The sequence below is a fragment of the Lycorma delicatula genome, chromosome 13 (assembly GCF_047948215.1).
Source record: "Lycorma delicatula isolate Av1 chromosome 13, ASM4794821v1, whole genome shotgun sequence".
Taxonomy (NCBI): Eukaryota; Metazoa; Arthropoda; class Insecta; order Hemiptera; family Fulgoridae; genus Lycorma; species Lycorma delicatula.
The window spans coordinates 6668713-7156768 of NC_134467.1; the positions used below are offsets into that span (position 1 = coordinate 6668713).

The window sequence follows — 488056 nt, forward strand, 5'->3', positions numbered from 1 at the left end:
CTTTAATCGGTATTGGCTCAACGAATACAAAATGTCAGCATTGCGATGCTTTGAAATGGAAAGATGAAACTGCTGGAATGTCCTGTTCCAGCGGTAAAGTTTTCTATAAACCAGACGAAATTACGAGCTGAAAATTAAATTCATATACAGGATGCGATTAGCGCAGATGGTAACGACATAGGCAAGATGGTTATTCTGCCTTCTACTTTTGTGAACAGTCCCCGCTATCTGCATGAATACACTCAAGACGCTTTCGCTTATGTACGAACTTACGGCAAGCCTGGTCTCTTTGTAACTTTTACCTGTAATCTTTCTTGGCAGGATGTAACTAAAGAGATAATGCCCGGGCAAAAAATCACTGATCGACATGACATAGTTGCTCGCGTATTTCGTTTAAAGGTTCAACGCCGAGCAAAGCCGCGGGTAAAAGCTAGTATATATATAATGATAGTAATAAATTGTTTTATCATATTTGCATTTGTAAAACCGTTAAAAAGTAAAACAGCCGAAGAAATCGTCAAAGCTCTTGAGCCAATTTTGAAAATTAATAGGATGAAACATTTTCAAACATATGATAATAAAGAGTGGTTCAATTTCAGAGTTGAATCACTTATGACCAAATATAATATTAATCACTATTCCACTTAGTTATATAAAAGCTTCTATAGCGGAACGCTTTCTGAAGAACAAGATGTGGCGTAAAGTGACTCAGAGGTAATTACAGAGGGATTGATATATTAGATGAACTGACCAGAGTACAACAATTCATGTCACAAAACTGTAGGTTGCAAACCAATCAACGTCATATAGAAGAACAAAGGTGAGGTAAGGTATAAAATAATACTTTTTTACTGAGTATACTTTAAAAATTTAAAGTCGGTGACATAGTAAGGATAAGTAAGAATAAAACGGTATTTGCCGAACTGGACTAACGAAATACTTACAATAAACGCCTTGAAGCCCACAATATCCGTTTCATATGTATGAAAAGGCAGTAGATGATGTTATAAACGGGTTAATTTATAGCAAAGAATTAAATAAAACAAAGTACGGTGACGTATTTTTGATAGAGAAAATCTTAAAACAAAAACGGAAAAAATACTTGTACGGTGGATGGAAGGGGGTATGAAAAGTCATCATTCGTGGGTTGATACAAGACGTTTTATAAGCGAAAGGGCTTCTAAGAAAGTAAAAAACGCTGCGAGTTATTTAGCTAAGAAAGCAGTAGGGACAGTAATAAACAAAGGAATCGATCTATTGCCGGTAGAAGTATACATACCAGTATCGTGGTTCAGGAACCAAATTTGAAAAGAGGTAACCGGGGAATAAATCCGCTGGACGCCGCGTGCAAGGAGACAATATCGCAAATTTTAAGTACTCAGAGCAGCGCAATATAACGTACTAAAGGCAGATGCTTACGACTGGTTAATCTTTTGCAAGAAGCAGGAGGGAGGGAGACAGATATTCCGCAACCGCCGGTGAAAGGAGTATATATATCACACAAGTAGTGTAAAAAAGCAGCCTGGAATTATTAGATAGATGCGATATCTATGAAAAGAAAGTAGTGGGGAATCAATATTACTGATAGACTTTGGGAAAACGAGCCAGTCGTGATGTTGAAGAACTTAGGAATAGATGATTTCTATACTTGGATCATTTCTGTCTTACCGGGATGTCCAATCTCAACAGAAGAATTCTTATCGGTTTTAACTTGTTCTTTCTCATACGGAATTTTCAAGGAGTTTGATGGAATACAAGGAACATTTTTTTATATTATCGTTCCATACACATGCAATATATTAAGCGAGTACTTGAAGCAAATAACAACTGGATAGTTTGCGACCACGGTCTCAAACTTATCTCCAGGTTAGAATAAAAGAAGCGAAAGAAACTTTACATCATTATCGAGAATTAGAATTTTTAACAAGAAAATTTACAAAACTGAAACACAAGAATTTTTGCAGACACCGTTCACTAATATTTTAATTAATGTGAAAAGTGCTGCGGCTTCGCATCTCAATTACAAATTCTTTCATCAGTCTCCTGGATGAAGAATTCTCACCTCTCACGTTCGAGAAAATTGTCCGTTTGATGTGTTCGGTAATAACATTCAAGTATGTAATTGTGTGTATGTGAATTAGGTTATGTCAAAATATTGAGATGATGTATACGGAAAAATGGTATCGTCGAACTGATCTGGGAAGGGCCACAAAACTGTCATTGACGCTGATGAGTTAGAAAATTTATTCCAAGAAACTACGCAATCGCAAGACTAATTCCAAGACGCTTACCACATCCGGTTGTGGGTAGTGGAGAGGGTAATATACAAATACTACGAATCTGGAACTTTCTACGGTTTTGTTGAGTAGAATCAAACAGCTAAACATGTATCCAGATGGATTCAGTCACGTTCATTATTGTCTTTAAGTACGTCTAGTCTAAAATCATTTATCTGACAAAAATATTAGAAAATCTACACTGTTCCCGTGAGTATAATGAGTAGGACATGAAAAGGGTATTTACCAAGTAAGACTCTTAGAATAGAAATATGGGCAATTTCTGGATCAATGTTTTTTCCTTTATTTTCAGAAATAATATATGTTGAATTTCTTTACATTTTTTTGGGAAACACCCCTGCAGATGTGTATAATAAATAAAATATATATATATATATATATATATATATAACCTATAAATGGTGAGTAAAAACTATAGAAACCCCACAACAACTTTAAAACCATTCCAGGTAGAATAATATTGTTGTAACTTTCAGGTTAAGGTGCCGGTCAACTACTTTATCTTTTGATGAGAAATAAAATTTCAAGTCCTTCTTGAGAGGTGGCCCAGGGGTTGTAACGCATATGTTTTAAATAGTAACATCCTTTTGTGGTAATTACTTTAAAGTCTCTCTTAGACAAGAAAAATGGTATAAATAAAAAGTTAGTACAATGTCTGCACTGAAAATGGCAATGGGATAAATTTTGAAAAAATTACTTTGATAATTTACAGAACAGTTATCACAAATAAATAATTTATAAAAATTTGATTGAATGGATGTTACTGAATAAATTTATTTAAAAAAAATAATTTATTAAGCATAAGTTCGCTTATTTACTTTCATTTCATTTTAATATATGTTCAAAATGTCCTCCTTCTGTTTGAAAATGTGTCAGTCGGTTGTAAAAATATTTTACTGCATTTATACGACTCCCCAGTGATATTTTGTACCGTTTCTCGAATTTTATTTTGTAAATCATCTATACTTTGGCGCTTATTATGATAAAAAATACTTTATAAGTGACCCCATAGAAAGGAATCTGATGGTGTCAGGTGATCTCGCCGACTACTCTATTTGATCACTTCAGCCAATCCGTCTTCCAGGAAAAAATTTCATGTTTCATATTTTTCTGAATACCAAAATGAGACAGGGCATCTTCATTAAGTTCTTGTACCAGATAAATTTTTTTAAGGGTTTGAAATTTTCACTTTTTAATGTTCGAATTGTTGAACTTTGGCTGATGTTATGTTTTTGTGCTGCTGTTCGATTTAAGGAAAAAGGATTATCAATAAATTCTTGCATAATCTCTAACAATTTGTTATTACTTGTTGTAGATTTAGGCCTCTCTGGTTTTCCCCTATTATTAATGCATCCTGTTTCTTTAAATTGTTTGATGGTTTTTGACACTGTACCTTTTCAAATAGGGTTTATACGATTATTAAGTGTTGCAGTGAACAATTCACAAACTTCATTATATGACCTAACTCTTATCACCAATGCCCCTCATCATTAAAAATCTGACCCTTTCTTGTTCACTAAGTAAAAAGTTGATAGCAATGTTAGCGGGTAGCACAGAAAAAATTAATTCAGTAAAAACAATTCAAATGGAAGGTTAAGAAAAAACAAAAAATTAAATTTTAAAATAAAACTAAATTTTATTTATGATAACATGATTTAAATTTAATAGTGATAATAATAATAATAATACTAACCAAGTAATATATTCATAAAATATAGAAGTACTCTTGTTTGTATAATGAAGTGTAGAAAATGTACACATTTATACATATATATATTTAAATGATTGCATACCTAACGCTATATAAAAAAATTCCACAGAACCAAAAATGAAAAAACCTACGCTAAATTAAATTTTTTTTCTTTTTATAAATATTTATGAATATATTATAATATTTTCTTAATTTGTAAAATAAAATTAATTATAACAATAATAATTATAATATAAAGCCATGAATTTAAACTTAGAGCATAAATATACGTATATAATAATATTATCATTCTTACATAAACAGGCATACCAACACGCACACACAAAAATCATCACAAATGGTAATACAGTTCTTTTTTTCTTTTAAGATAAAATCTAATATAATTTATATTATATTTATATATAACAATTATAATATTATATATTTTTATTTAAATAAAAGATAATCATTAATTTTACAAGTCCATAAAATAAAAATACAATCTTGTGAAAATGATATATATATATTTATATATATATATGATTCAGTTATAAAAGCGATTAATAAATATATAATTTAAAATACTTTGAGAAAATAATACAATAATTATACATAATATATTTTAAATTGCATATACATATATGTTTTTTTTTAAAGTACATAATCATAAAATAACCAAGGGAAACAAAATATCACAATTTATCATAACACAAATTATATAATAATAAAACAATAAATCTTACACCCTGTACAATATATATGTTAATTATAAATTTTATTAATATTAGCGGATTACCTAAGCGATCTGTAAACTAGGTATTTTTGAAAAAAATTGAAAAGTAATCAATTTAAAGAACTTTTTTTTAATATTTTATGAAGCATCTGGAGTAAACTGTTGCGTAACATTTTAAAATCCTTTCTGTACATGTATTATATGTTATATGTGTAGAGGAAAATACGATCCCTCACATAGTGCGATATAAAGCATTATCTGTTACTCGAGTACAAAGGCGACAGGATAGTTAATTTAACGCTTTACTATTTTGAACAACAGAAGATTTTACGATAAATATGTGTAAATCTACGATTACTTTTAGCGAATAATGATTTATGTTTGCTCATATATTTTCAGAAGTGAAAATTATGAAATCGGGAAACCTGCACTACAGATAATAAAAAAGGACAATTTAGGAAATTAAATTAATTTTAAAAAAAATCTGGCAATGAATAACATAACATTTCCGGCTTAGGCCAGTCAAATAAGGCAATTCATTTTTTCAGTTCAAACACTTAGCTCTATTTGTATCTTTAAGATAAAATAATTCCTTTTTATTAAAACCAATAACCAAAATTACGAATTCTTTTTTTTCACATTTTTATATAAAAAATATTTATTCCTAATTTTACGATACACGGTTAAATAAATAAATAGCAAAAAACCGATTATAATATACTAAGGACTTAAAGTTGAACGGTAGAACTATTGTTTTGTATTCTTGAAAAATTAAGAAATTTGTTTTTTCATTTTAGCGGCTCCCATACTTAAGGGGAAGCATTAAGGTAAAATTAATCTTTAAGAAAGTAATATCTGAGTACCGATAATTAATTTATAAAATTTTAATATCACTTTAAAAATATAAAGATATAGCAATAATTCTAAGTAAAAAAAGAAGTCATTTTTTAGGAGTGAAAATTCTTGGCTATTTTCTTTTTTTTTTAAGAAATATTAAAGAATAAATGTTATAAAAAGATTTTTAAAATTTAAATGCAATGCGTTAAGTAATGAGATAGATTTCATTTTAAAATTAAAAAAATATTCTTATACAAATATATGCTCTTCCATAAATTATAATCCCATACGTTATAATTTTTTACTCTCTCATTGCGGTTTAAAGGTTTATTTATGTATAGAATATAGATGAAAAAACTCCCATTAACTCCTTTTTAGAAGCAAGATATAGCTTAAAAAAGAAAAACATATTGTCATTTTTTGGGGAGGGAGTGAATATTAAATAAAAATATTTGGTAATTTTTTATTAAAATAAAAAAGTCAACTTTTATAATAAAAATCTTTTGCTAAAGTGCACCAGTAAAGATTTGCAATTTTATTTCAGCCAAAACACCCACACCCACGTCTTCTTAATTTTACAAAAAATTAATACATTCTTTCTTCGCAAAGGTAGTACCCGCCTACAGAGTTTGATAGAAATAGATTTTTTGAACTTGGGAGCATTGAAACAAAAATTTTTTTCACAGATTATTTACAGTTTTTTCTTCTTTTGTTAAGGACCACGTAACAGTTTCATTTCCTTCTCCTTTGCCGTTTCCTTATGTTCCAGAGCTCTTTCATCTTTCTACAATGCACTTTTTCCTTTCCTTGGACGACTTTGTTCCAGTTCTCTCTTATCATTATTTACGGTTTATTTAAGTTATTTTCTTTTTGTTAAAAAACTTTTTTTTAAAAATGTTTCCTTACGGTACAAAACTTAAAAAAAAAAAATTTTTACCGATTGAAATACTTCCCCGCTGTAGCTATATCAGCAGCGTACATCGCTATACCCGAGAAAATAATAAATGTGTCTAACAATACCTTATAAATTTAAAATGTAATTTGAGAGAGAGCAAAATGCAAGCGCACCTATAAACAGTACTAATAATGTGTTTAATTATTAAACACGATAATAAATATTTAAGTAAGAGAGAAGTTGTTAATTTAGATAATATCCGATAATGATTGGCAGCCATATTGTTTTTCCATTTCCATCCCATCCAATTTGGTGGAACGACATAAAATTTTCACACGTGAAAATATATGTAGAAAGCACTTGATTTTGGAAAAAGAAAAATGTTTCCCGGACATAATACGGTCGGCAATAAAAAGATTATGTTTTTAAACAAATTTAAAAAAAATAATAATGCTTTTCTGAATTTTGGCAAAACATGAGTAAAAAAAAAAAAAAAAACAAAACATAATCTTGTTTTAGATTAATTTCATTTTTATAAACGTTAGATTTCCACACTGGAAATTTTTTGTCTTTTATCACCGCTTCAAATTAAATTCTTCCTCCAAAACAGATTAAAAAGAAAAACAGGATTTATTAGAATTAATAATTAATTGCTTGTCGCATTTAATGATGATAAAACAAGATTTATAACTGTTTTTCTATTGACGCATATTGAATAAGGACAAAGAAAATTCCACTCTTTATTTAACGTTCTAAATAATCGACCTCTTCTTAATACAGAAAAGAAAGATATATCAAATAAATACATTTGAAAGTATTTTATAAACTTTAAAAAAATGTTTATTTATTAGTTAAGCATAATTTTATATCTTTGCTAGCTTTTATTTTTGCTATTTATTTATTAACATGTGTTTAAATTCTTGATTGATTATTAATTCTGATAAATAAACTGAAGGAAAGTTAAACATAAATTTTCAAAGGAATAGTATTTCAAATTTTTATTTTATTTCTTTTTAATAGGATTTATACAATAACAAATTGTTTAAGCGATCGATCGTATAATTAAAATTATTGTCATGATTTATACATAAAAATAATGAAAACAAGAAAATAATTTATAAAATATAAAATACTTATTAATGCTGATGAAGATGAGATTTATACATGAAAAATAAGCTATGATATTTTATATACACATAATATTAAATACTTCAACATTACAATAGTATTTAATACATATATATCTATATATACAAGCAGTTATCAGCCCAAAAGCAATGATTTGAACCTCAACGATATAATTATTAGATGTAACACTAAAAAAAAATTAATTTACGTAGAATTAAAGAAATGAACTAGACTTAGAATTATACAGAAGTCAGTTTCTTTCTTAACCGCTTAAATACAATTTAAATAAATTATTGATCGGTACTTGGTTTATTTTTTTAGTTTGATGTAAAATATCTATTAGATCTGAAGCGAATCCTTGAACTGGCAACTATATTTTCTAAATTTATACATTATTTTTAGTAATTCTGTCTTCCGTACAAAATTATATTTTTATTATCATCTGATAACTCAAAATAAATATAAAAGCAACATGTAATGCTTAATTTTAATATAATTATTAATCATTTATATAAAATTTTGTCATATACAAATCTATATCATTATTTTTTGTTTTCTCTAACTAGTTTTCCAGCTACTGCAGGGTCTGGGTGGTGTGTGCATAGGCAAATGCAGTTACTGCTACTGGTTTGCCAGGCCTGAAATAACCGCAGATGTAGCGAGTGCAATGCACTACATCTGCAACTACCTTTACAAGGACTCGAATCTTGAACTCTTGACATTGAAAACCAACCTATCACCTTGTGATGACGAGTTTAACCGCTAGACTAACCCGGCAGGTTTAAACTATTATTAATATTGTTTATTTAAAAAAAATGAAGAAAATTATTAACTACATTTTACTTTAAAATCAGAGTATTTATGATAATTTAGGTACTCGCATAAAAAAAAATAATTACATTAAAATATGCTAAACATTTTGCAAAATTATAGTACTAACAATTAGTGTGACTTTATGATAAAAATTATTATAATGCAGTATAATAAATTATAATGGCAGGGCTATTTTGAGATAAACTAAAAAAAAAACAACCATGTAAAATATGATCACAATACTTTTTAAAGAAAATAAACACAAGAAAATTAAATTAAAAAAAGTGTAACTTTGACTTCTCTAAGTCATTAACGGCAACCTATAACCTCAAAAATAATAGAACCGGTTTAACAAAATTTTTATTATTTCCAAAAATATCTGCTAGATAAAAAAACCCTTAACTGAATTGTCCTAGATGAACCACCATACAAGTCTATATAACCTAGAAATTAATACATGCCTACTGTATTTCATTATGAATCTTAATAAGATGATTGGTCTATATTTAGGCTTCCAATCTGTGAACAAAATTACATGTTGATGTATATTCAGCTATAAGTCTACAAGTATTAACTGATGCAGTCAATTGAAAAAAAAAAAAAAAACAATTATCAATAAGAAATAATTGAATGCAGAGTTTGTGAGGTAATGAGTAAAAGATGTGATTTATCTGATACTTAACATCAATCATCAATTTGGCTTCTTTTTTTTATAACAAAGTTCCTTATATAAGTGCCACAGTATGGTTGACAAAATTCTCATGTTACATTTTCAAGGATGATTAGATAAAGAATAAGGAAAGCGCAAAGTTAGAGAAAAAGACAATCGATCTACAGAGATAATGAAGTTTGGTGTAATTTACCATCTTACCAAGGACCAAGATTATAATAATAGAAATTAATTGGCTGAGATCAAAGAGATTCAAATTTACTATTACACTGTTAACTATAAATAAAATAGCAGTACAATAATATTTTAATATTAAATAACAAAAATTAATAATCATTTTAAGGTAAAGTTTGAACAGTTCAAAAAACTTAGTGCTCTGATCTAACCAATCACGTTGGTGATTTACATATTAATTCTTGTTATGAAAATTGTAATATTGTTTTCTAATAATACAAATAAGTAAATTAGGAACAAATTTAAAAATAAATTAAATGAGAATATAATGTAAACAATAATATAAATAATTTAAAAATTTAGTGGATATCTAGAATTTATTTAATATTTCAATATTAAGTAACAATTTTGATCAGAGCGAGAGCTGATAGCCAGAAACTATGGATCAACAAAAAATAATATACAAATTGTATCATATGTATATATAAATACATTTTTGTAATTATAAAATGTACCCCTTTTGCAATTTTTTTTTTCTGTAACACGACCTGAACAATTGGATTTTATAATGATTTTTTCTTATAAATACTGATATGATGTATACTTCCAAATTCATTTTAAAATAATGCTTTATTCCAGATTAATTTAGTTAATTCGTTAAATTTTTACAAGAGAAAGAAAACAGAACATGAGGTAAAAAAAAACTGAATCCAAAAAACTGATGAGGAAATACTGGGAAAAGAAGAAAAATAAATAAAAATGATACTAGGAAATGATTACTTTATAATAAGTCAATAAATATTAAATGACAGATAAAAAAATGTTACGTGTTTAATATTAAAAGAAAAAAACAAAATATCTGAAAACTTGAAATATTGTTTTTTTATACAATGAAAAATAATCACTACAAATGTGATTTAAAAAAGAAATCATTAAATTATGATTACTTTTTATATAAATGTTGGTACAATACAATAATAGTGGAAGATGACTTTTGACACAAGTTATAAATCACTTATAATCATATAATTGCATAACTGTCAAGCTTATTAAGTAAAATAAAGAAACTTACACTGTTGTACATAGACATAGACATACACAGAAACTGAAATTCAAGTAATATTCGGCATTACAAGCAATACTCTCACATTCACCACAGGGGACTAACTACATATATTTAACAACAATACTATCAGAGAAAGCAAATTAAACTATTCCCATTTAAATAATGGATACTGTGATGCTTATAATAATACAACACAAGACCAGGACAGGTAGTCTAAAGCAACAAATTAATTTTTCTTTTTCTATAAGAAACATTTTATACATGAAGTTGAAGTTTATACATGAAGGGTGAAAAATTTCAGGCCTCACAAGAGATGGTGTTAGGTTAGTTATGATTAATTTCTCGACAGCACTGCATGATTCCATTCTTCAGTGATTTAGTAAAAGTTTCAAGTCACTGCATCACAGTATAATATTTACAATCTGTCAAAGTGAAGAATTAGGGCATATTTTTGGAAAATGGAAAAAACTGGAAATTCGTCAACGATTAAGTACTTTTTTCTGAACAGCTTAAGCGCTAAGGAAATTAAAGAAGAGCTTGATACAACATTGGAAGACTCTTCTCCATCAACAGTTAAACACTGGGACATAGAGTTTAAAATGCATGAAACATGCATTAGCGATGAACCATGCGGTGGATGCCCTTCTGAAGTAACTACGCCAGAAATGATAGAAAAAGTGCATAAAATCATTTTGGCAGATCGACGAATGACAGTGAATGAATTAGCAGAATCTGTAGACATGTCAACAGAATGATGTGTGCACAATATTTTTCACGATCATTCTAGCACGAACAAACTGCGCGCTAGATGGTTGCTGCATTTGCTTGCAAAACCATGCCGAAAGAACATTTCATGATTATCTTGACCTCTTTTGGCGCAATCGAGAGGAATTTTTAAGTTAGTTTGTGACTGTAGATCTGGCTCCCAGCGAATACATTTGTTGACGTGGATAGTTATTTTAAGGAGTTGTTTAAATCGATGTACTGAACTGGCATAAGCGCTCTTGTGGAACACTGGGCTAAGCGTATAGATCTTAACGGTGAATATATTGAAAAATTAATCAAAATGTACCCAGAAAAATATGTTTTTTATCCAGGCCTGGAACTTTTCACTCAACCCTTGTATGCATGTAAGGTCTTTGCTAGATACTCCCAGAACAAATGATTCCAAAATAATCTGGAATAATTTTCTACGATTTAAAAATAAGATATAAATTTGTTTTTTTTTTTTATTATCTTGATTCTATAAATAGAAGCATTTTTTTTTCTCAAACTAAAATATACATTTAGAAAAGAACAACTGTTTTTTAATTGCTATTAAGCACCGCAGTAGATAAAACACGGTGGTTTTTTTTCTACCTTTTTGTATTTCTTATGAAATTTTGTGCAGGTGAAAAAACATATATTATTAATAATCTTTGAAATATATATATATATATATATATATATATATATATATATATATATATATAGTAATAAACAATGTTACATTTGACACAAATTCATTTACATAAAATAAGGAAACTATAAAATTTCCATCTAAATTATAACATATATGATATGCTATCATTTTAAGTATTTATTTTATTTTTACGTATTTTAATTACGTATATTAGAAAAAATATATAAGTACTTAGTAATTGCATTAATGAGCTGAATATAAAAGGAGTTTTATAAATTTATATAATTACCAAAAGAAACATATAAATTCATGATGATATGTGGTGATAAATTTTGAAAATTAATCAAATTAAAATGCGTCAGTAAATAGTTTTGTTTTTTCTTTTAGAAAATCAAAAGAAAAAGAGAATCATTTTAATAAAATTAGTTGTTTCTTTTGCTGAACCATATCATCAACGACTGGCAAAAATACTGAAGAATGTGACTAAAAGTAAAAATACCAGCAACAAAATGGATAAATTTTTAAAAAGCTTTTATTTAAAAATGAATTGTGGATGATGTAGTGTGCAACAATTCATTAGAAAAATTAAATATGATACCATATATAAACTTACTACTAGATGTAATTTAAGTCTCGCCTGTAAAATTATAAAAATTAAGTAACAACGGGAACAATTAGTAAGCGGATAATTTCATTCAAAATGTTTAATATATTCTATATAAATGGTATCAAATAGGAAAACTAATGGTAAAAGTTTTAAGAAATGTAATATGGCCGGAAAAAAAACTAAAAAAATGTATGTACAGAAAGGTAGATGATATTTTGGTATACTTTGTTTTCATAAGTACAACGCTTTTAAGTTTTTTTAAATAATTTAAGAGCGCTAAATTCTGGGTGTAAGTTAATTTCTACATGAGAACAATTGCTTCAGTTATTGTATTTATATATTCCTTTTTAAATGAAGAATATATATATATTATTCCCTTAAAAAGCACGTAACACTTTCCATTACAAACTCCAGAGAACAATATTAAATTTCATTTATTAGGAGTTGTAATGTTTTATGTAAACAGTTCTTATCACTACAGATCTGAAGCCATTTAAAAAGTAAACAGCACGTAAATAACTTGTTGGATAAATCCTTTGATATTTGAAGAAAAACCGATATACAAATACCTAAAAGAAAAAAAATCACCTGGTATTGATAGAAAATTTAATAAAACCAAAATAATAATGTACAAAGTATTCTAAGTCAAAAATTAAAAAAAAAGATTGTTAAAAATTTATATATATAATACACATATATATATAAAACGCTCATTATGTTAGATTTTATATAAATATATTTTAAACATTTTTTGGAATACTGCTGTATATATTATATACAAAATATATATACAATTTTATGTATTCTGAGATCACAATGTAATTCTAAATAAAATTTAATAGAAAAAAAAATTAATATATATATATTTAAGTTATTCCAATCATAACAATACTAACTCGATATAAAGTTTCTTGTATTATATAGAATTTAAAGTATATGTCATAGTTGACCATTTTATAGACCAGAAAAAGAGAAAACAAAAACACAAACAAATAAATGAAAAAAAAATCAAACAAATATTTAATTCAAATACAATTAATATGAAGGATAAAATGTGTTGTGATCTGTTGCTATCTAGAGTATTTAATCAACTACGATGATGGTTGAGAACAAAACCAAACAATGCATGCTTAAAGGTAAAGAGATATTACTGTGTATATGAGATTATACAATTTAGGATAATATTCTATCTGCTATAATACTTGTAAGCAGCGTTTATCAAAGCAACTATGCACAGAATATTTGCTTACCATTATTTGTTATGTATAAATAAAATTTTAATGATATGCTAATCTACACAAAGTGCATTTATAATATGATTTAAGATAAACTTTTATATGCGACTGAATTTTCAATCTTGACAGGAAGGATTGCTTTATTTTAGGATAGATCACACGAAGTACGTAACTAATTATATCGGCCTAACATAAATCAGTATGTATGTTCATAAGAGTTATTATCAACGTAACTGACATCTAATAGTGGATCGATTTAATATCTCATTTATGTATTTCCTTTATGTTGTAAGTTGAGGAGATATTTGGTATTCCCATACACAAGCTTTATAATAATAAAACATCTTTACTGCGTTTTTTATTATTTACTTTAAGATAAAAAACATTTATAACATGATATCAGTTGATCTTAAAAAAATAACAAACCATTTTTGATCGGTTTATCTGATTATCATTATAAATAAATACAATATTGGCTTCATATTTGTTTACGATAAATTAACGCTACAAATCTGATCTATCCTAGTTAACCAACCGATCTTACAACACATAACATCTTTCATAATTGTATTAATAACAGTTCACGTAAAATTATATAATACTCAATAAAAATCCTTAAAATCAACTAATACTTACAAAAAGTAAAAAAAAAAACAACAAAATTACATTAAACATGTGATTCAAGTGGAACATTAAACAATCTTGAATTCAAATTTGAGTCGGCTATACTATGTGGTCGTAAAACGACCTCGACAAGAATACCGGCAAGTCGTGACGAACTGAGATCAGGCGAACTAGTACGTCGTTCTTTACGACTGATTTCATTTTCCGCTTCCCGTTGACGGTTATCTAACCAATTAACTTTATCAAAGTCTTTTGTACCGCCGACAGTATGACGACGTTTTATAGAACGTTCACTAAGAACACCGTTTTTTCTTTTTAATTTCGTAACATTTGACCACCGACTGGCTTCTAATTGTCTACGTTTATTTAAATTTGATTCTGTTTTTTCGTTTTTTGTTAATGAATCGGAACGTTTTAATTTCAATTCGCTTTTATTTAATGATTCTGATCGTTTTAATTTCGACATCGAATAACTACCGGATTCACCTTTATTTAATGATTCCGAACGACGCAATTTACACACGTCTGTTAAATCTTTCTTTTCATCACGACGATTTAATGATTCAGAACGTCGTAAATTTGCTTTTTCGATATTAAATTCTTCATCCCCACACTTTTTCATTTTTGTTAATGTTGTCTTACCATCAGGGACCGCAATGTTTTCCTTATTTGATATATTATCGCCGTTTGGTTTTTCACCGCATCCTTCTTCCGTACCGCAATGAGAATTTGATGACTGCACATTTTCTGTTTTGTTTTCATTTGCTTTTGCTTTTTCTTCATCCGAAAGATTTTGTTTTTTACTTTCCTGAAAAAAAATCAGTTAATTATAAAAAAAATTTGAATATAAAAAACATGTAAAACACATTTATGGTAACTCACTATTCGTAATGATAATAATAATATTTATGTAAAATGTTGTTATAATACATGAGGTCTATCAAAAAAATGCACAAATTTTTAAAATTTTGCAGTTAACACTACTAACAAAATGTGTAACAGGCTACAACCTAGCGACAACATTGGGTAGCAACCCAGTGAAAAGAGCAATGTAATATTTTGTTTTGTCATCATATGAGGCATTGTGAGGCACAATTTCCGTATTGAGTGATTTGTTTACTTAAATTTCAAGGTCAGCTCTCTACAATATTGTGAGCGAGAGACTTCAATACCGCAAACTGTGTGTGAGATGGGTTCCCAAGATGCTGTCCGACCATCACAAAACAATGAGAATGGACACCTCCCTAACGTTTCTCCAGCGGTACCACAATGAAGGAGAAGATTTGTTGAAAAAAATTGTCACAGGGGATGAGACACGGGTCCATTTTGAAACTGAAGAAACAAAAGAACAATCCAAACAGCGGATGCATTCTCATTCTCCCGGTAAACCAAAGAAGTTCAAGCGAACCTTCTCCAACAGAAAGTGTATGGCTACTGTGTTCTGGGACCGGAATCATGTTCTCTTGGTAGAATTCATGGAACGTGGCAAGACCATCACTGCAGCCTCATACTGCATGACTCTTCAATGTCTACGAAGGGCAATTCAGAATAAGCAGAGAGGAATGTTGTCATCAGGCATTGTCTTTCTCCATGACAATGCTCGGTCACACACTGCAGCTGTAACAAAGAAGCTCCTACAGGGTTTTTGTCGGGAAGTGACAGCTCGGACTTGGCTCCATCCGATTTTCACCTCTTTGCTCACATGAAACACTGGCTAGGAGGACAACATTTTGGCATAGACATCGAGCTGCAGACCAGCATAGAAACATGGCTGAAAACACAGGTGGCTCCGTTCTATGATGAGGGTATTGGAAAGTTGGTACCATGTTACGACAAATGTCTAAATCGGAGTGGCAACTATGTAGAGAAATAGCGTAACTATGTAAGTACTTGTTACAAATAAAAAATTTTTTATTTTCCGTGCAATTTTAATCTTGTGACCAATCGGACCTTGAAAAAAAATAACGCTCATATTATACCTGCTTATATGTCAACAAGTTTTACATGCGCCATGTGATTTTTATTGAATTTAAATTGAGTAATTTTTTATGAGCAACAAATTAATGTAAAATTTTCAGTTAAACTGGAAAAATCTTTTTAGGTGAAATGTTAAAAATATAACTGAGGTTTTGAGCCAGACACAAACGTACAAATAGTAGAAATATCTCTAAAATGGCCAATTTCCAATCGATGTTCATATCAGTATTTCTCTTCTTTTTAGCCCCCAGATCCAACGTAAGGTATTACTTCAAAAGATGATTGAGGAATGATGATGATTTGTATGAATGCAAATGAAGTGTAGTCTTGTACAGTCTCAGGTTGACCGTTCCTGAGGTGTGAGACTAATTGGAACCAAATCACCAAAGAACACCGGAATCCATGATCTAGTATTCAAATCAATACAACAGTAACTGCCTTTACTAGGATTTGAATCTTAGAACTCTCAACTTTGAAACCAGTTGATCTGCGACAAGGTTCACTACTAGACCAACCCAGTGGGTTCCTTGTTCAGACCAGCAGTCAACATATAAAACTGATGAAATTGTAGCAGAAAGAAAGGAATTTGTTTCGTTTAACTGTTATCTAACCGCTCAAGATAGCTAAAAAAAAAATAAACATTTCAAACATTGCACATCATGAAATTACTATGCAAAATACGCATTGTTGCTAAATTTAAGCCTCTCTTTTACAGAATCGAGTTGATCTAATCAAGATTTTCTGAATCGATCTAACAAGGATTAAGACTTTTTAAAAGCGGATGAAACATGGGTGTATGGATACCATGTTAAAACAAAAGCTTAATCTTTATAACTGGTGTCAAAAGTACGCTCCACACTGGCAGGTGTCTGTGCACAAATCAGTCAGTATAGTTATTAGTCATACAATCAGCCATTTTTTGGCAAAACATGAGACAACAGTCGTTTTATATCCTCCTTACCTGATCTATCATCAGAAAATTTTTTTTATTCCCCAAATTAAAAATGAAGTTGAAAGGTCGATGTTTTCAGTCGACTAACTTTATGAAGGAAATAAGAAATGTTAGAAGCTGTGTATTCAAAGTAGAGAACACTACTTTGAAGATATCTTCAAAAGTAAGCAAAACATTTTTTTGTTTAAGAAATATCAGGAATTTTACAGACAAATGCACACACTGATTTCTCAGCATTTGATACTAGTGTTCATAAGATGTTTTATACGGTTTATGAAAAATTATTCAATTGATAGGGTATTGCTAGAATGGTTATCTGCATAAATGTCCACGCTATCGATCTACATGTTCTAGAAAACCAAAAATAAATTGATACATAAATATTCTAGTCTAAAGAATTTTATTCTGCATTAGATTTAATAAATTAATCTGGACTTCCTAGAAAATAATTAAGATATCTAAATAACAACCACTTTTGACAATCCCTTCAAATATCTTCATAAAAGAAGACATAATACTTGTATAGACATAATACATGGTACATTGTATAGAAAATTTTTTTTAGAAGTAATAGCTTGCTCTAAAGCATAGTGGTAACAACACTCACGTTAAATCATATAGGAGATTTCACTTTCGATATTAAAACTAATAAATATTCTGGCAAGAGAAATGTTTCATATTTGAAAATTTTTCTAATTGTTAAACAATTTTTATAAGTATCTGTAAAAAAAATTCAATAAGTTATCAATATATTAAAATTATACATAATTACAATTAAACATACCCTTTTTAATGTCGATTCACGACTTCTTTCGACAGATGAACCACGGTGTAAACTAGGATCACGAAATGCAGTAGAATTTATCGTATTTGTCATTGTGGGTGGAGTCAATGGCGGTGAAATCGTCGCTATATCGCTTTGTGTCGTATCTTCTGATGTCGAATTTGATGAAAGCAATGACCTCATTTTAGCATCGAATGTCGATGTTAGACTTATCAATAAGTCTCCACCTATAGAAATAAAATAGAAACTGAATAACCAGTTATAAAAAAAAAATAATATTTATACAAGTGTCTCACTTTATGTATGCAAGGAGGTGTTTTGGACAACAGATGTCATTTTTTAATATATATATATATATATATATTTTTAATGTTCTTAATCTTGAAAAATTTTCTAATATATTATATTTTTCCCTTATTAAATGAAAGACAATGTACTACATGGCAAATCCAATAATAAATAAACTGGCAGTTTGGTGAACTAAACTAAGGATATTTTATATGAATCTGATGTCACTAGTTCAATATTTTTCTTATAATAAAAATATCACAAAAAACGTTTTTTGTACAAGATGGCAAATAAAATTCAATTATTTTAATTTTTAATAATTATTACAAAACACTTTATTGTTTATTATTATTTTTTTTCAGAAACACAACTCAATTATTACAATAGATTTAATTTGATTTATTTAATGTTTTTTAAAGTATTAATATTTTATTATCATATAGTTTTAAAATTTTCCTAGTATATAAAATTTTTAACAACAAACCGCAGGATGACTTAACTGTTAAGAGCACTGGCCTATGTTGCACATTTGTTACTAAATGTCTGTATATTCCTCTGACCAATAATCTTCTGTAAATTCCACGTAACGGTTAATAAAAATTTAACATCGTGTGGCCGTTAAAATAATTATAATTTGCATTTGATAGAATTTCTAATAGTGTGTTTTATTTAAACATTTTTATCTTAAATCTGGAAATTATTTCTTTCAGGACTATAAAAAATAAAGCCACGATGAAATCGAATAACTGATAAAACATTCACAACTTTTTATAATAAAAACGTTTATTACAAGTTATATAGTGATGAATCATATGAATTATTCACACATGTAAAAATCGATAGGCTTGCAGATAACATATCTATGTATAACATATAAAATGTGTATAAATAATTAATTTTTTCAACCAGTACGTTAAATACATTTTGTATTGAATCAATGTGCTTTATAAGTTGTCAATATAAAAATTCTATCCTTTATAAAACCTTTGATTTATAAAGAAAAAATTAATTTCTATTTTAAGTAATTCTCTAATTACCTCATTACGATGATTATTAGTCTGTCGTAGATAGTATATCGCATGAAAGTGTGCAATTCATGTAGTATGATGAATACAAAATTTATTGACTGGAAAAATATTGATAATCTGTAGTATATAATAGCGATTAAGAAAATTAATATTTTTTATTGCATAATTAATTCTACACATAAGCATTACGGTTGTGTGTGATAATTTGGTGAAGAGATTTTATACTATACAAAAATATCACGGCCGACTAAGACAAAAACACAAGACAGCCTAAATCATATACATGTAGTGGTAGCTTATAACACGCTCTCTCTAATAGTATTTAAACTGAAACAGCGCTACTAGACAAAGCAGACACGCTTTGTATAGATAAACAATACACTTTATACTACATTTTTAACGAACTGTTTTATACTAAAAAAAGGGTAAATTTTAGTGCATTACATTTTTTGTCCCAATTTTTCTTACGGTTATCATATAGGTCAAACATTACTAGTCAGAATTGCTTTCTCTGTAAATGATATTTATTACATGCAACGAATAGAAAAAAAAAAAATCACTTATATGGCTGAAATAGCACGAACAGGCATTTCAACAGGCTTGGTATTCTGAAATGTAACGTTTATTAGTTCATTAAAAAAATACAATAATTTGACTTCTTACTATCTCCAGTAAAATTAATATAAGATGTTTGATATTCATTGAAATCGTTAAACCTATCTCTAATTTAATAACATGTCAAACTTGTAAACAAGTGACCGTGTGATTTTATCTCTGTACAAGTTGTTACAAATAATATTTTGTTTGTTCATAGAATATAATAGTGTTATATTAAAAACATTTTAAACATTACACAAAAAAAGATAAAAAACAATTTTTTTTCTATTAAGCCATGCGATGTGAACATAAAAAATATAATTACTAAAATAATTAATTAATATAAATATAAAAAAAAATTATTACTAGTCACTGATTTTTTTTACTTATTTTTAACTGTCAATTTTTTGACATATATTGGTGCGTTTCAAAATGCTACTGCCAGAAAATTGATACTTGATTATTTCTATATTGTTTCCCTAATTCCTGGACATAATGAAGCACATCAGTAGATACGGTGCCATAACTCTTTTTAAATTTTTCTCACAATTAAAGACATGTTTATTTATATATTACATATTTACGTATATCAGAATCTTTTGAAAATGATAATGAAAAAGAGCATTAGTAAAAATCAACCTATTATTTTGTGGAAGATGTTATCTTTATTTTATATAAATTGCTTTTTCTTAACCTTATCTTCACAAAAATGTGTCAAAAATCATATGTAGATTTACAATACATGAATTGGTTAATATTACTGAATGAATTTTAGGTAATTTACCAGACAGTAACAGTATGAATTGACGTACCTATAATGAACGTAAATGTGCTGAAAACTTTCATATACAACAAACTTACATTACGGAACTCCAAAAAACATATATTTTGACATTAGAAGTAACTTTGCCTGTACAGATCTCTCCTATTATAAATTATAATTTATTTTTTACGCTCAAATATTTTAAAACTTTAAGTACATAAAAAACGTGAAAATACTCTTCATAAAATGTGTATTTCATTTTTTTATATTTCCTACTTAAACTTCTTTAGTTTAATTCAGAATACAAATTTTGCTTCCATGTAGTTTTATTTCTTATAATCTAACGTTCTCACTACTGAAGCATATTAGATTTTCATACGATTATTAAATAAAAATTCAACAAATTAGCTTTAAAATGATATTTAATACTACTAATTTAAATTTAGATAAAAAATAATCAAAGCTAATTAATAAGATCTAATGCAAAGCTCAATATGCTTGGCCCGTGAAGAAGTATTTCCGTTTCTAAAGCTACAACATCACAATATAAATTGTATATTATAAAACTTTTCACCGTGTAATTTATTTATCATCTCTCGATTTATGTTGAGTGCATAATTTGACCAAAGGCTTAGATGTTTGTAAAAGTAATTATATATATTTCACGGTTTGCTGCACTCATGTGATGAAATTTTGAAAATGTGAATGTTCAAGAATTTGGCAGTCTTCATATGGTGTTATTTTCTGATTATATTGTATTTTATTCATATAATTATTAATTAATTATTCATATAAGAAGCAATCTTATTCAATCCTATAATGATCTTTAGTAATTTTACATTAAGCGAAAGTTAATTAATTACACATTTTTTTTAAATGTAATTACAGCCAACTCCTGATTATCCACGATAATAACTAGGAAGACGTTTGCAGATATACCAAGATCATAGTAAAATCACAGCTGATTCAAAAATAATATTTAATAAAGTAATACATGTTAAAATGACCTAACAGTGTACTGCAATACACTATTTGCACTATCGTTAATAATGTACATAAATAGATTGTACATATAAAAGTTAACGAGAAAAAAATACATAGACATTAAAAATAAAGATTAATAAATTGTGCATTATACTCTTTCAGATTTTTTTAAAAAATAAGACACAACTGATTGTTGTTTAAGTGGCTGAAAACGCTTTCCTTTTAACTGAACTTCGTATTTTATATAGCATAATAATATCACACAACCAAATATAGTCCAATCATATCCACTATGAACTACAGTATAGCATTATCATATTCAAAACAAGCACACATTCAAGTAGCAAATGAATGAATGAGTAAAATCACAAAACGATGAATAATTAGAAAATTTTTAAAATAATTTTTTCTGAGAGGCATCACAGTTAAGCCACAACATGGTTAAACCACTCTCAGATAATCAGTGGCTGACTGTAATCCAGTTTCTTGTTTTTATATTATTCTATTCTAAGTAAACATATTCTACAACATGTAAATTAGTTTTGAAATATTTTCCATTTTTTACTAGTTTTATTATTTATTTATTGTTAACTTTTAAAGAGAGTAATATCACATATTAAAATAACAAATTAAATTATTACTGCGTAAAAATTTATTTCTTATTTTTTGCTTACAGATATATTGTTTATTTAATGTTTAAAAACTTAAAAGTGAATTTATTAGAAAAAAATAAGTTTTTGAACTTCATGAAATTTCTTTCTTAAAACAGCTGAAAGGGGGTGGTTTTTTAAAGGGTTTGTTAGTACACATTTTAATTATGAATAATTATATAAAAATTTTAAGATTCTATTATGTAGTATTTCATTTTTACATAACTGAAAGAATTCTAATACAAAGAAGAATTAATTATTAAGTAAAAAGGTTGAATTAACTGATAATGATTGTAGAATAAATCTAATAAAAATAATATTTTTTTTTTATAATATGAAACTATTTCCAAAATTGATTTATATTTACAATTGGCTGCAAAAATCAGTTTTTATTCAGAAAAAAATATTCCCCCCCTGTAATTTTAAGGGGTAAACAACCATTAGGTTACACTCAAATGATACAAACTGAAAATAACACACACTAACTATAACTATATACACACACACACACACATATATATATATATATATAATTAATTTTGCAGAAACAATGAAAAGAAATGCCTTTTAAAAAAATAAACTGCAAACAACCATACAAAGGTAACAAGTAAACAAACCTTAGGTACTGTAAAGGAACCGTAAAAAATGATGGGGGTGAAAAATCAATCACGCACAAAATTAAAATAAGATAAAGCAAGTTATAAAAAAAAAGTTTAATTTTATATGCACTTGGAATAATCCAAATAGAAGTTTTAACATTTAATTTAGATAAAAAAATAAACAATAGCTCAAAAAGGAAATAAATGTATTTATCAAATGACAAATACACACATGTACACGCACATCATCTTCAGTCATTTTTAAAGATGTTATCACTGACAAACAAATGTATATTACTATTAACAATACAGAGAAATATTAGAATCGGCTCAAAAAATACAAATAATATACCTGCTAAACCTGCTGATTTAAAATACATGAGTTTTAACAAGTATAGACTTGTTCATTTACAAGACAAGCTGTGCGTCACTGAAATCCAGACTTACCGGTTCTAGATTTTTAACAACGGTATACATGTTTAACATTATTATAGATGCAATTACTATTTCATAATTAAAATGATAGGAAAAACTGATTAAAAATGAAAAAGCTAGTTAATTTAATTAAGAATTAAATTAGGTGCAAAGCAAATGATTTGCTCACAGATTATAAGATGGCGTACATTAAAATTCATAAATATTTTAATTCTTAAATTTAATTGTATTTGAACAACAGAAAAACATATATCATTTTAAACAATAGATGAAAGGTCTTTATGTTATGTTTCCCATTACAGCAGTTAAGCAAAAGTAATGTTTTACATTTTAACGGTATAAATTAAAATCAAAAGAAAATTTCCAAAGTAAGCTAAGTGAATTAACATGTATGTTATAAATGAGTACATGCTGTACACAAATACCTTCTTTGTTTATAAATTAGAACAGCTGTATGTATGATTGTATCAATAATTACTCAAAACTCAAGAGCCCATTGGATCAACCTGATAAAATATTTGGATGGTTTTAAGCAAACATTTATTCAGAAGACTTATTACTTGGTAATAATGCACGAAATGAGAACGTGTATTATTTGACAGTGAAATTTTTCATACACCAAGGGTGTAATTTTTCATACTTATTTTTTGATAAAATCAAGGAGATGACGCTAACAGTACATAAGGTCATTTTTAATTTCCCACGTCTCTGCTGGACACGTATACAAAGTTTCAATTAAATGTTTCTATTGTTGGCAACATCTGAGTCTATCAAGTTTTGTGATATTTGAAAAGTATACAAAAGAAGATTTCCTACGGTAATCTAACATTACCTTTTGCCAGGAAAAGCTGCAAAGGAAACTCAAGTTAAGCTGGATAAATATTACAGCGAGACAACTCTTAATTATTGGAGCTTACAAACGGTTTGGATATTTTTAGAGGAGTTACATGACCACAAAAAAGCTGAATGTTCTGGACAGCTTGTTGAGGTTACAACTGCAGAATTGAAAAAAAATCTATGATATGGCGATTGAGAATAGAAAATTAAAAAACTATAACACTATAAAGCAGTGAATGGTGTGCATCATAGTTTACAATAATATGTGATATTCACGAAAAACGTGTGGAAGATGCCACACGTGTTTATTAAAGATCAAAAGCATGGGCAACATTTCTAAGAATGGATTGGGACGGTTTCAACATAATCGAGAGGAACTTTTGTACCGTTTCATAATAGTTAACAGTGATTATGTACCAGGATACATAACTATCCATCTGAAACTGAGGAACAATCAAAACAGCAAGTTGCAGTAGGAGAACTTGCATCAAAGAAAGTGAAAATTGTTCCATCAGCAGAAAATGGTGTCTATCTTTTGGGATGCTCAAGGCATAAAGGTAAAATGACAATCAGGCAATAGTAAGTGTTTTTCCTGGATTATATAAATGAGGAAATAAAGAAAAAATGACCTTATTTGACAAAAAAAATTTTCTTTTTCACCAAAATATGTATTGGCTCATTCTTCTTTGATTTAAACAATAAAATTGTTTGAATTACCCTAAGAAATTCTTCTGCATCACCTACTTGCCAAACTTAACAGGTTCAGACTGTTACATGTTTGCAAATATGAAAACATGGCTTTCTGGAAAGAAATTTATGCAAATACATACTAATAAATACTCCTCATAATGATCTGTAATTGTAGCCATATAATCTTATGAGTAGATATTAAATTTAATTTTTGCAATCATTATCAAAATGAGAAAACTGTTATCACAATATGAACGATTAATAGAAAATTCTACTGTTCAACATTTTTCACATCAAGCGCTAATATCTATATATAAAATATGTAATTAAAGTCTTCTCTAGAAGTTATTTTTTCACTTCATATAAAAAAATGAAGCAACAATCCATTATTGTAATCTACACCCATTATTAAAATTTGTGTACGTTTCTGACTGTATAATATGAATAAATGAAAACCCAGTTTAATAAAACTTTTCGAATGAATTTATTTTAAGTGGACGTATCGATTTAGAAGATTAAAATCTTAAGTCCACTACGTTTCCATTTTAAATGCTTACCAGACCAGTGAGTGGGCTATCTCCTTTAAAAAATTTGATTTTAAGCATTTGCTCGATCAGGATGAAGTATTGGGGTAAAAATTAAACATGCAATCGGATAAAACATCTTTTTAAAAACCTCACAATTTATTTTAGCAAATGGTTTGAAACATCTTGGAAATTTTCTTTTTCATTTCAAATAGGAAATAAGGAATCATGCTCCTATTCCTATTAAATACTATTTTTAGGGAAAATTGAGAATTCTCTTCTAGGAATACTGGAGGAAATGGTACTTGGAGGAACAATGGGAAATCTAACTTGTACGTATAACGTAAAAACAAATTCAGATAACTTAAAATAAATTCTTAAAAAATAAAATCCACACACCACTCATTTAGTTAAAAAAATTAAAATTAGTAAAACTTAACAACGCAAATACTATTTTAATTTACAATGAAAAAAAAAATCACTCTATGTTTATGACGAAAAGATTCGAAGTTATTAAAATTGTTAATGGTATTAGCAGCAGCAGAAGTAGTAGGAGTTACAAAATGAAAAAAAAAATTACTGAACATAATCACCTATTTGAGATCGCTGTAGAAATATCTGACTTTTTTAAAAATAAAAAACTAATAATGAAATATAAAACGGTTTTAATGGTGCCAACCGAATCTGAACTTGCTGACAGCATTTCTATTAATACCACTTTGTCTTCTACCTAAATTAAAATACACATAATAAATATATATAACACAGAGGTACTAAAGCAGATTTACTCTGTAGTTCTGAATGTCTAACTACATTACTTTACATAGCATTACAAAAATCTGGGTTCATGTTGCAAAATTATAAAAACTGATGCAATTATGAACGGATAAACCATGTTCAATCCAACTTTAAATTTTAAACAGCAAAGTAATCATATGAACATGATTACAGAAGTATGCATTATAGTTATAAAGTTATTGAATAACAATTTGACAATTTTAAAAAAGGTTGAGTTCTTTTAAATATTAACTGAATGCAGTAAAAAAAAAATTACCCTTATTACTAGAATGATTTTTTCATTTTTGGTTGCTGATAGATTAAAAAACAGAACTACTCAAAGAATCATTTATCTTAAACAATTTCAATAAAAATTATATCACATGACCATCTTACCACTTTAAAAAGGCCTGTAATAAACTGCAGTTTTGTTTAAATTATTGATCTCAGTTAAATATTATATTTTCTTCGTATATTATACTTTATATAAAATAGAACACCAGTATAAAGATTGAACATAGGGTGTAAAATACGTAATCAGATTTTTCACATAAAAATACTGGATGTACAGTAGACAAAATAAATCCTCAAAAAATACACAGATTTAAAGTGTTCTTTACTAGAACTAGTTATGTTAAAAGGATTTAACAATTTTTTTATTATCAGTTCAAAAAAAAATTTTCTTTCTTTAAACTAAAAGTTATTTCACTTAATAAACCCATAAAAATCACATCACTTCAAATTATTTAATCTTATGTTCATAAAATCTACTTCCAAAATTAAAATTATCTCGCTAAAAAAAACCCATAAAAACATAAACTTATTTTATTTTCAACTTAAATTATTTCCTAGCATGAACAGTGCCACTCAGGTTTTGGGTGGATGATCCTGTTTTACTTTTTCTGCTAATGAGATTGATTTTGCTTTTAGTGGAAACACATTAATTTTGAATGTTATTACCAGTCCCACAGTGCGTTTGTAAATAATTTTTTTTTTAACGATGGAAAGTTACATGCATAGATATGGAACTGCAAGGTGAAACTTCTACAAAAATTATAGCAGAATATTTTAACTGTAAGAAACATAGATTTGATTCAGTATATTGGATCCCTCCATGCCACATGTACAAACAGGATGTGTGCATAATTATACACATTATGCTATGCATATAGAACAGTATCTTGAATTTACATAATGAACAGACCTATTATACTGGGCGATTCAAAACAGACTTCACAACTTTGAAACCATATAAAGATCTATTGAGATAACTTATAGATTCTGCTGAGGTCTCATTTCATAGAAAAGCACATCAAGTTTGTCACCCGACATTAACTTTGGTTCGATATGGCTTCCATTTGTAATGCGACATACATCCCATCAGAAGTCGATTTCATTTGACTTTAGCCAGCAAGTCGGGCATTACCTCTGCAGCTGTGGCATTAATTCAAAGTTTTAGCTCATCAAGATTGGCAGGCAAAGGCGGTACATAAACTTGATCTCTAATGAAACCCCACAAGAAAAAATCTAGCGGGGATCAAATCTGGGGAACAAGATGGCCACGGGATTGGACTTTCATGGCCCATCCACCAACCCAGGAATGGAGTATCAAGAAAATCTTGGACTTCTAGGCGGTAGTAAGTGGTACCCCGTCTTGCTGATAGTAATGGTGTCCATCTTTGTCATCCTAGTCTAACTGAGAAATTAGAAAATTTTGAAGTTTGTCCAGATAAATGATACCATTTACAGTTGCCTCCTGGAAGATGTACAGTCTTTGCTTGCTTAGGGCACCAAAAACACTGACCTTACGGCTATCATGAATGTGCTGTAAAGTTTCATGAGGGTTTTTGTTACCCCATATTTGGCAGTTATGGGCATTCACCTTGCCACTAATGTGAAACATTGACTCATAACTAAAAATTACATCGTCTAAAAATGTACTGTTGTCTGCAATTCTACGCATCACTTCCACAAAAAGCTGGAGCTGAGCAAATCTGTCATCATCTTTAATGTGTTGAACCACAGTTGGTTAGCATGGCTTCTAGTACAATCGTTTACATAATATGCACCAAACAGTTGTTTGTGGAATGCCAGTCTCACTTGAAGCACTTTGAGTTGATTTCTTTGGACTATGTGCAAAGTTTTCTCTGAGTTGTTCCACAGCAGTTTCTGGAATGCACGGACATCCTGGTGATCTTGTATATTTAGCAGAACCTGTCTCAATGAAGGTTTGGTGCCAAGAGTAAATTTGTATGCCTTGTAGGAGGTTCTCTAACGTCTACTTTCTATGAAAATTACGTTGAACTGCAGTTCAACGTATGAACATCGTACAACCAAAACACGCAGCGAGCACATTCTGTTCAGTAAATGTATCCATTTCAAATAACACTGGTGGCCGAATTCAATGCTAGTGAACTACAAGAGTCAAAACTTTATGATGCATTTCACTATGAAATGAGACCTCAACCAAATCTGTAAATTATCTAAATAAAGTTTTATGTTTACTTTATTTAGATAAAGTTAAACATTTAGATAAAGTTATATAGATTAAGTTAGACAAAGTTTTTATTTAAAGTTGTGACGTTCTTTTTGAATCACCAGTTTTTTTCTTTTGGGGTGAAAAATGCTTTCACGTTATCATTGCCTGCATATTATATAAAACATGATTTTAATTTAAAAACAAGTGAAGATAAAATACATGATTATAAATATCTTAGCTTGGTGTTAATATTATCAACCTATAATTCATAATTTGTATTTAGCAAAGCGATAACATACTGATACTCAGAACATAAACTGAAAATATACTAAATGATTAAACGTCATAGTTTTAACAATTAAAAATGAGTCCACGTTTTAAACTATCCGAAAAAGTATTTTCCTAGCCAACACATCCACATTAGTTTTATAAAATGAAGTCATTTTGAAATTTTTCTAATAATCTATATAATATAATATAGAGTAATTTCTAAAAGTTTTTGATGCTAATGTTAAGTCACCCAAGCTACAGGCTTTTGTTTCTATATTATCGATAAAAGTTTTTTGTAATTTTATATTTAATCACATCGATCAACTCACAGAAGCGAAGTTAAATTATGTTTGGTTCCAATAAGATGATGCCATTCTGTAACAATTAAAATTGAACGCAGATATTCTTGCATCGTCAAAAAAAAACTGGCTTAGAAATTTGATTACTTCTAATAATGCCTTTTAGCTTTTTTATCGCTAGATTTGAGCTTACTTCATTACTTTCTAAAATGATTAGTAAACCAAATGGTACTGCAACTGACTAAGCAGGCTTGAACAAATTAATCCTTAGAAGTGTTATCAAATAAACCGTACTGTGTCCCAAAACTCTACAGCCATCCACTCTTTTATATATACTCTTCTGTTACTTTCAAATTTTTAATAACTATAATTAAACTTTAACAATAATGTTAAGTTTATAAAGTCAAATGTGCAATGACCTTTTGAAAGTTTATACAACACATAAAGATAAGGAACTGCATCGGCTTCATTATAAATTCAGTATTAAAATTAAATACAAAAGTGAAGTCATGACAGGTAAATTTTTTGTTAGTTATTAATATTACATGATAATCAAGCAAGAAAATAAAATAAATTCATTGTAGACGTAAACAGCAGTTTCTTAAAATAAATCAGACAGTATTGTGTCCTTTTTATCTACCAAAAATAACAAAGATTAACAAGTTTGACCAAGGATTCATTTCCAGATAATATATAAAAGAACTGGTAACCAGAAAACTGGATTTATTTTAACTTTTAAAAAATATCTAAAATTATAAATTTTATAAAAGTTTAAGTCAGAACAATGAAAAAGTTTTGTACTATAACTTATAACTTAAACTTATTGATCGGTTAAAACTAAGTTCAAGTGATTTTAGATGTTTGAGTTTGATGAACACATATCTGAGCAAGGTGAAATTAACTTGCGCCCTACTTTTGTGAATATAACAATCTACAAATAAGATAATTAAATAACATTCTACACATCCAGAATTTTAGAATTTGTGAACATCAAATTTACAATGTAATAATGGGAAAGATTAAAACAAAATTAACTAATTAATAAGAAAAATTAATATACCATCATCTGAAGCATGACTATTTGGACGATCACTGCCGCTGCTACCTTGTAATGAATCGAGTGATCCACTGGCATTAAATGATAAATCACTTTTCTGTAAAAAAAAACCAAAATCAACAAACAAATAATTAAATAACACAGTGTCCTAAAATGATTTTCTCAAAGTGTACAACAACCTACTAGAAACAAATAGATAACTGAAATGAAGTATTACAGTGGATCTCCCTATTAATGCATGTCATAATGACAATCCTGATAGGTAGATAACTAATTTCACTACCACTCCTTAACCTTATACTTGATCTCATCTTTCCAAATACCAGTTGGGTCTTCTAATTATTCTCAAAAAAAGATTGAATGATGAATTACAGGTTAATGTGTAACTAAAACTAAAATGCAAGAAGCTACGTAATTAGAAACCTAGAGTAAACAAATACAAATGTCAATATGCACATTATAAATACAAAAAATATTTCTTGTACAAAATAATTGTGTAAATAATCAATGAAAGAATTTGTAGTTACATAAGCTTATTAAGATACCTTTTAAAATAGAAATCTATAATAATTGAACACTCCTCATACATGTAAACAAACTTTATTTAGCTGGATAATAATATCTATTATTATTTTGGTATTAGGAAAGTTATAGACTAAACTAATTTTTAAATCTAAGCACAAAGGTTAACCTATAAAAGCTAGGAATTTGAAAAATTAAACTATTTTATTTCACTGGCTATAAACTTGTCTTATGCTTTTCTAATTTATGTTTCATTTATTCGAAACACATTTTTACAGTTTTAAGAATGAATTAAGACTATTGACGTGCTTATTTTTAAAGAATTAATTTAATTCTCCTTTTTTTTGTCTATGAACGATCGTTTTCTCATGTTTTTTAAGGACAGGCAATTTAGCTGAACATCTTTTTCTGACACCAATGTACAAGGGAGAAGAATGTAATATGGAAATTTTTGTTATATGAAATAGATCATGTCTTACTGGGGTTCAAACCTGAAAAACCTCTGGATAAAAAACAAAGAGGGTACACCATTCTGTCATATAGTTTAGCGACTAATTAAATTAAGTTAGTTACTTAATTATATAAACTTCATATATATAAAAAATATTGCAAATTTATTATTAAACTAATCATAATAATTAATAAAGCGATGATCATTTAACTTTATTATAATTATATATAACAGATACATACAGAAAATAAATAGCATTCAGAAATTACAAAAAAGAAAAAGAATTAGAAAAAAATAATTATCTTATTATAATTAAATTCTGTATACATTAATCTACGATTCAAGTCAGTCACTATGCAAATTGAGGCAGTTATATCTTGGCACAAATTTGAACATAATCGGTTCATAAAGTTCTACTGTTTGTCTCCTAACCATTTCTGAACAAATCCTTGTGTCTGTATTACTGAATGAAGAAATTCTAGTCACCAAATAATTTCTTGAGGGCATAAAGAGATGGAAATTGTTCAACAACACTAAGTCTGGACTTTAGAGGGATGACTTTAATGCTCACAGCAGAATAAGTTATGTAAATTCAATGTCATGTGCGGCACATGGTCATGCACCAATACAACACTGGAACTCAGTAAGTTACCACGCCTTTTATTTTGTATCAGACGTGATTTTTTAGTTTGAATAGTATGCTCTTAGGCCAGTCCTCTCGCATTCCTGCATAGAAAGACGAACTGGCCTAAAACTCTGTGTCTTAGACCAAAGTCTGGATGGTATTCAGTTGGAAGACCTAGCAAAAAGATTTTCTCTGGCTTTCATCTATGCCGCTGAGAATTCAATTCCCTGTAGTTTGGGTGGAGAGAGAATTGTCCTTTGGTGGACTAGACAGTTGTCATTGTTGAAACAGTCCATGAACCATCTCAGGTGAGCTGTTCAGAGGTGGAGTGACCCTGAACGCCGAGTACTTTTGGTAGATGATTATCGAAGGCAGAGGTCTAAATATTTTCATTCGGTCAGAACATCAAAAAGGGATTCTTGGTGTTTTTTGTTAGAGAGAAAGGAAATAAGGATCCTTAAAATGTTATGTATAGTCCTAGGGCATAAGCGTAAGAAAAATATTCTTTTGTTGGCTCTCTCAACCCAGCAAGGTGTTGTTTCTAATAAAGCAGAAATTTTAAATATTCTATCGAATGATTTATTAACCTGATGATGTAATGACTAATGAAACCTCTTATCATTTGCAAGTCCAAGAGGAAGTTGCTGCTTTTTGCTCTGATGTTTATCTGTGGAGACTAATGAAGCAGAGGTACGTCAGTTAATTTGCAGTTCTAGTACGAATAAAGACCCGGCCGGGTTTCAATGGAATCATGGTGGGCTTCTTATCCATTCAGTTGGAATTTGTGTTAATATGCTCTTACACTGAATGTTGCACATTAAACTATAAATTCCATGATTGTTCTAAGAAAGAATCCATATTAATCTTCAGAGATTTTTGTCTTGAATTCCTTGGATTTTGGAGAACCAGTATGATACCATAGATTGCTGTTTGCTGTCTGGTAACATATAGAAAACCTACATATTGTATTAAGTTTTTTTTTAAATTATTTTCCCTTTATACTGCTGTAAAAATTAGAAGACATTTTTCTCCCTCCATATTTTTTAACCATCTGAAACACAATTGCTTGTAGTACAAGAATTCAGCTACAACAGACAGGTACCCACTCTGCATCTTGAATTATTTTTCTTATCGAATCTTCACTTACCAGAATCAATCGGTAAACTTAGAAATTTGATGATAAATTTTGTGATTTAAATTTGATTTGAATTTTGTGAGATTTGATGATATATTTTTTCATATCTGTGTTTAAAAAGTGTCTGACAGGTAGACCAATTGTAAACATGATAATCAATGTACATTGATGTATGGAGACATGCCCACACCAAACCTTTTTTTTTTAATACATCTTCTACAAATTTTTTTACTATATAGTGAAAGAAAAATCAAAGAATACAAAGACTGATGCCGTTTTAAATCTATTAAAATTCGGGACAAATTTAAAGTAAATTTGGATTACAAAATAAAAACAATGAAAATTTTCTAAAGATAATGTAATATAAGTAATGTAAAACTTACTATGTCATTTAAAATGTATTCAAAGACTGTAAAAATAAACTGTCACTCCAGAAATTTTAGTAGTGAATTAAAGGAGGTTAAGAATAATATAGGCTATATATCATAAACTGTTAATAGATTAAATGCTACAATTTAATCTAAATTCATAAAAATTATGTTAAAGAAATATAAAAAATACATACCTGTTCACGACCAGTTTTTAATCTCTTGAGATTACTACTTGGTTGTACAACAGAATTTGTATTATCACCAGTTAATATCGTATTTGTAACATCGTCCAGGTTTACTTCATTTCTACATTGATGAGGTGTACCTTCAGCTGTTAAATCCCTTCTTGTGCTTTCTCCCTGATCAGCTATTTTCTTTGCAATAGCTAATAAAACAAACAACAAAAATTAAGAAAACTAAATAAAATTGCATTCTATCAATTAATTTACATCTTTCCTGCATAATTATGTCCTAAATCATTACAAGAACATAAAGCTATTTATGCTTTCTACATAGGTGCAAATAATTAACTAACAGCAGTTATTATTTATTTAGCCAAAAGAGTTTCCCTTGTTCTATAATAAGTAATAGCTTGAGATTACAATGTATTTTAATGTCGACAAATTGGGATTTGATAAACTTAAAAAATGTACATAAAAAACACAAATTAAAAGAGGTATAACAATCAAAATTGTCTGGGGGTTAAACATTTACAGATTTTATTTAATATTATATATTGACCAATAAGAAAAGAAAAACCTAAATTTAAGCTCTTATAATTATGAAATAACCTTTACAAATAAAATAAACTTCAAAAAATTGAAACCACTTTTATTATTTTTTTTAATCACTTTTATTTTTATTTAAAATTACGGAAGGTGTAAAAAAAAGTTGTCTGAATGAAAAAAAACCCAGTAATTTGCAGTAAATAAACACAAAATACTGATAAATTAAAAAAAGTAATGTAAATAAGCAATGTTTATTAAAACTAATCATAAGCTACTGTTGTCTAGAATACAGAAATATGTATCTTTAAGTTTTTTAAGTTAGAAAAAATTAATAAATTATAACTAACCTGACGGGTTGTCAGCGATGCGATCTAAAATATCGTCAACTTCGAGTTCTCGTTTCGCTTGTTGCCATTCCCTATCTATTCTTTGTCTTTCCCATTCTCTATTTTCTTCTTTACTAGGGCCTCCTAATCGAGTTCTACTTGCATCACGATGTAACATCGCTTTGGTTTCCATTTCAAATCTGTAAATATTTTATGAAAAATAAAAATAGTCCCATAAGATAAACGGTTGAAATAAAACTACTTTGAGAACTTTTTTTGAAAAGAGGTATGTCCACTGTTATTTTTTCTTGTATATAAGGTAAAGTCATGAATAATGGGACTAAAAATTACCACAATATAACAGAATAATATACAATATATAAATGTAAAAAACAGTCTGTTTTTTAAAAGAATAATGTGTACCCACCCTCAAGCGGCTACTCTATGATGCCTATAATTTGTGAATTAAAGCAAACTATTCTGCAACATCTGGACCTCGTGTTCTCCAACTTCCATGCTTTGAACTGTTAAAAGAAGCTTGAAGGAAGTAAAAGGTTTTTGTTTCAATGAAGTAGTCACTGAGGATATTCGAGAGTGGATTCATCAGCAGCCACAAAAAGTTCTTTCTAAAAAAATACTAAAGCTACCCAAAAGGTAGTGCCTGTGCATTGAAAAGGGCTATGTTGAAAAATAACAGTGTAATTTACCTTTTTTATGTTAATTTTTGAATAAATATTAAAGTTTAAATTTGAGTACTCCTGTACAGAATTCAAGTGTACAAATTTATATCTAGAGTATTTATTCAATAAATTTATGTTTACAATCAACAGTGTAATACAGTATAACAAAACTGTAATTGCTTACCTTTGCTCTTCAAAAATGTCAGTCGCATGAGAAGCATGGCCCCCACTTGAGAATAGCAAACCAAAGTAACATTGAGATTTAAAACACAAACACTGACAAATCCCACATTGTGCAGTAAATAAATGTTAGTTCAAATATGCTTGTGTGTGTGTGTGTGTGTGTGTGTGTGTGTGTGTGTGTGTGTGTATGTATGTAGAAGGCAAATAAGGGTAATATAAATATATGAAACAATGATAGAAATTAAAAATATTGATAATTAAAATTAGTCTTGTACCATACCTTCTAATTCGTTCCTGAGTAGCTGAAGATAGGCCAGTGTAAGTCTTTATAGCACCTTCTTCATCAATAACGCTTTGTTCGGTACTTTCTGGGTGCTTTACGTCTTCACCTATATAGTGAAAAAATGTTAAATTAACAAAACATGTATAAGATAATCAAAGAAATGAACAAATATTTGGCTGCAATAAATTTATAAAAAAGCACGATTAAAAAAACCCTATTTTATAAATCATAAGATGCTAAAGAAAAAATAAATAGTACATTTATAAGAATTTTAATAAGTGTAATCTGTTAACGTGCTTTACTAAACCGATAACAAGTGGCAATAAAAAGCAATTGTCGACAGAAGCCTACAGGTTTCTCAGAAAAGAGAATAAACAGAATCATCTTATAATTTGACTTCCACAAAAGTTGAGAATAATTTTCTAAATGGATGGCAAGTGCACATTATGTAAATACACAACAAAATTTAGTGAAACTGAATACTTCCTGCTATAAAATTTTACTGCTCTGTGAAAAAATGCAGGTAGAACATCAACAAAAGGGTAAATAATCAATAAATGGAAAAAGAAATTGTTTTAAAAAATAGTTTTTCTTCTGCTGCATTATTATTTACTTTATATTTAAATTAATTAATACTGGGAGTCAAGCTTAATACATGAATCACTCCTTTCTTTATGAAATTCTATCTTTTTTTATATATATATAATTTTAATAAACCCTTTTTAAGACAGAAATTTTAAATAAAAATTAAAAATAGCATAAAATAAAAGTTTAAATTAGTTTGAATGCTATATAAGAGAAAACTAACACAACTGGTAACCAAGTTATTGAAAAGTGTCAAAAATTAGTGTAAAATGAGAATGAATTTGTTGAAGTATCAGTTTGCATGCAAAACATATTTTTAAAAATATATATAAAAAAAAAATTTATTTATCTAAAAAAAAAAAAAAAATAATATTAAACTTTTGAAAAAAGATACGTATGATTAATTTTTTTTATTAATACCAAAAGAAAGATTGTGCCGAGTGATAACAGTAAAAGTGTTTTGTGGGTATGTAGGAAGACCACTACAACATTATTTCAGCAACCAAGTGTATTAGCTACAATGAAAAACCAACTACTTGGATTTATATCAAACAAAATATGATTACCGCTAGTACTATTGAACTTATTCAGTCAAAGGTAATCAACAATTTCTATCAGCAGGAAACAAATAATAAAAAAATTAAAAAACACGACTGACAAAAAATTAAAAAATATAAAAAAATTAAACCTTAGTTTAATTTTTCTTTTTTTGTTAAGACAAAAAAAGAAAACAAGGTATGCAAATAAAGAACTAAACATCATTATCCAGTATTTATTTAAGTAAAATAATGGGTAACCAATCAACTTTCAGGTAGCTTTAATTTTCTTCCCAAATCAGCTGATTTGGAAAGCCAAGAGTTCCAGCGTTCAAGTCCTACTAAAGTTAGTTATTTTTACACGGATTTGAATACTAAATCATGGATACCGATGTTCTTTGGTGGTTGGGTTTCAATTAACCACACATCTCAGGAATGGTCAAACTGACACTGTCAAGACTACACTACTTCATTTACACTCATACATATCCTCCTCTGAAGTATTATCTGAATGGTAATTACCAGAGGCTAAACAGTAAAAAGGAAGAAGACAGCTTTAATTTGTTTAAATATATTTTTCATGTTGTAGAAATAGCAGGTATTTAATGATTAAAAGTCCTCACCAGGTCGATAAGAAAATTTTGTCCTTCAACAAAATTATTTAAATGCAGTCGAGGGCTCTTTAATGCTATTCAGATCTCTTTAATATAGAATATTTAAATATTTTCATTGAAGGACAAAATTTTCTTATCGATGCGCGACCTTTCTCTTTTCTGTATAGTCTCTGGAACCACCGTAAGGTATTACTTCAGAGGATGAGTGAAGATGATATGTATGATATATGATGTATATGTACGAATGTAAATAAAGTGCAGTATTTTACAGACTCAGGTCAACCATTCCTGAGATGTGTGGTTAATTGAAATCCGACCGCCAAAGAATACCAATATCTATGATCTGGTATTCATATCTGTAAAAACATAGTTGCCATGACGAGTTTAACTCCTAGACTAACCTAGTGGGTTAAATTGATATAAGACCTGGTGAGTACTTAATCATTAGACTACCTTAAATGCCTGCTATTTCTAAATGAAAATGTATTTAAACAAATTAAAACTATCTGAAAGTTGATTGGTCATCTACTATTTTATTTAATTAAATACTATATAACAGTTAGTTCTTTATTTCTATACCTTGTTTTCTTTTTTTTTAGTTCGATTTATTGTCAGTTTTTTATTTCAATTTATTTATTATTTAAAACTTTTTAGCGTTCATTGAGAAAAATTTACAATTTAGTTAATTTTTGGTCTGGTTTGGTTCCATTGTGATTTTGTATTATACTAGCAAATACCCTGTTTGAATTTTGAAAATCATAAGATTGGTTGCACAGATATAATAGCACCCCATTGCACCTCCCAAAACAGTGCCCCAGAGGCACCCTGGTTGTTACAAATTGATGGCAATGATTGGTCTAGCCTCACATGCAGTGCCCACGGAAAACCCATTATTATTAAAAAGAAATTTTTTTAATTTAATATTATTTTATTTAATGTAAATTTAATTCTATTATTTTTGTAATTTTATTCATTCGATTGATTTGAATCATTCACTTCAAACCCGGTTCACAATTCATTAAAGTTTGTGCTTCAACTGGCAAATCTCCACTACTGCATAAATTTTTATAAATATACAAACATATGTATATATAGGCTATGATACTCCCAGTAATATAAGGATTCCAACGAGGGGTCATTCATCTAAATCAGTTTGGTCACTGAGCTGCTATGGTGGAAGAAACATAAACATACCTACACTCAAAACATATTACTCTCCTTTTTGGACAGTCGGGTAAAAAATAGCTCATAACTGAGAAGTACCCAAGAATATAATAAAGCTAATATAAATAAAGTTTTAAAAAATGTTCAGACACATACTTGTTTCATCATCTATTGGTAATTTATTGGCAATGTTTCCAGAAAATAATATAGATTCTCTAATAGACGAAGCTACATTCGATGAAGATGATGATGCCGGACCTCCTCTTAATGATGTTTGTTCATTAACGATATCATCCGATGCAGATGTTACACGTTCTTTTCTATTTAACGCTTTAGCTTTGTTATCGAACCTTTGCCTCAATAAAACAGATGAGCTCTGAAAATATAAGAGAACAGTTTATTGAATAAGATAAGAATGAAACAGAAAAAAGTGTTGCCAACATGCTCTTTTGTCTGAATTTTAAGTACCTTCCACTATTTGATAAATATATGATACAAACAATATTAACAAAATATCGAATACAGATCTGTTATAACTTTATCGACTTAAATCCTATAAAATATTTAATACGATATCAAATAAATAAAAGTCTTCTAAGAAATGTACAATGACGATCAGTTAATCAATATTTTTCTAATGAGAAATAAATGTTTAAGAAATTAATAAAAGATATCTAACTACAAAATGCAATAAAAAATAGAACAATTACGTGATACTGTTTAGACAATATTACTCTGCCTGCAGTCATACCTTATACGCTAATAACAATTAACTATTTGTGACAGAATAATCAATTTTACAACGGTTTACAGTTTTAAAGGTGGTAGTTGTGTTTTAGCAAAGAGGAGAGATTAGAAATTTATTCATCAAATGAATTGGCAATAATATTTTTATTTTAATACAACTCAAAATATATAAAATTTAAATTTTATTTGGTACTGACTAATTACTGATTCTTAAGATATTCCAATATTCCACAAGCCTTCGGATATAAACTACAAAATATTTGAACTGTCAAGTCTGAAAAAAATAACTCAGAAACGGGCTGATAGATTTCGTACATTTAAATAGAAATTTATCCTGTTTGGTTATGATTTTGTTTAATACCTTTAAAAGTTGTTTAGATACTTTACAAGACAGATTTTTTCAAAATGATAAATCTCCAAAAAAAGAGCCTGTTTCAGAGTTCTGATTTTGAAGACATTACTTGAATGATAATAATTAACTCATATCTATAAATAAATTATTTGAGAATATTATTCCAACATAATGTTTTCAAATGAATCTACCAAATATACAACCATTAACTTTTATACTTTTAGATTTTTATAAATTTTATGAAGACAGTGCATCCATGTTGTTTGTGTTTGCTTTGTTATGAATTCCAGTATCAGAATAAAGAATACAGTTAAGTTACAATAAGCAGATTTATTGTTAGAAGGTCGAAGTGGCAGGTGAAGTATCTCAATGTTGCCAGATTTCTATTAGATAAAATGTCTATACTTATGTACCTGAAACTAATTTAACCATAAACCTCTTTGCTCCAGGGATAAATTAAAAAAATAAATCAGAACATTACAGTTTTTTAAAATATATTTATTTACAGCAAAATTATAAAAACAGTATATCTGTTAACTTTACAGATGGAGGGACCTGGTATTAGACACAATTTGCTCTTGAAAATAGTAAAAACATTTTCAAGAATAAAGAAATATCCTAAACTGAAGCTTATGGGAAGGTGAAGAATGAAGCATTTTCTTTTTTATCTTCTTCCCTATTGAAACAAATAACCAAAGTTACAAAAATGCAGTTGAAATTCAGCGATGTGACATTTCACACTATTTACCATAGTGATTAATGAATATTATTACTCTGGGAGAAAGTAATCCCAACCGACACTGATCCTTCTTGTCACCTCAGTTGATCTGTAAATATTAGACACAAGGACTGGAAATAGTAGTGTAATATAATCAGTAAACGCATTACTTCCCTGGAAATATATTTTATTACTATTATTCAGTAGATGTTAGATCACACACACACACATTTTATTTAAAAAAGACTACCCATTTGAATAAACCAAAATGTGGATATATAATACTCTAAAAATTTACATAATTAATATTTCATTAAGGTAGGTTTGGGTAAGATGGTAAACTACAGCCCCTTACAATGTGATGACTGCACAAAATCTGGAATGCTTCATGGAGAATAGAATCCTGGAAACTGAAGGGTGTCAAGGAAGATAAAATCCCAATAGCCAGAGGCATATTCAATGAACTGGTTTCTGCAGACCATCAAAATTAAAAATGCCTGGTGCAGTTCACCTGATGTGCATAGAGTGAATGCTGTTTGTTGATATTTAGTTTCTAATCACAACGAAAATCAACATTTAAAAAAAAAAGGTAATCAAAAAGTACAGAATTTATATCATAACAGCACAGAAAAAAACAAACTCATGTTAATATAGTTCCAAAACTACAAACACGGCTTTAATACAGTTCCAGAGAACTAAATCTGCATTTAAAGAATAGACAAATAAGCTGGCAACTAACTAATCAGGGCACACACACACATACACACACACACACACACACACACACACACACACACACACACACACACACACACACACACACACAAAACATGAACATAAGAAAATACAATATAACAAACCTGCTTTGCGTCTTGGTTATCGACCGTATCTTCACTTGTTCCTAGCGACTGCGACATAGATGAAGTGGACGAAGTCGCTTTTTTTGATTTCGCCTTCTGCATTTTTCTGTTAGCTGCACATATTATTGAAGATACGATATCTTTAGCGGATATTTCCTTTGTAGCACAATCATATTTCATGCCTGTCAATACAACAACAATGACGACAACAAACGATCCATGCAATAAAAAAAAGAAAGACGAAAAAGAAATCAGATGATGTATGATAGAATAGAACATTCAATTCATTTTAATGCAATATCATAACAATGAAAAAAAATTAATTAATAAAAATAAACTACTGTAAAGTATGCACAAAGATTCTTATTATTTTTTTTTATCGAATGAAATCACAATTTATTTATTTATAAAAGGAATTAAATTATTTATTTTTGTCTAAGGAAAACCTTTTTGCACACCTTCTCTAATTAATTAATTAATTACTATTGTTAATATTAAATATTAAAAAGACAGATAAAAATAAGGTAAAAAATAATAATATATATATATATACATTTTTTTTAATAATTACAAGTTTATTCTCCATTATTCATTAGATAATAAGAATAAAATAAACAAAATTAAAATTAAATGCATCAATTAACTCATTTTATAAGTGTTAAAATCATATAATCAGCCGATCAATCATTCAAATCAATCAGCTGATCTTAAAGCTTTCAAGAGATGCTGGATGACTTACATTACGGGTGTAGTAAATTTACTGTATTAATTACTGTATATAACTTTGTAAGTAGAAATATACCTCAAAAATACTAAACAACAAACACAGTATAATAAGAGGAAAAAAGAGAACATTTAAAATGTAGCACTTTCAATAAGTACGTCACATCATCAGCAAAAAATTATCCCAAAATATGCAAATATAGTAAAAATACATTAAAAAAAAAACTTAACGACATTGTCATTTTTTGTAAGCTTTTTTAAAACTACAATAACAAATAATGGAAAGTAATAATAAATAATCAACAATTTAGCCAACATTGGCAATATTAATTACTACTGAACTTCTTCTGTTTATATACCGATGAAAATTCATTTTTTTAATTTGTAAGAATAATAACATTTCTCTTAAATTATATTATTATTTACTTTTCTGATTTCCAAATTGTTTTACTTATTACTTGCTGTGAGCTCATCTTTTATCAAGTGATCAACAGCATTATCTGTGATCGGCAGCGATAATAAATTGTAAATAATGATGACAAGATTTAGTATATTAAAATTTTTTTAACATGTATTTTATAATAACAAAGAGGGACTGATGCTGAATTGTGTTAAATGTATTTATTTGTTATTAAATCAATGTAGTATTTTTAATACATGAAAAATATATTTTATAAATTGTATAGGACAAACTGGCTTACTCATTTACTGATCTTTTAAACTTATGTAAATCTTAATAATGATTTAATAATCCATGAAAGATTTTACAATATTTATACTATATCAATTGTATGATTAGTATTCAGGTGTATCATGAAATACTCCCAGGTCTTTCATAGCCTCCTAATGGAAAAAATTCGATCCTAAAATGCTTCATTTTTTCCAAGTTACAGCTACTGAAAAATTTTGCTTGGATTTCAGCTACCTTGGTCTGATGAGGTTGTAATCAAATTTTTAGGATATTAAGGGGCAAAAGCAGTGATACCTTATAATTTTTGACCTGAAAAATTGAATAAAATAGATCCCAGGACCGTATCTGCAGTAGTTTTTGAGATATCTGGGGTGCAAACCAATAAATCAGAGTAAAAAACCGTGTTTTTTTTGTTTGATGTACAAGTAACTTTATTAAACGAGTAATAAATGCATAAAACTTTTAAACAAAATTTGTAGAGAAATTTAATTCTAAACAGAACGGTGCAAGATAAATTGAATAAAACAAAAAGTTAGAAAAATTTGAATTTTATTTAGAAACAGAACAGTAGACCAAAGCGCATTATATGTACCACTTTATAATAAATGTTCAAAACTAAGCCCGCAATTTTCAACATATTTCTTGGCACGCTTCTGTACTGCTTTTGTTTTTCTTTTTAGTTCTACAGGGGTGTCCTTAAATTGCTCATCTGCATCCATAATGCACATTATTTCTCACAAGAATGTATTTTTGTTTTGTATATGATATTTTTTATCCATCCGCAGGTGTAAAGATCTAAACTTGCTAGATCAAAAGATTTCGTGGCCAGGATTGTGAATCTCACATTCCTAAGAATCACTAATTCTGCCCGTTAATTAACTTCCTAAACATTTCAGTATAACCTCATTTCATCGGGGCAGCTGAAGTCCGAGCAAAATCTTTCACTAGCCGTAACTTACAAGCGTAGAATTTTAGGTCATATGTTTATTTTCCAAAATAACATTATTCCATTATTTTTACGAGTAGAATAGGTTATGAAAGTTCTTGGAGAACTTTGTCATACTCTCTGTATATATTATCCTAAACTATGAGACTGCTAAAGAAGAAATAGCGAATGATAAACATTAATCAAATTCAAAAAATATATATATGTATATTATAAAGCCAAATAATAATTTTCATATAAAAATGAGAAAAATATGTCTGCAGACTAAAAACAATACCAATAAGTGATCTTTACTCAATCTAACGTGAAATTAAGTTTTTTGAATGATAAACAAGTGAAAACGTAACATATTTTTCACAAACAAAATGTTCAGAAAACATATATTTGTAAAGTTATTTTACAAAATTATAACTACACAAACAAAAAAGTAACATGATTATTAAAACGAGTTCAATTTTAATAACATTAATATTTTATTGAATTATTTTTTAATTGTTACATGCTGTAAATTTAAATTACTGAAAAGGTGCCGCTTTGACATGATAGAAAACATAAAATGAATCTGAAGACAGTACTCAGCCTTCAGAAAAATGAGATTTGCTGATGCTTACGAGTAGTTGAAGCAGCAACGGAATCTGTGTATATGTTCTCAAGGAAACTCTTTTGAAGGATGGTGGGCTTTTATAAAATAAAGGAAAACAAATTAATTTTTTTAGCCTTAGTCCACAAACTTTCTGATACCACCTCATATAATAAATTTTCTCCAGAGAAAAACTGCCATATAATTAAAAATACCTCGGTGCAATGAAAACTACAGTCACTAGAAGCCGTAAAATATGGTTGTAATTTTATAAGGATTCAGTAATGAAAGAAAAATTGTGATAGTTTGATATGATGCAAAAAATTGGAAAAACAGCACATTTTAAAGATGTTAGGATTAAAAATAGGAAACGATAAACATTATTCTTAAAATTATAAAAAAAAATTTCAAAAATGCCCATCTTAAGTCCTCTTTTCCACAAAAAAGGTATCACAAGATTTCATGATATTGAAGACTAAAATTATGAAATTCCAAGAGGGATTGTATATAATTTCACATATAATTATAATTTTCAAATTTTTCTGCTTAAAAATGTCATTAGATGGAGAAAAGATGTTTTGATATGGATTTAAATTAAACTATTACATAAACGCTTACATTTATTTAAACAAATTTGAGACTATGAAAAATTAAAAATAAAAGTATATATATTTAAATAACAATAGTAAACTAATTTTTTTATAAAGAAAAATAATACAGAAGTATTTAAGTTGTACTTGATTATTAAAACATAACAGTTAAAGAAAATTCACTTCTGTGGTAAGTTAGCCTATCATAATTACAGTTAAAAATAAACTGAAAAACTTTAAGTAGATGGGTAAAACAGTAATTTTTTATAAACTAAAAAATATGGCCAAATACCATTTTTTTTAATAAAATTTAATCCCTTTGAGATACAGCACCATGTCACACACTATATATATGTTGGAATATATCTAATTTTTGTAATAATTTAATAAATTTGATGGACTGTATGTTAAAACTATTTCTGATATAATAATACCAATTAAAGGCCCAGCATGTATAAAAAAAATTTAACCAGAAACAGAAATGAAAGAAATTAATTATTTTTATAGTTAGCTACGACTTTATGTCTGTTATATATTAAAACATCCAACAAAAGTAAATTACTTAATATTCATAAGTAATAAAACAGTTCATTGATGCATCCTTAAAAGACATAGCATTCAACAAATATAACTAAAAAAAAGGAAACAATAAAATTAGTTTTTATTAATAAAAGAAACATTAATAACCAATGTTACGTAAACAAAAAAAGTTAGGATAAAATGACAAAAATTTAACTTTTATTTGTTATTTACAATTAAAAATAAGAATTAATGTTAAGTTTGGTTAGTCTAATAAATGCATAAAATTACTACAATTTAATACTCTAGATGCTTTGAAAAGTATGTTGCAAACAAAAAAACCAGACATTCTGCATACATTTTTAATTATATTAATTACAATTACAAGGTGGGATAAAAAAAATATGTTTTAATTCTCCACATTATCTTTTTGACCGAGTTCGTCTATTTATCACAGTCATATATGATGCTTAATTCAAATTTTGCAGTCAAGTGACAGTTCATCTTGTATGAAAACAAATAAAGCATTTGCATTACATTTTGTGTTAAAATGAAATATGAGGTGTTCAGAAAATAACTGAACAGTTTTAATTATGTGCCAATGCAGATATTTAGAGATGTACAGTTGGCAGCATTGTATTCCCCATAACCTCCTCTGTAACCACAAGTTCTTGGATTATTGATATCTCGTTTAGTTTTCGTGTTATCGTTATTTGAGAGCAACATATTTAAGTGTTTGTAGTGATTTTCATACAATATAAAGTTTGTATGATCATCAAACAGTATTACTTGGGAATTCATGCTGGTTATCCTAAGAAAATGAATGCAAATGTGGCAAAAAATTCTTGCCACATTTATTCAATAATGCTCTAGCTAAATATCAATTTGTGATTATTTAGCAAAAAATAACAACATACTGATATCGCAGCCTCCATATTCTCTAGACATGACACTCTGACTTTTTCTTAAATCTCACTGTTTAAGAGAACATTAAAAATATGATTTGTAATGATTGATAAATAAAGCATCAAGCACCGGTTAGTCGAGATATTCGCTATTAGGATAAGAATGGATGTGTTAAGAACTCTGTGATGAAGCTGCAATGTGGGAGGGTGTAGGCATTGACCTCGCTCCTCAAAGTGTACCGCAGCAGAGTGAGATAAGGATATGTTTTCATTATAAAGTTATTAAATTAGTGAATTTGTTTCTTGATTTTTTAGTAAATCAAGATAACTTAATTTGAATTGTAGGACAAAATTGTTGTTGCGATGAACACTTGTTTTGTTGGTATGATCAAGTATTTTTGGTGTTTAAAAGCTTCAGTCAAGTAATAATCTGAGTGCATAGTCTAACTGAAGTTAGATATGGGAACTTTTTGAATTATTAGAGGAAGGCATGGGATTGCACTTTTGTAAATTGATTATTTCAATAATTGAGGGTTATAAGTTATGGTAGGTGATTGTGATTAGAAGAGGCCGTATGAAGGCAGTAAGTAAGTAGTAGTAAGTTGTGTAAATACACTGATGCAAATGTCTGCCAAGGCATTTGCATTGGTGGCATTCTAACAGAGGCCAAAACTATAAAAGGATGTTATATCATGGTTGTGTGAGCTAATGGTGAAATCTGTGGAAATTAGCACATGTAATTATATATTGTTATCAATGAGGTTTAATACGAGGGTAAGTCAATTATTACCCGCAATTTAGTTATACTTTTGTTTACGTTTGTAGTACTGTCGTGTTGCGTAGATGACATGCATGGTTTAATTGTTGTTATGTCTGTGCAGGTTTGATGCTGCTAGGTCAGTCCATTGTCGCAGCTCTGCCTTTAACCATGGCTGCTCCGCTTTCTGTTTGTACCATAGAAGAGCAACATTCAGTGATCTGTTTTTTGTGGTCGGAAGTTGTATCAGGGGATGAAATTCATCGAAGACTTTCGGTACAGTACGGGAACAGTGTGTTGCCACAACTGAGTGTCTATGAAAGGATTGAAAAATTAAAAAATGGTCGTATAGATGTTACGCACGACAAAGGAACTGGACGACCGTTTACCGCCACAAATGAGGAAAACATTGAGCGTACACGTGACATGGTTTTCTTGGACAGTGAGTAACTATCGATGAAGCAGCACATTGTCTCTAAATTAGTCACGGTTCTGCCTACGAAATCATCCACAACAGACATGGGTTTCATAAAGTCTGTGCAAGATAGGGTCCCAAAAGAACTCACACAGTTGCATAAACAAACGGGCTTGGACATCTGCCAAAAACATTTGGATCGCTATGGTAACGAACGGGACAACTTCTTAGACAGAATCATCACTGGTGACAAAAGACGGATCCTTCATTACGAGCCAGAGAGTAAACGGCAGAGTATGGAATGGAAAGTTCCAAATTCACCCTGCAAAAGAAAGTTCAAGACCCAACCGTCCACAGGAAAACTGATGCTTACGGTTTTTTGGGACTCTTAAGGCTCAGTACTGGAACATTATGAGGAAAGGGGCACGACAATAAACAGTGCGCATTACAGTGTAATGCTTACTGCCAAGCTAAAGCCTGCAATTCGAAGCAAACGCCGAAGACTGCTGTCGAAAGGTGTTGTGTTGTTGCACGACAATACCTGTCCACATACTGCTGCCTGCACTGCTGAAACGCTCTAGAAAGTCAACTTTGAAGTACTGGTTCATCCTCCGTATAGTCCTGATGTTGCCCCTTCTGACTACCACTTGTTTGGTCCACTCAAAGAGGCATTAAGGGGCCATCGATTTACCTCGGACAAAACAGTGAAAGAAGCAGTGCATTCCTGGCTCGCAGTTCAACCAAAAACCTTCTTTTATGAGGGCATCAGGAAGCTTGTGCAACGATGGACCAAGTGTGTTGAAATGCAAGGGAACTATGTTAAAAAATGATGTACATGTAAGTTTCCTATTTGTATTGCAATAAAATTTATAACTACATTGCGGATAATAATTGACTTACCCTCGTATTTTTGTATATTTTTAAATGAGTTGGCTATAATGGAAAAAAAAATCTTGTAAAAGTCGTTTAACCTCAATTTAACTACTCATCATGGAACAGTGATAATTTATAATAAATATACTTAAATTTATATAAAAATAACAACATATAATATGATATCGTATGGGATATATTTTGTGAGGATATAAAAATGAATCTTGTGATTTCTAGATATGAAAACATTATAAAAGATGAAATTAAAAATTTGTTTTTAGAATCCACTACTGATGATAAAATATCACCAATAATTTTTTTCAACTGAAATACATCTTTGATGCTATGCTTTTGTTATTTTTTGTTAAAAATTTTAATTAAAAAACCATTCTCCTGCTATGTAGGTCATTTGCTGCTGCTACATCTGTACAAGACGTGAGTGTAAAGCAGTCTTGAAACAAATTGTTAAAATTTCTCTTGAAAAAAGATTTCAAACATTTTGAAAGTTTTTATAAAACCTTGAGGACAGTTTGGGAATGAATATTTAACGGAAGTAAGAGTATACGATTAGTCAAAATCATTTTGTGAAGTACGAAAATGAATCTCATGTTTGATGACAAGAGTTGTATATGATAATATATCGTAAAATGTACGATTTTTCAAATCAATTAACAAATCATCATAAATGAAGAATTGTTTGGGAAGATTTGAGGAAATATTTCACATGAAATTATAATAAAAAAAAGTCTGTGCAGGATGAGTTCGTTAAAACAATAGGAGATAAAAAACATTTAGAGGTTGGGATTCAACTTTTTTATCATTTTGAAAGAAAAGAACAAGTTTTTTAAATTTTATTTTTACCTATGATGAAATGGAAGGCAACTAATACTTTTTAATTGAATTTAGCTGGTATATAATGAAAACAAGATTATATTTTCTTGGCGCATTCAAAGAAATTATTTAGCTATAGCTAGACTTACTTCCTAAACTAATCATAAAAAAAAAAACTGGTGCAGAATATCAAATTATATTGAACACAATTCCGTTGAATGAAAAAAAAGCTTGTGATTATTTCCAAATGACAAAGACTAAACCAAGATTAATCAACTGTCCTTCAAGATAATGTTTGTCTTCATACATCTGCTTTAAAAATAGCAAATTTTTGTCAACTTTTAGTTCAAAACAGAATATTCTTCTTCATCTAAAATAAGTACATTTGTGAGCTCTCTAATAATGAGAGTATGAAAATTAAGAACCTAGCGTTATCAAAATAATATGTGGATTTACCCTGATTACAACACCACAATCATTTTTTACCCTTTAATTGAATCATAATCCCAGCACTAAACTTGGCATATGCAGCATTAGTTGTCACACTGATAGGCTGTAAGCTCCTTCCTTACTAAATAAACATAGCTATTGGTCAGAGAATAAAATTTGGTGCTGTTCTTTCACTAGCATTCTCAATTTCCAATCAAAGTTCAGCATGTATACTCATTACATCGACTTGTGATCGATTCATAAAGCATTCCTGCTTCAGATGGAATCTGAAACTAAATGTTAACTGGTTTGGGAAGCAACTGAAAAACTTCATTAAGACTGCAATTAAAAAAACTTCCAGATCAAAGGAACTACAGTCGAGAGGAATATGATTAAAGGTAATAAATAATATTTGTGGTTATATTATAAATAAAATTTATAGGTTATATTTGAATCGCTCTTGTAAAAACAAATACATGAATCTTATTGGTGTTATAAATTTCCAATAATCCAATTATGACAGTTCTGGAATATTAATGTTGAATTGAAGTGTGCCAAGTGTGATGTATACAGTAATAATAATGGGACACCTAAATGGAAATTTGTTTGTCATAAAAAAATCTGATAAAAGATTAATAATTTCTAACTATTGTATAACATAACATACGATAAAAATAAAATATTACAAACGATAATTATATTAATGCATTATTAACAAACCGTGATAATTATTTTAAAAAAAGTTAATAAATAAAACAATCAAATCATGCAAAGAAAGATAATAAAGCAATAAACAGAAATCAGAATCAAAGTTCTAGTGATCTGATTAATTTACAATCAATCAAACATATAAAATATTAGTCAAACATATTAAATACAAGTAACAAAATACATCTGTATACATAAAAGTTTACAGTTTCATAGAACGGTTAACACATTGATAATTTATTTTCTTACATAATTAATTACAAGGTTAATATTTTGCATTGCTTCTTCTAACGAGGTATTTGGAAGAATTATTAAGTAAGAATTTTGGTTAATGACCCTTAATAGATTATAAACTCTTATTTTAATATCACTTTTTAAACTTTAGATTAAATATAAAAAAGTGGTTCAATTCCTACACTGATAATTCAGAAAACTGTTTTAAGAGAGAAAAAATACACCAAATAAAATAGCCTTTAATTTTCTTAACTGTTATGTATAGATGAGCTAATATACTATACTTGTTACCTGATCCAACCAATACTAGCCAAAAAATGAAAGTAATACAAATTATAACATAGGACAGGATGCAAAAGTAAACGATGTTTTAATTTTGATCAATTACAGTTTAAAAAGTTGAAAAAGATCATAAACATGTTGTGTTAGAATGGTATTACATATTGATCCCATATAATATTCTATAAAGATGGGGACCACAAATATAGGATTTTGTTGAACCTAGTAAACTTTAATACTGCTTGCTGCTACACAACGACCCATTCCATCGAACTCATACTTATTAGAATGTCTTAATCTATTATAGAGCAATAGAAGGATTATTTAAATTTTGCGTTTAGATCGATCTACCCTTCCAAGGACATCGTATAGATTTATATGAAGAAAATCAATTTTACAGGTGTTATTTGGCAAACTTTAAGGAGCGATTCAGGAGATCAAAATAAACAAAGTTCATGTGGACAATCAGTCTATCTTGCTTCATTTTCTTTCTGTCGATCGCTTAGTTTTTTTTTTAACCCTTTGACTATAGACCACGCAGCAATTGCATGGTTGCGATGTTGTAGAGTATGAAGGATCTGTGTGGTCTTTTTTTGTAAAACAGTACTTGTGTAAAATTATGCTCACCTTACATAGGTGTATTTTTGTTGATTCTACGCTTCATTTAATGTTTGATATGTGTACAATTCACATCGTTCTGGAGTTCAACCATTTTTTACTACACCACAGTCGATTTTCAAGCATATAACTCCGAGTTAAGTTTTTATCATTTTATAAAATTATTTTAAGTTTATTATTTTATAATGTATCTATTTTCTTATTGCAGTATCAATTCATAAGTTCTAGCAGATATGTACATTGTTTTATATGACTTCATTTTTTTTATACTGTATGTATACAAAAATGTACTCATGGCCTGTGTGTCCGTACTTAATAATTTTTAATAATAATTTAATATGCAAAAATTTTCATCAATGGTTCTCAAACGATATGTTTTAATATTCTTCATTTTTATATTTAATTTTGAGGTACTTATATTAAATTCACTGTGATTCTTGTATTTTCTTATAATATTGACAAATAATTACCTTTAAGTATTTTATAAAATATGTTTAGATTTTAACTTTTTAATGTTTTATTACATAAAACGTAATATTTTTTTTACTATTTTTAAAAATATTTTGTAAATAAATAGACCAATAGTAAATTATACTAGAAACTGCAAATAAAACAAATTTAGTAAATTTATTTTAATGAATGTTATTATCGTATTTTTCATGTTTTATGAACAGGAAAAATATTCTAAAATATGTTATACATTACATGTATAATATATAATATATCTTCACAATATATTATTAAACACAAATTTACGTATATGTGATGTATGGCTGCTTACATTACAGGAGTAAAATCACTTTGTGAGACAGACCATGCAACAGGTGCGTGGTGAAAGTTTCCAGAGTTTTCCGTCTTTATAAACACTTTTACCAAGAAATCAAGTCAAAGCATAATCAAAAAACATCGATTTAACAAGAGAAAGAAAAAATTCCCACTCTTCTATTGAGAATTTGATTACAAGTCCTACAGTAAAGAGTTAAAAAAAGTATTTATCTTAGAATAAACAAAGACAATTTAATGAAATTTGGTGAACATGTACCCGACAACGTCTTATATAAAACAAATAAGTCATTTTGGAATTTTACCTTTGAAAATTCCAAAATGGCAAACTTTTTCATTTTTTAATCATTAATAGCTCTATAAATATTAGTTTAATCCAATTATGTTAAAAAATAAAATGTTAGACCTTTTATTCTGAAAAAAATAACACCTCATTTGTTCAAATCTGTTATAAACAGCTGAGGTACGGTAGAAACTTTTAAAACGGATCACAAAAATTATGCAGTTACAACTGTAACTGTGCCTGTTTCATGCATAATAAACTAACAACTAACTATTTTAAGTTACAAAATTCTTCAGATTACACAATGCTGACCACGCACCGAAGTCCACACTTATGGTGCATAGTCCATCTCAGTATTTTTATTTCTGAAATTTGGCATATTGTTATTTAAAAAATAACATATTATAGTAATAAATAAAATCAATATAAGCTCAGAAAAATGCAAAAAAAAATCTGCTACCGGTTGATTTTTATGAATTTAATTCTGTATTTAAACAACTTTGGAGTATTGTCACGTCTTCTGCTACACTTTATGTGTAGAAGATCAGTAAATAAATTTTTGGGTAGGCACTAAGGTTTTTAATAATTTTGCTCGTATTTGATGATAATAGTCATTGTAAATTATATTTAAATAAGTCTGAAAACTGGTCCAAAAAGACTATTCGCTCTTGACAATTCTTTAAAATTTGATATTTAGTACTCGACTCGAAAAACCAAAAATCACTTTTACAGTCTGAAAATTCCACTATTCTAAAAATACAAAAAATCAATAAACTAAAACCCATGTCTTTTGAATCGACTAATTACTATATAAACAACACAAGTAAAAAATTATCTATTGTTGTATCAGTGGCGACAAGTTTTTTTGAACACAAAATTATTAATTCATTTTATTAATTAAAAAACTACTTGTTATTATAAAATAACCTATCCATTAAATATATTAAAATGAAATAGAAGAAAAACTCTCACCTTCAACTTTATGTATGTTTCCTAAAAGTAAATTATGATTAAGTAATGGATCATCTGCTTGTGAACCAGGTCTTGTTGATGTAGATTCGCTGACGATATTCACATTTAATTGATCAACATCATTGTCACTAAAGCACCACTCCACCTTTAAATAAAGTATATATAAAATAATTCAGTCGTGCTAAAAAATATAATGTATAAAAAAAATTTGGTAAAAATAATATGTTAACTCGTAACAATGGCAAACATCACAACTGAAATTTTGTAGAAGTAACATTGCAGTTGTGATGATAATTGCAAACTCTGATCTAAAAGTTCATTTTACTCTTAATATTTACGTTTATCACTAATAATTGTTGTGATCTATTTGACATTCATTCATTATTCACTCTCATTTCTCTCTTTTCGAACATTTATATGATAGTTTTGTTAAAAATAAACAAAAAAAAAAAAAAAAAATTAAATTCATTTCAAAGATATGTAGGAATCTACATATCTTTGAAATTGACTTATCATTGAATTTTGTGGTTATACCTTTTCTGATCAACAGATTTCTATCCAAACACCACAAATTATAGAAAAGGTGACAAAAAATGTGTTTGAAGATTGACCCGATTTCAATGACATTGCTTGCTGAAACAATCAATAGTAATAAGGAATCCGTATAAATAATTCCAAAAGAAATCCTAGAAAAATTTTATACCCATTTTATACTGCACTTGTTAAGTTTTGGTTAACAAGAAAAGAGGCAATTTGAAGGCATTTGTTGACGACGATTTTATATTACTGGTAACGAAAGTTGAACATTTGAATATGATCGTGAAATAACAGAATGAAGATTAACATTCTTTTTTAATCAGAATTACAATAAGTAAAATATGTTGAACGTCTTTTTCAATATCAAGAGTTATTCATTGAGAAATTGTTCCTCAAGGAGCTATATTTAGAAAAAGCTTAGGTACAACAGAGGCTATGGAAATGAATTTGTCAGGTGAAATACAAAATATTTCAATTCAAAAATTGGTTATTGTTACACGATAAAGTACCTGCCCATTTTGTCATACACATCGGGAATTTTTTTTTGTCACATAAAGTAACTACAAACAAGCTGCCTACGTTCCAGATCTGGCCCTTAGCATAGATGAGTTTTATTCCCTAAAATTAAAAAAGCCATGAGAAGATATGTGACAATAAAGAATATCCAAGTTACAGTAATTGACTGCTTAAAAGCAGTATTAGAAAAAGCTTCACAAGACTCTTCAAGGACTTGTACCACAAAGTAAACGTTACATGGAAATCAGAAGTGGATTCCTGTGAAATACATAAATATTTTTCCATAAGTATTCTTCTTCTTTTGTAAGATGATTACAATTAACAGGGCTAAGAGAGTGTTAAAAATATTCCTTAACCCACGATTCAAAAGTATTGAACATTTACAATTATCTCTCATAAAGCTTCAATACCAACAATAGAGATTCTTAAAAATATTTTTCACTTTACAAGAGTTACAGCTGAACTTAAAAGTTTTAAATTTTGCATGTGAGTATAGATAAATTTTTCTAAGAAGACAAAAACTGAAAAGAAGAAAAGTTATTAGAATGAATCATAATATAAGATTATACCATGAGGAACATGTCTTTGTAAAAACATGTAACCTGCATATCAGTAAACTTTATCTGTTATAATACACAAAATATAAGACAGCCTAATACAAATTTCCTCAACATATTCTTTGTTATGCATATTTCTATTTAGTATTTTCATTTACAAATTACAAAAAAACACTGTTAATGATACTTTGTTTAATAGCTATAATTATAAATAAATAGTTCTTATTTACAATTTATTTATTTGTAAAGAAAAAACAGGCTGACAACCGATTAGAATTATTGATTGATGATAATGAATTTTGCCACGTGAAAAAAATACCATGCCAGAATGGCACCAAACTCACAATCTCTGAACTTAGAGACCCATTACTCCACCATAAAAATTGGCATAACAATAAAAAAGAATTTATATTGACCGATTCATATAATGTTCAGAAGAAGTCTCCAGACATCTAACGCAGGTATGCTGATTTTAAGCCAGTAGCAAGAAATATTAATGGATTGACAGATCAGAACGTAGTAATAATTAGAATATAACAGAATGGTGATCAGGAGACAGTACCGAGAAGCCACTGCACTAAACTGTCAATCTCCTGCAAGGGTAGAGCAGTTGTAATTCTCTGTGTCCCTCTAACATACATACTTTTGCATTAATTAATACTCAATCTCATTATATCAGCGGTACAATGTTTTTATTTTCTCAATTTGACATAACTTAATTCAGAAACTTTAGTGAAAATGATTTGCAAACATAGATTATTATTGAATCGTCAGTTACCAAAAAGAAAAGACTTAAAAATCATGAAACAAATATAAATAAAATATTACTTACGTGAAGTATAAGTGTCTCGACGATCCTACATTGATGTGACATATCGGTAACCATAGTAACCATATTATCATCACCAGTTCTAATAAGTGTTGGACCGAATACAATCGCCAGATTACGGGCTTCCATTTTATTAATAGCGCAATGATCGACAACTCTTTTTAGATGTTGCATTAAATAACGTAATGTTTCATAATGGTGATCTGGCAATGCATGGACCTGAAATTACAATAATTATAAATAATATTTATACTAATGTATAATAATTACAACTGATGCTTACAAATTGAATAATTAAAGATTTCTAAAGGTTTAAAAATATTTGACCGATTAAAATGTCACCGCTATATTCATTTACTAGATTATGATGTTATGAATATTTTTTTATAAATGTACATAATAAAGTTATTATTGGAGCAAGCAATGAGTTGTAATTGGAACCCATCGGGTTGGTCTAGTGGTGAACGCATCTTTGCAAATCAGCTGATTTGGAAGTCGAGAGTTCCAGCATTCAAGTCCTATTAAAGGCTGTTATTTTTAGACGGATTTGAATATTAGATCGTGGATACCGGTGTTCTTTGGTGGTTGGGTTTCAATTAACCACATATCTCAGGAATGGTCGAACTGAGACTGTACAAGACTACACTTCATTCACACTCATACATATCATCCTCATTATTCATTTTCTGAAGTCTGAAGTAATACCTGAAGGCTAAACAGGGAAAATGGAAAAATGAGTTGTAATTGATGTAGACTGACAGGCATGGCGGTTGATCCTTCCAGTTAAGGTGGGCTCACTCAAGTTAGTTTACACTTACACTCATACATATCATCCTCATTCATCATCTGAAGTAATACCTGATGGTAATTCTTGGAGGCTAAAAGGAAAAATGAGTTGTAATTGATGTAGACTGACAGGCATGGCGGTTGATCCTTCCAGTTAAGGTGGGCTCACTCAAGTTAGTTTACACTTACACTCATACATATCATCCTCATTCATCATCTGAAGTAATACCTGATGGTAATTCTTGGAGGCTAAAAGGAAAAATGAGTTGTAATTGATGTAGACTGACAGGCATGGCGGTTAATCCTTCCAATCAAGGTGGGTTCACTCAACTTAGCTTGAAGCCATATATATATTAACTGCTTTAAAAAATTCAGAACGATATATATTGGTTTGACAAAGTTTTTTTACAAATTTTCATTTTGCCATATATAAAATAAAATATCTAATCAAATAAAAATATTTCTATCTGAGTTAACAACATTAATTTTAGCTTAAACTCAACATTTGCTGCAGAAAACGATAAAAAATTTATCTTTTTCTTGAAAAGGCAATAAAAAATTCTGATTTATCCATTCCTAGACCCTTTTTCCTATCTAAAAATTTCATTATTTCACCAAGATTTTTAATACAAAGCAAGAAACAAACAATTCTTGGCTAATGACACCTCTATAGTACAAATTAGACTTCGTGTAGTAATTAATAGTAGGCCTGGGTAACTGAAAACAAAATTAAGGCCAATAATCTTGTGATTAGATATTAAAAAATTTTGTCTATGTATTGTAACAATTAAAAATAAATAAACTGAATAATAAAATTTGATACGTACTAATTTTCTAATACTAACTATCCTTAACACAGGATCTTCTATTTTATCAGCCTGAATAAATAATGGATACAATTCAGATGTTAATAAAGAATCAGGAAGACGTCTAAAGAATGATTTAAGAAGCGATGATATAACATTAACATCTGACCATCTAGGATCTTGTTCTAATACTGATGCATCTAAACCCTTATTAACAGCTTCTGTTAATGATGATACAGCCGCTGTATTACCTGGCACTCTGAAAAATAGTTTACAAATCAGTATTAATACTGTATATATTAAAAAAAATATATATATAAAAATTTGATAAAAGGTACTATTCAGAAATAAGTTATTATTTTTTTTACCTTATTTTAGACAAGGCCTCCTCTACATAATATAAACCGTATTTATTTTATGGATATCTTTAAAAGTTTAAAGTATAAGATTTTCCTAACATTTATACTAACAGATTATTGATATAAGTGATGAGATTTTTTTCAGAATTAATATGTTTGAATAAAAATTAAAAAAAAATTGATATGGACACCACATGACTTCCTTGTACACCTATTAAATTACAAATACATTTTTTTTAAATGAAAAGTTCATAAAATTTTATTTCATTAATAAATTCTGATATTTTTTCAATTTTTAAAAAATTTTTATTGTTATTATTGAATATTATTATTTACTGTAAACATTTTTTATAATCAGAGGTTAATAGTTAATAATTCAATATAATTAAATTACAAAAAAAAAAGAGATGAGAATTTGAACCAATGTGCCTTTCCCTTGCAAGATCCAAATATTTCATTAATTAAAATTTTATTTAGCTGTAACTTTGGAACCGATGAAAATAAGTACCACTTATGATATATTGTTGAAGAGCTCTCAATGAAGGCTTATTACTGCAGTTAAGAAAATGTCCAAAATACAATCTTTCGATTTTTGGCTTTTTTGGGCACTTTTGGTACAGTAGATTGCAATCAAAAGGGGAGAAGAACAACTAGATGCTAGAACAGTCCTTACAACAGTCCTAAATCTAGGCTAATCGTTTTTGAGTTATGAGAGATACATATGTACACACACATGTACATACAAACATCATGCTGAAACTAGTCAAAATAGACTCAGGGATAATCAAAATGAATATTTCCATTGAAATCTGAAATTTTTCAGGATCACAATACTTCCTTTACTTTGTACAAGGAAGTAAATGGAAAAGATTACTAGCAGAAATAATTTATTTGTAGATTCTTTTATTTATTTAAGTTGAGATTAAATTCACTGTTGTACCTTCTGTAATTTCACAATAACTGATTTAATTTTATATGGACGCACTAGGTCGTATATTTTTAATTTTTTTTTTTTTTAAATGCAGAATTGAAACGATTTTGATTTATGTTTTTACAATAAAAAAAAATTAAGTTACAACTTGCAATAACATAAAAAAAAGCTTATGTAGATAAACTGAATAGTTCTGTGTAATGTACTCTACAGCAGAGATCATAATTTTCTGTCTTCATCTTGTGAACATGTACGCTTCACTTTTAATGCTACTAATTCTTTTTCAGCACTCATAATTTATAAATTGTTATTTCAGTTTTTTTCTAATTCCTTCCTTCTTTTCTTCTCAAACAGTTGTCATCAATAAACAACATTCTTGTTCCTCAATTCCAGACAATTTCTCGTTTATTTTTGTATGTATCCTGCTCATTGCTAACGTAAACAGTACAGGAGATAGCATATTTCCTTGACACAATGCTACCTTGATACAGAACCGGTTTTGTATGTTTTTCCAAGAAGCATTTTACAAAGTTCTCCCTTACATTCTAAAATACTAACAACATCTGCATCATTTCTGTATTAACATCGATTCTCCAGTTTTTACCATATATAAATTTTACTTCCATTTCATTTCAAATTTTTACTTTAGCAGGTAGACACAAATACAATGAAATTTATTATGTTATATTTTTTATACAGAGCAATTCTAAATGATCGACTCAATTTAGTAACTCTATATTTCCTGAACTATACGTTGTTTCTAACTGATCTACGTAGAAGTTGAGAGGTCCAAAAATTTCAAATAACATCGCCGGTGCAAGTAGTTGCATAAACGACCGCTTGAGTGCTTGCACCAACATTACATGTCAGTTGTGAGTAAGATGGCTACAGTGCAATACAAGGTTTTTTATGTTCTTGAGTACGGCAAATCTCAATCGGCAACTGCAATGCTGCGTGTGTTTTGTCTCTGATTTAACACAAACTCTCCAATAAGGAAGTCTTGTGAAGAAGGATGTTCAATTTTGTGATCAAATGCTTGAAAAAATTGGAGGATGACACTTTCTTCCACGTTTAATCTATGTTACAAATTAGATTTCTTAGACATAAATTTCTATAGATTAGATTAGATTTCTTCTGTGAGTCTATCTTATATTCTATGGAGTAAAATAGAAAATGACTGAAGTACCAAAACATTTTCACGTATGATTTTAATAATCAAAATATACTTTTATTATAATTTTTTTTTTGGTTGTTTAAAATTAATTTTATCTTTAAATACTTCTTTCAAACTGTATACTATTTATGCTTGAAGAAATAAAGGGTGCCCATAATATACACCACAAGTATTAAGTTATATAAATAAAAGAACATGACACATATAATAAAGAACAAGTTATGAACAATTTTTATATATAATAAAAAGAACATGTCCTGACTGATTGATAATCATTGCCCAGCAAAACTACTTAAGATAAATTGATGAAATTTGTATACACGTTCTTATGGTGTTAAGTTCACACTAAGAAAGGATTTTTTGAAATTCCGAATTTAAAGTGTAGAAATGGAGTAACAATGAAATTTACAAATTTTTTAATTTCTTGGTTTTAAATGAAGACATCAACTGATATTTGATATGTGTAATCTTCATGTGAATATCTAAAAAAAATTCTAGATTTTTAGAAATTCAACTTTGAAAGGGGTGAAGAAAAGTAAACAAATTTCCAACAATGATTCCAAATTGTCCCTACTTCTGACTATACTAAACAAGATATTCTTTTAATTTGGGTTGGGAAACACTGTTCAGATAAATATGTAAAAATCAATTTCAAGTTTTATGAATTTTAATATTTTAAGGGGTAAAAAACATACAATTGTTTTTTACATTTTTGCCATTTTACGTGACCACTATAGAATCAATCTTTATGAGATTTTTAACTGTGATGATAATTTATGTTTGTAATTCTGATTATGTATTTCACGAGCAATGCTGCGACAGGAAATCTAAAAACCAATTAGTGGGTCCTGTACTGACCAAACTGTTGCTCTGAAGAAATTACAATAAACCGATACTTTTTATAAATGAACAGGTTTTAATTGTTTTTTAACAGTATTATTCTCAGCATGAATTTAATGAACACAGGCAGATTCAGGGGCAAGAGCGCCCTTGCTAGATGGAGCGAAGCGATCTCTGACCAGCTAAACATCCCCTGACTGCGACAGGAAAATGCAAGTAACCATATACCACGGGTGAAGCCACAATGGGGACACTAGTTTATATATATTACAAATACATGTATATAATAGTTTATTTTTTCAAAAATTCAAGTTCTGGGGCAAGAGAAAATGTACACAACATCCATGGATATCAAAATAAACTAAACTAGATATTTTTCTGCACTGCGCATCAACCTGTACCAATTTTAGAGAAAGTATTTTCTTGGGTAGTCAATTTTTTTAATAAAAATATATATTACACGTATTATACTGAAATAGTAAGTATAAAAAGATTTCAGCAACGAAGAATACATATTTTACAAAAAATACATCGCAGAGGAAGTGTTGTTAATGTCAGTTTTTATTTTACATTTTACGATGTTGGTACTAATAAATAAATGCAAAATATTATGTGTATTCATTTTTTTGAATTTCAATGTGTTTAAGGGTCCACTCTATTTCTATCACCTCAAAATAATAATGTATTAATTCACTTACCTGTATATGCCAATTATCTCTAAACCTCTTGCTTCAACGATCCCAGTACACAATTCAACTAATAGTGGAACGTACTCAGAAGTAGATGACTGTAAAAAAAAGTACAAAATTTTAATTGCTATAAGAATTTAACAATTTTCTACATGCCAAGAGATCCATATTTATTTATTTATTTATTTATTTACTTAAAAAGAAAAAAGGATAATTTTCTAAAGCTTCTTATAAATATTAAAATTTTATAAGTGAAAAATAAGTTTTAATTTTAAACTACAGGCTCCTGATACATTTTTAATCATTACCTCTTAGATTAATGAATTTATTATACATTAAATAAAAACATAAATCTTCACAAGTTTTATAACAAACCTAATAAAACTGTGAGGCTGTACAGATTGCAACACTGACTAATATGATGAACAGTGTTAAACATCGACTGAATGTAGTATAATTATAATAGATTAAAACATTAAAAAATAGTAGCATGTAACATTTCCTAAGAGCCATCAAATGGCATAACAACAAAAGTATAAAACTATCAATTAAATAAATAAATACAATAAAGAATTAGACTCCACTATGGCAATGAATTTAATATCGATTATTTGGCAAAATTTGAGTGAAATTGAAAGTTTAAGACGTCAGCAAATAAGCAACGAAAGAGTTATAAAAAATAAAACATGCATATTAATAACCAACCATATATATTTATCATGCGGCTGAATAATTTGGATCCATAAAATACAAAAATACACTAAAAATAACCAAAATCACTAATCCTGTGTAATGAAATATACTCTGTCAACAATTTTCACCTGTAATTTTTAATTTTATAAATAAAAGACCTCGATTGAATGCCTCATCTTACGAGCAACAGATCCTTAAATGACTACAAAATGAAAAATCATTAATCCTTTAAAATAATTAATGTGAATTATATATAACTTAATATTTAATAAAATAACATGGTAAATTATAACAAATGAATTATAAACTATTGTAAAACCCTTTTACAGTTGCTTGTTTTTATATAACACATTGTTTTGTTACTCATTTCTCATACACTCAAAACTTTAATTAAAAAAATATTGAGCAAATAATTAATTTGTGGAGTCAAAAATTAATATATATATATATATATACTTCTAGAATATTTATTTACGATAGGCGATTGTTTAGTAATATTAAAAATTTTGCTTCATTTAATACCTAATATAAATCTGCCACATTTTGATATCTGTTTTTAATAAACTTCAGAATTCTTATGTAAAGCATTTAAAAAACATAATGCCTTAGAAAAGGTATTTGATAAAGTAGACTGGAATAAAAAGTTCAGGATTTCAAAAAAATTATGGTTCATGTATACAGATAGAAGAACACAATTACTAAAATTTACAGAAACCAAACTGCTAAAGTAACAATCAAAGAACATAAGAAAGAAGTCAGAATAAAAGAGGGAGTCCCACAAGGATGTTTTCTATTCCTGTTACTTTTTAATCTTTACACAGAACTAGCAGTTAATTATATTAAAGAACAAATTTGATCCAGACTAACAGTGCAAGGTGAAAAGATAAAGATGCTATGATTTTCTGATGATATAGTAATTCTAGCTAAGAGTAAAAAAGATTTTCAAGAAACAATGATTGGCATGGATGAAGTCACCTGCAAGAACTATACCACATGAAAATAAATAAGAGCAAAATAAAAGTAATAAAATGTAGTAGAAATAAAGTAACTGGACGACTGAATATAAAAATTGTATGAGAAAAGATTACGGAGATAGAAGAATTTTGTTATTTGGGAAGTAGAATTACTAAAGATGGACAAAGCAGGAGTGATATAAAATGCCAAGTAGCACAGGCGAAATGAGCTTTCAATAAAAAATATAATTCACTTACACCAAAAATTAACTTAAGCATCAGAAAAGCTTTTTTGAAAGTATATGTTTGGAGCGTAGCTTTATATGGAAGTGAAACTTGGACAATCGGAGTACCTGAGAAGAAAAGATTAGAAACTTTTGAAATGTGATGCTATAGGAGAATGTTAAAAATCAGGTAGGTGGATAAAGTGACAAATGAAGAGGTGTTGTGGAAAATTCATGAAGAAGCATTTGGAAAAATATAGTTAAAAGAAAAGACAGACTTTGCAGGGCACACATTAAGGCATCCTGGAATAGTCCAGGATGCCTTAATGTGTGTCCAAGAAAAAAGTGTGCAGGCAGGCAACATTTGGAATATGTAAAAGAAATTGTTAGGGATGTAGGATGTAGGGGGTATACCAAAATGAAACAACTGGCACTAAATAGGGAATCTTGGAGAGCTGCAACAAACCAGTCAAATGATTGAAGACAAAATAAAAAATGTTTGCATTTTGTTTCTCTGGACTTTATTCATACCACTTTACTCAGAATCAAATTCTTTAGATGTTTTGTTACCCATTTAACAAAGTTATTTTACCCCAAACATAAAATTATGTTTTTCCATACCAATTTTTCATGTTTTATCCCCAATTTCCCAAAATCTACTAAAAATAGTTCTGAGACCTACTATTTTCAATCTTCCAGGTCACATTTCTAAGACCACTAAATTTAACCTTAATTTGGGTACCAAGAAAATACAGTCTGACTTAATTTTACCAAAGGTGAAATCAAGGAAAAATCTTACTGGCCGTCACTCGCTAACAAATTATTTCTGATTCTATGATTTATATAAACTTTATTCTTTATTTTCACCAGAAAAACACGTCCTAATAGTTTGTTACATTCTTTGTGAATAACACTGCTGCTGCGCGTGCGCGCGCGCGCGCGCGCGCACACACACACACACACACACACACATATATATATACAAAGAGAAAGAGCGAGAGGGAGAGGGAGAGGGGGAAGTGAGAGAGTGAGAGAATTATTGTGTATTGTTACTTATTATTATGAAGGGTGTTATTATTAGTGTTTCATTAACTGTGTAAAGTTTGTTATTGGGTAATTCTGAGGATAATATGAAATAAGTAACTACGGGGCATTTTATTTAGTTTTATTACTACCGTGATTTTTTTCCGTTTTTGCTACTTTGCTTATAACTCGAAAACGAAGGCATTTATCAAGAAATGGTTTTCGGTTTTTGTCTAGTAAAATTTCACATTAAAATTATATTCCCACTTTTCCACCTTCCTATTAAAAAAAAATTTGATTAAACATGGCAGATCCAAGATGGCAAGCAAAAATTTCAAATACATTATAATTAAGTAGATCTGAACTTGTTTCTATCTCCTTGTGTCCCTCAGTTTTGAAATATGAAGCCATTTGCGTACTTTAATATTACCCTGTTTATAAATATAAATATATTAAGATAACTTAATTCTGGTATAATATTTGCAGATCATATTAGTACTACTTTAAAATAGATTTGGAATAATTTTTGTAAAGACTTTATTTCTGTTATTCACCTTTAAATGAATTTAAGATAAATAGAGAATTATCAGGAACGTATAACAAATTTATGTTACATTACTGCATTTCATTTATAAAAATCTGGTTAAAAGTAAATTCAGAAATCAGAACTGCGAAGGAGAGAGAGTGCGATGGAAGAAATGGAAAAATTCGTTTATGTATACATAACTGAATGTTCTCGTCTGGATAGTAAAAAAAAAAAAATCTAGTACACAGGGAAATATAGAGCGGTTCATCTTGTAAATATATATTATTACTTTTCACAACAACAAAACAAGAAGAAAAAACATCCAAATAAAAATAGTTAATCATAATTATAAACTTAAAAGAAAACATGCAATAAACTCTGGTTCTAAGTCATAAACATACGAAATGAACTACAATCGTTGAACCATATTGAAAATGGATGGCTGAGAAAATAAAAATAATAAAGATGTTGATTAAAAAAAGTATGAAAGCATGCAAGTGAGAAATTAAGTAAAAAGACTTATACTCCACAAAATTTTGTACGGGACCAAGGTAAAATAATGTAATTATTTGTGGAAGCAAGAATAGAATACTGGAAAGCATTGTTCATATGTAAAATAACGACAGAAATCCTCATCAATATTGAGAATTATTTTTATATTTCTAAGACATGCTAAAACAATTATTAATAAAACATAAAAAAATTGGTTAATTTTGTTTAACCAAATCACTAATAATACTACTATATCAACATGAAAGGAATAGCAAATGGGTGCTTTAACCAGATTGAAAAAATTCTTTCAGGCCTGATAAATGCATTTGAGCAAACATTTACGTAGTAACCTTTCTACAACCTAGCTGAATGTAAGATAGAAAATGATGCAGTGGTAGTAAATTGGACATTACCAGAAGCAATTTAATAAAGTTAGATGGTTTAGTTAAACGCATTATTACTCTTCGACAGTTTTCTTGGAAAAAAAAATTTATTAACATTAAAAATTTTTACATCATACATCATGCAGAAGGAGCATATCTTATATCTTATAATGTAAAATTTCCATTTGATTTGTTTTTAAAAGATTCATGCATACGCATTTCAGTGAATAATCTGATACGATTGAAAATTGGGGAAAAAAAAGTTACATCTTATAAATTACTAAACTACTCTGTGAAAGAAAAAAAAAAACAAAATATGAGCAACTGTTTGTTAGTAATTTCACCATCACCGCACAATGTCGCTCACCATAGGACAATCTTCTAATGGAATTCCAATAGTAGCGCCCTCTGGATAAACATTAGCTGAATTTACACCGGTCGTATTATCAGGAGCAGTAGGTGAAACAGGTGATCCAGCGCCTTGTCCGATTCTTTTAAATTGTTTAGCGACACGACCTTTCCACGTTTTAGTCTTTGGTGATGGCAACTGTTGTGACTGTGGTTGTTGCGGTAGATCAACTAAATGAAAAATAAAATAGAAATATCTATTATAAAAAAATACGTTTGTTTCAAATTATAAAAAAGTTTTAACCAACCAATAATTAACTCTACAAGTGATATAACAAAATGTTATACTGGTAGCCCTAATTTGTTGAATTTTATATTAAAAAAACAAACCGGGTTACAAATGTAAGTTAAAAGTATTACATAGTAATTCAAAGCTAGTTTCTTGGTTTATTATTTAACGGTAATTATTTAAATGTAATATATCAAGGCTTTTAGATGAGAGAAAGGTAAAGGATATAAAAAATATATATAAACAAATTTTTTTTCATCAAATGTAGTTAGAAAATGTGAAATATACATTTTTTCAGACTGTATTCTAGAGGTTAATAAATCTGAATGTTCACAATATTTGAATATGTAAATATATTAAATATATAACAGGATATACTTTTGGTGGTGCATTATTTGAATCCTTTCTTTGCACTAAAATATAAGTTAATATTTTCCAGTGGGATTACCTTGTTCCAAGTAAACGTTTTTATAGGACATTTATTATTATTATTATTATTCTCATCATCAGCAAATAACTTCTTAGTGCAGTTCTTATTAAATCACTAGAAATGCATTCTGAACTTACATCAGACAAAAGTACAATGAAATTTATATATAATAATATGGATATAATATAACATGTTTTAAAAAGTTATGTTTTATCATGAAGGCATTTAACGGTTCTATTTTTTTCCTACAGTAGGCATAAAGCATATTCCGGTTTCAAACCATCTGTTTCTTGATCTTCCTAGATTGCATCTACCAATTGCTCAATATTTTAAGGCATGTAATGTATTAAATATTATGCACATGATCTCGTTTCACATGTTACACCAATATTTCACTAAACTTTTCAATTGTCATTTATTTCCTGGATACCTCTTATGGAATCATAAAACTATATTCTTTAATGGCTCTAAGAAAATTTATTTTTACTGTTCTAGCACCTTATCCTGTAAAACAATTTTTGTTTATTGATCCATCCTACAGAAAGGCATCCCTTTTGTCTTGATAATGAATATTTCCATATTATAATCGACTCCAACTCTGTTGAGGATTAAACCTGCTCTATGTGGGATTTAGTGATATTTTCTAAAAATTAAAATTAACAAAGAAATTATGCCACAATATTTATAAATACGGTTTGAAAATTACAAAATAAATATACTGACTTGGTTTTCTAGTTTTGTTGACAGGTGACTGTCCTGTTGGCGATCTATTTCTTAATGAGGTTAACTTCTTAATACTTTTATGAGTTGGAATAGGTGATAAACTACTGCTCGTTATACCCTGAAAAAAAATTAACAATCAAAATTATAACACATTACAGTGGTATTTAATAAAAGATATTTAAAAAGAACTATCCATTTAACTGTGAATTTGGTTATTAAAGATTTTAATGATATTTATGACCACCTTAATGGCAAAGGTGACATGTGCTTATCTGCCAAAATTTAAGTTAAAAATTTAATATCTTGGCTAAACAGTCTGAAAAATTTATAATAAATCAGCAATTTATAACACTAGTTGCTAACACGTAAAACGTTAATATGATTAAAAAATATTTATTTAAAAAACAATTTTATGACATTAATTTTCACATAAAATACAAACAGCACGCTGTTGCACTCTGCCGCTATCCTGAGGACAGGCTTATTAAATATAGGTTTGACTACTACTGGGAAGTTACTTCAATTCATAGGATGCTAAACCCAAAATGTTCCAGAAATGAACAGATTGTAAGAATATTTAGTTTACCAGCTTATTCAAGACACATTTATTTATTTTATTAGTACAATTTCTACTTTCATTTAATCAAATTTAATCTGTTGTAATTTTAATCTCAGTGTTTGTGTGTATATTACTGAGATGTAATATGCTGAGTTATTTTTGGCAGTAGGTGTTTATAATCTTACTAAAATATTATTTTAAATAAATAATTACGACGGTTTATAATTAATGATGAAACGAATAAAATATTAGATACAGGCAGCAAGTTAAGAGCTGAGAAAAAAAAAATTAAAATTAGTGCGACTGACGAATAAATAAAACTTTAAACAATAACCGCCGGAGTGAAATACTTACATCAGTAGTATTATTATTATTGGCTTGTTCTTGTAATGCAAATATCCATCTTGCCATTTGTCCAGCATCTTCTGCTTGTAATAACAATTCGGATCCACTAAGTGTATTCAAACGTAATACGTGCTTTCTTTTAGTATAATTATCGGCAGCTGCCACAAGAGCGCAACGCATATCAACTTGTTCACAACTACCTGTACTACCGCTGCTTGCACTGGTAAGTCCATCGGTACCGATCGGAGTCTGAAAAGAAAGAATATAATTAATAATATATTTAAATTTACTAAATTAAAGATTAATTGAAAAAAAGTATCTTAGGAAATTGGCACAATTTTTTATTAATTATAATATATAATTAAATCGTAAATGTCACTCCATCAACTTGTGGAAAAGATACAGCGCTTTCGCCTTTCATCCAGAAGGTTCTGTGTTCAAATCTTCATCAGGTTTTGTATTATTACACTCATTAAAAAAAAACCCAAAAAACCACCATTTATTATAAAACAAAGAAAAGAAAAAAGTAACGATAGTTACCATAGGGAGAATAAATATATTTTTTAAGTTCAGAATTAATTTTTATTGAACGGTACAATGTGTATAAATTTAATAAAACTGTATTACATTTACAGAACAAGTTACTGTTTCATTACTATCAATAAAAATTTTTTCTATTCATCTTTAAAAAAAGTCGACAAAATTTTTCTTTAGAAGTCTACTTTGTTAACACTTTATTTTCCAGAAAACATTATAATTTATTGATGTGTTTAAGTAGTTCACAATCAGAATTTCCTTTGAAATATATTCAGAGTCTTTAAAAAAATGAGTAGGTTTCTTCAATAGTATCAACAGGTATAGAAATATAGTTTTCATTTTCTTGATTGTCAGATCATGATTGTTTTGTTTACATTTGAAAACCTAGGCCTTCTCAAACATATTGTCTTCAATTAAAAAAGGAGTTTAATCCACTGATGTTTTATCAGTGGATTTGTATACGTAATTGTCGTTCTACAAAGAAGTGTAAATTTTGTTGACAAACATTTCACATTCGATCTTTATTTGATTCAAATGTTATGCGGGTATATAGGATTACAGAAAGAAACATAAAAGGAAGGAGTGGGAGAGGAAGAAGAAGGAGAGAAGTAAAGAAGCTACAAACAAAACGAAAGATGATGCTCAGGAACAAGAAAAATAATGAAAATAGAGGATATTCCTGTATCAGTACTGATATAAACCCGACAGAAAACCTATGGGCAATAGTCAAATAAAGACTACATAAAGCAAAAAGTACAACAAAGAAGCAAATAATTGAAACGCTCATCCAAGCTTGGCACTATGATGAAGAAATCAAGACCACATGTGAAAATCTTATGCAAAGTATGCTTAACAGACTTACAATGCTCATAAAGATCAAGGGAATGTATATTAAATATTAAAAAGCTCATATATTTTGTAGTACTATTTTTTTTTTTTTGTATTCAGTAAATAAAGCATTTGCAATTTACATGCTCTTAGTCTAATAATCTGGCTTTTGGCCTAATTTGGCCATAGTATATATATATATATATATATATATATATATATATATATATATATGTAAATACAATAAGTGGAGAATGCATGTTATGTATTGAATCGATATCAAAATATCAATTTTTAACCTACTTTATTTTTAATATTAACTTTACTTTTCAAAATTAAAAATTCGGCTGGATCTAATATCAATGTAGATAACATGAGAATTTAGAAAAAAATGTGATCAGAATTAAGAGTTAAAAGATGTTTTAAATTTTTCACACGATAACTTCAGACAACTTTATCTGTTTTACAAGTTGTGGCTGTTGTTGAAAATGTTATGGAGGTAACTATTGATGGTAGGTAAGAGGGTGAAACTGAAGCCAAACCTTTTTATTCAATTTTTTTTTAATTTACATAGAATATAAAATAGACGATAAAAATATCATTTACTCAAAAGAGAGTCGATGAGATCGAAATTTTTTTTCAATTATACTTTTAACGCTTCAAAATTTTTAAGATAAAAACATTTTTTTATCGATGAGGTAAAATTGGACCCGATTGTTTTTTGTGAAAATTTTGATATCTTTTCTCAATCGTACTCTAAAAATAATATAATATTTTAAAAATCTATGATCTATTTGAGATAAAAATTTGTCAAGGGCACAGCTGGGAAAATTACACAACCCTTTGCCAGCTGTTTAATACTATTAAAACCAATGAAATTACTATACTATTAAATGACAATTAGGTTTATTAATATAAGTGATTTATAGCAGCAGTTTTGGTGAAAATAAAAAAAATGCTAATGTAGTTAATTAAACTTTTATAAATTTAACGATCTATTATCAGCTTATGGCTTGATAAGACAAACTAATAAACATTAATTACGTTTACAGACTGTTATAAGGCAGATGAAAAAAAAAAAAATTACAATGTAAGAAGTAAAACAGACAGATGTTTATCAATAAAAGAATCCTTATTACAAACTGCTAGAAACCATAGTAAATAGAACAGAACTAAGCTAATAGTATTTTATTTTAAGTGTATTAAAAAAACAATAACTATTAAGTAAAATAGATATAGGAAGAACTGTGGAAAAAAAGATCTGTTTTAAAGGATCTAGCATGTAAGACATTACTAAATCTATAAAAGTAGGTCAATTCCCCCTCTCTCCACCTCAATTACAACTTAATACGTATAAGAGGGTGTTAATAGAGTTCTGGACTAACTATTCAACAGTTAAATACTAAAAAATTTACTTAGCTAGAAATTTATTTTTTAATAATAAACTACACTCTTGAAGACCTCTTAAATGTCAAAATCGTTTTTATTTAAAGAAACGATTTTGACACATTATTTTACAAGAGACTGAAAAACTGATGTAAAAAAAAAATGTTTCAGACTTTTCATACACAAAAAAATTTAATTGCACATTCCTGTAAATAAGCTTCGAGTTTATGTGCTGAAAAGAAAAAAAAAAGGTTATGTAGTAATCACTATTAAGCAATTATGTCCTTCCTTTTTCCTGTTTAGCCTCTGGGAATTGCCATCAGGTATTACTTCAGAGGATGAATGAGGATGATATGTACGAATATAAATGAAATGTAATCTTGTATATTCTCAGCTCAACCGTTCCTGAGATGTATGGTTAATTGAAACCCAACCACCAAAGAACACCGGTATCCATAATCTAGTATTCAAATCCGTATAAATTAACTGCCTTTACTATGACTTGAATGCTTGAACTCTTGACTTCCAAATCGGCTGATTTGTGAAGATGTGTTCACCGCTAGACCAACCTGGTAGGTTATTAAGCAATTATCTAAGAAGACTGTACGTTACTTTTGAAACCAATCGTGAAACATATTAAATAGCTGCTATTTTGATTAAAGCTGTCTAAGATAGAAGTTATTTTTATTCAAAATCTTTCTTTTTTAATTCCCCTTTAAAATGGTCCATCAAAATCCTACCTTTCTATTTAAAAAATTTGAGTCGCTTCTATCTGGGCTCTCCTTGGGAAGTTTGGGGTGTGGTGTTCTTAAAAAAATACATGATTTTGAAGATGGAGCAATTGCTAAATTTCCTATTTCTATATTTAAATTATTAAGTTAAATAACTTAAATCGCTTTTTAAGTCTTTTAGATATTTCCATACTTATTACACTCTGTGCTTTATTTTTGTTATTTCAAAGTGTGTGAGTGTGCAAGTGGGAAGAGTTATTTATAAAAAAAAATTTTTACTTTTTACAAATAATAATTATTTTTTGTTTGAAAAACTATGTATTTTTGTTGGTTGAGAAACCATAAAGGATTATGTTAATGAAAACATACTGTAAACTGTTTATCGGTTACTTAAAATTTTGTGAACCTAGCAAGCGGTCAATTTTATTTTTACACTGCTAAATTGAATGCACTAGCAGTCCATGCAATAAATGAAAGGTCACCCATCCGTTGTTTTAATGGCTCAAATGTTACTTAATTTCAATATTAAATGCCATATCACAATACTAAATTGTCAAAAATTTAAGTATTACTGTGTAACGCAACAGAAACAAATAAATATTACTTTTCAAAATTATACAAAGTCAAATATAACGAGAATCATAATTTTCCCATTGGGCAAACAGGCAGAACATTTCATAGAGCCTACACAAAAAATTCAAAGCAGTTGTTCTTTAAAAAGTCCAATTACTATGTAACAACTGATTACACACACATATAATTAACAACAATGCTTAACTTTACGGTCATTAGTATACAGAATAAAATTCAATTCCTTGCCCATTCATAGATATAAGTTGTTTTAACCCTACATCTAATTTTTTGTAAAAAAAAGTCAAATCAATTCTAAACTACTTAATAATTAGGTACAAAAAAACGCAGTGAAAAATTTTAAATGACAATATATTTTGCTATTTGAACAAAGAATTTACCCCATATCATATGATGATTATTAAAAGCTATTCCTACTACTCTCATAATGCCTTAGAAAAAAAAAGATGGTAATACGAAACGATAAAACTGATTGATTATACTTCCATCTTAAGGAAGAGTTTTTACTCAACTACGTGTGATGAAAATTAAAAACAGTTTCATCTTGATGAAGCCTCATTTACAGAAAAAAAAATGCTTATAACAAAGTTCTAATACTTCCCTGGCGTTGGTTATTTATTCTTATGTAACAGGAATATAACGACGATACATCAAAATAAACCAAAAAAGATTAATTTTAAAAATCCATGATCGTCTCTCCTGTCCAAATATTGCTTCCAAATTATTATCTTTTTTTCGATCGCATGTAATATTTATATGCCTAGGAAGATGTAAAAAAAATTTGGTTAAAAAATATGCAATAAATAAAAAGATAGCTTTTTCAGGGGACTTTTTTGGAGGAATATATTTTTTGCATAATATAAAGCAGGGTCGATTGCAAAACTTTGAGAAAATTAAACCCAAACGTCCCCACCACCAACTGAAGATATTGACCCCAAATATTTTACCAACAAATTATCCCATATACACAAGTCTATGAGAAAATTTCATCAAAATTGGTTAATTCAATAAAAAATTAGCTTCAAAACGTCAACAACACATTTACATATGTATGAACATTACCTCCCACTAATTTTTATTTTTTAAGGTCCCTGGGTCATGAAAAAGTAAAATAAATCAAGATCATTGGGTTAAATAGTAAAAATTCTGAAATCTCATAAAAGTTTATATATTTTTTTACATAAAACACAGCGGGGGTTTTATTTAAATTAATCCTTTTTTTAACAAACTAAAAAAAAAAAAACCATTAATAGATAACATTTTTTCCCTGAATTTGAACCTGTCATGTAAGTTATAAAACCCATAAATATAAAATATAATAATAATAATTTTTTATCCTAATTTTTATTATTTTTGGAATTAGGGAAGAAGAGGAAATTTTTTTATTAATTAAAAAATATTTACCTTCTGTTATATTATGTAACAGCTGAGAAAGTAAAGGGGAAATGGTAGGTAGAACATGACCCAACAACAATCACCACTTTTAATATCTATCAATATATATATATATAAGGACTGATGATACTGTGAGACAGCAAAAACATTATGTATAGATGAATGTCATCAGTTTTTATATATTACAATGATAAAACCATAAATAAAGCTTAAGAATGAGAAAAATGATTCTTAAAATATCAAATATAATATTTCTTATATGCAGAATTTTTTTCACGATTAGCAAAAATGTTGAAATTACAAATTATATACATATCCTGTAATTATATTACAAATATTACGTAACGTATTTATTAGAATACAAAAAAAATTATGTAGTAATTCTATATATGAATCGTTCTGAATTTAAGAGCCTACTGTTAAATTCCAACAAAAAAAATTCACATTAAATACGGTATATCATTTTACATCTGACATTTTTTCATTTGTCAGTACACATATATTTCATTGTCTAACATCTTCAAACAAGTTCTACAGAACTTCCTTGACCTGTGAAATATATGCATGAACACACACACACACACACACACACACACATACACATACACACACTACACTACACTACATTACACTGAACATAACTAGGAAGTTATTTTTTCATATTAAGCAGTAATTCTTAAATTATAATAAATATTGTATTTTTATAAGTACATCTATCATCAGATCTTTTATAAAATACAGATCATTTTTAAAAATTAAATGCCAAGAAGTAAAATAAATTTTATCAAGATCTTCCATTTAATTATATGAAAGAATTAAAAATACATAAGACATTTTATTTTAACTGAAAATTATCTGGTGTTATGAAATTATTAACTTCATAACATAAGTTTGACTTTTAATTCATAACTGTTCATCATCTACATCATCATAACCGATCATAGAAATACTTCTGAGAACATGTTATTTATTGACTTTTAAAATATTATTAAATAAAAAACACTGGTATATATATAGTTTTTTTTTAAATCAATTCTTTTAATAACCATACTCCTTTGTACCAATACAAAGTAATTTATATTTAATAGATCAACCGTAAGTACAGAATAAATGAAATAGGATGACTCACCTTATTTCATTACACATTACACAAACAGAAGCGCTTTTGTGAACTTAATTCATATCATCAACTGCATACATTTATATATTTATATAACAAAAAACATCATAAAAATTAAAACTTTTAAAATAAAAATAAAAACTTAAGCAAAGCAAAATCATGTGCCAGCAATTTCACTGAATGTACTCTACTAACCCGATTTTAAATAAATTTTTTATATAAGATTTTAAAGTTAAATTTAATTTAAAGATTTTTAATAAAATTTAATCGGTTTAAAAATATTTTTAACATAAAATTATAAGTGAATATGAAGTATGTTAACATGGTTTGCAAGTCTATGATATTTTTTGTAATATATATATAAATGTATGTTGGTGATGATGCGAATTAAGTTCGCAAAAGCGCTTCTGTTTGTGTAATGAAATAAGATGTGTCATCCTATTTCAATTATTCTGTACTTAGGGTTGATCTATTAACTATAAATTAATTTATACATCGGCAATATTTACCCTCAAGTGCAGAGGAAAGGGAGGAAATAATAGTTGTTACTGCAGAAGCTGGTGATGCATGCCCGTCTGTAAACTGTTGTTACTGATGACGCACATCCATCGGTGTGTTGCTCAACGTATAGATTTTTAGCGATGTTGATCACATTAGTAGTCAAATTTTGAAAAAACTAGAAACTGATTTTTAGAAATTAATGTGAAGAACATTCACTCTAGAAATCAAATCGGTATCTCAATTCACTGCTGATAAATACGCAAAAATGTAAAATGTAAAAGAAAAACAATTTACTCCCTTTCACCCTACCACAGCTTTGCCCATAATGTATGGTTACTTGCATTTCCCGTCGCGATCAAGGGATATTTCACCGGTCATGGCTCACTTTGCTCGCCCTTCCTGTCTAGCCAGAGGGCTCTGCTCCTTGGACCTTGCTGTGTTCATTAATTAGACTTATGCTTGTGAAAATAAAGATAAATTAAAATTAAAGCCTGTTCAATTTATAAAAAAATATTGTAATTTCTTCAGAGCAAAAGCTTGGTCAGTACAAGACCCGAAACTTTATGTGATCCAAGCATATGGGTTTCAAAACAGTCTACCTCCATCTTAAAAATATTAGTTATAACTGGTTACCCGACAAACACCAGTAGGGGGTGACTGTACTTCATTTTTCATTTTTAAAAAAATGTTTTAATTGCTTTTATTTTATGTTTTTTAGCCAAATAACCGGAGGAAGATGCAACCAGCTGCATTGCACATACAGTAACAGTGGCTATATTGGCTGAGCTGCCATGCCATAACCCATCGTTGCACTCCATAAAAAAATTGAAATTCAAAAAACCTCTACAATGGTTTTTAGACATTTATCTGAAGAGTATATTAGCAAACTCTAATCTAGTGAATATCTCCTTTAGTACAATCGAAAGTTAGAAAAACCTGCAATCGCGTTCAAATATTTTTGCTTTTCTTCACCCCTTTCAAGGTTGAATCTCAAAAAATCTAGGAATTGGTATTTAGATATTTATATGAAAATTACAGACCAAAAATCAAACTGATAACCTCATTCTTTGCCTAGATTTAAGAAAAGCAGGGTTTAAAAAACCAAAATCCATTTTAACTCTTCTTTAAACTTGGAATTTCAAAATTTTAGAAATTAGTTTTTAGATATTCATGCAGATTACATAAAAAAAAATCAAGATGATATCTTTATTTGTTACTGAGAAATTAAAAAAAAAAAATATATATATATATATATAAATTTCACTGTTACTCCATTTTAACCTTTTAAACTAGGAATTTCAAAAAATCCTTTCTTAATGTGCACTTATAGTATAAGAACATGCTGGTCACTGATGAATTAATCAGTCAGGACAAGTTTGCTTTATAGGTACAGATATCAATTACCAAAGAAATAATAGCAAAATTAATTTTAAAAAAATAATAAAAATAAATAATGAATAATTAATTTTGTAATAATTAATTAAAAATTCAATTAATTCAAAATTCATTGCATTTTATTTTCAAGAATAAAACTACTTCCCGATAGCTATGATTGTGAAATTGATGGATAAATCTATAATTGTAAAATATGATATTGTGAAATTATCAAAGGAAAGAAAGTATCACATAAATAAAAGAAACTACATGGTGTTGGGTTAATAGCAGAGGAATTAAGAAGGCTGATTTTACCCGATATCAAGTTAAATATTATATTAGGCTAGTTGAGCACCCACTGAGTAGGAAACAGTCCTTTAGTCACTCCACAGGTATCTCTTGTAAACATATACAAAGTATGGCCTGTTTCTTTAGGTGCTGCATACCCAGCATGGAGACCCAAGCAGGGTAAAACCAAAAGGAAAGTTGGGATCGAAGATAAGAAAAATGGATGGGCGGTGATAAAGAATGACTACCAATCAGAGTACTTTACCATGTTGTTCAGGCAATTAAAATTAATTAAAATTTTATGTTATCGCTCACAACTTAGGTGGTTCTGAACCAAGAGTTTTTAAAAATAGTTAATTTGGTTGATTTAATCAAGATTTGTACAATTCTACAAATATTTCAGGCATTTCTTGCTTCATAATCTGTAGGCAATCTAACAAACCATCGCCTACATATATAGTTATGTAATATGTAGTTAGTGTAATGTGTGTAACCCACTGGATCGGTCTAGTGGTGAATGCATCTTCCCAAATCAGCTGATTTGAAAGTCAGGAGTTCCAGCGTTCAAGTCCTAGTAAAGTCAGTTATTTTTACACGGATTTGAATACTAGATCGTGGATACCGGTGTTCTTTGGCGGTCGGGTTTCAATTAAGCACACATCTCAGGAACGGTTGAACCGAGACTGTACAAGACTACACTTCATTTACACTCATACATATCATCCTCTGAAGTATTATCTAAACGGTGGTAATTACTGGAGACTGAACAAGAAGAAGAAAAGAGTGTAATGCGTGTGTAGTTTATTACATAGTTCGTCAGGATGGAATATATTGTTTGAACCTAACAACAGAGCGGTGGCTAGAACACAGTATTAAGGAGCTAATAGCATTAAATACAACTGATCTCACCAGGCCGTAAACTATCAACATCTTTAGAAAAGCACCACTACAAACTTCTACACCACTCGAAGCAAAAAAAAAAAAATTCTTAACATTTTATTTTAACAAAAACTGATGATTATACAATTGGAGCATGGAAGAATGAAAATTGTAAAAACAAAAATTTATGTCAATATTTAAAAAAAAAAAATTTTACATAATAAACACAGCAGATTATTAAAATTTGATCTAATCTCATTTATTAATTTCATTTTTGTGGTTAATTTTCATTTCTTCATCCTTTAGTTAATAGAATCACATTAATTTATATAACAGAAATTTCATGAAATGATGAAAAAAAAAACATTAAAATTTAAACATTATACGCTGCTATAATGAACACTCAAAACATACTTTTTTTGTAATTAGCACACAATTACAACAAAAATTACATCCTGTAATTATTACAGAAGCTATCTTACGAAAAAAAAAAAAACATTAAATGGAAATATTCTTAAACGACCAATAATATAAAATTGAAATAACGACACTGTTACATAAATGTTAAATAGCATTATTTTCTATACAACTGTTGTAATTTTATTTATTATCTTTAGAATCGACCAAAAATGATTTAAGATTACACAAAACATAACAACCAAACAGTAATTAAGTGCATATCATGCACTATATGCATTCAAAAAAAAAAAAAAATATAATAAATTTCTAAAAATTATTTCTACAGAACCAAAATATTGTAATTACATTGAATGAACTCAGGATCAACAATTCATACATTATATATGAGCTACTCTGTAATCTATAATGTAAAACTTAACTCTCTTTAATAAGAACATCTTTTTTCCACCTTGCAGACATCCCTTAACTTTCTAGACCCAGAGAGCTAAAGAACACGCGACCAAGAAGCAAGTACGGGTACGACAGAAGAAACACAAGAAAAATGTTTGTTACTCCTCTTACTGAATCGAGTAACTTTAAAAATTTATTTAAAAAAAAAATTCTAAAAAATTACAGCAAAAAATCAAAATAACTTTTCTAACGAAAACAATTAGAAAAGTGCATACATAAATATGTCACATCAAGCATATTTCAGTCTGTGAAAAAGAGCATCGTTTATATTTATCAACTCGATCAAGCAGACCCCAGTCAACCGGATCGCCCCGATCAAGGAATATTATGACCTCACGAAACAGGCCAACGACCAAGACAAACCGACCGGGACGGTCCATCAAAATCTACGCGATACAACTTAAGAATGAAATAATGGATACAAGACCTAACTAGAATTATCAAAGTACAATCGGTAAAAAATCCCTGTCAAATTTTAAACAAATCATAAAACGTATAACTTTAAAATTTAAAAATATGAAAATTACAGTTAAAAATAAAATTAAACTTAAAAGCACAATAAAATATATGCAAAATATTAAAATTTTCATTTGGACATCTTTTATCGTACCTTACTAACTCTCTAGGCCTGAGGCCAGAAAGAACGTTGAACGCAGAAGGAAAAGTTAAAGAATACCGACAGAAAAAGCCGATTCAAAATCATTAAATAAAAATAACTAAAAAATGAAATCAATTTTTAAAAAAATTAAAAAATATTTAAATTTTGAAGGTATTTCTATTAAGGGGCATTTAAAAAAAAAATCGAATAGCATGAAAATCCATAAAGTTTTGTCATCGATTTATCAATCGGTTTAAAAATAAAAACTCATAAAAACAACTTTTTTTTTAACGATATTCTTTAACCTTATACAAAAGTCTGACGAAATTACATTTACTTTACTAAGATAAGTTCAAAAATAATAAATAAAGTTATTATACATAAAATAAAACATATGTATCGATTAGAATATTTAACAGTTGACCTTACACAATATTATTTACATAAAAAAAAAAAAAAAACTGTAATAAAAGACAAAAATAAAAATCATGCTTAATCAATATAAACAAATTGGACTTTATTTCCCCTTCTCATTAAGTAAATAAAAATAAAATTCCATTAAGTAACTAAATAAAAAAAAAAAACAAACCAGTTACAGTTTAATACGCATGATTGATCAACTTAAAATTCATCATATTTAATAATCATTTATTTTGTATAAACCTTGACATAAATATATAAAGTGAAGTGAATCCCAATGTCTGCCTGATTACAATTTTGTAATATTTTTGATAAAAAAGATATATATAAAAAAATAAAATTATTAATTTATAACCGTAATAATAAAATTAATTATTACTCTATTATGAAACGGATTAAAAATAAGGTTAACCGCTTTTATTAATTAGAATAAAAACATTTCATTTAAATATCACCTTTTTAATATAATTATATAATTTCCCTTAATTAAAAAGAATTAAAAACCAAAAAATAATATATAAAGCCGACCATAATATTATAAATAATATAATATAATAAACCTATTAAAGTTTTTAAAACAATTAAAAAGTATTTAGTATGAATAACTATAAAAAATTGTCGGATTTTGAGAAATATAGAAGAGAAAAAATATTTGTGAAATAAATCAAAATGTTATTTTTATTTATTTATTTTTTGATCGATGAAGTTACACAGAAGCTTTGAAAGGTTGTATGTGAAATATACATATTGAGAAGAAAAGATTAGAAGCTTTTGAAATGCGGTGCTGTAGGAGAATGTTAAAAATCAGACGGGTGGATAAAGCGACAAATGAAGAGGTGTTGCGGCAAATAGATGAAGAAAGAAGCGTTTGGAAAAATATAGTTAAAAGAAGAGGCAGACTTATAGGCCACATACTAAGGGATCCTGGAATAGTCGCTTTAATATCGGAAGGACAGGTAGAAGGGGAAAATTGTGTAGGCAGGCCGCGTTTGGAATACGTAAAACAAATTGTTAGGGATGTAGCATGTAGAGGGTATACTGAAATGAAACGACTAGCACTAGATAGGGAATCTTGGAGAGCTGCATCAAACCAGTCAAATGACTGAAGACAAAAAAAAAGTGAAATATGAAAATGTAATTTTTCACTATATGAAAAACACCATGCCCGATCGGGATTTGACCTGGAACCTCTGGATGAAAGGCCGACATGCTACCACTATGCCGCGGAGATCAGCTGCATTATGCTAATACACGATAAGTAAAAACTTAAAAAACAAAAAAATAATAAATAAAGCGTACGTCAAAGATAACATAACGAATGAAAATTTTGTACAAAAATTAATAATCTCCGAGTTACCACGAGCAATCTTTTATCAACGGGTTTGGTTACAGGCACCTATACTTCAACGTAAATGAAAATAAAACTTAATCGACTCCGATTAAATACCGCATCGATCGCTTTCACGTCCTAACGAGCCGCTTTATATCTGTAATTACATATTCCTTCATTACGGAGGTCGTCTAGATCGGACAAAAGGTACCACGATTAAATTATATACCCGCCCTGAAAATGAAATATACCGATACGACACTATATGCAATTAATATTATTCCTGAACGTAAAACGTGTTAATTTAGACCGAGATCAGATTCACTTTATTAGCGTGTCGAATACTATTCTAATTAACGACGAAGATTAAACGATTTAACCTAATCGTGCGATCCGGTTGAAATATAAAGCGTTAAAGTAGACGAGAGATTATTTTCCCGTTAAACTAACGGTTTTGTAATGCAAAAATCAGCAGGATCCGACAAAGCACAGAAAATAAAATCGAGAGGCCCATTTTTCTACAAACGAAGGATTATATTCGACCGTTTTAACGCGCATGAAATCATCGCGGTTGGACGGCTGTAATACCGTACCTTCTTTCTTTTTCTGTTTAGCCTCCAGAACCAGCATAAGGTATTAACTTCGAGGGATATGTAAATGCGGTGTAGTCTTGTATAGTCTCAGATCGACCGTTCCTGAGACGCGTGGTTAATTGAAAACCGACCGCCAAAGAACACCGGTATCTACAATCCAGTATTCAAATTCGTATAAAAATCACCGCCTTTAATAAGAATTTGTACCGTATATTAAAAAAAGTAACACAACGACCGTCTAAATTTTATACGAGTTCATACATGCACCTTATTTTTTTTTTAGTACTCAGAATGTAAGGGAATTTTTCAAAGTAGAGGAGCGATGGCAAATACAACAACCGATTTTGGGGCATTTACAACATAGTTTGTTTCTGATTCTTGTTTGACAACAAGACGCATGTAAAATACGAGATATTTCCTGCCTTTTTTCAATAAATGACAACCTGCAAATTCCAACAAACCTGTAGGAACAGCCTTGCCCAATATGGTGATTGCCAATCAACCTATCGTGGAACAATCGGAGATAATTCATATAATGTGACATATTATATATACACACACACACACACACACACACACATATATTAATGTATATATATTTAAACACACATTTTTGATGAAAAATTATAATAAACTATCATCCTTATAAATTAAAATACGCTAAGTCAAAAACATGAAAAATAAAAAAAAAAATTTTTTTTACAAAAGTGAAACAGAATTCTTTAAATAAAATAGTTTTTTATCCAGGCTTATCACAGGGCATTATTACTTGTAAACAATTTTAATAAACAAAAAAACAAATAATGAAACAAAGAAGATGTAAAATAAAACAAGATCCTATAATGGAATAATAACTTTGCTAATATCAAGCACCAGTTAAATGGAAAAATAAGACGTAAATGATGACATTAATAATATATTTTTTTTAAACTAATTTTCAGTGAAAAAAAAAAGATTACTTTTATCTGAATTAAAAAAAAAAAAAATAACTATTATTTTTTAATTAGAAAATTTTCTGATAACATAATCAGAACATTTAATCAAGATTTAATAAAATGAAATAACCAAGATGAACATACCGCTAAATTGAAACCAAAAATACATTAATTACCCGTACCGTAATTTTGTTTACTAATCAAAATTTCTAAATTAGAACGGAAAACATTATTAAGATTTATATATCGGCCACTTTAAGAAGAAACGAACAAGGTTTGCTTAAAATGAAATGACACCCGCTCCATAAAAACAAATAGTAGTATTTTTTGCGATTCAGCACAACACTTCGGTATACTTAATAAGAAATAGCTTAATATACAGTTTCTATTTTTAATAAATTCATCTATAAGATCTTTCTACAGATTTATTTATAATAAAATTAAGCGATTTTCTTTTAAAGAAACAATATTACAGTCGTGAATTTTTTAAATAATATTAATTAAAAAATATAAAAAAACAACAGACGACAATATAGTTTAATATTTTTTTTTATAGATATAATACAATGAATTTTTTAGTATTAATAATTAAACGATAAAAAAACCTGATTTACCATATCTCCATTCAACGTGTACATAAATATTTGCACAAATAATTTTCGTTAACACCTTCTGAACGGTGATTTATTTTACAGTTATTTTATACGTTTATAATTTTTTATTATTTTACTTTATTTATTCATATACTTGTTCGTATATTTTTAATTATTATTATGGAATTTAACCGTTTCTATTTTATAAATATAATCGCGCTGGCAAAGGCGTGTTATATGTACGTATGTAAACGCAGCAGTTATTTTTCTTTATCTGTGAAAAAGCTCACCTGGCGTGAATTATTTATTGTATTATTATATACTAATCGCAGAAAAAAAATTTACTTCTTCGTTCCGTTTGCGTGTAATACGTGTTATCGGTTAATCGTTGTTAAGAAGCGGCGATATGATTTCTTATCGCGTAACTGTTTTGTAATATTTTATTCGTTCATTATTTCACCGTACTTACATTATATTATTTTTACGTACGAGTACACGGTCGAATATAATTTTTTTGAGAATAGTATATTTTGAGACGTTCTCAAAACATATAGTATTCTTCGCAATTTTCTCAGATTTATCCAGCCGAGTGCCGGATAGTAACTTTTTTTATTCTCGGAGTACCGCACCGACTCGTTCCTGATACGATCTAATAATACATAACCGCGTATCGATTTGTATAAAATATCTATTATTTATTTAACGCTCAATAATACAGAAGGACGATATTAATTAAAATCTCTCGAAAAAGCTAACAACACTATTCCCGTCACAACGGCTTTTTTTCTAACGCGTGCGCTCGCGCGCACACACAATTTAAAATATTTATCGTTTTATATTAATATAATATTTTTCTACAACAGTTGTACATCGGCGGTTACACTAACGCTCCTTGTGGTGACAAGGGGTACTACTGACACAGTATATCACTTAGCCGCTAGTTTAGAGCACTTTTTGGGGCGGGGGTGGAATTTTGAAGATATTTTTTGCCGATATTATTTTTTTAACGTTAACCGATACGCCAAGAAAAATAAGACCCTAACGGTTAAAATCGGTCCAGTATTTCCGTTGATATAATGTGCGAGACGCCGAACATACATACATATGAACGTCTGGAAAATTTCCATCTGATATTTTCGGGTTCCTTAGTCGTCAAAACGTCAAGATTCGGTGAAAACCGCATACGCCCAAATTTGACCGCATACAATACTTTCCTTCTAACGCTATAGCGCTAGACGGGAAAGTAAAATTTACTTTCAACGGGAACAATCTTTTATTTAGGACTCCCTTTCAACGCTACTTTAACGTCTAAATAAATAAAAAATAACAATATTAATTTAAGAAAAAACACAGGCGGTTATGTACGATTCATTACCAAACACGATCGTATGGAATAATAATAAAAAAAAAAAAAAACATTTCCTTACCCACGAACCGCAAGATCCCCATCGTCGAAGTCGTGGTCTGCCGCCGAAAGAAATCGGTAAACAAGACGAAGATCTATATATTTCTTCAGGTACAAACATTATCGCACCTTTTTTCCTTTAAATATTTAAATTACACACATAAAAAAGATATTGTTGATTATTTTGAAAGGAAAACAGAAGAAATCACTTCACAAATTATTAAACGTAATAAGAAAAACCATACGGTATACGTAAATAATAATTAGTAGTCTTTCACACGTATTACTGATAGAGTCATCCATTGAAGTGTAAAAATTAACTGATATAAAAAAAAAATATATATATAATTAATTAGATAAAAATCTAAACATCGCTAATTAAATAAAATAAAAAAAGCTGATTACGAAAAGAATTCCCATCCCTTGAATCATTTCACAAAATAACTTGCCGCATTAAAATCTCATCGATAATGTAAATGACTTTCTAATCGATTAAAAAATAAGAAAAAACTATTTATGCGCGTGCAAGCAGACGCATATAAAAAAAATATATTTTATATTATAGTCGACTATTTATTACAAGAAAACCTCTGATGATATTTCCCATAAAATAAAGAAATTTTATCGAGCGGGTTTATAAAGTTTAAATAAGTTTTTAAAGGGGGTTTAAACTTTACACTTCATTTCTTAATACAAAGGGAAGGGTGATAATTGTTCTTTAATTAACACAAACCGTTTTCATCTTTCTTAAAGCTAAAACGCTACGTTCATCGTTTTATCGCGTAAAATAATCGACGCATTAAAAAGCGCTAAACACGAATTGCTATCTCTGCGAATAATGATGTTCTGTACACAGCAACTCTATGTATTAAACAAAGTGAAAGTATCATCTGCATTTCAACGAGCTTTGCATTCTCTTGTACAATACGATTTGGCTTAACGAAGAAATGAAATTAAACATTTTCGCTTATCGGTTTTCCTAATAGATGTACTAACGCTTAGTTTCAGGAAGAAATATCTGTCGTATTTTTACCGTCGTTTGGCAGTGCTATCAAACGTATATTATATTCGTGAAAAAATCATTACGTAAAACAAATTTTTTTTTTTTAATTTAAAAGATTTAAAAGATTGGGCTATCAAATCGTTATCTGGTGTCTGTACGTACGAATGGTGTAGACAAATATTTAAAAATTGAAATACGTTAACTAACCCTTACGTTTATATTTACGAACGTAAAATCTTCGTTAAAATGAATAATCATTTATTCTTGAAGAATTAAAACGTTCACGAAGCGATTTCCCAATTCCTACTTCGATGAATCGTATATGTATACGATAATGTGCAATATACTATTGCACATTATCACTATGCCGGACCCAACAAAATACAGATGATTTTCATCTCTGCCGGTTATATATCTTTTCTTTACCCGCCATAAGGACCGGTTATAGAGCGAGCATCATTATTCTGGCTGTACAGAATCTCATTTATTATTTTTTTCTAATTTTAATCTTACAAAACCAAAATTTATTTCAATATATTAAAACTTTTTTTTGTAGAAATAAATCAATTAATAATATTAAAGACCGATTTCTCAAGAAACAGTGCCGTTAATTTAATGGGAATAAGCAGATTAAAAAAAATTAATAAATCGTAAAATGAAATTTAACCTCCGTAAAATATTTGATAATAAAAAAAAAATTAATTAAAAAAAAATACGGATATCGATAGCAAATTTATCGATAAAAACGGATGTATAAATATAAACAAAGAGCGAAATAAAAAACCCCGTAACCGGTATTAAATTCCGTATAACAAAACGAACACACAACACGATATATTATATACAGATATAATACAGTAACACTACACAACCTTAACGCTATATTGAAAAAACACGCACTGAACGAGAGAAACGGCCGACCGACAGCAAACCGGCATGCGTAGCGCAGTATAATCCCCCACCGCCGTAAAAATCCAACAGTTAACTTAAAAGAACTGTTTCTTCTTTTACTCCGCGCACGCTTCACAACGTTACACTTACTCGCACACGCACGCTATCTATTACAATAGATCTAAATACAAACCGTATTAACACAATTACGTATGCCAGAGCGGTCCCTGTCCCGCATAGTGTTTCCTTCTCCCGTACCTTTTTAATATTATTAGGCATACTATAAGGGTAATATTTATTATTTTTTTAATCTAAGAAACCGTACGATAAAAATAACGAATATATCGCTGCCGTTAAGGTTTGTCCGGCGACATTGCATAAGTTTATTTATAAATTATAAATTAATATTTGTAATCTCCAGAAAAAACCGTTCGGATCTTTCTCTGGAATGTCCCGGTAACTTGTTAAACTATTACTACATCTTTCGGTATTTGCTGATGCAGATTCGCACTTTTGTGACGGGTTCCCCGTGTAAATCGGCACAAACAGGAATCTATCATCGCCTTTTTTACGCCGCATTCTCGATTATTACTACGAGTCGCAGCAGCTCAAAGCGATTCAACGCTTTGAGTATGCCCACCGGTAATAGGATCGATGAAATTCTCTAAACGACTGACACAATAGCGTTCGTACCGTATTCCATTTCGTATTCATCTGTCAGATACAATGCCGTACCTCACCGGGCTGTTCTAGTAGTTAACTTGTCATCGCAAGCCGATTTCGAAGTCGAGAGGTTTACGGTTCAAATCCTAGTAAAGGCGCTGATTTTTATACGGATTTGAATACTAGATCGTGGATACCGATGTCGTTTGGCGGTCGGTTTTCAATTAACCACACATCTCAGGAACGGTCGATCTCAGACTGTACAGGACTACACTACACTCGTACATATCATCCTCTGATGTAATAACCGACGGTAATTCCTGGAGGCTAAACAGGAAAAAGGAAGGAAATAATTGCTTGATAGCGATTACTACCTTACTAGTGAACCGTCGTAAGGTACCTTACGGGTGGTTCCGGAAAGTAAGGAGAAAATAATAATACAATTTTTTTTTAAAAACTTGCTTTGTACTTTTTAGTCGCACTTTAATCAAATTATTATCATACACTGCACGAATTTAATTAGTAGGTTAATTTGTATTTCAAAAGATACATCATAAATTGATATCTCTAATATACTTATAAAATATCAAACAAATTTGACGAAATGTCAAATGCGAACCACAAAAACTCTTGTACCAAGTTTTTGTCTTTTTTTTATGCCAAACGGCTATCGGATTTGTCATCTCGACCCTCCCCGCATAGCCGTTTTGCAGATTTTGCAATTTTTTACACCCGCACCCTTTATTTACCCCTGTACGGGGTGATGTTTGCAAAAGTAATTGTGGAATATTGTATCGTCACCCGACCTTAGTAACTGTGCAAAATTTCATCGATCGACAATATCAGGAAGTATGTTAAATTAAGGATTTGAGGACAAACATGGAAAAAAAAACATTTTGATTTAATTAAAGAAAAGCAAGTAAAAAAAAAGAGATACAATGGTGGGTCTGATCGCCTCTGTCAGTGTTTCCGCAGGCCGATCCGGCATTCGAGAAACGCTCACTCGTCTCTTTGAAAACATCTCCCAACACCCCCCGAGTAACACATAAATCCGGCCTAAATTATATTACCGCCTACAAAAGCACGATTCATCCGATTCTATCGTCGGTCTAGCCCCACCGATCCTGACCGAGTTAATAATTAAAGAACGAGCACAGATTACTCGCAGATAACACAATTTCGATCCGCGATCGTTTCCCGTTCACAGATGGAGTTCATCGGCGCAGAATTTATTCGAGTATAATTCATACACCGCCTATAAAATAAATAACGCAATCTTATCGAACGGTAAGTTACAATTCTCCAGCTACGTTCCTTTACGTAGACCGATTTCCGTTCTCCGCGTGATTCTATAGCGCCGCCGACGAACATACGTTTTGTTCATTTGACAATACGATCGCTTGATGGCCGTTAGGACAAATCCTTTCCCGGCGTAAAATTCCGCGTCGTTTGCCCTCGTTTAAACTTTCTCGACAAGTTTAAACGAGAACAAAGTACTTCTATTTCACCTCTACAACAATTAAACGCGAATAAAGTTACGTATTACCTACTATAAAATAAATTAATCGGAGATTAATAGGAAATAATTATATTCGATACGAAGGGTTAGATTTTAATATACGCGATAGGATAACACAAGAAAATCCGTTTGAATAACAACGCGATCAGATAACAAAGATCATAAGTACGATAAGATAAAATGTACAGATACGAATTAAGGTGCTATTCCAAAAAAATATCAAACTGTTTTACACCGGAAGCTGGATCGAGATTATCACGTCCAGCACATACAAGATAACCGAATTCCAAAAATAGTTATGTTATATAAACCGGTCGGAAAAAGTAGATCGGGAATACCGCGGAAAAGATGACCTGATAAGGCTGGAATAGGAAAATGCCTTTTCCTTGTACGGTAAAAAGAACTCTAATATTCATTAAACATAATTTTAATACTTAAACGATATAAAAATACTTAATAGAAAACGAAATCGTTTCAACTTGAACCTGTTTATCGAAATCGCTTCACTTTTTATGGTTATTTTCTTAAAGAAAAAGTTTGGAAAGAGAATAGCCGAAAAATGACGATCGCGAAACGAAAAGTAGGGAATTGTTTGTTTTATAAAAGATTTTCCGTTTTCCACGTTTTCGTTTACGAAAAATGAAGAATCGCTAATCGCTATATTTCTTAAAAAGCTTTTTTTCAGCAAAATAAAATGTTGAATATTAATCGACGAGAATGCCGAGCTTAGCGGCGGAACTCGAGCAAACGTCTCGACCTTTCATCAAGAAAAGAAATAGCGGGTATAAAAATAAAATCGACGTAATATTTTAATTCAAAAATTTAAAACCAAGCGATGAAAATTAAATCTTGAATTTCTACGAATCATTTTTAACCGACGTAAACCACTCGCAAAGAAACTTTTAAGAAAAATATTATGTAACTTGTGCAAATACAAAGTATACAATTACTCGTACATATACAGAAAATATTTTATGTCGGGCAGAGTGCTGTGTAAATTTAGTTGAAGGTAATTTCGAACAGTTACTGTGACTCGGTTTGGTATTCTGTTACCGATTATCATTTGACGTATTTTATTTTTTTGTTTTGCTACGTTAAAAATAATCTTTATTAGGTACAATTTTCTGTCCGCTTTTCGAATGCGGTTCAATAAAAAATAGATTTTTTAAAGTTTTTATCGGCTATATTTACATTAATTTTCTCAAAATCATATTCTATACAAATTTTGTTATTAAATCTTCGGCATTTATTAATCGTTTAAAAAAGCTATTTTACTACAAACCTAAATTCGGGGTTTTCGACACCGAATTTTGTGTTTTATGCCTGATATCTTAAAAACTTCTGGAATTACAGTTCTGGGATCTTTTTAATCCCGCTTAGCAACTCAAATTATAAAAAAAAAACACCGACTTTACTCCTTAATTTTGGTCTCAAAAATTACAATAAGGTTTCTTTTTATTAGAAGAACTGAAATCCGGGCGAAACTTTTCGCTACCCGTTTTCAAATCTACGTTTATATGAACATTTTCATTATTTTCTTCAGTAGAACACGGCCTTACGATAGTATATTTGGCCAAGCGAAAGAAAAAAGGCAAACGAGGAAACCACTTAATCGCTCGTTTTAGTCTTACTAAGCCTGACACGGTTTGTTTGGTATTATTTAAAAAGTTCAAAACTATTATAACTACTTATAAATACATTAGAAAATTAATTATATAAATTGTTTTGCTGTGAATCGGTCAAGTCGTGATTGCCGAAATAAGATATAAGCATTAAAATTCCAAAATTTCGATTTAATCTTTTTTTTTTATTTTAGGGGCTTCCTTACTCTGTAGAAAAAAATTATTTATACGGAATCAAACAACAAAGAATAAAAAAATAATTTAAAAGTTAACCGTTTAACGATATTTAAAAAATAAAGTACGAACTTTTACGAAAGTAATGAAAAAATTGCTTCTCGTTTCGTGTCCGGAGTAAAATATAGATGCTATTAAAGCTTCTTTAATTTTAATAGCCCTTTAAACGGTAAAGAAAAACGCAATAAAATAATTTTTTAATAAAAAGTAAAAGAAGTAGATCCCAAAAACAAAAATGTTTTTTTCTGAAGTGAGGAATAAATTTTAAAGCGGTATTAAAAATTAACAAACACGATTGCCAAAAAAATTTCCTTCTTCAATACAAGATAATCAAAAGAGCGTAAAGCTTATAAATTTGTATTGTATTTTTACATAGTATAATTTTTTTCAATTCATTTAAACACATACACTTACACACACACACATCCTATGACAATCCTGGTAACGTAAGGATTCCAACACGGGATCATACAAGTAAATCGGTTCAGCCGTTCAGCTGCTTCGGTAGAACATACATACATCCTAAACATATTACATTTTTTTTGGGCAATCGAGTAAAAAACTTTTCGACAAATATTCATACATAGGTTAACCTTGACAGATTTGTTTAAATAAAGCTTTCTCAAAATCTAATACCCCCTTCAATAAAAGCTAAAAAAAGGAAATTCTCAAAAAAAAACTATTTTGCATTTTAGGTCAGATGTTTGTAATTTAAAAAAATTGATATTATTTGATAGCTCTTTATATGAAAAAAAAAACTTTCAATTTTTTTTTTTTTGAAAAATATATAAACCAAAGGGAGATAGAACAAATAAAAAAACCATCTACATGTATTTAAATTTTATGAGGTGGGGGTTGATTTAAAAAAAAATGATGATGGGGTAAGAGAGTCGATCATAATGTAAAAATATAAGTTTTTTTTTAGATTTATTTAAACTTTTAATAATAATATTACATTAAAAATCACCCCCTCCGAAAAAAATTATGTTACTTTTTATTACTTATATCTATTTTTGGTTTCTGCCGTTTATCATAAAACAATGTAACGTAGACATTACATATACACATTAATTTTATTTCATTAATAACTTCTTATATTTTTTCAATTATTTTTTTTTATTATTGAATTATTATTCATCGAAAAAATATTTTCACAACGAGAAGTTAATAATTATTAATAAATCAATATATTTAAATTAAAAAAAAAGGAGATGAAGTCCGATTCGAATCGATATGTCTTCTTGTTGTAAGATCCAAATATTTCATTAATTAAAATTTAATTTGGCTGTAACTCTGGAACCGATGAAAATAAGTACCGCTTATGATATTTCATTGAAAAACTCTCGATGACAGCTATTACAGTAGTTAAGAAAAACTTCAAAATCCAAATCCGTTTAGATTTTGGGCTTTTTTGGACGCTTTTGCTGCAATCGATTGAAATCAAAAGGGGAGACGCAAAGCTAGATATAACAACAGTTCTAAATCCAACATTTTAATAACCTACGACTAATCGTTTTTGAGCTATGCGACATACATACATACATACGTACAGACGTCGCGCCGAAACTGGTCAAAATGGATTCAAGGATGGCCAAAATGTATATTTCCGTTGAAATATGAAAAGCGAAATTTTTCGCAATCACAGTACTTCCTTTACTTCATACAAGGAAGTAAAAAAGTAAAAAGTATAAAAAAAAAAAAAAAAATTTCTTGGGTGGTGATTTTACGGGTGGGGGAGCAGTAAAAATAAAAAATGTAGATTTTTACAAAAACATGTAAAAGTCTTTTTCGTTTATTTAAACATACAATGATAACTTTAGAATAAAAAATTCATTAAAAATTACTCCCCGCTCCAAAAAAACAATATTTTTTAACTTTTTTCATATATCATTATTTCTGAATTACATAATTATAATAATCATCAATGTCACAAAATATTACAACTTTGTGGTCAAATTTTTTTTTTCATGCGGTTACATATCTAACCGTTCCTTAAAAGATCTATATAATCTGTTATCGCGTACTGACCAGAATGAAAAATTATTATTCAAATCGGCCCAGCGGTTTCGATATTTTAAATTAACACAAGTATAAACAAACGCACAAATTTTCTGATTTGCTTGATGAATTAATTCACCGCATAAGCTTAGGTCTGTACGTCTGGATGTGAAAATGGAATTTTGTAGTATATGAAAAACGCCATCCCCGACCAGGATTCGAAGAAGGGATACCAACATTCCACCGTGGAGAATGATATTTATATATAAACGTTAATTTTAATTATAATCCATAATCTGATGCTTGATGCTAATTAAAATAAGTGGTGAATATAATTTAGTCTAAATGTTACGTGATTTTACCTATCTTTAAAAAAAAAATTATAACTGTGAATATACATGTATTACTTTCCTTATGCGAAGTAAAGGAACTATTGTGATCGCGAAATATTTCGGTTTGCAGATTTCAATGGAAATGTCCATTTTGACCATCCCTGGATCCATTTTGACTAGTTTCAGTACGTATGTACCTCGCACAACTAAAAACGATTAGTCGTAGGATGTTGAAATTTTGGATTTAGGACCGTTGTCACATCTAGTTGTGCATCTCCCCTTTTGATTGCAATCGAATGAACCAAAAGTGTCCAAAAGAGCCAAAAATCCAAAAGATTCGGATTTTGGATTTTTTCTCAACCGCAGTAATAAGCCATCGTTGAGAGTTTTTTCAACGACATATTATAAGCGGTACTTATTTTCATCGGTTCCAGAGTTACAGCCAAATGAAATTTTAATTAATGAAATATTTGGATTTTACAAGAGGAAGGCACATCAGTTCGTATCCGAGTTCATCTCCTTTTTTTTAATTTAAATATATTGATTTATTAATAATTATTAACGTCTCATTATAACAATTTTTTTTACGATTAATAATAATTCAATAACAAAAAAAAGGACTGAAAAATAGCAGTTTTTAATGAAATAAAATTTGATGTACTTATAATTTAAAAAAAAAAAAATGTATATGTAATTTAATAGGCGTACAACAAAGTCACGTAGTGTTCACATCAGATTTTTTTTACATAAGGTTTAATCTTGACCGATTAGATTAAGACAATATTAAAAGAAGAATAGATAGGTGGAGAAAAAGACAGACGAAGGAAATACTGGCTAACATTAACAAAGAGAAGGAGAAGGAATAAAGTTGAAACGACGAGGTATGCAAAAGAGAATAATTGGTCGAGCGATCATGGTAATGCGTACAGCAGAGAAAAGAAAAAGAAAGAGAGATTTTTTAATAAAAAAAAGTAATAACTTACAACTGTATAATAATAATAATAATAATAATAATAATCAGAGTTGTGGGTAGAAGATAAAAAAAACTTTCACAATTTTTTATATTGGAAAGTGACTGAAGATGATATAATGTTAACGTGAATAAATAAAATTCACATTGTTATTCGTATTAAAAATAGATAACCTATTTTACATTTAAATATCTAACATCGCTATTACCACAGTGTACATGTGGAAACACAAACAAAATTATTACATAAAATACAATGTTTTTGTTAATATTAATCGTATGACTTCTGAGAACAAAAACAAATTTCTACAAAAAATAAAATATAATTAAAAAAAAGATTAACGATGTATAAATAGTTATTTCTTGAGAATATCAATAAACCTCTCAAATATAATAGGCTACATAAAAAAAATAACAGTAGATTATAAAAGACAAACTAACGTCTAATTTAAAAAAATAAGCTTTATAAACAAAGTCTATCGCCCTTGTGTTTAATATAATTTTGGAAAAAGTAATTGTAATGAAACAAACAGAAGGAAATTTTTAATTTAGAAAATGTGAAACTAGGAAGTAAAAGTAAGAATCTCAAAATCAATTGTTTGACTTTTACAGATGATCTTGCAAATTTGTCTCTGGATATTAAAAAAACTGAATTTATGACAAGTATTAAAAATGCATCGAAAACTTCTTTTCGATAAACAATCGAATAAAGTTAGAGCTAGTAAAATGGATCTTTCGTATCCCACAACAAAGGATTTATACAATTAAAAATCAATTTCAAGAAAATTAAAATTAGGCATTATAATACGGTTATTAGATCTGAATGTTTATGTACGAATAAGAAAAGCGAAGTTGAACAGTTTTACAAATTCAACGACAGACTTTCAAATGATATAAGGAAAAGAACACTAATATTTTTTTAAAAATCTTCTCAGAATGGAAGAAAACAGACCGACCGACTAAAGGAATTTTACATTTTATTTATAATTGAAAAACTGAAAACATAACTGGTTTAATGAAACTTTAACAGACAGAATTAAATATCACAAAAGAAATAATCTTAAATAAATTAAAAAAAAAAAAAATATTGATGCAAACTGCCTGGTACACCTACTAAATTACATTTACATATTTTTTTAAAATGAAAAGTATATAAAATTTTATTTCATTAAAAACTTTTGATATTATTTTAAATGTTAAATTTATTTTTGTTATTATTGAATTATTATTTACTGTAAAAATGTTTTTACAATCAGAGGTTAATAATTATTAATAAATCAATAAATTTAAATTAAAAATAAGAAATGAAATCGAATTCGAATTGATGTGCCTTCCCCTTGTTAACATCCAAATATTTTATTAACTAAACTTTTATTTGGCTATAACTCTGGAACCGATGAAAATATGTACGCTTATGGATATATTGGTGAAAAGTTCTCAACAAGCGCTTATTACTGCAGTTAAGAAAAAGTCCAATATCAAATCTTTTTGGATTTTCTACTTTATCGACATCCCTCATCTTTTTTTTGGACTTTTGGATAAAATTTCAACATCGTGTTGAAATCGTTTTTGAGTTACGCGAGATAAGTACATACAGAAGTCACAATGAAACTAGTCAAAATGGATATTTCCGTTGAAATCTGAAAACCAATATTTTTTGTGATCGCAATACCTCCTCTACTTCATACAAGGCAGTAAAAATAATGCTGGGGCAGTTCCTTTTTATAATCCGCAGAATAGCATATTTATCAATTCCACGATGCGATTTATATAATGTAATTATGTACAAATAAGAGTTAAAGATTGATTTATTAATTTAGAAGCAATATTAAATAATGAAATGTAACGGTGATGAAAGTGGTGATAAAAGGCAGTGTAGAAAGGATAAAAATAATGCAGGGTTATTTTAAATATTTAGGTACAATAATAATATTATTAATTCTTTGATGTATATTGATCGTGGACCAAATCGGTCTATAAGGATACGTTATAAAATCATTTCTTCTTTTTGAATTTAATCGCATTAACATTATATGATCTTTAGATGGTTTCCAATAATAATAAAAAATTAATCCATATTGTTACAAGTACAGAACCGATTAAAACGGTGCTAGAAGGACCAGTAGAAAGTACAAAAAAAGATAAGAGGGGAAAAATAAAATTTATAGATAATCTAATAGGAAATGAGATTTATGAGGAACTCTATATTCAAGCTGAAAATGTAGGAAGAAGGACGCAGACATGGTGCAATGGACTTGCTACGCAGATTATAACCACGTGAAAAATGATATTTGATACCGGTAGAGTTCATTTCTACATGAAATCAAATCCAACTTCAGTCTGCGTTAGAGACTTCTTCTACCTTTACACTTTTAATATAACATAAAACTACAGGGCTAGCTTCAATATTATTTTGTGTATATATATATATATATATATATATATGTAATTTGAATATTTCCCACCTTTTGAAAGTTTAGTGACTCATGCATCAATGCAACAGGGAATTGTTTTTAATGATTAAAATATTTACTAAAATTGATTTAAAATAAATTAAAAAAAAAAAATTGATTTTTTTTTTATTTGGGAGTTTTTTTATCTGGGGAGAAGAATTAAGGTATTTAATGGTTTATTTACCACTTTATTGTTTAACAAACATTTTAAAAATTTTAATGCAAAAAATTTTTTTTTTCATTTTGGGGGCTTTCATTTTTTCATGTTAAATTAATTTTTAGGAGAAGTGGTGTTAATAAATTAAAAAAGAGAAATTTTTAAAATCATTTAAAATACTTGTACAATGACACATATATAATTAACAAAATTAAAAATAAACAATTTTTAATTTCTAGGGGAGTTGACAATATCAAAAAATTAATATTTTTACATTTTAAATGCAACAAACAAATAACTTACAAGATGGATTTCAATTAGAAAAAAAAAATTAATTAAAAAAATATTTTTTCTTACTATGGACAACTGGAGTAGGATAGGCAAAAATGTTGGTACTTACGTATTAACGCCAGAGCAGCTCCAGCTTTATTTAAAAACAAAGCAGTCGATCGGACTTCGGTGGAAAATGGGCTGATATAGAGTTTAACATAAATAAATATAATTTAACCAAACTTAACCTACGCTTGCTTCGCTCGCTAACCTTGACCGAAATATAAATAACTATTTATTAAAATTAATAAAGAGACTGTTCATTTTCCACCGAAATCCGATTGACTACTTTGTTTTTAAATAAAGCTGTAGCTGCGGCGGCGTTAATACGTAAGTACCAACATTTTTATAAGGGTTTGAAGGCCTATTGACGATATAAAAAATATAGATGCAATAAACTCCCATTAATTCCTTTTCTGAAGAAAAGTACAGCTGTAAATAGAAAAACATATAATCATTTTTTTACGGGGGTGAATATTAAACAAAACCTTTTGGCAATGTATTATCTCAATAAAAAAACTTAAACTTCAGTAAAGAAGTTTTCTGTTAAGCGCCTCAGAGAAGATCTGAAATTTTATTTTGACCAAAACACCCCGGCCCGTTTTTTTCAATCGTTGCAAAAAATTAATACATTCCTTTCCCTGAAAGTAGTACCGGTCTATCTAGTTTGAAAAAAATCGGTCAACGGGGGTTTAGACCAAATACATGCCGACATCTGCTTGTCAAAAATAAATTTTTTTACACTTGGGGGCATTTGAAAAAATTTTTTTTGACAGATTATTTACAGTTTATTTGAATCTATTTTATTTGTTAAATTTCTCTTTAAGGCACAAAACTTAAAACTGATCGCTATTTTTATATTTTCTTTTACACATACTTTCCAGTTATAGTTGTAGCAGCATTATCTGCATAGCCAGGAAAGTAATAATAACTACTGAAAAAATAACAAACACACACACACAATCTTTCTAAAATCATTGAAGAAATTATAGTAATAATAATGATGAAAGGACTGTCTTAAAATACAAATGGACTAAAATACACGAATGAGAACTCTAATGGTGGTGTTCACTGAAGTATAACATTATAAAGACATCATTTGAAAAATCATTGTAACGGTTAAAAAAAAAGCGTTTGTTTGGCTGTATGACAGGCAGAAAGATTACAGAACTTGGTATAGAACCGGAAATTTATAACACAATGTTAATAATAATAATATCTTAAAAAGAAAAAAAATAACTCTCACAAAAAAAATTAAAATGATATATTTTTAAAATGTATTATTATTAAACTTTTTCATGTTAAAATTTTTTTTGGATTTTAATTTCCTTAAAAAAAGAAACTATCTGCAACAAGATGAGTTAAAAACCTGAAGAATCATCTTGTGAATTGTTACATCGGTAGTGTTACTGTTCACTCGTACATGAATGCAAAACACGTACTCTAATAAAAAGGAAAAAAAGGAGGGCTGGAGGTATATAAACTATAGACTTGCAGCAAATAGGAGAAGATTATTAATAAGAAAAATAAACAAGTAGAGAAGTTTAATAAAATAATTTAGAAAAAAAGGTTAGTTGTATATTATATTAGAATAGTAATTACATTATAATCTGTATTATATTAAATTAACTGATACATATTATGCGAACAAAATTGTTGATTAAAACCACACTAAAGGATTAGAAAAAGGTATAAAAAAGAGAGGATGTAAGAGAAGAAAAATGATTGACGATTAAGAGAAAATTGGAGCAAATAAGACTCTATAATTTAAATAAGAATAGACGAGAATGGAGCAGATGCATGATGGGCCTGCACAAGGGCACATAAACATGTTATTTATTTAAAGAAATAATTTTTTGGAATAAAATTTTTTTCTGTCTATATATTTATTATTTGATATTTTCTTCTTGGCGATTATGAAAAATGGAAATTTGCTTATCGGTCAAATTACACATCTGATTTGTCTTTTTATTTCTTGATGTTCTGGTGTTGGCAGATTTCAAAAATGCAAAAGAAACCTTTAAAAATGTATGCGCTATGTATATATGTGTTGGCCACTTAACATGGAAATATTAAGTAAATGTAACTGTTGAATTATACTTAAATTGAATTCGTTACAATTTATAGGAGAAATACTTCCCTAAACGGGATAGTTTATTAAATTTTGGACCTCATCGGACATAGGACAGAGAATTAGGTGAGGTGGAATAAAAAAAATTTTTTAGAATACCGATTTTATAAAAAAATGTTTGTCATCTCCATCTTTAAAATATTTCTTAATTATTTGCAACATAAATTTTATTCATTGCTTTTATAATAATATAAAAGAAAGATCTGTTATTTCTAATTCTACAAAATATACAAATAGGAGAAATTATTTTCATAAAAACAACAGTAACATAACAAAATAAAATGAAAAGGGAAAAGTTTATGCAAGAAAGGATACAAAAAAACATTGCCTATGGAATAGAAGAACAACCAAAGATAATACTATTTATCTAATGAACACAAACATGCAATTTCTATTTTGATGTTAATTACTTTATAAAATTAATTAGAACAGAACATTATAAAAATGCTGTTATGTTATTTTATTACTGTATTGTATTCATACAAAAAAAAGAAAAGGAAAAAAGAGAAGTGTGTGATGCAGCCACAATGCATGAAGGTGAAATGAGAAAAGTTTCTTTTATATTAAATATATACTATAATAGAATTAAATTTATGAATAAATAAATGCATTAATGAAACGACAGAAGACAATGTGGTCATGGTTGAATGTTACTGTATAATTAATAATAAATAATACTATATTAATATTTTTTTTTATTTTAAATAAAAAAAACAGCAGAACAATTTGTTGTTCCCAAACTGTATTCTGCAATACCCAGGGTGCTACAACCACTAATATTATCACTGTGGTATTAACATCTGTTACAATTTTTTTTTTTTTACTTATGTTTTATCCAGAGATCAAACTTTCTACTTTGTTTTAATCCATGATTAATAAAAGAATATTCAATTATTCTTAAAAAAAAAAAAAAAAACAATAAACAGAACTGTTTTCTGGTCAACTTAGACACTCTGCCATTGAAATAGATTAGAATTATTCTAAAAGAGTAATAATTATTTGCTTCTTAAAACAATTTAGCCGATTCTAAAAACCATCAATATACTATATATTTATATAGAATATAAAAAAGAAGATAATTGCAGACAAAGAGACATCAAACAAAATAACATTTTTTTTATATTTGTTGTAGAGGGTCATTGATTACATTAATTTAACCTTATCTCAAGTTTCAGATACGTTGTACTATGACAAAACTTCTATTTCATTTTAACATTATAGTAAATTAAACATATCCATAAATAAATAACAAATTACAAAACAGTTTAAAGATAGGTTGGGGAGGGGGGGAAGTGAGAAAGAAAATAGAGAAATTGAGAGGGAGGTATAAATTTATCTAAAATTACCATCAACAATGAATTTAATATTAAAATATTTCAAATTTAAAAAAAATAATAAACTAGTAATAATTGGTATAATACAATAATTGTCCACCATCTGTTGAAGTAAACAATACAAAAACTAAATAAATATATATATATATTATATATAATGATAAATTCATTAAAAAACCAAGGTTATCTTATCAATATAACCTCAAACATAAATTAAAAATGCTGCTAAATAATAAGATAATAAGATAAAAAAATGTAATTAACCTAAAAAATACATAAGTATATAATATCATCTCATCTGAAAATAGGAATTATTTTTTATATATGTATACATCTTCTATTGATATATCAGTTTACACATATAATTACACTTAAGTAAAATCAGATGACGCAAGTAAATGTCTTTTAAGGATACAGGCACAGTTTAAAACTATAAAAAATTCTAAATCAACAGTAATAGGTCAGATTCATAATCTACAATAATTAAAATAGTAATGAACTGTTTAGTATAACGGCTATACATGTATGGACAGATGAACGTTTTTAAAGTTATTTCTTTAAAGCTAGTAATTATGTGAAGAGTAGACCTTGCGTATTTTGTACTAAGATTGATAAATTAAGCTTTACAAAAAACTTGAATTATTGATTATAAAATTAAGATAAAATGGCGAATGGCGTTGTAATCTGATTATAGAAAATACAGCCAATACGAAATCAATTTTATTATATTAGCAATATTATTTGCAAAATTAGATATCACGACTGATTAATTATTGTTAAGGAGGTACTTTCAATATACTCCTGTTTTTTAAAAAATGTTTGTACATAAAACACCTGACAGAAAATGATAAGAGATATGTTTGTTAAAAACCAGTATACGATTAAGTATTTAAAAACATGGCGAAAGGCATGGCGCTGAACAGTAGCGACTAAATGGTCTCAAAGACAAAGATTAATCTTTAAGATGGAGTAAAAACTTAGAGATGGAAGTATCTAATATGAAACCATTGAGTGATAGACTGAAAGTGATTGGTGATATCAAAAGTAGAGGAGAAACGATGTATTCTGTTTTTGGAGCAGCAGGGGCTTGATGATTGAAACTATTCTCTACTATATCTCTTTACTGCCCCTAACTATGAAACAGTGTCCACCATTTTCAAACACAAATATGTTACACAAGCACTGTGTAACTAATAAAGGAACCTTATGTAATCACTGTTTCATTATTCAATTAAATTTATTTAAATAATTATTTTAACAGTCCATAAAAAATTAAATTGACAAATACAAATTAATGACAACCTATTTTATTAAACAACCTATCTAAAATTATAAAAAGTAAAAATTTTGATAAATATTATACTGATTGACACAGATTTATTACAAGAAAAAAAGATTAAACTGGATTCAAACTATAATTCTTCACAGATGATAAATTGATTTTGTCTCCAATACAATTAAACCATACTATTTTTGCTTTGCAATGTCATTATTAAATACTAATCTTAATAACTACTATATATGGAAGGTGACAAAAAATAATTTTAATTCTGCATGTTAAGTCTTTTCAACAATGTCTGTCTTTTTCCCCACACAACGGCAGCACTGTCTATAATACATATCAATACTTTCGGCATATATGATGCGTAGTTCAAATCTGGCAGCTGAGTAATTATGATGTATTTTATTACGAGTGTGATTTATTTTGATTGAAAATGACATAACAAAGGATCTGTATTCAATTTTATGTTAAAAATAAAATCGCATGAAGTAATGCGATGAAGATGCTAGGATATGTTTTTGGAAAGAATGTTACGTCAACATCTAGGGTTTAAGAATGGTACAAACGGTTTCAAGAAAGCTGGGAAGACACTGAACTCATCTTAATATATAAAATTAGATATCTTAATACACCAAGAAATGATGTAAATATCCACAAAATAAAGGGCAGTGTGATCAATAATTGTTCCTAATCGCTATCAGGGAAATTGCTGAAGAGGTGGGTATCTCTTATGGCTCATGTGAAAAAATTTTGACTGACATTTTGAGTACGAAAGCAGCAAATTAATAATTTGCTTCAAAACTGTTCAAATTGCAACAAAAGCAACATTGCAGAATAGTTAATGATTGACATTGGTGATGACTAAGAATTATTCAAACTGATATAACAGGTGACGAATGCAGGTGTGTATGGTTATGATATTAAACAACGGCTGTTATCATTCTGATAGAAGTATCTGATGAACCAAAATAAAAAAAAACCACTCTGGATTCGATCAAATATTAAGATTCTCATTATTGCCCATTTTTAATTTTTATCACAAAATTGAACAGTCAATGGTCAGTAGTTTATGTTGTTTATGTTTTTTTTTTGCAGGGTAAAAAGCACTTGAGCATTATCATCACCTCAACACGATGCATGTGTTTTAAGAAACTAAATTTTAAAAATTATATAAAAACACCCGAAAAACAAAACATGAAACATAAATATAAAACCTAATAGATAAAAAAACCAGAACAAATAAAAGTGTAAAGAAGAAATTTAAAAACAAAATCAAAACAAACTAAAATATTAAAAACAAAGACAAAACAAATACTGAAATTAAATGTTAAAACACAAAAACATAAACCACCACAAAAAAATTGAAAAACACTATTAAAAAGTATGCAAAATATTAGCATCCCAAAGAAATAAAAACACCTGGTCCAAAACTTCTTTTTTATTGCCTAGGATTTGCGAAAACTTCACGGTGATTTAAATTTACGATGCAAGGCCGCATAACGCATGCATTCCACAAGGTGATGCACAGTCAAGCAGCAGTTGCTGCATCGTATGCATACTGGTTCATTTACTGCTGACATCAGATACCTGTGAGTAGCTCTCGTATATCCTATCTATAATCGGCAGAGAACCACCTCCTCATGACGAATTTTCCTATATGAGGAGTCCCATGGCAATACAGAAGCTTTAATGTGCCGGAGTTTGTTATCTACTGTAGCTGCCCTGTCATCTTACCACTTTGCGCAAAGAGTATGTTCCATACAGTTAATAAAGTCGGATGCAGTAACACGGGTAGCGAAGGACGGTTGACTACATGTGTCTTTAACAGCAGAATTTGCACATTCATTACCTACAATACCCACATGGCTACAGATCCAGCAAAAACTCACAGTATGTTGTGATGGTTCAACTCGACGATTGCATTGTAGATTTCAGTGACAATAGGATGCCTGGAATAAAAATTTTCTAAGACTCGAAAAGCAATACACGAGTGTTTATATGAGATGATCAGAAGAAACAACCACAAATGCGAGCAAAGAATTCTATGATTTTGCACCACGATAATGCTCCATTTCACACTTTACTCCCAATTTGTGATTATTTAGCCCAAAATAACATTGTACTGATCCTGCAGCATTCTCAGTTTTCTCTAGATATGATTCCTGTAACATTTTTTATCCTACCGATTAATAAAACTTTTAAAAAAGGACGATTTGTAACCATAGATAAAGTAAAAAAAATTGCTAAGGCCACTTCAGGATATACCAAATAGTGCTTGCCACAAATATTCTGAAGATTGGAAGAAATGCTGGCATAAGCGTATCAAATCTCTGGGAGACTAGTTTGTAGAAATGATATGAATACAGAAGAATAACTAAATTCTTTTAGATAAAAAATAGAATTCTCATTTTTTATTCATACCTTGTAATACATGAATCATTTGGACTGATATTTGTTAAGTTAAAAATTCCTAGAAATAATAATCAACAACCTCTGCTGAAAAAAATAACAGAACTATTTTTGATATAACACAAAACATTATATTGATTTACGAAAAAAGTAACAACTTATTCTTCCCTTGCCATTTTTAATCAATAAAAATCCAGTTAAAAATCTTTTTTTAATAAAAATATTACTAAGATGTTGATGAAGTAATATTACTAAAAAAAAAAAAAAACCTAAATTTTCAATACCTTTTTTTAAAAATATGTACAGTATTTATAAAAACTGTTTTAAGAATTCAGCGGATGGTACCGCATATTGAAAACGCTTAGTTTACCGGCGACCTGCCATTTTGTTAACATAAAAATTTATTTCTAAGGAATATTTAATTGTATTGAGCTGAAATTTTGTATGCTGCCACAGTACCTAGAGGTTTATTTGTATAAAAATGAACCAAATCTCTCAATCCATTTCAAAATATAAGCCATGTAAAATTTTTAATTGTTAATATCAATGGATTTATTCAAAGGTTAGTTATCACAAAAGAAAATGTTAAGCGTTTTATGACAAAGAAAATTTACACCTTACTTATTCAAATCCATTTTAAAATAATAAATTTATGCCAAAAAATTCTTGAAGCGAGTCACAATAGACTAAAAAACAGTTTTAATGTGGGAGATGGACCATCCCCTGAATTCTTGAAATATTATATACAAATATGTACTCAGATAACTTCTATTGTAAATTGTTATTTTTTAGTACTTATTTTTATTTATTTTATAACTTCATACATTAAAAAAAAGAAATTATCGTTTCTATATTTATTATTTTTATAAATTATTAATATGTATTTTAACTACTTCCATTCTGATCAAGGTTTTATGATAGTCTTCCTTTGATTCATCCAGGCAAATGCTGATATAGTTCCTTCTTTTATCAACAGATTAGCACACAACTGATAACTTGATCTATACAATATGTAATTAATTATCGATCTGAATAAATAAAATATTTATATTTTTTTTATTATTTTAAGAAAAACACATCTATACAAAAAATTTCTTGTTTTTTCCATCCCCCAACATAAAGTGAAATCCTAAACAATAGCAATGTTGCCAATACATTAACCTTTTCAGATCATGTAGCCTTGGAACTGGCTATGTATGGCGTCAGTTTTAAAACGCTATAACAAAATCATTTTATATGGCACCTAAGTCGGTTATTTTGTTTTATATTCACAAAGGAATCAGTTTTATTACACAATTTGAACGACATTTATACAATGCAAAATGTTTTATTCAGACTAGAAAGAATATGACCATTTTTTTCTCAGAAATGTGCTTGTATGTGTGCGACTTGTGTATTATAATTGCTATGAGGGTTACGGATTTTTATTTATTATTTACAAAAATAGCTTAACTAACTAGCAACATATAGATGTATTGAAACACATAATAAATTATGATATACGGCACACAAAAAAAAAGGAATTGTGGTCATAAATACGTCACTTTTACTTGAGGTTTATAAATATCTTTTCTGACAAATGATATCGGTAAACATAAAACACATATCGATCCGTAATGAATAAGAGTATACAGTAAAAATGGTTTTTTGTCTATCTGAATAGCCTTTTGAGTGGTTCCAAATCTACTTTCACTTACACTAACATATGTTACTAATCTGTGATTTATGACATGGGGTTTTCATCATATTTTGCCCAATTTTCAACCGATTTGCTTGAAAGTATTATTTTTAAAATCGGCAAACTATGTTTCATAAACACAAAGCAAAAAAAAATTTCACTAATAAAAAACGCGGTAGAAATGCGCAAAAAAAATTCTGCAATTAAATTATCGTAATTTTTATACTGTTTCAATTTTTTTTTTTTGTTACAGGCATAAAAAATATCCAATTGTAACTTTTTTTGTCAAAATCTGTTAAATCTCTTTAACATACTGTAATTTTTTGAAATTTTTTTCACAAGAGGGTAGCATAAGACTATGAAGGGAGGCAATCAGACCAACATATTTTCGCGGAGCGTTAATCAACCGCGGATCATTGTGATGGGAAAAGGTTAAATAACCTCATTAATTCTAAGTTATATTATAAAAATTACATAAATATGAGGAAAAAGAACAGAACATTTGTATTAATTAATAGGTTAAATATTCAAAAACCGTAGCAAATACTTTATAACTTAACTAATTAAATATATATATATAAATAATACAGGAAAAGAATGATCAAAGGGAATAAGTAATAGATAAAATAATTATAATAGAATAAAAGATATAAATATTGTATTTTAAATTAAAAAGGAAAAATAACACATCACCATTAAATAGGCTATCTTAATTATGAGTTATGTATATGAATATAAGTACGGCATATGAAATCACTCAAGCGAGAATTATTAATAAGTGAAAGTTTGTCAAATTAACAACACTCTTTTAATTATAATTTCAAAATATACGTATATCTTCCTTCCTGTTGTACAACATCATATATATTTTACATGCACATGTAATTATAATTAGTATATCGTGACAACCATAATTCTGAGATGATACAGGACTATGTTTTTAGATAATAAATATTAAGTGTATATTTATTTTTAAAAGGATTTAACAATCACGTTTGATAAAGAGTGCACTGTAATTACAGGTTTTAATCAAGGATAATGTCTCATGGACAGGTCGATCTGAGACACAACAATAACTCAGCTTACAGTCTTATGTCAGACAAAAGATACTAGGTACCATTGTACCTAGTATCTTTTTAAAAAATAAAATAAATGAGAATAAACGTTTTGAATATTATTATTAACAGTAGTAAAAACATGGTTTGGGTGATTGCATTATGGAAGTATATTCGTCCCACAAATGTGAAAAAGATCAAAATTTTCAGTATAAAAATTGGGTCCAATTTAATCGCCTTGATTATATGATATTTTTACCTAAAATATTATCATTATTAAACAGTACAAAGAAGAAAAAATTAAAATTTTTAGTAAAATGTTAGGTCCCAGTTGATCCCCTGACTAAATTTTGCTTTTATCATGAAAATCTACTATATATTCAGAGAAAAAAAAAATCAGTACAAATTGCTTTTACAAATTCTTAAGTTGGATCCCTTTTTTAATAAGTTCCCACTTTGACTACGTTAGTATAAGATAATATCAATATTAAGTCATTAATTCTCAATTCTCAAAAGTAAAATATGTTTTTAAACAAAAAATTATGTTTTAAGTGCAGATTTCATACAGCCCAATTTTTTTTGGGGTAGGTTTATTAATCAGAATTATTTATATTTCAATAAGTCAAACCAATTTGGTGCAATGTTATTCAACAAGGCTAATAAAAAGAAACTACTTAATAAAAATAAAATAAAAAAAATCACTAACAATATTTTTTTATTTTTATAAACTTTTTTTGCAGGGGGAAACGCTTTCCTGTTATCATCACCTGGCCAAACTATAAAATAATCAAATCATTTACTAAAACTACATAATGAAATGGAAATATGTCTTGTTTGCTAGAAGATCATCTCTCAACCGCCCAAGTGAATTTGATAAAAATTACAAAATCGTTCTATCTTGACTCTGATTGGGTTTTAGGCGATTCAAAAATTTGATAATGCTCCCAGGAGCACCAAAACGGGAAGAAACTATAAGTTTGAAAACTATTTGATCAATTGATCTAATTTTTTCTAGTATGATTTAAAATGCTTTGATACTTACACTTTGAATTTATCAAACCCTCTCGACCACAAACTTGGGAAAGGGTATTTCTAAATTCTAAGACTGCTGGAGTTATTGTGCATAAAATAGAGTCAACTAAAATATTCTCTTTATTAAATTTATCATCCTGAATAAGGTTTTTATAACAGACATCATCTTAGCCAGGTTTAACTAGAAAATTTTCATGAATTCATAGCAATATTTGGAATAGAGTACAACAAGGCAAAGATAAGTATGTGGCTAGTCCACAATAATTATGGAAAACTACAGAAAGTTGATTTTAACTTACACTTATAAAAGAAAATAAACTGATGACCTTGAAGAGTGATTTCACAAAGTGGTAAGTTAGCTTAAAAAACAACTATTATGGTATTTTAAACCGATGAAACTGATACCATCGTGAACTAAGACATGTCCCTTATATAAGGTAAGATAAGATAAAAATTAAAAGACAGGATCAGTATGAACTTTTCTACGATAAAAAAAATATTATTCCATAAACAAAATTTAGGGGAGGGCACTTACATGTTAGGTGCAAAACTGTAATGGTACATACAACTTGAATCAAGAGAGGGCCATTCCAGGAATAACAAGCATCTCATACCAGGTTTACTAAGAAGAACAAGGAATGAAGTAGTTTCTTGTAGCCTATCACACTGAGCTGAATGTTCTGTAACAGCATACTAAGTACTCTGAAATGGGATGAATTCATCCTAACAAGCGACACCTTCTCTCTGTTAACTACATAAGATGTGAAATTAACATTATTACTCTAAGAGGAAAAAACTCTGACTACTGTCATCTGCATCTCAAATACTTCGTACGTGGTACAATTTATAAATGCTTTATAGGTTTATAATTTTATAATGATTCCTCAATCTGATCTTGAGATATACATTTTTCTTTTAAAAAAAAAAAAAAAAAGGAAATTTAAGAAGAAAATAACATTTTTCATCTATGAGGCTCGGCTGATAAATTTTGCACCTATATGCATAGCATGAAAATGAAAACAGATATTGGAATGAAGTAAAAATGAATAAAAGTACAATATCTTAGCTGCAAAATGCACTATTTATTTTTCAATATAATATCAATTGTACTGATAAACATTTCCCAATGTGTGACAAGTTTTTGCATTTAGTCACTGAGAAATTCTGGCGATCTTTCTCGTACGATTCTTTGAACAACTGATGATAGCATTCAAACAAACCGGCTTGTTTAAATCATCACTACAGTGCTGTATAATAATTAAATCAAGGAGAAAGTGATGTACCCATTGCACGATGGTGTACTGTTGGATTATTAAATTACATGCAAAATCCACAAATCAATTTGACGTGACCCGATCATTTTTATAACAACAATTATTTCATACAAAAAAAAAAATAGTGTCTTAATTTGATGAATTTTATTCTCAACAATTACCAACCATTCTCACTACCGTACTGGCTTCAACCGTAAACTCCCTGAGAACATATAATCAATATGGAAGAAGTACTTTGCAAATGTTTGGAAGCTGCATCAACCTGTTCACTACCTGGGATTCAAGGAAGCAAAAAACTTAAAAACAGTCGTTTTGAATTGGCTAAAAACCTACATGGTAGGCATTTATATATGACATAATAGAACCTAAAAATTTAGAAAAAATGCTATTCATTTATTTATAAATAGAAAAATAAAAATACGGTAGGAAAGTATAAATACTGGAAACTGATAATTTAAATATTTTTTTTTATGACAAACAAAATACAACTCATTTCTCTTGATTTTAATTACATTCAGAAAACATATGTTAATTGTTTCAAAAAACATTAGCCTGTAGTTATAATTTTTAATGTTACAAAACTTAGTAAGTAATCAGAACATCACAGTAAAATAAATAATAAATAATATAAGCCAACGATCATTTGAATATTTATGAATGGGAACATCGTTTCGGTTCATTAGTCACGACATTAAATCAATGATAACATCACTATCAATAAAAATAAAAAAATGAAGCAAATTTATTACATAGTAAAACCGAATCTTTTGTTTAATTAACTTTAAAAAAAAATTACTACTGTGTAATCAGAATTAAAACATTTTTCAAAAAAAAAAATTAGTACACTGAATTTCTGTTCAAACTGGAATGGATCGTATTTAACTGGAATCCTGCTTACAGGAAAGATTTTCATAGTCTATCTAATCCATTCAATTTTAAATCTTTCTCTAGTAAGAAATTGTTTTAAAATGTAAGCAAAATAGATAAAAATACTAATTTTTATCTTGAAAATGTATCTTGATTGAGAATATAATTTTTAAATAAAATAAAAACATTTTGTAATTGCTTATTTAGAAAAACGAAGAAAGGCAAATTCAGATTCAGAGAGGACCAAGGCAAGGATGGGAGTACGTCCTCATTGTTTTCTAACTTTGAAAAGCGTCACTGAAAGACTATAAATTTAGGACTGAAATAACTAACCAAGCAGAACAAATTAAAATATTAAGATTGTTAACAATAATATTCTTTTGGGATAAATTATTTTAATACAAGACTAAAACAAAGGTATTAGAAATTGGAACAGTTAAGAATTAAATATGAATAAACAGAAACCATATATATTTTACTATAAGTTGAAGAATTTATTATTTAGGTAATAAATTAACATAGGATGAGTAAGGTAAAGTAGAGATTAAATCCAAGCAGGATTAGAAAAGCTTTCATGGACTAAAGAAGTCTGCTAAAATCAAACAGTTCAAACTGTTATCAGTACGTAATAATACGTTATATAGTTCGCATAAGGAATAGGTTAATATGTCAAACCACAGAAAAAAACAGAAACTGTCCCAGCATTTGCACGAGTAGATCAGAGCAGCATCACTATATACACAATTATGCGTGATATTAAATAAAAAATATAAGCGATTAAAGTACATAATAATTAGTTTAAATAATAATATAAAATGTATTTAAATATAAAAATACGTGCAGATGTTAAGTATACAAAAATAAATAAAAAATAATTTACAATTCTGAAGGTATTAATGAAAATTATTTGGTCACTTATGTGTACAGGATAAAAACAATTCATTTTCTTTTTAAATTAGCATTATTTAAAAATGTATTTAGGAAGTAATAGTGTTTCTGTAAAAGAAAACCTTTTTATTTTATTTTAAATAAATCAGAAGAGGACATTTAAAAAAAAATGATTTAGTGTAAAACCATTTCTTATAAGTCAAAGTATTGAGATGAGTCACACAAAATGACAAATATGTTTAAAAAAAAAATGTTATTGTGGGATCTATGTTTTTTTATGGTAACAGAATGTTGATGACAATAGTAAAAATGAAAAGGAAAAGACTAAAAGCCACTGAAATATGATGTGATAATGGATGTTGAAAATTAGATAGATCAAAAAAATATGAAATGAATAGACCACATAGTGCCTATAAAAGATCTCCCTCCACTGACAATAAGAAAAGATTTTCTAGGCTGGTTGGCCATGTATAAATGATATCTAGGATTAATTAACATAGCGATGAGGAATAAGCAGAAGGTAAAAACTGAAAAAGAGCGATGAAGATTGGAATAAAAAAAACAGACAGTAGGCTGTAGTAAATATATTGCGATTAAATGATAATGAGAGAACAAATAGGAATGGAAATAACATCAAACCAATCAACAACTTAATATTATAGTACATTAAGACTACACAAAAATCACTTTAGATTTGAACACAATAGCTTGAGAACTGAGAAGCAGTGTTAAAAAAATAAAAAATAAACTATAATTAATAAAAGCAAAATTAAATGATTAATTTCTTTGACAATATAACACTGCAAAAAAAATCCTTAATTTTGTTTTGTGAGTTTAATACCTAAAAGTTTACTTTTTTTTTAAATTGATTATTAGTATTCAGTTACAGAAATTTAAAAATATTTTTATTAAATTTATTTGCATTCTTTATTACTTTATTCTGTTTACAATTTAATAATTTTTATACATTTTAGATAGATTTACATAACATTATATAGATATTAAACAATTTAGGAACACAAAATCTATGACACTGACTCCCAATAAGAATAACTGCTTAAAGAGTTATGTATTAAATTTAAATATAATAAAAAGAAAGACAGATTTCTAGAATAAAAAAAAAATGAATTAAAAGACTGCTTGCTGTGTAATTAAATAGTATGCATAGTTGAGATTAGGAATAAATCTCTGACATTACTTTCTATTTTGAAAACTGGAGTACTGAAAGGGTTCTAATGTTTTTTTTGTTTTTTTTTTTTTTTATAATTTAATTATTTAAATTCTAATTATTAAATAACTGATGAGATTATTTTGTTCAAAATAAACTACTTCAAATTTTATCAAACAAAATAACTAACTTGACCAATATATAATATATAAAGATATTAATGAGTTAAATGGATATCATTTTGGAAATATTAAATACAAAATTTATTTATTTCACAGGAAATGGAAGATTAAATTTGTGTACTGCACTTTAGAATATTTCAAATTAAAAAAAAAGAAAGAAAGCAAAGAAACGGACAAACAAAGAAGAAATCGGAAATAAAAGGAAACTAAATTTTTTTTTTTTAGACATACATTCTTAACAACTTTTACGTTAATTCCCTAATTAATTTCCTTTCTCAAAGTTATACACAAACAGGTTTTGTTACAAATTGTGTAACAAGTCATGTAACAGTTGTATAATAACATACGATATGTAACAAGTAATATTTCTAATATTTTACATGTAACAAATGTTGGATATTTAATACATGTATTATATATTAATTAACTAACATATACAGGGTGTTAATAAAGTATAGAAACCTTAACATAACTTCTTTTTTTTGACTGATGAATTAATTCACCACAGAAGCGTACAAAGAAGCTTATATGTCTAAATGTAAAAATGGGAATTTTGTAGTTATGAAATATGTCATGCCTAACAAGGATTCAAACCCAGGACCTCCAGATGAAAGTCTGTGACGCTACCACTATGCTATGGAGATTGGCAACTGAACACAGAAAAATTAAATTTAGCAAATGCTCCTATCCTGAAATGATCTATTTTTTGGTACTACACTGCCATACACCAAGCTCCATGAGGGGCAACTCAAAATTTTTAAATAGAAAAAGTTATATTAAGATAGATCACATCAAAAAGGCAGTTACTTTTATACGGATTTGAATACTAGATCGTGGATTGGTGTTCTTTGGTGGATGGGTTTCAATTAACCACACATCTCAGGAATGATCGAACTGAGAATGTACAAGACTACACTTCATTTACACTCATACATATCATCCGCTGAAGTAATACCTGAACGGTAATTCCTGGAGGCTAAACAGGAAAAAAAAAAATCACCTTAAAAGGCATTGAAAAAACTTGATCATAAAATGCTTAGGGGTACAATAATCCTAATCAAAATGGCAGCCATATAATGTTTTGCAAAGCCAATTTCAAAAGTGATTTACATGAGGTAGGAACACATGTTCCTACCTCAGAATTACTTTTTTGATATGAGATTACTATTTGGGTTGTATTGTAGGCCATTTTTGAAACTAGATATGAGATATATTAATCAGTGATCTTTTGTCTACTGTTATCGTGGTCTGAAGTATTTTTACAGTCCGACTTTTGTTTGTTAGCGTCTTTTAAAATAATGTCACGACCCTATCTTTTCTATTTAGATTTTTTTGGTACTCATGCACAGCAGGAAGATGGGGTTGTGTTGGTCTCAAACCAAAAAATAGATTGTTTCAGGGTAGGAGCGCATTTGCTAAATTTCATTCTCTACTTAATTACTGAAGTCATTTAAGAGTTTTTATTCTTTAAGGACACCTATATAATAAACTTACGTAGGACATGTCATTATCCATATAAATACTACAGCACAGAAAAGAACTCCCATATCCACGAAACATCTCAGTAAATTTTTTTCATTTTCTCCTTTGTCCCCTCTTTCTTCTAGATTATTTTGTTATATATCACAACTTTCTCATTTTAACCCCATTCTAACTATACTGTACACATCTTGTTTGTTTTAATCTATTTAATAATTTATATCTTTCTTCTTTTTCTTCCTTTCCTACTTTTTTGTAATTGAAAATTGGTAGAAAAAATAGTTACAATGTTTTTTTTTTCAATAAAAAATACCATGCCGCAACACACAAAAATCCAATAATACTTTTTAATGGTTGCTTGCTGATCCTCAATGCCTCTACTATGTTTAATAAAATCTAAAGAATATATAAGTTTCTGACTGTACAATATGGGCTATAATTTCAAATAACTTCAATCGGTGTTTAAGAAGTAGGATATCAGTAATTCATTAGTTACAATAGAAGAATTTCATATAATTAAAATCTTTCCGTTTTTTTTAAAAAAAAAGGCAACTTGTGTTGCCTTTTTTTCACCATACAGACCAGTAAATATGAAAATTTAAATAGAAACAAGGATAACATCTTTTGCTGCCAGTTCAATAAATTAAATCTATTCAGCATAGAACTAACCCAAAAAGAATTTACCTTAGAAAAATTTCCCGTGCCTGATTAGAAAGAAAATATGCAGGGTAAACGAACATGGAAGCTTTAGCGATATCAGTGTTATTAATAATACTTATTTAAGAAACAGCCAAACTTTTAATTTAATGCCAAAGATTTAATGCTTGTGAAGATTGAAGGAAAGCATCTTAAGCTATATCAATATTAATTTTAAAAATATATTACTGGATAGTTTGTAATTGGAAACTAAAAAATCCCTTTCAGCATGCCAATCAAATCTACGTTGATTCACTTGAGTGTGTGCATATGAGTTTATATATATATGCTTATTTGTATAATTATCTACTTTTCCTTCATAATTCTGTTAGAAAAATAAATAAAAATATTTCCAGTTAATTTAATGTGAAATATGATTAGTTGATGAAAATATTTTTTTGATTTCTTTTTCATTCCATCAGTAGTTACTTTTACACGTTAACACGTTATGATTTCTTTTTAGATATGACCACTATTTATTGATTTTTAGTAACTATAAATTTACAAAACAATAAAACTATCTTTAAAATTTAAAATTCTCCAAATAAAAAAAAAACCCCTTTCGGCATGCCAGAAGGCGGAATAGATTTCACCGGTGCTAAGTAGGAGGTAAAAAAGATTTCCACCTTAAAGTTAAGAAAAACTTCTCAAATTTAATCATTACAACAACAGTTCAATGTGAAAAAAGTTGCACGTGTTTAGGATACAATAAGCCCCATCTTACAATTCCAGCAATATTTTGGTCATCCCTTGCCTAAGGGTTGGTCATATCAAAAATCGTTTCAGACAAAAGTTTTAGGTAATGTTTAGAGGACTAACGACCACTTTAAATTGATTTGATTCTTCCAAGCAAAACCTAATACAATAACAAAACTAATAAATTAAACATTATTTTAATAAACGATAATTACAGAATGTAAAACTCACGTGACTGATTATTTACATCCAATATAGATAGGCTTAGTTGATTTTTATAAATGAAAAAGATAGATTTTATTAAAAGGAAATAAACCAGAAGCAATGAGATATAGTTTAATGTGACAAACAGAGACCGCTACATAAATATTACACCCCAAATCTCAAACACAATTATTACTAACATGTTTCCTCTGCGACAAATTTAAAAAAAATATGTATAAGCAAGCAAAAAGAAAATCAAACAAAATATAATTTTTAGATTTTGAATATGAATTTTAAAATTAATTAACTTCATGAAAATCAACAAGTATATTTTATTTTCATTTTCTTTTTGTTATGATAGATTTTCAAGTAAAGGCTTCATCCATTGATTATTATATATGCAAGTATTACTCCTTGTAAATTAATTGTGAACAAATGGACGTATGCTACTGAAAAGATTAAAGCAATAAAATGTATTAATTACTGGATAATTTATTGCATTATATTGATACAACTTCCTTCCTAATATTTCTTAATTTTGTAGAAGCCTGTACCGCCTCATAAGCAGGAGACAATGAAGCTTGACTGGGAAAAACATTTTACAGCACAAAAGGATATTTTTATGTTGCAATTTAATATTCCACATGCCAAAAAACATCGGTTAATTTACAGATGACTGAAGATTTGACAGGCTGGATAAAAAAATCATTACTATCTTCTCTTTGAGCTAGTTGAAAAAAAGGTAATATTAATTACTAAATTAAATTAATCTAAGTAAATTAAAACCACTAGCTTATCTATAATTCTAATACAATCTCTTTGGCATCAAATTTGTCAGATGTTTCATATCATGTTTCTTTATAACGTAACTATTAAAATCTGCAAAAAAATTAATATGTATGTAAATTAAAAAAAAACTGTTAAATTACCTCAGATGATGGTATTGAATCTCTTCTTTCCTTGTAGAGGTATAAAATAGGTCCTTTTAAAACAGCCCAGACTTGCTTCCATGATCTATCACTGGCTCTCTGAAAGAAAATCAAAATTCATAAACATAAATGAGTTATTTTTATGAAATTAATCTTTTTAAGATTTATATTTTTTCTCTGTACTGTTAAATTATATTTTAAATTCTCTTAATATAAACTAACTAGTACAAAATATTGAGATAACACTTTCTTTTTTTTTGGTTTAACCTCCGCGAATACTGTTTAGGTATTACTTCAGAGGATGAGATCAATGAGTTGTAGTGTGTGTGTCTGTGTGAAAAATGCCATGCCTGACCGGGATTTGAACTTGAGACCTCCGGATGAAAGGCCGAGATGCTACCACTCGTGCCATGGAGGCTGGCTAAGATATATCTTACCATAATTTTATCATGAAAGCACTTTTACAGGATCCCTTATCCTCACTCATAAGTTAGGTTTATGTAGATGGGAGACCAGCTAATAAGCAATAAACATTCTATTTCTGATGTTCATGTTGTGCGCACTACGTTTCAACTCTATACTACCCAAGAATCATGAAAAAAAATTATAAGTTTGCCTCATTCAGTGAGAATTGTAAGCTATACTATATCCCATTCAAGTATGTCATCATCACAAAGACATTAATTATTATATGTATAGACACCGGTGACTGTGTACTGTATATACCGGTACTGTGCGAGTGTGTGTTATATAACATTATGTATAATGTGTTATGCATATTTATAAATAATTTATTCATTGTAAATTTGAGATCGTTCCAAAAAAAATTTAAGTTCCTGTATACCTCAGAGTAACTGTTGTTTACGTATTCATTACCAAAAAATAAATCCATATATACTTTTCAAAAGATTATATTTGATTTTTCCAAACCAATGTATGTAGAGTTAAAAGAAAAAAATTGGTTTTATGGGTAAGTGTCATATCTGAAACCAGGATGTGAGATTTGTGAATGCAATCCACGGTGTGGTACAAGGGTTAAATACACAAGATAAACAAATTGAAACTGAATACAAAGTTTCACGGAAACCAACTAGTTTATAGTTGTTTACAACACTGTTTGTATTTTCATAATTAAGCATGCTTTATAAAGCTTTATAAAGCATAAAAAACTGAAAAGCCTAATGACTTAAAATCAAACTAGAAATCAAGGAACACTCGAAGCTGGTGAAACCCATTACACTACTTTAAAAGTATGAATGAAGAATTCAAAACCAAATTGTAATGGTGTTTGCTTCTTCCCAAAAGAAAAAAAAAATGAGAGTTCTAATAACAATATGGAAATGCCATAATATAAAAACATTCATATTACACGTATTTTATAATTATCTATGATATAGTACTTTCAGTAAATACAATTACTTATTACTTTATAATCAGAAGTTAAAGACTATAAAGATCTGACTTATTTCTAAAAAATTTGTCTGGAGAGCTCTTTTTAACAATTTATTTTGTATTTAAGAAATCAATTTGGGATTTTCCTAGGTGATTTTTCAAACTTGTATAACGTAAAGTAATTACAAAAGTGATAAAAACAAACAAAAACTTTGATTTTATTATAAACAAACCTTTCCATCAACAAGCGTCAATTTACAATGTAAATTTCCTTCTTTAATGACACGATGATTTTCTTTATCACCTAAATCAGAGACACAGAGACTGGTTCTTGACACCGGGACACTGAAACAACAAAAATATAATACAAAATTACTAATTTTACATGTAAATAAATACAATAAACATAATTTACATATGAAAATAAAAGAATGCAACATAACACATTGTTGACAATCAATATCTCATTAATTTGCCTGAAAATATCTTAATAAAATAGATTGAATCATAAAAAAATTTAATTCTGGGTGCCAATCCATTAAATGTGTTTAAATTATTTTTTAATGAAGCCACGAAGATTTTGATCTTTTTAATACCTTTAACATCTATAAAATGAGTTTTTCAGAAGTTCTCAAACGACCTACGATTTCCTAATTTGTTACATCTAAAAAAAAGTCTCATACCTATAACTAATACATGTACTATAACAAACATAACAAAAACCCAAGTATATAAATCAAGAAAAATTTATAATAGAGATAGACAAGTTCTTCAAACAGTTACACTAAATATGAAATATCAAAAATTCCAGTATACACCTTAAAATAAATCCTACTGATTTAAAACAATGTTATATGAGCACATTGTTTAACAAAAAAAAAAAAAATTATACTTTAATTTATTGCTTTACACTGTTTGCTCTGTCTTTGCTAAGGCTGTGACACATGCAAAGCATCTGGAGACATAGAAAATAAATGGTAGAATTGCTTTCTCTGAAAGTAACAATGTCTACTATATAGCCATTCCCTATGAAAACAGAATGCAGATGTTATCTGCTGCTTGCCGGGCTGAATATCATACTACAATTCAATGAACAAATATACAGTTACACAACTGTTGATTTAAAAAGTGGAGAGTTGATTTTATAGGGATTTATTCTCCAAAATGTCAGTATCATTTTTTTGATAATTAATTAATAGTGCTGTATGTTGAGAACCATAACTGTAATGGATGTAGGCGAAGTGAAACATTCTTAAGAAACAACTTAGCCGTTTTCAAAATAACAAATATCACAAACCACGTTTACTAGAAAAGGTGAAGTATGAGGTGCTTTCCCAATGCCTTCTTCAATGAAATGTATGTACTGTCATATATCAGCACGTCAACTCATTGAAATGTGGTTGATGTTCAACCCTACAAGTAACAACACCTTTCATCTTTTCTTCAAAGGAATAAGTTATAGAGGGAACATCATTTTCAGAATAAGCAAATCTGAATGGTGGTTTCTTGTATCTCAAATGCTTTATACATTTGCCAGCCACAAAAAAGGCTGGAAGAGAGTACAAAACAATAATATAACATAACCGTTTCTGTTATAAAACAATGCATTGTATATAATACTTTAACTCATAACTGGATGCAGTGAAAATTAAAAAACTTACTTATTTATAAGGTGGTATATTAAATGCCCTACCATCATTATCTATAATTAGAATGCAATAGATTTATTTTTAGAGTAAACTCCACAACTCCATCCAACTATAGGCCATTTTGAAGCTAACAAATATACATTTTATTTATAAAATTTCTTTCCAGCTAAACATTTATAATTTTGAATTTTAAAACAGAAGATACATTCACATGTTGATTATGATGTATAAAAAATTGTAGCTAACACACACACGCACGCGCGTGCTTAATCATGTAAATTATAAGAGTATGTAACTTCATAATTGTTTTTAGTGGCAAAAGTATATTTCCTGTTTCCAAGAAATAAAAATTTTTGGTCAAAAGTAATTTAAATAAGTGAAATTTCAAAAAAACTATTATTCTCTTATATTTGAATAACATTTCATTACTTCTTAACTAATAATATCTTGGTAAGGAGACAAATAATTTAATTCTTTGGAAAATTAAACGACCACAATTTTAAAAGAAATGAAATATAAAACAAGTAGCAACAAATTTATGAAATCTTAATTAAAAAAAAAGACATTCTTGAAATTTTATAAACTGTTAATTTCACAAATCAATAAGTTTAAAAAAAAAAATTGGAGAAAAAGGGAAAATGCATCCCTTGTAATCTGATGATACCTGAATACCTGGAACAAATCTCAGTAAATAGACATTGAAAACTGAAGTGTGGTGAATTCAATGGTTTATTCAATGTTCCTATAGATTACTGAAGTTAAGAATGCTGAGTTTAGCTATCTGAATGGCATATTTTAACGGCTAATGAACGTAATAGTTATGCCACTTAAAATTATTAACAAAGAAAAAGGTCACACGGATACTCGTTAAGATTACCATCTTACTACTTTATCTTTATCATCTTAGCTGATAAAAAGGATTAAAAACAATGATGATTAGATAAAATAATTAAAAACATTTAGATAATTAGTCACGGTTATGAGAAATTTTTAACTTTTTTACTCAATTTCAACGGTTGTTTAAAAATATATCACCTGTTTTTAATAATTTTTACCAGCTATTTTGTAACTAATAAAAAATAAGGTTTATCTAAAATTGATATTTTTATTTGAAATCTGCCATTTTGTTTCTATAAATCCTAGAAGGTTGAAATTTTCACAGAACATTTTTAGAATCTTTGTTAAAAGGTCGTAAAGTTTCAATAGAATCGGTGGAGGAAAGGGCGAGTGATACTAAATCAAAAGCGTACACCTCTTCACGGGACACGTTATATAATAAAGAAAAAACTTACTCAGCATCATGACAAAAATTGAGATTATGATAAATCCAAGATATTGTACGAACTTGAAATTTTGTAGTAAAACAAAAATAATTATTATAAAAAATATAATAAAAATTTTCACTCATTCAGAAAATAATAATAATAATACTGATAAATATTAATATCAAACAAACTGAAATATAAATTAAAAATAAGTGTAACATTTTTTCTTATTTTTATAGACAAAAATTTACTAAATGACTAATGATAATTGGAAATTTTATCACATCAAACCTATCAGATAAAAAAAACAAAAAAGCATTTAATCAATAAATAATTACATAATTAAAACAAACACGTCTGTTATTTTTATTACGTTACTTTTTATTACTTATCATAAACTAATATTTATATATAAAATAGATAAAACATGTATTAAAAAGTAAACAAAGTTACACTGCACACATTACATAATTTTTTTTTACTAGTTATTAAACAAAAGAAATACAATGAAAAAACCGGTAAACATTTACACTATATATTTCCAAAACTTTTATTTTAAATTATTAAATGCTTTTATTGAACAAATATAAAAGTAGTTACTACAAACAATAATTGGTTAATATTTCCATTGGAAGAGTAAAGCAACTGATTCCAATGATTAACAACCTTATAATATCTGTTTAACTTTAATACAGAAGAATCATTTAATTTATGGCATTCAGAAAGCATCTAGTTGAAACATTTTTTAACCTTCAGAATATCTGGAGAAACTCTCAGGAAGAGGTGCTACCCAACTTAAAAACAAGCAACTCACAAAAAGCCTAAGTTGTACTTATATAAGAAAAATGGGTTTTAAAGAAAGGAAAAGTGAAATTAATGAGGGATTCTGGGCAAGATAAAAAAATACTTTTATTTATCCTGATGGATAGATCGTTTTTTCTTACACTCAATTCTTTTCCATCTTCTTCATCGCTCCTTCTCCATTATTGATTTTTGTAGATGCAGATGAAAACCTACTAAATTCTCGATATAGGTATGCCGCTTAAAATTTATATAAGAGCAACAATCCACACAGTACAACTGTAGAGATTTTTTCAGATATTTAAAAAGGTTAGAATTAATAGTTGATAAATCTTACGTTTACGGAGGGATATCTGGTTGAACTACCAGATTTGACTAGTCTGCTCTTAGAATCATCCTGAAATTCAAGGTGAAGAAGAACTGACCCCCTCTTTAATAGCAAGACATTGCAGCACAACCCACAATTGATCTAAATGGTTGTTCCCTAATATTGTTATGATGTTCAACTGGTAACTTTATCTGCCCTATGAAGACTTAGAGTGTCACAATACAAATTGGGCGACAATAGTGGGATTTTTACCAATAAAATATCAAACGACATTACGGATCTGCTTCTTGAGTTAAAATTGACTGGTTTGATTCATTTTTCATTCTTTTTCTATTCATTGCCAATCTCTATTGTGTCAACATACCTCTTACACCCTAAGTCTCTAATATATTTCAATTTTTATCATCCTCTACTGTTTTAACCTGCTAAAATTCCTTTTGAAAAATAATTAATATTGAATGCCTTAAAAAATAACTCGCAAAATTTATCCTTTTTTTATGACTTGTTAACATAAATTTCCTTCTACTATATTTCATTTTATATCAACACTAATCTGTAATATTACATTTCAGAAGCCTTTTTGTTTTACTTTTTAGATATTCTTATAATCTTCTTATAATTCACGTTTCATTGTCATAAAGTGCCAATGCGTCATACAAAAGTTTTTTTTTAATTATTACTAAATTAACATTTAACATCAGCATATTATTTTTCCAAATATAGCGATATATGCTGTTACAGTTGTATGGGAAAGTATATAAATCGGCCAAAATAAAAAAAAAATTGCCCTTTTTAAGTTTTGAATTTAGGAGATGTAAATTGCTTAAATTTGTTTGTTTAATTTGTATATTTTAATAAATTGTAAATAATCTGTCAAAAGCAATTTTTATTCCGATGTTCCCAAATCAAAAAAAATTTACTCTAACAGACACAGTGCATATGCATGCTGCTCTGTAGTTGGTCTTATAACTCTGGACTCCATTTTACTGATTTTCTTCAAATTTTTTAGACAGATCGTACCTTTGGATGGGGCAAAAACATATATTTTTACAAAAATTGAAAAAAGGGGTAAAAATGGTTTTGGTTGAAATAAAATTTCAAATCTTTATTAGGGCACTTTTAGCAAAAACCTTTCCTTACAAAAGTTGAAGTTTGTTTATCGAGATCACAAATTATCTACGTCTTTTTATTCAAACCTCTCCAAAAAATTACTTCATATATTTTTCTATTTTTAGCTGTATGAGTTAATCGGGGTATATGAGTTTTTTACATCTAAATTTTCAACATCATTAAAAGGCTTTCAAACCATTTTAATTAATTGTCCTTAATTGGAAAAAACAAAATTTTTGGTCGTCCCACTCTAATAGCCTGGTAACAAAAAATATTTTTGTAAATTAAAAATTAAAAAAAAATTTAAATCCATCTTTTAAATTGCATTTAAAATGAAAAATTTTAATTCTTTGATTTACTCTTTAGTTTTTCTTGAAAAAATTAAAATTAGACTAAGATTTCACTCCATCCTAGAAAATGACCACTTTTTTATTTAGGATTGTGGTTGTATCATTGTATTTTCTAAACAATTTTGAAATATTCTTTTTTAAATTTATTATCACCACTTAGGGATTTTTTCTTAAAAATTCATTTTAGCTAAATAATGCTTCCCCTTGAATATAGGAGCCCCCAAAATGAAAAAAAATTACAGTTTCAAATGTTTAATGCTCAAAACATGTTTTGTTACACAACAGCCATGAAAATAATTAAATCCCCTCTCCTGATAGGTGAGTTCCCAAAAAAAAAATTGTTTTAATTTTGATTCTAATTTATTTAAAATCAGTTTTACTGACTATTTTAATTATTAAAGGAGGCCTCCTGACGCATGACCGAACATATGTACGTGTACATACGAATATCCGAAAATTTTCCATCTGGTTTTTTCACTTCCTTAGGTGAAGGTGATAACAGTCCATGCATAATCGGATTGTAAATAAAATTTTTCTGAACCAGTCTCATTACTTTATTTACAGAACTCGTGTTCATACATGAAAGAACTACTTTTAAATGTTTGAACCGTAAATCATGATAAAAGCATTTTACAAAATATCGTATCGCATATTAATTGACTACGTAACAAAATACACGACAGATGCCAAAAAAACCGGTACCGAGAGGCAGAACCACAGAATTGAACTTTACATATATGGAAAAGGAAGAGAAACAAAATAAAAATTTTGTTTTTCAAACATGATAACAAACACACAAAAATTTTCTGTTCTCTTTAGAAATTTAAATAGGATGGTGTTTGAATTTCATATTATTTTAATGTTAATTAAATAATAAAAACTCATGACTAAAATCGTAGTACGAATTTAATTTCATAAATTAAAATAGTATAAACAAATAAATAAAAATATCAGTATAAACAAATATACAATACTGATCAGAATTATGCCTATGAGGTGACTTTCAATCTGTAGATCATCTTTGTTTCTAATTTTATAATTTATATTACTGTGTAATCCTCTGATGGGATCAGTTGTTTTATTTTATTAGAAGGATGATAATACTTTAAGTACTCTTTCAAAGCGGCTCTTATTTGTAAAAAAAAATTAGTTAAATGTTCCTATTTGGTTAAAAATGTTCCAATCTCCTGCAGGATAGCTTTTCATTATTTTTTATCTGTTTTTTTTTGATGAGGTAAATCTTGATCCTAGAACTTGTTGATTCGATCAACACTTAAGAGTGATCTGTGTTTGGGCCGATGTGAGGACACTTTATTTCTTATTAGATACGTTCATAACTAGAAACCTATGACTGAAGAGTTTTTCATGTTATACTTTCACTCATAGTCCCTATTAAAGTACAACAATATTAATGCAGTAATATTATGTTTTGAAAAAGTTGATTATGATAAGATAACATATAATTTTTTTACTTTGTTAAAAAGGACAAAATAAATTAAATCATTTTAATAAATAAAAAATTAGTTTATTTTACAGAAGTGTAATTTTTTTAGATATTTGACGATGTTTGTTTTTTTTTCTTTTTTCAGCACAAAATGAAACCAGTATGGAGGCAACATTATAATACATTGAATATGTCGAACAAAAGATAAAGAAAAACAAAATACGATCAGGCCAAATCAAGCTACGTCAAGACAGGCCCATCGATTATGTCAAATAAAAGATAAAGAACAAAATATGATCAGGCCAAATGAGCCTACGTCAAATCAGCCCCATCCATTATGTCAAATAAAAGATAAAGAACAAAATATGATCAGGCCAAATCATCTGTCAAGACAGGCCCATCGTTTATGTCAAATAAAAGATAAAGAACAAAATATGATCAAGCCAAATCAGCCCCATTGATTATGTCAAATAAAAGATTGAGAACAAAATACGATCAGGCCAAATCAGCCTACATCAAGTCAGGCAAGGACAGAAAATATGGACAGGCCAATCAGGCGATGTCAATATTACCAGACACCAAACAGAACTAGGCAAGGTAGTTACAGAGCAGATTGTGTAACGGTCATAGAAGTGATCTTAAGATCTCCACTCCACCAATTTTGAATGAATGTTTTTTGGGTTACTAACGAAAATTCCTTTCTGTTAGTAACCCCAAAAACCCTATTACACTGGCTAAATATGGAAGTCTCATTCCACCGTTATGGAATGATGCGCAAAAGCAATTTTATCATTGCACCACAACATCTTCCAAAAACCGACCGGTAGTCTCCGTAACACTTGGCAACCAAGCGCCAATCGACCCCCCCCCTCCCACCGATGCAGAACACCCAGCCGACTTTAAATCCGATAAAAATCTTAATAAAGCCGATACACAATATATCTATCGCGTATCGGCTTTATTAAGTTAAGTTACACTAGTTATCTAGTCAAGTTAGGTTATATACAAGTTAGATTAGCATCGTTTCCCACCTGCAAGTCATTCTCCCAATTCCTATGAGAAAGTCCTCACCTGTAACCTGAACTAAAACCCCTACCCCTGACCCTGACCCTGTCCTTGACCCTGAATCTACTTGTCTTCGACCCCATATTTTCAAACCTGTAGTTTATGTTAGGTGAATTTTCAATATTATTCATGTTAGGTTAGTAAAGGGGGAGGGGTTTTAGTCGGTGCGAGCCCAACAATCCCGCTTGTATGGGCACGTAGAGGCTGGCTAGAGCTTTTCCCTCCTCCTACGCAAAACAAAAAAAAAAAATTTTTTTCTGTCCGTGAGAGCCTGACACTGCCATCTATGTGGACGGATGGTGTCGGTTAGATATTTCCCCTCCACAAGTGAGAAAAAAAAAATTATTTTAGACTGTTCACAGTTTCACAATAATTGGAAGTAAATCACATAAATTACACGATGCTCATATAAACAACAATAATAAAGGTTTTCATTATGTTACATAGGCTGGGGAGCCTCAAACAATTACCTTCTAACAACTACATATACTGTCCAAATGAAAATACTGCACCGTTTTAAAAATGTTTTATGATGAATTTTTAAACATGTATAATACTTTTCATACTAAGCCATAATAAATTTGCAGGTCTTAGGATACATATTTTTTTCTGAAAAATTGCTTTTCTATTATTATAAGTAATCTTTTTCCAGAATAATTAATTTATAGATTAATTCACCCCAGGCGTATACAAAGAAACTTGTGTATCGAAATATAAAAATGGAATTTTTTATGTGTGAAAAATGCCTTGGCTGACTGAGATTTGAACCCAGGATGACTTTCAGATGAAAGGCTAAAAGGCCAAGTCGCTACCACTACAAAAAAAAAAAATTTTCTTTTTGTAGTTACGTATAAAAAAAATTAAGTACAACTGAAAAGAATAACGATATAAACAAACAACCACAAATTTTTTTTCACTTTTAAAAAATTGTTTTAACTATGCTACTTAACTAATTTTTATAAATTCACTAATTTGGTTAAGTTATTTTTAAAAATACACAACGAAATAAAAACATAACTTAAATTATCACAACTTCTCATGACAAACACAAAAAACAAATGAAAAAAAATGATTGTAGTAAAAAATAATTTTTGCTTAAAACTAATTATTTAAAAAACACATTTATTAATTTAAATAAAATTCCAATAAAATTTTTGTTAAGAGTACAGTACATAATAAAATATTATTAAATAAATAAATGCTTAATAACTGAAATTACAAAATAATAACGCATTACATATAGGTTGATTAATAAATCAGGAAAACTATTAAATAACTTTTCAATAGTTGAACATGAAAAATGAAATTTAACAAACTCCCCTTTCCCACAACTATCTAATTTTTAATTTGAGATCACCACGCATGAAGTCTCATGGGAAAGGCCAACTCAAATATTTTAAATGAAAAACAAAACTTTTGGTTAAAAATACTCTTCAGGTTACGACAACTGTAACCAAAATGGCAGCAATTTTATATTTTACAAAGTTAGTTTCAAACGTAGTCCATAATACACCCAAAAAATGGTCTCGTACTGAAAAATCTATTGTTTTGAGGTAAGAGCATTTGCTAAATTGAATTCTTTTAATGCTTCATTGTAGAACAATAGTTTAAGAAGTGTTTGAACCAAATTTGAAACTAGCTAGGGAAGACATCAAATGACTGTCGATTCGATTAGAGTTGCAATAACCCAATTTTTTAACTCAAACATTTTGTTTTTCAATGTCCTGTATAATGATCTGTCGCAGTCTTACTTGTTTCATTTAAAATTTTTGGGTTCCTATGGTGGCTTGGAGGACACTGGGTAAGAAGAGCATTTGGTAGATTTCATTTTTCTTTTTCTACATTTATCGGTTGAAAAGTTTTTTAAGGGCCTGTACTTTGTAAATCACTGTAAACACTGTAAATCATGACAGTTTTTAGGACTAACAACCAGACATGTTATTATGCTTAAGAAACACAAGAATATAATGCTACACTACTTCAGAATAAAAGCGCCATTAAAAATAAACTTAAATAAGATGAGCTTTCAGAATATAGTGCACGACAATAACACAACGGTATGAACATTAAGAGAATCGTATGTTATTTTATTGATGACAAAAAGTAAATTTTTATTTGCTTGGAAGAGTGAAGGAAAACTATCAATATCAAAAACTCTTTATGAAAATGACAACATATTTTCTTTTTTAAGGTGTTCTGGTCAGAGGAAAATTGCTGAAATTTTAAAAATAAAAAAAGGATTTACTTTTTTGAAACCTTTAAATGTCTCATAAGTGAAAATTATAAATTCACAAAACATTATGTAATCATTTAATATTATGAGCTAATATATTAAATTTGTTATTATTATTCTTTATTTTAAATATTAGTTTTAAATATATGAAAAGAAACAAGAAATATTAATACAGTAGTAACTTATAATATAAACAAAAAACAAGTACAGATTCTTGAGTTCAAAAATTATTATCGATTTAAAAGTAAAGCCGAGTTATACTTTTTATTATAATATTGCAGATTGCCAAAATAAAAATAAAATTATCAGATAAAAAAAAAAAAACAGTTAAACGGCTAATTTTATATAACGTATACATTGAAATGTAGATTATATATTTATATTTAGAGATGCGGGTTTGTAACGTACAAAATAGAATAATTATAGTGAACAATAATAATGAGGGTATCAGGTATAAGAATGAATGAGTGGCAACAGAATGGTGGGGATAGACAAAGAGGTAAAACAACAGCAACGTAAGATGACTAGCAGCTGACCCACTATAAAAAAAAAAAAAACAGTAATAACGACCACAATAAAACCATATGATAAAACATCTGCACGTTAATTTATGCATAACATTATAATAGTTATTGACAGAAGCAATACAATTAACATATGATCTGATCACTACTGAAATATACTAATATTTATCCTACAAAAAAAAAAGATACAACTCTTTCATTAACAGGCATATGCAAAACTTAATCTAAAATGTCAAGGAAATTTAAATAATTTGAAAAAAAAAAGGAGATCGACCAAATGGTTTTTTAAGTGTATAATCAAGTCTTATTTTTCACTAAATAGGCATCCCAACCGCATAGGGGAATTTTTTCTTTTTAATTTTCAATGGATGTTTTTCTGGTGACCATGCAATTCTAAACAAAGAATTGAAATTGTCAACTAAGATGATTTCATTTTTTTTTTATCATTATTAATTAATATTAGACTGTTATTATGAACCAAAATATTGTCTAATATTATTCAAATATTCAAAAATATTTTTGCAAAAAAATTCAATAACTTAATAAGGAACCTTAATGGGGAAAAATAATATATATTTCAATATAATAAAAAGCCATGCTTTAAACCCAGTAACAAGTTTCTTTACATTGTTATTTTGCTGTATGTTTTTATATTTTATCTAGACACAGCTTTCTCATCTTTGTATTTACTGCGATAGGGTTTTTTTCTTATGTGTAACCTTTTTTTGCAGACTTACTAATTCAAATAAAATAAAAATATAAATTGAGTAAACTTTTGAAAATGCACATACTTGCATTGTCGGAACAAACTTTAGTTAAATTTCTGAGTATTATTATTTAAACTGGTTAATTAAAAAAAAAAGTTGGCAATATATTGTATGACTTCCCTGGCACTTAATAATAAAAATTAAGAGTTAAGCGCCAAAAAACAAAAACCAGAAATATATTTTTAGAGTTGGGGTATAAATTTTAAGAAACTTTTTTCTAAAAATAATTATATACATATATATATTAACTTTTAACAAATTTGATAAGTAATGTTTTTTTCTATAGCTAACACTCCCTTCAACTAAGACTAAATAAGAAAAAGAAAATTTTCAAAGACTTTTCTGCATATTAGATCTAGGGTCTTTAATTTAAAAAAAATTATAGAAGTTTCTTGATAGTTCTTTTTATGAAGTAATAAAGTTTCAAATTATGTATGAAAAATATTCAAATTAAAGGGAAATAGAACAAAAAAAAACATATATAATTCAACTTAAAAGGGGTTGATTAGATTTTGAAAATATTCTTTTGGACTCACCTTAATTTACATATAGAATATAGTAGGTAAAAAATTGGCTTTAATACTTTTTTCTAGAATGCTTCTGAAGAAAATCAAAATGGTTTTTTTGCAATATTTCCCACCTCGTTAACAAATTATGAAAACATTAATATGATTTATGTCCTATATACACATATACTTGAGCCAAATTTGAAGAAAATGGTTTGACCAATCCTGAGATATAAGGCCAAAAGTAGAGCAACACATATGCACATATAATTGTTATTTTTTTGTCTACATTAACTAGTTGGACCCCAAAACATAAAGAATTGTAAAAAAAACCCTGATACCCCATTTCTGACAAGATCACCATATACCTTCCCCTTTATTAACTTATTCTAGCTACATTCACTGGGAAAGTAAAAATAATATTTTTTATTTTAATATATTTTATGGTCTAAAACCATTTAGACCAACTGGGAGGTTGGTTCTTCAAATATTCCTGTTCTATTTTTTGATGACCTTTAAGAATTTAACGTCAAAATGTTGAAATATTGAAAAAATTGGTTAGATGTTTTACACTTTATTACCAAAGTTTGTAGATGATAAAAAAAATCATACCTATATCAACATTTGAAAACATTAAGGTATAAAAATATAAAAAGAAATATGAAAGTACGTTTAATTGTTTTTCAGTGAATTTCTTTTAAATAGTTTATTTTATTTGAGATCGGATCATTTTGGTACAAATTTTTAATTATAAAAAAACCCTTTCTCTACTGTCAAAAAGTAGAAAAAATAAATAATTTGTGACACTTAATTCCTAGAATGCATAAAATTTTATGACAAACGAAGTGTGATGGGGTAGCTTCTGTATTAAGGTCGCTGTTTCTATTAATTTTTTTAAAACAATCTACTGATGGAATTATGGAGGAGAATTTGTAGATGATACTACGTCGAAAACGACTGGACTTATAAAAAAAAACTTTACATGCTTGTTATCTTATAGATATTATTAGTTAATGATGATGGTGTTAAACAAATTACAAATCGTGGTTAACATTAAAACAAACAATCTATATAATGCAGGTTGACAAAACTACAATTTTTACTCTGATTTACCATTAATTAATAAATTAGTAAATTCAACAAGGAAACTAACTGATACTTAAAACAAAATACGTTAATAAATAAAGATACCTTAATAAAACAAAAACAATAACTATCCTCAAATACAATAATAATAATAATAGTGAAAAAAAAAGAACATCAAAATACTACACGGAGGATTTAATTACAAACCACAAATTGCAAAGTGTGCAAATCAAACTTCATTAGATATCTCAAAACATTAACCAAAAATCTGGGAAGTATAAATAGAGTTAAACCTGGTGAGTATTCTAGCTATATGGTTGGTAAAAAAAACAAAAAACTGATCTTTGGTAATAAATACTTTATAATGTAGTTACATCATCTTTACATATGCGTGTCACCTTCAAATTTTCTAGTGATACACTGCTGCCAATGTTTCTTCAATTTTTGGAACGTTTACTGGAACATGTTTTTGAGATGGCGCGTAGATGCTGTATAATATTCTCCTCGATTTCATTTTTAGTTTAAAAATGAAATATTTTTCTTATTTCCCAAATAAAATTTGGGAAATAAGAAAAGGTCAGCTGGGGCTGAGTCTGAAGAGTTGTTTGGTCGAGGTGCAATGATTATTTCGTGTTTTACCACACAATGATCAATAAGAACTGACGCAGGAGCCAGTGAGTTGTCAGGAAGCAAGATCCAACTCTGGTTTCTCACAGCTCCGTCATCTTTTTGTTTACACCATCCCTCAAATGCTGTGAAACTTTAAATGTAGAACTCCTTATTTACCATCTGACTACGTGGAGTAAATTCATAATGGACCGGGCCTTTCCAATCAAAAATACACATTATCTTTGTGTTTGATCGGCACATGCGAACCTTCTTGGTCAAGACAATTCTTTCCTATCGCTACAATGACTGTGTCTTAGTTTTCATATCATAACTGTAAACAAAAGTCTTACCTCTTTCATCATTAGGATTTCTCGCCATCAGCGTAGTGAAGACTGATTTTAATTGGATTCTCTTTCAAATCGTCATAAACTAAGAAATCACAAATTTTGCAGAAGTGCGGTACATGTTAAGTTATTCTGTAAAAAATTTCACAGCATGATCCTATGCTGATATCCACTTCCTCAGCTGTCTATTGGATATTTTAGCGATAATCCTCACAAACAACATCAATATTATCATAGTTTTTAAATGTGGAAGGTCTCATTCAGATAAAATTTTAATCGAACTTGATAAATTAGTCACATATAACTTTTGCCACTGAATTTTCATAACGTGCTCTATAATAATGATAAAAAAATTGACATTGATCCTATCCAATCACTTTGTCTTCATCGCTAGACACTCTGCCACTTTTAAAATGATAAAACAATTCATAGCATAGGAATCTGCTCCTACAGTCTTCCCCAAATGTTTAGTGAAACACTTTATATGTTCTGTGAAATTTTGTTAAGTTTGATGCAAAATTTAACATATTGTTCTTTTTACATTTTCAGTTTGTTAAAAGTCTAATGAAAAATTTTATTTTATTTCTTATGAATATTCCAGAAGTCTCTAAGATATCCTATACTGGATTTGGGGCCTGTAGGTAGCTGTGTCCTTTATTCGTGATGTGTAGTCTTGCACAAAGTCAGGTCGACCATATCTGAGACGTGTGGTTAATCGGCCACCAAAGAACACCAGTATCCACGATCTAGTATTCGAATCTAAATAAAAGCAACTACCTTTATTAGAATTCAAACCTGACAACTCTAGACTTCAAAATCAGTTAATTCATGATGACGAATTTAATCACCAGATCAACCCGGTGGACTGAATGATTAATACATATGTTTCACCAATTGTTACAGCTTGAAAGTTAATAATAGTAGCATGATGTGTCGAACAACATTGTGTTTTTGAAAGTTGCCAATAGCTCAAACAATACTGTGTTTTTGATAGTTGCCAGTAGCTAGCGCCACTTGTTGGAATACTCTCATGCACTAATTGGTGCACTATGATTTTTTTAACACACTTCATTCTTATATAACTATATTGTATTACTCGAGAAACCTAATTGTCCTTACAGTTCAAGTTCTACCTGCAAAATATTACTCCTATACTGATATTATTTATTTTATTTACGATTACCCTTTTCTGGACTGCTGTCATGCTTACGTGACTGCAGTAAACTGTCTGCCCAGACTATGACCGTGTAACTCCTTTTAGAACTTTATCATTTGACTATGAATGTGTTAATGTGACTAATATAATTCTTTCGCCGACATGTGCTGCAGTTTATTGGCTTTAAAAAAAACTATTTGCATTATCGATAAGTTGCAGCTAATAGCTGGAAACAGAGAGAATAAAATCATGTTACTAGCGTTCTAAAAGCCTATTAGGTTATCTTGAGATACACTTGTTAATTTTTGTCTTTTATTTGGTGAATTTGTTTCACTTGAAATTATAATTTGGGTTTCAGATTCAATCTGTTTGTTGTTGATTATAATTATTATTAGATGTTGATACAGTTTCTCTATCAATAAAAACACTAAAACTAACCTCATTCGCAGACATGTGTTATTATAATCAAAAAAGTATCACTAGAACATTTGCTTTCACAATCATCATTTGACTTTTTGTTTGACAAAATTTCAATTATTTCACCTGTATTGCATAAATTCCATGAGTTGTCACATAATGAAAATTAATAAATCGTGGACACCAGTGCGACGAATCTGCCACGTTTACTAACAGAATTTGTTACTAGTCTGTGCATGAATTTATAGAATGTTAGTCCCGAAAAGGTTAGGTATTACAGTTTTCTCTTTTAAATATTTAAAAACCAAAATTTCACTATACACAGTTAAATTTAACAATTTTTTGACAGCTTTACTTCGTGTGATATTTTAATAACTGTAATTATAATTTGAATTATTACAAATTATCAAAAAAAAACAAAAATTAAATTGAATCATTGTACCCATTATAATTAAAAAAATTTTTAAATTAAAATCACAATAATTTTTTAACTCTGTTTAATGATGAATAACTAACTCTTCAGTTGACCTTTAAAATGAAGTTTGACTTACATGCCTGAATTTGTAAAATTATTCTAAAAATTCTAATTAAAATTTGATATATTAGTCACATTATAACTTTGCCACTGAATTTTATAAAAATCACTTTATAATAATGATAAAAAAAAAATTGATGATGGTCTTATTTTAATCCCCAGTCACTTTATTTACACAATTTCATTTCATAACCGATTTTTTTCTTTTAAAAACAAAAGAAAACAACCTTTTTTTTACAACATATCACTTAAAAATGGTGTGAAACTTGAGAAAACAGAAAGATTCTAAAATTATTCCTTGCTAACTAATAACTAAGTAATCTTTCTAATTATTCTCGTTATATCTGGTTAAACAGTTTTCCAGTTACTGATTATTTAGCAATTAATCGCTACTTTAATAAGAAATGATTAGTTATTTAAAAAATAAATAGAATTACATTTCATTAAGATCAGCAAGAACATCTTTTAAATTATTAGAAATAATCACCATTACGACAAGGATGAGTAATATTTGAAAAAAAAAAAGATGCATTATTAACGGCTGACGAAAAGAAAAAGTACTGTAACAATTGTGCAAATTCCATAGACCACAAAATAGTGGGCAGATACTCATAAATCATTTTCTAATATTGTCAATGGTCTACCCTAATATGGATTATTTAATTAAATAATCCAGTTTTATTTAATTAAATAGCATTTCATTTAAGCTGTAATGTAAATTTTTATTGTGAATAATACTTTTTAATTGTATTGTAAAACTTAAATATTATAAACAAATCATTTTTGTTTAAATAATAAAATTAACGTAAGATTAACATATATTTTTTTTTTTAACTAATAATAAACATTCCTTGAAAAATGGCTTTCCTTTGGTGTTAATCCAAACACAACAAATATAAAATATTAGTTATAAAGCAGTTAACAGGGTATGTATATATTTTTACTCTAGATTAATTTTTTTTATAGTTTTTATATAAATTTCCCTCTTTCTTTTTTGTATTTACTATATCTCTATTGATTCTGCAGCAGCATAGCTACGAGGGAAAAGTATAGCAATCGGAAATTTTTTTGGGATTTTGCAAATGTTAATGTTTCAAGTCCAAACGAATGAATTGCGTTTGATTTAATGACCAAATTTTAGGTCAGAACGGAAGGATAGCGGGAGTTAATTATCTCCTTACTAATCACAGAGCCGGACAAATGTCCCTTGCTACTGTCTTTCATTTATAGAGCGGATCATTATTTATTTAGTGACGGTTATAGATTTTTATATTTTATTTATGGACAGAGTAGTTATTTGCGTTCCGGTACAGTAGACCAGTGAGAAATAATTGACCGGGGCTAATCACGGGAGACTAGGTGCATATGAGCTTTGTACTCCCACCGTGATTCCCCTTCAGTCCTTTCAGCCTAACAGGAATATGCCTCCCAGGGAAACCGAGTGTATGGAGGGAGCAATGTGCTTCCCCTTCTGGAACACACATTTTAGGTCAAATGGGGCTTATAATTTTTCAAGAATTTTATCCTTTTTCCCAATTATACTATAAATGCAGTATAATTTTTAATGTACACATTTTAAATTCTTTGTTTTAATTCAAACATTTAGTTGAAGTTTTAAGTTCAAAAAAGATACAGAAATTTATGAAATATCTATGTATATGTCATAGGCAAACTGAAAAATCAGGCTTATTGCAATGCGCCCAGCTAATTGGAAAATGAAATATAATATATTTGCATTACTGCTTATAATTATAAACATAAGCTATCCAAACTTAACTTATACTCACTAACCTAACTAGTGAATGAGGGTTAGTGAGCGAAGCAAGACAGGTTAAGTTTGGTTAGATTATATTTATATTTCCAATTAGCAGGGTGTATTGCAATGAGCTTGATTTTCAATTTGCCAATGACATATATATATATATATATATGTGTGTATTTGTAATGGCATTATTTTTGTCAATATCTCTGGACTGGCTTAACATTAATTATTTGAAAACTACTCAAAACATTTTTATATAGACACTGATGACATTAAATTTTTGTCACTTTGATTTTTGTATAGTAATCATAGAAAATTAAGGGGGTTTACTACGATGAAAATAATCATTAAATAATTACAAATTTTAAAGTTTTAAGTCAATTAGATTTAGGGATGGAAGGATATTCGATGCTAAACAGTTTTTGTCTCGTATCTTGAAAATCTGAAAAAGTTGTAATTTGACACAAATATTTTACTATATATAATTCAGCTTAGGTTTAATTTTTGACCTCATCGAAGAAGGGAACATCGCAGTACACAAATTTTTTTTTAGCAAACTGTAATTATTTTATCCTATTTAACATGCACTAAATCAGTGCAACTTTTGAAGTAAATAAACTTTTATGCCCCCAAAAAGGGGGTTGAATGGGACCCGTACTTAAAATATCAATTTATTTTAAAACTTTAATTTTTAAAGATCTAATATTAATATAGTAGACGACATGAAAATGTTTCAAAAGAGAGTACCATAGGACCGAATTTAAGAATTTTTTTAAAAATAATTTTGGATACTTATCTAATTTTCAATTTGTGGCTCTAATAAAAAAGGCTTTATGAGGTAACTGTAAAGAAAAAAAAATCAAATGGGACCCACCCACATTTTGTTATTAAAAATTTTAATTTTTAAAAAATTATATTTCACAGTAAAATTTTGATTAAAAACATCATTTGGTCAAGGGGATCAACAGAGGCCTAGAATTTTTTTTTAAGAATTTTGATTTTTTTCTTTATTATATTCTAAATACTGTATAATTTTCAAAAACATCATCTGATCAAGGTTGTTATCAAATCAGTACCAAAAAGTTTTTTACTAAACCGGTTTGCAATTTAACTTTATATATTGCATAATTAGGTCAAAATCTGTCAAGGGCAAAGCCAGCAAAGTTATGTAACTCTGTACTTCACATGAGCATAAAGTAAAAAAGTATAACCAAAGAAGGATAATTTTCTTTGCTTCTAAGAAAGGTGTTGATAACAAAATGAAATTGTATAGGTGAAGAGACTGCGTTATAAATTAAATACATCTCTGAAATTTTACCTTTATCTTGAAAAGAGTAATTAAACTAAAAACTTATTGGCGAAGATATAAATAACGCAATAAGAATAAAATAGTATGACCACTGGTTCTTTAGTTTACTACTCGTTACTTAAGATTCTTAAAAATATTTACACATTTATAGTTAAGACTACATAGTTTAATAAACCTGAATACATAATACTACACATACGTATGACATAAACAACTAATGTATGGATATTAATATCCCTATCCGACTAAACATTTAAAAAACAAATAAATAATCGAAAACTATTATTAACACAACATGAATAACATTGAGCCGAATGAAAAAAATCTACAGATCGGACAAAAACAAAACATAAAATATTATATAATTAACGACGACGCACCCTTTATTATAACTTGAACAATCTTCAAAGAATTTTCTTATACGTTGAATATCATTTAAAAATAAAGCAGGCGGTCTCCATTTTTGTAAAACCCTGTAACACGGTCTTGAATAAACAACCATAATTGAAAAAAAAATAACTGAACGAAATCACATACAAAAAAATAAACGACAGTTAATTTTAAACATATAATCAGAAATTATAAAATTACTTAGAACAGAAATATACAACAATGTCGACATTTAATGAACAGTAATAAACTTCATAATAAGCAAATTCATTCTACACTACAGATAACTTAATAAAAAAATTACGTTATATAAATGATATAAAATATACGTGACCAAAAATAGAAATAAAATGATAACAGCGTGAAAAAAATATAATAAATACAATAACTGTAATCTAAAGCTAATTAGTTAAGTAGTAATAAGTTATACATTTAATAATTAAAGAACTATTTATTTAATTATTTTAAAAAAAAACTTTATTTTTAATTTTAACATGCATGTGTTATTTATGATAATGAAAGAATTCAATAAAATTTTTTTAAAACTAATACATACATCGCCACTAAAAATATATTTCCTTGCCAAAATTTTATTCCACTTTGTACATAGATGGATAATTTATAGTTATACTAATCAGTTGACCTTAAACATTGAGAAAGGGGTATACTAATCTTTCTTTAACGTATCTGTTATGTATAAATAGAATTTGAGATATGAGCAGTACAATCGTACAATTAAGCTGTTATATGTATTTAAATTTTAGGATAATATCTTAGAAATCGCTGTCTTATTTTCATAAAACATAAGTAAAAATTTACCAATTAGGTTTTATTTTATTGCCAGACCTTATCCATTTAATAGACATATTAGTCGATAGGTTTTCTTGTGGCAAAATCGGGAAAAAATCGGTTCTTAGAAACCGACTTCAAAGACCTTATTTGATTTATTATAACTTAAGGAAACGCATTAAAAGTTGTTTCGAATTCTATTTAATTATTTTCTTTTAGCAAATACAGGCTAATGGCCGATCGTAGTGAATTATGAGATATGAAGTATTATTCATCATATTGTTTTAAATGGATTGAACAAATCTAAAATTAATAATTTTTTGCAGCTACAATTATTAGACATATAGGGCACACTGCACTGACTTTGTTATAGATTACTGTTACAAATTAAATATTAAAAATAGGTTATGATAATCAAATTTTTTAACATAATTAAAAAAAAAAAAATTATTATAACATGCTGAATGTGGTAGAGAAGGGGTCCACAAAATTACTAGATCCTTTATAGAGACAAAATTAAAGAAATTCTTTGAAGAAATAAAGATTTGTTGCTCCAGTGACAATCTCTGATGTTATTAAATCAATAGTGAAAATATAAAACTAAGAAAGAAAAATTGGAAAATTATTTATGTATGTTTAAAACATTACAAAGCTATATATATTTATTTATCGATACGGCAACAGAGTGACAAAAAAAAAAATTAGCAATTGCTATGATGGATGATAATGAATTTTTTGTAGTGTATTAAAAACGCTCTGCTCTACTGGGACTCAAACCAGGAACATCCGGATGAAAAGCAGAGACTTCACTCCACCGTGATGGAGGTCAGCATTTAAAATAAATTCAAAATTTACAACATATTATGAATTTATTTATGAGACATATCCAGAACATATGTTCCATTTCTAAATAATTGAGCACTACAGCTGTGGTTTTATGCATGTATGATGATACATCTGATATGTTATGAAAAGACTGATGCTATTCTCATTCAGTTGTCTAGCCTGTATGCTTCTTAGTGTGTGTTTATAATGTTAAAGAAAAATAGACTTCTGCAAGCCTGAAATTTGGTAGCATATAGAAAAAAAAGAAGGTTTTTTAAGAAAAATTAATCACAAACTAATAAAATTAAATCGTAGGTTTATAATATTCTTACATATTCTATTATATATATCCTATATTATATATCCTATATATCCTCTATTATATATATTCTCTTATATATATCTATTCCTACATATAATAGATTTCAACATGTTATATATTAATAACACAGGTTACTCTGGTTTATTTTATTATAGAATACAATTTGTAAAAAGTATGTTTGTCCTCTCACATGTTATCTCCTTTCCCTCCCCCTAAAAAAAAATTGGTTAATACAAAAACATATATAAGTAAGCAAGTAAAATATCTTTCCCACAAAAAAGGATGGTACATGGGTTTGTTTGTTCTGTGTGCTCACATTTTTATTTTAGCTGCTATTGGCGCCGAGCTGACCAATGCCCGCAGTGCATGAATGATTCATTCGTTCAAACGATTTGTATTTCTTGATATGAACGATCTATCAACAATTATATTTTGTGTTTTGATAAAAAATGAAAACTCTGGGGTTAGAGCTGTATTAAAAAATCACAACTCAAGAAACAGCAAAAAATGTTCTGGATTTTTAAGCTTTTCATTATAAAAGTTTTGGTTGTTGTTAGTACCCTAAATTCATGAACGTTATTTAGTTGCAATTGGCAAAAACATTTAACAAACAGGTATAATGAAACATAAACCATGCAACATTTTTTCGGCGGGCCACAGGCCCACTTTTTTCCTAGCAATAATAACTGGCTCTCATCATTTTATCTCTTTTCAAACTTAACCATGATATTCAATGAAATAATTTTACAAAGAAAGTTTCATAATAACCAATGAATTCTTCAGAAATAATTACGCAAACAATGTATTAATTCTGTAGTGTACTTATTTTTTGAAAAAAAAAAAGAAAAAAGAAAGTAACAAATATGAAGTACGAAAAAAAAAATTATAAATTTTCTTTTTACCTTTGTGGAGTACGGTGTTGTGTTTCCGAGTCACTGATATCAGGTTCGCTATCAACATTCATTCTATCATTCCATGTAGCTTTAAGGTATGACACTCGTCTTGAACCTTTATCATCTTCCACTACTAAAAAAAAAAAGACACAAACATATTATTTTTCATTACAAAATGCTTAATCCGTACCCTACATAAAAGTATATTATGAAAGGAAGATTGCGGATAATATTACTTAAATTAATAAGTTACAATTGCATGTATACCATATTAACCAGCGTACCAAGCAGAAACATCCCAAGGGAATACATACCAACGATATAAAAAAATATTCCTTCATTCCTCTTTTTTCTCAATCTTTCGTGAATGCCTGGGGTAAAAAACAAAATATGGAAAGATATTTTGGCATGATTACTGTACTTTTCACTTTCAGGGAAAGAAAAATGAATTTATTCATCCAATAAAAATGAAACACAAATAAAAATTCAGTTTATTTTCTAAATTTTATTCACAAGTATCACGTAAGTATATTATTATACAAAATAAAATTCCCTCAGTTTAAGCCTTACTGCTTATAGATTATTGATGTTATGTCAAAGCTGAATAAAAATATTCAAAAAAGAATCATTCATTCATTTACTTATAAGGAAATGGTGTATATACCGGGCATATGAAGAAAAAAACCTCTACGGGTTTTAAGAACGAATACAGTTTTTATTTTCCAGCACTTAATGCACAATCCTGAAACGACAACAATTGTTTTATTTTAAACATTCTCCGTCAGATAGTAGCTATATTAGACTGTTGCACAGGTCTGTAGAAATAAAATCAGTGACTGTCGTATAAAGAAATTATACACGAGTCTTTCATAGAAATTCTCTGACTGACAAAACCATACATAAGTGTTGTGAGCAGTTTTTGGAAACCAGAAACATTACCAGGTAGACTTAAGATATATAAAATTCAACTATTTTTCCAATTAAGTCCAACACATTCAGTTCATAGAGTTAGTTGTCAATAAAACATTCCTAAAATTACTATCCATGATGCTGTTCAAAAGCAATTGTAACTTTGTAATTATAAACTGCAGCTCCTTCATTAAAATATAACTAAATGTAAGTCAGAAAGAGTCATCAATGTGCGTTAACCATGCTACACTTCATTTAAATTAATTTTATTATTAATCATGGCCTGTTGGTATTGATGTAAATAGATTATATAATTTCCACTTACCAACTATTTTTATTATTATGTCTGAGCGCTTTCAAATATTAATCCATCATCTGGAGCATTTATGTATTATGCATTATAATTATTTCCTTCACAAATTAATGTATTAAATGAATTTTGAATTTTAAAAACAAAATTTTTAAATACAACACTTGATCCTCAAAAGGTAAAAATAATGTCGATGTTGTCAGTATGAAGTTCTAAATTTTTATGCTTATTAGTACGAATCAGTATAACCAACCTAAGAACCAAAATTATTGTTTATATTGTCCATAATTATAATAATAAATAAAAATTATAATACTGTTTATAATATCAATTTATGATGGATTAATACCCAAAAGCGCTCCGACATAATAATAAAAACAGTTGGTAAGTGGAAATTATTATATAATAAACTTTATTTCTCATGATGAGGGCTACCTGCAGCACAGTTTATTTTCTGCTGAACCAATATTTCATTTACATGGAGTTATAAATCACCAAAGTGTTGAGTATGGGGGTTGGAAAATTCACATGAATTAATGGAACTGTCTGAAAGTGAATGTCTGGTGTAGCATTCTGCATAATCACATTTTTGGCCCATTACTCCCCCCCCCCCCACCATGAACAGACTATTACAAGCACAGTACTTGGACATGCTAGAGAATTTTGTGTTAATGTAGATTAAAAATGTGGAGGACCTAATTTTTCAACAGGATGAAACCCCTCAAATCATACATATCCATACAGAAGTTGAGTGGATTACTCTCAGTGACAGATTTCTGGAAGGTTGGATAGGCAGAGAAATTCCCATCACTTGGCCGCTGGAAGTCCCGATTTGATGCCGACAGATTTTGGGCTGTGTAAAAGATATTATATACAAAGAAAAAATTCAGTCACTCGACTACCTATAACAAAGAATAACAGCAGCAGTGGAAACATTTCCTGCAGACAAGTTCACCAGAGTATGAAATAAGGTGGATTATCAGTTTGACATCTGTAGATGCTCATATATAGTCGTGTTAAAAACTAAAATGTTTTTTTAGAATTTGCACTTTAATGTAATAAAACACAAACATTTGTAATTCCAAATGTAATAAAGTAAATCTAACTTAAAACTGCTAAGTTTTTTTAGAAATCCTTATATATATATATATATATTTTATATTAATCCGATCAACCTAAGTACAGAATTATTAATAAAATAAAATAGGATAACACCTACCTTTTTCCATACTTCATGCAAGAGTGCTTTCATGAGTTACTCGCATCATCAGTTGCTCCACGTAATTTTTTTTTTAAATCATTCGTATCAATTACATATGAAAATTGAAATTAAAAATCATCCTACACTACACTTAAGATTTAAAATTGTTAAAAGACCCTTTTCCAAATTAAAATCAAAACAGAAAAAAACTAAAAATTATATGGAGCAACTGATGATGTGACTAATTCGTGAAAGCGTTCTTGCATGAAATATAGAATAAGGTAGGCGTCATCCTATTTTATTTTATTTATTAATTTTGTACTTAGGTTGATCGGATTACTATAATTTATATAGTGCAGAGGAATATGATTCTCAAAGGATCTACTTTAGAAATAAATATATTTATATAATATACATATATATATATGTTTTGTTTTGTTTTTTTTCATATATATTTGTATATATACTTGTAAATATAGAAACAAGATTAAAAAATGAAACCCTAGTAAAAATTTTATAGACTCATGATCTAAAAATGCCTCATGCCTCATGACTCATGATCTAAACTCCTTCCTTTTAAAAGTTTAATCTTTATCCATCAATAAAATTAAGTACCCGCCATCTAATGAAAAGGACTCAGCAGCAAGGGATAAACGTCTATGTTCTGTGATAATCAGAGGGATAAAACATTCTCTGACATACTTGTGTCTGATAAAAAATATTAATAAAAATAAAAGAAAATTCTTACCAGATAAATTATTTTCATTTTGCGTCGTTCTAGACAATGCAACTAAATTAGGGGAGGCAAGAGGAGTAACAATGTCTTTACTCTCATCATCTTGTAATACTGAAATTAAAAAAAGAAACTAAATAAATGCATACACATAAACAAATGTATTTTAAAAATGCATGTCTTTAGAGTTTTTTTTTTTTAGTACAAAGGTTTAGTACATAACCTTAAGTTATGTACTAAAAATACTAAAATAGTAAATTATGCGCTGAACCTATAATAATAGTCACTGATGCACGAATGTGAAGAAAGTTATGACACAAGCATTGGCGAATGTCGTAAACATCGCAAAAGTGCATTAGTGACCATTATGGAGAGTTGCATACCGCATTTTTTCTACAGCTGAGAAAATATTGGAATTACTGATTTAAATTAATGATAAAATACATTGTTTATACAATATTTTTTTTAAATTAAAAAAAAAAATACATTAAACAATACATTTAATATAGAAGATTAATTATCTATCGGTGTACTTTCAAATTAGCTTCTACTAGCTAACTAGTAAATCGAATTAAAATCAAAGTAAAAAAACAACTAATAGATCAAACAATACTCGCTTCTGATTGGTCGATGATTGAAAAGAGTAGGCTTTTGATCGGTCGAATAGCTTTATCAAAATGAATATCTGTTTTATGATACAGGTTCCATTCGCAGAATTCAAATGTTATAAAACAGCTGTAGAAAAAAGTATTTCTTCAATTACAAGGTACTCTCAAATTTTTCTATTATAAAAAAATTACAAAAAAAATTTCCCTTATAATTTAAGTGCTCTAAAAATGCCTCATTAATAACTACTATAATCTGAATGCTTTTGCGTAAAATGAATTTAATATGACTTAAAGCAAATAGAAAATTTACTAAATGTCATTTAATCTGTCTCATGTGAAATTGAGGTTGAAAATGAAAGATCCTATAATTTATTTATACAATAAAAAAAAAACAGCTCAATTAATGACAATTCTGTACTTTAAGTTCAAGTTATTATTAAATTCAATTATTAATTTTCAAGTTGAAAATCAACATAATCGTGACGAATTACCATCCAATACTGGTGGTGGTAGTTTGGTTATATGATTAATTGTTCTAATATGCATTCAATTATCATGTGTGTAACCTTTATGTGAAAGAGCTATTTCATAAGTGAGCTACTATGAGAATGCAAAAACAGTGGCATTAAAATTAATCAACATTTACACCAGTAAATTAACATCAAAAGTTATGGTTAAAAGTCACAGCTGTTTATAAATGGTATGGTGCAGTTAATTTGAAAAAAAAAATCGAGCATCTGACTAGGATAAGGATTCAATGATAGATTACAGATATGAATAATGACCCCCCAGAAATGGAAATCAAATCAAAAATGACAGACTTAAATATGAACAGAGGGCATGATTTGGTATCATTGGAAAAGTTATGTGATTAATGATGCTGAAGAGATTACAAGATACTATGCGAAGAAAATGACCTGAATAGCAGCCTAACTGGACCATCCATCATAACAATGTGTCAAAGCCGATCATAACCTATGCTTATTGTAAGGAAATTTTACCGAATTACATTATCCAAATATTCACCTGACTTAGGCCCATGAGATATATTACTATTTCCAAAATCAAAGACAAATAGATGAAGATTTTAAGATATTTTGAAGAACTCAAGAAAAAGATTTCTCTAAGAAAAGGACTCAAGACAACGATTTCCAGGCTTTTTTTCAGAAACAGGCACACCACTTAAAACCAATGCCTAGATGCACAAGATGAGTACTTCTATAGCACTGATAAATATTTTCAAATGTATGTTTTTTACAGCTAAAACTTGTTCACAAAAAAAAAACAAATTTCAACCCTTTTAAAAAAAAGGAATAAAATACTGAATAAAACTTGACATTGGTTGTTAACAACAAAAGAGATTTTCATTTATTTAATATGGTAGGTTTTTGTTTTAAGCTTTTAAATCATTTATCTATAACTAATAAAATCCTCTCATTTAAAAGCTATTTTGAATTTTCTTAAGTAAAATAATGTGTTAAAGCAAAGAGCATATGTTAAAGAGAACTAGTAGAAGACTGTGCTCATCTTCAAGGATTTTGGATTTTATTTGTAAACATCTTAAGTTGGAAACATTGGGCTTTATACTTGCTGAAGCTTTACTAACACACACACACACACACACACACACACACACACACACACACACACACACACACACACACACACACACACACACACACACACACACACACACACACACACACACACACACACACACACACACACACACACACACACACACACACACACACACACAAACAAACAAACAAACAAACAAACAAACAAACAAACAAACAAACAAACAAAATACAGGATGAAGATAATTTTAAAATGGACTGTTTAATCTACAAGAAAAAGAAGTTGGCACATTGTTCTAGGTGCAGCTGGCTGATTATTAATAAGATAATTATTACACACATAATACAAAAGCAATATTTGATTCCAAGAATAAAAGAAATTAATACCATGTTTTTTTTATGAATAGTATGACTACATAACCAGCACATTCCACCTTACAAAATTTAGTTTTTTCATCTTTAAAAAATTTACATAAATTAAGAACTGACTGTAGTGAAAAACTACACACATCGATAACAAAAAAACTACTACTACAATACATGTATCTGTTTTTTTTTTTTTAATTATAAGATGACCAGCAATTTATCAAAGAACACAACATAGAAAAATAAATAAATAAAAATAAACCATGACAAACCACATTCAGCGTAACTGAAGTGATGTGCTTGTGCAAAAGAAAAGCGAAATAGGTCATTGTGATAAAGTGTAAAAATACAAGTCACTTCATGCACTTACAATATTTTTGACTAATTAATAATAACAAATTATATAATGCATTTTTTTTTATAAATTACTCATTTACATCAGACAAACTGTATACATTGAAGATTGTATAATTTAAATGAAGCAGTCTAATTTGTTCTATTCATGTAGTTATAAACTATTCTGCTTTTTCAGAGTGTATTACATTATACTTTGGAAAACAATATCTACTCTTTTATTCACATGTGACATATAACACAGCATATAAATTATAAAAAAAAAAGAAAATTGACTAATTTATTAAAAATATATAAAATAGTCCTTAGAACATGAAGACTATAATAAATTAAAAATAAAATAAAATTTTTTGAGAAATAAACTCTACTTCAAAAATATCGGTTCTGAAAACTAACATTTTCTTTAAACTTTATCTTATCAAATTAAAAACAAATTTACAATTTATGAACTCTTATTTTGATATAATCTGTGGCAGATTAACAAAAAAATTAACAAGAAATTAAAATAAATTGTTCTAAATATTAGAAAACCATTAAATAGAAGTTGAAAAATGAAGAAAAATTAATAAATTTAAAGAAGAAATAAAAAAGTATTATTTTGATTGGGTTTTGTAAAGATTGCTTTGCAGTTGGTTTTATTAAAAAAAAGAAAAAAAAATTATTTTAGTTTAATTAAAATTAATAATTTGTATGGTTCAAAGAATTTCAAAGATGAGAAATGTACGACTTCATAAAAATAAAAAATCCGAATATAAAGAAGCAACATAAAGAGATCAGTAGTACTAATTGTGACACTCTTTGGAATGCTGGAATAAGAAGACATACAGTATTTAAATATATATTTTTAGAATATGAATTAATGTATTCTGTTTTACTTTCCCATCTACATAGCGCTGTAGCTCTAGAAGAGAAAGTATTGTAATCGGTTTAATTTAAGCGTAAGTGGGTTTTCACCGGATCTTGATGTTTTGACACCTAAAAAACCCAAAAAACTGGATGGAAATTTTCCAGATGTTCATATATACATATGTGTGTTTGGTGAAGGCCTCTAAATCACCTTACGTCTCCAGAACTACTGGAACAATTTTGACCAATCTAGGTCAGATTACTTCTCTATACGGAACATTGATGCCAATAAATTTTCAACATAAAAGGTCGAAGGAGTAAGGCCGTAGAGCAAGATCACCCTCTGTATCTCAAGATTTCACCTAATTAAAGTATATTTTTCTTGTTCACATTTGTTAACGATTAAAAAATAATGATAAGTTCAAAAAAAGATTTTTGACTAATTGCGCTCCCATCCCAAAAAAATGATCTTTACTGCTATGTTGTAACGTCACAGGTGAGCGGTATAATTAAATAAATGAGTAATATTTAAAGTGTAAAAAAGTAATTCGGTACGGTTGGGTGTCGAACTTGATCATTCAGTCGTCTTAGTACCTGGTGCATTAAGCCTTGCGGCTATACCAGTCTGCCAACTATACAAGCAAAATTTGTTCTATGTAAGTTGTGAAATTACATTAGTTTGGTTAGTGCCGACCGTCGCCACATGTACCGCCACACCTGCACGAATGAAATACAGTATTGCTTGTGCGCAATCATTGAATTAAATAAACAAAACAATATTATATTTAAATCAAACGATAAATATTTTAAATTAAGTTATGTGTGTAAGCTGTGCATCAGAAACAACCCGTAACTGTGAGCTTTTTTTATTGGATTTCAAGAAAAATGTGTAAAATACTAATACAAAAAACCGTATAAAGAGACTACTAATAAATAGGACGGACTGTAGGATGAAAAAATTTATAATAATTATTTATCATTTTTCTTACTAATCTTCTTGAATGTTTAATGAGAATGTTTTTTTGAATATCTAAACATCACGCTATAAATCAAAATAGTATAATAATCCTATCTTTAAGCTGACATTAATAAAAAATCTTTATATCTACATAAAAAAAACACACCTTAAAATTACTCCATTTGATGAAGTGTAAGAATTTGTCATATGTAAAGAAAAAAACAAGTCAAATTGGTAACCTAAACTTTCAAATTATTAAGTAAAATTTAAGTAATAATTAAAAATTATATATTTAAATTAAAAAAGAGATGAAGAATTAAAATAAATAGTTGTAAAATAAGAAAAGAATAAAAAATAGGATAAAATTTCCAAAAGTACACAAAAAAAAGTTTTAAGTAATAATAAAAAAAAAAATAATTAGTTATTAAAAAAATTATAGAAAGAGTAAATTAATCATTGTGAAATAAAATGACGAAGATTCATCACATTATTTCTGATGATGATGTTCTACAACGAAAATTTATTTATTTACAATAAAGCCTAACAGATTACTTTAAAATGAGTGTTAATGACATTCATGTATTACCTTAAGAAAAAAACTAAAACAAACTTCATACAGACTGTTTATGTATTCTAACTGATGATGAGTAACTAATGTAATTTTATAAAATAAGAAAAACTATAGATATTCGGGTGAGTACAAAAATTTGAATTTTTTTAATGCTTAAATCAAGACCATTTTTATCACTGACTTTGAATCTTAATATCGTGTTGCAAACAAACGATATTCAAATAATTACTATCTGAGGTAATCGACCTCAGGTTCAAATCATTTGCATATAGCACTCTCATAAATGAAAATATACGGATGTGATTATCGCAAATCAGAATGACCAAGTATTTGCTTTTATTTTATTTTCATTTAATACTCAAGATCTGCTTGCCGATCTGAATGATTATTTAACCACTGTATTTACAAAACTTTGATAAACGACTAAGATATAAATTTTTAACTCCTAAGTAGGTGAGCAGAAGGCTTAAACCGAGAGGGGTGTGTCATATTAAACTTTCCGTATAGTAATATTTTGTTCCTAAATTATATAGCTGTAACCGATAGCTATATGGTTTTTGCAAATTTAAGTGATATAAATTAAACGAATCCCAAAAATTTAGTTTTAATAAGCGGTTGATATTTCTAATTTGGTAGAAACTGTCACCCACATTAGAATGAAAAAAAAAACTGCTTTTTTATTTTCCTGTTGCTGCAGCAGCTCGGTTTGGTATCGTAAGTGGCCATCATTTTTGGTATCAAGGTTTTTACAAATGTCAACAAAGTACATATGCATGACATAAATTGTTTGAAATTCTATATATGAGACGTTAAATTTTGGACAAAATTAAAAAAGAGGTGTAGTGGTTTTCATCATTTTTAATTTCTGACCTTTTGTATAGTGGTCAGGGAAAATTGAGTTTTACTATGATGAAAATACTTATTATTTAAAATTCCAATGTTTTAAGTCGATTGGATTTAGGGGTGGAAGGATATTCAACACATATTGCTGAACAATTTTTGCTTCACATCTTGGAACCCTCCTGAATAAAAAAGGTTAAAATTTGTACAGATATATATATATATATATCCCAGCTTTGGCCTATTTTTTTATCCCAATGGATAAGGGAGTATCATGGTACCCATATTTTTTTCCCCTTATTGACTAACACTGCACCAGATCGGGTCAACTTATTTTAGTAAATAATTACTCCAATAAAAAATAAACTTTAAAGCCTCATAAAAAAAGGTGGGTAATTGGGACCTGCACTTAAAACAACAAAGTTTTTTTAATTTTAATTTTCAATATTGAAAATCCAACTGTATCTAGTATTTATGTATATGACATGAGAACTTTTTTTAAAAAAAAGGTCTTAAAAAGTTTTTTTAAAAAAAAAGTCAAGTCTTACGGGACCGTAAGACTTGACTCAAGAATTTAAATAATTTTTGACATTATCTACTTTTGAAGTAAGTTGAGGCTATTAATAAAAATTTTATATTTCGAGAAAAGGGGTCACAACAAATAGGACCCACATTTTTTTTACTAAAAATTTTGATTTTTTTTTTAGCAATTATACTCAAAAATATAGTATAATTTTGATGAAATATAAAACTGTAAACTGGCGGTCATCAACTCGGACATAATTTTTTACGAAGAATTTTGAGTTTTTTCCATTATAATTTTAATACTGCATAAGATAAGATAAGATTTGATCAAAATGGTTTAATCAGAACGCAAATTTTTTTACTGAACATTCTGATCTTTTTCACAATTGCACTCTAAATATTGCACAATAAAAATCAGAAATATTAAAAAATCTTACGGCATAATTGTAATAAAAATCTATCAGAGACAAAGCTGAGAAATTTATGCAACGCTTTGCTGACTTTAGATTTCTATATTTCTTTTTGAATAGCGAATACGGGTTCCACCTAGCTTTAGAAAAGTTTTTCTTTTATGATTTGTTTGTTAGCTGAAGATGCATTTTAGTGACTAATTCCAAACAATGAAAATTAATGCAAAAATAATTTTTAACTTCTTGGTCAAGTTTGCCTACAAAAACAAGAGTTCAAGTTACATTCAGTACTGTCATACTAATTAAAGTTACTGGCCTCTGGGCAGCTGACAACGGTAACCAATTGATTGAAAATTAATTCTCTACTGATTTGTTTACTCTTTCTATATATATGTGTTGTATGTGTATGTGTGTGATGACATAATATACAGGGGATTCTAAACTGCATGAGAATCTCTCAGGAAATGATTCTGTAGCCAAAAATAAAAAAAAAAGGTTCATATAAAAATAGGTTCATTAGCGAGTTTTGGCTTGCAAAACATTTTGCCCTCCTTTCTGTTCCCTCTGTGAAATTAAAACGTACTAAAATTGTTGAGGTAAATTTGGTACTTTATTATAATTCTTGATCTAAGAAATTGAATAAAAGGTCTTAAGAAAAATAGGGTAAAACATGAAAACGTTCTATAGCAAAACATATTTTTGTAGGTTTGGAATAAAATAACTTTGTTAATTTATCAATAAACAATAAAAATATCTAGTTAACTTTGTAGAGAATTTAATTTTGACAAAATTGATATAAATAATGTCTATTAAAATTAAACAGAAATTTGTGTTCAACTTTAATAAAAATCATAACATACTAATTGGATCGGAAAATTGATACAATTTTATTCAATTTTTTAGATCAAAAACCATAAGAAAGCACCAAATTTACCCATCGATTTGTATCCAAAGAATTTTAGTATGGCTTAATTTTACAGATGGAGCAGAAAACGGCTAAATGTTTTGTGACCGGAAACTCACTAACGAACCGTTTTCTAACCTATGAATGGCTAAAGAATCATCTCCTAAGAGATTGGTGTGCAATTTGGAATCACACAGTGGTAAAAAATTACATCAAATAATATTATGTATTTATTTATGAATACAACAAATAATTTTTTCTATAATCTGATGAACCGATCTTAGTTCAATCATCTAATTAATTACTTAAATTATAAAAACTGTACATTAATTACAAACATGCAGTAATTAAAGTAATAATCTGTAAACCGCAGCATACTAAAATATAATTTCCCCCATATTAATTAATTTAATTATTAATAGTTTACCAGTTAGAAAAAAGCAAAACTAATAATATTATTATTGTTACAATTACCACAAAAATTAAAACATAAAAAAGTGCAATTGAAAATAATACACCCACTACCTATAAAAAGAAATGAAATTAAAATTATAAGATCTAATTAATAAATAATAATAATTACATAAAAAAATAAAAAGTAAAACGTTTCCAACCTTTATTAATAAACTCAAAACCACTATCACAGTTGGTGTTACGGTCATAATGATCACCGCCGCTATCAAATGACATACTTCTTAAAAAGACACGAGATGCTGGACGAACAGGATTTGGAATATCCAATTTTGTTGGACGTACAGCCATCTTCTTTCGACTGGTTTCATTACTAACATCACTTTCATCATAAGTAGATATTTTATTATCACTATCCATAGTTTTATCTTCTGTGCTTTGGTTTGTTTCTGTTATAAATAAATAAATATGGGAAAAATAAAAAAAAAATTATATATTTATATATATATATGTAAAAAAAAAAAAATAAAAAAAACAAATTATAAAATATATATTGTATAATTAAAAAAATTATTCTGTTTTATATTATGGTATTCTTTTTTAAAGCCTAAGTTCCAAAAGAAAAAAAATGGTACAGTACTACAAATTAAATGGTTTTTTTTTTTGTTAACTATAAAGTAGCAACATCTGTTTGTTCAACATGTTTTTCAGCAGGTGAGGAAGTTTGAACTACAGGACAATTCAGTAATAAATTATAGTCATTAAATATTTAATTAAAACAAATTCAACAGGTCAACTGAAAAAGAATTTTGATAACAATTTAATATAAAGAGCAATATAATTAATCATTAATCAGAATTTTATTTAAACAAAAGGTAAAAAAAACAAACAAAAAACTGGTTCAAAACAAGTTCTGTGAGCAAATCAAGAATGTAACCACAAAAGTTTTTAATATTGAAAAAAAATGTATAAATCAATCTGAGATTATCTGAGCATAATTGTATATAATAAAAAAACAGAACACATAAAGAATAACAGATGTAGAATTTCATAAATAATAAAAAGAATTGCTTTATCATTTCCCAGGAAGGATCAATGAAAAGTATAGAAAAATTTAGTTCAGAGCAGCATCATAAAGTAAAAAAAAATAATATATCAACAATAAATGTTAATAATAGTATTATTAAAAATAAATAATGCAGAAGATAAACATTTTAGGACTTTAATTCAAAATAACTAAGTTGAAAAGAATCACTTTTTTGTACAATTACTTTCTACAGACAACATAAGGGGAGGAGAAAATAGTTTACAATTAAGTGTTGGAATTGTACGTGTACATCCCAATCACTGACGAGAAAGACACCCACCTTGTGACGATTCCAGTCGCCCCCTCACACATTCCTAGCCACTGATTGGCTTTAACGGGAACTTGTACATGGACAATAATGAAAATTTAAATCTTTTAATGATCTCATATTTGTTTCTTTACTTGATGTAAGTGTTCAAATTTGAAACTAAAAAAAGCAAGCCTAAAAATATTAATTTGGTTCCTAATATAGACAGATTTTATCTACATTTTAAGAAAACATTTCAAACTTAACTAAATATAATTATAGTGCGATCATTTTATTGGCACTATGTGCATTACTTGAACAGACTCCTATGAAAAGCTTGTGTAAATTATCATTGAAGACAGGAATATCGTATGGGAGTGCACAGAAGGCTACTAAGAAATTAAGTCTACATATTACCGAATATATTGCATACAGGAACTGACCCTCCCATCACGATCATATACAGTTAAAAAAATAAGATACTGCCAGTAGTTTATCGATCGGGTGGAAAGTAATGGATGGACAAACTGGATAATGTTTTTTAGTGATGAGACGTATTTTCACCTTAGCGGTTACATCAATAGTCAGAACAACAGATATTGGTCAACACAAAATCCACACACGCATACGTAAATCGTTGCTGCACTCACGATGAATAGTAGGCCCGCCTTTTTTCTAATGAAACTCTTGACAGTCTGGCATACCAGGATAAATTTATGCCATTTGCAGCTCTTCTCCAGCCTGAAGAGCGCTATTGTTGCTTGCAACAGGACGGGGCAACATGTCATACACCCAAAAGTTCATGAATTTCAGGAAGAAATGTTTGGTATTTGCACGATCTCAAAAGGTCTGTGACCCCCTTGTACCCCTGAGTTATTGTCACCAGGCTTCTTCTGAGCTTTTTATAAAGGACATGTGTATCAAGCAAACCCACGTACTCTACAAGAACCGGAGTGATCCATTACTGCAGAGATGAATTCCATTAGTCCTGATGTCCTACAAAGGGTGTCAAAAATATGAAGCGAAGGGTTCAGACCTGCCGTGAGGAAAACGGTAGATATTTCCAACTCTTGCTGTAAGATATTACCAGTTGCATAACTAAATTCCATGAATCAAATCAAATGTATCTCTGTATTATAGTTCATAGTGGAATTATAGAGAATAGCATGATGTACAAGATAAAATGATCGCACTACACTTGCAAGTTTGAGAAGCTGCACAGATTAAAATTTTTAAATTGAATTTGAAATATATAAGTTATATACCAGTTTTTTTTTAATAACAGATGACATAGTTTCTCCATAAAAGCAGTCTTTTATTAATTATTAAAAATTGTTTTTTTTTTCAGGACAAAAAATGCTTGCGCATAATCATTGCCTGGATAAAAAAAAAAATCATGAAAGTATTTTATAACATTAACTTCTTTTTTAAATTTTACTACCGACAAAAAATGTTAAAATAATAAACAAAAAATCTCGTTTTATGGTAAAATAATGCACGTAAGGTAGTTGGGTGTAGTGCAAAAGTGAATAAAAGCCATACAAAAATAACTAATAATAATAATTATATTTACACACCGAACAAAAAAATTTTTTAAAATACAAATAACATATAGAATGCAATTTTAAAACAAAGTACCACTAAAAAAAAGAAAAGAAAATATAATAAATGAAAAAAAAAATCCCAATAACATGACTGTCTACCATAGCATCTAAAAATATAAATAATTTATAAACAAAGCAAAAAACAAAAATAAGAAAAATCTAAAAAGAAAAAGAAAATGTAAAACTGAATATTACCATTTTTATTATAACAGTACGCGCATCATTAAAGAAAAAGGTTTGAGTTATATCTACCAAACCACTTAATGAAAAAAATTAATTTTAGATTAAACTTTATTCTTTCCTGAGTTATTCTTGATACTTCATAAAACTTATTTAACAATAGAGTTAGTTGAAATTATATATAAAATGTATCACAGGTGTTTTACTCATTTTCAAACAATGCGATTACATAAACATTATAACATTATGTAAAAACATAATAATGCTAAAAGTTATATACTTAGAACAGCGTTTTATCTGTAAAATCTTTTATAAATTTTTCTGATCACTAGTTTCAACATAGCACTATTTTTTTTTTTTAAATTGCTATTCAGCTCAAAGTAAAGATATAAATAAATATATTTTATAATGAACTAAGCATTTACTTTTTTATTGAATCTAAGCTGCAGTTTTTTCCTCTTTTTAATACCCAAAAAATCAGATGCGGCTTAGATTTAAACTTTTTTTTTAATTAAAAAAAAAATTATATTTTAGATCCTTTTAGTTTTTTTTTGTCCAATTACTTAAGTATTACATATTATTACATTTACAAAAATTAATGATTGAAAATTGGTAGTAATTTATTTTCTTAGTCGGGTAGTTTTTCAAATGATTTCATGATCAATAATAATACAAGGAAGGGCCAAAAGTTAATCTTTCCATTTTGTTTAACAATTAACAAATATCTTTAATTTTTAATAATGACCTCAAAAATACCATCATTACCTGGTAACCCTCACCGGGTATTTATCCTCATAATACGGTCATTGTACTAATCTATTACTATTTTTCTGCTTTTTGATTTTTTTACATACTGCATTTATTTAATGTCCATATTTTTGTCGATCTTATCATCAGCGTACTAGCAACGGCATCAAGAAGAGTTTACTATGAAGCTCGTATAAAAACGATGATGATTTTATACATGAAAGAAAACAAGAACGATCGGCTGCCAGAAAGTTTGCCGATGAAGAAAAAATGTCATCAAAGACGTGAATAATGCGATTTGATTTTTACTTCAAATTTATGACAAAGGGTTTCATAGGACCAAACACAGGAAGATGTCCCCGAGTAGATGATTATATTACTCAATTTATAAAAGATGCATGATCTACAGCACCGCCAGTAACAATACAAATGTTACAATTGAAGGCAAGCGAAGCTATTGAAAAATGTAACATTTTAATTTAAGAGGCTGGTGTAGAAAATTTATGAAAAGGGAGGGATTTTTTTTAGATGGACAACTTCAATCTGCCAGAAACTTCTTGCAGATTTTGACGATAAGTTCATCCGGTTTCAGAGATATATCATCAGACTTCATGCAAAACATATATGAATTTAAGAATACGGGAAATGCAGCTGGAACACCCCTTTACTTTGATACGCCGCATAATTATATAGTAACTTCAACGAGTGAAAAAGAAGTTAAAACAATAGTACAGGATACAATAAAGTACGTTACTGTAATGCTACATATTATGGCAGACAGCCAGAAATTACCACCAGTTTTAATATTAAATAGGTAAACAATCCCCAAAAATAACAAATTTCCTGATGATGTGATAGCAATGCCCACAATGGTTGGATAACTTCTGAAATTACAGAAGACTGACTGGGTAAATGTTGTGTGGAACAGAAAAACAGGGACTCACCAAAAACATAAAAAAAATGATTGTAATGCATGGATTTGAAGGATATTTAGAGGATTCAATGAAAAATAAATTAATGAAAGAAAACTGTGACTTGGTGATAATCCTGGGCAGTATGACCAGCTACTCGATGTCTATATTATGACGACATTCAAAGACAACATGTAAGAAAAGAATACAAAAACCTGTTGCATTAAGTAAACCATGCTCTAACTGCTTCCAGAAAAATAAAAAGGGAAATTCTTCAACAACAGCAGAATAGGAATGGAATAAAATAATAATACCTCACTCCGTTAAAAAATGGAGCATAAAAAATACCAAGGATAGAAAAGAAAACAACCTAAAACGGGACCTAATATGATGACAACGCGTCCAGAGACAATAGTGATCTTGAAAATGAGTCCTTATCTGACTGTAATTAATATTTATTCAATTTAAATTAACTATATATAAATATTTTATTACTGGAAGTTTTTTATTATTTAAATTTTCTTTTTACTAGTAAATTATCTTGTCAAATTATCTATTTTTTAAATACAATCCTTTGAAGTAATTCTTTTTTTGTTTGTTAAAATAAATGTTATTATTTTTTATTTAACGACTTTTTTCACAAAAACCTTTTGAAAATTTATGGTGCAGCTTAGATTAGAGCAAATAAGATAATACAGCTTGTCCAAGCCGAATTGGTACAGATCTTATGAACAGCATAGTATCTTGCTGCCTAACAGACATGGGTTTGTAACACTACTCAATTAAAGACAGTATGTATATGGTAAGACTATTGTTTATTTCAATCAATGAACAAATTCACGCCTTATATTTATTAGTTACTTATTTAGTTCTGAGTTTATATATAATTAAATCGATAATTTATTTATTAGAACTGAAATAGTTACGTTATGCAATATTACGCGGACTAATTGGCTATTACTGATTAGTGTTTAGGCCTAAATATATTTATTTATAGTTTTATAACTGTATAAAATATCCAAGCCAAACACCCACAAGACATGTCTACTGTTTATGCTACGCTCTTTTTCCTTTATTCTGGAAGCTGGGAACAACCATACGCTAGCCTTACATATGAGTCATATGTAAGAAAAATTTCTTTAATCGGGTTTATGTAAATAATAACCAAACGATGATTATAAACATTCCAATGAAACATTAAATCTCTATTTACACAAACCGTTCCTGATTCATTAAGAGACCAACTTGTTTTTGTAAATCATTCCGTTCTAATTTATACTATATTTGCAGTTAAAACTTGTCCGGTTAATTTTGTGTATCCAAAGAGTATAAGGTTATCATCCAATTATAGCGTTCTTTGAGTTTAAATTCTTGAAAGTAGTTGGAAGTCTTAAAGTGAAATTTTAAAAGTAATTTATTCGTGTTAAATTACTAAATTTTTGTCGGCTCTATATTTATGGTGGTGAATTGATTTTATTATTTTTCATATTACATCTAATTTACGTGGAAAAGACATTCACTGCCCAGGGAAAGAAATTATACACGTTTTCAATTACACGGCAGGGGAAGCTGCAGTTGGAATGTTTGTTAGTAACCCCAAAAAAATTATAGGAAGTGTTGCATCTGCTGCAGGAGTCTCAGAAAGAAAGTTTACGAATTACCGATGAACTAGCTTTGGAAAAAAATTCATTCTCCTTGCATAGGAATAAAACGCAAGAAGAAAGTGACAAACTTGGACAGTTTTGATCGGAATGCTGTATGACGTAGTGTTAAAATTTTACTTAAACGAGGGCTTGCTTTCTCTAAGGGAAATTACCGCAAAACTAAAATGTGATGGGGTATTTAACGGGCAAAAGCATGGACTTCAAATGGAAAAGAATCAGAAAAACAGGGATATTTTTATTGAAAAGCATGATATTCAGTACAAATGTGGTTTGTGTATTTGAATAACGTTGAAGAAGACCAAGAAGACATAGATCGAGTTGAAGGAAGACCAATTGCCTACATCAACGAGACTTATATTTAAAGTTCTCATTGCCAACAGAAATGTTGGCAGGCTTTCACAGAACTCTACAACGAGACAATGGTACAAACAAGTCTACATTATATTACATATATCTACATTATATTACATGTGTAAAGCGATTGCAGTTTTCCCTAAACATTTCCATCCATTTAAATGAATTCTTTTTGCCTTTATAATTCTTTTACCCCCGCATTATTAACTAAAATTATTAAACTACATATATATTGTAATAAAGTTCTTAAAATAAACAGTCACAGGCAAAATAAAACAATCTTACCGCGAACTGAAATATCAATTTCTTTATAAAATGGTTGCCTTATTGAAATCGACCATAAAAAAATTAAACAACAGGAAAAAAAAACATTTTGTATAAATTCTAAAAATCAATAATTTTATTATATAATCTATTAGTAAAGTTATGAATTATGAAACTGTCCTGCGAAGTTGGGAAAAAAATCGGATACTTTTTTATGCATAATTTACTATAAATTCCTATACAGTTCCTTTAAATTAATTGAACAACTTTAAGAAGAAACATAAAAGGAAAAAGCAAGGTTTACTTCAACATAAAACTCAACTTTTCCATTAAGTCATTCTGTAATGTATAACTTTAAAAATCTTTTTTTTCTTTGGTGAGCATACACTAAACATCACATGATTCTATGTATGACAGTTTGCACATTGAATTACGGTGTACCATAACTGCATGTAAAATTGAAAATTTTATTAATTTTTTACATTAAAAATTATTTTCCAGCTAAATTTAACTTTGCATTGCTCTAAATAAAAGTCCATTTTATTGAACTGTTATTCACTTTCTGTTTTGTTTTATTTATAATATTCTGTTTAGAATTAAATTTCCTACAAGTTTTATAACAAAGTTATTAGAAGTCAAACATAAAAAAGTGGATTTTTCAATTGCCGTTTTTTGCTGGTTTTTAAAAAACCGCTCAAGTTACAGTTCTCGGATTCATTTTTTTTTCAATTTATCAGATCAAATTTCACATGTTACCATCAAATTAGCTTAGATTTTTGCATCCCAAGAATTTCTGTATGGCTTCATTTCATTGAAGGAGATGAAATCTGGTAGAAATTTTTGCCAGCCGTAACTCGTTAACAAAGCATTTGTGGACCTATGTTTATATCCACTTTTTTCTTTGTTTTTACATGTAGAATGAGGCTGCCAAAGTATCTGCATATCCTGGTAAATCACCCTGAATAATATACAGGTGTATCGCAAAGTTCTCTTGGGACCTTCATTATCTAATCTAATTGTGAAAATAATGGAAAAAATTCTTATAAACATATGTCCTACAATGCTTAGTTTGCGAATTACAGCTAGTGAAAAATTTCGCTTGGATTTCAGCTATCCTAGTAAAATGATGTACTGAAATTTTTAGGACATTAATTAAGGGCAGAATTAGTGATTTGTTAAGGTTTTTGACCTGAAAAATCAAATAAAATAGGTCCCAGAACATTATCTGCCGTAGTTCTTGAGAAATCTGGGAGTGAAAACCAATAAAATGGGTAGAAAATCCCTATTTTTTATCTTTGACATATAATAGCTTTGTTATATGGGTAAAAAACACGTAAACCTTTAAAAAAAACTTTCAGGGAATTTAATTCTGAATGTCTTTTTAATGTTTGAATTAAAAAACCTTTCTGGATTTTGGAATGAAAAAGACGAACAAGGTTAATAATAAATATATGACTTGACTGGCATAGCTGGGATAGGTCAACCTAACCTATACCTCTATGAAAAAACACTATTTATAGGGAATACAAAAGGTAAGAATCCAATGTCTTGATAAGAATTATTAAAGAAACGTAAATAACAGATGTCAAAAAGCTACTACAGAGTGTGAGCTAAGGATGATTGGAATATAGAAATCTTTATATCACACTGTATTTAAGATTTTTCCTTAATTTTCCAGAATTTTTGCACTAAATATCGTGAGTGTAAGAATGCAATTAGGCTATCAGAATTATTACATTAAATCATTAAAGACAACAAAATGTGTAAAATATTTTTAAACTGTCTGTATGAGTAATAAATTTTTTTGTTTAAAAAATAGTCAACTTAAATTGTGTGGAAATAAACTTAAATTAGGATTCCAAATAAATGTTTAATTTTTTTAAAAGAAAGCACTCTTACAATGACGCCTTTTTATTTAATTGATTTGATAGTGTTAAGTATTTTATCTGCTGAACATAACTTTTATTATCATATTTTTTCTTTCTAAATTTTTAAATTAATCAATAATTGACTACTTTTCTTAGCAGTACCCTATTCAAGTTACTTTTTAATTAGATCATCAAATCATTTTTAATGGCTTAATCCTTTAACTTTCTTTTTTAATTATAAAAGGTTTGATTAAAAAAATGCAGAATTTTAGTTTTTCTCAAAAAATGTTTTATTTATTCATCAATATTGCTGTGTCATCTTCAAAATACTCCCCTTCAGACATAATATATTTGTGCCAACGCTTTTTACACCTCTGGAAAGCAATTTTCAACATGGAGTTTAGCTCTTTCTGTAATTCAGTTTTTATCTCTTCAATGCTGGCAAAACATTGCCCTTTCATGGTTATTTTCAGCTTGGGTATTAGGAAGAAGTCACAGGGGGCCGTGAAGGCGAATAAAGAGTCTGAGGCATCATAATGGTATTGTTTTTGGCCAAAAATTCACGAACAAGCAGTAAAATGTGAGCAGTTGTATTACGATGGTGCAATTGCCATGAATTGTTTTGCCACAACTCTGGGAATTTTCTTTAGATTGCTTCATGCAAATGGTGTAGAACTTCCAGATAGTAATCTTTACTGGCTATGTGATAGTGATTCAGAGATTGTCCATAATCATTTTTTTCACTTTTTCGACACTGTCATCCGTTGTTGATAGGCTAGGAGTCCATGGCACTTGTCATTTTCAACATCTTTACGGCCCTTTTGGAACCGTTTGTACAACTTGTAAATGCTTGTTTTATTCATAGCAGAATTGCCAAAAGCAACATTCAGCATTTCCAATATGGTGTTGTACTTTATTCCGTTCTTAACGAAAATTTAATGCAAATCCTTTGTTCCATTCTTTCTACAAGTTAAAAATCATCGACGGTACAAAAACACAAGTATAGCATTTTTGAAAGTCAACAATAAACTAAGCATCCAATATGGGTGTAAATATACATTATAATAGCAATGTAAATATACATTAGGAACAAGTGTACCAACACAACATAAAAAACTGTGATAATTTGACTTATATAGCACAAAAATTTTAAAATTTTACTTATTTTTTTATCAAACCTCGTATAATTAACACATATATCATCAATGTGGGTATTTTAAAAAATTTATCAAAACATTTATGTAACATTAAAAGTTTTGCAAATAATATTTTTTCAGTTTATACTGCAAATGTGATAAACATAATCCAACCCTGATTAGTGTTTAATAAAAGAAAATTTAAAAGACAAAATTAATGAAAAAAAACTATTTAAATAACTTTAATAGGCAATAAAACTAAACCTTATAAAAATAAACAGAGATTATCTGTTAACATAACCAACAGATGGAAGTAAACAAAAAGAACCGATTCACAGAAGTGAAGACCAAAATGAAAAGCTAAAACATCAATTTTAATGAAATTTCGTTACTGTAAAGTAGTAACTGTGAAAAAAATCTTTTATACAACCCTGCATCTAGCCGAGTTGATTTAAGTTAAAATTACTGCAGTAAGAAGGCAGCATACAATGACATGTCAAAACATATAATCGGGTTAATAAATACAATTTGGACAACAAATCACAATTCAAAATAAGTAACTTCACATGGAGACTATGAAGTCTTGTTTTACTCTATAAGCACATAGACCCAAGGTCTTGGCCTTCTTACAGCCATAAGATATAAAGACCATTCTTGGGTAAGTCGATAGAAAGAGAGCGAAACTACCTCTGCCAAACTACACAAACAGCAAGAACATAATAATTGAAACAACTCGAAAATTTCGGCCAGGATCCTTTTAGGATATAATTAAAATACACTAAGTACTACTGAGGAGAAAATAAAAAAAATGTAATGAGAAAAGAATAATCTACAGGCTGCAAAATGAATATCATGTAAATGACGCTTCAAGAGAAAATCCAGGCAGTGAGAATCAATTGTGAGATAATTGTACTTTTATCTACGATTAAATCGGCCAAGAAGTAACTATGGTAACTAATAATAAGTCTGAATTCTTTATACTTCATTCTCATGATGACGTGAAAGTAGCAATATTAATAATAATAATCTAACAGACGCATATAAGTTTTATATAAATCTAATTGTCATGTTTGTTAGTTTTTTGTGTTTACAGTAGACATATTCAAGACAATATTTCATTACCATATTTTAAAATATTTTTAGTATTTCAAATCATTTTAATTTTTTGCATTCTTTTATAGCTGTTTGCTGCTACAGCACAACTGTTGAATACTTTTATTAGTTGTCCTTATAATAAGCGATAACAACCGATGAAAGATCAGATTACAATGTTAAATATAAAAGATTTATATCATTTTTAAATCTTCACTGCCTGAAGCATTTAAAAAAAATTGGTTTTTGCCAATTGTACAACGAAAACTTTGTACAATCATGAAATCATGATTGCAGAAGATTGAGTCATAAGTAAGTTGACACAATTTTTGTTTATATAACAGATTGAGAAGGAGTGAGAAAGTTGTGATGTTAAAAATATGCTTATCTTACTACACTAACAATCAAACATCTTATCTCAATCTCTACCAAAAAAAAAGAAGAAAACATCTGACAAGAGGTTAAAAACTTGTGACAGCTAAAAACAAAGAACAGTTTAAAAAATATTTATTATGACTTCTATGAATCATGCTAGATATAGAATGTCATAAGTTAAAAAATTTATGCAAAACCACAGGCCTATGTTGAAAGATCAAAAAGTATCAACTAATACAACATTAAAGTTTTTACAAAAATAAACACAATCAAATTCTAGTGCATGACTCTGGTACTCTTCCTAGATATAATTACAGCCTGGACATTCTTCTTTAAATTAAATGACAACGTATCATAACACCAACTCTTCTATATCATCAGCACCTAAATGCCTTTAAGAGGATGCTATCTTCTGAGCAATTAGCTTTTAATAAACAGCAAAAATTTATGTCGAAAAAACGAAGAAAAACTGAAAGCCAATGAGTTAAAAGTTAACTGACATTACTGTTATAAATACTTTTTATTTTTTTCCTCTACTAAGAGGCAATAAAGAATAATTATTTATTATAAACGCACAATAAATACCCAACAGAGTTCTGGAAAATACTGGATTTTCTTCTTTATTACTAAATGCTTAAATCAAGAAAGATAACTTTTTATCTCTCTGTTAATGTTGTAAATACATTCAATTCTCTACTGAATTTGAAAATTTTGTTTGAAATAATATCATTAACATTTATGCACTGATCGGTTAAAATTTATGCCGCAAAACGTTCTGGTTAAAATTTACTTAACAATAACCCTTACCAATTTTACAGAATTATCTGTAGAATTTACTTAATTGAATTACAAAGGATTGAGCCATAATCCACCTGGAGTATTACTCTAGCTCAAAAAAGGTCAAAAGAAAAGCTTACAGGTAGAGCCACCACCTTGCCACCAAGCTCCATCAAAAAGCAACTGTTCCACTATCTTTCCCCACCTCAGAACCGGTCAGTACGGCAGGCAAAAAACCCAATTCCCACAGTATTTATCCAAAAAAAAAGATTATGTTTATTGAGGTTTAGTAGTCAAACAATAAAATAGTGAGTGTCAGGATAAACTGTAAAATTACTTTTCAGTTTACCTATATAAAAAAATTCATGAAAATGAAAACCAAAAACGGACAAACTAAAAAAACCTTATAATAATGAAACAGATACTCAGTGGTAATATATATATATATATATATAAAACCAAAATCAGATATTTATTGCTAACACTGACTAATTCTCAAAATTAAAAGGGGATAAAATTAAATGTAATAAAAATAATTTTCACTACCTATAATGAACAAATATTTTTATACAATTCAAAGTGCAATTTTTATTTAACTATTTGCTATATACAAAAAAGCTAAAACAGCATATTAATACATAAAACCATTAAAAAAAATCACTAAGCCTCACCAGCAATAATAAATTAAAAACCTTTTAAATTATAATAAAATAAAAAAATTAATATATTTTTCTTTTTTTATCAAAAACAAAAATAATAACTCTCAACTCATGCACAAATAAATATTATACTTTACTTACCTGATGTACGGATTGGTTTCTGACAAGCTTGCAAATATGAATCTTGTCTGACAGCCTTATGTCGATGCGGCCAGGAATTGCCAAGCCACGATGATTCAGCAGAGTTCGATCTTGGTCGACTTTGGTCAGTCTCTGAAACATGATAATAATGATAACCAAAAAAAGAAACAAAATGGTTATTTTAACGATTGAAAAAAAAAATTATTTTAAAACAGAAAAAAAAATTAAGAAACATACACGGACCCGATTAACCGGATGAAATTTAAAAACTAACAAGTGAAACAGAAATTTATAAAAGTACTGAAAAAATTAAAGACACCATCAGGAGAAGAAAATTACAATTTTATGGGAATTTATACAGAACGAGTGAAAACAGATTAAAACAAGTATTTCACTTTCATAGCAGTAGAACTATTAAAACTATTCGGTTTAAAAAAGTAGAAAACCATCTTAAAACTAAAAATCTCTAAAGAAACCTGTTTAAATAGAGACCCAATTTGGAAAATTAATCAAAGAAAAGTTTTCAGAGAAGAAGACGAGTATAGGAATAAAGTGGACCGAGAAGAAAAACAACAAAGTGATAAAATACTGGGAAAACAAAAGAAGTTCCAAACTATTATGCAAACATGATCCTTAATGGTCCAAACAAAAAAAAAAAAACATATATATATAATTATTTATATAAAGAAAATTTTATTAACATAAAACATATTTTTAATAAAATAAATACATATTTTTTTGAATGAAATTGACTTCAAAACCACAAAAAACTAATAATATTTTTAAATTTTTACTTAATCTACATGAAATTAAAAATAACAATAATCTTACCATTAATCAGGCAATGATTTCAAAAATAAAAAAATTGAAGAAATACTATAATTAAATAAAATAAAACTTATAATTTATTATTATATTATTAAATATTCTTTTTAAATTCACTTTAAACGGTTTATTTTTTTTACATTTTAATTTATTGAAACCTTGTTTAGGTCAATACAAAATGCTACCCTTATGAAAACAAGCCACTCCCAAGAATTGCAAAAGCAAAAAATTTATGACTTGATATAAATACGAAAAGGAAGATAAATAGATAATATGAACTACAAAGCAAGAATATATAGATTATTTTTTTGTCATAAACTCTCCATTTCACTAATTATTAATTATACTTCTGCAACAATATTCTTTAATTTACTGAAATGTCAATCATTTTTTATGCAGTTACAAATTTAATTACTTGACGATATAAGATGTATGTGGTTTTCATCTGTACACAGATGTAAGAGGTGTGATAAAAATTAACAAGAATTTTTTAATTCTGTATGCTATGTCTTCATCCCAAATGATGACAGCACTTTCAATAATATATATCAATATTTTCAGTCATATTAGACGGGTAATTCAAATTTGGCACCGAGTAATAGGAAATACGCTATTATGAATGTTGATTTTTATTTTGTTTGAAAATGATAGAACAAATAATTTGTATTAAAAATTGAATAAAGTACAGTGAAGCGGTGAAGATGTTAGAGAACGCTTTGGTGAGGATATTACGTCAACATTAAGAAGGCTGTGAAGACGACAAATGGGTTAGACATCCTACCCAACACATCAACAACTGATGAAAATATTGACAAATACAGGACATTGCGATACAAGGATTAAGAATATTTTCTTTCCATCACCATAAATTTAAAGTACATTTTTAATTAACTTCAGAGTTTGATTAAAATTTTAACACAATGTTTATTCAAAACACTAATTTCAACCGCATAACAAGTATTTACAACTGAGGAACACCACACTTGCCAAAGTTAATTTTAACAAAAATAAAAATACATCCTATAGATTAAACCAGGAACTGCTCGACCAACTACTTTTACTTTCCTGGCTACAGTGATATACACTGTTATAGCAACAACAGGAAAATATACAGATCGGCCAAAAAAAGATCTAATTTTTATTTTTTTTTGAAAGGGCAAAAAAAAACTTTTCCATTATTATCGTTTGAAACAACATAATACATCCCAACCCTGTAGGGGGAAGACACCCACCATATGACATTACAGATTGCCACACCACCCCCTCCATTCCGAGCCCTGAGGGGCTTTACTGGAAGTCGTCTTTAGAGCCTCTAACTGATTACATCTCACAGTCATCAGCCAGGCCTCAGTCGGGATGCCACCAATGCAAATGTCTTGGCAGACAATTGTATTGGTAAAATACAAACGAATGAACAACCATAACTTCAATATTACAAAAGAAAACTTATTTAAATAATTATTAAATAGTCGAATACAGATGCACGGCCTTAAGAAACAAACAATATTTGACAGCATCATTGTATTACATCATAGAGTATTTTGGATGTTGGCTGCTAATTTAAATTTATGATGCAAAACTGCATAGCACATATAATCCACAAGTATGTGGTAAATTGTTAGTTGGCAGTTGCAGTGAACACAAACGGATGCATCAGTCTGACTCATCAGCTGTCCATGTCTAAGATTAGTGTGCCATGTTCTCCTTTCAATAGTTATTCTGGACTGAAGAGCTACATGGCAGCACATTATCCTTGATGTGTCACAGTTTTCTACTGTAATAGAGAATCACATTACAGAATTATTGTAATTGGGAATCTGATATTACAGAGTAATCTACTTTAATAGTCCAGTCACCTTGCTACCTGCCTCGATGAGTGTATTTAACAGAATTAATGAAATCGGTAGTGTAACACAAGTGGTGAAAGACGGTTGGCTACATGCGTCTTTAGCAGTGGACTCCGCATATTCATTACCCAGGATTCTCAAACAGTTAGGGATCCAGCAGTACCTCATTTGTGTGTTGCGATAGTTTAACACAGTGATTGTATTATGAATTTCGATTAAAAATTTTATTTTCAATAAAAGAAGTAGATTTAGAATAAATTGTAAATAACCTGCAAACAAACTTTTTATTCCAATACTTTTAAATCCAAAAAACCTATTTTTGTCAGATGATGTTTGTGCCTATGTATGTTGACCTGAATTTGGTCTTATAACTCTTGATCCCATACACCAATTTTCTTCAACTCGGTAGACAGGCTGTACTTTCACATTTACTTTACTGTTTACTTAACAAAAAAAACTTCCAAATATATTTAAAATGTTATCGCTAAACACTTGACATGACTAACACGTAATAAAAATTTTCAAAAACTTATTAACATAAAGGTTATCTATCCATAAAGCAATACAGATTTTATGATAACAAAAATAACCAAGATTTAAGGGAAAACTTTTCCCATAATGTAATATACAGTATCCTTAAAGTAGTTTTCTATATGCTGATGATTGAGTAGATTTAAGCACTTATAGTATCTGATATGTTTTTTTTATTCCCACATCATATTTTTTTTTGTCAGTAGTTTATTGAGATAACTTGTCACTTTTTTCTTCAAGTCTTTATCACTCAAAATACTTTCCTCCCAAAACGTCTTACAGTTTAGTAAACAGGTGATTGTCAACAGGGGCCAGATCAGGACTGTACACTGGATGATCGAAAATTTCCCATTAAAATTATGAACAACAATCTGGCATGAGGCCATGCATTGTCATGGAGGAGCAATGAGTCACTAGACAGTAGGTCCTTTCTACAATTTTGAAAGGCCCACCAAAAGCTTTTTAAATATTTTGTAATACACATCAGCATTTACTATGGTTCAATGAGGTTTACAATCAACATAGTGTGGGTAATTTCAATTCCCAGAGAACAGTAGTCGTAACCTCGCGAGTACAGACTGCCTGTTTAAAGTTTTTCTTTTGGTTTAGATGGTGAACAAGAGTGATGCCATTCAATAGACTGATGTGTTTATTATCTGGTATAGCATGTGAAAACCAGATTTCATCTCCTGTCATGAATTGTGTTAGGAATTCATCCCTGGATTTGACATAATTATAGTAAAATGACAATGCAGAACTCTTATAGGTGTTTTGTGGGTTAATTACTAGACTTGCATGAGATTCACCTTGTACAAATTTTTGTTTACTTGAAATAAATAGTAACAATTTCAAGGACAATAGCGCAAAAAAAAAAGAAAAAATTCACTAACTTAATGAAATGTGACACACCGATCCTGTTTGAAGAAATCAATGTGATGCAGCAAATCATCAATGACAAACGAGTGACCAGTTTGTCCATCTTTATGAACATTTTTTCTCTCTCTCTCTCTGCATTAAAATTTTGATACCATCACTGTACTCCATAAACTACCTTAATTTGACTGTGAATACCACATGATCAGAAATTTCTTACCATTAAGAAATCAAACTGCAGATCTCACTTCACACACCAGCAGCATTCTTTATTTTCATAGTCATTTAAAATATATACAGAAACAACACACTGTTTTAATAAAACAAATGAAAGTTTTGTATATAAAAGTTATATAAAATGGTCAGTGTATATATAAAAGTTAAATGTAACTATTTTTTTAGCAGAATGAGTTTAAAAGTATCATAATACAAAATGCGCATTACTCCTGTAATTTAATGAAGCGATTGTAAGAATATACAAACAACTGTTCTCTAATCTCGTAAAGGTTAAAATTAAAATAAATAATGGAATAAATGAAAACAATTAAAATTACCTTTATCAATAACAGGCGAAGCACTATCGAACGAAGATGATGATAATTCCTGTTCATTATCACCAGAATTATCAGTCGGTGGGGGTTCACAGTGTAATTTATAATTACCGATGGGTATAGTTCTATTACCAGATAATACACCAACACCACTACTCGATAAGGTATTAGTATTTAGAGAACTACTACAAGTAGTAACGATTGCATTGCTGGTATTCAAACTAGAAGCATCATTAGATGATGACGGTACTGGTGTTGGTAACGACGATGAAGAAATCGATGGTACCACTTGACGATTAATAGAGGAAGAAGTTTGTTGTAATGTTCCACTTGGTATAACTGTTAATTTATGAAAAAAATTAAAAATTAAAATTCTAATTCAGTTAATGAACAATTAAATTATTACTTCATAATAAAGTCATACTATTTCTCTACAACATAACTAAAATTATTTATATCCATTATTATTCATTCTACAGATTTAATTAATATAATCAGATACTGTCTGACAAACCACTAACAACTAAGCAACTCTAAATTAATGATATTCATAAGTATATAAGGTGGGGAGAAATTTATACAGAATAAATATAAAGTTATGCAGGTTTATGCAAATGATATAGCATTTGTTGCACAAGATAAACTTACTGCAGAAAACGATAGTTTCTGAGAATATTTGGATAAATAATTATCAAAGATTAACTTAAAAAAAATCTTAAAAAATCGTTATCTTTAGGCATTTTAGCAGAAAATCTAGTTATTTTTTTAAATCTTTATACTGTTCTCAGTAGGTAACAGTTTATATTCTGTTAATCCTCATCAAATTCATAGAACAATTATTTCTCCGATCTATGGAATAACTCGGGAAAACTATTTTTACATGAACATTTTTTAGTTATAAAAAAATCACATAATAAAAAAAGTTAAGTAATGAAATTAACCGGTAATTTATATATAAAAAGACTACACAAAGATCCTCATTCAGGAAAATAACTAAATAAATATATTAAAATAAATTAGGAATAATTCACATATAAAATACAACTGAGATAGGAATGTAATGAACCCTCACCAAAAAGGGAAACGGCCATTGAAAATTAATTAAAATTTGTATAAAACCTTAATAGATTTAAGTAATTTAGAAAAGTTTATCAAATTCATCTGCATATTGTTTAAAATACAAATAATTCTATACACTAGTTTTAATCTTTCACACAATATTATGTTAATAAAGGAAAAAGTGATGTATTGTTATATGATATTTACAAATACTGGAGCATTATCATAAAACAAAAGGTATGTATGTATGTATGTATGTATGTATTAATTGGTGTCTCCAATTGTAAACGATAAAACATCTACCTGGTAGCTGCATTGTACTTATAATTTTTTTAATAAAATATTAGCTTTAATATGTCAATTTATAGTTAACAACTGTCAATTCACTGAGCCATCTTCAGTTGGCGTTTCACAAAGCCAACAGTCATATGACCACAAACGATGCTGAATGTTCTGAACATTCTGTTGAGGTTACAACAGCAAAGAATTCATGATATAGTGTTAGAGAAGATTGAAAATGCATGAGATTGTTAAAACAGTAAGCATCTCAACTAAACTGGTGCATCATAGTTTACACCAAAATCTACATATGTCAAAATTGTCTGCAAAATGGGTACTGTGTTCGCTCACAATTGATGAAAAGAGGTAAGAGTATTTGAAGTATGGAACCAAAAAACTTGAACATCATTGGACTATGTATATAAACTTGAAATGAAATTATGTTGAGAAATAAAACGATTTTTCCTGAAAAATCATGTCTTCTTTACTTTTGCACAGATGTATGTAACCAACCTATTGACAGATGATGAATCCACGAATTCAAGTTTTTTTTTTTTTTGATTGAAATTATAAAGCTTTATATTACATTTGCCATTTTTATGTGTTCACAGGAACTTTGGTTAATAATTACAGTATTAAAATAAATAAATTTTATAATTAATCATCTAACCTGCACTATCTAAAGATCTACTTTCACGATTACTAAATCCTTTTCTTTCCGATTTCGCTTCAAATTCTCTTTTTCTAACAGCCACATTAGGATTGCTTCGTTTTTCAGACAATCTTGCCAATTCACTTTTATATAAACTTGTTCTATCAGGTAAATCGCCATCATCAACACGACCTGATTCAAACTGTCTAGCACGATGCGATACTATTCTCTGTAACGGTGAAGCAGAGATGGACTGTTGTGGCAACGGTTCAATAATTTTACCATTTTCTTGTATTCTACCTAATGTTGTAACAAAACCACTTGTATTACGATTTCTTGAACTTCTCGTTAAATCTTGATTTGGTACATTTGTTACTGCACCACCGCAGACAAATCCTCCTAAAAGAAACAAAAAAGAATATATAGATTTAGTTATATTTTAACTAACCAAAAAAACAATATCCAGTGCTCTTCCGTGACAGGAGCACCATATGCAAAATAATAATTACTTTAAATAATTTAATAACACTACTTTTTTTTTTGAAAATGGAAATTGTATGCAATATTGAGCCGGGTAGGGTGGTATTTTGAGTGCTTATAGTAATATTTTTAAGTATATTATTGAATTATTTTGGATCATTATCACCACAATAACCTCTACGACAGACAAGTAAAATTATCTTGAAGGTAACAGATTTGAATCCCTTAATTTATACTATTTGTTGCTAAATATTTTGATACCTTGTTCCTTTTGTTAAGCTGACATCAGTGTTGCCAAGTGGAAATCACCATATTAACATTAACTTGACCGATCTAAGAGAGACCAATCTGTGTAAATGTAGAAAATTTTACTGCAAACATTTGATAACAACATTTTAGGATAAATCCAAATGTGTGACTGGTTCAAACATTTTAAAAATTACTGAACATTTGGGATGACCATCAACTGATATTATACAAGAAAAAGTCATTCATACTCAAAATGTGATTGTAGGAAATTGTAAGCTGACTATAAATGATATTATAATCCCGAGATATTATCGTATGGTGTATGTCAGCAGATTTTGACGCATGAGCTGAACATAAAGAGGATTGCTTTTCGTAGTCCGTACCATGACTGCTAAGTAATGAAAATAAAACAGCATCGCAGAAATGCTTGAAGTGAACTGAAAGAACTGCTTTGAAGTGATGTAGATTTCCTTTCTAAGGCTATCACAGGAGACAAAAATTGGATTTATGGTTATGATTCTGAAAATAAGTTGCAGTCATTCTAGCAGAAGAGCAAATCTTCACCTCAGCCAAAGAAAACCAATCAAGACAAGAGCAACATCAAATCCTTAGTAATTTGTCTTTTTGATACTAATGGGGTTATTTACAAGGATTTTGTACTTTCTGATGAGAAAAATAAATGAATTCGTCATACTGTCTTTATACACCTAAGGGAAAGCGGCACAGGATGACTGGATCTATTCACTATGGCAATGCAAGACCACATACACCTTTTACATAGTCGCAGTTTTTGCCAATAAAAAATAGCACTGTGATTGTTTCTCATCCACAATATTTTCTGATCTTTTTTGTAAGTTGAAGGGATAATGATTTGGCAAGATACACAAGATTCCAATGAAATCAAAGGTTGCAGAGCACTCACAAAAAAAAGCTTTGGAATCAATATCTGAGCTCTCAAGGTGACTAATTTGAAGATGATAGTGGAAAATAAGATCAGATATGATGTGATTGTAGTGTTATAATTTGGGAACTTTTGGGTAACACCTCATACATAAAATAACTAAGTTATTCTCGATAATTTAAAAAAATAAACTCTGTTACATCATAAATTAAACATTTTTATCTCATATTTTTCTGAGGTTATGCAGAGTTTCATAACTTGGCCACACTGCTCCTAAGGTCAATGAGAAAGAGACTCTAAATATATGTCTGTACATTGAATCAAACCAAAGATATTATAATTTCACAAATTAAATAAAAACTATAAAAAAAAAAAATGGTTAAAGATATCAATTTGAAATTTCCAAGAAGAATGTAAAAATTAGAATATGGTTCATCCAAAAACTTATTGCTTTTTACTTCCTTGTACGAAGTAAAGGAAGTATTGAAATCACAAAAAAATTTGGTTTTCATACTTCAACAGAAATATCCATTTTGACTGGTTTCGGTGTGACGTCTGTAGGTATATATCTCGCATAACTCAAAAACGATTAGCTGTAAGATGAAATTTTGGATTTAGGACGGTTGTAACATCAGTTGTTGTACCTCCCCTTTTGACTGCAATCAACTAGACCAAAAGTGTCCAAAATAAGCCCAAAATCCAGATTTTTTTTATTTTGGACATTTCCTTAACGGTAGTAATAAGCCATCATCGAAAGCTATTCAATGATATATCATATAGGTGATACTTACTTTCATTGATTCCAGAGTTACAGCCAAATAAAACTTTAATTAATGAAATTTTTAGATGTTACAAGGGGAAGGCACATCGGTTTGAATCCGACTTCATATAATAAACATATATATATTTTTAATTTAAATATAATAATTATTAAACTCTTATTGAAAATAAAAGTTTTACAATAAATAATAATTCAATAATAAAAATACAGAAAAAAGAAAAAATCAGAAGTTATTAGTGAAATAAAATTTTATGTACTTTTCATTTTAATTCAGAAATTTTTACAGAGGTTAATAATTATTAATAAAGCAATGTATTTAAATTAAAAAAAAAGAAGTTAGAAAAAGATATATGTATATTCGATTTGAATCGATGTGTCCGTGGTTACGGATTCGACACGTTTTCACTTATACCACATAACTACTTGAGCGACGTGAAACAAAATTAATGTATAAGCTAATATAAATTGCTGATACGAACACCACAAAAAAAAGTGATGCCCTGTGGTGTCCATCACAATGCAATTGTGTAACTGTCCACTTTATTAAAGAATAGGAGGATTATATTTTACTTTCAAATGAAGTGCAGCAAAAAATGTGTATATGTGATTTAATAGATGTACAAGGAAGTCATGTAGTGTCCACATCAGATTTTTTTTAACAATGATCAAAGTTAACTTGCAAGAGGGAAAAATAAAAAAGTAGTGTATTCTTCATTCTCACATGAAACAAAAAAAACTGGATATACATTTACCAAAAGATACAAAAATATAACAGGCATTACTCATAACTTCAGAATCTTTACAAGTCACTTTATAAAAACAGAACAACGGAACATACACATACAAATATATTAATGATGACAACATACATTAATTTGACAAACACAATCAAAATCATATCAAATGTATTATTTGTTCATTTAATGACTAAGTTTCGTAATAAGTTTAAAAGAAGACAATATAGGTCAAAGTGTAAAACTACAGAGTAAAGGATTATAATTCTGAAAAGATCTTCTGGAAGCACATTTCTAAGAACTTACGATTCAAGATTATTATTTAATAAAAAAATTATATATAAATAAAATAAAGAAAAAAACTTACCTCTTTCAACATAAATTTCATCGTTAGAGATTGATTTACGTGCAGGAGAATGATGAGGACTCGCAGGTATAGTAGGCGGCCAAACTGGACCTAATTTTTGTGGTCGAGCGTAAAATTCTTTTTGCGGTATTAATTCTGGCCCTCCACCAACCCAAATTGGAACAGCCGGCCTTTTAAGGAATTCTTCTTTTTGCTCAAAACTTTTTCTTATCCTGAACAAAAAAAAATTTATATACATTAATAAAATATTAAGATAAAACAAAATTTAAATAAATGTAATTAAAAATAAAATAATTGTTAATAATTTCGATGTATCGTTATTTTGTACCATTTCTTGAGAAAAAACCTCATAATCATACTTTCAGTGCTGTTGCAAGGCCATGCAACAGCTTCATATAACCAATAACTCTTACCGGTTACTTTGTAAACAGCTACGGTCGCAGTTGTGGTTTGTCTTTCATAATCTAGCGTGAAGTTACATAAAACTCACTGTTTTTTAAATTTGTTTAATTTTTGTAATCAATGCTACATAATGTATAATTTTTTTACTGCGATTTATTATTATATTTTATTGTATAATTTTCTATTTAATATTATTAGATTGGTCTTACACCAAAAAAAAAATTCAACAATCTTTAATCTTTCAATGCCAAATTACAGGATGAGTTTAAGTTATCAATACTGTTATCAGCCTGAAAAAAGACTGGGTCTGTAAAGTCATAGAGAAAGAGAACGAACGGTATATTAAAAAGAGAAAATATTATGTTGGCTAGGTTATCCAAAATTGATTATAAAAAATATCGTCAAGATCTTCAAGAGAAATCACTAGCTTCAGTGATGAAATGAATGATCTCACTGCTTGAATGATGACAAAAAACAAAAAGTACATTGAAAAAGCATCTCCTAACAGAAAACTGAAGAGAGTACCAATGGGCTAAGAAATGTGTAACTGGATTTTTGAAGATTAACCTACAAAATCATTTCATTGAAGGGATACATTCACAGTTTATTTAAAAGCCTGATAGATAATCTTATTTTTCCAAACACGTTGTTCAGTCGCTAAAAAAACTAATTAAAACAAATATTTTGGTAATCACTTCGGTTGATAGACCTCACTGTCTTCTTTGTATTGAAGGCATGATGAATACAGAAAATTATACAGTGATTTAAAAAAAAAAGATTTCTGCCTAATATAGAAAACAAAAACTGGATGATCAGCAAAACATCTTTCACTTTAAGAGGGGCCAAAGTTCATGACTGACAATAATATCTGTAGCTATACTGGCCAGGAAACTTGCCCTACCTCAACAATATTGAGCATTTTAGAAAGTTAAAAGTGCATAACAAAAGAGAAAATGATCAACAGTGTAATATCTACATAAGAATTTGTACCTGAGCATCACAGTAGAAATAATAAACTATTATCCATAATAGTAAAAATTAGACTTACTGTTTTTAATTTTTTGTATTATCTGAGCACTTTCATGGTGATCACTACTTCATCAGATATTAAAAAACTTTTTTGTCAAAAGTTAAAACAGAACAAACAGTTATTTCATTTTCTACATCAGTTAATTCAAAATAAATCTTTTAAATAAAAAATTTCTGTTTTAATAATGTGACAAAATAGTTTTTAATATTTGATAAAGTAGTTATCGTTATGAAAGTGTTCATATAATAAAAAAAAACTAAAACAAGTATAACTTTTATATGTTTGGATTTGGAATGAAAAATATAAATAACAATGGATAAAATTAATTCAATATGTCAGAAAAAATAAAAGTGGGCATATTTCATATTAACAGTACAGTGTAAACTCGCGTAAGAAAGAAGCTCACTTCTACAAAAGTAAACTCACTTTTCTTAGGTGTACCTAAGAAAGGTCATGTCAGCTAATCAGCACAATAGGGACAAGAAACGACCTCTATTTCTAATGGCTTATAGAGCAGCTGAACATGAATCGACCGGCATTATGCCCGCCTAGATGATTTTTGGAAGAGAGTTGAAGTTACCATTCGATTTGCTCTTTGGTTCACCGCCTGGGAAATAACAACCCTCGATCCAGTATGCAGCAGAATTGGTGAGTCATCTAACAGAAGTACATCAATATGCCCGACAACATCTGAAGATGGCCAGCGACCATATGAAAGTAAAGCTTGACCTACAAGCCGATTCATCTGGGTTACAAGGAGATAGAGTTTGGCTTTACCGTCCAAGGAAAACAATTGGAAGATGTTCACAGCTTCAGACGAATCGGGAAGGATCTTAGACTGTCTTGAACAGAATCGACGATGACATCTACAGCATCCAGCGTAGTTCAAGGACGAAGAAGATTGTGATTCATTTGGATTGCCTGGTACCTTATCAGGGAGCTGTTCGGGACAAACAACTTTAATGAGAGGGCAGTGTAACATGACCAGTATAACGGACCTGAGAAATGGATTCCTACCAATTACGAAGAAAGTAGTAGAAAAAGTAACAGGATGAATCCAGAAAAGGGTTAAAAAAGAAACCCTTTTAGTAAAGGTAACAGGTTTGTTTAACAATCGTATTTTGTAATATCGCCCACCGACACACTAAACACGTGTCAATCAGTGAGAAGTGTTACTGAACCAAGGTTTAGAATTTCACGGGAAAATGTGTGGGTGATCGACCATTCTCACGCTTCGAGTTGAATCTGATCCAGCATGTAAAGAGGATAGGAGTATAAATACTCTGGGAAAGACCAGTTAAAAATTAGTTCTGCGAATCAGTTTAAGCAAGATGTTATGATGTCAGTTTGCGAGATGGCAATCTGTGGGATGTGAGTTCTGTGTGATGTCAGTCTATGAGAAGGTCAGTGAAGGAGTGAATTTCTAGTTTAGGTTTGATAAAATTACGGTGACATTACAAGTAATTGCAGTATACGAAAACAAGAAATGGATCAGTGAGTTACTGTAAGACTATAAGTGAAAGAGATAAAGTACTAAATTTCATTCATAAACTGTTAGGGTTGTTTTATTTGTGAACAGCAAAGGTATCTGCAGTGAAAGAACTTTATACTTGTCTTATCTATTGTACTAATGTTGTTAATACAAGACTAGTAGTTAAAAGTGTTAAGACTAGCCGTCATTCTGTGTCTTTTGTCAACGAGACTGAATTCTTGTTTTCAGTATTTATCTACCAGTGAATAAATCCTGATGATTACTTTAAATTCTGTTTTGTATACAATCTTTCTTTTTATTATTATTGACATTGATTACTATTATTATTGTTGTTGTTGTTGTGATTACTATTTTTATTATTCTAATTATTATTATCATTACTATTGTCATAATTATTATTAATATTATTATTATTATTACTGATTTGTCTTGTTTTACTTATATTCTTTAAATAATAAATTGTAATTATATAAACATTTCCAATTGTCAATCTCTCAATATCCTGATCAAGCCGCAAACATGCGACAATATATTTTAATAAAACTAAAATTAATTTATTACTTAACTACTATTATAAATAAGTTTATATAAAGTAAATAAACTTATTGTATATACTTATAAACTAATAAATACTTATAACTAATAAACTTATGTATATATATATATATACATATATCACATATATAATGCTATACATATAGTAAGATGATTGTTCATTGGATGAGGTTTAATTAATCTAAGTTTGTTGGAGATTAATTAAAATCTAATAATACAGTAATCCCATATTATTGTGTTATGTTCTTTAAAAATGCTATTAATACAGAATCTGTAAACAAATAATATGACTATAAATACATGGAAAAAAGAATGACTATTTCTTAAAGCCATAAAACTGTTTTTATACAATGAATTTTATCGATGAAAACAATCAACTTAGTTTAATAAATAAACAAATAGTAATATAAACTTAGTTTAAACTTTAGTTTATATATACTTTATTTAGTTTATATAAACTTTAGTTTAAACTTAGTTTAGTAATATAAACAAATTACCAGGAAATGTTACACAAATAAAGAAAAAAAACTTTAATCATCTGAAAATTCCAGCTTTACTCATTTAGTCTTAGTTATTCCAAATTGTTCATACCCAGATAAAAATATTAAATACAAAATATATGACTAATCTTTTGCTTCTTAGAAAGAACTTGTAATTTTTTTTTTTTTTTTTTTTTAATTCATTGAAAAACGAACTAAGTTTCAGTTGTATGAATTGAATTTCAATCTCTTATCCGAATTTAATGAGGGAAAGTGAAGCTAGATGGGACACTTGTTCTCATGAATGTTTTTATTTTGATGTCCTGAACTAAACCTTTAAGTTAGGCTGTCATCTCCAGAGACACCTGAACAATATAAAACTTTTACAGCTTTCATAAAACATATATACACAAAAACTTTTTTCTAACTATTAAAAAATATATCACACACTGTAAATTGGATAAGATAATATAAACTGTTAAGTCGAAGAACAAGTATGGACTGTACTTTGAAATGATGGTTGAGATGATGAAATGAAATAAAACGTATTCTTCCTGAATCGTTAAATTTTAATTTGCCACATCAGACATTTTTTGAATGTCGAAAATACAAGTCACAGACTGATGAATAAATGACACATTAGTCAGAATTATACAATTGAACATTATCAATAAACACTATAAGTCACATTAGACTTTAGACAACAAAATAAAACTATTCTGCATTAGAATGAAATGTTACATGACTGCTCCAAGCAGGATCCGACTCTCGAATAGAATATCTGTATGAGACAGACTCGCTGGTCAGCACCAGATGGTTCGACATGGAAGCACAAAAACAATTAATGGAGGAGAAAAAACTGAAACAAAATTATTTTGTAATTTTCAGCAACATTTACCATTATAACTCTGGAGTTTAATTTGAAAAAATAAACAAGGTAACATTTTGATCCCAATGAAATGCTTAACATTTTTTTTAATAAACAATTAATTTTTAAAACTAGTAGTTTTTGAACTATTGTCAAGTAAAAAATTAAGATGGCTGCCATTTTGAAGTTCATAGACATAAAATTCCAATGTTAATTTTATTTTGAAAACTAATTTAAAAGGATGTATCAAATTTCGTTAAATCTTTTCGACATAAAATTTTAATAAAAAAAAAAACACAAAATAGTAGATAAAGGGTTAAAAACATTTCCAGATCTATTTTTATAAATATGTTTTTCTTTTATTAGAAACATAAACTACCAAAATAAATATTAGGAAATCTTTTTTTATACACCCTATATATTTTAATTCTAATAAATAAATTACTTATTATAAGTAATTCTAATAATACAAAATTATAATAATAAAAAAAATTAATACCTGTTAATAATTAATGAATCATCACTACTATGTAAATCTCTAGAAGCAGAATCTAAACTTGAAGCACTACTATCACGGCTGTGTGAATCACGATGCCCGATGATACCACCATCAAGACTGAGTCGGCAACCTGGCATATTAGGGGGTATATAATTTGGCATACTCTCGCTACTACCGTATCTATCGGTCGGTAAAACGCTTGTAGTCGTTCCACCACCTGATGTTTGCATTACAAAACCACAACTTCTACTCCCTTCGCTCGATCTTCTGCCACCTGCAGCATTTATGTTACCTGTAACAATTTGATTACCTTTTTGTGAAAATTATTTAATTATGTATTATTAATGACTGAAGAATTTACTTGTATAATTAAAAAACAAATTGTGAGTAATATTAACAAAATATTTGAAAAACTTTGTAAAGCTTACTTCAAATCCATTTTTTATACCGGTGGTTTTCAAATGATGGCATGATCCCTAGAAGGATTAAAATGATTATTAAAAAAGGTTGGTGTTATTATTTATAGTAAATCACAATTAAAATAATGGCGGATGAAATAATACTATAAATAAAACTATATCTATAAATAAGCAAGTATAAATAATACTATATCTATACATGTCAGTGCTACAAATCATGATAACATGTCAACCACTAATGATATCTACATATTACTCAAAGATATAATATTTGGTGTTACTGAGTCTAGTACATCTTTTACCGGCATGACTGAAGCAATGATTTTATATATATTTCAACCAGTTTTTTGTGTGTGTATAGACAAATGGAATTACTGCTACTGGCTTGCCAGACCTGAAGCTGCAAACATAAGTGTAAATGTACCGGTAAACATATAGTCCTTAACAGACTCAGGTCGTCCACTCCTGAGATGTAACCCAACCACCACAGAACACCAGTATCCACAGTCTAGTATTCAAAACCACATAAAAGCAACTGCCTTTACAAGGACTCGAATCTTAGTACTCTTAACTTCAAAAATAAGCTAACTTTGCAATGATGAGTTTAACCACTAGATTAAACTGGCAGGTAATAATTTTAATATTTTAAAAATATTGAAAGCTTTGCTCCTCTATATAATTTATTTATTTATATAAAAAATTTATTTAAATATGAAGTTGGCCGATGCCCAACTTCATCAACTCCTACTTTTAAATGAAAATAAATGGATTTTTTAACCTATAAAAATGTCAAGCCTGACAACTTTCTGAATCAAAGGCAAAAAAGGCTACCTTTCCGACACAAAGGTTGGAAAACTATTTGATCTCAAATAGGAAAAACTAATGGGAATATTAAATAGCAAAAGAATAGATTAATCATTAAAGAACTACACTGAACAATAAAAAATAAATAATTAAATAAAGCTGCACAAACTGAGCAGTTTTTTCAATGAAAATGAGTTAAGACATGCATGATGTCTTTTCCTACACTTTTTTAACGTGTTAGTTGAAAGTAGTAAGAAAATCATTCTAGAAGAGGTGAATATAAAAATGATATGAACAGGTAGTAGTGAAAAATGAAGTAATAAAGTAAGAGAACAAACAAAAATAAAGGGTTATTAGGGAACAATTCAGAATAGAAAGCCTTCTGGGTAGGATATATCAGTAGAAGAGATGAATCGATTAAAAGAGTAATAGACAGATCACTACAAGCTGCGTGAAAAAGAATCCAGCAAAGAATAATAATCATTATTAGACATCTATAAAAATTATAGATATCTAAAAGAAACAAACTTTATTTAAGGAGAGTGATATGAAAAGTTCCTGGCAAGCTCTATTTAAAGAAAAGTATTTTATTTATCTGTTTTAACATTAACTGCTTCGTTCACTCCTAATTTAAATTAGGAATGAATTTGGATATCGAACAAATAATTAACTCCTTTCTCTTTGCAGTTAGCCCAAGCAATAATGTACCAATCCTAGCATTATCGCTGCTTCTGAAATACAACCTTGAAATCATTTTTTTAAAGCGAGTCGAGAACAATTTGCGATTCATTCTGGATCTCGGCAAAGATCTTAAAGTGATGAGCTTTCAGCTGCATCTTCACCTTTGAGAAAAAGGATAAGTCTGCAGGAGCTAAATCTGACTAGAAAGGTGGGTTCAAAGGGATGTTTTTCTTTGCAAGAAAATTATGAACCAGGAGTGCTTGGTAACAAGGTGCATCATCATAGTGGGGAATCCAGTTTTTCGGTGCACCACAGATCCAGTCACTTTTGCCAAATGTTCTCTCTCAAACGCCTTAGAACGTGGCAATAAAATTCTCTATTGATGGTCTGGCCTGGGGGATGAATGCAAGTGTGCCAAACAAAACAATCTTTGAGTCCATTTCCTTAACTGCATGCTTGCAAAAACATATTTAATGTCTTTTTAGCTGATTTTCCTAAAAAATAAACAGCACAATTTCAAGTCGCTCTTTATTCCAAATTCTTATCCATGGCGTAATCACAGACTATTATATGCATTTAATCATAAAAACACCAATTTAAAACTTTCAATGTAAGCACAATAATGTCATATGGCACACTGCATTATAAAATTTAGTGGTTTGGCTTGAAGCTTAATAGCCCTGTTATAGAATCTGTTGGCATGTTATTGAACTAGTCCTTTTGATAACATCTTGGAAAATACAACCTTATGATTAGAAAATATCTGAAACATCTTAGGAAGTGTAATTTTGGTAATTTAAAGGAGTTTAAGGTTAAAAGCACACATAAGAATGATTGAGGCCTCATTTAATAAACAAATTTCTACAGATCCCCTAATTTGATTGTAGATGACGTTTCTCTAGTTATTGGCATTTACTATTGGTTAATAGCATTCAATGTCTGTTTAAAAATAAAAATAAATTAATCTAAACTTCGTTTAAATAAAATTCTAAAATGAAGTTTTAAAACGAGTTTAAGGTTAAAAGCACACATAAGAATGATTGAGGCCTCATTTAATAAACAAATTTCTACAGATCCCCTAATTTGATTGTAGATGACATTTCTCTAGTTATTGGCATTTACTATTGGTTAATAGCATTCAATGTCTGTTTAAAAATAAAAATAAATTAATCTAAACTTTGTTTAAATAAAATTCTAAAATGAAGTTTTAAAACAAAAGAGGAAAGTAAAATAATAACTGGTTTCCTGTATCTTTTTTCAGTAAACTGCTGTACTTCGACAACATACCAAGTCATTGGGAATGCAAACGATACTCAGCCCTAATTGATACTTTATTTTACGTTCAACCACCAGGACCGATCATAATATTTTTACTAATATAAAGGAACAAATTAATGTATGAAATGATTTAATACACATCCAGTTTCCAGACAGTTAAAGAGAAATAATAATTTTTAGTAAAAGCCGATTTATTTATATTCAAAAAGTTGAACTACATTAGTGATCCATGTTATTTAAAATAAACATGTAAAAATACTTTTAATTTTGTACGAATGAATTTAAGAGCATTTATTGATGTAATAGCGTTGCAATGTTATATAGTTACAAGGTTTCAACTAAAAATTCACTTATATAATCTTAAATTATATGTTGCATGATGTTTAAATTATAGTGTTAACTCGTTTGAAAAACTGACAGTTTTGGCATGACACATGATGGCACGACAAGTCAAACCGTCTATCCGTCTATCAATATTCATGTGTTTTTTAATCAGTTCTTAAACAAATTACATCGAAACATATACACTAAAATATATTTATAAATAAAACCAAATATCTGCTTGTACAGTCAGAATCGTTTTGAAAATTTTTATTTATTTACTTATTAGCAAGTAGGTTGCTAAAAAAAAGAATTAAAATAAGCCTGGTGCGGGATGTAAATTATTCTTGAGAATGATTATGCCATTTTCAAGAGCGGCTTGTGATTTTATGACAGGTTCTGTAAAATCATTAGAGTTATGGCACCTGACAAACAAAAAACAATTAGAGTGAAATTTCTACATCAATTGACACCTGCTACCTAAAGTTGGGTTTAAAAAATGGGCAATTTTAAGATTTCCAGTTCTTTGAAATAGTCCCTAAATAAACTACTTGAGACAGTAAAATAAAATTAAGACATTAATTTAATACATTTAAATTAATGAAATTGTTTACTCAGACCCACACGCACGCACGAAGATACAAATAAGCGTTCGTGCACACACATGCGCATATTAACACTGATTTTATGCATAATAAATTGTTTATTATTATTTTGCACTCATTTAAAATTACATTTCATACACCAAAAATGTTTGTCATTGTACTTTTTTTTATTTAAACCATCAACTATGATGGTCATTAATCATTAAAAAATTCTGAAAACATGCAGTAGAACAGCGAATTACGAGATATTTAGAAAGAAATTCATTTAATTGGATAACATTGGCAAATTATCTTGCTTTACTTCAAACTTAGAATGTTTTTAAGGATGCCACTATCTAAGATATAATTCAATAATTCCAGATAATAATTACAGTTTGTTAATCAATATCTAAGTTACAATGAAGAAACAAAATGAACTTTACCAGAAAAACTGATCTCATTATATAAGATTTGGTTTTTTGTTAAAGAAATTACAAATTCTACAAGTACAACATTTTGCAAACTAAAGTTACATTTTATACAATAACATTGTGTTTGGATCAAATCTGCATACTTCTTTAATATAATATAACAGGGTATAATTATTTAATTCTATAATTTCCAGTTTTTTCCTTCTTTTCCCTTGGATGATTAAGCATTGGGTACCAATAACCATTTACTACCTTCTTCCTGGGCACAGTCATATCCTATATAGTTTTCCCTCTTCCTTCTTTCTATATACCCTTCCAACTATTATTATCAGTATTCCACTTCCTCACCTGCCTTCTGGTCTAGCCTTCATAGCAATTTTCAGCCGGCTATACTTTACATCATTCTTATGACATGACTACACCATCCTAATGGTTCATCATAAATCTTTGCGTTACAACTAAGCTTATACCGTTACCTTTATTTTTTCATTTCTTATTATTTTCCAGTACCGGGAGATGGAGCCCTTTCCACAACAGTTAACACACCAAAAAAGAATGACAAATATTTAAAAAATTCTGCCTTGTATAACAAATAAATTCATGCATTTACTACTTATCTCGATTATCATTAATAATTTGAGGATCGTGCCAGAAAATCAAACGACTTTTAAAAATAAGATGACAAAAAGTGATAATAAAATTTGTAAAAACAAATATACAAGAATAAATAAAAACATATTGAGGAAATTTTCATAAATAAAAATAAACCGCAATCCAACCTAACCTAACCTAACCGCATCCTGTTCCCTTCTATGAAATAATATAGGGAAAAAGATAAATATCAATTATTATTAATAAAAAAATCATTGATAAAGGAAATTATATGATAAAAAATAACCTACTCTAAAACATATTTTCTGTCAAACACTCAATTAGAGGATAAAATACTACAAAATTTCTCTGGAAAATTCTTAGTAATGAAAAACTTTTAATAAAGATAATTTTAAACCCTTGAAAATGAATTACAAACAATACTAACTAAATTTCTAAAACTATACCATAAATTAAATTAGTAACTATTACACTGAGTAATAACATAAAAAAAAAAATGTTGGAAGGTGGATGCAGCGTACCAGACGACTAATTGAGCTACCTTCTGTCACACTCATGTCCAACTGACATCTTAATTTATTCACCTGACCGAGCAAAAATATTCTATAAAATATTTTTGCTAGTAAGTATATGTACACTATTATCGCTGTCATTAGAGAAATTTAAATGGTTACTGGGTTCACCTTTGCACAAAAATACAGTTTCTGAAATTCAACATTATAACTTCATGAAGGAACACTTAACAGTCCATGCTACAACGCATTATTATTAATAACCTGCTAGTTTTTCTCCTAGCAGATATATTATAATTTGGTTTCTAGCTCCCACAGAGAGTAGAGTAGTTGAATATAAGATAATAGCTTAAACCATTTCTCAACAGAAACGAGGTCTGTTCAGAAAATAACTAAACTTTAATTTTTTAATCTTTCTTATTAATTTTACAGATTGTTGGTCCTTGTTTCCTTCAAAGCACACCCCTCCCCTATTCACACACTTTTCCTAGCGATGTTTTCCACTTCGCAAAGCAATCCTAGAGAGCTTCATTTGAAATGGCTTTTACGGTCAATGATGAATTTGCTTTAATGTCATCAGTTGTCTCAAAATGGCGTCCTTTCATCACTGATTTTTATTTCGGAAATAAGAAAAAATCGCAAGGAGCCAATTCTGGCAAGTAGGGAGGCTGAGGGAGAACAGTCATTTGATTTTTGGCATAAAACTAACAAACTGACAAAGCCGAGTGTGCATACACATTGTTGTGGTGAAGGAACCATGACTTGTCTTGCCATAACTCTGGTCTCTTTTTGCAGATTTTTTCATGTAACCATTGTAAAATGCCTTGATAATATGCGAGGTTCACTGTTTCACCTTGAGGCAAGAATTCAAAATGAACAATTCCATTAAAATGGAAAAAAAAAAACGAAGAGCATCACTTTGAAATTGGATCAAGACTGAAGTGCTTTTTTGGGGTGCGGAGATCCTTCACCAATCCACTGTGATGATTGAACTTTTGCCTAGATGTTGCAGCCGTAAACTCAGTTTTCATCTACCATTATGATCCTTTGCATGAATGTTTCATCGTCATTGGATTGTTCAAGAAGTTGCCAAAAAACATCCACTCAATGTTCTTTCTGTTGTTTGGTCATCAGTAGTAAAGAGTAAAGAACTTTGCTGCAACTCGATGCATGATCAACTTTTCAGTCAAAATATCACGGCATGATAAGTTTGAGATGCTAACCTCTTCTGCAAGTTCTCTGACAGTCAATCAGCAATTTGCACGTACCAGATCGTTGATTTTCTGAACAAGGGTGTCATCAGTTGAAGTCGAAGGCCTTCCTGGTCAAGGATCATCTTCAATCGACTGACGACCGCTTTTAAATTGTGAAAACCATTCATAACATTGCGTATGTTTCTGTGAAAGTTTTCCAAGTTTCACACAAAATTTTACGTTGTATCTGTTGCTCCTGAAAATCACACATTACAAAAATCACTACTAACACTTAAACACGTTGCACTCAAATAACAATAACATGAGATATCTCAACAATCCAATCCAAGAACACATGGTTACAGAGGAGGTTAAATGGAACACAATGCTGCTAACTGCAAGTCACTAAATATCTCCATTGACGTAAAATTAAAAATGTTGTTATTTTATCAACAGACCTTGTAAATGCTATGCTAAAAACATCCTAAACTAAATGCAGAATATAGTTCTAATCTTGAACTGACATCACTAATTTAATCTGAACAGTTTTATTTAAATAACTTCAGTTTAATTGCTACAAAAAAATTTTTTTCTCACAAAATGAGATGATCATCAATCAATCGATCATAAAAAGGTTCTTACATATGTTTGTATCCTGTAGATATTCTTCAGTGTTTCAAATTGTTAAAATGCTAAACTTACAAAAAAAAAAGAAAAAAGATAACTTTAAAAAGTACCTAACTATTAAGTAATATAAAAACAATATAAAATTAAAAATGACCATTCTTCATAAACGCTCACAACATTAATGTAACAAGAAACGAAGCCAACTTAATTCAACTCTGTTATAACTAACTATTACCTCAGCAAATACGCTTCATATTATTTTATTATATATTTTAAAACATGTACAATCATCAAAATCTTCTTGATTATTTAACAATCAATGATATTTTTGTTTATATTTATAAATAAAATATTTTGTATAAAACTGAAATGTTTCCTTACTACAATAGTATTTTAAAATTTGCCAGGACTAGCTAAAATAAGTTGCATCATGTCAGTTGTTTTATAGATGTTGGATGGTAACTGATAAAAGCCCTATTAATTCAGTTCTTTGAAATGGTTCTGAAACGCATGGTGTATTTAGTGTAACCGGTTTATTTTTTAGTTATATTTTTCTGTCTGCATTGCACATAATTGAGTAGACTGCTTTAATTTGCCATTAAGACAATTGTACAACTATTAATTTTATAAGCAAAATTGAAGCCATATTACTGATTTTTACTGTTTGTCATTTTATGTAATTTATTTTGTTTTTAAACATTATCATCATTTTATTATTTTCCAAAAACTAATTTAAAAGATTTTTCTCTGTAATGTAGTAATGGATTAGAAAAAAAGAAAAATTCATAAATTTCTTGGACCTTATACTTATAAAAATCATGTTAAAATACATCAATTATAATAATACTATATGACTAACCATTCAGTCATTTACAGGCCTAGCTGGATACATATGAATAATTCATTAGCTGTATATTATAATTTAGTGTTGTGCAAATTAACAGAAACGCTTTTAAATTTTAACAAATTTTAATATTTTACTTACATGCGTTTACATTGAACAATTCTGTTAGAATGAACATGTCTACTTTATCATCTCTTAATCTTTTTGAAATAAACTGAATTAATTTCACACAGCTATTTAAATTTTTCACCCTGAAACCATACACTTATTGTACAATTAATAATATTTTCCTTTGTCTAATTTCAGTCTAGATTCTTAATTTTCTAAATTCTCATTAAGTTTGAGATCAAATTAACTTCATGGCTCGTATATCAAATATATATTTTGTCATTCATGAACTTTTTTACAGTTTTTGAAGACAGACAGGGAGCAAAAGGCCTTGCTGAAATAACCAATTTTTCCATTCTACAATAGCCAGAACTCTTGTTATTCAAAATCATTATATATTTTTCTGAATTCATCATTTCTTTGATAACATAAAGGCAATGAGGTCCATCAACGGAAAAAATATCACTAACATTTTTTTTACCAGTTACTTCACCACCTAACAATCTCCTTCAGGGAATGAATTCTCCATCTTCCTTTCGAACATACTGTAGACGTTTCTTTTCCAAATGAAATGTGTTTTATCAATTTTTTAAAAGTCAATTTACATATTTCTTAGGAGCTGCCTTTTCAAAAGATGTCATACGTTTTGACTTTCTTCAAATAATTTTTGTTGTACATTTAATAATGAATTCCAACACCGAAGTCTGCCTTTTCCCATTGAAGGTCACGACTTGATTTTTGCGGATCGAATTCAGACAACCTGCCGGCAAGAAGACATCTCTTTTATTAGCCTTTACTTTTTCTACCACACTTTTCCTTTCTTTGTGACTCAACAAAACCAGTATCTTTTTTCAGGCAGATATTAATAAACAGCTCTTACACCCACCTCATCAATGTGCTGAAATTTGACATCAAGGCATTAAAGCATGTTTATGGAGAGTTACGATTTTATTACGCTTTTTTTGGTTTAAATACATCTAAAAAATGAAATTGAATAATCACAATAAAAAGTTACCAATATGTAGCAAAAATGGAATGTACAGACTACAAAAATTAAACGAATCTAATAACATTACAGAACACTGCATTATATTATGTAACTTTACGCTAAATTATAGAAAACAAACAACTGTTAGCACAGCTGTTTACAAAATAACCAATGAATGCAACTTTGTAAAGAATAATATGACCAACTTAACTGAAATTTCCCTCCGCAGTGGAATGACTTAATTAATTTGCACAGCACTGTAGATAGAATAGAATGTGAAGAAGAAAATTATGCAATGGCACCATTAGCATAAAAGTTGTAATGCTAAATCTATTTAAAGAAATAAGATTTCCCAAGGTCACACATGACACGATAATAGACTGTTGTAGTGTTAAATGAACTTGGAAATTCTATAGTATTAATATATGTGCTGCACTGTTAGCAAAAGATTTTTTTTTATTAGGCACTTATTCGTTTATATTTTTAAATAATAAAGACATTTTTAATTAAAAATATTCATATAAGTCTACAGCTAACTAATAATGAAACATAAGCTTCAAAATGTATTTCAGCAATTAAACTATTTGTGATGTCTACACACTTCAAATGTAAAAAAAAAAAACACTTTTTACTACCACTCTTGCATTAACTTGGTCTTGGACTATCGATGTGAGATGGTTCACGGAATGGAACCTTTCAGTCAATTTTTAAAGCAATTCCGCTTAGCCATTCGCTCTGAAATTTTACATACATGTTTACTCCTTATTACAACACATTTTAGCAACATTTTCAAGATGTTAAAATGCTGAGGTAAAAATTCAAATTTCATATAACTATTACACTCAATATTTATGTCTGATGATTCATGATTGGAGCTAATAAATAAAAGTCATTACTTCTATTTTATCATAAGTGAGAAATCCGCATTTTCCCCATGTAGATTACAAACTAAGATCAAAATCACCTTAAAACTGCAAAAAAAAAGTTCAAAAAAGTAATTTTCCTGCCGACAAAACGTGAACACGTGACTACACACACGGTGAAAAAAAATTGCCAGCAACTTCTGTTAAATTATGGCTGAAGTTTGAAAATCTAGAATTTCCTTTGGTATATTGAGTGACATTATTTAGTGATTCAGTGTATGACTGCATAAGAGATTTTAATATGCGAGACTAAAGACCTAAGATTTGTGCTGTTTGTGATGTTTGAAGTGTATATGAATGTATACAGTATTTAAAGAACTTTTAAAGCTGCCTGTATTCTTGTCTGCGGTATTCGAAATTGGAGGCATGAAAACTTTGAAAGATCGCTCAAACCTGTGCCCTAGCGCAGCTGTAAAGTATAAAATTATAAAGACTAAAACGTAGAGAATAAAAAATATATTAAAACATTTTTTAAAACCATTCTTATATTAAATGCATTAAAAAGTAGAAAAAAATCTAAAAAAAGTTTTAAAACACCGCTCTTAAATTAAACGCACTAAAAGATAAAATATAATTTTAGGACAGTAGCTCAGAATGGATATGAAAACAAGCGTTGATGGTGTATGTAAGATTACGTGAAAGTAATAATTTCAAATTAAAAATCTGATGTTTTTGCCAATTTTTTCATATGTATGATGAAAGGCCTAGAGAGTGGGGGATCCATGTCAAAGAACAAATTTTTGCTCCCTATTCTTGAGTTTAGACCGATCATCATGTGTATGAAAAGATTGGCAAAAGCATTAAATTTTTAATTTCAATCTATAACTTTCAAATAAATCTTACATATCACCATCAAAGCTTGTTATCAGATCCATCCTAAGATACTATCCAAAAATCATTTTTTTACCTTTTAGTGTGTTTAATTTAAGAATGGTGTTTTAATTATTTTTATATATTTTTTTATTAATTTACAAATCTGTAAAAAGCATTCTTGACCAACTTATAAAGGACACCCTAAGCAAATAATATTAAGAATATAAGATGTACAGCACGCATTTAAAAAAAAAAAAACAAAACCAATGTTACATCCCATAAATTGCTAACCCTAGTTGATTATCATTGAAAAAAAAACAAAACAGAATTATATTAAAATACTTACATGATATCCTTTGAGGTGAATGGAACCGAACATCATCCCACATGTTATGATACGGTGCAGGAATTCCATGTTGTTGTAATTGTAACTGCTGCTGCTGCTGCTGCTGTTGTTGTTGTTGATGTGTACTTAATCTAGAATGATGTGTTGAGGGCGCAGTACTACTTTGTTGCCCATGTTGACGTAAATCGCCTACACCCGAAACCATTTCGGGTGATCTTAAACGCGGTCGTGGATTTGTTTCTGGATTGTGTGCAGTTTCACCAAAATACTGAAACAATTTTTTTTAGAAAACTGTTCATAAGATCAAGGTACAACAATGATACTGTATATAAGAGTAATAATATTAAAAGTAATAACAGCAATACTTTAAAAATATTAAATAATTTAATAGTTAGCAACAGGAATAAAAACAAGCTCTTTTGAATTTTAAATAACATTTAAACGTAATTCTTAATGATAAACACTCATGTATCCAATCACTAAATGAAAGACTAGTTTTGTATATTTATGTGTAAGTACATATAACAACAGAACTCATGATGTCATATATATATATATAATTTACAACAAAAAATATAGTTTCTAGAATATGAATTTTCTTTTTTATGTAAAATGATAAATATGTTGTAGCAGTATTAGCTTCTTTAATTTTGCTCCATTTTTGAGAGCCACAATGTCAGTGGCTCGAATTTAAGCTTTTCTTCTTCTATTTGCACAAAAGCAATTTTGTAAATGTTTTAAGAAGGATTTCTTTAAAATTTATAACAATGGAATGACATTGAAACCTGGCATATGATATTGAACTGTAAGGATAATGCTGCTAATAAATTAATATGATGGTCGTTTAATAATTAAAGAGATAAATAGCAACAACAAATAAACTACTAAATAAAATAAACTGAAATTGTATGACGCTCATGTTGGCAACCCTGACCCACAAAATATCAGCCGTTCGGAAAGATTTTCCATTATTACAACCTCTTCTATTTATTTCAAAATGTCAGCTCTGCCTAAAACAAGTACTGTGGAAGAATCGTGTAATACGGTACGGTTTTCATTTTCTGAATGTATAAAACCAGTTGAAATACTCGCAGATATGTTAAATCAATATGATAAAAAGTGTTCTAGGTGAATCCAAATGTCAGAGTATGCACTGGAAACATCATCGGCTTTCACTCACCAGGAAAAAATTCAAAACCTATGCGTCAGCCAGTAAAGTAATGCTAACAATATTTTGGGATTACAAAGGCCCAATTTATTGTGATTATTACTAAAAATAACTAACTTCTTACCAACATTAGTAGCATCTTCTCTTATTCTTTCTATAAAATTTTCAGTTTTTATACATGTTTTGATACCAGGTATGTCTTAATTTTCACGAGAAATAGGTACTTTCCATAAACATGAATGCCTTTAAAAATAGATGATGTAATTTTATAAACAATACATTAATTAAATATGTAAATAATATTAATCAAAATTACTTTGCTATGCGATGTTTGTTAGCAGTGAAAAAAATTAATTAATCTTAGGAGAAAAGATTTTTTTTATCGGTAACAATATGGTTAAAAAACTATATACACAAGCAGACGTGAAAAATTATGGAAGGAATTTTAAAATGCGATAAATTAGCATTAATGCGTTAACATTTATTATTTTCAATATTAGTTAGAACAACATGAAACATAAAATTTATTTTGCCGGATTTACACAAGTGAAAAAAATTACCATTAACAGAAAAAACTACTAATATAAATCTAAGAATTAAAAAACAAACTTTTTTAATATTTATGTGGAATGCAGCACTTTATAATTGTGAAACCTGTGTTTCATACTAGCAGTGTCTATACAATTTGAGAAACAGAAAGAAAAAAATAGGGACTTTTGAAATGCGATATTCCAGGATGATTTAAATAGGTGGGTCAACAAAATTTAAAATGAAGACAAATTTGAGTAGAACCTTATAGGGAGATGAACTACAGAAATGGACTATGTTTAACTCATCAGTGTTATCGTGATAACACATGTTAAATTTGCAGCGATATTTGCATTCAGTGGAGCAGTAAAAGGATGCCGCACAACTGTTCAGGAACTTTAGTCAAGACACAGTTTCGTTTTTAAGTTGATAATTTTTGTTAAGTTCTTCTAAATATAATCAATACTTTTGATGAACAATTAAAAATAACTCAAAACTTGACCTAACTTAGAATATTGATTTTGGCAATCGCTCAGTTTTTATATCAGTAAAATCAGTTCGTTTCTAGTTTATCTTGAGTTCATCAAAAAAGAGAGGAAAACACTTAACTACCTTATGACAAATTTATAACTATGATATGGATATATGGAAAGATCTATTTTGGAGTCCCCAAGTCCAAGAGTGGTTTTTAAAAAATGTGTGTGTGCCTGATACAAATTCTATTGAAGATTCTTCCAAAGGTTTTTAATGTTATAATGAAAAGAATCATATTTTTAATTAAGTTCAACCGCTACAGTTATGTACAGTATAAAACTCAATTTTGAAAAAAATATCAGTTAGAACCTTCCTTGTCAAACCAATGTAGTGGATGCCACATCTGCATTCACATAAATATTTTGTCAAATTGAATTAATTTTTTTGCGATGAATATAAAATGAAAAAAAAAATACTGGCAGCAGTGACGAGGATGAAGAAAAGGAAGGAAAACCCCTCTCTGATTCAAATACTGCCACTGTGAAGCCTTCTTCGTAACAAATATAATAACAAGCTATAGCAACATTCATTATTAAATTTAATCGAAGAAATGTTTGTCAGATTTTTCAGAATACTACTATCACTATGAAGTAAAAAAAAGGTAATGAAATAATTTTATGAGAGGTTCTGATTTACAAAGTGACATTAAGATATCAAATGACATTGATTTAATCTTTGAACTGAACTACATAAAAGTATAACCTCTTAAACATCCAACTCATACATACTTACAAACAGCAAATTTCCAGAGAAATGAGTTTCATACTTGGGGATAAAAGGTACAGTTACAAATAGAAAAATATATTTATATACTAAAAATAAAAGCTGATTTTTTTTGTTGTGATATGTATAACGTGTGTGTGTTTTATACCTAAAATTTCTATGAATATAAATTTTCTGTTTTTATCACTTAAACTTAAAATTTGAGTTTTAAGACAAATTTTGCAGCAGGAAAAGGTAAGTGGATTTCCATTAATACAAAATTTTTCATGTCTTTTTTGTGATTAATATGATAAATTAAGCGATAATTTGAGAGCAGTAATAATATTTTAATGAAAGTCATCTGAGAAAAATTAATAATTTTTTAAAAACTTATCTTAAAAATTTACAATGTATGTATGTTTTACCATAACTAAACTAATATATCACATCAGTTACATAATTCATTCTAAAAACAGCATAACTATTCTCAAAAATAACAAGCATCCTGTGCCAGGGTTTTATAGAAAAAGTGAGGAGTGAAGTGACTTTTTGTTATCTCTTCATAGAGCTAAAAGTAATTTAGCGAATCACTTTACCAGTTCCACCAAACTACAGTTTATAAACAAACAGCCCTGTAAGCAATACATTTACTTTGCTTACCATGTTCATGTACAACCAAAACTAATCTTACCCTGCTAAACGGCATTTGTATGTGTCTGTGTGTGGGTCCTCCGTATCATAGCACCAGAACGTACCAATCACTAGCGGAAAATCCTGATTCTTTAGTACATATCTTGTGGTGGTTAGGTGTGTAATTGTTATATTATTATATATTGATACATCAAGGTTTTGGGAAAATTTATTACTTTTTAACCCGATCCAAATTTTCAGATGAAAATCACAAATATATCGAAAACTGTCAGTCCTAGCCCTCTGAAAAATTTTTCAACCCCTCAATGACACTCCATCCACTTCCAGTGGTGACCATCGGATGATAATATTTACAAGTACCCCCGAGGTGCCATTCAGAGATTGGGGAGGGCATGCAAAGGGTGCTACTGTAATATCTTGGCGACTGCTCATCCGATTTTTACGATTCAAACAGTGCATCTATCAGCAAATCGAGCGCTAACTGTTTAACGAATTGGGTACACTCTTCATCGAGTGGATCTTGGTTATCCGTAAATTAAATTGTTTAGTCCTACGTTCTGATTGCAATCATCCAACATAAAACATACCAATCCGATCTTTCGCTAAATAGACTCAAACTTGTATGCTAGGCGGGCTGTAAAGTATAAACTTATGAAGACTAATAAGTAAAAAATTTTTAAAAAACTTTTTAAAACTACTCTAATATTAAATGCACTAAAAAGTAGAAAATAAAAACATATAAAAAAATGTTTAAAACACCACTCTTAAATTAAACGTACTAAAATGTAAAAGATAATTTTAGAGCGGTATCTCAGAATAGATTTGACAACAAGCTTTGATAGCTTTTCACATATGTAAAATTATGTGAAAGTCATAGCTTCAAATTAAAAATTTGATGTTTTTGCCAATTTTTACATATGTATGATGTTGGCCTAAAGAGTGGGTTGCCGTGGCACCTGCACTCTTGGCAAAAACATCAAATTTTTAATTTGAAGCTGTAACTTTCACATAATCTTACATATCATCACAGCTTGTTGTCAAATCCATTCTGAGACACCGTCCAAAAATTATTTTTTACATTTTTGTGCGTTTAATTTAAGAGTGGTGTTTTAAACATTTTTTTTTTTACATAATTTTTATTTATTTATGTATTGTTTTTCTTCATAAAATAATGAACTATAACCAAAAAGTAGGCACCGGACTGTACCGATCACTAGCGTAGAATCCCGATTTGTCAGTATCAATTTCTAGTGTTAAATTTCTAGTTCAACTTTCATTACATCAATTTTCATCGTTCAAAAAAAACTATTTTTACACAAGAGGTAATTAATTTTGAACACTTAATAATTCCATTCCGAAACACCACCCTCCAGGGCAACCCGCCTGAAGGGCCTAGCTGTGGAAGCAAGCCATAGACACGCCCTGCAGCTAGCAATATCTTAAAATTATCATCTGATAGTTGGTAATATCTGAGATAACAATCACTAATTGTCAACCGGTAATCATTAGCGCCTATTATTTTCTAAACATTTTCTTACCAACACAGCAACGTTGCTTTATAAATATATGTCTGGTTTCTGTAGCAGTAAAATAGCAAAACAATATATCCACTTTGTATTAATATAACTGATTAGTATAGTCTTAATTTCACGGCGCAGTCTTATCAAAAGTAAATAGTAAATGTAACATTTTTAATCGTTAATAACAATCATTAGTTGTCTAACTAATTGTTTATAACGACCAGTTAAAAGCATTATTATTGAAATTTAATAATTAAAGATTGAATTCACAAAAATAAACAGATCGACCTATAATAAAAGTGAATGCAATTTAACAATGCACAATATTTTTAATAATTTAATAATGTTTCAAATTTCATAACCGATCAACAAAGATAATGTTATTACTAACTTCATTGAGCAATACATCATCGCCTGTCACCTACTCCAATGTACACTTTCAAATGTCAAAATCAGTTTATAATATTCTCAGCCACAACATCATTATTCTAACAAAAAGCAGTTCTAATCAGTGACAATTACACCCGTGCGGTCTATATTTGTCATAAAAATACGAAAGACTGTGGCAAATCATTTTTGATCTGCTTATTCTGAATCTGCTAATTCCCTCTCTGAAACTGCAGCAGTAATGTATTAATGGTAACTATATTTAAAAATATATGGTCCTATAATGAATAAAAAAAAATAAAAATAATAAAATAAAATCTAAAACATAACAAAAAATTATTAACACATTTAATTATCGAAAAAAAATTTTTTTATTATGACTGAGCAATGAGCATCAGACACTAAATTAAAAAAATAATAATAGTAATATGACACATTTAAGCAGCATTAAATAACAAATAAAAGAAAGAATGCGTAATAAAATTTAATATAATTGGAAAAAACCCAGAATAGAAGTTCACTGAATAAAAATGTAATATGAGAAAACATAACGTAGACGAAATATGTAAAACATATCAATTACCGGATAGACTTATAAAAAATAATAAACAGTAGTAATGAAATAAGAGAACAATATTTGTAGATTATTTTACCAAATTACAATAAAAAAAAAACTTTGAAATTATAATTTACAAAAAAAAGAAGAAAACAAAAACTTTAGTTATGTAGTAGAAAAAAGTAAATTATAACAATTTTTTCTTAGAACCTAGTGAAAAAAAGCAAAAATATACATACACACGCGCATGAGTGTGTGTGTATATTTTTGCTTTTATATATATATATATATGCATACACATATAGGGTTCAAAGAAACAAATATGTATATTAAATTACCATTTAAGTGTGAAATACAAATAAATGAGGTTTTACACAAAAGACATTACAAGGTCAATTTGAATACTATTTATTAATAAAAAAATCTTAAAAATAAATCATTCTTTTTTTTATTCTTCTGTTAACTGAGTGATTCAAAATTATTTCTTTGAGATATTTATCAATGTAAAAAAAAATTGTACATTTTTTTTTGGACAATAGGTTTTAAATTTAATTAGTTTTTACTTATTGTTTTCTGTATCTTCTTTGTCTTCACCTTATCCTATTTCATTCGGAGTTTGTCTTAGTCGTTTTACACCATTCTGCTCTGTCTCAACAGATACTAAGTTACTATGCCGCATTATACTGGTGTTTCTCATCTTTTTTCCTGTAGCTGTTGTTTCTTTAAGACCTGTTTATTTATTTATACAGCGCTTTTGAAAAGAGACTATATACCTGCCATGTAATAGTACATGTTAACATCAATTTACTTTCCAAATGGAAAATTGTGAAATGATCCCCAAGAACTTCCAGACACATCTGCACATGTTTCTTCATGTACTCAAAAGATTCTCACACGTTATTCGAGCAGAATGTACTTTGTAAAACCACAAATAGCAGGTTGAAGTTACTGAAGGTTATTGGGGTTAAAAAAAATTCATCACCTGGATTGGAAGTACGATTATGCTTAAATTCAGCAGCCTGCTTTTTTACTGTCAAAAATAACAGGAAAGAATCATTTAAAGTGGAATCTAACTCTTTTTCTATTTCATTTTAGTTAAACCTTTTAAAACAAAATATTTTGTAACAGCTCGAACTTAAGTTTTATTCATTATTAAGGAAATTTCAAAACCTGTTTGCTTTACTCGATCGCCACAAACAAGCGAATAAACATATACATGAATGTATATGTAAGTAAGAACAGGACACATTAATGGCTGCTTGATGCACCTATTTGCAATGTGCTGAGCGATGGGATCACCACTTCCCGACACTGGGAAAGTATATCAAATATATTTTGGCATTACTTAAAAAATACTTTATTAATAATTAACACTATTAAAATTAATTCGGTAACAAAAATTCAATTCTCTGAAATTTTTTGCAATTTTTCCTGCCTTTCCTAAATTTATATTTTCTGATTTTTCCTGCCTGTGGGAACCGTGATTCAGGAATTGTAAATTACATCAATGATGTAAGTTCAATGACAGCTGGCGATATATTTAGAGAACAAAATGGAGAATAATGAATAAGTGATGTACTACAAAAAATTCGTTACAGATAAATATTAAAAAAAAATAATACATACCAACTGTAAAATATCATCTTCTTTTGGAACGACTAATAAATGTAAATATGAAGGCGATTGATGGATAAGTTGAACAACATGTGCGTAAGATTTACCACAGATAGTTTCACCGTTAACGCTGACAATACGATCACCAGTAGCTAAACCAGCGATACTAGCCGGACTATTTGGTCTAACATGTTTTACAAATATTGTGTCCATCGGCTCATCCCATTCGCCACCTCGTAAACCGAGGCACCTATCACGAGACAAGACCTATAACAAAATAAACAAAGAGTAACATAATTAAAAAATCTATAAAGTTTTCACAATGAAAAAACACATTTTTGATTAGGCTGAAAAATTACAAGAATAAATGAAAGATATGCCATCCAACTTTATAAAATTAATATTTAAGACAGGTGGCCGAAATCTAATGCACAGTAGCTCACAATTCGCAAATGAAAAGAGATAGTTAAATGAAACAAATACGGGATAAAAAGTTCATTATATTTTCTATAAAAATTTAGATTTATTTTTTCACATAGTCAACATTTGCGGTTATACATTTCTCCCAAGAGTGAATCAGTTTTCTCATTATCAATGAAGAATGCTGGTGGACTTTCCTTCATGTAGGTCCTCATCCTTCAACCCACCTAGTGGTCTAGTGATGAATGCGTCTTCCAAAATCAGCTGATTTGGAAGTCAAGAGTTCCAGCGTTCAAATCCTAGTATAGTCAACTATTTTTACATGGATTTGAATACTAGATCATGGTTACTGGTGTTCTTTGGTGGTTAGGTTTCAACCACACAACTCAGGAACAGTCGAACTGAGACTGTACAAGACTACACTTCATTTACACTCACACATATCATCCTCTGAAGTATTAATCTGAAAGGTAATTATGGGAGACTAAACAGGAAAAAGAAAGGTCCTCATCCTTCACTTCATCACCATATACACACCATATGTGTGTATATTGTGATTTTTAAAACAGAATTACAATAAAAAAGAAGTTAGTCAAAATAGATTCTGAAAATTTAACTGTAAACTAATACAATACTAAATTTTTTTTTTTTTTTAATGTTCTTATATGATAAGATTACAACTTTCAATTATAATATACAAATTTGTTTAATTTTTACTAGGAATAAATCAAGAACAAACATTTTTAAACAAGAATTCAAAATAAAAAACCATTTTTAATAACAAGAATTCCAACCATACAGTAATCCATAATGCACAAATTCCACCCTCTCATTACAAAATTATGTTAATTACCTTAAAATTTTAATTTGAAAAGAACAATTTTTCATTTTAAAAGGATTTTTTTATGTTAGAACTGTAAAAAAAAACTTCCATTTATCTAAAAAATATTTATTTTCTTTTAATATTAAAGAAATATGCTAAAATTTCAAAGCAGAAATTACATTACAGAAATTACTAAAACAATATATAACATTATGATTTAAATATAGCAATTACTTTTTTTGTTTATGGATGAATTTAACGCTGATGCAACTAGAAGTACTTCAAAAAGGTGGAAATAATATTAAAGAAGACATGCCACATTGCAGTTTTTCCGAATTGGGAAAACTTCAATCGTTCAGTTAATTTCACCTTTGTGACTCAAGAGTGGCAAATCAATGTATCAAAGATGACACTGAATATAGCAATAATGAAAATGAATTTTGGAGAAGCATCTTTCCCCGTAATTGGACCTCAAGTTATGGATTCATTTCCAAGTGAAACCATGGAGTTTCTTCTAAGCAGAATTAGTTAATTATATTTTTTAAAACATAATTAGAATGAAATAACAGTGAAATCAGAATATTTAACAGAACTAGGTAGGTTGTCTGCTATATAAATACATACAGCTAACTGGTACTACCGACTTCCCCCTAAGACTGAATGACAAAGAATTCAACTAATATTTTAACTGCCGGTTAAATAAGTAAAATCAGCACAAACACTCTAGCGGATTCACCAAGCAGAGTCAACTGAAAGGCATAAAATAGATTACTACTATATTTTTAATCGGAAAAAAGTCAAATAACTGAAGGAGAAAGAAAACTTTTAAAAGGAATGCAAACTAACGCTTTTGGGAAGACAGAAGTGTTCTGCACAAGCGTCAAAGTATATCATGCATTCTTAATACAAAATACAGAAAAACAAGCAGCTGAATTTCCCAGGAAATAAGCATAACAAATAGTTACTAACTGGACTTACTATTCACCAAAGCCACACTAATAATATAAACAAAAACTGGATATGAAAATGATAACAATGTTGAAAATTCCAGTAAATATTCTTTAAGAAAAAGGTTTTTAAACAATCCTGAGTTCAAATATCTCCGTTGATCCATCCGAATAGATGAAAAATCATAACAAAATATACACAGACATTTCAAAAAACATCTTAACTTAATTTTCAACCCTGAAATCTTTCATAAGATTCCAAAATGTAAACTTCTAAAGCAGACTGCCGTACTTCTTCAACGCTGATCGTTGCCTACATATATCTGCCCTATTTCCTTATCTTAATATCCTCTACCACAGATAGGAGCCAGTGGTAATTACATCAACTGTTTCGCGTTTTACTTTTTTCATCAGCAAGTTTAAAGAGATTTACCTACTGGTTTGTCCAGGGGTTTGAGATTATTTCCATAATAGATTCAACTAGTCGCTGTCATGAAGCTTTCGGATGGTAAAATTGAGCTGTCAGCACTTATAATTTATTATAATAGTACTCTACTTCAAAGCTCACATCTGCTGAAAAGACAGTTCATTTTAGGTAAAAACCACTGACTAAAGTATGATGGTTCTTTTAATAGATAGAAGTTTTATGTACATATTTTTACTGAAATTCCATAAACATTATAATTCAACATATGGCTACTGAATAAATCTAGGATGACTACAGAATAGACCAGTTAAGTCAGGTTTTATTGGATTACTAATTAAAAATTAATATTCAACACAAATAAACAACAAAAAATTCATCACATTTGCATACAAAACTCTTGAGTATATATAAATATATATATTTTTTGTTTTTTTTGTTTATTAAACATAAAATCAATTGCAGTACATTAAAATTAAATACAGATCTCAATCTATTAAATAAAATTACTCATATATTTTTTATAACATATATAGATTTAAATTCAAAGCAACTCTGACACCGTACATTATATTCTTATTTTGTACAAACAGCATAATTTATATGCAAAAGCACGTAATATTTATCTAATATAAAGACATGGAATGCATAAATAATATAATGTGCATTATAATAATAAAATGATTAAATACGATATAAACTTCGATAGTTGTCTTCTAATTCTTTTGGATAGCCATATAAAATGTATAATTTATCACTTGGATACAATTTTATTTAATAACTAAATTTTCTAAGTAGATAATTATAATTTTATTTTTTCCTATAAAATGTCAAGGTTTTCCGCATATGGTGATCAATCATTTATTCGCAGATAAACATAGCATTATATAACATCTACCTTATGTATATAGAAGTTTATCTGCCCTGAGACAAGTCCTTTGCACGTCCATTTTCATTTTCTTCTATTCCAAACAAAGCTTTCTAGTGTTCTAGATAACTCCCATTTCCTTTTAGATCAATTTTAAGCTTTAATTTTTTCCGGTCAGATTTTTTGTAACTTCTACTCAAGCTTAGCACTGTATTAATCAATCCCTCTCCTCGTACAATATGCCAAAGCCAATTAACTTTCCAAATTTGAATTCTTCTGATTAAGCTTTTATTTTTGTTTATTTTACTCATTTTTCAATCTATCTACTCGCTTAATTTTCTACAATCTTTTCACTGAAATTCACATTTATGTTTCACATCCGTGTAGTAGCATATTCCAAAAATAACACATCACAACACACTCATTTAAGTCTAATTCCACATCATTACGTAAAACAATTTCTTTCTGTTAAAGCTTCCTTAACCGTTACAATTTTCGTTTTTATTTTATTTTTAATTTTAGATACCTTTTCAAAATTTTCTCTTCTTATATAATTTTTTCTTCTTTTGCGGAAACATTCATGGTATTCTTTTGGAATTTTTCCCCAAAACATTTTTCTATTTTTCTTATAATAGAAAAATCAGAAAAATAAAAATATATATCGTTACAATGTTAACGATTAGATAAAATTATTTTGGAGAAACAAGAGGATTACATAATTAAAAGATCATATATTTTTAAATACAAAATTTATTATAAATCATAATTACAATTACTTTTACACGCAGAATACAATACATATTTTACTAAATGATAATTATACTAAAGGATGAAACTCACTAATATGGTAAAATATAAAACTGAACAAATCTTCCTTATCATTATGTCAGTGACATCATAGAAAACCACATAACTAAGAATCCAACAAACTTTATAACCATAATTAAAGACTGAATCATTGCTGTATATAATTTGTATATTTAACATTAATTACATGAAGCTGGCAAGCGAAACGAGTGTAGATAATGTTTTATTAGGTTATGTTGATATACATACCATTCAACATATATCATTACAAAAAAAAGAAACAAAAATTTTGGTGGGGAAATTACGAAAGAGTACCGCATTCAATGGCTTATTGTCTCTTAAAATCATTACTTTTGTTTTTTTAATCTTTTAATTTTGGAAACATCTGTTGGATATTCTGGGCTTTATCTCTTAAACAACTGTCATCAACGAACCTTATATAATTCACTTACTTTCCTTCTACACCGATATGTTCATCATCTTCTAGAACATTCCTTCGACAAGGTTGGTGATATGCATCCTTGACTTACTTCTGTACCTAGGATGAACCATTAAGTTTGAGCATCCTTTATTTTCCAAATCAAGTTACATTCTGTAATTACTCTTTTAGCTATCCAATCGATTCATTGGGTTTTTAATATTATTCTATTTTACCTCGTTTGACATAGTTTGCTTTTTCCATCCCCATAAAACACAGATTGATTTCTTTACCTCTTTTTATTAAAAATTCTAATCGGTACAATTAGAACTGTGCCTCTTCTGTTTCTGAACTCATATTCTAATTTGTTCCATTTTTAACTCTATCTCTCTTTTGTATTCATAATTTCTGGATAAATTCTCTTCCTCCCTTAACAATATCGTTTGTATAGAGGAAATACAGCCAGGAGTATTTAACTTTAATAAAAGGATACCTGCTCCCATTAAATATAGATCTTCCATTGACACTTCATACCTATTTCACCATTTACTTGATTCATCATTTGGAAGCACTTCTCTTTCTTCTCTCTGATCATTCACGATTCAGAACTGTTTTAACACAATTCACATAAAACATTTGGTAAACTTCTTCATAGTTAATCAATATTCCTTCTTGTTATCAATAATCCTTTAATTTCTCATAATTCATTCCCTTACCACCTTATATATCATTTAAAATTATATATTTGGTAAAAAAAATATATGCAATTTACATTTTACTGAACACGAAAAATTCAATTCAACTGATTTTGTCCATTTCTTTATTGGCATATACTGTCTATGAAACATCCTTTACTTTCTACTTTTATTTTTAGATTTCTAACACTGTTTTCCATCACTTACCAATTATTTAAAAAATTATTTCTGCTTACATTCTGCAGAAAAATACATTAATTGATTTTCGATGATCACACAAAAATTATAAATAATGATCAAAATAAGCAAATTACAAATTTTCCATAAAAAAATACTTATAATAATAACAAAAAACATCAGTTTAACAAAAACATCATCATGGGAAAAAAATCAGTTCACCTTTAAATTATAAAGTCAGTTGTAAACTGAAAACAAATAATTACCAATAATTTATTAAACCTTAGTTTGACACGATTAAATATCTAACAAAGTTTTTTTAAATTTTTTATATATTTTCTTAAAGACAATTATTTATTACTTTTTTTTTTTGAATTACTTAGTTTTAATTTAAGATAAACTACAATTAAAATAAATGAAAATGTAAAAAACTATCTTAATTTAATAAAAAACATTGATATGAAGTCCACACAACTTCCTTGTATGCCTATTAAATTATATATAAACATTTTTTTCTGCACTTCATTTAAACTTATTTCATTTGAAAGCGAGATACGATCCTACAATTCTTTAATAATAACACTTACACAATTGCTGAAACTAGGGAACGTATACACAAATTACCAATATATTTAAATTAAAAAAAAAGAAGGAAATAAAGTTGGATTTGAACTGATGTGCCTTCCCCTTGTAAGACCCAAATATTTCATTAATTAAAATTTTATCTGGCTATAACTCTGAAATCACTGAAAATAAGTACCACTTATGACATATCACTGAAAAGCTCTCGATGAGGGCTGATTACTGCAGTTAAGAAAATGTCCAAAATTCCATTTTTTTGGGTTTTGGGCTTTTTTGGACACTTTTGGTTTAGTCGATTGCAATCAAAAGGGGAGGTGAACAACAAGATGTTACAGCAATTCTAAATTCAAAATTTCAACATCCTACGACTAATCGTTTTTTTAATTATGATACGTACATACAGACATATGTATGCACATATCACACCGAAACTAGTCAAAATGGATTCAATAAAAGTCAAAATGGATATTTCTCGTTGAAATCCGAAAATTGAAATTTTTGGTGACCACAATACTTCCTTTACTTCGTACAAGGATGTGAAAAAAGAATAAACCATGCAATATGACTCCTCAATCATTACAATATTTTAATTTCAAAAGAATAATGTAATTTGCACAAGTAAATAGTGTTAACAGGTGGTAAAACTGTTAACAAGTGGTTAACAGTCAACAACAAACTGGTTAATCCTACCATTGCCTAAAACACTGTTACAAAAATCATTAAATACACTAAAAGTCAACAATTACCATCTAAACATGAATTGACTGTTGCTAATCGTAGATAATTGATTAAGTAATGTTAAAAAGCTTGATAAACTGATTTAAAACTAATACAGAAATTACTGGAACTGGGCGAACGTAATTAAGAGTTAATGACATTTTCAAAATGTTGTTATTGGTATTTTTAAGATAGTTAATTATTATAAATTTCATCTTTGAGAGGAAAGTAATTATTTCTTATTAATTATTAACTAGAAAAGTAATGTATATAGCAATTTGGCACAATGAAACTTTGAAAAGGCATTTTTCTAACCAGTAGAGTTCTTATTCTTTAATGGATATATCATATTAGCAAGTTTGTTAACCTCACATGTAAATAAATATATTGAGTTTGTTTCAAATTTTGTTTTTTTTAAAAGTAAAATATGTTTTGTTTTGCATATGATAAATGGGTATAGGGGAAATATTTATAGTACAGTTTATAGAATAAAAAGTGTAATCTTCTGTTTTGCTACTTTCCTGTCCATGATGGTTGGTGATGATATTAATTTGTAATATGTACTGAACATAAAATAAATAAAAATCCAAAATTAAAGTTTTTCTTATGATGTATCGTGAAATAGATTGTATAATAAAATTACAACATTTAGTTACTTCAAAATATTTTCATTTCAAAATGTTTTGTAACTATTGTGAAAAGCTTACATTTTTAATTAATTCTTTTATTTTTAACTGAATTAAGTTATGAATATTTCAAACTTAATAGATTATGAATTATTTTCATAATTTTATACTAATATATATTGCTCATTATTTCCTATGCAAAATTTTCATAATTAATTTTGAAGTAAATAAATAAAAAGATTACTATTAGAAAAAATTACGCGCAAGTTAAATAAATAAATATAGCAGTCATGGATACTCAGATTTTAATAAAATATGCACAAAAGTTTATCCAGTTCAGTTTCACGTTTCATTCCCTTTAAAAAGTAAATAGATACTCTATTTAGGTATTTTTTAGGTAAATCTTAAAAAAAAACCTGTTTTTAAAACCATTATTCCAAACAGATTACTACTTTAGCCGATAAAACTTGTGAAACTCAAAACCATATTATTCCCAGGTTTAAATTATACTTCATCATGATGTTTTAAGTGGATTTGTCGATCACTGAATTATTAAATTTTATAATTACTTCTTTTTTACATATTTGCAATTACAAAAAATAGTAATTCTTAGCAATTACTTGATCGACTTCAATATTATTTATTCCTTAATATACCATACTAGATATGCTTAGTGTCAACAAAACACAAGATCTAAATATCAAAAAAAAGGTTTGAACAGTGTGTGACCCTGCAGGATCAAAGTCTTTTTTCCTATTTAGCCTCCGTGAATCACTGTCAGGTATTACTTCTGTAGATGAATGAGGATGATATGTTTGAGTTTGAGTTTAAGTTTAAATGAAGTGTATTCTTGTACAGTCTCAGGTCGACCATTTCTGAGATGTGAGGTTAATCGAAACCCAACCGCCAAAGAACACCAGTATCCAAGACCTAGTATTCAAATTCGTATAAAAGTAACTGTTTTACTAGAATTTGAACATTTGCGAAGATGTATTCACCATTAGACCAACCTGTCGGGTTGCAATATCAATGTCTGCACCGTGTTATCAGTACTCTGATCAATAACTATCAGTTTTCTGAATTATCAAGAACTGTTCAGGAGCTAATCTGTTCTGTGGAGAGAAGTTAGGGTTAAAATTATAGTTAAAGTTAAGGTTAGACTTTTTAAGAGAGGGTAGGAATAGATTACCGAGGTATGGCAATATGTAACACCACCTTGTAGGATACTCGGCTGAAGTTATGTTTAAATGAAAATATGATCATTATACAGTGAGACTACATCACATGTTCCATGCTATTAGTCATGTGTATGACAAATAATCTCCTTACAAAGAGCACTGTCACTCATCTTCTATGGCCGACTCTGTTGAAGACAACTCTTAACGACTACTAAGGTTTGTTTGTGGTGTATTCGTCTCTATACAAAACTCTAACGTAAACCTTAGTTCCAACCTTAATTTTATCTCTAACCATAGCCTTGACACTAACAAAACTTTAACTTCTCTCCACAGAACAGATTAGCAGCTGAAGTTTTGCCATAACTCACAAACCTGACTGCTAATTAACTAGAGTACTGGTAATGCGACTTGGACTTTGACCTTGCATGCGTCAACTGTCATCCAAATCTGCTTTCTGATGTTTGGATCTAGTAATTTCCTGATCCTAAGCATATTTTCTATGGTATATTAAAGTATGAACAACATTAAAGGTGAACAAATAATAGCTCAGAATCGCCCAAAAAATATGAATATGGAACACAGTTTGTTAACTTCATTACCAGATTTTTTATAACACAATTATAATAATAATAATGTTTAAAAATTAATCTCCACTATACAGATCCACCGATCTTTAGTGTGGAGCAGTAATTTCTTTTATGTAGAAGTTTTGGGTTCAGTCCCAGTCAAGCATGATATAAATTTCATTATCATCCATCAATATCTAATACTGGGTTTCAACCTGATGTTATATGTAAATTATTATTTATCAGTAAAAATGTCAATGAAGATTTCTTTTAATAGTGCCAGATCCCTTTCAAGTATATAAGTAAATGGATTTTCATCATGTACCCAAAAAATAAAAAATCAATATTAAGCCCCTTCCCACCATATAATTATATAATTTTTTTTTTTTTTTTTTTTTGTCTTCAGTCATTTGACTGGTTTGATGCAGCTCTCCAAGATTCCCTATCTAGTGCTAGTCGTTTCATTTCAGTACACCCTCTACATCCTACATCCCCAACAATTTGTTTTACATACTCCAAACGTGGCCTGCCTACACAATTTTTCCCTTCTACCTGTCCTTCCAATATTAAAGCGACTATTCTAGGACGCCTTAGTATGTGGCCTATAAGTCTGTCTCTTCTTTTAACTATATTTTTCCAAATGCTACTTTCTTCATCTATTTGCCGCAATACCTCTTCATTTGTCACTTTATCCACCCATCTGATTTTTAACATTCTCCTATAGCACCACATTTCAAAAGCTTCTAATCTTTTCTTCTCAGATACTCCGATTGTCCAAGTTTCACTTCCATATAAAGCGACACTCCAAACATACACTTTCAATAATCTTTTCCTGACATTTAAATTCATTTTTGATGTAAACAAATTATATTTCTTACTGAAGGCTTGTTTAGCTTGTGCTATTCGGCATTTTATATCGCTCCTGCTTCGTCCATCTTTAGTAATTTTACTTCCCAAATAACAAAATTCTTCTACCTCCATAATCTTTTCTCCTCCTATTTTCACATTCAGTGGTCCATCTTTGTTATTTCTACTACATTTCATTACTTTTGTTTTGTTCTTGTTTATTTTCATGCGATAGTTTTTGCGTAGGACTTCATCTATGCCGTTCATTGTTTCTTCTAAATCCTTTTTACTCTCGGCTAGAATCACTATATCATCAGCAAATCGTAGCACCTTTATCTTTTCACCTTGTACTGTTACTCCGAATCTAAATTGTTCTTTAACATCATTAACTGCTAGTTCCATGTAAAGATTAAAAAGTAACGGCGATAGGGAACATCCTTGTCGGACTCCCTTTCTTATTAGGGCTTCTTTCTTATGTTCTTCAATTGTTATTGTTGCTGTTTGGTTCCTGTACATGTTAGCAATTGTTCTTCTATCTCTGTATTTGAACCCTAATTTTTTTAAAATGCTGAACATTTTATTCCAGTCTACGTTATCGAAAGCCTTTTCTAGGTCTATAAACGCCAAGTATGTTTGTTTGTTTTTCTTTAATCTTCCTTCTACTATTAATCTGAGGCTAAAATTGCTTCCCTTGTCCCTATACTTTTCCTGAAACCAAATTGGTCTTCTCCTAACACTTCTTCCACTCTCCTCTCAATTCTTCTGTATAAAATTCTAGTTAAGATTTTTGATGCATGACTAGTTAAACTAATTGTTCTGTATTCTTCACATTTATCTGCCCCTGCTTTCTTTGGTATCATAACTATAACACTTTTTTTAAATTAATTATATAATAATTAATTTAAAAAATCCGCTAATTGTACGTTCAATTTTTTATCTACTTGTCATTAAATTTGTAATAAAGCCAAAACTGTGTCCCACACCTCTATCTCATAAGCAATCATGTGATAAATTTTTATGTACACTTCATGAATATCTGATGGTTTATTTCTGAGAAATTTATCACTAAACTTGATCATACATAATATTTAATCATTAACAGAGTATTCTAAACAGTATGAAACAGAAAGAAAAAAAGAACATTAAGAAAATATGATCACCTACGGTAAAAATAATACATAATTACCATAAAAAACTTAAATAAAACCGTAACAAATTGTTTAAAAATTAAAAGAATTAAAAAATAAATAAATAATGAACATTTAAATTACTAAAAGAATATAGAAATGTACTTATTACATTACATAAAAGTAGTACAGAAAAACAAGTCTAAATCAACAAAATGAAAACTGAAAAAGATTAATAGCCGCAATTATATATTTTACAAATAAAATAGCCGTAACAAATTAAATAAATATTAAAAGAATTTTTAAATATTAAATTTAAATAATTATATTCAATTTACTATAATTATTATTCTATTATCATATACATAAATTTGAATTAAAATACAATAAAATTAACATAAATAAACAATAATTACCCTTTAAAAAATTAATTACAGTTTATATATATATATATATATATATATATACATATTTTTTAGAATCATTATTTTCAATTATGTCAGTATTACTTATCAGCCGTTGCAGATATAATAGAGAAAAAGTAGTTGCTGATCAAAACAGATCCTGATCTCTTCACATTCTGTATTTTTTTACACTTTTTGAGGGTCAATTAATAAAAAATTAAAATAAATTTTCTTACGTTTTCAGATTTGTATTAAGAACAGTTTACGTGTACTTGTCTTTCATCTAAAGAATGGTTTTAATTACAATAGGATGTTTAAACAAATAAAATGACAACAAAAATATTTATATATTTTCACAATATATAAGACACCAATTATAAAAATATTCTGATCAGTGATAAATGTATTTTAACGACAGATTAATTCTTTTAACCTGGATACAAGTTCTTAATAAATTTTACAAAGAATGGTCGACATTTACAACCACCACCTCTTCATAATATTTCAAATATATTAATTTTCAGTCACAAAAACTTTATTTTGATTTATTTATCTGTAAAAATAAAACGCTGGAGGTGAAAAAGATCATGTCTTTTTAAATATTAAAGATCAAGCAATAACCAAAAGATTCTTATAACATGGTCATCCCATTTTGTTAGCAGTATGACAAAGGTAGCACGCACCATTTTACTGAACTTAACACTCGTTTGTTTTCCTCTAACAGCACAATAAATTGTTAGATTGAATTGTAATAATTTTTACATCATCCACTGCTTTTATGTATAATATTATATGAAATATAGACCATCAAAAGATAGTAATGAGATAAGTTAAACTTATATTAATTTCCAAAAATTGATTTTCGCAACATCCAGTACTAGACAGCAAAATCTGCATATGCACTCATAAATTTTAAAACAAAGAACAATCTAAAATAAAATGAAATCAACAAAATTTAAAAAAAATTATATACGTAATTATAGAATTCAAACCAAACTGAAGATGCAGGAAAGCTGTGAAAATCTATTTTTGAAAATTAATATGGTAAGTTTAACTTATTTAATTACTGTGTCTTGGTGGTTTATATTTCATGCAGTATTAAATTTCATTAACATAGTGGTCAATATGTTAATGAATTATTTTAATTTTCAAAAAAAAATCATACACACACACATACATATACTTTTCTACATGCAATTCCTTTGAAAATCATATTCCACTGTACTATACAAATTATATTTATCTGATCAACCTAAGTACAGAAATAATAAATAAAATAAAGTAGGATGACACTTGTGGAATAAATGGGATAAGGTAAGTGTCATCCTATTTTATTTTATTTATTACTTAGGTTGATCTTATAAATAGATTAGGTTTATTATGTACTTAGGTTGATAATATAAATATAATAAATATATATATATATTTGCTTTGTTACTAAGTTATGGCTAGCAATATACTTCACCTGAATTACAGTTACCCTGATGAAATGATGTAATACTGACATTTTTAATTCGTTACATTAGGGATAAACATGATTGATTTCTTATATTTTTTGACTTGAAAAAACAAATAAATCAGATCCCAGAACTGCAACTCTGGTGGTCATGAAATCCAATGTAAAACAGAAAAATTCAGCATCAAAAACACATTTTTTTAGGTTTGAAGTACAATAACTTTGTTAAATGACTAATAGATGCATAAATTTTATTATAAAAACTTGTAGAAAATTTAATTCTGAGAAATTCATTGTTTAAATTCCTTCATGCACTTTCTAGTATGAAAGGACCTAATAATTGATTGTCAATCACGCAACACCAAAAGTTCACTGAAAATCTAAGGATGTAATATTCTCCATACTGTACTTTGTTGAATGTTGAGTCGTGTAGAAATTCTTTCCATGCTCGTTGTAGTACTAAGCTGTACCACATGAAGATTTTCAAAATGTTGTTTGGCTTTCAACAAAAATTGATTTCAAACATTTTTATCGGTTTTACATAAATTAAAATCTAATAATGTGTTAAACAAAGCTGGTACACCAATTTGTAGTATGAAAGGAAAAGTCGATAGGTGGGTGGAATATATTGAAGAGTTATACGGATGAAATGAGTTTGAAAATGGTGTTATAGAGGAAGAAGAGGAAGTCGAAGAGTATAAAAGGGGAGAAACAATACTGAGATCTGAATTTAAGAGATCATTAAAAGATTTGAATGGCAGAAAGGCTCCTGGAATAAATAAATACCAGCAGAATTACTGCGCAGTGCAGGTGAGGAAGCGATTGATAGATTATACAAGCTGATGTGTAATTTTTAAGAAAAAGGGAAAGTTCCATCAGACTTCAAAAAGAATGTTATAGTCATGATACCAAAGAAAGCAGGAGCAGATAAATGTGAAGAATACAGAACAATTAGCTTAACCAGTCACGCATCAAAAATCTTAACTAGAATTCTGTACAGAAGAATTGAGAGAAGAGTGGAAGAAGTGTTAGGAGAAGACCATGGTTTCAGGAAAATTAAAGGGACAAGGGAAGCAATTTTAGGCCTTAGATTAATAGTGGAAGGAAGCTTAAAGAAAAACAAACCAACATACTTGGCATTTATAGATCTAGAAAAGACATTTGATAATGTAGACTGGAATAAAATGTTCAGCATTTTAAAAAAATTAGGGTTCAAATACAGAGATAGAAGAACAATTATTAACATTTACAGGAACCAAACAGCAACAGTAATAATTGAAGAACATAAGAAAGAAGCCGTAATAAGAAAGGGAGTCCGACAAGGATGTTCCCTATCCCTGTTGCTTTTTAATCTTTACATGGAACTAGCAGTTAATGAAGTTAAAGAACAATTTAGATTCGGAGTAACAGTACAAGGTGAAAAGATAAAGATGCTACGATTTGCTGATGATATATTTGTTGATGATGCAAGAGTAAAAAGGATTTAGAAGAAACAATGAATGGCATAGATGAAGTCCTACGCAAGAACTATTTCATGAAAATAAATAAGAACAAAATGAAAGTTATGAAATGTAGTAGAAATAACAAAGATGGACCACTGAATGTGAAAATAGGAGAAGAAAAGATTATTGAGGTAGAAGAATTTTGTTATTTGGGAAGTACGATTACTAAAGATGGATGAAGCAGGAGCGATATAAAATGCCGAATAGCACAGGCGAAATGAGCCTTCAGTCAGAAATATAATTTGTTTACATCAAAAATTAATTTAAATGTCAGGAAAAGATTTTTGAAAGTATATGTTTAGAGCGTACCTTTATATGGAAGTGAACTTGAGCAATCTGAGTACCTGAGAAAAAAAATTAGAACCTTTTGAAATGGGATGATACAGAAGAATATTAAAAATTAGATGCGTGGATAAAGTGAAAAATGAAGAGGTGTTGCGGCAAACTGATGAAGAGAGAAGCATTTGGAAAAATATAGTTAAAAGAAGAGACAGACTTATAGGCCACATATTAAGTCATCCTGGAATAGTCGCTTTAATATTGGAGGGACAGGTAGAAGGGAAAAATTGTGCAGGCAGGTAACGTTTGGAGTATGTAAAGCAAATTGTTAGGGATGTAGGATGTAGGGGGTATACTGAAATGAAACGACTAGCACTAGATAGGGAATCGTGGAGCGCTGCATCAAACCAGTCAAATGACTGAAGACAAAAAACAAATTCAGTTTTTACTGAATTTAATTACATGAATTCTCAGAATTAGATTCTTTACAACTTTTTTCTAGAAAATTTATCTGATTATTAATGATTTACCATTGTTTATAACAAAACAAAAAATATGTGCTTTTTGACTACAATTTTTTTGATTTTACAATAATTTTCTTCGAAACTACCGGAGGTACAGTTCTGGAAATCACTTTTGATAATTTGTGTCCATAATATTTTAATATCCATTATTTAAGATTAAAAATGGAAATCTGGGTAATTCGCTATATGTAACTTGAAAACATTTTCTGATCTATATATACATGGATATTTTTCATCTCTTTCATGAGAGGATTATGCCTAAAAAAAATACTATTTAATTTCAATTAATTACACTTTTGTGTACAATTTCAATGTTTACGTATTTTATATAATTATCTTTAAAAATGCTTCCTGTAAATAGAAACATTATAGTTTTCAATTTGATACATTAAAAAAACAATTATTTAACTAAAATAATTCTTTAAAAAAGAAACATGTTCATAATTTGTATGCATTTTTTATTGCAATAATCCCTGAACTTTCAAAAAAATTAGCTACTAAGTCAGTTGCTTCTCAGAGAGAAAAAAAAATTTGAAATTCGTAATAATATATTTAATTTATTCTATAATATTTTTCCAACTTTTTTTCTTCCATTACATAATTTATATAGCGTTCCATGTATCACAATAAACATACTGACAAGAAGGGTTGAAAATATTGTTGAGCGAAGGTTTTTAAAGATAATATTTTTTCTTTTATGTATTGTTTACAGTTTTGGGTTGTAAAATGATAATATTAATTAAAAAATACGATGCCATACTTTTATTATGAGACACTATTTCATATAAAGTAAGAATTGTAATTAAGATGAAATGCCCATGCTGCATTTTATTGGGTCATAAAATTTATTGGGGTTAATTTAGAACATCATAAATCAAACATTATCAGTCGATTACATATTGTGCAAATATTTGTTATCAAATTTTGCAAATTTTTCAAACTTATTTCCTGATTTCTTTATTTATAACAAAGTATTATTCAAATTGTTGAATTTTTAATTATATATCACTCGTTATTAATATTTACAGTTTATGAAATATTAGTATCGGTATGGTGTTAACATAATTTTGTAATGCTGAGGTCGAGGTTCAATTCTTGTTAAAAGTGTAATTATTATTCATCATTCTACATTAAGGATCACCGCATTATCATCAGACATCTAATTTAACAGTAACTTCATTAATAAAAAACTACTTTTAAGTATATCTTAATTTATATTATGTTGGTTCCTTTTCTTTGGTTTTTAAGTGACATCAACTGCTACAGTCATTATCCATTAAATACCAACACTCACGGAACTTTTACGTTAACAGCTTGTATAAATTCACTTTTCAATAGTCTCATTCCTAAGTGATGCTTCTTCCTTTTTAAAAAATTTTACAAAATAAGTAAGTAGCTGGTTTAGGCATGCAACAATCCTGCAATTTTACCATGGCAACCACCCTATATTTCCTTGTCTTCTACGTACTGCAAGATATTTTTTGCTAATACTATTCTTTCTAAACCTTTCTGTCAGCCTCTCACACTGCTAACCCTTGTTCTTTATTTAATCCCTATACTATGGGAGGACACAATGACTAACCGAATTCATTCCACTTCCTATTCTTTTTTTACTGATCCCTTAGGGTTGGCGCCTCCATTATATGAAAACCACTGAATAATTAAAGAGACAAATGGAAACAGCAGTAAGACTATAAAAACTAAATAAAATGAAAGCTATCTAAAGTTAAATTTGGCATGCATTATTCACTGTTCACATACAATTTCTATTATTATATCGTTTTTGTTTATTTAAAAATATTGACTCTGCTTGAAACTTTAACTGTGGAAGAAAAGGTGCTATGATAAGATTTCTATTTTCTCGAAATCCAGACAAAATTCACTTGTAGTTGTAAAACCAGCACGGTATGGTTAAGTAAATTAACCATGTAAATTTTTATAAGTGGATCGAACGGTTTAAATCGGGTAGAATGATTGTCAATTTCTTAGTTACCAATTTGTAATTAGTAATGTTACGAATGTCATAATAGCGGAAGTCCAGTGGAAGTTTCGACCAAAGCTTTGGAAAACTGCATTAATGACCTTGTTTGAAAGAACAAACATAAAAATTTGGGAAATTATTGAAATTTGTTTTGTGTATATTGGCAAGCACTGTCCTTTAAATTATCCATGAGGCTCTCAAATACCACAAAATATGTTTGAGGTAGGTTCGAAGACAATAGACTAAAAATCACAATGACCCTGATTTCACAACAACTGATTTTTAGCAGTAGCTAATTTTTTTTAGATTTCACAATAAATTGTGATTAAAACTGGATTCAATCTTTTTGAGCAGTAATCCAAACATCAGAATACGGAATGGAAACATCCAAGTTTCCCCAGCAAGAAAAAATTCATAATCCATATGCCAACTGTTAAAGTAATGCTAATGTGTATTGGAACCACAAAGACTCAATATATAGCATTTATTTGGAAGAACAAAGTAAAATCAACAGTAAATACTATAGTGACATACTAGATAATAAAATGAAATCTGATATAAGAAGGAAACATCTTGGTTCTTTCTCAAAAGGTGTAATTATTCTTCTACATGATAATGCCCACTGCTCAAAAGACACAGGGAGGTATACAAAAGTTGGGACATGACTTCCCAACTCAAAGAGTTTTTACCATAGCATTGGAATCAGCAACAATGAGCGAATCAAGAATGTGGTAGAAGAATGGTGCAGACACCAATTAAGAATAATAAGAGAACTTACGTAAAGATGAGACAAGTACCAAAATGTAGCCAAAAATAATTAGAATTACATATTTATGAGGCATAAATTCAACAATATTTTTTTTTTAAATTTGTGTGTACACCACATGACTGCTTTGTATGCCTGTTATATTACATATACACATGTTTTTTTTTTTAAATGAAAAGTACACAAAATTTTATTTCATTAATAACTTCTGATATTTTTTTTTTTATTGTTATTATTAAATTGTTATTTATCATACATTTTTATTTACAATAGGTTAATAATTATTAATAAATCAATGTATTTAAATTTAAAAAAAAACCGAGATGAAGTCTGACTCGAACCGATGTACCTTCCCCTCGTAAGATCCAAATATTTCATTAATTAAAATTTTGTTTGGCTGTAAATCTGGAACTGATGAAAATAAATACCACTTATGTCATTGAAAAGCTCTCAATGAGGGCTTATTACTGCAGTTAAGAAAAAGTCCAAAATCCAAATTATTCTGGATTTTGGGCTTTTTTGAACACTTTTGGTTCAGTCAATTGCAATCAAAAGGGGAGGTGCACAACTAGATCTAACAGTCCTAAATCCAAAATTTCAACATCCTACGGCTAATTGTTTTTAAGTTATGCGAGATATATAAATGTACATACAGATGTCACATCAAAACAAGTCAAAATGGATTCAGGGATGATCAAGATGGATATTTCTCTTGAAATCTGGAAACCAACATTTTTCGTGATCACAGTACTTCCTTTACTTTGTACAAGGAAGTAAAAAGTTACAAAATACTTTAGAAACAAAATAACTAATTTAAGCTAACAATTGATTTGTTGAATTTCCTATTATGCATACACATAATTCTAAAAATTCCAACTAAAAGGCAACCTAATTTTTTCGATTACAGAAAGCAACATCTATTACTGCAAAACAAGCGATGATTTATCTACAGTTTTCCTTGATATTCCATACAGATACCAACCAGGTTCCATTTTTTTATATGTAAAGTAGCAAACTTACTCCTTCGTCATCATTATATAACAATAATTATATACTCTGAACAAAATATTGAGATGTTAGATAAACATATCTTTATTTAAACAATTCTCTAAGATAAAAATAAGCAATTAAAGTTTCTCTCGTGATAGTATTACAGTTTAACATTTATGGAGTCTTGACAGAAAAGTGTTTTATTATTTTTTATTTATGAATCATAAAAATCTGTTTTCATTTCATAAAAGGAAATATATTCATAGACAAATTATGAATTTCACATCAGTTAATATATGCATATATAACATATAACATACATAACATATATATATATATCACACACGTCATATACAAGTGTAAAAAATTAAGTAATTGAAAAATTATTTTATTGAAAGATCATCAAACTAATAAATCATCTATTACCTATTTGATTACTGTATATTTCCCCAAGGGCAGAAGGAAACAGCTTTCTTACACGTAACTCATAGCTTAATGTTATGAAATATATACCCTGTAATCGATGCTTTCAAAGCTTTGTATGAGACGGTGTATAAATTCATCACAATTTATATATTTTACATCTACTTTCAGGTAAAGTGTAAAATATATTATTTAAATAATAAAACTAATAACATAGATTAAAACAATAAAAATTTTTAAAAAATTACAAACCGTATATGATTCAGGTGGATAAACAATGAAATGCCGTAAAGTGAAGCCGAATCCATTTTCCGATCTTTTTAAAAACAAACTTCTCGGTCCTCTGTTCCAATTTTCTTTGTTACGATCTCTGTCTGTGTCTCTATCTCTATCTCTCTCTCTCTCTCTATCACACCCCTGAAACAAAAAAAGCAAAATTAATTTATTAACAACAGTCAAATATTCAAATGTAATAAAACTTAAATTATCAAATTTGCTACATGAAACACAATGTTTCTGTAAAAGAATACAATAACTTAAGTAAATGCAGTTAAATGATTGGTTTTATACATTTATTTTTTTGGTTTTATACAGTTTATGATTGGTTTCCACATTCCTTTCTATTAAAACTTTCTATCGCATTATAAATCTCAAAATAATAAAATTATCATCTGCTTTACAGCAAATGGTATGAATTGTTGGAACAGACTACAGTAATTTATATATCTGAATGTAAACGAGCCTAAATCGTAAAACACAAGATAAGAACATTTCATTATGCACTTGAATAATTTGCATGTCAGCCTCCAATTTAAACATGCGACACAATACCGCATAACTGATACAGTCCACAAGGATGCGGTGAACTGTTAATCGGCAGTAGCAGCGAGCAAAAAGTGGTGCATATATTTAAGTCATCAGATATCCATGAGTGAGCCTAGTGTGCCCTATCCACAAACAGCAGATAATAACCTGGTCGTTTCTGTATGAGGAGCTCCACGGTGACACAGCGTTCTTAATCGGGTGAAGTTTATTGTTAATGGTAGCATTCCATTCAGTTTGCCACTCATCATGAATCACCCTCTTCAGGAAACAGACAAGATTGTTTGAAGTGGCACGACTGGTGAAAGGAGGCTGGAAACAAGCCTCATTTGCCGCACTATCAGCAGAGATTATAAACGGATGATATAATCACTATGAGATTATAAAGGGATCCTATAAAGAAAAGAAATAATTAAAACAAAATGGTTATAATAATCCATAATTCAGAAAAAGTAGACAACAAAAATAAAAATGAGGTTATATAATTATGAGAAAATTTTGTCAAAATTAATTTCTGAGCGATAAATCTTAAGGAACTAAATCTTACACTAATGATTAAGCTTTATTTTACAAAAAAAAAAAAAAAACTAATTTCAGAGTTACCTCCATCATCGTATTCTTTCATTAAAAAAAAAAAAAAAAAACATTAATTTCATAAAATCTTGAAATTTTCAAATGTTACTTTTAAAAATGTTTTAATAGTTTTTATGAGAAAAAAAAATGTGGTGTGGATACCACATGACTGCTTTGTATGCCTATTAAATAAATTACGTACACACATTTTTTTAAAATGAAACGTACATAAAATTTTATTTCATTCATTAATAAGAGATTAATAATTATTAATAAATCAAAATATTTAAATTAAAAAAAAAAATAGTTAACAAAAAAGAGATGTTGAGTTCACAAAAGAGCGAAGTTGAATTTGAATCAATGTGCCTTCCCCTTGTAAGATCAAAATATTTCATTAATTAAAATTTTATTTGGCTATAACTCTGAAACCAATGAAAGTAAGTACCCCTTAAGAAATATCATTGAAAAGGTCTCGATGAAGGATTATTACTGCAGTTAATAAAACGTCCAAAATCAAAATCTTTAGGAATTTAGGCTTTTTTTGGACACTTTTGGTTCAGTCAATTGCAATCAAATGGGAAGAAGCACCACAACTATATGTTACAACAGTCCTAAATCCAAAATTTCAACATCCTACAGGTAATATTTTTGAGTTATGCGAGATACATACATTTGTACAGACGACACAACAAAACTAATCAAACTGGATATTTCCGTTGAAATCTGAAAACCAAAATTTTTCACGATTACAATACTTCCTTTACTTCATACAAGGAAGTAAAAACTCTGCAAGTACATCTAAAAATGTGTTCAACATGTTATATATATGTATTATTAAAATAAGAATATTATTCATCGTTAAGTTTTACTGTTTATGTGAATTCAATTTTTTTAATAAACAAAACGTAATGACATTTAAACAAAATATTTTTTAAAAATATGGATATTTATGTTTGTGTGTGCACTAGCATGTACATGCAAATTATAAGTAATTTGAATAGAAATGAAGAATATACCCGACCAAAATAAAAGACTAAAAAAATATATTAAAGTCCCGGCAAAATTCTAACAGATTTCAAAATTTTTAAAGTTTATAAATAATTTAAGCAAATCTTCCCGTATAATTTTGCCGATTCCATATTATGCTAATTTAAATATCTAACACAATCTGAAATAACAAGATACAAAAGAAGAATGTGACGGCACCATTATGCAAAAGTAATCCCAGGAGTATATTAAGAAATGTCACCAAATGATATGATGAATTCATGGAAAAAAACATATGCTCCAAACACAAAAATCTTTTTCCCAGCAATCATCTAGCGTAGATGAACATCATTCTTAACGTGATGCAACTTATTGTCAATCACTCGAATTCTGACAAACTGTTTTCAGCAAATATTTTACAACGCATGAAAAATCAGAATAAGTTAACATGATTCACGAAAAGTCAGCAGAATAGAAAGCTTTGTTAGAGGTCGCATCAGTTCTCTCAGTACCTAAAATTTATACACAGTATGTGTAAGAATACAACCGTTTAAATTCATCTTTTATCCTATTTTGGTTCTGCATCAAGGTTAAATCTATTAATTTAATTACCAATGAATTTTTATAACCCTGAAGAAGAAAAATGGAATACCTGATAAAGGTGTAGGACCAAAACAGGAAAAGAATGAAATTAAACGCTTGAATCATTCACTCATATGACCAAAAATATATATTTAGATAAAATCATATTGCTGGTAAAAAAAATATCAATCCTAACAAAATAAGAAAACAATAATATATTTAACAACTTATTATATTATAAAAAGTGAAACAAACATTTATAATAAATAAATAAATAAAAACATTAAAACATAAACAAATTTATTTATTATATAATGCATAACTTCATTACACCTACTTCAACTAACAGTGGGTGGCTTGTTTTTAAATATAAAGCTTTTTGATAGTTTTATACATACATATATATATATATATATATATATATATATATATAGAGAGAGAGAGAGAGAGAGAGAAATGAATACACAAATTAAAGAAAGAATAACAATTACATATTATTTTTTAAAGATTAAAAACAATGAAAAACATAAAAGATAATCCAATTTATTAACTTCAATCGACCACTTAACTTAAAAGTAAACAAGAAGGGGTGTATCTAAATGTATCATACACACGTACATACAATAAGCATTATAAATACAATATTGGAACAATTCCAACAATGAAACGTAAGATGGAAAATAAATTTGATTTAATGACTATGAAGAAGCTCATTAATATGGAAGTTTATTCTGAATGTATTAGTTAAAAAGTTTTTTCTTTTTTTAATATACATGCAATCTCATCCTACTTTTTTTATGAATAACAGTACATATAAGGTTACAATAGCAACCTGTACATTATCTTTCACCATCTACGACAGTTCTGCTGAACAGTTCGTTGTAATTAAATATACCCAAATGGCGAGTAATTCTAGGAATGAGAGTGTTCCTCTATAAAAACTTGAGCGATTGCTTGAGAGACAATTTACATTGATTGACAGGAGGAGGAAAGTATTTTGTTACATAATATATTTAATCTATGCAAAATCATTAATCAAAAACGTGTTACTCCAATCCTCAGTTAAACTTTTACAATATCGATGGATTTTGAGCAAGATAGCCACAAATAGTCTTTAAAAAAAAGTCAAAGGTAATTATCAATAGGTTTGTTGTTTTATGGTTTGTTTTTCCCTTTTTTGGTAAAGTCATTTTAGGACCAATTGCTTTTTTCTTACCGTTAAATCCTTCCTACCTACATTATTAATGTTACCTATTGTTTGGGTAGCCTGCCTATACACTTTATTTGTCGATAGCTGTTAGGACTAGTTTGATGCAGCTCTCATTCTTTTGTATTCTTTTCTAGTTTCCTATCCTTAATATCTGTAATTATCACATATTTCACATATTCCAATCTATAAAATCATTATCCATTTTTACAATCAATACTTTCATCTAGAACAAAACTCATTAAATTTGAATTTCTTAATGTATAGTTCAAACAGCCCAACGTTTTTACAAGATTCGATTACAAATTTTTCCCTTCTCTAAAACACCTTAAAACTTGATTTCATTTTGTAATTTATCAATCCATCAAATTTTCAATTACAACCACATCTCAAAACCCTTTTTTCTTTGTTTTTCAGGCTTCCTAAATGTCCATATGTCGAATTCTTTAGTTCCATAATAAGCCAAATGGATATAATTTTATGTTGAATAAAATCAGGCCTACTAATTTCTTTAGGGCAGGATTTCTCAACCGGGGGTGGCAGTTATATGAAAGAGGGTTCGCAAAATTAGCCAACAACTTTACATGTAAACAATAATGAAATCATTTTATGAGAAAAAAAATCATTTATTATAAACATTTTACTTACATTTTTAAGCACACATGTAAAGAAAGTAAGTTAATGAGATGGTTGCATTTGTTTTTCATTTAAAAGTTTCGCCGTATGTGGAGCTAAGGTTAGAAACACACAAAAACAAATTGTTTTGAAGCGATAAAAAACTATTTCTATACTTAGTTATTAGCGCAACCATAGGCGAAAAACCCTTGTCACACAGGCAAGATGTGCCAAAAGAGATTAATATTTTCAATGCTTCTGTGACTAAATCCCTATATTCACTTTGACAAGCAAAACAAAACGTACCTGAATTTTCAGATGTGAATTGCAGTTGTAATGTTTTATTGACAGACATTTCATGAGCTGGTCATGAATCCCAACCGGTAACATAGCGGCTGGAACACATTTTCACTAAATCGATTCATTACCCAAATTTTTTTCTTGAAAAATCATTTTTATCTTCTGGGAAATACTTCACCAACTAAATCTTTAGCTCACGCAAATGCACCTTCATACTATCAAAACTGTGGTGAGTAATAGTGTCTTCTTCATAATCATAATTATTAGTGAGTGGAAAGATATCAAAATGTGAATAATCCGGTTATCACGCTTCTTAAAGAAAGCATGAGCTTATCTGTCATTAATAAAATGTCTTTATCATGTCCTTGAAAAATCCACATTCAAGTCATTTAAATATGAAAATACATTAGCTAAGTACACCAACAGCAACATATACACATTATTCTGTAAAAAAAACAAAAAACATTGAAAATGGTGTTTGTTTATCCGGGAAAAATATTATTAATTCATCTCATAATTCCAATAACCGGGTAAACACTTTACCCCACGATAACTGTCATGACTTCTGTACGAAAAGAAGACATTTTTTTCTTTTTGCCCATTTCATCGCACAGTTAACAAACACCCAATTCTGTAACGGTCGACTTTTAATAAGATTAACCATTTTTACAGCTTTACAAAGAATTTATTTGAGATTTTCCCCTTTTTTATGGCAAGGGGGCATGTCTGAGGAAAGAAGCAATATATTCATTCCATCCTTGGTATAAAACAGTCTTTTAATTTTTTCACGAATCTACTGTTCTTTTCTGTTATCACCTTTACACTATCATACTCCAACATATTGTTGTGTTGCATGACCATGACATATTACTGATTTGCAGAACAACATATTTTCTTCGACTGATCTGTCCCTATCGCATTCATATCTCACAAAACATAAGAACTGAAAAATATTTGCCAACTCGGTTGATTTATCACACCGAATAGTATAAAATTCACTTATCTGATCGTGAACAGCCGAAGCCATGTCATCGATTTGCCTTGATACCGTGTCGTTAGAAAGCAGAATATTTTTTTCTATTTTTTTTGCTTCTTCCACACCTATTAAAACACTGACCATATCAATTGCAACAGGCAATACGAGGTTTTCTGCGACTGTATGGGGTGTGAACATATTATCTACTCTTAATTCTATGAGAAAAGGTGCTTCAAAGTACTTTTATCAGTAAAAATTAAAAAAAAATTTCCTCAGTTGTAACCAGATATCAAGGAGGAAAATTATTGATCTTTTCGCAGAAATTAAAACAAAAAGAACAGATTTCATATTTAAATGAATAGATGAAGCTTGAACTGTAACATTTAGTTTAAAGTAGGTAAAATATTTTTGATTTTGTTCTTTTAGGATTTTACAAAGTTTCTGAATAAACTTTCTTTTTATACATGTTTGTTTTCTTTTACATAGTTTTAAAGCAAAGGCTAAACATTTTCAGGAGCAGCATCCCCACTAATTTTAGCTATGAGCCGCCACTACTTGAAAGCAAACAATGACTGGCTTTCCATCCGATAAGGTTAAACCATAATTTAAATAAATGACATTGTAAAATCTTGTCTTTTTACCAATAGATTCACTGGATGTTGATGGCTCACTATGTTTTTTCAAATTTATCCATTTTGTGTAAGAATATAATAGTTACATCATTTGGGTCGCTAAAATAAATAACCGAAACAAAAAGAAGCGTGGAAGATATTTGATAAAACAACATTAGAAGAAACTTCTTTCTTCTTTGTTCTGGTATTACTTCATTTCATTTAAGGTTTGGCCTTCCTATTTCAAAATCGATTTCAATAATCACCACATACTTTCTGCGGTTCTAGTCCAGGCTATAGGGGGAACTTCTTTATAAAAAACCATTCTTTATATATGATCATCATGAAGAACAAAATGGTTATACCAGCGCAGCCAACAATTTTGAAGTTTTTCTATCTAATATTGGAACAATTTTGAAATGATACCAGGATTTATTCATTTTTTATCTTCTCCAATCTATCTACTTCTCCAGCCCATCTCAACGTACACAACTCTATAGTGTGCACAATTTTTCTTCAAACAGTATTAAAAGAAAGCATGATTGGTTATAAACATATTTCATAATATTTAATCGTTTTAAATAAATCATTTTAAAATGACATTAATGTCATTTTCCAAGAAATTATAAACGGTATGCGATTAAAATTTCATTACTTAAACAACCAGAGACATAAAAATAAACAAAAATTCCTACAGCAGTAAAAAAAAGTACAGATAATAGAGAATTATAACTATAAAATGTTAATAAAATACATTTCAGATACAACATGATAATAAATAAATAAATTAAACAATCAAAGGAACGGAATGTTTCAATAAAACTGTAGATATTTAATATTAAAAAAGCAAAATAACATCACAAGAGATGTAATTAAATCATAAAAAAAATAATAATAATTCTAAGAAAATAAAATAAATATGATTATACTTGCTTCATTCTTATTATCAGATTTGAAACGGTATAAATCTCTTATTAAAATTTTAATAACTTATTTATACTTATACAAACAAATATATGCAAAACTAATTTAGTAGAATTCCTCTAAGTATATATTTTACAAATACCCAAAATGGAACGCATAATCAAAACTAAAAAGAAAAAAAAAGTTTTCATATCTTTACATTTTAAATTCTTACCCTTTAAAACAAATAAGTTAAAATAAATCTCAAGTAATTAAAAAACGATGTTTTCCTACGTAGTGAAACGAAGGAACCAATTTTGAAATTTCAAAAACCATTTTTATGGAAGTAGCTTAAAATTCTACATGTTTTAATACGCGTCACTTCAAACTTTTCACTTAATTGAATATGCAGATAGTAAATAAAAAAAAAAACTTTTTCAAATATTATTTTATTAAAAATCTTACAGAGAATACAAATTTAAAAAAAATCCCAGTGAGAAAAATTAAAACATTTTTTTTCATCAAAAGGCATACAATGGTAAATATTTCAGTCACATTAACAGTCTTTTCTGCTGGGAATAATATCATCTGTAAAGTTTCATTAAACCACTTTAAATTACCCATAGATAAACAAAAAAAAAAGAAAGAATCTAGAGATAATGAGCTTGCATAATAATTGGTATAAATACGAATAAAAAAAATTCACTTTGGTTTAAATTTATTTGATTATTTATTTACTTATTCAACAACAGATTGATTCCCTATAACAACTGCTGATGGATGATAATGAATTTAATAGCACATAAAAAAAGTGCCATGCTTGTCCAGAATTTGGACCTGGAACTTCTGAATGAAAGGTAAAGAGGCTATTACTCAAATCTTCACATGAAGATTTGTGGAGTGATGGCAATGTCAAAAATGTAGATAATATAATTTAATACAAAAATAAGATCAACTTTAAAAAAACGATATAACTTTAAATATACATACATACATTTCTAAAATCTATCCTTTCGGGAATCAAATCCCTCTGCACTATGCAAATTATATTGATCCGATAAATCTCAGTACAGAATTAATAAAATAGGAAGACACCCGCCTTATTCCATAATCCAAACAGGAGCGCTTTCTAGAGTACCTCGCATCATCAGTTGCTTGATAATTTTTCAAATCTTTCGTTGCAAATTACAAAATAACTGTGATCAATTTTTTATAAAATGGCATCAATCCGAGAGAAAGCGCAATGTTGTGTTGTAGTACTGTGAGACGAAATTACAGATTACTGCGCAGCAAAATTTTAAAAGGGAATACCGACGACCAGCAACTGATAGCAAGAGTATCATCGCATGGAATGCAAAGTTTAAGGAGACTGGAAGTGCAATTGACCTTCCACAAACAGTGTGACCATTCATTAGTGAAGAGAGGATTGAGGTTGTGCATCAAGCATTTCTACATAGCTTCATATGATGCACCTGTTGTGCATAAAAAATTTTACACAAGAAACTAAGGTTGCACGCACACGTATAAAGTTCAGATATTGCAACATCTACAGCCAGATGAAAGCCCTTGTCGTGCTGTCTTTTCGACTGAGATTATGTATCGGTAACGACAATAAGTACCAGCAGCATGTGTGTTTTTCAGATGAGGCTAATTTCTACACCTCAGAGAAAGTAAACAGCCATAATGTAAAAATATGAGGCTCAGAAAATTCATACACTACCAGGGAAAACATTATTCCCCTAAAGTGAATGTGTAGTGCAGTCGATGCAAAACAGAACCATCAGTCCCTTCTTTTTCATTGAGCAATCAATAACAGCTAGCATTTACCTGAACACGGTGCAACAATTTACTACACCTCAACTAAATGACTTGCAACCTAGGGTGTGGATGGCACACCACCATACTGGGGAGTTACTAGTTCTGTAAGGGAGATTCTCTAAATTATTTTACGGCAGATGGATTAGTCCCACTCCCTGGCCATCATGATCACCACAAACATAACTCCCTTAGACTTTTTCCTCTGGGGTTATGTTACGGACAGAGTCTATGCAACACCCGTACCTGATCTGGGCACATTGAGATGGAGAATAATTGAAGCTGTTGCTAGTGTTACTGAAAAAATGTTGAACAACATAAGGCATGATATTGATTATCGATGGATATTCTACAAGCAACAAGAACGCGCACAATGTTGAAGTCTATTGACATCGTAAAAAACTTGATAATCTTTTCTTTCTTTTGCCACAAACTGCACATATGTAACCGTAATAGTTTTTTTGTATTATAGTTTTGTAATCATGGAAAGACTTTATGGACAACTGTATTTTATTAGAGCTGTTCGTTGTGGTCATTGCTACAAGTGACTGAAATGCACTTCTGTATATATTTGCTAATCAAAGGACTCTAAGTTTTGTAAAATAAATACTATCAGTAGTGATAGCACATCACACGCTTTAATACCTCACCTTTCCCGTTATACTGCAACGACATAAACATTATATTTGATTATTTTTTAGTGCTTATTATGAAAAATATATCAATTCATCAACCTACAATAATTATGAAACGATAAAACTTTCAATGTAATCTCTGTTATCTAAAGAAACTGATTTTTAGAAATGACTTTTCAAATAAATTTCATTTACGGGAACCATTTAGTTATATAGTAAAAGAATGGAATTCAATGAGAAAATATTAAAATACAACTGCACAAAACACGGTTGTAAATTTACGACAGGCTCTATATTTACCCTCTATTGCTCACCCGATAATCAAGTTATCTAGATAAATTTACATATAAAACTTTTTCAAAGTTATTTGGTTTTAACCGAACATCGATAAGTAAATACAAACAAATGGATATTATTATTTATACACAACATAACCCGACTTAAAAAAAATTACAATAACATGAGAAGAGTAATATACATTAAAAAAATGCAGTGCTTCAAACAATTACACTAAGGAACTACGGTTGCTTGTATTTATTTTATTTTATTACTGAGGATATACGCACACTTACTCTTAAGCAGTAAAATAATATAAATGTATTTTAATAAAATAGCATTGAAAATAAGAATACAGAAACTTAACTTCCTTTTAAATAACTACCGCATAAATGATTACGTTAAACAGAAACAAAAAAATCAATTTAAATCTTTAAAAAAAAAAATTTATTGATTCGATAAAACTTTTACAATGTTGAAAAATTAATTTACAACAGTAATTCAATATATGTTTAATAAAAAAAAAAAAATTAATCTTTTATTCTGACCGATACGTAATCCACTATACAGATCACATCAGGAATGGATAAATATGATACTTCAATAGATAAATAAAGGAATTGCAGAAACATTTTCCTGAATGGATCAAAGGAAACTATAATAGAACCTTGATCAGAGTAGCATAACAAAATAACCACAATTAATTATAAAATAAAAAAAAGCTGTCAACACAGTTGTAGGATTTAACCATCACACGACTTTTTTCTGATGCATGGCTTACACACATATACACACGCAACTTAATTTAAAATATTTATAATTTTATTTACAAGGGTAAGTCAATTATTATCCGCAATTTTGTTGTATTTTTGTTTACGTTGGTAGTACTCCCGTGTTGCGTAGGAGACGCAAGCGTGGTTTAATTGTTGTTATGTCTGTGCAGGTTTTGATGCTGCTAGGTCAGTTCCATGGCCTCCCGTTAACCATGGCCGCTCCGTTTTCTGTTTGCACCAAAGAAGAGCGACGTTCAGCGATCCGTTTTTTGCGGTGGGAAGGTGTACCAGGGGCCGAAATTCATCGAAGATTTTTGGTACGGTACGGAAACAGTGTGTTGCCGCAACGGAGTGTCTACGAACGGATTGAAAAATTCATAAATGGTCGCACTAGTGTTACGCACGATGAAGGAGCCGGATGACCGTTTACCGCCACAAATGAAGAAAACTATGAGCGTGCACGTGACATGGTTTTCTTAGACAGACGAGTAACTATCGATGAAGAGACACACCGTCTGCAAATTAGTCACGGTTCTGCCTACAAAATCATCATCCACAACAGACTTGGGTTTCATCTGTGCAAGACGGGTCATAAAACAACTCACATAGTCGCATAAACAAACGCGCTTGGACATCTGCCAAAAACATTTGGAGATATGGTAACGAACGGGACATATTCTTAGACAGAATCATCACCGGTGACGAAACACGGATCCATCATTACGAGCCGGAGAGTAAACGGCAGAGAATGGAATGGAAACATTCAAATTCGCCCCGCAAAAAAATGTTCAAGACCCGACCGTCCGCAGGAAAACTGACGCTTACGGTTTTTTGGGACTCACAAGGCCCAGTACTGGCACATTATGAGGAAAGGGGCACGACAATAAACAGTGCGCTTTACCGTGAGACGCTTACTGTTAAGCTGAAGCCTGCAATTCGAAGGAAACGCCGAGGACTGCTGTCGAAAGGTGTTGTGTTGTTGCACGACAACGCCCGTCCATATACTGCTGCCCACACTGTTGAAATGCTCCAGAAACTCAACTTTGAAGTACTGGCTCATCCGTATATTCCTGATCTTGCCCCTTCTGACTACCGCTTGTTTGGTCCACTCATAGGCATTAAGGGGCCGTCGATTTACCTCGGACGAAACTGTGAAAGAAGCGGTGTATTCCTGGCTCGCAGCTCGACCGACAACCTTGTTTTATGAGGGCATCAGGAAGCTTGTGCAACGACGGACCAAGTGCGTTGAAATGCAAGGAGACTATCTTGAAAAATGATGTACATGTAAGTTTCCTATTTGTATTACAATAAAATTTATAACTACATTGCGGATAATAATTTGACTTACCCTCGTAAATACTAGCAGATTAAGCAATGTTTTGCTATTGCTAGGTGTGAGTTAAATTAAAATCTAATAATGTGTTAAACAAAGATGGTACACCAATATATAATACGAAAGGTAAAGTCGATAGATGGGTGGAATATATTGAAGAGTTATACGGAGGAAATGAATTAGAAAATGGTATTATAGAGGAAGAAGAGGAAGTTGAGGAGGATGAAATGGGAGAAACAATACTGAGATCTGAATTTAAGAGATCATTAAAAGATTTAAATGGCAGAAAGGCTCCTGGAATAGACGGAATACCTGTAGAATTACTGCGCAGTGCAGGTGAGGAAGCGATTGATAGATTATACAAACTGGTGCGTATTATTTATGAAAAAGGGAAATTTCCGTCAGACTTCAAAAAAAGTGTTATAGTAATGATACCAAAGAATGCAGGGGCAGATAAATGTGAAGAATACAGAACAATTAGTTTAACTAGTCACGCATCAAAAATCTTAACTAGAATTCTATACAGAAGAATTGAGAGGAGAGTGGAAGAAGTGTTAGGAGAAGACCGATTTGGTTTCAGGAAAAGTATAGGGACAAGGGAAGCAATTTTAGGCCTCAGATTAATAGTAGAAGGAAGATTAAAGAAAAATAAACCGACATACTTGGCGTTTATAGACCTAGAAAAGGCATTCGATAACGTAGACCGGAATAAAATGTTCAGCATTTTAAAAAAATTAGGGTTCAAATACAGAGATAGAAGAACAATCGCTAACATGTACAGCAACCAAACAGCAACAGTAACAATTGAAGAACATAAGAAAGAAGCCGTAATAAGAAAGGGAGTCCGACAAGGATGTTCCCTATCTCCGTTACTTTTTAATCTTTACATGGAATTAGCAGTTAATGATGTTAAAGAACAATTTAGATTCGGAGTAACAATACAAGGTGAAAAGATAAAGACGCTACGATTTGCTGATGATATAGTAATTCTAGCAGAGAGTAAAGAGGATTTAGAAGAAACAACGAACGGCATAGATGAAGTCCTACGCAAGAACTTTCGCGTGAAAATAAACAAGAACAAAACAAAAGTAATGAAATGTAGTAGAAATAACAAAGATGGACCGCTGAATGTGAAAATAGGAGGAGAAAAGATTACGGAGGTAGAAGAATTTTGTTATTTGGGAAGTAGAATTACTAAAGATGGACGAAGCAGGAGCGATATAAAATGCCGAATAGCACAAGCTAAACGAGTCTTCAGTAAGAAATATAATTTGTTCACATCAAAAATTAATTTAAATGTCAGGAAAAGATTTTTGAAAGTGTATGTTTGGAGCGTCGCTTTATATGGAAGTGAAACTTGGACGATCGGAGTATCTGAGAAGAAAAGATTAGAAGCTTTTGAAATGCGGTGCTATAGGAGAATGTTAAAAATCAGACGGGTGGATAAAGTAACAAATGAAGAGGTATTGCGGCAAATAGATGAAGAAAGAAGCGTTTGGAAAAATATAGTTAAAAGAAGAGACAGACTTATAGGCCACATACTAAGGCATCCTGGAATAGTCGCTTTAATATTGGAAGGACAGGTAGAAGAAAAAAATTGTGTAGGCAGGCCACGTTTGGAATATGTAAAACAAATTGTTAGGGATGTAGGATGTAGAGGGTATACTGAAATGAAACGACTAGCACTAGATAGGGAATCTTGGAGAGCTGTATCAAACCAGTCAAATGACGGAAGACAAAAAAAAAAGATGTGAGTTTATATATATATTTATATAATCATACAATACAGAAGGCATTAATGAAGGTTGTTTGTACATGTTGAATGGACACGGGAAATTCAGTACTTTATTTACGAATTAAAGGAAGTATTGTGACGGCGAAAAATTTCGGTTTTCAGAATTCAACGGAAATAGCCATTTTGACTAGTTTCCGCGTGACGTCTGTATATACGTATGTATCTCGCGTAACTAAAAAAAGGATTAGCAGTAGGATGTTGACATTTTGGATTTAGGACTTTTTTTTTAACTGATGTAATAAATCCTTTTCGAGAGCTTTTCAACGACATAGTGGTACTTATTTTCATCGGTTCCAGAGTTACAGCCAAATAAAATTTTAATTAATGAAATATTTGGATCTTACAAGGGGAAGCACATCGGTTCAAATCAGACTTCATCTCCTTTTTTTTTTTAAATTTAAATATATTGATTTATTAATAATTCCATGATAATTTTTATCGTTGAATTATTATTTATTTAATTTTTGTGCAAAATTGGTCCCAAAAAACCTAACTGATGAACAGAAAAACAACTGGGTGGAACTGTACCGCAATCTTCGAGGGCGAATTGAAACCGATCCTGACACTCTAAAAAATGTTATTACCGGTGATGAATCTTTGATATTTGAGTACGACCCAGAAACAAAACGCCGGAGCAAGGAGTGGCACACTTCAAACTCAACACGTCCCAAAAAAACAAAAATGAGCAATCAAAAATCAAATCCTAATTTGTTTCTTCGATAGTAATGGCAATATCCACAAGGCGTTTTTGCCTACAGGACAGATTGTAAGTCAATGTGTTTACCGTGAAATTCTTGAAAGACTACGTAAAAGAGCTGCCCGCGTGGGACAAGCGATGAAAGACAATTGGATGCTGCATTGTCCTTGTCACACTGCACTCTCAATTAATGAGTTTTTGGCAAAGAAAAACATCTCTGAAGTTCCTCTACCGCCTTATTCACCTGACTTTATTCCCTGCGACTTTTTCCTGTTCCCGACTTTAAAAAACACCATTTTGGAACAGTAGAAAACATTTAAAAAAATGTAATCGACCATCTGAAGGATATTTCGGTTTTTGAGTTATGAAGAGCGGGAAAACCGTTTGAAGCGTTGCGCGGTTACCCAATGCGACTACTTCGAAGGTGATAGAGTCCATGTATCACTGGATTGTAAATAAAAAGTTTTTCCGAACCGGTTTCATTAATTTATTTCCAGACCTCGTAGTTATTCAAAGTACGTAAACATTTTATTAAGACATTAATGCGATTAGCGATGAAAATTCAAAGATAAAATAAACATGAAATATCAAACACCATCTTTCACAGTCATTCGTACAATTTTACCGCATAAAAAGCATATGTATATATGGAATTAATCAGAGTAGCGTTCTTTTAGAGTAAATGAATAACGATTTACCCCCAGGGAATAATGTAAATCTGAATAATGAATGTATCGCCTGTACGGCCGAGTACCATCAATATTTCAGCGTGCTTGATGCCGTATATAAAATACAATAACCGAATCTGTAAAAACAGGAAACCATTTCATTCCTTACTTTCCTGGAGACACAGGATGGTTGTTATTACTGGAAATGACAAAACCGTACCGTTTTACAGAATAAATTTGTCACGTGTCAAGATACAATCGTAAGTTAACATATAAAAATACAAAGATAACCGATCGATCTTGTCGTTGTGAAAGCGTTAACATTTTAGGATAGTATATAATCGCATTATAGATTATTACGGAGGAAAATAATATATTTACTATATAGTTAAACAACAATTTTATAATAATTTACAATAATTCATTCACGATGTTTGTTTCATAAATTACATATTTATGAAACATAATGGTTCATTTAATTTAATATACGTAAAAAGTAAAAAAAAGCAAACTTTTATCACAAAATTCTATATTTGTAAATATATATTACAACAAAATACATACAAATACAAAATAATAAACAATAATGATAGATAATTGTATTAATAATAACTGCGGTAAAGATTTTCACAAAAACATTTAATAAATAACCAATAATAAAATGGCCTTGATTAATGTAATAGCTTTAACACAAGTAAAACATATTTAAAGAAAAAAAAAACGTTAAATGCCTGACCACAATTTCTAATAAAATATAACTAAAAACAACAATTTTATAAATAAAAGATCATTAACATGACCTGAAGATTTAATCTTTATTATTTTTACTCGCTAACAAAAGTTACTGAAACGGTTCGATTCCTGGTAAAGGTCTGAATTTCGAATACGATAGATAACCATTTTTAACGTCGCTGTGTAAGTAGAAGACATAAATAAATAAATTTTAACGTACAAATTTTGTAATAAAATAGCAAAGGAGACATTCAAGAACCGTTCACAAAAAATAAAAGAAGATCTACATTTTGATAAATGCACATAATAAATGTCACTATTATATCATTTATTTACAGAGCAAGAACAGTAAGCCGATGCCTATAAAAGATAATAAATTTTTATACAGTGTAAATATCCCATTCCTGCGAAGATTGCACATTCATAAATATAAACGCATGGATTAGTTAATAATTTTAATCGTCTAAGAATCTATTTACATTATTCATATTTACGGGTACCGAACAATGATTTTACAGCACAATTCTGTAAAATTCATTCTGGTTTTTGATGGTCCGCAAGAAACGATACCACATTAAGGTGTTTCAAAACAAAACTGTGCAGTTTGATATCAATCTAAAAATTTATGTTACAATATGTGAAACATCTTTTTGTGATTTAAATTGCGCGCACACACACACACATATATATAAAATAACAAATAAATAGAAGACTAATTCTGTAATTCTGCAAAATGAAGACAGTTTAGTGTGTATACTGTTTTCTTTCTTTCAGAAATAGTACATTAACTTCTTATATTACACTGACTGTTATGATCCCTGTAATAAACAAAATAAAAGTATCATTTGTAGGGATCAACATATTGGATGAAACACTGTATTCGGCTCAACAAAGAAGGCAACAGCAAGGAACCACCTCATTCCCAGTCGCTGTAAACCATTCATGTACATTTTCTTCTTCTCTTCTTTTATACTACAGGGACTAGGTCGTCTAGAACTGTTCCGGTAGCCATCCTTTCTTCGGTATACCCACAGGTTAATAGGTTAAGGTAGCTGCTGATATCCTCTGTCATGTCGTGCAACTCAAGAGGGGGTCGCACCACCTTCATCTATTTTGTTTTATTCTGTTGTATAAAGGTTGTACTGAAAGCTCTCTTCGTTTGAATATATTCACATTCCTGATTATATCCTATCCTGTACATTATTCTTGGAATAAAGTTATTTTCTACCAGGCCACCTTCAACTATTAAGATTTTGCCACGCGCGCGTACTCACTCACTCACTCACTCGCTCTCTCGCACGCACACACACACATTTTGAAGTAACAAACTAGAAAATTATCATATTAATAAAAAATCTCCTTGCACTGACCAAGAATATATATGATACAATAAATCAAAATAATAAATTTCTCTAGTTTTTTAAGAATTATATTTTTATTATATAAATATATAATGAATTTACAATATTTAATTTCTTTGTTACGAATAAACATACCAATTTACTTTAAAAACAAAAAAAAAACTGTGAACATTACCTGAATTGTTTAAAACGGCACTTACTGCGACCGCATTACCTTTATAATGTACGTTAATATTTAACATTTAGCCAATAGCATTTTGTGATTTGAAATCTACTACCACTCTCTCTCCGTGTGTGTGTGTGTGAAATAAGACATGAGCATAAAAAAAATGTAGAAAATTTGATTCAAAAAGATTCACCGCACAGCTGCAATAATAAGACAAGAAATTTTAAAGAATTTTTTTTTAGTAGAAAAGAGAATGAAAAAGAAGCAGAGCAGGAATAGAACAAGCCTGCCTCACGATACAAAATAAGGAAGAAGAAAAACAAAAATATATATAAAACAAAAACAGAAAATGTAATACACATATAAATTGGAGAAACAGAATTAAATAAACACCATCCTACATTATAAAAGTAAATAGTAAAAACTCCAACAAAATACAAACTCTGACAAATAAAATGAACCGTTTTTTTTATTTCGATGTGAATGATGAACGTTACTTGCACACAAAGGTGTAGAAGAAAAGTTTGAAGTATATGGCTCGATGAAAGAGGGAAATGTATGGAGTCCGAGAACTAACGTCAAGTCGAAGCAGCTATTTGGAGAACCTGATACTGCCACAGGCGTGTAGTCGGGACAATTAAATGGCTTGGATATATCTAAAAAAAATGCTGAAGGATAAAGCGATAAAAAAGCACAGATGGAAGAAAAAGAGGAAAAAGGAAGACCAAAAAATAGACGGTTGAATGATGCGGTGGATAAAAATGAGGAGATGGAGGAGGATTGCTGCAGATCAGGATGTTTGAAAGAATATAATGCAAGACATCAAGGGTCTTCCATAGACTGCAGAGCCGATCGGTAAGCAAATAGAATCTTTTTATTAACCGAGACATAAATGACATTTACAAATTAATGCGTACAATCTATCCTAATCCGTATACAGGTTATCCTTAAAGTGTAATCTGGAAATATGCAAAGCACGACAAGAAAGTTGGTAAGTGATTTTGAAAGTAAGAAACCAACGTCATGTTATTACAATGGAATCGAAAGTGAACATTAAATTCTGTTTTAAACTTAAGACTAAACTTATGCGGTAAACGAGATAAGTATAATAAGGATACATATTTATCACATGAAGAATATTCCAGATGATTTACAGTTTTAAAATTTCACTTCTAACTTTTTATTTTATCCCTTTTCAGATGATTAAAGACATGACTGTGCAGTTTACAAAAGTCATACATCAAATTAAAAGAAAAAAAAATTTGATTGTTTTTACATCCTATACCTAAACCACCAAAAATGCCATACCGAAGTCATTAAAATCACCAAAAAGAAAAAGATTTATCTTCAATAATCAAATATAACAACAATGCTTGTATCTTGTTGAAACAACAAAGAAAATAATCATCAATAATGTTTTCCTCTGGTATAAATTGTTATTAGAATTTTTTTAACGCTCTGGAGTATTTATGGAGGCATAACCGCATTACTAAATCTAACTCGACTCCAGGCAATGACTTCATTTTTATAACAAAGCACGGGGCACTGATTTTCCAAACAAAAGCATGTGTTATTCCGAGTTTCCAAAATTAAAACTATCTTTCAAAGACAGCTTTTCGACAACATCAATAACAGCCAATAGAATCTGACATGTTTTAAGACAGTATCTAATAAAGTTATGTTGGGGAATGTTCCAACAGCAAACGTTGGCTAGATTGTTTCACTCCTTATATTGATAAAGAAAGGATTCACTTGTGAATAAAATACATGTAATAATATCCATTTCCAGGATATTTCATAATTTAACTGTCAGATTGTTTACAACACAGAAAAAAAATTATTATAATATATTTATAATAAATATAATGTCCTAATGTAAAAGAATGAATAAAGGGAAAAATAAAAAAAATAATCAAATTAAAACTTCAGTTGTAAAAAAATAAAAAAATAAAATATATATATATATAATGAAATAAATTTGGTTGGAATGAAGCGTATTTTAAAAATATATGTAATTCATGTAACAGATGAGTTACATCTTGCTAGTTTAACAGCAAAGAATGTAAAATAAAGAAAGAATTAGTAGAAGAAAAAGACAGAGTTCAACAATTTTGGCATGCGTTATAAGTTATGCATTCTAATATAAAATAACAATAACATCGAATGATGTAGGTAAGTTAACATAAGGTAATGTATATCCCGTGAGTAATGCTTTTATTAATAAATAAAATGACCTTTATATATTAACAAAACAATGTAGCATTACGGTATGTCAAAATGGAACCCGTCAAATGGACATCACATAAAATATTTTGGCTAACCTACCGCTTAAAGAATTCATTAACTAAACATTATACTGCGTGTAATATCTTTCTGAATTCTGTGAAGTAGTGGTACTGACTCAGTCTTTCTCATCCAGAGGTCCCAGGTTGGAATCCCAGTTTTTGCATTTTTCATAATGCTACAAAATTCCATCTCAATTTCCCACACAAACTTCAAGCTTGTGGGGTGAAATCATCAAACAAAAAAAAAAAAAAATTAAAAAAAACTGTTACAAATTTGAAAATAATTTAAATACAATTATACAAGAACATTTGAAAATTAACTTGATTATTATACAATATCTATGATACTTGACATAAGAATGCGTGTCGGTGTGTTATGTACTGTAAATGTACCAGTCTCTTGTGTGAAACGATGATAATGAGTCCTAGCCGGATCAGCTTTATTTTAATGCTAACAACGTCAATACTATCCCCGGCCACCGCATTTCAGCCGGATTCTAATGAACAATACATCTTGGCACGGTAATGCGTGAATACAACAAGCTAAAAGTATGCATTATGTTAACAAAAAACGCAGACCCTGAATTAAAAAAATCGCATTAAATATCAAACGGTTCTCAAGATCGCAAGAATATCACAGGAATCAATCGATCGACAAAAGAATTGAATGACTACAAAGACCTGACGGTTACCACAGTATGTTAAAATACAAAAAGCAAATGTTTTTAGTGTTGTATTGAAAAATTAATGGATTTCCAATGAATGTTTCCACTATGTATGTGAAAAATCTCCTTCAATAGCTAAATATAAAGAAGAATTTTCATGCAAGCTTACAAGTTTTCACCTTTTCAATAAGTTTTAAAATAGCTTTTCAACAGTTTTTCATCTAATTTTTTTTGGGGTTTTATCAACATAATTACTATTTTAATAACCTACTGAAATAATTTATTCAACTTTCTAGATATTAAAAAAAAAATAATAATAATTGATGAGCTAGTGACAATTTTCCTATTAATTTAAATAGATTTCGGTTAATTTTCAAAATCCTTAAATAAAGTTCAATAAGTACACTGAGTAAAAGAATCATTCAAACTATTCCAACTGTTTTACAGGATTTAAGCAAAATACTCCACCTTTACATCCAACTTTTATTTATTTTATAGTGACAAAAGTTTTCAATATTAAAAACATCTAATTAATAAACAAATCTAAATACTTTAACATAACATAAGACCACTCGAATGTATGAGCCATTCACTTCACCGATATAAATTGTAACAATTTAAGTAAATTAAAATTTACAAATTTCAGATATGATTTAACCCACAACACAATTACAACAGAGATTTTTTTATCAGAAAGTGGTAGTAAAGATTACAAGAGGTATAATTTTTTTTGGACATTTTTATCTGTTCGCATAAGCAATAGTAAAAGTAAGCTTTACTTTTCTCTGCAGAGGGCTCATCGCTAAAAAAAAAACTGATTTTTTTCCTCCTATTAAAAAATAATATTTAAACACAAAAGAACATTGTGAAAAATGTATTTATTTCACTCGATGAAAAGAAGGGATAAAATTATACAATTATGATTCCAATTTTTGTGAATTCCAGCTTCATAATTTTTTTTATAATAATGGTCTTAGAGCACTAAAAGTTCAAAGTATACTCCATAAAGTGTACATATTTTGAAAAAAATCTTTTTAAAAGTGTGATTATACATACAAATTGTATCTCATAAGGATCATAAGGAAACCGTGGATCAGGAAAAAACAATTTGCATCTTTCTAATTTCTTAATCACCAATAAATAGGCTTTGTACCATCACTAAAATTGAACGAAAATTCACAATTTATAAAAAGCAGGCACAACTCTTTTTAACTGATTTCATAAAAAGAGGTTATGTATTCAATCAGTGTATAGATATATATTTTTTTTTATGTTTGCGCATAACTTTTTTCCTATTAATCCGATAAAAATAAATTTTGTTGCGATCAATGCAGCTGCTTTTCATGATGGTACCATGAAGTCGATAAGATTTTTTAGACAAATTATCACTCTGAAAAGGTAGGTATGGACAATGGGAATCGTGATATTCTATATGTATGCATCAGGTTAGATGATTTTATACGGTCTTCTGTAGGGTAGGTAATATGAATTTCTGTACACAATATTAAGCACCGTTAATAAAACCATAAACGATCGAGATATCTCATGTTAAACCTTTCAGAACCAATATGAAAACATACAGCACTGGCAGGGAAAGTTGAAATCTTAATATTTTACATATGTGCTTCATACTTAATGGCCTTGATGTAAGTTCCATTTTTTCTTTTTTTTAATAATTATGTCAAACATTCTGAACTGCATTTATAAAAACAGGATGCACTCCATCAGAAAATCTTGCCCTATATAATTTTTTGTTTCATTTAATGGGAAACAAATTATACATCATCACAGTTACACTAGCATGTAAAAATTACACATTTTGGAAAAATCTTTACACAAGGTGGAACCTTCAGCCCCTTTTAATTTTTATTGTATAATCATAGGTGACAAAAAAAACACTGTTTTTTGTTTGTCTGGTTTAACTTTCCTCAACTTTCTGAAACCTATGCAAACATTTACTAGCAATTCTATGAACAGTAGACCTCACACATTTCGTACTGAATTCAACAAATTGGACTTTACAACAAAATTGAAATAATAAAATTAAAATAAACTATGAAACAGAACAGTTGATATTAACTGATTATGAAAGGTTGGTCCCAAAAAAAAAAATATTACGTAAACAATATTGTAGGAAGCATTTTAAGACACAGGCGACATCAGAATTAATATTTTGGAAAGGAGATAATTCTACTAATTCCTATATCTTTTTTTGTTGTATATTTCAAATTTTTTTTCTAAATACAAAATTTTAATGGAAAACTACACAAAAATAACTATCAAAAACCACGTACTTAATGAGAACGGTCTCAGATTTAAAGTTGAAGTATCTAATTGATACCCACTGAGAGACGGATTGGAAACGGTGAGTAACATCAAAACTGGTTTGAAACAGGTACTATTAAGGAGACCAGAAGGTACGTACTTATTCTGTCAGCTGTGGTGGCTTGGCAATAGAGAACTGCTATCAAATATAATATACTGTTTAATAAAGATGTTACTTGTCAAAGTTTAGAACCAGAGTAGTTCTACTTGGGGTAGTAGTGTAATGTTGCAATAGAAATAATTTAGTGAAGAGAATTGTGTAGTGCAACGAGATGGTCACCGGTTTAGCAACCCATCCCTATCCTTCATACAAATTGAAAATTTCGAAAATAACATGAGTAATAACAATCGCAATCTTGAAACAGAAAATTTTACATCGTTCTGTCTAATATCAAGAAACTTTATGATTCCTAAGTAAAATTTTAGGAATTTTACTTTAAAAATTTTAATTTCATAAAAATTAGAAAATACATTTAGTTGAAACTTGAAACAAGATCTCACTTTTCTTGGTCATAAAGTTCAAAATATGACATTACAACAAGTAAGGAAACTAAATATTTTTATACGAAATAAAAATGTCAAATAAAATAATATCAGTCAAATAAAAATAAAAATCCAGTACAAAACAGGGAGGATGGTTTTAGGAAGGTGGAGGAGATGTATATTAATAAAATTGAAAGAAACTGCAATAAGGAACAATTAAAATGAATTCGTATAAATAAAATTTAGTAAAATGCAAAAATATCATAAAGTATTTAAAATTTTTTTAAAAATAACCAAGACAAATCAGATAACAAAAAAAAAAATAACAGCAAGAAAGGTGGAAGGCGGGAAACAGGGTGAAATCAAATAGAGAAAGAGAGCGAGACTCAAGTTATTTAGTAGAAATGTTATGTAAAGTATGATAGTATTTTAAACTATTAACGACCAAGTAGCAGTGCTAAATAACTGTAACATTGGAGCACTGCCATAATACTTCAAAATACTGTAATATAATATAAAATGCTTGTAACGAACATCAGAACGTTAAACATATTTGCTCATGAATATGATTACAACCACCGCTAAGAAAAATTTGGTAATATAGTTAAAATTTAAATAAAAAATTGAAAATAAAGTAGAATTTAATGAAAAAAAAAGAAAAAACAAATCAACAGTGACAGATGACATCAATATACTTAAAAACATACCTGTTGCTTATATATATATATATATATATATATATATATTTAAACTGAAATTATGACTCATACTAGAAAAAAGGCAGGCCTATGACCCACTGTGAAAATGTTATGTGGTTTATGTTTCATTACACAAGATTTAGTTTAATGTTTGTACAAATTATAACTAAATAACGTTCATGAATTTAGCGTACTAACAACAACGAAAAAAAGCTTCTATAATTTAAAAAAAACTGCAACAGCAATGAAAAAAAGAATTGCAATAAATTTACTTTATTTTATCCGACATAAAAATAAAATTTTCCCAAAAAATAAAGCAAGCAAATGCATTTTGCCAAGAAGGGCTTCATTCAAAATAAAAATGTGACCGCATACAGCAAACAAAAATTTGATCAGATGAACGAGTCGTTTTTGAATAACTCGCATTCCAATGCGCGTACAGCAAACAATGCAATGCACCATGCTTCTTCATCTGGTTGACATCTTTGCTAAATACAAATACAATATCTAGATTTCACTAGAAGGGATTTACTTTCTTATACGTGTGTGCAAGTTGTATGCGATCTGATAACTAATTTAATTTGGTAGATCCAAAATTATCATCAGAGTTAGAGAATTGTTAAAAAACATAAAAAATGTATTCTCAGTAAAGAATTACGAGGTAAATAAATACTTTTATTCCCAACTCTACTAATTTTTTATAGTTCAATCAGTAGACGCTATGTAAAATATAATTTTGCAAAAAAATAACAATAAACTTTAATATATCAACAGTAATTAGAAACGATGTTTTGGGCATTTAATTTAACAATTAACTGTACAGCACGATAGAATACATCTCAAAGAGTTTAATTTCTAGATACATCGTAAAAATTAGTTTTTAAAAACACAAAATGTTGGGATGAAAAACTTTCTTCTATCGCTATCCCCTTTTACTACTTTAAAATTTTATTCGAGTTTAGGAAGGTTGTTTTAAAAAATAAAAATAATTATTCGTTCATAAAATTGAATTTTTATTGACATCTCTCATTTTTCCACCAGTTTTTTCATTTGCCTTTGCCTTTTTAACATTAATCTTTCAATAAAGCGAAGAAAAACGATATATGTGTGCTACATACTATTATATTCATTTTAAAGCATTATCATACTACTTTTTACGTACTATTTTTACAATCATATGTTTTACAATAGATTCCATATTTCCCACCAAATAAATACAAAGACCAGACAGCATTAAATGGTTTTAAAACACATCTGACAATAAGAAACATTATAAATGATTTAAAAGAAAAAAATCTAATAGACAGCCGATTAATTTTTTTGGGCGATCCAACTGTGAAGTTTAAGCGATTTAGATAGTTTATAAAGCTAACGATCTGCTTTTGACTGGGACTGTCTAAAATGATTCCTTATTTAGTTTTTTCGCAACAGTTATTTTTATTTTACAACAGAGATAGAAATGTGCTTTTACAGCCTATCATTCAGTTATTAAGCCAACCTCCACGGTCGAGATATAACATCTCTACCTTTCATCCAGTAGGCCCTGGGTTTGAATTCCATTCAGGTTTAGTAATTTCATAAGCTACAAAAATGTATCTCTCATCGGTAACTGTAACTGAGCATATAGTTGCTTGAAAAAAGAAATAAATAATTATTTTGTCCTTTTTCTTCTTTTTTTGTACTAATTGCTCCGAATCTATCGATGTTAATTGTTTAATAATAATAAAACTTACCGTTTCGCATTAGATTTTTAATGGCTTTTTTGGCATTGGAGTAACAGAGAATAAATGGATAACCATTGATATAACAACAAAATTGTATTTTATCCCTCAAAAAATGATTATTTACAATTGAAATGAGTATTTACCAACAAAACTCAACAAAAGTACATGAAATAGGAAGTAAACAGACTGAATGCATGGAAAAACAAAGAGCTTGTGTGAATAAAAACCGAAATGCTTTGAATAAGTAAAATAATTTTATCAGCCGTTAGATAAAAAATGAAAAATATTTAATTGCATACATTTTGTAGATTTTTATTTTTTTATTGTTGTATTAAAATAATAAAAATATGTATAGAAGTCTTTTGTCCTACCTGGAAATGATGTACTAGAAGTCTTTGTTTATATCAATTCTTAATATCAGATACATGGATTACTGACATGAATCAAAACTGAATCCGTAAAACAACATCGATGTTCTCAAGAACAACAAAATCCAATGCCCGGCTCACTAAAGAAAGAGGAGACAGAAGAAATAAAGTGAAATATAATATTACAGAACGGTAACCTCACCAAGATTGGAAGTGAAACTTGGATGATCGGAGTACCTGAGAAAAAAAGATTAGAAGATTTTACTATAGGAGAATGTTAAAAATCTGATGTGTGAAAAAAGTGACAAATAAAGAGATGTTGCGGCAAACTGATGAAGAAAGAAACATTTGAAAAAATAAAAGATGAGAGAGAATTATAGGCCACATATTAAGACATCCTGGAATAATAGGTTTAATATTACAGGAACATGTAGATGAGAAAAACAGGCAGGCAATGTTTCGAATATGTAAAATAAATTGTTAGGGATGTAGGATGTAGGGGGTATTTGAAATAAAATGACTGGCCCAAGACAGGGAATTTTGGAGAGCTGCATCAAACCACTCAAATGATTGAAAACAAAAAAAAACTTACAATAATGGAAATGATATTCAACCCTACATAGATATTTTCCATCTGTTTACGACGGGGAATGTCAGTTAATGATAATCATTAATCTCAGAAAAACCATCCGCTAGCAATATTTTTTAAACCTGCATATTATTTATGTAATTAACATATTTCTAGAACATACCGTTATATAATCGCTACATCTCAAATTTTTCTGAAAAATTTAACGATAATTGTTTATTTATTTTCCTAATGTGCACATTACAATCTGTTCAACTCGTGAACAATAAGCAACCCCCTCCCCCACCACAACCGATGAAACCCAACCGCCAAAGTACACTGCTTATCACTGTCTAGCGTTCAAATTTTAATAAAAACAACAAACTTTTACTAGGATTTCAACCTCAGAACTTTTGACTTTGAAAATCTGCTGTTAAACAACTTATTTGCAATGAGTTAACCTGGTTTAACTCATTGCTATTTGGATTTGCACGAGACCAGCCCGGTAAATCAAATTAATGATAAATAATGTAAAAAAAAAAAAGGAAAGAAAATGAATAATGAATTTTTCATATCCATTTCAAAAGATGACCCAAACATTAATTAAGCATTAGTCATGTTTTTAAGACAATTTGTGAATAAAATGTGTCAGGTAAACATTTATAGAGTGTGAAATGCGACAGGAAATATTAATAATTGAAAATATTAGCACGTAGCTAATATTTAAAATTTAAATGGCATATTCTTTCTGAATACGTAATTTTATCTATTATGTATACATGTACGAATTGATTAATGTTCTTTAAGCGACTATTTTTTTTAATGAAGTATTTTAATCACTGTTATAATACTAATTTATTATTATTACTATATCAAAATTACGATTTATTAATGATTTCTTTTATCTATTCGTTCATTGAAACTTTTATTTTTACGTAAAAAACATTTTTTTTATTATCGATGAATGAAACTAAGATCAAAGTGAAGGTTATAATATTTATCTCACGAGATCTGACAACCGGTTACTAGTTTTTTAATTGTAATTTTTGAAAAGAAAATTCTTCCAAGATTGTTCCTAGAAAAAACAAAAAAAAGGAGGGGGGAATTAACAAAGAGCTTAGTAAGAAATCACGTATATTTTACACTGGATCGATTTGCTTTTTAAAATAATAAAAATTATTACATCTTCACTGACCGATATTTTTAATTTGATTTGTATCTCAGGCAGTTTATACGCGTCACATCAACAAAAGAAGAATCGGAACAGGTGCTGTAAAACCACACATTAATATACCCTTTCCTGTTGTAAAACAATGCATTATATATACCGTCTAAACAGAGCAAAGCAAACCTACAATAAAAGCAACTTAATTTTTTTGTCATTAATAATTCAACCGATTCAATCTCATTTTTATTCCTTCCTGTTCTCTTCTTATCTTTTAACCGCAACATATTTACTACATCCTATATCCTCATTAATCGTTTTCCTTGACAATTTTTATATTCTGCACACCTCTCTTTCACCTAAACTAAACCTAAGTCTTTAAAAAACCGGTCGACAAAATTAGTTTCTATTTATATGATTCGACAAAAATTGTTTCAAAGTCCTTTTAACTTCAAATTTTTTCATATCATCTAATTTTTACCATCCTCAAGTAAAATTACATTTCTAATCGTCGCATAAATTCATTAAATAAAAAGTTCTCTCGTCACTACTACACCCGATTCAAATAATTCATTCCGTTTTCTACCTTTTTGTAAAACTTTTATTCTATTCTACATTACCGTATAAACCTAAATATATGAGGTAACAATTTAACTCCCAGAAGTCTAAGTTATATAGCTTGTAAAGATAATTTGATCGGAATCAAATGAATAATTAAGTTCAAACATATTTTAACGAATATAAATTTCAAATTGATAACTGCATTTGTTAGTCGCATACGGATAAAACAATAAAAATCTTTCAGTAAAAACCGGGGTAAAAAAGGATGATCAAAATTTAAAGCCACAAATTAACATAAATTTTTTTGTGAAAAAAGGCAAAACCGCTCATGAAATGTTCTTAGAGTTGTTGAAAATCTGTTGTAAATACGTCAATGTTTGATCGGCATAAAAAATATTCAAAAATCGGCAAAAAGATACGAGTGTTACCTGTCAAATGAAACCAAAGTATGCGTATTGTTAATATTTGAAATTGCCATTTTTGTTTTGACGGATTCAAATATGACCGATGACCAAAAAATTTCCTATAATACTGCATTAAAACACGATAAAGAAACTCAGAAGTATTTTGGAAAAGTATTTTTCGAGCCCGTTTTAACCTACGCACGGTCTCCCGTAGTGCAGTTGAAGTCGTTGTGGGTGTTCCTCCGATTACGTTGAGGGCCCAAATGCTCTTTCGGGTACCGATGGAATGCCTAAAGCTGAAGCCAGGCATATACTGTTGAGAGACTGGCAAGATACCTGGAATGCCTTGCCTACTGGGGAATGGACTTGGCGTATTATATATAATATCGATTCACGGGTGAAGCGTAGCTTCAGGGAGGTGAGGTTCTACCTCTCCCGGCTACTAACAGGGCACGGAGAGTTCAAACGATACCCGTGTTGATTTGGAAAGCGTGCTACCTCTGCCTGCAGGTATTGCGAGTCATTAGATACACCCGAGCATACCGTCTATAAATGTTATAAATGGGATGGTGTGAGACAGGAGGTTGGATTAGTCTGGCTTACTCCGGAGAGGACCGTGGACTACATGTCGTCCAGTAGGCGAGCCTGGGATGATGTTGAGAAGCTTGCTTCATGAATACCGATGACAAAAACCTGTGATGCTTGGGAGTTGGATCGTGAGTAGCTGTGGCTCCATCATGTGTGTGGATGCGGGGGGTGAAGATCATCCTCTCATGGAGTCGCTGTCCGTCTAGGCTTGCTTGGGTGGGCAGCGGTGAAGAAGTGTGGGGACATTGGATCCCTTGTGTCTTCCTGCTGAGTAGAGATTTTTTTGAGGGATATATTTAGATCTACACCGGTGAGGCAGTCTGCAATGGCTGTTCTTACTGCAGTAGATAAATCAAATAACAGAAGATCCAACCGGTTGACCTGACCTGCCGTGCCAGACATTATGCCGACAGGTTGGGAGGGCCGTTTGAGTTAAAGGACACGCACCTGCGTAGTGCAATACGCTGCTGTTGATCCCATGCAGGGTGTAGGGAAAAAAAAGCACATTTTAACCAAATATGAGAACATGGTCTTAACCGATATATATATATATAATCTTTTTATAGTCCATAATTCCTCTCCATGTTAATTTTACCTATATTTATATTGAATTTCTGCCGATCCGCCAAGTACAGAATTACAGAAACACTCTTACCTTTATTTTTTTTACATTATAGCACTTTCAGCCGTAAGCCCATCCTCAGTAATGTTTTCAGATTTATCTTTATTTTCATTTACACATATAACTATCATGCAATATCTTTACAACTTGATTACTTTTTATAATTTTGGTTATCGAGCAAAATATAAAAAATTTTAAACTATATCGAAAGATAAATTTTAAATGCTAAAGCAACAATGATAGAAATTTTAATAAATAATTTTAACTTTAATTGCAATTTTAGTAGATGTTATTAAACTAAAAAAAAAAATTGACTAAACAAATGTATGTTCTGTAAATGTTTATATATATATATATATGAACAAGAGGAATGTTTTGAAGGTGTGATAGGCACTAATATACAACTCCAAATGAATGATTTAAACAGATGCATGTTGGGAATTAAACTGTCATATATCTTTTAAATATACTGTAACTAACTTCACTCTGCATTCTGAAAATAAAAACTGTTCTGGGAACAGGTTTAACAAATTATACTGTACGACAAAACTGTATATCTTGTCCATCACAACCGGTAATATATGCCAAAAGAATTAAAAATCTTAATAACAACAAACTAAATCAAATTGTATAATGATTTTTTTTTTAATTATTTCAAAACTTTTTCAACTACCTTAGCGACCATCCTCAGTGACTAAATGCTACTTGGTATTATGATTTTTTTTTTTTATTAGACAAACACGGTATGAAAAATACGATTCTAAAGTATGTTACAATGTTTATGACTCAATCATAAACAATATACCAAGGATTGTTCACGGGTAAAAATATTTTGTACTGAATCTTTTTTATAAAATCTGATGTCCGAGTTGTAAAATTACCTAAGGGCTCAAGCCTTATATTTATCAGACAAGAAACAGATAATAATTCCTTTAAATACCAATTCTGTATAATATTATCAAAATTTTTTTAAAGTCTAATTATTTTTCAATTAAAAAAGCATAGGATATTCTTGAATTTTCGCAATGAAATTGTCCTCGATCTATTATTTATTATTTTTTTTATTGGATTAATTAAATACTAAAAACAAAAAATTCTCCCGTAGAGAAGTACAGAAGAAAAATAGAAAAAGAAAAACCGGCAGGTTAGGTACAATATAAATGAAACAGATTCATTCATGAATCGTAATATATAATTCTTTACGTGCATATTAATTGTACTATATGCTCATAAACAAAAGATAATGCTTAACATTATCAACGATATTTATTAAAATATATTATAATGTAAAGGTTAATTAGGTGTTAATAACAATAATAATAAAAAGACAAAGTGTGAAGTAAATCAAAACAAATAGAGGGGGTGTTATAATGTAAAAGGATAGTGGAAGAGAATTAAAGGAAAAGGATAGAATAAGACATAATATAAAGCGATAGAGAAAGATATAAAGAAAAGGGGGTGTGTTATTTTATGAACAGAATGCACACACAAACATAAATTGTAGGATTGGAGAAGAGGAAAGTGACTATATTTAGAACATATATTTTATGACGTCATCGGATGCTACAGCGACACACAACTCTCATACTCTCTCACAATCACTCTCTCTCTGTCTCATTCTGTCCATGAATATACGTATGTACGTACGTATATATGTTAGTATTTGAAGATCTCTTCACTTTACTCTGAGTCTATAATCTTTAGTCGCTGTGTAGTTCTACCCGTACATTCTACACCTCATCCGTACAAACATAACTTTCCGGTATCAAATTACCGCTAGCACAGTATACATTCAACCCGCACTTATATTATATTAACTATCTAAATATATTATAAATAAGACAGAAAAACTTACATCAACACAAAAATTAGATTACATGTAAAATTCCTCAATTTATTTTATAATTTCCACATACCAAAGAGAATAAACATTTTTATTATACGACCAAAAATAAGAAAATAAAAACTAATTTGAAGACCGATTAATATTTTACTTAATGCAAGGGTTTTAACCTCACAAAAATTCCTGGTTTTTTTTTCATTTTTGAAAGATAAAATAAACTGGTATAACTTCCAGTGGCGGTAGATTTAAAGGAAAAAATTGTTACAAGATTATTTATTTATTTTTTTTTTAATTAAAAGAACTAAAATTATAAGGGCAAAAAGAAAAAAAATATTACACAAAAAAAAGGCGACCTTATTTATATAAGTACAATAAATCTTCAGTAAAATAATTTTATAAAGAATGAGCAAAGCGGTAAACTAGAAATCCAAATTCTTATGGGTACCTTACTACTTTAACGTACTATGACTTCTTTAAAGATTGGTCAATAAAAATAAAAGAAGACTATTTTAAAGAGGCAGAATTTGGCCTACCAAGAAAATAATTTTGAAAAACCTCTTTGCTTAACCAATAGTTCCCTATTGATATTTCATAAACACAGATGCAATAATATCTTAAATAAAAAACCTACCGTCCATAAAAACCTATAAAAAAATTCGTAGTATCTCTCTCTATATATATATATGTATATATAGCATTTTTAGAGTTAGAAAATTATAATGTAAACTGGAATAAAATGTTCAGGATTTTAAAAAACTTAGGGTTCAAGTACGGAGATAGACGAACAATTGCTAACATTTACAGGAACCTTACTGCAACAGTAATAATTGAAGAACATAAGAAAGAAGCCGTAATAAAAAAGGGAGTCAGACAAGGAGGTTCCCTACACCATTGCTTTTTAATTTTTACATAGAACTAGCAGTTAATGAAGTTAAAGAACAATTTAGATATGGAGTAACAGTGCAAGGTGAAAAGATAAAGATGCTACGATTTACGATTTTCTTCACAAAAACTACCGCGTGAAAATAAACAAGAACAAAATGAAAGTAATGAATGTAGTATAGATAAAGTAGATGGACCACTGAATATAAAAATAGAATGAGAAAAAAACTATGGAGATAAAAGAAAAATTTTGTTACTTTGAAGTAGAATTACTAAAGATGGGTAAGCACGAGAGACATAAAATGCCAAATAGCACAGGCGAAACGAGCTTTCAATCAGAAATATAATTCGCTTACATCAAAAATTAATTTAACTATCAGGAAAACTCTTATATGTTTGGAGCGTAGCTTTATATGAAGTGAAAAGTGGATGATCGTGGATGAAAAGGTTAGATTTTGAAATGCAGTGTTATAGAATGTTAAAAATCAGATGGGTGGATAAAATCACAAATGAAGAGGTGCTGCGGCAAATCGATGAAGAAAGAAGCATTTGGAAAAATCTAGATAAATGAAGAGACACACCTATAGGCCACATCTGAAAGCATCTTGGAATAATCGCTTTGATATTCGAGGGAGGGACGGGTAGATGGGAAAAATTGTGCAGGCAGGCAACATTTGGAATATGTAAAACAAACTGTTAGGGATGTAAGAGTACGGGGAATACTGAAATGAAACGACCAGCAGTAGATATGAAAGCTTGGAGAGCTCCATCAAACCAGTCAAACGACTGAAGACAAAAAAAATCTTCACTTTTTATCATTTACTAATAAATATAATATTTTGATTTTTATAAATAATTCCAACTAATGAGTTATGACAGATTTACATTGGCACTAAAATTCCAAATGAAAAAGAAGTGTAATACTCTTATGTATGCTTAGTTATAAAAATACATTGTGCTACCTATGAAAGAAATGATCCAGAATAAATTACCCGTATCCTGGGTAAAGATACCCTGATTCCTGAAGAAATTTTGAAAGAATACCTAGAAAACACTAGAAGTTACCCTCTGAATGGGTTGTTCACTACGCTTTGTGTTCCTACAAGGATAGATGTTGTTGTCCTATCTCAACTAACAAACCATCTTTTTTATATTTTACTTCTACAACCCTACTTTTGTGGTACTATAGGCGAAAATAAAATCCTCTGAGGTCCATTGCTCAGATAAATAAAACCGTTTATCCTTGATTTGATCCTATGAGATGGAAATAGCTACCTAGGGATCAGTCCAAGGGCGCTGATTCTTATTCGCACAATAAAGCAAACGTGTGAAGTACGTGTTGAATAAATCCAACACTCCATAAAATACAAACAAAAATTTAAAAAAAGGACCATACCAACACTTCAGAAACAAACTACATCCAACTGTGTGTGTGTGTGTGTGTGTGTGTGTGTGTGCGCATGTAAAAAATGCATGCACACTCTCTTGTAAACAATACAAATGCTACTTATATCAATGTGAGTCAAGGGCTTTTATTATTTTATGATGTAAAACATTTATCAATTATATTATAAAATGTAATAATAATAATAATAATAATAATATATAGAAAGGATATAAGTAAAACAGACTGTATTGTTTCAAACACAGCAAGGAGCAACTTGTGTTCATAAACATTAAATTTGTTTCATTATTCTCTCTATTTATAATAATAATAAAATAAAATCTTAAAATTAAATTTGCTATTATTCTATATCCTATTATTCTTCATCAGAAGGACATGATACAAGAGTGTGTAAGCATGCATATGTGTGTGTATATGTGTACACATACACACTACAGTATAAGCAAAATAGTGAAATCATTGGGACAAGTATATTAGATATTGTTATACACAAAAAAAAGTAATATATTTTTGTGCTATATTAGATTTAATTAATTTATGAATCATTTTATAACAATTATTGTCTACTTTTATCCCATAGCTGTTACTATCTGACCTTTAATCATACATATAACAGACAAAAACATTCATACTAACGCAGAACAAGAAAGAGAGAGAGAGAGAGAGAGAGAGAGAGAAAATGTATATTATTTTTAAGTCAAGAATATACATGTTAAATAAATGAATGATGTCACTGCTACATTGCTTGGCTACTTGTGCATCTGTTTTTCCTGTATTTAAGAATGCATACTTTCATAAAAGTACACGTATCATCATTTTTACAATACAATTTATAAATGTATAACACCTGAATTTCTACCTACTGTAAATGAAAATTTTCTATAAAAATACCTATTATGTTATAAATATCTAATTTATATAATTATCACAATCAGAAGGCTAAACACTGTAAAAAAAAACCTGAGATCAAAATTGCGGTTCCTACGTATTAATTACTATTTATGACTAAACATTTAATTCTATTTATGACTAAATCATGACTCAACCAGTTTTTTATTACATGTGACCTACAACTTGCACCAGAGATCAACTATATATATATATATATATATATGTAGTGGTTATTGTGAATCTGTTACTCTTTGTGAAAAAACCTCTTCACCAATTAGGCTGAAGTTTTGCATAAACATAGTTTTTAAACCTGGAAAGGACATAGGACTACTGACATAACAAAATGTATCACTATTTCAAATGATGGTTGTTTTAAAAGCTTGTAATAACAACCAGATTATGTTCCTTGCCAATATTAAACTTTACTATGACCAAACTGTTTGTTAACTCAAATCTGGAAACAATTTGTAAACAAATTTGAAATTCAATTTTCTACAGAAAAAAATATTTTTTGTCTTTTTTGATATTTTTTTCAATTATTGAGAAATGTAGCTTTAAAAATACAACAGTATACGGTGCAGTGGCTCAACCAACACAGCTACATCCACTGTTACTGTGCGTGCAATGTGACTGATTGCACCTACCTCCTGTTACTTGATGAAAACAAAACATAAAAATACAGTCACCACCTCGAGGTGTTTGTGGGGTAACGCCAAGAACCACGCAAAATACATTTCTACCTGTATGAAGGACGGGTAACCAACTATAACTACAATTTTTAAGACGGAGGGGTTGCTATTCTGATACCCGCATACTTTAGATCGCTCTAAAGTTTCGAGTACTGTGCTGATCAAACAATTCCTCTGAAGAAATTGCAATACACTGATAGTTTTTATAAAATGAACAAGCTTTAATTTTTATCTCACATTATTCTCACAAGCTTGAGGATACAGTGAGTCCAAAGGGCAGAGCCTCCCAGTTAGTTAGGAAAGGTGATTCGAAGCAAGCCTGACCGGCTAGTCAGTCTATAAAAATAATATAATGTACAATAATAAATAACAAAGTTTGGATTATTTGATCTGTTTTTAAATCTCTTTATATTATTTATTTTAGTGACTGTTCGATTACAATTATTTATAAAATACGAGTTTTGTAGCACATAAAATATACCAAAGCCCGACTGGAATTCAAAACCAGAAACTTCTGGATGACAGAAGTTTGCAGATGTACTACAAGCATGGCAACTACTCTGCCGTTTTTATTATAGTTTCTCTGAACTGTAAATAAATAATCAAATATAGTAAAAACAATGTTTTTCGAATACTACATAAAAATAATATTTTATATTATTTACATAGTTATTTATGAAAATCACCTTGTGCATGCATTTTGTGATTAACTATGTTATAAAAAACAATAATTCCTTTACTTTGTACAAGGAAGTAAAAAAGAATGCAGTAATTGTGTACTTTTTTAAATTAATGAGTTAACTCTAATTCATTTCAGATTATGCTCAGACAATTATTATTTTACAATTAACTAAAAAAACTGTTTCATTTTTTCTTGAAGCGGTTGCCCAAAAATATGAGTACATGCCCTTTTCTCTTTCCTGTACAAACCAGACAAATCACCGATTTTTTCATCACTTTTGTCATTAATGTTCTTTCAAAAGATAAAATTTTTGTAGAACAAAACTCAAAGATTATCATAACAGAACTATAAAAGACAATCCTTTCTGCTAAAAATATACACGACACTAAAATGAACTGGAATAACAATATAACAGCAGATCAGTTAATATATTCTTTCAGTAAAGATGATTTTGTTATTAATCTTCAGCAATCTGATCTTGTTAAAACAAAAAAAAAGAATTTTTTTTTGTTTTACACCAGTTTAGGTAAGCAGAATTCAGGTAATGTGAGTTTAGATAACAATAGCTATTTTGTAACCGATACATAATTTTTTTGTGATACAATCTTTTTTCTTCAACTCTTCAATAAATTATGCTATCTTATACAACATTACACGACATCATTTTTAAATGTCACATTTCATACATACTCAAATACATTAATAAAACACCAATTATACACTGGATTGTCATAGCGCTTGGCTTTAACAAATATAGAAACATTCCCCCTGAATTTAACAAAGCGACAGGATTCATTTTTCCTACTTATTCCATTTACAGAATAAATTGGACTTCACTTCCATTCAAAATGATACCGAGCACTACACCAGCAAATAAAAAGTTGAAAATTCTTTAGAAATTTTCTTAGTACAGATTGCTTCTAAATACTCCACCATGATCTAAGATTATCATGAGAAAAGTGAATGAAATTGTTTGAAGATATCATCATAAGAAATTTATTAGATTTACTGTAAACGAATCAAAGAACTGCAAAGATAATACACACAATCAATTTTATTCAGAGATAAGAACCACATGTACATGAACTAGTCAGGGTAGATTTCTATAAGAATAAACATATTCATTAAACAGCCAACCACAGTGGAGAAAAAAGAACTGAAGCATCGTTGTATAAAGTAAAAACAAAATATACAAGGTCTATTCAGAAAATAACCGTATTTTAAATTACGCACCTATGTAGATATTTAGTGTTGTGTGGTTGGCAGTATTGTGTTTTGCATAACCTTCTCTGTAACCACACGTTCTTGGATTGTTGAGATCTCATTTAGCTTTCATGTTATCAATATTTGAGTGCAATGTATTTAAGTATTAGTACTGATATTTGTAATACGCGATTTTTTGATGATAGAACTTTTGTCTTGATGTCGGAGCCGTAAACCCAGATTTCGTCCCCCATTAGGATCCTTGGCATGAATGTTTCATCGTCATCGGCATGTTCAAGAAGTTGCCGACAAACGTCCACTCGATGTTCTTTCTGTTGTTTAGAGATCAAACGAGGATAAACCTTGCCGAAACTCAATGCATGTTCAATTTTTCAGTCAAATGTCACGGCATGATCCAATTGAGATGCTAACCTCCTCTTCTGTAAGTTTTCTGACAGTCAATCGGTGATTTGCACGCACCAGATTTTCTGAATGCGGACGTCATCATTTGAAATCGAAGGCCTTCCTGGTCGAGGGTCATCTTCGATTGACTGACGACCACTTTTTAATTGTGAAAACCATTCGTAACGTTGCGTACGACCCAGAGCATCATCTCTGTAAGCTTGTTTCAAAAACTGAAATGTTTCGGTGAAAATCTTCTTCCCCAGTTTTACACAAAATTTTACGTTGTATCGTTCCTCCTGAAAAATGCATATTACAAAAATCGCTACTAACACTTAAACACGTTGCAGTCAAATAACAATATCACAAAAACTAAACGAGATATCAACAATCCAAGAACGTGTGGTTAGGTTACAGAGGAGTTTATGTGGAACACAATGCTACCAATCGCACATCACTAAATACAAGTATCTCCACTGGCACGTAATTAAAAATGTTTGGTTTTTTTCTGGACAGACCTCATACACAGCATTTTGGTGGTTTTGGCAATACAACACATTAAATTCAGCTCAGTGAAGAAAAATGCAAAACCACTTCCGTCCAATATTCCTTAATAAGCTTGATGCGTGGCACTTGTTATTCTTAAGGATGGTTATCTCCATTTTGAAGTGATCGGTGTCTTATGTCACATCATCTACACCTTTATGATTATGCAGTACTTAATGTACATACAGATATAAATATAATAACATTGAGAAAACCGTACAAAACTTACTATATTATTCATGTACATTACACTATAACCTCTACAGGGGGCTGACTGCAAATTATATAATTCAGTTACATACTAGCTAGCAAGCTAACATACTACTTTACATTAACGTATAATGCCGTAATAATAATATAATGACGAATGCCAAAAAATTCAAGAATGTACAAAGTCGTTCCTTAGGTAACCAATCAGTCAGTAAACTTGTTCTAGGGAAGCTTATTAATTTCTGAGGAAAAAGCAACTTAGATATGTACTTCAATAAACAGAAAATGATTGATCAAAAATATGCAATCTGAACAAAAATGCCCCAATCTCCTACGGAATTACAGGTAAGATGATGGAAGGTTCTTACCTAAAGCTAAGCATTTTGTTTCCTTTTGGAGGAGTGTAGTTCCTCATAATGGATTCCTTTCTAAAAACCCGCACCCTTTTTTCTTATCTTCGATATTTTCTTCCCAGTTTTCAATTTGATAGATTACGACAGACTGTGTCAGGTACAGTTTAAGCATACCAAGTGTATTGACCTTAATAAATATAAAAATCCAACAAAAAGGCCTCATACGTGGACAAAACTACAAATATGACTGGTTGCTACCAAGCCATGATAAGAAAGTGGCAGCTACATCAACAAAAACGGCAAAACATTAGTATGATATAACAAATTAAGAAGATTTAATAGCTGAAACAAACACTACGGTATAAATCAAGAAAAAATGGAAAATGGGGTGTCAACAGTTGTAAAGAGTTGGTATATGGGGAAATCTACTATCAGATCTAGATAAAGATAAATTAACCGAACGGCTGAATGATGCGATCTGAATTAATGCTAACTATACCGTCAAATAAAATATTTAAAAAATTCAACCCGATGCATTTTTTTTTTTCAGATATCCTGACATTTAACAAGCAGAGTACAGTAATTTAAATGAACACATGCACACACTAAACCAAGAGAAACACACGTAAAAGTACAGTATTCCGATTGAGATTCAACAGCTTTATAAGACTGGATGTCCTTGATCCTACTATGGCAATATAGTGATTTTTTTTTTATTATCTATGACCTATTCATTTCATTTTTCCTTTCCTTTTTATTTATAACACGGCTTATAATATTTTTGTTTACTTCCTTTAATAACATACAATTATTTATAGCGGATTTTAAATATTGTTCTCTTTGATTACTCTTTTCTGTTACTAATTTTTTTCAGTTTTTTTTTGCTGAATGTATTCAACACATTTCTTAGTAAAATTAGAAGAAAAATTTATAGTATTACATAAATATACACGTAAACAGAGACAAAAAAGATAAATCAATAGGTATACAAATTTTTGCATGTCTTGTACACGATAATTGTTTCATCCTTGCATTTTCAATTGTTTATGAAACCGCTTCTTTGACGGTTAGATTATATAATGCGAATAAAATGAAAGGTTAGAAAAACGATGGAGAACTGAGTTTTAAAATTTAAATCAAATACATTAATGAGACCTTTTTTGGCAAGAATAATAATGCTATATTTTACAATCGCTTTTTTCATACCCTATCATCAGCTGTATGAATCATTAAAATAATTCTATATCCATTTACTATATAACTTACCGATTGGATTAAGACATATACTGTAAAACCTCCACGTAGGTTTCCGTGAACGTTTTATACTTCACTTTTTAGCTACAGATTCATTAATTTCTGGACAAAACTAACTTTTTGTTAGATTGTAAGTGTACGATTGACTTGCCAATAGAAAAATAGTAATTACGTAACCTAATTAATTAATCTACCACTCTTTTACCTCGGTGGTTTAGAGGTCATCAGTCATCTCATCTCTATCTACACTCCTAGCCGACTCCTTCACCCAGTTCTGCTACATATCTCTTACTGTAAATACTCCTACCTACCTCACATCATCCTGCCATCTGCTTCTTGGATATTCATTATTTTTCTACCAACCAGTTTGTATTAAAAAAAGCCTGAAAACACAGTTGTAGAACTTCCCCGTTATGCGGCTAAAGCGGTTCCGGGAAATTTGTGCAATTGTGAGTTGTTTCTGTTGCATGGCTTACATACACACACAATTTAAAATATTTATCGCTTTATTTAAATTTAATTTTTTTTTGTTTATTTAATTCAATGATTCTAACTAAAGCGCGCGCGCATACTGCATTTAATTCGCGCGCGTGTGTCGGTACAACGGCGACCGTCGTCGGCACTAACCAATATAACTTCACAACTTGCATACAACAAATTTCGCTCCTACGGTCGGCGGACAAATGTAGCCGCGAGTCTTAACGCACCAGGTACCGAGTCAACCGGGCGATCGAGTTCAAGACCCGGCTTACCGAGTTCCTTTTTTACACTTTAAATATTATTCATTTATTTAATTCTACCGCTCACTTAAAACGTCACAACACAGCAGATGACTACAACAGCTGTAGGTCGTGTTGTACTAGCGCTCCTTGTGGTGATAAGGAATACTATTGACGCAGTATGCCCACTCACCCGTTAGAAAAAAGCATTTTTGGTGTGGGGAAGCGATTCCGCAAAGTGTTTTGCAAATATTGTTAATTTTTAATCGTTAACAAATTTACCTAAGAAAAATATGACCTTAAATACGTGAAATCTCGAGGTACTGGGGATGAACTTGCTCTACAGCCTCATCCGTTTGACCTTTTATGTTGAAAATTTAATGGCTCGATGCTTCATACATATAAGTAATTTGACCAAGTTTGGTCAAAATCGGTCCAGTAGTTCTGAAGATAAAGTCGATTGAGAGGGCGCATCGAACGCATACACGTACATAAGAACATCCGGAAAACTTCCATCCGGTTTTTTGGGTTCCTTAAGTGCCAAAACGTAAAGATCCGGTGAAAACCTCATATCCCCAAATTGGACCGATTACAATATTTTCCCTTCTAGAGTTATAGCGCTACCTAGACGGGAAAGTAAAAAATTTGTTTAGTATTATTCATTCGATTATAAGCGAGATCGACCCGAATGAGTCCTTTCCATTTTAAAAATTAATAAAAAAACGTCTTTAAAATAAACTATTCTTCCAAATGATCTTTCAAAAATAATTAACAGCGCCCTTTTCAAACCAATTATCAGTAGCGATTTTGTCAACGGTAAACATCTGAAATTACATTTTTAACCAAAGGATTTACATTTGATTAAAAGTATATATTAAGGTCATCTAAAATTAATCTAGACCCAGAAAAATGTTATCAACATTAAATCTCTGGAATCTGGAATAGGACTTAAAATATTCTAGGACCTTCTACAAATCAGCTGATTTGGGAGTCGAGAGTTACAGCGTTCAAGTCCTAGTAAAGCCAGTTATTTTTAAACGGATTTGAAAACTAGATCGTGGATACCGGTGTTCTTTGGTGGTTGGGTTTCAATTAACCACACATCTCAGGAACGGTCGAACTGAGAATGTACAAGACTACACTTCATTTACACTCATACATATCATCCTCATTCATCCTCTGAAGAATTATCTAAACGGTAGTTACCGAAGGCTAAACAGGAAACAGAAAGGACCTTCTACAACAGAATTAATTAATTACATTTTTAATTTAGAAAGCTTAAAGGACTAACCTTCAGAAATATTCAAAAAGTCGTTTGGAAGAACAATTTTAATGTAATCTGAAACCAAATCATTTATAATTTTAAACTGTCGGCACACTCCATTATAAAATCCAACAAATTTCTTAATGCTTTTACTCACAAAGTATTTCGGGTGGTCTGGTTACACGCACTACAAAATCTTATCTTTTAGTTTCTGTAGATAACACCTCTTTAGGCCTGAATGCAATAGTCATCACTTACTTTTTGCTAAAATTCAGTAACTTGCAATCGTACATAATGGTATAACACAATTCTTTTTTAACACCCTTCTAACCAATATGACCTCTTTAAAAATTGTTTAAAAAAAAAAAGATAAGTAAATCACCGGTCACTTCTCAAACCTCAAGGCTACAACTAATGAAATATTATTATCGATAATGTAGTGCTTCCAAAATTTCTATAACATATTTTTGAGGGTAAATGACTGTTGGCAAACGCTGCCTTGAACCAAACTTTTGGGTTGTTTCATTGTGTCATTCTTTAACGATTACCCACTTCTCAATAATCATCCTTTTTTTACTATCTATCCTTCTTCATTGTTATATAGATTCCCGGTGGACCCAAGATAAAAATATGGTAACTTATACAAAATTGCCAAATATTTGGTATTTATATAGGTTGTACGGTGGGGGGGGGGGGGGTAGTGGATCTGCCAGCAGAGAATCTAACCATTAACTTTTAAAAAAAAATTATTAACTTTGAAGATAAAAATACATATCAGGTAAATCTTGGTTATCTAATCCTTCCAAACACATACAAATCAAACAATCTTTTAATTTTTAATTCAATTATTCATAAAATCTGTTAAGGAAGACATGTTTTAAGTATAGTATAAATCTATCTTAACAACTCAATCCTTATCACAATAAATGACGTAACAATTTATAGATCTACACCTGAAGTATACAATTAATAGGAAAAGCTTTTTAAGATAGGCTTTTTTTAAGGTAAAAAAAAAAAAGCACTATTGCACGTATCATTTATAATGAGGTCTCAACACTTTGTCACGACAAGCCTACTTCATACAACATTACTCCTTTTCTTATATATTTACATTCGGTAAATTAGAAGTACTGTAAATATCTTTAGACGTGTAAATCCTAATAACATACTACATCTTGTAAACATTATGTCCGATTCGACCATTATAACAACAAAATCTGCAATCTGTTTATAATTATTGATAAGGTGTAAACTAAATAAAATCATAACCTAATTTTTATGATACTCTATCGATCAAGTTAAGAAAATTTCTTTCCCCCCGAAGGAAATATCTATCTATCAAATTTGAAGAGTACAAATACATAATGATCGGTCGCGCACATTCATTTGAATCGCGTATATAGTTATAACGTGTATAACGTGTTATAGTTATAATCGCGTATATAGGTATATAGTTAACAACGTGTTAACTATATACCTGGAGATTATGTTCAATATGACCACAATCACCTCTAGCGACTTCTTCAACACGAACTCCTACGTTGTTAATAACTCGACGATACATATCCTCGGTTATCTAGTCGCACGCCTCGATTATTAGCACTCCCAATTCCAGCACCGTACAAAGATGTTTAGAGAAAATCCTTTCCTTTAGAAATCCCCCGAAAAAATAATCACACGGATTCAAATCGGGACTTTTCGGGGGCCGGTTCTGTCTATACGCAAACCGATTAGGAAATGATATTTTCGTTAAAATTTGCACGCAGAAATTTTAACATTAGCTGTGTACGGTCTGGATCCATCCTTCATGAATCGCTCGTTTTCTAATCGAAACCCTTTTGCAAGAAGCTGAGGAACAAAATTATGGCACGTTTAGATAACGTTCACCGTTCGCTATCTATTCAAAAATGAATGGCCCTTTTAACCCGTGACTTCAAACAGCGGCCTAAACCGTAATTCTTGGATCGTGATGCACCTTTTCGTGAATCCGGGTGGATTTTCGAAAACCAAAAACGCATATCTTGTTTATTAACGACCCCGTTTAGCTGAAAACGTGCCTATTCTGAAAACCAAATAATACGTCTCGCTTCACAGCCCGTTCAGCAAATGTCATTCTTTGATGTTCGTTTTCAACCGTTAATTTAGACAACACTGTTATTATGTACGGATACAAACGCAAATCGGTTTTTAAAATTCGCCGCACAGATCCCCTATAAATCCCAAGTTGCGTTGATGATCGTACATTTGCCCGGGCTCCTTAGCAACGCTGTTCCGACATTCTGCGGAGAACGAACATCGGCAGGCCGTTCGCGCTTATTTTTAAAGACTGAACCGCCATCTATATATTAAACTTTTCGTAAATCTACGTATTGTTTTAAACGACGGCGACCGCAGTTTGAAAATACGCGCGAAACCGTCTTTGTGTAAGCACCACGCTTTTCGTTCGATTAACAAACACGGTCTTTACACGCTGTTCAACAGTCAGTATTCCTTTGTAGGCCATCATGGAAAAATACACAAACAGCGCATTCGGAAAGAGAAGAAAATAATATTCACGAAATGCTATCGGTTCTACCCACGTAAAATGCAATAATAATTATTAACCTAAACAATTATTGCCAAAACAAATGTTGGATCGTTTCGTGTGCCACTCGGTATAATTACTTATACGCAAATGTCAATCTGACAAAAATAATATTTCGGGAGTTCAGAGCATCGCAATAATTTTTTTCCGCAGGTTATTTACGATCTAATTAAATCTCTTTTTGTTAAAAAAAATTCCAATGTCTCCTTAAGGTACAAAACTTAAAAAAAAGATTACTCTTTTTAGGTCTTTGTTATATACTTTCCCGTTATAGATATGGCAGCATATATCGCTATAGATGGGAAAGTAAAAATAATATAAAACGTACCGACAGTATATCTTTACACAACACCGTATATAGAGAATTCCATCTAACGCGTTAAATTAGCGTTAAAAATGTTTTCAGTAATAAAATACCTATCATTTTATCCGTAAAACTTTATTATAATAGAAAAAAATTTATTACTTTGTACAACACATCAAATAATATGACCGACTGAAGATGATTTCTTGATTACATGTGCAGCGATAGTGAATATCAGACATTATATATATTAAACCGTGCAGTCTTGATTAAATAAAAAAAGGAATGTTAATTTAACGTTTGTGGCTTCTTAACTATTATTCAAGTGGTGAACAGCTTTTATACTTTGCGTTAGTAAACGTTTATACACACGCGCACGCAACACACAAAATAATAATACTACTACTTCAAGGTCGTACAGTTTAAATATGTAGGTCAACAAATTTGTAGGAATATTGAAATAACATTATTAATATTAAAGGTAAATATATATATATATATATACGAGCGGTAAAGACGGAAAACGGTTGTACGTATACGCGCACGCTCACCTGGCCTGCATCAGGTGTAACTGTACGTAAGATAATATATGTTATTATTAATATACTACAATGTAGACTAAACGACCAAGGTGGCAGAATAGTGTACGGAACAAGGTTTCTATTATTTTATTGTGTCGCATTAACTTTTGTTTCAATCTTATTTGTATAAATATACATAACGATATAATCTACAGTAATTACATCACGTATAAATAAATATTAATTATAATAACAGCGATCGTAGATTTTACTTATTTAATCCAGTAAAAATAAAAACATTATGATACGTCTTTTTTTAAAAAAAAAAAGATCTTGCACAGTTCTGTGGAAAACTGACTTTTCTTTAACTTGCCCCGCTCAAATCTTTTCGACCTGAGCGTGACGCTCAACGATATTACCGATCTCTATCAAATTTTCACATTCGCAACTTCAGTTACACTAAGACAGCATATCTAAATTTCAACGAAATCGATCGAGTAGTTTTAAACATTTTCGAACCACCAAAACTTATACGTAGGCCCTAAATGCAAAATTGAAAAAGAAAAATTTAGCTTTGAAAAATTCTAGAAGGATATAACTCGGCTTGTTTTTGCTTGTTCATCTGAAGACTAGTCAAAATGGATTCAGGGATGTTCAAAATGGACATTTCCGTTGAAATCTGAAAACCGAATTTTTTCGCCATTACAATACTTCCTTTATTTCTTACTAGGAAATAAAACGAGTAAACGGGACAACTTCCGAATATCCCAAGAAAAATAAGAAACTTCGTACGAGAATTCTCTATTTTTTTATTTTCTTTAAATTTACCCGTAAAATCGATCAACCGAACATTTTAAAGGTAAAAATTTAGTACGAATAATAAAAATTGTTAAAATATAAAACCGAATTCGATATTACCCTTAAAAGCCGAAATCGATTTAATATCGACCGCAGTACCGAATAATAATTTATCGAAGTAAATAAATTAAAAATGATATTTAGCTTTTCCCCAAGGGGGAACAAATCGTAAAGAGCATAAATTAACGCAATTTTTATTGTTCAACTGAAATTATTCGACATAAACAACAATAATGAAATAAACTTCCCTTCCCTCTCGTATCTAAATAACTAAAAACAATTCTATGTAACATCAACCGACTGTCCGCTGCACACACTAGCAGACTTCCGGTACCGGAACCTTTGTTTTAGTATATATATACACTACAAAGTAAATTAAGATAGGCAGGAAACCACGGATGAGTGAAAATAATAAAAGCGCGTCATCCTTTTCTTTACGTTTTGTTTATTTATTTACTTTTTTTTTAACAAAAATCAACGTGTAAAACGAAATATTTTCAAAATATAATTTAAACACCGACAATACTTCCAATTGGACCCCACCCCACCATAACCCCCCCCCCACCCCCCCAGCATAAAAAGATTGGATAAATATTTTTAACCGGTGGAAAAAGTAAAATAAAGTAAGTTTTCACAAAACAAAAAATGTTTTACGTGTAACCAAAAGTTTCCGTAATACCTGGAACATCTTGGGGAGTACATTCATAATGAATATTGAAGTGTACGAAGTAACATTAAATACCGAAAACCGGATTACGCAAGTAACCGAGATTAAAATATAGTAAAATTTGCCTTCATTAACCAATGTTTTCATCCTATTTACTAGTTTTTATCCATTATTTGAAAAAACTAAAAAAAATATTCATTAACGCTAATTTTTTACAACTATAAAGAAACAAAACTTTAAAAAAAAATCTTTCTAATTAAGAAAATTATTTCTTAAGTACAAAAAAAAAATCAGTTAAGACAACTTTCAATTAGTTTTAAAATATTATATTTTTTTACCGATAACTTACTACTAACTAGACACGACTGAAAAATTATAAGAGAAAGTATTTTAAAACTTTCAAACGGATGAACTAATCCGATTTTCATGAAAAAAAATCTAGATATAACAATTTAGTAAACAATTTCTCGATTGAAATTTTAAACGACTTTAGTACGAACTTTTTTTGAAACTTTTTAACAGTTTCATTTAAATAAGTATTTTATTCTAATCTATTTATATATCTATATAAATCTAATCTATATATATATATATATATATATATATATATATATAAATATATATAAAATTTGTAAGATGCAGTATTGAAGCGAGTATTTTACACGATTTTTCATGAATTTTAATGATGTAAACACGTGCTTTCAATAACAATCAACTTAACCTACAAATTTAAATTGTCAGTTCTCATTTTATTCTACGCAACTTACGACGTACTGAACGGTTCTTTGAAAATAAAAATGTACGTTTGTAAAATAAATTATAACGTTTATAAAATTAAAATATAAATTACTTATAATAATTATAGTTTAAAGCATATTTAAAAAATAAAAGTTATAATTTTTGTAGCAGATTAATTTCTACTAAAATTTTAACTACGTTGCTGTTTTTTACAGCGCCTTAATTTTTTTTAAGCTATCACACGGTTATGAAACTTCAAAATTATTAAATAAAAAAAAATGTAAGAAATACTTTTTTAGAACGATCTAAGTGAAAATTTATTAATTACACTAATTATTAATTTTACGACGTTTCGATTTTTTAATTCAATTTTCATCAGACATCTCAATATTTAGTGAAAATAAATATTAATTAAACATTAAACCGTTGCAATAATAGTCATACTAATGAAATTTCTGCAAATTTTAACTTAAATAAGTTACTTAGATTTATGTGTTGTGTATTTATTACAGAACAATGCCGACGTCAGGACAACGTCTGTCGAGTCCGCTAGTGTATATATATCACGTGAGGAATGAACAGACGTGCTACTCAACGGATAAAAAAACAAAACTCCACGGGTTTGTCTGGATATACCAAGGGAAACTATGGTAAAACCTTGACCGGTGCGGCATCACAAAAACGCCAAAACTAATTATAATGAAAAATAAAATATATATTAATTATTTAAATATAACCGCTGCTCGAACGAAGATACTAAATTTATACAGAGTGATTCACGATGAATGTAATAAAGTTTCTGGACGCGTTCTACGGGTGAAAATAAAGAAAAGAAAATTTACATAAACAAACGTTCAAAAACGCTTCGCCCTGATTTCCCCTCTTTTGGTAAAATTAAACCGGAAATAAAAGGGTAAATTTAGCGATTTTATACGATAAAATCGGATCCGTTCGAAAAATTTCTTCCGTTTTAGTTGATGTAATTTTGAGTATGATGCGACAGACGGGTAAAAAAAAAATCGCGTTAAATGCAGTAATATTTATTTATAAAAACAGTAAAAATATATATAACCACAGCCGCTTCTTTGTTGTATTACAGCGACCGGTCGGTGGCGATTAGATGTATCAATATAGCGGCGAAACAAATTTGAAATTTAACTAACTTTTTTGAACATTCAACACTTTTTCACTTTCTTGATTTTCTTCCGGTAATTATATATTAATTACATATTAATATTCCTGATGATGAATTAATATCCGAAAGCGCTAAATAGTCGGTAAGTGGAAATCAGTACATAATTTATATACAATACCAACGGGCCACGATCAATAATAAAATTATATATTATCAAGGACTTACCTGTGATTTTGATGAAATTTGGAATATACCTTAACTAGGATCTAAGTTATTCGTTACAACTGAAACGTCTTACTCCCGAGTTACGTCTCGGTAACTTACACAGTACTGTCACCAAAAATTTCGTAATTCGGCATTGTAAAGTAATATACATTATTTTTGGACTAAATAAATCATTTTTTTATATAATTATGAACTCGGCCTAACAATCGACCAATTTAATATTTAAGGTTAATTAGATAAGATTAGCCGGCGTTAGCTTATGTTTCGTTAGGATGTCGATATACAGGTGATCGATGTAAAAGTACAACTCTACTTTCTTTGCGAATGTTTACATCAGAATTTGTCGTAACGGGAATAATTCATCGGAATGAGGGAAATTTAGCGCATTACAAACGGTACGAGAGGGAAATACCGTTAGACTGGATCGTAACTTACTCGGTAGCCTTTCTTTTTCCTGTTTAGGTAATTACCTACCAGATAATACTTCAGAGGACGAATTAGGGTGAGATGTACGAGTGTAAATGAAGGGTAGTCTTGTACAGTCTCGGTTCGACCGTTTCTGAGATGTGCGGTTAATTGAAACCCGACCGACAAAGAACATCGGTATCCGCGATCTAGTATTCAAATACGTATAAAAATAACCGCCTTTACTAGGATTTGAACGCTGGAACTCTCGACTTCAAAATCAGCTGATTTGAGAAGACGCGTTCCCATTAAACGGACCCGGTGGGTTCATTTCACCGGGCCACAGATGTGTTTAATATTTACTAGATGAACGGATCGCAAAATAGGAAAATAAAAATTTTCAACATTCGATTCCTCCGATTAAGTTTTTATATTCCATTTGAACATTTAAATAAGCGACAATGGAATGCCGCGTATAAAACCCTGTAAATTGATAAATTATTATCAAATTACATAAATATAGAAATTCACGGAAGAATATCTTTACTACCTCTTATTCGAACGTTCTCGTTTGTAATACCGGTCGACATTTTCCACACGCTACAAATTTTCCGACGCACAAGGCTTTATAATTCCTAACGTAAATCGTAATTAATAACGAAGGACATTATATATTTCTTAATTATTAAATAAAAATTTTAAGGGGTTTGAAACGGACCGATAGCAACAAATATATTTTTTGTATCCGAATAAACGTTAAATTTAACGACGAAGTTATAAAATATGCACCGCACCTATAAAAAAAAAATATTTAAGAGAGAAAGAGAGACAGAGAGAGACTATAAAAAAATAACAAAAAACAAGACGGGATAAAAGAGATAAAAATAAACATGCAAGGAGCAGAGACGAAACTTTCTCTAGCCTACATTAAATTTTTCTGATTAGTTAATGTACTACATATATGAATGTTTTATTTATAGATATTTAAAGATGACGGATTATGCAAATGTACTCCTCCCTCCTGACAACCGACGAGCCAACTAAGGTCGCTTGAAATGCAACTACCTAAGCCCGTTACGCTGAAAGACATACGCATAATAAGAGACGGATGTAGAGTGAACCAAAATCGGGAATAAACTAAAATTTCTATACGTTAGTTACGTCGTAATCTTTACCGATAATCTGGAATACGCTTCGTGATAACGTCAAAAAAAATTATTCCCGATAATATTTCTATTAACCGATAAAATTTCATATAATTTCTGATATTGTTTTTTTTTTAAAAACCGAAAAAAGTTAAGAAAATTACAATTATTTAAATATTTTTACTTTCCTGGCATCAAAGCCCCAGAGCTATGCTGCAAAAAAGAAAGTATGTCATCGGTCAAAATCGGTGTACGGGTTTATTTTACATTTCTCGACGTTTTAAGACCCCAAGGACCCTAAAAAAAGGAAGGTAATGTTCTACGTACCTATGTACGTGCGTTAGCGTTTGAAGCTTTAATAACGTTTGACTGGATAAACCGATTTTGATAAAATTTTGTACGCAGACTCGCGTATACGTTTCAGGGCAATATCTCCAAGGGACGAGGTAGATGATAGTTTCTTCGAGTTAAATTTTCTCAAAATTTTGTAAACGTAACTCCATTTCATATTAAGCTCAGTACATTCGTATTTTACCATATAAAAAAAAACTTTTGGCCCCAAATCTTCCCCTTCTCTAAAAATCGTAAAAAGCTTATTGTTTTTTTAACGAAATTTTTTTGATCTTCCTAAGCAGAGTAGTAGCGCAAGAATAAAAAAAAAACTTTAAAGACGATATTATGGCTAGAGGAGCCGATAAAAAATTACAGATTTGTGGAATTTTTTAAAACTTTTTTCCAGTTTAAACTTTTAATAACATTATTACAATAAAATTATATCCCCCCCAACACCACCAATCAAACCCACACAAAAAAAAAAAAAAGGTAACATTTTATTGGTTGCAATATCAGTGAAATCTTTATTAATTTTTACAGTTAATAAAGCAAACATAGTCGAATCAAAAGTTTTCTTAACGAGTGAATTTGGGGATGGAAGAGTAGAAAAAAGTAAAAAAAATCAATTTAAAAAATTTTTTTATGCATCATTACTTTTCCACGAAAAAAGAATAAATTATATTACCGATCTTACCAAAGCATTAAAACTTTGTTGTAAGCCAAAATTTTGAATTTTTCAAAAGCTGTACAAACCTGAAATGCAAAATTTTGAGCCGGTTAGTGTACAGTTTTATATAAAGTGATTCGCGTACTGTTACCGGCGTTTCCCGAGTTCATTCTAGTACCGAGAATAATGAAACAAATTGAAATAAACACGGATCCGGAAACGCTCCGTTAGCGAATTACTTTTTTTTGGGGGCGCAAAACAAAGTGTCTTCATTGCGCCCGAACACAATATTTATACGATAAATATATAGTAATATATAAACGTAATTAACATACACCAAACGGCAAAATAGACGAAACAGTTGTACGAATTAAATATTTGAATGCAGATGTACGGCCTTGATATTTAATTCGATAACATCGACATATCGTTAACTAAAATATTTCTGACGTTAGCCGCAAATTAAATTTCCGACGCAGTACCGCATAACAGAAACATTCCGATACTACGAGGTGTACCGTCGGTCGGCAGTCGCTGCGAACACAAACGGGTGCATCGGTCTGAGTCATCAGACATCCACGAGTGAGCCTAGTGTGCCCTATTCGCAAACGGCAAATAATAACCGCCTCACGACGGTTATTCCTAAAAAAAAGCTTCAGGGTTACATATCGTCCTTCAATATCGACGGTAGCATTCCATTCACTCTGCCGCTCATCACGAACAACGCTCTTTAAAAAACAGACAAGATCGTTTCGAAACAACGCGATTAGCGAAAGAAGGCTGCGAACAAGCACCCTTTGCGGTACTATCAGCGCGCTCATCGCATGAAATTCGTAACTCACTAGGGATCCGGCGCAGAAACTCACGGTCGTGTTGCGTTAGCGAGTTACGGTTAACGAAAAATTTCGCCCTGATTTCTGGGCGAAGAGTGAAATAATATCATACTGAAATTCTAGAAACTCAATAAAGGGGCGGTAAACTTGACGGTTTATTACAGTTTTTGACCTGACAAATTGAATAAAACAGGTTTCAGAAACGTATCTGCAGTAGTTTTCATAGACTGAAAATAAAAATTTGTCGTCTAAAACCACCTTTTCGTACGTTCGTAATACAAAAAATTTGTTAAACGATTTAATAATTCGTAAATTTTTTTATTAAAACTTGTACAGAATTTAATTCTGTTGTAATTGATATAAAATTGTTCGATAAAAAACAAAACTTCAAAAATTTCGATTTTATTAATAATACTTATCTCGTCAAAAACGAAGGTATTACTCGCGTACAAAGCACGTTTGCTTTCTTACAAAGCGCAATGATACAATAAATGGTGCATTAAAAATAAAAATTTGATATGTGGATCCACATGACTTCCTTGTACGCCTATTAAATTACATTTAGACATTTTTAAAAGTACATAAAATTTTATTTCATTATTATTATTATTATTATTGAATTATTTATTTTTTACAATCAGAGGTTAATAATTATTAACAAATCAATAGATATAAATTGAAAAATATTAATCAACAAAAAAATCGCATACAAAATTATTCGTAATGTAAAGAGCGAAAATCAAAATAATTTAATTAATCAAATTGAACAGAACTTTAATAAAAATAATTCTTAAAGTTACTACTATTAATCGGTTACAAAAATACGAAGCTCCAACATTAACGCTTAAGGATAAATCTGGTAAAATTGCACGTAATAATAAAGAAAACGCGAAAGCTTCTTTGCAGAAGCTTTTAATAAGCTTTTGAACTGCGAAGAACCGAAATATTTACTAGAAATAAGTGCTAATACGGAAATTAAAACGCCAGAATCAAACAGAAAACCGCCGACTTATAAAGAAGTAGAAATGCACTTAAAGAACTTAAAAATAATAAAACAAGCGGAGAAGAGCAAACAGTTGCAGAAATTTAGAAATATGCAGGAGAATCGGTTAAGAAATCTTTGCGTAATTCTCCGGTTAAAATTTGGGAATCCGAAAAACTTCCAGAACATTGGACGACAGCTATTATATATCATTTACACAAAAAAGGTGATAAGACAAATCCAGACAATTATCCTGGAATTTCGTTATTGGATTATACGTGTAAAATTTTATCTAAAATTATTTACAATAGAATTAAGGACCGACTACAAAGCGAGCTAGGCGATTACCAAGGTGGTTTTCGGCCTTGGCGCAGTTGTCCAGATCAAATGACTACTTTGAAATTATTTACAAATATTTATAATAGAAAGCAAAAACAGATGATTATTTCTTTTACTGATTTCAAAAAAAGCGTACGTTTGCATAAATAGGCCTTCGATGTTAAAAATTTTGAGAAATCTCGGATCGGATCCTAAATCGGTAAATACGATCCGGTTTAACATCGACAAATACAAAATCTAAAGTGAAGTTTCGTGGCGAATTTTCCGAACCTTTTTACATAAAATCCGGACTGAGACAAGGCGACGGACTTTCGCCTTTATTATTTAATTGTGCGCTAGAATTTCTGATGCGCGAACGGTTTAAAATTAATCCAAAAAATGTTCACGTAGGATAAAAAAGAGATAACTTAAATTTAAATCGCCTAGGATTTGCCGACGACTTAGCTTTATTAGCTAATAGTGTCGCAGAAGCCAGAATAGAAATAACAGTATAGAAGAACTTGCCAAAAAATTGGACTTAGGATTTCTTACGAAAAAAATAAAATGATGGCTGTAGATCCTTTAGTTATTTATTCTGTGAATATTAATGGAAACAAAGCAGAACTTGTAGAAAAATTTAGATATCTGGGAGAGATCATTACTTGTAATGGTATCGAAAACAAAATCGGACCGAAAGACTTAATAAATTATTTAAAGCGCTACAAGTAACCAAAAATACTTAAAGCAAAAATAGCTGTCGATTAACACTAAAATTAGACATTACAAATAGAATTACTTACGCGAGCGAGACTTTATTTAGATTAAATCAGAAAAATAGGACTGAACCTTTGCTTAAAGTTGAACGCAGGATTCTTAAACAAAAAATATAAACATGAAAATCAGTACAGATTATTGCGTAATAAATTTCTGTACGAAAACTTGGAATCCTTAATCGATACTATGAAAAAGAAGCGAATTTCTATCTGCGCACAGTCGTTAAGATTACCGCAGGATAGGATTACTAAGAGAATTATCGATCGATTTTGGTCTTCAAAAAATCCGCCATTACGGATCAAAGAAATTAAAGAATAGATGCGAGAATTAAATTTGACTTACGAAGATTTACTTAATAAATCCGAAAAATTAAAGTTTGTTATTAAAGATCCGAATACCGACTTTAAAGTAAGAACTTTTAATTATACAAAAAGTTTATTCGGAAGAGGATCGTAAAGCGAGATCATTAAGAACGACTAAATATTGGGAGAAAGTAAAAGCTAAGAACTTAAAGGCCAAAAGATCGGCAAAAAAGACTTGGATTATTGCCTTCCTCCTTATAAGATCCAAATATGTCATTAATTTTAATTTTATTTGGCTATATCTACAACCGATGAAAATAAGTACCGCTTATGATATATCGTTGAAAAGATCTCAATGAGGGCTTATTACTGCGGTTAAGAACAAGTCCAAAATCAAACTTTTTTTTTAGATTTTGGGCTTTCTTTGACATTTCTGATTCAGTCGATTGCAATTCTAAGGGAAGGTGCACAACTAGATGTTACAACAGTCCTAAATCCAAAATTTAAACGTTCTACGGCCAATCGTTTTTGAGTTATGCGAGATATATACGTCCGTACAGACGTCACGCCGAAACTAGTCAAAATGGATATTTCCGTTGAAATCTGAAAGCCGAACTTGTTCTCGATCGCAATACTTCCTTTATTTGTTACGAGGAAATAAAAATAGTTATTTATTAAAGATAAAAATATAATCGGAAAATTAATAAAATAAATTAACCGGTCGGATAATAAAGTATATTCCTCTTCTAATTCCCTGCCAAATTGAAAATTCGAGAAATTATGATTTCGTAAGTCGGAAATACTAAGCGAATCGCTACATAGTTTACCGGATATCTGGATAGATTCCGCCAAAAACTCGCTAAATTTATGGAACTCGTTTCCGCTTTTTAATTAAAACATCCAGGAAGTAAGAATATCTTTTTCATTATTAGACGTACCGTCTTATCTAACTTGAACAAATTATCGCGTAATTATTTATTTAATTTTTTTAAATATCCAATCCGAATGAAATTCGTATTTCTTGGAAAAATACTCAACAATTTAAAAATCAACGATCAAGAAACGACAAAATTTAAAGGAACCGTGACAAAAATTAGGATCGTATAACGTATTTTTAGATTTTATTTTTTTAACTTTTAACCGGTCGTAAAAACAAGCTGCAAAAACCAAATAAACGTTATTTTATTTGTCGAAATAAACTTTAATAATTAAATACAAAATCATACGTTAACAAAGCAAAAGATTAAAAAATTTGAGATTGTTTATTAGAAAAGATATAAAGCTATAATAAAAAGGAGCTTTTTTTTTTTTTTTAATAAACCAAGAAAAAAAAGGGTATTTGTTATCGCATCGACACTTTTCTTTTATTTTGATGAAACTTCTTTGGCAAAATCAAAGTATGATTTATTACGATGTATTAAACAAAAGATATGCCTGTTAGTGAGCGTAGGTTATTTGTTTAGATTACGTCGACTCCGTGTACTGACGAATCGTACGTATATCGACAAAACCTAACCAAAACAAACCTACGATCGCTTCGCTCGCTAACGTCATCTAATTAACGTTAAATATGCATATTATACGCTATTTAAAGTTAATTAGACGAAGTTAGCGAGAGTAGGTTAAGTGTCGTTAGGTTACGTTGATATAACCCACCGGGTTGGTCTAGTGGTAAACGCGTCTTCCCAAATCACCCGATTTCGAAGTCGAGAGTTCCAGCGTTCAAGTCCTAGTAAAGCCAGCCATTTTTACACGGATTTGAATACTAGATCGTGGATACCGGTGTTCTTTGGAGGTTGGGTTTTCAATTAACCACAAATCTCGGGAACGGTGGAACCGAGACTGAACAAGACTACCCTTCATTTACACTCGTAAATATCATCCTCTGAAGTAATATCTGACGGTAATTCCCGGAGGCTAAACTGGAAAAAGGAAGTAAAGTTTGTTGATGCACATACGATTCGTCAGTACACGGACCAGTGGCTCGCGTATATACACTGTGGAACCGCAGCACCCTTATTTCCATTTGATATTATCGATAAGATTTAATATAACGAGTCCTTCTTTCTTTATACTTGTAAAATGTATAATCCTTAAGCTTAATGTCAGTTTCCAAAAGGATACAAAAATCTTTGTACAGAAATGTGCGCTTCACAATTACAGCGGTTTGGTGTTCGGCTAATGTGCGCATGCGCACATAGGAAGCTGCACGCAAGGGGGAGAGAGAGCACTGTTGCACCCGCAGTGCCGATCCTGGTGTGCTGGTGGAAGGTAGTTTTTTTTTACTTCACGTGTGTTGTGCTTCAAAACCGTATACGCGATAAAGCGTGGAATTAAATTATTATTCTGCTTCCGGCCATTCTATTTGATTCATTTTTTTCGGTTATTTTATTTTGCAGAAAACTTTAACCGTGGCCTTGAAGAGGCCCAGAAAAAAATTTTCTGGAGCTGAACCCCCGCTAATTTTAGCTACAAGCCGCCGCTGACACGGAGTCAACATAATCTAAATTGTTTAGTCATTTTTATTTTTCATTAAAATATGTACTTTTTTCACCTTAAACAAACGTTATTATTCATTTTCTCATGAAATCTGAAGAAGTTGGATAAGAAAAAAATGAATATAAGCGGCGGTGCGATAACAAACAAGTACCAAAAACAGTTTACAAGAAAATCGTAACGATGTACTTTCCTGGCATTCGTTATTTATTCTTAAATAGTGAAAAAATAATTATATATATTAAAAAAGTTACCAAAATCTCATTTTTGGGGGCGGGGGGTAATTTATGAAGAAGTTTTATTTTAAAATTACCATTATATGTTTAAATAAAAACCAAAAACACAATGAAAAACAACCATCACGGCGAACACAAAAAGGCTTTAAAGTTTTTTTCGGTGTGGGAGGCGATTCTGCAAAACCGTTTTTTTACAAATGTTATTTTGTTAATTGTTACCAAATGCGCTTAAGAAAAATACGACCTTAAATTTGGCGAAATCTCGAAATACTGATGAAGACCTTGCTCTACAGCCTCACCCCTTTATCTTTTAAGTTGAAAATTTAACGGCATCGATGTTCTTACACATATAAATAATCTGACAAAGTTTGATCAAAATCGGTTCAGTAGTTCTGGAGATGTAAGGTGATTTAATTAAAGGCCGGCCCCGAACATACAGACGTACATCGTATGCTGTACGTTAATATCACGATGAAAATTAACATCCGGAAAATTTCCATCCGGTTTTTTGGTTACCTGAGGCGTCAAAACGTCAACATCCGGTGAAAACCGCATATGCCAAAACCGGACCGATTACAATACTTTCCCTTCTACAGCTACAGCGCTATATAGACGGGAAAGTAAAAGTATAAAAATTAAAAGAAAATCCGTATTTTTTCTCCCCACCTCCTAAATCCCCTTCCATGAAAATTTGTGATTTTCTACATTTCCTATATTAAATGTAATAAACTAAAAAAACCTCCACTAAAAAATATATAATCAATACAAATTGACCTAAGATTTCTTTTTTTAGGGTGGGGGGGGAGTGAAATATGACGCAATTTTATTGTAATATTGCTGTTAAAAGTTTAAAAAACGAAAAATGTTTTAAAAAATCGATATTTTTAAACTTTAATCGACTCCCCCGATCACAATATTGCTTTCAACGTATTATCTTTTTTTTCGGGGGGGGGGGCTCACTTGAGCACTACTATTATGCCCAACAAAGAAATTTTTAAAATATTGGTTAAAAAATATGCAATAAATAGAGAGATACCTTTTTTCGATTTTTGTGAAGAGGGGCATTCTGGGGATAGTATTTTTTTAAATGTCAAGATAAGCATGCACACTTGTATTGCGCCCATTATAAAGTCGGGTTACGTTTGCAAAAGTTTGAGAAAATTAACCCGAAGAAAATTATATTTATCCCGTCCTCTGAAGATATAGATCCCAAAATTGGACGAATAAAATGTTCTATATACACGAATCTGGACTACATTTCATCAAAATCGGTTTATCCGATCAAAAGTTCTTAAGCTTCAAACACGCCAATACGCGTAGGTACGAACATTACCTTCCCGCCTTTTTTTTTGTTTTTTGGAGGTCTTTTGGTCATAAAACGTAAAAAAAAGCGCAAAAAAAACTACCCCGTTTTTGACCGATTATTATACTTTTTCCTTCCCTCAGCATAACTCTACAGCTTGATGCCAAGACGAACTATAAATAAATTAAAATTATAATCGTAATAAATTAATATAATTAAAGATGTAAAACGAGACCTTAAAAACAGGTTTAAAAACAATAATTTACGTCGGACTGAAGAGCCATAAAAATTAATTACCTTATCGATAAAACCTTATCTGTTACAACGCAATTACAAATTAAAAACGATACAAGTTAAATTAACTGTATCTGTTTAGTATACAGAGTTAACAGTCGTAATACGTAGCGATATCTTCAACGATGCGTTAGCAAGTTAATAACTTTCATAAGAATAACGATAAAAATCGAAGGACTTGCTTGATTAGCGACGGATTTTCTCCTCTTAATATATCACTTCGTTATCTGAAATCTATAAAAATATAATGCGTTTTAATATACTCGAAAAGAAAGGAGAGTTAATGAGAGAATACAGTTGAACCTTTGTAAAATTTAACAATTAAATAGCGCACAAACAAAAGTATTCTGCGCTAAAATAAACGTTACCTAAAAAAAGAAAATCCTCAAACAATAAAAAAGTTCAGGATTTAAAAAAATAAAAAATAAAAGAAATTGAAAATTCTTAACAGTAATTACGCAATAAAAACCATATACCAATCGGCCTAGTTAAAGCTCAACTGGAAAAAACCCAGCAAAAAACAATCGAAAAATATAAAAAAAATGACACTTTATTTTAAATATAATTGTAATTAATATCAAACTCAAAAATAAGGTTTGAAATTTGTTCCGTTCCACGTTGAGCCGGTTGGTGCTGCACTCTACAATCTACTAGCGCTGGCCGGCGAGTTAAATAACATGACATTCTACGTTAGAATCCCTCCCAATGCGGTCGCATTTTTCATTTCGTCCGGATGGACGATTAGTGTTAGTTATATTATACGTAAGAATCCCGCACAGTGCGGTCGTGTTTTCATTTCAATCGAAGGGGACTCGTAGTTTTTCTTGATAACGTTCAAGTTCAATTATTACTAAAGCGTCATACATTCTTAAGTTAATGTAACTATTGTAATTCAATCAAAATGTCAAGGGTGACAAGAAATTAAATATAACTATTCAAGAAGAACACAGCGTTGCTTCATGTCATCGTCTACCATCTAAACAAAAATAGAGTCCACACTAACTCTGAATTCCACCAAAATGTTTAAATAACACTAATAAAAAAAACCCTCTTTTTTCCGCAACCCTTCAACGCGTTGTGTTGAACGGGTTAATTATTTGAACATTTAATATGCGTTTAAGTAATTTTCATTAACGCCTTCTGAATTGTGAATCATTTTGGAGTTCAGTTTTACTGTTTTGGCAACACAGCTGTACAGCTATGCACCAAAGAATAAAATACGGTAATCAATCAACAAATGGGGAACGGGATTTTACTTTCCCTTCTAGATAGCGCTGTAGTTCTAGAAGGGAAAAAAGTATTATAGTCGGTCCTATTTGGGCATATACGTACGGTTTTCACCGGATCTTGACGTTTTGACGACTAAGGAATCCAAAAAATAAGGATGAAAATTTTCCGAATGTACGTGTGTTTGTTCGGTTTCGCAATCTAAATCACCTTATATCGCTAGAACTACTAGACCGATTTTCAGCAAACTCGATCAGATTGCTTCTAGATATGCGTCACTGATGCCGTTAAATTTTCAACTTAATAGGTCAACGGGGTGAGGCTGTACAACAAGGTCACCCTCAGTATCTCGACATTTCGCCTAATTAAGGTCATACTTGTCTTAGGCACCCCCGACCCAAAAAAATACTGCTGTAGTCGTCTGCTGCGTTGTGACGTCACAGATGAGCGGTTGAATTAAATAAACGAATAATATTTAAGGTGTAAAAAAGTATCTCGGTCTGGACTTTAACGAATAAACGAAATTTATTTGCCTAAACCAACGTAAAGCTGTAATAATTCAACTCTTTGATGCAAAGTTTGTTTGTCTGCGACGCGTAACCGTGAAAGGTTGAATTTCTATCGGATTACCTTTAATCAGTTTCCTCTTATTCGTATGTGTGTGTATATATATATATATATATATATATGAAATACACGAGAGATTTTTATTTATTTATAGATACCACGTTACAGAGTAACAGCACATGTCAGAAGTACTACGCAGAAACGGCTCGGAGTCTGTGCGCAGTGTGAGGTATAATTAAAAATGTAACTGTAAATGTGTAGTCTTTAACAGACTCAAGCCGACCACTCCTGGGACGTGTGGTTAATTGAAACCCGATCACCAAAAAACACCGATATCAACAGTCTAATATTGAAATCCGTATAAAAGCAACTAGCTGCCTTTACGAAGACTCGAATCTTACGACTATCGACTTTGAAAATCGGCTGATATTGTGGTGACGAGTTTAACCGCTAGACTAACTCGACTGGTTAATATCATCTATACGAGGAAATATCATCTTATCAAGAAGGTATCTTTGCTTACATATATGTGGTGTCCCCGAAAACTAAGCTCTCAATATTGCTAATATATTCGACATAAGTTTTGACATCATCTAAAGTAGCCGCAATCAATTATAATCGTTAATTTAATATCAATTTCGTTAATAATCACAGATTCATTAATAAAATGTGCAAATTTACAGTTGAAGAAATTAAAACAAAAAAATAAAATAAAATAAAATATTAAAATATAAGTGTAATCAAAGAACCGAGCAAGAAAGACTTACCAAGAAGAGAAGGTAAAGTAAAACTAGAAACCGTAGAAATATCCGATCAACTCACCTGAAAAACAAAACATATAATTACAATTAAATATCACAAAATATAAAAGTGTTTTTAGGCTTTACTTTCCTGGCCACAGGAATAACTATGTTATTAAAGCAGTAACGGGAAAGTATGTAGATCGGTAAAAAAAATCTTTAAAAAATTTGGTCATTTTTACTTCCTTATATACGAAGTAAGTATTGTAATGGCAAATAACTTCGGTTTTCAGATTTCAACGGAAATATCCATTTTGACTAGTTTCGGCGTGACGTATGTATCTCGCGTATAATTCAAACGATTAGCCGTAGGATGTTGAAATTTTGGATGTAGGGCTGTTATAACATCAGTTATAACAACAGTTGCGCACCTCCCCTCCTTTTGATTGCAATCGACTGGACTATAACTATCTACAAAAGGTGAAAATCCAAAAAAATTAGATTTTGGACTTTTTCTAAACTGTAGTAATAAACCTTCATCGAGAGGTTTCACACGATATATCAGAAGTGATACTTAATTTCATTGGTTCCAGTTATAGCCAAATGAAATGTTAATTTAGGAAATATTTGGACCTTACAAGGGAAGGAAAATCGGTTCGAATCTGCTTTTTTTAATTGAAATATTTTGCTTAATTAATAATAATCTGATTTTTAAAAAAAATTACGATAAATAATTCAATAACAGTAGGAAAAAAGAGAAATATCACAAGTTATTAATGAAATAAAATTTATGTACTTTTCATTTAAAAAAAATGTGTATATGAAATTTAATAGGCGTACAAGGAAGTCATGTGGTGGTCACATCAGATTTTTTTGTGATGCGGTTTATGGTACGACGCGTGACAGGTTGGATGTTGTGTGCTAATCGGTTGAAAGTAGTCTTGCAAGCGAAGATGCAATAGCAGTAAATTGTTTAGGTCAGAATTAGATTAAAATTTCGTTCAGCTGCCCCTTCTCCCGCCTGCGGAAGAGAATGTAGAGCCTCGGGATTGAAGCGTGGCAGCCGGATGGGACACCACGACTAAGGAAAGATCCCTGTACAAATTTATACGAGATTTGGGGTAATGGTATGCGTCGAGTTCATTTTTAAGGGCAACGGGTGCCCAGGTGCTCACCAACCGTGTTGATTTGAACCGATCTGTTTCGGTTCCGCCTGGCAGCTGATGAACTATGCGTCTGCGGGGAAGACCGGTCAAATGAACACCTGATGTTTGACCGCCGTGCTGTTGGGGGAGCCAGAGACCGGGCCACCCTGGAATTTAGAGGTCAAGAGAAAAATTAGCCACTCACAAGCGGCGAGAGCTGCATTGTCGGACCGTGTGGGAGTTTCTTGATGCAGTTGCTATGTTCAACCGACATCAGTAGTTTACTTAAGGGAAAGACTCCTACCGCACTGCTGTCGGAAGCTAATCTAGAGATATATGGCTGACCACCAGCCAAATAGGGCTCCAAGCGCTTTAATATGGTGGACAGGTACTTGCTGGTATTCAGCGACCTAGACGTGGCAGCGAATTGCTCTCTTGACAAAGTAAATTTTAATTTATGGATGTAATATATATTTTTAGTAGTTGCCGGGGTGAGCCTACCCAATTTAATAAATTTATGACAAGCGAGCTGTTGGGACACGTAAGCCGGTGGTGTATGGCACCACGCTTTGTCCGCTCTCGCTGTTAGGTAAACTCTAGGAGATATTTAGGACACTGGTCGCTAAACTGTTTCGAGGTTCAGCAGCCGTTTGTGGCACAGACATTCGATGTTATGTGCTTTAGGGCGATCGAATGAGGTGGTGGCGGGAGAAATGCCAAGCAAACCGAAGTGTTTAGGTCTAAGAATGAAAACGTATTGGAGAGAATATCCAGGATAAGGAGGTGGTTGGGTGCCTTCAAGGATGGTCAGCCGTGCTTATGTGTCAAGAACTCCCTGAACTAATTTGAAGTCCCGTGGTAAATGCAGCAGTATACCCCTGAATGATGCCAAAAGGCGTGTATCGGGGCGTGCTGTATTAAAGGGGGTGGGATTATGTTAGTCGGTGAAAGTCCGACATTACCGACTGCATAGTCGAGCGACTCCTGGCAGAGATTTCCTCTCCACCGTCGTAAGACGAAAAAAAAATCGGGTAGGGCTGGCTCTGGGCGCACGGCCGTTGGTTTAATGTGAAACGTTACAGACCTTGAATGAAGTTACAGACCGACCAATGGGAGAGCCACCATCGTATTTTTTTTTTAACAAAACCGGAAAATTTTAGTTTCTTCATTTGACCAACACTACAGATAAATCAGTCGGTCTATGTCAGCGAGTCACTTTTTTCACCGCGTAGTAAATTAAATTTTAACATAAAACAGACAGTAAATGGAGCGTGATATTTATTTCGACTTATATTCGACGACAATTTTGTTCAACATCGGTCTGTGATATGAGAAATAAGAGACATAAGACGTAATAAGTAGCGGTAGAGGTGCTCGCGCCATCGGCGTCGTTCAGCGAACTCACCGTGCCAGTTTTGCGACGCTTGCGAAACAGTCTCGCTCGCACGGCACCGGACAACGGAGTGCCTGTGCACGGCCCATAACCTCCCCTTTCCAACGATATGCGTAATTTATATTTCCGGCTGGTTTTTTCGGCGGGCCGAGGCTGTCATATTGAATTTTTATACTTTAATTTTTTACACGTAAATATCGCCCAAAATACATTTATTATTTAAATCGATCTACGCAGACAAACTCTACACAAACTCACGAATCACCGCGCAGTCACTTCTAAGTCGTGACACTGAATGAAAACGAGCGAGAGGGCCAGTTTTGGCCGACCTGCGCTGTGACCCTCCCCGCCAACCCGCTCGCCAGTGACGCAAACTCAAAGTAGTACCGGCGAGTTGATCGTGTAAGTTATAAAATGACACCGCATTTACGTGTCTCTGAGACTAATAATTAGCGAGTTAGTTATTAAAGCAGGACGATACAGACGTTTTCGTTACACTAAAAATTTCTGTTCTGGTGCCGGTAAGTTTCGGCGTAATTTTAAAGACGTTTCACGTCAAAACGTTAATTAATTGGATATTTAATTTTGGGGGTTTTATGCGTGTGTAAATTAAAGGACTACTTTTCTTTTAAAATTTCAGTAAAAATTTAAGAATTTTCATCGGTTACAAAAAAAAAAAAAAAAAACATTTTCAGGAATAAAATAAGACAACTCTTTTTTTACCATTACGACTTATTAAATTTCAAATCGATCAAAATAAATCCGTAAATTAAATCCGATTTATTTTATATAAATCACTTCGAGGTAAAAAAAATGCACAGAAAGAAGTTACCAAAGCGAAATCATGTACGCTAATTATTCATAACCAAGAAATCTAAATAAAAACGTAGAAAATATACAGCGACCATTTATAGTTAAGATGTAGAGCAAAAAAAAACCCCAGCAGACGTCGAGCTAATTATGATGATGATATACATCGTATGATATGAAGGTAACATCTAATTGCTGCAGACATCATTTATTATTAAAACGATTCTATCGTTAAAAAAAAGAAGGTAAAACCTACTTTATATTAAAGCGTTTATCATAGAGCTAGATCGAAACGCACCTGCAGCAGTAGAAGAAATGAGTTATGGACTAAATCCAACTTGTATTTTATTTAGAGCCGTAATCCTAGCGGAGAGGTAAATAACCAGAACGTAACCCCTCCGAGATCGCTCCCACCGTTCGAAAGAGGTCTCATTTAATTATAATAAAAAAAAAATAAATTAATAATGCTAAACTAGCGAATCCGTACGAATTAATTCGCACAATTAATTATTCAATGATGAAAATATACATTTATTATTTAAAAACTGTTGGTACAGACTGCTAACAAAACTTGTAGACAAGATTTAAGATGCGATCGCTTTCTTTTTCCTGTTTAGCCTCCGGTAATTACCGTTCACGTAATACTTCGAGGATGATATGTACGAGTGTAAATGAAGTGTAGTCTCGTACAGTCTCAGTTCGACCGTTCCTGAGATGTGTGGTTAATTGAAACCCGACCGCCAAAGAACACCGGTGTCTACGATCCGGTATTCAAATCCGTGTAAAAAGATGCGATTGCCGAGTGGTTATATCTGTACCTTTAATTCCTTGAAATGAACACACTATCTATCAGTGACTGGAACAGAACGCAAGTATTTCGGTACAGGATTTATCTCCCCGCTCTTTTATCAAAACACGGAGATATTTGTCCGCTGCTGCTAGATTATTATTATATGACGGCTAGAGTGTTATTTTTATAGACCGATTTTGGTATACAAATTTTTATTGCGTTTCGATCATATTAAATCAACGATCTTTGAATATTTTACTTAGGTTACCTTGGTGAACGCAAGGATGTGTGACAGTACAATACCCTCCTACTTTTCGCAGTATACGGACTTGCGTCCTTCGCTGCTGGCCGATTCTACTATACTAGCGGGTTATAAGTACGCGAGATTGCGTCGACTCGTTTGGTGAAACTTGGACTGCGTTCCGATCCGACGGAGGTTTTAACGATAGGGGCCCGGCGGAACGATGTGGTAAAAGCTTATCATCCACAACACGCTCCCTTTCAGCCCAGAAAGGGCTGAAATCCTTTGCTTAGGGGTCGTCTTCTCGTAAGGAAAGGGAGCGGGAGGCGATCTTGAGACCTGAACTTGTAACATTTAATTGAATTTTAATTAAAGAAAACGAGCTCGGTCGGGTCGTTCTGGGACGTTGTGTCCCAGAGCTATCCCGGTCAGTGGGAAATTAGGGTTGGGATGGGCGGTAAGGAATTTGGTGTTTGGTTGTCGTGTCTGTCTCTCACAACTTGATAATATCCTCGGGGAGAATTATAAAACCGTTATCAAATGATGTTCCATAAAACACACTGTGAGAAGTTTCATCTAATAGTTTTTTAAGCTATCACGCTTAATTTTTAAGATACTTTTATTAATATAACAAATATGAACTTTGAAAACTTTAAATAAATGAAAGAATAAACGGAATTATTCAGTTAATGATTACAAAAAAGAGACATAAGATGGTTTATAAAAAAAAATTTACGTATTTCGTATGATTGCTACTAAATGCAGCACATGGATACTACGCTAAATAGAGTACGTTGCTGTAAATGCATCCAAATAATATATATTTAACAGAGTTTCAAAAAAAAAAAAAAAAACTTAAAATTATTTATCAATAAAACTGACATTTTTATTTTTTATTAAAACTGATTTTCAGCTCTCAATAACAGGTCTTTAAACATTTATACGTCTTTCATTTTTATTTATTCAAAGTCAGTCTATAATTCTGATGTAAAATTTTAAAACTCTAGCCAAATCGCAATCTGTAATATTTAGTGAAATTTATTTATATATTTATTTATATAATTTATTATATAATTTATTTATATAATTTATTATATAATTTATTTATATAATAGTTTCCCCTTGCCGACAATCTTTAATAGTATATTCGAGCGCTTTCGGATTTTTAGTCCATCCTCAGGAATATTGATGTACTGAAGGTTTCAATTCAACAATTGAGACCTTCATACTGATATGACGGATAACGTTGATATTATTTTACCTTTTAACGATCGATTTTTATACTTATATCTTTATAAAATTCAATTTAGGTTAATTAATGATATGCGAAGTAAATTATTATAATGTATAACACATCGTAGTTCCTGAGGATAGATTACTAATCCGAAAGCGCTCGAACATTACTTTTAAAGATTGTTGGTAAATGGAAAATATTAATTATATAAATTATATATCACTACCGACGAGCCACGATTAATAAAATTTATTTAGTGAAAGCTAGAGTCTAAATCAAAGACAATTGTCTAAAAAAGGACAATTTAATACGCAGATATGGATTCAATAAACTGCGAAGTGGCAGCGATGATATACATCACCGTTTAAAATTATCAACAAGCCCAAACTTTACAGACTTAATGTAGAAAAAAATTGGAAATTTAGTTTCTATTTTTTTACTTTTTGGCTTCTTTGTGGGTCATCAGTATTAATTATGCGTAAAAGAAAACCATATCGAAAATTAGTAAGTTAGAACTTTGGAAATAAGGTAAAAAAAATGTTTACTTTACACGGCATTTTGCGTTAAAACAAAATCTAGATAAAAAATCTACAAAACAACTATTACGCGTAAAAAATAACGATAAAATTTAGGATATTTTCTACAGGATTACTGAAGAAAAATAGCTTTGAAAAAGCCGGCAAAAATTGCATAAATAGAAAGATTATTATTTCAAATTAATAGGTATTTTAAATATTCTTTAAGACCTGCGAAAAGTATATAAGTGTGCAATAACAAAAAATTGAGTCGGATATGATCTCTTTCATCAAATTACGTTTTTACCTTAAAAAATAAGCAGTATTAAAGGAATGATTATTGAAAAACTCAAAATCGTTAATAAAACGTTTAGGATCCCGGTTGACCTCCTCGATCGAATGAACTCGTATTTGGCGGATTTTGCGACCATCTCATTCAGACCGTAAAAGTACCCGCCTTGAGGAAGCAAAAAACCAACATCGTCATGATTCCTGGTGAATTAACGTCAATGTAGAAACCTCTGAATGTATCAGTCCTTAAAGACCTTAAAGGGGACATATAAAACAGCGGTATTCAAGACGTCTGAAAACGAACACGGTTTCACGCCGGGTGGGAAAATTAAACAGCCGATACTAAATGCGATGTTAAAGTTGTTAAACAAGTTGTCGAATGCATTCGACGGTAATAAGGATCGCGTTTGTTTTGCCGACCGGGTCGCAGATAACGTAATAACGGGGTTCGGAACGGAACGCAAGGATAGCAGGAAATTGATATATATCTCACTGCTAATCGCAGAACCTGGGCAGGGCAAGTGTCCCTTCCTACTGTATCTTTCTTTTATCGAGTTGGTTTTTATTTATTTAATAGCGGTTACATCATTTTGTTTTATTTATCGACAGAATTATTCGTTACGTTCCGATCCCGTTTAGACCGGAAAGAAATCGTTTGACCGGGACTAACCTCGGGAGACTAGCCGAGTTTGAGCTTCGTTCTCTCAGCGTGATTTCGCTTCAGTTCGTCCCCTGAAGTCCTTAAGGTGCCAGAGCCTTCCGGCATAGCAGGAATGCGCTTTTCAGAACGCTAGCGTCTGGAAGATGCAATGCGCTTCCCTTTCCGGAGGGATTCGTATGTGCTGACGATGACATAATTGTAAGACTTAGGAAGGAGAATGGGCGGTTAGCGAGACAAAGTTCGGAAACTCTTCACTCGGGCCGCCTTCATTGTTGCATATCGGCTGGATTCACGGGTCGGATTCCAGTCCGTGGTAGCGGTTCGATCTTTACGGTTCTTTCTTTTTGTCTTCTTTAGCCTGCCTCTCCGTAAAACCGGCTGTAAGTAATTTACAGACCGTAACCTCAAATTTCTTGTGCGCCTGAAAAGAGCAACACCGGAGAAAGTGCAGGCTCCTCTGTCCCGTCGGGCGACTGCTGGGCTTTTTTCCTCGTTCGTCGCTGTCCGTCTGCGGTCTTCTTCACCATCTCGAGTCGGGAAAGGATGTTTGGCTCTTATACTTGATTTAGAAAAATTCGCTATCGCGAGTGAGGGCGGCGCACGAATTATTTTACTTATTCCATATAAAGCGTCTGTAAAATTTTGAAAAACAAAGAAATTTTTTATTTCTTCTAGACACACATGCCTCTAGGAAGGGTCGGGTGGGACCAGGAGGCAGAAAGGTATAGTTCTGGCCTTTATCGCTGTTATCGGTCTGCATCATTTCTAACAGATCTAAAACAAAAACAAAGAAGCTCGACCTTATACTATAAGGGGAAAGAGAGAACGGAGTTCCACGACGAGGCCGATACCAGTGACAGTGACGATGATTTGTAAAGCGAGAAATCGTACTCGATTTTCGAAATTAACGCTACAAATATTCATCCGGTAATAGCGGAACAAACATAATAACTCAAAACTACGATGAACCATAACGTTACTGTTTTACTATCCCGTCAAGCGCTACAACTCTAGAAGGGATCAATCCGATTCGGGCATATGCGATTTTCAGCGGACCTTTACGTTTTGACCTCAAAGGAACCCGACAAAACCGGATGGAAATTTTCTGGATGTTCGTATATATATGTATGTGTTCGGTGTCACCCGTTAAAACAATTTATATCTCCAAACCTACAGAACCGATTTTGACCAAACTCGGTTAGATTACTTCTTAATATGGGGCATTGATGCCATTACATTCTCAACTTAAAACCCAAGAGGATGAAGCTGTAGAGCAAGGTCACCCTCAATATCACGAGATTTGGCCTAATTAAGGTAATATTTTTCTTAAGCGCATCTGCTAACGATTAAAAAATAACAATTGCAAAACAAATTCTTTTTTAGTAAAATTGCACCCCACCCCAAAAAATTGCTCTAAACTAGCGGCTATGTGGGTATACTGCGTCAACAGTATCACCTGTCACCACAAGGAGCGCTAGTGTACCGCTGATATGCTGAATTGAGTGTTTTTTATTCGTTTCAGGTTACCAAATATCGTTACCGGTGCAAACATCGTGAGTGCATTCAAATCCTTTAGTAAATGTAGCTAATTAGGGTACTAATTTAAGAAATGTAATATATATATATATATATATATATATATATATATATATATATATATATATATATATATATATGTATATAAATAAAGATAAAAAATGTAATGTTCTAAATTGTATTTATATCTCACATAATCTATGCGCCTCGACTTTAAGACAATCTTTTCCTCAAATAAAAAGCGCCAAAAATACTTGAATAAATACAATGTGTTTTACAAGTACAATAATAAAATATAGGATATACTATGAACTAATAATAAAAAAACATTAAAAAAAGTGTACAATTATTAATGAAATATAAGAGAACCTAGTAACCTAATAAATAAATTTACAATCTGAAAATGTTTTCCACTTAATTACATGATAAAATGGATAGCAACAATAAAATTAACGATAAAAATTTACATTAGCTTATTTTATCAAAAATCGCTACATACTATTGAATGATAATAATAGTAATAATAATTATTATGAAAATGATAGGAATCCATTAAAAAAATATCGATTTTATCATTATAAAACGTTAAATAAATTATATAGACGATAATAATAATTGTAAATACATAGTATATAATAATTTACAATAATAATAACAATTAACTGCCGATAACTAAAATTGCCAAAAGTAAATTAATGAACGAAGACATTAAAAATCAAAAATACGTGCTTTTCATGAAGAAAGCCTATCGTCCGTTTACTATAGAACACGCGATAAAATTTACTAACAATTTTACACAGAATTTATTACGGTGAAATTTAATTATTTATTTTTATTTTACTTGAAAATATCACCCAGTAAGCTTCAAGCTTGTGCGTGGAATATTGAGATAGAATTTTGTAGCAAAAATGTAATTTAAATATGAAAAACGCCATGCCTTACCGGGATTCGAACCCGGGGACCTCCGGATGAAAGGCCGAGAAGCTATCGCAAGTACGAAAGCGCGCCTGCGCAAGATCACTGTGCGATCAAGTGTAAAACCATGTCGACATAAAACCCGCGTTATTCATCAAAGCCGATTATTAAAATAAATAAAATTGAAAAAAAAAACCAACATATAAATACAGGCGAGCGAAAAGTTACGTAACCCTGAATTCATTAATTCACTATAGCGGGGGAAATTAGCTTCTAGTTTTCACGTTGCTTAGGGTGCTTTGGTCCGCTCACATACAAGAGTGAGGGTCGGAGCTCCCCGATGAACGCATCAGGGACCCTCGAAGTTTGAGAGGGCCGCAGGGAAGCGTCGAAACAAACATAATAATGCGAAACTGTGATAAAGCATAACGTCGCTGTTTTACTTTCCCGTCTAGCGCTACAGCTATAAAAGGGAAAGTACTGTGATCAATCCGATTCGGGCGTATGCGGTTTTCATCGGATCTTTACATTTTGACGCCTAAGGAACGCGACAAATCCGGATGGAAATTTTCTGTATGTATGTGTGTGTGTTCGGTGTCGCCCGCTAAATCAATTTACGCAAAGGCACCCCAAGGCCCTCCATCGATTTATGCTTGGCGGCTTGCCAAGCGGCTCTCTTACGACGCGGCAGATGGTAGAAGATATCCGGGTCAAGTCGGTCGATACCCGGTGCCTTTCTCAGCGCCATTCGACAAACCACTCGGTCTAGACCCACAGCCCGCACGCCAGGGAATGGGGTCTCACCCGCCCTGACGGCCGACTTCCGTTTCATCCTCAGGAGCGTCTGGAAACAGAGTATCCAGGAACGCCTGATAAGTCGCCACAGATGTGGCGACGTGTGGTCCCGACCGCCAAACCCACACCGAACACTGGACAGTACACGTGCGATGGCGTTCGCCGGTAACACGAGACTGTACAAAACTATACTTCACTTACGCTCATACGTATCATCCTCTGAAGTTAAAACCTGACGGTGATTCCCGGAGGCTAGACAGGATAAAAAAGGTCGGCACTACTGGGGTGAGTCGATAATGCTTGAATTTGTAGCGATAACGTATACACAACAATAAAGCAATCTCTCTCTATTTTGTCTATCGGCGGCAGGTATGTTATAAAAGACTGTCGTGTGTTTTACAGTCTCAACATGCATTTTTTTTCAGAATAATTTTAAATTCCAATCGTTTTTAAAATATGAAGAAGACTTTGCTGTACCTTTTCTTCGATCAAACACGGGCACCGATAAAACGAAGCGAAATGCAAGACGACTGCTCCATCCTGCAGTTCGTCGATATAAATGACGATCGGTAAAAATAGTTATCAGTAAATTAAATATAGATAATAACGCGTCTACGAAAACAGGATAAATTTCCGTCAAACTTTACTGCCGTTAATTAACGAAAGGTAAGACCTTGTTAACAATTTACAGATGAGCGGTGAGGCTCATTTTCATTCGTCAGGATTTGTTAACGAGCAAAATTTGCGATACTCGGCTTCCAACAACCCTAGAATTCCCCTCGACACGGCTGACTTTAGCATGATAGCATGAGACTTTATCGAGTGTGTACTGTGGAACGGTGGTCGACTGCTTGACGTCAATTTAGATGATAAATTTCTCTTTACGGCGACTTAAAATCTGTAAAACGGTAAATGCTTTCACGTTTATCTTGCGTTCACACTTGTTAAAACCAAACAAAATTAGCGATTTTAAAATCGGCCGATTTACTGCCGCGCCCGTTACATCAACGAAAAACATATTTAAAATCTCCGATGAATATTGTCTATTTGCATGTTATTATACCCAGTTTTACATACATTTCATAAGAAAGCTACCTGTTGTAACGGGTATCGTGATTCGACTTCCGGAAAATATCGACATATCTTCGCGTTTCACATCCCGCAGACCTCAACACCACCGTCAAGCTCAAAAGTGCATATATACATTTATATATATTTCACTTTCTTGTGGACACGACAACTGCCGTAATTTTGCGCCAATCACTTTCAAATTGTTCCTTAAAAATAACTCGTCCCAAAATCTCGGTCGAGTTCGTTAACGGCCAAAATAAAACCACGGGGGAGGAAACGGGGGGACTTTTTCGAAAAACAAAATATCGCTATAACTTTCTTATTAAGTTAAATATCGAATTCGTTTCAAGTTCCTACTATTCTTTGGATAAAGGCCTAAAACATATATAAGTATTTTTTTTTATATCGCCAACCATCGGCCCAGGGGGTTGAAAAAATGGGGTTTCGAAGACAAAAAATTATATCCTCCTTAACAGGCACAGTAACGAATCAGTTTAGTCCTCTAAACATTACCTAAAACTTTTGTCTGAACCAACGTTTGATACGATCAACCCTTACGGCAAGGGATGACCTAAACGTTGTTAGAATTGTAAGAAGATGGAGGTTGTCGTACGCTAAACACGTGCAACTTTTTTTCACGTGAAACCGTTGTCGTATCGAGTAAATTTGAAAAGATTTTCTTAACTTTAAGGTGGAAATCTTTTTTACCCTCTGCTTAGCACCGGTGAAATCTACTTCCGTCTTTCGGCCTGCCGAAAGGGGTTTTTTTAGGAAAATTATAAATTTTAAAGAAAGTTTCATCGTTCTGTAAATTTATGGTTACTAAAAATCAATAAATAGCGGTCATATTTAAAAAGAAATCAATAAATATTTTCATCGACCGATCATAATTCACATGAAACTAACCGGAAGTATTTTTATTTATTTTTTTAACAGAATTATAAAGGAAAAGTAGATAATTGTACAATATATATATATATATAAAAACGCGTACGCACTCACGCACGCACACACGAAACGAATCAACGTAGATAATCATAGCAAATTATTCATTCTTATCGAAATATTACAAATAACAACAAATAATCCTTTCTTTATAGGTACATAAGACGTAATGCATACTAAATAAATCAAACTAATACAGAATAGACAAAATTATATGATTAAAAAAAAAATTTTACGAAATTTTCCTTTCACAAAAATCATTAAATACTATTATTCTGATTATTATTAAAAAAAAAAAAAAAATACTATATCTAACTTCCGATTGCATAAACATTTTCCTGCTTACAATAAAACAACATTGAATTAAAAAAACTTAGATTCCATGTAATATATATATATATATATTTTGTCGTGACTTCCTATTTATTAATTATCATGACATTGTGACTTTCAATTTTTTTTTTTATAATTCCAACGAAAAATACGAATAATATTAATTTAAGTACTTTAAAAACACCAGAATTTATAAAACCAAACAAGGCACATCTAAATAATTCAACTGATAGAAAAAAAGTAAAAACAAATTTTTGAATGATTTATTAATAGGATTATTTATTATTAGGTTACTTTTTAAACTTTAAAAATTAATAATATATATATATATTCTAGTAAACCAGGTGGAAAACTTACTAGAATGAAACAAACTGAAATCGAGCCAAATCTTCATGATTTTTTTGATAACACCTGTGTTTCATTACAAACATTTAAGCGATGTCAAAAGTACAACGAAGAATACTTCAGTAGACTACGTTCACTAATTTAAATCCCAAGTATAAAAAAATTTCACTTTTTTAATTCGGTAAACCGTGAACCTGTTTCGGGCGATCGATTTAAATTTACTTGTATTTTAGCTTTTTTCTTCAATTTTTTTCTTTTATATAAGAATAATTAGGTTAAAAGTAGGAATCTGGGGCTTAGTTGTTAAAGCTTAAAAGCCTACCGGTAAAGCTGCGAGTGCCAACTTCGCGAACAAAATGTTGTGTCGTACAGACGAAGGCTTTCTCGATAGTATTCTGTTTAGCGACGAGTCGACATTTTCATCTTCGTGGAAAAGTTAACGCGTACAGGTTCGGTATCTGAGTATCAGAAAATACCATAAAACTCATAGGATGCGAAACGCACACGAAGATTAAATATTTTCTGCGCGATATACAGACGAAAAGGCTACGGGCCGTACTTTTTCGCCGAAAGAGTTGCTTTTTTGAATTAGCTGTGTACGTTTTCTCGACTGCAAGAAAATTTGTTTGGCGACAAAATGTGCGCTTCCTCGCACGAATAAATCTGTACAGGCAGTGGCAGCTCGCGTATAGGCGCTGTAGAACCCCCTATTTCCACTCGATATTATCGATTACATTTAATATAACGAATCCTTTTTTCTTTAATTTTTTCTGAATACTTGTAAAATCTATAATCCTTAAGCTTAATGTCAGTAGCCATCCCCCTTTTTATAAAAAAAAATACAAAAATCTTTGTACCGAACTGTGCGCTTCACAGTTCCAGCGGCGTGGTGTTTGACTGTTGTAGGCGTGCGCACATAGGAAGCTGCACGCGAGGTTGCGATGGAGAGACAACACTGTCACGCCCGCAATGCCGACTCTGGCGTGCTGGTGAAAGGTAGTTTGTTTTTTACTCCGGGTGTGATTTAACGTTCCTCGTTCGTTCCCTTTTCTAGTTTAAATATGAAAGCGGTTTAGTTGTTATTCAGTAGCGATCAAAAGACGGCGGGAAAGCAAGGCCTCTTTGATCGCCAAATCTGTCCGAAAACACGCTGGAAGGGCGAAAGAGAAGGTAATCGGTAAAAACCGATTACGTATTTGCTTCTGTGTACATAGAAATTTAAATTAATTATTGCGTTGGAATGTAGTGTTTTTAAACAGACATTTTATTAAATTATGTAATAATATTAAAAAATATTATCTGTAGTGATATTTTATTATGTATTCGGTTAAACCGAATACGGTTTTAAGCACGCTGCGCTTAAACCGTATGCTTGATGAAACCGTATCCTGCTTCCAGCTATTCTATTTGATTCGTTCTTTTTTCGGGTCTTTTATTTTACGGAAAACTTTAACCGCGGCCTTGAAAAAGCCCAGTAAAAAACTTCTGCAGCAGCAGCCCCCTAATTTTAGCTACAAGCCGCCGCTGCAGGCAAGAGAATTTATTTGGGGATAAAATGTACGCTTCCTCGCGGGCATAAATCTATACAGAATCGGTTGTGAATGACGTTATCCTCGACCGCTGGATCGGTGGACACGTAACCGACGACAGAGCTTGTTTGCGTTAGCTTCCAAGGTCACCCGTCTCGTTCCGTGTGACTTTTTACTTTTGCGTATCTTGTGAATGCACCCCGCCGACTACCTACTGATCTACCCGATTTTAAGGAGAATCGAAACGGCTGTCGTTTCAATTACTCCAGACATATTGGGGTGTTTAAATATTAGATGAACTCTCCTATCGATCGGATATATACCGCGTGACAAAAGGTAATCGTATTTAACAACACTTGTAGGGAAAAACTGCAAGATTTACTCTTTCATTTTATTTGCGTCTCATTACGGTAACTTAAAGTTAGACACTCATCGTCATCGGCAACAGTGATCGCTTCTCTCATAACTGAGAACTGTTGATCCGGTTCATATCCCGCCATAGCTCACGGTCCTCTACCGTTCGAATCGATGCGTCTGAAATTTCTCCTATCACCTCTTCGATTTGTTTCATCATCTTTCCTCCGCGCGACCTAATGCCCTCGATTTTTTCCTGTACCGCTAGCTTCTAGATTTCCACCGGGTCTATAGATTATTCGGCCAAAAAATCTGAGGATGCGCTATAAGCATGTTGCGGAAAGCTCCTTTGTATAACCAGCTCGTTCAAAAATTAACTTGTTAAATAACTATTTCCTTATCATAACAAGATATTAGCTCTAAAACCCCCGGTATTTTTTTTTTTTTTTTTTTTGTACACCCTGTATAATAACAATTCCATATTTAAGTCGATTCGGAACGGTAAAAAGGCGTCGCTCTTTTATTCGTGTTTTTTCACCGGACTAAAATTTAATTTATTACACCGTACGTTATATTTTTATGTGAAACCCTTTCTTTTTAGTATACAATAAAACAAGAAAGAAATGTGCTCAGATAGATCGAGCTAATTTTATAATCTTAGTATTACATTATAAAATCAAGTCCTAAGTATTAACAAATAAACTAAGTCGTTTAGTATTACTGCACAGTTACGTGATCCCGACTATAAACGTCAGAGAACAACTGCTTTCGTATTAGAAACAAAACACAAACCGATTAAACTTGTAAAAAAAAAAAATCATGAAAGATTGTGAACAAGGAAAAATTGTATTAATTTAATAATATGTATCATACAGACGTAAACGCCGAGCTAAAAAATCAGATGCGGCCACCGCATGACTTCCTTACACGCCTTTTAAATTACATATACACATTTTTTGCTGCACTTCATTTGAAAGCGAGATACGATCCTCTCTTTTAATAACGCGGACAGTTGCAAAATTGATGAATTTAGTTTTTACGAACATCAAATATTTATACAATTATTAATTCAACAAACTTACCTGAAATATTAGGTTAGAGTTAGAGTAAAAGTACCTTTATTACTCTTTAAATAAATTTAAGTCTTGTACGTAAACCCGCCGGGTTGGCCTAGTGGTGAACGCGTCTTCCCAAATCAGCTGATTTGGAAGTCGAGAGTTCCAGCGTTCAAGTCCTAGTAAAGTCGGTTATTTTTACAACGATTTGAATACTGTATCGTGGATAGCGGTGTTGTTTGGCGGTTGGGTTTCAATTAATCACATATCTCAAGAAAGGTCGAACTCAGACTGTACAAGACTATACATCTCATTTACATTGATACATCTCATCCTCTGAAGTATTATCTGAACGGTAATTACCGGAGGCTAAACACGAAAAAGAAAGTGTTATATGTATCTAATACTATCTTTTTTTTTTTTTTTTTTAATTATTATGATAATAATAATTAAACAAATAACCGTCAACAAAATGAAAACAAAAACGAAACAGGAGAAGGTTACTAAATGTTATAACGATATTTATTATCAAGTAGACCGAAGCAAATTCATAAATATAAATAATACGATTCTAAATTATCGTTTTGAATTAATATTAAATAATCAAATCTTTCACCAAATCTGATGTGGACACCACAAGACTTCCTTCTACGCCTATTAAATTATATATACACATTTTTAAAAGTATATAAAATTTTATTTCATTAATAACTTTTTATATTTTTTTATATTTTTTTTATTGTTATAATTGAATTATTATTTATCGTAAACTTTTTTTTACCATCAGATGTTAATAATGATTAATAAATCAATATAGTTAAATTAAAAACTCGGATTCGAACCGATGCGCTCTTCAAATATGAAATATTTGGATCTTCTCCTAAGATCCAAATATTTCATTAATTAAAATTTTATTTGGTTATAATCAATCAAAATAAGTACTACTTATGATATATCGTTAAAACGCTCTCGATGAGGGCTTATTACCGCTTAGGCTTGTTCAACCCAGATCTGAAGGGTGAACAAGTTTCGTAACAAGACTTTGTACAGTATAAGTTCCGTTGCGGTATTACAAAAGACGGTTGTTATTTTAATTACTCCGGCTTTTCTGTTTTCAAAATTCCAGAAAAGACGGGGCCAAACAACGATCCGTCAAAACCGCCCAAACAGGTTCGTCGAACTCTGTAGCGCGTTTTAAACGATTTACTGTAAGTGAAATTCTGAAGAGGACCGTGATTAAAGATAAATTTTACCTGCCCTATTCCCACCGGTTCGGTTTTAAAATACAGTACTGTACCCTAGAATCAAACAAACAGTATTTCGTTAAAATGATCGATCGTATATCCAGTAACCAAATACAGTACAATAATACTGTAGTCGCGTGCTTCTTTCTAAAAAATACGGCACACCATATTTCGACGGAAGATTACCAACATGAAGACGACATACCGCTTTCAGAATGGATTCAAACTCTTAACTCGGCAAAAAATCAGCCTTTCAAGAAAACACAATAGATGATTACGAAACAGCCGATGTCGACGTACATACTAAAGAAATTCCGACCGATTAAGACATTATTACTGAGGTAAGTGATAGTCGTGCAGGTGATAGCGAAGCTAAAACCGAAAACGAAAATGAATCTACTACTACTCTCCCGGTCCGTATCGATCATTGCCTACAAAGAACGGTTTAAAAAATTAACGGAGTTTAGCGAGACTAATAAGTAATGAATTTGCGGAATACTTGAATAAACTACAAAACTGTTTTATAAGATGATTAAACAAACAAAAGTAAACGATTTTTTTAAAGCTAATTATTTTGTATGCGCGATTAAGTTTTGATGTATTATATTACGAGGGAAAGTCGATTATTATCCGCAATGTAGTTATAAGTTTTATCGCAATACAAATAAGAAACTTACATGTACATCATTTTCAACATAATCCCCTTGCATTTCAACGCATTCGGTCCATCGTTGCGCAAGCTTCCTGATGCCCGCATAAAAGAAAGTTTTCGGTCGAGCTGCCAGCCAGGAATACACCGCTTCTTTCAGCGTTTCGTCCGAGGTAAATCGACGGCCCCTTAATGCCTCTGACTGGACCAAACATGCGGTAGTCAGAAGGGACAAGATCAGGACTATGCCGAGGACGAGCCGGTACTTCAGTGCGGGCTACAGTACGGGGACGGACATTGTCGTGCAACAACAGAACACCTTTCGACGGCAGTCTTCGGCGTTTGCTTAGAATCGCAGGCTTCTGCTCGGCAGTAAGCATCTCACTGAAACGCGCATTGTTTATTGTCGTTCCCCTTTCGTCATAATGTTCCAGTACCGGGTCTTGTGAGTCCCAAAAAACAGTACGCGTCAGATTTGCTGCGGACGGTCGGGTCTTGAACTCTTTTTTGCGGGGCGAATTTGGACGTTTCCATTCCGTACTCTGCCGTTTACTCTCCGGCTCGTAACGATGGATCCGTGTTTCGTCACCGATGATGATTCAGTCTAAGAAGACGTCCCCGTTCGTTACCGTAGCGATCCAAATGTTTTTGGCAGATGTCCGAGCGCGTTTGTTTATTCGATTGTGCGAGTCGTTTTAGGAACCGCCTTGCACAGACTTTATGAAACACGAGTCTGTTGTGGATTATTTTGTAGGCAGAACCGTGACCGATTTGCAGAAGATGTGCCTCTTCATCGACAGTTACTCGTCCGTCTAAGAAAACCACGTCGCGTGCACGCCCAACGTTTTCCTCATTTGTGGCGGTAAACGGTAGTCCGGCTCCGTCGTGCGTAACACTTGTGCGACCGTTTTTGAATTTTCCAATCCGTTCGTAGACACTCCGTTGCGCAACACACTGTTCCCGTACCGTACCGAAAGTCTTCGATGAATTTCGGCCTCTGATACGCTTTCCGACCGCAAAAAACGGATCGCTGAACCGTCGCTCTTCTTCGGTGCAAACAGAATGCGGAGCGGCCACAGTTAACGGCAGGGCAGCGATAATGGAACCGACCTAGCAGCATCAAACCTGCACAGACATAACAACAATTAAACCACGCTTGCGTCTTCTACGCAGCACGACAGTACTACCGACGTAAACAACAATATAACTAAATTGCGGATAATAATCGACTTACCCTCGTAAAATGAACAAAAAATAATTATAATGGTTTTTTAGATTTAATAAATACAGTTAATAAATTTAATAAATACAGTACGTAAAAACCTGTGACATAGTTTTTTGTTCGGTGTTCATTTTCTCGATGAGTTTGGTAAGTATTATTGCGCACTTATTACCATTTTTTTCTCCTAATTCATCGAACGCTAACAGTTTTGGTTAAAAGCAAAACGTATTAGCATTTAAAAATCATATTACATGTAAATTTTATCTGTCAGTCTATAACACAAAAGACATCGATATTTTATTTTAAAACAGCTTTTTCTTAAGTATACAGTATATTTTTGTATTATAATAGATAACGACGGCGAAAACATTGACGTAACGAGGTGGCGATTCGGAAGTACCGAGCGCTCGGCTATAACGAGCATATGCGATCGGAGTCTTGAATCTCGTTATAACCAACTTTTACTGTATTTTATAAGATTTATACACTTTACACTGATATGGAATTTTAAACCCATCATTTTAAAATAAAAACTTAAAATACCTAGGAAAAAGTCTGGCTCAAATCCCATTATATATATATATATATATATAAAACAATACTAATAATAAAAAAAAACCTTAAGACATTGACAGACATTACCGGTCAAACCTACATTACTGAAGAATAAATCACACGTTGAAAAAAAAAAAATATATATATATAATGGCACACAAGCTCCATAGGATGAGTCAGAAACCGTGACAAGTTAAGTGCAGGTGTTACATGTATTAGGTTTCACACTTCACATTTACTAAAAACAATTGGCTTCTCTTACCGATACTACAACATAAGCGCAGAATATAAAAATTTAACACTGTACGTGCGAATATATAATATATATTTACACCAAGTAAGACCTTAATAAAAGCGGGTTGTTAAAACAACGTGGGTGAAAAAGTGATATGATAAAGTGGATAATAATAGTAAATAAATTCCTTAAGGAATAAGGAATATAAAATACGAGTACAAATAAGATATATATATATATATATATATATATATATATACATATATAAATAACAGAATGTAGAAGTGGGTGTATTATATATATAAACTCACGTCTGACATTCATTCAACAAACATCTAAAAGATAAAATTACTATTTCAGTTAACTATGTAAAAATAGTAATTACACGGTTAAATAATTCTGAATTGTACAATATTTAAATTTTATGACAGCTATCATGTTAAGATAAAAAAAAAACATCAAAAAGGTTAACGACATAAATAAAAATATTTATTTATAAAAAGCGTGATTTTTTTAGAACGTAACAAACTTTTAGGATATATTCTACAATTACAAAACAAAGAAGAAACTTCATATAAACATCGATCCGGAAACGCTTCGTTAGACCGTCAGCCGGCGAAAGATTTCGGACTGATTTCTGCGCTTTAGGTAAAGTTAAGCCGAGCCGGCCTGTAATTCTGTTGACCTAAAATAAGGGATAAAATTAATGTCTGTATATGCAATTTCATCAGGGAAAGTGAGAAAATATCTGGTATGGACACCACACGACTTCATTGCACACCTATTAAACTACATACACATACCTTTTTTTTAATGAAAAGTACATAAAACTTTATTTCATTAATAACATCTCGTATGTGTGTATATATATATATATAATTTATTTTTTTTGTTATCGTTGTTTATCATGATAAAACCTTTTTGAGAATAATAGGTAAATAACACTGATAATCATATATTTCCTAACATGCTATACCTGATTTTAATCTGTTTTTTGATGCTGAAAACGAATATAAACTCAAAATCTTTCTATCGCCCACCATTTCTGAAAAATTTATAAATTTTAATTAAACAATTTTTTTTTCATTTTTCAACATATAGTTAGCATTCTAAGCTCCTATATTGTATTTTGTTAGCTCATTTTTTTATTTCTTAACCTTGTTAACATAATTTGTAAGCTATAAATAACAATATTAGACAAAGAATTAGTCATATCATAGTCTCTTATTATGACATCATATCTAATACTGAAAAGTGAGCCTTCACGGACAAGATTAATCATATCTGTGCAGATCAAAACGTGTAGCTGAAAACACACCTGTGTTGTTTATATTAAGCACTGGATTTACGAATGAATTAATTTTGCGGATGCTTTTTGTGATGTATATGGTGAGTTTACCTTAAAATCAATTTAAAAAGAACATTACACCTTTAATTAAAAAAGCAAATCGTTTGTACTTTCAATGTAAAATTAGCGATCAGGATAAAAGGTGCGCTTCTCATTTAGTATGCGCTAATTGTTCCGTATATTTAAGAGGATGGCTGAAAGGTACACGGAAGGCTTTGACGTTTGGCCTGAACCAAAGGATATATAACCGATTGCTACTTATGTTTTTTAACAAGTGTGTCTGACGTACTCTAAAATATCCTTCATTGCGATCTGCAATCGGGCCTGTACTGCCGATCTGAAGAATCAGGCAGTACTGAAGAAGACAAGATTTTAATTCTGAATTATTTTCCAATACGCCACATCAATTATCACAAGACGTTTTAAATGACTCGATCGGGGATTTAAATATATCAAAAAATCAAGCTGAACTGTTGGGTCGAGACTGCAATGATGGAATTTACTTTAAAAAAATACAAGACTTTCGAGCTTTAGAAGCCGACAAAAAGAACTTTCTCAGTACTTTATTGATGGAAATAATTTGGTTTATCGCACAAATATTGATTAACTTACCTTGCGGTTAGAACAAGTTCGTAAACCTGAGGATTTTAGTACATCAGGCAGAAATTTCCGAATGAAAGCGAAGAAAAAATTAAAAAAGGAATATTTTCTGAATTTGCCAAAGACGATGTATGTATTTAACTTGATGTTAAATAATGTCGAAAGCGCAGTGTGGGCTTTATTTAAAGTAGTTTGCAAAGATTTTCTCGGCAAACAAAATCGGACGATTACCACGATATTGTTAATCGACTACTTACTTCATACGGTTACGGGATGTAATATGTCTTTGAAAATACGTTTCCTCCACTCGCATCTAGATTTTTTCCCGGACAACCTCGGAGACGTAAGTGACGAATACGGTGAACGTTTCCACCAAGACATTTCGGTGATGGAAAGCCGCTACAAAAGGAAACGGAAAAACAACACGCTAATCGATTACTGTTCGACGTTAATTCGGGATGTGCCTGAGGCTATTTATAAAAGAAAAGCATCGGCGAAATCATTCGAACACAGATGTGGCCGTGCAAAATTATATTTTTTTTAATATATTTTCAGAACTATCGCATGAAAATAAACAAGAACAAAACAAAAGTAATGAAATGTAGTAGAAATAACAAAGATGGACCACTGAATGTGAAAATAGGAGGAGAAAAGATTATGGAGGTAGAAGAATTTTGTTATTTGGGAAGTAGAATTACTAAAGATGGACGAAGCAGGAGCGATATAAAATGCCGAATAGCACAAGCTAAACGAGCCTTCAGTAAGAAATATAAGTTGTTTACATCAAAAATTAATTTAAATGTCAGGAAAAGATTTTTGAAAGTGTATGTTTGGAGTGTCGCTTTATATGGAAGTGAAACTTGGACAATCGGAGTATCTGAGAAGAAAAGGTTAGAAGCTTTTGAAATGTGGTGCTATAGGAGAATGTTAAAAATCAGATGGGTGGATAAAGTGACAAATGAGGAGGTATTGCGGCAAATAGATGAAGAAAGAAGCATTTGGAAAAATATAGTTAAAAGAAGAGACAGACTTATAGGCCACATACTAAGGCATCCTGGAATAGTCGCTTTAATTTTGGAAGGACAGGTAGAAGGGAAAAATTGTGTAGGCAGGCCACGTTTGGAATATGTAAAACAAATTGTTAGGGATGTAGGATGTAGAGGGTATACTGAAATGAAACGACTAGCACTAGATAGGGAATCTTGGAGAGCTGCATCAAACCAGTCAAATGACTGAAGACAAAAAAAAAAAAAAATATTTTCATTCATTTTTTTTTTAAGTTTAATTTATTTAAAACTAAGGGTGATAGAGAAATTGTATGAACAGATCTGTAATGCACGCAAAAAAGCAATTCGAGAAACGGTATCGCACTTAGAGAAACATTAAAATTGTTTTTTATCTACGGGTGTAATTATTAATAAATCAATATATTTAAATTAAAAAACAAAAAAGGAGATGAAGTATGATTCGAACCGATGTGTCTTCCCGCAACTTCCAAATATTTCATTAATTAAAATTCTATTTGACTATAAATCTGGAAGCGATGAAAATACGTAGCACATGATACATCGTTGAAAAGGTCTCGATGAGGCAGTTAAGAAATTATTACTGCAGTTAAGAAAAAATCCAAAATTCAACTTTTTTGGACACTTACGGTTCAGTCGAATGCAATCAAAACGGGAGGTGCACAACTAGATGTGACAACGTCCTAAATCCAAAATTTCAAAATTGTACTGCTAATCGTTTTCGTGTTACGCGAGATACATACGTACGTACAGACATCACGCAGAAACCAGTCAAAATGGATTCAGGAATGGACAAATGGATTTTCCGTTAAAAACTGAAAACCGAAATTTTTCGCGATTAAAATATTTCCTTTACTTCGTACAAGGAAGTAAAAATACGCGCCGGAACTGTATTTTTACGATTTTACAATGCGATTTCCTGCACTTGTCTCCGGTTACTTGACTAAAGCCGTAAAATTAAAAACAAATTAGAAATTATGTTACGGTCACCACCACCTCTTGGGAGTTTGCCGGGTAACGTTATAAGTCGTGAAAATACGAATACATTTTTATCCTTACGAAGGAAGGGTAACCGACTATAATTATTACTTCTAAAATGTGGGCCGACTATTCTTAAACCGGCACAAGTTAACTGTCGCTCTGACGGAATTACAATATACTACCGGTTTTATAGATCGAAAGGGCTTTAAATCGGTATTATTCTAAGAAGCATGTGTGTTGTATAAACGAATCCGGCCCATCACTGGTCCGGCCGATGCAAGACGAAGACGAAGGGCGAAAAAGCCCCAAAAATCTAAATTCATCAACCGTCCTTCTTTCGTCCGACTTAAAATTTTGAACTGTCGTTAAAACATGCGACTCCCTCCGGAGAAGGGAATGCATTGCAGCCTCTAATAACCAGAGTCCCGTTAGGCCGAAAGGCACTAGCAACGACAGACCTTCAGAGACGTAGTGAAGCGAAATCGTGCCGAAAAACGCAAATACACTAGTATTTAGTGTAACTAAATACCTAGTATAAAGTATAAATACCTAGTGTAAATAACTAGTATTTAGTGTATTAGTGTAACGCAAATACACTAGCGCAAATACGCTAGTTTCCCGAGGTCAGCCCAAATAATGATTCCAAATTGATCTGTAAGAATCGGAACGCAACCGCAATTCCGTCCGCGAACAAAAATAAATATGTTACCGAATTAAACAAACAAATACCGGCTCAATAATAAGACAGAACCGGCAGCAAGGGGACTTTTATTCAGGTTGTGCGATTAATGCGGTGGATATGTATCCCCCGTTATCCACGCGTACCATTAGTTTGTATAATGAACACGATGCGGGTACACGAGTCGGATACTCACAAAATCCGAATGAACCGATCAAGGCTAAATAAACGGATTTTCAATAAACTCTGCAACTACAAACGTCAAGGTGGTTTAACAAATGAATGAAGAGCTCAAAAAAATTCAAATTTACAGAAAATGACTGTCGAGATCGAAAAATAATAGAAAAAAATTTTTGAATAAAATATTCCTTTAGGTGAAAACAGAAAATTCAACGTAGGAGAATGGACGGACTGAAGAAAGAAAAGCTAAACTATCGGAAATAATGAAGTACTTTTAAAAGAAAAATAAAGAAACTTAATGAAATTATGTTTATGCCATCCTTGAAAACCTATTCGCGGAGAGAAGAAAACTATCCAGAAATTTTAATTTATGTAGAATAGAAATACCTCTAGCTATCATTAACGGGAATTCTATCCACGCGATTAATTTAGTTACGCCTACTTGTAAAGCACTAAGCGCAACATTTACATTTACATTGTTAAAATCTTTCGATAAGTTAAACAGGAAAATTGATTGTTTATCGTGAAATTACGTTTTTATTTTATTTTTGTAAAAACAATGATGATAAATAAGATAAGTTAACAAGTTATGAAAAAAATTTACGAATGGAAAATTCCATTAAACTGAAAATTAAAAAAAATTCAAAATTGATTTTATATCATAAAATACTTTATAAAGCTAAATAACAACAAAAAAAATTCCTAATCTAAATAATCTCATATCGCAAGTGTTTATACTGATCTTAAAAGAATTTAACTGTAGATTAAAAATTACGTAACAACGTTAAATAATTTAAAATTAATAATTAAACGACAAAATACCGAACAAAAATAGATGAGATTAGATAAAAACTATTGTTGTCAAATAATAATAATAATTAACCTATTTGGCACGCAGATCAAATACAATAAAATGTAAATAAATACGATACAAAAGACTTTATTTTTACGACTTTAAAGTTATAAACATTTTTATTACTTAAGAAAAAAAAATCAATAAACTTTTGTTACATACAGATTTAAAAATAAAAATTTTGTTTTTATAATGCTAAAAATACCTTGTCAATTTACCTTTATAACAACGATAAGCGTTTGAAAACGCCATTCAACATCTTAAAGCGTAGGGAAATTTTACACTACTATAATTGTCAGATGGTAACACTGTACTCAACATTACCTCTGCACAAAAATAAAATTTTTTTTGTCCTGTTAACCTCCGGGAAACAACGTCAGGTATTACTTCAGAGGATGATATGTACGAGTGTAAATGAAGTATAGTCTTGTACAGTCTCAGTTCGACCGTTCCTCAGATGTGTGGTTAATTGAAATCCAACCGCCAAAAAAAACCGGTATCCAAGCCCTAGTATTCAAAAACGTATAAAAGTAAACTGCCATTACTAGGATTTGAACGTTGGAACTCTCGACTTCGCTATCGGCTGATTTCCGAAGATGTGTTCACCGCTAGACCAACCCGGAATGATACTGTTATATATTTTTGGATGGAAGTTAATAAGAAGCGAACGTTCCAACAATAATTACCGGTTACATTTACCAAAAATGTTTAACCGTTTCTATTACAGTTATCACTTTCTCGTCTGGATAGCGCTATAGCAGAGCTATAACTCAAGAAGGGAATGTATTATAATCGGTTCAATTTGGTGCCTAATGAACTCAACAAAACCGGATGAAAATTTTCCGGATGTTACCGTTCATGTGTGCGTGTGTGTTCGGTGTCGGCCTCTAAATCACCTTATATTTCTAGAACTACACGATAACGACTTAGACGCTACAGTACAGTGAGATTTTAAGAAAACTTGGGTCAGATTACTTCTCTATATATGGGGCATCGATGCCATTAAAATTTCAACTTAAAATGTCAAGGGGGTGAGGCAGTAGAGCAAGGTTACCCTTACTATCTCGAGATTTCGCCTAATTAAGATCGTATTTTTCTCATTCGCATTCGTTAACGATTAAAAAATAACGATATCGTGAAAATAAAGTTTTTGCAAAATCGCACCCCACCCCAAAAGATGCTGTTGTAGTCGTCTGAAATGTTGTGACATCACACGTGAGCGGTAGCATTAAATAAATTAATAATATTTAAACTGTAATAAAGTAACTCTGTTTGTCTTGGTCTCGAATTCGATCGCCCGGTCGACTCGGTACCTGGTGCGTTAAACCTTGCGGCTACACCGGTTTTCCGACCGTACAACCGAAATCTGTTCTACGTAAGTTCTGAGATTACATTAGTTTAGTTAGCGCCGACCGTCGCCACTAGTACCGCCACACCCGCGCGAATTAAATACAGTATGCGCGCGCGCGCTTTCGTTAGAATCATCGAATTAAATAAACGAAAAAATAATACATTTAAATAAAATTATATATATTTTTAATTAAGTTGTGTATGTAAACCGTCCATCAGAAACAACCCGCAGTTGTAAAACTTTACCGGAACACTGCTTTAGCCGCGTGACATGAAAATCTGACAACTGTGTTGTCAGCTTTTCTTATAAAAAATAATTATCATCGGTTGTTATAATCAATATAACAAAATTAATAAGAAGTAAAAACCATACCTCAAACCGTAATAAAATATAATAATAGAAAAAAAATTTACCGCTTTCGGCTACTCACCTCAAAGAAAAAGTCTAAAATATAGTAAAATTATCCAAAATTATAGTTCATGTCCGGTTTTGTTAGGATATTTAATACAAAAAATGAACATTAAAAAAAGGACATAAAAACTTACTATTATTTTTATATTTTGATTAATTATAACATCTAATAAAACTGATGACGATGAGAACAGACGAAAACGGTCGAGTTGTTTTTTTCCATATTTTATTGTAAGAAATACGTTTTAATTACCATTAATTATGACATTTTTTTTATAATATATTTATAACAATAGAAAATATACGCGTTTCATATCCAACTTCAACCGGCAACCACCGGAATAGGAAACTGGTTCTAAGGGAAAGCCCCGAGATATTTATATATTATATAAAAACAAATACAGGAGGTTCATTTAATAATTAAAGAGACAAACGGCAACAGCGGAAAACCATTTAAAAGAATAAATCGACACTGACGTTCAAGTTTGCACCTCTGTTATAGTAAACATCAGCAGTTATCTTCTGGACATAATTAAGCTCCAATCACTTCAAATTTAATGTAACAGTAAAGATTACAGCGAAATATTTAGCAAGGAACGTTTTTCTTTATTTTAACTTGTAAAACATCTGAAAATCGATTGTTTCTGCATATTGAGTGTTCGTTTTAAAACCCGACCCGAGCAAAATATTTTTTTAGAAAAGTTAATACGATTATTTCGGATGAAGAGGTTGACAGCGGTACCTATTGCCGTTGTTTTAAAATCAGCTGATATAATTTTCTATTTCTTTTTTGTGAACGGTCAGTTATTTTTTGTTAACTACGTTTTTTACTTTCTTGTTCGAAGTAACTGAAGTATTGTGATCGCGAAAAAATTGCATATACGCTTACCTTAAGCATTTAAAAAAAAATGTGTCCCTAAAATTTTTCTCCCTTTTATTTGACGCATAAATTTTAACCGTATATTTTTTAATGTCTTTCTAGGCTTGGTATAGCGAATAGAGGAGCCGATGAAAGTTTAAAAATATTAATTTTTTGTATGTTTAAATTTTTTTTTATATATATTTAAGCTTTTAATAATATTGATATAAAATATTATTATAATTCACCCCGACCACCAAAAAAGAAATCTTAGTTCATTTATTGTTTTTATTTTTTATTTTTTTTCAGCGGAATTTTTTAGTTTCTTCCATTTAACATATAATAAACGCAGAAATTTAACATAATAAATCAAAAAATCTTCTCGGGAGGTGATAAAAACTAATCGTTTTTTTTCAAATTTTTTTTTCATTTCCCATTAAATAAGAATAAATAACAAATACCAGGAAACTATTACTACGATGTTATCAGTATTTTATTTAATTTAATTCCTTAGCTATTGTTAATTTAGTACGGTTTTATTTAAGAACCTTTCACAAATATTCAAATGAAACTTTATATTTCTATTTACTTAAAGAAGTAGAAGTTAAGTATGTTAATAACTAAAATCTTAGGAATACGTCCTAAGTCAAATCAATTAAATTCAACGATTGAAATTTTTATAATTTTATTTCTAATAATATTTATAATTGAAACGCATATGTATATAAAAAATCTAGAAGGCCTTTCATTGTATCAAGGATAATACAATCAGCAAAATTTATATACTTCCTATATTAACCGAAATTAATGCCGTCTACACATTGTACAGATTAAACAGTCAATTATATATATATATATGTACAGAGTAATTCCAGATTGCACGACAATCTCTCCGGGGATGATTCTACAACCAAAAATAAGAAAACAAAGTTCATATAAACGTAGATCAGAAAACGATTCGTTAGCGAATTTCGAATCGCGAAACATTTACATCTACTTTCGCTCCTTCTGTAAAATTAAACCGTACTAAAATTCTTGCGGTACAAATCGAGGGATAAATTTCGTGCTTCCTTGTGGTTTTTGATCTAAGAATGGTTCCTGACCTCTATTTCACTTAGGTTAAAAAAAAAAAATAGGTAAAACGCGAAAACGTTTTATCGGAAAAACTTTTTAAGTTTGGAATTAAATAAAGTTAATTTACCGATAAACAAATAAAAATTTCTTGTTAAGTTTAAACAGAATTTATTTCTGAGAAAACCGGAGTAAATAACGTTTATACAAAAATTTTAATTAGAAAGAAAACACGCGAATTTGGATCGGAAAAGCGATAATATTTTAATCAAAACGCTTTTATCGACGAGCAAAATAATATAAATGAAAACATACAAAAGACTTATCGATAACAGAAAAAATCGAATAAACGTTACATACATCTTGGTTTTTCTAAAAATTATTAGATATGAAAACGTTTACTCGATAAAGCTGTAAACATTTCTTCAAAACGATCGGTGAATGCGGTCGCCGTTTTGCTGAAAGCGTAGTTCAACTCGGCGAATCCATACTAACCGGGCACGTCTAACGGCATCATCATTATTATTCCTAATGACAGCTCCAGCTTCTATTTATTATACGACTTCTCAATTCTTCTTGTGTGCCAAATACGAGCGGAATAGACTAACTACAGGAAAAGACCCGCTGGCGTGAGATCGGGAGATCGAGGTGGCAATTTTAACGCTCGATTTTGACCGATCCTTGTTTACTAAATGTGTTATTTAAACGATTCATCGCATCACGACGGTAGTGAGCCGTCATTGAAATTCAAATCTCCGCTTTACTGCAACCGGAATAACTTCCAAGAGTTCCATCAGATTTGCTTGCAAAAAATGCAATACCCCCGCTCACCGATGAGCCTTGGCGGTTAGAAAAAAGGGCCTATCGCCGAGAAGATCGCGCTGTATATTAAACAAAAAGTGCGTTGAAAATTACTTGTAGTAGAAATACGTGAATTACATACGCTATCGGGCAAAAGAAGAGGGTATTTAGGCATCTGGGCTTTCCCGCCTTCGTTTGTTTTGTAATCGGTACGTGCATGTTGTCGGTTTGTTTTATTGAAATTGCATATTGAACTCGCTTCTTCTACCTTTAGGTGGGTAGTAGATGTTACAGAATTTAAGGCGCTTACTTTTATACGAATTTGAATACTATAAATCGTGGATACCTATGTTCTACGGTCGTTAGGTTTGAATCTCAGGAACGGTCGACATGAGACTATATAAGACTACAGTTCATTTAGGTTCATACATATCCTCTGAAGTAATACCTTACGGTGGTTCCGGAGGTTAAACGGAAAAAAACAGGTAGTGAATTTCAGTTCTTACCGTACTTTGGTCACACGTTCTTTTGACGCTAACGTAAAATGTGTTTTGTTTTTTTAAGGATAGCAGTACACCGACGAGAATATCGCATGTGGCATTCGCATCGATGACATCCTGTCGGAGGCAATAACGAGACCGAGAGATGCCCTTCGCAGAGATTTTGAAGATGACCACCGGTAAAGCCCGTAAGGGCTACGTACGGAGGAGGCGGCGTGGCGAACGCAACTGTCACATGGAGGGTGTGTTCCTGTACTTCCAAGGGCTATAATACGGTGGACAGGTACTTGCTGGCGTTCAGGGACCTAGGCCTGGCAGTAAATTACTGTCCTTGACGGAATAAATTTTAATTTATCGACAATCATATATTTTAGTACGTAGACGGGGTGCGCCTACCCGTTTCGGTAATATATGACAAGTGAGCGGCGGGACACGCAAGCGAGTGGTGTAGGGCACCACGCAGTTAGGTAAGTTCTAGGAGCTGATTAGGATATCGGTCGCTAAACTGTTTTGAGAAACGGGAGCAGTTTGTGGTACGGACATTCGGTCTTACGCTTTAGGGCGACCGAATGGGGTGGTGGTGGAAGAAATGCCAGACAAACCGAGTTGACCTATGAAAAAGTAAAAATTTTCAATCTTTTAGAAGGATGTCTTTCAAATTTACTTTTATAATTTTTAGCATTTGTATGTAAATTGTTCTGTTTAAAATCTTAATCGCTTTTCCGATCCGGTTGTACGTTTTGTTTCCGATTAATGTTGAACTTCTCAAAATCGTTTTTAATTTTAATAGACGTTATTCATTTACATCGATTTTCTCGGAATTAAATCCTCTCCCAAAATAACTAGGAATTTTTATTTGTTTATCGGTAAATTAATAAAATTATTTTATTCCAAACCTAAAAAAGTGTAATTTCCGATAAAACGTTTTCGTATTTTACCCCGTTTTTCTTATAACCGAAGAGAGATAGATGTCTTATTCGATTTCTTAGATAAAAAAAAACCATAAGAAAGCACCGAATTTATCTCCTCGATTTGTAGAATTTTAGTACGGTTTAATTTATCAGGAGGAGAAAAAATGTTTTGCGAGCCGACGAACCGTTTTCAGACCTACGTTTATACGAAATTCTTTTTTTTTTTTTTTTTTTTTTTTTATGGGCATCGACTGCTAAGGTCATTAGCCCTCGTCACAATCTTTAAAAGAAACTACTATCACCATCTGGATCGTCATATGCAAGGGTGTAAAGGGCCCTTACATTTTATTTAAAAGCACAAACTACACAAAACATTTAAGACATAAAGACAAGGACAATCACAAACACTTATGGGGTGTAAAGAGCCCCGATATTAAAATTTGAGACAGGTTCTCAAAAGACCATTAAATTAAAATTAAAATTAAACTTATCGCTACCATTTCTTTCTTTCTTTCTTCTACGAGTGTCATTTATAGTTTGTTTAAGCACCCTCGGGGCGACCAGAACCGCCGTTGAGCAGTATATCAGTCGCGCCAGGGTGCCGTGGCAGTTGAATTCTTCTTATAAACAGGTTACAAACATGCACAGCGTACACCCACAGCCTCGCGCCCTCAATCCACCCTTGAGGGTCCCCCGTGCCATCATCGGAAACACCCCGACTCACTGCTCTTGAATGCAAGCGAGCCAAAATGGCCTAGGCAAGAGGGCTACCTCCCGTCACTATACGTGCCGCGTTTCGAGACTCCCTTATATATATATGCATGCATTTGAAATTAAAATTAAACTTATCGATACCATTTTTTCTTTATATATATATAAACTACCGCTTAGAGTTTCTTTTGTCAGCTTTAAACTTTCATTTTATAGACTTTTAAGAAGTCCACCGGCGTGTAAAAATGCAACTATATTTTCTTCATTTCCATTATCCAGATCAGCAGTAATATTATTTCTAAGACGGAACCTCTTTCTGAGGTCCTCATATATGGTACACTCTCCTATTAGATGCTTGATTGTCAGTGTTTTATTACAAACACCGCACATCGGTCTCACTTCGCCGGTTAACAAATATAAATTTGTTAATCGCGTGTGACCGATTCTAAGTCTGGTCACCGCTACTTGTTCACGGCGAGTCAACTTAAAGTCGCTTTTCCATTTATAAGGAGAAGTTTTAACCGAGTTTAATTTTGTATTTAAACTTCTCCATTCAGCGTTCCAGTTGCTTCTTACTACGTTTGTTAGACGGTTTTTAACATTCTTTTTTTATTATCGGCTATACAATTATCTTCCGAAAGATCGCCGTTTAATCTGGAATTACCCTGTATATAAGACTGTCAGCATAAATTAATAGATCACTAAACACTCAATTTACAAGTAGTAAAATGTAGACGTAAAAAAAAATAATAAATAAGAATTAAAAAAGAAACTAATAAAATAGAAACAAACAAAAAAAACCATAATAATACTAACAGCAATTAAATTAGGTTTAAAAAAAAAATAAAATTAAAAAAAACACACACAATCGGTGCCAAAAAAAAAGAAATTTAACGAAAGACAGAAGCAACAAACTACTTAAACGAAATTAACCGTTTAAAAATGGAACGGTCTATTATAATTTGCTCGATAATGACGATACTGATTTTTACATAGCTATCCAAATATTATACATATGTATGCGTATACAGTACACACGCACGCGCGCACGAATATATTCGTGGAAGTTTATACATAAATAGGTTTATTTATAGACGGCAGCATACATTAAGACGGAAAGGTTAAACGCACACAAACTATGTAAATTATAGGGTTAACAGAAAAACGAGAGGAGGGGATGAGGATTAGCGACGGTAGGGAAGGTCGGTAGAATGTTAGACGAGAGGGAGATCATGAGAAACAAGGGGGAGGGGGGGGGGAATATGTTACGTGACAGACAGACACCAGACAGAAAATTTTTTTTCTTTTTTTCCTCTGTCATATTTCATACATAAAATTGGCCCGATAAATAACCCACTCGCCCACGTAAAAAGGTTTAACAACCGTACTGCAATTTCTCATACGTACAAACATTTTTTCTTAGAATACCTTTTTAACACGTCTTTTTTTTTCATTTAATACAAAAACGTACAAAAAACTTTATCTCTCCATTAATTAAACCTAAAAAGAAAACAAAAAAATTAATAAAAGTATAACAAGAACCGTTTTAATACGAAACCCGAAAGAGATTTAATAGAAAAGTCGAAGGTTTCTAAATAAATCATCATCAAAACGCGGATTATTCAACCGGAACATTCGATTCGCTAAATATTTACTTTCATACACGTGTACAATTCCAGCCGCTCTTTTTGCCGTCCAAATACTCACCTATCGACGGGAGTTGGTTTATACTTTGCGACAAATAAGCTATATTTTTTACTTTCCTGTCTAACGCTGCGGCTTTAGAAGGGAAAGTATTGTAATCGGTACAATTTTTTTTAAAGGTACATGACTTGGACCTCTCTTAGCAGCGCCTAGAAAAACAGCCTCACCTCAGCCGATTAGAATTATATCAAAGTAAAGAAAAAATAATAGTTTACGCAATAATCGATATGAACTTTCCAAAATTTTATAAGTTTTACCCGACTTCTCTCAACGTCAATCGATGTAACACTGAGACTTCTACAAACATGTCGATATTATATAAAGGTACCTTTCAACATCACATATTTACATTTTTGGGGGCGGATGATATTTTTTTTTTTAAAAAAGGCTGAACTTGCTTTAAAATGGCCTATTTTGTAGAGTATATGAAAGAAAAATAAGTTCTAAGAGCGTACATTTGAGCCGATCAAGGTAAAATCTTTACAAACGTTCTACCACACGATCCTTGCTACAGATACTCTAATCTACGAGGGATATCTCTAAAGTAAAGACCTCTGGGAAATTTCTATCCTTATGAAACCTATATTTCATTCACGGCCACGCTAGTAACGTACACACTGCGTTGTTGTCTGCAAGTTGTCGCGTTGCAGAATCTTTCATTACGTGTGGGTTAGTACGTTATAAAATGAACAGAAAAATCGATGTTGCCACCGATTGTGAAGTACGAACAATCATACGTTTTTTAAACCGTCAAAACATTAAGCCGGCTGAAATTCATATGCGGTTGATTAATGTGCACGATGAAAAATATTCGAGGAGGCCCTCGATAATCTTCTAAGACGTGTTGAAACGCGTCGATGATGAAATTAGAAAAGATCGTCGCTCAACGATTTCCGACCTGGCCCTTCTTTTTCCTGATGTTTCAAAAGCTGTTATCGTTCACGACCGTTTAGTCTTCAGAAAGGTTTGCGCACGTCTGGTGCCGCACGTCTTTACGGAACATCAGAAAAAAATCCGAACGCGATCCGCTTTAGAATTTTTAATGCGCTACACAGAAAATGCGGTGACTTCCTTAATTCGATCGTTACCGAAGATGAAACGTGGATTTCGTATTGCACGCCAGAGAGAAAACGGCAGTCGAGTGAATGGCGTCATCCTCGATCGCCAACCGGACCGACAAAGGTTAAGCCGCAGCCGTTTGGACGCAAACCGACGGCCACAGTCTTTTAGGATCGGTTTGGAATACTGCCGATCGATTTCACGCCGGGTGGAACGGCTATAAATTCGGAAGCTCTACGTAAGTTACGGCGTGCCATTCAGAATCGGCGACGCGGGCGGCTGACCGATGACGTCGTCCTGCAGCAAGATAATGGACGTCCAGTTGTTGCGGGTCCGACGTGTGATTTACTGAGAAGGTTTGGATGGGAAATTTACAATCGTCAAATGCGTAGTCCGGATTTAACTCTTTGCGATTACCTTTTTTTTGGGGAAATTGAAAGAATCTTTGAGCGGTAAGCCGTTCGCGGGTGACGATGAACTTAAAAATGCTATTAATCGCCGGTTAAATGAACCGGCGGCAAAAGAATACGACGAGGGTATTGAAGCCGGTGTATCGCTGCGATAAATGACTTAATTCATGTGACAAGTAGTATAGGGCATGTGTAGTTTAAGACAAATAAAAAATATTTATACATTTTTTTACAATGAAACGGTCTTTACTTTTTAGATAACTTCTCGTATCAAAGGGTTATAGCGGGAATAGTACGGAGACAAAAAAAGAACCTTGAGATACTCCTTTGGATCGTAACGGTAACCTCGTTTCGTTGGACCAAAGTTTTATTGGTGCAATTAACCGGAGGGAGAAATAATTCTTGAGATACTCATGCGGGTTGAATTATACGTAAAGCATTTTCCGTTAATCGAAAGCGGTAGAATTCATTCTGTTACCGCTTCACATAAAACTCGGACTCGTGAAAACTTTTGTAAAGGCGGTAGACAAAGACGGTCCAGGAATTAATCGTTCAAAAATAAGTTTTCGGTAAGCTCAAGGAGGGTATATTTATCGGTCCTCAAATCAAGAAACCGCTTAAGGACTTAAGGACTAAGCCGCGTGGAAGTCCTTCAAAGATTTTGTCGGTGGTTTATAACGCCACAGAAAGGATTAAAGCTATGCGATTTTGTTTATTTTGGTTAATAAGCCGTTAGAAAATTTAAAACGTTTAGATGTAGGATGTCATTAAAAATTCATTTCCTACATTACCACCACGACTTTTTTCCTGAAAATTTGGGCTCTGTCAGCAACGAGCAACGAGAGCGTTTCCATCAGGATATTCTGAACGCGGAGCATCGGTACCAAGGAAGATGATATCCTGGAACGATGGCCGACTACTGTCCGTTTTTTTTTTAAACCGATCAAAAGCAAAAAGGATTTCAACAGATTTTAAAAATTAAAGACGATTCCAATGATTTAGACTTTTAATAAACTGTTATTTTAAAATTGTATTAATGTATTTCAATTTATCTACGTTTGAATAAATAAAAATTTATTTAGTCGATTTAAATAAATTTTCATTTCACAGCGATTATGCTTATCGGTAAATAAATCGTCTTTATATAAAAAAAAAAAAATATATACGCGACTATTACACAAATTCTGAGTTTTGATCGGAAAAATTTATTCTCGCAATAAATATAGTCTTTGCAAGAAACAGCCATCTTGAACAGTTATTCGGCTTTTTTGCAGTAACTAATAAACGAAATTCACTATTTAAGGGCTTAAATTACAGCTGTTGAAAATGCACACGACTTTTATACAGAACGTTTTCGCCTAAAAAGTTTATCTTGCCCTACAAAATTGACAAACAGATTTTCATCAACTGTGAACGCCGCCATTTTGCGAAAATTTTGTCCAGTCGTACATAAATCAGTTACGCTTACTCTAATCTACACCCCGTGTACTTCCCTCTAAACTCTGATAATTCTCTTCAAAAATCGACCTTTTACTCCGTCGACTGGACTGTATAATATTCAAAGGGTTTGATTAAAAGTTATCTGAATCCGCGCAAAAGACCTATTTTTAGTTACTATGTCCTGAATATGTGTACGGTTTGGCGAGGTCAATATAATTTTCAACCAAGAGATTCTTTCGTACGAACGGCTGTACAAAAAGTCCAACATGGAGAAGAGATACGTAACAAGAAAAAATCGGACCGCCAAATGTAATGCAAACATTAAATGTTTTTATAATAAAATAAGAGGTAGGCTGAAATCTATAGGAAATATGAATATATTTTCTACGCGATATAAAAATTGCATATGCAAAAACATATGAAATTTAAAATTCTATATAAATAAAAATGTAAAATGTTCGTTCGTTCAAAATTTTAAATCTCCGAAAGTTTACAGACCGCTTTGAAATTTTGATGCAACGCTGCGTTCGAATACGCGCGTGTTTTAATATACCTATTATTTACATAACTAAAATGTCATACCTGTGGCAGGTAAAAACATGTTATTTGAAAAACAGCATATCTGCTGGACTAAAAGCAACACGTGCTTCGCTAAATATTTTACGATTCCGTTTCGTGTTTCCGATGCGTGTGTCCGCTATAGACTAAAAAAACTACTGGACCGATTTACGCGCGGGGAAAAAGGGAGAAAAGGAAAAAGAAAAGAAGGTATAAAGGGAAGGGGAAAATGTAAAAACGATGGAAATAGAAATGAGGACGGAAAGGTAAATGTAGAGGAAAAGAGGAAATAAGGAAATGGAACGGGGGAAATTAAGGGAAGGGATGGAATATGGTATAAACGAAAATGAGAAAAGGGGAAAAGGGAAAGGTTAAATTTTGTGAAGTTCCGTAATATTCATTTTCAAAAAAAATAATTAGATAAATCGGATAAAATATCTTGAGATAAAAAAGAACTTGGAAAGGGAATTTTTTCCCACCTTATTGGGACGTTAGACCTTTTTTCTGAAAAATAAAGTAATCTCGAATTATTTTTCTAGAGATTTTAAGTTTTTTTTTTTAACCAAGTTTAATATAATTCGGTTATATCTTTAAGCGATACCAGATATGACTCGTACCAGTAGTTAATAGCGGTACAGGAAGGAGCTTGACCGAAAGAAATCTTCAAAAACGGTTTAACATTTATAATATTGAATCTTTTGCGAAGCCGGCTAAGAACGGAAAGGATATCCGAAAGGCCACACCTTATCACCGATCCGAAGATAAGATAAGATAAGGGTTTCAATTCGATCCGTATTTAATTGTTTTCTTCAGCGTTACAACCAAACGCATATATACAGAAGGATCCAAAAAAATGTAATCACCGTTTTCTAGTCCATAACTCGTGGCAAATTTGACTTGACGTGACAATTTTTGGCACTGAGAGAGCGTTATGGTACGTGTTCAAAATGACCACCAGAAGCTTCTACAAACGCTCGTGGCACCGAACTACGACTGTTAGTGTATCTGGCGTAATGGCGGTAAATGACTCCACCATTTTTTCACGTAGCGCCTAGATTGTTGCTGGTTTTTATCGATACATGTCATTCTTGGCGAAGAGAAATGGCTTATCGAAGAGAGTATACGCGGCCACGAAAGAGTACCCCACCAACGTCTGAAGTAGTTACGTAACATCAATATTAAAAACGAACACCCCGGATAGTTCTGGTCGTGGGGTTGGGGAATCCCGATCCCGGACGTGTGCGTAGATGTTGTTGCACGACGTGTCCGTGCAACAACACCTACGCACACGTCCGAGGCGGGCAACGACATGATATCGGGTCGACACTTATGTCGACCGACGAGGCGATGGGTTTTTTCAGGAGTTTCCTGTGGAGTACGGAATCGGCGGTCCCTAGCTGTCCGAGCTGGTTGCGGTTGCGCTTCTCGGCTTCGCTGTTCGGCGGGGGTCGGGAGTCGTGACCGCGATCTGTTTTGCCGACGGCGGAATGTGGATGGGGAGTGCTCACCCCTATTCGCTGTTGTGGAGCAGGGGTGAAGGTGGGCTGCTGTGAGCTCATCTTTGCCGAAATGTTGGGCGGCCCACTGTAGGTCGACTCCAGATGGAGTCCAATGGCTAAATATTTAGCCACTTATATATATATATATATATATATATATATTTATATATATATGTGTGAATGTGTGTGTGTGTGTGTGTGTGTGTGTATGTGTGTCTGTATGCGTGTATGTGTGTATGTATGTGTATATATATATATATATATATATATATATATATATATATGTGTGTGTGTGTGTGTGTGTGTGTGTGTGTGTGTGTGTGTGTGTGTGTGTGTGTGTGTATGTGTGTGTGTGTGTGTGTGTGTGTGTGTGTGTGTGTGTGTGTGTGTGTGTGTGTGTGTGTGTGTGTGTGTGTGTGTGTGTGTGTGTGTGTGTGTGTGAAAGAAAACTGGAATTTAGCAAACATGTCTCTTACTTCAAAACTATTTACTTTTCGACATGAGATCACCACTTCACAAGGTAATGTAGACCACTTTTGAAACTAGTTTTGAATAACAAACTGTTAATGCCATTTTAGTCAAAAGTTATCTTAGGTTAAATTCTTTTGTAATAATGCCTTTTAAAATGATTTGTCATAATCCTATCGTTTTATTCTTTCAAAAAAGGTTGAGCTGTCCTCCCCAGTTGGGGTGTGGTCATGTCATATTGATTAGATAGTAACACCTCTTTAAATTTGATTTTTCTACGTTTAACTTTTGAATACCTATTTAAAGAGGTTGCTATATTAAATTAATAAGCCTGCACAGTTACATCGAAACCAATATTTGATTTTACGAACGTCTGGATTTTTGTCAATTTGTGTAAAGAGATAGCAAAAAACAAGGAAAAAATAGTAAAAAAAAAAAACTTTTCAATGTTCCAAACCACTTCCGGTCTAGAAATTCCATCATCATAATTGGCAAGATAACAGCAGTCGTTTTTATTATAAAAAATATTCGACCGGCATTTATGCTGTTTATTTATTTTTATTTAAATCGTAGTCGATAAAAAGTAGAATTTGTTTTAAATAAAAACATTGAAATCCTTTTAAACCGACCATTTTTTATTTAAATTCTTCAAATATAGGCCAAAGAGGATTAAATTCTATTACGAAACGATATGTATCGATAAAAAAAAGAAAAATATTCTACATCAGCATTTATATTCAAATCACAAATTTACATGTATATATTCGTACATGCGAACGCATATTTTCACACACGCAACGAAACGTGTTTGTTATATATTATACGTGCTTCGATAAATATGTATATCGGTGTATCGAGAACGATAATAATATAGTGACATACGCACAAACAACCGAGAACTGAACACATTTTCTTTTTATGCCCCGTACTCATTACTAATTGAATAAATGGAAGGAAGCGGTGTAAGCTTTTAAGGTTTATGATTCTTCACTGCATACTACAATAGACATAGATTTAAACCGACATTTATATTATAAAACACCGTTCATTGGCCTAGTTTAGTATATATATATATATATATATATATATATATATATATATATATAAAGTTTCATGATCTCTTCTCTAACAACAATACACGCGCACGCGCGCGCGTACACACACACACACACACACACACACACACACACACGCACACAATGTTAGAAAATTATGCCCGAGTTGTAGTCACGTACCTACTGTACATAGAATCATTAAATATCCTCCCACAAAAAAAAGGCGACATTTATGCAACAGCGGATAGCAAGGGCTTCATCCTCGACAGATTATTACTTAGGAGGAAAATTTAAATTGAAGATTAAAATACATATAAGAATTATGTAAAAAAAATATATTCGACTCCTTCAGGAAAAGTTTTAGATACGAGACCGTGGTGACCGTATCTCCAGCACCCCCTTGACCGTTTGTAACCAAAATTAAATGACATTAATGATCTACGTATAACCAAAAGACATCGTAAAAAGGTTTTATAAAAAATCGGTATATCCAGTCTCAAGATATCAGCCGAAACGATAACCGACAATCAAAAATTACGTCTATTACCCGAACGCCTAACAAAAGTAAAGGATCACAACAGAAGCACACAACCAGTATGTCAGAAGTGACACACCATCGGAAGTATCTTAAACAAGGGCAGTAAAAATTGTGTCATAATTAATTTGAATAAAATTTTGAGACGCAGGACCACGTACGTAAGATCTGTATTTCTTTGCACCCATCTCCTCACGGGTAGTACGTAAAACTTTAAGGACAACAAAAGCTGACGACACATTTTTTCTGACGCACCGCTTACGCACAAAACTTAATTTAAAATATTTATTATTTTATTTAAATATTACAATTTTTCGTTTATTTAATTCAATGATTCACTAAAGCGCGGGCGTGCCGGTACTCGCAGGGACGATCGGAACTAACTTAACTAATGTAGTTCGATAACTTATAACAAATTCCGCTAGTACGGATTAGTACCGGTGTAAACGCGAGGGTTAGCGCACCAGGTACCGAATCGACCGGGTGATCGAGTCCGAGAACCGTCCAGACCGCTTACTTTTTTTACACTTTAAATTCCACCGCTAATCTGTGACGTTACCACACAGGAGGCGACTAAAACAGCAGTTTTGGGGACGGGAGTGCGATTTTGCAAAACTTTTTTTTTTCAAATATTGTCATTACTTCCTTGTACGAAGTAAAGTAAATATTGTGATAGCGAAAAGTTTCGGTTTTCAGATTTCACGGAAATATCCCTTTTGACCATCCCTGAATCCGCTAGTTTCGGGGTGACGTTTGTACGTACGCATGTATCTCGCGTAACTCAAAAACGATTAGCTGTAGGATGTTAAAATTATGGATTTAGGATTGTTACAACATCTAGTTGTGCACCTCTTTTGATCGCGAATGACTGGTAAAAAGTGTCCAAAAAAGCCCAAAATCCCAAACGATTTGAATTACGGACTTTTTCTGAACCGCAATAATAAGCCATAATCGATATATATAAGTTTTACTTATTTTCATCGGTTACACAGTTATAGTCAAATAAAACAAAACCGTTGAAAACCTCTCGACTAGGGATTATTACTGCGGTTAATAAAAAGTCCAAAACCCAAATCTTTGAGAATTTTGGTCTTTTTTGGACACTTTTGGTCCAGTCGATTGCAATCAAAAGAGGACGATGTGCACAACTAGGTGTTTTCAACAGTTCTAAATCCAAAATATCAACATCCTACGGCTAATCGTTTTTGAGTTATAAGAGATACATACGTGCGTACAGACGTCACGCTGAAACTAGTCAAAATGGATTCGGAGATGGTCAAAATGGATATTTCCGTTGAAATCTTAAAACCGAAATTTTTTGCGACCACAATACTTCCTTTACTTCGTACAAGAAAGTAAAAATTACTGGTAAACACAATAATTTCTCGTAAAATAAATCATATCCAATCAAATCGACAAATATTCTTTTGAAATTGATATAAAACAGTCAGATAATAATTTAAATTATTGAACGTATTTGTGTTTGAAGAAGAAAAAAAATTTTCATCTGATTGAAAAAATCCAATTATTTTAGTCTCCTGTAAAATGTTTTCTGATGGAAGACGATAAGATTTTGAACCGATCGATACGTTTACGGTTAACTGGAACGTACTAATTTTAGCCTTTTTTAAACTCCTAAAAATCTGTTAATAAATTTTGTTAAAATAGCCATAAACAATTTTATTATTGCGATCGGTACAAAATAATAAATTCCGTAGATTAAATCCGAAACGGGTATATATTCTACTTAACAGAAGAAATAAGAAGGAACTGCCCGTCATTTACCTGGACGGAATAAGCTAATCCACGATAAAAACCTCGGTAAGAACAGCAAAACGTTTTATTGAAAAATAACTAATAAAAGTATACCTATCGATAGCGGTTAACTAATACGTTCGTCGGAAACGCCGCGATATGCAAAAACCGCAAATTACATCGCAATTACATAATAGATCAACCGTTAACGAATACATTTTCAACACCTTTTTGCGGTTTCCTATATTTGTTTTTTTTTTTTAAATTCTCGTGCAGTTCTGCCCAATAAGACCGACTCTTCGTTATTTTATTTTGTATATAATTAATTTGTATAAATATTTACGCAAGAAATATATAAAATAAATGAGAAAATGAAAAGAGGTTTTTTTATTTTTACTTAAAATTTATTTTCTCTTTATAAGAAAATTAATTATTATAACCGTAATTTAATAAAATAATTAAGAATTACCGGTAGAACCTACACACAAGCATCAATTTTAGACTGGCTCATTACTGTAACCGATTGCATAAACGCGTATGACAAATACACAGACACACAACGTAACGTAACCTAAACGTTATCTGTTATCGACCTTAAATTGAGCCTAACTCAGGAACGACTCGACTAATATTCATCAAATTTTTATACGCTCAACAACAGATACAAAACTACAACATATCTAAATTTCAATGAAATTGATTTGGTAGTTTTGGAGAATTTCAAAGCACAAAGAAAAGAGTGCTTCAATATTAAAAAAAAAAAAATCATATGCAGTTCTACGCAAAAAGAGTGACTTTCGTATACTATATTTTTTTTTTTTTTTAATAATTATTCTGTATAATACTTTACGTATTATACGAAGCCCTAATAAGAAAGGGAGTCCGACAAGGATGTTCCCTATCTCCGTTACTTTTTAATCTTTACATGGAACTAGCAGTTAATGATGTTAAAGAACAATTTAGATTCGGAGTAACAGTACAAGGTGGAAAGATAAACATGCTACGATTTGCTGATGATATAGTAATTCTAGCCGAGAGTAAAAAGGATTTAGAAGAAACAATGAACGGCATAGATGAAGTCCTACGCAAGAACTATCGCGTGAAAATAAACAAGAACAAAACAAAAGTAATGAAATGTAGTAGAAATAACAAAGATGAATGTGAAAATAGGAGGAGAAAAGATTATGGAGGTAGAAGTATTTTGTTATTTGGGAAGTAAAACTTGGACAATCGGAGTATCTGAGAAGAAAAGCTTAGAAGCTTTTGAAATGCGGTGCTATAGGAGAATGTTAAAAATCAGACGGGTGGATAAAGTGACAAATGAAGAGGTATTGCGGCAAATAAATGAAGAAAGAAGCATTTGGAAAAATATAGTTAAAAGAAGAGACAGACTTATAGGCCACATACTAAGTCATCCTGGAATAGTCGCTTTAATATTGGAAGGACAGGTAGAAGGGAAAAATTGTGTAGGCAGGCCACGTTTGGAGTATGTAAAACAAATTGTTGGGGATGTAGGATGTAGAGGGTATACTGAAATGAAACGACTAGCACTAGATAGGGAATCTTGGAGAGCTGCATCAAACCAGTCAAATGACTGAAGACAAAAAAAAAAAAAATACTTTACGCAAGAAATTTACAAACCATATATAGGCTAATAAATAAGAAAATTCTAAAATTTCCAAGGCACGTGGCCAAGAATTTTAGGCGAGAGGAGCTCTGTTCGTACTGTGGTTCGGTGGACACCGCCCCAAGGACTGTCCAGTCAAGAAAGCGAGGGGTGCTCCACCCCTCGTGTTCTTGACTGGACGGCAGCCGTACATGTGAACCGTTCCCGGGTAGAGAACCAGCCGGCCACGACTGTAATCGAAGGATTATCCTGCGTACAAGCGTGCGCAGGACTTGTTGTTCGGTGGGACAGATTTATAGTTTGACATTGAGGCGGCAGCTACCGCAGTTTTCTTTTGTTTTTATTTCATGTGTGTAGGGCTACGGTTATTATTTATTTGTTTAGTTGTGTGTTGGTGTACATTGGAAGTTTGTTAACGCGATTCTAGTCGGTGATTCGTTTAGCTTTGTTGGATTATATGAGGTCGGTAAATAAAATAATGAAACCGGTCCGCAAGAACTTTTTATTTACAATGCAATTATACATGCAACTTAAAAATCACCTTGGAAATAGTTCCTTTGGGAAGCCACGCAACGCTTCAAACGGTTTTCCCACTCTTCATAGCAGTGTTGGAACTGAGAAACCGGAATATCTTTCCGAATTGTCGGTTACATTTTTTAAAATGTTTTCTATCGTTTCAAAATAGTATCCTTTGAGGTGGTTTTTTTAAAGTCGAGAAGAGGAAAAACTCGCAGGGACTCAAGTCAGGTGAGTAAAGTGGCTGAGGAACTAAAGGAATGTTTTTCTTTGCCAAACACTCATTCATCGAGAGTGCAGTGTGACAAGGTGCATCGTCATGGTGCAGCATCCAGTTGTGTTTGATAGCTGGTCTTACGCGGGAAACTCTTTTCCGCAGTCTTTCAAGAATTTCTCGGTAAACATATTGATTTACAGTCTGTCCTTTTCGCAAAAACTTTTTAAGGACAACGCTACTACTATCGAAGAAACAATTTAGCAGGATTGATTGTTGATTTGCTCAATTTTTTTTTAGGACGTGATAAGTTTGAAGTGTGCGACTGCTTGCTCTGCGTTTTGTTTCTGGGTCGTACTGAATTTCCAAGATTTACCACCGGTATGACTTTTTTTTTTTAGAAAATCAGGATAGGTTTCGATTCGTCCTAGAAGATCGCGGTACATTTCCGCCGTATTGTTTTTCTGTTCGACAGTGAGATTTTTTGGGACCAATTTTGCACAAAGCTTTTTCACTTCCGATTCGTTTGTCAAATTATCATGGACTGCGGTCCGGTTCAAATTCAATTGTTCTGCACTCATTCTGACAGTTAATAGCCGGTCGTACCGCATTAAGTCTCCGATTCGCTCGACACTGTTGTCACTTTTCGACGTTAACGGTCTTCCAGAACGTGAATCGTCCGCAACTAATTCCTACCTATTTTGAAATGCTTTAAACCACCTAAAAATTTGGGCTCGTGACAGAGCGTCATCTGGTTACGCCCTTTCCGATTATGAAAAAGTCTCGGTAGCATTATCATCGAATTTAACAGAAAGCTTGATCGCACAACGTTGCTGGTAATTAGTATCACTAATTTTGTAACGCACAACAAAAACAAAACTCGTTTCACGAAAAGTTTGTTTAAGTCTGACGCGGCAAAATAAACTAAAAATATTAATACCTAATAAAAATGAGCTGTTCACATAACCGTATGTTTACTAGTTACTTTGCAATTTTACCACTTTGGTTGCCAGAAAAAATACTAGTCTCGTTACTTTATTTACGGACCTTGTACGTTAATGTTTTAATTATTTTTATTTGGCGATTCATTTTTGCAGTTCTATTTCCATGTGTTGGAGAGATGTTTAGTCTGATTTGTTGTCTTTTTGTTTTCTCTATTAAATTTAGGACAATTGTTAGTGAAATTTTTGTTTGATTAATTATTATCTTTTGTTGTTAATAGTGGTTTTGCGTTACATGTTTTTGTGTTTTACGTTATTGTATTGCGATTGTATCGTTTAGCGTATGTTTATGTTAAATTCTTGTTTCTGTTTATAATTTTCAACGTTTTGTGTTTTAGATTTCTGTGTTTAGCGGTCGGTGTTGCGGGCTGGACTCACTCGTTCTTCCATCTGGTAGGTAGTAATCGGCTTAATCGGTACGGTTTCGTTTTAGATTTGAAACGTAACGTCTGTTGGATCCGTTTAGGTTTACTACACCGACGGGAATGTCAGGCGCGGCATCTTGACCGAGGCCCACACTGCAAAATGTTTTGAGGCCTGTTGAAGATGACTTCCGGTAAAGCTCCTTAAGGTCAGAGGGAGCTGTGTGGAGACCGGATCCGTCGCGTGACGGGTATAATCCCCTTCGGAGTCAAGATACCGAATACGTCTGTGAAAGATCGAAATATTTTCTTTTCGGACCCTCGCAGGTAAATGACAAATATACTCTGGTGAGGGTCAAAACTGTAACTAGAAATCAAAAACAAATCACCCGATACCGGTCTGTAAGGGAAATAGATTACTAGAAGTTTAAATTTAAGCCAAACATATCCTACGTTCGCTAACCTCGTCTAATTAAGGTTAAATATACGTATTATAAATGTAATTCACCGACATTGAAAGCGATTAATCAAATTCACCGCATTCAGCAAGCACCGATGGTTAAGGCCGAATCAAAATATTTTTATAAAAAAAAATTGAACAAAAGGCAAAAATGTGACCGTTTATTTGTAAGTTTATCGTTCATCCGTGCAGTTAATATATTCTGAATAACTTGATGGGACTCTTCAAATTTTGAAATTTTAAATATTTCATTAATTTTTTTTTATAAATGCGGTGAATTTGATTAATCGCTTCCAATCTTGGAGAATAACATTTACAATTTGTATATTTAACGTTAATTAGACGAGTTTATGTTTGGCTTAAATTTAAACTTCATTTTTTACGAGAGTTTCTCGTAATCGATTTACCTTAGAGATTGGTATCGGGTGAATTTTTTTTTTATCGTCTCGACCCTCACCAGAACTTACCTGTGTTTGTCTGCATATACCGGCGTAGTTCCGAATAAACAAATATTTCGGTCTTTTATCGATATACATATATATATATATATATATATATATATATATATATATATATATATATATATATAAGAAAATTACATCTTTAGTGTAGATTATTTTCGCAACCCTCATACTTCAAAATAAAACAAAATTTAATTTCACCGTCCACTCTCGCCGTACGACCAAAAATAATTTTCATTTCTTCAAAAAGTCTGTTAAAGATCACGATGTATTCAAAATATTATAATTAAGTCGCTTTTAAATGTTTCAACTCATCGGTAAAGATATATAATATAAGCGATCTATCATAATAAAAAATAATAATAGAGTATACACACAAATAAAAAAAAAAGGATTACCGGAAATAAATAGTGGGCGGTACAATTTATTTTTATTGGAATTGAACCAAATTAAATGAAATGCAATGTGCAATAACGAAAGCTGACCTTCATGCAAATAGCTTTCATTTTACTATTTTATTTATATATATTAACAAATAATAACAGAAGCGCTAAATTAAATTAAATACAAAATTAACCGTTTAAATAACTACATAAGCAACAAAAGATCTCTTTAATGTACCACCCACCCGCACACCCACTAAAAAACAACTGATCTTTAACGTCGACCTCTGATTATCAAAGCACAAAAAAAAACTAAAGAAATTCGATACCGTGATAATCCAAACAGCTCGCATGCGATTCCGATAATTCCCTGTATATGTATATATATTTAACCCCACTTCCTGTGTAATATACTGCTATGCTTAATATCATCATATGATAGCAGAAAAGGGATTATTTTATTTGTATTTTACTTTAGTGCAGGCAATTTGTCATAAAAATAGGCTGTATTTGAAAATCCTTACCTATCGATTGATGTATTTCCCATATGTTAGGGGTGATGAGAGTTACAGCGTTCAAGTCCTAGTAAAGCCAGATAATTTTACACGGATTTGAATACTAGATCGTGGATACTGGTGTTCTTTGGTGGTTGGGTTTCAATTAACCACACATCTCAGTTATGGTCGAACTGAAATGTACAAGACTACACTTCATTCACACTCATACATATCATCCTCATTCATCCTCTGAAGAATTATCTAAACGGTAGTTACCGGAGGCTAAACAGGAAAAAGAAAGAAAGGGGTGATGAGGGAAGCTTAACTCCAGATTTTTAACATCCCCCTCCCGTAGATTTTTAAAAAACTCAAAAGGTTTTTGAAATGCGTTTTTCTCTGAATCTATGCATTTTAGAGAAAAGTTTTTCAAAAAACAATTTAGAGGGCATTATCCTCTACAATTAATGTTTTTAAAGTTATGCTGTATAATTTGAAATTCAAATACTAGGTGGCGCTGAAGTTGTAAAAAACGTGTTTTTTCGGTTTGTTCCCGAAAAAAATTGTTTTTCGTCTGTATTGTATTTGGAAAAGTTATTAATCTCAGAAAACAGACGACTTTTATTCAAACAATTTTCTTGTACGACTTAGCATTCCAGAGTTATAGCGGTACAATGGCAACGCAGCGATCCTATTGTTACTGTAGCCGGGGAAATCGGTATTGTTCAGCGACTAGACCGGTTTCGAACACGTGCCCGATTCACAAAATTTTCACACTTTCACAAGCTACACCTCTAAAAAGCGGTAAGTCGTACAAGAAAATTGTTTAAATAAAAGTTTTTCACCCGAAAAAATTGTTTTTCGGTGAAAAAAACCGAAAAAAACAGTTTTTTACAACTTCAGCGCCACCTAGTATTTCAATTTCAAATTATACGGCATAACTTCAAAGACATTAATTATAGAGGAGAATGTCCTTTACATTTTTTGTTTGAAAAACTTTTCTCTAAAATGCATAAATTCAGAGAAAAACGCATTTCAAAAACCTTTTGAGTTTTTCAAAAATCTAAGGGAGGGGGATGTTAAAAATCTGGTGTTAAGCTTCCCTCATCACCAGTAAAATATGGAAAAAACATCAATCGGTAGGTAAGGATTTCCAAATAAAAATACCAACTGACTGTACTAGCGAGAGAAAATAAGCTAATCGAATCAAATTTGCTTCTTTTTTTTTAATTCCACATAAATGTATGAATACGGTCATAATAGATATAAAAAACTTTTTAAATTTGCCGACATCTGTCTGTTAAAAAAATAACTGAACTTTTTTAATTACGCGCCAACGGAGATATTTAGTAACGTGCGGTTGCCGGCATTGTATTCCGCATAACCTCCTCTGCAACCGCATATTCTTTGATCGTTGATATCTCGTTGGTTATTGTTGTTTGAGTAAATCACATTTAAGCCTTAGTAGCGATTTTTTGGTGTTTAAAATTTTGTCTCGATGTCGTAGCCGTAAACCCGGCTCTCGTCTACAGTTGCAATCCTTTGCGTGAATGTTTCATCGCTATCGACTTGTTCCAAAAGTTGCCGACAGACGTCCACTCTATATTCTTTCTGCTGTTCGGAAATCAAACGAGGAACAAACTTTGCTGCAACTCCATGCACGTTCAATTCTTCGATCAAAATATCATCGCACGATCCTATCGAGATGCTAACCCTTTCTGCAAGTTCTCCGACAGTAATTCGGCGATTTGCACGCACCAGATCGTCAATTTTCTGAACGTGGGTCCTTCTTGGTCGAGAGTCATCTCTGATTGACTGACGACCGCTTTTAAATCGTGAAAACCACTCGCACCATTGCGTACGATCCAGAGCGTCACCCGCGTAAGCTTGTTTCAAAACACGTAAAGTTTCTGTGAGAGTCTTGCCAGATTTCACGAAAACTTTTACGTTGTATCGTTGCTCCCGAAAATCGCACGTTACAAAAATAGTTACTGACATTTAAACACGTCGCACTCAAATAACAATAACACGAAAACTAAATGAAATATCAACGATCCAAGAACGTATATTTACAGAGGAGATTATGCAGAACAAAAATGCTGCCGATCGCACGTTACTAAATATCTTCGTTGGCGAGTAATTAAAAAAAAGTTCGGTAAATTTTTCAACAGACCTCGTACACGACGTTATAGATATGAAAAATCTTTCCTCTCGATAGATCCCGCGTTTGTTAATAATCGATTAAAAACGCGCTTAAATAAACACTTGTAAAGAGTATTTTGTTTTAATTAAACGCGATTTCGCTGAATTTCAACGTTTTATAACAACACGGATTTACGTGAAGTGAATTATGTAAAGCTAAGAAAAACCCATCGGGTTGGTCTACTGGTGAACGCGTCTTTCCAAATCGCTGAATTAAAAGTCGAGAATTCCAGCGTTCAACTCCTAGTAAAGATAGTTATTTTTATACGGATTTCAATACTAGATCGTAGATACCGGTGTTCTTTGGCGGTTGGGTTTCAATTAACCACACATCTCAAGAATGGACGAACTGAGACTGTACAAAACTACACTTCATTTTCACTCGTACATATCATCCTAGAAGCATTATATGAAAGGTAATTACCGAAAGCTAAACAGGAAAAAAAAGTAGTGAAGCGAAGTACTCCTCGGTGATGGTCCGGCATTTTTGCAAATAATCTACGAGCACTATACCACGAAAAAATCCCCAAAAAACCGTACTCATAACTTTTCCCGCAAAAGAATTTTTTTCTTTACGCACAACGAGGTGTCGTCATCAGCGCCCCCGGAACAATAGTTTTATTATAAATAAATTAATAAATATTAAGAATTAATAATTAAAATTAAATTAAAATCTAAAACCCAGCAATATAAAAAAAGCGTAAATAAAAAACGCCTGTGAGGTGTGCTAGAAGCGAAATGAAAAATATTACGTTAATAATCTAAATTAAGACAATAAAATTACCATCTGCTATACGACAACCGGTATAAATATCTGAATACACAAATATCTGAATATAAACGGACGGCCTTAAGAAAACGTAAAAAATTAGATAACATAGTTTCATTATTCCCTAGAACAGTTCGGATGTTGGCCCCTAGTTTAAACTTGCGACGCAAAACACAACTTATTTTACTTACTTCAGAGGATGAACGAGTATGGTATGTATGAATGTAAATGAAGTGTAGTCTTTTACAGTCTCAGGTCGACCGTTCCTGAGGTGTGTAGTCAATTGAAACCCAAGAACACCGGTGTCCACGATATATCTTCCATTTAACAAAACAAACGTAGACAAATGAAAATATTTTCTTGGGGGCTAATTTTGGTGATGGGGGGGTCAAAAAACGTGAAAAAAATAAATACATAATTTTTTGAATATTTTTAAAATCTTCTCACGTACCATTATTTGTCCACTATATAGGAGGTCTGAAAATAAAGTAACGAGACCAGATTTATTTGGCGGCTAAAGCGGCAACACTGTAAAGTTACTAGTAAACGTACGGTTACACGAACAGCTGACTTATATTAGTTATTAATCTTTTTAGTCTACCGCGTGAGACGTAAACAAACTTTTCGTGAAACTAGATTTTGATGCGCGTTACAAAAATGAGTGACGCTAATTATGAGCAAAGTTGGGCGACCGGGTTTTGCGTTAAACTCGGTGAGAATGCTACTGAAACTTATTCAAAATTTAAAAGAGCGCGTGGAGATGACGCCTATCACAAGCCCAAGCTTTTAGGTGGTTTAAACCGTTTTCAGAAAGCCGGGAATCAGTTGCGGACGATCCTCGCTGTGGAAGACCGTATCAAAAATCAAAACCACGCTAACCACGCTCTTTGATAGTAACTGCATTGTCCATAAGGAGTTTTTAATTGCATGAAAGACTGTAATTCAATATGTGTACCAAGAAATTCTTGGAAGACTGCGGAAAAGAGTTGCCCGCGTGAGACCAGCCATCAAAGACAACTGGATGCTGCATCATGACAGTGCACCTTGTCACGCTGCACTCTCAGTTGAGTTTTTGGCAAAGAAAAACACTTCTGTAGTTTTCGTTAACCACCTTTGAGCCACTGTGACGTTCTCCTGTTGTTGACTCGGAACAGTAGAAAACAAAACAGAAATGTAACCGTGTATAATCGGATCGTAAATAAAACGTTATTCTGAACCGGTTTCATTACTTTATTTACAGACCTCGAATAAGAATAAATAACCGACGCCAGGATAGTAGAACAACTGTTGTTGGTACTGGTGTACAACAACTGGTGTTGTTAGTTTTTATATATTTTTGCATTAACTGTAACATTTTCTTGAAAATTTGGGATCGAAATTTTGAAACACTCTTTACATATTTACGTACGTAAATTAAACGATAGAGAAACAATTTATTTCGTACGTAAAATATTTCTTGACAACAGAAACAAACATAATAATAACAGAAAAACGTTTTTAACGGATGTATTTCACGTATCGTCAAACAATATATTAAACAAACCGATAAACAAGCAAATAGAACGTTTAAGTTACTCGGTAAATGAAGTAAAAACCTAACTCTCTGTAAACCTATAAAATAATTTATAAATAACAGTTTTGTTAGTCTCTCTTTCTCTCTCTCTTTGTGTGTGTATGTATACAATAGGTTATAAATGTATCTGTTTAATTCACCAGTCAAAAAGAATTACACCAAATAAAAGATAAATAAATAAACGTTAGATAGAATTCAAATAAAAATAAAATTGAAAAAATATACTCTCAAACGTAAAAATAAACTATTGTTAATTTAAATAACACGTATTGTATTTATATTAAAAAAAAAAAGACGGAAAACAAATTATAATTTAATTTAAGAAATACTATTTATTTTTATAAAATTAAAATATAAACAAATTTACGTAAAGATTTAAACGTTGTATTTATTTTTTAATATAACTCGGGTAGAACTATCGATATAAAAATAAGTGAAATCTGATTCTCTTCCGTTAAAATCAAGAAAGACTCGATTATAATTTTAACTAACGCAGGTAATAAACGTAGTTTCATATAAACAGATTTATAAAAAAAAATTTAAAAAACCGGCTGAGAATTAAATGGAAAATCCTTTCCTTATAACTCTCAACGTGAAAATAAAAATCCCTTCTACGGATTTACGAGTAATAAAAAAAAACAGCTGATAATAAAGCAGAAATTATTGCCGGGCACTGATTATGTATAATTATATAGTGAAAAATATTGTCCCCGGGGAACCGCTTGAAAAACTAATACGATTAAGAATACATAAAAATAACATACGATTAAAAAATATATATATAATAAATAAAAAGGTAATTTTTTTGATTTTGAGGCAAAAAGACGAAATTTTAGGGACAAATGTTTTGATAATAAAATGGGTTGCAAAATCGAACTAAAAAAAAGCAATCTACTCCACCTCATGAAGATATTGACCCCAAACTTTTACAAAATAAATAAAAAATCGCCCACTACACACAAGTCTGTGGGCTAAATTTCATCAAAATCAGTCCGCCTAGTCAAATGTTACAAAACATCAAACGCGTAACACGCGTACGTGCGAACATATTATCTCATCCCAATTTTTGACGTGAAACGACTTTAAAATCAAACCGAAATATACGTATACCAGAACAGAAATTTGTAGCGTAACGAAAAGGTCTACATCGTCCTGCCTTAAAAATACGATGTCATTTTATAATTTACACGGTCAGCTCACCGATACTACTTTGCATCACTGGTGAACGGGTTGGCGGGGAGGAGCACAGCGTTCGTTTCCGTTCGGTATAGCTCACGACTTAGACGTGATAGAGCGGTGATTCGTGTGGTCGTGTTTATAGATTGTCGAGGTAGATCGATTTAAGTAATAATAAGTGTATTATGGATGTGATATTTACGTGTAAAAAAATTATAAAAATTAAATATGTCAGCCTCAGCCGGCGCAAAAGCCAGCCGGAAATATAAATTACGCATATCGTTCGAAAGGGGAGGTTATGGGCCGCGCACAGGTATCCCGATTTCCGGTACCGTGCGAGCGAGACTGTTTCGAGAGCATCGCAAAGCCGGCACGGCGCGCTCAATGAACGACTCCGCTCAATGAGCGAGCACTTCTACCGCTGCTAATCATGTCTTATGTCTCTTCTCATATAACAAACCGATATTGAGGAAAATTGTCGTCGAATAATGTATCATTTAGGGTCTGTTTTATGTTAAAATTAAATTTAATACGCAGTCGATGTCTCGTTTTTATTTCAAATATACTAAAAGCGACTCGCTGAGATACAGACCGACCGATTTATTTGTAGAGTTAGCTAAATGAAGGAACTAAAATTTTCCAGTTTTGTTAAAAAAAAAAACTACGACGGTGGCTCTCCCATTGGTCGGTCTGTAGTGCGGAGGAACTTCATCCAAGATCTGTAACGACCGACCGCCGTACGCCCCGACAAATCCCCCAGCCGATTTTTTTTTGGGCGAGTCCCTGGGTCATGAAACTTCGAGAAATGGAAAAAACCCGTACACCATTTTTTTGACTGCTTACCGTAATTTTCTTCTTGCGGCGTACCTCTAGACCTATGATGCCGAGAAAGTAGATATTGTATATACATGGATATTCTTCGTACATTATAAATTTCCATTCTCAGATGGCGAAATGACCAAAGCGGTCGACGTGCCCGTCATCTCAAAAAAAGAACTTAACACGTTTGAGATCCGAATCGTTCAAATGCGACTAAATCAAAACCGACTCGTTTATCTGATAGATTTTTTCAAATTTATTAAAACATTATATACGTAAAACCGACGACACTCCCGGTAACGTAAGCATTCCAACGCGGGGTGGGGTCATCGTACATTTAAATCGGTTCAGCCGTTGAGCTGCTACGGTGCGGCAAACAACAAACACGCATACACCCTAAATACATTACACTCGGTTTTGAGCAGTCGTGTAAAAACAGCATTTAATAGATTCGCATTTAGGTTATTTTCAGCAAAATCCTCAAAACGTGTTAAAAATTCCGATATAAAAATCTATTAAAATTTTAGTATTATTCGCTAAAGTTTAGAAACCGTAAACATACGGATGTACGTAGAGTATTGTACCCACCTTCAGTTCTTTTCAGACTGAAATATCTACCGATAAGGAAAGATAACGTAATTCACTTTTTTCGTTATCAGAATGTACATATATTATGCGCTACTAACACAACTGCAATCAGTTATCCGTTATAAACCGTTGCATTTTCCACTCTAAGCCAGTCACGGCTCCGTGTACGCAGCTTTGCGATTTTTTTATTTTTGGCTTGAAACAATTCACGATTAAGCGTAACCCGATTGGTACCGGTGAAAACCGCCTACCCGGGCGCAAAACCTACTATTGGCCGCATGAAAAGCTCCGCCCCTCGCCCCAAACAAAAACCCATTACTATTGGTAGAAACGCATCGGAATGTTATTCGTGCGTCATTACGATTTAATCCGTCGAACGTCGATTAGAATATAAAAATACAGGTGGATAAACCGTATTAAATTTTGTTACACAACTTGTGCGTCGTACTAGAAACAAGAAACAGCTTAAGACTAAGCTAACTATACGGCAGCTGGCGCAGCGCACATCACATCTGGTACTGTTAATTAGTGCGAGTGATAGCAATTAATGCTTAGGCAGGTGATTGTGGTTTTGCAATTAGAGCTTAGCAAGCGGCACTTAGATCTAACATAGACTTTTTGTACAGAGTATAGATTACTTATCTTTCGTACGCCATACTGTCGTTGCGCATGGGTAACCGCATAACGGTACACCACGAGTAATACTTCATACACAGCTTCCTTCTTTCTCTCTCTCTCTCCCTCTCTCTCTATTTTATATATAAAATTCATAATATAGATTAATGGAAATATACATCAAACAGAATTAAAATAAATTCGACGTTTTTTTTTTTTCATTTTAAAACATTAATTATACTTTCGGACTATAATTTACCGGTCATTAAAAAAAATATATAATTTTACAAAAAGCATAAAACTCACCGAAATTTTGGGAAATAGTAAGAAGAAAAAATAATACAGTCTAGCCAGCACACTTGACTTACCTGAAACAGAAACCGAAATATAATTATAATTAAAAAAAAAAAAAAAAAAAAAAATTAGATACACACATAAATTAAACAGCAGTTGCGTAAAACAGACCTTGAATAAATTCTAAAAATAAATACATCAAGTAAAATTCTAAGAAATAATTTTCATATCTTCTCCGTTAAAGATCTAAACTACAGTTTTAACAACATAATAAATAAGTTAAATCTAATTTTGTGTGTAATCCAATTAATTTATTTTTTATCTTATAATAAAACGGGAAGACATCGGTTAAAAAAAAAAACTTAGGTCATCCATTTTTTCATGATAATTAAATATCTAATCTATATTACTTTCCCCGCTTTTTTTATCATAATATTAATATGAAAAACAGTCGTAAAATTTTTCTTTAAGAACAATTAATCTTTTCAGTAACAATACTTTAAAAAAACATACGCAATAAGAAAACTTTTAAAGAATCCAACGTCTGTGCAAAACAAATAGAGTTCAATTACACAGGCTAGAGAAAAAAAAAAACAAAATAAGATCAGGTCGTGTTATAAAATTTAATTAATATACAGAAGTTAAATTAATTTACCGAGCAAATTAACTAATTATCACATAAAGGTATAATTAAAATATTAAAACAAGAAAATAAAACTGTTATATAAAGTAGATTATGAATTTAAAATATATATATATATATATAAAACTAAAATTTCCCACAGAATAATAAAAATAAATTTACGCCTGAAAAAAAAGCAGATGAATAAATAAAATTAGAATAAACCGTAATGGGAAATGACCTCATTGAATTATATATACATCATAATTTATTATTACCTACAATTCCTACATTCCAAGATGAAATGATATGGATATTAAAAAAATTAATTACTTTTTTGTTTTTTTAAGTAGATGCAAAGTATAATAAAAGAAGAAAGAAAATATCCTTCATGATACCAATACTGAAATGAATACATTATATGTTTATTCAGTATAAACCAATTTAAGGATATAAATTACATTACCGAGATTATCGACTTACGTCTGTCTTGAGGAAAACTAAGTTTGAGATTTCAATGTTTTACGTATATTTCAGCTATCATTAGACTTTCAACTGAAGTTGCCTAAAACGACAACAACTGTTATCCTTCATTTATTTTTACTATTTTGGCTGTACAGGAGGGTCGTTTAATAATTAAAGACACAAACAGGTATGGAGGCAAAACAATTAGTAAAAGGATCAGAGCCGGTTCGCGTATAGGCACTATGAAACTGCAGCACCTCCTATTTCGAATTGATATTATCGATAAAATATAATGTAACGAGTCCTTTTTCGTTGTTCTTGTACAATATATAATCCTTAAGCTTAATATCAAGAGCCATCCCCCAGTTTATGAAAAAGATACAAAAATCTTTGTACGGAACTGTGCCCGCTTCAGGTTCTAGCGGCGTGGTGTTCGGTTCTTGCGCTCATGCGAACATAGGAAGCTGCACGCGAGGCTTCGAAGGAGAGACAGCACTGTCGCTCCCGCAGTGCCGAACCTGGGCTGTTTGAAGAAGGTAGTTTTATTTTACTCCGCATGTGTACGGAACGTTCCTTGTTTGTTCCCTTTTCTAGTTTAGTCAGGAAGGAACATAAAAGCGATTTAATCGGTTTTTTTTTAGTAGCGATCACAAGATGACGGAAAGCAAGGGCTCTTTGTTCGCCAAATCTGTCCAAAAACACGCTGAAAGGGCGAAAGAGAAGGTAATTAGTAAAAACTAATTACGAATTTGTTTGTGTGTACATAGAAATTTTAATTAAGCACCGGTGGACAATAGTGTTTTTAAGCGGACATTTTATTATTTATTCCGTTAAACCGACCACAGTTTTTAAGAACAATATTCTTGAGCGTGATAAAGTGTAGAATTAGATTATTTTCCTGCTTCCAGCTATTCTATTTGATTCATTTTTTTTCGGTTCTTTTGTTTTACAGAAAACTTTAACCGCGGATTTGAAAAGGCCAAGAAAAAAATTTCCTGAAGCAGCACCTCCACTAATTTTAGCTACGAGCCGCCACCGGCTATGATACGTTTAGTACAGCAAGCCGGTAACCCTGTGATGACTTTTGATGCCTTTTGAAGTCGGTTTAAAATCTCATTTTACGATGGTGTGCCCCCTTGAAGTTTTCGAAATAGTCAAATAACGTGCAGCAATCCGTTTTCTGATTTCCCAAGGGAAAAATACTTAATCTCGAAGACAGAAAAAGAGTTAACACGTAACCACAAGGAGACAGATTTCGTACGGTAGACGAGACAAGACTTCGCATAAAGCTGAAACAACGGTATCAGAAGGAAGGTGATGTTTTTCGCAGTGTATTCTAACCGACATCGATACGCCATTATGAACCGAAATCAAAAAGACAGACCGTGAAATGGAAGCGCACGAATTTACCGGTCAAGAAAAAATTCGGAACTCGACCATCGACAGGAAAAATCATGACGACAAACTTTTGGGATGCAAACGGCCCCGTATTTGTCGATTTTCTACAAGATCGACGAAAAATAAACCGCGCTTTAAACTGTGCGTTAAACATCGAAACAGTGAAAAATCAACAGTATTGAAAAAATCCCCTGGATCTCAGCACAAAAGGCATAATTTAACTTCACGATAACGTTCGGATCGAAACGGCTCACTTAAACGCGAGAAACCATCGAAAAATTTCATCGAGAAGAACTACCTCACCCCCTCAATACAGTTTTCACTTTCTCCGATCGAATTTCCTATCGATCGGTCTACTCAAGAAGGCGCTATTTGGTAAGACGTTTAACGGTGATGTCAAAAAAAATGTGCTATTAATCGGCTCAGACATCAAGAGAAAGATTTCTTTGAGTCAAATTTAGAGGTTCTAAAAGACGAACGACGGTAAAGCCCGTCAAGACTAGGAACGGAAGGAATGATGTAGCGACCGGGATCGTCAGAAGGCGATCCCGGTTGTCCCGGATAATTAAGTCTTCCCGTACGGGAATCAGGATTATGTTGAAAAATAAAAAAAATTCACATCGGTTAAATAAACCGTTTAAGGTTTATAGGTAAGCAATGTGTACCTTAATTATTAAATGACCCTCGTCGTTGAAAATATTCCAATCGGGTCAAATTTTTTAATATCAGAGCTTTCACGTACCTTGAAAAAAGAAGGTACATAATTTTAGCGCTGAAAAATTATGGACAGTTGAACATGCACACGCGAACTATTCTATGTATCTTAACCCGTTTCTTGCTTTATAACTCCAAATATCAAGAAAATTAAATAAAATTCAACGGAAGCAAATGAAATTAGATATCGATTAAAGATGTTTGGCACAATGATTTCTGTATAAGATATAATTTAATTTTGTTCGCAATCGGTTAACAGGGCAAAACGATACGGAACGCCTGGGCCTAATATCTCAAAATCTATTTCAAAAGATAGATCATTTTTTCACAAAAAATTAAAAATGCCAAAAACCATCCTTCCATCTTCTTTAATTTTGACTAAAATTTAATGACATCAGTGCCTGATATATGTATACGTATTTTGAGTCATTTTCATTATAAACTCTCTTACATTAACTCGCTCTTGGATATGTATGTGAGATTCACGGTACGGAACCTTTCAGTCGAATTTTGAAGCGCTTCCGCTTATCCATTCGCTGTGAAATTTCGCATACAGGTTTGCTTCTGACGACAACACATTTTAAAAACATTTTCAAGTCTCTAAGATACCCCTAAGTTGCTAAGTGAAAAAAATGCCCCTTGAACTTATACAACCTCGTTTACATTTATATTAGTGAAAGATAAGTTAGCCTGTTTCGGTAAGTTTGGATCTAAAATTCGCACACGTTTGAAATACATAATTTTACCATAATTAGGGTATACAAATTCTGTAAAGTAGCGACCGAAGTTTCAAGAAAAATTTATTACTTTTTAACCGTAACCAAAGTTTCGAACGAAAATCGCAGATATCTCAAGAACGGTCGGTCCTAGCGCTGAGAAATTTTTTCAACCCTCTTAGACGACAACCCACCCACTCCAGTGGTACCCATAGGATAATATTTTCAAGTGCCCCCAGGGTACCGTCGTAAATTTGTGAGGGGATGCGATGGGGAGCCAAAGTAATATCTCGAAACCGCTCGTCCGATTTCCACGATTTAAACAGCGAATGTATCAGCAGGTCGAGCGCTAACTGTTTAACGCATCGTTTACACTCTTGATCGACCGGATCTTGGTTATCCGGAAATTAAATCGTTTAGCCCTACGTTTTGATTGCACTCACCGACCGTAAAACGTACCGATTCGATCTTTTGTTAAATACACTTAGATGTGTGCGCTAGCGAAGCCGCAAAGTATAAAGAGTAAAAAGCAGAAAATAAAAAATATGTAAAATATTTCCGTTGAAATCTGAAAACCGACATTTTTCGTGATCACAATACTTCCTTTTACTTCGTACAAAGAAGTAATAAAAGATAATAATAAATATTTACTGTTCATAGATTTTTATTTACTGTTCATAGATTTTTATTCAAGAAATCCTAACTATACTAATAAACGTGTGTGTGCGTGTGCGTGTGTGTGTGTGTGTGTGTAAAATTTCTCAGAAATAATACAACATGAAAAAATATCTTACTTTAACCAAAGCCATAGCTTCAAATAAAAAATTTGATGTTTTTCCCCAATTTTTTGTTACGGGGTGCAGCGGCACTCAACTCTTTAGGCCATTCATCAGGCGCAAGAAAGAATTGGCCAAAACATCAAATTTTTAATTTCGAGCTATGACTTTGACATAATCTTACATATCACCATCAAAAATATTGTCGCCAAATCCATTCTGAGATGCCGTTCTAAAATTATTTTTTACCATTTAGTGCGTTTAATTTAAGAGTGGTGTTTTAAACATATTTTTACATATTTTTTATTTTCTACTTTTTAGTGCATTTTATATAAGAGTGGTTTTTAAAAAGTTATTTAATTTATTTTTTATTAAATAGTTTATATTAAGCCCGTCTGGAGATTCTAATAAAATTCATGGAAATACACCCACGAACATACATTGCAGGGAAATTTCTATTATTTTTTTGTGGACTAAGAGGGGATTTTGAAACCTCGTCATTTGCAAAATAAAAACCTCACACTTGATCGATACATTCTCTTTACAGCGACGCTGCTGCAGTAGCAATACAGATACGGATGGGAAAGTATAAAAAACCTCATGAAAAAAATTGGATTTTATTACGGGTAGAGGTTGAATGAAGATTCAAGTTTATTCTTAACATACGTAAAAAATTGTTTTGGTATTGAAAATATATAATTTTTCTTTCAAATTTTATATCCGTTATAATTCTCTTAAAATCAATTCGACTTTTTTTTTTTTTTTAATTCAAAAGAAAAACTGAACAAAGACAACAAAAGAACAGTAAAAGCAGCGTATAAAACATATTTAAATATTAGCCAAAACGATGCGTTGAACAATCTATGAATGAAACCATTAAAAAATCGATAGGCATTGTTATGAGGCTTTTTCTTTCTTTTTTTTTTAGAAAGTTACCGATCGATATAAGAGACACTATCGATATAGGTATTGTACTATAGAATCATTAAAACAAGCAATAAGCAAACGCGGTAAAACTGTTAGTTAAAAAATAATAATAATAATAATAAAATGATTTCTACTTAGATCACTCTTATATTCCAGCAGCATTTAACTTTTCGCAAAACGATCGATTTTATCTTTTTTCATCATCAGGTAATGATACATACGCGGATGCTATTCCAATACCAAAAGTATTTTAGCGGATAAAAAATACCGGTTGAAAAAATTAAACGCTATATACAGAATATTTCTGCCAAACTTTATAACTATTCCGCTCATCAAAATAAAGGAAAATTATAATAGTTATAGATCTGTCAAGGTTTATAGTTTCAAAGTTACGACTAACGAAAGATGTCGCCCTGATTTCCGCTTTACATATAAATATACTAAACTAATATTCTGTAGACACAAATTATCGAACAAAATTAGCCTTTTATATGCAATTTTACATGAAAAAGAAGATGTTATACTTTTCGAGGATCGGTTATTTATTCTTATATAGTGGAAAAAGCTGACACAGTCGCAGGACATTCCCGTCATGCGGCTAAAGCCGCGTTACGGGGAAATCCTACAACTACGGGTTGTTTCTGATGCACGGGTTACACACACAACTTAATTTATAATTTTATTTAAATATAATATTTTTTCGTTTATTTAATTCAACGATTCTAACTATAAAGCACGCGCATATCGTATTCAATTCGCGCTGGTGTGGCGGTACTAACGGCGACGGTCAGCACTAACTGAACTAATATAAATTTACAATTTATACAGAAAAAATTTCGCTTGTACAATCTGGAGATCGGTGCAGCCACGAAGCTTAACGTACAAGGTACCGGACGATCGGAACCCGGCCAGACCGAATTACTTTTCTACACCTTAAATATTATTAATTTATTCAATTCTACCGCTTACCTGTTACGTCAAACATAGAATACGACTAAAAAAGCATTATTTGGGGCGTGTAAAAAATTCTGTTGCAAATATACTGTCGTTTTTTAATCGTTAATAATGTACCTAAAAAAATATGACCTTAAGAGAAACGTCGAGATACTGAAGGTGACCTTACTCTATTCTCACCCCCTTGACTTTTAAGTTGACAATTTAACGGCATCAATGCCCCATATATAAAATTAATCTGACCGACTTTGGTCAAAATCGGTCCAGTAGTTTTGTAGATCTAAGGTGATTAAGAGGCCGACACCGAACACGCGTACAAATAAACATTAATATCCGGTGAATTTCCATCTGGATTTTTCGGGTTCCTTAGGAGTCAAAACGTCATGATCCGATGAAAACCGGATACGACAAGATTGGACCGATTATAAAAAAGCTACAGCGCCACCTGGACGAGAAAGTAAAAATAATTATACAAGAAAAAAAGTTTAAAAAATGCGAAAAATCTATTTTTTTTTTTACTACTTCTCCTTCACCTCCCACGGAATTTTTTTGATTTTTTCACATTTATTATGTTTACTGGAAATTATTAAAAATAAACTAAAAAATTTTAAATATAGATATTTTTACTTCCTTATACAACAAACTAAAGGAAGTATTGTGTAATCGCGAAAAATTTCGGTTTTCAGATTTCAACGGAAATATCCGTTTTGACCATCCCTGAATCCATTTTGACTAGTTTCGACGTGGCATCTATATTTACGTATGTATATCCGCATAACGCAAAAACGATTAGCCGTAGGATATTAAAATTTTGGATTTAGGACTGTTGTGACCATCTAGTTGCGCACCTCCCCTTTTCACAGCAATCAACTGAATCAAAGGTGTCCAAAAAAAAGTCCAAAATCCAGAGAATTTGGATTTTGGACTTTTCTTGACTGCAGTAACAAGTCCTCATTGAGAGCTTTTCAAGGACGTATCTTAAGCGGTATATATTTTTATCGGTTCCAGAATTATAGCCAAATAAATGTTTAATAATGAAATATTTGGATCTATTTCAGTCGTATATCGGTTTATTAATTAATTTAACCTCTGAATATAAAAGAAAAAAAATTATAAAAAAAATATCAGCGATTATTAATGAAATAAAATTATATGTAATTGTCATTAAAAAAAAAAAAATGTAGATATTCAATAGGCGAACAAGTAAGTCACGTGTGGTATCCTCATCTGATTTTTTCATGAAAACACCGGTTACCGCTATATCAAGTAAACTGATAAACAAAATTTTTGTTTCCTAACATGCGATACCTGATTTTAATCTGTTATTTGATGCTGAAAAACAGTATAAACGCAAAATCTTTCTATCACCCACCATTTTTGAAAATTTTTTTTAATTTTAACCGAAGAATTTTTTTTCAATTTTCAACGTATAGTTAGCATTTTAAGCTCCGATATCCTATTTTGTTAGCTCATTTTTTATTGTTTAAACTTGTTAACATGATTTATTAGCTATAAATAAACAATACTAGACAAAGAATTAAATGATATCATAGTCGCATATTATGGCATCATATCTAATACCTAAGAATGAGCCTTCACGGACGAGACACGTAGCTGAAAACATACCTGTGTTGTTTGTATTAAGCGCTGGAATTAGGAAAGAATTAATTTTGTTCGGTCTTATTGCCGTCTTAAGTTTGTTAACAGTGCAGTGTCACAATGCCTCGAATTGTATAAGTGATGTGGACGCCTTTTATTATGTATTTGGTGAGTTTACCGTAAAATCAAATAGAAAAAAACATTACACCTTTAATTAAAAAAGCATATCGTTTGTAATTTCACTGTAAAATTGGTGATCAGGATAAAACGCGGGCTCCTCATATATAGTATCCGCTAATTGTTCCGTATATTTTAGAGGATGGCTGTAAGGTACACGAAAGGCTTTGACGTTTGGCCTGAACCAAAGGATATATAACCGATTGTTACTTACGTTTTTTAACAAGCGTGTCTGGAATTTCTAAAAAATTTAAACGTACTCTAAAATATCCTTCGTTGCGATCTGCAGTCAGGCCTGTATCTCACGGTGAAATTATTCCAGTTCCTGAGCCACCTGTGAATGTATGTTTCGAAAGCAACGCTGAAGAATCAGGCAGTACTGAATTAAAGACAATGACTTTAATTTTGAATTATTTTCCGATAAGCCACTTCAATTATCACAAGACGTTTTAAATGACTCGGTTAGGGATTTAAATATATCAAAAAATCAAGCTGAACTGTCGGGTAGAGACTGCAAGGCTGGAATTTACTTCAAAAAAATACAAGACTTTCGGGCCTTAGAAGCCGACAAAAAGAACTTTCTCAGTACTTTACTGATGAAAATAATTTGGTTATCGCACAAATACTGATGAGCTTATGTCGCCCTTAGGACAAGATCGTAAACCTGAGGAATGTCGTCTTTTCATAGATTCATCCAAGTATAGTTTAAACGTGGTTCTATACATAGCGGTAACAAATTTCCTTCGATACCGATCGCTTACGGTACTAATTTGAAAGAGACATACGATTTGATGAAAGACGTTCTGGCAAAAATAAATTATAAAAAACATAGCTGGAACATATGCGGTGATTTGAATGTTACAGCTATTTTGTTAGGCGTGCAGTTAGGCAACACTTATATGTGTTTTCTTAGCAAACGGGACTGCCGAGCTAGGGATAAACATTATGTTACCAAAGAGTGGAAGAAACGAGACAACTTTACTCCAGGTGGGAAAAATATTATTCACGAGCCCTTAGTTGAACCCAAAAATATACTTGTAACCCATCTCCATAGCTAGGACTAATCAAAAATTTTGTAAAAGCTTTGAAGTCCTACATTTTTGTACATCGGGCAGAAATTTACGAACATAAGTAAAGGAAAAATTAAAGAAGGAATATCTGTTGGTTCTCAAATAAGACAGTCGGTCAAATATGATATATTTAACTCGATGTTAAATAACGTAGAAAATGCAGCTCGGGCTTCACTTAAACACGTTTTACAAAACCTTTGTCGGCAAACAAAAATCCGACAATTACCACGATATTGTTAATCGACTTCTTACTTCATACAAAGCTACGGGATGTAATATTTCTTTGAAAATCCATTTCCTCCACGCGCAACCGGAAGTTTTCCCGGATAACCTCGGAAACGTAAGTGACGAAGACGGTGAACGTTTCCACCAAGATATTTCGGTGATGGAAAGCCGCTGTAAAGGGAAATCGAATATTAACGCGCTAGCCGATTACTGTTGGGCGTTAACTTGAGATGTACCCGAGGCTATTTTTAAAAGCAAAGCATCAGCGAAATCATTCTAACACAGGTACGACCAGGCAAAATGATAGATTTTACTGATTTTAATTATATTTTCCCTTAATTTTTTTTTGAAGCGTGATTTATTTAAAACTAAGAGCGATAGAAAAATTATATATACAGATCTGTAATGTTCGAAAAAAAAGCAACTCAAGAAACGGTATTACACTTAGAGAAACATTAAAAAAAAAAAACATTTTTGTGTATCAGTGATATTGAATTCTTGTTCGTTAGGTGCCAGAACTATAACGGTTTTAGGAGACCTACCACCATTAGTCACAAGTTTTTCAAAGAAAATACACCGTCAAATTTAAAGATAACAAGCATTCAATGCCAGTTTTAGTAAATGAAACGATTTCTTCAGTTAACCGAATACGTATATAAATGTGTTTCCTTTATAAAAAAATATGTTATTATAAACCGTTTCATATTATTATTTTATAAAAGGGCTTAATATTAGTTAAGTAAAAAATTTTGGAATTTGGATAAAGAAAATTTAAAAAGATGTCAGGAAATACAAATATCCGACCGCAAAGTGACGTTGCAGCATTCAAAATTAGTAAAATTCAAAACAACCACGCTTGCATATACAAATTTCTTTGTAAAATAATAACAGTCGACTTGTGGAAAGGGGAAACTGTCTTATTGAAAATAAAGAGTAAAGCTGTTTCCGGCGATTACACATACTCGTACAAAGCAGCATTTAATATTAATATATATATATATATATATATATATAACACAAACGAAGCACCACCTACTTAAATTACGTACAAAGTCGCACTACAAAAGCAATATACGAAACACAAAGACACAATGAACAGTTTCACGACGGACAACTTCCGGTAATTAAGTATCAATTAGTTACCTGTCTTCTTTTCTTTTTCTACTTCTTTTTCCCTTTACACAATCGCTCTTCTCTTCGTCTTCTTTCATTTCTATATGCCCTTCTTTTTATTCATTCGATAACTTTCAACGAACGAAAGCGAACTTTCACTCGATAATCTCTCATGCAATACATATATCGATAGGCTATTAACTTTATGTATAACATACGAACAGAATATTTTCAAAGCGACAGCATTATGTAGTTACATATACACGAAAGGTAAGACGAAGGGGTGTGAGTCAGAGGAGGAAGGGAGAGAGAGATAGTATAGAACTAAGGATGTTCAGATTATACAAACATACAATCTGTAAATTATTTTTAAAAATAGAAAATAAAAACGAATTTGTTTTCAATTTTCAAAACGGCAACTATTTAAAATGTTTTACTAAATCGCTTAAAAAATAATCGAGGATCTTCAACAAAGGATCCAAAAGGGTCCTTTTCAAGAAATTAGGGTTACTCCTGGAATTTTTGAACGATTACGACAACCTCTCAGAAAAAGACTGATATTTTTGTAAGCTGTAATAGTGGACACTTTGAACATCTTTTAACAATTGTTAACTGTTTATTTAAAAAAAAAGTATACTAACTTTTTCTAAAACAATTAACGTAAGATTACCACAGGTAAATTGTTTTATTTTTTTAATTATTAGGTCTACATTGTGAGAAATTTATTACTTTATTTGATACTAAAATTAACAATATTTAATCAACCGAACGTAAAGTGGAGGACGTGAAAATAAACACAACATTACAATATCAATTTTCCGCCGTAACTCGGCTATTTGTCGACCTATTTCAAAAAGTAAAAGACTTAATATTTTAGAAAATAACATAAATTTTGATAAAACTCATATTAATGGAGATATAACGGAGTGAAAAATAAACATGGCCGCCATTTTGTAATTTGCGAAGTTATTTCAGCCTGATTTTATTTTAATATTAAAAATTTATTACAAAGACGGTTATCAGATATTAATGCGATTTCTCTATCCGAATTTGAGATAAATTTTTATACAAAAATAACAAAATTTGCGACAAGGGGGAACGAAAGAGAAACTGCCATTTTCCTAAGGATATTTTTTGTTTAGTTTTACAAGTAGAATCCGAACAAGTATAGCCAGCACACCGTTTTAGAAACAGCTGTGCATAATATATATATATAAATTATGAAAATATGCACCCGATATATATAAATAAGAGACAGAGAGAGAGAGAGAGAGAGAGAGAGAGAGAGAGAGAGAGAGAGAGAGAGAGAGAGAGAGAGAGAGAGAGAGAGATTATCGTATATAAAACAGACATCTAATAATTTTAACACGTCGTATTAAACGGATATAAAACCGCAAAAAAAAAACTTTAGGTGGAAACAAAGTAAACAGGAAAACAGTAAAAAACAAATGATTAGTAATTTAATAGCATAAATAAACAATAATAACGTAAAAATTACTGTTATAAGCTTAACACTATATGAACAGTTACAACACTTATAATGTTCTGGATGGTAGGCTACAATATCTTAACCGCCGAAATAATTGCGCGTAATTATTAAACAATACATTTCATGCTCTACATACAGAGATGCGAGAATGCAATATACAGCCAAAAACAAGAAAGATACGCAAAAATAACGAATTAAATCAGGATAAACCGCGTAATTATTGCAACAATATTAAAATATTTAATGTGGACACCACATGATTTCCTTGTACGCCTATTAAATTGCATATGCACATTTTTTTTTTTTTTTTTTTAATGAAAGTACATAAAATTTTATTTCAATAATAACTTATATTTATTATTATTATTGAATTATATATATCGTTAATTATTAATAAATCGAAATATTTTAATTAAACAAAAGGTAAAAAAAGAAATTAGATGTCTGATTCGAACCGATGTGCCTTCTTGTAACATCCGAATATTTCATTAATTAGAATTTCATTTGGCTATAACGCTGGAACCCGTGAAAATAATTACCGTTTATGAAACGTCGTTGAAAAACTCTCGATGAGGCCTTATTACTGCGGTTAAGAAATAATTCAAAATACATTTTTTTCGAATTTTGGGCTTTTTTGGACGCTTTTGGTCTAGTCGATTGCAATCAAAAAAGCAGGTGCACAAGTAGGTGTTACAATAGTCCAAATCCAAAATTTCAACATCCTACGAATAATCGTTTTTGAGTTACGAAAGATACGTACGTAGTACATATGTACTATGTACAGATGTCACGCCAAAACTAGTTAAAATGGCTTCAAGGATGGTCAAAATGGATATTTCCGTTGAAATCTGAAAACAGAAATTTTTCAAGATCACACAATACTTCCTTTACTTCGTACAAAGAAGTAATAGAAGATAATAATAAATATTTACTGTTCGTAGATTTTTATTCAAGAAATCCTAACTATACTAACAAACGCGCGTGCGCGTATGTGTGTGTGTGTGTATGTATATATATATATATATATATATGTATGTATGTATAAAATTTCGTCAGAAGTAATACAACATGAAAAAATATCTTACTTTAACCAAAGTCATAGCTTCAAATAAAAAATTTGATGTTTTTGCCAATTTTTTGTTATGGGGTGCAGCGGTACCCCACTCTTTAGGCCACTCATCACGCATAAAAAAATTAGCAAAAACATCAAATTTTTAATTTCAAGCTATGACTTTCACATAATCGTACACGTCACCATCAAAGCTTATTGTCAAATCCATTCTGAGATACCGTCCAAAAATTATTTTTTTCATTTTAGCGCGTTTAATTTAATCGTGATTTTTTAATTTTTTTTACATATTTTTAGTTTCTACTTTTTAGTGTAATGAATACCACAGTATTTTTAAAAAGTTATTTATACTTTTTTATTTTTTGCTCTTTATAAGTTTATACTATATAGCTGCGCTAGCGCACAGGTTTGAGCGTATTTACCGAAAGATCGGATCGGTACGTTTAACGGTGGTGAGTGCGATCAAAACATAGGGCTAAACGATTTAATTTCGGTAAACCAAGATCCGATCGATCGAGAATGTACCCGATGCGTTAAACAGTTAAAGCTCGACCTGCTGATACATATACGCCGTTTGGATCGTGAAAATCGTGAACGGTTGCCGAGATATTACGGTAGCGCCCCATCTTATATCCTCCCCGATTTCCGAACGGCGCCCCGGGGGCACTTCCCACGGGGAACACTGAGAGCGGAGGGAGTCGGAAAACATTTTCAGAGCGCTAAGAACGATAGTTTTCGAGATATTTTCGATTTTCGTCCGAAAATTCGTATCGGTTAAAAAGTACTAAATTTTCCCAAAACTTCGATATGTATATAATAACGGTATACACCTGACCGCCACGAGAAATGTACTAACGAATCGGGATTTTCCGTTAATCATCGGTTAAGCACCGTTAACATTCCGGTGCTAAGCTGACGGGAACGCACACAGACACGCATACAAATTATATAACTACATTTGTTACGATAAAGTTTTTTCTATTTCGCTTATTTCGATCTTTATATCGACACTACTTAAATAACACGCCTCGTACAAACACTTTTGATCAAATTTACGTTTCTATTAAAATAGTGTAAAAAGAAAAATCAATAACTCGTGTATTTCTCCTAGATACTACTTAAAAATTTAATTTTTTGTTTTATAACATCTATAGTCTCCCAAAACGTGTAGTGCGTGAGCTCGCGCGCGCGCGTGCCCTACATAGACCGATCTTTTGTTACGACGGGGAGAAAAAATAATACGTATAATCTTAAGATAGAAATAATTTTAACCCTCTTTTTCGTTTGACACCGTATACAACTCGGCATAACACCCTTATAATATAGCCAAAGCCTAGTGCTGTATATCGTCTTAATATATGCGATAACGAAGTCGCATTTCGCTAACACATCCTGTGAACGAGGGAGAGAAACCGTACAATAACGTTTAAGTACAACATTACCATATCTAGGGTGAACGTCTACGTGCGGTGTAACCTGAATAAAGAACTCTGGCGTGCGATCAAAGAAAAACAAACGCCGTATTCAAAACGTAATGTATATATGAAAAACTTAAGATACGCATTTTCAGTACTTTTATTTACCCGGCTATCAACAGAGCGAATCACCAACAATTTTACCTTTTGACGACAAATAGAATTTTAACCCCTTCTTGGGGGTAGCCCAGAGGTTGTAAATCAAATAATTTAAACGATAAGGTCCTTCGTGTGATAGATCTTTCTAAATATCTCTTTATACAAGAAAAACGGTATAATTAAAACTTCGTACGACATCCGTACTCAAAATGGCGGCGAGATAAAGATTGCATTTTGAAAAAAATTACGTCGGTAACTTAAGGAACTGTTATCGCAAATAAATAAATTTATTTTAAAAAATTATTAAACATAGCGTTTGCTTATTTACTTGCATTTCGTTTTAATACGTAAATGTTCGAAAGTCCTGTTGTTTGAAAGTATATGACGGTCGGTTATAAAAAGATGATACTGTATTCCCCGATGATTCCCTAAAATTATTTTGCGCCGATGCTCGAATTCTATTTAGTAAATCGTGGATATCTTGAAACTTATTACTTTTTAAGCGACCCGCAGAAAGTATTCCTACAGTGACAAATCGGGTGATCTCGTTGGCCATTCAATTTGACCACCTCGACCGATCTATCTTCAAGGAAAAAGTGGCATATAAAACTTCACGTTTCATATTTTACTGGACACACACACACACACGGACAGAAGAAATATATATATATATATAGATATGTATTTTATTAACTCTTTTTTTAAATTTGAACATATTGATTTATTAATAATTCTATCCTCTATAAAAAATTTTTAATTAAAATGGAAAGTACGTAAAATTTTATTTCACTAATAACTTCTGATTTCTTTTGTACTGTTATTGAATTATATTTCATTGTATATTTTTTTAGAATCAGAGGTTAATTATTAATAAATCAATATATTTAAATTAAAAAAAGGAGATGAAGTCTGATTCGAACCGACCTGCCTTCCCCTTGTATGATCCACGTATTTCATTAATTAAAATTTCATTTGCCTATAACTCTGGAACCGATGAAAATAAGTACCACTTATGATATAGCGTTGAAAAGGTGTCAACGAGAGCTGATTACTGCAGTTAAGAAAAAGTTCAAAATCCAATTTTTTTTAATTTTGGGCTTTTTTGGACATTTTTGGTCCAGTCTGGAATCAAAAGAGGAGGTGCACAACAAGATGTTATAATAAACCTAAATCCAAAATTTCAACGTTCAACGGCTAATCGTTTTTGAGTTATGCGAGATACACACGTACGTACAGACGTCAGCCGAAACTAGTCAAAGTAAATATTTCCGAGGAAATCTGAAAACTGAAATTTTTCGCGATCACGAAAGAAGTAAATAAAAATGTCGCCTCATCACTAAAAACTATGTCGGTTAATAAATTAGGATCGGCACAAATATCGTTCATAATAATTTCCCTAACTCAAATCTTCAGTCGTAATCATCTTTATTAAGTTCTTATAAAAGACTATTTTTGACCCGTTTCAAATTTTCACTTTTTAATGTTAGAATCGCTGTACTTCAACTAACGTTTTGTTCCCGTACTGTTGTTCGAGTCGAGGAATAAGGACTCTATATAAATTTTTGTATTATCTCTAACGATTTGATATTTTTATTTGTTGCAGATTTAGGCCTCCCTGGTTTTGGCCTATTGTTAATGCTCCTTGTTTTTTTCAAATAGTTTAATGGTATTTAACACTGTAATTTTTTTCAAAATCCAAACCGTGTCCCGTTGCCATTTTGGGTACAGACGACTTTTTATTTATTCCATTTTTCTTGTGTTAAAGAGAACTTTAAAATGATTTACGACAAAAAGAGTTAACAATTAAATTGTTTGAGTTACAACTCCTACGACACTCGCCAATAAGGGATTGAAATTATATTTCTCGTCAAAAGCTAAAGCAGCCGGTACTGTATCTTGAAAGCTACAGTATTCTATGAAGGAGAAGTTGTACAGGGGTTTCCGTTCTTTTGGATCACTATCTATGCTGTTGTGGCAATAACGGGAAACATACATATCATAGAAAAGATCGTAGAAACGGGTCTTTTTCCCGACTTCTCGAATAAAAGTACGGTATTCCTTTCGGCCGCACGGTGGGAATGGGAGATGAAAATGAATTTTCGTTACGTTTTGAGGTATGAGGAGTACAAAAATATCGTTCATTTAAACTGGAGTTTCCTTATATATTTATATGCCTATGTATAAAATTTTGTAACTCGAAAATCTCCGAAACCACTATATCAATTTCATTGAAAGTTAGATATCCTGTAGAATAGTGTATCTGAAATTGCGCGTGTGAAAATTTGATGAAAAACGGTGGATTCGTTCTGAGTTACGCTCAATTTAAGATCGAAAAGTTTTCAGGGAGGCAAGGTAGAAGCGTGGTTCGTTGTGAAACTGCGTGTAGAAACACAGACCCACCGGGTTGTTCTAGAGGTGAACGCGTCTTCGAAAATCAGTTGATTTCGAAGTCGAGATTTCCAACGTTCAAGTCCTAGTAAAACCAGTTATTTTTATATGGATTTGAATACTAGATCGTAGATACCGGAATTCTTTGGCGGTTGGGTTTCAATTAACCAAACATCTCAGGAATGGTCGACCTGATATTTTACAAGACAACACTTCAGTTACATTCATACATATCATCCTCTGAACTAATATACCTTACGGTGGTTCCGGAAGATAAACAGAAAAAAAATGATTTGTGGTTTAATGAATACGAAATAATTGTGAAATTATGGATGATGAAAATTTGAATACTAATGAGAGTAATTATTGACTACAATTTCTATCCTTTTAATTAAATATTTACGGTATAGATGATTTAATAATGTGTTAAATAAAGATGGTACACCGATTTATAATACGAAAGAAAAAGTCGATAAGCGGGTGGAATATATTGAAGAGTTATACAGAGGAGATGAAAATAGAAAATACAGAAACTATAAAAGAAAATAGAAAACAGAGGAGACTGTAGAAAATAGTGTTACAGAGGAAGAGCAGGATGAAAGGGGAGATATAATACTGAGATCTGAATTTATTAGAGCATTAAAAGATATGAATGTCAGAAAGGCTCCTGGGATAGACGGGATAGCTACAGAATTACTGTGTAGTGCAGGTAAGGAAGCGATAGATATATTACACAAACCGATGTATAATATTTACGAAAAAGGGAAAGTTCCATCAAACTTCAAAAAGAGCGTTATTGTCATAATATCAAAGAAAGCAGAAACACATAAATGTGAATAATACAAAACAATTAGCTTACCTAATAATACATCAAAAATTTTAACTAGAATTCTGTATAGAATTGAGAGGAGAATGGAAGAAGTGTTAGGAGAAAACAGATTTGTTTTCAGGAAAAGTATAGGGACAAGGAAAGCAATTTTAGCGCTCAGTAGAAGGAAGAATAAAGAAAAACAAGCCAACATAGATAGAATTTATAGATTTATAAAAGACATTTGATAAAGTAGACTGGAATAAAACGTTCAGCATTTAAAAAAATTTAGGGTTCAAGTATAGAGATACAATAACAATCGTTAACATTTACAAGAACCAAACTGCATCAGTAATAAGCGAAGAACATAATAAATAAGCCGTTATAAAAAACGGAGTACAAAGGCTGTTCACTATCCCCGTTACTTTTTAATCTTTACATAGATCTAACATTTAACGATGTTAAAGAACAATTTCCGGAGTAACAGTCCACGGTGAATAGATGAAGATGCTACGATTTGCCGATAATATATTAATTCTAGCCGAGTAAAAAGGATTTAGAAGAAACAAAGAACTAACCGCATGAAAATAAACAAGTACAAAACAAAAGTAATGAAATGTAGTAGAAATAATGTAGATGGACCGCTGAATATAAAAATAGGGAGAGAAAACATTATACAGGAAGGAAATTTATTATTTGTGAAGTAGTAATTACAAAAGATGGACGAAGCAGGAGCGATATAAAAAGCCCAATAGCCCAAGCGAAACGAGCTTTCAGTCTGAAATATAATTTTCTTACGTCAAAATTTAATTTAAACTTCAGGAAAAGATTTTTGAAAGTATATTTTTGGAGCGTAGCTTTATATGGAAGTGAAACTTGGACGATCGGAATACCTGAAAAGAAATAAATTAGAAGCTTTTGAAATGCTATAGGAAAATTTTAAAAATTAGATGGGTGGATAAAGTGAAAAATGAAGAGCAGTTGCTGCAAATTGATGAAGGAAGAAGCGAATTGGAAAAATATAGTTTAAAGAAGCGACAGACTTATAGGCCACACATTAAGGCATCCTGGAATAGTCGCTTTGACATTGGAGGGACAGGTAAAAATTGTGCAGGCAGGCGCCGTGTGGAATATGAAAAACAAACTGTTAAGGATGTAGGATGTATGGGGTATACCGAAATGAAACGAATCGCACTAGATAGGGAATCTTGGTGAGCTGCATTAAACCAGTCAAATTACTAAAGACAAAAAAATACTTCTACGATGAATTTGTTAATAAAATGGTGAAAAGTTAAGTATTTTTTTTTTGTAAGTTTTCTGGATGCGTATCTTATGTAAGGCAAATAAATTTCATCAATCTTCTCTCTAGATAAATATAAAATTACTATTCTATAATTTAAGAAGCACAAGCTATCTTAGAACAGGAAACTCTTAATATATATATATAAAACAAAACAAAACCAATATTAGTTAACCTTCATGGTAAGTGAACAAAATCGGTTAACCATGCAAAACTTATTACAGTATAGTATATATGTACTGTGTTAAATAAAATATACTACATTTTATTTCTAATTACGTCATCGTGAATTCAACAAGTACATACACGTTAAAATTAAAATAGACCTCGACCAAAAATAAAGAACACACCGTATTCTTCTTGAGGAACAAAACTTACTTATTTGAAATTAAGAGCCATTATCACCGACTCTTTTTCCTGTTTAGCCTCCGGTAATTATCGTTCAGATAATACTTCAGAGGATATGCATAAGGGTAAATGAAGTGTAGTCTTGTACAGTCTCAGTTCGACCGTTCCTGAGATGTGTGGTTAATTGAAAAACCCAACCCCACCAAAGAACACCGGTATCCACGATCTAGTATTCAAATCCGTATAAAAGTAACTGAATTTACAAGGACTTGAACGCTGGAACTCTCGACTTCCAGATCAGCTGATTTGGGAAGACGCGTTAACCACTAGACCAACCCGGTGGGGGTTTGTTATCCGACTGGAGTAAAATAAACATGCTACAATCACGATTATAGTCGCGCAAGCGTACAACGGTTTTGTTTAGTTCCCATCCACTCATTCTGAGGCGCTGGAGGTTGCTTCAATATTGAACACTTAATTGTATTTTACGCCATAAGGATCACCGATAATAGTATAGATTAGATAAAATGCCGATCTCCGTGGCGGAGTGGTAGCGTCTCAGCCTTTCACCGGGAGATCCCGGGTTCAAAACCCGGTCAAGCATAGCATTTTTCATACGCTAAAAAATGTCCATTTCGTATTCCCAAGCGTAAGCTTCAAGCTTATTTATGATGAATTAATCATCCAAAAAAGAATTTCATTATGAATAAAACCAACACATACTTTGTTCAAATCGACTGATTAACAAATAAAAAAAATGAGAAATTTATCGCAAAAATTAATGCAATCTGATAATTTTACGCGTCTTCTATTATTCCTAATAATAAAATTATTTTTAATTCAATTAGTGTAGTAAAGGAAGGGAAAACAGACCTGCAGTACATACTATCTCATTAATTATATATTGCAGTAATTTCCTGTCTATAGTTTTTTAATTTTTTTCAATTTGCTTAAATAACTGTTTCACTGTACATTAAACTGATAAGAAAAAAAAACTTCAAATATAATTGACTAATATTAAAAGGAAGCGAAAATGTTTGTGAAGAAAGTTGTAATACACATTAAAAAAAAAAAAAATATATATATATATATATATATATATATATATATATATATATATATATATATATATGGTAATTAGTTACGATAAACGAAAACAGAAATAATAATACAACGAAAAGTGAAAGTACAAAAGCAACTAAAGAAGTGTGACATTTTAGTACTTTTTATTTGTCATTCTTTTGTTTTAAATTTTAGAGGAAAAAATAATACAAATGCATAAATTAAACAATAATAATTAGTAAGTAACCTACAAAAACTACTAGTTTTTAAAGAGACAAGTATTTGGGGTTAATTACAATTTGACGATAAGAATTAACACCTTCAGTTACTTTAATAATAAAAATAACACTTAAACAAATTACGCTAACATGAAACCAGCATTAACCTCATTAATTTACAATGCTTATTTTTCTTCAACAAAACACACACACACACACACACACACACACACACACACACCTCGTACTTAATTGTTGAAAGTAAATAATCATAAAAAATAAAAATTGCAAACAAAAATTAAGATTAAAATGAAAAGAAAAACAGTTATACAGAGCGATTAAAAAATGTAATAAAATTTCAGGTAATATTCTTCTACTAAAATTAAGAAGAAAGTTCATATAAAAATAGATTTGGAAAAGTTTGATTTTCCCCCTGATTTCAGCGCCTTTGGTAAAATTAAGCCTGTAATTAAGACTGTAATTCTATGTTACAGACCGAACGGTAGTAGCACGCGTTGTTGACGATGTCGATTAAGATCATCCGAACCAAGTTGGCGAAAGATGTCCAGAGGCGAATAATTACCTATGAGTCTTCAATAGGGCAGAGACAAAAAAAAACTGCAGAATCGCATTGTTCAAACTCAATTTTATTTCACGTTATTAAAAGTTATTTAAGGACTTTAAAATTTAAAGATCTTTCGATCGGCTGCATTCGGAAGGATTCGGTTCCGGTCGGCTGCACTCGGATCCAGTCAGCTCCGGACGGCTCGCACAGTTACGACGGCTTCACTCTGCTCCTTCCTACTATATAAAAGGGCTATTGTTGTATCGCTAGTCGGTCGTCTACTAGCCTTTATGGACTCAACATAATATTACATATAAGGTTCGATTATAAGTTCAATGATACTACATATAAATATAAACTACAAAGGCTTTATTTATTCATGAAACAGCAATAATAAAGCATTACAACAATTCTAATCTAATCAAGGTACGGCACAAGACGACAATTATTCAACAACCCTTAAGTTCGAGGCGTGGGGACGAGCAATGCAGGTGTGTGTGAAAGGTGGTCCCGCATCTCATGTTGTATCGGGGGGAAATATTTTAACGGTAGGCCCTCGAGGGAGAGTCCTACATTACTAAAGGGTACGAGACCGCTTGGTGCCTATAAAAAAAAGAGAAAAGGTAATTCTTGGGACCAAAACTAAGAAGTAAATTTACTTACTGGTTTTATATGAAAACCGACTGGAAAAAATGGAAAACAAGAATAGTTTCAACAACTGTATTTTAAATAATTTTCAAAAAATCAGTGGTTAAAGACAAAAGAATAGGAGTCGAAAATTATACTCTGTTATGTTTGACGTAAAATAACTTTGTTAAACGAATAATAAACACGTAAATATATTAAATAAAACTAGAGAAGATAATGTTACCGGAGAGGTTCTCAAAGGATAGAACAGCAGCCGCGACAGAACCTGCCCTAATGGCAGAACACTATGAATGAAAATGTATATAATTTGATTCCGAGTCAAACCGGTTTGAATAAAGACTACAATAAAATCTAATAAAAATTATCAAGAAGTTCCTTACAATTTCGCCGGTAAGTGTCCTGAGAACTGGACGGCACGGCCAAGTCAAGTCAACTAACTACGTTTAAAAGTTAAAAGTGAAATGCAAACGAGGAAAAAAATTAAAAAGTAACCATGAAAACATTATATTTCAGTTCGATTAGATTTGTAATGAAGAATACTTTAAAAAAATACCTCGAATTTTGTTAGACAACGTGTTTTTCTTCCATCTGATGAACCGCGGGACTGGAATATGTCACTTTTTCCTCAAAAAGGTGGGTGCGGCGCGATTTGAAAGTAGCAGTACTTGATAGTGTTACGGAACGAACAAAAACTTGATAATGTACTTGAAATAATAAAATTTAAAATACGAGTAAAATATACTACAGCTTGTTTTAATAGTAAATGCTCTTATGTTAATGAAAGTACTGAAGATGAAACAATTTTTTTAATTCTCATCACTTCATTAATAAAAAATAAATAAAAGTACTAGTTTACAAGAGATTATAGCTGCTAGTAAAACACAAAAAACACTAACGGTAGGAAGCCGTTGCAAATGTGACACAAAGATTTGTTACATAAAACAGAGAAATAGATTCGGAGCTAACCGATGGAGAAATAAAAAACGTTCATTTATTAGTGTATTCACGGATACGATAAAAATCAAGAGTTACACTTATAAAATAATAACTCCAATATTACACCACAGATCTTCGATTCGTGAAGGTTATACTAGTTTTATTAAAAAAGGAAAAATATAGTATGAAGTGAATAATATGACTATCAACAAAAAAAATTGGCTAAAATATTCAAAAAATGTATTTGTTTGTTCAAGAAAGGCAATAAATTTTAATAATAAATCCAAAACATAACAATCAGTAATTCATAAAAAAATAAAAGAAAAATCAAAGAAAACCCAGTGATATAAAAAAAAATACAATGAAATTATAAACCCGTACGGTAAGAGTCTCGCAGATATCATTTCTAATTTCTGTAATATAAATAAAACTGTTTTTAACAAAACGATACTGATATCAAAAAAAGGTAAGACACTATTATCAATCATTATTATCATTTCTATTATCAAAATGTGTTATTAATTTAAATTTTGTTTAAAAAAATACACGTTAAATATATGTAAAAGACAACAGATACACAATAATAGATAATAAACTATGTTTAAGCGTTCCATATGATAAGCAAAAAATAGAAAATTTGTCACAAAACTCCTACCGGCCCGATTTCATTTATGTGTAATAGATGTCGCATTTACAGAAAAAATACAATTCTTATGATTATTAGTTGTTTAATAAATAAAATCGGGCCGGTAAGAATTTTGTAACAAATTTTTCTAGTTTTTTGTTTATTAGATGGAACGCTTAAATATTATTATTATCTATTATAGTATATCTATTGTATATCTAACACAAAATTCTAAATTAATAGCAGATTTTGATAATAGAAATCGAGTAGGTTACTTTTTTGACATCAGTACCGTTTTCTTAAAAACAGTTTTATTTATATTACAAAATTTTTGTTTTTTTGAGCGGAAATGACATCTGCGATACTCATACCGTACAGGTTTGGACTTTCATTGTATTATTTGTAGTTAGTAGTATTTATTGAAACAGTTTTACTCAGAATAAAATTCTCTACAAGTTTTTGCTTAAAACCTTTACGTGTTTATAAACCATTTAACAATGTAATTTTTCGCCTAATAAAAATAGCTAGTTTTTCGAGTTCAATCTTTTCTTTTACCCGATATTTCTAACAAACAACTTCAAAAAATACAGTTCTAAGACGTTTTTTTGTCTTCAGTCATTTGACTGGTTTGATGCACCTCTCCAAGATTCCCTATCTAGTGCTAGTCGTTTCATTTCAGTATACCCGCTACATCCCTAACAATTTGTTTTACATATTCCAAACGTGGCCTGCCTACACAATTTTTCCCTTCAACCTGTCCTTCCAATATCAAAGCGACTATTCCAGGATGCCTTAGTATGTGGCCTATAAGTCTGTCTCTTCTTTTAACTATATTTTTCCAAACGCTTCTTTCTTCATCTATTTGCCGCAACAGCTGTTCATTTGTCGCTTCATCCATCCTCCTGAGTTTTAATTTCTCCTATAGCACCGCACTTCAAAAGTATGTAATCTTTTCTTCTCAGGTACTCCGATCGTACCAGTTTCACATCTATATAAAGCGACGCTCCAAACATATATTTTCAAAAATTTTTTCCTGAAGTTTAAATTAATTTTTGATGTAAACAAATTATATTTCTGACTGAAAGCTCGTTTCGTCTGTACTATTCGTCATTTTATGTCGCTCCTGCTTCGTCGATCTTTACTAATTCTATTTCCCAAATAACAAAATTCTTCTACCTCCAAAATCTTATTTCTACTACATTTCATTAGTTTCCTTTTATTCTTGCTTATATTTATGCGGTATTTCTTGCGTAGGATTTCATCCGTGCCGTTCGTTGTTTCTTCTAAATCCTTTTTACTCTCGGCTAGAATTACTATATCATAAGCAAATCGTAGCATCTTTATCTTTTCACCTTGTACTGTTACTCCGGATCTAAATTGTTCTTTAACATCATTAACTGCTAGTTCCATGTAAAGATTAAAAAGCAACGGGGATAGGGAACATCCTTGTCGAACTCCCTTTCTTATTACGGCTTCTTTCTTATGTTCTTCAATTATTACTGTTGCTGTTTGGTTCCTGTAAATGTTAATAATTGTTCTTCTATCTCTGTATTTGAACCCTAATTTTTTTAAAATGCTGAACATTTTATTCCAGTCTACGTTATCAAATGCCTTTTTTAGGTCTATAAATGCCAAGCATGGTGGTTTGTTTTTCTTTAATCATCCTTCTACTATTAATCAGGGTGCTAAAATTACTTCCTTTGTCCCCGTACTTTTCCTGAAACCAAATCGGTGTTCTCCTAACACTTCTTCCAGTCTTCTCTCAATTCTTATGTATAGAATTCCAGTTAAGATTTTTTATGCATGGCTAGTTAAGCTAATTGTTCTGTATTTTTCTTCTTCTAAGATCTAGTTTTATTTACAACCACTAAATCGGTTAAATTTTATACAAACCTTTAAGTTTGTATAAAGTTCCTACAATTGAGGGCGAAATCTTTTCCCACGCGACACTCGATACCTAAACGTTACCGAACCTATCATTATATAAACTTCCATTTTTATCTTCAGTAGTAGAACATGTGTTAAAAATTCGTTACATTCTTCGTGAATTACTCTACATAATAAACGAACGCTGTTTCTGCAGTTTTAAAGAATATGATTTCAAAATTAAGCATATTGTTGAGCAATACATACCGTTTTTAGATTGAATAACGCAGCTTATGTGATCTGCGTAATGTTTAATAATATTATTAACATAACATAAAGTACAAAATAAATTATCCTTTTTTGTATTTACGAATAATATCACCGATCAACGACCCCTTCTTCCACATTACCAATCCCTGTATCTATATTGGGTGTTCAGGACGATAGTTAAATCCTGCTTAATACATACTGAGGGCGCCGATCTCTTTAGAGACTACTCAATTTGCCGTACAACCCGGTTGAGTACGAATGAACCGCAGGCCGACTTAAGCGATTTGTACAGACCGAGCACCATAAAACCGAACCTATAATGAAACAGCTACCCAACACCATTTATGAAAGACTCTAACACAAGTAGCGCGACTAGTGGATGTTTATGTTACTACTGATTATTGCTGCCGTTTTTCAGGTGGTTATGTGTCAGTGCAGCGTAAGTTTTGTTTCTGGGTCGTTTGAAGAATCACGTCAATTCGTAGAAAAATTTCCGTATGCTTGTATCCCAGCGAAGAGTAGCGTACACGATTTAGTTAAAAAACGGCGTACAACAGGTTCGGTTTCAAATGCAAAACGAAATAAGAAACCTTCCGTTACATTCGACACACTACTGCCGATATTGAGAGAATTACTGCCGGCCCAAAGAAATCACTACGCAAGTTATCCCCACAATCTGGTGTTAAATACACCTCTTTTCGTAAAATTCTTCATGAATTAAAATTGAAACCGTATCGCTTTATAACTGAAGAAGACAGACAAACCGGAACGATTTGATTATTGCTACTGGCTTGTTGGTGGACGGATAGAGTTGTCTACGTGCGATTTTTTCCTTCGTGGCTACTTAAAGGAGAGAGCTTACGTATCTAATCCTTACAAAATAGATGAACTGAAGGTGAACATTCAACGTGAAATCAACACAACTGACAACAACGTTTTGCGTCAGACGACTCTCAATACGATCGGTCGAGCAAAAAATTGCATCGATGCCCAGGGTGATGATTTTGAACATATTTTGTAACAATACGGTAAATAAATGCAACATTTAAAATACGATTTATATTTTACTTATTTAATTTATCCGTATCATTAATAAAATTTCATTCCGACATAATCTACAGACTGTGCAGCGGTTACATTATGGGTTCGGTTTTATGTTGTTCACCCTGTATTACCACAGAATATTATACTTCCACTGAACCGTGTATCGGGTAGAACAAAGCGTTATGATTCTTACAAAAATACAAATAATAAAATTAAACCAAATTGCATAAAAATAGGCAATTACAGTATTGAAATCAATCCAACTAATTTACCATATACATTTCAAATAAAAATTTTTAATTAAAAAAGAAAAAAACGAGACAACTTGATATCAATTACCATTATAAAGTGGATATTTTTATAATAAATAGACAATACATATTTGTGTGTGTGTGTATATATATATATATATATATATATATATATATATATATATATATGTTGCTTTGTTGAGTGTACAATCAACAAAGCTGTTACATACGTAATCAGAACTGCAAACATATATAAGAGTATATATTTATTGGTTTTGCGGTTAGAATCAAACGTAGATAGCTAACTTAACCTCATTCTGTTTCAATAATTCCTCTTCATTAAATCCCCCTACCGCTAAAATCTATTTCCCCATTCTACGTAAATAAATAAATCATTAAACATTTCCTTCTTTCTCTCTATTTTTTTTTTTTTTTTTTTTATATATAAATAATCGTACATTTAAATATATATATGTTAAAATGTAACAAAGGTAGGGACAGGATTACAGGGAGAAAAAACAAGTAGAACTGATTTATATTATATTATTTCTAACTTGTGTGAAACTTTTCATAACTTTACTCCTTAATTTCTGTCCCAAAAATTACAGTAGGCCTTCTTTTTATTAGAAAAGCTGAAATTCGGGCGAAATATTTCGCTAGCCGTAACGAAGAGTTTCCAGACTTATGTTTAAATGAATTTTTCTCATCGTTTTCACCAGTAAACACGTCATGAAAGTTTCTCCGTTTTTTCGAGGGATACTCTTTATAAAGCAAAAAGTCGGCAACGAATCGCTCAACTTCACCGGCTACCCGGGTCAAGCGATGTAATTTATCGTGACTTACATTTAAACCTTTTAATTCTAACTGTTGAGGCGAAGATGCTCAACAAAATAAAGAAATAACTAAAATTTTAAATATTAGTATTTAGCATCACAATTTCGAAAAATATGTTTTCGATTGTGTGTAAATTTGAGGGCTAACTCATCACGGGACTTTTTTAAGATAAAAATATTCAATAAAATTAATTTTAAATAATTTTAATAGAAATTTGAAAAAATTATCTATTTTTAAAAATTCGTAACTGCCCATCAGGGAGATGATGATATTAAGTTATTTTACCGACTTTATTGTTTTAAAAAATACGTTTTCAACATTAAAAATTTGAAATTGCGAAAAAACCTTTTTTTAAATTTCACAGAGCAATTTTCTTGTTTTTTATTCATTTCAGATGTAGCTTGATAAATGAATTTCTTTTTAAACTAAATTTAAAAAAAATAATCTCTTAAAAAAATATATATATATATATTTTTTGTTACCACAGACGTCGGAATGAAACAGGCAAAAAATCTTTATAGTGGTTTGAAGGCTTATCAATGTAGAAGAAAACAACCAAAAAATAAAAATATATAACCATTTTTTTTTTTTTTTGAGGGGAAGAATATTAAATAAAAATTTTGGTAATTTGTGATCTCTTGATAAAAAAAATTAAAACTTTTGCAAGAAAAATTGTTTGCTAAACTGCCCCGGTAAAGAAGATTTAAAATTCTATTTTAGCCGATTTTATTTCGCCGATCAACGTGGGACCCTTCATCCGGACGTCCCTGGTTCGAATCCCGGTAAGGCGTGGTATTTTTCATACGCTACAAATTTCATCTTGATATTCCAATATGTAAGCTTCTGTCGTAAATTAATTCATCGGTTAAAAAAAATATTCCCACCCTTTCTACTTCCTGGTACGAAGTAAAGCAAGTATTGTGATCGCGAAAAATTTCGGTTTTCAGATTTCAACGGAAATATCCATTTTGACCACCCCTGATTCCATTTTGACTAGTTTCGGGGTAACAACTATACATACGTATGTATGTATCTCGCATAACTCAACAACGATTAGCCATAGAATGTTGAAATTTTGGATTTAGGGCTGTTATAACATCTAGTTGGACATCTCTTCTTTTGATTGCAGTCGACTGAAAGAAGTGTCCAAAAATTACAAAATTCAAAAAAATTTATACTTTCTTAACTTCATTAATAAGCCCTCATTGAGAGCTTTCCAACAATATATCGTAAATGGTACTTATTTTCATCGGTTTCAGAGTAATAGCATTATAAAATTTTAATTAATGAAATATTTGGATCGTACAAGGGAAAGGCACATCGGTACGAATCAGACTTCATCTCCTTTTTTACTTTTTTTTTTTAAATTTAGATACATTGATTTACCTATGATTGTAAGTCAAATAATAAGTCGATAGTAATAATAAAAAAAAATAAAAAATATCAGAGGTTATTAGTGAAATAAAATTGTATGTACTTTTAAAAATGTGTATATGTAATTTAATAGGCATACAAGAAGTTATATGGTGTCGAAATCAGATTTTATTCCAAAAATTTAATATATTCTTTCCCTCCGAAGGTATATAACGATAATACCTTATGCAGGCCAAAATCCATACGTCTGTCACACAAAAACAGATTTTTTTGAAGAAAATAAACAAGCATGTTATTTGATTTTTACGAAACATGTTAACCGATTTTTTTTTATGAAAACCAAACGTGTTTGTTAATTTTCTTTAGTTATGATGGATTTTCATCACGTAACGGTTCAATTTACCCGTTACATTTTTTTGGATATGAACATTGGAATAAAAAGTTTTTTCGGAGACTACTTACAATTTTGTTTTTTTATGTCTCCCTTAAGGCACAAAACTTAAACAAAGACCAATTTTTAATATTTTTTATGTAAAAATACATAAAACATGATAGTACCACTCGTACTATCATTGTCTACGATGATCTGTACGAGTGTAAATGAAGTGTAATCTTGTACAGTCTCAGTTCGACCGTTCCTGATATGTGTGGTTAATTGAAACCCGACCGCCAAGGAACACCGGTATCCACGATCTAGTATTCAAATCCGTGTAAAAATAGCTGGCTTTACTAGGACTTGAACGTCGGAACTCTTGACTTCCAAATCGGCTGATTTGGGAAGACGCGTTCACGTCAAGACGCTTCTACCCAACTATAACAGCCCAGTGTTAGATCATCCCCACCTTATTCGTCTGACCTGACATCATGTGACTTATCTGTTCCCCAAGGTCAATTCTAGATTAAAAGGCACAAGATTTCAGACCGTTGAGGCTGTGAAAGAAAAAGCGGCACGCGTCATGAAAGAGTTCACAGAAGAAGACTTCCAGGACTGTTTCGAACGATGGAAAATTCGCATGGAGCGTGGTAGGGATAGAGAAAGGGTTTATATTTAATGGGATAATAACTAAATACGTATAAATTTAATATAATATATTTTACAGCATTAGTCTCGTTATTTAATACCCACACTCTTGGGTGTATATATATATATATATATATATATATATATATATATATATATATAGAGAGAGAGAGAGAGAGAGAGAGAGAGAGAGATTTCTTTAAAATTAGTTTAATCTTTTTTTATGTGATGCAGTAATGAATAAAAGACAAATTCAATTAATTCCATTTTTAATAAATTTAATTATGTTGTTATAAATAGAAAATTTATTTTCTAAATTTAAAGTCAGTAACTTTTGTAAATCGATAACAGATCAAACATTTTGTATAATAATTTTTCATTATATTGGACGCTTATGCACACTAAACAAAAACTTTCACTAAATTTGTATTATTAATATTATTATCAACGAACAACAAAAATGTTCATACATGTTAAATGACTCATGCATCAACCGTTGTAGTATGTCTTACAATACACAACGCATAACAGATATTCATTCATTGTCAAAAAAATAAGGAAGGATGACCTTTATAATAGTTTGTGCGGGGTAAATAACTTTTCCCCGTTAACGTAATGTAAAATCTGAAACAACCCTATAGAACATAAAGGGTGAAATGTCACTTATTTAACGATTATTAACCCACAGTAATCCGTTATTCGTTAAATTAAATATTAAATGCCGGACACGTAGCCAAAATGAATAACGGCAATTTTCTACATGCACGGCTTTATACAGATAGAAACTTCTACACGTGCTTTAAACATTATTATTTATTTCAGGACGAGTGTACATTGGCGTGTGTTCACGTACACAAACACTCGAGCACGTGGAAAAGAGAGAGAAAGAAATTACGGCTTTACCGATAAAGATTATAACCGACAAACTCAATTTTCCGTAATATTTAGAACGGTACGAATTATCAAAAGGTAATGAAGCACGAATAGAGATGAGAAAAAATAATAATTAAATTTTCTTTGCGCCTAAAAAAGTAATCAAAAGTAAAAACTTTTCAATTTATTAAATTTATACGCCAACTAACAATATATGAAGTGGATGCATATAAAAAAAAACTTCTACAAACCGATATTCAAAATTTAGGAAACTATAAGAAGACTAATTGGGTACCCGCGGATTCAACCGGCTTTAACCCTCATTTTTATTAAAAATATCGTTAATGAAAATTTTCTTGTTAAACTGGGCTGAAGCTGATGACTACTCTATAAACAAAATACTTAGGAAAGTACATTTTTTTAAAAGGACTTTTATTTTAATATATTTTACGCGTAATACTGAATCAACACATCCAATAATTAAAATTTTGCGACCCCCTCCCCAATTTTTTGGCCAAGCAGATGGGGTTTGACGAGTTCAAAATGTAGGAAACAAAAATTTATTTAGTACTTAATACGAGTACAAAAAAAATCAACCGGTCAAATAATTTTCGAATTCTAAATTTCCCTTGTTGTTTTAACTCTGTGCGTATTTTTATCATTTTAATTCCAATTTTTGTGGAAAATTTGCCAAACCGTAAAGTTATGATTTGTAAAGGACCAAAAATTCCTTTTTTCATTTAATACGTGTATATAAATAGAATGAAAATTACATTCGGTTACCGAATTTCATTAATGTAATTTTTATTTTACCGGCCTCATACCTCTAAAAAGCTATGCTACAAATGAAAAGTATGGAAATCACTCAAAAAATGAGGTACGGCCTTTTTTTTTATTTCTCAATATTTCAAGTCCCAAGAATCACAAAAAGAAATGGGGGTGTACAGTTCGCACGTGCGTTTGAACCTTATTAACTTTTTTAATAAATAAACCCGTTTTGAGGAAATTTGGCACAGAAACTCGTCTATATGAGGCAATTTATCGGTAAAACTTTGGAATCGAAATTTCCAGGAGTGAAGTAGATAAGTTTCTTTAGGGTCAATTTTCTCTAAATTTTGCAAACATAATCCCATTTTATATTAAGCCCGGTACACGCACGCATGCTTATCTTACGATGTTTAAAAACGTTTTGCTCCAAAATTCTCCTACTTCACCAAAAATCAAAAACCAATCTTTTTTTTATTATTATTGGGAATTTTTTAACCGAATTTTTAATGTTAAATGTATTCCTAAACGTACTAGTAGAATAAATAGCCCGAAAAAATACTTTGCGTACAATATCGGAGTTGGAGAAGACGATCAAAATTCAACAAAAGATCGTTTGAATTCTTTAAAAACTTTTCCAGTTTATTCCGCTACTTAAAAACCAAAAACGTATAAAGAATAAATAACCAATTCCAGGAAAGTACAACCGCTTTGTTGTCAACTCTTTTTAATAAAACGAAATTTAAAAAATGGAAAAAAGTACAATACCGCTTCTAGCGTCGAATGTAAAAATATTTCGTACAGTAATTACGGAAATACATAATAACGTTACATTTTATTTAACTGTATGTACACAGTTCATTACTTAATCAAGCGATCCGATAATTTAAAAATTTTAAAACACCCCTTCCTTAATTTTACGGCTCTAAGGGTTTGATGAATTCAAAATATAAGAATTAACATTTTATTAGTCGTACTTAACACTTATTTGTAGACCGGATTATACGCAACATAAAAGCCTTGAAATATACATGAAAAGTGTCAAAATATGCAACTTTAATAAAAAAAATAGTAATTATTGGTTTTTTGATTTCAAAATCAGCATACAATTAGTAAGTAGTCGAATAACATATCGATAAATTCGTTAATTAACAATTATTTAACTTTTTGTTACTTTTGTAAACATTAACAATCAGAGGTACCGTTCCGAGGCTGCAAAGTGCGCCGCTCTAAGAGCCGTACGGCCGCCGAAAAATATTAAAATCTAGTGACGATGCGTATTTAAAGGAAAATATCCAATAACCGGTGAAACGGGCTTAATATACAAACGCATATAATCCGGTCACTATTTACGTGTAATCATAAGTAAGATAAAATAGATCCGGTACTTTTCCAATTTTGAATTTCTCCCCTTTTTAGGACCCCTGCCCAAATTTTAGAAAATTTTAACGACTTAAAATCCGATCAAGATCAATTATCTTCTCGTTACTCGTTAAATGGCTCTCCGTTTAACGAGTTTTATCGTATCGATCGGGCGATTCAGATGTGATGGTTAAACAGATAAAAGATTAAAAACTCTGATACGGACAACACATCGCTTCCTTGTACGCCTATTAAATTTTATTTCAATAATAACCTCTGACATATTTTCATTTTTTTTTTTTTTTTTTTTTTTTTGTTAATATTGAGCTATATTCATCATAAAAATATTTTTACAATGAGAGGTTAATAATTATTAATAAATCAATATATTTTAATTAAAAAAAAAAACAGATGAAGTCTGATTCGATCCGATGTGCCTGCCCTTAAAATCCAAATATTTCATTAATTAAAGTTTTATTCGGTTATAACTCTGGAACCGATGAAAATTAGTACCGTTTAAGATATATCGTTGTAAAATTCTCAATGAGGTCTTATTACTGCAGTTAAGAAAACCCAAAATCCAAAAAAAAATTTGGATGTTGGACTTTTTTGGACACTTGGTTCGGTCGATTTCAATCAAAAGGGGAGGTGCAATGTACAAATCCAGATGTTATAACAATCGTAAAACCCAAATTTCAACATCCTACGTTGTTGAGTTATTCGAGATACAGGCTTCACGCAGAAACCAGTCAAAATGGATTCACGGATGGTCAAAATGGATATGTCCGTTGAAATCTGAAAACCGAAATTTTTCGCGATCACAATACTTGCTTTTCTTCGAAAGGGTGGGAATTTTTTTTTGACCGATGAATTAATTTACGACAGAAGCTTGTATATTGGAATATCAGATGAAATTTATAGTATATGAAAAATACCACGTCTTACCGGGATTCGAACCTGGGACGTCCGGATGAAGGGCCCCGAGTTGATCGGCGAAATAAAATCGTCTAAAATAGAATTTTAAATCTTCTTTACCGGAGGAGTTTAGCAAACAATTTTTCTGACAAAAGTTTCAATTTTTTTTACCGACAGATCACAAATTACCGAAAATTTTTATTTAATATTCTTCTTCTCAAAAAAACGGCAATATATTTTTATTTTGGTTCAGAAAAGGAGTTCAAATCACCATAAAGATTTTGCCTATTTCACTCCGAAGACTGTGGTAACAAAAAATATATATATACATATATTTTTTTATGAGATTTTTTTAATTTACTTCAGAAAGAAATCCATTTATCAAGCTACATTTGAAATGTAACTCTTAATGAATAAAAAACAAGATAATTGCCCTGTAAAATGAAAAAAAGGATTTTCGCAATTTCAAATTTTTAATGTTGAAAAAGTCTTTTGTAAACAGTAAAGTCGGTAAAACAACTTTATAACATCATTTTCCTGACGGGCAGTTACTAATTTTTTTAAATCGATATTTTTTTAAAATTATTAATAATATTAATTAATAAATTAAACGGATATTTCCGTTGAAATCTGGAAAGCGAAATTTTTCGCGATCACAATACTTCCTTTACTTCGTACGATTAAAAATGTTTTAATTTTTTGTATTTGTTGTAAATTCCATTTACCAACAAGAAAAAATATAATTAAAAAAAAACCGTTTACAAGAAACGAAATAGTGAAAAACGTACGTATTAATAAACTAACAAAAAAAAATGTATAAAGTAGACAAACGATACGTAAAACCGCTACGGAGAATGAACTAAGCTCTATGAAATGCGTGAATATATATATTTTTTGTAACATTTTTCAACTATTTTCTTAAAATGATCCGTGAAAGCGATTTAAATAATACGAGTAGATTGACCTCGACTGAATTATATAAAATATATTGGCGAAATTAATGTTCTTTGCTACGGATTTAAAATTTTAAACGTACAATGTTTTAATTACACGTCGTTTAATAATTGAAATACAGTAATAATTTTTACGGTCTTTAAATATTAAACGTTCTTTGAATTTTATATTTTTGTATTCACATGTAACTAATGCTTATACGATTTATTAGTTTAATTAATAATAAAATAATAAAAATCCAAATAATTAAAAGAAAATGAAATATATAAAATATTCGCGGTATAATCGATTAAACGACAATATTAACCGCAATATTTTACGTATCGTCTTCTAACGACATACAAACCTAATATTTTGACATCGGCCAATTTCATATAACGAGATATAAAGTTTAATGCCAAGGGTCACAGAATTTATAGATCGACCCGACATTCACCTCTTTCCGTGGGAGGAGGGGTTATATCCTGTTACGGCCTTTATTTTAACATCCCTATATGCGTTATTAAAAATAATATATAACCGAAAATATTACACCTTTGAACTACCGAAGGTATACACTCAAACATTTTAAGGGTTATTTTTAATAAATACATTCAAAGCCCGACACATACATACACACAAAATCGATCGAATAAAACGCAAAATATATCTATATATAGGGCGGTCCATTTCACGTCATTAACCAAAAGAAATTAAAGAAAAATTATTTATAGTTTTTTTAGAAATAAACAGAAAAACTTTTAAACTTCCAAAAAATAAAAGAAAAAATATTTATTATTCAATATTTCACCCTTTTTATGTTATTTATATATATATATAAAATATAAAAACGAATGTTTCTTTGTCCCGTACGCCTTTTTATATCGTTCGTCCAATTACGGTGAAATTTTGGGGAGTTGTGCGTACGCCCGCGTTAATTTTTGAATTACTTTTGACCCGCTAGGTGGCGCTGAGGTTGAGATACTTCGTAAAATTGTATTTACGGTCCGATTTGGCTCGTATTCAGAATATATATTAGTTATGCGAAAAGAAAGATTTTTGCAAAACCTATACCCGATAGGGGGCGCCGGTATCGAGATATTTACGAAACAAACAAATATACCGACAGAATTTCTTCTTATATAAAAGGTAATGTTCGTATGTGTGTCCGCTATAGACTAAAAAACTACCGAACCGATTTACACGCTGGTTTTTATAAAATGGTCTGCCTTGTCCGAAGAAGGTTTAAAGGTATTGAAATCCTCGATCTGACCGGCAGAAAGAAAGTCAGGGGTATTTTGAACCGACTACTATGTTTAGAAAATAGTTTAAATTAAATCCGGTAGGTAGTGCTGTTTTGACGATTGGATTTATTTACGAAAGCTTAAATTTTGTAAAGTTCCGTAATGTTTCGTAACTTTCTTATCGTTGAGGATTAATTGTGATGATTTTGCAGACATAACTCTTTTCGTTAAAAAGTTATTTTCCACCGACTACCGTGTTTAAAAGAGTGATTTCAATTAAATCCGACAGTTAGTGCTGTTTTTTTGCCAATTGAATCTATATACATACCGACTATTCTAAGGTATAAGGTTAAATTTTGCGAAGTTCCGTAATGTTCAGTTTTTTAATGTTTTATCAAACTTTCAATTGCGTTTATTTAATATATATATATAATTATCTATATTAATAGCTTCGAAAGTAATACTGTACGTTTCTTCTCAAAAGTCGGTAAAATCAGTAATGTTTATTCATATTGAAAGACGTAATAATTTTATTATTACGGAATAATCCAGATTTGTTACCGTATGACCGAAAAACTTTGGAAAAAATTGTGCATAAACAGAAGATGGTGCAGTTAACAAACAGAACCGTCGCTACTGGCCTGCTGAGAATCCACGAGAAATCAACTAAAAACCGCTTTCTTTATTTTTCTGTTTAGCCTCCGGTAATCACCGTCAGGTATTACTTCAGAGATATGTACGAGTGTAAGCGAAGTGTAGTCTTGTACAGTCTCAGGTCGACCGTTTCTGAGATGTGTGGTTAATTGAAAGCCAACCACCAAAGAACACCGGTATCCACGATCTGGTGGTCAAATCCGTATAAAAGTAACCTGCCTTTACCAGGATTTGAACTTCAGAACTCTCGACTTCAAAATCGGCTGATTTGGGAAGGCGCGTTCACCGCTAGACCAAACCCGGTGGGTTGTGCATCACGAGCTGCTGCCGCCAAATAGAACGGTAGACTCAGAACTGTACTGTTGACAAATAGTGCGATTTCACCAGTCGATTAAAAAGAAACGGCCTGAACCGGTCAACAGAAAGGCTGATAACGCCACCGCATACATCTTTAACGACAAAACACAAATTGAGAGAACTTGACCGGGAGGTTTTAATGCATCCGAGTTATAGTCCGGACTTAGCATCGTCAGACTTTAGTTTATATCGGTCTCTGCCGAAGTCCCTGAATGGTGTGCAGGTAGTTTCCAAAGAAGCATGTGTAAACCGTGTCGCACAATTCTTTGACCAGAAACCATAGAAGTTCTATAGCAAAGAAATTATGGTGTCGCCGGAAAAATAGCAGAAGGTCATCGAAAAAAATGGTTTATATGTGGTCTCATAATTTTATTTTCCATTAATAAAAAATGTATTATCAATTTTGATCTCCAAAGGCTCGATGCTTTTTAGACAATTCTTTATATATACATATAATGTTTCCTCCAACCAGTTTTCCAGCTGCTGGCGAGTCTTGATGTGTGTGCAGACAAATGCAACTACTCGCTTTCCAGGCCTTACATAGCTGCAGATATAGTGTAATATTAAGTTTAAATAAACGTATCGGTAAACTTGTAATTTGGAAAAGACTCAGGTCGACTGCTCCTGAGAATTACGGTTACTTGAAACCCAACCGCTGAAGAACACCGTCTAGCATTCAAATACGTATAAAAACAACTGCCTCGAACCTCGGAACTCTTGACGTCGAAAATCAACTGATTTTGTGATGACGACTTTATATATAAACAGAATGATTCAGGAGGATAGGGCAATACTTTGACAACTCATTCTAGAGGCTAAAAATAAGAAAAAAGTTCATATAAACATAGGTCCGAAAACGCTCGTTAGCGAGTTAAACAGGGCGAAAGATTTCGTCCGAGTTTCAGTTCCTCCGGGTAAATTAAGGCTTTCTGAAATGGGAAGGTCAATTATGGGGAAGATTTAATTGTTTCTTATGGTTTTTAAGCTGGGAAATCGAAAAAAATAGGTCCCAGAACTGTATCTCTCTTAGTTTCTACGATATCCCGTGTAAAACGCCAAAAATAGGGTCAAAAAACACATTTTTTTTACGTTTAACGTACAATAACGTTGTTAAATTGGCAATAAATCATACATTTTTTAAAAATAAATTGTAGAGAATTTAATTATAAGAAGATTGATGTAAATAATTTCAACAAAAAAACAAATAAAATTTTAAACATGTCGACTCTTATTAACAAGAAAACCGACGAAAACTTAGAAGAAAATGTAACAAAAAAAGATATGTGAAATGTGTAGATGTGTCACTACGATTTATATTTAAAAACGATTTATTGCCAATCTAACAACGTTATTGTACGTCAAACGTAAAAAAAATGTGTTTTTTGACCTATTTTAGGCTTTTACACGGGATATCTTAAAAACTAAGAGAAATACAGTTCTGGGACCAATTTTTTTCGATTTCCCCAGCTCAAAAACCATAAGAAACAATTGAATTTGCCCCTTAATTGACCTTCCCAGAATTTCAGAAAGCCTTAATTTACCCGGAGGAACTGAAACTCGGGCGAAATCTTTCGCTCTGTATAACTCGCTAACGAAGCGTTTTCGGACCTATGTTTATATGAACTTTTTTCTTATTTTTAGCCTGTAGAATAAGTTGTCAAAGTATTGCCTTATCCTCCTGAATCACTCTGTATATAAAATATATTGCTACAACTCATCAGGAGAAAGAATTATACCGAAGTATAAATCGATCAATAAATATACACAAAATTATTGAATTAATAATAACAAAAAATGGTACGAGGGAAAAATGTACCAAAAAAAAAGATTCGTACTGGAGTAGACCGCACATTATAAATACTCTTGTAATAAACAAAAAAAATTTTTATTAAGATCTGTATTTTGTAGACCCGCATTGATAATAAATTAATTATAAAATTTTCTCTAATAAAGTCTATAATAGATTATTCATTGTTTATAAAATTGTACAATTAATAATAGTCGACAATAATTTTAAATTAAGACAATTCCCAACAATTATTTTAACAATTAAAAATTATATTTATATTTATTTTATATTAATAAGTTAAAATTTTAAACTGAATTAAATCCTAATTTAAATAAAAAATTTCAAAAATAAATAAGATAAAAAGATTCTAATACTAAAATTTAATTCTAAGTTAAATTTCTCTGTTTTACAAAATTATTTAAAAAATTAAAATAAATAAATAAACTTACCTCGGTTATATTATTAATATCCTTATGGTTTCAAAAAGAAAAAAAAACAATAAAAAATTTTTACAGTACAGTATTTTAATTCACTTCAATTGAAAAAAAAAAATTGTGTCACTACCACAAAATAATCATATTTAAAAAGAAAAAAAAAACACCACAAAATTGAATTTAAATAAAATCTTTTAATTAAAGAGAAATTTATTAATTAAATCACACAAACATTTTAAAGAATAAATAAAAAATAACGGATAAACAAAACGAGAAAAGTATACATAAATAATTAAAATGCACTCTCTAAAACTACACAAAAATAAACACACAAACTTTCGTCATGACATTCGAAGACAGACTGGTTAAACGACGGTAAGGATAGTACGCGATTTAGAAGAGAACGTCTGTTACAAAAAAGCGATTCTAATGCTATCTATCGGACAGTTAGGCGAACTACAATCCTTTTCAAATTAGCTTAATAAAAACAGCGCATGTCATGACTGAAAAAAAAACCACCGCTACAAAAATTACAATATTATTTATATAACTGGAACCGGGCTTCGAAAGGGTTTTACTCAAATCACTTTCTTCGACAAAATGCAAATATTAGAATTTAAATTTAAAAAAAAATTATTTAATTAATGACACTAATTTCATATTAAGATAAAGAAAAGTGAACAAATATTTATCAGAATAATGAACTATAAAACCCAACGGTAATTCATTTATTTCGTAAAATAAAACGGCAAAGCCTTGGTACATTGCACAATAAAAGACAAGCGGCACAAATTATATTAATTATAATATTGAAACTTTTTAAACAAATTCGATTACATATAGCTGATCTTTGACCTTGTTAACAAAACTCACAAAAAAAATATCAAGTGTCCCTGCTTATCCATGAATTATATAAATAACTCTAGCCGACGGCGAAAGACGAGTTCTCTGACTCCGGCGTAGTAGACGATTAATTCCTTACACTTTATCAGGTTACACGTTATCGAAATAACAACAACAATCTTGGCATTAAGAGTCTGTATCATACAAATACGGCATCCTACAATGTCCTGCTCTTTAGTGAGGGTAAGCCCCAACACGTACACTGTTCCTGGCAACTAATAACATGTCCGCCGAAGCCTCTTTCTCGCAGACGGTTAAAAACGTTTTTTGAACCCCCTCTTTTGACCGGATAAAATTACGTTTCAAAACTACTGTGCGATATTCCAAAAACGATGCTATTTCGGTATAAGTTTAAGATTGCCCCGACGTTAACAAAATGACGAGTCACCCGCAGTATCTATATTGTGCGGGAACAATAATTTCTCATCAAATTAATTAATTCAGAGTTAGAAATAGATTTTTGAATTATTTTTGAAACCCGACTGTTCCTTGAATTTCTCTTTAAAAAAATGAAGATATGAATTTGACATTACTGTATATAATCTTAATAAGAATATATAAAGACTAATTCCTAGATTTTCAAAAATTCGAACTCGAATGGAAGCGAAGAAAGGTAAAAAAAATTTGAACTAGGACTATACATTTTTCCCATTCCGACTAAATATACCGAACGAGATATTCACCAGATTTAGGCTTGCAAACACTCTATAGATAAATACCTAAAAACTACTTTCGGGTACTTTTAAGATTTCAATTTTTTAAGGGATGGAACCGGTGTACGACGCAGCGGGTCAAACAACTAACCGATTATACTGCCTCCGGGTGCTTGATTAAAAAACATAAAATTTGTAAAACATTGACCGCGACGAGAAACACAAGTAAAATATAGACCCGACGAAGCCGCGACAGGGATGCTAGTGTGTGTGTGTGCCCGCGCGGGGGAGGGTTCACACATACAGTATAACAAAATATTTGAGTAAAATTTCAAATTTTTTGGTCAACAGTTTTCGAGTTATAAGATAAAAACCGTTTAGAAATAATGTTGAATATCCTCTACAAACCATAAATCCAATTAACTTAAAACTTTGAAATTTTAAATAAGTTAATAAGTAATTTTCTACGACCACTACAAAAAAAAATAAAAAATATTTAAATCTACCCCTTCCATTTTTCTTTTTTTTTTCCAAAATTTAATGCCATCATATTCCCGAATATATACTTTTTTTCGATTTTTGAGGAATTTATGTTGAGCCACCCGGAATTATTAATCAAAAACCAACAGAACGTTAATACAAACATACGCCTTTGAATTTTAGATTCAAAATTTAATTTGGAATTAAAAGGATGTTAAAACTTCGATATTTGCAACAAAAAAAAAAAAAACAGGTTAACTGAAATTTTGGATCGATCTCTATATTTTCCTTTTATAGCTGTTCTGTTACGGCAGCAACAGACCTGTGCCGGAAAAGAAAAAAAAAACAAGAACGTCGGTTAAATTTAAGCGGACGGAGAAGCCCTGTTGTGTTAAAGCAGACAAAAAAAATAATAGGACGTATCAGTAACCGAAAAATCTATTTTTATTTCATCTCGTCTCAAAATAAGTGGATATGAATGGGTATGCAAAATATGAAATATCACGAAAATGTTTCAAAATTCGTTAAAACGTGCTTTGTAATTTTTAGTCGTACTGTAATCAAATTATTATCGTACATTGTACGAGTTTAATTAGTACATAAAATTTGGATTTCAAAAGATAACATCTTATATTGAAATTCCGCATAGCCGTTTAGCTGATTTTGCAATTTTTTACACCCGCACCCTTAACTTACCCGCGTACGGGGAGATGTTTGCAAAAGTAATGTTGGAATATTGTATTGTCACCCGATCTTAGTATTTTTTTTTTTTTGTCTTCAGTCATTTGACTGGTTTGATGCAGCTCTCCAAGATTCCCTATCTAGTGCTAGTCGTTTCATTTCAGTATACCCTCTACATCCTACATCTCTAACAATTTGTTTTACATACTCCAAACGTGGCCTGCCTACACAATTTTTCCCTTCTACCTGTCCTTCCAATATTAAAGCGACTATTCCAGGATGCCTTAGTATGTGGCCTATAAGTCCGTCTCTTCTTTTAACTATATTTTTCCAAATGCTTCTTTCTTCATCTATTTGCCGCAATACCTCTTCGTTTGTCACTTTATCCACCCATCTGACTTTTAACATTCTCCTATAGCACCGCATTTCAAAAGCTTCTAATCTTTTCTTCTCAGATACTCCGATCGTCCAAGTTTCACTTCCATATAAAGCGACACTCCAAACATACGCTTTCAAAAATCTTTTCCTGACATTTAAATTAATTTTTGATGTAAACAACTTACATTTCTTACTGAAGGCTCGTTTAGCTTGTGCTATTCGGCATTTTATATCGCTCCTGCTTCGTCCATCTTTAGTAATTTTACTTCCCAAATAACAAAATTCTTCTACCTCCATGATCTTTTCTCCTCCAATTTTCACATTCAGCGGTCCATCTTTGTTATTTCTACTACATTTCATTACTTTTGTTTTGTTCTTGTTTATTTTCACGCGATAGTTCTTGCGTAGGACTTCATCTATGCCGTTCATTGTTTCTTCTAAATCCTTTATACTCTCCGCTAGAATTACTATATCATCAGCAAATCGTAGCATCTTTATCTTTTCACCTTGTACTGTTACTCCGAATCTAAATTGTTCTTTAACATCATTAAATGCTAGTTCCATGTAAAGATTAAAAAGTAACGGCGATAGGGAACATCCTTGTCGGACTCCCTTTCTTATTAGGGCTTCTTTCTTATGTTCTTCAATTGTTACTGTTGCTGTTTGGTTCCTGTACATGTTAGCAATTGTTCTTCTATCTCTGTATTTGAACCCTAATTTTTTTTAAATACTGATCATTTTATTCCAGTCTACGTTATCGAATGCCTTTTCTAGGTCTATAAACGCCAAGTATGTTGGTTTGTTTTTCTTTAATCTTCCTTCTACTATTAATCGACCTTAGTAACCGTGCAAAATTTCATCGATCAGCAATGTCAGGAAGTATGTTAAATTAAGAATGCAAGATCTGAGGACAAACGTGAAAAAAACCATTATGAGTTAAAGAAAAGCAAGTAAAAACAGGATTATTTCCTGGAATCTTATTAATACAGCTACGCAACAAGCAGGAAAGTACGGTCATCGGTCAAAGAATGGGGTATTGTTTTTTTTTTTCGTATTTCTCGACGTTTCGTGACCCAGAATAATGTTTATACATACGTAAATGTAATCATGTGTTTGAGGCTGAATGACTTTTGGCTGGATAAACAAATTTTGATGAAACATTTTAGTAGAGATCGGACGAAGAGAGTCGCACATGTGGATCAACCTGTTGGTAAACGTTTAGGGTCGATATCTCATGGAGTAGGGTAGATAAATTTTTTTCGGTCGATTTTCTCAAAATTTTACCCAAACATAACCCTACTTTATATCAAGCCCGACACATGTGTAAATAATCATATCTTACCGTTTAAAAAATGTTGCTCCAAAATTGGAAAAAAAATATATTTATTTATTTACTACATATTTTTAAAGCAAATTTTTTTTAACATCTTCCTATGCATAGCAGTAGTGCAAGCGAGCCAAACGAAAAAAAGATACTTTGAGGACGATATTGGAAGCGGGGGAACCGATGAAAGTTTGAAAATATCGATTTTTCTAAATATTAAACTTAAATATTAAAATGAACAACCGATCCCAGGAAAGTATCAGAAACTTTGTCGTCATTTTTTTGATAAAACGACTCTTACTTAAATCGATTAATAAAACCTTTACTCGAGTCAAAAAACAATGAATAATAAAACCGACGTAATTTGATACAAAATTCGAACGTTTAATATTTAAAACAAAATAAAAAACTGACAACACAGTTTCTGTACGGCTTACAGAAACTCTTAATTCTCTTAACTCTTAATTCTTACGGCTGATGTACGGCTTACACGCACAACTTAATTTAAAATCTTTATCGTTTAAGATCTAAATATAATATTTTTCTGTTTATTTAATTCAATGATTCTCCTCCGTATTTAATACGCGCGGGTGTGGCGGTACTAGCGGCGACGGTCGGCACTAAATAAACTAATGTAATTCGCAACTTACATAAAACAAATTTCGCTTGTACGGCCGCCAGACCGATGTAGCCGTGTAGCTTATCGCACCAGGTACCGAATCGACCGTGAAATCGAGTTCGACACCCGGCCACACCGAGTTACTTTTTAACAATAAGTTTTATTTATTTATTTATTTATTTAATTCTACCGCTAATCTGTGACGTCACAACGTAGCAGACGAGTACAAGATCATTTTTTGGGATGGAGGTGCGATTTTATAAATTGTTTTTTCCATATACTGTTATTTTTTAATCGTTAAAAAATGCACCTAAGCAACACACGACCTTAATTAGGCGAAATTTCGAGATACTAAAGGCGACCTCGCTCTAGTTTCACTCCCTTGACCTTTTAAGTTGAAAATTAAACGGCATCAATGCCCCGCATATAGAAGTAATCTGAATATGTTTGGTCAAAATCGGTCCAGCAGTTCTGGAAATATAAGGTGATTGACAGGCCGACACCGAACACACGCGCGCATAATAATATTAACATCCGGAAAATTCCATCCGATTTTTTCGGTTCCTTAGGTGCCATAACGTCAAGATCCGAAGAATACCGGATATGCCCGTATTGGGACGATTATAAAAGTTTCCCTTCTAGAGCTACAGCGGTATCTAGACGTGAAAGTAGAATTTAATTAATTTTTTAAGGAGGATAAATTTTATCTTCTCGTGCATAAAATTACGATGAGTACTTTAAATAAAACGGACTTAAATATTAATCTTCAAAAAAACTACAATATTAGACTTCAAAAAATTTACAAAAAATAGAAAACACGACTTAATTCACCGGGGAAAAAAACAGCAAATTGGCCTATGTTAATTTAAAGCCGACCAGAAAACTTTGAAATTTGAATTTTTCAATTTAAATTACAACTATGTTTAATGATTTTATACATTAACTGCGTTCTCGGCTTTACTCGATTAATCTCTCACCTCTATCACAAATATTGATACGAACTCGTAAAACCTTTCTTGTTAAACTGAACTGAAGTTAATACCTGTCATAATAAACTTATGTCTTAATAATTTAGCGACCCTGACGGTCTGATGTGTTCGAATGAACATAGTTTTGAATAGTACGTCACTTTTATCGTAATTATAACACGTTATTATTATTATTATTATTATGAAATATACCTGTCTGAAATCGGGTCATTCTTTTTTATTACACACTGTGCTAAACAAAAACTAAATTTTGTCCTTTCAAACTGCAAGATAATACCCGGTTAATATATAGATATATATAAAAAGCAAAATAAAAACGCGAGTGAGAAAAATGTTAAAATATCAACGTCCGTTAAAGGTGAAGCCAACCTTTTATATAGAAAGGGTAAACGATTGAAAAAACGCCGAGGGAAATTTCTAATTTAGATTGCAAGGAAAATATCACTGCCTAATGTAACTTTTATTACTGTTATTATTAATCCTGCGGGTATATAAAAGAATGAGCAAGAAATGGTGGGGGGAAGTAAGGATGAGATAACAGATCTGTATATAGTTAAAAATAAAAAATGAATAATCTCATCTGTCGTATGATTAATATTCCAATATATATATATATATATATATATATATACCGTTTTTTTTTTTCACTTCACCGCTTCTGTTTCTTTTACCTTCACGTTCAGTATTTAGTATTTTTGTAAGAGTAAAATATATATATATATATATATATATATAAGGATATAAGATATCCTTCCTATAAAAAGAAGGATATATATTCTATACTTTCTATCATAAAGGATAGGATTATTCCTATTTTAAAAACGTATAAAAATTTTGAGATAACTTACAGATTCGGTTGATGTCTCATTTCATAGAAAAACACATCACGTTTGTCATCCGACATTCACTTTGGTTCGATACGGCTTCCATTTACTAATGCGACATACATCCCAATCTGAATTCCTTTCAATCCGGAATGTAGCCGGCAATCAGGGCGTTAATTCTGCAGTGGCGGCATTAATTCGATTGGAAGTCTTAGCTGAACGAGATCAACAGAAAAAGGCGTTACATAAACTCGACATTAATGAAACCTACAAAAAAAAATCTAGCGAGATCAAATCTGGGGAGCGAGGTGGCCGTGCGATTGGACCTTCACGACCTGGTAATCGAGTATCAAGAAAATCTGGGACTTCTAGAAGGGTAGTAAGGCGGTGCCCTGTGTTGCTGATAGCAATGTAGTCCAACTTGGTTGTCATCGTTTAACTCAGAATTATAAATTTTTGAAGCACATCCGGATAAATATACCGTTTACGGTTGTCTCCAGAAAGAAGAACGGGCTGTATAACCTTTGCTTACGACAACAAAACCTTGTCTTAGGGCTATCACGAAAACAATCGTTAGTGGAACGCCAGTTTCACGTGACGCAAGACGAGTTGATTTCTTCGGACGAGTGCAACGCTTTTTTCGAGTTGTTCCAAAGTAGCATCAGGGGCGCGAAAAGGCCCTGGTAATTTTGTACGTTTAACAGAAAAACCTGTCCCGACGAAAAATTGGTGCCAAGAGTAAATTCTACGCCTACAAGGAGGCTCCTCTCTCTCTCTCTCTAAATCCACCGTGAGCGAACGCGCCTTCCCAAATCAGCTGATTTCGAAGTCGAGAGTTCCAGCGTTCGAGTCCTAGTAAATGTAGTTACTTTTATACGGATTTAAATACTAATACTAGATGATGGATACCGGTGTTCTTTGATGGTTTTTCCCCCTCTCAGCTCCCCTGAGCCGACTTGTTGGTATTACGCCAACCAGGAGAGTGTCTTTAAATTCAAATAGGCCTCCCCACCTATCTGCTATATACCGGCATGGCAGGTCGGGCTACCGGTTAGCTCTTTTTGAGAGTATTGCCCTTTTGGACACCACGCCATATCTATTGCGTCGTGACGTGGTGCCGGGTCTTTTCGGTATTCAGTGTGCTGTTACCTGACTGTTACCGTGGAGTCCTTGGTGGCTCATCAGTGCCAACACACCGCAGCATGTTGGACATCACCAGCAAGGCTGTCCACCCAGTCCTATTCTAGCCAACGCCTTGTCTTCTCTCATCGGAGTATTTCTGTAGTACGACTTGTCTAATAAAACTAGCAATATTATTCCAGTTTAACTCGCTTCTTAGCATATATTAAATTGTTCTCTCTGGAGTTATACCTGCGAGTGCCTTACTATATCTAATTGTGTCGTACCTGTTGCACTCAAAAAAGGTGTGCTCAGCATCATCTATCTCGTCGCAGTAGTTGGTCGGGTTTCAATTAACCACACGTTTCAGGAACGGTCGAACTGAGACTGTACAAGACTACACTTCACTTGAACTCATACATATCATCCTCTTTCATCCTCTGAAGAAATATCTCAACGGTAATTCCCGGAAGCTAAACAGGAAAAAGAAAGAAAAGGAGGCTCTCTCTACGAAAATTACGTTGAACTCCACCTGCTGATTGCAAATCGTTCCGCACCAGTAAATGTAACCATTTTTAACAACACTGCTGACAGCTCTGGTGGCCGAATTCAGTACTAATAAATTATGCGATTCAAAATTTGTTGGGTTTTGTTATGAAATGAGATCTTAACCGAATCTATAAGTTATCTCAATAAAATTTTATAGGTTTTTATAGTTGTTAAGTCCTTTTCGAATCGCCCGGTATTTATATTTAGCACGCAAAGATCATTTCATCTCAAGTCGCCAGTAACCTTTTATATAGTGCAGAAATTAACGGGAAATTTTCAACATTACCTGCACAAAATAGGCAGACGTGCATCACCATCATGTATGTTTTGAGAAAACGAAGACTCTGTTAAACATCAAATGTCGAAAGTGGGACGTACAACGGAATAGGGCGGGTGTCGCACAGTGCACACCAGATACCCTTGTGAACTACATGTTACAAAGAGAGGAACATTGGGGGAGAGTCAACACATACGCCACGGAGGTAATCAGGGGTAAAGATCACGAGGAGCGACGCCGGGGCTATTATTATAGGAACAGGAGGACAGCCCGAGAGGTGAGGATTGGCATGCCCCTGTGAGGGGCACGCCAGCCCCTGTGAGGGGCACGCCAGCCCCTGTGAGGTGACGGCTGGCATGCCCAGGTCTGCCAGCGTCTATGATCCTCTGGGGACTCCAGGGGATGATAAGACACAATAAAAGAGAAAACACCCGGCGCTGTGTTTTGGGCAGATATTTCCGGACACGGCATGAAGAAAGGGCACAATAAAGAATCCTCAAAAGAGCTGACCGGCGAGCCGACCTACCGTGCCGGATATACAGCCGGTTGGTAGGAAGGCTCGTTAAGACACTCCTCTGGATGGAGTTATACCCATCAATCCGGACCGACCTAGAGTACAGGAAAAAGTCGCCAGAGGCCTAAAAGTTTTTCATGACACATACCGTAAATAACATCCGGTTCGTCAAATCTACTCAGAATGGCGAACAATTAATATTTTTCATTGTTAGTTTCAAATTTGACCAAAAGAATACTCCAAGTGGTGGTCTGATGTCGAAAATAGAACTTTTTGAGGTAAAAACGATCGTACAGTTATTTTTTTAGTATTTCACTGTCGTGAAGTTATTTAAAAATACGCCGGCTTTGAAATTAGTTCTGAAAACATTAAACGGCTGCAATTTTAGTTAAGGATATTTTATATATTATAACGATATAAAATATATATTTATAAAACAGGCGAGCTGAAAGTCTCTAGTGTACTAGTCATCGTATCGTACTGGTCTATTGTGTTCGCATTTCATATACAAATATGTCATATTATTACTAATCGGATGATGTCATCTGGTTAGGTAGTAGAACAAATCCCGCTCGCCCGTCCCGCCCGTTCGGTCGACAAAGAGAGCCACCTTCGATTCACTTAGTGTATATATACATACATATCTTAATGAAAAGTAATTATTTATACAAAATTAAAATCCTATTAATCAAAGAAAAACAAAATATCAACAAAAAATAAACGATAAATATTATTAGATATAAGAAAAAAGAAAGAAGGAATTAAAAAAAAAAAACTAAAATATTATTTACATTTTTCTGGGAAGGGGTTAGAGAAACACCAAACAGGATATCTGCTCTATTTATTTTGCACATAAATGCAAACAATAAAATGAAAACAAAATCGCTGTTTAAAAAAAAACCATAATTATACAACAAAAAATCAAAGGAAAATTAAATGAAGCGAAAATATAAGAACGATTAAAGGAAATCAGAAGGTGAAAGAACCGCCGCTAATAAAGTGAAAATAGGTTAAATAAATAGTAAAAACAAAACAAATAAAAAGAAATTTACGGTTAACTACTTAAAATGTTATATCGACTAAAAAAATAAATGCGGAAACTGTAAATGACAATAGAAAAAAAATAACAGTTCCCCAATTATTTTACGATTCCGGTTCAAATATTTTTAAATTACAACAAAACAAAATGCTTCATTAAACATTATATACAAACATTACTACGTTCACTGGTTAAAATAAAGATATACTAAAAAAAAAAGTTTAATAGTTTTTTTTTTTTTTATTTATGATAAGTATTAATTAATATATATGCAATGTTATATCTTAATCGATGAGTTCAAAGACTAATTACAGGCATAATGAAAATGATAAAACGAGAAACCGAATTGATCTTAATTAATATACCGATGACCTTTTGTAATTAATCATTTTCACTTTATATCTAATACTTGTTTCGATCAGACCTTTTTAGATCTCGCTGCATTTTGTTTCTTCTTTTCCTCTTCGTTGCAGTAGTACTTTCCCAGACTGCTTGTTTTTGTTTTAATATAAATTTTCCGGAGCTGTCCTACGGTTTTTCCTTTTCATCTAGTTTTAAATCGTCAAGTGTTATTCAAAACTCTATTCTATCGGTTGTATTTTTCCCCCAATCTTTATTTACCTTTTCCAAGTCTTCGTTTATTCCCCTTGTTCCACCGTAATTTTTGTAGAAGTTAAATTATTTTTTTATAAATCTATTGTCACTCTTTCTATAAATACGACCAAAAAATCCTCATTCTTCTTTAGCGCATTTAAATATTTTTATTTCTCGGTAAATTTCTTTGTTAGTTTTTATCCAATAACCTTCCCGTGTAATTTTGGATCTAAAAATCTTCCTTAAGATTCTTCTTTCTTTTAACAGATTTCTTACGTTAAACTTTCCTAAACGCATTAAACTTGGATTTAAAAGGCGTCTAGACAAATTATTGTTTTGTAGCGTCGTAGTTTAGCTTTACAGCTTAAAAGTACTGATTTTTAAGTCTTTTTTAATTTAAGATTAAAAAAGTAATATGGTTTTAAACGAATAATTTCCCAATCATCCCCGTTTCAGTAAACAATGGCTGCGTGCATATGTGTGCAAGTCTGTATGTATGCGCGCGCGCGTGCACACACATAAATATATAAAATATTAGCAGATCCGCCAATGGTTAGATTTGAGCATATATATATATGCTCAAATTTATATATATACATACACACACACACACACACACAGAGAGAGAGAGAAAGAGAGAGAGAGAGAGAGAGAGAGAGAGAGAGAGAGAGAGAGAGAAAGAGAGAGAGAGAGAGAATGAGAGAGAGAGAAATTTAACTTTCACTTTTTCCGTATTCCAGCATTTCCTCTTTTCCTGTTTCCTTACCGCTTTAGATTTTTGGCACAAAACTTGTGATAACCAAGCTTCCCCGATACAATTTCATGGCGTAAACTTCTTAAAATGAACCGACAGTTCCGTAATCGTAATGCTGCGATTTTCACGAATTTATCGTTGATTTTCATCGTCAGTTCATCGGTCACAAGGCTAGGCCGACCACTGCGGTCCTCATTGGTGCGGCCGTTTTTAAACTGAATGCACGCTACCTAATTCCACCGCCATTCGTTATTCCATCTCCGTAAACCACACAAAGTCGCCGATGAATTTCAATCGGTTTGAGATTTTTTTGCCGGTAAAAACCTAATCGCTGAACGCATTTCACAACTCGCTGGATTTTATATCGAAGCGCGAATTTCAATAATTTACCATGAACGAAGTAGAAAAATCACATTTCACAGGCTACGACAGCTTGATGTGTACCGAGAGCAGAAAAGTTTTGACGTCAAGATGGCGGCTCTATCCCCACCCACTTCCACGTTTCTTTTCTTTTTCCTGTTTAGCCTCCGGTAACTACCGTTTAGATAATACTTCAGAGGATGATATGTATGAGTGTGAATGAAGTGCAGTCTTGTACATTCTCAGTTCGACCGTTCCTAAGATGTGTGGTTAATTGAAACCCGACCACCAAAGAACACCGGTATCCAGGATCTAGTATTCAAATCCGTGTAAAAATAACTGACTTTACTAGGACTTGAACGCTGGAACTCTGGGCTTCCAAATCGGCTGATTTGGGAAGACGCGTTCACCACTAGACCGACCCGGTGGGTCACCCACCTCCACGTTAGGTACAAACAAACGTAAGTTACTTTCCGGACTACCGTCGTATATAAAATTACAGATAACCAGTATGAGAAGCATGTTTATTATGATTCTTCAGTTCCTAATAAGTCGACAATATCGCGTTCGATTAATAAATTTTGTGAGACCGGAACTGTACACGATAAAAAAAACCCAGGTCAACCGTCACTGTTGACGATCGAAATTTGGGAGGATGGAAGGAATGTTTGACTCGCCGGCCCAAAAAAATAAAAAATCGATTAGAAAGTTACCCGCACAGTTCAAACTTTCCCTATCTACAGCGTTCAGGGCTACTAAAAAATGACGATCGCACGCTCATCGCATCGGAGTTCAAGAACTGAAAGAAACGGACCGCGGTAAACGTTTACAGTATCGTCGCCGGTTTCGTTTTCTCGTTGATGACGACGGTATTGAAATTTCGGACCTTCTTTATTTCAGCGACGACCCGCGTTATCAGTAGAATGGCGGCTACATTAACAACCAAAACCGCCGAATACGAAGCGGTAAAAATTATCACGCGTTTTACGAACGACCATTACACGCACGTAAAATTGGCGTGATCTCTCGGCGTCGTATAGTAGGGCTTTTATTTTTTGAGAAATTTGTAGACGGTGCGGTTTATCGCGACTTAATCGAACAGTTTATCGCCGTGTTAGATTTACACGAACGAGAATGTCGGTTCGGTTCCCGCAAGAAAAGGTAACGCGTCGTACCGCTAATGAAACGCTGGATATGTTAAGGAAATTGTTTGATATCAAAAAGGTGTGGTCTCCAAAATCCACAGATCTTACAGACTTTTTCGTTCCGGAGTATATAAAAAATTTAGTTTTTAACAACACTCCTCATACGCTTGACGAATCGAAGGCTAACATTGAAAGTGAGATTTCAAAAATTACGATAAGCGACTGCAAATATTACGAAACTTACACTATTATAAAGTTATTAAATATAATTTGAATATTTCTATATAAATATTTAATTATCATTAACATTACTGTAATATTCACATCAAAAAAGGGGTTGGTTCTTTTTGAGACACCGTTACACGCTTACGTTCAGCTAACAATTTAAGATAAATATTAACGATAAGAGAAAACTAGAATATACTAAAAGATAAATGACGAATGAACGGAAAAACTGTGAGAAACCCGACAAAAAGAAATTGATGAAAAGAAGATAATAATAATAGTAAGAGAAGGTCGTAGAATTTAAGAAATAAAATCCTATACAATACATAAGAATAAGGCGCCCACACTCAAATCTTTATTTCAATACATTTTACCGTATAAAATGACCTTTGACCCTACACGAACGACTAAACTCTACAGTACAAAACGAATGATCGTTACAAAGATACCGTGTCATCAATCTATCTATATATCTACTCCCTCCTCTCACAATTTCTATTCTTAAAGAAACTACCGAGCGCATTACACCACCCTTCCGTTAAGTAGATAGATATAGGATATAAGTTGATTATAACTATTAATAATACGCATCGGAATATCTTCGAACTAGCAAGTCAACTACGTACGGTTTTTTAAATCGACTTTTACAAAAAATCCAGCATTAAATTGCAAACTTTCCCGACTAGACAGGTCGATCAAATTAAACATTTCAATTATAAAAAATGGAAAGTTGGCTGCGCCAGAAAGTTAAATATAAAATTACTTGTTCGATTATATTTAAATATTTCAATTTTTTTAAGCTAGCACGGTCAATAAAAGACTCGGGTGCGGTTGTGTCGGGGCGCACGGCCGTTTATTTGACTTCAAACGTTACAGACCTTGGATGTAGTTACTCCGAGCTACAGACCGACTAACGGGAGAGCCACCGTCGTATTTTTTTTTAACAAAACTGGAAAATTTTAGTTCATTAATTTGGCCGACTCTACAGATAAATTTGTCGGTCTGTATGTCACCGAGTCGCTTTTAGTGTATCGGATTGAAATAAAAACGAGACATCGACCGAGTATTAAGTTTAATTTTAACATAAAGACCCTAAACGGTACATTATTCGACGACAATTTCGTTCACCATCGGTCTGCGAAATGAGAAGTACGAAACACAAGGCGTAATAAGCAGCGGTAGACGTGCTCGCGCCGTCGGCGTCGTTCACTGAACGCGCCGTGCCAGCTTTGCGACGCTTCCGAAACGGTCTCGCTCGCTCGGCACCGTACATCGGAGTACTTGTGCGCGGTCCATAACTTCCCCTTTCCAACGACATGCGTAATTTATATTTCCGGCTGGCTTTTGCACGAACTGAGGCTGACATATTTGATCGTTATACTTTGTTACGCTTTTACTTTAACTTTTTACACGCAGATATCGTCCAAAATACACTTATTATTACTTAAATCGATCTATCTCGATAAAACTCTAAACACAAACGCACGAATCACCCCCGCTATCACGTCTAAGTCGTGAGCTACATCGAATGGAAATGAACGAGAGCGCCAGTTTTGGACGATATGAGCTGTACCCCGTTCACCAGTGACGCAATCTCAAAGTCCTTTCGGCGAGCTGACCGTGTACGTTATAAAATGACACCGCATTTACGTCTCTGAGACTAACAGTTAGGGAGTTATTAAGGGAGGGCCATGTAGACCTTTTCGTTACGCTACAAATTTCTGTTCTGGTACCCCTATGTTTCGGTATGATTTTAAACATATTTCACGTCGATAAAGCGATAACCAACATTTTTAATATTTGTATATTAAAATCACGATTTCGAAAAACATTTTTTCCATTTTTTTTTGAAATTTGGGGACATATGCATCAGGATTTTTCTAATAATTAAAATATTCACTAAAACTTACTTTAAATAAATTCATACCTATATTTAAATAAGACACTCGTTTCTATTATCAAAATCTGTTATCGATTTAGAAGTTTGTTTAAAAAAAAATACGTGTTAAATGTATGTAGTAGACAATAGATATACAATAATATATAATAAACAATGTTTAAGCGTTCCATATAATAGAAAACTTTGTTACAAAACTCTTACCGGCCCGATTTTATTTATTAAACATCGAATAATCACAAGAATTGTATATTATTTCGGTAAATGTGATATGTGTTACGTATAAATGAAATCGGGCCGGTAAGAGTTTTGTAACAAAGTTTTCTATTATATGGAACGCTTAAACATTGTTTATTATATATTATTGTATATCTATTGTCTACTACATACGTTTAACACGTATTTCTTTTTTAAACAAACTTCTAAATCGATAACAGATTTTGATAATAGAAACGAGTCTCTTACCTTTTCTGATATCAGTATCGTTTTCTTAAAAACAATTTTATTTATATTACAGAAATTTTTGTTTTTTGAGCGGAAGAAATGATATCTACGAGACTCTTACCGTACGGTTTACAATTTCATTGTAATTTTTTTGGATATAACTTAGCTATATAAAGATCAGACATTAAATTACGTGAAATGATTTACACCTACCTTAGAGTAAACTTTTGAGATACGTGTTTGTACGTATCTTCATGTATCTCCCCTTGTCTAACTGCGACCAAAATTAAATTAAAAAAATGTTTCGTACACAGAAATCATCTTGCCAAATTTCATATAAAACGGTCAGCGGAATCTGGAAATATCAAGGATGTACGAAATACGTACATCCTTCTGTAATTATCCGATGCTCATTTTTTTTTTTTTTATTACAGGGAAAACGGTGTCAACGTGTGCAAATATGTAGAAATACAAAATTTGATTGACTAGCATACTTTCATTTTTATAGGGATATCAAGTAAAAAAATTTGCAGTAATACAGTTTCAACTTCATAGTTTTGTTACTTTCCTTGCATCGTAGGACTAAAAGCTGTGCCGCAAGAAGCAAAGTACAGTAATCAGCCAAAAGATGGAGTATGAGTTTTTTTCGCATTTCTCGACGTTACACTACTCACGGATCCCAAAGAAACAAGTGTGGGGGGGGGGGTTATAATCGTACGTATGTATGTGTCGACGTGTTTGAAGCTTACTTAATAATTTTTGACGGAATAAACAAATTTTGATAAAATTTTGCACAGGTACTCGTGAATATGGGAAAAATTGTACGTAAAAGTTTGAGGTTAATCTTCTAAAAATTTTGCAAACATAACCCCACTTTATATTAAGCTCAGTACATGCCTGTTTATGTTACAATTTAAAAAAATATATTCCCTCAAAATTCCCCGTACCCCAAAAATGGAAGAAAGGTATCTTTTTATTTATTGCAGGTTTTTTTAACCAGATTTCTTTTTATACCTTATTACGCATAGCAGTAATGGTGCAAGCGACCCGAAAATAATAATAAATGCGGGGGCAATATTGGCGGTAGATCATCAAAGTTTAAAAATATCGATTTTTTTATATATGTTGGCTTATTTAAACTTTTAATAATATTACAATAAAATTTCATCAAAATCATCCGCACCCCCAAAAAAGAAATATTAGGTAACGTTTTGTCGGTTATACTGTTTTCAATGAGATAATTCCGTCTATTTAAAATAGTAAACGTAGAAAAATTCTTTTAAGGTAATTTTGGAGCAGGAGCAGAGAAAAGTACCGATTTTTGGAATATTTGAAACTTTTTTGGATCATAATTTTACAATAAAAATCCATTATAATTACCCCCGCCCCCAAAAAAACAAATCTTAGGTAAATTGTTTACGTATAATTATATATTTCCACTATATAAGAATAAATAACCAACGTCAGAAAAGTATTACAACTACGTTGTCGGTTGTGTTTTTTTTCTTTAATTCCGATACCAAACCGTATCGATAATAATTATAAAATTAACAAATTATATTTCCCGTCAACCGAAAAAAAAAAATTAATAATTTTTCTGTATTCAAAAATTTTAATATATACAGACTATAACATAACTTGGGATAAGGATAGATAAGACGCGTACAATTACGCTACAGAATATTGACAGGGTGACTTTGCTCCACCCGTCACTTTAAAGTTCAACTAGCAACGTCCTCCAACCCTAACTCTGTTTATATCTTTACTACCATCATGCCTTTTAACAAAAATCAATGCTTGGAAAAAAAAAAGGAAAAAATATCGTGCCCTTTAACATTTAAAGTTGTTTTAACCTTATTTTTCGTTTCGCAAATAAATAAAATCTTATCTCAACAATAGGAAATAATACAATCCTGTACAAATAATCTACAAACGTAGTTTTTTCGTTATATAATATTAAAAACCGTTACTCATTACATTACATAATTACATAAATAAAAATGAACATTTAAAATCAAATTAAATCTAAAACAAATAAGAATACGGTTTCCTCCTACCTAGTGTTATACGAAATTCAACAAAACTTTAATCGTTTAAATTTTCTTGAATATATATATCTATATATATATCGGGTGGCTGAAAAGTAACTTACACTTATACCCCATCTAACGTTTTTTTATAATTGAAATAACTGGATGCGGTTTGCGGCATTCTTCCTCGTACCGAAAGCCTACTTCGATGAACGTATATTTCACTTTTTTTACTTCCTCGTAAGTTGCCGTCCTCCGTGGCGCGAGTGGCAGCATCTCGGCCTTTCATCCGGAGGTGCCGGATTTGAATCCCGGTAAGGCATGGCGTTTTCACACGCCGGAAACTTCCTTGTACAAAGTAAAGAAAGTACTGTGAAAACGAAAAATTTCGGTTTTCAGATTTCAACGGAAATATCCATTTTATCCATTATTGAATCCATTTTGCCTAGTTTCGGCGTGACTTCTGTACGTACGTATGTATCTCGCATAACTCAAAAACGATTAGCCGTAGGATGTTGAAACTTTGGATTTAGGTCTGTTGTTCCATCTAGTTGTGCACCTCCGCTTTTGATTGCAATCGACTGAACCGTAAGTGTCCAAAAAAGCCCAAACACCAAAAAAATTTGAATTTTGGACTTTTTCTTAATTGCAGTAAGAAGCACTCATCGAGAGCTTTTCAACGACTCATCATAAGCGGTACTTATGTTCGTTGGTTCCCGGCTTACAGCTAAATAAAAGTTTAATTAATGAAATATTTGGATTTTATAAGTTGGGGAAGGCGCATAGGTTCGAATCTCCTTTTTTTTAATTTAAATATATCGATTTATTAATAATTATAACCTCTGTTTGTAAAAAGATTTTTACAGTAAATAATAATTCAAAAATAACAATAATAAAAATATGAATAAATATCAAAAGTTATTAATGAAATAAAGTTTTATGTACTTTTAAAAATATGTGTATGTAACTTAATAGGTGTGCAAGGAAGTCAAGTGTGGTATCCACATCAGATTTCTCATTTTCGGCAGGGAGGTAATTTAAAAATGTGAAATAAGACGTATAGTCATTTCATACATCGTTTTAAAGAGTTCGATGATGCGAGAAAAATGATACGATTAAAACTAAATTCTGATCTTCCGATCCAAAATGACGGCTAACAATGTGTTTGTTTCAGATAGCCAGAACTACGGTTGCATGCTCTCCTTAATTTTTTTTCTGTTTGATGTATGCCGATTCATACTTTGGAAATCTTCTCCGATAAGAAAGGCTAACTTAGTAAGCCCCAATTTGGAGTAATCGGTCTTACGGGGTGGAGGTCAGGTCGGGTTCAAACGTTTTAAATCGACATATTGTCATGTGATACCTTGTTTTAAAGATTTTTGCGAGACAAGCAAATCGATATCAAAAAGAAATTAAATTCTTACTATTTAAACTAAAATGGCGACCACAAATGTCTTTACGTCAATTAAAAATCTGATGCGGACACCACATGCTTTCTTGTGCGCCTATTAAATTGCATATACATATTTTTTTTTTTTAAATGAAAATGCATAAAACTTTACTTCATTAATAACTTCTGATATTTTTGCATAATTTTTTATTATTATTATTATTGAATTTAGTAAATTTAGTAATTTTTTTTTACAATCGGAGGTTAATAATTATTAATAAATCAATAAAATAAATTTTAAAAAAAGGAGAGGAAGTCTAATTAAAACCGATGTGATTTCCCATTTTAAGATCAAATATTTCATTAATGAAAATTTCATTTCGCTATAACTGTAGAACCGATCAAAATAAGTACTACTTATGACATGTCGTTGAAAATCTCTCAATGAGGACTTCCTCCGGTTAAGAAAAAGTTCAAAATCCAATTTTTTATTTTTTTATTTTGGACAGTTCCGGTTCAGTCGATTGCAATCAAAAGAGGCAGTAGACAACTAGACGTTACAACAGTCCTAAATCCAAAATTTCAACATCCTACAGCTAATCGTTTTTGAGTTATACCGTACGAAAATATATTCAGGGATGGTCAAAATGGATATTTCCGTTGAAATCTGATAACCGAAATATTTTGCGATCACAATAGTTCCTTTCCTTCGTACGAGGAAATAAAAAATCGGATAAAAAAGAATTATTGAAAGTTTTCAAATACTTAAAAATCTTCGTACGCTAAATAGAAGCCGAGATGAAACATATATTTCACGCTTTTGCTTTTACTTTTACATATACCGGGTGGTTGAAAAGTAATTTACATCCCTTCTGACGTTTTTTTTTAAAATCCAGATAGCGTTGGTTCCCAACGCTGTGTCCATCGGGAAGCGCTTCGTTATAGCTACACTCATGGTGTTCTGAAACGCATTAAAAATGTAGAATAATCCGAAAATCAACAATATGTAATTTATTTTAATTTAAGCGTATCGCACATTATATCTTGGATAAGATTTTTAATTGAGATAACAAAAATGTGGAAAAATAGTCTCTCAGGATATTTATTTTATTATTATTATTATTATTACTAATATGTACGTAACAATCCGATCACCTTGGGAACAGTAATCAACTCCTCCATAGCCCAGTGAGATGTGGATGATATGAATGACATGAAAATTAAGTCTTGTACAGATTCAGGCGGATCATTTCTGAGATATGTGTAGTTAACTGAACCCCTACTACCAACGTACTCTTTTTTTAGTATTTAAATCCGTGTAAAATTAATTTAGTTTATTAGGATTTCAACCTCAGAATCTTCGACTTCGAAAATCAACTGATTAACGATTACGATATTACCACAGAACAACTTTGTGGGTAACTCACTCTCAATATATATATATATATATATATATATATAAGCACACACACACACACACACACACACACAGAGAGAGAGAGAGAAGAAATCTAAAAAGGTAAGATCACGTTGTACAAACGAAAATTAAAAAAAAAAGTTAAAAACATGAGTGAAAAAAACCGCTACGTTTGCGACGACTTATAATAGATTGCGAAATATTTCTGCAGCGAGGATAAAATAAAGGCATACTGAACTTCTAAGAACATAAATTACGGGGAAATTTTTATGGTTATTGACACAATGAATGAATAAAACAGATCCCTAGTAATTTTTGAAAACATTATTACGCCGATCAAAAAAACTCCGCCGATCTCCATAGCGGTGCGGTAGAATCACGGCTTTTCATCCGGAGATCCTGGGTTCGAATACCGATCAGGCATGTCATTTTTGTAAGCTACAAATTTCCATCTTCATATTACCACGCACAAGCTTCTTTTTAAGCTTTTGTGGAGAATTAATTTATCAGTAAAAAAAATGTACAAAACAATTTTCTTTTAGATTTCACTTAAAAAAATTCCAGGTTAACGAATAAAATTTCTCTAAGAACTGAATTCTAAGAAAAAGTAGTTAATGTCGATTAAACATTAAAAAAAAAAAAAAAAATCCACCGGATCGGTTAAGCGGTGAACTCGTCGTCGCAAATCAGCTGATCTCGATGTCGAGAGTTCCAAGGTTCAAATCCTGCTAAATAAAGGATGTTACTTTTATTCGGATTTGAACACTACATCGTGGATACCGGTGTTCTTTCGATTAATCGCACACACATCTCAGGAACGGTCGACCTGAGAGTGTACTTCATTTACATTCGTTCATATCATTCTCCGAAGTAATACCTTACAACAGTTCCGGAGGCTAAACAGAAAAAAAAGTTTAAGAAATTTCATTTTTTATGAAAATAAAATAAACCAAAAGTTCAATATACAACGGGGCTACTGAACAGTAAAAATACCATCGAAATCAACGCGATTAGTAACGCGTAACGTTAGAACGTTAATAAAAAAAAAATTAAACGCTATTTTGTAAAAAAAAGAAAATATACAGGAAAATATTTAAAAGTGAATGTATAATAAAACGTTCTTAAAATGTAATTCTTTCGTTAAAAATAAAAAGAAAAAAAGGGAAAACGAAGGAAGAAATAAAGAATGAAGGAGAAAGGTGTCGGTTAAAAAAAAAATTAATCGGAGAAAATCGGATAACATAAAGAACTTTGAAACAAATATTTCTTATTTGCAACTGTCAACGCGTAAATTATAATATATCGCATAAAAAAAAAAATATATATAACACAAACACCGAGCGAAGAGAAATTAAAAATTAAAAGATTCGAATAGAATACGAGAACAAAAAAAAATTTTAATGACCGAAAGAGATGAAAGTAAAGGAAAGAGATACAAGCGAAAAAAAAATCCATATTCGTAGGTTTTTATGAAAGCAGGCCTACCACTCGAAACGCTGTTATATTGTTGTTTATAATAGCCGCAACAAAGCAGTGTCTCCTTTATGTCTTTTCTCTTCTTTTTCGTTTCGTTTCTTTCTAACATTCCCGACTGACCTACTTATTCCGTTACCTCAGAGAGCCGCTCTTATTTTATTCTATCTTTCGTTAATACTCTATTTTATTTACCTTCTTTTCAATTTATTTTCCGTGTCTCTTATTTATTTACCATCTGAACCTTATATTTCGTTTTACTCTTTAAAATTATCGACCGTTACAAACGCGTAATAAAATAAACAAACACAGTACGACGTAATAATCTTATATAACAGTAATCGGTATTTCCTGCTTCCTTTGTCGACGTCGAAAACAATAATTCTTCTTTATCTCTTACAAATATCAGTTATTATTTTATATATTTTGTCCTTCGCTCGCGCGAGGGCAAATACAAAATGGAGACTGAACGAATTAATTTCTCGCTAAATGTATTAGGCAAAGTTCAACTGAAATACCGAAGCGGTTATCGAGTCGTACGGACATGAGCCGACGCATTTGCCGGTGCTGGAACTGGATTTTCGTCATCGTATTCAAAACCGGAAGAATCGAAACGCCGATCCCAATTATTTCCGATTTTAACTAAGGAGCTCAGAGAAAAATAGTAAAACGGAGCAAGGTCCACACCGTACGAAAGGTGCTACACGTTTGAAATTTTGTTAAGACAAATAATGCGACTGCGTATACAATCGTATTAAGTAAGACGCCAATGTGACACCATTACTCGAAGCGTTTTTATCAGAATCTTTTCCCCAGGGCAAAAAACGCTTTCGCGTTATCACCGCCCGAACGTTTTTTTGTAAATAACTAAATGTTAAAAATCGACGATTAAAAACTAAAACCAAGCGCCGTTAAATAATGTTAAAAGGAACAACCCTGTAGCTAATTCTAAAAGCGAAATAAAAACACAAAGATATATCACGCTATTTATCTCAATTAAGATATTAAAATTACCATCTGCTTTACAACAAACGCCGTAAGTAGGTGAAACGCACTACAATAATTAAAATATTTGAATATAAACGTTCGGCCCTACGAAATCGTAAAATATAAGAAAACTTCGTACCCCCTTTCTTTCTTTTTCTGTTCAGCCTCCGGTAATTACCGTACAGATAATACTTCAGAGGATATGTACGAGTGTAAATGAAGTGTAGTCTTGTACATTCTCGGTTCGACCGTTCCTGAGATGTAGTTAATTGAAACCCGACCGCCGAAGAACACCGATATCCACGATCTAGTATTCAAATCCGTGTAAAAATTACTGACTTTACTAGGGCATGAACGCTGGAACTCTCGACTTCAAAATCAGCATTGGGAAGACGCGTCACCGCTAGACCAACCCGGTGGGTTAACTTCGTACCCCAAAATAATTTGCATGTTAGCCCCCTAGTTAAAAATTTGTGACGCAATGGCGCGTAACAGATACGATCCACAAGGATGTGGTTGGCGGTCGAAGCGAACATAAACGGGTGCGGCATCAGTTTGATCCGTCAGATATCTATGAATGAGCCTGGTGTGGTCTATTCGCAAACGACAAATAGTAATAACCTTCTCTCGACGACAATTCCTGGATGAAGAACCCCACGGTGATACGGTGTTCTTAACCGGACTAATTTGTTCGCTGACGATACCGTTTCATTCGCTTTACCGCTCATCACGGATCACCGTCTTCAGAGAACGGACAAGACCGTTCGAAACAACGCGACCGGTCGAAGAAGGCCGGAAATAAGCCTATTTTGCATTATCAGCGCGCTCATCGCCTGACATTCCGATAAGTCTCAGGATCCAACGGAAGCTCACAGTTGTATTACGTCTAGTCGTTTGCGAAATAACGCTGAATCTCACAGACAAAAGGGTGTCTGGAGTATACGTCACAAAACGCCGGTAAGCGACTCGTGGAATCTGTGCGATCAAGTGCATGTCAAAATGTCGGGCCGATTAAATTCAAGGCCTTATTAATAGCAAACAGCTCGGCGACGAAAATGCTGGCGATTACGTGTAGGCCAAACATGTACGTTCTGTTGCCTACCGCGTAAGCACAGCCGACAGTAAGAATATTTTTACAGCCATCCGTATAAACTGTTATAACATCAGGATTCAGGCTATTTTTAATATTACGCATTCGTTACGCAAAATAACCGGACTTGTGTTCTTACCGACAAAGATCAAAGCAGTAATTAACGAAAGAAGCCCGCCAAGGGAGGTAATAACGCGGAGCAACAGTAAGGACTAGAGGTAATTGTACGTTTAGAGCTGAGAAAAGGCGATAAGCTCGGACGCCTAGCGGAGCAGTAGATCTCGGCCGTTCGTGGTATCGATTAACGTGCCGGTTGGAGAATACCGCATCGGAGGTCGGACGAGTCGGTTGCGCGTTAGTCTGAACCGCACAGGAGCATATCGTTTGCTTCCGTCTATTCTAAAGAGATGCCTCACCAGTCCACCGGCAGACTTACCGCGGAGCTTGAGCGAAAAGCACCCGTGGCAAGACGAACGGATGAAGCGTTTAGGAAACTTATCGGCGATTTCAGCACGTCACGTAATACTATCTAGTAATAACCGTTTTACGCAATTCATTTTGGTAAATCATTCCGTAATAATCGAAGAAAACGGCGACGAGACGGTCCTCACGTTAACTAAATACATCGATAGCCGCCACGGTAATTAACACGCGATGACGTAAACGTAACTCAAACCGATTTCGTCGGAAGTGTTTGGCCTTTCGTGTAATAATATCCGGTAATAAGTATTTTAAGCGTTTCACGGTGGTAAATTGTTCAGAGTTATTAGAAAAAGGAATCTCGATTACCTTTCCCGCCGATGGAACAAGTTTTGTCTTCTTTAACATCGCATATGAGGATGATATCTAGATTTTCCCGGCCTGTTTTTTTTTCGGGATCTAATCTAATCCGGATGAAACCGGATGTCATCACCAAATAACCCTAGTCGCGTTCCGCTACCGGACAAACCTTTTACTAGCATCGGCTTATTTCACACGTTACCGATCTCCAAACAATTTGGAATAGAGGGTCTCATGTTCAAGCGTTCGTAAAGAACGAAGGATACATTAAAATGGAATACGTGTAAAACGTCCAGCGATCTACTCATGTGTATTTAATGATTTAACAGAATAATAGCGACAGTGTATTGATGATATCATTGGATGCGATAGCCGAAGCCCGCAAAACATCCTACTTTGTGATCATCAAAATACGGCTATTCAAAAACAATCCAAACCACAGAAAATCAGTTGATTCTGGGGCGGATTTCCAAAAGTCGACAAAAAATTACAAAGCTTTCTACTGTTCATCACGAACCGCCGTGTTTTCCATGTTCGACCGTTCCTGTAATATCAGCGCTTTTTAAAATGCACAATCTCAGTAAATAGGTCCTCTCACAATAACTTGTTTCATCGGCGTATGTTCGATTGCGTGTTACAAAACAAATCCGTTCTCGATGTTTTTTGACTAGCTATCGAATGGATATTCATTCAAACCAACATAATTTTCTTTTTAAAAAATGGAGGAAATAAAAAACGACTCAAAATTCTTCCGGTTTTGGAAATTTTTGACACATCGACACCGTAATTTGATGATTGTCTATTAGGTGTAATCGGTATTCGTCGCAAAGAATTCACAGAATTCAGAAATTAATATTTACCAAATATTTTTATATTTGAATTGTTTTTAATGAAATTAAATACATAATTATTTACATAATTATAAACTTACTTGTGTTACACTTGACAAATATACTATTGACTACATATATATATATATATATATATATACGAGGGTAAGTCAATTATTATCCGCAATTTAGTTATATTTTTGTTTATGTTGGTAGTACTGTCGTGTTGCGTAGATGACGCATGCGAGGTTCAATTGTAGTTACGTCTATGGAGATTTGATGCTGCTAGTTTATGTCCATAATCGCTGCCCTACCGTTAACCGTGGCCGCTCCGCTTTCCGTTTGCACCAAAGAGGAGCAACGTTCAGCGATCCGTTTTTTTGCGGTCGGAAGGTTTAACAGCGGCCGAAATTCATCGAAGACTTTCGGTAAAGTACGGGAACAGTGTGTTGCCGCAACGGAGCGTCTACGAACGGATTGAAAAATTCAAAAACGGTCGTACAAGTTTTACGCAGGACGAAGGAGCCGGACGACCGTTTACCGCCACAAACGAGGAAAACATTGAGCGTGCATTTGACACGGTTTTCTTAGACAGACGAGTCTCGGCACATCGTCTGCAAATCAGTCACGGTTCTGCCTACGAAATCATCCGCAACAGACTTGGGGATTACATTACTTTCATGCGGCGACTCTTTTCCATATTCTCGTCGAAATTCACGTCGGACTAAAATTACGGACTTCGATTCGACCTGCCGCAAAATACATTTTGCTTTTTCTTGAACGACGATCTTAGTAACGAAGTAAACGCATCTCGGCAACAATAGAAAACCGGTGCGACGGTTTGAACCGCTGTCGTTTGGGTTAAAGGCTATCAGGGCTACCGACATAACTTCTCAAAATTTCCCTACTGCCTTGATCTGAATTACCGAAACCTTCTTTTATGAACGCCCTGTATGTTAATGTTTCTGAAGATTATGTTGAAAAGTGAATAAAAATGTCGCATCGATTAAATAAACCGTTATAGCTGTACAGAAATTTGTGTCTTTTAATTATTAAATGACCCTCGTTTATTTAATAAAGAGAAGAATCCCCGAAAAGAAAAAAAACAGGAATAATGTTTCTCGTAATTAAAATACCGTAAGCAGGAAAAAAATACCACGGTACGAAAGAAAACAAAACATTTAAATTGCGATTATATATTTAAGTGAATGCCGTACACAGTTTTGAACGCCTGAAACTAGAATGATATGAAAGCCCAAATACTTCCAAGGATGCAGACAGACAACAATAATAACACGGTGAAAAATAAAACGCCGTGTGAAAACAATATTAATTCGTTAAAAAAAAAGAAACAAAAGATTACAAAAAAATAAAATAATGGAAAATAAATAAACAATAAGAAAATGTAATATTATATACCGAATAAATAACAAGGAAATAATACTAATTTTAATCTCTCTTCATTGTAACACCATTAGAAAAAAATCTATCAAATAAAACAATAAAATAAACCGGTTAATACGATACTGAAAATATTCTGGTATTACTGCACTTTAACTCCCTCCAAAAATATTGGAAAATTAAATAAAAAAATTTACGTACACATCGAATAAAACTTTCAGATATGCGACAAGTAAAGTTAGCATCCTGCTGTTTCTTTGACAGACTGCGACCAAAATTAAACGGCAACTATGTATGTCCTATACACAGAAATTATAAAGTCAGATTTTACCTAAATCGGTTCGTCCAGCCAGCAAATATCACATAGAAAACATTCGAATACACAAATATTTATGGATCCATATATTCTGAATCTTTCATTGAAAAAATTATGTTTTTTTTTTCTTAGAGATGAAGACTTATGAAACATCAAGTACTATTAAAAGAAAAGACCAAAAATGCCTTATACAGAGTGATTCACGAAGAATGTAACAAACTTTCAGGCCGTGTTCTGTTGATGAAAATGAAGAAAAAAGCTGAGAACACAGTTGTAGGACGTTCCCATCACGCGAATTTTTTCTGATGTACGGCTTACATCAGATACACACAACTTAATCACGAAGTTCGTTAGAACTTCGCCGGTAAGAGTCTGCAGAACTGCACGGCACGGCGAAGTCAACGAACTATGTTTACAGCTCTAAACATGACCTAATCAAAAAGTAAAATAAAAATTGGGGAAAAACTAAAAAATAAGCATGAAAACGTTATATTTCAGTTCGATTAGATTTGTAATAAAATATACTTAAAAAATATGTCGAATTTTGTTAGACTACGGTTTTTTCTTCCATTTAATGAACCGCGAAACTCGAATATGTCACGGTTTCCTCAAAAAGGTGGGTTTACAAATCGTGCCGCTAGGTAGCAGTACTTGATAGTGCTAGGAAGCAAACAAAAACTTGATAACGTACTTGAATTAATACAATTTTATACTACAGCTTGTTTTAATAGTAAATGCTATTAAGTAAATGGAAGTACTGAAAATGAAACAATTCCCATCACTTCATTAAAAAAAAATAAAAGTATTAGTTTACAAGAGATTATAGCTGTTTATAAACACAAAAAACAGGAACGTAGGAAAGTGTTGGGAATATGGCAATAAATATTTGTAACAAAAAACAGAAATAAATTCGACGGGTATCATTATTATTCTACAATTAGAATTATTTTAACTAATCGATTGAGAAATAAAAAAAATTCAATAATATAAAAAATGTGTCCACGGATACGATAAAAATCGAGATATACTCTTCAAAGAAAGAAATAAACAAGAACACAAAAGTAATGAAATGTAGTAGGAATAACAAAGATGGACCGCTGAATGTGAAAATAGGAGGAGAAAAGATTACAAAGGTAGAAGAATTTTGTTATTTGGGAAGTAGAATTACTAAACATGGACGAAGCAGGAGCGATATAAAATGCCGAATAGCACAAGCTAAACGAGCCTTCAGTAAGATATATAATTTGTTTACATCAAAAATCAATTTAAATGTCAGGAAAAGATTTTTGAAAGTATACATTTGGAATGTCTTTATATGGAAGTAAAACTCGGACGATCGGAGTATCTGAGAAGAAAAGATTAGAAGCTTTTGAAATGCAGTGCTATAGGAAAATGTTAAAAATCAGACGGGTGGATAAAGCGACAAATGAAGAGGTATTGCGGCAAATAGATGAAGAAAGAAGCGTTTGGAAAAATATAGTTAAAAGAAGAGACAGACTTATAGGCGACATACTAAGGCATCCTGGAATAGTCGCTTTAATATTGGAAGGACAGGTAGAAGGAAAAAATTTTGTAGGCAGGCCACTTTTGGAATATGTAAAACAAATTGTTAGGGATGTAAGATGTAGAGGGTATACTGAAATGAAACGACTAGCACTAGATAGGGAATCTTGGAGAGCTGCATCAAACCAGTCAAATGACTGAAGACAAAAAAAAACTCTTCAAAGTAATAAGTTCAATACTGCATCACGGATCTTCGATTCGTGATTGTTATTATACTAGTTTTATTATAAAAGGAAAAATATGGTATTAAACGAATGATATGACTATCAATAAAAAAAATGTCAAAAAATGAATATTTGTACTAGAAAGGCAATAAATTTTAATAATAAATCCGTAAAATAACTATCATAATTCAAAAAAGAAATAAAAGAATAATCTAACAAAACGCAGTAATATCAAAAAATATTACAATGAAATTGTAAATCGTACGTTAAGAGTCATATCATTTCTTCCGCTCAAAAAACAAAACTTTCTGTAATATAAAGAAACTGTTGATTAATAAATAAAACAAAATGATACTGATATCAAAAAAGGTAAGACACTACATTTCTATTATCAAAATCTGTTACTAATTTAGAATATCGTTTAAATATATTTAATAGACAATAGATATACAATAACAGGTAATGCAAACAATGTTTAAGCGTTCTATATAAGCAAAAAAAAAAATTTGTTACAAAACTCTTACCGGCCCGATTGCATTTGCACATAATAAATATCACCTTTACAGAAATAATACAATCCTTATGATTATTCGTTGTTTAATGAATGAAACCGGGATAAGAGTTTTGTAACAATTTATCTTTATTTTTTGCTTATTATCGCTTAAACATTGTTTATTACCTATTATTGTATGTCTATTGTCTATTAAATATATTTAAACAATATTCTAAATTAATAACAGATTTTGATAATAGAAATGTAGTGTCTTACCTTTTTTGATATCAGTATCATTTTGTTAAATACAGAAATTTTTGTTTTTTGAGCGGAAGAAATGATATCACTCTTAACGTACGATTTACAATTTCATTGTAATTTTTTTGGATTTAAAATATTTATCGATTTATTTAAATAAAATATTTTTCCGTTTATTTAATTCAATAATACTTAACTGAAGCGCGCGCGCATACGGTATTTCATTCACGCTGGTGCGGTGGTACTAGCGGCCACTCTAAATACGTTTCATTTATTTAATTCTACCGTTCACCTGTGACGTCACAACATAGCATTAGACTACAGAAGCTGTACGATTGTGCTACACTACTTGTGAGGGGAGGGAGTACTATTGACGAAGTACACCCGCTCAGCCGATAGTTTATTTAGAGAATTTTTTGGGGTAGTGGTGCAATTTTGCGTAAATTATTATTTTTTAATCGTTAACAAATGCGCCTAACCAAAATAAAACCTTAATAAATGAAATCTCGAAATATTGAGGTCGACCTTGCTCTACAACCTCACCTCCGTGACCTTTTAAGTCGAAAATTTAACGGCATCGATGGCCCGTATATAAAAGTAAACTGACCAAGTTCGGTTAAAATCGGTCGAGAAGTTCTGGAGGTATAAGGTGATTTACAGGCCAACACCCCGAACACACGTAGAAACGGAAAATTTCCATCCGGCTTTTTGGATTCCTTAGATTCAAAACGTCAAGATTCGGGAAAAATCGCACGTGCCCAAATCGGATCGATTACCAACCATACTTTCTCTTCTATAGCTATACCTCTGCTAATATTTATAAGTACGTAATATTCATACGTACGTATTTACGTGGTGTTAAGAGTATTTTAAACTTATTAACTTTCGAGTGAATAAATCGATTTTGATGAATTTCGACAAACATAATCGTGTATACGGTACAATTTGTCGGTAAAGGTTTTGCGTCAATATCTCCGTGTTGGGGGGGGGGGGTAGATCGGGTTCAATCATCTAAAATTTTTGTAAACATAACCTAGCTTTACATACGCTCAGTACAAGCGTACATAATTAATTATATTGCCATTAAAAAAAGAATTGTTGTCAAATTTTTCCCTTTTTCCAAAAATCAAAAAAGCTATTTATTTATTGTACTAGCTGCAGGACGTGCCTGCGGCACGCATCAGCAGCTAGGCCCTTCGGCCGGGTTCGAATCCCGGCCAGGCGTGGCATTTTCACAGGCTATTGTCATTCATCACATTCTCTGAAGCAATACGTAACGGTGGTCCCAGAAGTTAAAAAGAGTGTCAAAAACTGATTACCCGATATAAATTATTTTTTATGATGAAAATTGATCAAGGAAAAGCGAAAAAGGGGTTCGTCATCGTTCATTTAAGCAAGTTAATCTATATAACGTAAGTAGTAAATTAATCTAAACGGTTAATCGATAGTATTTCTAGTATCGACTTATTTGTGCGTTAGATAGTTGTGTTTTAAGATCTACTACGATATTTAACGAATGAAGTACGGTAGTAAAATTTATTACTTTATTTTATAATAATTATTAATGTCGTTATTTATTATTTATAAATATTTAAGAAAAAAATTTACGATTTTTTGACGGGCGATATGTTCAATCATATAAGAACGTTCTTTCTTTTTGCTCTTATTTGTAGGTGTTGCTTCTGTTAACCCCGTTCTTCAAAGCTAAGGGGGACGCGCGCGCACAGACAGACACACGTGCAAATGACATTTATGTAGGGTAGAATATTTTAACAGAAATTTTTTGTCTCCTACACGTAGCAATAAAGCAAGCGACCGTAAAAAAAATACTTTGGAGGAAAGATTTGGGGTGGGAGAGCAGATCGAATTTTAAAAATATCTATTTTTTGTGTTTTTAAAACTTTTTTAAATTTATTTTTATATATATACTTTAACGCTATATAAAAATAAATAATCAACGCCAGAAAAGTATTACAAGTTTGTAGTTGGCTTTTTTAAGGGAATAATAAATTTAATAAATGCATTATGAGTCGTACGTAACGTGCCAGGTAACTAAAAATATTTTACGATGGATCGGGAGGTATTAAAGGTAATGATAAAATTTTTACTTGTTTACAAGCCCCTGTTTTTTTTTTTTTTTTTAATATTAATTACCTTTTTATTTATTTATTAACAATAAAATATTTTATGATTACCGATTCCAAAGTTTATTAGTAATAATAATAATAATAATAATAATCAAACCATTCATCGAGATTATTCCAAAAAATAAAAAAAATACTTTAAACATAATTAAAAAAATTAAAGTTACATTTATTATAGAAATCGTGCGTGCGCGCAAACGCACTTCAACATAAAAAATTTCGAAATTATATAAAAAGAAATAATAGCGTTAAAAAAATTTACCAATTTCGTAATACGTTTAGACAGAAACACTATTAAGAGTTACGTGTTCATCTTAGCCTAATTTTTTTCTTAAAGAAAATATATATATATATATATATATTTTTTTTTTTTTTTTTTTTTTTACGAAACACCTGTAATTAGTTAACTTATCCTTTTTACACGCTCTGTCTATTCATGAAGAACTAACATGCGCAACATAATCACCCGCAAGCGCATAACAACTAACATTACAACACACTAGCATAAACTCAAACTCACTCGTACAAAATACGCGCGCGCGCATACACACACAAACGCGCATACGCAGACACAAACATGCACACGTTTCAAAGCGTAAATACGTGCTTATACATAATAAAAAAAAAAAATAACAATGAGAAAAATTTATATAAATTTCCGACCTTGGACAACTATAAAAACAAAGCAAACCAAACAGCGGGGTGGGGGGGGGGTAATATCACGATAACTGAAATAATAATTTAACCACCAATTTATATAAGACGTTTGACCGTCAGGAAAATATTTCACATTTTCCTTTTTCGTTCTCCATTCATACGACTTTTATAATTTATTCCAGTCCGGTTAACGAAAGAAAACGTCTTAATTTCAGGCAATGTTTTAATAGTATTTTCTTGTAACTATTAAACGTTCTATCAACACATACAACTGCAACTGTCTACAACTGTTTTTGGAGATGGATATGTTTTTCACAAAATTCCGATAAAATAGAAACTAAAATTTTCTACTTTTTAGTGCGCTTAATATAAGAGTGGTTTTTAAAAAGTATTTAGATTTTTTTTATTTTCTACTTTTTAGTCTTCATAAGTTTATAGTTTACAGCAGCTGCGCTAGCGCACAGGTTTGAGCGTATTTAGCGAAAGATCGGATCGGTAAGTTTTACGATGGGTTAATGCGATCAAAACAAAAGGATAAACGATTTAATTTCCGGATAATCAATGATTCCGTCGATCGAGAGTGTACCCGATGTATTAAACAGTTAGCTCTTGATCTGCTGCTAGACACGCCGTTTGAATCGTGAAATTACGACGAGCGGTTCCCGAGATATTACGGTGGCACCCATCGCATCCCCTCACCGATATGCGAATGGCGCCCCGGGGACACTTGAAAATATTATCGACCGACGGGTGCCGCTTGAAGCGGGTGAGCTGGACGTTCAGAGGGGCGAAAAAATTTTTCAGAGCGCTAGGACCGACCGTTTTAGAGATGTTTGCGATTTTCGTCCGAAAATTCAGATCCGGTTAAGAAGCGCTAAATTTTCCCAAAACTTCGATGTATATTTCGCATATAAATCGATACATATATACGGTGTATCGATATAAAATAATATAACAAGTATACACCTGACCGCCACGAGACGTGTACTAACGAATCGGGATTTTCCGCTAGAGATACACAGACAAACATACAAATTCCATTTAGCAGGATAGGGTTACAAAATAATAAAAATATCCACGTTAACTCCGGCGTTAATCGAAAATTAAAAGGCGCGTTACTGTACAATTTTATATGGAAATCGGAAAACGATGTAATGTTTTGCAAAATCGGGTAAGTACCAAGAGATCACCAAAAGCAGACAAGATTTCAGCACGCTGCTGAAACAACGGCATCAGCAAGAAGGTGACGCTTCTTTACGCGCTATTCTAACACGTGACGAAACGTGGTTCGCTATTACGAATCGAAACGAAAAAGCACACGAGTTTACCCGACGAGAAAAAATTCCAAACTCACCGTCGACAAGAAAAATCATAGCTACAACCTTTAGGGAAAAAAGGGACCGGTTTCTGTGCAAGATCGGCAAACAATAAACAGCGCATACTACTGTGATATATTTATCGAGAAAATGAAGTCGGCAGTGCTGAAAAAAACGTCCTGGATCTAAGCTCAAAAGCGTTATTCTGCTTCACGGTAAACCCCGGCCTCACACGGCTTAGTTAACTCGTGAAAACATAGACGAACTCCATCGGGAAATACGACCTACCGCCCCTCACCGTACAGTCCCGATTCGATCCGAACGTACTTCCACTCGAGGAGATGCAACGCGGTAAGAAGTTTAACGACGGAAACAAAGAAACTATCCCGATTTGGCTGGCGCATTAAGGAAAAATTTATTTGCAATAGGCGTAAATAAGATGATTCAGAGATTGGAAATATGTATTAATGAAAAAATTATTTAAATATTACAGCAAGCGGTCTCTGAATTCGATTTCATCAACCGGTTTGGGTATAGTAATGTTGAATATAGGTAAGGAACGTAAACTCGTCATCGTAAATCAGACGATTTCGAAGTCAAGAGTTCTAAGTTTGAAATCCTAGTAGAGGCAACTGCCTATACTAGGATTATTAAATCTGTATAAAAGCGACTACTTTTATACAGGTTTGAAAATTATATGTTCTTTGGCGGTTGGGTTTCAATTAACCGCACATCTCAGAAACGGTCGACCTTGAAACTGTATGCGACTACACCGTTTCATTTATATTCATACATATCATCCTTCTTCATCCTGTAAAGTAATACCTGAAGGTGATTCCCGGAAGCTAAACGGGATAAAACAAAACGAAAAACAGTTATAAGCCGAGCATCAGAAATAACCCACAGTTGTCAGCATTTTTCTAAAATAATATCCAATAACTTTGGAAAAATAACTTCAGAATTCGTAACGAATGAGGATGATAACCTCAGTCTTAACCGTTTTTGACATCAGTATCGATTTGTTAAAAACACTTTTATTTATATTACAGAAAGTTTTGTTTTTCAGGCGGAAGAAATGATATCTGCGAGACTCTTACCGTACTGTTTACAATTTTATTGTAATTTTTTTTGATCGCTTTTACGTAAATATTTTTAATGGACACATGCATTTTGAGGTTTATCTAATTGAATAAAATATTTATTACCTTATTTATACTATATATTACGTACTTTATATTAAAAACAAAAACGATAGATGACGTTAAATGAAAACGGTGCTAGAAATATTCAAGAGTAGAAATAGAACGGTGGGTGGGAAATGTAGAAAAACGGGGTAAGGGTAAAGTAAGGTTGACCTGATGTTCCGATCGTCGGGGTAGAAGGGTGAAAGAAGAGGGTTAAGAAAGAATGAAATGTGTCTCGATAGAAAGGGCGCGTGATAAGACTGCACATGGATGCACACACATACGTTACTCTTTTCTCCCCCCTCGTACTCGATCCTCTTTTATTTGTCCGTCTTCATTCTGCAGGTTCAGCCGTCGTCCTGATTTGACTTCGCTCGACTTAATTCACCCGTGGGACTTACCGGAGAAGATAAACCGATACTAACGTAAGCAATCGTATAGGTGATGACGTACAGCGACCGTCTATACATCGAAAAATCACGATCCGATTGGGGTGAACTTTTTTTTAAGAAACTATGACGGCTTATTTATAGCGTTCAGACCGATAATAAATACGCAGTACGAATTTATAAATTAATAATAGAAAATGTATAATTAACAGTAATAACTAACTGATCGTCCAAAATTAATAAAAGTACGCCAAGACGATGAGAAAAAATCATTCGTTTATCAGGTAACTAACGAAAAATAAAAACACCTTTAAAATTAATAATTAATCGATTAATTGAATAAATCGATGTTAAGCAATATATTTTACCAAACAGAACCTTCTTCAATCGAGTTACGATGTTGTAAACGACGTCCGGTCTCTTTTACGGTTAAATATAACGATTTAATTTAGCTTAATCTAACACAAGTCGTATGTCACTTTAAAATACGAGTAATATAGCCATCCTTAAGAATAACAAGCATTCCGCGCCAGGCTAAACGAGCAAAATAAGGAACGATTTCTAGTCGGCTTCTTCACTGATCCTTTTATACGAGGGGATACCCAAAAATAACGAATAGCGTCGCGCTGAAAGGAGTATCCTTAACGCGCGGTTATCCCGCTAGGAGAGCGTCAAGCGACATTTTCGGTGCCGGTCTGCCGAGCAGAGTTACCTGAGAAGATTGTGTCCGACCTCGGTGAAGTTTTTTGTGAAAACCGTTTCGCCCGCTTCTCGTTTTTTGTCGCGACGGACTTTAATGAACGGCACGCAACCGTGAAATTTTGCTCCCCGCTCGGGAAAAACGTCGTCAAAATTATTTGACGTTGAAAACAAGTTACTCGGAAAACTCAAGCTTACGAGTGGTTTTCGCGTTTCAAAAAGGGTGAAATGTCGATCGACGAACGATCTGTTCTAGACGTCGTTCAACTTCCCGAACGGACGAAAATATCGAAAAAATTCGCGCCGTTATGCTCGAAGATCGATGAAGTACCTTTGAACACATCGAAAAGTTGTCTGCAGTAACTTGGAGCTCGGTTCGGCGAATTTTACCAAAGATTTGGCGATGAGAAGGATCGCTGCAAAGTCGGACTGCTCGGTAAAAAAGGGTCGCTTGAAAGCGTGCCGTCCTTTGAAAGAATTAGATATTTTTTCCGTGATCATTACCGGTGACAAAACACGGTACTATGATTACGACTTCGAAAACAAGCAACAGTCAAACCGCTGGAAGACATTGCCTCGCCCAAAAAAGTTGGGGTACTTTTCAAGAAGACGCCCGCTACCGATAAGGCGATGTTTAGTCGGTTATTCGCTAAGCCTATCGCTATCGCTTAGCTAGCGAAGATAAACTTGATATCTGCAACACCTAAATAGGACGTAAAATTAAAATATAATCTAACCAAACTTAACCCTACGCTCACTTCGCTCGCTAACTTTCACTAGCGAGCGTTGGTTAATTATATTTATAATTTATTTTCTCCTTTCAGTGGCGCCATCTAACAAATAACCGACTAACAACTACAGATCGCCTTATCGGTGGCGGCAATTTTCTTGAAAAGTACCAAAGTTCGAAAAGCGAAGTCAAACACCTTTGTTTTATCGACATAAGAGAGGAAGTAAATTCGAAATTCGTTCCACCAAGTCGGTCTCTTAACCGGCGTTTCTACTTGGAAGTTCTGAGAAGATTGCACAACAGTTTGAGGCAAAAAAAAACCCGATTTGTTAACGGAGAGGCGACGACTGGTTTTTCCACCGTGACAATATAGCAGCATACATAGCTCTCTCAGCGTGCAAATTTCTAACAAAAAAAAAAAAAAAAAACGGCATGATTCCCTCGCCCTACCCCGTTATTCACCTGATTTTAACATCATCAACGACCATCAATACTTTCAGAGAAACCGATTACGATTCACGGTCGGCATTTTAATAGCGTATTGATAAAGGCACGATGCCGTAAAGTAAATTAATAGTACAGTCTCTGAAAAACAATGTTTTAACATTGTTTAACATTAAACATTAACATTAACCTTAACATTAAATGAAAAGACTGGAAGCGACGGATGACGTTACGAGCGGAAAGAATACCGCCTGTTCAGTTTGTTAAACAGCGAAAATCGGGAAGAAATTCCATCTCCACCACACCGCGTCGCTCCCTGACTAGAAAAATTATAGATTGCCTTACTGAAACGGCATAAAATATGAAAAGCGGTTTATACATAATAATAAGAACGTACGTAATAAAAAATTCCGGTTCTGCTTTAAAAAAAAAAAAAATAGATATGGAAGATATTGAAGAAAACTTGAAAATTTGGAAAAAAGAGTAAAAAAATAAAGAAAAAGCTAAACAGATAAAACTGATTACCAGAAAAGGACTGATCAAATCATTACTAGCAGTTAAAAGAATAAACGAGATCAGAAAAAACTAGTAAATAATAGAAGAGTGCAGGGAAATGTGGTGCAAAGTACCTGCCTAAGAGCAAAGAATTTGATATGGGCACCAAATTGCTTCCTTGTACGCCTATTAAATTACATATATTTTTTATTACATATTTCTTTTTTTCACATTTTTTTATTGCGATTAACTGTAATTTTTTTTTTAGAATCAGAGGTTAATAATTATTAATAAATCAATATTCATCAGAAAAAAGAGATGCAATCGGATTTGAACCGATGTGCCTTTCCCTAATAAAGTGATAAGTGCAATATTACATCGGATCTTCGATTCGTGAAGGTCATTACTCTAGTTTTATTAAAAAAGGAAAAATACGGTAGGAAGTGAATGATATGACTACCGGCCGAGAAATTCAAAAAAATGTAAATTTGTTTGTTCTAGAAAGGCAATAAATTTTAATAATAAATCCATAAGATAATAATGTTACAAAACGCTATGATATCCAAAAAAATTACAACGAAATTGTAAACCGTACGGTAAGAGTCTCGCAGATATCATTTCTTCCGCTCAAAAAACAAAAATCTAACACTGTAAATAAAACTGTTTTTTAATAAAATGATACCGATATCAAAAAGGGTATAAGACGACCCTATACATTTGACTATTGTCAAAATCTGTTATTAAATTCCGTTTTAAAAAAATACACGTTAAATATATATAAAAGGCAATAGATAATAAACAATGTAAGCGTTCCATATAATAAGCAAAAATAATAAAAATTTGTTACAAAACTCTTACCGGCCCGATTTCGCTGTTTAATAAATGAAATCCTTAAAAAACCTTATCCCATCCAAATTAGTAAACATTAACTTTAAATGTCTAAAAGACATTTTTTATAAAAAAACTGATCAAACATCACATTTTTCATATTACTAAATTACGAAGCGCTAAATGGAAATTAGTAAAGCCAAAGGACTTTTTATTTAAATCACCTTTTGGGATTATATTTAATAACAAAAAGAAACTGACAACACAGCTGCAGGAGTTTCCTGTCGCGGGACTAAAGCCGCGTTCCGGGTACGTCCTACAAGTGCGGGTTGTTCTTGATGCACGGGTTACGCACACAACTTAATTTATCATTTTATTTAAATATAATATTTTTTTGTTTATTTAATTCAACCGTATATAATTCGCGCGGGTGTGGCGATACTAGCGGCGATAGTCGACACTAACTAAACCGATGTAATTTCACAACTTAAATAAAACAGATTTCGCTTGCACGGTCAGAATACCGGTGAAGCCGCGAGGCTTAACGCATCGGGTACAGAGTCGACCGGCGATCGAGTTACTTGTACGCACTTTAAATAATATTCATTAATTTAATTCTACCGCCCATCTGTGACGTCACAGCACAACAGTTGACGACAACAGAATTTATTTTTGCGGGAACGCGATTTTGAAAAAATGTTTATTACAACAACAAAAATTGTAATGTTATTTTTTAATCGTTAATATTCCTACGAAAATATGGCCTTAATTAAGCGAAATCTCGAGATATTGAGGGGGACTTCACTCTACAGCCTCATCCCCTTTACTTTTTACGCTGAAAATTTAATGGTATCAATATTATATATATATATATATATATAGAAATAATCTAACCTAGTTTGATCGAAATCGTTCCAGTAGTTCTAGAAATACAAGCTGATTAAAGGTAGACACCGAACACAAACTCGTACATAACGAACATTAATATCCGGGAAATTTCCATCCGGTTTTTTGGGTACCTTAGGTGTCAAAACGTCAAGATCCGTTGAAAACCTCAAATGACCAAATTGGACAGATTACAGTATTTTCCCTTCTAGAGCTATAGATCCGCTATATAGACGGGAAAGTAATAAAAGGAATTGTCAATGACCGTGCCATTTTTTTAAAAAAATTATAAAAATTAATATGATATACGGGATTAAAAGCCAACTTTGCCTTTTTAAACGTTGTTTATTTATTTCTGTAACAAGTTTTAACGAATTTCAATTTAGTTTCATTTTACTTAAGGCTACCGACTGCAATTACAAAAAAAAAAATAATAATAATAAAAATATTTTCTTTCACAGGTTAAATTTTTATATTAAAATCACTACAGAATAATTAAAGCAATAGTAACGCAATTTGGAGGATAAGAATTAAAAATATTATCTGACTAAAAATTAAAAACCAACTATAAGAGATAAAGATATATTTGATTTTTTTTTAATATTTAATAAAGTTTAAAATTTAAATGCCCTAGTAATATTAACGACAAAGTACATTTAAAAATTAAAAACCAACTACAAGAGAGACAGATATATATATATATTTTTTTAATATTTAATAGAGTTTAAAATTTAAATCCCCTAGAGAGAAATTAACAACAAAATATATTTAAAAATTAAAAACAAAGTATAAGAGACAGAGATATTTCTTCTATTTTTTTAAAATATTTAATAAAGTTTAAAATTTAAATCCCCTAGTGGTAAATTAACGACAAAATAAAATAAAATTATTCCGGTTGAGATCTTGATGAATTATTTTATTTTTATTCAGAGGAAATGAAAACCGGTTTTTTAATCTAGAATGATTCACTTGAACAATTTTTGCCATAATTTTGTTATTTATGAACGGATCTGAATAAGTCAGGTGACATTTTCTTTGTCACAAAATGCTTAAAATCTATTGTAATAACATTAACTTTTAAAAACACCAGCGGTCGTAAAGATATTAACAATTAAAACGTTTAAATAGCCGCTATTTTGAAACGGTTTTAGAGATCAGATTCATTATTGTTTTACAAACAAACCTCTAGGGCAAAATTTTACAATTAATTATACGGTATCAAAAACTAAGGAAAAAACAACTGGTAGTGACTTTTATTGATTTTAAGAAAGCGATCGTGTACATCGAGAATCCCCGCTAAAAACCCTGAGAAATTTAGGGCTTCACCCAAAACTAGTCAAAATCATCGGAATAACACTAACGGATACCAAATCCAAGGTTAAATTCAGGAGAGAAATATCTGATCCGTTCGACATCAAAACAGGACTGAGACAAGGAGACGGACTGTCACCGCTTTTATTCAACTATGCCCTTGAATTTATAATAAGGGATTGGAAAAAATTGAATAAAGATAACGTTAAAATAGGAAAAGATATCGCGGTAAATCGCCTAGGCTTTGCGGATGATTTAGTCCTACTAGCCCAAAATATAGAAGAGGCCAGATACCGACTGTCAACACCGGAAGAGATTGCAGGAAAAATCGGTCTAAAAATTTCATACGAAAAAACCAAAATTATGGTGGGAGACCCGCTACGCATAAGCAAAGTAAAAATAAACAATATTGACGTAGAACTAGTAGAAAACTTTAAATATTTGGGGGAAAAAATCACGCACAACCTCCAAGAAAATCCAACCTGGAATGAAAGAATAACTAGTAAACTCATCACAGCCGCAATAAAAACACAAAACATCTATAACAAAAAATGCACGTCCATAAACACAAAGATAAGACATTATAACTCGGTTATCCGACCGGAAATACTTTACGGATGCGAAACCGTATTTGGACCGTACCAGACAAGGTTTACCGACAAACTGGAAAAGATTGAAAGACAGATTCTACGACGATGCGTCGGGAAAAACATTAAAAAAGACGGGATTTGGAGAATTACTCCAAACGAAGAGATTTACAAAACGATCATCCCGATAACTAATAAGTTTAGAAAGAAGAGAATTTCCTTTCTAGGACATATTTTCAGAACGGAAGAGACCAGACTTATCAGACGGATAATCGAACTTTTCTGGAACAAGAAAAACAGACCGAACCGGTTATACGAAGTACAGAAAGACGTGGAGGAATTAGACGTAACCCGTGAAAACCTAAAAACGAAAACCGGAAACTACGAGAAATTAAAAAATAAAGAAACAAGATTCCTATCAAAACCCAAGAAAACAATAAGCCGGGTGTACTCTGAACAAGAAGATCTGAAACCCTTAGAAATTACCGGCAAAAAGGAAAAACTGAAAAACAACAAATCAGCAAGAAAAGAAAGAACTTGCCAAAAAAAAATGAACTAAAGTGATCCATTATGGTCTTAAAAGTAAAAAAAAAAACCTCTAGATATTCTAGCAGTATACGAAATTTCAGCTTGCGGGGAGGCTATTCTTGAGAAATAAATTATGTTAAAAATAGAAAACTGAGGAGGTAAACTAAGCGTTTCCGGACATAAGTTAATATAAATTTTTTCTTTATTTGTCGCGGGGTACCATCTCATGAATTCTTGAAACCGTTTTTATATACACAGTACACATACACTGTAAAAGTCTTCCGTATTTAGAGGTAAATAAATAACTAAGAAAAATTATTACTTACACAATGAGGATGAAAAAACGTTATCTATTTTCCAATATAATCCACGGCTTACGCACTTGTCCCATGTTTTTGTGAACTTTCTTATTCCGGTAATAAAAAATTTGATGTGGACACCGCATAACTACCTTGTACGGCTATTAAATTACACATACGCATTTTTTGGTTCATTTCATTTAAACTAATTTCATTAGAAGTGAGATACGATCCTCCAATTCTTTAATAAAGCGAACAGTTACACGATTACTGAAATATTAGTTTTTATTAACGTAAAATATTTATATAATTATTAATTCAACAATCTTACCTGAAATATTAGGATAGAGTAAAAGTCCCTTTATTACTCGTATTATTAGATCGGTATTATTCGTATCTTCGTGAGTTACCGATTAACAAAAGTTTCGGATTTCTGGTGTGTAGTATAAATGAAATTTAATAATAATTAAACTATTCCGTTTAGTGAACTCCTGTATAATAATTCTAAATGTTAATTTCGACCTTACGGTGTAAAATATTCAGTTTTTATTATCGGATTATTTGGTGAATAATCAAAAATCAAAACGAAACAAAATCATACAGGAAAAAGAAAGGTAACGCGAAGAAATTATCTCAAAAAAACAAGAAGATGAATATAAAAAGGAAGAAAATGTTAAAATCAAATAAAGAAACAAAATATTGAACGAAGATGATAAATATAGAGGAAGAAAACGTTAAGACCAAGCAAAGAATAAAAATATTAAGACAGGATGATGAATATAAAGAGAGAAAAAAGTTAAAAACTAGAGAACGTGTACATAAATTACTATCAAAAGAATTATATCAAACCAAAGAGCGATTAAATGATCGGCAAAAAAAACACAATTAGACGAAATGATGAACAACTGCGACTAAAAGATAAGAATTTTTTGCAATTTCTTAAAAATCGGGCATGTATGCCCTCAGTATATATGTTGTTCTTGTGAGGGTGTATTTTTCAGTCACTCTGTAGTTAACATTAATGTAGATAAAATAAAAACAGAAATTAAAATAGAAAATCCAAAAATAATACGATTCTAAATTACAATTATCAATAAATATTAAATAATCAGATGTTTTAGCAAATCTATTACATATACGCATTTTTAAAAGTACGTAAAATTTTATTTCTCAAATAACTTCTAGATTTTTTCATACTTTTTTTATCGTTATTGAATTATAATCTATTGTAAAAACCGTTTTAGTCCGATTCAAACCGTGTGTGCCTTCCCTTTTTAAAATCCAAATATTTCATTAATTAAAATTTTATTTGCCTATAACTCTGGAACCGATGAAAATAAGTACCGCTTATCGTTGAAAAGCTCTCGGTGAGAGCTTATTATAGCAGTTAAGAAAAAGTCCAAATTCGAAATGTTTTGGGATTTTTGACTTTTTTTGACAGTTTTGGTTTAGCAGATTGCAATCAAAAGAGAAGGTGCACAACTAGATGTTTCAATACTCCTAAATCCAAAATTTCAACCTGCTACGTTTAATCGTTTTTGAGTTATGCGAGATAGATACGTACAGACGCCGCGCCGAAACTAGTTCAAATGGATTCAGGGATGGTCAAAATAGATACAAGCGTTGAAATCTGAAAACCGAAATTTTTCGCGATCAGAATACTTCCATTACTTCGTATACGGAAGAAAAATTGTTCGCTTCGCTGCCTAACTCGTTCTTTGCACTCGCTTCTTAACAGAGGATTAAATAAAATCAAACGTAATTAGAAAGTATCTTAAATACCTAACGGGCTTTAAATTAAATGAAAATATTTATCGATCCTTTGAGTAGAACATCAAGATACAGGAACTATAAGGTCGGTACTTCCCCGCCCCTTTGACCAGACGTGAAAAAAATTAAATGGCACCAACGCTCCGTAAACAGAGAACACCGTGTCAAATTTCATTAAAATCTCTTCCATTCACACTGAAAAAATCAAATAAAAAACAGCCAAACGGCTACTCCGTCATTTTAAAGGATAAAATTGTGTTAGTTTTCCGGAGAATACAGATAGAACAGCTAACTATATTAAAGGGAAACGTATGCTGATCAGATAAAAATTGGGTTACGTGTTGTTTTTTTAAATCTTTACATTTTAAGGTCCGACTAGATCCCGGTAAGGCAAGCCGATTTTTATACGTTACAAAACTGCCGTTTCGATTGATCCTCTGAAACAACATATATCGGTGGTCCGGAAGCTACACCCATCCGGTCGGTCTAGTGGTGAACTCGACATTGCAAATAAGATTTCGATTTCGAAATCGAGAGTTCTAAGGTTTAAATCCTAGTAAAAGGCAGTTACTTTCATACGGATTTGAATACTAGATCGTGGATAGCGTATTCTTTGGCGGTTGAGTTTCAATTAATCACACATCTCAGGAACGGTCGAACTAAGACTGTAAAAGACTACACTTCATTTTAACTCACGCATATCCTCATTATTAACCGTAACGTAACCTCGGTTAACAAATATATTTATTACTTCCGTAAAAATTCGGAATAAATTAATTTGAAAAAAGTAGTTTAAAAGTAAAAAAAAATAAATTTTACAAATTCAAAGTGTGGCGTAATATAAATATTTTAAAAGGTAATTATTTTAAAGAACAAATGGAAAATGCTAAAAATAATAACAAAACGCAATGAAATCGATTAAATAAATTATTAAAAACGGATACTATTCATAGTTTACGGCCAACAAATATTTAAATTTTCATTTTGCAAATGTAGATATGAAATTATCTAATTCCATTTCACATAAAAAAAATTATCTGCCAGTGATAACAGAACAGGAAATTTCAAGCAAGTCAACAAAACTTTTTCACTATGTTTCGGCTACCAACATTTTACAATTCAACTCAGCGATATAATTTTAAGATTCCAGCTACCTTTTTTCGACTACCTAAAAAAGAAAAATCTGTAGGAAACCAACCGTAAAACTTAAAACCGTTTAACGGCAGACATCGATGTATTTTCCACGTATAATACAGAGAGATCCAAAAGTCGCACGCATCAAAATTAAATTATTTATAAATAGTAATGTAGAAGAAAAATTTAGTAGTCTAATTTATTATCAAAACTTAAGGATTATTTTCTTAAAAATGAATTTCACCCGAACGCTTCCCTTCCGGTACGGAAGTTCCCAAAATGAAAAACTTTTGCCGCGAAACGTCTTTCAAATCACACCGAAACATACGGATACCAGGAGAGGAATTTGTAGCGTAACGAAAAGGTTTATATCGTCCTGCCTTAATAACTCCCTAACTATTAGTCTCATGCGGTGTCATTTTATAACTTTCAGCTCTCCGAAACGACTTTGAGTTTGCGTCGCGAGTCGGTGGGGAGGGGGCGCAGCTCAGATCGGCCAAAACTGGCGCTCTCGCTCCTTTCCATTCGGTGTAGCTCACGAATGTATCACAACCATCGATCTCACAATTGTCGGTCAAAGTTTTAATCTGCCGAGTCGCAGTACCGCTGGAAGATAAAGAATCGCTTATCTTAATCGTTTAATTACGCCGCTTTCGTTTACTGTGCGACGTCACTGTCTTTCGGCCCGTATTGCGCGGTTCAAAATGTTTTTTTATACGCATCACAAAAAGCATGTCTGCCTCTCTTCAACAGATTGAATTCTGGGTGTAGGTTTATATCTAACCGTTTGTCATTAAATGAATCTATTTATATGCCGTTTAAAAGCAATTAATTACTCGTAACTAAAATACAAAAAAAATTCGTGGTGGTTTGAGAGATTCCAGAAAAACAAAACGGTTAACGACCTTTAAATTTTTAACTAACTTTTACGTTAAACTTTCACTTCGTTTTCATTTTTTTGAACAAATTAACTGCAATTTGGAATATTTCTCCTTTAATATAAAAGAATAGTCGGGGAATGTTAAGAACAAGACATGTTAACGGCCGCTTCATGCGCGTATTTGCAATATGCTGGACGACGGGATCCCGCTTCCCGAAACCGGGAAAGTACATCAAATATACTTTGGCATTACTTAAAAAAAATACTTTATTAATAACTAACATTATTAAACTTAATTCGGTGACAAAAATGCAATTCTCTGAAATTTTTAGCGATTTTTCCTAATTTTTTTCTAAAACTTCCTGGCTTTTCCCGACCAAGTTTATAATTCCTGCCTGTTGGAGCCATGTATAAACCTATTAAGAATACAGCCCTATTGATTTTCAAGCGAATCGGATCACAGGAACCGTAGAGAGAAAAAAAATGGGTTTTGGATACGTCTTCAAACTTGAAGGATGACATGTTAGAAAGCCAAAATTATACCAAAACATCAAGTTTGCAGCCCAAACAGATTTTTCTTAACTAAAACCAAACATCCACCCTTTTGACGCGCTTATTACAACAGAGTTTTTCTTTTTAATTTACTCGCTGGATATCAATAAAACATTTTCTACGGACAAGAATTAAAAAAAGTAAACTCGACACAGTCGTCATTCAAAAAAAAAGGAAGAAATCTTTATTATTATCGAAGTCAACAAAATTTTTTTATCCGAAAAAAAACACCGAATATTTAAAGTATTACCCGACTTAATGTATTTACATTTAAAGAAACGTAAAAATTTATTTCGAAAGTGATCAACCGATTTCGTTTATTACTTCACACACCAGACTGTACAATGTTTTTAACTGTCTAGTTTGGTTTACAAATATAAACGTTAAATTCTTTTCTATCCCTCTCAAATATACGGATATAGAAGTGAACAGACTCAACAGTGTTTTATACTTTAACACAGACCTATGTGTTTTATATATCTAAATTTTATTTTTACTTCCAACTAACCGCCGTGTGTTGAAATCGAAAGATTTCCATTTATTTGTTTGTGTGTCTGTTTGTGCGCGAGCGTACAGCTCATGTTATAAAACTATTTTCACCTGTGGTTTTTACCTATTCTCTCTCTCTCTCTCGCTCTCTCTCTCTCTCTCTCTATATATATATATATATATATATATACATATATATTACAAAAGTAATAAAAAAAAACTTAACTCATTTCCAATTACCATTTAACCCCCGAAATAGATTACCACAGGAAATTAATCTTTAATCTGTTCTTTTAAAAACTTTTTTACATTCAACCGTTCCCCCCGACCGCAACAGCCCCTCCCCACCTGTTCCACAATTACCTTGATTTATTTGAAAACTTTGTTTAGAAAAAATAATAATAAAATAACAAAAAACTATTTCACAGTTTACATTTAACTTTATTTTCTCGTAAAACATTTTTTTACCGATTTAGTTTACAATCTTCAACAGATTTTTTCGTAAAAGAGATTGAGGGCTATCTATAAATACAATGCACGAACGCGATTAAAAAGTGTCCGTTTGATTTGGAATTACAAAAAAATTATAACGCGTCGGAAAATTAAACGATGATAATTTATTTTTAGTTTTATTATTTTAAAAAAGGAGAAAAATATATAGTAAATAATGAACGGCACAAAAAACCTTTCTTCTTAAAACCAAACGTCAAAAAAATATTTTTAAAATAATCTCTAATAAATTCTTTTTACTTACAATTGTCCGGAAAACAACCGGTAAAAAGAAGGGCTTTTTGTTAAAACTGGAATTTATTTAAGATTATATACATATATATATATATATATATATATATATATATATACACACACACACACAGAATGTCCCGGGAAATATTAGCCGAACTTCAGGAACTGTTTCAGGACACCTAATTTAGCAGCAAAAAGTCGATATCGACCTACTTTAATTCGTTTTCCTTCAGGACGCCATTTTTTGTGAAAATAATTATTTCTCGGGAACGAGTAAACCTACTTAATTAAATTATTATCATTATTTTAATTATTTACTACTATAATTATTTGTTCGATAAAATTTTTACTTAGAAGATCTATTAAGCATTTTATTTTGAACAAAATGACAACACCTCGTTTGTAAAAATCCAACAATACGCTTGCGCATCACACATTTAATCAAACAAATATTTACAGAGATATTACAGATTAAAAAATTAAGATGGGCGACATTTTGAAATTTTTGAAGGTGATTTTTTATTTTGCAGAATAAGACGCTAGGCTTAGATTTGCCAAATTTACTTAAAAGTAGGTTTACCCGTTCCTGAGAAATAATCTAACTTTACTCAGATTCTACTTTATAACTCTTTATTATTCTAAATTATTACTTTACATTCTACCGCGACTTAATCCAATTTACAGATAATAAAAAATTAAACTGCTAAAATAAAAATCTGTAAAAATAAAAATAACACTGCAGACAAGTGAAGGGAAAAACGTTCGGAAAATGCGATTTCTCTTACGTAACAGGATAATAAGCGACGCTTAATAGCCTGTGGTATGTGAAACCTTATATACTATTACAAGTTTTTTCTATAACCTCAAATCGATAATACGACACGATCGTTATTAATTAGTACTGTTAATAAAATATGTATCGTTTAATGATACGCAATAACATTTCCTATCGTTTCAATTTCATAAATTCCACGTAATATTAAAATCAAAAAAAATTATAATGAAATCGTAAACCGTACGGTAAGACTCTTTCAGATAACAAAATGATTTAACCCACCGGGTTAGCCTGGTGGTGAACGCCTCCTCCCAAATCGGCCGATTTGGAAGTCGAGAGTTCCAGCGTTCAAGTCCTAGTAAAGACAGTTACTTTTATACGGATTTGAATCGTGGATTGGATCGATTATACGGATTAGATCGTGGATACCGGTGTTCTTTGGCGGTCGGGTTTCAATTAAGCATACATTTCAGGAACGGTCGAACTGAGGCTGTACAAGACTACACTTCATTTACACTCATACGTATCCTTATTTATCCTGTGAAGTAACACCTAAACGGTAATTCCTGGAGGCTAATCAGGAAAAAGAAAGAAACCGAGGAAGATAACAAAATGATACCGATATCAAAAAATCGGATGTGGACAACACATGACTTCCTTGTATGCCTATTAAATTGCATTTACACATAACATTTTATTTTATTAATATATTTTTTTATTGTTAATATTGAATTATTTATCGTAAAAGTTTCTTTTTACAGTCAGAGGTTAATAATGATTAATAAATCAATATATTTAAATTAAAAAAATGGAGATGAAGTCTAATTCGAACCCATGTTCCATCCCTTATAACATCCAAATATTTCATTAATTAAAATTTAATTTGGCTATAACTCTGGAACCGATGAAAATAAGTATCGCTTATGATATATCGTCGAAAAGCTCTCGATGAGAGCTAATTACTGCGTTTAAGGAAAAGTCCAAAATCTAAATTCTTTGGATTTTGTCCAACCGATCGCATTAAAAAGGAGAGGTGCACAACTAGATATTACAGCAGTCGTAAATTCAAAATTTCAACATCCTACGGCTAATCGCTTTTGAGTAATGCGAGATACGTACGTACAGACGTCACGCCGTAATCAGTCAAAATGGATTCAGAGATGGTCAAAATCGATATTTCCGTTGAAATCTGAAAAACCGAAATTTTTTGCTATCACAATACTGCCTTTACTTCGTACAAGGAAGTAAAAATGTTAAAAAACCGATCAAATTATTTCTCAACGCATGACGATATACAATTATGACTATTTATTTGTAATTATTATGATTATTCCGTTTTTATGAACCGCTTCGAAATGACTATAACAGAACAAGAAAAAAACATTAACCTCTAAATTGGGTTAAATAATTGCTGACCCCTTTTTTTTTTTTGTTTACTTTTTATTGTTTCAACACAACAGTGCAGTATATATACATTAAGTGACAATTTCTCATACTACAGAATGTAGAAATCCACATTTCGTTGTTTTATATCGTTTAAATTAATTTTACACAGAGTTTTATTTAACCGTTGTTACATTGTTTACATATATGTTTATGTCATAATCAGCAAAAAAAAAAGTTTCTAATTAAACAAAAAACAGTGCAATGTGTAAAATCTATTTTACGCGTTAGCTATCAATTTATTTACAAAAATGACATTTGTACGAATATGTTTATATTTACCGGAATGTGGAGAATTATTAATTAGTAAGTCAACTTTTTATTTACACCCCGCGCGCGCATGCACACACACACACATACACAAAAACAGTAGCGGCAAAAATTAATCCGGACAGAGTTATTTAATTTAAAAACATTCGCGGCTCGCGTATAGGCACCGTGGAACTACAGCAGCCCCTATTTCCACCTCATCTTATCGATGACATTTAATATGAGTTCTTTTCTCTATAATTCTTTCCTTATACTTGGACAATATGTAATCCTTAAGCTTAATGTTTTTTCCATCCCTCAGTTCACGAAAGATACAAAACTCTTCGTATAGAACTGTGCGCACCACAGTTCCGGGGAGTTTGGCTGTTGTGTGCAAGCGCACATGGGAAGCTGCACGCGAGGCTGCGAGGGAGAGAGAGAGCATTGTCGGTTCCGCAATGCCGATCCTGGCGTGTTGGTGGAAGGTAGTTTTGTTTTTACTCCGCGCGTGTACGGAACGTTCCTTGTTCGTTCCCATTTCTAGTTTACTCGGTGGAAGGAATACGAAAGGGGTTTAGTTGTTTTTCCAGTGGCAATCAGAAGATGGCGGAAAGCAAGGGCTCTTCAAAAACACCCAGGAAGGGCGAAAGAGAAGGTAATTAGTAAAAGCTTATTACGTATTTATTTCTGTGTACACAGAAATTTAAATTAAGCACCGCTGGACTATAGTGTTTTAAGCTGACATTTTATTATTTATTCGGTTAAACCGAATACGGGTTTTAAGCGCATTCTTGAATGAGATAAAATGCAGAATTAGATTATTATCCTACTTCCAGGTATTCTATTTAATTAATTTTTTTTTTCGGTTCTTTTCAGGAAACTTGAATCATAGCCTTGAAAAACGTTGTTTGGTGCACCACCACAGCTAATTTTAGCTACGAGCCGCCACTGATTAGAAAATAAATCACACCTGTACGATTTGTGAACCTCCTTTATTCTTAATCACGTCAAGTACACGATTTGGCATCGATTCAACAAGTGTACTACACTTTTTTTTGATGATATCTTCATTATGAAACCGTAAAGATATTATCGCTTTAATAACATGAATTTTTGCGGTATAATTCATTCTTGAGTCATTTTTTAACTGTTCTCCGAACATTTTCAACTGGACTTAAGTTTGGGGAGGTGCCTGGCCACGAGATCACTTTAATGTTACGTTCTTCGATCGATTTTTCCATTTTTTTTTTTTTCACTGGCGCCAAATCTTGTTAGAAAACTCCGTCGCTTTGCGGGAATTTGTTTTGAAGCTGTGTCACAACCCTTTTTTCAGTACTTTAATATAGCCATCGCTTTTCGGCATACCACGTACCGGAAGTAAAGAACAACCGCCTTCAAATGTGAAACAACCCCAAAACATTTTTTTCTGAGGAAGAAAGCTTTCCTTCATTTTTTTCATAGAGTCGAAGATGACGTACCAGAATCAGGATTTGAAACCAAAATGTTATGAATAAAGGTACTTCTATACCAAAGGGATCAGTGCATGTAACATGTCCTGATTAAATAGAAATCCGCACTGTACAAACTTAAATGATTGATTGAGAAATAAGAGGCAATACAAGTTTTTTTTTTAAAAAAAAAACAACATTAAAACGTTAAATTTTCTTAATACAAAATCGTGGGTTCAATTTCTACTATCCAATCGAAAATATATTTTCTTCATTTCAAAATGTAATTTAAACAATATTCTCATATCAAAATGCATTCAATAAAATGCACATCTAACATAGTATATAAATAAAACCAAGGTCATACTCTTTCGGTAAAAATATACGTATACGAAATATATTCCAATAAAAAATTATCTCGGCTAAGAAAAGATAAGGAATGTAAATGAAGGAGTGTAAATTCTAACGCGTGAATTTGTTGTACCAGACCGATAAGAAATACCAAAATAAACAGAGGCAACAAATATATAAAAAACTTAAATGCAAATGTATACGGAACATCTTGCAATATACAGCGTGAAGCTCGAGATCTGTTCGTTTACTTTTTAATTCTTTTTCATATCGAACACAAGGAAATCGATGAATAGAAACAGTCCCTCGACATTATTTTTTTTTTTCAATAAAACGTATTGTTAGAACATTGGATAGAAATAAAAAATAAAAAAACATCAGTTTTACACACACGCGCGCGCGCGCGCGCACGCACACACACACCCCGAGAGAGAGAGACGGCAAAAATGCTTGTTATTTTTCCCATCAAAGATTACTCTCAAGCGATGGGGTACAGTGTAGATTTTGATATGCTAATATTTATAAAAATATCTACAAATACATAATTTTCAGTTTATTAACAATCAACAACTATTAGCTATTCATCAGTTTTATTTAATCTTACTATATAGATTATAATTATTTATTAGTGCTACCTGAAATATCTACAATATTATGACATCCAAAATAAATCAAAATTAACACTATACACTAAAAATATATAAACATATTCAATATTAAATAAATAATATATATATATATATATATATATATATATATATATATATATATATATATATATATACATGGTAGAAAAATTTTAATAATTCTGTTTTTCAATTTTTAATTAAGTTAATGACATCTGTGGTCGCCATTTTGGTTTAAATAAGCGAAAGTTATATTTTCTTTATACCAATTTGCTGGTATCACAAAAACCTTTAAAAGAAGTATTACATGACTGTATGCTCCATTTAACATTTTTTAGCAACCCCCGCCACCCCCACCCTACCCTAAAGGCCGAATACTGTAAAAAGTGGAGTTTCAAGAGTCAACCTCTCTTATCGGAAAAGATTTCCAAAGAGAGAATTGGAATACCCCAAATAACAAAAAAATTAAAGCGTAGCATACAACCGCAGTTCTAGCTGTCTGAAACAAACACATTGTAGACCGCCATTTTGGATCGGACGATTAGAGTTTAGCTTTAATGGTATAATTTTTCTTGTCTCATCGAACACTTTAAAACGATATATGAAATGACTACGGACCCGTTTGAAATTTCTGAGTTTCTCCCACCTCCTGCCGGCAAAAAATCAAAAAGAGTGAAACATAAGTTCATTGAAGTACCCTTCCCGATACAAGAATGAATGTCGCCAACTGCATCCGGTTATCTCAATTATAAAAAACCTTAGAGGGTAGTGAAAGTTATTTTTCAGCCACCCAGTATATATAATGTTTATAAAAACCGTTTCAAGAGTTCAGGGGATGGTTTTCCCCATCAAAATACGGAAAAACCTTTAATATCAACATACGTCTGGAAATACTTAGTTTACCAGCAACTACCTGAAATTTTGTATTTTTAAATAAAAATTTATTTCACACGAATAGTTAATCGTATCGAGCTAAAATTTTGCGTAATGGTAGGTGGTTTTTAATCTAGAGTGACTCACTTAAGTCACTTAGAGTGATTCACTAAAGTTTTGCCAAACTTAACTACAGAGTCATTCACGGGAACCGGATGTTTTTGAAGCAGGTTGTACTCGGGCGTTCGTGGTGGGAGGGGCACGTGGCTGGTGTCTGACGTTTCCTTTGTTCGTAGCATTTACATTTTAGTCGTCGAGATGGAGCCGTGGACGCTAGACCAACGCCTGTACGCGTATGACAGTTTTGTGCGAAATGACGAATCCGTAACTGCTGTTCAGCGAGATTTCCGCCGTCAGTTTAATATCCATCGTAATGCAAGCGTCCCTTCTCGTAACACAATGTCGCGACGGGTAAACGACCTTCAAACAAGCGGGTCAATATTGAAGAAAAACCACCGGGTCCCCGACGAACCGGTAGCACTCCGGAGAACATAGAACGAGTAAGGGAAGCCGTTGTCGGAAGCCCACGCCGCTCTATTCAGAGGCATTCAGCAGCGCTTCAAACGAGCACAAGTACGGTAAGACGAATTCTGCATACAGACCTGCATTTCCATCCTTACAAGATAGCCGTCGTGCAGCAGTTAAACGAGCGACGAATTCTGCATACAGACCTGCATTTCCATCCTTACAAGATAGCCGTCGTGCAGCAGTTAAACGAGCAAGATTTCACGCGGCGATTACAATTTTGTCAACAAACGCTTACCGTTTTCGAAGAAAACGAAAATTTGTTAATGTTAATTAGTGACGAAACCCATTTTCATCCGAATGGCTTCGTCAACAAACAGAATTGCGGGTATTGGGCAGAAAGAAACCCGCATCGGCTTCACGAGAGACCACTTCATAGCCCAAAGGCGACCGTCTGGTTATGCAATAGTCGGTGTTATCGGACCGTATTTTTTTGAAGAAAATGACGCTGCCGTAACTGTAACAGCTGACCGTTACGTTGCGATATTGAATACGTTTTTCATCCCTGAATTACGAAACCGGGGAATCGATTTTCAAAATGTGTTATTCCAGCAGGATGGAGGTACAGCGCGCACAGCGAGGGCAACGATAGCTGTTCTCCGTAACTTGTTTCCGGGACGGATCGTTTCCAGATTCGGCGACATTCCTTGCGCCCCCTCGGTCCCCCGACTCGAGTAGTTGTGATTTTTTACTGCGGGGGTTTCTGAAATCGCGTGTGTACGGCAATAAACCGCGTACATTGGAGGACCTAAAGATCGCGATTCGTCATCGCGTCACCCAGATCGATGTAGACATGCTGCAAAGAATTGAGGCCGGTTACCGTGAAAGGCTACAACAATATATTGCCCAAAATGGACATCGCTTGCCGGACGTAATTTTTCGTTCACTAGTAAGTAACAAATGCTTTGATTTAACAAGCGTTTCAATACCGATAAAACTTTTTTAAAGTAAATATTCAATTTTTTATGATTATTTTAAAAACATCCGGTTCCCGTGAATGACCCTGTATTAATGAACAAATCTGAATAAATAACCTTTCATTTTCTTTGTCATAAAAATCAATAAACCAGCGGTTGAAACAATATTAACAATTAAAAGGGTTACGTGACCCCCATTTTAAAATGGATTGAGAGATGAGATTCCTCATCTTTACGCAAGTAAAACTCTAGGTACCCTAGCGGTATAAGAAATTTCACTTCAATACAATAAACCATTCTTGAGAAAAAAAATTTTATATTAAAAATTAAAAACTGTGGACAGCTGGTAAACTAAACATTTCCAGATATATGTTGACATATATTTTTTCCTTATTTTGATATGAGGGACCATCCCCTTAATTATTGAAACGGGTTTTATAAACACTCTGTATTTATATATATGTACTGAGAGAGCGATGTAAGGAGGGGTTAATAAAGTATAGAATTTTAAAATCGTTAAACATAGAAAAATAAAATTTATCAAATAATTACTATTTAGAATCGCTTTTAAACGATCAATTTTTTCGGTACAATACAACCACACCAGGAAACCCCCAAAAACTTAGTCGGCCGTAAGGGAAAAGAGCTCAAAATTTTTAAATGGAAGGAATAGGGATTCGACACGTAACGACATTGAATAATTAAAATTTTTGGGATAAAATACTCTGGACTATTAACCAAAACCGGGACCGTTTAGTGTTTTCCAAAACTCTAGTTTCTTAAGTCGTCTATATTAAATAACTGCTCAAGGCAAAAAACACTATGTACGGTATACATCATGCAACTGTGTTTATTATCCTTACGCTTATGAGAATAATAGTGATAAATAACGATTTAAAAAAATGTTCTATTAAGAATAATAAGTACAGTATTTGCGACTTGAACTAAATGAAGTTCAAAATAATAACTTTAATAAAAAATCAATACGAAATATTTTTCAGAATTTCAACCGGGTGGGTCGTCAATCGGCTTTGTAGTAGGTTCTGAACAAAACAGTAACTACTACTGATCGAAAGTCCTTCAACAAAATGAAAATTTATTATCCTCCCAAAAAAAATCCCACCTTCTTTTATCTTTTTTCCTTCTTCCTCGGAAAAATGATACGGGATTGAGTCGGATGTTGATCGCTTCTTCGTTGAAGCTTATACGGTCGGTATTCCTGTGTGCTTGTGGAACTACCTAAGGACTCGTGTTTCCTATCTGAGGGCCGCACAAAAATCTAAATTAGTACTAAAAAATACGAGATGATAATCAGAAAAAATAATCACAACATTTTTACACCGTATTTAATATTTTTAATAGACTATCTCTACAAAAATTTCACATACAGAGGTACATCTAACTTCAGTACGTAACAAACGTGAAAAAACCACATTGTAAAGAATAATAATAAAAAAAAAACAGCAGCTATGACTCAACAACATCCATTGTTAAGTAGATACAATATATATATAAAATTGACAGGAAAAGCGGCGAAACTCGCTGCTGTAACGCTTTCCCTGACCTAATTTATTATAATTTTCCGCTTTAAAACCCGAGTAAAAATAATGCAATTCGCTACTAACGTAAAAAGTTTTCCTTTCGTTCATTATTACTGGCTTCGATACGTATTACAAAACAGACGACAATAATATGAAATACGACACCGTAATACAATAAATACAAAATATAAACGTTTACACACACGACAAACGACCAAGGACGTATTATATAAATACAACCGGCAGAAAGCGACAACGTTAAAATAAATTTGCACACTCGCGCAAAGTTTAATAAAAGATAACAAAGCTTAATAAAAAACAAAGAGCTCTAGTTTTGAAATAATACAAAAATTTTATATAACTTCTACCGATAAACGTAAACATTTTCTTTCGGATATATTGTATTTTGTCATAATATAATTATTTCACGACGCCTGAAACATTTCTCTGACTACCGGCATGTACCGACTGAAACTGTGAAGTTGAATAAACACAGCCGTGGAAGTACCGATCCCAAAATAAATACGACTAACGATCGCCAAAAAATTATCAATTCGATTAGTAAATCCTAACCCGTTTGGAAAAGCGTAGAAGATGAACGCCAAAAATCATAACACAGGGATCTCGACTAAGGTAAAGAACCCGACAGAAGCAATGACCCAAACGCCAACAAACGAATCCCTAGTACTCAAAAATCAGATGAATTGTATTTTTAATAGCTCTGTACTAAAAATACTAATATCACTGCGCATCCAAACGGGGAAAACAAAATAAACAGAAATTAGAAATGCGCAGACAAAACCAAAGTTAAGAAAGCAGTTACATATAAGGAGAAAAGGAAGACCAAGATTAGAATGAATATGTAATGCTTTGCCGATAATGGGCTGGAGGATTGATAAAATGATTGGCTGTGAACAGAGGACGAGATAAGATTCATTGAAGGCCGACTATTATCTCAATTTCCAATCGACCAATCCATCGACATACCAAAGCGATACATTTATTGACAACTATTAAAAACGTTTCAAATTATTTTATTACTATAATAATAAAATTATAAGTAATCTACAAGATATTCCAAAAATGTCCGGGTATTTTGGGCAATATACAGGTTTATCGTAAAAGAAAGGTGCGGTTTCAGTAATTCATAGGAAGATTGTAGGGAAATTTCTAGATGTTATATTGGTATCCCTGAAAGCCTCCGACCCAAAAGTTAGTTTATCGGCGGTTGTAACCGCAACGTCAGTTCTTGTATTGTTGTCGCGGTGAGTTTAGCCAGTTACTATGTTCTCGGATAAAGACAAAAGCAAAGTGTGTTTTATTGATGGCCGAATTAAAATCCGTAATTTTAGTTCAACGTACGTTTCGAGGTGAATTCGGAAGAGATCCGCCTCACAAAAACAGCATAACGCGTCGGTTCAAACGATTCGAAGAAACCGGATCGGTTAAGAAACAGAAATCAACCGGCAGACCGAGTGTACCGGACGAAACGGTTGAACTAATTAGACGATCGACAACTAGAAGTCCTGGGAATTTCATCCCCCGTCGAAGCGTCGAATTAGGTATTCCGAAATCGACACTTCACAAAGTTTTACGTAAAAAGCTGAAATTACACGCTTATAAAATCCAGATGCTGCAGGAATTGAAACCCGATGACGGTGTAAAACGTTACGATTTCGCCGTTGAAATGTCGGACAGAATAAGTGAAAACGAATCGTTTTTAGACGATATAATTTTTACAGACGAAGCTACATTCCATGCGAACGGATGCGTTAACAGACACAATTCACGAATACGGGGGCTGTGAAAACCCACACGCAATTATTGAGAAACAACGCGATTCGCCTAAAGTTAATGTTTGGTGCGGTGCGATGAAAAATCGTGTAATAGGGCCTTTCTTCTTTGCTGAAAAAACGATTAATGGAGTTGTGTATCTTGACATCTTAACCGATTATCGCTTTCCTCAGCCGAATGAACTCGAAAACATTCATCGACTTCATTTCTAACAAGATGGTGCTCCCCCGCACTTCAATGCGTTGGTCACGGACGCTTTGAACGAAAAATTTGGAGATCGACGGATAGGCCGGCAAGGACCCGTACTTTGGCCTCCAAGGAGTCCAGACTGACACCTTGCGATTTTTTCTTGCGGGGGTACATCAAAAGCGTTGTTTATACGCAAAAAATTCGCGACCTAAACCGCCTAAAAAAAACAGGATTAATGAAGCGATTACAGCCGTTAACGAAGAAATGTTAACTAATGTTTGGAGAGAAGTCGAGTATCGGTTGGACATTTGTCGAGCGACTAAGGGCGCACATATTGAAATTTATTAATTATGTAAAAAAATGTTTGAGACGACAAACTGAAAAAATAATAAATATAAACTGTAAGTAATTCTGTTTTAATTTAAACCATGTTCAAAACCGCACCATTCTTTTATGATAACCCTGTACTTGAATCACGGCCAGTAGGTTACTGTATCTATTATGCATTTACATTTGTAAATTTCTAGTGCAGAAAGGCAAAAACTAATCATCGACACTATTTAAAATAAAAAAAAATAAAAAACAACACTCAAAATAGTAATTTTTATACATATATGAACCGTATTATCATCTTATAGTACAAAGAAAAGATTTTTGAAAGTATATGTTTGGAGTGTCGCTTTATACGGAAGTGAAACTTGGACGATCGGAGTACCTGAGAAGAAAATATTAGAAGCTTTTGAAATGTGGTGCTATAGGACAATGTTAAAAATAAGACGGGTGGATAAAGCGACAAATGAAGAGGTATTGCGGCAAATAGATGAAGAAAGAAGCGTTTGGAAAAATATAGTTAAAAGAAGAGACAGACTTACAGGCCACACACTAAGGCATCCTGGAATAGTCGCTTTAATATTGGAGGGACAGGTAGAAGGAAAAAATTGTGTAGGCAGGAATATGTAGAACAAATTGTTAGGGATGTAGGATGTAGGGGGTATACCGAAATGAAACGACTAGCACTAGATAGGGAATCTTGGAGAGCTGCATAAAACCGGTCAAATGACTGAAGACAAAAAAAAATAGTACAGGCTGAGCAGCATGAAACCATACCAATAATTAAACTACTACCAAATACTGTTTGTGAAAGACACTCGCACAACTAATTGATGTATATATTACTACTGATCGTACCTGCCGTTTGTCTGGTGGTTATACGTCAGTATAGTATATGTTTTGTTGGAGTACAGTATTGCGAGTGCAGTTGTGTTAGTGTAAAATGCCTTATTCAATTCCGAAGAGGACAGCTAAAGTCGAGGTCTATATTCATTCTGTATTGTTTGAAGAATCACTTGTATCCCGGCGAAGAGTACCGTACACAATTTAATTAAAAAATGGAGTAAAACAGGTACGGTTTCAAATACAAATGAAATAAGCAACCTTCTGTTAGGCCTCCTCAGGCCATTGCCGATACTGAAAGGAGAATTACTGCCCGTCCAAAAAAATCACTACGCAAGTTATCCCGACAATCCGGTGTTAAATACACATCTTGAAAAAACCTTCACGAAGTAAACTTGAAACCGTACCGCGTTACATCTAAGCGACGACTGAAGGAGATTGACAAACGGAAAAGACTTGATTATTTCTCGAAAACATTTTTGGTAAACGGATATTCCCGACGTATTTCACGTCAGATGCGGTACGGTTTCATTAATCTGGCCCTGTTAATTCGCAGAACACCAGGTATTGGATGACGAGGACTACTCACGAGATATTCGGGCGTCCACTTCACGATGAGAAAATTGGTTTTTGGTGTGCCGTTTCCAATAATCGTAGAGGACCAATATTTTTTGACCGGACTGTCGATACTCAGGTTTACCTCACAATTTTCGAACAATTCTACGTGCGATTAACCGATAATGAAAAAGAATACAGCGTCTTCCAACAAGACGGAACAACGTGTCGCGCATCAAACTTTCACTGAATCGCATTCATGGAGCTTTCACAAATGAATGAGCTGTCAGCGGAGGACGTTCCCCAGAGTTGTCTACTTGTGATTTTTCCTTTGGGGCCGCTTAAAGGATGGTTTACGCATCTGATCCCCGCAATATTGATGAACCGAAGGTGAAAATTCAACGAGACATCAACACACCTGACAACAACGTTTTGCGTCGTAAGACTCTCAATACGGGGTCAGTCGAGTGCATTGATGCCCAGAGTGGTCAATTCGAACATCTTAAAGATAACGTAAATAAATGTAACATTTACATTACATTTTATGTATTTTTTATTTAAGTTATCCGTATCATTCGTAAAATGTAATTCCAAAATGTCCTACCGATTCTGCAGAGGTTACACATTTTGGGTTCGGTTTAATGTTGCTCACCCGGTATAACTTCCATACTTTGTCACCTTCGTGGGCACAGCAGTGACAAAATGAAGCAAATTATAAATTACCGAATTTATAAACATCGTCTTTATTCATTTTAACAGCTTTTCTTAAAAAAAAGAGATCAGCAATGTAACACATTTATATTCTTGCAAAACATGTAATTAATATTTAATTTTATTTGTTACACTAATATAGCAGCGTCTGTTTATTACTTATATGATTTTCTTTATAACTGCAGAACAGTGAAAAAAAATCTACTGTTAAAATTGTGTAAATATAAACAGTTGCAAAGATGTTAAAAAAAAATTAATTTAAAAAATATAAGAACGTGAACAAAGAAACGAGCAAAAGTTTATTTAAAAATTTAATAATTTTTTCTACATTTTTTGAGTTCTTTTTCTTTTCTTACAAAGAGCTACTAAATATATCATTATATTATTAGTTTCATTAATTCAACTTCCTTTTGTGTCTCTCATACCAAATTATGCGTTCTATCCAGTTCGTAGTATCTTACGTAATTTCACACTCTTCCTCTACAATTGCTTCAACAAATATATCTATATATTATGACCGTGCATGAAAATACATTTTTTAACGTAAAATTATACAACCGGCACTTAGCATAATATTTTTATTAATTCTATTACATTTTTATCCATCTCAGAACTATTTTTACATATTTCTTCTAAAATCGATATAATTTAGCGATTTTTATATAAACATTATGCATCTATTTAAAAAACAAGTGTTACTATGTTCTAATACCTAAAAGTGTTGTATTATAAATGATTTTAACAAATATATAATATATTTACGCATTATATAATATTAACAAATATTTGAACAGAATGTTTATAAGAAATATATCTTATGAAATTAAATTATAAAAAATAAAGCTCAAACCGACTAAATTATACGTTCATCTTTAAACAGAAGTAAGCTTTAATAAATTAAAAAAATCACCATCATACGTGTAACAAATTAAAAGATGATTTACCAACGTAAAAAAATTCTGACCTTAGGACTTTGATGTCTTCCCAAAGGGGATGTAACTCTTCGACTGCTACCCTCATCGGCCATCTCCTATAAAAATATAAACAACAGTAAGTGATCGTTATGCAAATTACTCAGAAAAATCAATTTCATAACACAAAATCGTGCGTGCGTGTCACGAACACATACACACACAAACATACACGCAAGAATACTTACCGATTTAAAATATTTATCGTAGTGTGATTATACGGCTTCAGAACAGCCTAAATATATTATTATAAGTTATTAATTGTTTTATTTAGTGTAAATTACAACAAAAAAAATAATAATGAGGTCATTTACCCGTAATTCAACACGTATTTTTTTTACATTATTTCAGGTTGCCCTCTTCTCACCGTAGCAAAAACTTATTTTTTTAACACAAAGTCACTGATTTGAAAAAAAACCAACAAACTACACGTTTAACCGGAACCAGGCTAATCTACTATTAAGTATTTCAAGCTTATATCATTTCCCAAATAAACAACGAGAAAAGATTAATTTACGAGAGGTTATCTCTAAAGTAAAGACCGTTTCATTGCAAAAAAGTTTATTCTGAAAACTTTATAAATATTTTACATTTTTCTTAAACTACTTCTATATGTAATAGCCACATGAATTTAAGACATTTACGGTAACAATACAGGGTTATCGTAAAAGAATGGTGCGGTTTTGAACGTGGTTTAAATTAAAACAGAATTACTTACAGTTTATGTTTTTTTATTTTTCAAATTTGTCGTCTCAAACATTTTTTTACGTAATTAATAAATTTCAATATGTGCGCCCTTAGTCGCTCGACAAATGTCTAAACGATACTCGACTTCCCTCCAAACATTAGTTAACATTTCTTCGTTAACGGTCGTCATCGCTTCATTAATCCTGTTTTTTAAGCGGTTTAGGTCGCGAATTTTTTTGCGTATAAACAACGCTTTTCATGTACCCCCGCAAGAAAAAATCGCAAGGCGTCAGTCTGGACTCCTTGGAGGCCAAAGTACGGGTCCTTGCCGGCCTATCCGTCGATCTCCAAATTTTTCGTTCAAAGCGTCCGGGACCGATGCATTGAAGTGCGAGGGAGCACCCGTCTTGTTGGAAATGAAGTCGATGAATTTTTTCGAGTTCATCCGGCTGAGGAAAGCGATAATCGGTTAACACGTCAAGATACACGACTCTACTAATTGTTTTTTCAGCAAAGAAGAAAGGACCTATTACACGATTTTTCATCACACCGCACCAAACATTAACTTTAGGCGAGAATCGCGTTGTTTCTCGATAATTGCGTGTGGGTTTTCGGAGCCCCATATCGTGAATTGTGTCTGTTAACGCATCCGTTCGCGTGGAATGTATCTGCGTCTGTAAAAATTATATCGTCTAAAAACGATTCGTTTTCACTTATTCTGTCCGACATTTCAACAGCGAAATCGTAACGTTTTACACCGTCATCGGGTTTCAATTCCTGCAGCATCTGGATTTTATAAGCGTGTAATTTCAGCTTTTTACGTAAAACTTTGTGAACTGTCGATTCTGGAATACCTAATTCGACGCTTCGACGGGGGATGGACTTCCCAGGACTTCTAGTTGCCGATCGTCTAATTAGTTCGACCGTTTCGTCCGGTACACTCGGTCTGCCGGTTGATTTCTGTTTCTTAACCGATCCGGTTTCTTCGAATCGTTTGAACCGACGCGTTATGTTGTTTTTGTGCGGCGGATGTCTTCCGAATTCACGTCGAAACGCACGTTGAACTAAAATTACGCATTTTAATACTGCCATCAATAAAACACACTTTGCTTTGTCTTTATCCGAGAACATAGCAACTCGCTAAGCTCACCGCAACAACAATTCAAGAACTGACGTTGCGTTTACAACTGCCGATAAACAAACTTTTGGGTCGGAGGCTTTCAGGGATACCGATATAACATCTAGAAATTTCCCTACAATCTTCCTATGAATTACTGAAACCGCTCCATTCTTTTATGATAACCCTGTATATAAAACCTGGGAAATTAACAGTGATTAAAAAAATGTTTCTAATTTTTCTTGAAATGTTTGCTTTTGGAAGTTGGCACCAAATTAAAGTTTGAATTGTTTATTAATTTATCGGTTAAGTTTTACAAATTTTTGGGTATTTTTTACCTTTTAGTGTAGTTCCCCCCGACGCTAAGTGTAACGGTGCAGTATATACTGGACAAAGGGAAAGTATAATAACTCCAAAAACGATTATCCCTTATTATATACGTTAATATATACCAGCAAATTATCCTTATGCCGATTATCTCTTAATATATACCAGCAAACATGTGTTTGCTGGTATATACTTGGGTTATTAACTTGGAATTAAGCAGAGAAAAATCTTCAAATTCAATACTACAGTTTGAAATTAAGATCTCAATGCGGTAGAGCAGAATGAATGAGGGGGGAAATCTCAAAATCATTTGCGATTTCCTTTATATGTTTATTTCATTGGTTTTTAATTTACTAAATAACAAAAATTAAAAATGTTAATTAACGCTTTCCTGTAAAAGTCTTCCTTGTTTTTTTGTTGTTTTCTAATTACACCTTTCAGTTCTAAAATATTTATTTATATGCTAGAAGTTAAGAAATTTAGAAAAATTAATTTGCTTTTGTGAAATTTTTTCAATTATTAAAAAAACGTTTAAACAAGTAAACTTTACTAAATAATAAACAATGATTTCTGCAAAACATAAACTGTTTTAAATGTTTATAAAGCAGTATAAATTTCATTTAAATGTAATGCCACCCACTGAGAAAGGCAAATTTACAAATATTCTTCAAAACTAAACTAAACAACCTTTCTTTAATTAAAAAAAATAAAAATAAAAAATAAATATATATACATATAAACTCTGAATTCAAACCGATAAATAAAATATCAAAATGAAATTAAATCAAATTAATTAAAAGCATATACAATATATTATAAAGTTAAAACGATTAAAGTTCATGAAACGTATTTTAATTGAAACATTAATCGGTTTGTTTACGATTCCTATCGTTTACATTAGTCGATAATTAAAATCAACAATGAAACATAAAACAGATAGAATTTCTTATAATTTAACGCTGTATCGTATATAAAAAAAATTTCAATGTACAGCACATTACATCCAATGAAATGCACCATTAAACAAAAACAATAATGGATAAATTATACACAGGTCTATTACATATAAAATTATCTATTAACTAACCAGCAGCTTGTAAATACTAAAACTGCCAATAACAGGGCCATTTAATAAATAAACAAATAATTGCTCCTTCTATAAATTAAAGCAATTTACCTATTTTTCCACCTACACTTCCTAATCACTTAATAATTATTATTATTATTTTTACAACAGTAGAAGAAAGTTTTTTCTCTTAAACTGACCAGTTTTTTTTTTACATTTATTTTTACTCTACATTAAAAACAAAAAAAATCAGACAAACATATATATATATATATATATATATATATATATATATATATATATATATATATATACTAGCTCTACCCGCCACGCTTCGCTGTGGCACATTGTGGTTGCACGGATGAGAAATGAGAAACACAACAAAGTATACGTTTTGTAGAAGTTTAATTTTGCAATACTTGTGGATATACAATATTTTCCGTTTTTCCACTGTCTGCGTAGATATAAAGGCTATCTGGTTTGCCGACTCGGGAACACGCAACATACAGTTGCCCGTGTGAGAAGCAACCCGCATCTAAATCTAAACCACACAATTCTACAGATTGACCTTGAGCTTTATCGATTGCGACTGCAAATGCCGATCGAATTGGGAATTGCAATCTTTTAAATTAAAATGGTGTATCGGTCGGGATTATGGGTATTCGAGGAATGAGAACATCTTTAGCATTGAAAGGCCCCGTTAAAATCGTCGCTTCCACTACGTTATTCGTCAATTTCTTAACTGCAAGTCGCGTGCCGTTGCAGAGTTTTGGCCGATTAATATTCCGCAACAGGATAATTGTCATTTTTTGATCGAACCGTTGCTAGAATCGATCTAATGAGGAATGTTTTCCCAGTTCCTCCTGGCGCATCCAAGAAGAAGGTCCCCCCCCGACTCCGTCATTTATCATTTGCATTATGCGATCGTAAATGCCTTTTTGTTCACACGTTAATTTGGGAATGTTTGATCGGACATATGACTGAAAATCACCGATGTTGTAACTCTGTTCACGGCGTAAATCCACATCAAAAGAAGCGATCGCAGCTCGGGTGGGTGCTGGCATTCCCGATCGACTAAGAATTTTATTTGAATAGCTAAGCGCTTGTCTTCAATATTTATCGATGCTTCGTTGTAAATGCCTTCTGTAAATTCCACGGTCGTATTGGTATTTTCTAGGCGTACTCTATGCAAAATATCCTCAGTCATATGCGATCGATATCTTTCCCGTAACTCTGCGGGAGATGAAGGGAAGCAAGCGGTCAATATAATTGCGAATAATGCGCGAATTTGGTTTGGATGTGCAGTGTTGCACGTGTCATTAATACATATATCCCACTGTTGGTCGTTTTCTAATAAATTCATAGCTTGGTGAAAGGCGCAGCTCAATCACGACACGATCACACAAAAGTACCTCGATTAAAGTGAATATTTAATTCAGATTGTATAATAATCTGAATGGGATGCAAGTGGATACGTTTTTTTTTTTTTTTGTTAATAAACAATGTAATCGGGAACAGGTATTGTTTCACATGTGACTGCGGTTGTCGTTAGCTAGTATGGCGAGTGTTCCCCTCGCTTCCGGCAGATGGCGCGATCACTGGTACACAGCTGACCGTTAAAAAAAATGTTTTCTCGCGGTCGCGGGTATGTGACTGATGCGAAAAATAGATAAAAACAATCTTTGATGCGGATTATTTATCGTGCTAAAATTTGAGCTCAATCGGTGCAGAACATTTTGAGTTTTTGAAGCGTACACAAACGAACTTAACATTTTTATATATAAAGATTTGTGGGCTGCGAATAAAAGCCGTTAAGTCGTGCGAAAAAACACATCATTTTAAATGCTTACAAAAGCAGAGTAATGCTTACAAATTACAGAATAATCAAACGGCGTTGATTTCAGATGTTAATAAACTGCTAACGTAAGTAGAAGTTGTGCTGCTTCAGTGTACAACGTGATTTTCGAGTACGAATCTACTAATGAATTACGGTCTCCAAAGAAAACAAAACCCCGCAGATCAATTGAGAAAAAGGTGAGATTTTGATAAAAACGCGTTTCGTAAAAAAAATTACGCGAATTTGAATTATTTAGAAATAGTTTAGCGGTGTATTATGTCCTTTGGAAGAGAATTCGGTTATTGTCTTCGACAACGCTTCTTATCATTAAACGAAAAGAATTCCAGCCGTGTTATAGAAAAACAATGATATCAAAATGCGGCTTAGTTCTAAAGGAATAATTTTTGAAGAGGTTTAAGTTAATGTTCAATCATCGCAAAGGGTTTCGCGTATTAAAAGTAATTATAGTCCGTATAAAATCGGTTTGACACACAACGCCATATCGGTAAGTCGTGTTTTTATTCGGCTCCTAACGAATATGTTTGCCGGCCTCCGTGGCGCGAGTGGTAACTTCTCAGACTTTAATACGGTGGTTCCGAGTTGGAATCCCGGTCAGGCATGGCATTTTCATACGCTATAAATCACTCATATCATCATCTGAAGCAGTGCATAACGGTGGTTTCGGAGGTTAGAAAAAACAAAAAAAAACGAATACTTAGTTGTGTGGTTTCAGTGTTACTATTTGTGAATTTTGTTCTTTCCTTTTACATAGCAAAGAACGCTAAATGACCAAAAAACGATTGTTTGGTCATATATATGTAAAAAAATAACCTAACAAAGGATTTTTTTTTTTGTCATTATGTAGGGATATTATTTTCTGTGTATTTGGTTATTTCGACTTTTTTGTTTGCATAGTCTTAAGTCTATCTGAGCTATAAGAAAGTTGGGTGTTTTAATTTATTTACTTGTAAGTCATCCTTCTTGGTGGCTTTTCTTTTAGTTTTGGTGTTTTTTGTTTTTTTATAAATACAGATGTTTTAGCTGTTAAATATAATTCAAAGAAATTTGTTACTTAATCAGTTGTGATTTTGTTTACATTGGCAACGGCCATACGGGCTCTTTGTGATTGGTCGTTGTGTTTGACAGCGGCCATCTTGCATTGATCTGATTGGTTTTCCTTTGCTTACATTTCCATCTGATTTATTAGCCTCTTATTTATTAAAAAACTGTACAAATTAAAAATAGATGAAAACAATCTTTGATGCGGGTTATATATCGTGCTAAAAATTTTTTTATCGTGTTTTTTTTTTTTTAATAAAATACAGATGTTTTAGCTGTTAAATATAATTCAAAGAAATTTGGTCGTTGTGTTTGACAGCGGCCATCTTGCATCGATCTGATTGGTTTTCCTTTGTTTACATTTCCAAATTAAAAATGTACAAATTAAAAATAGATAGATAGATTTATTAAAAATAGATGAAAACAATCTTTGATGCGGGTTATATATCGTGCTAAAATTTGAGCTCAATCGGTGCAGAACATTTTGAGTTTTTGAAGCCGTACACAAACGAACTTAACATTTATATATATATATATATATATAGAAGACTAGAGTTTCTTAAATGAAAAACAAAAAAGGAAAATAAACAGAAAATAGATGTAAGGAATAGTAATATGGATCAGTTGCAGGACAATATGTATATGCCGTTGTCCATTTTTATTTTTACAAAGCTTTTGGTAATAAGTAGGGCTTTAAATATAGCAGATTAATCAAGTTTTGTATAAAAGTCGTCACGATTCTTTGGGTCCTGAACAAGCTAGTAAACTACTCAACTACGCCGATCCAAGATAACCAACCTACGATGGATTTATTGTCATTTTTACCTTCGCTATTTACCTTCGCCTTTTCTATGTAGCTCTACGGTATACTACAGTACAGGTAATTCACGATGAACGTCACAGATTTTCAGGACGTGTTATACCGGTGAAAATAAAGAAGAAACTTCATAATATAAACAAAGGTTCGGAAATTTTTCGTTAGCGAGTGTCGGCTGGCGAAAGATTTCGTCTTGATCGGTACGCCTTCGGTAAAATTAAGCCAGAATGTAAATCTAGGGATGAAAATTAAGGGGTATATTATACCCGTTAATTATTAGTATGAAGTTTGACCGCTTTCTTTTCTAATCAGCCTTCGGAACCACCGTAAGGTATTACTTCAGAGGATGATATGTATGAATGTAAATGAAGTGTAGTCTTGTACAGTATCAGGTCGACCGTTCCTGGTGGTTAAAATCGTCATGGCAAATCAGCCGATTTCAAACTCGAGAGTTCTAAGGTTCAAATCCTAGTAAAGGCATTTATACGGATTTGAATACTAGATCGTTGAAACCGGTATTCTTTGGCGGTCGGGTTTCAATTAACCACACATCTCAGAAACGGTCGATCTGACTACAAAACTACACTTCATTTACATTCATACATATCATCCTCTAAGTAATACCGTACGGTGGTTCCGGAAGCTAAACCAGAAAAAGAGAGAGAAGACGACCGTTCCTGAGATGTGCAATTAATCTAAATTATGCCAAAAACTAAACGCCTTACATTTATTATCCGTACATTTATCATAATTTCAAAGCATATAGTTAATGTTTCCATACTAATTTTTCTTAAGTCTAAATTTAATATACAAATCAAAGCTGCGTTTAATTTTTCAAATTCATAATTAAGTTTTTTTAATAAATTTTCTCAGAATTGTATTTTTATAAAAATTAGGCATAAAATAAGTTATTAGTCACCTAACAAACTTATTGTACGTTAAACCTAAAAAAAAAAAAACACTATGTTTTAGTTAAAAGAATTTTCTGTTTTACATTGAAAATCGTGATAGCTACGGAAGAAACAATACTGGAGCCTGTATTACTAGAATTTTCAGGTCGAAAAACATCCAACTTCTTTCAATCTCTAGAGTAAGTACCCAAAGTTCCCTTAACTTCCGAACCATGTTCTATTTTATATATATATACATATAAAACAAGGAGTAGTTATATATTTCAAAACAATAAATAGCTGTATTTCATAAGGAACTATGACAGAAGATAACCTGAAAAAATGAAAATTTTATAATGATAATTTTTCAATGATTGTGTGGGCAGGTCTTCAGTCTTCCCTTTAATTTGGTATTATTAATTTTCTTTCAATTATTATTGTAAAATAAAAAAATCTGATGTGGACACCACATTACTTCGTTGAACGTCTATTAAATTACATATACACATTTTAAAAGTACATAAAATTTTATTTCATTACAACTTCTGATAATTTTTTATATTTTTTTTGTTGTTATTATTGAATTATTATTTATTGTAAAATTCTTTATACAATTATTAATAAATCAATATATTTAAATTAAAAAGAAGGAGAGAAAACTGATTTGAACCGATGTCCCTTCTCCTAGTTTGACCATCCTTGCAAGTCCAAAATCAAAACTGTATTGGATTTTGGGCTCTTTTGGACACTTTGGGTTTGTAGTCGGTTTTGGTTTGTTCAAAACAAACAAAAACAAAAACTAATGCATCAGTCGCAACCAAAAATTTACTCACATAATTTGGCATAACTTACAAAGGATTAAATATCTATTTCATCTAGAAAAATCTCGAAAAAAATTAATATATAGTAGTGGAAATTTCCCGGTTGAAATAGAAATTTTAATGAATTGAATTAATGAACAGTGAACTGCGAGTCGATATCACTATCTAAGCTGGATTTAAACTGAACGATTCGAATCGATCGAATGAATAATGTTCTAAGAAATATATAATTAAATTTACGTTAAATAAAATAATACTGGTACACTCACCTTATGATTGTTTAAAAAGCAAAGAATACGATTGGTTGGATTTTTTTTGCCCGATAATGATAAGAATTATTCTCACCTTATGATTGGTTTAAAAAAAAAGAATACGATTGGTTGGAAATTTGTGCCCGATAATGATAAGAATTATTCTCACCTTATGATTGGTTAAAAAACAAAGAATACGATTGGGTGGATTTTTGTGCCCGATAATGATAAGAATTACTTCACCTCATGATTGGTTAAAAAAGAAAGAATACGATTGGATCAAAAATACGATTGGATTCGAATCGTTCGGTCACGAAATTAAAACCGCAGTGAAAACAAAAATGTTTTATTTGTAACAAGTACTTACACATGCGGGTGAATAAGAATAAGCGGAAAGGAATGTTGTCATCAGGCATTGTCTTTCTCCATGACAATCCTCAGCCGCACACTGCAGTTATAACAATGAACCTCCTACAGCATTTTCGTTGGAAAGCGTTTGATCACCCATCATCCAGCCCGGACTTGGCTCCATCCGATTTTCACCTCTTTGCTCACATGAAACGCCGGCTAGGAGGTCAACATTTTGGCACGACATCGAGCTGCAGACCGGCGTAGAAACACGGCTGAAACACAGGCGGCTCCGTTCTATGACGAGGGTATTGGAAAGTTGGTACCGCGCTACGAGAAATGTCTAAATCGGAGTGGCGACTGCGTAGAGAAATAGCGTAACTATGTAAGTACTTGTTACAAATAAAAACATTTTTATTTTCACTGTGGTTTTAATTTCGTGACCGATCGGACCTTGAAAAAAATAACTCTCGTATAAAATAAATTTAAAAAAATTCTTGTTCAAAAATAATGGGCTTCTATGGAGACTGCGTGCGAGGGTAGAGTAATGGGATATGCAAACACCTCTTGGGAGCCTAGACCAATCATCACCATCAACGGCGGCGCCCCACGGGCGCCGCCGTTGCGCCCGTGGGGCGCTGTTTTGGGAAGTTTAACGGGGTGCGTTTATAATATCTCTGTACCCAATCTTCCGATTTTCAAAATTCAAAGGGAGATATATTTTGAGATATATATTTTTTACTAGTATTTTTTAATATATTTTTTTACTAGTAATCAAATAAAACCGTATACCATTTTGTTCACAATTAAATACTCTACAAGTGTTCCGTATTTATTACTTTTTTAACAAAGTTATTATACTTCAAAGTTAAAAAATAAAGTTTTTTACCTCTATTTATTGGTTTTCATCCCGTCTTTCTCAAAGACTACTGCAAATACGGTTCTGGGGTCTATTCTATCCTTTTTTCAGGTCAAAAACCTTAAGAAATCACTAATTCTGTCGCTTACTGTGGTAAAAATTACCGTACGACCTCACCTCACCGGGATAACTGAAATCCGAGCGACATCTTTCACCACCATTAATTCGCAAACGAAGCATTTTAGAACATATGTTTATATAAAATTTTCCCATTATTTTTACGCGTAGAATAAATAGGTTATAAATGTTCCGGGAGAACTTTGTGATACACTCTTATATTTGTATTTGTACTTTTAATAAAAGTACTAAAGAAAACAATACAATATAATAATACCCTTATTACAGATAACAGTAATAAAATGTTAACGCTGAATACAATTTTCCATTTCAGAATTTTAAAGCTTAGTAGCAAAGAGAAAATTACAGGTAATCGGCTAAGATACTTTGTAGTACTCAGTCGTTTTGCAGTATGCATTTCTTACCTAAATTTACCTTCTTGTAATTCCATTTGTATTATAAATAAATAACAATTAATTTTTTTTTTTTTGTCTTCAGTCATTTGACTGGTTTGATGCAGCTCTCCAAGATTCCCTATCTAGTGCTAGTCGTTTCATTTCAGTACACCCTCTACATCCTACATCCCCAACAATTTGTTTTACATACTCCAAACGTGGCCTGCCTACACAATTTTTTCCTTCTACCTGTCCTTCCAATATTAAAGCTACTATTCCAGGATGCCTTAGTATGTGGCCTATAAGTCTGTCTCTTCTTTTAACTATATTTTTCCAAACGCTTCTTTCTTCATCTATTTGCCGCAATACCTCTTCGTTTGTCACTTTTTCCACCCATCTGATTTTTAACATTCTCCTATAGCACCGCATTTCAAAAGCTTCTAATCTTTTCTTCTCAGATACTCCGATCGTCCAAGTTTCAATTCCATATAAAGCGACACTCCAAACATATCCTTTCAAAAATCTTTTCCTGAGATTTAAATTAATTTTTGATGTAAACAAATTATATTTCTTACTGAAGGCTCGTTTAGCTTGTGCTATTCGGCATTTTATATCGTTCCTGCTTCGTCCATCTTTAGTAATTTTACTTCCCAAATAACAAAATTCTTCTACCTCCGTAATCTTTTCTCCTCCTATTTTCACATTCAGCGGTCCATCTTTGTTATTTCTACTACATTTCATTACTTTTGTTTTGTTCTTGTTTATTTTCACGCGATAGTTCTTGCGTAGGACTTCATCTATGCCGTTCATTGTTTCTTCTAAATCCTTTTTACTCTCTGCTAGAATCACTATATCATCAGCAAATCGTAGTATCTTTATCTTTTCACCTTGTACTGTTACTCCGAATCTAAATTGTTCTTTAACATCATTAACTGCTAGTTCCATGTAAAGATTAAAAAGTAACGGAGATAGGGAACATCCTTGTCGGGCTCTCTTTCTTATTAGGGCTTCTTTCTTATGTTCTTCAATTGTTATTGTTGCTGTTTGGTTCCTGTACATGTTAGCAATTGTTCTTCTATCTCTGTATTTGAACCCTAATTTTTTTAAAATGCTTATTTACGCTAAATTTTAATTAGGTTTTATATAACACACGTTTAGAAGATTATGATGGATAAACAATTTGACTACGGCCCAAAAATATCTTATAAAAAGAGATTACTGGCACCCCCCTCCTCCGAAGAGTAGATAGCTGAAGATATTCCTCTAAACTAATCTGGAACCACTTACTCCATATCCTTCATCACCATAGCTACAGATTTAAGTCTAAACCTACTAAATCACGCTAAGGATGCCATATCTTGGATGTTACATGAAAAAAGGGCTCCCTCCGGATTGAATCTGGATTCTTTTCCTGGTCGGTGGTTGTAAAGAAGCACGAGGACTAACACACCTACCGGATAAGGCTGGATCTTCTAATCCTGCCTAAAATACAACAGGAAATAAAACGATGATTTTGTATTGTAAATGGAAAGGTTGAAAGGCGTATCCAAAAATTATTTTACATTATTTCTGAACGATCAATCTTAGAATACATATTATATATATGATTAAAACCTGTTTTTGGTCGGTCAGGATGTCTGTTTAACATTCATTTACATTAGCAGACGTATAATGTATAAAGAAGATAAAACGAGCTAATGCACTGCGGCGATCTGCATTTTATAATTGCGTTACTTCATAGTTTCATAAGAAGTGATTTAAAGAATCACAGTTATTACTTATTAATTTATATGCAACCACTTAAAATAGTTGATATTTGACATCTGTTATTTATAGATTAATAGTTTGGCTTTTTACATATCTTCTTGTTCTTTCAACTATTGCATACATACTAAGTTATGGTATTAATAATGAATTACAGATTTTTTATGTAACACACACACACACAAATATATATATATATATATATATATATATATATATATATATATTAATAATATGAGTACACAGTTTGTTGAACATTATGCAACTACTGGTTACATATTTTATTTTTTAAAAATCAACTGATAAAATACATTACTGATATGGTTTTCCAACTCACTCTTATCTATAATGAGATGTTGTCTACTAAATCGGTATATTTTAATCATTTGTATATTTTTGAGTAATATTTCATTAAGAAAGAAACATCAACAATTTTTTTAAATTATAAACCCTGAACCTGAAACGTATAGTTTTTTGAAAACTTTTTTTAGCCTTTATTGAAGTTTGTATAAGAATTAGAGAAAACCTTAATTAAGCAAAATTTCTTAAGCTTAACATACGTATGAATATTTTTAGAAAAACACTTCCTTAAAATTTATTCACCACCTCTAAAAAATATCTATTTTGGTTTTTAATTTTCGGGGCTAGCTCTTCTAATGTTTATTATTAATAGCCTGGAAAATCATGCGATACTTTGCCAGCTTTTCTTTAAATTTTAATTTTCAAAATACAGCACAAAAAAAAGTAATTTACTAACCGTAACTAAAATAAAATCAATGAAATATACCCGTTTCGATGGTAATTTCCAGTCTGATTGAGATCAAAAGTGCGGTGCCAACATTAACTTCACTGGATGTTTAAAACGTGCTCTTAAAAGAATCAATGTCGGGTTTTATGAACGAATGAAAAGTAAAGAAATTTAAACGCTAAACAAATATTTTGAATAATTGCTTTATGTTATCTGTTTTTGTTAAAAGCTCAACTCGGCATTCTGTTAAAAAGTCAGACTATTAAAAAAAAAAAAATGTATTTCCAAAAAAATAGGGTTTCTTAAAACCCTATTTTCTGGAAATTTAATTTTAGGTGAGTAACCCCTAAGGTGGAAACTGGATTTGTTAATGATGACATCACTTTTTTAAAAGATAACCGAATATTTTTGTTGTTGATGTGTTAATTACTCGAGGCGATTTTACAATTCAAATCTTATCAATTATTATTCACATCTTATCAAATCTTTCCTACCTACCTACAAGGAAATCTTTCTATTGATTCATTGACACAACCTCTCCTAATTTCCGATAAAGAAGCTGTCTTGCTAGCAACCAGGTGTTACGGACAGCAACAGGGTGACTAACCTGACTTCTACGGCATCGTCTACGGAAAAAAAGAATAAAGGAAAAGGCAAAGGGCCGATCAATCCTGAAAGGGGCTCTTTCTGATTAGGACAGCTTATCATCTTATTCAGGGCCTTTGTTTTATATTAAGCTCCTTTTATGATTTGCCGACTGCACTTGTCTGCCTTGTTTGTTATCCCGCAATAATACATTACTCTGTCTAAACACTTGCAAATTATTCCGCTAATCTAAATCTTTCTTTACATTTTAATTCCGCTCTTTTCCAGTTTTATCTTTTAAAATAGTTACATAGTAGCCGTCACATAACGGTGAGCTTGGATGATCAGCCCTCATGTCACTGCTATACTATTGTACTCTGAAACATTGACACACCGTGATTAGTAATCTCTTACATAGCATAAACGTGATGAAACTGTTCTTTACGAAGCGATGTATTTTTGCGTGTTTACAGTTAAAAGAAAGTGACATCATGTTTCAAATACAAAACAATGATTTTTATTTTATTTTAGTTTTTCTTTTGATTTTTCCACGTATAATAACGTTCAGTTCGGTGGTTCTGTCTTCTCGGTAGGGTTCTTTTGGTGTTATTTATTTTGTTACATAATCAATTATTGTACGATACAATATTTTGTAAAACATTTTTATCGTGGTTTTCGGTTGAAACTTTTTAAAGTAGTTCGTTCACGTGTAAATAGTTACGGCTCAATTCAAGTCCGTTATAAAAGGTAAAAACTTTGAAGACAGGCGCATGAAATTGTAAACAACGCGTATGATTTCACGAAGAAAGAATCTTTGTCTGCAGGAAAATTAAAAAATGACAAGCATTTAATCGCTATACAGAAGTGTGAAGAAAGAACTCCAGCTGCCTGTGGTGTTTCCAGGACTCAGGTTCAAAACCTTATACCCACCGGGTTGGTCTAGTGGTGAAGGCGTCTTCCCAAATCAGCTGATTTGGAAGCCGAGAGTTCTAAGGTTCAAATCCTAGCAAAGGCAAGATTAACATTTTTACGGATTTGAATACTAGATCGTGGATACCGGTGTTCTTTGGCGGTTGGGTTTCAATTAACCACACATCTCAGGAACGGTCGAACTGATAATGTACAAGACTACACTTCATTTATACTCATACATATCATCCTCATTCATCCTCTGAAGTATTATCTAAATGGTTGTTACCGGAGGCTAAACAGGAAAAAGAAAGAAAAGAAAAAGGTTCAAAACCTTGCCAGAAATGGCAAAACTCTCTAGTCAGGGCGGAGTCGCTGACCTAACACCAGAAGAACTAGTATATTATATTCTGGCTTCTGTGGTAAACTGAACAGCCATCGATGGTTTGGCAAAGACAATTTTGATGGAAAAAGATGATATGAAGGACGTTGAGGGGATTTTAGTTTAGGGCAGGGCAGACAGCTCCGACTGGGAGGGCCGGCATGCTGAAGTATATCAGCTCCGATGATCGGCCAGGGACTCCTGGGGTCTGTACGCTGGGGAATCACAAGATTGATTCCCGGCTCCTGGATGGGGCCCAGGAACAACATAATTGGGCCCGTCTCCCCCTACCTAGTAGTTAGAGGCAGGCAAGAAAATATACAGACCGAGTTCCGGCTCTTGGGGGTGGGACCAGGAATGACATAGTTGGGTCTGGTTAACCCCTCCCTGACGATTTGAGGCAGACGTTGATCGCAAAAGATCTAACCGGCGAGCCGAACTGGAGGCTCGATTAAGTTTGAAGGACACTCCCCTGGGCAGAGCTTTACTTCATTGTACGTCCGAGCCAGGGGAGTAGGGGAAAAAAGTTCAAAGCCTAAGAAAAGAAAAAATAGAACTTCTTTGTTCCAGAATGTTCATTCATCACCCTGAAAAAGAAATGTTCTAAACTGGTTACTGGATTAAATGATTTTTATAACGGTGTGGTTGGCTGAACTGTGAATGAATTTCGCTCAAAGATAGGGGAGCTTTCTTTTTTCCTGTTTAGCTTCCGGTAACTACCGTTTAGATAATACTTCAGAGGATGAATGAGGATGATATGTATGAGTGTGAATGAAGTGTAGTCTTGTACATTCTCAGTTCGACCATACCTGAGATGTGTGGTTAATTGAAACCCAACCACCAAAGAACACCGGTATCCACGATCTAGTATTCAAGTACGTGTAAAAATAGCTGGCTTTACTAGGACTTGAACGCTGGAACTCTCGACTTCCAAATCAGCTGATTTGGGAAGACGCGTTCACCACTAGACCAACCCGGTGGGTTAAAGATAGGGGAGCTGCCAACAATTAACATACTCTGTAAAATGGCGGTGAAACTGGTTTAAGAATTTTGAAAGAATTAGGTTTTAAGTGGCGCAAAACAAAAATGAAAGGAAAATTTTAATTAAAAAACCATGTTATTAGACAGAAAAGGATTTCTTATTTGCAGAGAATCAGTGATTTTAGAAAATATAACTAAGCAATCATATATTTAGATGAATCCAATATTTTATAATTTCATTCAAAGGCAACTCATTTACTGATAAATAAAGGTGAATGCTGAATAATAATTCACATCAGTACTAAAATAGACTTTATTCCAAACACAATATTAACTTGGACAGCCGAATCAAAAAGCGGCGATTACCATGATAGCATGAATACTAAAAATTATTTAACATCGGCTGAAGAAAAATTAGTTCCTAAACTTACTGCTGAATCTGTAGTAATTATTGACAATGCTCCATACCATAACACCCTTTCTGAAAAACTTCCAATATCATTAAGCAAGAAACAAGACATTGGCTACAGAAACATCATATTCCATTTACGTTTCAAATGCTTAAACCACAATTGTATGAACTGATTAAGTTAAACAAAAGTAACAGAAAATGATACAGATTTGAAAATTTGTGGGTATCAAGTTCTGCAGGTTCCACCTTACAGTCCTGATTTAAATCCATTTGAGAGGGTACGGTCAGAGGTAAAACGTCACGTAGCAAGCCAAAACACAATGTTTAAGATCTCAGAAGCGCAGATACTACATGAAGACAAAATGAATTCGATGAGCAACAAACACTGGAAACCATACTGTGAAAAGGTTAAAAAAAATCAAAGGTAAATGAATATTAAAGCCAAGAATCATTAATAGATTAATTCATTTCCCAGTAAATAATTAAAGTTACAATAATAACCATCTATCGCACTATTTACTGTGTAATTAATAATAATTGTATCGTTCGTTATTACATTTTACAATGTACAGTACGCAGAATTAGCCGACTGTATTTCATTTCAAAATTGTTGCATTCATTTGTTAAAAATAGAACAATTATTTGGCAAGGGGGTTTACTAAGGGCAAGGAACATGTTTTTACACTGGGTAATAATCGTCGCCATTTCAAGCTCATTGTTACTTGGCAGCAACTATAGGTTTCTTAATGCTCTTTTACAATCTGAACTTTCTTGTAACAGTGTTTTCTCACGGATTAATATGATATGAAAACTCGGTATTTATCATCTCCCATCCCTACTATATCAGGAAAGCAACTAATCTCTCATTTTTACTTTCCTACAATTAATTATTACCTATATGTAACGCATCTCTATACTCGTAGACCATGATACCAGAGGTGAAACCTCTAGATGGGTTAATTTTTTTTTTCTTTGTTATGTGGATTTCCTTTTTTTGTGGTTATTATTCTAGGGATTTCATTTTGGAGATTTTTTCCCAGGCATAAAAATTTTAAATAAGGGATGAAAGGAGAACCTCTTTTATTCAATTTAAAGATAGAACTCCCTAAGATTTAGGGGTGATTTATTTATTTAATTCATTTTGGCTAACACAAATCATTAAGATTCAGAGATTCATAGAGTTAAACAACATCCCTGATAGCAAAATGTTTTTGAAGGAATGTGCATTAAAAAGGTGTATAATAATTAATAAATTGCCATAAATTCTAATTCTATTAAATTTAAAATGTTTTGTTTTAGGAGACATTAACAGTTTTCTTCTTTTTTTTACAGTTTCCAAATGTCAGTCACTTTAGAAGTAAATATTTTCAAAATACTTAAATAATCTTTAAGGAACCGATTAGAGTGTCTGTCATCATTACCTAATTAATTCTTCTTTTTAATTCTATCTTTTGTACTTTTATTTTTCTTATATTATCTATCAGACATAACCTAAAAACTTGCATCATATTTTAATTGAAAATTGAACAATCACTTATTCCATGATTTTTTTAATTTATTTTATTTTATTTTATTTTTAATGTTTATGTTTTAGTATAGGTCGAAATGAACAAAAGGAAGAACGGTGGCAAAGCTATTATATTTTCTACATTCTTTATAGATTTTTTTTAGACAAATGGCATAATCAGCTTAGATAAGTTTGAATGATGTATTATATTGTACAAAAAATGATTATTAAATGAAAATAAACATTGTTTTTTTATTTATTTATTTAATTTTTTTTAACAGATTTGATTAGAAAAACTATTTTATTTCTGGACGACTGCCAATAAATGGAAATCGTTTAGAGAAAATTAACATCCAAATGGATCTAGTTAATAAGAGATGAAGAAAAGCAACAATGCCATTCAAAACTAAATAAATAAACTAATCAACGTAATAAAAATAAACGATAAACTAATTAAGGCATAATTTGTTATTTAATGACAATTTTTTTTTATTTTAAATATACCACACAGATTTTAAAAATTAATAAATTTGTCAATATTAGAAAACAAGTAAATTTTAATAACATTTAACCCTTAATCACTGACCTTCACATTTAACCCGATATTTCAAAGTATTAATGAAATTTATAAACAAATTTTACGAGTCAACATTAAAACCTATTTATTCAATGTTTACACTGTTCACTGGTAATTATTCGTATTACTTTAAATATTAATTAGAATTGACTGCCATTTTTTAATTAACACCATTTTAAAAAAAATGTTCCCACCAATTTATTTAAAATACAATTAAAAGATTTCTTTTACAGAAACAACACTGCTCTGTTACAACAAATAAGTCCATTTTCACTAACGAAAAAGATATTGGGCCCCATCGGAGCTGGTTAGCCATGGAAGAAGAAATTAAATAAAAGACAGTGTTTAAATCTAAATCTAAACTATCTCATAGTTGATATTTACACTGATGGTTATATTTTTTAACTTCATTATGAAACCTCAATATACAATGTTTGTAAAACCCTGAATCTTTCAGGGGTTCAGCAGATGAAGATTCAGTAGTTTTTTAAATATCTTTTTACTAGCATTATTTAAAACTTTATCTACAAAATAAATTTTTTTAATTTTATTTTAAATAAATTAATATGAAATTTTTTTAAATAGTTTGGTAATTTGTTAAAATTGGCAACACAAGTATACAAATCCCTTTCTTGTAAGCCTCCTTGTGAGGCTTGTATATAAACCCATACTGTACTATTTTTTCTTTTAAGAATAAGTAACTATTTTTGGGGGGGGGGGGGTAAAAAACTGTAGGTACTTATGTAATGCCACCGCAGCTACACCTGCTGTTTAGGTTATGTTGACTTCGTGTACTGACAAATCATACGTAGGTTATGTTGCCTTCGTGTACAGACAAATCATACGTATATCAAAATAACCTAACTAAATATAACCAACGCTCGCTTCGCTTGCTAACCTCTTACGTATTAACGCCACCGCAGCTACAGCTTTATTTAAAAACAAAGTAGTCAATCGAATTTCGGTGGATTAACATTAATTGGATTTCGGTGCTATAACATTAAGGTTACATTATTAATAAGTTGTATATATTATGCATATTTAATGTTAATTATAAGAGGTTAGCGAGCGAAGTGAGCGTAGGTTATATTTAGTTAGGTTATTTTGATATACATACGATTTGTCAGTACACGAAGTCAACATAACCTAAACAGCAGCTGTAGCTCCAGTGGCGTTAATACGTAAGTACCAAATTGTACATTCTTAAATATTAACAAAAGATAAATGAAAATTTTTAATTTTTAAAATCAAACTAAACCATTGGTTCCCAATCCATGCTCTGCATGCCCTAAGGATTTCATATGAATTTCCCAGGAGCTCCAAGGCTGCTCCCAGAAAATAAAATAAATAAAAATTGAATGAAATTGAAAATAAGAAAACTTATAGATTACATTCTGGAAGTTTTGACATTATCATGTGTATTGGTGGTAGTTGGGAGAATATTACATATAACTCCGTTATGTTACATAACTGTAACATAACGCCATTACTCATTTGTAAGAGACAGGGTAGGTCTAACAGGCTGTGCTGTAGAAACTGATTCTAAAAACACCTCTTCAAGTCAAAAAACATATAGAACTACTGATCTAAATACATATTATAGCGGGCAGCATATAGCTGTGCACATTGTATGTGAGAGAGATAGATAGACTGATAAGACGGGTGGAACAGTTAAATAGTCATTGTATAGCTCCTTGTACTTACACAGTATATAGTACATTGTCAGAGATGTTCAGGACAGTTAATAGCGCGGTAAGCCAGCCATCGGCCTAGGTGCACAGCAATGCATTCAATTGGTTTTGATTTTGACCATTCAGTCCAGAATAACAATGAAAAATTTGTTGAAAGTAAACCCAATGATTAGTAGTAGAAACATTTTCTCCCATCAGGTTTATTTTAGTTTACAACAAATTTTTTTTCTAATAATTTCAGCGGTATCTTCAAACAAAGATAATAGTAATAACATATCACTTATTTATTCAGTCATTTATCTAAATAACTAGACATATTACTCCAACTACAGCTGTTAATGAGAGATCAACTTTTATAACGTGAAAAATGCCCAACCTGACAGAGATTCAAATCAAAAACTACCAGATGAAGGAAAAGACAAAAATCTCTTTTTTTCTGTTTAGCCTCTGGAACCATCGTAAGGTATTACTTCAGAGGATGAGTGAGGATGATACGTATGAAAGTAAATGAAGTGTAGTCTTGTAGTCTCTGGTCGACCATTCATGAGAGGTATGGTTAATTGAAACCCAATCTCCAAAGAACACCAGTATCTAAGATCTAGTATGCAAATTTGTATAAAAGTAACTGCCTTTACTAGGCTAAGGTGTTAATATCAAAGCTATTTCTCTTAACAACATTCTTAATTTTAAAACATTCCTTTTGTACAATAAAATTGGTTGCCAATAAGTCACCATAAATGCAATTAAAGATATTAATCACAGGGAATAATTAATAGAGATCTTACAATCACTAATTGGAAATTATGTCTGATAAATATGATAAAACCTTTTGAGCAGCTTATTTTTAAAGTATTTAAATTTATTTACTGAATTGTTACAATAATGAATCCATAACAATACTCCTTAACATTTTGAAAAATTAATATAAAAACATTAATACTTCTTACCATTAAATCCAACAGGATAGCTCTGCTTAAAATGTGGTTAATATATGCCATAAATAGAAAACAATCAAATATTTAATAGTACATTGTGTTACATAAAATGAAATGAAATGTATGCAGCAATACATGAGGAGATTCTTTGTAATATTTATAATACAATTTTACATATTAAATACATAAATAACTTGCATTTAATGTTGATAATAAATCCCAATGGCAACAAAATTGATATATAAAGGCAATTTATACAGTTAGTTTAAATTATATTTAAATGTATTTTAGAGCTTAAAGATATTTACTACAATCAAAATATGTACATAATATATTTCATAATTATTAGAATTAAAAAATCATTTAAATATAATTTTAACAAAAATTGTTTAATTTGTTTCAATACAATTTTAAAACATATTATGATAAATCTTTGACAAGAAAACAGTTTTAAAAGCTGTAAACCTTAACTCTTTAAAAATATTAATTAACAATTAATACGTCAAACAAATCCCACCAAACCATTAGATAATTCCAAGAATTTATTACCTGGATAATTAGATTACAAATAATTTTCTTTCTACACGGATACACTTATGTAACATTAAGAAGTGATGAAGACATCATTCAATATGATATCTTGATCATATTGAAAAAAAATATGGCATTCCAGAATGTCATGTTAACTGAATGAGATAAGGACTTTACAGCCTATATACATAAAAAATATGGAATGTCATATCAATAATGATAATATTACTTCAATAAAAATCTGGCAAGACATACATTTTATTAGTAATTTTTTATAATGAAAATATTTTTATTATTTTTTTTTCAATATCTTTATTATGTTTGTAATAAATTAAAAATATATATCTTAGAAAAAATATGTGCAACAATCTATTTATACAGGTTAACATATAAAACATCGTTTTCATTTTTAATTATGTAAACATAAACTATATTTTTATAACTTTACAAAAAAATTCAACATAATAAACATTTTTATACAGGTCAATAATATATTAACGTTAATAAAACGAACTTAATTAAGTATCGCGAGTGAGGAATACGTAGAATAGCATTAAAAATGTCATTAGAATATTGGTGTCAATTGAGACTAATTAACCTTACATAAATCAAATCAAACATATTTTCGAATTAACATCACACCCGTTCGACAATATATTATTTGAAATATATGTCAATTGTTAATGAATTAATAAAAAATAATAATTAAATATGATAAATAATAAATTATTTAAAAAATATAAAAAGAAAGTAAAAAAAAAAACATAAGTGAAACTAGGCTATCGCTATCTTTTGAAATCGTACTTCTCTTACCTCAGTATGTTGTGAACCTGGTTCTTATATTGACATCTTTCATTAATATAACTTTATATAATAATTATAAATAAAAAATCAACCCTATCAAACACTAATATAAACTTCATTTTTAAACCAACACTTAAATTACAACATTCACAACACAACCACTATACACACATTTAAAAACTCGTTTTTAATTCACGACATTTTACAGTTATAGTAAAACGTAAACATGGCTGACTGTCTAGTTATAACCAACATAACAAATAATATTAAATTCATAAATGTTTTTGTTCGTAAAAATACATTTCTCGAAATAATTAATTATTTTATACGTCATAAACAAATAATAAACTGATAAAATCACATTTGTTTACAAATATACTTAGTTAGGTATACAAAACTTGTTGGTAATCATGATACATAATTGTTCCTAAAAATAATTGATGTTGGTATACGCTTCCGCTATCTGGTTTTACTAAGAGAAACTAACACAGCAATTGATTGAAAAGTATGAAATTTTGCTCAGAAAATTAATCAGTTTTAAAAAAAGCTGACAACAAAGTTGTTTTTGGCATAGATTATTATTTATTTGTAAGTAGTGGAAATATTATGATAAATGAAAAAGTTTAAAAAATCGATATTTTTTTTCTGCTTATTCCATATTGCCCCCAAAGATTTTTTTGTCACCTGTACTACTACTACTTTGGTCAGAAAGACAAAAAATTCTGTTAAGAAATATACAATAAGTAAAGATATAGCTTTATCGAATTTTGGGGAAGGGGAGAATTTGGAAGTAAAACTTTTTTAAACGGTTAGATGACGATGTACTAAACTAGTATAAAGTGGGGTTATGTTTGTAATATTTTGAGAAAATTGACCCCTCTGGAGATATTGACCCCAAAATTTTATCAACAAATTCCCACATATACAAGAGTCTCTGTGCCAAATTTCAACAAATTAATTAATCCAGTCATAAGTTATTAAGCATCGAACAAGCTAACATGACATTACCCTCCACTTCTTTTTGGGAGTCCCTAGGTCAAGGAATGCAGAAAAAATGCATACCCCATTTTTTGACTGATTAGCGTTACTTCATATATTCATGTATACATTAGCTCTAAAGCAACGATCTCTAAACATTTTTTATCGCATACCCCTATGACAAAAATAATTGTAACCCAGGTAATATTTGTGTGAGCGCGCGCGTGCGTACGTGTGTGGGGGGTAAAAATCAATTTATTTATTTAAATTTCTTTTTAAATGTAAATACATTTAAATTAAATTACAAATTTAGATTTTAAATTAAAATTTAATGTGAGCAGTTTGATAGCATTTGTTTAGTAATATCAGACAAATCTGGTTTGATGCCCTCTGTTAATCAATTTGAAGATCTGGTTCTAACTCTAATTTATTTCTGTATTTGGTTTTAATAGTTTTAATGTATTTAGTTTTAATAGTGTATTTAAACAGAAAACACTACTTCACACAGGTATGTAAAACCAAATGGTAAGATCGTATTCATTGCTGTGCTTACTAAATCTGTATATTCAGTTTTCAATAACATCCACTAATTATGAAGAGATTTTCCTTTAAATTTTAACTGTAACCTTGTTCTTTCTCTGATGTCAATTAATTATTTTTAAGCTGCAATAGAAAGATCTATTTTTGCATTTTTAGCCAAAGGGTTCATGACCACTGAAACTGTTTTAATTCTAGGCAGATCTGTAAATAGGTTACAGAATTCAATCTCCAAATTTTTTAAAACAAAGACTTAATTTGTTCCACATTTACTTCATTTTCAGATGCAAAATCACACAATGATGGAAACATTTTTAAAGATTCCTTTTCTAAAATCTCCCTCCACATACGATTTTCTTTCAAAATGTAGTTACTTTCTCATTCATTGTTAAAAAAGTCACCTTTTCCTTTAAGAGACCAATTAAGCATGTTTCCTTAACATTAGACAAATTAGGTTTAGTCTTGTACAGACTCAGGCCGACCATTCCTGAGACATGTGGTTAATTGAACCCCCAACCACCAAATTACACTGGTATCTACTGGTCTAGTATTCAAATCCATATATAAAAGTAACTAATATATACTAAGATTTGAACCTGAGAACCTTTGACTTTGAAAATTTGCTGTTAAACAATTGATTTGCGAAGAGTTTTATACCAGCCTGGTGGGCTTATTAATTAAACTATTATTTAAAGAGAATAAAATTTATTTCAAAAATTGTACTATTTTTTTTTGTTTTAAATATGTCACAGTGTAAAACTAAAAATGCTGACAACACATTGTAGGACTATCCCGCCACGCAACTTTCTTCTGATGCACAGCTTACACATACGACTTAATTTAAAACATTTATCATTTTGTTTAAATATAATATTTTTTGTTTGTTTAATTCAACGATTTTTAACTAAAGCGCATGTACATGCTCACTCCAATCGTGCGAGTGTGGCGGTACTAGAGGCCACTTTAAATACATTTTTACACAGTCACCTGTGACGTTACAACACAGCTGGTGCCAAAGGCTAAAACAGATAAAGAAAGAAAGAAGACTACTGCAGCTATAATTCAATGCTACACTAGCACTCTTTGTGATGAGAGTGGGTACTAATGACACACTGTACCCACTTACTAGTTTATTTTTATTTTTTTTTTAACCTCCGGCATCACAATTAGGTATTGCTTCAGAGGGTGAGATGAACGATTTATAGAGTTTGTGAGCTCACGCCACAGTCTGGCTACTAGTTTATTTAGGAAAGTTTTTGGGTGGGGGTGATTTTGCAGAAATTCTTTTTGGCAAATATTTTTTAATTGTTAAATGGGACTTACAAAAATAAATTAGAGGATATCTTGAGATACAGAGGGTGAACTAACTGTACAGCCTGACCTCTTTGATCTTTTAAATTGGAAATTTGATGGCATCATTGCCATCAAAGTTTTATTGCCATAAAAGTAATCTGACCAAGTCTGGTGAAAATCAGTCCAATAGTTCTGGATATATAAGGTGATTTAGAGAAAAGACACTGAACAGTTACACATACGTATGAACATCCGAAAAATTTTCACCGGTTTTTGGAATTTTTGGATTCCTTAGGTATCAACCGTAAAGATTGGGTGAAAACTGCATATGCCCAAATTGAACCGATTACAGTACTTTCTGTTCTGAAGCTGTAGCTGATGGAAAAGTAAAAGCTAAAACATTAAAACAATTAATTGACTTATCAAAATTAAAGTATGTCAGGTTTGTTTTAAAAAAAAAAGCAAATCGATATTCACATTTCACACCCTTAGATGTTGAATTTCGCAAAATCCAGAAATTGGTTTTTAAATATTCATCTCAGGAATTTATTGGAAACAATAAATTGTAAAATTAAAACATCTATATAATTTCCTGCATTAGAAACTTTTCGATGTTTGTTAGCAAAGGAGGGATTCTACCCAAAAACGTTTTTTCTTTAAACTGTGTTGAGATAAAAGCTTCTATTATTTTGTATTCTACATAGAGAAAATACAAAATATTGCCGTGTAAACAGGCTTATATTTTATTTTATTTAAATTGTTGTGATCAACAGAGAAGAAAAATAATTAAACATTTCAAAGAGCACATTTCATAAAATAAGTAAAAAAAAATTCAAAAGTTTTTTTTTTACTTTATCAAGGGTAGACTCTCCCCTAACAAAAAAAGTATTGGTAAACATTTTCATGTAAATCAGCTGTCAATACATTTACATTCTTTGCATCTTGACTATCTCATACTGTTTTTTTATTCCTTATGGCAGAATTTTAAATTACTTATACTATCTAAAGTTAGTTAATTCACCCTTTAATTTTACTGAGATTAATCGCAAGTATCGCAGGTATATGATTTGAGAAACCACATAAGTCGGCAATTATTATTTTTCAGAAAATCATAAACTTGATCTAACTGTTCGACAAATAAGGCTAATAAATACTGAAAAATTTACACTAAAATACGTTTTTAGTATTTGCACTAAATGCTAAGATTGCACAATTATTTTAGACCTTATAATCTAGTTAATCTCTACCAAATTAAAAAGAATAAAAATTTATTTTTTAGTAAAGGAAGAATGGCTTCCCATTTTCCTCAACTTATGTTGTTTCTCAAATTCACAGAATTCTGTATCAACCTTATTTACCTTATTTCTATTCTGTTTATGAGTAATTACACTTGAAAACATTTTTTTAAAATAAAACAGTGCTAAATATTTATTTTAAAAATTAAATATTTTACAATAAGAAAACATTACACATTTCATTAAACAAGCTAAAGATTATCATTAAATCAATTAAAGTTTTTATCAAAGTAACAGAACATATACTGTAATTAATTGTCAATCATTGATATCAAGTATTTCCAATTCATCTCTGAAAAGTTTTTCACTTCTTCAACAGGCAGGTACTGTGTTACTTTTTATATATATGAGTGTTATGTACTCTGTAGGATATGCACAAAGAATTTCAGTATTTGTACTTCTTAATCAAAATGTATCTTTCAACACCCCCACAATTTTTCTTTTTATTAAACTGAAATCTCAATTGCTAATTGAAATATCAATTCAAGTCAAGACACTTCTTCTTGCACCTGCACTTAAGACATTAAACAAGCATTAGATGAAAGTATGATGTCAAAAGACAAAGTAGACAGGCAATAAAATAATTACATACCAAAGATATTATTGAATAAAATTTCATTTAACCAAAATAAAAGTTTTGATGAGAAAAATTTAGATAAAATGATAAAACAGAAACAGTAGACCCAAATGCTTATCTGCAGAAGAAAATAACACTGGTCAACATGTCACTTGTCTCACGAGTACCATTAAGTGTAACTTAATGCAGATTTTTATCCTGTTTTCAAATATGTATTTGAAATTTCTTTTTATTTTAATTTTATTAAATATTTTAAAACGTGATTTCGTCTATTTGCCCATTGTCAAGTAAAGGCTACCCTAGAACATTGTAACTATGATGGAACCAGATGAGCTAACTGAAAGCTAACTCAAAGGGTAGCATTGCTACAGTTGTGCAGGTTGACATGTATAGACATGTACAAATGTGAACTATTGTAGCACACATTCATTAGAACGATGCCAGTTGTGAGATAGTAGTGAACCAGTAAACATCTCATTGTGAATACTTTATGTGTGTCTGAATTATTGTGTATTACATATTTACAACTATATTTCTTTTAATTACTCGTTAGGTAAAAATGCCTAGAGTTTATTTAAATCATTCTTACAATTTTTGTTATGTATGTGGTACAGTGACACTCAAGTTCCAAAGGCAAAACATGCCACATGGCATTTGCTATCCCTTTGATCACTCCCAACCCAATAATCACTCTTCTGACCATTATTTCTGCTTAACAAACATTAAAGGGATTCATCAAAATCAAAACGTACAGTGGTGTACCCTAACTTGCAATCTGCAATGAGACCAGTGCCACACTGCAAAGAATTGCCAACACCAAAGCCTCCAGAATATGTGAGATTAAATTAAGAGAGCTCAGAGTCTGATGGAAGCAAGGAAGAAAAAGAATAGATTCTGGTGATACAACTTTTGAACAAAGCAGTTCATGTGAGCCTCATTTTCAACTCAAGAAAATCTTGAGATTTTAAGAGATTTAAAATTATCCAAAAAACAGTCTGAAATGCTTGCTTCCCAGCTAAAAGGATGGAATCTTCTTTAAAAGAATACAAGGATATCTATTTATCGTAATTGTCATTCCGGATTAAAACATTATTTTTCTGAAGAAAATGGCTTAGTGTTTTGTAATGACATTTCTTCTCTTATGGAGATACTTTGTTATGAATATAACCACCAAATGAGAAATATATTTAATTGAAAACCAACCACCGAAGAAGAAAGAAGAACAAACACCTAGATCATGATATCCACGATCTAGTATTCAAATCCGTATAAAAGCAACTAACTACCTTTACTAGGATTTGAACATTAGAACTCTCAACTTTGAAATCAGCCAATTTGCAATGATGAGATAATCATTAGACTAGTCCAGCAGGCTTAGTTTATTCATTTAAATAATCAAAACATTACTGTTAATAAGTCTAGGTTTGCAAGCCTAGATATTAAGTTTGGTTAATTTATATCTATAATTATAAGCACAAACGTTTGGGTTATTGTTAAATTATATCACTCGATATAAAAAAATATCTGCTGATGAAAAGAATAACGTATTCATAATCAGGATGTAAAGTAGGTCTAGAATCTATCATTTTTAGACAAAACATTTTTTCTACTATGGTACCGCCTAAAGTGCACAAGTGCCGAAAAATATTTAGCACTCCGTGTCTTGGTATAATTGGCATAACAAAATATTTGTACTCTGAAGAAAATAATGAAGGCTAAAGAAAAAATTAAGAATTTTAACGACTATTTAAATATAGTTAAATTAAAATTAAATAAACTGAATTTAAACTTTCTTGCAATCAGGTCCAGAGCAGTACATCAGGTTTTTGTCTTCCTTCCCAGTCCAAATAAGCTTCATCTATAACACATTCTCTCTTTTTTAGGATTTGAGGTCACAGTGGACCATTTTATCAATTCTGGTTTGTCTTTCTTTTTATTTTTATTTTTTTCTTGATTGCTTCCCAATACTTCTTCAGTCTGTTAGTTGTAGCTTTTTTTGAGTTCTTCTGAACAAACCCTTGATTTTTCCCAAATGCCAGGATAAAATTATACTCATTAAAGCAGGAAAATATATATTGTTTTTGTAACCCATTGTAACTCAGAAAAATAATGTAATTTTTTATTTAAAAATGTTCCCAGATTTCTTTATTTACTTATTAAAGATTTTGATGATGTATTACATTTTTTGCCCAAAAGTTGGTTTTTCAGTTTCAATTGCTCAACAATCAATTACTGGAACAATCATGAGGTTAGTTTCTTATCGATACGGTATCTTAATCTAAAAGCAAAAAACTATATTATTCTCAAAGATGGAATTGCAACGGTTGAAAACCTGAGCAGACGACCTAAAAATATAACACTAAGATCTTTTAATATAAGTCAATACCAGTACGTAAACTACATAATCATGAAAACTACTTAGTAAGAAATTTAGCAAAAATTACCACATTTAAGAGTTTCTTTGAACAGCTATTGAAACCTTTGCGTTAACTCATGATTAAATTTAAGGGTAGAAAAATGTTACTCTCACTTTTATCCTGATTTAATGTTTCTTCATTTAAGATGGACATACCTTCTTCAACCTGTGATCTACAACATCATTTATCGTAATATCATTTAATCTGTTTCACATTTCATTTATATTATTAATAATTCACATTGTTATTACTATTATAGTTATGAATAAAGCAATTATTTAAACAAAGACCAATAAGTAAAGGATAGAATATAACTGGGATTGGGAAATTCTCACAATTATGATCCTATACAAATATTGACCTATCCTATTCACAATTATGATCCTACACATGATACTGCCAACTTACGAATTAAAAAAAGGAATCTTCTTGAATTGCAAAGCAAATATGACATCATTCAATCACAACTTGAATTGAAATATCTACACAAGTCGAAGAAGATTTATATCCAATCCTTGATAGCAGAGACATTGTGTCTCAGGTGGCTATAAAATAATTGGGAATCTGGGTTGACTCCAGACTAAGATTTAGTACTCACGTACTCTGGATTTGTGAGAAGGCGGAGAAAACGAGGAGGCTTATTGCTAGCCTACTCCCGAATACAAGAGGGCCCTCCCAACATAGGAGGCAATTGCTTTGGTCTATTCAGCCCTGCTATATGGCGCCGAGTTGGGGGCGGGCGTTGTTAGATTTGCCACAGGAGTCATTTTTAATCCATCCATAGGAGGAGTAGCGGCCGCCTATAGGACGGTGACCAGAGAGGCGGTTGAGGTGATTGCTGGATTCCCGCCTGTAGACTTTATGATAATGCGGCATAGTAAGAACTAGGTAGCTCACAACACTTCCATTAGAGGAAAGGAAGCTTTCTGCTGAAGAACTAGAAGAAGAGATCGCACAAACATGACAGGAGCGGTGGGATCGGGTCACGAAGGGTAGGTGGACCTACCGCCTTATTGGGGACATCAGGGCGTGGTGCCGGAGAACCCATGGCACGCCGATTTAACGCAATTCCTGGCGAGTCGTGGGGGGATTCAGGTCTTATTTGTATACATTCGGGGTCGATCAATCTGAAAATTGTCCGGAGTGCGAGGTGGAAGAGACCCCCCAACGTGTTTTCTTTTTGTGTACGCGATTCGCCATAGAGCGTAGAGAGATGCTCGGCAACCTGAGACGTGAGCGCATGTTTCGCCCTACGAGTCCTATTACAAGGTGAGGCGCAGTGGAAGACTGCGGAAAGATTCGTGAGGACGGTCCAATTATATGAGCAGTCCCGCAGAGGAGAATGGCGTCGTCGGGCGCGGTGGCGGACAGGTCCTCGGCCGAGTGCCTAGGGGGTCCCCCTTATGTGTGGGGGTTGCCTGTGTGCGATGACGCCGAAGACACTCTGCTCGTGCGTCTGATGGTGGCTACTGGTAAGCGGTGTGACTATTTAAGATTTCTGTCTTGACGCTGTGCGGGTGTGTAACGCGCGGGTGTTGTGGATGTTAGTAGCGTGTCCAACACTGTTGGATTGTTATGACTGTGTGAGTGGACGGTTCCCCCTTTTGATGAAATGTTTTTATAAGCACTCCCAGGAAGGGGGAAGAGCCAGAGGTGGAGGTTTACCCGGTAGTGCGCAGGTATACGTACGCCCTTGGTTATAACTTGCGGAACCTGTTAGCGAGCCTGACACTGCTTAGCCGCCCGTAAATGGGGTTCCTCCACTTTTTTTAAAAAAAGTCGAAGATTTGTGTACTACAGAATCCAAATTACAACATTTTTTAGATAACAGCCAAAAAAAATCTAATCAAGAAGTTAGTTCTATTGTACCGATTAAACAAAATTAACAGCCGATTAGTATACCTGTATTTAAAGGTAATGTCTTAGAACGGCAACATTATTTTAATATACTTATCGATTTATATTCTATCGACACCACAATACAATTATGTAACTGTCCACTTTATTAAAGAATTGGAGAATCGTATCTCACTTTCAAATGAAACAAGTTTAAAATGAAGTCCAGCAAAAAAAGTGTATGTAATTTAATAGGCGTACAAGGAAGTCATGTGGTGTCCACACTGATTTTTTTTTTTGTTAATGCCTTCGTTATCGTGTTATAAGCATTCAAAGTTGCTACGATGGTAAAATCGTGTTAACAATGAACGACGTAAAACGCGCTGCACGAACAATTTTATTGCACTTTACATTCTCCATGCACACAACAACGAACTTTTAAACAGCACTATAATATTGATCATAGTAAAAATAACAAGTAATAATTAACAACAAATTAAACGGCTGTCGCAACTGATGCAAAGTAATTAGATGCATTGTAAACCTTTGTTGAAGACACTCGTTCTTCGATTCGGAAACCTGTTGTCAGATACGACCCGTTAATTTTTCAGTTCAAAAAATTCTCAAAACAAATAAATTTTACCCTTATATTAAATATATTTTACCCCAGGCTGCATCAGGTGCAACAACTTTAGCAAGACGATTTTAACCGCCGAGTTGGGTATTGTGATATAATGCCAAAAAAATCTGATGTGGACACCACATGACTTCCGTGTACGCCTATTAAATTACATATACACGTTTTTGCTGCACTTCCTTTAAACTTATTTCATTTCAAACTGAGATGCGATCCTCCAATTTTTAATAAAAGTGGACGGTTACACCATCGCTGAAATATTAGTTTTAATTAGCATAAAATATTTAAATAATTATTAATTCAAAAAATTTAGTTGAAATATTAAGATAGAGTAAAAGTCCCTTTATTGCTCTTTAAATAAATCGTTTACCAAATAATGAATTAAAAACCAATTATACTACACCGTAAGGTCAAAATTAATATTTGTAACCAGTATGGAGTTCAATAAACGGAATACTTTAATTATTATTAACTTTTTATTATACGACTCACTAGAAAATGTTGTGCACATTACGCACAGGAAAACAAATTTCAATAATCACTTTAAATTTAATACAATTCAAAAATATATTCTTTTTTTTAACGATTAAATAAAATGATTTTTTTAAAAATAAATATATCATTTTTATAAGAATTTGCTGAGAAAATGCACAAATTATACGATTCTGAATTATAATTTTTAATTAATATTAAATAATAGATTTTTCACCAAATTTATTATTTTTATTTTATTTTACTTCTAATTTTATTTCACTAATAATTTTTTTTTTTATTATCAATGAATTATTATTTATTGTAATTTTTTTTTACAATCACGGGTTAATAATTAAATAAAGATATCTAAATTAAAAAAAAAAAAAAGTTAAAAATATAAATAAAAAAAAAGTTAAAAAACAAAAGGAGATGAAGTCTGATTCGAACCGATGTGACTTCTCTTTAAGATCCAATTATTTCACTAATTAAAATTTTAATTTTAATTTCGATTGCTATCAAAAAGGGAGGCGCACAACTAGATGTTACAACAGTGCTAAATCCAAAATTCCAACATCCTACGGCTAATCGTTTTTCAGTTATGCGAGATACATACGTACAGACATCACGCCGAAACCAGTCAAAATGGATTCAGGGATGGTCAAAATGGATATTTCCGTTGAAATATGAAAACCGAAATTTTTCGCGATCAAAATACTTCCTTTACTTTGTACAAGGAAATAATTAAAGGTAGATCCAAATTTTTCTAATATTTATTGATGAAGCGACTAAAACTGTCGATATTTTAGCGATAAAGAGCCCAAATAGATGTCGGAAGCTCGTACACAGAATCCTCGGAACGTTTGGACAAGAATCATCGGTCATTGTGTAGCAGGACCGATGATTTTAGATGACAATCTAACAGGAAATGCTTACTGCGATTTGTTAATCGATAGGATTTTACCAAATATCCAGGAAAATGTTGGACAAGAATTAAATAACAATGTACGGTTTCACCAAGACCTCATTATTATAAAAGGCTACGACAAATTTTAAACGAATAATTTCCAAATCGCCGGATACGTCGTAGAGGAGCCGTAGAATGGCTTGCCAGATTCCCAGACCTGTATCCTTTGGATTACTATTTTGGGAGCAACTGAAACATAATTTTTACCAAATAAAATCTCTAGACGTTGATGAATTGTAAAGAGAAATAATTGATACATTATTTACCAATACTGGTTTACCACCAGACATGATACAAGTTAAAAACAGATATTACTTGAGGTTAGCACACTGCCGAGCTGTAGATGGGAAGCGTTTTGAACATTTATTGTAGAACGATATGCTTTCAAAATATATTTTATTAATAATTTACGATCAAAAACATTTAATTAAATTTTAAAATAAATATTGTAATATTTCAAATAAGTAGTTATCAGTTGATTGAGCGTTAAATTTGTTGTTGTGTTTTTAATTATTATTAGTATTGTTTATTATTATTAATATTATAGAGCTGTTTAGATTCGGAGTAACAGTACAAGGTGAAAAGATAAAGATGCTGCGATTTGCTGATGATATAGTAATTTTAGCCGAAAGTAAAAAGGATTTAGAAGAAACAATGAACGACATGGATGAAGTCCTACGCAAAAACTACCGCGTGAAAATAAACTAGAACAAAACGAAAGTAATAAAATGTAGTAGAAATAACGAAGATGGACCGCTGAATGTGAAAATAGGAGGAGAAAAGATTATGGAGGTAGAAGAATTTTGTTATTTAGGAAGCACAGGCGAAACGAGCCTTCAGTCAGAAATATAATTTGTTTACATCAAAAATTAATTTAAACGTCAGAAAAACATTTTGAAGGTATATATTTGGAGCGTCGCTTTATATGGAAGTGAAACTCGGACGATGGGAGTACCTGAGAAGAAAAGATTTCAAAACAAGCTTTTGAAATGCGATGCTATAGGAGAATGTTAAAAATCAGACGGGTGGATAAAGCGACAAATGAAGAGGTATTGCGGCAAATAGATGAAGAAAGAAGCATTTGGAAAAATATAGTTAAAAGAAGAGGCAGACTTATAGGCCACATACTAAGGCATCCTGGAATAGTCGCTTTAATATTGGAAGGACAGGTAGAAGGAAAAAATTGTGTAGGCAGGCAACGTTTGGAATATGTAAAACAAATTGTTAGGGATGTAGGATGTAGTGGGTATACTGAAATGAAACGACTAGCACTAGATAGGGAATCTTGGACAACTGCATCAAACCAGTCAAATGACTGAAGACAAAAAAAAAGAGCTGTTAAAAGTTCTTGTTGTATGCATTATAAATGTAAAACGCAATAAAATTGTTCATGCAGCGTCTTTTACTTCGTTTTATTGTTAAACACTACTTTTCCGTTGTTGCAACTTTAAATGCTTAAAACTCGATAACAGAAAAAAAAATTCTCCATTGGTTTTTGTCAAATTTTAAATCCAAACTCCCAAAACAAAAAAACTGTTAAAGTTTCGATGAGAGTTTGGAGTCAGTTGAAAATCGAAAATCCAACAATTTAATTATTTATAGTTCTTAAAAAGATATGTTCGAATCAAAAAAGTACCGATATGTATGTAAGGAGGCGAGATAATAATTATAATATTTTCCTACTTCATTTTCTCAAATACAACAATATACAACGTTAAATATTTTATTCCTCTACTAATATTGTAACTAAACGATAGAACTTTTTTGATACAAAACAAATATGAAATCATCGAGAAATAACTGGAGATAAACAATTTTTTTATTTACTTTTATTTACACTAACACAAATCATATAATAAAAAATTCGTCAAATTTTCTCAAATATGTTGATTGAAAATGGAGAAACTCTTGCCGGCCCGATTTCATACTTTAAACAACTTCATAAATCCTAATAATTCATGATCCATGTTCTACTTCTTGCTTCTGAAAGACAATAACTCCCATTGCAAATCATATGAGTGATCATTCTCTAACTAAATTCTAATTAGTCATTTATAAGAACTTCTGTGGTATAAAATAATTTGATGCGATTCGGGAGTATCATCCAAAATAATGTGCATCTTAAAATATATAATTATTTTCTAATTTTTCTCGAATAACAAATGTATTAACAGAAAAACGAGTTTCTCCATTGTTTTTCTTGTAAAATTTTAAATCGAAATCACGTGTCTACCTTCCTATTTAAAAAAATCTGATGTGAACAACACATGACTTCCTTGTACGCCTATTAAATTACATATAAACAATTTTTTAAAATGAAAAGTACATAAAATTTTATTTCATTAATAACTTCAGATATTTTTTCATATTTCTTTTCTTAATAGTTATTATTGAATTATTTATCGTAATTACTTTTTTTTACAAACAGGTTAATAATTATTAATAAATCAATATATTTAAATTAAAAAAAAAGGAGATGAAGTCTGATTCATACCGATGTGTCTTCCCCTTTTAAGATCCAAATATTTCATTAATTAAACTTTTATTTGGCTATAAGTCTGGAATCGATGAAAAAAAGCAACATTTATGATAGATATATCGTTGAAAAGCTTTCAATGAGTGCTGATTACGAAAGAGAAAAAGTCCAAAATTCAATTTTTTTTTGGATTTTGGGCTTTTTTGGGCACTTTTGGTTCAGTCGATTGGAATCAAAAGGGGAAATGGACAATTAATGTTACAACAGTCCTAAATCCAAAATTACAACATTCTACGGCTAATCGTTTTTGAGTTATGCGAGATACATACATTCGTACGCCGAAACTAGTCAAAATAGATTCAGGGATGGCAAAATGGATATTTCCGTTGAAATCTGAAATTTTTCGCTATCACAATACTTCCTTTACTTCGTACAAGGAAGTAAAAAATTAAGTTTGATCGTAGATGATCGACAAAAATTAAAAATCCACCAAATGCAAATTTTTTTAGCTTTGTAAAACCCTATTTCTTTCCGTCTCCAAATATCTCTCAGATATACAGTATGAAGCTGTTTCTATATTTAAATATCACCCGGTATAACAAATGTGTTTTGTAATGTAAATTAAAAAATGTTTAAGACTAACAAGGAATCAAACTCCAAACCTTTTGGAAATGGAGAACGATGGAAAAAGATTAAATAAAACATTTTAATTTTTATTAATAATTTTAATAATAATAATAAATCAATTCATTTTTTTGTGATTATAATTATAAATTATTTCTATGATATATGATGTATTTTCAACACCTACGACACAAATAATAGTTATATCAGTATTTACAATTTTTTATATATATATATATTTTAATAATACAGTCAATACTATTTTTATTTTTATTCATTTTTTATTTTTTTTTATTTTTTGTTTTTATAAATGCTATGTTTTTTTTTAATTTTATTTAATAGAAACAAATTAAAATAATCACTAATATCTCATTTATACAATATAATAATTAATTAATATATGTGCATATCTAAAGAAATAAATTTTTATCGTAATTTTTTTACATTAAATCATATTCATTTTCTTAATTTAACCTGAAACACGTGTATAGTCAATATTTTGTATCGAACGGTTCTATCAGGGATGCCACCTTAATATTCAGTTACTTATTAATTTTTATCTTTTTTAATTTAACAATAAATGTAATATAAACACTGTATGAATTATCTACAGAGACACTAATGAAAATTCTTACGGTTTTGTATTTATTATTTTTTTTACATAATTATGTTTAAAAATAAATGTTAATTTTTCTGGTTATAGATCTAATCTATGTATATTAATATATATATATTTTTTTTTCTGTTGAAAATGAGCAGATAAATAAAAAAATGTATATTAAATAGTTTGACACATACATTTATTTTAATTTATATGTAATATATATAGACACCAGATTTCCTAGATCACCCGTCCAATTTTTCTAGAAAATGCAAAAAAAATTATTCACCAAGTCGGGTACGTTCTACATTTCGTCATATTACCAACTTCCGGTTTAGATCGGAACTGGGCTCACTAAACCGAAGTTCATTTTTTAAAACGGGACAGACATATTTTCTACGTGAATTTGGATTGTAGGAACAAAGTCTTATATGAAAGATGTCATCTTTAACCTATAAGTGACCTTCGAACTTTACCTACTTCTGAATTCCTTTCGAAAACTCTTTTTAAGCACCGAAAACTTGATTTTTATATAACAAACAAAAATTTACAATATGTTTTCGCGATTGGTGATATTATCAGGTTCCGTTTCCGAACAGAAGCGGGTTATTGAGACCGGGTGTTAACGGGTCGTACTTTTTTACTACGGATTTGCATTATTCTCACAAAGGTTCTCTTAAGTCTTTTGTGCGCATAATGCAAATCACACAATTACGGATACATATATTTATATGCATATACAATATCCATGTAAATAATTCTGTTATGTGGTTGAAGAAAACTTTTTCTTGAATCGCACAACAGAATTATTAAAACTTGTAATATTTCTGTAATCATTTATGTTATCTATCACCCTGGACGACCCCTTCACGACAGTTTATTTAAAATAAAATTAAAAGATATTTTACCGGAACAATATTTTTTACTCTGTGAATGTTCGATTAAATAATAGTATTTAAACAAAAAGAATTACGTTTAAATACTTCATAAAATAATTTTCATTAATATATCACCGTCTTTTTAATGTTTAATTTATTCGTGTTTCTACATATTATTTTTAAGTATTAATATATTTGTAGATTAAAATCGGGTGATTAACAACAACAATGTTTTATAATGGTTTCACTTGATCTATACAAGGAAATGCCGGGGCAGGTTTTTTTTTATTATTCAAGGAACGATAAAAGCGAACATTCCTGATGTAATCTACGTAATATATAATATATTTATTGAATAAACGTTTTTTTTTCAATAAAAATAACACGCATACGTTTATTTATATCGGTATTAATGAGAAATTTTCATATTCCACTATAAGATTATCAGTTACGTTTTCTTTTTTTGTTTGACTAATTCACTAGATAAGCTGAAAGCGTGTGCGCGGGATTATGAAATGAAAATTTTGTACCGTGTGAAAAATGCCATGCCTGATCGGTATTTGAACCCGGGTCTTTCTGGATGAATTTTTGAGATGCTACTACACCACCGCTACTAATCGTTATTATTAAATTCATTACTTGCTGTCCACAAATGTAGAATTATTTTTTTGTTCTAGAAACCGGTATAGTATTTAATAAATAAAATTATTATTGTTTTTTATGATGAAACCTTTTTCTAAAATGTATATTTAAATTACAAAAAAAAAAAAATTACAATTTTAACTGAATTTCTCACAGTGTAGCTAAGTGACCACTGTTCTGTATATAAATAAATAAAAACTATTTTACATCAGTAACTTCTGAGCGAAATTGGGAATCCTTCACAGTTTTGGAACAAAATTTTTACAGTCGATGCAATTTAAAGGGGATGATATAACAAATACGGTAGAATTTAGTAGAATAAACTTACAGAAAATCAAGGAGTGAAATATTTAAGAGAATTTTACCCGACAGTGCGGCAAATCTTAGTAATTATATTAAAAAAAAAAAAATAGTTTCAACTGAGCCATGCTACTTTTTAATGAGCAAAATGTTGAAGTTTTCCTTTCGTTACTCTCCAATTGATTCAAAGATTTTTTTATATTTATTAATTTTTTTTCTGTTTAGCCCACGGAACCACCATAAGGTATACTACAGGGGATTAATGAGCGATATATATGTGTATAAATGAAGTGTAGGTCGACCATTCCTGAAACAAGCGGTTGATTGAGACCCGACCACCAAAGACCACCGGTATTCACGATCTAGTATTCAAATCCATATAAAAGTAATCGCCTTTACTAGGATTTGAACCTTAGAACTCTCAACGTTGAAATCTGCTGATTTACGACGACAAGTTAACCACTGAACCGGCCCGACGGGCTGGGAGTTCTATGTCCTGCCATTGTGTTAAATAATCTAAAATGATCTTTTGTAAAAGGTTAAATACTACATATATTGATCGACATTACCGCTTTATTCCTAGATTCTTCCAGACAAATTCCGGTTTAGATCCTTTTTTATAACCGAAAATTAACACACCTACACTCGGTCCTGGGCGATATGAAAAATTCCCTGTTCAGGCAAATCCCTGGTGGTATGCTCACCGATCCCCTTTCTGTTATCAACACTTCTCGTAATTCCATTTTCTTTGGGTAAATAAAGTACCGTAGGAGTCGGAATAACCTTCCTAGTTCCATTTGTGATATCGTATCTTCCGGTAGCTACTTCTTTACTGGAATTTAATTACATAGTAAAATTACTACGAAAATAGTCACAGAGATATTTACTCGGTAAAAGCAAGGCGTGTATTTCTATTGAAATCAATCGCCGTATCTACAAATAATTGATCTGTATGTTATATAATTATATACTATAAATCCTGAAAAAATGTTAATTTAAAATTTAATATAGCCAAATATTCTTTACATTCTGTTCGTTGTGGATGTTATTTATAGTACTTATTTTTGTTCAATATATTTACCGATAATAAAACATAAAATGATGCTATTATGGAATCGGTACTATTAGTTAATATTACTTAAACGCGCGAAGATTTTTAAACCTGCAATACATAACTCGATATATCAATGAGATGAACGGTCTTAAGTATAAAATATAAGGTAAAAAAAAATTGCTCGTAGAAAATGTTGAAACATTACGATAAAAATATGTAGAATTATCAATAAAATCATAAAAAAAAGACTTTATGTCATTCTTTATTACGATTTAGTTAACGTTAAAAAATGAATAACATGGTGTTATCAAATGTTATTTTGTTCTAATAATATTTATTTGTTTATTATATTTTTTTTAAATATATAGTAAAATGATATTAAGATGGCTTAAAATTTTTCACTATACGACAGGAAAAATAAAGCGAGACCGTATTTCACATTTTCCATTATCTTAAAATTTAAGATAATTTTTTCTTTCTTATCTTTTTTTTTTCTTATTATATGGATATAATTAAGTCAAACATAAACTCTGTATGAGATTACTTGATGAACGGGGTAAAACATTTTACTTTTGAGAAGTAATTTCAGTACATATTGCACAATATTATGTTACACACCTTGCATTTTTTTATTTACTAGCGTTGTGTAAAAATAGGAAAAAAAATAATGACTATACTTCCTATAAATAATAATAACTTCTGATAAACAAATCATTTAACATAAAAAAATGGCACTAATAAAATCTTAATTATACATAAATACTTTCCTCCTACACCAGATTTTTTGGGTTGTGGGAATTCAGTTTTATGTCATTTAAATCATATAAAAAAACAAATTAATTCATATTCATAAATAAATGAATATCTGGCTATACCAATACGAATTATTTAATCTAAAAACTTTAGTTTTTAAATACAAACGTTCTATTGAAATGCTTAAAAGGAATTTTAATATTAATAAATCATATAGATTATTCAATAAACACATGAATTTGTATCCCTTGTTATTATATTACACGAGAAGAAACCATAATTGACTAATTTGTCAAACAAATATACACAGAATTGTTTTAAAACCATCGAAATTTCTACAATTTTCCGAACACATATTTATGTATGTGTGTGTGTGTGTGTGTGTGTGTGTGTGTGTGTGCGTGTGTGTGTGCTGTTTAGTTAATTATTAAGTATAACATTAGATAATAATACAAATTTATTTGTTTCTTTTTTTTTTAAATACAATATTATGTACTTAGGAACTTTGGTTGCTATGCAAAGGTTAGGTTATTATAGGATAATTATTAAATTAATTGTTATTTATGAGGTTAAATTAATAGAAACTAATATTAAAAATTACAAACTAAATAATACTAATGATTTCCTTTTTCTCTCTCAATCTCAAATCTACATATATTTATATATTTGTTAATGTATCATTGTATGCATACATATATATTTATTAAAATTATTCCTTTGTATTATTATATACATTTTTTATTATTATTATTTTTATTTATAAATAAAACAAACCACCAGAATACGGATTAGAAAATTTAAGAATATTTATTATTATGGATTGCTTTTATATTCATAACATAAGCAGCATTACAAATTATTAAAAAAATATAATTATTTATCATTTTTTATAAATATTTATGCTTCAAAATTCTATACTGTGGAATAAAATTACCTGTTGTATGAAAAGCGGTAATGCCAACGCGATATACTAATGCAATCTCAAATGAAAATTACACCTGCGAGCATGAACTTGAGACCAAACATGAAATTATGCTTCTCTCTAATGTTGTTATACTCATTATTTTTTATCCTAAGTTTTTTCAACAAATTTTAACAGGTAAGACAATAAAGTAATGAGACTGATTCACATAGACGCTGTCTTTGACCTTGATGCTGCACAACGATACGTGATTTCTTTTTACGTTAAACTCTGTGAGAATGTCATGATTACTTTACGGTAAGCTTTAAAAGCCTTCTTTTGGAAATGATCTTATTCAAGATTACAAGTTTTTTGTTGGCGTAAAATGTTTTCTGAAGGTAGAATGAATACTGACAATCACCATCAACCTCACAAGTCAACAAAGCCAACGTACCTGAAATTGTACGATCCAATCAAAGATTGACGATGAAAAATTATTACAAAAAAAGTTAACATTAAGAAAATGTTCGGTTAAAAATAACTTAAGATCTGAGAATGAAAAAATCTGTAAGTAAATGGTACCCAAAAATTTCACAGAGGAACAGCAAGACTCGTGGAAAAAAATGTGACGGTTCATCTTTTAGTGTTTATTCTTCCAGTATGATCCACAGACAAAATATCAAAATTTACATAGTGTTTACAGGGGATCACCAAGATAAAAAATACTTGTATGTCAAAATCAAAAGTGAAATGCATGACTGTGTGCTTTTTCGATTCGATAAAAGAGTAATATTCATAGAGTGTGTGTTTTCCGTCTCCTGGAAAACAGTAAATCAATATTTCTAAAAAGGAATTCTAGAAAGACTTCAAAAATAAGTCATCTGTGTTCACTCAAAAATTCAATAACTGGATTTTCATTCTGATAATGCATCATCCCATTCTGCACAGACTATACCGCAGTCTTTCACTTCAAAAGACATTTCAGTAGTACCACAGTCACATTATTTTTTATTTTATATTTTTTTTGGTTGATGGTTTCACCAGTTAAGCTCAAAGCTTATGCGTGGGATTTTTTTGGGCAAAAAACGCTTTTGTGTTATCATCAAAAGCAAAATAAAACAAGAGAAAAAAATAAAAACAAGAGGCTCCTTTTAAGATATTAAAATATTTGTAAAATAGGGTTAAAACTAAAATGAAAACTAAGGTTGTAATTGAAATAAAACTGAAACAGTGAAAGAAACACAACAATTAGGGATAATATATAAAATATGAATAAAAAAAAATATCAAAATTTATGATGGGTTAAATCTTATTAATAATATTAATTCTTTTTAGAAGTAATAATAGCCAGTTTAGTAGATTCTTGTCATTTTCCAGGACGCACCATAACTCCCTCGGCAATCTAAATTTGTAATGTAAGGCCGCATAACATGCAGTTCACAAAGTTGTGGTGCACAGTCAAGCAGCAGTCACATCGGATACACAATGGTGCGCTCTCTGCGGACATCAGGTATCCATGAGTAGCTCTGATATGTTCTAATCTCAATCGGCACAGAACACTTCCTCTTGGTGAATCTTTCTGCACGAAGAGTCTTGTAGTAATAGCATATCTTTGATGTGTTGTTGTTTATTATCTGCTGTAACGGTCCAGTCACCTTGCCACCCTCTTCGAAGCATATGTTTAATGGAATTAATAGGATCGGTAGTTGTAACTCAAATGGTGAAAGACGGTCGGTTACATGCATCTTTAGCAACGGAATCTATACGTTCATTATCCAGGATTCCCACATGGCTTGGGACCCAGCAGAAATTCACCTGTGTGTTGTGATGATTTAATTTGGCGATTGTATTATCTATTACAACGACAATAGTACATCTGGAATGGAAATCCTTTAAAGCATGAGATGTAGAAATGGAATTTTGTAACATGTGAAAAAAATTCCATGCCTGACGATTCAAACCTTCTTTTTTTTCCTGTTTAGCCTCCAGGAATTACTGTTCAGATATTACTTCAGAGGATGAATGAGAATGATATGTATGAATGTAAATGAAGTGTAGTCTTGTACAGTCTCAGGTCGATCATTACTGAGATGTGTGGTTAATTTAAACTCAACCACTAAAGAACACCGGTATCCACGATCTAGTATTCAAATCCGTATAAAAGTACCTTTACTAAGATTTGAACGCTGGAACTCTCAACTTCCAAATCAGCTGATTTGGGAAGATGCATACTACTAGACTAAACTGGTGGGTTGATGATTCAAACCTTGGACCTCCAAACTTTACCAAACTTTAAATGATGATCAAAGGACATCTTCTCTTTTTTTTGAAAAAGAACTGTAACAACGGACTTAAATAGATTTTCACAAGAAGAGTTTCAGATATGCTACCAAATATTGCAGCAAAAGGAAGCAAAAGTAGTCTCTACTTTGGAGATTACATTGGAATGTAAGTCACTTTTTTCAAATGAGTCTCATTATTTTATTGCCTGACCTCATATATATGATTATGGTGTAATAATTTGATGTAAAGTAATAAAGATGGCAAAAAATGAATAAGTTGTTAAACAATCATCTATATATACAATACAGTATTTCTCTTAACAAATCTTCAGCATAAAACTGAAAAAAATTAGAATAAAAATACCAGCTGAACTTTCTTAAAATTTTTTTTTAAATCTGCGAAGTTTTGAACGTATAAGACAGATCAAATTGAGAATATCTTTTTTTAATCGAAAGCTATTAAAAATAATATAATAAAAACAAATTTTAGAAAAGTTCATTATCATGATAAATGATTTGAAATCAGAATTATTTCAGCTGATCTTGTGGGATACCGTAATTTAATAACTTCAATTTATTAAAACTGCTAGCCGATTTATTGCATGGCTAATAGCAACTTTTAATGGCAACCGCACGGTAAGATTATAAAAGTTTACCATAAATGATAAGTATTCTTTCCGGTTATTTGTAAAATAATAATTACTCGCATACATTCATACATACATATTTTACTTCACAAAAATTTACAAGTATTTACTTATTATAAAACAAAATATTAATTTCATGTTTAATGAAAAATCACTGTACATATTTTTTGTTACTTTGACCTTAAAAAAATATTCTTACAATATTTTTATACAATATTTAACCTTATAAACTAAGTATTAATGATTATAATACTAATTTGTGTAATGCGTAATTTATTGTTTATTTTTTTTTGCATTTAACTGTATTACAATAAAGCATGTTATCTAGCAGATTATGTAGTAGCATTACTTGCTAAACACATACAAGTTTGTCAGTACATAAAACAAATAAATGCGTAAACTTTTTCACAAGAATGTAAGTAATTATCAATCTTTACTTCTGAAAGTATTTAAATAGTTTTCTTTAATTTTAATTGCCCTTATGACATACAGTTGAGACATGCTTAACCTACATGTTGTCGGTATGAGCTAAAAGTGATTAACTGGAATTTCTAGGCGACATACACTGTACTGTTGCATCACATTTCAATGGATTATATTAAAAAGTCATAGCCTTAGAGAGTAGTAGAAATTGATTTTCACTATTTAATAAAGAAAAATAACAAATATGTAATTTCCTGAAAATTATAAATAAATTATAATAAATCATTATTATTACAGTAATTTTATTTTAATTCATTAAGATCTAATAATTTTCCAATATAATAGTCATTATTAAAATTTTGATAATGTGTTTTAAATTTATTACTTATTTTATCAGAATAGTTCCCCTTGTTTATATATATATGTATATTAAGGTGACCAATCATGTTCCTTTAGGGAGGACAGTCCTTTTGTAAGTTCAGTCTTCTGATAAAAAGTGTCTTCCTACATATCCTCCTTTTCAATAGTCGAAGACTAATCTGTAAATCTCCATATTCGATCTACGCTGAGCCTATCCATTGCAAGTGATGTGATGGATCTGAATTTATATTTAAAAAATTGAAGGTGAACGCATTTCAGCTACAGAAGTTAGTCTTTTTTTAAATAACTTTATCCTTTAATATAAATTTCGATTGAAGAAAAATTTCTTTCTTTAGTTATAAAAAAAAAAACTGTCAAGACTTTGATGAATCAAATCCGGACATAATGGAAAAGTTTATCAAAGAAGTGCAGAATTTTTACCAGACATGTTTCAATATATTGAAGAATGGTCTGAAATCCACATCATGATACATAACAGTTTTCAATGGTTTTTTTTTTTTTATTTCCTCGAAAGTACATAATACTGATATTGAATTTTGTGTTGAGTTATCAAAATGTCAGACATTAAATCAGATGATGATTGTCTGTTTGAAGAAATTAGAAGACTGACTGAATGTATATTTAAATTCTGAAAAATGAATACAATGGGAAAATAAACACATTGAAATTGATAAAAGATGAGTAGAAATATTTAGCCATTTCAAAAATGAACATATTTCCTGTGAAAATTTATTTATTCTTGTTCAATTCACGTCATGTTTTCATAGAACTAATGCAGCAGTTGATGTCCTAGAACTAATGCAGCAGTTAAAGGGGTTTTTTCAATTAATACTGATTTTTGGACATGTGAAATCGAGATTGAATGTCGACACACTAGCTATGGCACTTGCCATAAAATTGAATTTGAAGGATATTTCTTGATCAGATATTTCCAATATATTGTTAAAAGATGATATATTGACAAAAATATTCATTCAATGGAAAAGCACTCATTTAAATAATAATTAATAGGCATGTATGTGTAACTACAATATAAAATGTTACGGATGTTTTTATTATGCATTTATCATATTGTATTGTATTCTGTATTATTGTTGCAATGAATAAAATCTTTCTTTTATTTACAATTTTATTTTCTTCAATCTATTTGTGTTCTTTTCATTGGTCACCTTATATATATATTGATTTTTCTAAGGCAATACTTATAAGACCTATATGCCTCTGCACCACAATATTGTATTTTTATAATCAAAAACCAACTTGAACAACCCCAGTACAGAATTACTTTATGAATTATTAATTGGGTTATTCAAGTTGGTTTTTGATTATATAAATACAATATATAAGTAAATTTACAAAATAACTGTATTTTTTAACTCATTTTACTTAATAAAATATGGTATGTATAAATAAAGTAAGTATAAGTATGTATTAATATTTTTATATAGACTGAATTATCAATTTTCCATCAGACAAAAAAATTTTATTTAAATTTTAAATTCAATTTAATTCATTATCTCAGTCGCATAGCTTACAACAAAGAAATCATTCCTATAGATTAGTGTTTCCTAACATGTGGTCCAGGATAACGGGACAGGTGGTCCAAAGGCAGACTTAAATTAAATTGAAAATTACCCAAGCAAAACAAAAATTAATTTGAAACGTTTTCCAAATAACTTTTATGATAAATTTCTGTGTATTCATGATTCGTTTCAGGCTTATAATCACAAGAATGAAATTTCATTATCGAAAAAAGTTAATTGAGCTTTCAAGTGACAGTGAACTAAAAATGCAATTCCATGATTAAACAGATTCCTCAGTTTGACGATGATTAGGGCTTAAACCTAGAATCTTCTGGATAAAAGGTTGAGATGCTACCACTCTGAGGTTGGCAATTTAAATTTAAAAAAAATTATATATAAATTTTAGCATATTAATTGTATAAATTCCAATTAAGCTGAAAATGAGACAATCTTTACAACCTAAAGTAAGTGTAGATATTACCTTAAAATTAAAAAAAAATTAAATTTAGTACTAAATAAACCACAAATTTTATTAAATCTTAATGAAAACGGTTCAATAAAATTTATGTTACGTGTATTGTGAGTTCATTATGAAATTCTGATTCTGTTAAATGGTTATTATAGATAAATGAAACCACATTTACATTAAACTGTTGTGTCAACAACCACTATAACCTTTTGAAGGCCTCGCCAAACACTTCAGAAAGAATTAAATTTTTTTAGATTTTATAATAAAAGTCAGAATTTGGCACAATGAAAGAATTATGATTTTTGTTAATATTATAATGATTGTTTTGATAATATATCTTTTATTTGGCAACAATATAATACCATTACACTTTGGTTTTAATAAAAAAAAATTGCATCAATATTAATTTTCCAAATATGATCAGTTTATTAGTAACAATAGAATGTCTGGCTAGGTTATATGACTTAGCACATTTCCATTTCATATTTTTTTATGTATATTTATATTCTAGAAAGTTAATTATAAGAATATAAAATTTAAATGAATATCTTTCCTCGTGAAATAAAAATAAAAAATATAATTTTCTTAAAGTTTTTGTATATCAGAAATTTGGTTACTCTTATTTCATTAAATATAGATAAAATTAAATTGTAATGTGGTAGCAAATTAAGTGCATGATAATATTTTAATAATAATCCTGTAAAGTGCATGATAATATTTTAACAGTAAACAAAATAAAAATTAAAAATATAATTGTCATCAGAGACAATTTTTTGACAATGTATGCAAGAATATAACGTTAGATTAGGAGCAGGAAGAGGTCAAGCAAACGATTTTTTCTTTTGAGAACTGTAAAAGATGAAATATTGGAGTCTGAGAAAAAGTTTCTGTGTATTCATCCAGAAAATGGGTTTAGAATCCCATAGCTCTGGTAATATTAATTAAATTTGTTAAGACTTGAGTACTTTTGAAATGGATATATCACTAAGTATTTTTAGATAGGTTATGATTATTTATATTAATTAATTTATTTAAAGGTTATTCCAACTTGAAAGCAAAGAAGAAATTTGATACATTTTGAAATTTAAAAAAAAGGGAAGAATGCAACTCAGGCTATTAAAAAAACACATTTCTGATATTTATGGAAAAGGACCAGAATGTGATCTTCAACTGCATCCATCTTAAAATAAAAACAGATATATAACCCCAAATAAAAATTAAATACCAACAGATAATTATAAAGACTCAGGTGCAAGGTGCTAACATTCAGACTCTATGATGAACAGGAGGATAAAATATTTCTCCAATATCCTTTGCTTTCCGTTCTGTTGTTAATGGACATGATGCATTATCGGTTCTTGTGACAAAAATCTGGTTCGATTGTTTTCAATCTGGAAATTTTGATCCACCTCACTTTGGTTGCCCGATGGCTTAAAAAAATTGAAGAAATTATGGAGAAAATAAAGATCGGCACATTTTATTGTGGTATCAGTAACGAACTAAACATCGACCAATCGACCAGAAAGTAATTT

The 488056-nt window shown here is 31.0% G+C and overlaps 1 protein-coding gene across 4 annotated transcripts; it reads right to left on the minus strand.

The window, feature by feature from the left end:
* Positions 1 to 13221: 13221 nt before the first annotated feature.
* On the minus strand, positions 13222 to 461791 carry RhoGAP19D (Rho GTPase activating protein at 19D). Of its 4 annotated transcripts, none has more exons than XM_075381037.1 (30): positions 461572 to 461791; positions 439139 to 439204; positions 218939 to 219103; positions 199153 to 199407; positions 191481 to 191748; positions 179997 to 180288; positions 174672 to 174883; positions 171178 to 171558; positions 169173 to 169508; positions 164543 to 164674; positions 151640 to 151885; positions 143079 to 143177; positions 139920 to 140043; positions 117665 to 117776; positions 116040 to 116138; positions 68199 to 68438; positions 67286 to 67403; positions 65863 to 66074; positions 61211 to 61299; positions 57230 to 57467; positions 55620 to 55835; positions 53178 to 53322; positions 41042 to 41223; positions 38521 to 38740; positions 35463 to 35571; positions 34341 to 34519; positions 33460 to 33650; positions 30165 to 30258; positions 17885 to 18111; positions 13222 to 14979 (listed from the first exon to the last, which is right to left on the minus strand). In XM_075381037.1, the coding sequence occupies exons 2-30, from the start codon at positions 439199 to 439201 to the stop codon at positions 14215 to 14217; spliced, it is 6009 nt and encodes a 2002-aa protein (XP_075237152.1). In that variant the 5' UTR covers positions 439202 to 439204; positions 461572 to 461791; the 3' UTR covers positions 13222 to 14214. The 4 variants fall into 4 exon arrangements, 3 of the variants coding, with proteins under 3 accessions (XP_075237152.1, XP_075237153.1, XP_075237154.1); XR_012758648.1 differs by lacking the exon at positions 13222 to 14979 and adding an exon at positions 25873 to 26009 and having other exon boundaries at positions 17975 to 18111; XM_075381038.1 differs by lacking the exon at positions 151640 to 151885 and having other exon boundaries at positions 13223 to 14979.
* Positions 461792 to 488056: the final 26265 nt, after the last annotated feature.

What these genes read in the sequence shown, in the direction of transcription:
- RhoGAP19D (XM_075381037.1), bottom strand. Translation starts at nt 439,201, where the DNA reads ATGGCCGATGAGGGTAGCAGTCGAAGAGTTACATCCCCTTTGGGAAGA. An exon ending in CAACACCGTACTCCACAAAG is followed by an intron (nt 117,777 to 139,919) that starts GTAAAAAGAAAA and finishes TTGTTGTTTCAG; the next exon opens with TGTCCCGGTGTCAAGAACCA. An exon ending in ATAACCAAGACGCAAAGCAG is followed by an intron (nt 38,741 to 41,041) that starts GTTTGTTATATT and finishes TTATATTTTCAG; the next exon opens with AGCTCATCTGTTTTATTGAG.